The 531,168-nt window shown below is 41.6% G+C and overlaps 19 protein-coding genes and 1 long non-coding RNA gene across 35 annotated transcripts; 9 read left to right on the top strand and 11 right to left on the bottom strand.

Moving 5' to 3' along the window:
• The first annotated feature begins 11,598 nt into the window (after window positions 1-11,598).
• On the top strand, window positions 11,599-55,718 carry robo1 (roundabout, axon guidance receptor, homolog 1). 2 transcript variants are annotated; one of them, XM_084350324.1, is made up of 27 exons: window positions 11,599-11,754; window positions 16,326-16,446; window positions 18,120-18,258; window positions 18,432-18,559; window positions 24,677-24,801; window positions 24,998-25,169; window positions 26,788-26,993; window positions 28,763-28,844; window positions 29,025-29,193; window positions 29,288-29,454; window positions 29,559-29,680; window positions 31,334-31,565; window positions 32,471-32,592; window positions 34,778-34,949; window positions 36,953-37,153; window positions 39,916-39,942; window positions 41,382-41,424; window positions 43,110-43,264; window positions 45,659-46,045; window positions 46,739-46,855; window positions 47,967-48,111; window positions 48,393-48,623; window positions 49,322-49,824; window positions 49,910-50,071; window positions 53,598-53,873; window positions 53,975-54,168; window positions 54,439-55,718. In XM_084350324.1, the coding sequence occupies exons 2-27, from the start codon at window positions 16,344-16,346 to the stop codon at window positions 54,451-54,453; spliced, it is 4,395 nt and encodes a 1,464-aa protein (XP_084206450.1). In that variant the 5' UTR covers window positions 11,599-11,754; window positions 16,326-16,343; the 3' UTR covers window positions 54,454-55,718. The 2 variants fall into 2 exon arrangements, with proteins under 2 accessions (XP_084206450.1, XP_084206451.1); XM_084350325.1 differs by lacking the exon at window positions 39,916-39,942.
• Window positions 55,719-86,355: 30,637 nt separating this feature from the next.
• Window positions 86,356-397,724, bottom strand: robo2 (roundabout, axon guidance receptor, homolog 2). Of its 11 annotated transcripts, none has more exons than XM_084351853.1 (33): window positions 397,659-397,724; window positions 395,387-395,518; window positions 351,046-351,075; window positions 235,091-235,417; window positions 148,758-148,915; window positions 148,395-148,515; window positions 148,008-148,146; window positions 138,998-139,134; window positions 137,830-137,841; window positions 133,679-133,803; window positions 131,431-131,602; window positions 128,752-128,957; window positions 127,529-127,610; window positions 127,255-127,420; window positions 126,630-126,796; window positions 125,140-125,261; window positions 123,061-123,292; window positions 119,616-119,740; window positions 119,350-119,521; window positions 118,137-118,325; window positions 117,216-117,242; window positions 114,254-114,296; window positions 110,190-110,317; window positions 108,783-109,055; window positions 107,664-107,789; window positions 102,218-102,377; window positions 99,334-99,597; window positions 98,115-98,329; window positions 93,057-93,239; window positions 92,415-92,573; window positions 91,953-92,219; window positions 90,301-90,489; window positions 86,356-89,358 (listed from the first exon to the last, which is right to left on the bottom strand). In XM_084351853.1, coding segments are annotated over exons 2-33 (4,836 nt in total). In that variant the 5' UTR covers window positions 395,505-395,518; window positions 397,659-397,724; the 3' UTR covers window positions 86,356-89,356. The 11 variants fall into 11 exon arrangements, with proteins under 11 accessions (XP_084207979.1, XP_084207976.1, XP_084207977.1 ...); XM_084351850.1 differs by having other exon boundaries at window positions 397,655-397,723; XM_084351851.1 differs by lacking the exon at window positions 90,301-90,489 and having other exon boundaries at window positions 397,655-397,723.
• Window positions 397,725-397,746: 22 nt separating this feature from the next.
• On the bottom strand, window positions 397,747-400,947 carry LOC311256633. Its single transcript, XR_014622511.1, has 3 exons — window positions 400,821-400,947; window positions 400,499-400,570; window positions 397,747-397,804 (listed from the first exon to the last, which is right to left on the bottom strand). It is a non-coding gene; the product is annotated as an uncharacterized lncRNA (long non-coding RNA).
• Window positions 400,948-402,286: 1,339 nt separating this feature from the next.
• On the bottom strand, window positions 402,287-417,682 carry LOC311255750 (protein sel-1 homolog 3; the record flags this gene model as incomplete). Its single annotated transcript, XM_084350399.1, is given in 25 exon segments — window positions 402,287-402,936; window positions 403,598-403,697; window positions 403,803-403,930; window positions 404,041-404,150; window positions 404,241-404,328; window positions 404,430-404,520; window positions 404,603-404,686; window positions 404,775-404,902; window positions 405,355-405,528; window positions 405,676-405,738; window positions 405,865-406,005; window positions 406,117-406,236; window positions 412,909-413,088; window positions 413,182-413,387; window positions 413,741-413,878; window positions 413,998-414,133; window positions 415,199-415,331; window positions 415,414-415,475; window positions 415,568-415,683; window positions 415,770-415,891; window positions 415,997-416,123; window positions 416,971-417,445; window positions 417,547-417,583; window positions 417,585-417,601; window positions 417,605-417,682. Coding segments are annotated over 25 exon segments (3,144 nt in total). The 3' UTR covers window positions 402,287-402,846.
• A 1,103-nt stretch (window positions 417,683-418,785) lies between these two features.
• On the bottom strand, window positions 418,786-445,186 carry stim1a (stromal interaction molecule 1a). Of its 4 annotated transcripts, XM_084351316.1 has the most exons (14): window positions 445,004-445,186; window positions 444,137-444,269; window positions 440,394-440,524; window positions 437,753-437,867; window positions 436,270-436,381; window positions 435,163-435,278; window positions 431,635-431,812; window positions 426,184-426,361; window positions 424,952-425,119; window positions 424,599-424,699; window positions 423,874-424,142; window positions 422,968-423,048; window positions 421,965-422,379; window positions 418,786-421,543 (listed from the first exon to the last, which is right to left on the bottom strand). In XM_084351316.1, the coding sequence occupies exons 2-14, from the start codon at window positions 444,255-444,257 to the stop codon at window positions 421,030-421,032; spliced, it is 2,499 nt and encodes an 832-aa protein (XP_084207442.1). In that variant the 5' UTR covers window positions 444,258-444,269; window positions 445,004-445,186; the 3' UTR covers window positions 418,786-421,029. The 4 variants fall into 4 exon arrangements, with proteins under 4 accessions (XP_084207442.1, XP_084207439.1, XP_084207440.1 ...); XM_084351313.1 differs by lacking the exon at window positions 422,968-423,048 and having other exon boundaries at window positions 423,913-424,142; window positions 445,004-445,185; XM_084351314.1 differs by lacking the exon at window positions 422,968-423,048 and having other exon boundaries at window positions 422,316-422,379; window positions 423,913-424,142; window positions 445,004-445,181.
• Window positions 445,187-446,771: 1,585 nt separating this feature from the next.
• On the bottom strand, window positions 446,772-450,297 carry LOC311256631 (post-GPI attachment to proteins factor 2-like). The gene is made up of 6 exons (XM_084351863.1): window positions 450,003-450,297; window positions 449,126-449,299; window positions 448,800-449,049; window positions 447,527-447,633; window positions 447,334-447,442; window positions 446,772-447,249 (listed from the first exon to the last, which is right to left on the bottom strand). Exons 2-6 carry the CDS (start codon window positions 449,291-449,293, stop codon window positions 447,119-447,121), a joined length of 765 nt encoding a protein of 254 aa, XP_084207989.1. The 5' UTR covers window positions 449,294-449,299; window positions 450,003-450,297; the 3' UTR covers window positions 446,772-447,118.
• A 464-nt stretch (window positions 450,298-450,761) lies between these two features.
• chrna10a (cholinergic receptor, nicotinic, alpha 10a) lies at window positions 450,762-454,545 on the top strand. Of its 2 annotated transcripts, XM_084351862.1 has the most exons (5): window positions 450,762-450,839; window positions 451,729-451,874; window positions 452,024-452,178; window positions 452,749-453,281; window positions 453,592-454,545. In XM_084351862.1, the coding sequence occupies exons 1-5, from the start codon at window positions 450,779-450,781 to the stop codon at window positions 454,290-454,292; spliced, it is 1,596 nt and encodes a 531-aa protein (XP_084207988.1). In that variant the 5' UTR covers window positions 450,762-450,778; the 3' UTR covers window positions 454,293-454,545. The 2 variants fall into 2 exon arrangements, with proteins under 2 accessions (XP_084207988.1, XP_084207987.1); XM_084351861.1 differs by lacking the exons at window positions 450,762-450,839; window positions 452,024-452,178 and having other exon boundaries at window positions 451,821-451,874.
• Window positions 454,546-456,558: 2,013 nt separating this feature from the next.
• On the bottom strand, window positions 456,559-457,494 carry LOC311255749 (olfactory receptor 52N4-like; the record flags this gene model as incomplete). The annotated part of the gene is made up of 1 exon (XM_084350398.1): window positions 456,559-457,494. The coding sequence occupies one exon, from the start codon at window positions 457,492-457,494 to the stop codon at window positions 456,559-456,561; it is 936 nt and encodes a 311-aa protein (XP_084206524.1).
• Window positions 457,495-461,726: 4,232 nt separating this feature from the next.
• Window positions 461,727-462,668, top strand: LOC311255748 (olfactory receptor 52B2-like; the record flags this gene model as incomplete). The annotated part of the gene is made up of 1 exon (XM_084350397.1): window positions 461,727-462,668. Exon 1 carries the CDS (start codon window positions 461,730-461,732, stop codon window positions 462,666-462,668), a length of 939 nt encoding a protein of 312 aa, XP_084206523.1. The 5' UTR covers window positions 461,727-461,729.
• A 3,151-nt stretch (window positions 462,669-465,819) lies between these two features.
• LOC311255747 (olfactory receptor 51I2-like) lies at window positions 465,820-466,749 on the top strand (the record flags this gene model as incomplete). The annotated part of the gene is made up of 1 exon (XM_084350396.1): window positions 465,820-466,749. One exon carries the CDS (start codon window positions 465,820-465,822, stop codon window positions 466,747-466,749), a length of 930 nt encoding a protein of 309 aa, XP_084206522.1.
• A 1,718-nt stretch (window positions 466,750-468,467) lies between these two features.
• Window positions 468,468-469,052, top strand: LOC311255746 (olfactory receptor 52N5-like; the record flags this gene model as incomplete). The annotated part of the gene is made up of 1 exon (XM_084350395.1): window positions 468,468-469,052. The coding sequence occupies one exon, from the start codon at window positions 468,468-468,470 to the stop codon at window positions 469,050-469,052; it is 585 nt and encodes a 194-aa protein (XP_084206521.1).
• Window positions 469,053-471,682: 2,630 nt separating this feature from the next.
• Window positions 471,683-472,615, top strand: LOC311255745 (olfactory receptor 1M1-like; the record flags this gene model as incomplete). Its single annotated transcript, XM_084350394.1, has 1 exon — window positions 471,683-472,615. The coding sequence occupies one exon, from the start codon at window positions 471,683-471,685 to the stop codon at window positions 472,613-472,615; it is 933 nt and encodes a 310-aa protein (XP_084206520.1).
• Window positions 472,616-475,260: 2,645 nt separating this feature from the next.
• Window positions 475,261-476,193, top strand: LOC311255744 (olfactory receptor 6N1-like; the record flags this gene model as incomplete). Its single annotated transcript, XM_084350393.1, has 1 exon — window positions 475,261-476,193. The coding sequence occupies one exon, from the start codon at window positions 475,261-475,263 to the stop codon at window positions 476,191-476,193; it is 933 nt and encodes a 310-aa protein (XP_084206519.1).
• Window positions 476,194-479,334: 3,141 nt separating this feature from the next.
• On the top strand, window positions 479,335-480,273 carry LOC311255743 (olfactory receptor 52B2-like; the record flags this gene model as incomplete). Its single annotated transcript, XM_084350392.1, has 1 exon — window positions 479,335-480,273. The coding sequence occupies one exon, from the start codon at window positions 479,335-479,337 to the stop codon at window positions 480,271-480,273; it is 939 nt and encodes a 312-aa protein (XP_084206518.1).
• An 11,946-nt stretch (window positions 480,274-492,219) lies between these two features.
• LOC311255742 (olfactory receptor 4D2-like) lies at window positions 492,220-494,511 on the bottom strand (the record flags this gene model as incomplete). Its single annotated transcript, XM_084350391.1, has 2 exons — window positions 492,220-492,228; window positions 493,777-494,511. 2 exons carry the CDS (start codon window positions 494,509-494,511, stop codon window positions 492,220-492,222), a joined length of 744 nt encoding a protein of 247 aa, XP_084206517.1.
• Window positions 494,512-509,262: 14,751 nt separating this feature from the next.
• On the bottom strand, window positions 509,263-510,198 carry LOC311255741 (olfactory receptor 13G1-like; the record flags this gene model as incomplete). The annotated part of the gene is made up of 1 exon (XM_084350390.1): window positions 509,263-510,198. One exon carries the CDS (start codon window positions 510,196-510,198, stop codon window positions 509,263-509,265), a length of 936 nt encoding a protein of 311 aa, XP_084206516.1.
• A 1,346-nt stretch (window positions 510,199-511,544) lies between these two features.
• On the bottom strand, window positions 511,545-517,154 carry LOC311255740 (olfactory receptor 13G1-like; the record flags this gene model as incomplete). The annotated part of the gene is made up of 2 exons (XM_084350389.1): window positions 511,545-511,643; window positions 516,303-517,154. 2 exons carry the CDS (start codon window positions 517,152-517,154, stop codon window positions 511,545-511,547), a joined length of 951 nt encoding a protein of 316 aa, XP_084206515.1.
• A 2,067-nt stretch (window positions 517,155-519,221) lies between these two features.
• On the bottom strand, window positions 519,222-520,157 carry LOC311255739 (olfactory receptor 13G1-like; the record flags this gene model as incomplete). Its single annotated transcript, XM_084350388.1, has 1 exon — window positions 519,222-520,157. The coding sequence occupies one exon, from the start codon at window positions 520,155-520,157 to the stop codon at window positions 519,222-519,224; it is 936 nt and encodes a 311-aa protein (XP_084206514.1).
• A 2,516-nt stretch (window positions 520,158-522,673) lies between these two features.
• Window positions 522,674-524,131, bottom strand: LOC311255738 (olfactory receptor 4D1-like; the record flags this gene model as incomplete). Its single annotated transcript, XM_084350387.1, has 2 exons — window positions 522,674-522,685; window positions 523,280-524,131. The coding sequence occupies 2 exons, from the start codon at window positions 524,129-524,131 to the stop codon at window positions 522,674-522,676; spliced, it is 864 nt and encodes a 287-aa protein (XP_084206513.1).
• A 4,710-nt stretch (window positions 524,132-528,841) lies between these two features.
• Window positions 528,842-529,810, top strand: LOC311255736 (olfactory receptor 2AT4-like; the record flags this gene model as incomplete). Its single annotated transcript, XM_084350384.1, has 1 exon — window positions 528,842-529,810. One exon carries the CDS (start codon window positions 528,842-528,844, stop codon window positions 529,808-529,810), a length of 969 nt encoding a protein of 322 aa, XP_084206510.1.
• Between the last annotated feature and the right edge of the window lie 1,358 nt (window positions 529,811-531,168).

Below are 531,168 nucleotides of genomic sequence, written 5' to 3'. Positions count from 1 at the left end.
CCGGGGCTTAACATCAGTCCTGAAACCTTACACAGTGTCAATTTCACAGGGATCAGGGTAATTTCTGGCACACTTGCAAAAGTTTCTCCTTGGCATCAGTCATACTTGATATTGCATGTTGGACAACTTGACAAATGCAGTGAAAAGCTATAGCACCAAAGTGTTTGGCAGTGATCACGTAGGCGTTCACACTCACGTGGTGGGCAAGTGCTAAAGATGAAATTTCAACTCTCTTATTTCTTTCTGGCACAGTATCTGTGACGGCATTCCCTCGCTCCGTTCCTCTCAGTATCTCTTCCCACTGTAACAGATCCCCTCTTAGATAGGGATATGGACATCTTTTCATCTTCCCGGGGTCCATCTGGGAAAGTTTACAGTCCATGTGGAAACCATTGCAATGGGGACGGCATCTGATCAGAGAAAGATGTGCCCCTCTGGAGCTGCTGCACATGTTTGGATCCCAGTACCCTTATTTGCTTTGTCTCACCCTCTTTAACATTCCTGTGCCCTATATCTCTGGAGGACTCCCTCACTTCCACACTTTTACTTAACCTCTGCAACCTTTTTGCTCTCTTTGTCCCTCTTACTCCCTTCCCTCTCTCCCTGTCTCCCCTGTGCCTGGTAAAGTGATTGGAGAGGGATCAGCATGGTGGAAATGAAAGTGGCCATGACGAAAGGCTGAGGGATCTGCTGTAACATTACATTGGATCCCCCTTGTGTTTTTTCCTTCCCCATTTTCCTCTGTGCCTGCCTGTTTCCCTCCACACAGCCGCTATCATATTACTCTTCCCCAGTCACCTCCGCAACAGCCGCTGATGTAATCCTACTTTATGGTCCCGTCCCGACCAAGACACACTGTTCTCCACAACAATTGCTCACTCCTACTGTTTCCTAAACCTCTGTCAAATTAGACTTTCATTGGAAACTAAGTGTATTAGGCTAAGATTTCCATTACACCAATTAAAGATGAAAGTGAGACTTCTGACTTTTCTGCTTTGAATTAGCTTGTTTGACATATGCTACAGAGAGAACATCCGCGCACCGCGTGTCCACTGGATCTCATTAAGCATGCATTAATAAGGCGTAGCCCAAACAGACTGGCAGTGTAATCAGTAGGGAGAACTAAAACACAAGCAGACACACCTTCCTGCACATGAGCGCTCACTCAAGCATACTTAACTCTGCCGAACTGCACTGTAGCAGGGGGAGGTGAGGTACATTAAAGTTCCTGTGAAGTCACATGACTTGCACCATATGTCCACTATACGAGTATCAGGCCAAACAATGGCAAAAAGTTGTTTTGCAAATAGTCAGTGCTTTTAGCTACTAATCATTATTCCCAACAAGTCCCTCCCCAGCTGCCTGTTCTTACAGGAAATACATAAATATGCCGAAGCAAACAGCGCCACACTAGTCATTTCATAGGAACTTTAACCACTGGAAGGTCCAAGTGAGCTGAGGAGACCGGGAGCTGTATCATGTTTGTGATTTCCATTATCTCTGACATAAAGCAAACCCAGACCCGCTGTCATCGTAAAACGGTCTCATCTCCAGCTCCACACCAGGATTTAATTCCCTCTCCACTGGTCCTGTTTGCACAGCACGGCTATAGAATAACACTGTATCAGTCTCTGTTTGTCGATAATATATCTTTGTTTTGGGAAGGTAAGAGAGAGGCTGGGGAGCGTCTTGTAATCTGGTCGTGAGATCTCAGGCTAATAGAGAAGTGAAAAGATCTGCAGCAGATGTTCCAAAATGCTCAGATGAGGGTAAGCGGCAGGTCAAATGGCACTCTGCAGGAAAGCAGGCCGTGTTTATGGATGTAATTTCTCTGATGGTGTGAGTTAGCTGGCTGACAGGCTCCTCTTACAGTACTCCTTCCTGTCCGGGATCATGAGCTATCCACCCTGTGTAAATGAGCCCATATCATTGCACGTCACATCAAATTAGGAGCGTTTATAGCGACTGCGCCGCCCTGGCTGGTGCTAACTCATATATCCACTCCTGCATCATCCCTCTCTCTCCCTCATTCTCGCTTCCTCGCTCACACAAACAAACACGCCGTAAAATCAGACAACCACACGGACTTCAGTTCCTCAGGTAGAAAAACAAGTTGCCTCACAGTCATATTGAAGGGTCCCGTGGCTGGTCCGGGTCATACACAACTTCTTTGTCATTGTAGAGCCGAGGAGGGGTCAGATCTGGAGGAGCTGTGGAGGAGGTCCGGGGGGAGGGCTGCTGGGGCTCCGGGGGCCAGGAATGTTAATTGGGAAGATTGTTTTAATAAGGCCCTCATCTTTGCAGATGCTGGGAGAGGGTTAGCTGGTGGGGCCACACAGACGGGAGGGCAGCTCACAGTGAGATATTGTCAGCAAACATAACTGACACAATGTGAACCGAGCTGTGTGAGACACGTAGCCGGATTTAGGCACAAGTGGATAAAGACTTTCCACGGCTCTTGCCGTGTTTGCGCCTGCTTTTCCGGAGGTAAAGGGATTTACTGTAATGAGCATTCTATGGTGACAAATGTGCGATCTGCATATACTCACCAATTCTGTGTTGTGTAAAATCCTATTACACTGTGAAGACTCAGACAGACTAGCACAGTCTGCTAAAGCTGAACACAGGCAGAGAGGAGAGAAAAGCAGGGAGGACAGAGCGAGGCAAAGAAAGAGGGTCATAAAGGGTTGATTCACTAAAGGTTTTCAGATACCCATCTCTGAGATGTCTGCCTCTCTACCTCAATACAAAGGAGGAAGATTTTGTTTATGGTGCTCACAGCAGTTAAAATAACACTTCAAAAAACTCAACAGCACCATCCCTTTCCAGAATCGATGTCCCCATTACTGTGGATAATCCAGAGAACACACTGTCAGCAGTTTTCATAGGAACTATTTGTTCAGTAGTTCAATGGAAAGATTACCAGCAAGGTCCTTTATAGAGATACACTTATTAGGAAAATGCTCAGAATAACAGACACTAGCATGGCAAGAGAAAGCAGTCAGACACACTGAATGAGACCAAATCTGAAACATTCATATTGTGGCTGCCGTTTCTGTAAATATACATTCCTTAGAATGTGAAGCTGCATCATCTGCTACAGTAGCTGCAAATAACATTGATGAACTTGCTCTTCTCCTGCCTTAAAGATTTGTCCACATCCACCCTTTTTTTTCCCACTTGTTGTGTAAGTACGTGTCTGCAGGACGCACTTTATTCCCATGACACAGTTCACTGAGGGCAGATGAGAGCCCCATTACCTCACCCTGTGTTGTGTGTGAGAGGGAGAAAGAGCCAGAGAATGAGCGAGCACACTGTACAGGTGTACATCTGTGTGTGAACTATAGTGTTACATCTGCTCTATTGTGTCTCCATGCAGAGAGCTTCAGGCTCATGACTACACAGTGAGTGATGAGAGCTAAGTTACTGGGTTTCTCGACTCTCCTCTCGGTCCTCAGGGAGTAGGCAGCAGAGCTCCACCTATAAGTGAGGACATGTCGTAGACATGCTTCTCTAAGTACCGGCAGCTCAGCGTTGACTGCCGTAGCCACGTCATTAAGTCAGCTTTCTCTGCGAGGGCGGTGTAAATGAAGCTAATTCTCTACTTGTAAAATGTGTGGATTTACCTGCTTCTCCCACCTTTATCTCCCTCATTATTATTTTATTACATTGTAAAACTTGGCATCAGCTCTATGCTGTGTAAGCAGAATATTTTATTTAGCTTGGCCTCCCTGTCATAAGAAAACAATACATGTCTCAGTGCATTTAGTAGCCGTTCCACTTCAATGCTGTGTTTCCACAACAGGTAACACACTCCTTCAGAATCAAAATAGCCCTAAAATCACTTTCACATGTACGAGCTGATCTGTCAGAAGCAGACAAATCCACAAATGGCTTCTCTTTGTTTTTGAATCATTAAATTTAAATGTGATAATCCTATACAGATGTTTATTACACAGCTTGCATTGTAGCGGGTGTTCCTATCAGGGTTTTATAGGATTTGTATTTTTCCTTTTTATAACATTTCTGGAGAGAGAGTCGTTCTCGAGCTGTGTTTTTTTTCCCCCCAACATTCCTGCCTGTGCAAACCCGGCACTCGAAACACTCTTTATTTTAGTCCAACTCCTGCTCGCCCAGCACTCCAATCAAACAGGCACTGTTTATTGAACTACGAGGTGCCAAGTCACTCACTCACTCAGTCACTCACATAAACCTGCCTCCCCGCTGCCCTCTGTGCCTTTCGCCGTGTTCGCCAAGCGCCATCTCTCTCTCCAAGCCTGACGAGAAGACTTATGACCATTTAAACAAACACAGGCACTCAATGGCCTCTCTGTCTGCGCGGCAGTGGGGTACGGTTGCCTTTATGTGGTGTGTGCCTGTGTTTGCGCCTGTGTGTGTGTGCACATGTTTGTGTTTTCCTTATGTACGGACATAATTGCTGTTGGATACTGATGCACATGAGGTCTGCATGTGTCGGTGGAAGTGTGTTACGTAGAGGATGAAGCAGCGCTGAGAACCCTCTGCACTCAGTGGCCACACTGGGCCACAGCGAGCGCAGACGTGCCCTCTGCTGTGCCACTGAGAGGTCCGCAAAGCCATCTGCCCTCACTGCCAGTGCCAGGTATAGACTGTAATCATCTGGCACGGCACAGTGTAAATGCCTTTACGCCCCTCGCCTTACCCCTGCTATAATCCTCACACCAGCAGGGCCAGCCTGATTCATATCCCTACATGGTCTGGTTTACATTTGTATCTGTGTAACTCTACAGTTAGTGGCACAACAGGCCGGGAAATATATTGTTATTGTGATATGAGACTTGCATCGTCATAGATCTTGGATTATATTGGTGTAAGTGTTTTTTCATTACAGTAAAATGATGTAGTTTTCTGAACCTACCAGACTGTTCTACTTGTTCAAATACTTGCTTTGGCCACTTAGTCATTTTAGCATTTGTGTTGCTAAAATGTTAGCAGTTAACGTTTCTGCAAACCACTGATACATCCAAATTTGTACGATCATAGGCTACATACCATATTAACACGTCTACAAAATGTGTCATATCATGTTCACGTATCATGTTTATTACCTGACTTTCATGTCATGAGGAGGAGGGGACGGTGGTGGAGTTACAGATGACTTCCAAGCTAAATCCAAGCTGAATTTGTGGTGACCAAAACCGGTATTTAAAGTCAAACTATGATGTTTTCCGAACCCTAGCCGAGTGGGTTTTGTGCCTTAACCTAACCAGAGCATAAACACAGTGACTGTGACAATAAAAAAATGAAAATTGAACCCAAACAAACAAAGTCGCAACATAACATTTGTGGTTTTGCAGAAATGTCCTTTGCCAACTTTTATTCTAGAGTCTGGGTTGAATTTATGAAGGGCTTTTCAGGAGATTTCAAAATATGGAGATTGATATTGTGGATTGTGTCATTGCCAAAAAATCACTATATTATTTTAAGGCCATACCTTTATCAGCAGTTGTCAAGATATCTTTTAATGACTTACAAACATTCAGTTTTTACCTTTTGTCCAATTTGTATACCATAGCAAGTGGAGAGAACATGTTGACAGGCACTAGCAGGCCTGTGTTTTGTTTATTTACTTATGGACTGACTCGCATGGTTTATTGTTCCGGCTCTGGATGTTTAGAAGAGCTAATCGGGGCATCCTGTCTCTGCTCAGCGACTGGGCATCACATCTGAGTCTGGAGGATGACCTCATGGCATCGTGTGCAGGTGCAAACCCTAAAGGCCAGTCGGGTAATAGTCTGTCTGCTCTTGTTGACATATTTACGGGTGTCCACAAGGTGTCTCGCGGTCAACCCGGCACTTAGGCTGTCAAGCATTTTTAACCAATGTGACTCTGCAGATGTGACCTCGTATTGAATGTCACGGTTGTCTAGAGAGGTGCTATTGTTTCTGACATGATTTATCAACACGACATTTGGAAATAAATGTGAAATCTATAAATTGAATTCTAAAAGAACAGAACACTTGGGAGCGGCGGGCGTATGATGGCTTTATGCTCAAGTCCGCTTTTATTTACAACTTCCCTTTGTGTCAGTTTTATCTCTGTATTTGTGTTTGTGTGAAGTTTATATCCGTAATCATCCATCCTGGACATCATTACGGCCGTGCTCAGTGCAGATTGCGTGCTGCAGGAGAGGATAGTGTCTGCAGGGCAGGCAAGAGGGCATGAGCTCAGAACAGAGGAACGAGAGCCAGATTGACAAAGAGAGGGGAGTCTGCCGTGTCCAATCTCATCTCCCTGGTGGTGGGGTCAAGAGGGAACAAGGGAAGGAGTAGGAGGAGGGAGAGGAGGGAGGCAGCGATTCTCCAGAGTACAGTAGGAGTCCTGTTATATCTTCACACCCACCAGCAAAACTACAGATTTATGCAGCGCAAACACACTCACACACCCTGTACGCACGCCGCTGGCAGATTATCCACCTGCACAGGCCTTTGCAAGAGAGTGGCATAGGTTAACACGCCATCGCTATGAGCCTGTCTTTGATGTAAGCTGCTCAGTGTGTGTGAGCTGAGAGAGAGAGGCAAGATAAGGGGGTCAAACGCTGAGAGGGGAGAGAGAAATTTCGAGACAAAGTGGGAGATACATGGAGGGAGAGAATGAGAGGTGTGTGTCCCACAGGATGGAGCTGGAGGCAAGGTGAAGAGCATCAACATGGGAGGGTTTAGCACACAACATGCTGGAGCTGCGCTGTGAAGAAGGCAGAGTGAGTTTCGCTCATGGCATAAACAACACTCATGGAGGGGCAGAGGAATTATGTCGTACAGTAAGTAGGAATGGACTGGTGGGGAGCTCAGCCAGCGTAAGCCCGAGGTTAATACACATACATTTGTCATTTGACCAAAATGGGGAAGATTTTAATATCCTGGCGGCAGCTACAGTGAATATGTAACAGGTTTCTTTACATGTGAGCTGACTCGTCTCAATAATGCATCTGATTTTGATTCTAAATTGAAGATAAATTGAAATTAGAATTTATTTTCATTTATCAAAAAGAAAGGTGAGATTGGCCACCTGTTTGCGTGTGTCTGAAGAAAACAAACAACTGGTACTGGTGGCTGGTACCAGCTGTGACGAGCAGCATCATGCTCTCGCTGTAAATTACCCTTCTTTGTTTAAAGAACAAGTTGGAAATTTAAATGACAGTTGTCAGGAGATAAAACCAATGATCTGTTTTCTTTACCAATCAAGATTTGATAGTCTAACAATGGCACAGCTGTCAGTGCTGAAAATAAATTAAATCAAATCGTGGATATGGAGAATAGTGACGCCCCTAATAGAGAAGCCTCGACAGTGAATGGGAGAGAAAGAGCGATTCTTCTGCAGCACTCGCACATAACCATGGACATCTGGAGCTGCTTAGCCATTTGATATTTTCTCAGTGTTTGTTGTACTGGCCATTCATCCATTTTTTATGTCCTCAGGTAATGTTTGATTATGTTATACCCCTGATATTCTGACTTTGTGGCAGTTTATGAAGCACATTTGATGAGTTTAAAAGAAGCAAACTACCTCCAGGAGGACCACAGGGGAGAGAAATGGATTATCTTCCATTATATAGTGCAGATTCTCCCTTTTCCCTTGCTTCTGCTGTTCTTCTTCCTCTCTTTAGTAGCCTTTTCCTGCTGTTATCATTCATTCTGGGGTTAGCCATGTCCAGTCCGTTTCAAGGAAAAATCCAGAGCCAAAGGCGAGACCCATGCTGTGCTCTGTGTCTCTGCGGGATTGACTCCTGGTGCCTTCTGATAAATCTTTAATTCTCTGGTGGGTCTGTTTTTGTATCCTTCCAAAGATTTGCGGGGAGGCTTGTTGTACTTGGTTTAATTTCCTCAGAACAAAGCTCATCTGATCTTCCCACCCAGACTTGTGTGTGGCATTAAGTCTCCATTTTCATTAATGTTGGAGGGGCAGCACGGGAATCTCATTTTAATTTGACATTTAAACATCTGTTTTCAATTTCCTGTGTGTGTGTGTGTGTGCGTGTGCGCCTATGTGTGAGTGTGTGTGGGTGGACGGGGGATAGTTTGTGGGGGTGATGAACCTGGGAGTTTTCAGAGCTGTGAGCAGCCATCTCAGCTGACCTTTGCAGCATGGTTTGGATGTAAGAAATGATGGCAGCTAATTGCGTTAGCCTCAGTGTAGCTCCAATTTGCTACTGTGGACCTGGGGAGCGATTTATCACACAGTACTGTAGAGTGTGGATAGACTGGGTTTGGCCCAGCAGATGCTGGCTGCTGCTAGCTAAACCTCTGCTTTGATAAAAAATGGTTGTTTTATGCACAGTCAGCCGTTTGTCTTGCAGCGAGGCATGTCAGCCAGATGAGCTCGGACGTGTTTTGTTCTTAGCCTCCTGAAAAGAGGAAATGCAATTCAGAATAGATCCCTTTACCTCGACAAAGCGTATTGATATCTGTCCAGATCCGGATATTCACTCTGTTTCATCCCATCATCAGCATATTTGAGCAAATCCAGGACGGACAAAGAGATGTCTTCATGCTGGGACCTGTGACTTTGGCCCATTTCCACACATTAAGCCACAAAATGAAAATCTCTCTCTGTACGCACAAACACACACACGCACACATTGAGTCTGGCCTCCCTGTTAATAGCGCAGGAAATATTATCTGCTAGGGGACAGCTGCAGGCTCACTAGAGAGACAGAATGGTAGAGTAGGCTCATTATCCCAAACACGGACACAGACCACACCGCGCACACACACTTTCAGGACAGCACACAGCGTGAGAGCCTCTCGATCCCATTTTTTTAACCAATTCTGGGTCCTAGAGCAGGAACAGCGAGGCGAGCCGGGCCTTATGCAGTATGAATACAGGAAGGGAGAGGGGGGATGTCTTATTTAAACCAGGGGGGCCAGAGGCAACCCAGTCCACCACAGCTCCGGATCTGACAGGGCTTCTGGCGGAAGAGTTTGGGCTTTGTACCCCATCCAGATCTGGGTCCATCCGTCCGTCTGTCTGTCTGACAGACTGTCTGGCCGCCTCTGTCTCGTTTATGCTCGTTCGCCCTCCATCCCAGAGGATTTTGTTTTCCACTACGCAGATGTTCGAGGCTGTCTGCTGCGCTGCACTCAGCTGTGTTTATAACAAAGAGGTGTTGGTTTGGAGGAGGAGAGAGGGCAGCGAGGTGGGGGAGTGAGTGCTGTTAAGGAGGGGTGGAGGTCACTGCGCTGTTGGTGTAAACACTGGATGATGCCAGCTCTCCCTCGGGCCTCCAACTAGTCAATCCTGCATCCCTTTTTTTTTTTTTCCCTCTTTACCCCACCACACACATACCTTTTTATTTTCCGGAGGGACAAATACATCTGCATGTTAGCTGAAAGAGTTACAGGGAGGCCAGCAGGGGAGGTAGAGACCCACTGAGAGGAGACGATGTGCACTTAAAGTTACTCATCCAAGCATTTATTACAGCCTCTGCAGGAAACACATGAACTCTCTCACACTCTCTTTGCATTTAATTCTTAAGTGTACATACATATGATCAGCAGCCATTATCTCCAGCGTACGCAGTATGTTTACAATTTCATACTCACTTAAGAAAAACAGCAAGGAGAGGTGTTCGGATATTAAAACACATCTCCAATGTCTCCCTCACCTTCATGCTCAAGGCCGACTTTTACAATAAGGCTCTTCAGAGTGTGCTGACCTTGCTGATACAAATGGAGACGGTGTTTCTTCAGATGGAGCGGGTGCTCTAATGGATCGGATGTTTAGTGTTTACATTTGCATTCCTGGATGGCTGTATCTGCTTTTAAGCGCACCAAATGAGCTCACTCGCCGCGCAGCTGCGCCGCTGAGTTTGGCTTGGATCGTGGCGAGTGTAGAAAATTTAAGGGGTCACGCACTTAATCGTTATTCATCTGTGGCAGAGCACACTGTGCCTGTATCTGTGCCTCCCCCTCATGGGCGGCACCGGGGTGTGAGTCACAGAATATCTGATGAATCCTCTTTGCTTTGTTCCCGATAAATACTGTTTCTGTGCTTAAGAATCGAGGCTGGGTAATGTCACAGCTGTACGTAGGTAAGTGTGGGTGTGATTATGCGGCAGAAGACTGGGGAAGCTATTACCACCCATCTCTGACTCCAAAACCAGCTTCCTGCTGTTGGATTGGATTCGCAAGAAGGAGAAGAGAGCAGTATCTGGGCTCGGCAATGACCAATTAAGTGCTTAAAGGGTTTAGTCTGGAATTTGTTGGCTGTCAGTAGGTGAGGGGTCCTGGAGTGAGCCTGACTTTGATCTGTGACTGAGGTGACTTTAGAGCAAGCTGAGGAGCGTGAGACGGCAAAAAGCACAACTTTTTCCCCCAAAAAACACAGACACAAGCATGCATTCACAAGGGGATAACAATGCACATGCACACAATGCACACTGACCTTGCAAACTCAGTGTGTGGCCTGAATTTCAGCCTGAAATTTACAAGCACTATTTTCTTATGTTTTTATATGTATATCCAGTGAAGCTGGGAAAATGATTACTGGCACAGTGTGCGCAGGAGGGAGCTTGTTGCTTTTTCATTACTTTCTCCCCTCTCAATAAACCTCCAGTTTATCTTTAACACCGGAGATATGGAGTCCAGACATGTGTGGTTCTCCTGCCTCTCACAAAATAGATATGCATTGATCTGCTGTGTTGGAACTACCGGATTGTAATGATACTGATGTGATATTCTGATAAGGCAGGCAGGCGAAGACTAATGAGTATAGGTGAGGCCGGGTTTAGTAATTTTGCATTCGGCTCCAAATGAAAATCAGGACTGCTCAGCTCATCTCTTTAAACCCTCGCATCTCTTCAGTATCAAATTATTAGGAATGAGAAGCCGTGGGCCTCTCATGTCGGAATAATGAAAATCCATGGCTGTGTCATCTTTTTTACAGCTCCTCTAGCAGGGAAAATCAATGCAAATAAGAATCATATCCTACCAAAGTCCTTAGCAAGGCAGCTCGAGTGGATTGGATCTAATGTGGATTTCATCTGTGTTAAGATAGCGTAGTATGAGTATGAGCGCGGGGGATGTAAATATGGAGTGTCAGGGAGAGATGAAGAAGCGATGATGGAGTGGTGATGATCAGTGTGTATTGGAGTGTGTGTGTGTGTGTGCGTGTGTGTGTGCATGATTGCATGTTAGTCTGTGTAGTTCGGTCAACAAAGAGGAAGGTCATTGCTATTAAAGATGATGATGGGCTCAGATATGTGCTCATCCTCGCTGTTGTAAAGCTTATTGAGTAAGGTTATATGGGAGAAAGCATGCAACTGCTTATGTAGAAGCACAGTAGCCTTCACCATACACCGTACCTTATTTAACTTTAGTCGGTGTGAAGACATTTGGGCAGGCTAGATTCAGTAAATCAATAACGATGTTTGTCTTACGTTTTGGCAACTGTGCAGAATGAATTATGTGTTCCGAAGCACCTCTACTGCTGTCTTAACATCTGCCCTAGGCTTTGTAAATGTAGCAGCTTCAAGTTTTCTGTTTTTTTTAAGTAAGTTAGTATTTTTTAAGTATTGCAATCACTCATGTACTGGTTTTTCTCCCCGTTTTCTTGCAGTTCTCCGTGATGACTTCAGACAAAACCCCGCAGATGTGATCGTGGCAGCAGGAGAGCCGGCCGTCCTGGAGTGTCAGCCTCCACGAGGACATCCTGAACCCACCATATCATGGAAGAAAGACGGAGTCAACATTGACGACCGAGATGAGAGGATCACTGTAAGCTGTTTTTTTTTATATATATATATCTGGAAACCGCTGTGATTTGTAACATTGTCATTCCTGACACGTAGGCTCATCTAAAAGCCTGAAGCCTGCCTTGTATATAAGGTTGATGTGTTTAAATGTATGAGATCGAATGACCCAGTGATGCAGGTCAAGTCATTACCAGCAATTCAGTGTTTGTTGAAAGATTGATTTGTTTGGCTCATTATTCACATACAGCAATTACCAAACCCGAAGCAGCCCATTTTGGTGGCTGCAACCTTTAATGACTGAGGTAGATAGAATCAGTCTTGCTCCATCAGCCAGCAGCAGTGCATTGATTAGGGATGGCCTGCTGATGAAATCAACGAGGAGAAACGTAGATCAGGAGGAGAAATGAGCTGAATCAAAGGGGAGAAAGTCGTGCACAGCAGCAGCAGCAGCAGCAGCGCCTGCAGAATCCAAACAACTCCCTACGTTTGATTTGCAACAAAACCCCCAATTATTCAGCTTTAATTAAAACAACTGCACAGCCGGCATTGCAGCGTCAATCAGCTCGACATGCTTGCTTACTAAAGGCCTGTCTTGAATAATCTTTGCTCAAACTGTTTCAAGCAAACATGACTTTGTGCCCGTGGTCGTTTTCTTTGAGCAGGAAGAGGCCTTTAGTTGTGTCTGATTGGATGTGTGCTTTAGGGAAATAAAAGACTCTGACTCAGCATTCGGCTAACACAAGCAGGTAGTGAGGAAGAAGTAGCTGTGGGTCTGGATCCCATTTTCACAATCTGAACGGTTGGTTTTCAAGGCTCTGTGTGTTGTGCAGTTGTTGAGTGCTGACGATGGCTAACTTCACGGCACAGTCATGGAAAATCAAATCTTCCCCAGATAATAAATACAACATACTAATAAAGATGTTCCACTCTGTGTGCCCGTAGCACAGCGTTGAATCCAGCCTGGGCTCGTTGTCCCCAATATATTTTCTTAACTCGCTCAAGCTAAAACAGTGATTTATTGCTGCTGGCAGCCTCCAGCGAAGGACTGTACATGACTAATCACAGTTCTGCTCGGTGAGGGCCTGCTGAGGTTGAGCACATTGAGCCCTGATCGCGATTTAAACTCATAAACAGTGCAAGTATTCTTTCTCTCTATCTTTCTCCGAGCTGCACAGGCAGGAGATGAAGAGTCCGTGTCTGGCCGCTGAGCAGCATAATTGAAAGGAACAAGCGGATAATCACGTTTAAAGGGAATCAAATCATATCCGTACAAGGGTTAATTCAGAAGTTACTGATAAGCACGTAACCTCGATGCCACATAGTGAACTTTTGTAGCTTTTTCATTTAAGGTATGTCTTGTGTTTTTCTACACATTTGGATCCTACATGTGTCGTGGATTACTACCTCTTTAATGCCCACTGCAGAAGGTATTAAGGCAAAATTCAACATCCTGTTTTCCCTAAACTGACATTCAAGCCGTTTGATGTTGCGCATTTGATCTTGCTCTGTTATGAAATCAAAAGGAACATGCATTCATCTATTTTGTCACTTACATTTCCAGTTTTGCTCATCAACCAATGGCAAACTACCTCATACTGTTGACTATGCGAGGTACAAAGCAGGCCTGCTCCAACTCAGTATCATGCACAGCTCTCGCTTTCATGGCCTTGGCCATAATTAGATTTTACCCCCACTTAATACAGCACACGCACACTATATTTGTCGTTTATACATCATTTCTGCACTAACGCCCATCCTGCCCCATGCAAGTGGAAATGAAGACTTATCCATGCTGCTGTATATGTAATTTTGTGCACCGATGGGTGAAATCCTTTGAGTAAACGCAGTGAGCACTGCTGCTGTAACACAGGCTAAATGACTCAGAGTTGTGTCCTTGTAGCCTGCAGCAGTGTTGGGCCTTCTTTGGAGCTGAAAACAGGCTCTGGTAGATTTAACAGCGCTGCGCAGACCAGCTGGTGTTGCTCACTGTAAACTTCCTGTCAAGCAAAAAACCTCACAGACTGAGCTTTCCCAAAAGACCACTTTTGAAGTAGCACTAAGTATGAGTAATCAACTGTGGTGACAGACTGCAGTCTGGACGCTCTCCTGTAGACACCCATGTTAGCAGATCAAGATGTAACAGAAATGGGACAATCATGTAGCAACGTCCAGAGTTTGTTTATGATATAGTGAATTTGAGATGGACTGCAGAGAGAGCAGCAGAGGGTGGGATCTTTATAATGTGATGAACAGCTGAGCTCGTCAAAGGGCCCCCTTGCATTGTTGTGTTTGGTTCAGTCCATTCCTCCCACCACGCAACATGCTGGAACGTGCAGTCTCCTTGGTGATCGCTGGTGATCTGAGCGAGGTCCCAAACCACCTGCAGTGGGGATTTTCTCTCCACACTGCACTTTACTGGGATGGGTCGGCTTGGCTTTGGTTGCCGCAACATAAAGAGCAGGGAGCGGACTTCAGAGACACATCAGAAGGAACCCTTCTGTTTTTCTATCTATTTTAGTCAGCTGTGTGTAAACACCAATGGCATGCTGTGTGCCATCTCACATATATTCATGGCTTCATGTGGGGCGGTTGTGAAAAGTTTCCCACTGAGCCATAAAAACTGAGGTGGGTCTATTACCCTGCAATGCTGCTGTGCTGCTAAGAGCAGCTGGCGGCATTCCTCTCAACTCAGTCAAACAGGTCTTTCAGGAACAATGAGTAAAGGATAAATAAACAGAAGCAGGAAAAATGCCAGTATTTAAGCCCAGACCATTGTCTGCTCAGTGCAAGAGTCTGTCGGGAGCATCATAAATGGTCAAAATGCAGCACATTGTCCTCCTCCTTTTGTGCAATAGTTGTGGCTAATTATCAGTCTGGAAAATGAACTGCTGCGCGAATACCAACAGAGTGCACACTGAATAGGGGCTTTTTCATTATCAGCATTGCCAAATGACATGAGACAAAAGGCAACAGGATAGAGCCATCTCCCTGTAATGCAGGGATAATGGTCAGATTGTTGGGGCTTTCAGCTCCGCCGTGTTGTGTGGAGAGGATATGCATGCAGAGAAAAAGAGTGCCGCTCGCTGCATTCATTTACTTTAGCTGGCTCTCAGAGTCCCTGCTGCTCTGGCACTCCAAATATGCCTGTGGAGAATGGGAAACTGCCACAGAGGTAAGAATATGGATAGAGTGGACAGGGCCTTAAGTGGAACCTCATGTCAAAGCCCCTGTGGACCCAACAGTACACCCCCCTCTTTCTCTGCTGCATGGTCTGCCCTGACCTTGGGCCTTTGTGAGTGTCACAGTGTTTTAGCTGTTAAGCCTTTCCTCAAACAAACAGTAACATAATGATACTTCAAACCCCTCCAACACCACAGGGTGCCCTAAATAAGCCAGCCTTCCGCAGCCTCTTCAAGTCCCTCTGCCTCCTGCTTTACCATGAATATTAAACAGGGGTGAAGGGCTGAGGAATGCCTCAGATCCAGAAGAATTTGTCCGGTTAGAAAGCTCAAGAATCTGGCTACTTTATGAAAGTAAAGTCGATACACACACCTTCTTATAAGTTTGTCTGTCATATGCAAGTGATGAAAATTTACTGAGACACGTCTTGCAAGTGAACACACACATAGGAGGCTCTGAGATTAACATGGTAGTCACAGGGAAAGCAGATTTTTGCTATGTTGCGTGTCAAGTTCTCTGTCAGTGCTTCTCTAATGAGGGTATCGATTACATGCTTGCAGGTGGTGGTCCAGGCTGATGTGTGCATTTAAAACCTTAAGCCCTATCAAGGCACAGAGATCACTGGTGCACCGTGCTATTGTCTGCCTGTGCGCTGACTGGCATGGCTGTGAGCTGAGAGAGGGGCTGAGGGGCCTGTGCTGGGGCCGGGGCTGCCTCTCTGACTGCCTGAGAACAAAGCACCTCCTCTGGCCTGTAATCAAAGCCCTGGGAAATAACAGACATGACATTCACCTGGACAAACACACATTCACTCTGCAGAGTTGGGTGTGTGTGTGTGTGCTTGAATGTACATTCACTTGCTGTCACTTGCAGTTGTAGGCACACACAGAAAAAAAATTCCAAGAAACCTTTTCTTTCAAACATTCCCCGACAATAATAGACAAAACTGTCCCGAAGCTCAGAAGTGCTTGCAGTTGTGCAGTGCCTCAGGTGTTCCCTCAGGGGCCTGCGGTTGTGTTGGATTGGGAAAGTGTTCTTTGGCTCAGCTTACCCCGAGGAGGTAGAGGCCGGCCGATAGTGATTTAGACTTCAGTTGGAGGCCGGGTAGGACCTGCAAAAAGCTGCAAGAGAGAGAGTTGCAGAGCAAAATCCCAATAAAAACACTTTAGCACTAAGCCATTATGAGTTTGTGAGTACATTTCATCACGGTGTTGTAATGGCTTCTTGGTAACTAAATGCTCACAGGCGTTCTTAAATGCAATCAGGAAATGTTTTGTAATGGTTGAGCTATGCTGTTCTCTGTTTTCTGTGCGTCAACCACAGGCCCCCAGTGTGTCTCAGTCTCTAATGTTGCTGCTCTTCCTCTCCATGTTTTAGCCCCTCACCTCCTCTCTTCCTCTTCTATTCCCTCAGATACGAGGAGGGAAGCTGATGATCACAAATGCCCGGAAGACTGATGCTGGGAAGTACGTGTGCGTCGGCACAAACATGGTCGGAGAACGTGAAAGTGAAATAGCCGAACTTACAGTGCTTGGTAATTTATCTTTTTTTGTCTGTTTTTAGAATCTGTTGACTACTTTCCTCTCTGTGCACACACACACATCCACACGTGTGTTTTTTTGCTCTTTGTCTGCAGCGAGAAACATAATCCAGATGTTAAGCTTTGATTGTCTATCTCCCAGGGAACTAAATGGTGTCGCTGACCTTTATCAGATAGAGTGTGAGATGACCTCCAATCTCACACTTAACTATGAATCCCACGCTGGCCCCAGCAGCTTCCCTCCTCTGACCAGCTGCACCCTATTTCACCATGAGCGACCTCTGAACCCGATACTCTCCTGTGTCCCGCGCAGAAAACATGTCCAGACTCTTGATTTTATCGCCACATTTTTTTACTTCCTTCCCCCCATTCTCCTCCGAGACCTCTTATAATCGGTCAGACTGAACAACAACAGAGCCGATTTCGTAAGGATAAATAATTGTACTGAAATAATAGTGTCACGGCTTAAACGAGGCCAGCCTCGAGCTTTTGTGTTTGTCCATCTGAGGGAGTATCGCAACACAGAAACTCTAGTTAATCATAAACCAGCCTGGTTAGTTTTTGGGACCAAGTCTGATGTAATGTGTTCAGAACGACTGAAAGCCTGAGTGAATATAAGCGCTGTGGTGACCCTGTGCTGTTGGGATTTGGTGACCATAGAGAATCAGAGCTGGACTTTAGGGTGATGGGGTTAACAAGACGACAGGAGGGGTTAGACTCTCTGTGTCAGGTCTTGTTCAGTGGCCTGTCTTCAATTAATCTACTGTCTTTTCGTGCGTAATTAAAACCATCGACAAAACCACAACTGTTTCCTGTCCTTGTGACTAATGCGTACTGTCTGGTCTAGACTGTATTTTTGTCTCATTTTATGTGAAGTTAACCATAAAGTGACTATCCCTGTCGGGGCACTGTAGACAAACTCAATTAGATTACTTCTCATAATTTCACTATTTGCATTCTAGGACAACTTACAGCACCCAAAGCTGCATGATTTAAACAAACCTTTTATCTTGAAGCTTTTTCCACTGGTTTTCATTCAAATTTCAATTTAATGTTCAACTTGGCTCTAAAGCCTGACTGTATAGAGCAAAACCAGGATTTATTGAGAGCAGCAACAGATTTAATGACTTTAATTCAAAGGGTAACTCCCCCAATTCTACACAGTAATGCGTGTTTACAGCTTTGGGGAGTACTACTGCATATGTGGAAAAAAGTAGTATAAAACCATATGCGGCTCCAGAGGAAGCTGCATTTGGTCTAATAAATTGCCTCCAGTGTTGTCACTCAGTGGCTAAGTTGCATTGTGGGTAATGTAGGCACAGGTTTTGAAAAAGGAAGAAGAATGCGTGGAATAAAAAAAAGGCAGTATCTGTGCAATGTTAGACCAGTGGACTGCTTTTCAAAATCTGTTGCCCACATTACCCACAATGCAACCTAGCCACTGAGTGACATAACTGGAGGCAATGCATCAGATTACATGCAGCTTCCTCTGGAGACACCAAATGACTTTATACTACTTTTTTTTCCACATGTGCAGTAGTACTCCTCAAGACCTGTAAACACACTTTAATGTGTAAAATTAGCGGAGTGACCCTTTAATTAAAAGTGTTGCACAACTGTTGTGAGCCCTGTGATTTTTAATTTGTGCGCTGTTTTTTTCCCCGCAGAGCGCCCCAGCTTCGTACGTCGCCCAGGCAGCCAGGTGGTGTTGGTGGACCAAAGCGTAGAGTTCAGGTGTGAGGCCCGTGGCGACCCAGTTCCCACCGTGCGCTGGAGGAAGGACGACGGTGACCTGCCCAAAGGAAGGTATGATTCACCGGCTGGTCCCCTTTCATCACACAATACCTCCCTCCCTCACCCTCACCCTGCCTTTGTTCGATCCTCTGCTCGCTTTTGTCGGCGCCGTCAGCTGACGCATGTTTCTCTGAGTGAGTCTGTGTCTGACAACATTTGATACACGAACACCTGTTTTAAACCAGATATGAGATTCGTGAGGACCACACCCTGAAGATCCGTCGTCTGACCTCAGCTGATGTCGGCTCCTACACCTGCGTGGCCGAGAACATGGTGGGCAAGGCGGAGGCGTCGGCCACGCTCACCGTCCACGGTAAGACAGAATACTTTTCTCTCCGGCCAAATGTTTCATTTACAGGGCCTTGGGCAGCTATCCTAAATTCATTTCCACTTTGGGTTATTGTGCAGCTTGATTCCAATGCAATTAAGCCCGGCCACATTGCAATAATAGCCTTCAGCTTTAGTGCTACACGGTCATCACTTTCAACTATTCTCTCTCAATTAGCTGATTGATTTCTAATAAAACAAAACGGAGAAATCTATAACAGCTGTAGAGCTGGGCACATGGGAGCTCAGCAGCAATCGATTTCATTTGCCCTATACAAGTGGCATTTCTCCGGAGGCCGGTCTTCCTTCATGCTTAAAGACATACAGTACTATTTTTGAACCTATGGAATATCCATGTGTCTCCCGTGGCTCTCTCCAGTGGACATCTTATTAACACAGTTGGAATATAAAGCAGCCGGTCACACAGTGTGAACATTCAGAAAGAAACCATTCAGAGGAACTGGGGGCTGGGATCACCCCCAAACCCTCCTGAGAATCAGAGGAACACAGGGGCCATTTAACGGCAAACTAATGGGAATGTAGGGAGTCGGGTGAGAGAAGACTGGAGGGAAGGAGGAGGAGGCTTAGTGCCTGGGTGATGAGGATTGGATGGGAGGACAGTGAGTATGTTGGTCTTGGTGGTGGCTCACCACTGATGCAGAACGGGTTGGGAATTGGGGCTGGGGGGCGATTGTGTTGAAGAGGATAGAGGGGGAGAGGTTTCTGTGGTGAGGTCAGTCATATTAATGTCACTCCCAGCAGTCAGCGCAGCAGAGATATGAAGAGACAGGGCAGTTTTATTCCGCTGCCAACCCCCACCAGCGAACACAGATACTCCATCTTCACTTGGCTACCCTTTGCAATTATTTCTTGATTTTCTCCACAAGACTCCGATCTTTGGATTGGACTGAAGAGCGAGATTAGACACACCTGCCAATACCGACGTCAATATATCTGCTTCGTTTATTACCTTTTCTCACTCTGTCCCTCTCCCTGATGAAAGCTTAGTTAATGAAAGGGAACAGCATTGATGCGCTGGTTCAATACGCTGTTCTCCAGGCTTAGCAACATATTTGAAATGCTAAAACCACCCTTGTCCTCGGTGGAAATGAAATGTCTTAACCTCAGGCCAGATCCCTGTTCCCTGCCTGCATGCAGAAGAAATTCACTGACCCTTTATGCAATCTAGCATGTTATAAGAATTAGAAAGGCATGAAAACTGTAAGTAAAATCATTTAAATTGATTACCCTTCAGCAAAGAAGAACCTCTGCCATAGATTTAGGGGGCAAATTGCTTTCTTAGAGTGTAGGGTCAAGCGAAAGGCACAGCATAAATCATAGGAATCCTCGCTCTGCTCTCATGGTTATATCCAACTGATTCCTGAACCTCCAAGCTTTCAGAGTTCCTAGAAACATTTCCATCTTTTCTTCAGATCCCTGAGCTTCATCCAGACCAGGACATGAGGAGGCCAGGGAGGCTGTGGGCACTGAGTAGTCCAGCTAATTAGAGGCAAGCAGGCCACAGTCCCACGCCCGGAAATGACATGCTTCTAATTACAGATGCGGGCATAGGAAAGGAAAGAAAAGCCGGGTAATTGTAGGTCTAAACAGGCCAGAGGAGCAGAAGCGATGTAAAGGTAGTAAGATGCCGCTGTAGTAGCGAGGACAACAGTGATGTGGGGGGCATGAGTTTAGTCTGTGGGTTTAGCGGGCAATGCTGTCACCCTTCATCAAGAGTCAAAGTAGGGCACGATTGCCGAGCCGCTGCATAACCGAGCAGCTGAATAATATAATTTCAGTGGCAGGGAGCTACTGGCAGAGAGAGCTACACCGCAAAATGGGTAATCCGATATTGAAGGCTGAAGTGGAATTAATGTAAATATTCTTTGAACTCAAGTTTTTCTGCTAAATCTGCTCCGATGTGTAAATGGACTACAAAACCAACTGAGTTGAGATTGGATTTTTGGTTAAATATAGAAGTCTTTCCCTGCGGTGTCATTATGCAACTTGCTTATCACTGCAAATTATATTAAAAAATACGGCAAGACCGACAATATTGAAGATCCTACAAAGCAAATCCCTTTAAAGAGCAGGACAGTTTAAGAGAAGAATCCAGCTCTGTGTGGACAGAGGGGGACTTTCACACCTTCCCTGGTCAGACTGTCGGTGAACAATGTCGACATTGTGGACGTGCCGCCTCGGGCTGTTTTTCTTTCAATGTGCTCCGCTCTCGTTGCTAACTTAATCAGTGAATTATTGTCTTACACACATGTTTGTCAGTCTACTACACCTCCTTTGGACTTATAAATATGTCAAGTAAAATATTTCTGTGATTGATGGAAGAAAACATAATTGGCGGAGTCATAAGCCACATTTATAGTTTCATCGTAAAGTCATTAATCTAAGCCACATGAGAATGCAGCAGTGAGATGGGCTGTTCTGCTGTTAAGTCTGCTTAGTACGAGTGTGTTTTTAAAGATTAAAGAATCACACAAGGGCGTTTTTGATCGGGGTCTGGTGTGCTTAGATAATGTTTATACTGTATTTTGTTAATTAAACCCAACCAGCGGACTTCCTCCATAGGAATGTAAATACATTGTTTAAGACTATATTGGACAGAGTCCAGAAAATCAACATGTTATTTTTATTTCTCAGCTGGTTAAGTTTGCCGTTAGCAGTGATTTATGTATAGAATGGGTCTTGAATGGAATGGTAGTCCCCAGAGCAGTGTTGCTAATAACCCATGTAAAGGGTCTGGAAGGAGACTTGGAACTGGTGCCAACAGAGAGAGAGAATGAGAGGAACTTTCTTGTCAGCAGCCTGCGTGCTGTTACAGTGATGATAAATACCAAAACCTGGTCGGGCGCCACATGCACAACGGATGCTTTGTGTCTCTCTATCTCTGTATCTCCGCATTTGATTTATCCCAACCATCGAATAGACCCTCATTGTGCATGGCGCACTGTCACACAAAGATATGAGAACCACATTTAGCGGGAGACACTAGAAGAAAATGTCCAAAACACACATTAACATTAATCACTTGCATCTTTAAAAATAAATTATCAGAATACTTGTAATCCAAAAAATGTCTTAATGTTAGTAATTAATTGTTAGTTTTATGATGATATCTGTTATTTATATTTTTACCCTACTCACCTTTATTTTACAATACGTATCCTTAAAGGTGCATGATGTAAGAATTGCCCACTTTGTGCATTCATACTCTTAACCCCTAGGGGGCAGCACATCACCAGAATAACTGCTAACTCTGTTGCTGCTTACACAGCGAGCATAGGAGCTTTGCTGTCGGTTTGCTTGTAATAATTTTAGTAAATCTTTGAATGTTGTGAACTTAAATTATTATTCTTGTATTTATTATTCATATTGCGCCTTTAAAGGCCGGGGTCTCAAAATGAGGTTTACTCACACTCCTAGCCTGGAATCTCCACCTCAGTAGCACTTACATATACCAACCTTTACATTTTTATTTGCATGTATATTCTGGAGGTTAGTGTTTGTTCATATTTCAATCATAGCCTGATTTATGTAAGATTTTATTCCCAAAAAACATAGTCAAAATTGTTTTTTTTATGGCTGCTGACAGCATTTTCTGATTCATGTAGTGAAAAAAAAAGATCCCAAATTCCCGCTGTAAACATTTTTGACTCTCACGTCAATAAAATGAAACCTTGATTTATCAAGGTTATCAGGTTTCTTGCTAATTTGTGCATTTTTAAAAGAGATAATCCCTCATTTGCATATTTTAACATAACATTTCAGGAAACTTCTAATACAAAAAAATATTGTCTTAATGTAAGTAATCAACTGGGGAAGTTTCATCGTGATATCTCTTAGTTAAAACTTAGACCCTATTCACCAGTAGCGTCTGCCTTAAGTTGACGTACAGTATAAAGAACCTCATAGAGGGACAGGACATTTACAGCATGCTACAGACCTCCCAATGGGAGCTCCTATTAATCATGCTAAATTCTCTGCATGCAGTCGTGCTCCTGCGTTGATGTCGGGCCCGCTGAACAGCAGCACTGCTCAAATCCCTATTAATATCTCCGTTATGGCCTTTGGTACGCAGCCTGCCTCCTATTGGGCTGGAGGCCACAGTGCTCAGTGTGTTTTCCTCCACCGCTCTGATCAGCTTATTGATAGAGACTCCCCTCTGCTTTGTAAGCTAGCGGAAAGCCCACAACAAAGTAGCCCGGTCAGATTTAAGGCTCACCTCTCCCTCCAGGTCCACAACTGTGATCACAGCAGCATGGGAGAGGTAGGGTTACCTAATTAAAGGCTCAGACACACATGAATGGATGTGTGTAGGTGTTCAGGGGGGTCGTGTACTCGTGAGTGTGTATGTTCTCACGATTGTGTGTATCTAGAGCCTCTCGCGCGCGGATAGCGGTGAGCGTCTTCTTTTGGGAGTGTTTGATGTGAGTCTTATCTGCATTTTAAAGGCCAGCAGGGGGAGGAGGGAGGGGCCGGTCATTACTCTGACTGACAGCGTTTATGTTTCCGTGGGAGCCGTTGAAGCAGACAGATTAGATAAGGTGAGCGATTGGCCGGGGGAGATTTACGGCCAAAGACTGACAGTTAACATTCACCTTGTGGTTTTATGAATCCATCTTGCATCTGCAAGGCTGCATTTGAAGGACCGTGATCTGCCTGATCCTCCGGGTGCTCTAAGCCTCATTAAGGTTACAAGGACGTTCAAAAAGCATAATGTTGCAAAGCAGAGAACATCTGTCTCATGTGTTTCATGTTATTGTCTGTGTGCCTATTTTTTTTTTTGTTATTCTGTTTTACTTAATCTGGAATTTTTCCTCTCCTTGAGCAAATCCCAAGAATAAGTAGGAATGTTGAATCAGATGTTCGTCAGTGTTTTCTTGTGTGTGTGCATCTTAAGCATTCCTGATCACTCATGGTAATTATCCCTTGCTGTGTATCATGTGGTCTCCAGGGTTTGGGCCGTGGGTGAAATATGTCTTGTATTCATATAATAATAACAACATGATTGCTTGTACCCATGGACATCACGCACTGTTATTTTCCTTATCTCTCATCTTTGTGTCATGCTGTTTATGATTTATTTATTCATCTTTGGGCTTTTTGTTGTTGTGTTTTTGTTTCCTTTTTAGTCGTGTCTGGTAAGTTGAAATGTCACCCGTCACCTATTCACCGCCCTGACAGAGACAGGAAGCTGTCACAACCCCCCTCCATCCTCCTCCCATCACTTCTCCACCCACCAATCAGCACTCATGTATCTGTTGTCATGGGCAACAGTGACAAAAGGACATTAATGGGTAAAAATATGCTCAGCTTTGGGCCTCCAAGGTAAAGCCGCATCATTTCATTCTATTATTTGCTCCTTTTATGCATTACCAAACACTCCATCTTATTCATGGACAGATTATGTCTGTATTTCCAATGACAGTTTTCAGATTGCTTTGTACCTCAGCCCCTGTATGAAAATAATTAGAATGTTAGCAGATTTATGATATTTGAGGAGATATCCAGGTTTACGCCGGCCCGCTCCTGGACCTCTAAATTCAGGGTGTGTCTCCTCACAGAGATGGCCTATTAGACCAGCAAGGCCTAGTGTCACCGTGGAGCTGCACGGATGACATTGGCCCACGACACCACACTTAGTAAGAGATGGAATTTGTCATTAAGATGCATGGATACCGCATCCTGGTTGAGGCCTGCGCTATTGGAGGGTGTCAGCGTGGACAGATGGCTCAAATTTATTCCCCATTTCCATGTAAATTTTAACGGTCCATGCCCTTGCCCATGCAAATGAAGGGGCACGCGAGCAACCCTTGTTTTTTCTATTCATTACATCTATAATGGCTGCATTTTGAATTTGATCAGCGCTCTGTTTAATCTTCTGCCCGCACACACACACAATGCAAAGTTTGGAAAGAGGGCTTGAAGCGTTAGGAGAGATTTGAATACACGGGCCGTAGCTGCAAACAGATTTCTTTCATTCAAAATTCCCAGACCACATGGAACTGTAATATTGTGAGAATTATAATAATATACTATGGCGTGTTTGTCTATTCAATGGCTAACCACCCTCATGGCTGTCCTCCAGTGCCCCCGGCATTTGTGGTGAGACCAAGGAACCAGGTGGTTGGCGTCGGCAGAACCGTCACCTTCCAGTGCGAGGCCACTGGAAACCCACAGCCAGCCATTTTCTGGCAGCGGGAAGGCAGTCAGGTAAACAAAATAAACGAGGATAAAAGGTTTTTCGTTTCGAAATGGCAGAGAACATGCTTGTATACTCAGTCTAAGCTTTGGATGGAACTATTTTATTAGTTGTTAGCTGATACCTTAAGGCAGATGCAAGTCCAATTAACGTATTCAAGCCAAATAGCTGGTAATAAACTTCTGCCTGTACGTGATGTGTTTCCAGAACCTCCTCTTCTCCTACCAACCTCCTCAACCCTCCAGCCGATTTTCTGTATCTCAGACCGGAGACCTGACGATCACTGATGCTGAACGTTCAGACATGGGATACTACAGCTGCCAGGCTCTCAACATCGCTGGCAGCGTCATCACCAAAGCTCTGCTCGAGGTCACTGATGGTAAGCAGCCTTCTCTAAACACAGTTCTTGCATACAGAGGGAATTAAAGGAAGAGTGAAAGAAAATGAGTGGATAAATGTTGGTATTTCAGATCATCTCTGGCTCACGAGGATAATGCAGTTCATCTGAAATGCTGTGGTAGCACTGTAGAGCATATTAATATCCAAATTGAGGTTTGTGAGGTTTGGTCTGGCCTGTTTAATGTGTTCCTGTCAGAGGTAGAGACTCTCTGGTGCCTGTGCACCCAGACCGTGGCTCAGTATTTGGCCTCGCTGGCTTCACACTGGCTAATGTCTCCTTTGGTATTCCACGGCTGGCTTGCTGCTGTCTACCGTTGGAAGACTGTGGCTGTGTGTTGAGGTCTGGATTGGGTCCTCTAATTACTCTGGTAGCCAATCCTTGTCAGCCTGGTGGACTAACCTTGGCTTCATTTCCACCATTCCCACAGAGATCTGGGCAGCTATTATTTTGTCTACGACACACCTAGATTCATCCCTTCATTTAGCAAATGTCCTTCTTCATGTCAGGCCTGCGATGGTATGCTCCGTATCTCTCTTGCTCTTCTTCTCTCTCTCATTCTGTCATGCTCTCTGGATAATAATAACAGTTATTAAAGTGAGCAGGCCGCTCTGAGGCCACCACTTCTCCGCAGGCAGATCTGGTAATTACAGGTCATGCTGACAATGTTTTAGTAATTGCACCATCCCCGGCACAAAAGCAAATACAAAGCGAACCAGAGATTAGACCGCAGCATGGTTCTGAGGATCTATGGACACATATATACATCATTATGTGTTGCCTTTACACTGTGTGAGGTATTAATTTGATTGCTCCTCACTGAATGTAACTTCCTACTAAATCAGTGGTGCTGACAGCAATACAGTCATCAATAGTACCGTGGATGATAATAATAATCAGAGGGGGGCAGACGACCTGTAGCAGGAACGTGATGGATCACGCACAGTAGAGACAAAATAAAAATGAAAAAAATGCATGGGATGCATTTAATTAAAGTCTCTTTTCCACCCTCTGCATTACAGCCTTTCTCTTTCCGTCGAACGCACGCTTCCTCTTTGTCTTTGTTGTCCGTGTGTACTGCTTTAACACCTGGGGTTCACAGGCTGGGAGGCAGGGAGGAGTTTAAACGTCCTCATGCTAATAACATTGTCTGTTCTGGCTAGATGTTTTTTTGTAAGCACTTTTCTCCCCTGTTTTGTGTTTTTTACGGCTGGGGGAGGGGCTCTGGGATCGTTGGCCGCGAGCGTCCGTATGTGTAGTGCCAGGCGTCTGGTGGAGCTGCAGCGAGAAGACTGAAGAGGCCGTTTCATTTTAATTACGCTGCTTTTATTTGGCTAAGTTCGTCTCCTGCTGCTGAATGATTAGAAAATTGTTTCCAGTTCTTAAAATTGGATTTAATTCCTCTCCCACAATCCTTACAGTTCTCACATGCTCCCATTACTGAACGCTGTTTGTCAGATGCCTTTTGTGTGTTTTCTCACACAAGCTGGATATAATTGACTTGATTCCTTTTGTGCCTGCTACAGCACATGAACACCTTCACACTTTCTCTCCCTCCTCCTCGCCACGTAATTGCTCATTCCCCTCCTTTCTTCCGCAGTCATTTCGGATCGCCCGCCGCCAGTTATCCGACAGGGCCCGACCAATCAGACGGTAGCTGTGGACGGCACAGTGGCCCTCAACTGCGTGGCGTCAGGAAACCCCAGCCCCACTATCCTGTGGAGGAAGGATGGCGTCTTGGTGTCCACACATGACTCCAGGGTGAAACAGCTGGACACAGGTGCACTGCAGATACGCTATGCAAAGGTGAGACACCTGCACACATGTACAAACACTCTCAGATGTCTTTTTTACATCAAGCCTGCCTGGCATTTCTATATACATGTATATAGAAATATAATTATGCTATTAATCAAGATTTTCTATTAGGCTGCCTTTTAATGTCCAAATCCATTCGAATAAGCTTCAAAGTTGTCCATATCACATCCGTAATGTGCCGGGCAAACCCCCGCTGGTTGGTAAATAAAGCATGTGTTCCCTGCCAGCAACCAGCTCTCAGTGGGCTGTCAGTTAGTTGTCGCGGGTTTGAAATGGAGTCTGTGAAGTCGAACAGTCTGCAGTTCCTGTCAGTCACTGAGCACAGTGGGTTCTGTGAGTTATTTCATGTGTGAGCGTACGCGCGTGTGTGTGTGTGTGTGTGTGTGTGTGTGACTACAAGCTGTGCGATGCTGAACACACTCTCTGGGAGAGGCGAGCAGGGGGTGCTGACGTGTCTTGCAGATGGAGGCGTCACGGGGTCAGAGTTCGCGTCAGTTTGCGGCGTCCTGATGGATGCCGGCATGTCTTGCGGTGACACGATTGCAGTGTGATTGGGCCGCCGGTGCTAGGCAGGCGGGAGGCGATGCGTCTGAACCCCTCTCCCGCCGTAGCCGAGCAAACTCCGCAGGCGCTTTACATTAATGAACTCGTCATTTCTCCCTGACACCATTTTAATGAAGATGTTTCTGATGCATGAGGTAATTTGTGAATGTGATCGTGCGGGTGTTGTTATTATTGAGTTTTAATACATTTCTTTACCACCCAGACAAATAAATACACACCTTGAGGGTCACATTCACACTACAATTTATCTCTTTCTGTTTTTCTGTCTTCATTTTGCTTACACACCAGCACCGTAGCCCTCAGCGTACGATGCATCACCAACAAACCAGAACAGAATTATTTGTCTTTACTGCAGTTGACAGCAGACATCTTTAGAAATGCAGTAATGTGAAAATGTGCCATATACCTTTGCCAGCAAGGCTATGTTTTGTGTTTTGTTTATCAGCCTTTTAGCTAGCAGAATATCTCAAAAACTTGTCAGTCGGTTCAATTAAATTTAGCAGCGCCAAGAAAGAACTGATTTGTTTTAGGTCTGGATCCAAAAATCAAGGTGACGATCCAAGAATTGTGCGAGCGAAAGGGCTTTTTTCCAGCCCTTTTTTTTCTCATGAACTACTGCACTTTCAATTAAGAAAACCTGGCACACGTACCACACAATTACCTCTCTCTATTTTATGTGTATTTTGATGCAGATCCAGATCCAATGCAGACTTTCAGCTAATAAAATAACTAACTTCAAAAGACTTTCTGGAGTTGCAGCTCCCGAGCTAAAACATAACAAAGCTACAAATGACTACACCATATCAAATTCAGTACAGATTATTACCACATCTGTTACACAGAGCCGTCACTTGCATGTTTTGTACTCCGGGATGGCAGAGAGAGAAAAAGAAAAAGGTCTCCAATTAGTCTGTGATCCTGTGGAAATCTTTTCCATTTGACTAGCAGTGCCCCGCCACTTGGCCTCTCCAGCTGCTTTCCCCCGGTTTCTGCTATGAAAGAGATGATATTGAGATTATCGGGCAATGACAGCTGCCTGCTACAGACTCCACCAGAATGTCAATAAGCAGAGCAGTGACGGTGGGGGGAGAGATGGCAAGAAGAAGAAAGAGGGAAAGACACAACTACCAGTTCAGGAAACTGTGGCACATGATTTACATTTAACCAAATTTCCTCCCCTTTTCCTCCTCCAGCTTGGTGACACCGGCACCTACACCTGCATCGCGTCCACACCCAGCGGAGAGGCCTCATGGAAAGCCTACTTAGAGGTCCACGGTAAGCCTAATAGTGAGGTGTTGGGTCCATTTTTAATTTCTTGATATTTTTGTAATGATCTCATTCTGCTTTGTGAAAGAAAAAGCCAAATTCTAGAGGTAATATTGAATAGCCATTGCTTGGAAATAGCAATAAACTTCATTCTTTCCCTTTCTTTCCGTCTGTCTGTTCCGCCTTTAGAGTTTGGAGTGCCAGTCCAGCCAAACAGACCTACCGACCCAAACCTGATCCCCAGTGCCCCGTCCAAACCTGAGGTCACTGACGTTACCCGCACCTCGGTCACCCTCACTTGGAAGCCCAATCTTAATGCTGGAGCCACACCCACCTCCTATATCGTAGAGGCCTTCAGGTAAAACTATCAGCTTGGCGATCAATAAATAAAACAGTTTCATTGCCCTAATAAAACCTATTTAATGGTAATTCTCTCTTTTGTGTGTCCACAGTCATGCATCAGGGAGCAGCTGGCAGACCTTGGCAGAGCATGTGAAAACTGAGTCATTTGTACTGAAGGGCTTGAAGCCCAGCGCAGTCTACCTCTTCTTAGTACGGGCAGCCAATGCCTACGGGCTGAGTGATCCCAGTCCTATCACTGATGCTGTGAAAACACAAGGTGAGAACTGCACCCTTGGGTTGGAAACAGTACACAGTGTTCTGGATTTTCCAGTAGTAAAAGATAAGATCATTAATTCTTTATGCCTGTGTGTCTGCGTGCAGATATCCCTCCAACCAGTCAGGGTGTGGACCATCGTCAGATCCAGAAGGAGCTTGGAGAAGTGGTCATCCACCTGCACAACCCCACCATTCTCTCCTCCTCATCCGTCAGGGTGCAGTGGACGGTGAGTATCATTTTCACCATGAATGCACTGTTGTCACTTATTTTTCTTAAAGCTACAGATCGCCACATGGATCACTGGTACAGCTGGTCACCGCAGCTCCAAGGTTAGCTTAGTGATACGCCTACGGTCAATTTGTCAGGCTACTCAGCCGAGCTAATGTGCTAACGTCCTAGCACCCTACAGAGGAAGGACACCGCGGAGAGCAGCCCAGAACACACAGTCCAAGTGCTCTTAGTGTCCATCTGGCATGAGCCTGAACTGGTCGTCTGGCCAGAGACCAAAAATCTGCAGCTCTGCCCACAGCGGACCTTCCTTAACCGCTCCAAAAGCAAGACTGCAGCGCCCAGCCTTCTGCTAGCCATGAAGCGTCGTATAGCAGTGTGTGGCGTGCCAGTCTGTGCCCTCTCAGATTGAAAACACTTGACGGCTGTTAAAATAATATAAGTGAGAAGGAAGAGGCGGCCAACTCATGCTCTTAAGTGGAAATGGCTAACAGATGTTGAAACGGATAGGTGGGAGAGGAAGAAGCAGGGCTTGTGATGATGTTTCCTTGCTGTTACAAGCTGAATATGAAGTACTGACGTTCAACTGATGTGGTTAATGTCATCTAACATAATCTCTTTTTTAAGATTATAAGACGATAAAACTATACATGGTAGATATTAGTCTGTGGGATGTCTAACTGAAGGGTAAGAACAGTCCCAGGTTTGACATAAGGCCACCCCTGCATTCCCAGGTATTATGAAGTGTCACAGTGAGTGATGAATGGGACTGAAAAGGACACTGACATGTCAAGACTGATTTAAAACATTACTGCCCAGTTACCCTGTCTCCGTGGAATGTACCAGAAAAAACACACGACATGAAGGAGACTGACATTACAGTTAAACACCACAGTTTCCTTGTTTTGTGGGGTTAAATCTATTCCCAATGTGGACTTTTAACATTTTCCTTTTGTCTTGTGGTAAATGGTTGCACAGCTTTCAGGCTAATGAAGACCACCTGAGCCGGCAGCATATTTTACAGGGGAGGGATAAAGAAATCACTAAAATCTTTACAAGCCAGTGCTGCTTGCCTTCCACAGGGACTCTCAGGGATATTAGCCTACTGGTTAGCGGTTATTCTCTTCTCCAACAAAGCAACATTAATTATCCCTAAATTGAACCAACAGACAAATCTCTTCCAATTACATTTCTCCTCTTTGTTTAGCTACATCAGATGCCGATTAACTTTTACTAAAACATCCACTTTTCCTCCTTCTTCCTCGACTTCAGCAGCCAGTCAGTACACTGGAGAGCGGGACAGGATGAGACAGGCTGTTCTGGGAGCCTGGGCCCTATTTAACCAGCTCCAGACTTAGAGGAACCTCTGGCCAATGACCTCATACTGTGGTTTGCACAAATCGCTGCTGCTCCAAATGGCGCATAGACAGTCAGTCAAAAAGAGATGTAGATGTGGATGGATAAACAGAGGGGCGATGTGATGAGTTAGCACCTCATTCCATACAGCGCCTTGTGTATCAGTTGCACGCATCCGTCGCTGTCTAGAGATGCTACAATCCATTACATTGCTGTATCATTTTCCACCGAGGAACTGTGAAGCAGCTAATCAAGTCAAGCTGACACCCGTCTGTGTTCCCTTGCCGTTCACTAGGTGGAGCAGCAGTCACAGTACATCCAGGGCTACAAGGTGATGTACAGGCCTTCACCGGAGGGGCTGCAGAGGAGCGAGTGGGATGTGTTCGAGGTGCGCACCCCAGGGGAGGACAGCGCTGTCGTGCCACACCTCCGGAAAGGAGTCACATATGAATTCAAAGTCCGCCCCTTCTTCAATGAATTCCAGGGGACGGACAGTGATGTCAAAATTGGCAAGACGCTGGAGGAAGGTGGGGGGATGTGACTGCGTGTGTGACTGTGTGCACGGTTTGCTTTAGAGCTTGCATGTGTGCATGCATGTTTTCATGTTTACACAATTTTATGTGCACAGCTTGCATGTGTGAGAGCATACAACAGCTGTTCACAGCAGGCAGCGAGGGCAGGATTATGTTTTGTTCAAATGTGGTGTATTGAAGCATGCATTGGTACAGCTCTTTAAAGGGCCCTATGGAAACCCGTATACGCCGCTCCAGTGCAAGTGTTATACTAATTTCACATAGGGTGTGGTTGTGGCAGTCTCATGAGGTTTGGTTGAAACCCAACTACAAATTTCAATCTGCAGCAAACAGTTAAGCGAGATGCGAGTGCAGAGTGTTTAATAGAGTTTTTGTGTGTGATTCATGTGTGGGAGTGTTTTGATCTTTCTGTGCTGGATTCTCCTTTGTTCCCAATTTTGTTGATATTTGTTTTCGCAGCTCTAAACACGATGTTTGTTCCTCCATAAGCAGAAAAATTCCTCTTTTGATAGCATTCAGACACACGGCGATTATGTCTTTTATGTTGCGTTCATAATTATTTCAGTTTAATTACCGTTGGACCACAGGTTCGCTTTCAAACACCACCATCATAACTCGCTGTCTGGTTTGAGTAAACAGTTATTTGCTTTCATTTACCCACGAGAGCACTTGTGTTAAACAAACTCTGTTTTCAGATAAAAAGCAGCGTAATTTTGATGATTAGCCCTTTGTTCTCATCTCGGCTTCCGTCTCGCGCAGAGATAAAGGACCAATCATGACAGCTAAATGGGATGATGGGAGACTGGGAGAGACTGCATGCAGTTATGACACAGAAAATCTGTTTCACATATGTGAAGGTGTGTTTTTTCTTTTTTTAATCTTTTGTCTGCTCCCCTCAGCCCCCAGTGCCCCGCCTCGTGAGGTTACGGTGACGGAGAGCGGGGACAATGGGACCGCCATCCTGGTCTCCTGGCAACCCCCTCCAGAAGAGGAGCAGAATGGGGTGGTCCAGGAATACAAGGTGACAAAAACACAGCCAGCAGTTACACCAGGTCGGAGCAAGTGGGACTCGAATTGTAGAGACACACAAAGATGCAGACAGAGTAGATAACAGAGACAATGCACAGACACGGAAAGGTAATGTATTCCTAGTTGAGGCACACCTTTGTACACTCCTCAGTGCTCTTCCTCTGTGCGATGACAGACTCAGAGACAGGAGAGGAAAGGAGTCAGAGCACAGGAGCTGGTGTAAACTGTTGTGAAACAGTGCCATCTGGTGGAGACAGTAGACTCACACATCTGGGGACTTGCAGCAGGAGCAATTTCTGTGGTATTTATTGATAGGTGTCATTTTTTTTACTGTACTGCCCTACAAAGCCAAACCGCACCATAATTTTGGTCAAAAGTGACTTAAATTTGACTTTTAAATGTCTGTTTTATCTGGTGACACGATTTCTAAGTTCAATCTTGCTCTTTCTCAGAGAAAAAGCAATGTAAAAGTTGCAGTAACTAGAGGATCCAACTAAAAACCAAGGCAGACCACATAAAATGTACTTACTCAGGGACTAGATTATAATGTGTGAGAGCAAATCATTTGAGAAAAAAAGGTTTGCATACGTTTTACAATAACACAAAATATGTCAAATCATCGTAATATTTTAAAACTCACAATATTACTTGAGGATTGTTTGAATCTCTCTTCTTATTTCAACCTTTTAAACATGCAAACATGAAAACAATTAAATACAGATATGTTATAAGAAAAAAAAGCATAAAATTAGATTTAGATTTTCTCAGAAGGAAGATAAGAGGAAGATTGTAGCTACTCCACTTTGCAGTTGCACTCCCTATATATCTTTTTTCAGGTGATACTAAGACAGAGAAGTATCTTCATTTTTAGGGTCATAGGTCAAATAATTTGTCTTGATTTTAAAGACATTACAAATCGCTAATAATACATATTTAATAAGAACATAACTGCTGTTCCACCTATAATGCATTTGGCTGGATAGTCAAAAACAGTTTGGCTTTAAGTGCTGTTTATGGACCACCTGTCTGACATTTTCCATGACAGATAGCATATTTCACCTATTTATTTGTATTGAAAAAATGGAAATAAAATGAATTTCACATTACAAACCACCACATTATATATACAGGCAGTTAACAGTGTAGCAGAGTGGAGGACAACAAGCTATAAGAATGACCAAGGACATAAGCGTGAAGCGACAGACCTCCATTATAATCCGTTAGTTCTTTTGCCCGTGACTGCGCTAATGCATCCTTCAACCTACAGCGCCTCTCTCTCAGTCCCCTTTTCTTCCACCTTGCCTGATAATGTATGCTCTTTTTGTAATGGCCCCACTTTGGACAGCGCTGTCCTCTCATACATTATGCTGTAGAAGTCCTTTTTTTTTTAATTGGAAAGCTTTTTGTGTCACACGGAGTGTAGGCTGGTGGCGGAAGGGAGGGATGAGGCAGAGCGAGTAAAAAGTTAAGCCACTGTTAATTTTCCAGGTAAATGTTTTCTGGTGATAGGCTTTAGAGTAATTTCATGGTTTTTAAGTTCGGCTCGAGAGCGTTCCCTGCTCATTACCGAGCTCGGTCCCTAGCGGCACTTCCACTCACCGCAATATTTTAAGATACACAGAAAAATTTCAGGGCTTTGTAGTTCCATCACACAGGTACAAACGCTCGACGAGCAGATGTGTGTAGCAGGAAGTGTGTATGTTAACCTGGTTAGCTGGTGGGAGGAGGTGAGGGGGTAAAGAAAGCAGAATGTCAGGGGGGTTCAGGATGTGGAGGTCTCCAGGCCTCACGCTGAGGTGAATGTATACTTCTCTTTGTGACCGCTCTCCTTCCTGGGAGTGACAGCACTTAACTTCTGCTGAAATTGGGTTATGGGGGTGATTACTGATCCCCATTTGTTTTTCATGGGCTTAAGGCAGCACAGAGACATGTTATGGCTACCTCAGCAAATACTGACCCTGTGTTGAGCACGGCCTGTAAAACTTAAACCCACGCTGTAAAATGTTTTCCTACCTCAGAGATGTAACACAATACCCACGGCGCGCCAAAACGCTGCAATAGCAGCACTGACCAATTACAAGGACACAGATTGGTGGCAGCTACCAAGCCGAATGTTGTCACAAATCCCTCAAAACATTGCCTCAATCTCCACTTTGTCTTTGTCTCTGTTATGGCAGATTTGGTGCTTGGGGAACGAGAGCAGGTACCACATCAACCGTACAGTTGACGGCTCAACCTTATCCGTGCTGATTCCCAGTCTGGCCCCGGGGATCCGCTACAGCGTGGAGGTGGCAGCCAGCACTGGGGCGGGTCCAGGAGTCAAGAGCGATATCACCGTCTTCCAGCTTGGTGGGTAGAAACAACCTTTTATTTCTATCTCACAGGAGGTCAGATAATTATTTTGTTTTTTGCTCCAGTGGATACATGCGCCGTGTTTCAATGTGTTTGTCCTCTGGCAACGCTCACACACAGAATGGAGCTCAGTCATCTGACAAATAATTATGGCATTAATCCAGTCATCTCAAATTAAGAGCTTTTTCAGTAATATGACTTCCTGCCAGTAAACAGACAGTTATGTAATTCCTTTCTTTGTAGTAGCGGACATGTTCAAGCCTCTGCCTGCTTTTCCTTTCATTACCAACACTGATGCCTAAAAACTGTAATCAGCGTGATGACTGTTATACAAACATCATCACACTCGCACAGAAGAGTGTGATGAGTTTGAATGACAGGGAACTTTTAGCTCCAGTAGCTGTCAACGTGATCAACACATTGAATTCCTGTTGAGCCGGCTGCCCCACCCTGCTCCGCTCTCCAGTCAAGGATGCAGTGTACTCTGCCTCTGCTCCGCTTCAAACAACAAAGGCAATAATGAATCCTGCACTCTGGGCTCTGACATGGCATGCTATTAATGCTAAGAAACAGACTGCATCGTGGCCAGTTGCTGTAATTTGCTTCTTGTTTTGTGTCCCTTTTAGTCTAGACGGACAGATATTTTGAGACGTTTTGTCAGTTTTTATTCCCCCAAAGCTCCGAGCTGGCCCGCTCCGGAGTGGGATGGAAAACACGTGAATAGCAGGATGAGGCAGAGAGACAGAAACAGAGAGAAGTCCATCTGGTTTTAAATGTGTGATTGAGTGGGCTGGGATGGGCATGAAGAAGCACTGGCTGTGACTGATACAATTTCTCTCCCTCGAAGAGTTCCTGTGGTGATTGTTGCCATGTTCCAACACTGGAGTGGAACAATGTGCCTTGGGGACCAGCGCTTCACCCAAATGCATTTGTCACACTCTGAGCTTGTCTGCGTCATCACAGCCCGGATACCTGTACAGTCCCTCGTGGGCTGCTTAGTCACATTGGCATGCTCCGTTCACTCGGCCGGGCAGAGCCACAAATTGAGAAGACAGCCAGTCGAACGGAGACGTAGACTGAGCGACTGAGACAAAGGCAGACGGAGGGGTTTGGAGGGGTAAAGGCAGCGAGCTGGTTTCACTGGGGAAGTTGTGTTTTTTTTTCTTGCCTCTGGCTAAGAAAGTTGGTAGAGATGAGTGGCTACAGAATGAAAGACTCCATGAGAGAAAGAGATGAAGACAAAGTAACACAAACATGAAGAAATTTCAGAATGGCAGCGGGGGTGGGGCAACCAAAAAAAAAAGTCTTTCATGTATCACGCATGAGGGAGAAGCACAGAGAGAATAGACAGATGAGAAAAACAGACCGAGAGCCGGTTGTTGTGTGCTTCTGTACAGACGGTGCCTTTACAGTGCATTTCACATTAGAAACGGCTTCAAGGCATTCGCACCTCAGCTTCTCACAGATGTGCCTCACTTCGCTAATTACTGTGGTGTCTGTATTTGAGGGATGATCTCACCGGATTTATTTATATGATTATGAAACCAGCGACGCTCGCTGTAAATGATGCCCTTCTGTGATTTTGCTATCCCGGCTCCATCGGCCTCGTGTGGCACACAGGCATGTGTTTGAATGTCTTCGGCTGCTTTTGTCTGCTCTCCTGCCGTTGTTGACTGGGATTTGCGATGAAAGCCTTTTGAATAATGGAGAGAAAACGACTCCATTTTCACAAGCTAGCCTCATACGCGCCTGCTGAGATGAAGAATCTTTTTGTGTGTCTGGAGAGAGAGGAATGTTCCTATTTATGTACCACGCTGACTCCATTTATTGTTGAATTTATTTTTTACCTATTTCAGGTTTTGCCAAATAACATTTATTTTCCCTCTTTTCTCGACTGTTGTCACGTTCCTAACTGCTTTCATTTCATGTGTGTTTGCACCACCAACGGTACCTTTTATCCTTTCTAATCCTGCGCTCCTCCAATCGTTCCCCTTCCTCAGATGCATCTGGGCGAATGACCGAGAATGTGAACCTGGAGAACCCCCTGTCCCAGCAGATCTCAGATGTGGTCAAGCAGCCGGCCTTTATAGCAGGGATAGGAGCTGCTTGCTGGATCATCCTCATGGTCTTCAGCATCTGGTTGTACAGACACCGAAAGAAGAGGAACGGCCTCTCCAGCAGCTATGCAGGCATACGCAAAGGTCAGTTTATTGATACGACAATACACCATGAATGTTACCATACCAGGGATATCCAGGTTAGAAAACATTTTCTCACTAACAATTTTTGGCGTGGCACTCTGTTTATTTCTGTCTCTTCCCAACTTCTGCCAACCCACCTCCCATCCTGCCCGTCACTCACACAAAGATGTCTTTGTAGAGCGCTCTAGGTGACGTCTAGCTGAAAGTACTCTCCAGTAGAGTACCTCAAGACTCGATGTGAGTTCCCGCTGAGAGTGCTGCGTGAAGACATCCTTTATTTCTCTTTCATACTTCTGTCACGCTGATTTCTGTGAGAGTGTTTTCACTAAAAAGTACATTTTGAGGTCCAACAGCTCTCGCTTTTTAGCAACTCCCTCATGACTGTGCTAGTAAATAGAGAATGTCTCACCATAGTCCCTCTTTATCAAGGACGTGCTTACGTTTTTACATCCTTGAAGTACTCTTGCTGTCCATTTAGAGACATGAATTCAGATGTGGTGGAGTTGAGCACTGAGCAGTCCTGTTAATAGTGAAAAATCCGTTCCTGCCCATGTGTGTTTTGGTTGCATTTCGCCCCTCTCAGAGTAGCCACAGCGTAACTCAGTAGGGTTTTTTACCTGACTTGAGTCAAAGTGACAGGGTTCATGACATGCCCAACCTCTGCCGACAATAGTTGGAGTATAAAGAAAGCTATTAGCCTTTCTTTCTGAGTCTCATTTATGTGTGGGCCGGCTTAATGCGTGGCCTTGGGCTGTGCAGCTGCTGCCTGTGAGCGCTACCTGCGCCGTCCGTCCCCACTCCTGGGCTCAGGTTTACTGCTGACTGCCAGGGTTAGAGGAGATCCAGCCTTCAACCTTGAGACACACGCAGACAATAGGCCGACTTAAGTGTTGCTGTTGCTAATCTGCGGCTGTCACATATAAAACACAGGCTGTCCACGTTGTGAATCCACCGCAGTCGCGTTTATAGTGGGAATTGTGAGTTATGTGAAAGTGAGAGACACATCTGCTCATCTTTTCTTTAAGCTCTGTGGTCTTTAACAGCTTGTATACATACCTGTGTGGTCCATGATGGTCAGAAAATTTTAAATGTTTTATGTCACATTTGCTGGTTCGAGCTTATAAAATGAAAGGAGTTGCTGCTTTTCTTTGTCGATTCTGATACCAAATGAAGAGTCTTTGGGCTTCTGGACTGTTGATTGGACAAAAGAAGCAACCTGAGGCGATCTGGCTGGACTGAATGAAATAGTCATTCATTGTATCCCTAAAACAGAACCGTAACTTTGAAGACTCTGTGAGCAGTAATGATCTAGGCGGTAGGGAGACTGTGTAGGCTGAGGTTACCCTCTGACTTTCTATGATTCCATATATTGATGTTTATTCACATTCATAAACTCACGAAGCTCTTCAGGGGCACAGTACGCAGACATGCTCCCCCTCCTCCTCCTCCTCCTCCTCCTCCTGCACCCAGACCACAAGAGGCCACGGTCTTTGTTGGAACTGGTTACTAAGAATGTTTTGAAAAGAGAATAATTGCAACCACATGAAGCAACAATCTGCACTCAGGGTGAAATAGGTTGAATCGGGACTTGTGTGATGTGTGCAACTTTGGGCTACAGTGTATGCTAGTGTTGCCTCGGATTACGTATTTAAATTTGGAAACTAGAAAAAAAAAAAATCCAATCACTTTCCCTTATTTCCTTGACAATGAATGCAGCCGTGCAAACCTGATGGTGTGCTTGTGTTGATCACAACTCGTGCAAATGACAACATTTAGCAGTGTGCAAGTGAAATAACCCACAAATCAGCTACAAACATTAGATTTCAGCAACTTAATAAGTACTCAACTCATCGTAGGTCAGTCAAAGCTTCATCGAGCCTGGGATTGAACATATGCAACAGTCTTGTGTGAGGATATGTATTTTAATCACGTTTACATTTGTCACAGGCTGTTTTGCACACCAAGTGTTACCCCGTCTCCTCTTCAAAGGCGTTCATCAAACAGATAAAAGCCATCCAATCGCTCATATCTTTAAACTTGTTTGAGCGTCAAGAGGACAAATCCTAACATGATAGGATGATTGTGGCATTTAAAGGACGTTTGTAGGCACAGGTGCTGTACGAATATATTACTTGAGGAAATGAAGTATACGAGGAAAGCAGCGTCTTTCTTCTCAGATGTTTTCACTGTAGGTTGAAGGGAGACAGCAACATTTCTAAAATGCACATATTTAAGGCAGTGCGGCGGATGACGATGAGCGCGGAGCAATGTTGCGTCAACTGAAATGAATACTGTAGCCTTCTCCACGTCTTCAAAGAGGCTAACAACAAACACAGTACATTGTACAGAAGATACCCACAGACCACACCAGCCATTACAGAATGTAAATCTGCTTACAGCAGGCTGATTTTTGTGCACAAGGGCCTCTTCCATGCCAAAGTGTGAGTAATTGAGCCGTGAGGGTGATGATGTGAGTGTTCGAGATAGCAACAGATATCTCCCGGGTGTGTGACCCCCGCCCAGCAGGCCTCTGACAGTCTGGGCGAGGATTTGAACCAGCAGCTGGTTCAACACTCACTTTCCCCCAGTTGGGGTCCGGGGATGTCTGCTGGGATCAAAGAGCATGGGGCAGCGAGTAGCGTGTGAATACAGGCTAAAGTACTTTTTGTGGATTTGGGTTCTTGGACAGAAACTATGTGGTGATGAAGCATAGAAAGTATGCAACACGAGCTAACTCTGTCCCCCTTATTCTGTCCCTACAGTGCCGTCCTTTACATTTACACCAACAGGTAAGCACCCACAGTCTGTTTTTATGAATTCACTGAACAGCACATGAGCACCAGCCTTGTGAAACACTTCCTTTAACAAATGAAACAGCTAATAGATGAGAGCAAATGACTGTGGAGAAGGCGGTCGAAGGAGCCGACCGTTGCCAAAGTTTAAAAGAAATACCAAGAAATAAACGTTCCGCCAAATGTCGTGTCAGAATGTCGTGCTTACAGAGAGGCAGGCCACACGACTAAGGAGCTGTTAAAACTAGTGGTAACTTGATCAAAGGGGCTGCTGGCAACCTCATGGGATTCAAGAGAATGACACACCACCAGCACTCCAACACACCAATTAGATAGGCAAGCAGCAGCGCGGCTAAGGAGGTTATCTGCGAATTGAAGTGACACAGCGTAAAACAGATAAAAGAAAAGCTCTCCGTGCCTCTCTATCCTCTCTCTCTCTCTCTCTCTCTCTCTCTCTCTCTGAGCTTGTATTTACAGTCCTCTCCTCCTTTTATGTCTTTCACTCGTGGACTCGAAGTTCTTTGTTCCCCTGAGGTGTGTCAGGGGTGTTGGCAGTGCTTAGTGCAATAGCGGATGTGGAACGGTAAAAGTGAGAGCAGGAGGAGGAGAGCGAGAGAGACAATACTCCACAGTTTGTGTTTGTGGTTGCCCTGGCTGATCTTGTCTGTGCAGAGGTCGTATCTAAACAGTGGTAGTGTTGTTTCCTGTTTCTGCCTCGAGGCTCGCAATCAGGTGGAATAATTTTGTAGTTGCAAGAGTGTTTCATCAGGTGAAACACATTCTTTGCTTGTGCGGTTGGCTTTCCGTCCGCTTAAGAAACAAATCTCTGCCCTGGCACCCGGTGTAGAACCAGGACGTTACAGTGCATTATACCGATTTCCATCTAGAACCAGATCCTGATGCTTTGGTGTGCATTAGAGAGAGCTAATCTCCGAGCTCCTCCGGGCTGCATGCGAAGACCAAAAAGCCCCACTTCCTGTTTTGAAAAAGAGACAGGGCCCCTACCTACCCTTCTTCCCCCTTTCCCTCCTCTCAGGGAAGAGATTGTAATTAAAGTTGGAAGTTTATCTCGGCTTCACACACCGGCAGCTTAGAGCTCCTTGAAAGAGTCCAACTTGCAGCGTGCCGAGCTTCAAACACACTGAACCCGAGCCAGAAAACCAAAGAGCTCTGCATCTCTGTTCTTCATAAGCCTCTTACATATCCTCTTCCTGCTCCTGTTGCTATGTGTGTGCGTGTGTCTGTGTGTGTGTGACTCAGCCGAAATAATGCACCACACATTCGTTCACAAGCTCGCTTGAATTGACACAATAAGACACATACACACACGCACTGTGAATAATTTTGTTTTGACCTTGCATGACAACTGGCAGAGATGTTGTGATGTGATGACAGCGATAATAATGTTGGACTCTCATTATTTCCTCTCTTTTCAGTGGCGTATCAGAGAGGTGGGGAAGGTGTAAGCAGCGCTGGAAGGTAAGGATTCATTTATTATTATAATTTTTCAAATATTTAACGTGATGATGACTAGAATTTAATACAATAGGGTGTTAAAGCCTTTCTGAAGAGATGGGAAGGGTTGGGCAGGTGTACTTCTCCTCAACAAACACTAGGGGGAGTGCTGTGACTTTCTTAGGCAGCACAGAGCTGAGGAGGGGTAAGGAGGTGCATTAAGTATGTTATGATAACAGGAACAAAGCCCCATGCAGTCTGCCAGGAGCCCATCCTCGCCCTATACGGTGGAGAGCCACATCCAGCCACAAGGCTGTGCCATAGCTTCACCTTAAAACATTCTCGGAGAAACATGCACACACACAGAGTTGGTAGTAACGCCACACCTCTACATGTTGTGGAATGGTGCATTGTGCACAGACAGTCAGACTGTACAGAATCAGGCTTGGTAAACACTGCACCAACTTGCCAACGCTCATTCGCACATCCACCGGATGGTATTCGGCGTGTTTTCATACAGCTGGGAACTACAGAAAATTGAGAATGCTGATCAAAAAAAAAGAAGAAATACAGTAGAAGTACAAAATGTACACAGCGCTGACTTTAAGTGTGCATTTGCTGTTGTTCATGTGATAATGAATAGTTAGCTCGGAGCCATCAGCAGTAAATCCATATTCATTATATTATCCAGTCCTGTGATTGAATCCCATATGCAGCATGGCTGTGTCAGCTCTGCACAAAGACAATGGCCATTCAATATCAACATACAACCGCCGGGGTGATTGAGGAGCTATTGTGGGATTGTATTTGGCTGTACAAGACAAATGTGTTCATTACCCAAAATGAATCCAAGAAATGAGTCATTTGAGAGGGAATGAGGAGACGTAATTCAATGCTAATTCAGTGTTGGGATATGCAAACTGGGAGTCGTTCAGTGGAGATTTGAATACTGAAACAATGTATGGCCCTGGTAGAGTAGCCTGCATTCTCTTTGTGTGCTAGATTGATTCACTTCATGAGCAACACAAGGCTATTTATTCTCAGCTCTTTTAACACTCACTGGTTTGGCCTGAGGTCAGGTTGTGCAGTAGAATCCTGTTAAACAAGCCGTCTCGTATTGTGTTGGGATTAAAGCGGAGGAAATAGGAGCAAGACATGGAAACAATAGGGATGGATGAAGTGAACTGAGGGACCGGTCGGCGTAGGTTCTTTTCTTTCCTTCTGTAAAGCTGGAAAAAAAACTTTCAACATGACGGAGATGTTGTGTGACACCATGGAATCTAGTCAGGGAGCATTTGTGGTTCACTGGCTGTTGAAGACGCACATTTTGCAACATTGGGAGTGAATTTTATCTGGCTGTCTAATCCAGGCGGATCGCTAATGCGCACGAGGGCTCAGGGAAAGTGTCATCGGCTGTGGGCAAGTCAAGCACACACAATTTATTTAGCGGGGCTTTTTTTTATAATGTGCTTCACGGGCCTGTGTGTGTGTGTGTGTGTGAGTGTGTGTGTGTGGCCAAAAGGCAAAAAGTACTAAAGCTGGATTTCTGTTTTTCTTATTCTCAGCTGCTGGATAAATAAACTCTACATAATCTTCTCTTTCAAATATCATGTTACTGTGGGTGTCTGAGTTCATTCACATAAATGTCAATGTGGTGTTGGCTTAGTCTCTTACTATTGTTACCCATTTGGTCCAATTTCTTTTTACAGGCCTGGTTTGCTAAACATTGGGGAATCTGCCACTCAGCCCTGGCTGGCTGACACGTGGCCCAACTCCTGCTCCAACCACAACGACTGCAGCATCAACTGCTGCACTGCCGGCAATGGCAACAGCGACAGCAACTTGGCAACGTACAGCCGCCCAGGTGAGTAGTGTCGGCACTTCCATGCGCAGGCAACAACCCAAATAAACACTCCCCTTAAACAAAAATAACTGTAGAGATAAGAAATGTTGGAGCGGCGGGAATCTGCAGTGGAAAAGGAAGTAAAATCTGATATCTGGGTTAGCTCCCTGGAGAGATGTTCAGTGCATCTCTCTTTTCTGTAGGTCTCCACACGAAAAAACCTGAAGAAATATTAGGATTAAGAGTGGCTGCGCGCTTGTGTGTTTGATTTATCTGAGGTTAAAGTAGAGCTGTTTTAGGAAGGAAATAAAAGGAGCACACTGAGAGGGGCTTATGGCTCTACTCTGTTGCTAATCGAATTGCTCTGCTGATTTCCATACTGTTGTTATAGCCGGTAATGTAATTTCCCCTAAGTGCTCAGTTATTTAAGAAATGTGCAGCGGGCGAAGAGGTCAAGGCTGGACTGCAGACGGTGGCCAGAAGCAGAGGAAGAGAGAATGATAGAGGGAGAAAGGTGCACCTGGAAGAGCAGATGGAAGGGGGAGAAAGGAGCGGAGTAGAATAAGTATATGCTAAAACAGACGCTGAAATGTATGGGCGGAGGTACAGAGCGTGAATGAGATAAAGTAAAGTCGGGTAGGTGGAGAGGAAAAAAGGGAAAGAGACTGGATGGAGAACCAGGTGGCCTTTTAGTTTATTCAGCGTGAGTACAGTAAAGGGAGCAGAATTGGCCTCAAGATCTAACACACTGCTTTATAATGTACACTACTGCACAGACACACACAGTGCTCTATCTGAAAAGAGAACAAAGTGAAACTTGCAGCCAAAAACTTCAGCGAGGGTGACACAGGACTTAATGTTATTAATTTTCAGCTGTGACCCAAGTCTTAAACAACTCAGTCCTCGGAAACTTGGACCGCAATGAAATGCTTTATGTTCTAAATTATGCACTTTGGGACTGTGCCTTTAAGGCCGGCCCCATAATTCCTATCCAGCTGTTCAGCCTAATATCCGTCCAGCAGTGCAGAAGTTTCTCCTTACATCAAAACCTTTCCCAGTGAAGATTAATAATTCATTTTGTGGACTTTATAGTCATCAAGTTCAGTTTTTTCTCCGTGCTAATCACCCTTCCGAGGTTGAAATGTTTAACTCTGCCTTAACATGGAGCGAGATGTTTAACAGGGAATAACAGGCTAAAGGCAGCCCTCACTCTTCGCATGACACCCCGCTGTATGACACTAAGGAGCTTGCCAGACGCATGCTTTGTGTGTGTGCCAAACCTAAACTCTGTGAACATTAAGAGGATCACTGACTAGGTGACAGAGCAAAGAAATAGGAGTTAATGTCCCTTTATCTCAGCCATAGGGGCGCCTTCACACATCAACCTTTGAAGTGTCGAGCTGTTCCGTGCTGCTGAAACGTGAGGCGCGCGGCACGAGCAGCGTGCACCTATGGCCGTCCTTGGTATTTACCGCAAGGCTGGCTCTCAGATCTGCTGGAGGATTTGAATATTTTATGAGCCAGGGAAAATTGGATCTGTCAGTGGAGCTGTGCTTTTACTGCGCGTCTCATTCCAGGTCTTTGATACAGACATGTCTCTCTGTCCCTCTCAATGAGCAAAGATGCTCCCACTGTCAGATGGGAAAGAACAGAGATGACACCCACATTGAGTCACGGGGTGGGACTGAGAAGAGAAGAGGCTGAGCGAGGAGATGTAATACCACCTGTGTCACACACCTTAAGTAGATCATCATTTGGCAAACAAAACTGAGACTTTAAACGGAAACAGAAATGTCTCTCTGGTGGGCACAGAAATCCTGTGTGAAATTAAAGGTCCCATATCGTAGAAAGTGTGATTTTCCTGTCTTTTTTTTATTACAAGCTTGTCTAGTTGCTAAATAAATACTGTGGAAGTATAAAAACGCTTAATCCGCAGAGAAATTCATATGGTCTGTGCCTTTAAAACAGCAGTCAGGGCTTCTGCCTGTGATATCACAACTATACAGTCACTCAGCTAGGGCCCCAGTACAGCCATGGTTGCAAAAACACCAGCAGCGCTGACGCGTAAGCGCAGTGGGCATCACTTGCTCAGACCTGTGAGAGGTGACCAATCAAGACCGACTAGGCTTTTCAGGAGGGGGGCCTTAAAGAGTCACTAAAACTTTGACAGAAGGTGAATAGAGGACATTATAGCACATAAACATTTAGAAATTAGAAGTATGAACCTGAAAATCAGCAAAATATGGGACCTTTAATTATGTAAATGTATTTCACTTCCCTCAAGTAAATGCTTTCAGCTCTGCAGTAGATCAGATGAGGCCCTATTGTTTCTAAGCTTTTACCGAACTGGCATGCTGCTGCTAAGCTGATCAGCAGTAGACGCGACTGACTAAATACCCTCCTCATGTTCTCCAGCCGACTGCATCGCCAATTATAACAACCAGATGGAAAATAAGCAGACCAACCTCATTGTGCCGGAGTCAGGAGTCTATGGAGACGTAGACTTATCCAACAAGATCAATGAAATGAAGACCTTCAACAGCCCAAACCTGAAAGATGGCCGCTTTGTGGGTCCGGGGGGCCAGCCGACACCGTACGCCACCACCCAGCTCATCCAGTCCTCCATCATGGGCAACAACATAAATTCAGACAGAGGAACCGGAGGGAGTGGAGGAGGACTCGGGGTTGGAGGGGAGCCGAATGAGAAACACTGCTGGAAGCCCACCTCAGTCCTGCAGCAGAAACAGGAAATGGGCTCCCAGCTGCAGTACAACATCATGGAGCAAAACAAGCTGAACAAGGGTGAGTGTGTGGAATACCCAGCAGCCATGGTTAAAGAGGTCAACTCCGAGCCATGATCTTCCTCCACTTCATTTTTCCCTCTGTTCTCTCCTCTCCCGGCTCTTCCAGCCTCACTGTGGAAGCCTGTAGAAGAGTTTCATGCGCATATTTTTCTTGGTTCTGTCTCGCTCCTTTTCAGCCACCATAGGCATCATCACTCTTTCTTTCTGCCTGTCTGTACGGCATTCATGTAACCCCTCATCACCCTCCATGCAATCATGTATAATCTTTGCCGCTAAATGTGGGCCGGGGCTGAATGGCTGTCGTCGAACGGTATCTGGGTTGTCTTTTTGTGATGAAGGCAGGTGTGAGGGTTTATCTTTGGTGTCGGATTTCTAAAGGAAAGACAAAGATAACTCCTGGATCTTTGAACGAAGCTATCATCACCTTGTTGTACCTGCAGAAAGGAACCACATCTGGTGTGATAGCTTTGAGATTTTTGTGCAGATGTTGCATGTGTTCACACACTCACCTGAACATTACAAAGCATGAAATGCATGTCTTCTGCCACGCGTTGCGCTGTACACTGTGCTCACTTCACATTTCCATTGTGAAGTATTTTGTATTAAACTGCGTTTCCTTGCTCATTACAAAGTGGTTGATTTGCTTGAAAGTTGGCAAGATGTCACACTAACTACTCTACACTACCACCAGACCGCTACAGAGGAGGTGACAGCCCAATGCCAGCCACCATACCCTACAACCAGACCCACGACAGCCACACCGGAGGCTCCTACAACAGCTCCGACCGAGGCAGCAGCAGTACCTCGGGTAAGAGGGTTGGGACATTGAGAACAAGAGTAGTTCTGGGGAAGGTTATTCAAAGGTTTTAAAATCAACTCATCCAAAGACTCTCTCTTGAGTTTGTTTGGAGTTTCATTCCCTTTTTGTTCCCCTTTTAATTTAACTGCCAAAGTATTTTCTCAGCTTATTATTGTTGTGAACTATACAATCACATACACCCCCCCTCAGCTCGATTTGAAAGTCCCAGTTTAGCTCAAAAGCAATAAATCACTCTGAGACGCTAATAATGCACGCTTTAATTTGAGTAATTTCCACATCAGTCTATCTTCAAGAGAAATTGAAAGAGAGATGGCTTCAGAAAGTGGAAAATTGCTGAATATAAAGAGAAGAGAAACAAATGAACACACTGTACCAGGCATATCTTGTGTCTTTTGTTCTTTGGTGCAATGTCATCCAAGGGATGTTAAAAGCAAATTAGCTGAAAGGATATTTTGGTATCAACTCTTTTTTTTTTTGCTTTTGTTTTTCTGCCTTTTATTTCATTTCTCTGTTTGTCCTTGCGTAGTTTCCCTTGCTTTCGTTAATTGGCTTTACTTTAATTCCAGTATGGTGCAGCCTAATTTCATCAGGGCCTCAATGTCTGTCTGTGGACAAGGACAAATGATAACACATTGCAGACGGCATGCAACACTGCCACCTTAATGCCATGTATCCATTCTGATATTGCGTTTGAAGTTCAGGCCATTAAGGAGAAGCCTTTAATGCTCACTGCACCTCATAGCTCATTGGTTCACAATTCTAATAGTTTGGTATTAATTGGACCCTTTTCTGCCGTTTTCTTCCTACCTTCTCTGTACCGCTGTAGGGAATTTTCTAGTATTTCCAGAATTTAATAACTGTGTGCACACTTGCATAAAGGCGAGGGTTGCATTAGCCTTTGCACTCTCACATGTAAAATGATCTTTCCTTTCTCAGGCAGTCTTGTTAATGCATTTCATCCGCTGTCAATTCATTACCTGGCGATTTTCTTCAACATTAATAATTGATGTGTTTTTCTGAGGCAGAGCGAATGTAGGTCTGTGTGTTTGTAGGTGTCTTGTGACTGATGGAGTGCTTTTTCCCCCCCGTTTTTGAGCAGGCAGTCAGGGTCAGAAGAAAGGAGTGCGCACCCCCAAACTACCCAAACAGAGCACAATGAATTGGGCTGACCTTCTGCCCCCTCCCCCTGCAAACCCACCCCCAAGTCGGAGCACAGAGGAGTACTCTCTATCGATGGAAGACAGGTGGGACACGTCTGCACAGACACAAAGACAACAACATTCTGACAGGCGCGCACACACTGTATTTAAATACTAGTTCCTGCCTTTTCCCCTGTTTCTCACATTCATTGCGAGCATGTGCCCCCAGGGTTTTCTATCTATTAGCGCTAGACTCATGTCAAACCTTGATAGAAGGGTGGCATGAATATTTAGCGCATGTTTTTTCTGGCTTCTGTATATGAAAACATTCATGTTTTTTTGTGAGTGATACGGAGGTAATGAGGCTTGTTTCTCTCTGTTGGCAGCTGTGACCCAGACATGCAGTGCCCCATGCCCCCCTCTCACATGTACCTGCAGCCTGATGAGCTGGAGGAGGAAGAGGAGATGGAGAGGGGCCCCACTCCTCCCATCCGAGGGGCAGCCTCTTCCCCTGCCGCTGTATCTTACAGTCACCAGTCCACAGCCACCCTCACCCCCTCGCCACAGGAGGAGATGCAGCCGATGCTCCAGGACCCACATGACAGCCATGAACGCAGGTAACACGGTCTGCGAGGATAGACGCGTAACAAGAAGCAAAAGAAGAAGTGGTTAGCCTGTGTTCAAGAGATAAATCTATTCCCTAAAGCCTCATAGAGATGAAATTCACAAGTGTTTTTCATGTTTTAGCCCATTAACTCCAACTTCTGTATATTTCAAGCCCTGTCGGCCATTTCTCAAAATCATATCTAAGCTTTTAGATTGATTTCTTACCTTCCAGGGAGCCAGTGGTTTCACTTCATTTCAGCGCAGCATAAAAAATCAACTTGCAGCAATTTGAAAGTTGTTTAAGAAGTAATGTAAAGTAATAAATCACAGTCTAAATCTAGGTCATTTTATTTTTGTCCATGCGGTATTATCATTCTGCTGTAATTCAGCTGTGAGCAGGAACAGAGACCACAGCCTCATTCACTTAGGATTGAACTGCCAAAACAGAAATCGTTAAAAATAGACTATCAAATTCACATCCCTTTTAGCATTTATGGTTTCTTAATGCTCCTTTTTTTGCGGGACTGATTTCTGGACAACACGGTTGTAAACTCTCCAATCTTGAGTTAAAAGTCAATCACATGTGATTTGTAGTTAATTTGCTTTAAAAAATGCTAAATTAGTGGTTTTGTGGTTTTTCTGCATAATTTATCCAAAACCTCAAAAGTGTGATGAGTTTCTGATACCGAGCTTCTCTCACCTCTTGCAGACGCCATGCTGTGAGCCCCCCACCCCCTCCAAGGCCCCTCTCTCCTTCACACACATATGGCTACATCACCAGCCCGTTGGCCTTGGACACTGACGGCATGGAGGAGGAGGAGGAGGATATATTGGAGGAAGAGGAGGAGGAGGGTGACGAGACAGATGCAGAGGTAGCCAAGATGCACTACCACCACACCCACCCCCACACACACCCCCACCATCCCCAGATGCATCCGCGAAGGTTGCTGCTACGGGGACTTGAACAGACGCCCGCGTCCAGCATGGGCGACCTGGAGAGCTCGGTGACCGGCTCCATGATCAACGGATGGGGGTCGGCCTCTGAAGAGGATAATGTCTCTTCAGGGAGGTCCAGCGCCGTCAGCTCATCAGATGGATCCTTCTTCACTGACGCCGACTTTGCTCAAGCGGTCGCTGCAGCCGCAGAGTATTCAGGCCTCAGGGTGGCCAAATATCCAAACACACAGGGCCACGAAGTCGGAGGAGCTTCAGGTAACAGTCGGACACATCCCCAAGAAATGTTACCGCAAGAAATGTGAGGAGTGGTAAAATCAAGCTTCTCTGTTTCTTTCCTCAGCGCGAAAATACCAAATAAACCCGTCAGGCCACCGTCCTGGCAGCCCGGTGTCTACAGACAGTAACATGAGTATGGCAGCTGTACACAGGAGGCCTCCGAAGAAGCAGAAACAGCATCCTGCAGCTCATCCAGGGAACCAACGACGTGAAGTCTATAATGAAGGTACACATGTGATTTACATTTCATTACTATACAAACACAATCATGTCAAGCAATTTTCAAAATGTAAGAAATTGAAAAAAATCCTTCTAGCAGTATACAAGGGCTGCCAAATGTTTCAAAGCTTCTACCAATGCCACGGTAATTGACATTCAAAGCGGCATTCAAATGCCACTTTCTGAGTGCTTGCACGTGTGTCGAAGGGAAGACAGCAGATATTGCTGAACTTGCAATAAAAATCTTAATCTTATGACCTGTTTCTATGATGACAAGCACGCCCAATTTCCCAGTTACACCACTGAAAGTGCCTTAAGTCAGCCTACAGGATTTCACACATTGGAGGAGAAAGCAACAGCTTTTAATTCAGTCGCTCTTCCCAATCATTGCACTTCAGAGTTTGCTTCCAAGCCCCAAAGATGGTATTCAGGGCAACCCTACAATATACTAGGGCTGCACCTATATATATATATATATACATATATATATATATATATTTTACATATTTATAAATATTCATAAATTACTGAAACAATTGCCACTCTATAACATACTTTTCTTGTAGAATCCTACTCTAAAAATTAATATTAAGTGTGCTAAACTGTGTTTTTACTATAACACACTAGCTAAATTTACTTCCAAAACAACTATGATTTAATCTAATGTTGAAATGAGATACTGTACAGTGACTAGCTTTGTGATTACACTTGGTACAAGTATGCCTTGTTCGATGCTCAGTACAGTAGACCTCCAATTAAAGTTTAGGACAGTTTGAATCTGAATATTAATCTCAAAATCACAATGAAATATTTTCCTAAACATTGTCTGCTATCAAAATGATTTACAAACTCTAAGTTGGCAGGTATGTACATGATTCTCTGTAAAAGGTGTGAATGACTTTGTCCAGCCAACAGACTGAGGGAGAGTGAGACATGTAGCAGCAGTAGCAGGTTTGCTGTTTCCCACAAGTCCACAGATGGTCAGTTTGTATCAATGGCTCTCCCCCTATCCCCTCTGCAGATATGGCCGGGAGAAGTGCAGTTTACTGTGATGTAGTGTCCGTAAACGACTGAGTACGGGTGTGCCGTGAGCCAGAGTTTTAATCATCTTCTCTCATGTGTTTATGCACATGCATACATGGCATCACTCCTAATCTGTGACGGTGCTGAACAGATCGGGCGAGTGGCGGGCTGGAGGCCAGGGCCATGGCGGAGAGGGGAGAGGGGAGGGCTGGAGGAGAGGGGGCTGTCTCAGGGGAGCTCTGCCCAGCTTGGCTATGCTGACACTGGGATGTCTCTCCACTCTAGCCACTAATGAAATTGATCCAGGTGCTCTGGCTCATACTGAAGTGCCACCTTTTACTCGGCAGGACCCGAACATAAACCAAACACGGGCTAAATACCAGAGCAGCTGTACACAGAAGGAAAAGCTTTAACCTCGTTAAGTAAAAGAGCAACTGACTTTTTACGGCATCATTCTTTACAGCACACAGTCGACCAGTGGAAGGCCACTTTCTTCTCTCCGCTCTGATCTTGTGGAAATATCAAAGATGTATCTGTATGTGAGTGCGCACACGCTCGCTCTGCTGTGTACAGTATGTGCTGTCCCGGAGCTGGCTCTCCTCTTAGTGTCAGGTGTCCTTGAGTGTTGGAAGCACTTGGCAGGGAGATTTAATATCCAGCTCACTGGGAGCCAGACCAGCTATATCACTGCAGAGAATCCAGCCCCTCCAACCCCCCAAACCTCCGCCTCCTGCCATCATCCTTATATCCTGGCTTCTTCCTCATCCGCTGCCCCTCCCTTTGGAGTGATCTCTCCATCCCTCTCCACTCTCTCCTCTTCTCCCGTGCTCCCCTCTCCTCAGTCTTTGTTTGAGCAGCGAGGGGGCGGACTGACAGCGCCGCAGCTCTGTCTGTCCATCAGCCCTCCCGCTGATTGCATTTGATCTGAATGGATTGTTTTTCATTTGGAGGTTATTGCCTCCCCCCCCCACCCCCACCCCCTCTGTCTCCACTTCAACCCCCACCTTACATATCCCGTCTGTGGTCTGGAAGACTGGCGCTGAGGTGATAGGTGAGAGAAGGTGATTTCATGAAATTTAAAGGAGGGAGAAGCGAAAGGAAACACTCACCATGCTGTGCTGCACACACAATACGCTGTAATGTGTGTTTCCATGATTTCCTTTTTGTCTCCCTACTGCTCTGACTATCCAGGCAGCATCACTATAAATACATAAATACCAGCAGTTAAGGAGGCAGTAAAACAAGCCAGGAAAACACGTGCACCAGCCTCCCTTCCCCACCCCTTACTCTTCTTTGACCTTCTCATCTCGCTCTTGTTTGCACAGTAGATCTGGAAACACCCAGGTTATATTTCCCACCATGATTCATATTGCGTTTGACTCTAATGCCTTTGTCTACCTCCTCTCTGAACTTAACCCTTCCCTGTCTCTTTTGATCTCTCTCAGCCTTGTCTGCCTAATTAACCGCCAGGCCCTCTGATACACCCTCCTTGGCAAGCCAAGGGGACTCTTTTCAGACCGGAGCTCTGTCCTCGCCGATATTTCCTCATAAATCTAACAGGCGCTCCGCTCCTCCCGTGTAGTGAGCTATATCTCACAGACTGTGGCATTGATCGGACTCAGGCTGAGGCAGGACTCAGGAGGCAAGAGAGATATTAAAAAACTGCAGACGCCTCTCTGCTCTATGATATTGACTGGCCCCCTTTTGTATTCAGGAGGAGTGTATGGAGGTGGAGGATAATCAGAAGAGTGTATTGAGGCTGCCTGATTCCGCCAACAAGACGCAGCAAAGACATCACCTGTCCCATTAGCCTCCCGTGTATCAAAATGAAATAAAAGCTTTGATTCTTCGCGAAATCCAGCGTTCCCTAATCTTAAGAGTATAAGGTAGCCTCCTGGATGTAAGCAAGGTGTAAGAGTCTGCACTTTTGTACATTTATTAACTTTATAATCCTGCGTGGATTATGGATAAAACCATCCTTCAGGTCGGGAAACTGATGAGAAGATGAAAAGCCATCGATCGCAGGCAGACGAGGCTTTTCTCTCGCTGTTTTGTTTAGATGGCTGTGTGATGTGTGAGAGGCTAGGCGGCCCACTTGCTGGCCTCATATGAATAATGGCTCAAGGACAAGCAGCATTGATTCATCGACAGGGGAAGTCGAGCAGGTCAGAGAGCCCAGCTGCTGACCGTCATGCTCCCCTCTTCCTCCTCTCTCGCCTCGCGCTCAAATCTCATAACTCTCCAGCCGGATTCGGCCTCTCTAATGTCATCTGTTCTGTTTACTGTCTGCACAGAGGAGTTCCCGCGTGTACAGATCTGAGTGTATGTACACACAGTGCAGCTGTGTTTGTGCATCACCTTGCAGGTGTGAGACAACTGAGTGACAGATGATACACACTAAAGTTTCAAGAGTACACAGATTCTTGTTCCTCAGTCTTGTGCAATTACCTAAAGCCTTGTTATTGATGTCGGTGGTTAATGTGTTCTTACTTCCTGTGTTTATCCTTTAGATCTCCCACCTCCGCCCATCCCACCTCCAGCAGTGCTTAAGTCGCCTACGCACCCCTCCAAGGCAGCCCTGGAGGGCCGGGGAGTGATTTCCCCCAAAGCAGGCGAGGGTCGAGACAAGAGAGGAGGAACGGGGAGCTATCGGCCCAGAGAGGGCTCGGACCCCAGAACCAGCTCGTCTGAACGCAAAGACGCTCAGGAGAGACAAAAGACTGGTCATGGAGGGAAAGGGAATAAACATGAGGGTAGCACCGCCAACAAGGCACGCCAACACGCAGGTACGCTGACAAATACAATGTGATGAAATCCCTCAATGCCATGTGTAGTATTATTAATTATGCAAGTCTCAACTCTCCGTACAATTGTTATTTGTCCCCAGGTTCAGAGGACATTCAGCCCTATAGCCGACCACAGTTCCCCACAGTCAACAGCCCCCGAGACCCAAGCTCCTCTAGCTCCATGTCCTCCAGGGGCTCAGGGGGCCGGCGGAGAGGAGAAGGAGGCCGCAGGAACCCTGCAGACATGGGCCTCAACACCACGGGGGCCTTTCAACCAGGAGACGAAGAGCTAGAGGTAGGAACAGTTATCAAGTAAACAGCTTAACGCTCAACACATCTGACAGTTACAGAAACGTAGCGTGACCGAAGCCGATACTTGGATGTTAATAAAATACAGCAACAATGTATCAACTGATTGCATGTTTTTAGGAACAATATTGATACAGATCCATTAAATTAGAAAACATTGTGACTGTGATATTAACAGTAGTAGGCAGGATGTTTCAGTCTCCTATTTGTTAGTTGCAGCCGTGCTAACCAACATGTTTGTTTTTGTTTTACCCAGATGGTAGAAAGCTGAAGAACAGAGGAGGAAAACGGTGGACTGTCCTGATTTTTCCGAGAGTGGAGCACCATTGTTTCTCTTACAATTTTAAATATCTCAGTATTTCACCATCATGTTGGCTGCCATCATACTGTACATCAGTAGTGTTTCTTTACATCTGGAAAACAGACCAATGGGTTTTTTTTCTAACTTATCATTTTTCTATGTCCATTAAAAAAAAAAAAGGAAAGAGTGTCTGAAGATAAAAGAATGGTGCATTCAAAACTAAATACGCAGTAGTATATTTATGTTTAATTCCAATGCAATATGGAGTGAAATCCTACTCCAGACATTGACATGACTCGGCTTGCCTTGACAAGAACTGGGAGCCCCTACAGTCAGAAGTTACTGTAATAAAATAGCTGCAAGCAGAGAGGGGTGGACTGTCTGTAAATATCCTTGTATACATGATGTCCTCTTGTTTTACCCATCGTGGTACCTCAAATTTGTCTTCCTTGTTTTATTTTGCGAATTTCTAATTTTATTATGCCAGTAAATATAATTATTATTTTATCATTTCCATCCATGTTGTAAATTGCTATATTATTTAGCTGCCCCAAGAAAGTGCCACTTTGGGATTTCTTTATTTTTTTTTTTCATTTTCTTTTGTTTTTTGTAATGCACTGTTATGTTTCGTGTTGTCGTCAATGTTTGTTATTTGTTTTACTTTGGTTTTAAAAGCACAATCACTAAACTTTATTTTAAACCATTCTATCTATTAACCTTTTTGTCTTACTGGAGGAAAACAGGTATGGCAAAAGAGTCTAGTTAATCCTGATGATGATGATGATGACGATGATGATAATGATGTAGGTAAAGGTTGCTGTTTACGAAGGCTGTGCTTGAAAGGAGACTCCTTGCGTTGTGATTGTCTCCCTCTCCGGTTCTGACGCTAGCTCAAGTGATGAAAAAGACAGTTAATGTGATTCATAGCTGCAATGTAAATATCTTTTCGCATTGACCATAAACTCAGCTATTGCACATTAATCGAAATGGTTTTGTCGTCTACTAATGCACTTAAACGAATGTCAAATACAGGAAACAAGAGTCACTTTGGGAATCTGGAGAGGTTGTAATTGGACAAGAAGAGTCTCGTTTCTTGACAAGGCAGGGGTGACGGACCCCTGTTTTTTTAAGGAGAAAGGGTGCTGTTGTTTATTCATAGGACATCTGCAAACATTTGTTTCGTAAAGCAAAAAAGTAAAAAGAACTAAAAAAAAAAGATGAATAAAAAAGTTCAAACTAAACATGTGTTTTTGGTCATTTTGTTAAGATTCTGTGAAAGGATAAGGCCGGTCGTCAAGGGCGACCATTAAACACAGATGTGGCTATGTATATTGCGATTTTTTTAACAGATATGATTGCAACAAGGAACATGATTAGTGGGAATGAGCATTTTTGCATCACAATTTTCATTTTCACAGAAAAAAAAATTACTAAACTGACGATGATGTGATGTTTTCTCAGGTCTGAACCAAACAAACAGGTCTTCTCTGCAGCGTTACAGCACTTTCATTCTACAAAGAAGAGGCTGCACTTTTTTACCAAACGGTGGTAGCGTCTGTGATTGTTCATATTGCAACATTTCATTCACATTTTAATTAATTGTGCAGCCTTGAACTAGTCCAGACACTCCTAGTGAATCCAACTTGAGTTGTTTTCATGGTTCATGAGCACTTGCATCATTTATACATTTGCATCTAACCCCTCCATGACACTGAACATGGGATTGAAAATTAAAAACAAACTTCAGTGCTCATGTTTATGCTAATGAAGGGACATGTTGGCCAGTGCAACAGTGAAGCTAACTGCTAGAGCACTGTGTTCGCCTTGCTTTCAGTCTTTTCATGGGATTTGTGGACAATATAAGAACACAGCAGCCTGACATTGGAAAAAGAAAACAGCTTACATTTCCCATAATTTAGCTTATGGTTATTAACAATATGTGCAAAGTACACAACACTAACATTTATGGGGGATATGAAAAATGATTCATAAAAGTCATAAATGTAATTTTATTGACACATTTATTGTGGGTATAATTGAAGAGCATCATAATAAAGCTCAATGTCAGCGCATCTATTGCATTCTAATTTGAAATCATCTGAGTTGGCCTCACCCCAAAGGACACAATGTACTTCAACAACACAGTCAAGGAGGGAACCATCAATATCCTTGGCTCGGGGGCTAAGCAGCTCTTTCTGCTCTATACAGTAGCTATTCAAATGTATTACCTAATGCCAATTCCATTAGTGTTCTCCATTACTCACAATGTCAGCATCCCATGTCATTCAGTGAAGGCATTTGATGCCATAGAGGGAAGCTAAAACCAACGGTGAAGGGATTATATTCAATTTGACGGGCCTAGATTGCTGCCAATTAGGCGTAAGGAGGCTCCAATGAGGTTACATAAGAGAGAGAATACAGTACTCATCTTATTTCTCATCACTCACTGCAGCCAGCGGTGAGATGGCTGCTGATGCGGCAAAACAAAATATCCATAAAATCAGAGGATGACTCTGTCGCCACGGAGCGACTCCAGACAGCGACTTATCCTAATTGGAGACCGAAATACATTTGTTCCAGTTTATTACATCTAACCTGCCTACTGCTTGTTCTCACACAGGCAATAACCTGGCCTATGGGAGTCTTTAATGTCAACCGCTGTCTGTCTGGCTTATTCAAACATCAGTGATGAAGAAAGAGAGATGGTTCCTCCCCTTTATACTCCCTCCTGAGCCTCAAAGAACTGCAGTGGAAGTCCTGTTTTTACAAGCTAATGACTAGCGCTGCCCACCTCACCATCCCGGAGCCTCGAGAGACTAGCCGCCTCCAGTGCTCTGCTCGAAGTCATCAGAGCGATGAGAGGTTCTGCGTCTACTAAACTCATTTAGTGCGACAACTGGTCGATTTAAATTGTGTTTTGATTACATTTTTCAAATGTAAAATGACAGGAATGAATCAAAAGCTACTATAACGTTTTTTAAAGCTTTTTTACATCAAATATACACTTTTTTAATCTTAAGAAATACAGTATTTTCAGTAATGTTTTTATAATTCTTTAGCAGTGACAACTGTGGGGTCTGGATTCCCTCTCCTCCCCTCTCCTCTCCCAGATATCGGAGCTCCCTTCCCCCCTTCATTCCCCCAGGTGTTCTCTAATAAGCACCTTTCTAAACAAGAACAAATTTGGAACAGGGGAGAGCATCCCCTTATGCCTCCATCCATCATTTTAATGAGTGGAGGTGTGTCCAGGCCCCACAATGAGATGCAGGTGATTAAGGATATTAAGCGGATACACTGGCTGCCAGGGTTATTCACCCCATTATGGCATGAATATGCACGATGGGGCTGGATGGTCTTTGGTCTGGTCCTTACAGTTACTCTACCTGTGCGCTCGGGGGGAGGCAAAAAGGTGTAGCGGCATGTCCATGACATTTAAACTTGGGGAAGGGGGATGAAAATGAGGACTGAGTGTGAATTTGCTATAATTATTATTTTTTTACTCCCAGACTTTGAAGGTTTCCTCGGATAATGTGTGAAAAATACTAATTATTGTGCTTATGAATACACCCTGGTAGTATCTACCAACTCTATGATACAAAATACTGACTCTATATGACCTACATAGGCAAAAGAGACCATCAGCAAGAAGATTGGCTATTTCTGATCTGGGTCAGATAAGTCATGAAATGTAAACATGTCTATATGGCGGAGTGCTGAGGATGAATTTAGTGATCTCACAGCCTGAGGAAAGAAGCTGCTCTGTAGTTCAACGAGTACAGTAGGGTACTGAAACAAACTCTGGAGATCACAGTGATTAATCTAACGAGGCCACAATCCGATACGTGACCTCATCGCCATGCATCCAGCGAACAGCTGTGTTCAAAAAAGAAAATAGTTTAAAAAATATGTTGCCTCTTTCTTTCACTGGCATAACAAAAGCATGCGTCAGCCAGATCAAGATGCCACACACAAGCAATTGAACTGCAATTTTACCTCATACAAGTTCCTTGTAGGTGCTTTAATAAATAAATAGATGAAAAGCTTCAAATTGTGAGGATGAGGTGCTTTTTCATGTCGTGTGACAGTGAACTGAATATCTTTGGGTTGTGGATTATTGATTGGACTTAAAAAGGACATCACGTTAGGCTGTTGGAAACAAAGATGGATATTTTATTAAGACTGATTATTTAATACAATACTGTTGGTTGCAGCCCTAACTGGCTGCAAAAACACAGTACAGTTTGTGAAACATCTGCATTTCTTGCACACTATCTAAATCTTGACTGGAAACATCACAAACTGGTATGGTGGTATGGTTCGTGCACAGCCAAGGACAGGAAGGCTCTGCAGTGGGTGATTAAAACTGCCAAGGACATCATTGGTACCCATACAGCGAGCATCAATTATACTGGTGAGGTGATGTGTCTGCACAGAGCCCAAAGGATACTACAAGACAGCTTCTTTTTTCAGGCTGCGAGATCCCTGAACTCATTCTCATCACTACACCTGATAATTCGATTTTCTATTTTTATGATTTATTATTTAATCATCCGTATATATATTTAGATTTTATAGTTAGCGTAAAGGGACAACAGCTAGAATTTCATTGTACAATCCTGGTTGTATAATGATAATCCAACTGATGTTGAATCTCAAAGATGCATGAAGCAGAAGCGGAAAGGGATGTCAGAAATAGTAGTGTAGTATTTTTTACTTTTTTTAAAGAAAAAAAGTCACAATTCTCTGATCGCAGCTTCTTAAATGTGAACATTTTCTGGTTTCTTCACTCTTCTATGGCCATAAACTCACTATGTTTGGGTTGTGGATGAACTGAACGTTTCAGTAAGTCATTTTGGGCTTTTGGAAACACTGATTGCCATTTTTCACAATTTCATGGCATTTTATTATTTATTTTAATTGAGGGAAAAAATCAACAAATTAACAGACAATGAAAATAATCATTAGCTGCAGCCCTATTTACACGACTAAAAAGTAACACCTGCACCCATCAGGGTCACCGTCTACCCAGCCTACAAATAAGTGAATCCAAGTTTAGAGTGAATGAATGAGTCTAATTTCTCAGAAGGAAGTAAAGACAAAAGAGTCACTCATCCGATTTAATATGCCAATGTCAGTATGAGGCCTAATTACTCTGTACAGGAATATGCTAAACATGTAGAAATCTGTAAAGCACACTAACCTCTCCTCCTCCTCCAGCTTCCTCTTTCTTTATGCCTTCAGTGTTTCAGTTTTTGCAATCAATAATTTAAACGGCTGTTGCTTTCAGCTCCGTCCCAGCAGCCAGAAACTAATTTCTTTTGTGCACATTCAGGCTGTCTCTCATTTCTGATCGCCAAACTGCTTCATTAACCTCCTTCCCAAACTAGGAGGTAATTAAGTGAACAGCTGTGCACTGTCTGACAACTCATCCCACTGTCGCTACCCTCCGCGAGAACGCCGGCGAGGAACCCGTCATCACAGGTGCACAGTGTTTAGACAGCTTAGCGGCACCTCTCCACAGCCATTTACACTACAGCTGCAGGTCAAACGCCACCTCTTCAGACAATCAATCAAAACTCATGTACGTTTAATGACTTTCACCAACCAACTCATCACAATTTCACATCGTTACAGAAAGTTGTTTTTAATCAATGTTAAACACTTAGGCTTGTTTCGACTTGTGAAAACTAAACTGAGATGAGTTATTGTAAAAGATAGCCGTCAGTGGTGAGACTGCCAGACATAATGAGAGAGGGAGTGTGGACGCCAGCCAAAATCAGAGTTTTTTTAATAACTGGGAAGTAATCTGGGTGATTTGTACATCCATTTGTCACTTAGCCAGTCATTCTAACCATCCTTATTTAGTGCCGATGGGGTCCGCACAATTAACCCAGAGGAATATAGCCTCCACGTAGCGTCCCCTGGAATCTTCCCTCCCTCAGCTTTTTCTCTGCTGTCCTCTTTGCATCTGTAAGCTGATCTCACCATCTAACATTTAATATCAGCAATGAGTAATGGTCTTTATCAAAAGTGCTTGTGATGATTAGGGAAACTGTTAGAAGCTCTTTGATTAGTGGATTAATTTACCAGAGTCGCTGAGCTAATTATGCACATGGTGTAGAAGGAAAAGAATGAAAACTAAAAAAACGATAAGAGACGCCTGACAGAGGCCAGATCATTTCTGGCTAACTGAAAATAATGTTGAATTATTCAGTGTGTTCACAGGAATAGTTTCATTAACCAACATGTACAAAATTCAGTTTATGGCCTAAGGTAGTAGGAGTCAATTTAGTAAAAACCTAGCACATATATTTTTCATTATAGTCTCCTCCTACATAAACACACTTCGTCCAGTGGTCCAGGAGCTGATAACATCCCCTCTTTGTAGTCATTGCTTAGACCTCCAGAAAAACGCCATCATCACTGAAAAAATGGTGACTGTTGAGCTCCTTGTTCATCTTGGGGAAGAGGTGGAAATCTGAGGGGGTGGATGTTTCACTTCATCCTCTTGTGTTCAGAATGAGTATTACAAAAACAGACACTTAAGAAAAGCCTTAAAAACAAATAAATAATACATTTCACTCTGTTTCACGCATGAAAAAAAAAAGATATCCTGAAATGTTTTAGGTGCATTCTCCTGAAAAAAAAAAAAAAAAAATCTGACAGAAAAATTCAGGAGATATCCTGAATTAATTTTAGCACACAGAGAGAAATTAAAACTCCACTGAAAGAAAAAAAATTCATTTCATTTTGGTTTACATGAAAAGAAGTGCATTCTACTGAAAAAATTCAGTTTCAAACATGGAAAAAAATCTTGCACATTTTTAGTGTGCATTTACCAGACGCACTTTAAAAGCAACTTGGGGTTCAGTATCTTGGCCAAGGACACTCGGACCAGGGGAATTGAACCAGCAACCTTCCAATAACAAGACATTGGCTCTACCCCTGAGCCACAGCCACACCAGCCATGGAGAAATTAACAAACCACTTTAAGAGACAAAATATTCAGAATAATTATTTTTTCTAGTCTCACTCTGTTTCACACAAACGACTATTACAAAAACACAGAAAAATGAGCCACACAAAAAGAAAAAATTCACTCAGTTTTACACATGATAAAAGGAATTCAGGAGAATTTCTGCATACAGGATGATTGTTATAAAAACATAAAGAAAAATCAGCCTTCCAAAAAAAATTTCCTAATTTTTTAGCATTCACAGAGAAATTAAAACTTTCCCATCCAGTTTCACACATGTCAGATTAAAAGGAATCCTGAAAATGGTTAGTGTCCATTAGTGTGCATGGAAAGTCTTAAACTCTCCTGAGCTGTGGTTCAGGGGTAGAGCTAGTGTCTTGTTGTCAGAAGGTCACTGGTTCAATTCCCCTGGTCTGCATGTCAAAGTGTCCTTGGGCAAGATACTGAACCGTGTGCATGGAGAATATAAATCTCCACTGAAAAACTCTTTGGACAATGTAAAACTCCCCTGAAAAAAAAGTGAAAACATTCTCCTGATTTTTCGTGAAAAAATGCATGGAGAATTTAAAACTCCCTTGAAAAAAAAAATGAAAAAAATGTTTTTCCTCCTGTAAAAAACATTTTCACTCAGTTTCACAGATGAAAAAGATTTCAGGAGATTTTTTTTCTAGTCTCGCTCTGTCTCACATGAATGATTGTTATAAAAACATAAAGAATAATCAGCCTTCCATAAAAATTTTCCTCCTGCAAAAAAGGCATTCACAGAGAAATTAAAACTTTCCAATCCAGTTTCACACATGACAGATTAAACGGTATCCTGAAAAATGGTTAGTGTGGATTATTGTGCATAGGGCGTGAACAACTGTCCTGAGCTGTGGCTCAGGGGGCAAGCCAGTGCCTTGTTGTTGGGAGGTCCCTGGTTCGATTCCCCTGGTCAGCTGTGAAAATTTCTTTGGGCAAGATACTGAATCCCAAACTGCTCCTGATGTGCTGGTTGAAGTTGCGTGGGAGCCACTGCCATCAGTGTATGTATGACTTACTTTAAATCACTTTGGACAAAAGCTAAATGTGAAAAAATGATAACTGAACATGTCCTCGTAACAACAAACTGTGCTCAGGCTCTATTTATCACACAATCAGTGCACCTCCTTAAAACAGGTGTGATAACTGATCAGGTCAGAACAAGATATTGATGGTAAAACACTGATAATGATCAATAATCATTGACAGAGAACAGCTGAGAAGAAAAAGAATCTCTCTTCTTCTTCACATTTCTTAATATAAGGAATGAGGACGCCTTCAGGTTCGGCTCTGGAATGAGTCATCACATGAGCAGGTGACTTTCACCTGTTGTAAGCTCCACCCCCTGCCCACAGGTGTGACAGTCACCTGTCTAAGGCCCCACCCCTCATCTTTACTCCCTGTCACATGTTTCTGAGTTAAAAAAACAAAAACAGATCTAAGAACAGATGACGGGAAATCAAAGTGAGCTCAGAGTCCATGACATCACTTCCTGCTACAATCTGAGCTGATCCAGACTAACATGTTGTTATTAACATGATACAGATAACTTCATGTTGGAGTGATCGCAGTGTGTTTTTATTGGATCAGATTCAATTCAACTTTATTGTCAGTGCACAGTGACGGACAGTGATCAACACATGAAGGACACATGAATGACGTGTGATAGCAGCACAGATGCATTAATGACGCGGTAACGATGTGGCGAAAACTCGGTAACGACGCGGTAATGACGCGGTAACGATGCGGTAACGACGCGGTATTGACGCGTAATGACGCGGTAACGATGCGGTATCGACGCGGTAATGACGCGGTAACGATGCGGTGATGACGCGGTAATGACGCGGTAACAATGCGGTAACGGAGCTCCGTTATTGATCATGTTGATGACTTAAGTGTTGAACTTAATGTAAAGTTTTAGAGTCTTTAATCAGCATCAGGACAGATTTAAATTGTTTGTAACTCAGTTCCTGTTTCCTGTCAGTTGCTTCCTGTTTCCTGTCAGCTGCTCTAGTTTCAACAGCTCACTGGACAGCCAGTCCAGGCCCTGTTAATAAGCTTGACAGGTGAGTGCTGATCTCCAGGAAGAACAGATGATGGGAAATGAAAGTGAGCTCAGAGTCCATGACATCACTTCCTGCTACAATCTGAGCTGATCCAGACTAACATGTTGTTATTAACATGATACAGATAACTTCATGTTGGAGTGATCGCAGTGTGTTTTTATTGGATCAGATTCAATTCAACTTTATTGTCAGTGCACAGTGACGGACAGTGATCAACACATGAAGGACACATGAATGACGTGTGATAGCAGCACAGATGCATTAATGACGCGGTAACGATGTGGCGCAAACTCGGTAACGACGCGGTAATGACGCGGTAACGATGCGGTAACGACGCGGTAATGACGCGGTAACGATGCGGTAACGACGCGGTAACGATGCGGTGATGACGCGGTAACTATGCGGTAACGGAGCTCCGTTATTGATCATGTTGATGACTTAAGTGTTGAACTTAATGTAAAGTTTTAGAGTCTTTAATCAGCATCAGGACAGATTTAAATTGTTTGTAACTCAGTTCCTGTTTCCTGTCAGTTGCTTCCTGTTTCCTGTCAGCTGCTCTAGTTTCAACAGCTCACTGGACAGCCAGTCCAGACCTTGTTAATAAGCTTGACAGGTGAGTGCTGATGATAATAATCTGAGCTGATCCAGACTAACATGATACAGATAACTTCATGTTGTAGTGATCACAGTCTGTTTTCATTAGATCAGATTCATTCATTCACATCTCTTCATTCTCGTGAAAAAAATCTTTTTCTCATGAAAAAAATATTTCTCACTTGGTTTTTCATATTAAAAGAATATGTTTATTCCACTGAAAGAAAAATCAGTTTCACACATGAAAAAAAAAATGCATTGCATTTCATTGAGAATTTAAAACTCCCTTGAAAGGGAAAAAAAACATGAAAAAACATTTTTTTCTCCTGTAAATTTTTTTTTCACTCAATTTCACACATGAAAAAAAGAACTCAGGAGAATTTTTGAATACAGGAGATTTTTGCCTAGTCTCAGTCTGTTTCACATGAATGATTGTTATAAGAACAAAGAAAATTTAGCCTTCTGAAAAAAAATGTCCTCCTGCCAAAATTATTTTTTCATTCAGTTTTCCCACATGAAAAAAAAAAATTAAAAGAGAAATTAAAACTCTCCCATCCAGTTTCACACATGACAGATTAAAAGGTATCCTGAAAATGTTACTGTGCATGGAGAATATAAAACTCCCTGAAATAAAAAAAAAGGTGAGAAAGAAATTTTCTGGTGAAAAAATCTTTTTCTGGTGAAAAAATCTCTCCGGTGAAAAAATCTTTTTCTGGTGAAAAAATATTTTTCCCATGAAAAAAATATTTTTCTCACCCTCAAAAATTTTCAAATCCAAAATTGATTTTTCATGGGCACACATGAGAAAATAATTTCTCCTAAATTTTGTTTAAAAATGTTTTCACAGATGGAAAAAAAACAATAACAACATAAGGTACTGGTGCATTTCAGTCCCTTGTGGTCAACATGAGTATTACAAAAACACACAAAAACTTTTTTTTTCCTCCTGCCAAAACCTTTTTTCACTCGGTTTCCCATATGAAAAAAAAATAAAAAAATCTCTTGAAATTGTTTTTCCACTCATTTCACATTTAGCAGTACACTTACAGCAATTCATAAATACATTCATACACTGATGGCAGTGGCTGCCATGCAAGGTGCCGACCAGCACATCAGGAGCACTTTGGGGTTCAGTATCTTGCCCAAGGACGCTTCGACATGTAGACCAGGGGAATTGAACCAGCAACCCTTCCAATAACAAGACGCTGGCTCTACCCTTGAGCCATAGCCGCCCTCAGTTGCACACAAATGAGTATTATAAAAACAAACACAAAGCTATCAAAGAAAAGGATATCCTGGACATGTTTAGCATGCACAGAGAAATTATAACTCCTCTGAAAAAAAAAAAGGAAGATTTTTTTTTCTAGTCTCCCTCGGTTTCACATGAGTATTTCAAAAACACTAAGAAAAATTAGCTTCACAAAAAAAATTTCCTCCTGCCAAAATTGTATTCACTTTGTTTCACATATGAAAGAAAAAAATATCCTGAATTTATTTAGTGTCCACAGAGAAATTAAAACTTCCATGACAGAAAGAAAAAAAACAATTTTTTTTTTTCCTCACACCGTTTTACACATGAAAAAAAATTTTCTCCTGAATTTTTCACGTTTTCACAAATGGAAAACAACAATTTACATACAATATTTTTTTTCTCCTGAAATTTTTCACAAATGACACAAACTTTTTTCTCCACCAGTTCTCAAGTCATAAACACAGGAAAGAAAACAGCTTGGATCAGACTAATAGAGCAAACCAGCCTATCCTCATAACTAAGAAAACTGCAACCAGTGAGTATTTGGCAGCATTATTTAGCATTATATATATTAAGCCACTGATTATCAAAATTCTCTGTCAGAGAACAAATCTAGCTTTGATTCCATGCCATTCAGCACTTCCAAATACTCAATAGCCTAGAAAAATAATCCCATTGGACAGAAAGCCCTTTTGTCCGACAGCCTGTTATCCCAAAAACAAATCCCCATTGCTCCTTAAACACACAGTCTTCCTGCCATTGTTTGTTCACTGACTGCTGGCCTTGTCCATGGTGCTGAATGAGCCTGTAATAGGCTATTTTTCTGGCCTTACACCAAAAAACATACCATAACCCTAACCCTAACCCAGCACTAAGACATTAAGGTCAAAAACACACCAGGGAGTGTGTATATTTGGAACTACGAGCCTTCAGAGCAGTAAGCATTTGTTTTATGGGATAACGGTCAGTTGGAAAAAATGACCTTCAGTCCAATGGGACATTTTTTGTACTACTGAGGTTTCAAAACCTTCAGGATTATCAATAACCAGATGGGAATATCTGTTTGGGGGGTTAATGCAGTAAATCAAATACCCTGACAAGGTACTTCACACTGATGCAAACATTCTGTTTATCGTATATTGCCATAAAACAGTCCAGCTCATTGCTTTGAGACTACAATGGTCTAATATAACCTCAGGTGATAGGGGCAGTTTGGTGGAGATTGTACAGCAGTATCTACATCTATAGCCTGATAGTATATAATCTTCCCAGCCCTTATTTAGAGTCCCTTTTCATTAAGTGTTTATGTTATTTTGTCTACCCCCTGTGGATTCTCAATCAGGCCCCTGTCCGATGCAATAATTCTCTCATTACAAATATGATTGATTTCTGCTAAATTACAAAATTGAGCACTAATTAAAAGCCCCCCTCCCCTGACACAGAGGGAAATACAGAGTAGGTGTGTGAACCTGCCACGCACTCTTTTCCATGTGAATTCAAAGACGCCCATCAGAGGGCTCTTGTCTTCACCAAGGTGTTAGGTGTTCCCATAATGACAGCATTGAAATAACCCTTGCACCCGGGTGACTCCTCCCCGAGGTTAGGAATGCCCAGTGAAAACATGCAATCACACCATTCAACAGCGACATGTTTTCATAACAGCTCGACACGACCAATCACGGAGGGGCTAAATGTAAATGATGATGGACAAAAGGCCCGCCGGTGCTCGGATGTACAGCGAGGGCACATAATGGGGATGAATTAGTGTGTTTTCTTAGTCAAATGACCTGGGGAGTGCTGGTGATTTGAATGGCTGGTGTTCTCCAGGCATTGATAGATGGAAGGTGAGGACACGGATGAGCGGGCGACGGAGGTGTTACAGCGAAGGGAGGATCGAGGCGGTGGAGTTTAAAGGGTGTGGGCACCTCTGGATTCCTCCTCCTCCTCGATTCCAGCCTCTCTTTCTCTCTGTGTGACAGGCTGCTGACTGACTGAGCGTGGGGAGATGAGACATGGGTTCATCACGCTTTGTGTGGCCTTGAGGCTTTTTTTTTTCTCTTCTCACATAAAGATGGCTGATGTGCTTGTGTTGCCATCTTAAGCTGTTGTTTTACAGCCCGGCCATTTTTCTCTTTTATGACCGTGACCTAGTGGGGAGCAGCAGCTACACCCTTTCACCTCCATTTATCTTCTTCTTTGATAGGTTAGATTTTTAACCATTGAATTTAAAGCAGATTAAAAGGGAGCGATTGCTAATGACAGGCGGGCATCATGACTGGCTTGGGGTTGTATGTTATTTGACTGCAGCATATTTCTAGATCGTGTCCGCGGCTTGTTCTATCGATTATTATTTTTCTCCCCCTCAAAAAAGACTAATGAGCCCAGAGAATTCCACAAGAAAGGTTAATACAATATTGAAATGTCAGGAGATTAATGATATTGTTCTTTCTTCCTTTGGTCCTGTAGGAGAGGGTGACAAATGTCTTGCCCTTTTCACTCTGTTCCTCCCTATTTGTGATATTTTTCTCTCTCCCTCTCATTCTCTTTGTCTCCGTGTCCATTTCTCTTTTATTCTCCATCTCCTTTTTTTATTCTTCATTTTTTTTTGTATCTCCTGCCTCCCTTTGTCTCTTCCTCGTTCTCCTCCGCTGACCATGGTCTCCAGATGCCAAGGACTTATCCCCACCGCTGCGTGTAAATGCTGTAGCTATATGCGGTGACACAACACAGGAGATGGGCTGTGCTGTACACTGTGTGCGGTTGTCAGCGAATGAATAGCATTGATCCATCTTCATTAGGAGGCGGTGAGAATTCAACGTGAGGACTTTGCCTTCTGTCGCGAGCAGAAACTCCTCCTCATGCACCAGACCATCAAACTGTATATTGTTTCTTTTCAGCTGAGAGAGAAACACTTCAATCCTCTTCTGTGTTTTGGTCGTCGTGGTGCAGATGTTCGCTGGTCTTATGTGCTCACGGCTTCCTTGGTGCACATCTTGACTCCTCCCATGCTCCTGCAGCACCCCGGCATGGGGTCCAAGTTTTAATCAACTCTGCATAATTGGAGTGATTCCCTGTCTTGCTGTATATTTCAATCCATCTGTATAATTACGGTGAATTAAAGTCTTTGTCAGAAGGAATGGGGAGGGAGAAGTCTCACACCGACCCCCACCCTCACTGTAGCTCACACAATTACACACCATCTTGAGAGAAAGAGGAAATTACCTCTTTTGTCATCTCATTTTTCACCGGTGGGGGCTAAACGCGCACGAGCGTCAACAATAATTAATGCATCACGACAACCTGCGCGCAGAACATCCCCTGTATCCGTTTCAATATTACAGATTAACCAATTAGCTTCACATTTTCACACAAACTTGTTCTTTGAGCTATTTTCTGCTTTAGCGCTGGTGTTGAGAGGAACAGCGGGGAATGGTGATCTTCCGTCTTGCTGTGGGCGCTTTTGGCCGGCCATGCCTCAGTGCAGTAATTGCATCGATGAGAAGAAAAGCAGTGGCTTGCAGGCGAGCATGGGTCATCATTACTCTGCGTGAAGCTACCAGCCCTAAGGTAGGCCATTACTGCTGTGTGTCAATAGCTGATGCTGTTCTATGATAGAGGCCAAACATTAGACCTCCCAGGGTAAAGTGACCACTTCCTGCCTCCAGGTTAAAGGTTCAGGCAATTATAGGGATGCCAATTTATCTTCTCTCTATAGTAGGTGATCCTCAGAATCATTCGAATGAGATCTTCTGCTGACAGCAACTAACAGAAACTGAGCAGCATCCATTGTGCCTTTACTCTACTCATCACATTGCTCCTCTGATACTGTCATAGAGAGGCCTCCAGCTTCCCTCACGGGACTTTATACAGCGTGATGTGTGTCAATTTAAAAGATAACTTTGCAAGTCAAGAAAGCCACACTTTGTTGTAAAGATAGTCAAGTACACTACTTAAAATCAGTTAGGGATATTGGGATATTGGTGCATATATGCATGTGCATGGATATGCAATAAAAGTCAAATGTGTCGCGTAATTTTTGGGGATGAAAAATATTCACAAAACACAAAATAAAAGATGTCGTACTGTTGTGTTCCAGGTTGTGAGTCATGTAAACTTCACTTCTTTCTGATTTTGATTTTGTATTTCAAGCTAAAACAACACAGTTGATAACCCATTAGCTAACGTTAGCATTCCACTTCTTAGCTAATGTTATTGCTTGATTACATCCAGTGTGTTTCACTTCCAGGCTTATATAAATGTACCCAAGACAAGTGTGAGAATAAATTCACGCCTTGCCTATCGTATTGTGTAAACAATGAAACAGTAATGTTAGCTAGAGAGTGGTGTAATACTTATGTTAGCTGCTGTCAGCAACAGGGTTATCAAATATGTCGTTTTTACCTTGAAATATGGCCTGATGTCCCTCCTCAATTTCACTATCCATTGTCTTTGCAGTTGCTGTTCAGTCAGGAAGCAGTGGAATAACTATTTGTCAGTTTCCCTACGTTTAAAGCTTCTTTCAACCTGGAACACGGCAGTACGACGTTAGCTTCCCACGCTGACCGTGACGACAGAGGAAAATGGCTGCTGTGTGGTTACGGTCAATTGTTCAGTCATGAAGATCTGGGTTAACGACCAAGATACTCTGTTACTTGCGCCAGAAGTATCACCAATCACTGTTTCCCCAGTGAGCTGCCCAGGAAACTCATGTTACTTCACTAACACCAACATGGCCGTCACTTCGGCAAATAAAGAGTGTGGAAATTAAAACAAGTGTGGCAGCTTGAATTAGTCAGTTTTGTAAGCTACAACATTTCAGTTATGGGTTTCTGTGAGTGTTGGACCAGATGTCACTTGCGCAACTGTTGGTATAGTGTTTCTCATTAAGAATGTTCATGCTCTTATACCTCAGTGTTCAGTTTTATGACAAACTACGACTTTCACGAGTTGAAAAATGATCTTTTAAATTGAAAAACATCATGTGTGGTTCATGGTGCAATTCAAACCCTTATGAAAAATAAATGTTCTCACACCATTCATACATATTTCTTCTGAAGTAAGGTGATGGGCCAGCGGAAGGGGTGTGACTTTGTCTCTCTATTGGCTTCCCAGTCGTAGTCTGATCCCTGGTCGATGCCTCTCTCATTTCCTCATCTCATCCATCCTGCAGCGGACAGCCACTATCTCCTCCTCTGTATGGCAGACATCTGCAGAGTATGGCCAAATCACTCTACTATCCCGCGGGGGGAACGCTCCTCCAATAACTTCCACCTCCGTCCAGGAAGTCCTGCATTAACCATGAAGCTAGTTTGCCAAGTCATAAGGTTTCATTCATTTTTATCAGACCTGCCAGATCCTTTGAATAATTGCTATTCTAGAGTGTGGCTCTTTCCTTTATTGTTCTGAATTCATGCCAGTCATTTTTCAGCACCGAGGTAGCTCTAGTGTTTATGGTGTAGTTCACGGGAGACATGCTGTACAAGTGGAGCTTTTAAGGCACTAAAACAATAACACGGTCATTATGAAAATGATAACGATCGCAGTTGTAGCTTTAATAACCGTTTGTTGCTGCTTGTACAGTAGATTTATTCCATGATAACTATGCTATGTGTGGCTTTCTCTGTCCGTAATTGAATCCAAGCCATCTTTATCTTCATTTATTCTCCTGTCTGTGAAGGTCTTTCGTTCTGAAACGCTCATCTCCCAATCTCCAGCCCTTTATGAGACATTTAACACTGACCTTGCCCTTCTCCCCAATTTTCACCTCACTACCTCCCTTCCCTTTTGACCCTCGCCCCATCTTTCCCTCCTCTTCATCTCTCCATCATTGTCACTCCGCCTCTAACTTCCCAGCAATTGCAGCGTTTTCCTCGCGCAATGTTTCCGACAGCCAATTTATACAGTGGCAGGACACATCTATCTCCTGGAAGTCTGACGAGTGCGGCTCTGTCTCTACCAGTTTCCTGACTCGCTCGCAGTCGTACCTGCAGCCCTGGGCTCTCTGTGACTCCATCTGAACGTTTTTTGCCTCATGAGAGTTTGCTTTGAATTTGGCAGGTGTGAACTCAGCGGCGCAGAATGAGAGACATGTCAAAAAATCAGCTCTGAGGAGTTTGTGACATGCTGAATCTGAAACTGCTCTAACTTCCTGGAGCCAAACTTTACCTGCATACTGTAAGTGTTGTAAATGTTAAGACATACTGACAACCTTAGTGACTGTTTAGTATTTAAGATAGGATGAATTAAAAGCGTATATTGAACTAATAATGTATATTAGTTTATATTCTTGCATTCTTATATTCCTCATGTTTGATTGTTGAAGTGACTACGAGGAACTTTTAAGTGTTTATCAAACATTCTCGTGATTCCTCTGATGATTAAAAATGACCTGTAACAGCAAACGAGACCATCAGTGGAAAAACTGCTATTTTTATATATTTCTTATTAATGTCGGTGCTCGGGTTAAAGTAAGGGATGGTAAAAATATGTTTTCAGTTCAGAAACTACTGGCTAAATAATGGATTAGTCCATCAAATTAATTAATCCAGCAATCGAGTTTTCATTATCTGGTGCCGTATCTTCTCAGATGTGAGGGTTTGCTGCTTTTCTTTGGTTTATTTCATTATTAAACTGAATATTTTGGACTGTTGAGCGGAAATTCAAAGATGTCTCCTTGGCTCTGGAAATTGCTAATTGTCATTATTTTCTGACACATAACAGTGTGTAGGATTTAGTGGCATCTTGCAAAGAGATTTCAGATTGCAGCCAACTGAAACCCTCATCTCACCCTTCGATAAAATGGCTGCAAAAAATGTGAAATGCCCTCTCTGGAGCCAGTGTTTGGTTTGTCCATTCTGGGCTTCTATAGAAACGTGGCAGTGCAAAATGTCTGACTCCTCTGAAGGCTCATTCTAAGGTAAGGAAAACATGATTGTTAGTAATTTCTGTTAACAGACTTCTTAAATGCCACACACTGGACATCTAATAGATTAAATGATCAATTGGGTAACTTGAATGGCAGCCAGTAGAGCGAATACTTTCATCCAAGAGTTAATGGGGTCTGTTCTGTGCTGAGACACATCTTTTTTCCAAGTTTCGTGGAAATCTGTTCAGTAGCTTTTAAATTATGTTGACAAACCAACCAACCAACGGACATGGACAGAAGCATCACTTCAACAGATTTATTACTACTACAAAAGTTATTAGTTGAAGCTATGAATGTCCTTTCTGGCATAATGAACAATGAATGAACTATCATGAATCTGAGAACTTTTACTGAGCTCCTCTCAACGCTTCATCTGTATTTAAACCCTCTATGAACTCCTCCGTGCCTCAGATTCTGCTTCTGTAGGTTGGTCCTGGCCCTCAGCGAGAGCCAGCATAAGAACAAAGCAATCATTGGATGTGACTCCAAGTTCACATGCATTAACGTTGTACTCAATGCTGTTTGTTCTCTCCTCAGTTACACAATGATCAGCCCAGACTTCCTCACGACGTATCCTCTGTGAGTCCAGGCATGAGATGTGTGCAGCCAGCAGAAACAGAGAAACTGCAGTGAGCCCTTGCAGCAGCAATAAAGTGCAAAACAAGCTGTAAGTGGAGTGTGGCAGTGACTTTACACTGGGTTATGGTGCCTTAAAAGTACGTTCAAAGTCTGCTCGAACTAGCTCTTTGTGGATTTACACAGCTCTTCAAAGCACTTGACTTTATTTGATAACCTAATGTTCTGTCTTTCCCTCTGTATATCCTCTTAATCAGTCATGTAATGAAGTGCGCTGGTAGTGCTGTTTAGATTAATTATACATCAACCCAATTAGACACAGTACATCCATGCTACAGCTTTATCTGATTACAAGACCAATAGAAAGATCAAAAACTCTTCACATTTTACATAAGTAGGCCTTTCGTTTCTCAGAGACCAGTTATCTCCTTGAGGACACAGAGTCGAAGTAAATTAGTGCAAATATTTTTCTTGGAAAGGGGACAAATCACATGCTACATTTTTTTGTCACAAGTTGCGTTTTTCCAATTTGTGTTTGTAATTAGGGTGTGCAGCACCCAGACATCCAGCGGATAATCTGGCCTTTCTGTATTAGACGGGAAGTGGACCGTGAAAGTAATTGGTGAGTGTAGCACAAATTGGATCTAAGCGTGATGCGATTTTTATTCCTCTGAGGCAATATTTGCAAAGCGATTAGAACAATGCTGCTGCTGCACATTTTCAAAAGCTTTATCACATACATGTAACGTTGATGATCGAATGTTAACAGGTCTTGTAATCAACCCCGAGGTTGGAGGTAGCACGTGGAGCTCCCAGTCAACTGGGAAAACCTGTATTGTACAACCGTGGCTTGGGCGGCTTTAAATGGGGGAATAAATAAATAATGAATATAAAATCCAAATGGTTTTCATCACTCAACTGTTTCAAAACTGTTCCAATTAGGATTCCTATTAGATGCCTCTGAAATAAACTGCCAAATCAACCACAAAAATTATGGATTGCAGAGTTGTTTTCTGAGAAAAATAAATCCCACAGAGAGACGTTTTATTTTGGTTCCTGTTGGGAGAACTTCGCCGGTTTCGCCCGACGTTGTGTGAGGCACTTACAAATAACATGATTAGAGACAAATTCATTAGCAAGTAACACCGCTTGGTAATGAGATCTTGAGCTTGAGCGAGTAACCACTGGGGGTTAGGTAAGCCAGCCAGAATCATACTGGTGTGACCCTGGCATCAAAAGCACAGAGATTGGATATATCTGCAGTCTGCGGACGCTTCCAGCTGATAAATGGGGTTTTATCACTTGGGCAGAATCCTGGCCAGCGCGCCCGGCTGAATGCTGAACAGGACTATTGTGTGGCTGGGGAGCGAGGACGGACGGGAAGAGGTTTTACTTTGAGGACAAGCTGGTGTGGTGGAACTGATGTCATTAGAAGCACATAGGTGTTGTGCAAATATAAAGATGGATATGAGCGCCTTCGTAGATATTAACGAGGCACAGGGGTTTCAGGGATATACTGAAGGTCCAGGATCAACAAGTTGCAGGAGACGGGGTGAGAATGATCAGCGTTATGTGTTCATTATTACTTCCTATTTGATAACACTACATTCAAATCACATCGTACTCTCCCACAGCCCAAGGTGACGTCTTAAAATGTTTATTTTGTCCGAGCAGTCAAAAATCGAGAAGCAGCACACCTTCACACTTGAGGAGAAGCAACCAGCAAACGTCTCACATTTTTGCTTTGTAAATGACTTGAACAATTAATCGATAATCTAAATTGTTGTAAACTAAGGATTAATTATTATATTGACAAGTAACTTCAGCTCTACCTGAAGTTAGAGCCTGACAGATACTAGATTCCTAAAGTCGATGCAGATATCAATATTTGAGAAACATTAGATGAAGATGTATCGGCCAATGATCCGATGAGTTTGATTATTAAAGAACCGTGACCACGCTACAGTACGTAGTGACTGATGTGGTGGTTGAAGAACAAACTTACAAGTGGTCATTTTAAATAATGGTGATATTGTTTCTAAATGAACTAAATTAAACTAGTCTTTGAAATGTTTCACTGTAACTATCATCTCTACAGCTCAGGGTCGGTCAGTACGTACTATTTCCTCATTATTTGGCGGCCACAGTTTTCTCCATCATGGCTGACACTTGTGTGTGTGTGTGTGTGCAGGTGTGAGCTCTATAAAAAAAATCTTGAAGGTTATACTGTTCAGTTTAAAAAATAAAAAAAACACTTTTTAGAGGTGTTGATCGAAGTTAATGGACAAGATGGAAATTTCCTCCTTGTGGCGCCCTGGTGACCAAAGGACTTGCCAACCATCAACGTCCTTGGTTCTGCTTCTCTCGCTCTTCTCATTTCCTGTCACCTCTCCACTGTTAGCTATCTTATAAAAGCCTGAAATACCCTCTGAAAATAAATCAACTTTCCATTTCTCTTATCTTGTTCTCAGACATGGAAAATAAGTTCTTAAAGGGCTCAGAAAAATCTACAATTCGATGACAACTGGACAAACTCCATCTGCTGAGGAAGCTCAGGGGATGCAGTCGAAATATGTTGTGGTCATTGGAGTCTTCATGAACATTTCTGGCACTGCGTCGGGTTAAAAAATATTCAGTCTGCTCTCATGATGGTGAACAAAGGATCACAAGTGGACTTTTGTTCAAAACTGGCAACTGAGTCAACAGCTTCACCACAAACCAGTGTTTTCCACGCTGATGTTTACACCATCAAGATAATCTCTGTTTCCAACCTGCTGATCTAATTGACGGGGTTAAAAACTGGTGGGCTTCCTCTTGCGCAGCCTGTGGCAGTAAACCCCCATCAATTACCTGCTACAGTCTGTTTCATGCTGAACACGGAGGAACGTGTCAACACCCCAAGATACCGCTCTGCACACACATGAAAGCCCGGCCATCCAAACAGAGGAAAAACTACCTGACAGCATAAATTACTGGGCGGAAAAAGGTGAAGGCACTACACATGCATCACGGCTTGTTTGCTGTCAGGGACGGGAGACGGGGAAACAAAGGAATGCACGGGAGCCGAGCAAAGAGCGGGAAGGAAGGAGGAAGCAGGATGTGAAACGAGCAGCAGAGAGGAAGAAGAACGGGAAAAATTAAGTTAACGAGGGCTGATGGACGCGAAACTGGCCAATGAGCGAGCAGAGAAATCCTCCGGCGACTGTCAGTTACCATGTGAGTAACATGGTAAACAGGAAGCGAAAATAGCCCTCAGTCTTGTGTGGTGGCAAGACAAACAACCACCGGCACAATCCAGTGTGCTTATTGTGTAGTTTGTGGAAGAGGGGCCGTGGTACTGTGTGATGAGGGATATGTCTGGGTGCCTCTGCTATTGTTCGGCACAGTTGAGAATCATTTATCACAATAGGAGCACCTGGTGTTCAGAAAGAGAAAAAAAAAGCTCTAACAGAGCGGGAGCTGGAACACCACAAGCAGAGCGTCTCAGCTAACAAAGAGGGTGAAAATAGCAACATCTTTCTCCGCATCTCTCGCTGTTCCCCTTCACATGCCTCCCTCTTCCCTCCATCTCAGCCTTTCCCTCCCTTTCTCTGCAGCTTTTAACGTGCCTCCATCTCCTCATGTTAATTTGCTGCTTCAGTGACACGCATCATTGGGGGAGTCATTTCTAATAACCCCGCCAGCCCCTATACAAGTGCCTTTGAGTCATGCACAGAGATGTCATTCAAATTATTAAGCATAATGGTGACAATGATGCATTTCTAAAGCCGCGCTTGCTTCCTGACACGACCGCGGTTAGCTCAACACAGCCAGCCAATCCTCCGACGTTCTCCCTCCCCCTCCCTCCCCCCAACTCCTCTTCACAGATGAACCCCATGTCCCCAGCTCGTCTTCTTGAGGAAGAGCACGTACTGAGCTGCTGGGGTGAATCATTTCATTTCCCTGAGCGTTTTGCCACAAGAAAAATCTTTTTATTTCCAAAGGATCTCGGCGTGTCACAGGCTCCTCAGTGTCACCGTCTTATCACATGCCATGATGCAGGGCTTCCCATCTGAAAGCCTTTCAAGGTAAGAGGGTTAGAGGTTCCTTCAGCTTCTTTCCCCTGACCTGAGTCAAAGTGGAGTAATTATTCATTCACGCAGGGCCGTCAGGGATGACATTTTCCCTCAGCTGCTTTGTTGTGGCAGATCCAAGGCAGAAAGGATTGTCAGAGTCTAACATCTGCTGTTTTCTCCCTCAGCCTCGCTCAGCTTGGTGAAACACACCTCACCAGCACAGAAAAATAGCTGAACAGAGCCACAGGGATTCTCCTTCTCTCATTTATAGACTTTCAGGTGTAAGCAACACATGTGAGATGGCAGATGGCGAGATGAAAACATTCCCACACAATCATGTTTATTATTATTTTTCTTTATGTTTTCTTATTGGAACAACACAAGCCGAGGTGTGAGCTGGTCGGTCACTGCGGCACCTTACGGTAACGTTAGAAGAGCGTTGTTACTGCAACACGACAGAGAAAGAGGGGTTTTTTAGTTCATGTTTATTTCACAAACTGCCTGCATGATGCCGCGGTGTTCTGGATTAAAAAAGCAGAAAGCAGATGCCTCGGTAATAAAGACAATTAAACCGGCAGCTGCACCATCTGCTATTGTCCGTGACCGAAGTAATGAGTGGAAAAAGGAGTCGAGGAGGGATTTTGAGAAGGTTGCCAGGTAAGTCTTAAGTCTCATCAAGGACCTGCACATCCACGACAGATAAGACAGACAGACTAAGTTGTGCAACCTATGAACGAGACAGACATTTTTAAAATAATCGAGCAAAGTTGACATTTAAAGGTACAATTTGACCAAGAATGAAAATGCAGTCATTATCTACTCGCCCACATGTCGGTGGAAAGTTGCTGAAGTTTCGTAGTCCAGAAATGACTTCTGCACTCTCCAAAAACACGGCAGTTCACGGGGACTTGTTTTAAAATGTAATAAAACAAAGGAATAAAACCAAATACTATGAAATGTTCCTTTAACATAATCTTCTCCTTTGTCCCTACCCCCTCTTCCTACCTCCTTCTCTCGAGCCCCTCTTCAGCCTCCTGTGTGGCCTTAGCTGGAGGAGATAAGTGGTTAGGCGGTGTGTGTCCTGTGACCTTGCCCATCTCGGGGTGATTATGCCTCAAAGAGTGGTGACATTCGGGCCTGGAGGTCAGCCATTGTGCTCAACACTGGACACGTCGCCTCATAGGAACATGCAGCAGATGAAGAGGCATTTTGAAGAGGAAAAGACCAAGGTTTCCTCTTCATCAGCGCGCAAATGTTTTAAATGTTGCAGCAGGAAAAAAAAGGGCGTGAAATGTTATACAAAAAGCACACAGCGAACAACCCCTGCCACATGGAACGAATAGCTATCTATCTATTAAATAATGTGTGTTGGATGTGGATTAATTCAGCCGTTTTGAAAGAATGAGTTTATTATGTGTCGGTGCCATTGAAAACAGCCACAGCCTTGTAACATTCAAAAGGAGAGGGCAGATTCTCAGTGCGAGTCCTTGGCGAAGACTTCTCTCCGCTCAGCTCTGCCCATCGCTCGTGTTGAAGAGCCGCTGTGTGAAAAACATGAGCGAGCTTCCATAAAAGTTTGGCTAGAAAAATATGTATCTCAGTCTTTATCCTTGTGCGTGTGAATGGCAGAAAAGGATGGTTTTGCATATTTCCACCTCACTTCATACAAGAAGAGACAAAAGCTGGCCTTGGCAAAGCTGCTTCTTTTTTCTCCGGTGTGGTTTTCTAGCAGAAGGCAGAGCGTGGGTTTATTAATGCTGCTTTTCCGTGGACGAGATTTGAAGGACATGAAGAGGGACACGTGTGATTTAGGCTCACAGAGAAAACATTCCTGAATTTATCTCTTTGCACCACACACTCTATTTTGACTATACAAGAAAATCGTTTCTGGTGATTTACAGATCATCCAAACACCTCACCGACATTTGACTGAAGATGATGTGAACAAAACAGAACAGTTAATTGATTAGATGTCACCTATTAAGTTAATCACGAACTCATTTATTAAATGACTAATCAGTTTGAGTAATATTAAGAGAAAAAAGTCAAAATTCTCTGATTACAGCTTCTTAAATGTGAATATTTTCTGGTTTCTTTCCGTCTCTCTGACAATAAACTGAATATCTTTGGATTATGGACAAAACAAGACATTTGAGTGCGTCATCTTGAGCTTTGATCAACATTTGATGGACCAAAAATGTAATCAGTTAACCAAGAAAACAATCAACAGATTAATTGACAATGAAAATAATCATTAGCTCTGCGGCGCTGTCACAAAGCTACAAGACAAACATTTGAAGGCTTTCTCTTTGTATTTCCACGACATTATACCGCGTAATTGTTGGACCCAGCCTTTAATTAACGAGAGTCAGACAAGGTTTTTGGGTGTCTCCCACTGTGTTCGTTAACACACATCATTAATCAAGGGGGGGTTCCATTACCCAGGTCACTCAGGATCATGCTAAACAATTAAGCTTTGATTAAGAGATTGTTCATCAAGCCATCCCACCAGCAGCCAGTGGCATGTTTAAAGCCCACAGGAACACGATGCACCTACAGCTCTGTGCTCAGTGTATGACAAGTGTACTTAAGATTAAAACATCCGGTGGCAATGTGTGGGGCTAACACACAAACACATCCGCACTAACGATTCTGGTCTGCAAAGTAAAATCATGCGTTCAGTGGTTTCTTTTCAGCAGCTTTTACCTTGCCTCGAGCCATTACAACACATGACAATCAATTACTGTTTATTTCTGCCAGCACAGTTTTCCTTTCTCTGGAATAAAATCTCTCTTGCTTTCAGGAACATCTCTGCTCTCAGCTTGCATGAATAGTCGCTTTGAAAAAGACTGCAAGGTGAAATATAACGCCCACTCCCACAACACATCCATCTATCAATCTATGGAAAATGCAAAATGATGTAAACTCAGAAAAAGTGCGAAAAAGAAATCACAACATAATAACAAACACGTCCACAAAGTTCCCATTAGGTTGATTACTAATTAGCGGCACTGGTCAGCTATCAGAGAGGTGTCGTAATTAGCACTCTGCGAGTTATAAAAGCAACAAAAACAAGTGACAAAGCTCTGAAGAGGCCAAATCAAACACTGAACAGCGGGTTCAAAGTTAATTAATCACGTAATATGTGAAAAGCAGCAGTCGTAAAGATCATTATAACATCCGGTATGCTGATAAGAACAGTGGATGCATCAGTCACAAGCTCATGTATGATATGATGGACATGACTCACACTCTTCAAGTCCTCGGCCAGCGTGTACACAGGGTGCGTCGGGGCACAGCATTAAGTTATAGGTCACCTGCGTTTTGGCAGCACTCAGAACCCAACACACAATCACTGTCGTTACAAAAGGTCAAAAGTGAGGACAGGATTCTTCAGTTCAGAACTGAGGACGCCTCTTGGATGAGAGGTGAAGGTCCAGTTGCCTACGATGCAGCACTTAGGATTACCATGACCTGGAGAACCTTCATCAGCAAAGTAAAACACGAGCCGATACGCTGTCCATGTAAAAAGTCTGTTGACTGGCCTTAAAATATATTTCAAATATGTAGATTATGTGATACACAATGTTTATCTCAATATTTTGACAGACAAGTCATAAATGTGAGGATTGGGCAACAAACTCGAGTATCTTGATTTGTATTTTTTACCAAATACCTCGATATCGATATTGCAACAATGCAGGATGTGGAACACACGTCTGTACATGCTGAGTAAAGATTAGTGGAAACAATCACAACAACAGAAGATAAATCAGCAGTTATTCTGACGATCGATTAATAATTTAGTATTATTCAGTTGTAACGCAGAAATGCTCAATACTTGTATGTTTGGATTTCTTCATTGTGAGGATTTACTTTTCCTCTTTGTTTTATATCAGTTAAATGAATTCCTGTGGGTTTCAAAACAAGATATCTGAAGAAGTCACCTGTCGCCATCAGTTTATCAAGAAAAATAAATGTCTGACTATAAACATTACAATAAGACTGTCCACCTTGGCATGGCAAAATATACTATCCTCAACACTGACCTGAAGTGGTCAGTTTCATTCCCCCACGCTCATTAAGCAGAGGGATGGTGGCCTTATGAAGGAGGAACCACATGCAACCAGCCGGACCTGTCTGTCCTGTGACACACAGCTCGATATATGCAAAGTGTTGGTCAATAACGCCGCGTTTTCATCCAAACAGCTGGAAAATTATGTGTCTTCCACAGTCATTTATCAAATGTGGAGCTATGACGGAAACATCTAAAGAGATAAAGGCTGAGCGAGCAGGAGAGAGAGAGAGAGAGAGAGAGGGATGAAATGCTAATTTCTGCCGCTTGTCCCCAGCAGCTGGTCTGGCTGTTTGACATGTGTGATGAATGGTGTTGCATTGGTACTGCTGCCCTCTCACCTCCACTCATTGTCACCAGTCCAGAAACAAAAGGGAGGAGAAGCAGGAGGAGGAAAAAAACCCTGCAGCACGAGCAGTAGATGCTTCCTTTCATCACCACACACAGATATATGCAGCACACACACACACACACACACACACACACACAGCAGCTCCTCTCTCCCAGCGCAAACACACTGCTACAGACATCAAAGCACACACATGCACACACACACACACACACACACACCCTGATAACTTGTATCCTACTGCAGTATGTATTTGCTGAGCAAAGCTTATTTCCCTCTGCCTTGCTAACCAGCTCTCGCTCTCTCCACAGACCACCTCCACCACCGTCTGATGCAACAATCACACAGCTGCACCAAAGCAGGGGCTTCTGGGAGCGCACAGACAAACAGGTACATCACCGGCAAACTGCATATTTGCTGCACATTCCGGTTGGAGGTGGGAAATGAGGAAGAGGTGGATGAGTGCACACCGGTAAACAGTTGGAAATAAAAGATGGGAGCGGAGCGGGAAAGTTGCTTTGTTGGCAAGGAGCGGAGCAGTCATTACTCGTCCTGCCCCCCAGGCACAGGCAGAGGAAGAGGTGTGAAATGGGAGCAGCTCCTGCCTCGTCTGCGCCGATGGGTTTGTTTAAAGGGTCAGGATAGATCGCTGAACCTTTTCTATAAATATGAATGCAAAAACCTCCCAAGCATTCCGAAGGAATATCAGGAAAATGAGTTATTGTTTCACTCGTGTGCGGTTGGTTCAAATTTTATGCTTTAATGGCCCCAACAGAAAAAAAAGGTTCTCCCTTCTGAGTTTTGCATAAATGTGGTTTCCCAAATGTGGTGAAAGGAATTCTTTCATAATTGGGATGTCGGGATTCAGAGAAACAGCTGTTAACAGCGATTTTCCTTCCAGAGAAACACAGTTTCTTGACATTATGATTGATTTAGAAACAGGGCTTTAACATGTGGACATGTGCATAGATCACCACTGTACAACCATGTATCTGAATTTAGATGAATCCAATTTAAATTAAAGGAAAGGTTCATTAAAAAAAGAAGATGCAGACTTGTTTTAAAATGTAAAAAAAAAAAAAAAAAAAACAAACATAAAAAAACAGGTCGCCCTGCCAAGTCTCCAAAAGCCCACAGATACAAAATTGATCTAATTGATCATTTTATGCCCTCAGTCGGTCAAGCTGGTGCACGCTAATGGTTTTAGCTCACCAGCTAAGGTAGCAATTTCAACTTAAAAAACGATAAAGATAATGTCTTCTCAATCAAATTCTCAAATCTGGGTTTCAAGAGACTTGAAGAGAGAGGTTGTTTGTAATGTTTTAAAGGGGCACTGTGTAGCTTTTAGAAATATTTATTTGTTCCACTACTGAAGTATGAAATTGTGTTGCCCTTTAAGGTCAGTTTGTTTATGAGGTCATGAAAACAAAGAGACAATAACAAAAAATATCTTTCACTTTATTAAAATTAAAATTTCTTCCCCAAAACTACGCCCAACTCTCCATCCACATGGGGGTGAGTAGATAATGACTAAACTATTATTTTTGGGTGAATTTGAAAACCTGGGTAAACCTGACACTAAAGTAAACAAAACAAAATAAGCTGGTTAACAAAGATGAACAGGAAGCTATTAAAAACAAAAAAAATACCCTGTTTACTCTCCCACTGCACCATCAGTTCAAACGCTCTGATAGATTAACCAACAAATAAACAAGTATGTAAATAAGCTCGTTTATGTCACCAAAATATGCCCCAAATGCATTGGTTCAAAAATAGAGTTAGAGAGAAGTTGGCTGTTTTTTTTAGAATAAACATGTTTTCAGATGGAGGAGGAGAGCCAAGAGCTGAGGGAGGATGTGGGTTTAATACAAGAGCCAACAAACAGAAAGATTTATGATGAACTGACTAAGATGGCTGAACTGTGCTTAATTGGTCACCTTAACACACATCATTATTCATTAGCGCCAACCGGTTCTCTTGTTTAATAGATTTAAAATGAAGGGGTAACCTTTAAAATCTTGAGCCCTCATCATGGAGAGAAATGACACCAAGTTAATTGCCACCAGAAATTAAATCGCACATCCAGTTTCACAGCTCCTGATAGTGACGTGTCGAATGTCAAATGTCAAATCTGGGACTTTAAAAAAAACACCCGTGTTTTCAAAAGAAGCTATGATCATAATTCTATCATCCCACCTCATACTGTTTATCTCACTTCATGTAAGAGGACTGACCCCAGAGGACCTGAAGGCAGCGGACATGGAGACTCTGTTAAAAGACTCACATTTCTTCATTTTCCACACTGAGATACCGACTGCAGGAAACAGAGCAGATCGACTCCTCTTGCAGAAGTACCACACAGCAGACTGAGTATAGTTGTCACCATCGCCACACGAGGCTCAGCTACTGAACACTTCCAGGAACAAACATTCAAAGATAAGCTGAAAACACATGCACACAGCTTGTTATAATACCAGCACGCAGGAACAACAACAAAAGCAATGAGATATTTTGTCTCCAAAACTTTTCTGTGATGAACCACAAGGTATTCCCGGTATCATGATGATGGAAAGTATGCCAGATGTCATGATGTTACATACTTTTCCCGTATCTAGACTTAATGTAGGCAACATTTCACCCAGAACACAGTAAACTCTGTCTATAGAGGGTACAAAAAATCTATAGCAGGAGAACATAAACACACTGCATCCCTGAGTCACTTATGCATTTTCACCTGACACCTCTAACAGTCACCTGACTGCAAACGGCCCAACAAATACACATAACCCAGCACAATAATCACAGATCCTAATAAACTGGTGTTTTCTCATTAAACCAGCGAATAACAAGACAACAAAATGTACCTTTACTCCAGGCGTTCGCTCCTCACCAAACTCTGAGTGAATCCACAATATCTACTGTATGTTGGAAGTGGATGATAGTAAACATTTGATTTTCCAGACAATAGTTTTTTAAAGTATTTTTATTTGCTTGTTTTGGAGAGTCTTAATAGCATCTTGCATCAAGTTGAGGTGAAACTTCCAGAAAGAAGCCTCATCTACAGGAAATCAACTCAGGTGCTCCCGATTGACATGTGAGAGGGGGAGGGATGATGAAGAAGATGATTATTTAATCACCTGCAGGATGTGATTTAATTTATAAACATAATTGATTATGGATGATAGTGTTTTCATTTTATGTCCATATATGTAGATATTACAGGCCCTCCGCAGACGTTTACCTTGTCGAATGGTAAAGTCTGCACCATCAGATCAGTGAAATTTCCCAAAATTGCGCCCAGGGAAAGAATACAATATCTTGTTTCCTTTTACATTTTCTTGATGGTGACTGACGCTGGTACAACAGAACAAATGATTCTGCTGATTTTACCGAATACATGCCCCGTTCTTTTAAAACTTTCCATAAAAATGTTTTTAAAAAAATGTGAAGTTTTCTTTACAGGAAATCTGAAGATTTCTTTCCCTTCTCTAGATTTTCAGATTTCTTTTTATTCACTCTCCACCACACATTGTGGTATGGAGCACAAACATAAAACAACATCATAGCACAATGGTTAACAACCAGAATAGAGCCCCAGCACAAGCCAAGTTATTTAAAGAGAGGCAGAAAATCACTCAGAAACGCACCTAGCTTACAGACTATCTTTGGTTTATCAGTCTGCAGTGTGTCTGTCTCTCACTTACTGAGGAGGTGCAACAGTACAGCAGACTACACGCTGCACAGTGCCAGAAACAGGTTGTGAGAACCAAAATGGGAAAAAGGTGTGAAAATTTGTTAAAATTTGGGAGGAATACAGGAGAACTGTGACCCAGGGAGGAAACCGGGAGAGGGTGATTAAAACGTGAGTCTCCCGGGATGGTTGGCAAGTCTGCACATGGAATACAAACTACACACTGGAGCCGGCCTCCATCATGTCACATGAAGCGGCAGCTCCTGTGCAATGAATTTGTATGTGGTTCTCCCACTTCTTTGTCCAACAAGAAAACAAACCTCGTGAGAAACCCAATAGTAGCTAAAACATTTCAAGGAGCTGAAATGGCTCCTGCTGCAGAGCTTCCATCACCAGGTCCAGATCCCACAGTCGAACAGCTCGCCAGTAAGGTTGAGGTCACTACGACTCTCTGCCACTCTCCCATTAGGCCATTTAGAGTGGATGATTTCAGGGGCTGTGCAGCAGCGAGGATCCATCAGCTCAGATCATGCTGCAAACACTTCCAAACGATGGGGCTCAGGTACCAAATCGCAGACCGAAACAAACCCAAATACTCCACCAGTGTACTCAACAGACAATGCAACAGCAAAGCAGCAGCAGACGAGTCACTGCTTGCCTGGAAATCAAAGAATCACAGCAGCTCATGTATGTCTGGTTCATATGGAAAGACTGATTCTATAAGGAATATGTAAAGTGTTTGATGGAGAGACAAAGAACACGCTGATTCTTGTTAAGTTATATTTGCACGTAATGCTGATACAGAAGCCGTTCTAAGTTTTTATAGATCCAGTTTTGCATCATTTCTTTCTAACAGAGCTTGAAAGCGAAGCAGCCTGTCTCAGTGATTTAGGAGATTTGGATTTGTGTTTGAAGCCGCTCCTCTAGAAGGATCAAGGTAGGGATTGGTTTGACATAAAAAGCACAGCTGAGTCAGGAGCTCTTCCAAAAAACACACACAGGAGGCTGCATATCTGGAGTGCACGTAAGCACGCACACACACGCACAAAATAACTACACACGAGTTGTTGCTGAGTCAAACACTATTAAGATATCAGAGGGGTCACTTTTTGGAGAAACAGGCAAATTTGTGTTTTTCATGTTGAAGTGGCAACATAATGAAGCCCTGTGCATCAGTCTTTTCTATCAAAGACAAACTTTAGGCATTTGCATTTTTCAAAAATATTTTATTTGATATTGATCCAGGTAAAAGGAAATAAAAGAACATGGATTTATCTTACAGGACATGGGAATGAGACTGTAAAAGTTTATTTTCTTGATCCACTCTCTTCTTGGACAAGGACATGCAAGTGAATACAGAAGGTGGTTTACAGAAAATAAAAAAAGAAAAGCAGAATGTAATTTACTGTAGAAATGGCATTGGATCGGGGCGTCACCTCACCCCCGTACTGTACAGAAAGACTTCACCCAACAACTTTCTCTTTTTGTCATTTTTAATCCTCTTTTATAGCAAAAAGGCAACACACAGATAGGCTACAAAGAATCAACAATATTGAGAAAATGAACGAAAAGAGGGAAAGCCAAAGTACTTTCATCCTTCCAAAAAGACGTTTTCTCTATTGTCTTGACAAGCAAATTGTGAGCGTTTCTTGCTCCTTGTGTTCAAAAAAAGGTTTTGAGTTTCTTTAGTTTCGACATGAGAGGAGCAGTGCGGTGAACATGCAGGACAAAGAGTGACTCAGACGACCACCGACCCGGCCCCGTCACCGCGCTGTGAGCGCAGCGTGCCTATCGTCTCCTTACGGCCTCGCTGCTCGCCTCTGACAGCAAACTTTACAAGGAACAAAAAACACGTTTTATATTCCACAAATCTTTATGCATATTTCACAATATACTTTTTATTATCATTTTAATAAATACAAAACGACACTGTGATTTTAAAAGAAAACAATGAGTATTAAAGAGACACGAGAACGCATTAGACATTAGAAATATCAATCTTAATTTGGTATGTTCTTTTACTGACATCTTGTCTTAAGGTGGATGAACCAGCACATTTTTACTCAGAATCAAAAATCCACCGCAGAAAAAGAAAAAGAGGGGACGACAGAATCGGACATGAGAGGGATATTTTTGTCAATGGAAATGGAATGGCATAATCAAGTGGAGATGCGTATGGATATATACACATATATACACATACATAAACACCACCAGAATGTAAAATAACCTGAGATACTCTTTGCACCTCATTTCCAGAACACTGGCCACTGGGTGGATGATATAAAATGACGATGGCATGACGACAACAGTACAACAGCATCTGACGGCCTTTTAAGTTTCCACCCCCCCTTTTTTTATTCAACATTAGCAGTACAAAAAAAGACAAAACAAACAGTCATTGAACCACAAAAATCCTGAACATTAATATCGAAAACATTGTTGTAAGCAGCGTTTTGGAGTCCATAAAAGGCATACAAAGAAACAAGCTTTTCATTTAAAAACCAGGACAACCAATAAAAAACCTTGTCTGAAAAGACAAAAAAAAAAAAAAAAAATAAAACAAATCAAGATTCAGAGGCTGAGAAGTCGAAAGCTGCGGATGATAAGTGTGTTTTGTGGCGGTCAGGCAGATAGAAAGTGTTCTGCTCCACACTGTGGCTTGTAGACATGAAGGCAGTGGGACCTGCTAGTTAATATACAAGGCCTCTCTCCAGTATCACTCCCAAACAGTGACTCAAAGCTACATTGTAAATCATACACACACTCTATTTCCTCTCAAGACTGCGCTGATCATAGTGTGTTGGTAACTGAGGCGCCGACCTTTAGAGCAACAACTGCTTTAATAGATGACCTAATTTTAGCAGCTGGACCGAGCAGGCCAATGTGTTCGTGGATGATACTGTACCACAGGTAATATAACAAACATTAAACAGTAAGTGCTCTAAAAAGCAAACAATATTAAACTGGATGGAACTAAAGACATAAAATCTAAAACATAAACGATGTAAACAAATTATGTTGCTCCACGGATATTTAAGGTAGGTACGGGAGTGATCAAGAGATCCTCCTTTGTTTGTGATGTGTGTTTACCTATTAAGGCGATAGAGGGATCATAAATCTGCCTCTGTAAGTGCTTTGACTGAACTACAGCATGCGGACAGATTTTACCGACCCCCACCTCCCTCCCTTTTGACTGTTTTATGGTTAGTGTGCTATTATACTGAACGAGGAGCGTAAACTCAGTGTAGTAAAATTATTTAGGCAGTAAATTATATAAAAAAAACAAAAGTTGAAATGCTTGGAGACCCTTGTATAAAAATAAAAAAACAAACTCCCTCAGTCTGTTTGTGAAAGCGAAACAATGCCTGGAGTTGCCAAACAACATGGAGCACTAAATGTTTATGATATCAGACTTTTGTTTCAGGGCAGTTAATTAGGAATTAAATAATCAACTACAGTAATACAGTATCCTCCGTGTCCTCCAGCCTCATATCTGCCCTTCAGACCCTCGGGAACCTTGTGTGTCTGCCACCCAATTAGTCTCAACTATAGAAACGGGTGCCTTATTTGTTGCCGTCTGTGAGCAAAGCCTTACTCTTTAATATCTCTCTGTACACTAGTATATAATTTTCTTCTCTTTACTTTACAGTACAGAAACTCCTCTTCACATATTCTTCCGGTTCTTCATGTCAGCAGGAGCTATGTTTTTGTGCTTATCACCAAAAGTTGCAGTGCAAAAACAATAATTAATAATAATGATAATAATTAATGGTAACTATTAACAAACAATGGATTATAAAACAATTATTTTATGGCACAACAGCCACTCAATTCACATATAATACAAATAACCAGATAAAACCAACTGTTCCTGTATATGGAAATAAAAAGCTCGAACTGAATTAGGCTTGCATAGCAATGCAACAACAAGTCAAAGAATATATTTACAGGAAACAAAATTCCCTTTTCCCCCCAAGGACAGTTACCAGAAAATTTGTTCTCATATAGATGTTTTCATTTTTTTTTTTACTTGCCTTTTTCTAACAAAAAGAAAATTACAGTAAGGTAGGAGGTGGAAAATATTTTCTCGAGGACGAAAACATAGTGAGATGTACAGTATGTCTGTGTCTATACATCGCATTTACAGTTCTGTGACACCGCTTTTCTCCGTAGTGCACTCCTCCGCTCTGAGAACACAGATAAGGACAAAGTTCGTTGCCCCGACTTGGAGGGCGTCGTTTCTTTCGAGGGCAGACCGGGTTTACTCCAGTTCACATCCCAGGCAGATCACTCTGTGGGGAGCAAGAAATCAAAGTGTCAACATTGAGGACATGTTTATTTAAAGAAATACTTTAACATTAGCTCAGCTTAGCATAATAGACACATACAAGACATTTAACTGCAGGGGAAGATTTACTGGATGAACATACAGCTAAACAAAGATACAGTATCAAGCTTTAACACAGATAAATCGCTAAACTGCCGTGAAGAAGACCCTGCTGTCATTATGCTGGCTTTGCTTTTTAATATTGAACCGAATAATGCTGGCTCCCATGTATGTGATTTTAAATAGCGTACTGGCATTCTGCAAGCAAAAGAGCTGTGACATGTAACACAACAGAATGTGTAACAGCGTGTGTCCCGTCCTGCTGCCTCACCCTTTTTACAGACATCGTTTTAGTTCTTTGTTTCAGCGTGTGAAGCATTTATACAGAATGTGATGAGGAACAGTGGAGCAAACATTCATGTGTAAAACAGGGAAAACAGCTAACTGTCTCTGAAGTAAAAAAAAAAAAGTATGCAAAACATCTCAAAAGCTCACTAATTAACTGGTTCGGCTGTGGTTTTACGGGGAACTGTGTGCTGTAATCAACAGCCAGGTGCAGCCTCTCAGAGTCTTGCTGTCACAGTGAAGTTGTGAGGAAACCAGTGCTGTGCAAAGGTACTGAGTGGATGGATAAGCTGCTGTTTGCCAAGAAGTGGTTAACAGTTAATGATAGCGACACTGGAACTCAGAGCTCACACGTGTCCTTAACGACTCTGTAAGGTCACACCCACGCAGAGTTTAAAAGCCTGCCAGCTCTCCAGTGAGTTAGAGCTGAAGAAGCCTCTTGGATGAGAGGTGAAACGTCTTCAAGAAACTGAAACAAGTCCAGTTGCCTGCGATACGGCACTCAGAATTACCATGACCTGGACGACTGAGAACCTTCATCAACAAACAGTTAATGACTCACATAACTCTCCCGAGTACTGTCCATTGGTCCCCAGGAATTCAGCGTGCTCTGAGGTGGTCCACTGTTGTGGCTGTCGTGGACCCTCAGTCTTGCGTGGCCCTGTTGAGCCCTTGGAGGAGGCTGTGCCAGATGAGCTGTGGGCACCAGGGGAGGGGAACGATGGTTTATTGTATGGCAGGCACCCCTCCTCTGAGAACACAAAGAGAGGTCGAAAGGCATCCTTTAAGTTTGTAGACATAACGCATGACTTTTATTGTTGCAGTGAAACACATCTAACATCTGATGCATGGAAACAAAGAGCACTTTGCAACATCCCCCTCCTCCTGACATCTGCAGAGTGGCGGTGCCAACAGGCTATGCCAGGGCGTGCCACAGAGAGGACTCTCAGCCTCACACATGGCCTACCATCGACCAGCCTTGTGAGGGGGTAAATACAATAACAGAGGGACCACTGGCTGCTGTGGCACCCCCTGCTGCAGGGCAGCATAACATTGACCCTCAGCAGTCTCCGTCATTGCGTGAAATCTCATCAAACTGCTCCCCACCGCTCGGCTAATGACTGTAATAGAGCCTGCCCCGACCTCAGTGGATTCTACTGTGAATCAGTCAGCACTCTGACACATATGGGAATTCACCTTTGGGGTTTTTTTGTAAAGATGCTGATTGTGGCACCTGTCTTTGTCTCACAGTCTCAGATTAACTGTCTGAGATAGTCCTGGCACAAAGAGGGCAGGGCGCACAGCATGGAGATCTCTAATGGTCACAGACACACACGCAGGCACGCTCACATAGACATGAACGCTGACGCACACAGATGGGGTGTAGAGCGGCTGCTGTTTGTGTGAGAAGAGAAAGCTGAAGCGATTAGAGTGCATTTCAGCTGCTCGGGCCTCCTGCCTCACTTGGAGCGGAGCAGGCCCATATTGGCAACAGTTACAGGGGCACCGAGGAAGCTGAGGGAGGGCTGAGGGGGGCATTCTGGAAACCAGAGCAAGTGGCAGACAGTGCAATCTGTTCATGGGAGCCCAGTCTCAACGCAGCATGGAAGCTAACTTCACCACCAGAACTTTGAGGAAAAAACCCAATTGCCAAGGCGCAGCAGGAGCTCCTGGGTGCTTGTTGTTTTCTTGCTATAATCGATGAATTATCTCTTTAGTTACACTTTAGTCATTAACCGGAACAGTTCCACTTGTTTAGAGTGTTTTATTTCCTTCGCAATGGTTGAAAATAAGCAAAATAAGACAGGATTTTGTTTGGATGGAAAATAGTGCAGAACTGGTTTATATTACACATAACAGCCCTTCATTTTCAGAAATAAATAGGACGCCACTACCCAAAAAGATATGTGATTTGTTTCCCTGAACTTTTTGTTAACATGCTGGCAGCCTGACTGTAGTGGCGGAGATTTCAGTCGTCAGTCTGTGATCTTTCAGTTCAACATTTGGTACAGATTAAATCGACCCAAGAACCACTAGATGGACTGCCAAAGACTGAATCTGAATGAGTTTGATCATCCGCTGACTTTTCATCCTCCAAAATTTCCATCTGTCCAATACTCAAGTTTATGAAAACATACAGTGCTTCAAAACCTTTTGAAGTATGTTTGAAGTATGTTTTCATGGCTCCAGACTTCAGTCTTATTTCTGCCGCACCTGTTTTGTGTCCCCTGCGCCCATCATCAGCTCGGTCCACGGAGCCCAGCCTGTCTTGAGCCTGGCGATGATGTTCCAAAGTAGTGCGTGCCTGTCTGTCGATGGAGCTCTTCATATCCTCCGGCCCAGACAGGGCTCCTGACATTGGCGGGCGCTCCAGAGATGACGCCTTCCTGTCTGTAGGGGGTACCATGCTGCTCACGCTGCGGGCCCCCTGGATACGACCCTGCCCCTGACAGGGAGGAGGCTCAGGTGGAGGAGGTAGGTCTGTGCCAAAGGGGAAAACCACAGAATGAATCAACCGAAGCCATAAAAGACTTATGAAATGTAGTTTTGACTCCAATCATGTCTAGACACATTTCCATCCAATATATTACTCCTTCTTGTTCATAAAACAACAACAGATGTTTGAGAAACTTTCTGAGTCAACTATTTAAAATGTGTTTTCAGTCGCTGCCTCACCGTCTGCACCAGCATCTCTCCGGTGGGGTGCTGTGCCCTGGCTTCGGGGTTTGCGTGTGGGCCTGGTGGCCCTCTGGTGGCCCAAGCTGTGTGTGCCGACTGTGCTGCCATCTGTTGAGAATGGACTGCTGGGCCGGGGCCTGTGGGACAAGCCTTTACCTGCAAGAGGGAAACAGGACCACGGGCCAGCTGGTTAATAAAGACATGAGGGAGCCAATGCCTAGACAGTGGAGCTGATTCTGTCATCAGGAAAGGTAGAGGTTATCAATCAAATGCCAAAACCTGGTAGAAAACAAAGGAGTTCATTAGAAGAAAAAGCATTCAGGCCTGTAAAAGTTTGCAAGTATAAAATATCACCCAATTATTACTCATTGAAACCATAAAAGTCAGGTTGCAAAGCCGGATGAGTTATAGAGGAGCAGAGTTAAAATTAAGAATAGGGAGACATCCGCAGTCCAGCCATGTACAACAGGTGCCATGCACAACCTGGGCACAGCAGAGAGAAAATCCCAAGCCAACTATTATGGAGGAAAACATCAGCCAATGGACGACAAGAGGAAGAATTAGAGCAGAAAGGAAAAGTCATCTGCCACTGGTAGAAGCTCCAGTCAGGCAGTGGGGAGCTGGTCTCCACACACCAACCTCTCTTGCTGAGGCTAGTGCCCTCCAGGCGATAGCCTGCCTTGTCTGCCGCAGCCACCAGGGCCTGGGCAAAGCTGCAGTGGGTAAAGATGGAGCCATCAGATGAACTGCCATAACTGGACCTATGGCTGGAGAAATTACGGTCATCCTCCGAGGCTGAGCCCCACCCATTCACCATGGACCCTGAGGAACACACAGTTTTCAGCAAATGTGTGTGTGTGAGTGTGAATAGGTTTTTATTTTTTTATTTTAAACCACTCAGATTCAACCTATCATGCTCATACTTTTCATCTGAGTGCCCATGACCTTTATGGACATATGATCTGACATTTTGAACATATGTGCTGTGATTTTACATTCAGACGGATGAATGTATTGAATGATCTTATAAAAAAGAGGTAACATTATCATCCTACACTAAAATGATTTCGTATTCGCTGCAGGGCATTTCTGTTCTTGAAGGTGAGCGCTTTTGTGTAGTCATTCTGTTCTGGCCTGTCCTCTTTCATCTAGTACAAACACACGCACAACATATACTGCACACTCACAGGTGCACACAAGCACACACCAGAATGTACGCAGTGGAACAGCAGGACTGGCGACAACTGATTTTCTTCGTCTTTTGATAGGGAACAATGAGCGCACCTGTGCTGAGCAGAGTTAGCTACAAGACTGCCTCAGGTGACACAGATGAAGCATCTCACAAAACAATGTATTGAATCAAACACCTGGTGGTGCGCACAGGTTTTTTTTATTCCTGTTTAGAAATGCACAGCCACCACTATGTCTAAACTGTGCTGTAGTTTTTAAGAAGGAGGGAGAATTTTAAAACAAAATCTGACAGCTACTGTAGTACTTTCTCTACTCATGTATTCACACAAATATGTTAATCTAAAGATGATTAAAAGATATGAGGTACACATAGGAAATATGTTTACACAACACAGTACTTGTGACTTATATCTTAAATATATGTGTTCCTGGAAGTATTTCTTCATGCTTTGATTTTTTGATTTTTTTTTCCTCTCTTCACATAAAAAGCCAGGCCAGCACTTTAAATATAAAAAGTATCAGTGTGCCAATAAAAATATGCCACTTTGGCAAGCAAAAACACAGAGAACAGTCGGCTAATGTGACAGCTTTCAGTGGGACTGGTTTGGCAGACTTTGCTCAAGTGGCACCAGCCCAAGTGCTCTGCTCACACACACTCTATCCCTCCCGCACACAGAACACAAGAGTGATGTGATTGAACAGACTGGCGGAACAGAAAACTGGGGAGATGTGAGGGGAAAGGTTGTAGAGGGTGCAATGGGGACAAAAAGTTAGCAGCAGGATTTATTAAAAGGTCAGCATAATGCTGGCCAGGACGGTTCTGAGATTCAAATGAACAGTTCACATATATATTGGCTGGAGTAATAAGAGTTTGGGCTCTCAGATGGCACTTCCTTTTGCACTACACATTTAAAATTATACATAAACTTGGTAATTCTGGTTTATTTATCCAGATACACTAGGAAGGCCCATTCAAAGAGTTTTCCAACTTCCCCATCTGTGAGTCTCTTCATCTTGAACCATCTGTCTCAAAGAGGTGGTAACTCTGTCACTGGATGTGACTTGAGGGAATTGCACTTTCGACAGCTAAAGTTGCACCAGCTTTTCACTCCTGTTGCAGTGAAATTCTCTCCGATTAATGGAAACTTCTATAAAATATAAGCTTGCATAAGGTAGAGAAGCCCTTACACAACCCATTTTTACAGCGCTAACTGAAATCCAAGGCAGTAACTACCTCGAGCCCTCCATCTTGCCGAGCTATTTTCTTTGAAATTCCGTTTCTGAGAGTTTTTTCTCTAAGAAAGAAAGACAGCAATTCCGCTGGGTCCAATCCTCCCACAAAGAATAGAGCAGATATTGAAGTATAGGCAGTGCCAGCCAAAGCACTGAAGCTTCCAACTCCTCCGGCTCAGCGAAGGAACACTGCCTCAGCAAATCACATCACAGAATGACTTTTCAGTTGCACTAACTGCCACTTTCTACTCCTGAACCTCTGGAGCACTTCTATTCTCAGAAATAGCAGTCCAATCAAACTGTGATCATTGTAACATAATTTGATAAAAATTCAATCTAGTTTTCCTTTTGTCCTAGAAATGTGGGATTTTTTTTTCTCTGAAGCTCCAGACCAGAGTTTGCTCTACGGCTCTGTCATTTTATCACGTCTTGAACCAAAGCAATGGGCCAAACCATGTACTCTAAAATCCACTGACTGACACCTCCCGTGCTCCACGCACTGATAGAGCAAGGCCAGTAAACGGGAGATGGTTGGGGGGCAGTAAAACCCAGCCCAGGTCCCTCCTGCCACTAAAACTGATTTATACTGACGGAAACCCTAATCTGCATGTCGTTAAGCAGGAAAATCATTCCCCCTGACGAGCAGGCGTCTCTACCTGCCGTCAGGAGACGTGACCCTGCTCCTCACAAACCTGGCAAGGCTTTATGGGAGAGTAATCGCCCAGAACAGCCCAGCATTCAGCTCATTGTAGGCGTAACAGCCTGACTGCAACCACATCTCAGCTTCACACGACCTATACCGCCTACACACAAAGCCAGGTAATACCTATGTGTCGCTTCATCTCTCTGGCTCAAGCGAGACATGGCTCTTCAATACCCACCACAACATCGGGATTTACATTTATCTCCTAAAAAATGTGTGGTATTATCTCAGAGTGTAGAATAACACATTGTAAAGCCGGTGCAGACAATCTGCTGGTGAAAAATTGTCCCCGAGGAGAAGCTTTTTTTCCTGGGGCATCAGTGAAAAATGTTTGATTTACTGGCCTTTGGTGCAACATTATGAAAACAGACCTATTTCCATATTATTAAAACAATGACAAATCTATCAAGCGAGGCCTGACAGGAATCTCACTCCTACCCTCCCCTATTTGTATAGCCGCAAAATGGTGGCCACGATAAATCTCAGCGGCTTCCCATATCCTCCCTCTCTCCCTCCAGCTAACCCCGGAGCTGGGACCGTGTCTGTGTTGTCAAACGATGGGGTGCGAGGCAGACTTGCAGAGAGATAAGAAGAAATAGTGCTGTCTTCAGAGTAATACAGTGGAGGAGAGATGCAGTAGATTAGGGCCAAGTCGCTGCTTTATATTCCTCCAAATACATCAGCAGTAGCATGTGTCAGCGTTACCAAAACCACTGTTCCATCATCCCATGGAAAACTACTCTTTAGGGCTGCCACTGACAGGGGAGACCAACCAGTAGCACTGTCAACCATCTTATTCTCATGCTTCCTCTCTCAGCTGGCTCAGCTCCTCTACCTTCAGACGCAGGACATTTTCTGTTGTTTCTTTCCAACCATAAATTTCATGATATGGATCTAATTTTTGAGTATTCAGACCTCATTGGCCAACTTGAGAGTGGGCCCTGGAAGATTTTGAAAATAGGGATAAACATATGCACAAACTGATATTGCCATGTTGTTCAGGAACAACATAATTAATGTTGCTCCGGGACCATCATTACAACTGACCAATCACGGTTTTGTTAGGTCATAGCTTTGTGACTCAGGAAAAAGACTGGAAAAATATGCACCCAAAGTTACCCTCTCTAACAGGTATTTAACGTTGTCGGAAGGTCTATTTTAACACCAACCGTCTTTTCCTAAACCTAACCAAGTAGCTTTGTTGTCTACACCGAACCAAACCCTGACAGGAAACAGAAAAAAAATTAGAAATAATAAGTAAACGGAATTACAATGTTCCCAACGTGATACGAATCCCAGTCTCCTGGGTGAGAGTCCTGCACTTAACCCACTCAGCCACCATGGCTTGCTCCAAATGTAGACTTTGTTGGTTTTTCATAACTCAAAATGATGGTCCTGCAGCAAGATTGATTATGATGTTCCAGGGAAAAAAACAACATGGCCATTTCAGATAAACCTAAATATAGCTGAGTCATTGAAAGTGCTTGAATTATATAGTATGTGCAAGAATAGAAATTGTTCTTCTGTGTTTTGTTAACAGACCGCTGTAAAAGAGCAGAATTGAAAAGTGTTCGCACATCCAAGTCTCTGTCTTTGTAATTGCTGTCTGTGGGCCTCTGTAAATCCTGTGAGTTGTCACTATAAAAATTCTTAGTGTTGTAAAAGTAATTAATTTCCATCTGCACCATGTTGTGTCCTTGAATTTGAGGGAACTGGGCCTGGAAATTAATTGAGAAGTCCTTATCCTAATATGATATTTAAGGTGTGGGGATCCTGCTGATAGATGCAGCAAGTCACCGACATTTTGCATCACGGCTTGTCTTTATAGTGCATTATAGCCGAATGCAACATATTTTTCAATAAATATCCCTCCAGTTTTACCCTCTAGTTTACAGATGGAAATTGTGGTCTGGTCAGTATGAGAGCAGCAGTCCAGAACCAAGCTCTGCCGCTGCAATGTCATGCCCTTCATATGTCCCCCTGACAGACGGCTGTAAAAGTTTTCAGTGAGTTGTAAAAATGGAAATGGTGCCTCTGGTCTGGAATGGAATATGCTGCACGTGAAATTTATTTCAAATCTCCGAGGGAAGATATGGGCGGCGCTGGCTCCGGTGCTGTGTGCGAGTTAAATCACAGACACTCTCCCCTGCTCACCATGCCTCTCCCTCCTCTTAATTTCCCTCTCACTATCCTGTTTAAAATTCATGGACTTTCTTATCTCTTTTTGGAAATGATAATTATAATTCCCCAGAGTCTGCCAAAAGTGCTTAAAAAACTTGATTAAGGGACACTCAGTAAGCATGTTCACATAAAAATGTACGCATGGCAGACTGATTAAGAACATGTCATGAACAACAATCCATTTACTGTAAGACAACGACAGTGGGAAGTGAATGTTTGCCCATTCAGACTCATTAGAACGTAGTAATTTTGATTTGTGTAACATCGATTAATCAGTGTCTAAATTAAGGATACAATTTAACAGTACAAATATACACACATTTACTGTACAAAATGAATAAGAATTAGTTACAGTATGGTACAAATATGTAGAAAGAAGCACCCATTACCTGTTAAAGAGCTGTCCAGGTTGTCCATGCTAGACCCTGGTGTGTGCTCAATACCACGGGGATGCCTGGCTCCGTAGCCTTCATCCTCCTCCTCTTCCTCCTCCTCCTCATCCTCATCAGGCAGGTCCGTCTCCAGGTCAGAAACCATTGTGCTCGACACGTAGCCCACTGGAGGAGCAGGAGCCTGGGGAGGAAGTGAGCCTACCTGCATGTGCCTGGGAAGAGAAAAACATCTTACTATACAAACACATACTACACATATAGGTTATTGTACTGGAAAAAAACATTTATATGAAGGAATGTGCAGGAATGATGAATATATAACAAAATAAAGGGAATATTCAGTAGTTTCTACACCACAAGATGTTGAAAAAATAGGGATGCATGTGGAAGTATAGAGCTAAATCTAGCGACCTCTTTCATATGGAAGTGCTGAATAAATTTGGACAATCCCACTAATTCCACGGTGCTGCTTGCATGCTAACACAATGACCCACTAATTGCTGCTGTGGATGGTACAAAGGCACGCTCTCTCCAGGCCTGTCGACACATGGCTGTCACCTCAGTGGCAGCCCGCTCCACTGACAGCCGCGTTTGTTTGAGGAGTGCAATGTCTTTGACGCGTTTTGCAGTGGGAATTGGTTGTAATTACTGGCCCTCTGGTGTTGTCAGAGATGCTCTCTAACCAACATAGTCATTACTGGGTAACATGACATCTCCTTCCTGACAAGGCTTCCCTGTCTACCCCCCACTTCACTATTATGAATGAATGCCAGTCTCTCGTTCTCTCCGCGTTGCCGACAGGATGAAGCATGGCCTTCATCTGACTTGCATGAGCACAACAACAATGGAATGTGCCGTATGGGTGTAGGGGGAGTAAACAACCGTGGGTAAGAAACTGTGTCTCTTAGAGTGAGCAAAATATAGTAGTCGCCTAAGTGGTAGCATGGGCCCATTAAAATGAAATGATTAATGGGTTTATCTCCACTGCACACACAGTTGACATGGAGAATACTGCAGGACCAAAGTAAATCCTGCAGAACAGAGTGTACAGTAAGCATTTTAAAATGACAACAGGCATATATTATATGAAAATATATCTTCATGGATAAATGGAAAATAGATAATTGCATATTAAAATATGTTTTTCTGTTTCGTAGTGTGACTGCATTTCATATTACTACAATAAAGACTATTAAAAACTAGCTTTGTTGTTTACCATGTTTGTTTCGCCATGTCCATTTGGTATGCTCTGGTCAGTTCATCCAAATGGGCCTGGAGCATGGGCTGCATCTCATCCCGGGGAGAAGGGGTAAGGGTGGCTGTGGACTGCTGTCCAAAGGACACAGCAGCTGGGGAAGAGGCAACCCCTCGGATGGGAGGGGTGGGAACCCTCTCCTCCTCTTCCTCCAGCTCATCCTCCATGCCCTGGTGAAGATAGGTCTGCACGGGCATGGGCGGGCCCCAGCCATCACTCTCATACCTGATGTGAGAAGAGATATTTACTGCACAAAGGTTCTGAAAGCTGATGATGATCAGTCTGATCTAGGGATGCAACTGGGGATTATTACCTCCACCAAGGAGGTTATGTTTTTGCCCGTGTCTGTTTGTTGGTGGTACACGAAAACTATTAAACTGTTTTCCGCAAATCTTGGATCGGTCTCGGCCCAGATAAAGGGGGATATGGGAGATATCGTACTTATCTACTCAAAGGTCCAAACCCAAAGACATTTAGTGTTACAAAATATATTATTAAACAATTTGCCAATTCATTTCTAGTCAATTGAATAAAATATTAATCAACTAACTGTTTAAACTGTCGTCATCATCCAGACTTGCGCTAATTTGTTTAAAAGCTTAATGAGAAATTCAATTAAGAAAAAAACATGTGGACAGGAACATAACCACAACAAGCTGTGTGATATTATCATGTCTATAAATATATAAAGGCCACTGAATAGAGAGGGAATAGCATACAGCACAAGAATATAAATATTTTATGAGGAATTCCTATACACTAAGATTGGAGCTTTGTGACCTTGTCCAACTTTCGCAAGAATTCGTTATACGACAGTCCTGAGAGGAATTATGGAGGTAGTCAGGCTTCACTTCCTCATAGCTGTGCTTATACATGCTGAAATAATACTAGCCATAAAGAAAATGTTCATTAAAGAAATTTGTCAGTGCACACTCCATAGGACATAACTGTTTTAATCTGCTGCCATTAAGAGCAGCCTCAGATTTACAGTGCACAGGACTCTTCATTTGCCAGATAGCCCATTAAAGCAGATGACTCTCCCAGATTGGAAATGGGAGTAGGAGGACATTGCACCTACTGGACCAAAGACAGAGACACGCACTAACGTTTAAATAAGCCTCTGTTACTGTGTACCTACAGAAGAGTATGTTTGAGCTTCTGTTTCATTCAGCGCACTAAATTAAATGTTAAAAATCTGTCAGCTGATTTAAGAAAGTCATGTAATTAGTGTATATATATAAACAAAAGAAGCGATTGGTATCGCATCAAACACATTTAAGAACTCTGACAGCTTTTTACATCTCCTTCTGAGTCAGAGGTAGATAACAATCTGCTGCTATAAATCCCCCATTCTGCCTGTCTCGCTTTTTTTCTTTATGAAACAATGCAATTATGATTTTTTTCCACTGTGGAATTCAGCAAATAGATTAATCTGAAACCATCTGTGTGTCTACGAGCTAGTAGCAGCAGGAGACTGCTCGAACATTGTTTTTTTTTTCCCCTTTCATTTATTTTCAAGTCATGAAGTCATCTCATAGATTGAAGACAGGATCAGCAGATAGTTTGATCTGCAGCCATCTGTATATGAGTTTGTGTGTGTGTGTGTATCTGGCTGTCTGCGGAAACTATACACAGATTGATCCTTCATTTTTTCCTCCAGATGTACAGAAGTACAGTAATTAGCCGCAGAGAAAACAGAGCTGAACCCTGTTATTACAAACAGAAATGTATGGTGCTGCTCCTACTGGCAAGCTCGGTCTTGTTCTTTCCAGCAAGCACAAACACAAGATTCTCTACTACTGATGTAGTCAGAGGAGGAAACATACGACGATAATAATGAGCAAGTGCATCGACAACAGAGATGGTAATTATATGATTAGTTCATACTGCTTCATCTTCTGTGTCGCCATTTTACAATATTCTAACCATTTAACTAAATGAATCAAACAATTAAACATGAATTCTGTTTGAACCCAATTTCAAAACATAAAAAAGTGAGACTAAAATGGGTCTAAACTGTAACTCATAATGTCTTGGGAGGAAATAACCAAGTCAGACTTGGATTGGACCATACTGCATGAGTTTTCTCAAAACTTGAGGTTGTGTATTAAGAAAGAATATGAGAAATTGTGAAAAATGCTCATCACAATTTCCAGTCACGTCCTCAAATGTCTTTTGTTCAACCATTCACCATCATATGACAAAGAGATGCAGCAAATTCTTACATTTATGAATCTGTAACTAAATGTTTGACATCTTTGCTTGAAAAATGATTGAAATGATTATTTAGTTATTAAATTATTTTGGATTAATATTCTTAGTCGATTAATCGTTGCAGCGCTATCGTGCATATAATGGGAGGAGGTCCAGATGGACATTAAATTGTCTAATCGTGTATGACTGAGAAAGATATTGACAAAATATTGGACAAGCCTTTTTTTCCCCATTTTGCTGGCACTTTGATATGGTTGTCATTAAAGTCCAACTGATATGTGCCGATAACAGAACATAATGCAGAAAAAGATGCTTTGGCTAATTTATCTGTATATTAGAATCATTGTTTCATATTGTTAAACTATAAACTATCCTGAATGCATTACATATCTTTGTAACAGTGTTTGATAAACAAATTTAAGGGATGAGTATGAGTTGTTTTATGCCAAAATATCAGTATCAGCTCTAGTTTTCAGTTTCTTGTCTACTTTCAAGTCAGTGCTAAGCGTCAAAATCTAAAATAAAATGTTTTACCCTGCACTGAACAAAAGGTGGAATAATACTGCAAAATATTATTCATCTGTTCATATCATATCCGAATACTGAATTCATATTTGTATAGTAGACATACCCTCCTCCTTCATGGTGCTCATTGGGGTAATGGTCCATCTCAGTGCCAGGGAGAGGGTGTACAGGGGGAGGGGGCAGGGGAACATTGGCCCAGTTGGACCCATTGGCTTTAGTAGGTTTAGAGCCAGCCTTGGTCTTCTTCTTCTTTCCTCCCTTTCCACCTACAAAAGGAAGAGGAAGGGATCCATTTAAGAGACAGAGTCATTGAAAATTAGATTGTAAAAGAAAATCCATTAAAAACTAATATACAAGTGGGATAGCATTGCAAATTACAGCAGCTGCTTGTGACAAATGTGTTTTCTCAAGAAACTCAATTGAATCCAAACATGCTAGTTAGATTACAGATCCATTTGGTTTTGACATACCCTTGGAAAATCATACACAGTTTCAAATACAACATTTCAATGGGCTCCTGCCTGTCAGTGCTTACATAGAAAAGCTCAAGGTTGCCTGATGAAAAGCGTGCTACCATTGATTAATTGGCTGAAAAGACTCAAATCTCCATAGAAACAGGAGAGAACGGCAGTAAACGAGGCCGAGGCAGACCTTTGTGCTCCACCCATCCCTCAGTGTCCCCTTTAACACCAGTCTTTGGGCTCCACAATGAAATATCTCACTTCACAGCATCATCATAATGAATGGCTTGTGTAGTGTCAGTGTGTCCCTAATGGAATTCACTGAGAGTCTATTACTACTTTCATTTCTTTTATTACACCGGAGAGCCGCTAACCCCATCCATTTCCACTCATATCCCTCCAACACCAGATTCTCCTCTGTCCCATCCATCTTTATAAATCTGCCAGCCAGGTCAATACCAGCTTTTATATGATTTGGTCACTGTGAAAGAAACCTTTTTTTTTTCTTCAAAACACATTTGACTTCAAGCCCAAATGTGTTTTTGAGTTAAGGTATATACAGTTTACACATATTCCTGAAGACCAAGATGTACTGATGGAAAATGAACCCTTACTCGGGGTAAATCATCACATCATTCAAAACGTGAACGCAAGATTATCAACAAAAACACAAACATGACTTAATTTATTTACAATAACTTTAGATACATTTCAGAACTGTTTTATTTCTTATTTACTAAAAAAAATTAAGGAAAAAAACCCATCTATTTTTGGATGGTTACGTTTAACAGTCTTTACTAGTTCCTTTAGTAACTCTTTACCTACTAGCGTATGTGGAAATATATATTAATACAACTTCCAAAGGAGCTCTTTCTTTTATAATTAACTGTATCTGCTGATGATGATTATTGCCATTATCAATTAATTGCTATTACAATAAATGAGCACTATTAAATATAATGTGTGGGTTATAAAATATAGTATTGACTAATAAAATGTGAGTAGCCTCTCCAATTTCCTAAAGCTCAAGGTGGCACCTTCAAATTTCCTGCCGTGCTCACCTAATAGTCCATAATAAATGGTCGACACTGTAGTACAGCTACATGATGCATCAGACGAAAAAGTATACCAATATTAGAAAAGACAAGATTCATTCATGTAGAAAGTTTCACCTGTTTGACCAAAACATCCACCCACTGGGCGTAAACTATATTTTCGTGGTACACCTATGAGGCAAATCAACCTTAGCGGCAACACAACTTTTGTATCAATCAATACAGGGAACAGTTAAGGTTGACTAAACATACATAATAATGATTTTTAAATGTTTCTTGAACGTTACTGAAAATGATGAGTGGGTCCTTGTATGTGAAACAAGCCCGAAGACTGCTTAAACTGTTAAATATTGTTGTTTACTGCAGCCTTCCAATAAATTAGATACCTAACTTTTCCTTAATCTGTAACTGCTAGCTTTTGTTTATATTGTCTTTAAAATGCAACTTCTTTTTCATTTTTGTTTGTAACTGTTGTTTTTATTGTCTCATAAATGCAATTTTAATGTTTTCTTAATGTCTTATTTTAATGTATTCCCATGCCCCTGTGAAGCACTCTGAATTGCCTTGTGTTTGGATAATACTTTATAATAAATGTGTCTTGCTTTCTTCCATCATGCTAAAACAGAGTAGAGTACATTGATCCAGTAAAAAATCTATTCAATCAATTACAAATGTACACTTGTTCTTATTTATTGCATCTTATCTTGCCTCACACAATATCTATGAAGTTTATCACACACAGCAAAGAATCTCCATGTAGTGTAATCCTCCCCTATACCATTAATTTTTGAGCACGCAGGTTTATTAATATGTAACGTTTCTCTCATGTTTCTTACATTATGCACATGAAAGGGAAGTAGGCAGACATACTGTACAGCATCTGCATATACAAGTCCATTTGTGGCCAGCTGAAGTGCGTCTATACCAGTAAACACCTTAAATCTCAATCCAGGAAATACCTCAAACCGACGTCACCGGCCGCACAGACTAGTGAAAGCCATCTTTGGGAAACTCTGTTGAACACATTTGTATCTGTCATCTGTTGGTTAGCCTTCTCTGCCAAAGGCCTGTAATCACTTTTCCCAGTGCCACAAAAAAGCTGCCAATACGGCATCTTGTGCAATGTAACATCGTGCACTCCAATGTAATCTAATAAACTGCCTCGACTCCGGCACAGTAAAAAGTAGATCACTGTCATCGAGAGAAACGTACAGAAGCAATGAGGTACATTTCTATTGATTTTCATGGAAGCCAGATGGCAGAGAAATACAAATAAGCAGTGCAAAAAATGTTTTGAGTCCATTAAATTATAATTATGTTGTTCTTTCAAGTCTTCAACCAGCAGGAAAACAAAAGCACTTCAAGGATGAGCATGGTAAAAATGCTGGGGCAAGGAAGGGAATATCAGACGAAGAGGAGATAGGTGTCAGAATAAGATTAATAAAGAATGGAAGTAATAAAAGAAACAACTGTAAGCCCAAGGCAGGCGGCACCACAGTGTAAGTATAGTCTGAAAGTAATTGGGTTTCCTAATCGTACCTCTGGGCGACGCTTGACTTTTACCAATAAATGGTGAGCTGACGCGATTGTTCAATCATCCTTAGTCCCTCCACACAAGACCAGCCATCAATATTGTAAATGAGCCTCTTCTAGGAAAGATGGTCTGGCACTGGAATTACAACAGCTCACCCCAAATATGAAAAATACAGAGCGAGGCTGTGGCTAGGAGCTATACAGGAATTACACAGCGAACCCATCTCCTCTGACAAAACTGGGCCTCTCTTCAAAGGGGAACTCATACTAAATATAGATTCTGCGTTGGGTATTTATACCCAAGGTTTGGGCGCTCCCAGCCTATAACTGCAGGGCTGCATAGCCTTGAGCTTGCTTTGTTTTCATTGGGTGCGTCAGTGCTGAGGGGGAAAGCCACAGAGCAGAGACTCTAGAAAGACTATGCAGCCAGATATAACTTCTGAGTGGGAGAATCATTTCAAAAAGGACATCAAAATAACTAAAAGTCATGTATCATCATTTCTTAACTAAAAATAAAGACAACATGTTACATAATGAGGTGAGATGCAACAAATATGGAGAGTGCAGGGCCACAATAGGTCACAAACAACCATGGACTTCCCATAATTATGGAGGTTCACAGCGTGTGAGGGAGAGTGCGGGAGTCTTCAGGGTCTCAAACTGCTACAGAAAACACAGAAAACAGCAGCTATCTCTTCTCCCTTACACTAAGAAAGGTTTTAATGAGCAGCTTCTTGTCCCCAGTGGAGATCCATGCTGCCATGAAAGCTGCTCTATTTCTGTTCCTTTTCATCCTGCTCTCCTCCTTCAGACCTGACATTCATTATTCCTTCCATCTCCTCAGAGGGAGAGCAAGACACCGCTACTTCAACTTTTCCCCCGCTCAGATGCTGAGTTTACTTTGGTTGAAGACTGAATCAAGTCTTAGCTTGTACAAATTCCCATCTCTGTGGTACGATGTACAGTATAGAGAAGACATATAGTGAGAAAACTCATTTTAGTGCCTCCCACCTGTTCAATATAGCAATGGATCTAATAAAAATCACATATTATGTAGGGGATTCAGTTTTATAGTATACTTTATTTAGATGCCTGATTATTATCTCTTTTAGTCAAATTTTGATATTTAATTGTTTACCATTGACACTGAATATGTAAAGGAATTATTTTTTGTTTTTACTGTATTTAAAATAGCATTAAAACTCATTTAAGAAATAATTCAACATTTTGGGAGACATTTGTATTTGTTTTCTTGCCTAGTTAGATGTAAACAATACTTAGCTTAGCTTAGCATAAAGACTGGAAGCAGGGGAAACGGCAAGCCTGGCTCTGTCCAACGTTACCAAATCCACCTACAGTACACTTCTGAAGCTTAATAATTTATATTTTACATCTTGTTGTGGTTTAAGTTGTGGTTTTACAAGTGGGCTTTCTGCTGGAAGGCGGATTTTGTTACTTTTGAAAGGACTTCGCTAGGGGTTTCCCCCTACTTCCATTCTTTATGCTAAGCTAAGCTAACAGGCCGCCGGCTATAGCTTATTTACTATCTGCTAAACCATTATTTTAAAGCATATTCTCGGCATATCACTGTGCTCTGTGCACAGATCTTTCTTGTTAATGATGTTTTCTCTCTGTCTCATGAAATTATAATACAGCATGTGCCAGGCCCAGTCTGGGCCCTTAGTAACCTCTGTGTCTATAGGAGGAATCTGCCTGTAAGGCATGGCCACTTCACATCCTTCTCTCCAACCCACTGTGTGCCAGAGCATTGAATTAGAGACCAGTTAAGGCAGTGGCTTGTAACTAGATAAAAGAGGAGAGTGGAGGGGAGGCAGGCAGAGGGCTGCCTTGGTGTCCTATAAATGACATTGTAATTCTCTGAACATGGGTTTTAGTGTAGTCAGCCACCATTAGGAGAAGAGGGAAAAAGGGAGGTATTTTTGCCACTTTACCCAGCCAAGCATCTCTAATGGTGTGTGTGTGTGTGTGTGTGTGTGTGTGTGTGTGTGTGTCCACTCTGTCTGAAAGACTCCCTTTGCCCCTATTCCCGTCTGCTCACTCACACAGTGAGAGACAAAGCCCTTACAAGGACCGACTGATATGGCAGAAACCCAGCATTAGCACTTGCAGCCATATACCGTCAGGAGATCATAAAATTATTCTCTCTTTATGCTCTAATAAGCTGTCAACTCCTATGTAAATAACAACATGGCTACATACAGTACAGTAGAAGCTACTGTACTCAGAACCACATATAACTAAAAATAAGACTCTATAGCATCCACATGAAATAAACTGTAAGCAGTGGGGGCTGAGTGAGCAAAGCATCTCTGGTGAGGGAAAGGGACACGTGTTCATATAAATTCTCTTAGATGTCATGTTAGTACATGCAAATAACAGATCAATAAAGCAATTAAGACATCAGTCAATCATAAAGTCAAGCGGCAGAGCCCCAGAGAGCATCCCAGTTTGCTTTATAAGATTCTCTGCTGCGTAAACCAACCTGAGAGACTGCCGCTTCGCTCTGAGCTGTTGTGAGAGCTGGTGGTGCTGAAATCTTGTGATTGGTTGTGTGGGATTCTATTAGACAATCCATCGGCCAAACGGTAGTCAGGAATGAAAAGGAGGGCTACAGTGGGGGTTAAAGGGCAAAAATCACAGTGGCGTCAGGTGTTTGGCAGTTAGCACAAGCACATGCAAACATGCAGTTAGAGCATTGAGCAAGCAGGACAAATTCAGGAGTCATACATTCAACGGGGAGCACTTGTTCAACCTGTCATTCACTTTCTGATTTGTATGCAACAGGCACAACATTTGCAGGACAAATTTGATTTGTTGTTGATTTGAAAAGCACAGCGCTAATCATTTACACAACTCTTTTCATTTCATGAAACTGGATAAATGAGTCAATAGTAGAGTTTTTAATTCAATATTTGTCCCCCCTCAGAGGGATGTACATAATCATATGAGATCATACTTCTTAAAATAATGTCAGGGAGAATTAGAAAAAGTAGTTTTTAAAGATTCATTGGATTAAAGGGACTATGTAAAGACAATAATTAATCTGTTTTAGACTGTTGGAAAATGAGATCATAAATATGTATAAGAAGACAGCCGAGGAATACTCATTACACCTAAAGTATGAAACTCCACTCGGCTTTAAAAAATCCTGCATCAAATCCACTGTAATTAATTTGGATTAATTTCTTAAATATTAGTCAAGCTAAAATGGATTAACAATTACTCTAAAAACTGAAGGAGTTGCACCACCATGAAAACCCAGCAAGAGAAAGGATAGATGAATTAGCGGCACTGCTCCTTTAAAAGATGTTTATTCAACCTTGGAGAGTAACCAAGATGATGTCTGCCGGGGGAAAAATGACTCTTTTTAGGACAAACTCCTCCCAACCACAGTAGGTTTGGAAAGGCTTCAAGTACTTTTGTTGGAAAACTTGTTGTAACTGTAAATTTGTGGCTTTTGATCTGGGTTAATTCACTTTATTTTTGATGTCACTGGATAAGAATAATCTCTTGGGGACACAATCATATATAAAAGACTTGTGAGGGCAACAACATCCCCACAAATCGCCATTAGCACACTCACTGTCTCAGTTTGACTTACTGTTGTTGCACGAGTTCTTGTCGGGCAGTGAGTACCCCAGGTTGGCCATCTCCTGCTTGGCCTGGAGTGAGGCCTTCCACTGGGCCTCGGGCAGGTCTACCGCCAGCTCATGGATGCTGCTGGAATGGAGAATCTGGGTGGTGGCATAGGGTGTGGCCTGGGATGTTTGGCCAGGGCTGTTATAGTTGGCTTTGGTGGTGAAGTCTATGCTGCTGTAGATGGCTCCATCAGAGAGCATGGTGCCCGTCTTATCTCCTTGCCCAGTGGGAAGATCTTGAAAAGAGGAAGGATGGGACTTTACAGGATGGCTTTAAAGATCCAGTGTGTAGAATTTAGTGGCATTTAGCGGTGAGGTTGCAGATTGCACCCAGCTGAACACCCCTCATCTCATCCTGCCCTTTGGGAGCCCAAAAGCTCTCTCAAGAGCCAGTGTTTGTTTTATAACATGGAATGTGAAAACACAGTACTTAGTTACAGATGATTTATACACTAATGAAAACAGAATTATGAATATTATATTCCTTTTCTGCCCCCATAAATCCTACACACTAGACCTGTAACCCCGTAGAGAGTTTGTATAAAAATGGTTCTAGTTTTTATGGCAGATGAAGAGAAGAGGACGATCCCTGTACGTCAGACCTTGAGAGACCTGGGATACAAAGTGCACGAGGTCCTGGAGTGTTATAGAATTACAGTTTGGTCCTTTGTGCTTTCAGTTAAGCTCGCATCTTAGGGAACAGCACTTAACAGGTTCACCTCATTCAAAAAGTTCATCCCAGTTATTCATGCGTTCCAACCCTCAGCCTCCCAGCCGAGGTGCCTTGTTTCCCCTCCACATGTGTGAATATCTCACTCCCCTCTCTTCTCTGTTCATGAGGGAAAACGCTGCTACTCTGCATGTGTGTGTGTTGACAGAAGAAGGAATGGAGGGAGAGAGAGAGAGCGCCAGGGAATGAGCAAGCAGACTCTCTCCGTAGTGCATGGTTTGCATGCCCAGTGAAGGGAAGATGATGTAGAGCCGTGGCGGAAGTGTCCGCATCTGCGCCAGTCAAGCTGCGCCTGTCCTTCACGACTGGCTGCTCAAGACCATCTTTTCAAACAGCCATCCACCCCCTGCTCCTCTGCCCGTCTCTCCCCTCACATTCTCTAGCTCTGAGGTATGGGCCATGACACCAGGCTGGACTATTTGCCATTACTCAGCCTGGTGACAGCAGAGGCCCTGCTGTTAATGCTCTAGCTGTCCTCTGATGTGATATATAAATATACACCCAAACACAAATGGAATATGCATATATGTACATGATGAACAACAGGAGCGTCTCAAGAACAGAAAGGAGGGCAGGCCATCATCTTTCATCTCCTATGGTCTGTTTCTCATTGCACCGGGGACGGCACCAGGGCACTCACCTCCTCGGCCAAAGTTACTCAGGTCATTGGGTCCCCCGGAGCTGCTGTTGACAGGCAGGCTGGTGGCTGGCCAAGAGTCCGCTAACCAGGGGTAACCTGGGTCACTGGCATTCAGCAGGCCCGGCCGGCTAGACAGAAACACGGGATGAAACAGTAGATTAAACATAAGCTGTGCAATTACATTAATACAAAAACATTATTATGCATGGTTTATTTCTGCATTACGTTACTGGATTTGGAAATAATGAATAAAATAACATGACAGCAATCAGCAGCGAGACAATGTGCAGACAAAAAAATCAAACATATGTTTAAATGTTAGTTTGTGCACAAGAATGTGTGTTTGCGTGAGATAAGCTTGCCGTAAGCCACTGGAGCTAATGAAACACTTCTGAGATAGGGGGAAATACTGTACGGATACATTTCTCCCCCCACAAAGTTGGAATTCCTTCAGGCAAACACAGCCCTTTATCTCTCTGTTTCTCCTGCTGTGTCTTTGTCACATTCCCTCAGTTATTAATGCAAAAGCACACTGTGGAGACACTAATGCATGCATTTGCTCTCTGCACACACATACAGCAGTGCACGTGGACACCCACATGTGTGCTGTTTCCTTATTCATTAATATCTTGCTCATTCTGCTGTGTTTTCTCATCAACCCCTTGTGGCGATGTCCAGACAGTCTACATCTTACTTGATGAGACGTCAAACCTCGGCTCTAGCCCCACCATGATGCCCATGACCCACTTGTGGGATGCCTGCATATGGGTGAGGGCAGCTCCATTTAACAGGTGTTGTGTCCCTCCTGAGGGGGTGAGACCCATAAAAAGCAGCCATTAAGACTTTAACCTGTCATGGGTGACTGCTGGGAGGCCATTAGGGCCACTTTACTGTACAATCACGTCTTATGCTAGTTACCATGCGTAACACAGATGGAGTTAAATGAGAATGAGATGGAGTTAAATGCCTTTGTTTATGTGCCACTTCATTGATACATCACACCCACTTGGCATTGAAATGGATTAAGAAGGAACGAAATTAGAAGATACAAAATAAGTACATTTTAAGTAGACAAAATACCCTGCATAGGTCAGAAAAGCCTCATATGTGATGAAGCAGATGGTATTATCATCTCAGAAACACAGCACACCCCACTGTCAGTGCCCAGCAGTGCTGTTTGTAGCAGACAACAGATACATACTGTATGTGCACTCTGAGAAGCTGCGCATCACAGTAGTCAGCATCCAGGCTGCCTGATGGGTGTTTTTGTCTTAGCGCCAGTGTGGTGACGTGTTGGCTCTGAGGGACCGGGATAAGAATCAAGCCCTGAGGACAAGGGCAGGTAATGGGCGTGCTGCAGTCAGTCTCTTCCTCAGCCACAGGTTCTAATGAGAAGAGCTGTTCCACAGAGGGGGGAGTCCAAATGAACTGCAGCCCTGGCAAGCTAAGAGCCCTCGCTGTGGTTTCTGAATGCCAAAACAGGCCCTCGGGGGAGACAAGTCATTCAAATTGATGGCTGTGCATCAGACAGATGCACTTTTATAGGGTAATACATCTCCCAACGTCCTTCCTACCTCTGTTTCTAGCTGCCATGCTTCCCCACTGCCATTATTCTCTCTTGCAATACCATCTTTCCCTAACCCCATTTTCCTTCATTCTCCCCTTCCACGCCTCCACCTCCTCCTTCTCTCCCTCCTCTCTCTGCCTCTCGTGCGCTTAACATCTGTCAGACTAAAAATTCCAAGCAGCTGAAAAAGATGAGAATGATGTTTTCTTTTGTTGACGCCAGCAAGACTGCACCACAATTGTACACCGTCTAAAGTAAAAGACCATGCCTTTGTCTCATTACTTGTCTCACTTGACTCGTCCCTCAGCTCACTTGAGAAAAAGACCATTTGAAAGACAAGGAGCTGACAGTGGAAATGGTTGCATCGTCCTTGTATTTATCACACAGCAGTATTCCTGCTGAGGATAATTAGAATAAGACTGATTTCTACTGAGGATATTTGTTATATATAAGTGTGTGTGTGTGTGTGTGTGTGTGAGACTCCGTTTGTTTGTGAGATGGTGGGGTAATGGCGAGCGGGTGGACACAGGGTCATACATCTAATAAGAAGTCAGCACCTAACTTTTAATCCCTGGCCAGCACAGGATGGATGGCAACCTTGGTAGATAAAATTTGATTTGAAGCATTTCGTCTTCCTGTTGGACATTTCAGTTACTTGTGATGGGTAGGAAACCATAAATACTGCCTAAGATGCCCGACACTGAGCTCCCCATAAATAAGCCGAGTGAGAGATATTAATTCCAGAGCAACTTCATAAATCAGGTATTTATGGTCCCACAGACTCGTGAATGGAACTTGGATTAAAAGTCTAGACATTAGCTAACACTTAGAGCAATGGGAAACACAGATTACTTTCTAGATTAACTCATGCTGTCATTTAGCATTCAGATCCTGGTATGTAAAGGAATCTCCATAGCAACAGTGTTTGTGAAACCTGTTCATTGCAATGCTCAGCCTGTTCTCCCCATCTATAGGAGTGAATCTGCTTTACTAAAATATTGATCAGTGCCAAGATAGGAAGTTATTACTACCTCCTAATTACAATCTCCCTATTGGCAGGGGGATAAGGAATGAGCCCTTATCGGCTTTTATCAATTTCAATTGAGCAGCCAATGTCAAATCGTCCAGGTCCACCAATCTGTAGCCTATTCATCTTCCATGAATCATTTATTTTGTGATCGATTAACTGTAATTGTTCAGTCAGGGCAATTTGGCAGGAGCCAATGAGAAACTGGAAACAGACGTGGCTTCATTTGCTATTGTCTAATTAATGCAATAAACATCTCATGTAACAAATGAACACATTTTCCTCTGATACTCTGCTACACATTTTCCCTCTCAGGGCAGATGGGCACGTTGCAACATCTGGGATTTGATGGCACTACAGTGACTAACGGATCAGAGGCTCTTGTTGGAATAACAGTTCCACACTGCATCCTATTCCAGTGTGGTGAAAATTGAGGCAGTTGCTGCTCCTGACTAAAGATATGACAAATATAGAGCACCACAAATACAGACATTTCAAATCCCATTCGCTGGAGTGAGAATCAGAACCACTTATGTGGAAAATTGAAGGAAAAACACTACAGCAGAAAGTAGATGAGAAAAGGCATGGCAAGTAGCGTAGCTAATTCATTGAGAGCGTGCTGGCAGCTCACAGAACAATATAGGCAAAATCGTCCATTGTGGCATCCAGTCATACAAACACAGTAACGGGGGGGGGGAAGCATAAATATAAAAATGCTGCAACCAGACGGCAGAAGAGACACATTCCCAAAAGCCGAGACACACAGGGTCAGATTTAGTTGGCAATCTCTTGCTGAGTGTTTGAGATCTGGAGGCTTTACCTAGTCAGGTGTGATAAGCAGTAGATAGACAGAAGCCCGGGATTCTCAAGGGAGTCTCTTGAATACCCACAAAGGCTCAGTAACTGGTGTCATTGAGATGTGCCCTCGTCTCTGTAGCCCCTCTCTCTTTCAGCGACACACACTGAAATGGAGCAAGCTGTATGGGGGTGCAAGCGGGGTACCTCTACCGTCTCTCCCCTGGGTAATTATTTTTACATTATTACATGTGCTCAGATCCCAGCCGCCCACGCAAGGTGACAGGCAAATTTATCACTCCAGAGGGCTTCTGGGTTGCCTGTAGCCGGCAGCGGAAGATAAATGACAAAATAAAAGCACTCTCTGCTTAAATTGTTTCTGTTAATTCTGTTGAGGAGATTTATGAGTCCATCTATCGATGCATGAACAGAAATGTGCTAGAAATGTATATTTGCACGGCGGTTTGCATGGCAGGCACACAAACAGGTATTGGTTATCTTTCAATCTATCAGTCATTTATCAGCGTTAGAATCAAAAAAAGCTTGCTGAAGACTTGATGCATGACTGTGGAGGAAACGGCTGTGTTAAGACATGTAAAGCTTAGGACAGAGAGGATGAAATATTAATGAAGGGAAGATTTTTGTTTACTCGCTTGCAATATTGACCACACTCACCTTCCATTGCTCATCAGACCACCATCGACTCTCTGGAATGTCACTGAAGTCAGAAAAGAAAGACAGAGGAAAAAGATGGAAGAAAAAAAAGACAAAGCCAGGTTAAGTCTATAATTCATAGCAAACAACCAGGATTTATTTCCATAATTAAGATCAGACACATTCTCTCTTTAGTATTGTCCAGCCTGCCCTTCACAAGCTACGTCTCCATCTCTTCTCTTTTTCTTACACAGCTAGATAGTTGATGGATTCACTAAGGGATGCAGATGTCCCTCTGCGTCCAATGCCTTTCATGAAAATTAAAAAAAAAGTCCAGTGATGAGGATTGCATATTGCTTTGCTTTGCATAAGTGGAGATGTCATGTGTTCCTCAAGGACAAGATGCCTGATGAGAGGCAAAACTCATTTCATCTTTCTTATTTTGCTGCTGAGTTATTATCAGATTTGTGATTAAATCTCAGCCAAAAAATGATTAGAAAAGGCAGAGGGCTCATTAATCACGTTGAGTTTTCTATCTGCAAGCGTGGAGGCTGAGTTACTGATCCTTCAGCAAGCAGGGCTCCCCCAGAAGCCATACACGTGGCCTGTTCCATTACAGTGATGTATAGATAACAAGGACCACGCTCTTTGTCAGCGGCTAGTAAAACTCCATGGCTCAAAGTGAGAGACGGCTGTGAAGGATCCATTTCATCTCTGTTCAACGACCATGATGACAAAGCAGCGTCGAGAGTTCTAAGCATGTAAGAACTTCAATGGATAACAGGAAACACAGAAAAGCAGCAAGAGTTTTCGGAAATCACCGCATACCGATGGGGGGGGGAAGAGGGGAAAAAGGGAGCTGGTTTACTCAAGAGAGAGAAGGAGAGCTGTTAGTAATTTGGCTCATTTGTTCCACAGATGGAGATTAAAGAGAGAAGGAGGCTGAACATTCCTCCTCTCTTTTCTGTTTCAATTCAGGTTGATTCCACAACAAGCCCAGACATGGGCGAGAGAGAGGGGGCTTTTCTGTGGGTGACGTAGCAACACAGTTGACAGGGAGAGGAAACTCCCACAATAGATTACAAAGGCTGCTTACAGGACGTTTTAATGCATCACCAACATTACCTAAGCTCACTTAATCCAATTTTGTCTCTCATGAACAGAATTGTAGGATTTCAAACAAGAGGAACTCAAATCAAAACTGTAGTTTATTTCCTGCATTAAGCTTTATAGCAGCAAGTGGAATTTAAATACTCACAGCTAACACAAGTTTTACACAGATAAAACTAGCACTGCAGGTCTGCCTAAATAAAATATAGCTTTGACAGCTCGAGACACAGTTGGCATTCCTTATTCAGACGTAGCTAAAGCCATTTCTCTTTGTTCCACCACCAACAAACTTGCATTAGAGAACTCTCTGCCGCTTGAGAGAGGACTGACAGGAGGAGGTGGTGGAGGCGAGGGGAGGGGAGGCTGTGCAGCGGGAAGGCCTCTGAAGTCCCTATCTGTGCTCAGGCACATTTCTGGGCTGCTGTGAAATACTTTTATGTTAGCCAGAGTGACACGGCGGCATGGGCTGTGCTTCTCGCCTCCGTCTTCCAGATAAGCACTTTCTCCAATATGAATACAGATTAATCCCCTTTAATAAGCATTAAGGGGGGGTGGACATAATCAGCGTATAAAAATTCCATCAAATCTCCTTCCTGCTTGGCCGTCTGCCTCAACAGTGTAGTGATTTACCTCTCATGTACTGACAGCTTTAGGAGGCTGAGGCAGGACACTCTCAATACATCAACTAATTGTCAATACAGAGAAGAGCAGCGCTGTAAGACTCTTCAGCCGCACTTTGGCTCATGTCCTAAATATCACCTCACTCTAACTCCATAATCTCTGCTAGATCTGACCTTGTTTTGTGCTTGCCACTCAAAACTCTTTTAGTGAGATAACCTGCTTCCTCTCCTGCTTGTCTAAGGTGTGTTTCACTAACATACTAATGTGTTCCATAATCTGTTGTTACAGCTGTTGTGGAAAGGCCAGAGTTAATTGGGTTTTTGGCACAGGCTCCACAGGGACCCCGTGGCTACATGTATACTTTACCAAAAAATTGTATTAGTTATGGTTGTCAGTAAATCCAGGAAACAGAGGGAAGGGCCCTGTGCTGACCCCTGACTCACTGCACCACAGCTATCAGATACACTGATACTGTACACTACAGACGCCTCTAGGCATAATTAACATATCCATCTGCAATGCATTTTTGTACTTTAACTTTACATCCAAATATTCAGAGTTTTGGATAGGCATCTCTCACTCCACTCCATCCACAGATAAATGATCTGTACTGTGTTGGTTCCTCTCAGGCTACAGATTTCAACAATATAACACTGTTACATCATTCACAATTCTAGATAAAATAAGATAAACAAAATAAATTCAGCCAGATATGTATAGTCACAGCAGTGGGGAGAAAATTGTCACAAGTAAAGAACAAAAAATATAAATGGAAGGAAAGGGGAAAAATAATCAAACACACCAGCCAGCTGCCTAACTGACACCTATGGAGAACAGATATGTAGATTACAACACGATCCGAGTCTTAAAAAGAAAACAAAAATGAAGGTTATTGGGAGAAGAGGGAAATGGACAGTCTTACCCTGCACCACAAAAAAGATACACAAAACAAGATGAAAGTACATTCATAAAACACATAGCCACAACAGACATACACAATTACAACACAATAAGGCCGCAGGTTTGGCAGGAATAGGGGCTTAAGTTTGCAGGGCTCTGGTCATGGCCAATAGCATATCTCTGAGGTGTGAATTTGCATCTCTGGTTGGATAAATTGCCTTCATGGTTATGAAGTTTGGATTTGCACCAGCCATGACCAACAGTCGCACAATCCAAGCATATATACTATAAGCGGGAAAGGAAATGAATCTGCGTTGAGGTGGGGTGAGGAGACAGGACAAATGAACAGTACCTGCAGGGGTGAAGGTGAAGGACTGAACTGCAAAACAAGAAGACAGAGAAGTTGTGTGTTAAAAGCCTGCAGAGATAAGCGGTGCTTTAGGGGTATCTGCACGCCGGGGACGGGGTCGAGCCGAGAGGTGCTGAGGGTCAGAGAATTTGAGACCGCATCGTCACCCAGCGTGCAGAGCGACAGCCAGGAAAGCAGCCAGCTCAGAGGCCCAAGGTGCAGAGACGGTGGCACAAAACCAAACAACACACAAACATGTAAATGCAACAAAAAGAAATTAAGAGCAAATTAATAAAGCCAGCTCATAGTAGCTGTGACTGAAAGTGCCTTTTTTTGACGTGCTAAAATAAGAAGAAGAAAATATGTTTCTCTTGAATTTCTGCTTGTTAAAGGGCAACTAATGTAAGAATATAGTGCTATACTGGCTGCGGCACGCATGTGTGAGTTCATTACTATTTTCAGCTCTCTAATTAAATCATGTATCCCTTGGTAGTGTATGTGGACTTGGTGGTTGCTAGTATTGACTGGGGGTCATTCAATAAGATGTCAGGGTCAGTGTGTGGGAGGAGAGCTGGACGAACTCCAGCTTCAGTGACCAGCAGAGAGTCCAGTCTGCCCACTCAGCTCGACCACCACGGGCTATTAACCAACACCGTGGGTGGGTTTGTCAAAAACTGTAGCCTTCTGGAAATGGCTCACACTGACATCTGTCTCCCTGTTGAGCTTTAACACCGTAGCCATCTGAACCTCACTGCTAGCAACTTTCATCAAAACTGTACTGATTGAATGAAACATACTCCTGCTTTGACGGAAGAAAAAAATATTAGTTGAACAATGGAGCATTTTCCACTGTTTGCTCAAGCACAAGAGCAGAATGTCAGCGTAAATTAGCATAGGCTACAGTGAGACTATGATCAGTCTAACCTGCGTAGTTGCTCAGGCCCTTTCTCTTCTTTCTCCTCCAGTAGAGCCAGATGCTGAAGCCCATTAGGATGACCCAGCAGGCCCCTCCGATACCGGCGATAAAAGCAGGCTGTTTCACCACATCAGTGATCTGCTCTGTGATGCTGTTGTTCCGGTTTCCATGTATAATCACGTCCCGAAACTCCTTACCTGAGGGCACAGGGATAAACAGGAACATTAATGTGATGCCTACTGGAGAGAAGCAGGAAATAATAGCAATGCTGTTGTGCATGATCTGCTGCTTCAAGGTGAAGTTGAAACAATCGCCAATGTGACACTGAAGGGCTTGAGAATGTTCTACCTCCTCGCAGTGCAGAAACAACACCTAGAGATACATCAAGACAGGGTTAGGGCTAGATTAAGCTCAAAGAAAGTAGGTCTGATGAATTATACCTGAGATATTGACCAAGGGAGCAGGACATAGATCTAAAGGATGTGCAGTGAAATATAATGTACAGACTGAAAAAGACAAAGCCGAAAAGCTTACAACAAACCCCCCAGGTGAGCTGGTTGTTTGCTAAGCTCAGCCCCTAATTCACTCCATTGCCGGTAAAACACACCATGTGAAATGAGAGGATCCTGGCCTGTATTGATCTCTAATCGCAGCTCACCCTCACTAGCCTGCCTGACACTATTTCTTGGAGCACAATCAAATGTTCCCACCCATTGACAGGAACAAATACACGCTCATAAAGATAAAAATGCACATATTATATGTGCACGCCTGCAAAGTTGCAGAAATACTCTTTATCTTTGTAACCACATGAACACACACCCATTCGCACATCCACAGACACGCAAACGCACAATATATTATAGCTGCAAGCTTGGGGCTCTGCTCTTGGAGATGGATTATGTGAGTGACACTGGGGAAATAAGAACATGCTACAGGCCAAGCCATCAGTTATGGGTCAAATCAGGCACAATCTGCCTCAGCTCCACATAAATCATACGTGGTCAGGCCACATATCAAAATAGTAGTATTGTAACAATATTATCCATTTGGCAATTCCTAGTATTTAGCCAAAACACTCACGGTCTTGGTTGTTTTGCTAAAATCATCCACTGACACTGAAAAACAACATTATTCTTTGTGAACATTGACGCTAGCATATAGAAAAACTTGAACAGGAGGTTGAAAAGTTATGAATGCCTTTTAATCATTCAGTCTTACCGATAATAATAGAATGAGGTTCACTCTTGACTCCAACCCCTGCGCTTGTGCTGGCAGCCACTTCCACCCGGTACACCACTCCCACCTGCAGCCCGCCTACCACCACCGAGCGTATAGCTGCATCCACCGTCTTATTTACATGAAAACGTGTCTCATTCCCCAGACACCAGATCTAATGCAGAGAGGAGGAAAAACAGAGAGGGCGTTGATTCCACTTGGCTTTGTATAAGTTAAATGAGAATCCATGCTGACTCGCTGGGACAAACCTTGTACTCTTGGATGATGCCGTTCTGGTGGTCTGGTGGAGGAGGGTCCCAGGAGATGCTAATGGAGGTGCTGTTCTGGTTTCCCACGGTCAGGACTGTTACCTGCTGAGGAGGGGCACTGGGAGCTGAAAGAAGAGGCACAAAATAAGACTGGTTAAGAGGTTATTATGTAGTACACTCAAAAAATAATTTGCCTTAAACAGTGACTTAATGTATTTTAAATTGCATGTACATTTTCCATGTAATTTTTAATACAAACACGTTTAATTTAAGGTGTCTGCTTTAATGCAAAGTTTTCTATCATGTTGAGTCAGTGTGAATAAATCAAATAACTTATGATTTAATTAAATTAATGAAGACTAATACATTAACGTTATGAGTTTATTCAGTTATTACATAGAATGTTAAGGGGAACTTAAACATAATGTGTTTTCAAGTGTTTATTATTCAAGTATTATACGTAGAAGTAATGCATTTAAAATTACTCTGTTTCCTGTAATAAAACATGCACACACCTACTGGCTGGTTAAATGTGACCCTTATATTGAACTCATGTAATAGAATTAGTGGGAACATTTACATGTCATTAAGATACTTACAGTAAAGTCACCGTTTTAGGCAAACTACTTTGTTTTCAGTGTATTTAATCCTTTAATAGAAAGAGTGATATTGACATGCACAGCAGTATTGTACATCTGAATGTGTCTGAACAGGAGATAATAAATAAATACGCACACAAAAAGACACACACACATGCGTTGTCAAGGAATGTTATCCTTCGGGGATGGCACAGGTGGCTGAAGGCTGTCAAGATGTCTCATTAGAGGGGGATTTACATGAAGACCAGGGCAGGTCTGACAAGGCTATAGCCTATCTTTAATGTTTCACAATGATTTAATATCTAGTATATCCTCTGCTCCAGCCTGGTGGATTTGAAGAGAAAATACAGGTATTGATTTGTGGAATGACAACCTGGCACAGTCAGGCAAGTGCTCTAAAACTAAGACTCCGACACTGACCGAGCCAGGGTGGCATGCAGGTCAACGAGCTTATAGGATGAAGTGCAGACGGGAAGGAAATATGAAAAAAAAAATACATTTCAGGGAAAGGAAACAAGGTCTCGGTAAACATATCGACTGATTCCATCGATCAGCCGGATGAAACCAAAGCCAGTACATAAGGATCAGAGGGGAGCTTCAGAGCGAGGCACAACTAAATGAATCGGCTCTGTCCACAGGAAGACAGAGAGTGGATAGAAACAAGACAAGTCAAGCTTTCATAAACCTCACTCTGTTGTTATTCTGATGGCAACAATCTTCTGACCCCACAAGGGGTAACAGAGGAAAAATAAATAACAGTTGGCCCAACTGGAAATAACGTTTTAAAAATAATGTTTTCTCATTTCCGCAGTGGCTGGCAGGAGAGCGGCACCACAGCAGAATACTGACAGGTCAATTACTCCTGGGCTGCCTCTCCCTCACCTCGCCTCCATCCAAAATGGCACGTGTCACCCTGTAAATCTGTGCTCATCCCTCAGCGCGATTGGCCACACCGGCCCCAAGAGAGCCAGGAGGCCCTGGCATGGTGGAAGATGAATGGGTCCAATGATGAACCCAACACCTTGGCCAGATTAGAAACAATCTAGCAAGGGAGCATCTGATCAACCATCATGCTCAGGGCTTTCCAACGCTGCATTACATCCAGGTGACAAAGTGCTGGATTGGCTCGTGGCAGCCATCAGAGACAATGTCGTTCAAAGTTAATGTTATGAATGATTTAGCAGCTTATTATCATGCATATTTGCACTAAACAATACACATTTTTCATTAGAGGCCCCGGAGGCTGTGCTAATAGAGCCATTAGCGGATTGATGTATGGCAGGCAGGAATGTGACCCCCTGTCTCTCGCGCACACACAGTGCTGTGCTGCATGATGAAGGAATACAAACATATCATATCCATACAAAATAAGGAGCCAATAGGTAATGTAAAGCAGCGGCTGGAAATCAGTAGATCTTCCCCAGGGACACCCATCAATGTGGATGAAGACCAGTCCACTATAAATTAGCATTTATACAAACATTACAGAATTCCCTTCCCCCTAAATAAGCATTATTTTGCATAAAAGATGGGCCTCCTTAGCGACTTCTTGGACAATTTTTCAGTAGGAATCAGATGGCAACCGTAGATGAAGTTCATTTATCAGCCATGACATGTCTGTCCAGATGGAGAGGGAGAGAATGTGTGAAAAAGGAGGAGGGGGAAAACAAAGATGGACACAGCATTGGAGTGCTGTGCATACTGTAACCCTGCGCCTGTCTGGACCTGCTCCTGGGATTCTCTAATTCTGTTAGCTAATGGACAACCTTAGTTTTAATCACCCTCTGAACAAGACTTCCCTATCCATCTAGCTGCCCCTCTCAGTAGTCCCAGAGTCTCAGAGGAGCCTAGAGCTGTGTGTTTGACGGTGTATCAGCTATGACCAGGCACAGCAGCGGGGTTGTGACAGAAATAGAAAGTGGTCAAGTTCTCTGAGGGACTGGGATGCAGATAGAGGAGAAGCAGGGAGAGTTATCAGCATTGGTAATAGCTTGGACATGCAGGTTCTGGTGGCCTTAGGGAGAGGTGGTGTGCTGGCATGCATGCGTTTACTGTGTGTGTGTGTGTGTTGGGGACAGCTGTAATGTGATGGCAGTTCCACTACAGCAGTGCGTACACTGGCTGGCCACAGGAGATATGGTCCCTCTGAGGAAGGGAAAATAAATGGGCCTGTCACACAGACAGGATGTGAACTGTCTCCTATACATGCAGGCCTAAATATGCTGTGGCAAGATGGGCTTTGTCTTCAGTATAAAGAGTCTGTATTTGTCTTTTTGTGCTGTGGCACGCACATACTGCATGTCTTTACTTCACATCACATCATTATTTAATTGCTGTTCTTAGACTGGAAGGTTGAGGCAAAGCCGGTGCAGTGCTGTTGGATGCATTTCTGTTTTGGCATAGGTCAAAACAGTAAATTCATCCAAACAGACCTGTGTGTGTGTGATATTGTGCCACGCTGCTCTGTAGCCTTGTCAGAGTCTGTATGAATCAAGCTTTGGGCGACAGATCATATTCGCGGGAGGAAGTGTGTGCTGTGTCCAATCACAGCTCAGGCCTGTGGCTGCTGGGTGATGGATTAGAAGAAGGTTGGCACTAACACCACCAATCATAAACAAAAAAAAGGCACAGCAGGAAGGTCAGACAGACAGGCACAAACATGCATGCACACACACACATTCACACAATTATTCCTCAGTTCTCGGTATCAAAGGGAGAGGCAGAGGTGCCTGTGATATTCTGACAAAAACCAACATGAAAGCAGCCTGTGGGGTCATGTGTCAACCATCATCCCGCATTTGTTATTTGGAATCTACAAATATTCAGTGCGTTCTTCTTCTCCATACCTTCCTCAGTTGTACGAGCCGTTCTGGATTCACTGTCCATGCCTTGAAACTCGTTGAAATAAGGACGGACCTTGATCTCATACACAATCCCCTTTTTAAGTCCAGAGAGGATGACACTGCGCTCAGAAGGGACCTTTACATCCTGGGTCAGCCATGGACCTGGTGAAGGCAGTCCTGATGTCTGCCTGTAAAGAACTCTATAACCCTGGATGAACTGGGACTGACGATCCACCTGAGAGAGTGAATGAAGACAAGATTACTGTTGTACTTCAGCGGAAAAAGAACTGTGCAGGGGAGATTGGTAGATGCTATCTTGGCCCAGCCGCTAGGTAATATAAAAGGATGTTTTTTCTGCAATGAATTTCTTCCTCGCAGTATTGCATTCATGACACTTTAGAGGTTGCCACTCGTTTAATGGGCCTTTCATCACCAGTTATGACACACTTAGCTCAATTAACACCATGACATTACCTCATATGCCCAGCTCGCAGCCCAAAAGTGTTTCCTCCTCTATTAAAAAGACCTTCCTTAATGCCACCTTAAAGGACATGTGCATGTCTCCAATGTATAATAAATACCAACTAGTGACAGTGGAAAGCAGATTCCGACACATCTAAGATGGGCTGCAGGTACGAGAATGTTATGCAGCAACAAATACAGACACCCTGGGGACATGAGGAGAATACACAGCAGAGGTGATAACAGCAGATCTGTCCCATAGAAAAGACGGAGAGACTGGAAGTGTGATAGCCCCCTGCAACCCACAAAAGACCCCACTCTTAAAATTGAATTTCCTAAAAAGCTGATTTTATGCAGAGGAGGAGCTGGCGCATAACTCATTGTAATGGCTTGTTAACAGTAGAAGAAGTGAGCGGGGCTTTCAAGTAGGATATTAAGCAGCTGTTTTTTTGCCAGTGTAGCCCGAGTAAATCAGCAAAATGGATGCGTGACTTTTATTAATGGAATGATTTGAGAATATAAAAGCTCTCTGAGAGTGACCCCCCTGTTTACTGAAAGGACCCCTGATTGATTAGGTAGCCATGTTTTTGTTGATTGTACATAACCATCATAAAGCAGTGCGTTAGCTTTAAATTAGCTACCAAGTCTTGGGGTGAGACTTATTATAGGGGTCAATAAACATGTCACCAGGAAAACTGCTAATGTGGTTCAATCGAAAATGGAAACAGGCACTCCATGCCGCTAAGTGCTGGGTGGTTACTACTGTAAATACCTGGACTTGAGTGATGTATAGCACTGCAATCAAAATAAACATGCACATATATGGTTTGAACACCTCAGCTTTGAATAATATAAATAGCCTTTTTGTCCTCATTAGCACACAATTAAATAAAAAATCATCCTGTAGCTGATTTTACATTTTTAGATTAAATAAAAATGTCACATTTTCAGACATAATGTGTTGATTCTTGTGGTGAGGCAATATGTGCAAATGTACAGTGGAGGAGCAGGTGTGTGCTTGTATTGTTTGTATGTATGAGACTAAAATAAGATTAATGTATCATCTCAAGGTGGTAGGAAAACTTCTGTTCACAAAATACAGTTCAAGCACAAACATTTATTTCAATCTAATTTCATCTCTGCATAGTCTGTGCTCTCAGAGGGAAGCAGCTGAAGACATATGGAAGATTGATGAGCAACCAGATGTCTCTGACGTCTCTTTTGATGTTCAGCGCGGTTGAAAGAAACAATTTCTCAGCTATTTGATGTTCAGTTACTTTAAAGTCACCAATTACAATATTTCAAAGCTGAGGTGTTAGGGAACAACCTGACTTAAATTTCCTGACATAAAACAAATGGTAGCCTCAAGGAGCACCTTTTTGGCTTCAAAGAGGGATCTTTCATATCAAGCATCCTGACTTTACGACTCAATTTTACAAAATCAAAGATGTAAAAAGAATGCAGGGAGATAAGAAAACCACATACAAATCAAATGATTTTATATATCTTAGTTCTTCCAGTAATTAGACTCAAGTTGTACAAATGAAAATGCTGCACTTGCTGAAAGTGTAGCATCAGTTAAAAACAGTTGTATCCTATATGCAAGAAGACTGCACTTACCGTCCATGTGACCTGAATGGTTGTGGGACTCAGGACAACAGGGTTGTGCAACCGAACTATGACCTCGCCAAGCTCCTTCTGTACGTGCCTATGATCAACACCCTGAGCTGGAGGACTTATATCTATGAGAGATAGACAAAGAAAAATGAGAAAGAGGGGGAGAGTGAGGGGGGGGGGGGGGGGGGGGGGGGCAGCAGCAAAATAAAATGCTGCCAACTCCTTTTCAGTCAGTTCACTCAGTTCCTCTCAATAAAGCTTGCTTCATCACTATCAGAAGTGAAATAGGAAAAGAGCGACTGAATAGACCAATCGGTTTTTAACAAAGGAGCGTACACTTGGTTATCACAACTTCATTTGAAAAGGAGCAACTTCATCTGCATTAAAATGACCTCATTTTATTTTGTATTGAGGCACTTGTCTGGTTTGGAGAAAAGAAAGGAGACTTGGACAGGCAAAGTTTGTCAGATGTGTGACTTGTCTGCACTTACGGGGGCCTGACTGAACAACCACATCACTGAGTGAAGCATGAACACACGGCCCCAGACGTACTGGATGGGAGATGAATGGACACTGTGGCACTATTTTCCAGCTCATTTCCCATTTTGCACATGCGTGTGTTTCAAGTTACAAGCAGCAAAAAAAACCTCCAGTGTATGAGATACTGAGTGCGGTTAAAGTGAGCCGCATTTTGAGTTATTTACTGAAAGGAAGCAAAAAAAAAAAACACTTTTAAATTATATTAAGAAAAAAAAGCTTCAATCAGACGACTCAAGGCAGCCATGAATCACAGGCCACACTTATAGAGCAAGACGACCAAACACAGTTAAAAAGAACTGAAAAATCAATTTGTCATCAATGCATGCCGTTGTCAATAAACACATTTATATGTCATCTCTAGACCTTCACATCAGCATGAGAGAGATATGCAGCAATTCAAATCGACTCAATCTTTTTTAAACACACTCTTGGCTTGTATTTGACAGACCTTGTCCAAAAATGGCTTTTTATTTTTTTGCTCTGGACTTATCATATCAGTGTAATCTGGAGACTGTGGTCTGTCCGGTACCGTAATCAAATCTTCTCTGGGTTTGGAGGCAGTCATTTTCTCCTGTTATGATCATTAACATAGCAGGGATAGCACTAACTCAGTTATGCCTTCCAAAAGTAGACATGCTTATTTTACATAATTGCTTAAGTGTAGCCTTAATGAGCTGGACTGCGATGGAGAATTTGACCTCTGGAAAGTTCTGCAGTGTTTCAGTACAGCTATTCACTGCAGATTGCTGAGAGGGGCTGATAAGTATCACAATTTGAAGGGGAGCACAGTGACCTTACTCTATCAGTAAAAACAGAAATCATATTCACTAGAAAAGGAAAACCAGGTGCCAACAGTGAAAGTGATTATGACAGGTTCAGATATAACTACACATACATTCAATAAACACTGTCAATAAAAATAACTCATTTCACATTACTGTTAGGTAAAGTACCTTGTGTTCTGACAGGCTCCGACATGGGGCTCGGATCACTCAGGCCCTGGCTGTTTACTGCTCGGACCATGAACAGGTAGATGGTGTTGGGACGGAGACCTTTGACAGTAAACTGGGTGGTTTTGATATGATCTGCTACCGTTTGCCAGCTGTTGCTCACTGATTGACTGCAATGGAAGAGAAAAAGGTGATTATGCATTACTTTTCATTGTTTTTTCTAAAGGTACAATATATTTTTCCTTCCTTTATTTGTATTTCAAGAAATTACATAACATAGTAATACTGGACTTTCAACGCACAAGGGGGAAAAAAATTACAAAAGAAAATTAAAGAAAATAAAACAGTAAATAAAATACATGAAATTGAATGTCTTGAAACATGAAACATGTCTGTTCGTAGGATTTATTGACTAATGACACATTTAATTCAGAGGATAAATTATTCCCATAACATACATAAACATAAACACCCAGAGAGAGACTTCCAGGGTCAAGTGTAAAGGCATGGAGGATAAGCTACCTGCTCTACACGATTGAACATAATATTTTTACCTGTACTTACAATCGATGGTATAAAAAGGCTATTGAATATTGGGTGAGTGTTTTATTTTACAGGTCAAACAAACCTGAATGCCTCAATGACATAAGACGAGACAGGTGATGCTCCAGCCATGCCAGGCTGCCAGGACAAAGACACGCTGTTCTTGGTGACATCAGTGACTTGAGGTTTGGATGGTGGGCCTGGAAGCTCATTCTCATCATGGTTTTTTATGACCATCACTCCACCAGATTCTGGAGAGAAAAAGCCATTTTCTCTGAAGAAAACTGTACTTGACAGGTTGAGTAACATTTTTCTTTCTCTATATATAAAATACATGGAATCATTACGACATCTTGTACCTTTGACTTCCAAGAAAGCACTCCATGATGTTTCACCGCTGGAGCTGGTCGCCACACACGTGTAGATCCCAGAGTCTGAGAGCTGGTGTACAGGAGAATACATGTGTATTTATGAAAATAAACACACACACGCGCTAAGAGCATTGACACACATAACATAATAACTCCACTAATAACACTTTTAGTGGAAGGGCCATTTCATTTCACACATCCTAAGAGCAGCAGCAATGACTGAATACATGTGATCTTCCTATCGCTGAAATACTGGAAAGTGATGGGGCGACTTCGTGAGCGAGCCTCGCGCAGGCCAAATTGTGTGTCATTTGTGAGTGCCTCAAAGTGCTGACGCTAATTTCCTAATGAATTCCATTTTCTACTCACCACCCTTCCATCACTTCTCTACTCCCCCTCCTTATTTCCCCACTGTCCTGCAGACCACAACAAAGCCAGGCTAATTAATTTAGGGTGGGCTGCTGGAAACCCCCTGGACCGATGACAGCTGGCTTGTCTCTCCATCCCTCTTAGGAACTTTGGTTGTTTGTTGGTTTTTGTCCCTGTGCCTTCCTTCCATTTATTAAATAACATGTCAGTGGTCGGCAGGTTTGTCAAGCGTAATAGATATTCCACTGAGGCCTCCGAGTGGGGAAAAGAAGATGTGATCCTTTTAAATTTAATCTACTCTAAATGTGTACGTGTGTACACATGTGTGTGTATATCTTTAAGTGCATACATGTTTCCACCCTACAGCTGGAGTCCATCCAACCCTGCACAGCTGAGCCCAGTAGGAGCTGCCGTGGCACTAAGTGATACTATCAAATAATTTTATCAAAAAATCAATGCTGCCTATTCATCTCTTTAAGGCATTATGGTACCCTGCTCATCCAAGTCATGGGTTGACTCGTGTTGGCTTCAAATTTAGTTATGACAGATATGTTTCAAAGTATAAAAGCGTAGTAAAATAAAATATATAATGCCGTCTGTTACGATTCGAGTGCTGATTATCCCCATCTATTTTGTTTACATATTATAAGAGACTGCACTGCTGACTCTTCAATTGTGTACACTTGCTAAAGAGACATCATTTTGTTTATGATCTGCCTATTTTTTGTTAACTTTTGGTGTTGAGCACCTGGAACATCTGATCAGAAGTTAGAAATTTCATCTAGGAAATTCCGATCTACGACTTTGACTGAACACACCATAAGAACAATGACGTCCTTTACCTTGATGTTTTTGATCTGCAGGCTGCCCAGCTCCTGCAGGGACATGCGGGGGTCCTTTCCCAGCAGACTGACCCCATCCTTCAGCCAGCTGATGGAGGGGATGGGGTCTCCTGATGCCTGGCACTTCAACAGTGCCACACTGTCCACCCCGAGCGTCTGATTGGACGGGCCTTGGCGAATGATGGGTGGTGGCCTGTCTGTGAGCACTGCGGGACAAAGACAAAAACGTGAACACATCAGTCTGAAGTTACATGGATGGTGTCTGACTGTGAAATTAACCGAGCGACAGCATTGATCATAAAATGCACTGGGGGTGGATGTGGGTTACCTATCATAAAGTAGACTATTTTCTCTGCAGGTCTTGTAATTGCACCACAGAACAATGACCATATCCTGTATTTCCAGGAAACAGGGAAAGAACAGCTGAGTAGTGTTTTCTAGGTTCATTGATGTGGCAGACGGATGCTAAGCAGTTTCCAGTTACTGCCTGGGTAGCCTTATTTTTACACACTACTCTAGACTCTGTGGTGGAGTTTAGCGGTGAGACGCTTGCCTATTGACTCAGTGTGGTTCAGATAAATACTTCATTATGTGCAGTGTGGGGCACAATAAAAGGTGAATGTCAAATGTACCATTTCCGTCTTATACGAGTATAACGAGGTGGTTTGAGAGTGAAGAATACTACCAAAATCACAACAGGAAATAATCAGAGAAGACTGCCCTTTTATATTCTGTTCCTGTTTCACTTTAGATGAATGCCAACGCTGAGATAAATTCCTTTTTACATGAGAAAAATTAATTTGTTATAATGTGCCAAAAAAAGCCTGTGGGTTCCTTCGATGAAATAGCGGCCATGTCAGAGGTGATCTCAGAGAGAGTTACCACTCTAACACACAGGCAGTTTATATATTTAGAGTTGAATAATGTGGAGTCCCCCTGGCATCACAGAGCCCACATTAATTAGAAGGTATGGATTAATGATGTCAGACCTGCAGGGGCTAATTACCAAGTCTACCTCAGTAACCTTTCAACACATTATCGCACCCTCGTTTTCACCCCTATTTTCTCTGAAGCAGCAACATCTGACAAAAGGAAGTGATTCTGAGTAATGCACTTGTGCACACCTCGCTTTGGGTCACCTATGGCAGAAAAGAGAAAAAATATGCAGAAACCCGATATATTATCTACCATGAGCCAAATATCATAAATCAATTGCAGTAAATTCACTTCATTATTGTTTTAGTCCTCTGGAGTGTTTATAACACAGTCATATGAATCAGAAGGGACCAAGCCAAGGGATGCATAAAGCACCTGCTACTGACCAGAGACTCACTATGCTGTAGTTTATCTTATCTTATAAACATACCTGGGAAGTTTCCTGTCTGCCACTGCCACTGCATTTTGTCTCACATATATAGCTTGGGTTAATATTGTGCATCCATGTTTGCTGTTAATGGATGTTTGAAGTAAAGTTCATAACTCCAAAGCTTTTCTTAATAAGACAGCAAACCATGATTGCTTTTGATCATTGCGAGTACAAGCACAAGACACTGCTCGGTCCAGGAATTTGATGTGTCTGATGTATGTGTCGATGGCATGTAGGAGTGACAGAGGAAGGAGGCAAGGCTCATCCAAGGCTTTGGGTCTCATGGATCAGGAATTTCTCATTACAGATCTCCTTGAACTCCACAGACTGTTGTAGGGGCTCAGGGCAGTAAATCATATGAAGACTGCGGCAGGTGTGGCCATGACCTCACCCTGGCCCTCATGTACTATTTCCTCCTCTCACTCCTTTTCTTTCAGACCTGCCTTCAAAAACATGAAGTAAATACATAAAATAAACTGGCTTAATGTCGATAAACCAAAGCATTTGGCTGTAAAATGTGATTATATGTATTTCCATCTAACTGAAGGACATTCCAGTATTGTATGTGCAATACAACCATTCCTGATTCAGACAAAATATTGAAAAAAAAAGTGTCCTTTCATGCTTTTAATCTATCTGCTAGCAGGTACTTCAGCAGACATATGGATGGCCGTCTATCTTGCCATCACAACAGCTGAGCAGATTAGATGCTCCCACACCTCACAGGACCACATAATTCATTTTGCAGGGAACCATTGTCACTCACTCACTCAATCATGTCCCCCCTCTTCCTCCATGTCTCTTTCTCTTGCTCCCTCCCTCATACACACACGCTTGCACCTCGCCCACTCACCCAAACGCTGATCATTAAACTTGAAGGAACTCAAGGGCAATGCTTTATTTCCTTTCCAAAAGGAAAAGTAGAAATTTTTAATTAAATTGTGTCAGGGCAAAATGAAACAAAAAGCTTCCTGGCAAAACAGGGTAACTGAAGGTCAGTGGTAATGCTGGCATTTCTCAAACCGAAGCTGAATTTATTCTCGGAATAACAAAAAGATAATAATTTGTGCTTGTGTGTATACTTTCAAGGGTGTTAAAGACCAAATTCCCATAAAAAACTCAGCAAAAGTAAGGCTATATTTGTTATCATTTGTTCATTGAGGGGAAAATGTCTAAATGCATGTGGGTGTGAATCAAACTTGCATATTGAACATTTGCACCAACTTCCCCATATGTGCAGCGGTTCAAAGGACTGTGCCTGTGTTCTGTAGTGTGCTGGCATGGAAAAAAGTTAGGCGTCAGTTTTCCCTCACCATCTGTGACCTCCAGTTGAGCCTTGGCGAGGATACTGCCTGCAACGGTCAGGGCCTGGCAGATATAGTAACCAGCATCTGCCCGCTGCACAGATGAGATGGTGAGGTCTCCGCTGGGCGACACCGAGAAGCGACTGTTGGGCTGCTGGGGTTGGTTGGGAAAGAGCAAATTCTGCAGGAAGAGGAACAAACAGCCAATTAGTGAGAACATGGAACCAGTACAACCTGGAAAAAGTACAAAACAGCATCACCACCAAACCCACACACATACTGTGCACACACGAACACACGGATCAGACTATCTCAGCTACAATATGAACAATTTCATCTATCACTTGGTTAACCAAGCTCACAAACTGCCCGGCATGTATACAGTTTGATGACTTGGTTTCATACTTGAGCCAAGCCAGAGGCTCCACTGTGTTATGAAGGCAACTTTTGCTCTTGTTGGCTTCATGACTACTTTCCTTTCTGCTTCAACTCCACAGCAGTTTTGAGCTGTTCTTTTACCCACAGAGACCACCCCATATGAGTTGAACTTATACTGAACATAACTGAAGAGGGGATAATCAATTCCACATATTCCAGAGTAAATATACAGGATCATAGGACTAATCGCACTAAAAATACATATTTTTTTACCATTCAGCCACTCAATCCCATCTCTTTCTTTTTTGCATTCCTTTTTTCTTATTATCGCAAAAGTTAACAGCAAATACATTAGCTGAATTTAATTACACCTAATCACTTAAATGCGACAAATTATGTTGTTTTTTCAAATTAGGCTGTGCGCATCTCCAACACATAAGAGAGGCACACTCCATTATCCTCAAGTGTGAGAAAAAAGGCCTTTCTGTCATTTAATTACTGTAGTGAATTAGCTTTAATTTGTTCTCTCAACAAATACCTTCATACCTTTTGTACATCAGTGTGGGTGAGGTAGAGAAAAGCATCAATAAACACAAGGACAGAAACGAGTGCCAGGGCGGCGAGGACGTGCAACTGCTTGTACAAAAGAGTTTGTAGTGCATTCATTTCAAAAGGCTCATCTTTAATGACCATGTCAGACACACGCTGGATATAAATCTGCTCAAAGTTCCCCAAATTACTCAGTGTTACTGAGTCATACTGCACTGCTTTAGGTCACACATTAGTGAGGGGTGAAGGGGGTGAGTACTACACCAAATGTTTGTGCGAACATGTAAGCATGTGTCTCACTTCTGTTCACTCTTTAAAAGAGAACTTTGCTGTAATTGTTGGCCTGCGAGCTGTGTGTGTGTATCAGTATGTCTGTGTGTGTTTGAACCTTAGCCAGAGCTGAATCATATCTCTGGCTCATCTACAAGCCCCAACAGGCTCCTAATTGGCACTGTTGTTGAGCATAGTGAGGACACCCAGGTATTTGAATGGGTTATCTGCTTGAGTGAGGGATAGGATCGTTCTTATCAGTGCAGGGTCACGGGAAACCGATTAGCACTTTGCCAGGCACACTGTCGTTTGGCGGCTTCTGAGAACAAAGGTGTATCTGTGTCTGTAGTAAAGATACTGATGACAGATAGTGTAGTTTTCAAGTCCTGTGTGTGTGTGTGTGTGTGTGTGTGTGGGGCAGGAGGCTCATAAGAACTCGGCACTTGTACAGCCAAGGGAATCCAAACAAAGTGATGATGCACAGTAGATAATGGAAGCTGCCAACTGATACTCCTATCATGCTAAACAAAAACCCCACTAACATTTGGCTTTTGTCTTCAGTGGGAAAGGGTACAGTCAGCAATCATTCCCAGGTCAAAGGACACTACAGAAGTCACAGGTGTTTATCAGATCCAGCTCTGATCAGCTGTGTGTTAAAGTTCTGGACGTTGGAGGGTAGATATTTTTCCACCCGTCTCTGTTAAAGCAGGGCTGGAACATCGCTCAGTCTGCTTGAGTTTGACAGAGAGACTGAAGTAACAGATATAAGGTAAAAATGTAACCATAGTAACATCGTCAGTGGCCTCCATGCTGCTTTCTACTACTCCCTGTTCTCTGGTGTAGTTGTGACATGTACACCATACACCAGAAGAAAATTCAGAAAGGCAAACTTGTCTCCTGGCAAGGGGAAAGAAGTCCATAGCTTATTTTTTGCGGGTTTACTCATGTTTAAAAAAACATTGTAAAACGGTATAGAAGAGCATATCATTTTAGAAGAAAGGCAAAAAAAAAGAAGAAACAAATGTTTTCTTCACATTGGGCTGTGTGAGAATGATCTTACCTGACTTCCCTCCTTCTGCCAGAAGACAGCAGGCTGAGGGTTTCCTTTGGTTTCACACGGGAAGGTGGCAGTGCGGCCTTGAGCCACAATTTGGTCCCTTGGGCGGATGACAAACTGGGGCGCAGCTGAAGTCAAAGGGGAAAAGCACCAGTGTTAGTAGAGAAATGTTATGAAGTGAGGCCAAACATCAGGACTGAAGATTATCGAGGGGGTTCAAGCAAAAACAAGCAATCTACAACACGGTCAAATCAAAATGGGAGTGCCGTACAGAGCTTCCATGCAGCGTTATATCCGTCGTTGTCTTTCAAAGAGCTCTGAACAGAGGAAGAACACCAATGACTATCATTGCCATGGCAACCAGGTTGGCCATTCATCCAGGTGAGGCTGAGGCTGAATGAATGACAGTCACATTGGCATTCACACAGGGAAGTGCCTTGGTCACAATGGCACTTAGATTTGAGACAACACAAAGGCACACCCATGCCCTGGGAACATCCAAAACTATGAGCAGATATAGACACGTAAGGGTTAATCATGTCTGACTTTTTCATATGTGAGATTTAGTCTTCATCAGAATGCATCTCATGTAAAAGTCATGATCTGAAGTGGCTCAGTGCTTCTGATCAAAAGATAGTGAGAGACAGAAAAGACTATTTCTCTGTTTACCACACTTCAAGCTAACACCTCTCCATCAAAGAGAGAAGAGGCTTGAAAAGCTATCAAACTTTGAAATCGCAGTGTGAAGCTTTCTCAGTCAATATTCACGACTCCATCAGGAGCCAGACCAGTTGTCATGCACTCGCAGTCGGGACAGAGTGAGACATTTCTGACTGACAACTCGACAAATGCAGTTCAATAAAAAAAGAGAGGAATTTAGATTAGATTCAAGTTTTTTTGGCGTCTAGTGTTGCCGCTCTTCATTCCCTGACCATTTCACTGATGGCAGGTTAGGGAGGCAGGATTTCACACTACCTTTCCCTCACATCTCTACATTTATCTTTTTTTTTTTTCAATTAATAAGAAAAAGCTGATGAATAGAGTGTATAAAAAGGGAATATAGTGTGTTTCTTTGCCTAAGATGAACTTTATTAATTTGCACCAACATACTGAGTAATTGATTTCAGATATCAGGTTTTATCGAAAATAATCAAAAACTACAAAAGCTTGCATTTGGCTGACAATCCAGCAATGAAGCGAAGAAGAAGTTTGCATCCCTCACAGTCCATCCTTCACCACCAGTAACCTGGACTGTCACACAGATGATAAGCAAATCAAAAGTGCAGCTGCAGATATTTACCAAAATTCTCAGCTACAAAAACTACATCCATGAAAATATCTAAACTTTGACCTGAGGTCATTTACTGCATGACCCAAGACCTTTACTGGTTTATACTCTGACTGTCACGGAGAGGTTTTAGGCCCATGTTGACATGTGCCATGTTTGCCAAGATAACGTTTATGTGTTAGAGGAGGAAACACGGTTCCTGCAGAGACAATGAAAGTCAACAAATTAAAGACTGGGAGTCCCTGCCATAACCTAAAGGAAGTGCAGAAAATGGGTAGTTTAGGCCATTTTCTTGAGAGAATTTTTTTTTTAAAATTTTGAAATTTCCACAGATTTTTATAATATTATATTCTGACCATAAACATGAATTGTTGCAAAGCAACATCTTGCACCCTTTATGTTTCTTTTGATTTCTTTGTAAGTCCTTTTAGTGACAAGCCAGCTGGTTTCAGTAAGGCCAAACTCTTCCCATTTGGCTGGTTTCTCCATGTAATCCCTTTCTGGGGGGTGTGTATTTGTCAAAGATACACACAGTTGGGAATGGTACAGATGGCTACAGATTTACTGCCTTCCCGTTTGGCCTTCTGCAGCTTGGATATCTTGTGGCTCTCACAATGCTGGGCCTGATACAGAGCTCCTAAATCATGCTCTGGCAAGGACTCAGTTCCCTCCCTTCACTTCCTCCGCTTTGCTCCAGCCCACATGCTGCATTACTAACTACTCACTAAAAATATGGTTTAACACCTTACAGACTGCACCATCACTGAAATGCCTGACCTTGTCCTTTATCACAGTTTTAATCAGTTTTTCCAATCTTTCCATTTTCGTAGGCTCTTGTTACACTTAGACATATTTTCATTTATAGAATAGAAATAGACTTTATTTCACTTATTTCCATATTTACACTATGTATCCAAGTATTGTCAAACAGAATTAGGTGAATGTTTTTGAGGTTTATATGTGTGTTTGCTTGTATGGATGACTGTTTAAAGCAGGATGCCAAAAACAAAAATGTGTTGTTCAACTCAATTTCATCAGACTTAATAAAAGAAATAAATCTGTTTGTGAATCATCTTTATTGTAGCCAACAACTTGTCATCAGTGGAAGCTGTTTGTAACCGAGATACTCTAAGTTAGAAACCAAAAAAAATAAAAAATACTCTGGACTCTTTGAACCAACAGGTCAATACATCAACTCACTGTTTGCATCAAAGTATCTTTCAGCAAAAACTTAGCTTTACTGGTGGCCTGAGATTCATCTTTGGTTTCATTCTATACCTGTGGCACTACTTTCAAAAAAGCATAAAGGAAAAAGGAAAAGAAATGAAACACTTCTGGGGAATGTGAGGGGGATGGACCTAAAGAAGGAGTGGGAGGCCCAGAGAGAAATACAGATCAAAAACTCAGACAAATCAAGAGGAAGTCAGTGTGCGACAGTCTCACAGCTTGGCTCTGGGCTAACTCACACTGGCCCTGTTTTGATTCAAAGACCCTTAATGACATGTGAGAGGCTCCTTCCTGTCCCCACCTAAAGAAGCACATGATCAGGTGTCCATATTTAATTCATGACAAGTCACATCTTCCTGGTCTGGAGAGGGCTCAGCATAAAACAGCAGTCAGGGTGAAGAGAACAAATGTACAGAGAGGCAGACATCCATTCAGCAGAGCCGGGCACACAAACTTAGAAGCCTCCCCCTTTAAAATCCCACGTTCAATCATATTTTATTCAGAAGTCGACGGCAATTACTGCCTCTTCCCACAGGCAGAATGAATGTGTAATTTCCTCCATCTTCCTGAGAGCTGACAGTTTGACAATCATAGAACAGCCACTGCTGTTTTGGCAACCAAAGTCTAGCCATTGAGGCAGAGTCTGGGTTTTTCTGCCAGTCTTGACACACACTTCTGCCATTATTCCCCTCTCCTTTCTTTGTCCTGACACGTGCTTCTAGCTCCTGAATTCCACCTGTTTCTGCTCTCAGAAAGCACACCTTTCTCTCCAGATGTCCATGTTCAATCACGTCCTCAAACAATTCAACATCTTAAGTGTATCAAATTTGGCTCTGCCCTGACCTTCTGCCAATCTGTAGGGAAATAAAATGAGATTCCTGGTTTTGTGTCGTGGGGCTCAGAGAGAAAGAAGCTTGTCCAAAACAAACAGATCTCAGCTTTGTGATCCAAAGATCCACAGATGGCCTCAAGACTTGCAAGTTAAACACGTCCTGGACCATATGAGATGACAATGTCTGAGACTATTAGACTGCCAGCCCACTCAGTCTTTGTAAAGGACAGGATCTAATATCTATAGAGACTTGAATTAAGAGCGACACTAGTAACAGAAACTTTGAACTACTACACTTGATGTTGTTGAAAACTACAGCAGTACCATCAGCTGTCAGGTGAGATCAAGTGGGAAAATACAAAAACCTACAAAAAAGAATGTGCACTAACTAATGCTTTCTTTACTTTGAAAGAAAATCTTATACAGCCAATTCTATATACTTTGATTCAGTTCAAAACACATATGGATACTGAGGAAACTTGGAAGCTATATGAAAATAAAGCATTCCCTTGGAGCTTTAAGATAAGTGCAGCTGGCTGCATCGATAAGGCACAGTATGTCTCAAATTCAGACCTGGTCTATTAGTGTTTTTCATGTTAGTGATCCAGGTAGAGCTGTCAAGTCTACACTACTTAACTATCTACAAACAATAACGCCGAGGTTACACAATGTGATGTAACACCTGTGTTAGTCAAATACAGTAATGTTAAAGCAATGGTAATTGATTGATTGTCAGGCAGTCAGATGCAGTAGTGAGTATGGAGAGGGCATGCAGGATGGCATCAAATCAGAAGGATGGGTACTTACCGACAGGGCGAGCTGGAGACACAACAATGGAGGAGTGGATACACAAAAGGAGCAAATTAAGACATACAAACATATAAAACAAGAGAAGAGGAACAAAACAAACAAAATAAAATAAGACAAAATGAAATCAAAGTCAGAATGAATGACATGTTGTGTAGGGCCAACACATTTCAGCCCAGGGTAAGCATGACAGAGAAGATCCAGTAGCTTTTTGATGCTGGACAGATTTATTAAAGCTCAAAGCTTCTGTTTCTCAGACACCTGCATGATAAAGGGCAGTCCGGTGTGAGCGCCCCCCTGTGGTCAGTCATATTCAATTGAATTCAAATACCTGCAGGGGCAGCCAATACTACTTGTCAGAGACAAATTTACCACTGGACCTTCGCTGTCTGCATTAATGAAATCTATAATTCTACGTGCTGATGGACAGAGCAGAAAAAAAAGAGCAAGAGGAAGAGAGAGAGCATTTCAAAGACTAAGTGAAGACAGCATGTGGGTTACAGGCAGAGACTGGAGCTGCTGAAAAACTCCATCCAAAAGAGCTGTTGCAGGTAGTGGTTCCTGGTGTTTCCTCTGTGTTACTGTATGTTTCCTCACTGTCAAGGAAAACACTAAGATGCTACTTTCAAAAAGGTTAAAAAAAAAACAACCCAGACCTTGTTTTACCCCTCTTTGGCCCCCTGTGTCACTCTAAAGCGCTACACAGAGACCCCTAAACACTTGGGTTTAATGGGAAGAAGAGTGGTGAAAAGAGGAAAAAATTATGGGTAGAATGTTTTTATTAACCTTGTAAACCCCAGGTGTGGGACTGGCGGTGTGCACCAGTAATCTGTGAAATGGCTTTGCTGACTGGGTGGTTACAGCATGGAGGGTATAGCGTGGCTAGCAGACCACCATGACGAGGGGGAGGGTGGCAGAGTGTGTCGACGCCGCACTTGGAAATGTAAATAATTAAACAGATTCATAGACTGTCTACATCTCTCTTGGCTGAAGGAGTCAGCATTCTGGATTTCCATTTGTGTAAAGGGGACCCTATGGAGTAAACTGCCAATCTAAACCTCGTTTTGGTGTACAAGTTGAACGACCTCAGTGGTGCAGGGCCTCTCTAAGTGTTGTTATGTGCTAGCTAATGTGAAAACACAAAAAAAACCACAAAGGTGTGTCATACCTCTGACTGTGAGAGTGGCGGAGGCCTCTAGCTTGCCCACGCGGTTTTCGGCCACACAGGTGAACGTGCCCTCGTCGTTGACAGAAGCCTTCTTCACTCTCAGCACATAGTCCTCCTTGTCGTACTTGATCTCAAACCTGTCAACAAAGATGTAACATCATGAAATTGAAGTTGCCTGTTCAGCATTAAATGCAAGTACTATAAATTCAGACAAAATATTAACCCTGTGACAAATAAGATGTGCTTCAGTATTTCACCCGTGCCTATTGAGCTGTCTGGCAGTAGCTGTGGAAAGTGTATTTCCTCTTGGAGAGGTACAAAGAAGCACCACTGTTCATTCTGACAAATGGAGATTGCGGGGAGGAGGATCAATTATTCAGCAATGACACACAGTACACAGAGAGGAGTGCGTTCAGTTGGAACCCTCAAAACTCGTTCAATATTCATGAGATGTTTCCCTCTCTGAGTTTGTAGATGTTTTCAGAGGTTTTGTGTGTGTGTGTGCGTAACTTTGCCATTGTGTGGCGACTGCGCGTGCATGAACGTACAGTTGCAATAAATCTATACAGAGCTACAACTTGTTATCGTAAAGCAGCTGACTGAATCAATACAGCGACCATACTGAGGCGAAGTTGGCCCTAATTTCAATTCCACCGCAGCAGTCAAATGTTTGCTTTTTTGTGTGTTTGCAGATGGTAGTATGTGTGCTTAGACCTGTATGAATTGTATGGCAGTTGACAGGGGGATGATGCTGGTCTCGTTTGTTGTTCCAGTCTGTAATTGAAGGGGGCGCTGGCCTGGCAGTGTGTAAGGAGCGTGCTGGCGGGGGTGGTGGGCCTTAGTGATGGTGGTCTGTCAGCCTGACAACCTTCTGCTGTCTACAGTCTGTCACTCACAGGCATTGAGAACAGAGTTGATATGAACAGATAAAGGGCCACTCTATAAGAGCTTGGCACTATACCTGCCCATTTAAAGCCCCCGTGTATATTGTATGTGATTATAGAATATTCTAAATTACTAGTTTGAGAAAAAAGTGAGGCAACCTAGCTGAGGCTGATGCAATGTATGTGTTGCGTTCAGCATTTAAATCAGTGCACTGCAGGCTGACATGGTGTCTTTTTGATACTAGCTCTCCAGAGTCACCTTAAAAGGACATGCCTGCCATTATATCATCCTTTTATTGTAGCTTATACCTCTGTTCCATAAAACTCCAAACTTGCAGTCCAACAACTATTAAAAACACATAAAAATACCACAAGCAGTGATATCTGCCCAACACTGAGCAAACCCTCCTGAGATTGAACATAGAGTCAGAGTTGTTTTTGAATAAACTGCACTAGTCATGTTCATTGTAATGAAGAAATATGCCACCAAGAGCAACAACATGACTCTTTTATGTGTTTTTAATGGCTTTTGGATGACAATGCAGCTCCATGGCACAGAAGAATAAGCTGTAATAGTCGCTGGAGCAGGAATAGTCATTTTTGCTTTTGGTCTCTTTAGGGGGATTGTTAAAAGTTAATACGCAATAGTGCACAATATGAAGGTGGATAACTGTTTGTTCGCGATAATATATTGGACAATTAGATATGGCACCAAACTATGATTTACAGCAACAGTTTCTGATGTGACTTTGATGTGACTTGAAAGTAACAGTATGCTATGGTTAATTTCCCTCAGGGTGGGAAAGACCCCTCTACTTGGCCATCAGGTGTACTGATGGCTGCTTGCCACTGGCAGCTGCAAAACTAATCTGTCCCGTCTATCCATGTCTTATTTTTTTCGCCTGCTGTTATGACATTTCCTCAGCAACCATTCAAAGGCAGCTTTATTGAAGCACATTCCTCAACTTTGACTGCCAGTTCCTCCTCTCCACACAGGTACTTAAGGAGCCATAATGATTATTTGACTGAGTCATGACTGAATGCTTTGTTCTACTGAGAGGGGATGTACAGTTCAGGTAATGTGGGGGACATGGATAAAGCATTTATTGTTGAAACTGAGTGAGTGGCATCCAGAGGAATGAGACAGCACCTTTTGGGACATGCCTGTCGTTAGATGAAAAACAAACAAGCTAATAGAGAAAGAATCCTCCCATACTCTGCCCTCCGGCTACGATGGGTAGCTCAACATGAACTCCTGACTTGTAAGAGGAGGTGGAGATGAGCAAAACAGTGGCAAAGACAAGTTAGGGCTTAGGGAAAAACACTGTGACTCCCGAACAAACCATGATGAGAGCAAGTAAACAAATGGCTTTTTCCCCAGTGCTCTCAATCAACCCACATTAATCAGCTCTGTGTCAAGATAGAGGGAAGGGAGTTTTTCCACTGAAGAAGTTGGTTGCTACAGCCCAACATTTTATTTACCTATTTCAACTACAATCTAATTGTATTGGATAAAATTAACCGTACATGCAGTCTTGTTCACTTCAATCTCAAGAGTTCTATTTTTAATGAGATACAGAGGCAGAACACAGTTGATCTACATCAGTCTTGACATAACTTAAGAAAAAACGAGACTGAAGGTCCACAGTAGTAGATGCTGCACTTAGATACAGCAATATTTCAAACATCAACATGCTAACATGCTCACAATGTCAATGCGATCATGCTGATGTTAAGCTGGTATAAGTTTTGCCATGTTCACCGAATTACTTAGCCAAGCATGTTAGCGTGTTAACATGTGCTAACTTGCACTAAAAACTAAAGTATTAAGCCATAAAGAAAAGTATTTGAACCGACGCATACAGGTTCCCACAGCCTGAGATCAGTACGGCCGAGGCCTTGCCATGTGGATAACCCACGTATGCACCTACTGGATAACATGCTAATTGTTCTAGGTCCCGTCTCCATCAATCTCTCAAACAGAACCTCAGGCTGGTCCATGACTTCTTAGTGGGAAACATGAGCCCAATCAATCTGTAATCAACTTCCTATATGGAATCAGCCTAGATGACAAGATGAGTGGAAATACTCAGGGATAAGAGGTAGTTGTGGCCCCACACACATGTAAGTACACACAGAAAGGGAACAGTAGCTCTTTATTGAGACTGGATTGGGGTAGAGCTCTGTTCTCTATTAGAGGAGGAATGTAATTGCACATGTAGAAGGGCTGTGGAAAGGATGGGAGAGCCAAGCTCACCCCATTGGACCCTCCCTCCATTTAGGCTAGAAAAAGCACACTGTACACACATACACACATTCACACAGAGAACAGAGTATACAATCATCCAACACATATCCACACATGTGCAGAGTCATTCGCTCGTGCAGGGAGATGAGGAGTGATGGGAATGTAAGCAAATGCCAAGACAAAGCAGCATTTTTCGGGGTCGTCAACTTGATGTGTTTGCTGCACGGAGACGGCTGTGCAGAGATGAACACTTTATTGGACACACTTTAAAAGCATCACATCTGAGAAAAAAATGCTCCGGATCATCTCAGAGGATTTGCTTTTGAACCTGTCTGTCAGGAACACACTCACCCGTGTTCCACCATCAGACTTTGCCAATTCGCTCACATTAAGAGAATCTTATCTGTGGGCTGGACGGACGACTGAATGTGTGTGTACAGTTATCCACAAAATGACTCAACCTGAGAGGATCTTATCGGCCTCACCTCTGTGTGTACATATGAATAGGACCGGTGCTGGGTAGACAGGTTGTGTGCCAACTCTGAGCGCATGAGTCAGACTCGAGATACACTAGAGGACTAATTCCAGCCTGCTCTCTGGCCTGACTGCTCTGACACAAAGTCCCCTCTCTGCTCCATTTCATTCTGACACTCTGATCCAGTTTCACACCATCTGACTGCTACTTTACCTCATCCTGATCAAAAGAACTGGAGTCTACCTGTCCAGGGCTTGTCACCCATGAGGGGGAATCAATTAACCGCTATCGCTTCTCATCTTGCTTCTTTAAGGACCTTAGCCAGAGCTCTACTCCTTCTTGGCACCTCTCAGGCCTGAGCAGGGTCAGTACCTTCGACTGACATTCATCACCTTATCCTTCATTAATCAAAGATCCATTTGGCAAGATTTCAAATGGACCCCTATGGTTAGGCTAGGCTGGGGGTTTGTGGGAGGCAAACTCATCCTAAATTTGCCTTTGAAAGAGTTACTTCTCTTCGGTGCCACAGAAACAGTGGCAGCAGTGCAGTCTTTACTTAGTGGAAGTGGTTTGGAGCAGACTGCATGCTTGTACTGGAAAATTGTTCCAAATAGAGAAAGCTCATAGTTAAGTTAAGCTCATAGACCAATGCCTGGAGGGCAGCCTTACATTTTCTCTTTTTGTGAGTGTGTGACGATTAAAGGATGCACAAACAAGAATCACACTGAGGAAGTCAGACATATATACTCTATGCTGAGGTATTCATTTGTGCTTTCTAGCAGTAGAGAAGTATTTTTCATTACTCATGAAGATAACTGAAAAGCACTGATACATAATGACTGATCAGCTGCACATCCTCTTGATTAATGCAACACTATATTTTCTATATTCTGAATTATTAAGAGTGAATTATTATTGTATCCACCGTTCTTTGTTGTTGACACAACCTTAAACATTGAATACGCCCCTGATCATCCTACTGCCATTCCACTCACCAACCTCCTCATAAATACCAGACGTATCCACTTATATATCAGGGGAAGTAATGGAGACAGGAACCATAGCCTGCCGTATTTTCATTCTGCTGAGTTGCGGAGGTGAGAAATCACTGAAACTGGATGGTCAGCATAACACAGGCGCTCCTGTCACACTAGCTTTTACAGCTCTCTCAAACAGAATGACCCACACACCTCTATCATACACAAACCCACACCAGCACACACACACACACACGCACAGACCACAGAGGGATTGAGTCAGAAAGAAAGGCTTTTCTGCTGAATGTTGCAGGGGCTGGCGCTGTGGAGGTCAACGGGGACGAGAGGCCTGAATACAGATAGACTGCAAGACCAAAGGGGCTCTGATAAGGCACAGGAGAGGGCACGAGGGTCCAGAGCAAATGAGGAGGGAGAGGAGGGAGAGACGTGGGCCACACACTGAGCTGGTAGGCAATGGAAGATAACACAAACTGCCCAAGTCTTTTTTACTGGCATTCATGGACTATAGCAGAAACTCTTCCATTTTGGAGACACAAAGCTCTCTGATGTGTGAGCAGCTACTGTGCGCTTTCCCCTAGATTCTGCAGAGATGCTTGACAGACGGATATTAATCTGATACTGATATTAATCCAAATGAAGACACTCTTGCAAATAATTAATTGGCCTGTTTATGCATTTCTAAATGTGGAGCATGCCTCATTATGGAAGGAAATTGTAGATATTTTTTACTGTGCATACAGCTTAAAGAGTTTTTTCATAGTATTTTAAGACACACGCTACAATCCAGCAGTTTGATGACACACGCCAAAGATTTTCCCTTGGGAAGACACTACTCTACCATCTGAATCCAATCGCATGTATAAAGGCACAAAGAATGAGCCCCATTCAAACCAGACTTATTTCTCTAGGGGAGGTTGAGTGATTTTAATATAACGTGCTGGTCAGTGATTTTAATCCTGTCTGGAGCGCAGATATGTGATTTCTCCTTCTACCCTGGTAATAATTAAAGCCCCAACTAACCACTGTGTTTCAGCACACTTATTGGCCCTTTTATAATATAAGTTGTGCCCTGAGACACGTTGGATTTTAGAGTTTCATTAGCTCAGCACACAGTTTAGAGTTCGGTCTGACAATGGAAGAAGTAGAAACGTTTTATTCTGACCTGATGGTAACATAAAGTCCTATTTGGGAGCCCAGATGATGAAGAAAAAAAAGAAAAAGCCATTATGAGGATAAGAACCCGCAAGCTCAACAAATGGCCTGATCTAATTTCAGCTACAGGTAATTATTCTGTCTTGGCTGGTCTGCCTTCCTATAACTAATTTTATGTGTGGTGGGCTACATGTATTTAACACTATCACCTCACAGTCTCCAGTGCTCTCCTCACTGTAAAAATATAATATGAATTCAGAAAGAACCATTTGATAATCCTTATATCATTTGTCTCTTAAAGAACCAGATCCTGTAATTTGGCACTGAGTCAAATACAATCCAGAACGATGAGACTGTTCCCTCCCCCTGGAATATTAATCCTGTCCGAACGGGGCTTATGTGGATTTTTCTGTGGATAGCTACAAATGTGCACACAAATAAGATTGAAGCTTAAGTAATGAGTCATTTATTGGGCTATGCTCTAGCATGCTCTAACAGAATGACAGTGCTTTAAGCAATGTAAACAACTCAACCTACATCTTATCTTGATAAGAATAAGGTCCATGCAAATGTTCTCTTAACACACAACCAAACAGTGGTTGAAAGTACATTTAATCAAGAACTGTACTCAACTACAATTTTTAGGTACTTCTACTTTAAATGAGCATTTCCATTTAATGCTACTTAAGCATTAAACTGCATTCTTAACTGCAATATCTGAGTACTACTTCCATCTTTGCAAAGAAACATCTGAATTCCTGTCATAATTAATGCACCTGTTGGGATAATGCACCTGTTGTTTCTTGACATTTTTAGCTATTTACTCTGACAGGTGCCAGACTGTAATTTCAACAGTTTCACAGGGACATGTCATGGGATTTCTCATCATCATGTATAATGAAAAATATAGAACTGACCTGTTTTATCACATCACACTACTAAAGCCTGTTGAAAACTGTCCTCGAGTAGATCAGCTTGTTTGCTGATTTTAGTTTAGTTTTTCGAAACACAGTAAAACACACTGAGGTAAAAGAGCAGCACCATTCTTTGTCCTCTAATTGAAACCATTCTCTTGCTGTCTCTATCTCCTCCTCTATCCCACAGAGACTGAAGCCAGTGCCATCCTGGCGTACTTTATGTCTATGTGCCAGTGTGTGTTTGCCTGGGAGGCTGCTGGAGCCACTGAGCATATTAAAGACCTGTTTACTCAGCTGAGGCTCCATTTCCCTTCTTGCTAGTCTAAAAGTTGCACAAACACAAACATAGGCACGGACGGCACATGTGTAAAGGGACCAGCAAAGACAAGTTAAAACAATTAGATGGTAAAGAAGGAGCGGCCTTACTAAGTCTCTCTATTTCTACAGCTTATCATAATAATAAGGACGGTGTAACCTTTTCAGATAAAGCGCAAACAAAGACCCCTCCCCACTGAATACAGAAGTGCTTGATCTTTTATTCCTATGGTGAAGACCATTACAGATACTGCTACAGACGCCCACAGTGTAATGACACAATGGCTGTGCTACAGTAGCTGCTTTTACTTCTTCTTCAGAGCACTTGCCAGTTATCGAACTGGAAACTATTCTTTCGTGGGATTTTAAACAATTCTTCTGTCAGTCAGAGAGGCGCCGTGTTTGATGTTTATTAAGTGTGGATAAGCAGCGGAGGAAGCAGGAAAAGTTCGTCACTGAACAATAAAAAGTCTTCTTTTTGGCACGCAACAAAGGAAGCAGAAAATGTCAGAATTAGAATATCTCAGTCTTCATGCTTGCTTTCTGCTTCAAAGCTAAACTGGAGAATTAAATATAGCAAGGAAAACAAAAGCTCTCACAGTGTAATTAGAAACACTGCAATATTTATTGCTTATTAATTTTGGCAGTGTCTTTTTCAGGCGTTCATTTCTTTTTTCCCATCTCCGAATAAGGCCAGACTTCAAAAGGTTGATACAGTTAGCAAGGACACGGGCACATGACACTCATCCTACTCCGTTATAAATCTGTTAATTAGTGTACAAAATGAACTCATTTCCAGAGCCAACTCCCTATCAAAGACACGAGTGAAATACTTTTATGTGTTTGCTTTGGCACAGAGCTCTCGTTCCACTGCCCAGTGAACCAAATCCTTATCAGACACAAACAACCCGCCCACGCTCAGCTCTGCAGCTAGCCTTGAGAGATGTCAGGTCCACTGAGCGTGTATGTTTTATGAGGTGATCCAAGCAGTCTGTGACTGACTTGATGGCTGAGGACATAACGCTGGTCTCTTTGAAGTCCACACACACTGACCAAGCTGTTGACTGTGAGTCACAGTGAAGCAACAGGTCAATACACGGGACCCAGCTCGAACAGTATCACTACATCATCAGTGGCTTTTCACAGGAAGTGAGACACACTATAGTGGGCAATGGTATTTCTCAGTAGATTACAGACTTATATTCTTTCATCAGTTTCTGTTTTTGAAACTGTGAGTCACTGCATGTGTCAGCGAGGTTATATAGAATGAATGGGTTTAAATGTGTAAGGGAGGGAGTTATTATCTTCCAGGTTTCTGAGGTGTCCGTGCCAAGATTTCACCTGAACAGCTGCACCTGTACACAGACACTTGATGGCCACGTCAGCTGCAGTACTCTGCCTCCTCCTATATCCTGTCATTCTATCTGTCTCCGTCTCTACCTGTCTGCTCTTCAATGTGCCAGATTTTTTTCTGCTCGTCTCATTGTCTACATTTCAGGCTTCCTGCCCACTTACCTGTCACTCAGTTTTAATTGTCTGGCTCAATATCTGTTTGTCTTCATGCAGAGCCCTTCCTTGACATGAGACACAGTCTGCCCCTGTTATGGCTGTGGGAGCCGTCTTTGGGGCACCAAAGGGTAGAGTCATTTTATCCTGAATGTGTAATGTGCATTGTGTACAGCCTAATAGAGCTATTTAATGCCCCCTGGCAGCCAAGCCAGGTGATAGCTGGCAGTGTGAGTTATCATTAGTTTGAAACAGTCACTCAGACTGACATCATCGCCTCCACAGCTCTTTTGCATTAAGTGCAGCCTGTCACATCAGTGCTACACACACACACACACACACACACACACACACACACACACACACACCCATCAATGCAAAAAACACACACACACATGCTCAAAACTGGTTGTTCATATACTTTAACAGAAGCAGGGTGAACTGAATCCTAGCTGCAGAAACTTTTCACCCTTGAAACAAAGCCTTTTTTTAGAATATCCTATAGATGTACATACCTCCCACGAGGAACATCAATGTCGTCTTTCCTCCAGCGTACATTTGGCTGAGGGTCCCCTTGTACCTGGCAGCGAAACTCCACTGTCTCCTCTTCCAGGACCACCTGGTTAATGGGCCTCCGGAGGAAGGTTGGTCGCTCTGTGGAATGGGCACAGAGGATAGAAATAGATAACTTTATAATGTCAAACAATGGGTCCTGCTCAGTGTGGGAATATACACTGGATGTCCACAGTGGCTTCTTCCTTAAGAAAGATCCCTTCAATTTACCTCATATTCTTTATCCGTTCATTAGCGATAATCTTTCCTTTTCCCTCTATCATTTTATGGACAAAGCATAATCATCAGGAATGTTAATGTTTCAGGAGAACTGGGGAAATGAAGCTCACCAAACACTGTGACTTGTGCTGTCTCGCTGTCCCTCTCTCCAACCATGTTGGTACCCACACAGATGTACATGCCAGCGTCACTCTTTCTAGTGTTGGAGATCATCAGCTTCCCTCCTCGAATCTGAAGAAAAAAAAAAAAATTCTCTTAAAAACACAGATAAAACATTTTAGTTTATTTCCACTTTCTCCCCAGTTTTCTTCCTAATGCATTGCAGTTCTTGACAAACCTTTATTAGTCATACATGCGGCAACAAATGGAACAATCTCTCACTAGCTTTTTATTATGCGCCCAACACAATAAAATTCACACAGGACATTAAAATAAGTTCTACATATTTATTCCAGGATTGTAACAGCACTCACTGTGATCCGGTCATCCTTGTCGTCAATTCGCACTTTGTCTTTTTTCCAGTAGATGGTGGGTTCAGGATGGCCTCTGGGAGGAACACACTCAAGGATCGCCGGCTCTCCTGCTGCCACCACCACGTCTGTAGGGTTTTGTCTGAAGTCATCTCGCAGCACTGAGGGGGGGAAAAAGGAGGAAACGGCTCAGAAAGAGTGCAGCTGTGTCGCATACAGCTAAATTTAAATGCCATAATATCAAAGTTCACCATTTTTATACTCTTCCTATGCATTAAGTTGTGTGCACAACACAGAGCTCGAACGTATTCCGCTTTCATGGCGCTTATTTAAATGGGATGTGCAACTCCATCTGACAAGGCAAGCACAAGTGAAAGCTAATTGGAGCTAATGGAGGTCCCTGTGGAGGTAGCAGAACAAACAGAGACAGAATGCCCTGAAGCCTGGTGTCATTCACATGTGAGAGCTCACAGGGGTGCAACACTGCTTCACTTCTCTTGAAATATACGCAAACACACACTTACACACACACACACACACAAAAAAAAGAAACAGTGGGTGGTCTGATGAACAACTGTGGCCTTGTATCTAATCACCCTCAGGTAGGCCTTTCATCACAGAGATAGCCTCTCACCATGCATAGTGTTCGGTGAAACACACAACACCAGCTCATTATTAGACTAGAAGCGCTGCCGTCACACATATGAGAACACAAATGTGGAAGCACAGACGTATGCACACATACTAAAATAACCGTAAGATATGAAATTCTTAGTCAATTGTGTATTCAGAGCAGGATACAATTCAACCACGAGTGATTGAACATACATAAAACCTCATGTTTAAAGGTACAAACTGGAGGTCGCTCTTGCTCTCTCCTGCTGTGTGCACTCAAACAGATCTTTCGCCATTTGATCTACAATAAATCTAATCCGTGGAGCAGCACTTTAGGAATTTCAGCTTCAGCAGTGTCCATCCAGCGAGGGACACATGATTTCTCTGAAGGATAAAAGGCATGAGCTCATTGGAGGATGTTTGAAGATGCTTGAGGAGGGCTAAATTAAGGGCAGCACCACAGGTCCTTATGTAAATTCCACATGGCACTGGGGGACAATGGCGGGGAGGGCCAGGATTATAAGAGGGGATAACTGGTCCCTGTGCTCGAAGCTTCTCTCATCTCTTCATTCACTCTTCTTACCCTCTCTACAGAAAACCGTGCTGCCATTGTCTTCTTATTTATTTATTTAGACCAAGGGGAAGCCGGGCGGAGGAAGAGAGGAAGCTTTCAACCCAATTATCCTGGGGATGCACAGGGGTACAGAGTGGGACTTTGGTGTGACATGAATTCAAATGAAACCTTTACACAGGGGTAACAGGAGAGAATACAGAATAGGTAGACGTAGAGGTTCTCTCTCTCTCTCTCTCGTGCAGGGCTGCCCTCTAATCTAAAGAGCTAAGGTAATTAGCCAGCTCCAGAGTGGTCGACCCCCTGGCCAGGGTGGGCATAACAGCCACCACCACCACTGGGCTCAGTGTATTTGCATTACAAACAGAAGCCCTGCTGTTTAAAATGGTTTGGACCATACACTGCCTGTTGTTTTCAAGATCACGTTGGATTTAATTGCTCCGTTCCATTTATTGCCAGCACCCATGGGATTTTGTCGGAATCAATTTCCTTTGAAACAGAACAGTGACAAAAGAAACACACATTAGGTGCATCATTAGGGCGCTTGTGTCGCGCTGTCTAATCTAATCTAACACTGCACAGTATGTCACAGTAAGTGCACCCCTACCCTGCAATCTAAATACATGCACGAAACAGAAAAATAAAAACCGAGTAGCTACACACTCCAGCAGATATAATACACACACTTGTTGAGGACAGGATAAACACAGTGTAACAAACAACTCCAATCAAACAAACAGACGAAACTGGTGGAGGGATTATGTCCTGTATGTTAGTTCAGGGCCTGTTAATTCCAAGACAACTATCAGAACCGATACATTTACTAAGTAAATGAGCGTGAGTCCAATCCAAATACGCTTTAGTACCCCATCTAATCCTCACAACAAGGCCACAGTCAGCAAGGTCAACCTCCTACGGTTCGAGCACACACACAACTCAAATATTCATCACCTCAGTGTAACGTTTGCCTTGCTTCATTACAGTATGAGCATGTTTGCCTCCCAATGTTGCCTGCAGGCACCTCAATGGGTTGAACTACACTGTGTCGGGGATCATAAAGCAAGTGAATGCTTTTATATTAGAACCGTAACATGACTTCGTTTCTCTGTTAATCTATGTGAGGTGCATCTGATATGTGCGTATCATTAAGCCGGTCTGTGTATTTGCGGCTGAACTCTAAGGGCCCTGTAGGCATTCAGACCTGAATCAGCCGACAGACGTAAGGTAATTGCCTTTCTATCCCCCTGAAACACTCCACTCTTCTTCCACTGAAAACATCTAACCTCCCATGGAGTTCCAGCAGCCCCCAAACTCTGCCTCCTTGCTCACTTGCTTATAAATATTTATATATTTTTACATTTACACCCCTCAGTTGGCAAGTGCTACATCTGTCAATCCGGCTGCAGGCTAAAAAGAACCCATATCTGAATAATATTAATCTGCCTTTGCCTCGCATATTTTATTTATCTATTTATTTCCCAAATATCAGAGGGGTGGGCTGATTCGGATGAAGGAGCATCAGGCAGGGGGCAAAGCATGGCAAATTTGCAGCTCTTTCAGCTGGCACTGTTTCAACACCTCGAACTTAAAGGGGAGGGAGTCAGGTTGCAACTTGCGCTGTGAAACAGCCAAGGGGTTGAGAGTGGAGGTCTCTGCCAAAATAAAACACAAAGGAGACACCCACACAGAAACTTTGTAAACCAGATTGTCGTACATTGCTGGGGAGGCCTGTGCCAGCAACCATTAGGGAGGTCCACCTGTGTGTGTGTGTGTGTGTGTTGTCCTTAGCTGAGATAGACTCAGCACACATAAAATCATCCCGACGCAGATACATGACAGCACAACCACCCGGCATCATAGCACAGAGGTGGCAGGGCAAGGACGGGATGAGGAGAGATATTTTGTACAGAGCACCCTCTTCTCCCACCCAAGATATTACTCACTGGAGGGTGACACTGCTTGTCGGTAAGATTAGTGGGGAGCCTTGACTGAAGCGTCCAGCCTGCATACTGAGATAAGTGCTGACAAATGCATTCACCTGCAGGAGCGCACCTAGCTTTGGTTCACAAAGGTTGAGCTTGCTGCCACAACACCACAGACTGATGTCTAGAACCTAATTTTTTCTCTCCATTCTGACATTCACATCACTTTGATAGACATTCACCACACACACAAACCTTTACACAACCCTGACAAACTGTGAAACATTTCTTAAAAGCTGCAGGGCTTGGTATCTGTTTGTAATATGTGTGAATGTTTGTGTGGTTGTTATTACTTTTCCCTCCCTATTTACTGGAGAAAAAGACCCTCCATGCTTTCATAGATATTCTCCTGGGTCAGGGGCTAAGAAACACAGAGAGAGATTACAACAGCTCGAAGCCCGGGGCCATACCCCGGCACCCAGACCCACCACCTTCTACCCACACTCTGATTAGAAAATAAACCATGCACACACACACAAACTGGGAAAGCTGTAGAGAGGTAGCTCCAAGCTATAATATCATTTCATTTGAGTGCTTTTTGCGCTTCATCCGGCAGAGTGCTATTACAATACCGCCATTTTCAATTCCACCCTTAGAGAAGAGAGACAATATATATGTCACTTGACAAAACATACCAAAACCACTCTATGTGCTGTCATTGATGTTTTGTATTACTGTTGACGCTGAAGGCAGGAGAAGGATAATGCCACACTATATAATATGACACTGTGAAAGGAGATGTGCTCCATTTGTCTGGATGCAAGCTTTTTCTCCAGCTCTGACTCGCTCATTTGCCCTCCCACCGGACAGAGCTAACCTTTGCCCCCCATCCAGATGCAGAAATTACCCCCTCAGCAGGCAGGCAAGCAGCAGGTTCACACATATCCCCTATATTCCTCCACTGAGGGGTTGCAGGTCAGACCAGAGAAACAGCTGCAAAAATATGGCCGGCTGGCGGTGCCCAAGGCTGTACCTCCTCTGAGAACTGAGTGGAGCCTCTCATCATTAGCACAACTCATCACCATCTCTCTCTGTCTGTCTTATTCTCTCCTTTCACCATTGGGGGTCATTCTCTGTCTTTCTTTTTCTTCCATCTTCTCAGTTCATCAATTTTTTCTCCAATCCCACAGCATTGTCCCATGCGTTGCATCCTGCCCCCCTCCACTCACTTTCACCGGCTTGTCAGGGCTTTCTCTGCACCGACTGCAGATGAGGTTTCACAGATGAAGCCATATACATGCACACCCAATCATTCTCCACAGACCATGGCCAAGCCCGATATAATCTCCACCACTATTCTCCCTATCTGCAAATCCTGAGCTAAGGGATTGTAAATAACACTGTCACTTTCACAGATAAGATGCAGGAAATATGGAAAAGAGTGAAAGTAAAGAGAATCATATGGCCGGCAGTGATACCATAGAGGGGGGGAAATCACAGGCGGTGATATCGTATGAAATGTGCATCTTTAATACAGCCTTGGATGGAAGGAAAGAGCATATGCGCTCTGGTGAGAACACTGAGAGGAAAGAGGCAAGACATAACACAACACAACAGGGGATGACGAGAGGATGCCTGATCAAGGTCAAACTGGAGAGAGGAGTACAAAGGTGTTGAATAGATGGGGCTGACTGTAAATGAATGGAGCGCATTCCATCAAACTCGTACCACATGCTGTGCTGCTACCTCTGATTCAGTAGATAAGCCTAAACAAACATCTTTATTTAAACAGCAGCATCCGTTCAAAGCCCATTTTTCAAACAGCACCCCTAATTTAACCTAACAAGCCCCTGGGCAGCACCGTAATGACAGTGAGACCACAGAGGGCGATTCTGCCGGCCCGATCCAGGAAAAATGTGAGCTGCTCCTGAGAAACAATATAATTAACTCTTAATGAACCTCTTTCCTTTACACCCTTTAACAATACCAATACGCACACGCATTCACACACACACACGCGCGCACACACACTCTGACACAATTCAATTTAGCCTAATCCATGCTTTATGGTAATGTATAGCTCATTAAAATGTTAGTTAAAAACTCATTAAAATTCACTTGAAGAAGTAATGGCTTCATTACAGTAATATGCCGAAAAGCAAAGAAAAAGACAAGTAAGGACAAGGAGAAGAAAGAGAGCAGAGAGCGACAGCTTTCTAATCACTTAATTGTGTCTAAAATGGAATACATTTGCATAATAAATAACGATGTGCTGTATCCTCCTTACTATCTTTTCCTATTCTCATAGCGCTCTGTAATTAACAGGCGCTACAATTAAAGATGCATTTTGCCCCCAAAATGATTCTGGTGGCCACTCCAGTCTTCATTCTGTTGTCTTGTTTATGGTCATGAATGTGTTTGGGGGGCTTGGCAGATGCAGACAGTTCGCTGAAACTGGAGCTGGCTGATACTGACGAACAATGTGCCCATGGGTCTTTGTGCCGGCTCTGATAAGGCATGATGTTGTGCTGATGCTTGTGCTCAGTCCAGAATGGACACTTTACAGCCGGGAGGGGGAGTAAGACGTGAAGGAAGGAGAGGAAGGGGAGGGAGAAGCAGGGGGGGTTGTAGATGAGAGCGCTGGGATTGATTTCCTGCCAATTCCAGCACAGAGACAGCACAGACAGAGGTAGTGAGGCATCATGATGGAGCAGGTGGGTTTGTTCCTGCATCGGGTAAGGGAAGAGCGGAGAGGAAGTAAAGTGAGAAGAAGAAGAGGAGAGGAAGTAGTGCACTCAGGCAGACAGGCAAATGTCTCCTGTTAATGTCTTCTCTCTTAGTCTCCTATTGCATCAGTCCAATCTAAACGTGATAGATAATATTATATGGAAGCTGCTGGCATTTTATGATTTAGGATGTAATAGAGCTACACAGAGGAGTGGCTGAGGAGGCATATTGAGAGTTAGAATGCCTTATTGGAACATCTAAACATACTGGAAGCAAACTCCTTTTAGCAGCTGCAAAAGCTGCTTTCTCTACATTGTTTTTTGACTGACTGGAAGTCTTGATACTTATCATGAATAAAGTTCTATAAAACAAGTTGGCCATGGTTTCCTTTTTGCCCAGGATGTTAATTTAATTTTAAAGGTCCCTGGGTCTCCTAGTCTGAGGAGACTCAGGCAGACCAGTCACTTCAATTAGTCAGGATTTAGTGACACATTAGAAGTAAGGAAGCGACTCTCATTGGGCTTGAATTACCAAACAAATGGACTACAATGCTAGAGCTGCAACAATTAATCGATTAGTTGTCAATTATTAAATGAATTGCTAACTATTTTGATAATCGATTTATCCGTTTGAGTATTTTTTCTAAAAAGAAAGAAGTAAAAAGTCTCTGATTCCAGCATCTACATGTTCTGCTTTCTTTACTCATTTATCACAGTAAACTGAATATCTTTGGATTGTGGTCAAAACAAGACATTTTTAGGACGTTATCTCACCAAGACCAAACAACTAATCCATTAACCATCAGAACAATATGTTACAACAGATTCATTGATAATAAAAATTATCAGTTGCAGCCCTATATAATACAGCCCTCACCCTCATATTCATCACGTCCAGGGGAGCCTACAGATCTTACAATGAAAAATTAAAGACAAATTCACTTGACTTTCTGCATACCTACATAAAAATACCAACCTTTCATCTACCATCTTGTTCTGCTCCTACACGACTTTAAACCGCATTTTAATATCTCATTATTTTCATCCTCACCACCTCTCCCTCTCACCTGCAGTGTTATAGTTAATATGTATAACCCCCTGTGGTTTTCTTATGTAACTGTTCAAGTGTAACAGATGTCACAAGTCCAGCAATGAAACACTGTCGCACTACAGGAGTAACTCCATTGGAAACAGGAGCAGCGTTAGAAGTATAGAAATTGGATCTGGAAAAAAGTCTAAAATGCTGTTTGTGCTGTTTATGTGTGTGTACGTCTTCAGCAGATTTGTGTGAGCTCTGGCCTAATGACATTGAGGTAGTGACCTTCCACGGGGAAAGATAATCCCCAGGATGCTGCTGAACTGTGTCCAGGCTGAGAGAACGGGGCTGGATTTCCTCAGAGACTGCACAAACGCACACACACAGACAGAAGCTGAGTCGCTTATCCGGTGTGGCATACTTACACGGGCATCTCTGGTGAAAATGAAACCCCTGCAGCCTTGTGCTGCAGTCCACTGTGCAAATCTTCATATGATCTTTAATAGCTTCCCCCTCTTTTTCTTTATGCCATCCTATTTGCTGCAGCTCCTTCCGTATCTATTTTATTGTTTTGGTCTATAATTGGATTGGCAGTAACGGCGAGCAGAGAGCCGTTAGGAGCTTGTAAAAGGTGTCACTCTGTGATGGCAGCCTCGTTTTAATTAAGCTCTCGGCTGGAGTTGAGCAGCTTTTATCTAGCCTGGTCTGACGAGCCCCAAGTGCAAGTGTGCTCAGCCCATACTGTACTGCAGGACACGCAGGAGGAGAAAGGGAGGTGTTTACAACAGCTGTGGATAGCCCAGTTTACTGTACTCAGCATCCCTCCCTAGACACCAATCTACAAGCCTGGACCACGAAGATACTGGGAGACATCATAAAAATTCAGTGTGCGTGTGTGTGTGTATGCCATTACTGTGTCTCCTTGTGCTCATTGTGACAGAGCCCCACCCATCAGTGGTGTGCAGTCATGTGTGTATTGGTGCAGATGCAGAGCCGGCCCCACAACATGGCGGCAAAAAAACAGGCACAAACAATATTCTAAACAAACACAACTGATCTCATACTGTAAATTTTGAACTAATCCTACTTTACAGTCCGGCTGTCTGTGTGTGTGTGTGTGTGTGTGTGTGTGTGTGTGTGTGTGTGTGTGTGTGAGGCTGATGCTGTAGGCATAATGATTAGAGAGGTGTTCATCACAGTCCTTCCTCGCCTGTTCCCCCCTCCTCAATCCTCCTAATAGCCTCCTCAGATCATCTTTCCTTCAATCAATACTGCCTGAAAGGAAGAATCCTCACACCTAAGGACACTTTGTTCTCCACTGTAGATCACAGGTGACACATTTTTCCATACCAGAAATCATTTGCTGCTTCTGGATCAGAACCTTTACAGAGGACTTTGAACCAGTTCTGATATCCATCAAATGTAAAGGTCTGGCCGTTTGCGAGCTGGGTGGCTTGAACTCAGGCAGATACAGTTAGATTTGTGAGCAGAGGAAGGTTGAGATCTGTCAGTGCGGTGAGTAGAAAGCAGGCAGCAGATGTGGCGGGGTGTTAAATCACATGCAGCCTAGATGCAGAGACATTTAAAGAGATTTATTGATCACTTTATAGATCTTAACTCTTGAGGAAGAGCAAAAATTAAACTGGATACGGAGATGACCTTTACAACAGCCTCGCCCATGGATAGGGATGTTTTTTTCTCCATCTCCATGTCCCAGTGTGTACATGTGTGAGCTGTTTATGATTGAGAGGGAAGAAGCAATTCACCATTTAGTCAGAATGTGCATCTGAAAATTCCCCCCTGTACAACCAGCGCCACTATCATCCTGAAGATGTGCTATATACTTTATGTGCGTCTGCTGAGGCGTGATTGAATGCTGCACATAACATCTAAATACTTGAAATAAATTGTAGCAGTGCTGCTGCCTGCTCAGCAAATCACTGCTACATTAGGCTCACCTAAGTATCACACACACATATTACAATTTCAAGTGTCTGTGCTGCAGAGGCTGTCAGTTTGTATGGAAAGCAGTTGCCCAGCACACGGCAGAGCAATGCACCAGCAGCACTAATAACAAACTGATCACTCTACACTGCACTGAAATAACAGGAGTCTGGCTCATATACAGTCCATTAGTGCGGTGCTCAGATAAAACAAAAAATCCTAGGAGACGACAAACACTTACTTTATAGCTGATTCACATGTTTGTTCATTTAAATGCAATGCAAAAGACTTTAGCATGTGTGCTGAAAAGCTCTGACATTAACTCTCTCAGCGGAGCATTTAAATGATTTATTGGAGCTATAGCTTCTCTGGCGTCATTCTGCGGAGGAGCTCTACATCTTGAGCGAATCCGCATGACAGTCCGGTCGCTTATTTCACAATCCAATCCGTGTTAATTGCATTACGGAGGAGTAATTGTGTTAGTTCCATCTGTAATCAGCTTACTGCCTCGGTGCAGCTGGATATACCTGTACACCAGGCTTATGTAACCTGCGTGCTAATGGGGGGAATTTCATCCATTCAGGGCATGGAGTAAAAACCCTGGATACTCACTCAGGTAATCTGTCCTGCTGGAACCGTCAGTCTGCATGTAATAACCCTGGTGTGTGTGCACGTGTGTGTGTGTGTGTTTGTGTGTGAGTCAATCCATGCTCATATTATCATGCAAATGGAAAACAATCTGAAACACACCACTGGTTGCCATGCTCAGGATCAGTGCAGAGCGCTGTATCTAAACCATTCCTGTTCAGCCCCTCAGCCCTCCTGTTTTTTTTTCTAAACCTCTCCATTTCTTTCCTCGCCCTTACATTTTCTCAGGCGCCACATCAAAAAGGCAGATTAAACAGCACTGTTTCATTCTGTGTTGGTACTAAAAACTTGTCCGATACATCTCTTTAGGCTGGAGATGTGAGGTTAATCATTTAGGCAAAGGAACAAAGTTAATGAGGCAACTTCTAATCCGAAGCTATTTGAAGTTCTGTCAACAGTATTGACTGCACTGCAGATGGGATAAGATATCGTTGGAGGGCACCGATGACCTACATAGCAAGGACAAGACAGTGGCTCAACAGCAGCACCGCACAGTGATCCCACAGCTCTCCAGGGCACAGATTCTGCAGCAAAGACACAAGGCTCAAAAGACACTGTATGTGTGGTTATGTGCAAACTGTGTGTGTGTGTGTGTGTGTGTGTGTGCATGGGCAAGCATTTCTACTTCCACCCACACAGTGTCCTTTATCTTTACAGTCCCCAGCTTTCATATCACCCAGGAGCAGAATCCAGTTTGCGACCAGCTATATACCACTATTACCACTAGCTGCTGTGCAACACACAATCAATACTGATTTCACCTGGCAATTAGCTAATAATTCAATGAGCTAGAGCTACTGGGCCAGAACTGCTAAAGATAGGAGGTAGAGAAGGGGGTGGAGCGGGTATTGCTGTGTTCTGTGCATGTGTCTGGTAAGAGTGAGAAGATAAAATCAAGTGTTATTCTCTTGTGTGATTGGATCGCAGAGATCATTAGGGGCATTAAGGGATGTTTCCCGATAAAAGGAAACAAAGCTATATTGCTCGACCACGATTGGGATGCAGACATATTAGGACAATATTGTGGGGATGACTATTGGTACTTTGACAAGAAATTAAAACAATGAGCTTAAAAATGTTAACTACATCTGTGGGCAATGGTAAATTCACATAAACAGACAACTGACTTTCCAATCATAAATGAACAACATATCAAGCATTTATTTGAGTTTAAAGGGACTTTTTCTCTCAAGGAAATTCCTGTTTCCCCTCTAATTACTACCACATTACATTCTTCTTACTTCTACTTGATTTATCTTAAAAAACATCATCGTACATCATACAATATTTGAAACAGAAACTGTGCCTCTACTTCTAAGGGTAATAACAAAGCCACAAACCCTTCTGATTTCATGACACAGACCTTTTACAGTAAACGTAGCCTTTGAACCATCTTAAAATCACTTCAATTCTGAGGACAATTCCATCCAATGCTCGGATCAAAGGTGACTCTTCCTGCCATTTAAGGCAGAAGGCGCATTTTTTTCTTTGATTAATTCCAGGTCCTTGAAAGGTCACTGTGATACAATGACATTTGAAATCGTCATGTCTAATCCCAGAGAGCAGGGCGTTGGGGAGCCATTAGGAGAGACTTGTGTAGTTGGGCTAGACATTTAGTGTTGCTGCAGACACCACTTGAGCTGTTTTTGTTGCCTCCACTGGAATCCCTGATTGCAGACGGGCAATGCACTCTCACATCAGTGGGGGTGGTTGACACACATATCTATGATACAGACACACCCGTACAGACTCTAACTCTCTCTCTCTCACACACACACACACACACACACACAGATGCAGTAAAACCCCTGTATGTCTGAACACAGAAACAACGAGACGTACTGTCCCCTGGGTAATGAAAGAGCATTGTGAGACTGTGGCTGCTGTAAAACCCAATTAGCGTGTGTGGTTTTATCAGTTCTCTCAGTTAGAGCTACACATACAGATAACAGCCTCCACAAGATTGTGTTTTGCATGTCTGGTGGTGTGCCACCTGCTGGACACTCACAACCAAGCAGGTACATGTGGAGAATTAAGGAGTATGGGGGGATTAATTACTGTGATCATGCATGGTTAATGAGTTCTCCATAGGAGGTTTAATCAAGAGTGTAAAATGACTGAGTGTCTGATATGGCAAAGGCTAATTTATGAGGCTATACATGAAAACAGAAGCAAAGTCTTCCTTAATAAACGACAACCCACTGCACAACAAGAACCACATGATGTGCGTCTTTCAATATACATTATCATGCATTAAGATCGCAGGTGGTGCCAGAAAATCGTCTCCACCTGTATCACATGCAATTAAACAATGAATATGGCTGTTTCCTGGTTTCTGCTCGGCACGTGTCAGAGCTGGATTCCTTGCTTTCAAATGACTGAAGCTGAAGAATGAAGCGGTGCCTGACAGCGTCACAACACCAGCCTTATCCCTGTCTTCAAACACCTCCATCTCTCACAGCCACATAAAAGAGCAGAACAGAGTGGTGGCAATCGCAGCCGGCGTGCTGCGCGAGCCTCTGCTCCACCACAGCCGTAAAAAGAGATACTTCGGTATTCATGTGCCACATCACTCTGGGCCCTTTGATGGCATAGATCACTGTCAAGATGCTGAGGCTCTCACCGAACACACTATGGCTGGGAGAACATACAGGATTCTGTCTTCTGTGGGAATATACATAGAGAAAGCTTGGGTGCATGTCTGCCCTTTGACACTGATTTAGATAATTTGATTAGTATAGATCAGCTAATCATTTTCAGTTTGCATTAGCATTATTGAAGAGCAGACGTCATTTTAGTGACTTTCTTCCCAATATTATTGACTTTGCTGATACTGGAGATGCCCCTGCTCAATAGGAGTCAAGAACTAAGTAGCAATCCAGTCAAGAGACAGTGAAAGAGAAAGGCAGAGAGAGAAACAGAGTGAAGTGTTTTTTCACCATCTTTCATTATTCACCCTCAAGCCATGAATAACTGAATAACTGAATCCACGATTGTGGGGATGGAGGGCTGTTTTCTCATACAGCATGTCTGAATATGGGGGGGAACCATGACAAGCCACAAGAAAAGCATCCTCCTCCTCCAAAAGAGCTCTTTAAATGAAGAGCTAGGCGCTCCACTCATGCATGACTGCTTCCACTACGTCCATTTCAGCATGGACGTCTGCATCCCCGCCCCTTTACTCCATGCACTCAAAAAAATTCACAACGATGCTCAAAATGTCTACTACTTCTAGGATGTGTCTCACATTAATGAACAACTGAAGATAGCTTGGTAAACGAACACTGAAACATTGTTATTAAGGGGCCAAAATGGTCCGTCCTTGCTCCAGTCCAGCCTTGAAGAAGTAACCCACACACGTTGCTCCTTTTGGACGGACTACTGAATTAAATATGAGGGCAGGGGCTGAGAAATGGGAGGGGAAAAGAAGGAGGGAGATAAGAGGAGATGGGGCAAAGAGCCTCTGTTTGAATAGCAGAAAGGTGACATGTGAGCACTCTGCCGAGGAAAGGGACCCCTGACCTCCCTGTGCCACAGTGACAACCAGCACTTAGCATTCTCCACAGGAGTCTGATCTCGCCAGGTAATTGTTGCATGTTTTATATCAACATGACCCTGGACGTGCGACTGACAAACACTCTGAAACAAATAATGCACGTGTATTTGCTTTGTCACATTATGGTGCAAACATCCATGCCCAGCTAAAAACCTGTCATTAACACAGATAATTCACGACCACTCTTCCTTTGAGCACTCACATGATTGAAGTCGATCAACTCATTTGAGAAAAAAAAAATAGCAGTTTCAAATTGCCTTTTGAATTTGTCTGCTGATTACCATAATCACTTCACGGCTGACAATACAATGTAAATGTGTGTGCTATTAATTCCAGCAATTATGGGGGCTAAATGCAAATGGCCTGTCAGTGTGGACGGACCGATCGATCTGAGCGGATAAAGCACAAACAAACCCGACCGTACGATTGCCGCCATAGAGCGACCCCTCCTGTTCACTTCATCATAATCCTCTATGAGTTTTGTCCAAGCAATTGAGGAGGAAAACTTTGCTCACGTTTCTACTATACACTCCGAAAATAGGTCCTAGATCAATTTATAGAGGTAATTTTACTGTGAAAATGGATTCATTCTGAGTTCACAGTGGATGCCTTCTTGAAATGTAATGGCTGCTCAGCTCTACACCACTCCAGCATCTGCCTCGAGACTCTGCCTCAAGCTGTAGATCACTCTCCCGTGAGCCCTCACTTCACTGTCAGGCTGGCAAATTCCACCTTCATTAATAGCAGCCACTCATGTCTGACTTAAATTAACGTACAGGCTATCAATTAGCTCGGCCAAGGCCAGGCATAGTGTACTCAAGGGGAAATAGAAAGGCTTCCTGGACTGATGCTGGACAGCAGAGACAGATGATAGTGTACGTTTACATCATTACTCCTCTTCTCTGCTTTATTTTCCCATCATTATCTGAAACTATTCACCTGTTCGACAATGGTTTGTTCTTTACTTTTGAGTAATTTATCTTAATTTTGACTGAATGTATATCTCTTTCTGAAAGGCTGCCTTACTATCGACCATTTAAAACTGAATCAAAAAACATGCAGCTGTTTACCTTGTGCAGAAGCAGTATGATGGACAAAATGTCCACACACTGCATGGCTCTTCTCATTTGCATTGTGTTTGTTTTCCCTCACCAGTATGGAACAGGTCAAGAGTGGGAGAATGTTGTATGCCTTCATGCATTCATACACAAATTAACAGGGTTCTCACCTTATAACACCATACCAAATTATTTTCTACACAACCCTAACATTTTTTTCTCTCTTGATTATTCATGCATCCATCCATCTTTCCATCTATCCCTTTTCCTTGATGAGTTAATTTCTCTCCCATTGCCTGTTGTCTGAGTGACCCTGACGACCCAGGAGAATCTCCTAACAGGCTCCTCTTGCCCATCAGGATTGATCGGTCCACAGCACCCTGTCAGACGCGATCAATACATCATTCCTTCAGTAACGAGCCCTGCTCGCTTGCCGCCCCCTTCCTTTCCTGCATCGCTTTACTTCCATTTTATTATTATTTCTCACAGTGGATCGATGCAGGCAAACAGGCCCACTGTAAACCACACCACAATTAGAGCAGTGTCTAATCTTCCTGTTGACTCCCTCTCCTTCACAACAGCCAGCGAATAAAACACAAATGATGATGAAATCTAATGGGATTCTGTGGAATTAAATCACTTAAACAATGAAGAGAGCCCAACCACAGTTCTGAACCAATAAAGATCCTGGTAGAGGTATATACCAGTCAATATCCTATATGCGCATTGGCTTAACAAGCCAGAAGTGCAGCTTCTCCTCATGAAAATAATGCACCATTTGTTCTAGAAGCTTTCACGGGTATAAAACAAAGATAAAATAAAATAAAAATACAACACAAAGTATTTCTTAAGAACGATAAAAACACATATCCATGCACATAAACACATAGACACACTCACATGTACGTACCACTTCACATCAAAGAAAATGATGACACACATGAGTGAACACAGTTGGAACTTTAGATCTATTTTCATCCCATTAAGTGGATCTCTGCAGAATAAAATTACATTTCTAACATTGAGCGCAGAAAAGACACGCTTTGTGGTAAGATAATTTAATAACGAACTCAAGCCTTAATTAGTCTAATTTAGTTAGGGGGAGCACTAATGACATACTTAATGTTGAAATGTCAGCATTTTTTCTCCAAGAACTATAATGACATCGTATTTCTTTGTCTCTCTCTTCAACACGCAGGAGTTTCCAAAAAATTGAGGTTAAAGCTGTCCGTGACTATGAAAAATGATTTCTGCAATGTCATCGCATTAACAGCTGGTTTACAGTGAGACAAAAATAGACGTAGAGCTAATTTGATCATTGAATTATAGATTTAACACGCCTGTATAGTTTGGCCTGAGTTTGAGGGTAGGCCTGTCTGAGAGCAGCGCTGGTGATGCGAGAAAAGCTGTCTGCGTGGTGCAGGCGGTGCACAGGGCAGCAGTGTGGAACTGCAGGAGTAATTAGTGAATCGGGCCTCCAGCTCCCTGTGAAGTCCAGCCTTTGAAGGAGGGAGCTCAGACCGATCAGTGGCCCCTCTGATGTATGTTTGTGAATCTTTCAAGGGAGTGAGAGCTGCTAACGAGGCCTCATCTATTACCATTTGAGATGTAATTAGCGTTGTTGGAGGAATGGAGCAGGGCCAAGCAAGAGTGGCTCAATCTGGGCTCTGCGTGCCTCTGTGTCCCACAGGGCAGCAACAGCAGGAGGATGAAGTGAGTGAGTGGAAGGAGACTCCCTGGAGAGGAGACAGGGCCTCAACAGCCCTGACACATAGGCCAGCCAGACACATAGCCACCATACTGAAGCACAGGGTGCATCAAGGCTGGCAAAAGCTGGCTCTTTGTGGAAGAAGAAAGGGGTCTCTAAAACAAACATACACATATGTTTCTCAGCCCCAATTAATCTGTTGAAGTATCTTTTGTTGTGCTTACTGTCCGAAGTTTCTGCTTCTTAAGAGGCAAACCAACAAAATCAACCGAGGTAATTATATTTAGGGTAAAAGTTTATTTGATTGTTGCTCTTTTTTAATAAGTTACAGTATATTAAGAGGTAGAATGGCACATCATATGTGTGATGGTGTTGCTTCTACAGCAATGATGGATTGTGATAACCTTCACACCCCAGAGGGACAGTGAGATGACAGTTCTTCTCTCCCTTTCTATCTTTGTCACAACACACCCTCCATCTCCAGATTTACTATATCCTCAGCCCCAGTGTCTATGACCTTCTGTATATGTGTGTGTGCTGTGCCAAAATGTAAGGGGCTGAAGTGACAGATGAGTGGGGACTCTAAGTGGCAGCCAATCTCTGCCTCTCAGGTTGCAGCAGGGTCAAGTCAGGTATGACTCTTGCTCTGTTAACTGCTTTAGTCGACCTTTAACCCCTCAGGGTTGAGTTGCCTTAGCCGCTGGGTGTCTGAGAGGGCCATAAGGGTCATGACTGTTTTCACTGAACATCAACTGTGATTTAGTGGAAGCTAATTAGCCATTAGTCTTCATCAGGACTCACTCTACACATGTACCACCAACAAATTACAAACTGGAGGTATTAAAAGCTACATGGTGGCGACACCTGCTAAACGCAGCTCCTTGTTCTCAAGCCTTCTGTCTAAACACATAACTCTGAGATGACTAAGACTCAATGACAGCTGGTGAAGACTTAAGAGACCAATACAGGGACCTTGCATAGTGCAGTCACCTCTCTGGAGAGTGGTGGCGTAACTGGAGTGGGAAGCTGTGAGGCTACTCAGTGGAGACAGTAATCTGTGTCAGGCCAAGACAATTTTTTGTGTCTGTCCCTCGCCCTCCCTCTGCCCAGTAAGGTTGTTGAACTAGGGCATTAGGCAGGGCTGCTTGCATCAGTATGCAGCATGGAGACACTGAATCAATGGAGCCTGGAAGACTTTCCACTCTCTCTCTGTCGCAGCCCCACTATTAATGAGCAGGAACCAGGGCCTGTCCACTCCCCTTGTGGCCACGCGCTCAATTACCAGCCGTGAATCAACACAGCATTTATGGGCAACCGCAAATTAAAGTGGCTAAATCTGCAAGGACAACCAGACCTTGTATAAACAAGAGGATCATAGGGTAGGCTGAGAATGGGACCCGAGGAATCCAATAGCTGTATAAATTAACTGAGATATAGTATATGAGGAAAAGTGGCTTTGTCCAGTTCTCAGTGGACATATTTGGTCTGGTGTGAGTTTTAGGATCAATGGTTGACTCGTATAAATGCCAAGCACCTGGCCGAGCATTCATTCTCATCAGCCCACACAAACAGTAAAAAAAACAAAAAAAAAACAAGTCAGATATAAAAAGAGAAAAAGGAGAGATAGAATAATATTGCAGCAGACTATATAAATGAGAGGCATGGAAACATAATAAATAGGTAAACAAACAGTAAAGCTGAAGGGGAAAAGGCTTTTAAACATTTAAGCACAGCAGCGGGAGATGCCGCAGGATGACCTGTAATGGGACAGAGGAGGAAGCGGAGGAGTGGTAAAAGCCTGATAAAATAAGAGACTGTAACCTCACTCCACTTAGCCGTCAGACAAAGATTCTTTAGGGAGTGCATGAGCAATACCGTCATAAAGTCACAACACGCTGCACGTCTGCAGCTGTTTTACACCCCGTCTGCTTCTCTGCACGCTGAAATGAATGAGTCGAAAAAATTCTCTCTCAAAGAATGTTTACAGGAATAAATGTTTAATATGAGGGTCTGAGAGAGGAAAAGAGGAAAAACGTGAGTTGTGTGTTAGATGTCTACATCATAAAGAGTGATGGGGAATGCCAACAGTTGGGGAAACAGTAAAGTCTAAGGATCACCTCTACAGTGATTACCAAACCTTGTAATCACAAACCAGAGAACAAGTCTTGAGAATTACCAAGACTTTCATGTGCCAACGCATGCACATGCATGTATAACCCCCTTAATCACATCTCTGAAACCTAAGGATGTAGCAATATGAAGTACGGCAGATACGGATCTTCATCCAAAGCCATCTCTAAAATACTGGCAAAACCAAAATAAGGGAGTCTCTTTTTGAGTATTTGTTCACTTACATAATGTGCAATCCTGGACGAGTGGATTGAATCTGCCCCCGGCTCACTCCAAAAATCATTGTATCTGAGTAACAAAAGGTATTGTACCCACTGTGTCAGGCAATCAAATGGATTGGCTTACTGGAATTCAAGCAGCTACTTTTTGAGTTGGTGCCAAATAGAGGCGTTTAGATAAAATAGAGAGCGACTGCTTGCTTGATTTAATGGGTGTATGACTTTGAGTATGCCGCCCTATGCTGCGGCTTTGCCATACCTTTTTTGATGGAGAGTACGGCTGTTTGTAGGTCATTGTGCTTTTGACAGTGTGTCAGTGTGTGTCAAACATTAAACGCTTCAAAATGGGCCTCCACTAAAAGTGCCTTGGGACCAGACCGCTCAGCCTCCTTCCATCTCAGTAGTGACAGTCCACCACTGAGGGAGAGACAGTCTAATTTCACTGCTGGCTGACGTCCATTCAACTTGAGTGATGAGGGAGCAGGCCCTCACGCACCCGTATGCACACACATGTATGCTCACATGGTCAGAAATACACACCCTAGCACACACACACACACACACACACACAAAATGATACTAAAACAGTAAACTCAAAGCAAGGTTGGCTGTTCTGACAGGCCCATTAACTGGCCTCTGCCTGCCATTTCAGTCTTGTTTCACACCCTCCAATTCCAGGGAAATACACTGGCCTGCAAAGCCCTACTGTACGCTCCAGTGCACCACGGCCCCTCCAAAAGCCATCTTTATCCAATGCGCTGTCCTCTGCCGGCACCGCATTCTCCCTCTTCATTATCATGCTGAAAACAAAACTGCCTCAAAGTAATGAGGTTGCCATTGTACCTGCCATCAGGTGCATTTCAAGGTAAAGGTTGATGAGAATATGCATGGACCTCTCAGGGAAAGTTAGAAGCAGTGAGTGAGACATGACCAGAGATGGGGGGCCCCTCTGGTGCTAGGGAGGCCTCCACTGTGATAGCCCCTGATGAAGACAAATGGACAGGACCAATATGGCCTCCATTTGGCAGGGTATCATCTATAGGAAAGGGGGGTCTGGAATGGCTGGTTGGATGACGGACGTAGAGCCTAATTGGTGACCTGCAGGGTTAGAGGTGGGGTGGGGAGGCCTCTCCACTGACAGAGTGGCATGAGTGTCAATCTATCCTGAGCTGGGGTCAGAGATCAAGTGATGTGCAGTGGGAGAGTTGAATGGATAGGGATGCGTGTCTGAGACATAGCCTGTTTACTACTCTCAGAAAGAGTGAAGGATAATCTCTCATCCCACGATCAAAACAGAGCACTACAGCAACCCTTTGATGAACGAAGACGCACCTAATCATTGTCTAGACGTATAGTTCTGTAACACTTCTGAGTGTGTTTGAGGCTTGTGTGTAAAGAGGAAAAAACAGTGGTGATGATACAAGAGAAGACACTTCTTTGTGTGTGGTCTGTCTGGTCAGTTCAGCACTGAATATTGTACATTACGCCCAGAGAAAAACAGAAAAAAAAGATCTCTTGTTGAACACTAATCCGAGTCAGGATTTGAACATTGCCCTCTGTGTTCAGTTCTTTTGCAGCAGCTGGAGGGAAATCGATCACACGCCTGAATTAATACTTAATCATAGCACCCCAGATGCTCTTAGCTGAGGCCTGTGTCCACTGCTGAGCAAACATGGGCAGAACACAAAGAAGGAGGGTAGGGTGTGGGCAAAAGGCTGACGCAAAGTGCATTACAGATTATGTGCTTTGCTTCACAGTCAACCTGAACAAATACACACACACATCACCATGCATTAACGTAGATATGCACGCATACTCGGATCCCCATCACCACCACTAGCTGTCAACAGCACATGCACATTCATCTATAGGCTCAACAGAAATGGTCCAAACCAGCTACATTTGCCAGTGAGCTGACCAGACTGTCTGACATTTCATCTCCTTGTCAGTTGAAGCCCATTTCCATCCAAGACAATCATGTAGTGAGCCTTGGTGTATTATTATTTGCTGTGAATAATGTGCGACTCAGCCTTAATGGACAGCAAAAAGACTGACAATAATCCTGTGGAGAGGAATGTCAACATGTTTCCCCATTCCACAATACTGAAGTGACACTACAACAGAGGATGTGAATATGAATAGATCCAGTGTCCGGGCTGATACGGGAGGGCTTCCTCCTATAAAGTCTATTCAGACAGAAAACTGCAGCACCACTGTGCGAGGGGCTTTCACCAGTGACTGACATGGCTAATCACACTGGCCTCTGATTGGAGAAGAATGAGACAGAGATAGCCATTAAGGGAATCCATGTGAGAAATGGTTTTAAACCCTGTTATTTGCTACCAAGGCAACAGATGGAAACACATTTATTGTTGTGTCTCACTATAGACAAAAATAATGGTTGGCCAAGGTCTGTCTTTGTCAGAAAATCATAAAAGCCTTGTATGCAACACAACATAACTTATGAATACTTTCCTTTTGAAAGCAACCGTGCAGTTAAAAAGCCAAAAGAAAAATAGGGCCTGAATAAACCATTAAATCCATTTATTTTGAACCTATTGACATATTTCTTATTCATTGTTCACTCTTGAAAATCTACTTAGTCTGACCAGGAGTTAAGTACAGAAACCACTTTATTAATCTCAAACAGACAATATACTACCATTCAGACAAAAGAAATGTAATTTCTAATTATTAAATGACATATGCTTCTATCTTAAAAGTATAAAACTATTTGATCCAGTTTTCACCCAAAATTATATCTATGTAGTAACTTTAACTGTAAAATGCTATTCTGTCATTTATTGCCATTGTAACAGACTGGGGAATGATTTATGCAGAAGTAACAGCCAGGGCTTCGCTCTGCTCCAGGAGGAGGTGTAAAATAGTACTGCGTTTACTGAGAAGACAAAGAAACAAAAGAAAAATGAGACGGACAACAAACCCGTGTGAATCAAAAAGGCTTTGGGGGGTTTATCTGGCGGCACCATGTGGGTATGATAATGGCCATCTTGGATCCAAAAGGACAACCATTCATCTTAACCCCGGTCTGCCTGGCAAAACTCATAATCCCCCTAACACCCACGACCCACCACTAGACAGACAGCAGGAAAAAAATGGCACTTTGAAGGCACGGGATAAGACAAAACAATACCCATTCCTCCCCGTTCGCTTTAGACTCAGCATGATTATTTAACATTGCCTGGAATACGCTCCATCTGCCAGACGGTATTAATTCGTTCTTTTACCAAATCTTCACCTTTACACCCCTGAGATTATGTCACTCCCCCTGCCCCCCCCGTCCACCCCTTCCTCTCTTTTACTCTCTTTACTGGTCCTTCAATCAGACTAATACCTTTTCCCTAGTGATGAATCATTTTATTCAGTCTTCCTTCTTTTATTCCCTTGCTCTGCAGCCGCACTAGCATCAACTGCTCTTTTCTCTTCCCCATCTCCAATCCATCATAGCGGGAAGCCTGGTCTGAGTCCCCCCATGCTCCAACTGTCCTCCTCTCCAATCCAGCTTCCTTTTTTCCCTCTTTCCTGCCTTACACCAGCCATCAGGATGAAGGATGGTGAAGGTTAGATGGCTCCATTTTCACCCCCCTTGGCTTCTGACCCCCTCCCCACTTGCCCCAGGTGACATTACTAAATACTGCTGTCTCAGAGGGAGTGAATTGTCTCTCCATTTATTCTGAAGAAGATTCATCCTCCCTTGTTTTGCTGTTTCAGTGTCAAAACTCTCTGTGTGTTTGTGTTTGAACGTGTCAAGATCTGTGTGTGTGTTTTTAGTGTTTGGAACAAACAACTTAAACTGGATTTTTTAAAAGCGTAAAGGGTTTGTGGACTTTATTTAGTAAGTGTCATAACTGTGAAGCCTGAAGTGAAATATATCAAAGCCACTACGTAATTTCCTAATCCCTAAAAGGTCATGTGATAAATTTGCCAAAGTTGTATAAATATCTGCTACTATATACAGTATGAGTGAACCCATGCCAGTCACAAATTGTATTTCTGTGTCTTTCTGAAAGGCCTGACAGCCCCCAAGGTCAGTGTTGTGTTGAGTCAACTCGGCTCTTTCTAAACAGAATACGGCAATTAGCTGAAAAAGATCCTCAAGCATCTAATGGATCAAAGAAGACTGAAATGATGACCCATATTACACCACTCATCCTCACAGAGTCACTAAGAGGAAGATGTTAAAGAAAAAAAAAAGAAGCCCACAAGGAAGTAGAAAAAAAATAAAGATTGACAGTTCCAAATAAAAAAGCAGCGAAGCCACAGAGAACAAAATAAAGACTGAAACAGTCCTAACTGCGTGGTAAATCTGATTAAGCGTCAGAGCGAGGATGACAAGCAAGGCTAAGTGACTGAGTAAGTGAATAAATAAAGGAGAGAAGATTGTGGTGGCCGCCTGCCACCGCACCACGTTATTTGAGCAGCCTCATGTGTACACAAGCCAGGTTGCTACGGGCTGAGTTTTCACACTCAGCGCAATTACTCTGCCTGCGTTCTGTGCCGGTGAGCTAATTAGACCTTGGCGAACTGAGACTGGTAGACTAGAAGATGAGGTGAGTCACCGGGGATGGAGATGGAGGTGATAGCCTCTGTTTTTCACCTGAAGCCCTCTCTCACCGAGGGAAGCAGTTGCCTGTTTACACCGCAGACTGTAAACGAGAAATGGCCCCGAAAGGAGACGGAGTAAATGTGGCGGAGAAAATGGTTGAGCTGCGGCTGTTAAAGCGCCTGTGCTTGCTACCTATTTCTCTTTCTTTCTCTCTTCCTCCTCTCGGGCACACACATAAACGCATGCCTAGCCTCATCCTGTGCCACCAGAAACACCCAGCTGTCCGCTCTCTACCCCCATATTAATCCGGGCCCACCGAGTCTACTCCCACCCTCGCTGGAGTAACCCAATAACGTTGTGTGTACTTAAACAGCAGTGTTGGCAGGCCTCCTCCAGTCCCAATCTCGTCTCATTGCCAACAAACACACAGAGCTCTCTTTCAACAGTCCTCTACCGAACTCAACTCCTTCTGAGAGTCGCTGTTAAAACAAACACGCCCCACAATGCAACTTACTGTGATGTTTCTTTAAAGGAAGAGGGAAAAAAGGAAATAAGAACTGATGATTGGCCCTCTCTCTCAAGGCATTATTAGGCAATATGTTTTAATTAATTGAATTGTGGTCTTGTTGGTACATGAGGGTTCTTGGCTGCTGAGCTTTCTCATTAGCTACGCAGATTCGGGCCCTAACCTAATGAACAATAATAATACTCGCCAGTTGAAATGTGTTACGGAGATGGAACCTGATGGCCTCTGCTGGTAATTGGGCTCCCTTCCACTCATTAAGGGAGGAAAGCAATAAAACGCAATAACACTCTCAAAGTGCCATCAGAGGAGGAATGTGGCGCTTTCTTTTTGACAATTCATCAGGAGTGAAGCCCTGCCTATTAGCTGAATGAGAGCCCAGGGCCGAATAAACATCTCCCACTACGCACAGACTGTTTGATGGGTAAACAGTCTTTGATGTGTTCACTGCCAGATACTGACGTTCAATGTGGACATGACCATCAGGGCAAAGAAAAGACCATGGGAGAACTTGTAGTGTAGTTAACTATTAAAGAAATATTGCTATTCAAGGTCTTCAGTGTTTATTCGGACTACTTTGCGGATTCCACTTTGTGTGTCCTCCTTAGCCTGCAGGTTAAACTATGTCAACAAAACGTGGAAGTGTTTAGAGTCAGTGAGAAGATCAGGTTAAATCCTTGGGTCAGCGCATGATTGCATTTCCCTAAAGGTAAAGAGAGAGAAAAAGCCAGTGTGCACAAGTCTCTTCTAAGAAGTGCAGGATTTTCTGCCAAATTCTGCACATGGGGACTTTCAGCTCCATTTATTTAACAAATTTCTCTCAACAGCGCTGCTCATTGTAATTTGTTTTTTGAGCAATTGACAGGGGGAAGCTGTCTTGCACTGGAATATTCAAATAAACAATTACCTCTGACTGGCTCAGGCACCAATTTCAGGAATGTTACTTCCCGCATTGTGTGTTTCAGCTTGCCTCCTCACTAAGCCTCTGGCTTTCAAGCAGCGAGGGGAAAGGATATAAGCCAAGAGTGACACACAAGTCATCCTCAGGTCTCATTCCACCAGAGCCCTCTGTCTGGTCCTGACAGGGTTAGCAAGCAGGCAGTTCAGAGTTCCACTGCAGCTTGGCTGGGGAGATAAAAGCTGTCTAAATCGTATACCCTCTCCTGCCCTCTCCATCCGTTGAGTCAGAGAGGGATGAGGAATCAAAGCCAGAGGAAACACAGGCGGTGTTAACCTGGGAATTCAAAACTACTTTTGGTAAGTTTTCAGGTTTGATTTCGACACGAAAAGCTGGCGTCAATTCGAGGAGATGACAAACAAGTGTATGGCTGAGCTGCCACATGTCATCCGAGAAGAAAACTTTTCGAGCATTAAGGAGAGGGGGGGTGTAACAGGACAATGCAATGAAAAAGAGAATAAGAAGGTCACTGCAAAGCCTGATAACCTTTGCTGATTCTCTTTGCTACCTACTTCTGTGTGCTGCATCAACAATGTAAGATAATAAATACACCTATGCACATTAAGGTTAAACTGACATATTGGTAAGAATGTCCCTTGAAGCTCTTTCATTAAAATGGAAAAATAGCAATACATTTACATTGCATTACTAAAAGTTGTAGTGGTATAGGCTTACATGGACAGCATTGGTTGGTGGAGCACTCATTACCTTTTCTTTAGCTCCTAATTTACTGTATCACAAACATGCAAATCAAGTCAGGGGCAATTTTCCAATTAGAATACCTGCAGTGTAATTTAAGTACTCGGTGTGCATGTCTACCAGGCGAAACACGCATTATGAAAAGCTGTTCAGAGTGTGATTTCACACTGGAGCTGGCAGTGCAATCAGTGTTGGTACAGCATGACTCCTGGTTGTCCAAGGTTCCAGTTCAAGATTTATGAACAAATAACCTTACAGCTACGACTTAGGACTGATTCATTTTAATGTTCGTATATGCAATATACATTTCAAATCCATGTCAATTAGTTGAAATGCAGTAAAAGTCTCTTGCCAAGATTCTGTAGCAATTCTACATGCAATGCTACCCAAATACATTGACAGCAACACACACACACACACACACACACACCAGAGTTAAATCTTTCAGAGATTTAGGCCGGGAGAATCCCTGCTGGCAGACTTGGACAGCTTCACTGAGATACGGGGTGTCAGCCTGTCCAGACAGCCACAGAAAAAGAGGAGATGGCCATTAAAGATGTTCTGCAGACAACCTCCTATGCCTTCTCCAATAATCACAACAGAGCAGATGAAACATGCCATGTTTATGGATGGCCGTTTCCTCTCTGTTTCTCACTCACTCTGGTTATGTCATCAAGTGCCTCTCGAGACAAGTAAAGAAAAGGCCAGACTACATAAAGCGTGCACAGGCAAACTGTTATACTTGTGTTTTTTTATTGGTTGTATTTTGGGTTGTTGTAGCCTGCTGAGTAATTGCATTTTTGGATATTTTTCCACCATAAAGTCAATGTGTAGAGTCAACTAACATTCTTGAAACTGACAGTGATTCAGTGTCTTGTTCAAACACACCTGAGCTGAGCTGTCACTGTGGTTTGAACTTGAACTTTGTGATAGAAAAAAACCTTTCCTGACTCATCAACTCCACCAGCAGGCTGCTGCCTTCTTATCAGTAAACTGCCAGCATACAATCTGAAGCTCGAGTGAAACACTTCTTATATGTTCCACTGATGCCTGGTGACTAGAACCACCTGCTCTGAAAAACATGCTGGGTTGAAGTTTGGTACTATTCTAATAAACACATGTAAGGAAAATCTGTGAATCAGTGGGATTGCAACAAAGACAAAGAGCTCTCCATATGGATTGGGCATGTCTCTACTACTGTACTAGCCCACAGAAATATACATTATACAACACTATACTACAGTCTGCCATGACTTTTTAGTCTGAGGCTTTGTCTGCTCTCCCTCTCTGATACAGAAGGTCATCGTGACAAAGGAGGCCCTCACTAGCTACTATCTGGACTGTGGTCCAACAAGATGCAGTCTGTCTCAATCACCTCCCTTTCCCCCTGACAGTAACCCTGAAGTGATAACACCAAGCTAGGAGGAATGTTGTTTGCTGGTAAAAAAAGAAAAAAAGTCGAGACACGGAGACAGCGAGGAGTGTGATACTCAACATGTGGACCAGACAGAAGAGACCTTTATTTGCCCTCCTACAGAAAGCAGGAGTGAGATTACACTTTGAGTGAAGTGTAGGTGGAAGAAAGCCAAACAAAATGAAGGAAGACTAAGAGTTTACCCAAAATCCAAATAATCATGTGTAGAGGGACAATCTGCTAAAAAATTGTGTCAAGAATAATGCCAGACAAGAAAATGGAGTAGAGGAACTTCTTCCTCTGTGGGAGTGATGTATGTTTATGGCTATAGAGGGGTTGGTGACCTCGCCCTTAGCCTTTCTGGGACCACAGATATGGGCTGAACCAGCTGTGGAGGGTGGGAGAACGACTGTAGATGAAAGTTTAACAGCCCTCCCAAGGCCTGTATACCTCCACCCCCCTGATGGAGCTACATGTAGGGTAGGAGGGGCCTTGCTGGGGCTCATCAAACTCCTCAGCTGCTCCTCACTCAGGGAGCCCATCTGGTGCCAAGCAACCCCGGAGGAAGCAACTGAGGCAACACTAGCAACTTGCTGCGGTGCCCTCCTACACACACACACACACACACACACACACACACACACACACACACATTTGTACAAGTGCACCATTCCAGATAACCTCACTCCACATCCGCTCCAATTTTCTCCCTTGCCTTTTTAATTTAAGCCAATTTTCTAGATTTTTATTTTCTCTTCTCAGCGTCCCAATCGCTCCTGCTCCCTCTGCACTCACCAGGATCCCAGCTGGGCTTAAACACACACAGACGGGTCCTCAGAACAAATATTAACTGCTCAGCCTGGGAGGATTGGGTAGGATCCTTGTTTAAGTGTGTAATTTGGGGGGCATGAAAACATATGTTGAAAATCCTGTTGAAGGCATTAGTTCTAAACCAAGTGATTGCTCTTAGTCTTTTACTTGCTGTCACCATCTCTGTATCTCTATCAAACAGTATACCTTTTATTTGGTTCTGTCTGTGTTGTGCACCAACAAAAAAGTCTTCATGCGACTTATGATTACGTTAATCTTTATCGTGTTTAGGTTTCACTTACCTATGGAAGGCAAGGCCGTTGTTGAGAGGGGATGCAGCAGAACACAAAAGGATTCAGGAACAGACATGAAAAAGAGAAAAACAACTGGTTAGTTAGAAGCAAACAGAAAGCAAAAGCAATCTTCAGTAAGAGAGAAAGCATTGCAAACCTTGCATTTCCTGCAGGTCTAAGAGGAACTAACTGTGACCCGGGGTTACTGTTAGAACCCAGTCTGAGACCACTATCATATTCCCTACCCCACTTCTACATGCCCTCTGCCACTTCCCCTGCATCACCCCATCCTCCCAGCTTTCCTTCTGACATCTGCTAATCCCTAGACCTCTGACCCCAGGAAATTTACTCTCTCAACCTTGACCATTTTCTTTCTCTTTTCCCTCTTTATGCCTGGCGGATCACCATTATCCATTATCATTCCATTGTCTGAGGCCAAGAAAAACAATTTAAATTCCCGTGAACTGACATCCACTTGCAGGCTAAAGGCGATGCAAGTATATATCGGGATGTGGGGCTAAAAGGTTTTGTGTGTCTGTGGTGCGATAGTCTGGCTGTGTGATTTTTTACCAAACACAATAATAAGCTAAGTATACTGCCTTTGGCCTACCAGAAAATAGGTATTTATTGCATATTTTATGGTTGTCAAAAGCATCTTCCACACTTCCAGCGTACATTTGTGGCAATTACATTTTACTCAATGCCTACAGACAGCAGGAATTTTTATATGAATAATGCTTATACTGCATGTTAGCTTTGGCCAAGCAAGTAACCGGTGTGAAATGTGGTGAGGCACCTGCTGGGAGCAAACTGCCTGAATATTTCTTTCACTTGCCACCGACTAAGACCAACATGTGGATTCTTTACCACATACTTATCCACATTTAATACTGAGGATTGTATCCCCTCTTGGGTTGAACACACAATAGAAACATCAAAACGAGAGAGAAGGAAAGTGAAATAGTCAACTTAATTTGACACTAAATGTGATAAAACATGATTTAAAGTAGCAGCTTGCATCCATTTTGGCTGAAATTAAGATGAATTGATATTTCTAAAATTCCTCATACTAGGCTTTCCCATAATTCACAATTTTTGCTTTAGCGAGGCTAAAAGGTTCATAGGCACTTAAAAGTACAAACTGAAAGTAACATTACAGTATATTTTATGCCATTTATGGGAAATAATTACTAAAAAAGTGCAATTTAACCACAAGATTTTCAAAAGGTAAGCAAAAAAGTGATATGCTTTCCCCAAATAATGTCTGAAATATCATATGTAAGTAAAAAAAATCAATACGATCCTAACAAATTAGGAGACATTTTAATTTTGAATTAAAGCCTACTCAAGTCACCAATTTCACTAAAAACAACTATTCACATCAACTAGGATGAGATTTTCATTTACATAACTATTAATTAGTAAAAAAAAAATCATTTCAGCATCACTGAGCCTTCTGCACCCTTGAGCAGAAGACCTAGACACCCCCACTCAGGCCTAATCTGACCAGATTAGAGGAACATCAGGATGCTCATGTTGATCTGTTGTTGATCTGGGCTGCAGTGGCACCCATCCAACTGTGTGGACTCTGACCCCGGGGCAGACAGGCCCTCATGCACCCCACTGTTGCCGCCCGCCCCAGGATCCTGGCACCACATGGCACACTCCCACATTTATTATTCATCTACTTCATTACCCTCCACAGATTTTTCCTTCACACTGCAGTACTGATACACAGACCCTAGGGTGGGCACTATGCTGCTTGTCAACAGAAGGAGGGGTAAGAAAGACCAAACGTGAGAGGTACCACCTTGACATCATATCATTCATCTCCTCTCTTTCAAAGCATGGGGAACTAAAGTGAACCGAACTGAAGTCGAGCACTGCAGAGAAGTGGATTTGTGTGGAAATTGCCAAGAGGACACTGGCCTCATCTATCTCAGGTCAGCATGCTAAGCGCTTAGAGAAGCTTGGTCATTTCTAAGTAAGGATATCCAATCAATTCCAATAGCCCCCAGGGCCGTCACCATCCCAGGACCCTATGCAAGTGCTGTCTTTCCGCCTCCCAACGCCTGGAAGCAGGCGGCTTATGTGTTGGATTGAGCTCAGTTAATTGCTTGAGATATGACCCTGTGTGGCTTGTGGGAGAGTTTTTAAGGGTTAGTTGTTGTGTTTGGAGAGATATTCCCAGGCCCATAAACTAGAGATTAGCCTCACAATGGGAAGGTATACAGCACAACTTTCCTGTGGGACTAAGAAGATATGAGCCCTCCATTAGCACAGTAGGGAAAGCTGCGGATTTAGAGTCTCTGTTGCTGATGTGCTGCGTGCAGCTGTGTGTGTGAGTGTTTGTGTGTCTCTCACAATTTTCTGACTGGAGGTTAAAATACTAAGAGGTAGAACTGAACTGTTACTGGACATCACTACTTTGCCAAAATGTACATACACTTCTTTGCTGATGTCTTTAAGAATCTGTCCAGTAAAGTCCTTAAATAAATTTATTCCACACTTCCCTTTTTTACATTCAACAGTCCAACATCTTATTGGACAAGTATTTTAGGAACCTACTGCCAACTCTCTTGGCTGAAAAAGCAGAATTAGAACAAAATTAGAAAATTACAGACTTCAAAGGAAATGAGATGCCAGTTTTTATAATTGCATTGATTTTTCTGTCCTGATTATTTTTCCCCTGTTCTCATAAACCAACAAACTGTGGTGTGCATGTTTATTTTGGACACCATCATAATAATTCAATGTGAGCACTAACCCAGCCCCATAATGACTTCCCTTTTCTTTGCTGTTATTTCGGTGCCACTGGCCTCTGCCAGGTTGCTACAAGTTTGCAGTAACCACAGAGGAGTAACTCTGGACTGGTTGTGGTTCTTGGACCAAGCCCTGGGTTTCAGGCTGGGAGTCCATTTCAAATCCGGCCTTGTTCCCCTCCTTTCCACCCATCATTTCGCTGGGGCAACAAAACAGCCACACTCCTGCACTGGGATTGTGGAGACCAGGCCACACTGTACTCGAAACTAACAGTATAATTTTCACAATGAAGAAACGGGCCAACAAGCACACAAATGTATACATACACATGTCCTACTCTCTCTGCCTTCTTTGTACTGTACGGTATCTGCTGTGTACTTCTGCTTCTGTGGTGATCATTAGCACTCACTTGAAATACACGTCCTAAAATAAGCAAAGGTTATCTCTAACTGATCAAAGCCTCTCTGCTGTGGTTAAAACAAAGCAAACATCCAAGTGAACCTCACAGACAGACACATGAAATGGGATGTTTATCCTTAAGTGAAAGACAGAAAGAGAGGCAGACGGATGGAGAGCAAAGAACTGCTTGGAATGAAAAAATAACTCTTGATTGCTAATAAAAAACAAAAAATATCATATTACCATGAGTGTTTAAATATCAAATATAATAATTTGGGGGCACTTATGACTAATTTGATCCCACAAATGAATATTTCAGTTATAAATCAGTTTCTTGAAGACTGCATGATGCTCTGAGGTTTGCATGCTGTTCTCCATCTCTACTTACATCAACAGAATGTATTTATCATAATAACACTTTCTAAATGCCTGCGGCTGTGTAAAAGGTCATAGGTGAGGAAATGCATACTGATGAGAGCAGGCGCCCAATAATTGCAGGAATATACATTACTGCACAGCTAGTCAATATGTACACATTGTTAATAGATCGATGTAAGCTAGGACTGCCATTGACTGGTGCAGAGGCAGCGAATGAAGAGTGGGGACATAAAAATGACCCACAGCTGCAAACACCGCTCCCTGACAATTAAACTGATTGCATCTTCTCACCTTCACATCTTTAACTGTCTCACAACAACAATATTATAGCTTAACTGGCCATAGAGGGAAGATGTATTTCAACACACATTGCTGTATATATTATGCGGGCAATATAGAAAAATGATCTTGTATAATTATTCTCCTTCCCAGGAAGCAGTGAGGTTTGGTTACTCTATCCTAAAACGATCTTATGTATTGCCCTCCTGTGGTGATAAACCTGAACCTGCTGCGTGGTCCAATGGCAGTCTTTGCTAAAACCCTTCAATTACCTCCCCAGCCCCCCGTGCCCTCAACAGGATGTACATCTTTTGCAGACCATCGAGTAGAGATGTTGCGTACAATTATAGACCACTACCCGCTTGCCTGCCCTCTAAGCCCTACCCACGCATGCACAGGGGGTCATTACCTCTACCATCACCATCAGGCTGCTGGCATCCTGTTAGTCATGCAGCATGAGCTGTGGTGCCTACATGTGGCAGAAGCCATGCGCACTTTGTGAAACTAAAGCTGCATCCTGTAGCACCGCAGCCAAATGTTCCAGCAGTTCTGCAGACTGGAAGGCCAATTAGATTAGGGAAGGGTAAAAACTGGGGTTACAGGATGTCCCAATTCACTTAACATCTGCTGAAAAAATATCAAGCTGTACACGGCGACCGTAAACAGCAGACCACTGATGCCTAATCCATAATATTCCCAACAAAGTCTAAAGAATATAAATAGTGGATACGCTAAACGGTAATTAGCACTACGAAGAGCACAAGCTTAAACGATCCATCTTGGAACAGTGAGAAAACGAGACACAACGCCCCGTCATTCACTGTGTTTGGGTTTCCTACAGCTGAACCCTTTTCCTTGGCTCCAGAAAAAAAACCTCCAGCTGCGTCTTGTGCCACCATATGCATGAAAAGGGGCCATCAAAGAACATATTTCTTTCATTCCAGGCAATTTCCCTAATCCCTGATGAGCTGCAGGGGAGAGGAAAACATTATGGATGTGGGTTAGCAGGTGGTAGAGAGGGGATTTTGTGGGTTGTGCATGTTTCAATGTGTGCATGTCTGTGAACACGAGTTTATTAGAATACATTTGCATTATTGCAAAGTGTTGTTTAATGACGGAACCTTTTTATTTTGTAGCTCTGTTTATACTACTTTGTGTGTGTATTGAGTGTGTGTATATTTGGATATGTGCCTGACACACACCGGCCTCTGTCCCCCAGGAGAAGGGACTGAGGAGCCTTGAAGTAGCTCCCAAGGATTAGTTTATCCAATCTTCTACTAATCGCAGATAAATTCTTTCCACTGGTGAGTTGTGCTCAAGATCCCTCTCTCTTAAGACTCCTCTCACTTCAGCAGGAAGAGAGAGGGGGCAGAGGAAAACAGCTAAGACGCATGCTTCCTTTCTTAAATAAACTTTGAAATCCAAACACAGGCTACTGATGCCTCTAGTTAAAGTACAATTGCCATTATTTCTCCAAGTACTACAGTAGGTGATGGTCCAGTGACTAGTGGCCTTTCTCTCATATTTCAGGTCAGGACACAGCAGGGGGGGAATGCCCTCCGGAAAGCAGTCAGTTCAATTTCCCCACGTCACCACCAGCTAGACCCTGACAGCTCTGAGATGTGGGCTGCAATAACGAGGAACAGCAGCAGCCCACAATGTCAGCATTTTCCTCTCAGTGCTCTGACAAACCTCTGGGCTCTGGAAGGAGGCGGGGGGCTGCGGGGGCAAAGATGGGGTGCCAAGGGCGGGCTTGTTACGATTTAATAAGTGTCATTGTGGGGCATTATGTCAACTGCACAAGCAGACTGCAATTTCTGCATCATGCATCTTCTGTCCTCTCATGGTTAGTGTTTGGGGAGCAGGGTGCACATTTTTTGCAATCTTTTATTTATGCGGGGAAGGTCAACTGAGTATGTTTGTTCCACACCTCTTTGCTCACATTCACACTGTCACATTCACATATGGAAGTTGCCCAGTCTACTATTGTTTGCCCCCAAGAAAATGCACAGCTGGGGGTAAAGGTCTCCATCTCAGTGGTTCTTGCTGAATATTTCTCTTTTTCTTTCTCCACCCATCCTTTCGGAAAAACATGGGAGTCAAGTTGGGGACATTGCTGATGTCCTTATGGTACTCTTACCAGCGACAGATCAAGTTTCAGCCTGACTGATTGTCGGATCCGATATTCAGCATTTTTTCAATAATGGGAATTAGTGATTTTTTTTAATCAGATTGCCAATAAATTAAATAATCTGAATCTGCAAATCTAATAAATCAAATAAATGTAGTGAAATGAAATGTACAATATCTGCCTCCAAAATGTGGTGAAGTGAAATCATTAAGCTGGTTTCGATGTGTGACTATATTTGTAGAAAAAAAAACATAGCTGGAATTCCACTGGGTCAATTCAAGGAGTTTTGGGATGAGATGGATTTGGAGGGGTGTGCAGTGGACAGGTAAAGTACCGCTGATACATTAAACATAAAAGAGTCTTCTCAAAGGGTGTCAGACACAGAGCAGAATTGTATTGACTCTGTCACAGCAAAACCATTCACACTGTACATGTAAGACAACAGCAATCAACATGCCCTTTCAACAAACCCTCTTCTACTCCACTATTGGAACGCGAGCTACAAGGGAGTTTCCATTACTTTCTGGCAAAAGATCTTGGCACTGACAATAAACGGGGGGAGGAGAGGGGGAAAAAAACTGTGAAATCTGACTGGCTGAAATCCAAGTTTCCTATTCTTCTTTTTATCTGAACCTTGCCCTCACACTCTGCCTGGCTGCCTGCCAGAAAGACTGTTTTATTATTCCTGCACTTTTTTCCACTTCTCTGCATACTCTCTTACTCCTGCATTCTCTTTGATTCTTGTCTAACGCTCTTTGCTACTGTGTTCGCAGCAGCACTCTTCTATTCCCTTTAACACACCTCCCACAACAAACAAACACTACTCTGTTAGTCACTCAGCCTGGGCATATACACAACATGCATCTTCCTACCTGTATATCTATAACTCATAAACTAGTTACAACAGTATATTGTGTGGCATTTCCATATATGTAATAACAGAGCCATTAAATACCTGACAGGGGAAGGTTAAACAAATTGTACCCTGTTTTGATGGATTGGTTCAATTTGCACTGCCAGTCTTCACTTATATATGAGGATCCCAAGTGTAGGACAGCTGAGCAGCTGGGGGTGCTTAAAGAGCGCTACTTTCCCTCCCTGCCAGTTTTCCCTCTCAGTGTACTACAGAGAAAGCTGATGATTTATGAAGCAAACAAATTTGAAAATGAGCACACACCACTTCAACATGCCATACCACAAACCTGCTGATCAGAGACAAAAAGAGCAGAGCGCGCAGTACACGCAGCCTGCTGTCTCTCAAATCATAGACATATACACATCTGTCTCCGGGGGTCCAAAGCTTCTGTGTACCATGTAATTCTCCATTAAGAGGATGAAGTCAATTCAAGCTTGAGACAAAAACTTCATCACACCAGTCTGGCACAGGTGCCAAGACACAATGATCACCAACTGCAGGTGTTGAAATGAAATATTATTTAAAGGGATTCAGGTAATCAGACTGGCATGAGAGAATGAGACGAAAATGATTAACTGAAAGTGTAATGTCTGATGCATATATCATCTCCGATCAGCAAGCTGGATTATCATGCATCTATTTCTTTGTATTTCATCAAACCCATCATATCACGCTGGCATTCCAGCAGGAGGGGAACAAGTGAGGAGCAGGAGATGGTGGGTGGTGGTGATGGTTGGGGGGCTGAGGGTGGAGTGGGGTGGCAAGAATATCAGTTCTGTTCTTCCCCTGAGGGGCCTAGATATGTGGAAGCAGTGGGGAGGGGAGAGCAGGTGCATGGGAATTCAGAAATCATTGCATTTGCATGCTAGTCAGACTTATACTAGCTATGGCTTGAGGAAAAATAATGCTCAAGAGGGACGGCAAGCAGTGGATATGAAGGATTGGAGCGGAGGCAAATTGTAGACTTTTTGACCCCAGCCTAGGATTTGCAAATCCAGCCTGTCTTGCTCTCTAACTAAGGTTTTCCTGAGACCAACATGACGGTACAGGCCACCACAGTCCTCCTGAGCCGTCCCTAGTCAACACTGGAACTAATGTGCTTGAACAAGACATCTAATGGTTCCTGCGAGTATCAAAGGCCTGCCCCTGGAAAGGCCTGCTCCAACAGGGTCCCCCCCGGCAACAACATGGGGAGACAACAGGATTGGGGGGCTCCCTGTGTGTTAAGATCATAGCACAATCACACAGGGAACACAATAGGCTCCTATCACGACAAGAGCCAAAATGAGACTACACAGACCCCACATTGAGATCAATGCGGATAATGTAGAGTGTAGTTTCCCCAAGACTTCCATTTGAAAGACTTGTTTTGGAGCGTAACAGCTAACACATTGATTTTTATGAGATGGGAAGTATAATATGTTTTGATTCTTTTGGTATTTTTCTCACCGATTATTCCTCTCGTAAACTATACCGAACTGTATACTCATCGGCATCCACAGGATGGCTCAAGAGGAAAGAATACCGAGATTTATTGTAAAAATCAAACAGCTAAAAAAAAAAAAGGAAAGGACGTCCTCTCTTCCCCGCTAGGCAGTGTAATAACCTTTTAAATCATGTTTGACATTTTTAAGTTGGCGCTGTGGAGATTCTGGCAATATCCAAGCTCTGATATTAAAACCGGTTACTGGCGGTAATCTCATTGCTTTGTTTGATGATTTGCAATATGACACCCATCCCCCTCGTCCTCAGTCACCATATAGCCTCCTGCCTTCCCCCTGGAGACCATCCATTCCCGCCCAGATTTGCCCTTGCCCTGACACTGGTTGCTAATGGCGCCGCTGTCAAGGGAAGGCCAGTGGCAACAACGGAACGTGGAGACCCGTCTGTTGAACATCTTATGGATATTCACATGCTTTATGGTCTGAAAGGACAGGTTGAGGCCTCTTTTTCTGTGTACATGACAGTGCAGTGATTAGAGGGCTGTCCCTTTCTAACAGCTGCGGGACATGACTGTTGGAGTGACTGACTGTCCCTTTGAGTGTCTGGTCGGTAACGTGCACTGAGCTGTATAATCAGCCTCAGTGTGGGATGGAAGCATACAGATGAAAATCTGATCAAAAACAAGTGTCAAACATTGACCCAGCCATGTTTGACACACTGCCAGTCTGCACTGATTGAGTGTCACAGCATTTCTGATTTATTGTTGCTCTTGATGAAGGTGAAGTCAAATTAACTGTCAACACTTGGTTGCGGGAGTGTAGCCACAGTGTGAAGTCTACAATCTGGTGGCTGCTACGGTGCAAGGGCAAACGTCAGGCTGCAGAGCAGGTGGGACACCACAGCCTGAACTTAAGCAGGGACATGAGAGGGAAGGAGAGAAGAGGTTGAGAGGCAACACAACAGGCTCGTTAATTAGTGTAGCACAAATGTCTTCATAATGAGGCCTAATCACCTGAGCATGGCAGAGACTATACGGCAACGGCCGTGCAGCCATACTGCCCGATGGGCCCATGGCGGAGCAGGTACTACACCAGAGAGAAGGTGGGGGGGAGCTGAGACAGAGAGGAGGTTGATAAAAATGCAAAACGGAAAGGCGGGAGAGTTTCGGTGACTGAAATGTGTATGACAGCAGCCGGTCTGTGTCTTGTATGCAGCTATTCTCTGGTGGCATAGTTAGGTGTTGTACCTTGGATTAGAGGCTGGTCTAATTGGCCCACTGGGCACCAGGGAGAGGGGCTGAGAGCAGAGCTGCTGTGACAGCGATTTCCTCGGCAAATAAATCATCTAGTCCCTTCTCCAGCGTACTGCTACATCTCAACACTTCTGTCATTAACGCCAAGCCTGCTCAGCTCAAGAGACATATTTACTGGCATTGATTTGATTATGGTTATTATAGATGGAACCACTCTGCAGCATCACCCCGCATGGTACACAAATCTCCTGAGGTAGATAGATGTTGTTGCGTTCAGAGCACTATGTGGTTTAGTTGGTGTTTAATAATGAAAAGAGCAGAGAGTAAATTAGCTCTATAAAGAATATATTTGCATGTATATCTGAGATATAAAACACATTGTATACAGATAAGTAGCTTGCCTTCCTGCCTGGTAAACACAGTAATCACACAAGCAGCTGCTATTAGTCCCACAGGTGTGTGTGTGTTGCCATAGAGAGTCATGTGTGGTGAACTAGTGTGAAGCAGGGACAGGAGGAGGCTTGTCCTCGTCTGCCAGCATCCATTCAGGCTGTCCCTGAAAAGTGGCTGTGGCATGAGGAAGACCACAGGGATGTGCTGAGCTTCTCTCGTCCCTACACTGAACCCTCTCATCACTGCTAGGCAGATAGCTAAGCTTTAAAGAGAACATCCCCACTCCCTGCCACTTACTCATTTCCGGATTACGCGACTGTACAACCAGCAGCCCGACGCATGGAACACAAGAAGGAGGGTCAACACATCATGTCATCAGGGAAAAGCTGCCACGCACAGACGGAAACTGCAGTCTGCAACCTACCACTTACTGAAGAGGCACGCTGAGATTTAGATTGGATGGGTTCAAATTATACCCAAGAGCTGGCAGCTTAGTTAGAGGGAGGATTAACATCTACTTCACGTCAAGAGCTTTCTGGTTGTAACATCCACAAGAACATTCACACACACACACACACGCATTTACTTGAGTTATCCTCAACAGAATCAGTGCGGGACCAATGGCATGCTGCCAAGCATATTAAGACTAAAACCCATTTCGTAAACCCACTAAAAACATTTGGAATCCAGGCCACAACCTCCCAGGACTCCTTAGGAGCCTAACGGATGGCACAGAGAGCAGGTGAGGTTAGAGGCTTTGGTTTTAAGATTTAAGATTTATTTTTTTGTAAAAATGAATAATTGCAACAACAAACCAACAACAAAGTTAGATTATTTCATATCAGATCAGGAATCAGTGAAGGTGATGAAAGCTAAGCTAAGCTAAACTAAGCTAAGCTGCGTACACTCTGGTGGAGGCAAAATGAAAACCTAATCTCCGTGGAGCGCCTGATAGGGGTTAAAACAGTGAACAGAAAAGCCTGGTAAACATCTTTGGCTTCTTCGCTAATCAGCCCCTGCCCGACCCCACCTCCTCCCCCTCTCCCTCACTGAGGAGCTGCCACTGCCTGGGCCACCATATTGTCATTAAAGACCATGGCATAGCAAGGGAGCACAGGAAACCCCAGAGCCACATCTCAGGAGGCCCCGACTGCTCCGCTGAGGACGGCACTCAGTCCCAGCCACAGCACTGCTCACACAAAGGCACAAGCAAACAAGCAGAAACACAGACTGCCAAGCAGACAGACATATGTGTGCACATTCATTATATGCATCTTCAAAAGTGATTCTTTTTTCAGGGGTTTCTTTTTATCTCTTGAGACAGACCATGAAATGGATCAGTATTCTATTTAGCTCTTCATAACACCTAAAACTGAATTCTCAGCTGCGCATTTTCTTGGAAAAAACCCAAAATGCCGTTTTCATCTAAAATCCCTCCTGCAGGCTTTTTACCAGGCAGGCTTGAGATTAATTGATTCCAAGCTGAATAGTCCGCTAAAGAGAAGGGTTTAAGCAGCAATAGAACTGAGCCTCTGTCTGCCTTGAACTATCTGTAGGATCTGTCTCCAGTGGATACTAAAAAAACTGGAGGCAGGGCCGTAAGACAGGGAGGACTATAATCATCTCCTGCATATGTGTGATGTGCGGGAGTGGGGAGATGGGGCGGCGGCAGTGTCTGGGTGGTCGAAAAAGGGAGGAGAGAGAAAGATACTGGGAGGCTGAATCCAAACGAGGGGGCTTTTCTGTCGACTGAAAGCGCCTGTGTGTCTCGAGCAGATGGACTATTGTCTGTTGAGTCCTGGGGAGTGGGTGCTCAGAGTTTTCCTTGTGCCCAGGGTGGCCCATTCTTTATCCCATACTTCACCTCTCTGTCTCCTCCTCAGCCTTGGGCTTTGTTACACTCTGTTTTGTTTGCTGTTGTTTTGTGCCTCACTATGTATCTCACTTTTGTTAACCTTTTCTCATACAAAACAGACAGATTATTTTCTCTTTTTTTGAAGGGAGGGGGTCATTTTTCTCCGTATGGGTTGTTTTGTGTTGTCTGAGGAACAAGTTGGAAGGCTGGTTGTGACAGGAGAAGAATGCTGAGTCGAGCTGTTCCAGCCTGTTCCGTGGCTGTCGCTCCCTAAGGACTGAATGTAAAGACCACCACATAAATCATCAGCCACCCAAACAGGCAGGGAAGAAAACAGCCGTCAGACAATGCAGCTGATTACAGCAGGAACCATAATCCATACACGCCATCTTCTCCCTTGCATATCTGACTATCCGAACTACCTCGGAAAAATCAGCCGCCACATCAGTAAAGCGTCTATAAAAAGGCGGGGAAAGACAGTAGGGGATTTTTTTTTTTAACTCCACAGAGACCAGATTATACTGCAGCTATTTAAAATATAGCCTCCTCTTAACTGTTAACCTGAAAACTGTGTGTGATGTCACTTTGTCCTATATTTTTCTCATGGCATTATAGAGAAATCTGTCTTTACTTCAACCATATGGTAACATTTTCCTGGCCTTCTGTGGTTTTCTGTCTCGCTCTGTTAAAGTCATTAATTACATCACTATTCTGAAGACATGTATATCAGGATCATTCAGAGGGATCCCTCACCGCACTTAGAAACATTTCCAGGAACACCAAAGACATATTAAGCCAACGTCCTTCAACCCACCCCCCCTCCCCACCGCTGAGTCAAACATCCTAAAACTGGCAGGACTTGACAAGATGCTCTGACGTAATGCTTTTGGGTAACCCCAAAAAATCCCCCTTTACCAGTCAGAAAAAACTCAAAAAGTCTTTTGAGGTTGTCTGCATGAGCGGGATGTTATGGGGTTGAATGAGGCGGGTGGCTTGAATAATAATCCCAGGTCTCCCCGTGTTACCTCGAAACAAACCCAGGGCAGGCGAGGAAAAGAGCAGAGCAGAGAAGTTAGCTTTATAAAAAGGGCCTGGCATTATTTATGACTCCCTATAAAAGCTGTAGTTAATTACAGTGTTTTAGACTTATAAATTACAGATTGTGGAGCTCCTGTTATAATTAGAGCACTGGAGGCATGGCCTGGACTCGGTCTCTGGGTTAGGAGGTGGAGAGGAGCGAGGAGGCAGGGTTTTTGGATGAGGCCTCCTCTACTGATGTGGTGAAGCCAGGCCCAGAACACATCCCCGACCAGGGCTCTGCCTGCTGCATGTGGCAACACTGGGCAGCTCTCTGCAAAATTCTCTCTACGCCTTATCCTTTCTGTCTTTAACCAAACGGGGACCACCACAGGAGTCGATATACAGCGTACTGTAAATACTGCATGACTGTGGCAATGGACAAATCGTTGTTATTTTTTTGTTAGTAAAACACATGCTGTCGTTTGCTCAGAATGCGTCTTGCGGTGCATCAAATCAGCAGCTCTGTGTGACATATCTCAGGGTATTGATTGTCTTTTTGGAGCAGCTCAGTGAGGCAGATCCAGACAGGCAGATAGACGGTGGGATGCTAAAGAGGGTTAATCCTGGTCATCCCCTCACACTCATTAGCTGAATTATCAATGGCCTTTAGCAAAGCCATACTGCAACATGTGTGGACAGAGAGTGGCCTCAGTGTATCATGGGAGATCTCCCAACAGCCAGGGCATGCCCTGAGGATGTCGCTGATGTCAGGGGTCAAGTCAATGGCCTGCCGTAATGCACTGCATTTTCTCAACTATACCATTGAAGTTATTAGGGAGATTTGGATGACACTGGAGTGCTTATTCCTGAAAACAATAGAAAATAGAGATACACTGCTCCACTTTTTGTTGGATCGGATCCGATTTCCATACCTGAATTTAGATACCAATACCAGGGCTGTCTTTTTTTATTATTCTATATTCTATATCTATACTATTATTGTTATTATTATTGTATGTGGAAGGTAACATGGACGATAGTAAACCACACAGCAGGACAAATACAAAAAAATGCATTAAATTTAAATGTATTTCAAAGGAATTAATAAGTAGGATTCACATGCAAACAGGTGTAGGAGAGCACATTTCTATGGCAACTCCTTTAATGGTCTGGAAAACTTGAAGATATCCAGTGCACAGCAATGCATTGTAAACTACTAGGAAGTAAGATTTCTATACATTATGTAAAAATTGATTATCGATATCTGATACCAATATTGGATTAGATAAATCCAAACCCTAAACAAAAACGTAGAATATATCAGTCTGATATGATAGATAATCACATGATAGTCAGATTCAAAAATGTGTATGTTGTGTTTATTGTGCACTGTGTGTGTAGGCAAGCAGAGTGAGCATGTGTGCACTCTATCCGTGGGTAGTGAACTCCAACTGAGTCCATCTGGGGCACAGAAGCCAGTGGGCAGGTCAGCCTTGCCATTTCTGGTTCGAACACATTCGGCCTTAGTGCCCGAGGTAGAGAAATAGGTGTGATGTTACACCCGCTCTTCACACTAATGCACAGCTGAGAAGAAAGTCCCTCAGGTGGAGGTGAGTGTTGAGAAACTACTCAGGTCTATAGGGCATCTTTAGAGGCTTAGTATAAGACTATGCTAATCCCTGGGATTCTACCTTGTTGGGAGCAAACATTAAAAAAAATACCTTCACATAAAACTGTTGATTGTCTGCATCTGTTTGAAATCAATGTGCAACCACTGGTAAGTGCCAATAAATTATACAGATTAGAAGTCACTCAAGATCCTTGATTTTATTCATTTACATTTGTTCAGTCTGAACCCAGTTATCCAGCATGGGGTTGTTACAGCTGAATTCTGAATCAATAAGCAGCATAATTTAGCAGAGCTGAGACAGCGGGATGACATTGTGTGCCTGAGTGAAAAGGCTTCAACCCTTGAGTCTAACAGCTCTAATCAGTGGCCCTCTTCAACGGAGCAGAGGCACCTCTTTCTTTCTTGTATCTACATCATTTCTGCACAGAGGAATTCGGGGACGGGTGCTGTGAATTAGCCATGAGGACAGTGTCACCAAAAGACAGATGCCAGCCTCTGTCGCCTTGGACCCCCCCACTGCTCAGTGCGACCCCCAGCCCCCCCCATCCATATTCCTCTCCAATTCTTTACCCTGGCCCCAGGCTACAGGCCCTCTCTCATTAGGGGCGCTGACAGGCCCTGTCCTCACCCTGATCCCTCATCATTAGAGCATGTAAATCTCCCTGTCACACATACAGGTACACACACACACGTACACACATATGCTGCAGACACACACATCTAACATGGGGGGAGGTGGTGGGGGGATTTAATCTTGTTCACCTGAGAAATAGGAGCCACTAACCCCAGGACCCAGCATAAAGATATAGTTCATGCATATGATAAATATGAGTAAGGGGAAGTATCGAGATAGGAAATACATATTATATGCAACTGCAGTCCTGTTGATTGCAATGCGAGAGTAAGCGCAGTTTCGTTTCATAAAACAAGATCCTTGCGCTGTGAATACTGTTGCCATTCTAATGTTATCAAATGGAGCCGCACATAAAAACACACACAGACAACAGCAAAGACACAGATACAACAAGTGCATGTTAAGAGAGGCGAAAGAGACAAAAGCAGTGAATCTGGAGGGCAAGCATCTGGTGGGTCCCGACTGGATTGGTGCATACTGCTGCTGCATGTTTAATTCAGGCTAGCCCACTCCTCTCCTTTCCTTTCCTCCAGCCATGTAAACGAACCCAGACACAGCATATGGAGACAAGGGTAGAGGGGAGGAGGAGAGGAGAAAGAAGGAGCAAGGGAGATGTATGAGGGTAAAAATATGGGAACGAGGACAGGGAGGGGAAATGGGATGCTACAGGCAGGAGGAGGGATAGAAGAAGAGGAAAAAGAGGAGGAGAGGAGAACAGGTACCTGATGTAGATGAGCACAGTTGGTAAAACAAGAGAGTGAAGTGGGTGTGGAGTGTGGGGGATGTGCTCCCCCCAAAAAGCTAGTCTAAATCCCATTTTGTTCATTTCATCGCATGACAATTTCACAGCACAAAATGCAGGCTCCATGCTGAAAGTGTTCATTACTCTGCGCTCAAAAGGGGCCTTCAAAGGAATATCACAGTTATTTCAGCCAGATCCCTTGGGACAATTCAAGTACCCATCAGCCTATTCAGAAAGCAGTTATGGGTGTAGGTGTTACTGAGGTGTGCATGTCTGCATGTTCACATACTGTATATGTTTACATGTGTGTGTGTGTGTGTGCAGTAAAAACGTAGGAACTGCATTTATATCTGATTAATGTGGTTTCTCATGCGCACAAGGAAGCAAACCTTACTCAGCAGTGTCTCATCACATAATAGATAAATCAGATGAGGAGCAAAGGATAAACACAATCAGTTGTGAGGGCGTTTTCTTCTAGAAGAAAAAAGATTAAATGGCTAAGAATAGGACTGAAAATGACTCACCTGAATGATGAGATTTGGGAAAGGACGGCGTCATCAGGCAAAAGTGGCAGGAAGGAGAAAGAAGAGACAAGAGGGAAACGTTAGACAGAGTATGAGGGTTCATAAATATGAGACACAGTGTGTGAGTAAGCATTTATGTTCACTTTAAAATGTATTGCTGTCTTTTAACCGCTGTAGTGGAACAGACTGGATTTACTGTCCATCGAAAATACCAAATATTGTTTAATACTGGTACAAAATAACAATGGTGAAAAATAAAGACAATCTCCCTACTTAACACTTTAATGAGTACATGTTGTAGGTGCATTAAAGCCAGCGTCTAAAGCTGTAATTGTCAGATTCGCATTTAAAGATCAATCATAGATTGACAAAGATATGGAGTGCATGTGAAAAAAAGAGATACACGGAGAGGAGCAGAGGGACAAAGCAATGGAAAAGACAGCAGAGAAATCATTAATGCAAATGCACCCCAGAAGCCAGATAGACTGGAGTTATCAGAGGTTACTGCTGTTTTTGGAGGGTGTTAATTGTTATTCATGACGCTGTTGGCTTGAGCAGGAACTGGGGCTGCTTGTTTTTGAAGTGCTGGATCAGGCAGGGAATTATTGACCATCGCTGCTGGGGGTACAGGCCCGTAGAGGGATGTCAGTCAGGATGGAGGAGGACCTGAGGAGGGGGAAGGTGATGCTGGTGGTGGTTAGGTCGAACCTTCAACCTCACACCTATCGTGTCTTCCTGTAGGCCTGTAGCTGTGCAGAGAGACCACTGGTGTAAAGCGCAGACAAAAAGGTGCATCTGTGTCTGCATCTATTTTCTCCTCACTTCTTCAGCACTTGTTTAACACAAAGGAGTCCAGAAGAAAGCAACAACAAAATACCAGCATCTTCAAAGGAACGCTGCCTGGTAAAAACAACTACTAAACTTAGGCACCTTAAAAGAGACAGATCCGCAGAAATTCAGCAATTTTTGTCTGACTAAAGAAGGTTTAACAACATAACACGTAAGTAAGGGAGCTATTTTCACAATCATTTCTCATTCTTGATCATAATTTACTGAAATCAAACTCTTTTTGAACTACAAGAGACAGCCTTGTCCACTGTGTAGGCTCCAAATGTGTGTGTGTGTGTCTGATTCATCCGTGCGCCTTGGTCTGAATGCCTGTAACGATGTGTGTGTGAGCACACGCAGGGGATGAAAATACTCCTGTGTGTTAGTATGCTGCTAATTGCAGTCATGCGGCCATGTGTCCAACCTTTAAGGCCGGGTGCTGAGAGAGCGACAAAGCTGAGCAGCCCCCCTCTTTCAAAACATGCACACACATACACACATGTAGACAGAGTCTGTCAACAGGCCTGTCAGAGCAGAGGAGACCTGACAGCCACTCATTTACCAGCAGCGCCACTGCACAGCGCTAACAGCATTATCTGCATATTAGCATTGCTCTCCAATAATATTTCCTGCCTCAGTCTCCCCCTCCTTCACCCACTCCAACCAGTCGTTTACTACAGGAGATAGATAGATAGATAGATAGATAGATAGATAGATAGATAGATGGATAGATGGATAGATGGATAGATAGATAAGAGAGAGAGAGAGAGAGAGAGAGAGAGAGTACACAAGGGAGTCAGAGGGAATGACCTTTCCTCGTCTATAAAATGACCTACTTCAAAGGAAACAGAGTCGGGACCAAGGGAAGACATGAGCAGAATCAGAAAGGGTAGACGGGTAAATAAATAAAGAGCCCCGCTGGATGATAACTTGACAGTGGCCTCAGTATCTTTTTAACTACTAAGCAAATATACATAAGGACAGGCAATGTTGGCTGTCAGGTAAGGCAGGGAGAAGTCTAGATAAGAAAGCTGAAGTAGATGGTATCAGGGAGTATATTGCCTTAGACTGTCACTAGTATTATGTCTGCTAATCTCTGTGATCCACTAGTCTTAACAGGGAATTTGGGCTCATTCCCTGTTTGTAAAGCAAGTCTTAACATTAAATCTTTCTAAAATGTGTGGGTTTGACAGGAGTTGTATGAAGAGCACAATGCACTTGTGTTAAAACGTTTGGTTTTGAACAACAGAATGAGCCAGAAAGATGTCAACAACTTGATCTGTGATGAATCCAGTGTATAGCGTAATGTTAAAATGACAGGTGAAATTGTCTATTTTTTTTGCTGTCAGCCTATTTCTGTCTCTTCGCTCTCTATCCTTGTCTTACCCTCACTGAGTCCCTCTCTCCACATGACCTTGCCTAACCCACCATTGGGTTTTCCTCTGACGGAGGAGCAGCCAGGCAGAATTTATTCGTCTGAGATCAAAAGGGGGGAAAGAAAAGAAGCCAATGGGGGCTAGCTGAGGAAAGATTGCATATCCAGGCGTGAACCCCAGGACGGGCGCACAGGTCAACAGACTTCCAGCACTGACAGCTTCCGTTCTGGCACAACAACATCACAGAGAGATTAGTCGCATGCTCTTTTTCATGAGGAAGAAAAATAACAGTTATAACACTACTGGGTGACCAGGAAAATCTACATATCATCTCAGCCACATTAATCTTCATCCTGTTCTCTTGTGTCACTGATACACATGATACAAATACTCACATACATGCACACGTATAGCTCTCACTCCTATCTGTATGACACTGATCTCTGGGGAATCCCACTGAGGTGTGAAGAGTGTGATGGGATCATAGGGAGCTGTGGCCTCTCTCCACCAATTACTCAACAATCTAGCCCTGTCCTAATCTTCCTCTGAAAACACCCACGTTGGAAATGATGCAGAAAACAGCAGGTTGCCCACCAGGCCACACGAGCTAATCCCGGTGCACTGGAGTGTGTTCACTCTCTTGCTTTTATAAATACTAATACCCATCTATGTCTCGAGGGTTCATGTACACATTTGATGACACCGCTGGTCTTCTCAAAGGAGGCGTAGATTCAGATCAGTAGCTTTGTCCACAGCCATGTTGTTGGTCCCGAGCCAGAGTGATCTGTCCTCAGGCCACCTCTCAATAGGTCAGACACAACATCTAACCTTTCAAAAGCACCACAAACAATACCTAGAACACTCTGTGTAAGTGTAAGAGCTTTTATGAAGTGTTATGTATGAGGGAGTATGCCACTACTTGAGATATCTGATGAGTCATAGAGCAACTATTGTGAGGCCCATTCCACACCAGCCACATTACTAAACATAAAACTCGCCTAGGCCAACAGCAACTAACATCACCTAGTCGCACTGTATGTAAAAACATAGCATATAGTGGATGTAAAAAATCAATGGACGACACATTGAATTTCAGTCAACATCACCGTGCTTATGCATCAGTCATCGTCTACCCATCAGTAATCTAATGAGAATTAACACCTCAAAAATAGCGAGTGATTTCCATAAGTTAATCAGAATTGAAAATGACTGATGGCTTTAAAGGCAGCACTAAAAATACTGAGCAGCCCAGAGGCCTGCCTTTGATCCCAAAGCTCAAATTAAATTGATTCTAACTGTTTCAGACAGCTTCCTCTGTGTCCTTCAGATTCAAACAATGATTTCATCAGGCTCTCATCACACGGCACTGCCTAAAGCTATGTGGATGGAACCCCTGTTTCTTGATCCTTCCTCAGCCAGAAGGAGAGAAATGTCTCTGTCCCTCTGTATGAATAAGTGAAGAGTGACGTTAGTCCATCTAAGAGCAGAGCAAATAAATGAATAATATAAAAGGGAAAGTGAATGTCAGTCAGAGTGAGTGTATAGTAACATTTTAGCTACTGGAGTGTTTTGGATGGATGCTGTGGACATGGCGTTTGTGCTGGTCCTGTATATCCCCAACAAATCGAACTCTGCCCAAATTGTTGTTTTACCCAGTTGGGGCTCGAGACTAACCCGTCGACCTGAGTATGATAGAAAATATGTTATAAACAGAGATCGTCTTTGGTGTGAAAGGGACTTTTGAATGAAACTATCGCCTAGAAAATGACAAACTAAACCAAGAGCTGACAACAACAGAGCGTGTCTTTCCATGCTGTTACTACAATTACTATCAAAAATATGATGCACAAAGACACAGTTTTCTCACTATCACGTTGGGACACAGCCTTTCTTTTCCCTGATAATGCTAGATTGTTATCGACAAATCCGTATTGAAATCAGCAAGAGGAGAGCTAGTGAACTGCTAGCTGTCGGTCGGCAGCAGTCCTGCAGTACGTCTGGCTAAGCGAGCTAACAGAGTTAATGAAGCTAAAGCAGCACACCCAACAGGACTTAGAGTTTATGTTCAGAGAAACATGAAATGTAAACTGTAGTAAACTAGTAAACTGTAGTTTAATGTGACAACACAAGTTTACAGTAAATAAATGCACTGAAGTACAAATGTTTGTAAAGTTTGAATGCTAATACAACTTCAGATGAACATACTTAAAATACTTTTTCAAGACATTTTTGGGATGGTGCTGGAGCCTAGCTAACCAGCAACTACAAGCTATCACCATGGCCACTGAACTTCACAGGCAAATATGAAGAGTATTTTTACCCAGGCCATACCATTCTAACCCCACAGCAGCTGTTCTTCATCCTGTGGCTGACACTCACATCTGGTGTCAAGGCTACAAACGGGCCAACAACAAAGGCTGTTCTCTTTTGAGCTGACACTACACAGAGAGGGATAGGCAGCTTTCGGCATACAGTCATTTCAATATAGCCTAGGGGCCGCGGTGACCTCCATCATTCTCTCAGCTGAGCACCTGTCCTCCATGTATCGAAAGGTGCACCCCCTCCATACTAAGGTGAAATGGTATATCTCTTTTTTTATGATGAGGATTAAGAGCTCCTTCTCCCCCTGCCTTTCTCTCAAACCACCACGCCTCCTGCACTAAATTACTCCACACAGCATCACCCTGGCTCCCATTAGCCCTTTCAATCTGCCTGCCTTCAACATGACGAGCCCTGGAGCTATAGGGGATGGTAATGATCTGTGTACACTCTACATTATACTACCCCCCTCTATTCTCCATATCTCCATCACCCCTCTCTCAAACATCTACCCTCACGAGATATGTCCCACCTCAAAACCTCAGCGCCGCATTCGAGATTCGTCTCAGTATCTTTGGTAACCCGTTGCGTGGACTAGACGTGCGCCAAATTGAAGTGGGCTTTCTTTATCTGGTGTGGAGGTGGAGGGGGGTCTTCAAGAGGCAATCCTCCAGCCTATCTCAACGCCCCGCTCAGTCTCCGAGCAGACACCCCCATCCATTAGTGACGGAGAGGGGTGGAGACCCTGTAAATTATAGACGAGTTCCACACAGTGAACAATGGTGCATCCACTCTGCATTCACCACCACATCTGCATTCCTCTACAGACCAAGACACAACCTTTCAGACGGATTTTCCTATACATCAGAGCCCAGTGGGGATATACACATAGATATATAAAAAATATAAGGTTAAGATTTTGTTCTCTGTTTCCTCGCAAAGTAGATCAATATTCTACATGACTATTGATTGACTAAAGGCATAAAAAGCTATCTGTGTGTGTTCTGTGCTAAAAATAAAAGCTGGATGTACAAACACAGATTCTTATAAGCATCCAATTGTGGGCGACATTAACATGCAACAAGACAGATCGGCTCTGTCGGCACACAAATGCAGGTTATGAGAACAAGAAGTCTGAATCATCTTTGTTCCGGTGGAACCATCCTCGGCTTATTGCTCGGCGAAATATGAATAGCGATAATTAACATTCCTCTCTCAGCATCCTTTCCATGAAACTTGCATTAATGAAAGCTCAAGATAAAGACTTGAAATATTCTCTGTCACCCTTATTCTCATTTCCAGAATGAGGCCATTCTAAAGCCACCATTAGCAATTATTCTTTGTGTCTCCAGCATAATATTTTATCTTGTATAATCCTCATAATGATTTGAATCAGCCGAATGAGAGTGTTGGTATTCAGTGCTGAGTTTGAATGAGAATGTGTCCGGTGGTACCTGTTTGGGATGGAGCTCATCCTCTGTGGCCTAAGCCATGCTGCTTTACTCCCAGACTGTGACCAATAGATTGTCTCTCAGCGAAAAGTGAATTTAGGCTGAGAAGAAGTGAGAGGGATTCAAAGGTAGACACAGCATGAAGCCACTGCTACAGAGCCTGTTCCACAATTCTTTCAGCCCCCTCACGTCTTTATGTCCTTATGATTCAACACAGACATGTCATTTTAATCAGCCCCCTTCTGTCTGAGCTTTTCAGTGAAAAAAAAAACATTCTGTATATTTCTATATGCATCACATTAGCCTTGATTATGCACTGTGCACTCTATGACCACCAGGTGAAGGTGTGTTGGTGACTTGATTTTGGAATGGGTAGAAATTAGATGCCTTTACTTTCCACAACCCCCCTCTGCTTTCCTGGGCTATATTCCCCCTAGATGGGCTTTCGTCTAATCCTCAAACACTGTGTACGTGTGTATCCATTAGCAGTGTGGCCTGGAGGCCTTTCTACCGCCCCTAACCCGGGAGGTACCCCCCACACTCTCCATGGACGAGATCAGGTTAATATTATATTGCTGAGGGAGACAACATTTCTTATTTATTGAAAGGCAGTCTAGCATGAAAGAGTGTTTGCAGGCAGGCCAGTGGATTACCTGACCCCATCCCCCCTTCTATAAGATCGTGGTGGACCCCAATAACTTCACATGCCATTGCTGTGCGAGGAGGACAAAGGCGAGGATAGAAAGCAGCTTTCTTAACCCCTCATCCGCCTCATTGACCACTTTAAAACACACAGACCAAGAACTGACCAAGAAAGTCAGTTCAGCTAACCAGACTATTCACAGGGAATTGGGTAAAGACTCTGAGGGGAATATTTGAATACATAACATACAGTTTCAAATGCATTCATAGGTTTTACTTTGTGAAATACCTTTGAAGGAACATTGTTTTGGTTTGGTCGGCTACAAATCTTTACATGTTTTTTCTCATATTCAACAAGTGGCAGCTTATTTGCCACTATTTCATTTCTGCCACTTATTTCCCACTAGTTCTCTTTTGACATTGAAAGAGAGGGCATTGCCGTACAGCTTTCAAGAGTCGAAAAAACATTTTATCTTTTTTTTTTCTTCTCGTCAGTGTCAAGGGCCATTGTGGATGACGTACTGGAGACGCGCAAAGACAAGAACTACTTAGTCTAACTATCCACTCCTCATGGAGAAGAGTGACATGATGAGCGAATGAAGGAGGACAAAGGGGACATCAAGAGAAGCAGAAATAAAATGAGAACAAGGAGGTGGAAAAAGTGATTGGAAAAGTCTGTGACCTTGAAATAAGTAAAACTTATTGAGCAAAACAGGATAAGGTTGGTGGTTGTGTGTGAATCAGGGTCATTGTCAAGTCGAATTTATGATAGGGTGTAAAACAAGACATAAAGTCCTTGGAAAGTACAAAATGGAAAACCCAGAGAAGCCTATTCTCTCCGAAGAATAAACCACTCCAGAGAGCAGACACTTTATCTTATTAAAAGCTAATCAAAGCCAGATTAACTTTAACAAACTCCAGGGACAAACAACTGAGTCAGTTTGTGTCGATGTACTGCTTTCTCAAACGCTGTTGACGATACAGAGGGAAAAGGCCTCATTTCTAGACTATTCAAATACATCCATCACAGCCTGTGTGAATGGGAATGGTCTAAGTGGTGCCAACACAAGGACTCTCAGTATGAGTGTGTTGTGGTGCTCCTGGCACTATAGATGACCCACAGTGGTTAAAACCGAGAGATTGCAATGAGATCTCAACAGTCAGTGGGCATTCAAAAAAGGGGAGGAGGGCTCTGCTGGCTCTCATGTTACTATGTATTATGTAAAAGCACTTATTCTGTCCTTTCCACTTATTTCATGAGAGTCCTCAGTTTTACACCCAGCCGGTGAACCTGACTTCTGTTACTGCTCGACACGACTCTTTACCCACACTGTAGATCTTTGCTCATTCTCTTTGTTCAACAGAGCTACTCAGTGGCGAACCAAAGCTCTGAACAGAGAGTGTCTGGAAAGAAATGGCTCCAGGAACACTTTTATATTAAACACCCCCTGCCAATTAGACACTGTTATGAATTTGCATTTTGAATTTCAATGTGCAAAGCAGGACCGTAGGATACCAAGCTATCAAAGCAAAAGCCTGTAATGCTGACTACCACAGTGCTACATGCCCTGGCTATATTTCAGCTGTTTGCAAGAATTCAATTTTGATGTTGATAGGAGCAAGGGCATTATCCACTTAGAGTTATTAATTTGACTGTTCTCAGGAGGAGCTGGAGGGATGTTGATGCTTTCACACTGCAGATCCATAGATATTCACAGGCTCTAATTGATTTGGCCAGTGTGGCTTCTCAGCTGATAAGATATTGTGTTGCAGGCGAGGTATGCATGGATAAGCAGCTGTGTGGTGTTTGTTCTAATGGCTCAGAGAGCGGAGATGGGGGTGGCCAAACACTTCTCACTCCTGACCCATATATTTACACCCCTTTTGACAGAGCCTCGGGGCGAATTCAATAACAGCCACAAGAATATTCAGACGGAAGATGGTGAAACTGGAGCACTATTAGTTTAATGATTTTTGTTAAAAAAAAGAAATAAAACAGGATGAGGAGCAAGTAAAAAAATGATGCTTGTTGAATTGCACATTTGAAAAATACAATACAAAAACACATCCTCCTAAATAAACCCATTTACTATTTCAATCCTGAATGCAGAGTAGTTTCTTGGCTCTGCAGAAAAACAAAAGCCAAGCCAAGCATCTTAGGGTAAGGATAAAACAAAGGTCTAATGAACCGACTATACCACTTCTATCCGAGCCTCTCTGTACACAAACAGGGAGGGGGCCTCCCTCCAATTAGGCTTTTGTGTGCACTGTGGCGGGATGATTATCATGTATTTTTCATGTGCCCCCTCCGTCTTTACGCTTGGCCTGCAGGTCTTACATACAACAAAACAATATCAGCATCCGCAGAGCCTCACTATAGTGTCTGCACACTCGTGCAAACACACAGCCACAGCCTAACTCCTTCGCAGACACCACATGCATGCAGGTATGCAAAAACAGCACTTGCACACTGAGGGGTATAACAATCAGAGAGTCACGTCACATAATATCACTTGATTTTGATCCGACAGTCTAAGAATTATTAACAATGAGTGCATAACATACACACACACACATCCTAAAACTAAATAAATAAATAAATTAGGTTGAGTGTATTTTGACAGGGGAGGTAGTGAGAGCACAGAAGCAAGAGGTGCTCCTGAATATTTCAACAGAAAACAAAAAGGAGGAGTTGGAAACGTGCTGGCAAAGGCATGCCAGATGTCTGAGGATTTAATGGGGGGTAAATGGAAATCAATCCCTTTCACTGCTCAAGACGCCCAATCATAACACATTGTTTTAATGGTCCCACTGGATGACATCCACATTATATGTGGAAGGAAGACGGCTCCACTGCTGACTATTATTATACCCAGTGGTTACAAGCAGAGACAGACAGATAAATGAGGAACTCTATGGGACACACTTAGTGGATAACAATAAGGCAGACTATGTGGAGGTTTAATGCAGGTCCCTTGTTTTTAAAAAGAGGTCTATTGTGTGTAATTCTCAAAGGAGACTGAATTATTTATTTTGTCTTTGTAATCAAGAAGTCAATCCAATTTACTGTGAGAGGGAAATAAGAAAACGGCAATGCATGTTAAACACACAGATGAGGAAATCTCACGAAAAGAGAAAAAAGAGAATTTCAGAATCCGTTTTCTAATTTCATTTCGCTTTGGATCAGAATGTAATACAATCTGAAGTTGAGGCAGGTACTCTGATGCAGAACTATGCAAAGTTGCTAATATACCAACATATGGTGTGTTGCAAGCGATATGTGCCACAAAAGGCGAGTAAGCTCCGAATTTCCTTGTGCCTACCTGGGTTCTTTACTCCCTGTGTCTGGATAAAGGAGTCAAAGCAGACTATTTAATGGGAGCCGACACTATGGGGAACTTCATGTCACCAGAGACAACACAGCAAATTAGCTGATAATTAAATTTTTCTCCATTAGGGAAAGAGCAGAGTAATAACTCACACAGTAGGACTGCCAGCTCCATTAATGTCTCTATTCTCCTCATGTGGGAGGATAAAGGAGTGAGACGGGGATGTCAACAGCTTAAAAACACACAAGAAGACGAGAGGAGATGGAGGATGTCACATTCTTATACAGCCTTAATGACTGAACGAACAGTGTGACAAAGAGGAACTTGTATGTTCATTGTTTTGCTCATGGAGTGCACAACATTGTAGAGAAAGAGGGAAGTAGTTGGCCAGCTGTGCCATTGATTTTCACAGCACTGGCCACTTGTCTCTTTTCAGTACAGGTGAGGGTAACTCTTTAGGACTGTGCGCATGCATTTGTGTGCATGTGTGCTTGTGTGTGTGTATGCAATCACCCAGCTGTTGAAGGGGCTTTAGCCTCCAGCTGTTAGCCCGGTGATGACAGCGGTCCATGGCCCCACCTTCATGCTCAGTGATCCGGGTAATTACCTCGTCCATCTGACCCCCTCCCCTCTAGACGCAACTCCGCCACCACTGCCACACGACTCTGACCAAGCCGGCTGTCACAACACCAATGAGGACTCATCTGAGAGAGAGCTCATTGGATAATATGATGATACAGCTCTATTACACCACCAACCTTAATCATCTCTGCATGTTTATGTTGCAAAAAGGTTAGGTAAGATGAGTAAAGGCCGTGATTGGCAAACTATCACCATGTTGGCTATCATGAAGCCGTCTCCAGTGTAAGAAAAGGAAATAGAGACATTTAAAGTGGAGTGACCCTCAGCAGACCCCACTGTTAGCCTGGAGGCAAAGCTCACTGCCTCCATGTGGACCTATGACAATCCCTGTGCCGAGCTTCATCAAAGGAGGTGGACACACAATCAGCCTTGGCAAGATTGTCCTCAACAATTGATGACAGAGAAGAGGAAGATGGGAGACAGGGAACACATGCTGAGCCAAATACCATCCCATCCTATTCTCTACTCGATTGCTCCTCTCTAACAGTCTCCGTGGCTCTCTCTCTTTCTCTCTGTGTGTGAGCAGAAACAAGAAAGACCCGGATGAGCAGTAATTTCACAGCTGACAGACTTTCCTTTCCCTGATTTGATATCATTTGTAAAAAAGAAGGTAAATCTCCCTACTCTGCGTCTCTCCCCAGTGGGATATAATGCATTCTGTTCGTCTCATTTTCTGGAATACTGGGAGTGCGCAACAGCAGGCCAATCTCAATTGGGCCAGCCAGGAGGGGTAAAGGAGAGCAAATCGCGGAAAAGTGGGGAATGAAATTAAGACAATAGCTGTGCATCTGCCCCCCTGGGCTCACTGGTGTGTGTATGTACAGTATGTGTGTTTATAAAACGTAATGGGGAGCAACTGTCTCTCAGCATGTGAATGTAATTAAGGCTTTACTATCAGCAAACACCTGGACATCTGGCCTGATTGTCAACATCCAATTCCTCACAGAATGCGGTTTCATCCAACACAGCATGTTGTGTTTATATTTGTGTGAGCGTATGGTTGTATTCAACTGTGTTTATATGTGTGTATGTTTAAACATACAGTACCGCGTGATTAGTATGCACAAGCAACACTTCACATCTGTGTTTATCTGAGCATTCCCACTCTGCACTTGACTGGGTAGCCTGGCTATGTCCCAGTTCCCCCAGTGACACCCCCCCTTCCACCCTGCAGGGGCTGCGTCAGCTGGACTGGACTGGGGATCAATGCCGAGGAAACAGCCTCATAATGGCCTGGATTAATGATGAAAAATTTGGTGTCATCCAGTGAGCTCCTGGATATTTATCACTGGGGAAGGGAGTGTTGCCAATAGGAACCTCTTAGCACCCTCCTGACCTGGAGGACTGGTGGCAGGACCAGAGTGTAACTGTGGTTGCTACAGTCTCCAGCTGGAGCCCTAATGGAGGTGCTCTCTGGGGCATTTGCTCGAAGGAGGATGGATACTCTTAAATGGATACTAGAGCTGTTGCTGCTGCTTTTTATAGGCCAGAGCTGCTGCCGCTGCTGCCATCGTTTCTATTTGAGTATGCAGCTCGCTTCAACGAACTGTCTGCAATCAATCTCATGCACTGGAATGCTTTGCATGTCTGAGGTTTTCGCTCCACCTTCTCTGTGTAATAACCCTTAGAGGACAGGAAAAGAAATGTGCTAAGAGAGCACACAACTATTAACTTCTCCCAACTGTGATATTTCAAGCTTAAGAGAGAAAAAAGACAATAAATGCATTCAAGTGCATTTATTAAAAAAGAGAAATGCCCATCCAAGCCAATGGGGTTATTGGCTTGAATGGGCATAAATCCACCCTCGTTTTCATTTTTAGAAAGACAGACAATACACTTAGACACAATCTCTTAAGGTAAAATCATGGTCTCCTGAGAGACTTGTTTCACAATGCCATGAGGATGAATTGGGGCCAAGTCTACTGGTCTCCTGGTGACTGAGAGACAAGCCTATTACAGGTCTGTCAAAGGAGAAGTGGGTCTGAGGAGTCTACAGACACAGGACTTGAAATGGTTCTCCAATTACATTTCAACAACCCAGACTAATTTTGCCTCGGAAGGAAAGAGCTCAACAAAAGCCTACATGAAGTTCCTGCTCGTTGGTCTTGCACTTCCCATGTCAAGAAACACAGTATGTGCTGCTGCAGTCGTCTCTGTTGTCAAACAAGTGACTGGACATCATGACTGTCTTCTGTCCTGGCATTTGCAACAAGACACAAGATGCAACGTTTGGGATAAAAGAAGTCATGAACAAAAGGAGGTGGGATCACTCCACCTCACAGTCCACTCAGTCTGATAGAACGGGGTAACAGTGTTTAAACATACATAGGGCAATTTCTATATCTGGGTACCTGGAGATATGCATTTTGGCTTCATACAACTGACACTGATCAATTTTAAAATGTGTGCATCATTCTTAAGCTTGATTCTAGATTGTCTCAATGACAAAATGAGAAAGAATCTCTCAAAGCTACACGTAGTCCATAAAGTTTAAATTATTAAAATCTGTCTATCTGCTCGGCTGCTGCCAATGTTTGCATCGGAGTGAGCAAAGAGACCACTGCAACCCACTGTGCATGTTTATGACACAAGCATGAGGTATTTGCTTCCACCTTGTTGTGACCCTCACTCTGGGACTGTCTGTCTGGCTCATTGTGGACATGAATGGTCCTCCACGCCTTGTGTTTTTATTTATTTTATGCTCTCTCTGCCTCCTTGTTTTCATCAGCGTTATGCCAGCTTTGACCCTGAGCACTCTTTTTTTTTCAGCATATCCACTGCAAAGGAGTATTACAGCGTTGCCCTCCCATGCTCAAAAAACAAGATCCTCCTCACCATTTTACCAAGACGACAGCATCCTCTGCCCCACCAAGCCCGAAATGTTGATTCCTAGCCTCCATAGCAAAGCTATAAATCCCATGCAGCCATGGCACTAATGGACATAAGGCCTCTATCCAGGAATGTGAGGCATAAGCAGATATCAGGGTCTGAAGCAGGGGTGGGGGTGCGGACGGGCAATTAAGTGTGTGGTGCAGGGAGGAGTGCAGGTGTGTGGACTGGTGATAAGGACAGTGGTGCTGCCATTACTCATCCCCCACCAACAACAGCAAATAGACTGCCAGCAGATGACGGGTCTGCTCTGGCAGCCTCCGAAAGCTTTTCCTGAGCCGGAGAGAGGAGTGTGTGGCGGAACAGAGTGGATAAGGGATAGATAGCAACGAAAAGCGCATTTCATCACGCCAGGAAAGACAGGGGGAAAAATGGTTGTATGCAATATTGTTGGGGGAAGAGTCGTTTAGAAAAACGAGGTGATTCTGCAGGCTGGTTTGTTTCAAAGCAATTAAGATTAATTAAGTGTTGCTGGTGGCACTTCATATGTGAGATACTGGGTTTTATTATCACTAAAGTGCAGCATTAAGGGGCCATAAAGACACATAATTTTAAAAAATGTATTTACAAAACTTAAATAAATATTAAAAAAGATTGCACCATTAGTCAATAAATCAACCTTTTCAAGATAGTACCCATGAAAAACATACCCCACTTTCTCCCACGGTTAATGGATATCAGTCTGAGCTCTGACAGATGATTCTGGTCATGATTAAACAGAGTTTAAATAGTGGTAGACATATTTCACGTGGAACTGAAAATGAAAAACAACATGATTGCAAAGTAAGTAACAAAAATAAATCTATTAAGTTCTAATGATAATTAAGAATAAAACCCAATTGATTCTTGCTCACATTTAACCCCAATAAATGCTTAATTAAGCAGGTACAGGTTGATTTATCTTCAGTGGTGATGAATTATCTGTTTGACTAACTATAATAAAAGCATGAAGATATGCTTTTTGCCCTCTAAAAGAATATAATTAGGAAATATTTAACTGGCCATTTCAGCAGGCTTACCTTAAGAAATATCACAATCTTCATCCCCTCGATGAATGCACATTCCCATGAGAGAGTATATTTGGTGAATTGCCAAAAGTAGTCAGTTCGAATATCACTCTGATGATATGCTGACAGAGTCTACTTTGTCAACTAGATGCAGTATCTCATCCACAGTCACAGCAGTGCATTAGTCTGCCCTGAGGATCTTGGTGGCCCCTTTCTCCCGGTCAGCAGATCCTGCGTTGTCTCACTGGCCTTGGGGCTAAGGACATCCTGTCTGCCTGTCTACTAGGGCAGCCGCAGAGCACGACAAGCAGATGCACGCTGTTTCATGTGTAGCGGCATGCATATGGATGTACAGGTTTAACCACTTGACAAGGGACTGAGACCTGTGAAGAGAGCATCTCTGCTGAGGGACTGGGGAAAAGGGCATCTCTCGGCTGTGACAAACTCATTGTCAACTGTGACATTTATCATTGTCCCCTTCATATCTGCGCGCCATCATTTCACTCCTCTGTTTAAGCAACCTCGTGGGTGGCAAGGTGTCACACCAAATAGATGCACGGCTAAAGATTTGTACCTGCTGTTAAAAATTCATAAGGGACTTTGTGAGGGAGAAAATGGGGGGGAAAGCCAATTTCAATTTTTAGAGAAATAAATCTATAAGCAATTTTTTTTCACTGCCATCCTTTCATTCTCACTAATGTGACTTTTGGATGCTGATGTCAGCAGTTCCTTATTTCCAGCCGCAGAGCCTTGAAATCTAGCACTCCTCCCTCTCGCTGGCCTCCGGCAGTCCAGTAGCTAGGGCGAAGCAAAATAAAATCTAGGTCTATTTAACCACGAAGAAAAACAACTTGGCTCAGTAGACAGATCTGTGATTCACTGTACTGTACCACTAAAAATTTATAAGAGTACAGTAATGCAAATACAGCATACTTGGACTATTTCTTTGCGGACTGTGGCAAGTAGAGCAGAGGACAAGAAATAAGCTCTGGCTGCCAGACAAGCACCGATGCCACCTCACTGTTCCATCCCTGCTGTCACCTGCTTGGCATCCTCTCTGTTTAATTAGCTGGTAGTAATCAAATGGTGGGAGATTAAGACCCCTAAAATACTGTAGGCAGATGATAAATCCTCAAGAGACACTGAGGCCTTGTGGAGGAAGACAAAACACTGAAACTGTTTATTATGTTGAGTTGGAGGGAAGATTGGGTGAGACAGAGGGTGAGGGGGAAAGAGAGAGAGGAGAGAGAGTGCTTATCTCAAATTTACCCAAAAACCCGGTGGAGAAAAACAATGTGTAAATCACTTCACCAAGCAGAGGGCTGCAGTAATTAGACTAAACACACCCTGCACAAACACACAAAACAAAAGCACACACAATAAATGCATTGCCTTTACACTCTTTACCACAGACAGCATAGAATATATTGTTATATAGCATACTGTATGGCCTTGACACCACCAATCCACCACAACACTTTTTCTCATACCTGTGTAGGAAAGACGTGCTCAAAATGAATTTCTCACTCTGGAGATGGTTTTATGATGTCAAATCATAATTGTTCAACTCATGAGTAAAGTGTATCTCAAGTGCGTGTACTGATCAAAGCTGCGGTTGTATTTGCTCAATGTTTTACAGAAGTGCGACTTCTAAGAGACACACTTACACTGGAGGGGTGTAATATGCCCACAGTTGTCAGCCACATCTATCCAACTGGCAAATTCTTGTGGGCTGATCTGCACGGGGGCTGGTAGTCATTATGGTGATAAGTTGCTAATGTGTGTGTCAATGACACCAAATACGCGACAGAAGCCTCCATTAATAAGGTGCAGTTATGCCTTCGATAGAATAATTTAAGCACTAAAAGAATCTCATTACAAAATTGCTAAACAGGAGATGAATTGAATGAGAGTCTGTACATGTCTGAGACTGCACATGCAGTGTCTGATCCTCTGAATCCTAGGCTTTAAGCTGGGTGGTGCGTTGAGCTCCCCTCGTCTCTGTCCCACTCTCATCTCCAAAGCTAGAACAGGTGTAGCTGGGTTTCTCTCTGTATGCTTACCACACACACCCAACATGTGCCCTGGACATACAACCAAATGCTCACACACAACCTTGACCTTTTCCCACAGAAATTGGAGGTGAAGGGGGGGGTCAAGAGAGACGAGGGGGGAAGAACAGCACTGGCAAGAGGAACGTGGGGTTGAATTTGAGAGCGGAGTCAAAAAGGGATATTGGGAAAGAGGTGTTTCATCAGGAGCTAAAATGTCAACTGATGGATGAAGGCTGTAAGGATAGAAAGATTTTAAGGATAGGAAGTCTCTCTGTAGTCGGCTTGGTGAAAGGTAGAGAGACAGGTCACCCCAATCGAAAAATACATATTTTTCCTCTTATCTGTAGTGCCATCTAGATTGTTTTGGTCTGACTTGAAGAGTTTGGGGATACTGGCTGTTGATGGCACTTGTGGTGCTCAAAAGCACAAAAAGTACATTTGAAAAACTGAACAGCAATGTCATTTTGCAGAAACCATATTCCACAAAACCTTGCTGTGAGTGGTTTCATGTAACACTGTTTTCTTTCTACCAAATTACACCCCCCGACTGTATCACCGGGTAGAAGGAAACATCTGCTCATGTAGCTTAGTTAGCTTAGCCTCTTGTCCATGAGTAGATGCATATTTCCTCCAGTGCAGTGATATGATTAGCCGGTGTAGATCGGAAAAATAAAATATTTCTCATGTGAAACAGCTCACAAAAAGGTTTGGATTATCTTGAGTGACCAGGTCATGATTTTGGTGAGCAACATTGCTGCTGAGTTTTTCAAATGTATTTTCTTTGGCGCTTTGAGCACCACAAGCCGGGTTCCATCTAGTTCAATTATATCTGAGAGAAGGCAGAAATATCTACTGCTGATATGTCTAAAACTGGACAACTTACAAAAAAAAGTCTAGGTGGAGAAATCGCACAAAAGGTGAGAGGAAAAATAAGTATTTTGATTTTGCGGTGAACTGCCCCTTTAAATCTCGAGTATTTGTGCTCTTCGGCCACAAATTATTACAGTCAGTCACTTTTACATACAAAAATGTGACTTATGGTCTGTGTTCTGGCTAAAGACAGAAAAAGACATAAAAAATGATATGGTGGTAACTGTGGTACGGTAATATGGAAAGAGAATTAAGCCGTGGTGTTTTTGCTCTGCCTTTGTTTTAGCTAGGAGTCAGTGGGCGAGACAGGCCTTCCTGGCTTTGATGAGTGTAATTATGCTTTAAAGAGTGCCGCAGGAGTAAATTCATTACCCAGCCAGCTAGCTCTGGTTGCCCGCTCTCTCCATCTCTGTCTCCCCCAGCTCTATGCACACAGACAGGGCCTGCAGACACGCACACACACAGTAAGCTCCCCACAGACCAGCCACCGCTATAGGGCTACAGATCTGCAGCCACAGCCCCCCTTCTCATCAGGGCTCTGGAACCCTCCATGCATACCCCTATGATACTGGATGAATATTTGGAAAGAAAAGTTGAGCGCTCGCACACATATGCGCAGCAGACACTCGGCAATAGAATACAACTATACACACACGCGCGCTCCAAAACATCCACCCACGTTGCGTTGGGCTGTAATCTCTGCTTCATCCTGGGGGTTCTCTGTAAAACAGTGTAATAACAATGACCCCATTTCCTCCTACACACATCAACACACAGAGAGCGCAGGATGGTGATCCTCATGACTGCAGCAAGTAAAAGCTCCACGACGTACATAAACTGCTGGCATATAAATCCAAGAGTTTAAAAGCTGAGCCTGTGTGCTCAAGTATTTACAGACTGTGCAGCTGAGGTCAATCCTAAAATTGATGGGATTGATTCTCCAGACCAAACTGTCTATCACAATTGGAAAGGTAGATGTGGAATCGAGTGGAGGGTCTCAGCAGATTGGTCGATGGCCACTGGGAATTGACCACTGCTGTCTTGGATTGCTGTGAGTGTGAAGAGCCCTCAGCACTCTTATAACAAAGCGACGCATAGCAACGGCAGATATTTGAGAACTGTTTATTGCATTTGGGTGTGCGTGTGCATGTTTGTTTATGTTTAAGCCCTAAGCCATGCCATATCACCCTGACCTCAGATTTATGGCTGAGATGGTGTTACTTCTCCTCTCCTGTCACTTTTCTTCCACTCCAGGGAGCCTACCAATTTAAGACCTCACAGCAGGGGAATATTGGGTATTAACAGTCCATCTATACAGGGCACTCGCTGCTTCCATATTCATTGTGTGTGAGAGAGAGAGGAAGAGAGAGGAAAAAGGGAGGGAGATGAGTATTTTTGAACAAATCTGTCATTAAGTACACTTCCTGCAGTAATGCAAATCTTTCACTTCACAATTATTCCATTTCAATCTCTGACCCTTTTATCAGTATGTCAGATTGTGTGTCTCTATGAGATTCTGCAGCCATTTTATACGACCTCGATTATGTCTGTCAGTCTGTCTGTCTTTGGGAAAAAATGTCTGCAGCCTCTCATCTCCACCCCTTTCGCAGCATGTCGGCCTGTGTGTCTGTGAGGATTCATCATGCATCCTTAGGAGTCGATCAAGGGGAAAACACCTCCCTCTTTCTCCCTGCTCTCCCTCCTCCAGCTCCTCTTGCCCTCATCTAACATTAATGGCTGTTGGTTTTTTAATGAGGAAGTGGGTGTCCCTGTGCAGCGTGTCCGTAGAGGGCTTGCAGTAAGGGGGGATTGAGGGGGAGGGGGAGGGAGAAGAGATGTACTGGTGCAAAACACATCCCCCGGCTGTGAAGCTCAAACGCCAGCCTAGCAGGGTGGGACCAAGAGGAGGAGGGGGGGACTCTCTCAGTAAATATTGCCATGCCCTCCTTCAGCCTTCAAAGAGCAAAACAAGCCAACTGCAGAGCATTCTGCCTCTAATGCTCTCCTCAACACATTGTGAACAGACAGTATGCATTATGATAATAGACATGCCTGTGTAAGGCTGCTACCAAGTGTTTTGTGAATCAAAAAATCCTTTGTAAGTAGTACATAATTGCATACTCTCTGTTTTTGCTCCCCTTATTGTTGAAATGCGAGAGCTGTCTTGTCCAATTAGGAGCAACACAAAAGACTGTGTAGGGAATATGTTTTAGAAATTAACATACACAACAATCTCAACTTTTTGCGCATCAGTTTCTGACGAGGTGGTTATGGCCTTAAAAAAGATGAACATCAAGTGAAGAAAACAAAGCACAATACACTTTACAAACTAACAATTTACCTTCTTTCATAGTTGAAATCAGGACATTGAAGTTCAGATCAATGCGGTGTATCTCCCACTGCGGGAAAATCAGATTGTACCATCATGCCCCACAGTGGGTTCTCAAGCAGGCAAATCTGTTTGTACACCATACTGATGGATACTTTCATACTTACAAAGCAGAAGGTTACACTGAATCAAAAATATCTGTAGTTGCTGTTATCACCGGCTATCATTTTTATTCGCATGAGGCTATTACTTGGTCACCTGTGGTTAAAAGAAATGTCCCCTACCAGCTGAGAAAGATCTATTTAGGGACACACAAATGTCCTGTGTTGTGTAAAGAATTGATTAAGGCTATGATGCACAGTCAAGTCTGTACCTCTGCACAAAAGTATATTTTAGCATGCCACAAGTACTGTAATACTGTAAATCAACACACAATTTGTAAATATCTATGGATAACTGGCACATGTTTTTGTAATGGGAGTGTTGGTGTGTGGCCAGGGTTTTTACCCCTCGGTAACCCCCTCTGCTGCCTATTTGTGGACTTAGCTAAGCCTTCACTGCTACAAGTTTCTTAATAACACTTAGATATTTATAGTCTAAATAGCTACCCACCCAGCTGTAGACACAAGATGGACCTTTTTTGTTCTCCTTCCTTTTGTTTGTAATGACAATAAAGACAGTTTCTTTAATTCAGCTATACATTCAATACTATTTTGTTAGCATTCAACAAAAATACTTCCTTGAGTGATCAAAATATTATATATATGTGTGTATATATTATTATGATTATTATTATTTTCTATAACTTGAGATAAATTGAACGCTAGTACATTTTGTGAAACTCCTGCATGCTAGAAATTGAGGTTTGTTTTCCCAATATTGCTCAGTCTATTAGCGATATGCTACCAACAGATACAAAAGACACTTGTTTGATGTGTCTCTAGAGCTCTCAGCCATACCCCACTACTGCACTCTGCCAGCTAAAAGAGTGGAGCACACACAAGCGTTCTGCCAGTGAGAGTCTGAAATGACATGCAACAAAGACACTGAGATACTGGCAGCCAATTAAATAAAGGAAATGGCCTTCATCATTGTATGATTAATGGAGCACACCATTAGTGCATAATGTTGCCCCCCCTTTCCAATCTCTACCTGTGTGAGTGTGTGGTTCATGTGTGTGTGTATGTGTAGAGGAGAAAGAGACAGGGAGGGGTGGGGGTACCAGAGTCCCCAGGGTGTAGTAGCTGAAAGTATTCATCGCTCTCTCCTCCCTCTGAGTGATAATTCTGGTGTTATTCAGGCAAGAGTGGGACGGGCAGTGCTGGGCCCGTGATGAAGCACCATGGCCTTTAGAAATTCATTTCCACCCAGCATTCATCTCATTCCCATTCAGCACTGGTCTACACCCTACACTCACACCCATGCTCAGAGAGAGAGTCATTACAGAGCCATGATCCATACTCAAAGACCTGTCTCTTTCCACCAATTATAGAAAAGCTCCACCAAATATGAAAAACAGCTCCAAGCAAGCTGCAGACCACTTCTCCTCAACTGCAGGTGAAGGATGAGTGTAGACAGAAATATAGTTTGCCATGATGATGGGAACAGAGTGATAGAGATGAGAGGGAGAGATTTTTTAGGCTTGAGCTCGGTGTTTGTTTCCACTGTATCAGAGCATATGTCCAGATCAAAAGCTGTCGAGAGTCTGACAGTTTTCTGCCTTAATGAAAACTCCAATCTGTTTCTGCTGTGCACCAGAGAATAGCACACAAGAGCAGACAGACAGATAGTCTCTGGGATGAAAGGAGTGCTACAATGCTAATCAATGCCTCGAACCACCAGGCTGAAGTGAAAAATATGAGGTGCCTGTTGACCAAGCGTCCACATTAACATAGTCCTAAACCTGCATAATGGAGGCATATGCTTCAAGTCATCTGACCAGACCAAAGACATAAATATTTGTAACAAAGGATAGCTCTAAGAACCTGATAGAGGGCAGAGCTCACTCCCAGATGTCAAGTCTCCAGCTTCACCTTTAACATTTTTGGATGAGTAGCCTCAGAAGGGCAGCAGGCTCACCAACAAATGTCCTCTCTATAGTCCCCTGACTGCCCTTCACTGACCATGTCACACCCCCTAGACAAACATACACCCCTAAAACATCTGCTCAACAAGCAAACCTTCCATCCCCCCATCTGTACAGAGTGCACCCTCGACCACTCTCACTTAACAGCCACACCCCTACACCATCCTCTCAACTTCCACTTAGCAGTCCATCCACATCAAACCCCCCCAAGCAGACATTTGCACACACAGACAGACTGCGCACTGAGTGGGCCTGGCCCAGCTTGGCAACTGGCCCCGCCTGTCCGTCTGTGTGCTCACCCCCTGAGCCAGCGCATCAGGATAGCCTTCCCCATGGGGGGAGGAGGGGCTGTTGTGTTGGCTCTGCCACAGCACCACAGAAGTTCCATAGTGCCTCCATTGGCAGGCAGACTGATGGGTCCCCAACCACTGGCGCCTGCCAATTGGTGAGTCCCACTCCTGCAATGACGAGGCCCACAACCATCATTCAGCAAACTCTGGGAGACTCCATTAATATGTAAGTGTTAATAGGTGGAGCTACACACTAATTGCACACTGGAACGGGATCATGTTTAATATTAGAATCCATTACGTGCCGGCTGTTGCAAGCAGAAGCAAATGAATTAAGACAACACATTATTTACTCGTGCGCAGGGCAAATGGAGACTGACAGCACCGAGAAGGTTGACACTCAACATGGCAGCTGTTACTCACATCTGTTGGCTCCCGTATCTGCAGCGCTCAGCGGCCCTTTGATACGAGCTGCTCCCGTAATTAGTTGACTTTCCTCTGTTTCTCTGCTCAGCCAAATCTAGCTACAGTGGGCAACACAAAGACGTGACCACACTGAGTCCAAGGTTGATAGCAGCTTCTTTTCAGCAGGAGAATGAAAAAAAGCTCTTAGCTGTGGCCTTTAAACAAGGTCAGCATCATGGTGAACATAAAGGGAAGATCTGGAGAGTGGCAGTATGCAAACATACATTTGACATATATATAGCACTTCCAACACTTAATGACCTATTGTGATTGTATATATTAATCTGGTTCAAATGTTTTGTACGTGCTACTGTCACTGCTAATGAATGGCATCTATATTCTCCAAAATTTAAAAAAGATAAAAATGCAAGGACACAATTAATAAAAAAAAAAATTGCAGTGACACATTTCTTTCTCCCCCTTGCCTTCCTTCCATGAAGTCCCTAATGAGCATGTCGCTGGCAGAATTAATTTCTTATTGTTTAATTGATCCCCGAACAGCTCTCATCCATCATAGGGCCATTCAATATCTTACTCTTTTAATCTCTGTCTGCCCCTCATCATAATTCTATAGCACAGGCCATTACACACAGAGAGAGGGGCTCACACTGTGCTGTGGGCATCTTTAACACTGCCAAAACACAAACGCTGACACACCAACACACACATGCACACAGACACAAATATATCTATATAGTAGAATCAATTCTGTTTCTATTAAATATGCATCCAAACAAGCAGAAGAGTTGATGCTGCAGTGGTACAGACTCCAGCGTTGAGAGCTGGTGCACCAGGGAATGCTTCTAACATCTGTTTTACATTAATGACTCCTAGTGCAGCTCACAAGCTACTGTAATATTCACAAGGGCTGTGAGAAACCAGTAATTGGGATATGTTTAGGATGTCTTACTATGTAGGGTAGTTTCAGCTAAAAGCCAACAGCAGGGCTGCTCGCACTTTCTCATCTTAAAAATCCCCAAATATGTACTGTAGGCATTCTGCTCCACATAAACAGCCGTGTTGAGAAGAAACCGCTTTTCTAGTTGTAAAATAAATGAGCTCAAATGGTTTTAACAATATAGTGTAATGAATATTTAGTTGTGTAAGAGCAGTAAATAATATTTACTTAGCTCTGCAACTAAAATGAATAATGCTTACTTGGCTGGCTGCGTAACAACAAAGTGATGTTGATTTTGCCACGCACAGTAATGCTTGCTTGGCTGTGCAACAGAGTAATGGCTGTGTCCTCTTTAGATGCAAGAGCGATTGTGAGAGCCTCGTCATGTATCAGCACCCAGTGACGTGCCCATCCCACGGGCGACCACTGCACCATGTCCCGTCCCTGACACGCCAACATAATGAATGGCCTAGCTAATGAAGGCTTACTAATTGATTATGGAGAAAACAGAGTATTACTCACCCAATGATGGCAGCTCCAAGGGGTGCTGAGACACTTTGTCAATGCTCTGTTTTTCCAGTCTGTCCTGCCCAGAGGGTCTGTATATCGACCTTCTGACCAGCGTGAACACCTCGCTTGAGATGAAGTGTATTACTTTATGATATTTTATTATCCTCTTACATGTTTTATAACACAGATCATCGCATTTTTTTTTTGTTCATGCATCCATTAATATTAATTCAGCAAATTAATGTGTTGTACATCTCACTGCCGGCATACACCAAGCCCAACCAGGTGTGTCCGCCAGTGATGAGAGTGAAAGGGGATTTCAAGGCTTTACACTCTGAGCTGTTGTTCAATGAAGCAGACAGAAGCTGCTAAGGTGGGAGGTGTATGTAGAAGGCCATTGTCTTTGATTAACTAATTAGTAGACATTATCAAGACTAAACAGAAGTCATTACCAGTGGGCTTTAGTGAGGAGGCACTCATTTCCCCATGGACCTCCAACCACTGTCTCCCTGGCTGTGCCCAGTCCGCCACAGTCCAGGTCACTTATTAAATCTATAACAACTAATTTTGCTTTTTAAATGAGGCTCTAATTGACTTTCGTGTGAAGAAAGCAATGTGGATGATCCGGCGTGTATTATCTGAATCACTGATTGAATCCCTGATTGAATGTGAATCAGTGATGCGGTATTGGGTTTCCAGACAATGGGAGCCAAGTTACCGAGATTGCTGACCCGACTGCTGATGCTACTCTCTCTCACACGCATTTATACACACTCATTATAATACACACAAGAATTCATGCACCCCTCATATCAACCCAGCTATTTCTCGTTTCTCATCTTTCATCTTCCTCTTTCATCTCACTCTGGAGATACCTTTGGAGGCGGCTTACACAAATCGGATGTTGAACCACAGGTGAAGAGCTAAATATTTCTGCACACACTGATCTGAATTAAAACATGTACCTGCCACATTGCCACCATGTGCTTCATCAACTGCGGGGTAAGTTCAAGACAATCATGCAGCACAAAGTACAGCTTGTGTTTATGGAATTTGGAAGGAAGTGTTTGACACTGTAGACCCAGTGGGTTGCACATGTTCCCCATTGCCATCGTCTGTTGAGCTCAGACAAGGAGTGTCCTCGGGCTCACAGGCAGGGGCCAAACCATAATCAAGAAATTATCATAATTCACTCTAATCATAAGTGAAGGAGGGCAAAATGACTGAAATTAAATTCTGGATTACTGCCTCCGACTGCAGGGATGCTTCAGTAACTGCTATTTTGTGCCAGTGTTTTAAATATACATTTACTGTACTCGTGCTGCCAATTAAAACACTAAGTCAAGGGGAGTGCCACAGGTTTACTAGGAAGCAACACATACATGCGTGCATGCACACATCCCGGTGTGGATTTATGCTGTTGGTGTGTAATGAGAGGGGCAAAGGCTGAACGATGTGATTGCTCAGAGTGCCGTATGGCCAGGGTCCCAGTCTGGGGCATTAGGCGGCTCCGGTGCAGTGGTAGCAGCATGCTGGGAGAAGGAAGGAGGCAAAATAAAGGCCTGGTCAAAAAGGGCCGTTCTGGTCTAATTGAGTCCTTTGGGTCGGGTCTCCACTGATCAGAGACTTGTTACAGGGATCCGGTTTCATGGTTTCCAAACAATAAGATTTCAGAGAAGGGATTTGTAGTCCTTTGGGATTCCAACCTAACCTTTCTGTGATTTCTGTGGTTCACTCTTGGTTGTCTGCCCCTGTGTTCTTATGTTTTAAATCCGATTACTCCAACAATATGGAAACACCGCGGTTGAGCTCAGCGAGTGGTGTTCACATATAAAACATTGCAGCGATGCTTTGCTGTGAATGTGCACACGCTGTTTGATGCCTACGGTGTGGATTCTTTGTTAGAACTGGTGCCTGCTTCTGCATGACTGAAGCTTCCATATGGATACTCAGCTCATGATGCTGACTCACCAGAGCAATCGCAGCTTCTCTGGCCATAGGAGAGGGCTGTAACACAGGTTGAAGGATCAAAGCTCAGAGTCTTTGTTCTGTGGTACCATAAATCCTAAGACTATTATTCAGACCTGCTGTCCAGATGATTAAATATTAATGGAGATTTACAGGGCTGTACACACATATGGTGTTGGAAACGTTTGATTTACAGCACTACAAAAGGTGAAGCAATGTTAAACTATGAAATGCTGAATTTGTTCAGATGTTTTACCTCATGTTTTAAATTTTGAGGATCAGACAATGCACAGCTGTTGTTTAAGAAAAGCTGAGTAAAAAGACAACTCATCATACGCCGTAAAAAACGTAAAACAACAGAGAGAAATACAGCTTTCAGTGTAATGGCCCAGATGAGAAACATCGCACCATCTACAAAGAGATTCCTGAGAGAAAGGCATGTTTTCTCGCTCGCTCTCACTCCCTTTCACTCTTTATCTCTCTCGCTGTCTTTTTCTCTCTAAACAATCCCTGGGAGACAGAAAACAACAAAGACAAATGACTTTGGCCTTTTAAAAAGAAGCGTCAAACCTCTCCCTCCAGTGGGCAGAGGATCCACAGAGGTGTCCATGTTTGCCGCTCACCCCCTGCAGTGACTTTAACTAGTGGGGGCTCTGGATGAGCTTCCTGTGGTGCAGGAAAGGCCAGGACAAACACAGGCGATGTGCTGCTTTTAATAGGCGCTAGGCCCACTCAAGTGTAGCAGTTCATAAATTAGAGAGTAGAGCAAAGAGAGGAAGATGGGAGACTGAGCAAATACAAGCAGCAAACACATGACAGAGAACTGCCTGCCCTCTGGATCATCACTCACTTCAGCATAATGTGACAGGAAAGGAGAGGAAAGAAAGGCGAGATGGAACAAGGAAAGAGGATGGGGAATCTAATAAAATGATAGTTATTTGTCAAGGCTTCAGTGAAAATAGGAGCCTACCAACTGCACGAGACACTAATTCACAGCTATCCAAGCCTCAAGTATTCGCTTTTTTGTGGTCTAGAGAGGAGACGGATGGGGAGGAGGGAAATGGGGGACAGGACAGGCGCAGCGTCTCGTCCACCTGATGCCACAATGCTGCCTCGCACGGCTTCCTTTTGTAGCCCAAAGTGCTGGGCAGAGGAGAAAGGCAGACACAAAGAACAGACAGGACTCACTGCAGGACACGCTTTGTGTCATCGCCACTCACAGGCAGCAGGACAAAGCCGTCAGCTGCCTGGACACCTCGTTAGCCCGCTCCCTGCAGCTCTCACATGGCACTGGGTTGGCTGCGGCCCTCCTGCTGGGACTGGCTCAACGCTACAGTGGAGCTTCAACCACGAAGAAATACACACATACACACAGACAATGTGGGACTGTAGAGCATTAAAGACCAAAGGACAAATACAGTGCTATAAAACACACCTGTTCAACAGAAGGTTCAAGGCCCTCCCTTCAGAAGCCTTTTCATGGATATTTGCTTAGGTTGTTAAAGCTGATCTTTTCAGATACAGTCCGCAACAAAAGCGCCTCGAGCCTGGTGAAGGTTTAGGGAGGCTCTCTTTCCTCCTCATGCTCTTTTATCTTTTTACTCTTTTCTGTGAGATTTTCTATGAGATGCAGGGAGAATATAAAAGGGTTTTAAATGATGTTGGATGTTTGGTTGACGATCAATGAAAGGTGCACGAAGACCAGATTCAATCTGATCAGAACAGAGGAAAGATCTATCACCTGAAAGCGGCAGACTGTAGCACACAGGTTTTCAGATATTAGCTCTGGACTAAATGACATAAAATAACAAAAGACAGCTGAAAAAGCAAATCCTAGCACCTTAAATCGAAGCATGCATCCATGCTCATTTGCAAGGGAATAAATTATTTTGACATTCAGAGGCTCCCAAATTTTCCACTCAGTCTTCCAAAGGCTGTAAGAGGCTGTTTTGCTATCACCAATAGGCCTGTTCCTGTTAGCATGCCCTGGAATATTAAGTAGGGTTTGTGCTTAGCTTGCTTAGACCAAGCCAAATAAATATGCAGGAATTAGTTCCAGCTTCATACGCTTTCAAAATAGGATTCACCAGTCAATGCACCAAAACAACCCATTCACCACACTTCAACTCATTCTGGCTACAAAGAGAAGCAAAGCAAATTTCGTATTGACAGAAAAATAAATATATGCTGGGAGCTTTGTGAGCACAGTGACAGTGCTATACATGAATGCAAAGCAAACTCAGCCAAAATCAGGGCTAAACATTCAGAGTGCCACAACACACGCAGCCACATACTGTATTTATACCACAAATATTTATATATACAGTGCATTTATTTCTGCAAAATGTACATGAACATTGATAATGATGTGCATGCGTTGATATTATATATGAATATTAATGCACTTTTTCTATAAAAAAACATCTGTCTGTATGGTGATTTTTTTCTCCACATATCCCCACCTGATTGTGAGGTCTGTGTTTTTCTCTATATTGTGAGATGCCTCTCTGACTCATTACAAAGAAGCGAACAATCAATCAATCAATCAATCAATCAATCAATTAATCAACCATTGAGCTCAATCAGACGTATCTTGAGGAGCCTCTCGTGTGCCACAATCAATTTTATTATTAAATGACACCATGTTTCATGTTTTAAACCACAACCAAAGTTGCATTTTTTTTGGAAACTACATTCTATCATTACTTTAACTACATAGTCATGGTGCAAATACTTTTTTTCCAATTTTGAAATGCCATTGCATTGTTTACGTTACCAAAGGAAAAGGCATGTGAAGTGATTTGTCCAATGTTAAGAGCAAATATCCACTAGCCAATGAGGTTATGTAAATTTTTGGAAACAGAAGTAAGAGGACATTAAATACCACAATCTCTATGATTCGCCTGAAAAGTGGACGCCTTCAAGATTGATCACCAACTTAAACTGTCAGATTGCCCATCCCTGTGTAGCAGTATATTTAATCATGGTGTGACAACATTTTGACCACATTAAAATTTGCACTGGTATTGTCAAGAATAATATGATATGGCACAACCCTAATGTTACAGAAACCAAACAATCAACCACCCCCACCACTCAATCACAGTATGCATAGTCGTTGCAAGAGATGATGTACCAGAAGGTAGCAATCAGTCAGCCTGGCTGAGGCCACCTCCCATCTATCAGTCTGCACATCCCTTCCCATTCAACAGCTGTGGACTCATATGTTACTGTCCCTCTACCTGTCACTGTCCATCCACAACCACACCAACCACAGCACACATCAATCAGCCCACCCCTGCTGCTTTTTAATCTGTACCCACCCCCAAGGACCACGTACGCTTCAAAATTACAGTGAAGAAAGGTCACCCCATCCAATTAGAACATCATCAGGGATGCACACAAGAGGGTCATTCCCCGAACCCTTGTAGGACATCGTAAATCCTACACTGCCCAAGACGGAACACCCACCCTGGCAGGATTCAGAATGGTTGACTGATTGCAGCGCTGGTAAATGACGTGCAAGGATACAGCTTTAACTGTGGTGGAGTTGTGGAGACGACAGATATGAATTGTTGTCTGGATTGATATGAGGTGTAATGGCATGTGAAAGTGCGGCGATAGGTTTATTCCCTCAAGATGAACCATGTTATCATCAGTCCATGTATTGACCCCGTGACGACCCCGGGGCCCAGATCAATCAGGTCCCCAATCAGGATTAGATCAAGCTGCCCTCTGAATCCTCTCTCATCATTCTAGCAGCCTGCTCCTTGCAAGATTTAGCCCCATAACAGGACACGCATGGAGGCGGAGAAAGTAACAGGCCTGCTGGAACGAGAGAGAGATTTTGGATCAAACGCTCTGATGGAAAGGACCATGTGGAGACCATTGTCTTAGCTTGGCAGAGGAACAAAAGCTAATGAGAGAGGGGTAGAGAGAGAGAGGCAGAGGAAGAGAGAGAGGGTGGGTCAGTGAGCTTTGAGCCTCTTGTGGGCTGATCTAAGCCAATTAGAGACAAGTGACAGCTCAGCTACATGCTCATGACACAACTAGACCACGGCACGGCTCTGAGCCCCAGCACCCCACAGTACAAGCCTGACTTGGACCCTAACAAACCCATAACACTCCCCCCATGAACAGTTAAATTCCCCTCTGCCAGACACCGACCGCAGCAAAGAAAGAGGGAGAGAGTATGCTTAACAAAACTACTGTTCTCTTCCCTTCTGTCCTGCTTCCTCTGCTCTCTAGAAGGAAGTGGCCGGCCAAACAAAGCTCTCTGCCTTCCTTCGTCATGGTCGGCCAACTCTCTTGACATCTGATGTTGTCGAGAGTTGCCGTGACGACCTGGCAAATACACTGACCTTTGCCCCAGCGGTTCAAAACTTGTGAACCCGAGACGAGAGAAAGCCAAAAAGCTTGGTGGGGGATATGTGAAGTGAGGAGTTTCAATTGTAAAAGGGGGCTGGTTCAAATGACCACTGGCAGCTGTCATTGGTGTGTTGCCTTGTTCCTGTGAGCTTAATAATGGTGCAGAGACTTCCCAGTATACATGAGGGGAGGTGGTAGGCCACCAGGTTGTGGGTTGTCAGGGCTCCAGCACAGGGCTTGTGATTAATGAGACAGGGCGTTGCACCACAGGGAGCTCAGCAGCACGTGCCACACTGGTGGTAACAACAAATACTCCTGACACTGCGTGGTAGTGGACTCCCCACACTTCTATAAAGAGCCAGAGTCACAACAGTTCAATAGTTAGACAGTTGTATAAATGCGGACAAATGCATCCCTACCACCACCACACATAGACATGAATACACATAATACAAATTGCACACATGAATGTCAACAATCATAAGGCGCACTCCTGATGATGAAATTGGATATGCATCCTGTAATGCCTCCTTTCATTCACCCTTGACTGAGCATCAAGTGTATGAAATCTGTGGATGGCTGCTTGGGGGAGAAGAAGCAAGAAACGCAGCGATGGAGGATGACAGGAAGGAGTGATGGGGGTTGAGGGACACCCAGCAGGGGGTGGGACAGGACAGCCCTCCGCACGTCTAACGTCTGCCACTCAAGAAAGTTAATGATGCCACGTTCTTGGGCCAACCATCCCCCTGCTGTGTGTGAGAAAAGAGACAGACAGACAGAGAGGACTGAGGGTGGTGTTGCTGGCACATGGATGCAGTCGGAAGAGGTGAGATGCTCTTGCGGCGTGAGTTGGGGGTGGGGCGTTTGGGTGAAAATTGAAGGTCCAAGAATATTTATGACAATCAACACCCGAGTTGGCACCGTTGAGTGATTTTGAGATGAATGATATGACCCCTTCTTCTTTCCTCCCAATCAAAAAGCTGTCTCCCGTCCTCATCAGCATCCTTTATCGAGTCAAGCTACTTATTAAGGTTTATGAGAAATCCTGCTAATTTGATTAGCAGTCAGTCACTAGGTTGCTATTTGATTTTCATAGTGAGAAGGGGGGTGGGGGTGGGCGTTTTGACTGCTGGGCTGAAAGTGTTATCATCTACAGCCAGTTAGGGAGCAGCAATTTGGGGGATAAGGGAGAAATGGAGGAAGGATGGGGGTGGAAGTGTGGCGAGATGCTAAGAAGAGATAGCAGAGTCTGGTCTAGCGCTCAGCAAATCTAGAGGGTTGGTGCAAGGTTTAGTTTCACAAAATGTCTTAAAAAGCAGAAAAGGTCTTTTGTACTGTGGTTGTAAACACATGGTAAATAAAAGGGTAAAAGGTCTATAGATGTCAGAATACCAATCTGGGCTCAATTTTTCATAAAGTGGGTAATGAGTTGAATCCGGCAGCAATCGAGTTTAGAGGTTACTGCAGTAACAACAGAACTTGAGTACTATAAGAATGAATAAGCTGACAGATGCTCATATCCCTTAGCCTGTAATTGAATTATCTGTGCTTTTCTTCCTCTGACACAGGAATAACCCTGCCATCCCAGGCTATTTCTCCTTTCATACATCTCCCAATAACACTAGGGTAACTGTATTAGCAGTGTATGCTAGAGATCCTCTCCAGACTGCCAAATGGACCCGTATGCAGCTCTGTTTTCAAGCCATGGGGTCAGATGATGGTCAATCGATGGTCAGTCAGAGGTCACATCCAGAGGTGGCCAAAGGTCAGCCTATCTTGACTCTGTAACTGGCCTATCAAACGCCTGCACTGCTGTGAAAGGAGCTAAATCATGTAGACAACTCCCTTCTGCTTGGAGTCTGAGAGTCTGATAAGAAGAGCAATATTACCATATCCTCATATTTAATATTTAAATACGATTAGTCATCCAGGGATCAGGAAAACAATTAACAATGTGTCCACAATATTTCTAAATTATAGTTGGTTTTAAATGTTACGGGTGTTTTTCACAGAATGAGGCTGTGTGTGAGTGAGGGGAAGTTAATTACCAAAAACAGGCAATTAAACTAATAACACATTAGTAGCATAAACTAACAACTGACTAATTGCAGATGTATCCCACTCAACATGTTTTGAATACTACGGTATTTCATAACCTCCTGCACAGCAATAGCAGCCAAATCGATATTCATGAAGTGCCAGAGTTGTAATTCATGTGTCTGTTCCACATGAACACCACAGGGACCTTTAAAAAAAGCCGGGAAGAAAGCTAACATGTAAATTTCACAGTTAATGCCTGGGCATGGCTTATGTTGGCTAATTAAGCTGTTCTTTTCAGCTCCATTACAACGTGGCGTCTTGGGGTTCATTTTTCCCTTACTGTGCCATTTAGGCTTCAAATGGGCAAACGTTCATCGTGCAAGTTGGACGACAACGAGGGAGTTTGGAGTCTGTTACAAAGTGTATGTGTTAAGGGGGGTACTGGCATGTGCATATGGGCCTATCTTGTGTTCACGTTCCAAACATCTATGTGCTGCTGTGCCTGTGTGCCTTTGTGTGCGGAGGCCTAATTTGTGCATGAAACAGGAGAGCGTTAATGGCTTTTAAAGATCGGTGGAGTCAAATGAGCACGCTCATCAGTTAGCCACACACCCCCTGGTGATCACTCAGTGTCGTTAGATTTCATTTCCTGTGGAATAAGAAGATCTCGATGGATCCAAGACAAATCCCTGCAATTATAGCCACGCTTAAGATGATTCACTGCCTTCATTTCTGTCGCTATGGGTGGTGGGTACTGCTGTGTATGGCATTATTGAGTTTAGACTCATACATCAACAGTAATGTTGTTTGAAATACACTAACAATAAAAATTTGAAGATTTGTAGTCTGAGTAAAATCTGTTATGATTTTTTTTTTTTTAATCAATCAAGAAAGAGAAACACAGAAAACTGACCATACACCTATCTAAACATACACAACGCTACACACACACACACACACACACACACACAATGAAACACAGGCAAACAGGGGAGGCACCTGCATGTTCGTTAATAGCTTTGCCCCGGACAGTGTAAAGCACGAGGGCCAGCAGCAAGAGGCACCGAGATAAGATTCTGCTTAGCATTTGAATAGGATGTTCTGATTTCTATTCAGTTGGCCTTTGGCCATGCTAGTGCTTAAGTGGTCTGGGCGACTATGTCTGATCTCTACTGTGCCAACCAATGTGCAGGCTCATATCTGGCCATGTGCAATGTCTGTCAGTGTCCCGGTCTGTCTGTCTGTCTGACTGTCCGTTTGGCTGGATGAGTGTCTGGCTGGTTAATAATCAGCCTGGCTAGCTGCTAATCATCCTCCCAGCTGCAGAAGCAGGTGGCCACACATACCACAGCTCCCGGTCTCATTCACCATGTGATGTCATCTCACTGCACCTGGTCACACTGCATTACACATTACTGAGGTAGCCAGTTACCCTCTATGAAATCATGTGGCTTTGATGGTCCTGAAGCTGAGAACCTGTAGTGTTTAGTGGATGCAGCACCTCCTGTAGTGAAGCCATGGCTGTTGAATGAACAACATCAAGCCCCTGCGTCCCTTCCTTCACCTCGGCAAAGCCTGGGACTGATCCCAGAGCAGTCTAACAGACAGAAGCAGCAGTTAGGACACACTCCACATCAAAATGGCAAGCCATTAACTCTGCAACACACAAGGTCACCTTCAAGTAGACACAGCAGCCACCCAACTTCCTCTGCTGATATGCCCATTGGATGCAGCGGCGCAGTCATGTAAAGGTCAGGCAGTAAAACGGAATGGAACCACAGCTGTCTTAGAAACCACACGCTTAAACATTTGATCTTGTCTCCCTTCACTTTTGAAAGTGATCAAAATGCTTTGAGTATCACTTTCAAACAGCAGGAAAGGAAATGAGAGCGGGAGGGAGTGGAAAAGGAGAAAGAGGAAAGAGTGATAGAGGGTGGGAGACGGAGAGAGAGGGAGACAGCAGGGACTGGATGATCAGGTTTCAATTCTGGTCTGCAGCTGTTGAGGGCTCTGATGGCTGATAGGTGTCCCTTACAGCAGATGTAATCCAAGCCAAACACAATATCTGTCTACGCCATCGAGAGATCACCGAGTCATAACACATCCGGACCCACGATTACTCTGCCATGGCCCAGAGCCAATCAAGGCCTGGTAACAGTTTAAGGGACTGCAGAACACAAATAAAAAGTAATTACTAATTCATAAATCAATACAAACTAGGTTATGTTGTCCTGATCGTGTTTTCTCAAAGCCTAAAGCCTAGCAAGACTGTACACTTTAGAAATTGTGTCCCATGAATTCTATCCTCCCATCCTCCCTGCCCCCAGTTTTCCTCTTCCTCTGCATCCACACAGTTGAGTTGAGAATCTAATGAAGCCGAAACTCTGTGTCTCCTATGTTCCCAATGGGCTACATTGAGGAGAGGCTGCCCTTAATGTTTGTACAAGTAGAAAAACATCCACAAAAGCCATTTACCTTAAGCATTTTTTTGTGTGCTTGTGCACTTGTGTTAGTATGTAAGTACTTGTGTGTAACTGTGCACAACACCTCCCAGCAAGACATATCCATCAGAGTTCCAGTGTGCAGTGTGACAGTCGTAGACCAAAATAAACAGACTAAATCGTGGGTCTGACTGAATCTTGGCCCTTGCGCAAGATCAATCCTTGCAGCATTGTGCACCCTGAAGTGTTGCGCAAAGGCATGTATGTGTGTGAATGAATGTGTGTTTAAGGGTGTGTGTGAAAGTAACCAAGGAAATAATGGGCATTTGAACCAGGAACATCAGTGCAGAAATAACACACCATTCTACACACCAGAGGGTGAATCAATTTCAGCGACATTCGATTCAAACCCGTATCAGCTAGCGCCTGAACTTCAGCCCTCCACCCTGTCACCTCCTCCCCTGCTCCATATGATGGATTACCATCTCTGGCAGTCTCAGAGGGTCTCTGAGAGAGAGTGAGAGAGAGGAAGGTGGGTGGGGGAGGTCAGTCACAACAGGGACGCATTCATCGGAGGGGAACGTTGGGTTAAGGAATTATGGTTTGACAGAGATCTGGAGTGGATAGGAGAGGGCAAAGGGTTCTCCAAGGGTCAGAGGATCCAATCCCGGCTGGACTCAATGGCAAGCCACCCTCGGAACGCAGCGGTCTACAGGGATTTCACTCAGGGTCACGTTTTTCGATTAATATTATTATCACTCACTTGTCCCTTTGGCCATTTGACAGCAAATAGAGTGGTATCAGACATATTCATCTAAATTCTGGTAAATATCACACCTGTGCAGCAATTTAACTAAAGAGTTGGAAACCCCATGTGTTAGGTTATCTACACACAGCCTGAAGAGCAGATTAATAGACTGATAGAGCAGGGTATATTCTGGAAGATATTTTGATGATCATTAAATCTGCTTACTAAAAACTGCAAGCTACACACGGCTTGAATAAATTACAACCATGAGTCGATATTAAACCAGAAATCAAAGTGCAATCCACCCATGAAAGCAGGAGCCTCTGAGCCTGTCTGTGTTTTAAGGCTGATCAATAATCAGCCTGCAGACAGATTTCAATAATTTACAGCTCAGTCTACATCCAAAACTGTCTGATTAGAGTGAAAGAAGTGGCAAGACAGGGTGCGTTTATTTTATAGAACATGCTTGTCTGAGAGTGCTTACTTTTTACAATGCTGCCAAGCTTGTTCAATTTAGGGACCCGATGTAAATGCAAAGATTTATTTTTCAGTCAACGCAGAGCGAGCACCCATAGTGTGAAGCATGGGTGATGAGACACTGGTGCAAGGAGAACGAGGAGAGAGGAGGCAAAACACAGGCAGGCAGGCAGGCAGGAGAGACAAAGCAATAGCCCTGCATTGTCAGAGTGGAGAGGCCATCAATAACAGTGTCACTATAAAGAGAGAAAGAGGGAGAGAGTGAAGGAGCGAGAGTAGGGTGTATGAAAGAAACACAACAAAACCCGGTGCGACGGGTGCTTCATCTTGCCGGGCACTAATGGGCGTGAGAAGCGGCTGGCTCAGCATTCTTTGCTTGACGGCTCACTCCTCTGCTGACGTGCAGTGGCATCCATGACGGAGCGCCACACACTTGTTTAATCCAGTTTATACACTCGAAGGTGACACAATGGTGGAAGTGGAGAGGTGGAGAGTGAGAAAAAGGGAGAGAAAGTCAAAGGTCAAACCAAACTTGGATCTCATTAAGAGCTCCAGCTCTTTGTCATCTTCCTGCACCTTCTCACAACACCTTCCATCTCTGCCCTCAGCTCTTGCTGCACCACTCCATTATTGTTGTCATAATAAGTGCCATGGTGGAGGTTTGCAGTATTTCCCATCTTCAGCACAACACTCACTTCCTCTGAAGGTAAGAAGGTAACACAGTCTATTTCCCTTGGTGGAGTTGGGGAGGTCAGAGCTGGGACACAAGGCCCGCTGAGGATAGCAAAAGTGCAGTCTCAGGACATATCATGTGTGTGTGAATGTGCTAGTTTGTGTGTGTGACAGTGAAAGGTCAGAGTGCTGGGAGTGACTGCGGTGTATTCCGATGATTTATCTCCCTGTGAGAGTTTTCCAAATTTCTGTTCCATTTCTGCAGGCCATTCTCTTCCCATGCCCTGCACAGGAGTTGGGGTTGTGGCGGGAACTCCTCATTTACTGCAGCCATCTGCAGCTGATAAATGAGAGAGAAATTTGCATGCTGCTGCTGGTGAGAGCTGTGTGTGTGTGTACGTGGAAATTGTGCGAGTAAATCCCAATAGATAACAACACCTCTTTACAGAGGTCAGCAAACTCCAGCAGCACAGACACAGAGCTGACACATTTAATCAGGGGTTTTTGCTCTCTCACAGTTTATCAGGGGAAGATATTTCTCACACCCTCGCCTGCTCTCACCGTCTCTCTTATCACAGGACAACACTCACCTTTTTGTATCAATACTTTTTGCTTTTCTTGCGCATAACTATTTTTTTTTTCTAAATTGAACTCAGCAAGAAATATCAATACTGCTATGTGATTTAACAACAAGTCATTCAGATTACTTTTTCAAAATAAAAAGAGGAGGCACTTGAAAATTACATTTTCTCACCGTATTTGTCATGTTCTGTTCTCAACTGTCACGATGAACCTTTCTGAATTTGCTACAACAGAGTGAAAGGCAAAAGGCAAAGCAAAGCAGCAAGTCCATACTATTAAGAAGCTCAAACCAGAAAATATTTGACATTTTTGCTGGAAAATGATTCATTGATTTTCCAAATAGCTGTTCAATAACTTTCTTCCAATCAACTGATCAATTAAATGACTAATTGTTGCAGCGCCAACCCCATAGGGTCACTACATCATTGTTGTCCTGTGCTTCTATGTTCAGTTAAATATATTATTTAAAAGCTATTTGAAATGGGAATACAGAGTCGGGAAAACTACAAGAGAAACCTGAGGCCGTAATAATTGTTTTAGACTGACCCTTGACTCTGCGTTCAACACATCCCACCACATAAACAAACAGACACACTGAGATGTGCTCTGAGAGTAAAACATATTTAAATACAAATTAGTCCGTGCTCACTTTTTGAGACTGTGTTTTATTTCCTAACTGTAGCATGCGTCATTAATGTGCCGTAATGGCTGCATTGTTGCTGCTTCCTTCATTACCCTTCATTATTTCTCAAGGACTTCAGCGCAGATTAAACCTCATCCTATCGGGGTTTATATCAGCATGAGGGCAGGTGTTTGCACACACTTTCCTGTGAGATGTGTGTGTGTGTGTCTGTGTGTTGTTTGTGTGCACTTGTCACTCCATTTTCTAATTTCTGAAACGGAATAATGAGTCCAGATGAGCTTGTGAACGCCTCTGCAGTGCAGCTCAGCCTGACTCCCCACCTGGCCTGCTCCTCCTGGCCTGTCCCTTTATTAGCTTCCCCTCATGCTGGACACAACAGGAACAGCTTGGTACCCTCCTCCTCTCTTCACCACTCGCACCTCTCCCAACTCTATTTTCCTGCTAATTACCTTGTTGTACGAGCACCAAATGCTACCTAACGATTCACTTAATTGCAGAAGTGGTACATTAGATGATATCAAAGGACCTTTTTAAAAGTCATCCGATCCCATTCCAAGCGGCATTTAGAACCAACCCAAGACATCTGTTTCATTTCTGTGTCATTTGCATTTTTAAAGGTTACAAAGTGTACGAAGCGGCAAAGGATACACCTCAAGATTCTCTGTCTCCGTTCTTTTGCGATGCCTCTCCCCTGAGACAATAACACACATTTAACACACATGCAGCCACATACATGTCAGAGGGCCTGAGTCACATTCTACACTCCATTAAAAGTGCAACTGTTCACCCTACACGCTTGTATCTGGAGCACTACGTATGTGTGCTATCCATCCACCTGAAAAGATGGGGCTAATTAACATTTTCCTTGGGATCCTATCGCCCCAGGTGTGCCTTGTCACACTTACATATACACAGATATCCGCAGTGCTAGCAATTTATTCAGTGGTGGCTGGAGCTAGCATTTCTGACACAGGCTTCACAATGATTTATGAACCTGCTCATTGACCTAGTTTATTCTGAAAAGAGAAAAGGGGGCACATCCTATATGCGGCACATCCATCCCATAGAGCTGGCCTGCAGTCAGTTTTGGAGAGCTTGGGAGGAGGAATGAGATTACAAAGCAGACTGCTCAGATACGCTCTAGGCAAAATGTTTACAAGTTCTCTATATTCTCAAGTACGGGACAGTGAACAACAGCGTTAATGAAATCTCTACCCAAATGCAGCGAAGTGATGCCTAAGCATTATCCTCACACTCTGCGCATGCACCATGAACTCAAATAACACAAGACAGTTCATGCTCTTCTCCATCCATTTGTGAACAATGTGTGTTCAACATCCAACACTTAAAGGAGACATGTTTGAAAGACTAAGCCCAGTAACCGCACAAGTCCCCCCAATCTGGCCCGCATTAATAATGCAGAGGCACCTCTCAGAGGCCTCTTCCCCCTCTTCCTCTTCACTCCACCTTTCCTCCTCAAACGGAGAGAGTGGTGAGTGCTGCCCAGCTTGAGGTCCAGCATGCAGCAGCGCCACTCTGCTCAGTGGACACTGAGTTCAATCTGTTTCAAAGCTGCAATTCAATTATCTCACCAGGGTCCTGCTCAACCACTCGTGAATGGAAGGGGGGCAAAGGTGTGTTCAATACGAGGGAGGGAGACAGGGAGGGAGGTAGAAGACAGGCGTAGGAGGGGGGGCAAGACATATCATAAACACAAACCCAGTTCAACATGGATATAGATTTAAATGCTGCTTTTTCTTGTGCGATTAGCTTTGGCTTTACAATCACTAGACGGATGTCAGGACCTGATAAAGCTAATCACTGCAGTAAGCCAATGCAAGGGGATTTAGCACCCCACCCCCTTCTGCTCCCCCTGAAGACCTGGCTGAAAGAGAAAGCCAAGAAAGCCCAAGGCCCAAAACAAGCCAGGCATAGAGCGCTCCATAAAATGGTCCTCCTATCTCTTTGGGACCATTGAGAGCCTTGTGTCTGGAAAAACACAAATACACCAAAAATACAGTGTGGATGTTAATCAACACCTCATAAATGTATAACGTTTATATATATGTTTTTGCACAGCATTTTTTTAAATCAAAGTTTCATATTTTACATTTTTTGACCATTTTATCTGTAAACTACTTTAACAGACAGACTTACACTATTGTATGTTCAAGAGAGATGGAGTAAGAGAGAGTGAGAGAGAAGATGCTCTCAAACAATGAAAATAGCACGATGGCAAAACAATAATGGAGCTGTGCTGGTGCTGTCCATTCTGCTGCCTTAGGCCAGACACTTGATTGGTTCAGACACCAATCCTGCAGATCAGCTTTGGGACATTCCTACTCAATATCCTTTAGATTACTTGTCATTAAAGTTTCAAGAAGTCATTAGTGTCTTAATATAACACCCTACCTGCATATTATTTCTTTTTTCTCATCTCCTCCAATTTCCCTGACGTGCCTCTGAGCGCTTTGATCTCTTCATAATCAAATAATTTATACCAATTATTCTACTTTAATAAAACTTCATTGCACTGTCACATCATAATCAAGAAAGTGCTCCTGTTGAACTGCACTTGACCCACCAGCACAACCATTTCCGACACCCACACTCCATCTCAGTTGGACCAACACTGCTGTGATTCTCAATGGCTCAGGTCGGGTCAGGTCAGGTCAATAAGCAAAATAATGTTAGATAATGAAGGGCCGATATCGGTTCATCTAGAAATTGAATGGGAAGATTTGATGGTACTTTAAAGAACAATGAGATGTAGATGGGGAGTCATTTTAACTCATTTGAAGGCTGACTGAATGCAAAGATGGAAGACAGTTGTTTATACTTCCATCTCGGTGCATTCAGAGTGATCAATAAACGAGGGTATGCACCAGAGGACATGTTTGAACAGTAAGGTATTAAGATGTATCTACATTTGTAGGCCAGTACAGTGTGTTGTCTGAGGATGATGTACATTTTTTGCCAAAATTGTAGTTACAAGGTACAGTTCTTTACCCTTGTTTACTCAGACTGTGGCCTGAGGATTTGGCCTGAAGCTCTCTCTCAAACCTAGTATCTCTGATGATACCTATCATATGTGTACTCCTATTTCTTCACCTTGCTAACTCTTCCTTGTCCCCTCGTCTCCTGGCCTTCCGACCTCTCACCCATCAACCTTTAAGCCATTCAAGCACTCAATGCATCTGTTCAACCCCCTCTGCTGCTCAACCCATATTACACGAGAGAGCAGTGAACATAAAGCCCTAAGAAACAGTATGAGAAGGGAAAAATAAAATAATCTGGAGACTTCATCAATTTTTCATGAATTTTCATTTAGACCAGGAGAGCCCTCTTACAGCAATCGATAGATCAAGCTGCTGTCACGCAGTTTAGCACCTGGGGGCTGCTGGAAGTGCCCTCGGGAAGGCAGGGGACCGGATCAGAGGCGGAGACCAACCCCCGCCTCTCCACCACACAAAGTCCATTTCCCAAGGATCTCACACCAGCTTCCCATCCGACAACCAATGATCAATGTATTCGCCTCAGATATACAGTTACAGGTCCTTTTTATTTCATGGGAGGTGGTATTACTGCTATCTTTTCTGTTTGAAACACTGAAACACATTTATACTTACTAAGGATAATGGAAGGTTAACTTTTTGCTCAATTGCAGATAGAAGGTCATTTCAGCTAACCCTATGATGCCAAAAATGATGTCATTAGTCTCTTTTCCATGCCAAATCACACTAATCAAGTGAAACATCCAAAAAATGAATCTGTAAATACCACTAAAAAAACATGCTACAGTTGGCTTAAATCCCATGAATGTAGCCCTTGTTTGAAACAGAGGACTATGTCACTACCACCAGTTAAAAACAACATAAGGTCATGGAGACTTTCCGCTCCACCTAATGGGCAGTTGAGGTGCCTGGGAGCCGGCTCCATTGAGAAGCCCAGCCTGAGCCTGCTGGGGGGAGGCTCATCTTCAAAGGTAATTTGATCCAAAGCTCAGGTTCTGCCTGTCAGTGTTCACCAACACAGTCCAGGCAGCCTGTGTCAAATGTCCATCAGGACTTTGATCTGTGCCTGACGTTCGACCCCCACCCACCTGTGAGAGACCCAAGTATCCATGTCATCATGTCCCAGCAGCTTTATGTCCAACTCAAAGGTCTGTAGACAATTTTATTAAAACTCCCTTGAGGTAAAAAATATATCTAATTTATCTCAAGTCCTTTAAAAAAAACTCTTCTGCATGACTCATTATCACTCCAAACAATGTCCCATGAAGTGGGACCACGATGGCGTTTAAGAGTCCCTTTTACACGTGCAGGAAATCATTACAATCTTTGCAAATAGGGAACACTGAAAGCAGTTGCCTCAAATTAAACATTGATTTGTTTACTGTTCCCTGCAGTAAAGACAGTGTAATTGTCCATTATATATAAATAGGAAAAAAGACTGTGCAGTTGTTGACAGGAAATGTTCAAATATTATCTCTCAATTTTCTTGTGCCGTACGTAAATCCAGTCTTTCCATCATCTGGAATCCAGACTTTTTTGCTTCATCCAGCCAAATGACTTATTAAATTATATCAGCAAAAGAGCAGCATTGCAGCAAAGAAGAAACAAATAAGAAAAAAAGAGGACACGAAGTCCTGACTCACATGCTACTTCCAAAGATGCATTACGGCTCACAGCTTCTCCCAGGTAGTTCCGGGCCACGCAGACGTAGGCTCCCTCATCCGGTTTGCTCCGTCGTCCGTGAACGATGCGAAGGAAGAAAAGCGAGCCACTGGGCAGCAGCATGCGGTGCGAACGTGGGTCATCTTTGTCCGTTTCCACCCGCTCTCCGTCCTTGTACCACTCCACTGTCGGGGTTGGCCGACCCTCTGCTTTACAGTTGAGAGTGGCGGGCTCCCCTTTGGAGACAATCAGGTCAGAGGGGTGCTCCACAATCCGGGGTGGGGAGTCCTCCTGGCGCAGACGGGATCCTGGAGGAGAAAGAAGAGATGCGATTTAATCATAGAAGAACACCATGCAGGTTTTAGGCATTGTTTCAGTTGATATTTGGAAACGACAAGGCCTTCTCAATTCAAAAATCCCTTCTATTAGCATAATAGTCAGCAGGTACAATATTTGCAAAATAGGGAAGAGGTAGGGGGTTAATTAATAAATACTACTAAAAGGAACAGATCGCATATCCAGTCTAGCTGGGGAAGGCATCAGGAAACCACAGGATGAGCTACTAAATGTGGCTTAGGTGCATTAGATGTTCATTTTCATCAATGAAAACTATGATGAAAAATATTGTTTGTGACCTTTGTTTCATGACAAAAGAGACAAGAAAATACTAATGCATCTATAACAAGTAAATAAATCACTAGACAGAAATATGAAGACATATATTACAATTTTCACTCTGACATACAATTTGCTGGGATTGCAAAAGACTAAAAGTACACAAATGAACTATGGGCTTAATTCATGTAGTTACAATCCCACTGACAGCTCCCACTCACAGTGCAGCTTGGAGAAATCAAGCACACAGCCAGCAGACTGTTATCTATATTTTCATCAGAAAACGTAACAAATATTAGGTGCCAAAATCTACACTACTGGAGAGAACAACATACTGAATGAGCTATTTTCCTTAGCTTGCTGCCACCACTACTCAGAGCTGGATAAGCAGGATGGAAAATGGATGGACTCTAACTAATAGTTACGAAAGCTTGTCTTTGGTTGGACGCATGTTAAAAACATATATTGGACCCTTTAATCACCATTTCAGGCCAGTCAAATAGCAGCCATCTGCTCTTCTAAACCCTATATGCAAGGGCTTCTGGGTAATTGGACCCATGGGTGAACGGTGAATGGAGGCGTACAGTCAGCTTACATCTGCACTATACACACACCCAAATTATATATTTGGCTTTCAGTGGGGTGCAAACAAGTAAAATGGTCCACTATTGCAGCAGTACACATGTGATGTGAATATGAATGCCGGGGTCCAGACTAATGTCAAATGCTAATCCCCTGTGGCTGAAAACCTTGGCCCGCTCCTTTTTATTAGGGCTTGCAGTGGGTGAGCTGTGGGAGTCTGGCAGCTAAGATAATGCTCCCCAAGTCAGAGTGCTGTGTGTGTCTGTGACCAGGTCTTAACCACGGAGATAAGATGCTGTAGGCCACACACACACATTTACATCTCAGAGGCCCTGGGAACCATGCAACAATCAAAGAGTTTGATCCAGCATCAAACAGTCAAAGACACAGTAGAGGGTAATGGGGAATGAGGCAAACTTTTCCAGCAGCCGTTTCTTTATCCTCTTTCTTTTGAACCACATTCAATACCCCATCAATAACTCTGATTCAGTTGGCAGACAACCAGTCAGTGTTGTATTAAGTAGAGTGCTGGGCTCTTTGTCTTAAAATTAGTTGTTGCAGGTGTGCGTGTGATTGAGCTGACTTGATGACTGTGCCCTTCCCCGGGGCGGTGCAGCGGGGTAATAGGACGATGCCTGCTACACAGAAGAGCAGTGTACCACAAACGCCTTTGTGCTTATGTAAGGGCTAATTTCAACCTGAGATGGAGGCATAACAGTGGAGGTTCCAGCTCTTTGTTTGCCAGGGTTTGCACATGTTCCACTACCCCTCATACTTGAATCTCCCAGGGGGATCCGGGACACGCTGTAGCCTGGTCTTTCCTTCCCAAGAATCTCCCGGAAAAAGGACAGGCGCAGTTAGAAACTCACTGATCAGCACAAAACACACTTCAAAGAGTGTGGTGAATGTGTGTGCACATGTATAGACACACATACATGCAGGAAGGCTCTGTGGAAATGTGTAGGAGTCCACCACTTGTCTTAACAGGGATCAGGCATCAGACAGTGGCATATTGACCCAAGAACAGGAGGTAGTCTGTTCTCTCTTCTTCCTAATTTGGGCTAATTCCCTCCATTTCCCTGTCATTGATTAGTGATCAGGCCTAGTGTCTTGCTCTAAGTGGGGCCACAGACAAGGGTTGCAGTAGAGGGGGTAGTGACATCCTGCTCCTGGAGTGCATGATCTAATTTCATTGGCATTAAAACTAAAGATATACTATTGGAGATGGAACAAAAACCTACAGCATGCCACTGGCAGTTTTTAACCCAATCTCTTTCACCAGTGGTAGGTAACAGTCCTCTGGCAAGCAGTCCTTGTCAGTGTAGGGGCAGAGGGGCAAGTTTGTATTCTGGTGGCAAGTGACTAAATAAATGAAGCAGTAATTAACACCGTGACATTGATAAATGGAGGGCAAGATAAAGGACGGACATGGAGACCCCCATCTCCCTCAGATGGAGTGTCAAATGAACATTTTTTTTTTCTTATCTCATTGGAGCATCTGCTTCCCTTATAATCCGCAGGCCCTGCGGTGGCTTCCCACTAAAGCCAATGCGCATGCACAGCACTAAACTGTGGCGACTCCATTCGATTTATATCAGTCTAATTTCTTTAAATCCAATTTGTATTCCAATCTACTGCCTTCTAATCACTTAAACCTTGAGACTCCATCTGCTCTCCTCTTTCCGGTGGAAATGAACACAGCAGATGCCTCTACAATTGTCCTTTCACTGCCAGAAAAAGCTGGGCCGGGTGCACAGAGGGCTATACGTGACTGGTCAGTGTCCTTCTCTGAGTGGGGTTCGTCAGGTGTAGAGGTAGAGAAGGTTAAAAGCACACCCATATGCCCTGGAATATGTTTTAAAATAGGCACATCAATCTCAATACTGGATAACTTCAACTTGTAAACTCTACCCGTTGTTGGGCAATCTTCACTTTCAAAAGCACACACTAAACATGTTTGTACATTCTTGTGTATGTGTGTTTTTTAACTGTGCCCTCATGTGGCTCCCATGTCCAGGAGATGCTACCAAAGAAGATCAAAAAGCTCATGTATGTCCCCACTGTCCAACCATCAGACCAGGCACCTCACGGAAGTGAAAGTCAATTTGCAGCTTCCTATTGGGCCCCCTTTCTCACTCTCTTTACGGTAAATGGGCTTTCTGTTGCCCTTTTAATGCGATCATTGGTGCTGTGCAATCAAGTGCTCTCTGAGCTGAGGCGAGTGCACTTCACTGGGTCTCAGGGCACACGCTCCAATCAAAATGCTGTGTTTCCCCCTGTCTACAATAACACCACCATTACTTTTCACCACTGCTGTGCAGTCATCCACTCCTGGAGGAAAGCAGGAACCAGAGAACAAACAAACAAGCACACAGACAGAGGATGAAATCAGAGAGGGATTACTGAACCAGAAGCTGATTCTTTTCTGCCTTTTCTCTCACTCTACTTATGTCAGCTTGACTGAAATCCGATGCAATTTTGCAATGCTGCTATCCAAGAAATGGCCAGTTTACAGCATGATTTTGACTCTGTTGTGTTTTTTCTGTTTTCCAAATAACACATCACCATTCACATTTATTATAAAGACAAATAAACGTAAACACACAGTTAAACAAAAGAAATTGTTAAATTTGTTGATCAATTCCAGTGTTAAAACACCACTTTGACAAACAGCTTCTTCTCCCTCATGTTCCGCTGACCACACACATAGAAGGGCTCTTTTCTATTATCTTTGTCACATATTTATTCATGTGTGCAACAGAAGGTCAGGCCTTTGATGATCTTTTTCTAATTATTTTTATTAGCTCCCAGGAGAAATTCGAGCCCACCAACCAAATCAATACCCACACCAGTCTCAGCCAGAGCATAAAGGGAAGGGCTCCCCGAAGAGATATAAGTTATTCTGCCAACAGACATGTGCGCTGATCACAGGTAACCAACGGCAACCTCAGACCAAGGCAAAAAGTTTCAGTCACTGAGGCTCCATAAAACATCAAACATGAAAACCAAAGTCCAGGCCAAGGTGCAATAACTCTAATGTGGAGACTGGTGGAGGCACGCCAGGCAGGAAGTGCTGAAACGCAGAGAGTGAAAATAAAATTATACTCCGAAAAAAATGTGAAAAACCCAAAGAAATTTCATAAGGAATGAATTATGCATCAGATCCATGTTGTCCATTTTGAAAAATATGCTCCTCAGCCTCTCGCTCCATCTCTTTCTCTCTATACATCTCTGCCTCCCCCTCCCCAGTCTCTCTCTATCTCCTTCACTTGCTCCCTGTCCTGTTACATCCTCTCTTTGCTGTGAGGGTGACAGAGTCATATCCATCATGTCATCAAAAGGGAAATGTGAGGGAGCAGCAGGGGGGAAACTGGGGGTGGCGATGGGATGATGTTACTGGCCGTCCTCGCCTCTGCACTGGCCTGCCGTGACACTTGCGAGCAGCCCGCTCCGCACCCCAGATTCATCTTCTTTAGGGTGGGCTGTCAGTGGCGTCACACCACGTGAGCTCAGCTACACCCCAAAGACATAAAGCTCATCTCAGTGAGGTGTCGCTAAGAAAATCCTGCTGTATTTACAGGAGTGTATCCCAGCTTGGAATATACAGCAAAATCTTCAGAGTGAAGACAGAAAGTGAAATGAGGGATGTTTACAGGTGCAGAGCAGCTACTTTAATTCCATCTTCTGTTTCAAGAGAGAAAAGGAGTTCGAGCTTGCAAGCAAGCAAGCTCCAATGATGAGCTCTGCTCCGCATCAGCGCTCTGCTACTCTACTGTCCCCCCCCCCCCTCTCCTGCTAAGATCTATACTCTGAAAGCAAACACAGGGGTAATTCTAGGAGCTGTTCTCAACATCTCACTGCATCCGTGCCTGCCTCCAACAAATATCAGATAGTATTCCACTCTGAGTGTATTTCGGGCAGTGGTGTTGTGGGGTCGTATTGACTCTGCGTCTGTGTATTTGCCCTCTCTCCCCCATGCAGTTGGAATATATAAATAGATTACTGTGGGAAACAGAATATCTGATTTTTGCTGCAAAGGGCCGACTCACATAGCTTGCATTTCAAGCAGTTTTCACCTTGTTTTTTATCTAAACTACTCTCATTCTTGCTCTTCATTGTCCTATCAGTAGCCATGAACTGAAAGGAATGATGTTATCTTTTTTTCAGCAGATGGTGTGTCTAAGAAGAGCTGAGATTGCTGACGTGAAACAGGAGACTAGAGGAGGAGGACATGAGGATAGTTTAGACCTCTTTATTGTGAAGTGCAATGTATCGATAAGGGTGCTGCTTCCCCTCTATACAGGATGATTAGTGCAAGGACTATAGAACCAGCTCTGTGGGGATGTCAGGCCACTGGTAGGGACACTAAGCTGTGTGATGCAGATTAAATGATTTCCGATGCCAGGGCCACTCAAGCATGTAGCCTGCTGCATCACCCCACCTTCTTCAGACCTCTTTCTTTTCCCGTAGATCCATCTCAGGAGCCTGTGCTCAGCCATTTTCTTGCCTGCCTCTGCCTTTGGACTACGGTAGTAGCTGCCTTGATATTAAAAAGCTGTGCTTGTGCATCAAATCCCAGTACAAGTAGTAAAAGTAGAGTAGTTTAAGAGGTGACTGAATGATTAATGGTCTAGGAGCCTTTGACTTAAGTTAATGTCCACTTGCTCCAGTCAAGCGCTAGTGTTCATTAGTAGAAAAATATGCCAATATAGCATCATTTTATCTGATCACTTTAATCTCTGTAAATGTGCTATAAAATCAAATAAGCAAGCAGCAGTGTTTATGTTAGTGTTCTCCAGATAAATGTGTGTGTGTGTGTGTGTGTGTGTGTGTGTGTGTGTGTGTGTGAGACCTGCCCGCAAAACTCTCACATCACCAATTCCCTTCTTTCAAGCGTGGGCTACTCTATACAGTTCCTACTGAGGCAAGTGCAATGAAATGAATGGCATCAATTGATTCTCCCTCTAGCATTGTAATCTCTTTACCTGCATTGCTGAGCTGGCCCTGCAGATTGAATAGGGCAAAATAAATAAGTGCTTTATTGCTTTAGAAATGAAGGCATAGGGGAGACGAGGGTGGAGGAGGAGGCCTTCAGGTGTCCATGATACACTGTGTTGAGAGATGAGTGGATAATTGGAGGTGTACCGAGGGTGCTGACCTGTGGTGAACACATCGCAGTGTCCCTGCATGTCAATGAGGGCAGTCACCACCTCCAGCCACTCCACTGGTCTTCAGCTCCACATGTGAGCATGAGGAATAAGAGCTGTAACCACACACCATCCAAGTGATGGACTCAAAAAGCAGAGCAAGGTAATGAAATGGCGCTTACAGCTCACTGTTTGTGTTTTTTTAAGTCAAGATGAGATTTATTAAATTTCTATTCCACGGGACACTTCATCCGGTCTGGCTTAGGGCGACAGGGTCAAGGGTGCCTGGAGTAAGTGGATGAAGGACTTACTCAATTTACTCAGTCCCATAAATCCACGCTTACACAAAAAAACAATGGGCCTTGATGGTTATTAATGGTGCTCACAAACACATTCACACACATGCACCCCACTACATTTCATAATGCGACCACTAGCTGAGTGCTGCTGGGCCTCTAAATGACAAATGCCTGCGAGCAGCTCTCCAGAAAAGTCATCACCATCCTGGAAGTGAAACTGGAGAGTTCAAACGTTCAAGGATGCGATTAAGGCTTTCTTCCTGCTCCGCCGCTATGGTTGTGACACTTTGGCTCGTGCCACGTTCCACACTGAGACTTCAACCACAAAGCCAGTCTCACCAGGAGCCATTATATACAGTAAATCAACTCACGCCTGGTCGTGGCGGGTCAGTTTACAAAGCAGTGTGGTGCCATGTTTTTTTCCAGCAGGGACATGACAAGAACAGCTTCTCACAGCACTGACATACAGAACATATTAAATTATTATGCATGTATTAATTTAATCAAATGTCTCATAATGAGAAGGCTGATTTAACAGCATTTTTAGCAACTGAACTCTTAACATAATTTAGCATATTACAGCATATATTACCACACACACTGTTTACCAACATGGTTATTTAGAAGGATATTGCCAGGAAACACTATGTTGCATTATAAGGGAATAAGGGAAAATAATAGCAATATTTAGTTTTTGCAATTCATAAAAAGCCTCAATTAACAATTATTGTCATTATGGGTTAAGCTGCCTGTTTTTTCCATGAATATTAGTCTATAAAATGTCAAATAATTGTCAAAAATAATCATCATGATTTCCCAGAGCTCAAAGTGACATCATCAAGTCACTTCTTTTGTCTGAAACAACAGTCCAAAAACCTAGAGACCATTCATTTACTATCATAAATGACTAATAAAAGCAGCAAATCCTGACATTTATGAAGCTGAAACCAGCAAATGTCTGACTTTTATTTTCTTTTTTTCAGCTACACTCTACTGTAAATGTTGACATGCCCTTATAAACATGCAGGGGAAGACATTAGAAGACCTCTGGGTTACTAAAGTTTCCACATAGTGATAGAGTATTGTTTGAAGTCCAAGCACTTCTGTTTGGTTAGATTCCCCAGTTAGTTATGTGGAAGAAAAGGTGCAAAGCTGTCATGGCTGGGTGATCCATAGACCAGGCTGGAGATGGAGATGGTGAAACAAGACACTTATTCACTGGCTCCACCATTCTGAGCGGCATTACAGCTGCGCCGGACTACTGCTGTGTGTGACGGATGTGTGCCGAGTGTCATGCTCTGGCTGTCCATCTTCACACGTCTCACGCTGAGAGACAGCTCATGCATTTTTATCACCAGGCCTGACCTCATCTTCAAGACACTGGCGAGACACACTCTGCTCAGGTACAGCTGTCACACAAACTCTTGACAACGAAGAAGGTGTGTTACTGACTCAAAACACGAAGAAGGTAAACAAGGAAGAATGTGACAATGACTTAAAATAGACCACAAACATGCATGTCCAATAAACAAGTTGTTTTCTAATTCAACACAACTGCCTCCTTACTTCGTCCTCTTGAAAAATAAATGCTTTGTGCAACCACAGTCCACAGCTGCCAGTATGCATTTGTCTGCCTCTCTATGTGTTTACAGTGCGCATGTGGGCTGAGCATGTATAGTTATAGAGTTGTATGCACTTCTATGAGTCATTCAACCTTGACATCCCTCCCTTCTATCCAAAGGTTGCTGCGAGACAGCCAACCAGAGAGGCAGAGTGAGGCCAGCGGGTTACAGAGTAATTAGACGCTTCCCCAAACACGACGTTTCAATGCAGCACGCAACATAAAAACACAGATAAGACAAACATGCTGTCTCTTCAGCAAGTTTAAGGCATCACAGACTTGTGCTGTACTTTGTACTGTCTGCATTATGGCATGCTCTTAAGATGATCAAGTTCTGTGGAGATGAGAACGCTCATCACATCCACACTACAACAGAGGCAGTTTGAATTGTAACTGCTGGCTGGGTATTTGCCATTGATCAATAAGGGTTCGTTCACTATCGTCTAACCATTCGGGATTATATAAGAGTCATCAGATCAACATTTTCTGTCTGCTGGCCTGCCTGAAAGCCTTAATCGCCTGTTGGCAAACAGAGCCAGAGAGAGAATAGAGCGAGGATTATATGTGTCTGGGGGCCCAGGGGGTAAGCACAGGTGTGTATTCTGTAAGTACAGGTGTGTGAGACAGGTGAAGGCCCTGACCGCTTGCTTTGCCTCGTAGTCAGCACGCTCAATTCATCATATCACTCCTCCCCCATCCCTACCTCCACACACACACCAACTATACAGCCATCGCAGGTGTACCACAACCCCCTCAGTGTTTGAATTCCACCCTCATGGACAAGCCAACGATGGATAGTTGAGTGAAAGAGAGAGATAGTGAACAAGATGAGTCTGGGGAAGTTTGGAAATCCAAATCATATGAGGAAAGATGCTTATCCTTTACTGCCGCCTACCTGTTAGCGTTAAACCTCTATCTCTCCCTGTTGTAATCTCTCGTACTCTTTCTGTCTTTGTTTCTCTAGGCAAATGCAATAGGCCATTTTCTGCTCTGTAAATGTCAGGGGTATGCTTGGCTGGGACTTAATAAAGCGGAGGTAAAACAGGGAAAAGTGGTATTACCTCCCCTGCATTCTGCTGGTCTTACAGCAAAATCAGCCATGTGCATTTTCTGTCGCTGACATTTTCTCTCCCACTATGAAAATGCAAAAGCATTAACCAGCATGATGCCAGAATTTAAAACGGCTGTGAAACACTTTATTTTTTGAGTGATTGCAGATCAGAAGAAGCATGTAGAGCTCAAAGTCTATCTTCAACGTTTGGAGTGGAAGGCAGCTGAAATGTGATCCGCAGAGTAGTCAGACTTGCCTGTTAAAATATCATAGGAGCTGACAGGCCCACGTCACTGGTCAAGTAACACTTATCACACACACACACACACACACACACACACACACACACACACACACACACACACACACACACACAAGGGTCTGTAAGCTGATTTTCATCGGACAAGTGCTCACCTCATTCATTGTTCCCTGTTCACTCACTTCCTCTCATGATCACCACCTTTGTCTTTATTCTGCACTCATTTTTGATGTTAATCAGAGAACAAACAGTAGAGCTCTTTGATGCAGAGGAGAGCCGCTTCCTTCGACAGTGATGAGACCGTGAGAGACAGTAGAGAGGCGCTTCCTGTAGATCTCAGATGAGGGTTCATCATTACAGCAACCCCATTCCAGCAAATGAACCGCAATTACAATAACGCTGCCTAAACGCTGCCAACTCAAGCAGAACAATCACATTTGGGGCGAGACATCGCAATGGCTCTTACACAATGACCTCAGCCTGCCTCATCATTCACCTAGACTATTTTAATCTGGGCTTACTTTCCATTATAGGGCAGTACTTTAAACCTCTCTCATTCAATCATGACCATCAACAGAGCTGTTAGTCTCCGGGGTGCTTTGGTAATAAAGCCTCATCCTCGCCATTTCCCTTTAAAAGATTGTGTTGTTAAACAACTCCTCTCTCAATTTTTGTATTTGATTACACTCATTTTGTCTCCCCCTCCCCTCCTCCTTTCCCTGACACATACACAACCACTCCTGGTTTGAGTTTCTCTTGACTCAGCATTACTGAAACCACAGCCCTGCTGGTGGATAGAAAGCTGTATGCTGTCTACACCACATAAGACCCCAAGTGTCTCCAAAGCCTCTTAGACAGATTTAAGTTGGGCCATATTTCAGCACCTCTCAGAGTGTCACCCAGGATGGACGTGATGTCACCAGCTCCTACATCACACACAAGCATGCAGGAGATCTCAGAATAGCACAAGGTCAAGAGTGCATGTCCACTATGCAAAGCATGTTCTAATCCAGCCTCAAAAGCAGAATGGTGGAGTTTAAGAGATAACCAGGCAGCTGCTGACTGGTGTATTCCTGGAAATGTCTTCAACTACAATCAATCAGGTTTTTTTTTTAAAAGTGAGGGGACCTTGTTTTCTTCTTCTCAGCGCTCAAAACAACAACCAACACACACTCAGTCTCTCCCCCGACTCTCTCTCCATCTCACCTTTTCTCCTCTTTCCTACACACAAGCAGTATTAATCACAGCACACTAAACAGTGACTGACGCCATTCACAAGGCTTGGCTTTGTTGGCAATGCTGCCCAGTGAATACAACTCCAGACCTTTTTGTCTGCCTAAGTGGACTCTTAGAGGAAGCTCCTCCCTCTCCAAGGACCCTCAGATTACCTCTGAAAAGGGCTGGGTGATGGGTGGGTGCTGCAGGGATGGAGGTGGAGAGCGAGGAAGAAGGGGGGAGGTGGGTGACAGGCGAATGATTGGGAAGATCCACTGCTCCCGGGGAGTTGTGCACCCTCTCCCTCTGGAGAGCCTGCAATGCCATCAGCCACTGCTTAGCAACCAGTGGGTTTGGCTGAACAGAGTGAAAGACGCCAGAAAAAGGTAAAAGAAAGAAAAGCAAAAATATTCAAATCCCAGCAGAAAAGGGACTTGATTTGCTAACTGCAGAAGACATGAAGCTTCAGACCTAAAACTCGCAGCTGTGAAGAACAAAAGCGCAAGTTGACAGGTGAAAGAAAAGAAAAATGGGGCCTTGCAGGCTCTTGCATTCAGTGACAACAAAACCTCGGCTTTACATACTGCTAAGTTGTACAAACAATACAAAGCAAACACATGTGTGAATCATTGCTCACAACATAGTGCTGATATAGTGACCCAGTGTGTGACTGGTCAGAAGAATTATTTCCTCATTCTATGATCAAAAGCCCCACTGTGTCTGTGCAAACTTGTGTCTGACATAAAGAGAACAACTGTGAAAAGGTGTGTCTAATTCAAAAGTTGCACTCAAAATCTGTAATCACACAAAGGCTTATTTATTTCAAAGTAACGTATCAACCCCACCCATCATTCCACCAGTCACAGGTTGGACCAATCCCAATCATGATTTCAGTCACCTAAGCTCTCCTATTTTGATGATTGATGTGAGTCATCACATTAATAACCTGCAGTGGAGCCTGTTTTAATTCCTCCATTAAACCACTTCTTCTTGTGTAGGCCAGTGAATCCCAAGAAGAAAAATCAGAAGGAAAAGATGCTGATTTAGCACTCAGCAGCAGAGTGGACGAAGAGGGCTGCAGAAATTAAACAGTATCCATCTCATTTGCATCATTATTAAAGTTTCATCAAACAAATGGGAATAATAAAGTGGGGCACTGTCCCAGCTTGGATTTAAGCCGGCTTACACCACAATGCACAGTGACAGTACTGAAATCCTGACTGACCATAGCAGTAGCATTTACTACAGAGCAGAGGCAGGGCGTTCACAGCACATTTGCCAAACACCTGCAAGTCAGTTAACCTCCAACCCACAGGTTTAAACTACTTTCTGTTGTGTTAGACTACTTTCATTTGTTTCATCTGAATACTCACAAATATTTTGGATTCGTTATCCATTAATACAAAAATCCTTTAACAAGCAGAACTGCTCTCCACATCTGCATCAGAGAGATAACCTGTAGCCGCTGCAACAACCTGAGAATCATTCACACTCAGACATCTTTGCTTTACACTCACTGAGTCTCACAGAGGAAAACTGAATATTTTTTTCTGACTGGTCCTTTAAATCAGAATACATGACTATCATGCACTGATATTTATGACTTAAAAACACAGATTGCTTCTTCAATCTTTTGGATTGAAAGGAAAAAAAAACTGATCTCTGCCCTAATTTTACCCTCCTGAGAGGCGACCATCAGCTGCAATGGACAGGAGAGTTATCTGTTGAACTCAGCTGGTTGTTAAAGGGTTACTATAAAATGTGCTGTGTTTAATGAATGATATATATAGGTAGATATATATATAAAAAGGGGGAAAACATCGCTGAGATGAGGCGAACTAAAACTAAATCACACCATAAGGTGAGCCTTTAATAAACAGTAGTCTCTGATAACAACTGCACAGTTGCTCACTTAACAGTTCTTCAGAAATCAAAAAGCAGAGAATTAATTAAATGTTTGTCCTGTGAACCACAGTCCAACAACATAATGCCTTTTTAAAATACTGCCTCCAAATCTAACCTGCAGCATAAACATGAGTGGTGCCATGCGCAGAGTCTGGCGAAGTCTATGCAAAACACAACTGAATATTTTAATAGATGGTTTGATAGAAGTTTTACATAACGGCACATGGTAGGCAACTTACCATCAACTTGAAAATACAGTAATCCACCAACAAGGATGAACGCTAGCGGACCCATACTAGCATATTAAACATCCACGGCGGGCGCGCAAATCCTCGAATTCACTGCAGAAAAATATCTCCAAAATTAGAGGAAAGTCTTCTCCGCGATTCTGGGACTTATCTAGGGGTCCTAGTTACTGACAAAAAGCCAGTTTCAATGTCCAAAAACTGAGATGATCCATTTCAGAGTAGGTCACCCGGAGCTGCTCGGGGTGTTCATATCCAGCAAACCTTGAAACCAAACTCTCGGTCTCTGAGAATTACCCCTGCCTGCCCCGCGAGTTCATCCGCAAATTTCTGCTTTTCCTCCAAGAAGACCTACAATAACAAGCTAAAGTCCAACAAATGTAAGTCCACACTGGCAAATAAGCGTAGGCTGTGCACTTCTTCTCCGCAGGTCCTCGGTTCCTTCAGGACGCGTCTCTGACACCCTTCAAATCTTCAGCGATGTCTCCACAGTTCAACACATGGCTCGGCTGACACTCTGACTGGGAACCAGCCTTCAACTCTCACGCATTCCCAAAAAGTTGTTTTAATACAACGGGAACCAGCTCCCAAACGACCCATGTGCTTTGCCTGAGATATAGCGCTGTAAATGTACAGTCATACAAGTCAGTTCAACATCCTCCGTCTCCCTCTCTGCTGTTTGGTTTCCACAGCGCTGCCGCTAGGAGCGCACGGTTTATGCGCACCCGGCACAGCCCGCAGCCCACCACACTGAGGCTTGACACACTTGCACGAAACACGGATCGGTAGGGGAAGACGAGCAGCGAGAAGGGAAGAGAGTAGTGGAGTGAGGGGACGGAGGAGTAGAGGAAAGCTTGGAGCTAAGTCCAAATCTGACTGTAGTCATGAAGACATGGAGACAGTGAGCCCCTTTTCCTGCTCAGACAATCATTTTAGACAGAGATGTATTGAATACACTCTGTTCTCACACGTTTCCATATCAGCTTTACATAAATCTGAGCAAAGAGGACAAATCTTATCTTATAGTTTGACCACCTTATTTACTTCAATATTCATGGGACATTTTCCCCCCCAAAAAAAAAACAGCCAACAGGTAGTGATATCACAAGACCAGTTTTAAAAAGGAAAAAGAGAATAATGAAGAAGAACAAAAATTGTAATTTCTGAATATGTTGAAATCACAAATCAATAGACTCCACAGCTGAATGGCAAAGGGATGCTTATGTATTGAGATATTGAAGCAGAATTGTAAATATGATCTCTGTCAGAAATCAATGACTGATTGACCGAGCCCCTGCACCGAGATGAGCAGAGAGGCGGCCTCTCTGCATACAAATATTGCATACATGCATAAGTCCTTTTCAGGGCAGGGTGTGCAGACAAAGACAGCACACAAGAAAATCACTACAATCCAAGTTTTAATGAGATATTTAGGTCACAGCAGTCAGGACCGTGGACATGCTTAGATTCAGAGACAGAAAGGGGGTCTTGTATGTATGTGGTCTGCACTGCTGCCCGGCAACCTTATTCATGTAGCCCCATCAGTTTATTACAGAGTGAGCTATGAGCTGTGAGCTCCCCCTACTGGTGTCACTTATAGCAACTGTCTCCTCTCCAGGCTTCTTAATACTGCGCTATCAAGTGGTGTAAAAAGAGGAGACAGCATGTGTAGCCCCAACAGAAATATTTGCCATAGCAACGTGATTGATATAACATAACTGTGCCATCACATGTATGTTTGTTTTACTGTCAGCAGCAGAATGAAGCAGATTTGATAAATACCACATCAGAAGAGCTCCTTCAACACTAAGTAATTTAAAATTAGATAACTAGAACACCTTGTAGCAACATAATGCTCATTTACACCGTCAGTTCAAGGGGTTTGTAAGAGTAATAATAACTAAACACCCCCCGACCCCCTTCTCCCAAAATAGGCCACCACTGTCTCTCTCTCCCCACACCGAATGCAAACCGGTTTATAACTTACAGAAAGCAAATACTCAAGCTTCAGCCAAAGTAAGTTAAAAAGAAAAAGAGAGTATGGTCACACAAACATAAAGACATGCAAGATAAATCTAACATGGCCCCTTTGTTTTTACCTGAATAGCACCGACTAGCAGGGGCACAACCTTAAAGGCTTGGATTTCCCACTTTATGACTTACATCAAAGTCAGCCATAGAACAAAGCCATCAAAACTCACAGTATGTGCCCTGAAGGTGTCTGTGAAAACCATACTCTCCCAATAAAAAAATAGAGAGACTAGCACCATGACAGGATGGCTTTGGAAAAAAGGGAACCACTTCTATTGCCTTTAATAACAGCTTTGACTGCTCATGGGTTTTTTTTTTCTTCCGTTTGTTTGTCAAGCCGCATGTTCAAGCTTGCCCTATAAAGGCCTTACTGGGGAAACGCGACATGTTGCAAGTTTGCATGCTTGCTCCCATTGCAGGCGGCGCTGTCAGCTGGCCAGACACAGTGATTTGTCTTCATATTTTAATATGTTTGTGAGCTGCATGCAAATGCTGTCTTCTCAGTGCCTCTAGTGTCCTAGATTCTACCAGAAGCGCACACACTTGAACATGCACACACACACACACACACACACACACACACACACACACACACACACACACACACACACACACACACACACACACACACACACACACACACACACACACACACACACACACACACACACTCTGAGCCAAACAGAAATTTATTGTGTCATCAGTGTTGCTGAAGGTTCAAGGCGAATAAAACAGAGAAAAAGGGGAATTGGAGAAGGGTAATTTAGTAAGAAGAAACACAGGCTTCAAACATAAACAATGGAGTGTACGGCTTCATTGATGGAAAAGTAAGTAGAGTATAATTCTCCCTCAAGCCTAGCCTTTTATCCCCCACTTTCAATCACTGTATCTCTAGTGGAGAGAGTGATATTCTGCGGGTTTCTAAATATCAGCTGAAAGTGGATTTATTTTAATTAAACTGTAGGCTGTGTTTACTCAGGGCAAGGCATGTTACATAAAAATGAGATGGTGGGCTAAGCCATGGACTGATGACTCACGGACACTATAATATGAGCTCAATGCTTCATTACACTGTTGGAATATCATCACGGATCTTTTATTAGGGTGACATTCATAATATTACTGACAAACAGGGATTGTTGGGTTGATTAAATCTTTTATTTCTAAAATAGCAAGCATGTAGATGAGGTGTAAACACACATAATTAAGTGTGACCTCACTGAGGGAAAAGCGAAGCAAGAGTGGTGGTTTGGAAGACTGCATCAGCTGAAACCAAAGATATTAAAAACGTGAAAACACAGACTTGTGTGTGTAATTACAACCCTTTTCCATCCCTGTAAAGATGATCTGAGTTCACCACCAGATGCAGAAATGGATCATTTGTTTTAACCTAAACTAATCATGCCACAATTACTGTCACGTTTTGTGCCATTATGTGTTTTTAATTGAATCAGAACTAATAATCAATCGGATAACTTCCCATTATTGTCCTCAGAACATCTGCTCATTGATGGATCCTGGGTGGAGCCATTCATTAGGAAGGCTGTATGGTGTGACCCACATCCATCCTCGTCCACTCCCCAAGTGACATGACTTGACCGGTCAAGTTGATCACAGAAGTCAACTGACTTTTGTGGCAAAATCGGGTTAATTAATGAATGTCTAATAAAAGGGTCCAGTGTTTAGGATTTAGGGGCAGAAATTAAATTAAATATTCATAATTGTTTTCACTAGTGTATAATCACCTGAAACTATGAACTGTTGTGTTTTTTTTATCTTAGAATGAGCTTTTAATATCTACAGAGGAAGTGGGTCATTCTCCATGGAGACCGCTATGTTGCACTGCCATTTTTCTACTGTAGCCCAGAGCAGACAAACTGAACGCTGGCACTGGAGAGGTCCTTTTGCATTTTAGCTGCCATTGTAGTTAAGAAGAGGAGATGCTAAAGATGGTGAGATGCTAGATGCTAAATCCTGATTGATATTCAGGACACCGATACTGATATTAAGGGATAAAATATTTGGATATCGATATACACACATTTTTTGCAGTGATCCCTGAATGTGGTTATCAAATACTTACGTGACAAAAATATGTAATGAAGCAAGATATTTTACATTTAACAGTAACCTGCACTGAAACCATAAATGTCACTGGAAATTTAATAATTATAAGTTACCCAAAGCAACTTTTTCTGCATTATGACCTCTAAAAGAAGTTATTTTAGAGCATATTGGACAACATATATGCCGATACATCCGTGATAGGCTAATATCAGACATTAATAGCTACCGACTGATATATTGGTCAGCTAGATACCACTAAATCCTACACACTGGTCATAGGACAACAAATAGCAGCTTAAAATAAGATAGAGAAACTTAAAGCAGTTTATTAACTGCATCCTCTATTTTTTTTCATGTAGATTATAAATGATCTCTAATTCAATGGCTCAGTCTAGTGTGAAGAAACATGAACATCAAGTGTTGTTATTTTTGTAGATAAAAGCACAGCTGAGGATCAATGGGGGGTCCACAAGTGGGAAGTGTGATATCTACAAGACAATCAGGAGTGTGTTCAACAGCAGCACACACTCTGGGGGTTTGGAGACACATTCCAGCAGAGACGTTTTCCGCATTTTAATTGCATGTAACTGAGGTCCAATCCAAATGCAAACTATGAATCAAACGCAGACAGTGACATAATGTGTAGTTTCAGTAAAGCTGTATGTATGTGTCTGGGGGAGAGAGAGGAAAGTGTTTTTAATTGTGAGCCAGGTCAGAGGTTCAGGTAGCAGCATCACTCATGATCAGATCAGAGTGGTATTTGGGGAGCTCTTAGCTGGATATCTTTCACGGCTGAGTATCCCCTTACTGGGTTTGGGTCTCTGTGTGGGGATGATTAGGAGCTGGAGGTAGGGGCGGCGGTGTGCAGAGTAGGGGGGTGATGTGCGGAGGGGTGATTAATGTAGATGTCAGTAGAGGCCCTCCCTCCTGTGCTCCCTCCCCAGCATCCGTAATGACACCTGGGGAAGGCAGAATGGGCCTACCTGCAGCCCAGGCTCCCTCAGCAGGGCATGATTCTTCCCCATGATCCTCCTCTGTCAGCAGTCCTGTCATTGGGCTCGGATCAGGCCCTTATTAATGGGCCTCTATGTCAAACATAGATATTAAGCTGTGCTCTGCTCTGCACTATCCTCGGCAATAACACCCACATAGGCACACACACTGACACAATCATTTCTATACAGTGCAGTGACAGACACAAACACACACACCCAGCACAGTACAGCACACTCATAACTCATAAACACATCAGGACATTCACGTTAGCATTGGCTGAAATATTACTTTCTTATTTAGCAAGTTTTACAGAGTCACTTCCAGCATGACACAGAGTCCATAGATCTGTTAGATATCTCTGTTTCCCTCCTCTTCTTCCACTCTTTAATACACACAACCCAATATCACATTATGCCGAAGCAGTGACAAACCTCTCACTATGATCCATTGTCCAAAAATGCAAACCACTCCGCTCAGCAGTGAATAAGATTCACGCAGTTACAGAATGGTTATATGGCTACTGAGTAAGGAGTCAGTAAAGTTGTGGCAGGCTGAGTAGACCCACGCTGGCGGAGCCTCAGCATCGAGGGCTGCTTTTGCTATTTAAGCTTGTGGCTTTAACATGATACATGAAACAGGGAGACATTTACAAGAACCCAAGTTTTCGGAGACGTAACACAGCAGATTTGGGTTTATTCAGGGTAATAAAACATTTAATGGGAGTCAGTGCCACACGTTAAATTCTGTACTTTCTGATACTCCCTCAGAGGGGCTTAAGGACGGGGCTGGACAGATGGAGGAAGTATGGAGGACAGGACACCTGAGCTCGATGTGGAGAGAGGCTTCTATCAGCAGGACATAAACTCTGTATGTAATGCATTGCCCCTTCTTCCTCTGGGTTCACTGAAAGGCAAAGGAAGTGAGATAGGGGCGCCCTATCAAATGTTGCAAAACTGGGGATTATTGTGTAGGAATTTATGCTTTTCACATTGGGTTCAGCTCTGTCATTTCCTGTTCTCTCCTACTTTAATGTCAAGCAAAGTACTGAATAAACAAGCCATCTGTGGGAGATTTTATTTGAAAATGTATGTGAACAAGCAGCAACTACAAGGCAATCAGACAAGATACAGCAGAGCATATTCATGTGTACCCATGACCAATGTTTACTAATTTGTACTAAAGGATTTTAAAGATTTACATTTTTAAAAGAAAACATTAAAGCCCCGGAAATCTTGATTATTTCTCCATGAAATATTCATGATTAAATAAGCAGCAGCCAAAGTTAAAGTTGGGGGAAAACATCCTTAGATGTTTTATAGAGCTTAAAACATATCTGTTTCATCATAACTTTGTGGTGGTGATGTGGTTTCAGCAGATTTTACTGACAGTGACTTGGCAATGTAAGTAAACAAGCTCAGAACTCATAACATGCCGTTAAATGGTTGCTAAACTCTGATTTGTGCTCATAAATACATGACATCACCTTTTTCTAACCGAGTCTGTATTTGAAATAACCAAATCAAAATCTTTATGCAAGATCCCATCACTCATAATGAGAAACTGATTGAGAAAACATGTAGTGAGTTTTTCTTTTCTTGAGCCAACCAAAAATCTGCAAAATGAAATATGATGATGATGCTGCAGCAAAGGAAATACTCTGCAACAACTTGCAGCTCAGATGACTGAACAAAAGACCGTCTCATATTTCATTTAGAAGATGAACTTTTCTGTCCTATACACAGATGGTAACATCTATTTTTTTCCACTGTCAAGGCCATTTCACAGAAGCTACTAACAACACTGTGTACTTTACACAACACAAGAGAATGTGTGAAGTACACTGAGTTCAGCTGCAGGGAATCCAAAGTAAATGTTACAAGATGATTTGCCTCCTTCCTCCATTTTTTCTATGTTATGTCAACCTCTCTCTTCCTCCCACTCTTATTAGATATTCCAGCCACTCTTCTTCAGCCACATTCCTGTCATTTATGGAATTTCCCTGTCTAGGTGAAAAACAGCCCACTCCCAGGGTCCTGAGAGCTGAGGCTAATTAGCTGGCCTACTTTTTCCTGAACACAGCCGCTTAATCTGCCTCTGTAGAAACTCATCTCGACTGTCATCCCCCACCTAGGGCAGGCCTTGATAACAGGGTGCTAGTCTTTGTCATGACAGGACAGGGTAAACAGTTTGCTCCAGTGAGCGATGGGCAGCAGCCGCTAATGAGTGAGAAGTGAATACTTGAGCTGTGACGAGTCAGAAGGGAGGGAACGAGAGGAAGGGAGGACAAGAGCTTCTCAAGGATCTCTCCAACCCTCCTTATCACTTAAGACATTGTCCTTCCTCTCTCCAGTCCTCCTACAGCTACAGACATCATTAGTGAGACTCTGAGGAGGCTCTGTTTCCTCTGGTTTGTAAATGCCTTAGTCCTGCAAAACTGATCAGACTATACAGACTGATAGGACTGGTTTCATTCTCGGAATGCTGAAACTCACTGTGCCAATATTATACAATGGTTTCCGTTAAATTGGGAAGTTATTTATTTTCATTATCCCTGCAGGAAATTCTGAAAATGGCAAATTTGGTCTCATAAACACCCAAGAAACCCAAACAAATGGATTTATTTAAGCTATCAACATCATTTATTCATAGTAATTTCCTTCCACCCTCATTAAAACATTACTGCAAAGAAACACCAAGTCTCCAAAAGACTTGGCATGAGCATTCTCAATCAGGGCACAAGAATTTACAAGTCTTGTCGGGGAGAATAAAACTTTATAAGACAGGAAACCAAACACATTTAAATGTCTGAGCTGTGTTGTGTAATTATAAATACCACTATTAACCTGTTGCATTTCACACATGATTAAATCCTTGTAAAACATAGTATATGCACTGTTTATGTCCCATTCTAGTGTTTACTTTGGCTAGCGATGTGTTTTTAAAGAGAGGAGAATGAGATTAGCTTGTAACGGTTTTCAGATCAGTTGGTAGTGTTAGTTTGATCTGTAGCACCTTGCTTCGTGCCAACATTGTCACACTTACATCAGCGCACAGATTGTGTGCTATATCCACTGTGTACATTTTCTGTCCTAGTGCTAACTGGTTGCTACCAAGCCTTGTCTGCTAGTATAGCCTCTACTGTAAATTTGCATTCATCATTACCAAAAAGGCTCTTTTGCTTTTTGTGTACCAGCTGTTCCCGTTTAATATCACTAAGACTATCTTACTTTATTAGCTGCTGCCATAAATATTTCTTATTCTTTGTGAGAGGAAGCAGAGTGGGTGTGAGCATGAACTAAGAGTTTAATTAAATCTCCTTCTGTAGTGGTGGCATGTGATCAATAAACAGTATTTAAGGATTGTTAGACCATCCAATTGTTGAGAGTCATGCAATTTATTTTCTGTGTTAGCAGGTAGCGAATGCACAGTGGAAATCTCATTATCCTGCAAATTTCACAATCTCTCCATTAATGGCAGCGTTTATTGTATTGCATTATATATAGGATGGCATTATACTCATTCTCATTCTTTTCTGCCTGCACTCTATAGATCGGGAATAGTAAATAACTTGGAGTTTCGGTGCAGCAGCTCAACCAGTCATGAAAAAGTCAGACAGCTTGATTGAATTCTTCTGTACTGACTTCACTTTGCAGCTGACAACTCTGAGATCTGTGATGGAAGACTGGGATGATGGTAAGATTTGATGCTGCAATCTTTAATAGATTTAAGTATCAGGAAAATAAAATAGGACATGAAAGTTTGCTTACTCTTCCTGTCACCCCGTTTATCAATGTCTCTCCACTCCTATTTCTTTCATTCAACTGCTCTGTCGTCAAACGTTGTACTTTTTCACCATGTGTCAACAACCTTATGCATGTACTAATGCACTATGTATGCGCGTCTCAACCCAGTATTCTCAAGTGTACACTGTAACACAAAACATTATAAAGTACCTACTGCGGCAAAACCCGATTTTCAGGGAATATGTTGTGTATAAACAGTTTATAAAAAGTAAAACTCAGCTTTAATCTCTTAAAAGGCTGTTTTTTGCACACAGTCAAGATTACACTCAAAAATCTGTACCCCATTACACTCTCAACTATGCACTCACTTTTGGAACAGAGCCCAGAATTAAAACCGCTCCTCTCACCACTTCTCTCGTCCCCACTTAAACCCTTTCAATCGCCCTGCCCTCTCTGTACACTGTAAACTGTCTGTAATCATGACTAGAAAAACAATATTACCCTGCTCACGTCCTTTCAATTGTCTGCTTTGCTCCTCCTCACCTTCAGTCAGGTGTGAGCAGGGGGAAAACATTAATCTCAATATTCAGATTTGGTAACCCAGTGGCCTGGGACAATTTGAACATCTGCTGTCCCCTACTGCCAGAAAATGAATTTTGTTGCACGCTTTAGTGTGCGATGTTGTCAGGTACAGCTCCATGGAGCAACGCAACGCTATACCCTGGACGACTTGCCAAACAAATAGTCACACTGGAGGAGCAAGCTCCTTTGATCACATGAACATAAGCGAGTTTACCAAAGCAGCTTGACTATGAAATCAGAATATTAGATGTTGAGTCTCTTATTTATTGATACGTTTTGGACGTAGACTCTAAAAACACTGTGAAACAGACGGCCCCGCCCCTGCACAGTGCTATCGACAGAATCAACTGAAGGCAGTGCACATCAGAGGTTCAAACTTAATTGTCCCCCAAAATGGAAAGTGATTTAGGGCCTTAGGTCACAGTCAATCCCAAATGACACATTAGGGCACCCCAACCCATGCTCGATCAGGGACACTATGACCCTTTTGGGGGGGAGAAAAATGTCCAGACATTGGGGGAGGCCCTCGGGCACCCCAACCGCCATAAATGCCTCAATGTCGCCAATCTGAAATGAGTGATGGTCTGACACTGATGACGCTGGACACAAACATGTTGGCCTGTAATTATTTTTAGGCATGGTCTCCCACACACACTAGCAGAAACACAATAAATGCCTACAAGCAGCAGGTGGTGACATGGTGAAGGACTGGCGAAAAGCTACTCTAAAAAATGTTTGGAGTATACTGTACTGTATGTTGAAGCACCTCACTGAAGAATAGATTGGTATCATTTGTAAATGACAGCTGAGTTGTTACATGACAAGAGGCTGCAGTTTGGCTGTATCATTCAGGTTACGCTCCCCTCAAACCACTGATCTGGTAATAAAACAATGGAAGCATGTAAGTGGATTCCACAGGGTGTAAGTGGATTTCACAGCAAGCAACTTTCCACAGCCACTCCTAACCTGTGACCTCTTTCTATGTTTGCTAACTGTCTACCACAAATAATTCTAACCCCCCTCGGCCGAATGAATTACACAGACAGTATGGATCGTCATAGTCTCTTCAGGCCCTAATGAAACTGGGCTTGTGCCCCTGACATTTCCATCCCCCCTGAGGGCCAAGCCTCGCACGGCCGGAGCCTCATACCCTGGCCTTGCCACTTCACACTCTAATTGCTGCCTCATAAGCAAGCACCACAGCAACAAATCCAGTTAACGACAGTGGCATATTGATCGCTGGCAGGCAGGCAGGCAGCACCCCTGTCCCTAGGTATGGGAGGAGGGGCACCGTGGCTTTTACAACCTGAGGGATGGCCTGCACCCAATAAAGAGCAGGTCCCTGTGACAAAATAAAAACCAAAAGAGGGTCAGAGTGATACAATTACTGCTCGGCAGCTCTGACCCTAACTGTAGGTGAACAATAGACTGCAGGATGATGGTGGGAGTGGGGGGGCAGAGAAGAGGGGGCCCTCATTATAGAGGTAGGCCGGGAGACCTGTTCAATTTGCTCCATTAATGAGCGCTGAAGAAGCACTTTCACGCTGTCCCAGCAGAGCCATTACAGGCCTAGTCTGAGCACTGAAGAAGTCAGATTTCGCACCGTGCCACAAATACTGCCGGCAGCACTGGGACATTAAGCCAAACAGACCTGAAAGCTATGAATACACAAAGGCTGTTCAAATAGCAGCCTATAAATCCATGATGTCATCGATACAAAAATGCTGCATTGGTACTTAAAATGCTTTATGGTTACATGGCATGTTAATCATAATTTCACTTTATGTATGGTGTTTTATTGTATTTTAAATATTGTAAACAACTCTAAACATGTTATACAACGTATGCTGACTGGTACGGCAGAACTCTGGGTGTTTTATGCAGCAAACAAGATGCCTAATTGGAAAATGAAACAAAGCATATTAGTCAAACTCCTCATTTACATATCAGAATGGCACGAAGAAAAAGGCAATGCTGCATTTTCCTCTAATTTATTTGTGTGGCAGAGCACAGTAAAAGGTGATAGAATGAGGCCAAACAATGGGAAGCTTAGTGAGACTGCGTTTCTGCTTAAATCTAACATCCATCAAAGATGCTATTTTTCATACAGTAGATACTGTATCGTACATTCACCGAAGCCTGTAAGCATCAAAGTTGTAAGCAATCATCAAAGAGCATTTTTGCACATTCCATAATCTGTTTTAATGCAGCACTAAATTACTGTTTTCCATCGCCTTTGTTGTCTAATCTGCCGTACTTTCAACCCACACTGTATCATTCTGTCTCTTCCTCCAAGAATAGCTGTCTTCAGTTCTTAGCCGTAACAAAAGACAGGAGATGCTCGTGCTCTCTTTTATTTCAGGCACATTACAAATTCTTCCTCAAACATTTGTTCTACTTACTATTGTGACTGAATCCACATTTTACTAGTGATGTGTATATTCACATTTTCATCAGCTTTAAAAACTACAGTTGATTTCTCACGTCAGATTGTAGTAATTGTAGTTTCTTAGGTGTTCAGTAAAGATAACACTGTGTATACACCATTTTTTGGATCTCTGTGCTCAGTTTAACGTGTAAGTTCATAATATGATGTTATTTATACATACAGTATATCGCTGTTTTCTTCATTAACTATTAAAAATGGGTTAGTGGGTCTCAGTTGAAACGGGTCAGTGTCTGTCCTACTGTAGATTGTGTGAGCAGTGCCAAGTAAATTACTTCTGCTACACAAAGAGTGGAAGACAGACATCTGGTTTTACCATAAAACTACAAGAAGGCCGCATCTGGACGAATAAAATTAGATGCTGATTCTTCTGGATCACTCTCTGTTGTTACAACATAAACCAGACTCAGCAACGTTTGGTTTCTGGCAACGTCTCTCAAAATGTAACAAATTCCCCGTCCCTTCAAAATGTTGACCCACACAAGTCTCCAATGATATGGCCCAAGCATTTCTGAACTGATTTTTTTGGCATTTAGAGACACTCATAAAAGATAAACGATTTAAAATGTAGAATAAATATGAATCTTCTCTTTATATATATAGTTATTTATCGATCTGGTTTCAAATGCATTTTGAGTTTGTGCATACTGCATCAACACTGACTTGAAAAAGCAGACAGAATTATCTATAAAGACATGATGTGATAATAAGAATGATGCTAGGAGACATTCATTTGCCTCTCTTCTTCTCATCATTATACTTTGTCACTCACTGTTACATCCTTCCACTTCACCGTAAAGCATAAAAATATAGGATCAAAACAGTGTCAGACAAAAATAGTAGATGCTTTATTAGGTTGGAAGCAGCAATTAAATGGCATGATTTGCTATTATTAGACAAGAGTTATTAGTACACTTTTAATTACATCATTTTGTCACACCCTTGTTATTACACAGCAAGACTTAAAAACATATACTGTATATTTCATTCAAAACAGCAGAATTTGAAGGTAGTTTAAAAAAAATAGGGAGCAGCACAACAGCTAACTGCTGCTCACCATACTCTTTGCTGTAGCGACAAGCTGCTGTTAGCATGTTAGCTGTGCAGTTAAGTGGCTATTAGCTGACTCTTATCTGCCTGGATCACGATAGTGCTTACTTAAACCAGGCTCAGCCGCCTCCCAGTAAACACGGCTGGACACCGGAGTTGGACTGAACGCAGCCTCTGAGAGCAACAGATGCCAATTTGAAGACAGGGCACACAGAGAGACAGTGTCGGACATCAGCATTGAGACAACAAGGCAAATGAGCTTGTCTCAGTTCAGTCAAAAAGAAAAACTTGAATTCAGACCTGTTCGGTTTTATTTTTCTGTTTAGTAAGGTAAAAGGTGTAAGAATATTTACTTCTTGACATTTTGGGGGTTTTTTTGTTCGTTTATTAGACTATGTAGTGAATTTGCAACTGATTTTACATCTGGCAGCTGAAACTTTGGCAACAAAGACAGGATGGGCCAGGGTCCAAGTTAGCATGCTAACTTCAGTAGACATCACTGCAACAAACTACATAGATGTCTTAATACTGTTGTTTCTTCACGTTCTGTTAATAATGTTTGCTAATGCTTTAAACTAAAATTCTGTCCATAATTCCCCTTTAATGTAACGCACTAGCCTGGTACTTTGTTGCATCTCTTTCCTTGTTTTGATTTACATTTGACACAAAACAAAACAGAAGCAGGAACTTGTGACAAAGTTACAATACACAGCCATAAATCATAAATGCATTCCCTGCAGGAGTGTATTATATTAACAGAGAATGGATGTAAAACCAAACAAACATAATCACAATGCAGTCACGTGGGAGTGAATTCATTCTGAGAATGAGACTCAAATAACCTACTTTTAAAAATGATCAAGAAAGAAATATTCTGCTAAAAGGCTCACTTGCCACGTTCCCTGTGGTCGGTGTTAAAGCCTTCTAGGTGGTAAACAGAATGAGTGTGTGGGCATGTAGCCTTGGGTCAACAACATTATTTGGATTTTACTACACTGCTGTGCAGCGCTGCTGGCCTTGAGACTTTACTGTGTGCCATTACGGCCTGACACATAAAACTGAAAAGGTCATCTCTGCTCTAAAAGCGTGAGCATGTTACCTTTACAACAGAAAGAGGGACAAAGATAGAAACGAGAGAGAGAGAGAGAGAGAGAGAGAGAGCGAGAGCGAGAGCGAGAGAAGGTGACAGGAAGCATCTATATTTGCTAACTTTAAAAAAATGAAACGGTGCACAAGTTGTAAGATAAGGAGCATCAAAATGAACACTCTTTGGAGCATTATCTGTAGTCTATTCATGTTGTTTTCGTTTTTTCTTCATCTTGGAAGACTTTTTTGTTGGTATTTACTGTGGCTGTATTTGGAGGAGAGCCTATCAAATTTATTTTGTGCTCTTTAGTGTCTGCTAGCTATAAACTGGAAATGTCTATACAGTCTCTGGTATCCTACAGTTACAGCAGATTGTAATTGTACTCCCACTATCTTTAAGATCAAAAAAAGGATATAAGAGAAAACAAGAGAGGATATGTGGGTCAAAAGGGATTGCGACAATTTAAACGTGGTGAGCAGCTTGAGCTGAGCTTAATGATTTCTGTGAGACAGTGTCATCCAAACACCTCACAGAAAAAGGACCTGTTTTAATAAGGCCCCTTGTTCTGAAACTACCTATTGATTTTCACTGTGGTGGGTTGTGGGGCAGTGACCTGCTCTGGTTCCTGGCTCCAACAAAAGCTAAATTGAGCCATTTAGAAGCTGGCTCAGCCTTTAGAGACTCCGGCTCAGCACCGACTCCCCCAGCCAATTTATTTCCATCAGGTGGAACTTTTTTCACCACAATGGACCTGCTGCTGAAGATCCCGGCACACGATTTACCTCCATCAGTCTCTACTGAGTTTGGGTCTCACTCCCTTGCTTTATTACAGTTCTACATTAGACTTTTAACTCTGACCCAAATGCACCGCTACAAAAGTACTGGGTTTCTTTTTTCCCCAAAATCACAATCAAGTATTGTGCCAGCAGAAAGTTGGAGGAACGCCACTTGCAGCAGATTGTCAAATCTGTCGGCCCTCTGCTGCTGAAATGAACTGACTGGCTGACTTGACAAACGATGCATGAGTGAGGAAAACAGCCGTTGGCACGGATATGATGAAGGAATGCACATGCCACTCACACGCAACCATGTATGCACAAGGACATCTTGCATGACACATATCGGTACTAATTAGGGATGGGTACTGAAGACCTGTCTTTAATTGGTGTCTGATCCTGATTGGTCAGATTGTTGAAGTTGGTTGGCAGTTTTCAGTTGCTCCACTATTATGTTGCATTCACATAGATTTAGGGAGATGGTAGTCTGCAAGACGAGGGCAGGACCGCAAAATTAGGTGAGGGGGCAGAGAATACTGCCAACAGCAATGGAAGACAGCATTGCCTTCAAAAGTCAGAATATTGTACCTTTTATTTACAAGCAGATGATACATTGTCATGATCATCCATGTTTTTATGCTTTTTGGAGGGAGACAACGAGAAGCTTATGATGTTGGGTTTTCATTTCTTCTGTCACTATCCATGTTGGAGATGAATGAATGACCTTACGTTTTGGAGGGACTTTAACATCAACTTTATGTCTACTATAAAATGCTAAATAATTGTATTAAATATATTCTATTCCAGTCTTTGAAAACAATACATCACCATGGCAACATATCGTCATGTGTGCTTCATTTCTGCCATTCAAATAATTTTTTTCCTAACTTGAGATTGTTTCCTAATGATGTTGCATTCCTTAGCGTTGTGAGACGATGTGAGTTTATATTATGTGGACTGAGTTATAGGCGACAGACTAAAATGCTCTGAAAATTAGGCTAACCGTAATGTGAAAGAAACACAGCTAAGACTATGTGTATGTTTATTTTGATTGTGTCATGTAATGGGTGTGACCCAATGGGACAATATGTCATTTGTTAGTTAGCTAATCTACTTCCCCACTTCAAGTTGGCAAGAGTCAACTTCATGTCAAGGCAGACATTATCAGATAAAACAACATCAGTAATAACTTTAAATATTAACACCACTGGTTTAAACGAATGATTAAACACAAACAATAGCTTTACCAAATGTGATTACAAGGGGTGGACGATTTAGCCAAAGAATAGCACCATCTACTTAATCGCATTTTAAATGATGTTTTCCTCAATTTTGAAATGCCCTGTAGAGTATAGCCACACTTCAAACAGTCTTTAAATGTCTCCATTTGCACCAATCAAACACAAGATTGCATTAAAGATATTCTTTTTCAAAGCAGCTCCTCATCTGCCATGATGCTAGCAATAACTCATATTGCAATGTTTACAATACGGCCCAAAATCTACTTGGCAGTGAGTTTTTCTGATGTTTGGAAAAATAATTAGAAGGACATTAAATACTGTGATCTCTAGGATTTGCCTGAAACACAGATTTTGAACACATTCAAGATTGATCACAATCTAAAATTGTTCGATCTCCCTCGTCTAGTAACTAGCTGTGGTCATTGTACAGTCTTCCTGCAGTCAATATATAGCAAAACACTGCTCCTAAACACAGTATGCAATACTTTCTTAAATTTTCCTCACATCTGATATATAACCTGTTCTTGAAGGAGAAAACTACACGTGTGCTTATACTGAGTAGCTGTTGTCGACACATGAGCCTCCATCTGGAGCAGAAGGCAGGTTGTTTTTCCTTTACTAAACACACATAAGATAGAATGTCAGTCATAGTCTAGATCTCACACACTGGTTATTATTTCATTCCTGGTGAAACACAATTAACAGTATCCCATGATCACTTTGTGGAAGAAAAAAAAACAACCCATCAATACTGATATCAATATAAGCCTAATGCTTCCCATCCCTTTCACTAATAGCTGTAAACAGTTGTAGCCATTACAAAGTTCATGGATGTCTGTAAAAAGTAAACAGCCAGCTGTAGCATTGATCTTTTATCTGTCTCTAGTAATGAAGTTAAGAGGAGGATAAAGTGCTGGTGAAGCAAGAACTACTGTTACTACTATTGTAAAGGGTGACGGTTAGAGTGTCTGAGGAAGGTTAGGAGTTTAGAGGGGGTTATTCCATTACGAGAGGATTTTATTTAGCTGTCTCTGCATGCCACATTCCATATCACCAAAGCGTAGTGTATAGTCATTGTGCTGTAAGAGAAATGTAGCAGCACACTATCGAAATCCTGGTCAGGGATCACATATAAGCACATAATGCACTTTCCATCTGAGTGAACTCTTGCTGAAGGAGCTAAAAAGATGAAAGGAAGCAGAGAAACCGTCTTATAAATTATCTGAACCGGAGATCAAACAAGAACCACTTTATGTCATTTCCTCGATCAAAGTTAGGAACAAATCCAAATATTTTTACTCTTTTGAGAAGCCATGAATAGAGGGTAATTCAGGTTAAGAGAATGCGAACACTGTGCTATAGGTCACTGAAGTTACAGCGGTACATGAGGATATCAGAAAAACCATGAAACAGTGCTCAAAGGCAGAATGAGAAAAACTGATATGAAAGTAAGAGAGGGGGGAAAAAACATTCAAGGTCACCCTCGTTCTTTTCCCCCGCGGCCGCAAAACATTTCAGTGTACAGTGCTGCAGCACATTCATGGCTCAAACCAATTTTACCAGAGGAATCAATATGGCTGAAATATTGGGCTTTTATGAGTTGCTACATTCGGCTGGGGGCTGTGTGAGCGGAGTAATGTGTTCAGCTAGATTAGATTTAAACAGCCAAGACATTGAGAAGGGGTGAAACAAACTTACAAGAAGAGAACAAAGAGGAGCACGAAGGCTATGATTATTATAATTGTTGTTATTATTATTATTGATCGATGCATCAATACACTTCTGGAGCTCATGTGCAGAACATTTGATGATGGCATAATGTAAAGTGAGATGTAACTTATAGTTAAAAACGTATTTAATATTTGTGTGGGTGGATTGTGTACATTATATGACTTTAAAGAGATGGTGTTTAAAGCCTCTAAGCAAATCATAATTGATTTTTATTCATATTTCATGGTGTTTAATTAGATAAACACAAGGCCCATATTTCTTTTGCTATTCATTATTTATTGAAATCTTGCTTTGTGTGTCAGTATATTGCTGCAAGGCGAGGGTTTAATGAGTCATGCGGTTTTATTTCTTTAGACAACCTATTTGCCCCACTTCTCTCTATTAAAAAGAAATAAGCACACACTGTTCCTGTATTTCTCATAAACTACAGTATTTCTATCGTGTATACTTAAGTGGTATTAATCATCAGAGTCCCTGGTCAAATATATCTAATTATTATTTACAACCTGTACCGTGTCTCCAGTGTGGTGCAGGTGGTTCTTGTGGTTCCTGACAGCAGCCTCTTTGAGACCCCGTAAAGTCTCAGAGGTGTGGAAAAGAACATCTTGTCAACCACGCTGCCACAGAGCCACTGCTCAACCAATGCCTGAAAAGAGCAGCTGAGGAAGCCATTACACACAGCCATAGTGCCAGGGAAAAGGGTGGGCCGCTGGGGCCCCCTGGCAGTGTTACAGTCATTAATGCCCTCAATTTGCCTTAATGGCTTTCTCAATCCCAGCCCTCCATTCCATTCGTCCCCACGCCAGACTGTATTTCGTCTCCTCTCACTGCCTGTAATTAATCCATTCATCTCTAAAAGATCCGATCAATGCTGTCTGGAATGAGAGCTGCCATGCCAGGGGAACAGTACAGGAAAAACATGTAGTTTGGTCAAACAGTGCTTGCAATGCCGTAAACTGGACGGAAAATGAGTTTACTCATAAAAAACACAAGTGTAAATATTGGTGAGCTGAAGGTAACACATTTACTATGTAATATCAATAAAATACAACATAGAAATAAATGTTGTTCAAAAACGATATAAAAACCCTCTAGCACTTCAATACATGTCTGAACTCCCACAGTGAGCTATTACAAAACTCAACAGGATCATACAGTGAGCATTCCTACTGGAGATGATTTTTCAATTCCAGTCCCATCATATTACTTTTTCGAGCTAAATGTCATGCACAGTATATATAAAAAAAAATCCATTTCCAATTTATGTATTTTAAGGGGAAGAGATGTTGTGCCGGGGGAGTATTCCATATGAAACCAGATCCAGTTACCATCATATCTATCACAACGTCTTTGTGAAAGGAAAGCATGTTAGAAGTACATGTTTGGTCTGTAATTGATTCATTTTGGCTAAAAAATGAAAAACCACAACATGTGTATGTATTTGTGTGCGACTGTGTGAGTGTGTGTTTTCATGATTCAGAAATGCTGGCTGGCAATCAGGCAACACGGGCCCTCCCACTGACCCCAACACTAAATCCCCCTCCTTGGTCTGGCCTGGGATCAATAAGTAATTTTTTGGAGCTGATTAGTTTGCAGCAGGAAGGTGGTCACTGTCTGATCTGTCCTAAGGATATAATCAAGCACTAAAATGTGGCATTATTGCCAATGTGATATGAGTGGGCTGGGTGTAATACTATGTTGAGATACATGTATGACTGGAGATGGCGATTATGGACCATGACGCAGAAAAAAGCAGTTGATGCTCTGTGGGGACTTGGAAAAAGAAAGTGTTCACTGTGTAAAAAGAGGCATTTTTGGCATTAAAAAGATGAATACATGCCTCTTGAAATGAAAAGAAATCAGTATTAACGAAGAATGCTTATGATTGGTTTTGATCAGTCTTGTTGTTGCTTCGGTTTGTGGAAGAAAGAAAAAAATGGTTGGCTACAAAAGAAGTCATTTAGACTACAGCTAGAGCTGCAGTAAATTCTGCTGTTTTTATCCCTGAGAAGCTGGTCGTGACACCTCAGAAATGAGAATAGAAGACATAAAAGAAATGTGTGGCTCGGGTGAATTCTCACTGCCCATCATTTTTGTATAACCAGACTCTTACAATAAAACTGCTTTATTGCAGTTCAGAATTATGTGCCAACTTAGCTTATTCATCATACACAGTTTCCAAAATATGAATAGACTGTTGTAAGTTTACAGTTAAGGAAGATCACAATATACTAAAAGTAGGACACAGATCCCCACACAGATGCTTGCACACACTTTTATGATGTGGTTACCTAATTTAAACAAACCCGACAGTGCAGTCTTGAGACAAACAAGAATAAAAAGTGGGACATAAAGGGGGGCAGAAACTAATGATTATTTTCTTTTGAATCGTTGTTTAATCTATAAAATGTCAAAAAAATTCCCAAAGCCCAGAAAGACGTATTCATATATCTTGTACTCAGAATGCAAGTTCACCATATGCTGGATATTCTTCTTGTAGATAAAAATATATAGGTTTGACATGTTCAACATAACAATTTGTGGCACCACCTCCATAGTGCTTTTTTTATTTATATATGTGTGCTGCACTCTCTCTTCTTGACAGCAGGTTGTCTTTCATGTGCTACATTACACAGGCTGTGAGCAAGTATGTCAACATTACAGGATTTCAAAGTTTCGACTGTTCCTTACTTCAGTTCTGAACAGACAAGTCTCTACCCATAGTCATATTTATTCAAGAGAAGTACTTATTTTTATTAAATAATATTAGTTGTTCTAACAAATGTTCTGTTATGATCTGTAATTGTTTTGTCAATATCAGTGTATTGGAAGTATAGTAGATATATACTACACTTACATGAATGTAGTCATGACAGTATTGTAGAAATGAAAAAAAAAAAAAAACTATTTAAAAAAGCGGAAAATAATAGTGGTTCCTGAAGAAAAGATGCACTTCTGAATAAAAAAACTGTGGTCTGAACTTCTTATATGCCGTAAATGTAACAAAAGAGTGATACATCCATTCATACATCCATGTTACAAACCAAGAATACAGTACAGAAAGGTATTTAATATATATATGTCCTTGCAAGCTGTTGCCATTCTAGGAAGCACTGCAACCCACACAAATATCCCTTTTAATGGCAACTGAATCTCCTCTAATGGGTGCCATGAACTCTCAATACTGTGATCTGTAAGTGACATTTCATTTCACTGAAAAGCAACACTGTGCTGAAACTGAAAGAAACCAGATGTACAGCTCGTTCAACATTCTGAGGATTTTAAAGTTCAGCACTCAGAATCTATTTTTGCATTTCAGGTGTTGAACTTTCAGGCCCTTGTGACTGGGATTGCTATTCATTTTCACTCTGCTGTGCAGCCACAATCTTGAGCTTTTCTCCCTGGAGTCCCATGATGGTGGTCATAAATTGGGTGTGCATTTAACGGAGAGGTGGCCAAGGCTGTCGCTATGCTTCTCATATTTTAACATAAATGCAGGTACAAGCACAGATGATTTACAATCTGGCCATTAAAATGACATCTGAGGAAAAGCTCTGAGTTTAAGAACATGGTGTAAGTCAACCTGTTAGGGCAACCACTTTTCTTTCTTCTTTTTCCCCACTCAACACACACAAAATGGCTCGTTCTTTCACCTCAAATCAGAGATTGGAAGAGAGAAACTGAAAAACAAAAACAAAAATTAAGTGTCTGACATTGCCAACCCAGTCATATCTCCTATGTGAGTTCAATATTTCTCTAATTTTATGCTCAGTCACAGCAGAGTATTAGAGGGAAGGGAGTGAGTTCATTTTAAAAACAATGACATTATTAAAAGCAACTAGCAAAATGTGCCCTCTACTGGATTCTTACAGTAATGTTTAACAAGGATGACAGAGTAGACCACATTCTATCACTACAGATCATAAGAAATGTTTTAATTGTATTGTCTTTGTATGTATGAATAAATAACTTGTTATTCAGAGTTAGGACATTCTGGATTTCTACAACTGTGCAAAATACGCTTCTGGAAAACAAAGAGACCATACCTGAGAAAAATGAGTACAACTGAGGAAAACAATAGAGACAGGAAGCATCCTGGGTACACAGCAATTGTTGTCTGAATGAAGACAAATGGCCCGCCATATTTTTTGACAAAACAATCCCACTTGATCAACCTCAAGAACAAAGAAAGGGCTCTTATCGAGTTAAGGGACAGGCTCAAATCTTTGTATACTGAGGCCAGGATTCAAAAAAGTCCCTTTACATCACTTCTAAATCAATGTCAAATATTCAAGTGAATGAACTGGATCTACAATGTAAAGCATAGGACAAAACTAGCATAGTGTTTTGCCATTAATGCCTGAAAACACTGAATATATCATACTTCTTTTACTGATTTTCCTTTGCTAAAATTTAGGTTTGTCACAGACTCCTACAGTTGATAAAAAAAAACCTTAACAACAGCTAAAAGAGTCATATTGGTACTTTAAATAATGAGGTACATCATGTTGAAGAATGAGCATATTCTCTTTGTCCAAACATGAGTCACCGCAGCTGCAGTTCTGTCAAAAATACTTCCATCATGCCTGGACTGAATTCAAAGGTAAAGTTGCACATTGCTTCCTGTCATTCTGACAGGACCGTTTTCTTTCATGCCTTCTCTGTGAACAGAGCTAAAATTGCACAGTAATGAAAAAAAAACTGCCAAAAATAGCCAGTGTCTTGAAAGATAAAAGCATGTATTTCAAACCTGAAATAAATTGTCTACACTATACAGTATGTTAGTCCAGCCAGCAGTTGGTCTCTGCGGGCTGTTTCTAATAGAGTTTGGAAAAGTGGGAGCCTGCAAGTTCCTAGAAACCGCCATTAGAAGAAGCAGTAACCACAGCATTTTACTACTGAAAACACATAAATGCGTTTATAAATTTCACCAGCATAATGGTGATACAAACAAGCCGAGTATTTCACCTCCTCTCCTTGACGATCTGCTGGTATTTTATGAATTCTCCACACTTCACCCAACACTGAACTGTTACACAAGGTACAAGGCTTGCAGCAAATTACAAGGCAACACTTAAACGTGCATTCAGAGCTGCAGTGTAGTTGTTGGCCATATATTCATAGCTGCAACAGAGGTGTGGTGGGAATGCATTACTCTAGCATTACCTGGCTGTTGTACCACTTGCCCAGTTGCCCAGTGCAGCACACAAAGCCATCTCCTCCACTGTTTAATCTATTCTATGTCAAAGGATCAGCCCCCAGGAGACCCAGAATACAAGTTGTTTTATGTGCTGAAATCACAAGATCACCACAGCCCGCACACACACACACACACACACACACTCACTCACTCAGGAGAAGACATACATTCACTTTACTTGCATGAAAGACACGACAATAGAATGGAGGAGAATTGAGTTTTCTAAAAAAGGAAAACCTTTCCCGACCCGTCCATCATGAATAATTGCAATTTAGTGCCTACATCAGTGGAGATAGGTCTGAAGGGAAGCACTTCTTCCTGCACACCCAGCCACAACAGTAAATAGGGGGGATGGGAGGGATAGATGTTTTTTTTTTTTTTTTCTCTTTGAAGTGAGGAGATGGTCTGAAGAGCACCACCACAGGCTTGGTTTTACAAGCGGGATCCAAATCAAAGCAATTAGACTATAATGTGCTCCATAAACCTGAAAGAGAGGGGCCACTGAGGGGGAAAATGGCAGAAATACATTTACATGTCCATAGCTTTAAAGGGAGTTCAAGCTATATTAAAGGGCAGATTAAATTACTAGGCCATAGCTTGGACACTACACTTTAAACTCCCTGCTAGTACAGTGCAGGAGTAGCATGCACGCACACAAGCACACACACTCACACTATGCATCACCTCTTACCCGTTGTTCCCTGATAGAAACCACAGGGGGGCTAAATGTGACGAAAGGGATTTCAAACAATCCAGACCGCCATTTAGGGAGGTTAATTGGTTGGTCTGGTGCCAAACACATCCAACGAAAGCTGAATCTGAGCCTGGACCATAAGACATACTTCAAGTGACTTCTAGGAATGCCAAAACACTGCTGCTTAGCAATCAGACACTGGCAAATGTCCACAAGACTGATCAAAAGATGCACTTCTTCCGTGGGAAACAATACAGGAGAAAGGTCACTACACTGAAGTGGTGCTATGATGTCCAACCGCATCAGAGATCTGTTACTGATAACTCAGTTACTGATAGCAGAGCATTACTGTACCGTAGGAACACTGAGGTTCAGTGCTGCAGTCAAGCTGTTATTTTTAACAAGCACTGAGTGATGGCCAAATAGAGCTTGTTTCCTTTCTGTGACCCCACCTAGTCCACTGGCTAAATGCAGCCATAAACAAGACAGACCTAATAATGATGACGGGGCCAGCCAAAGACAGTCAGGCATCTCGCTGCAAAGCCAGACTCCTGTGAGACTGTAAAATCCCAAAAAGCTACAGTAAAATATATAAAAGCATGTACTTATCCTCAGTCACATGCTGCTTAAAACGTGTTCTATGCTGCGCACGGTATGCAGTTTGGCTTAATATACTGCTCTGTGTGATTAGACTGTAAAACTCACTCTACGACTCCCAACAACTGCAGACAGTATGTCCTCCACCCTGTCTAACCTCAGCCAAGTTACTATAGTAGGTACATACGTAGCAAAACTCCTTCACAGAGGTATTACATTTCCCCTAACCTAATCGCTCGCCCACACAATAAGAACCATAACAGATAGGGGCCACATCTCGTCCATGCCCCCTTTCTGGACTGGACCTTATCTGCAGGGAAACACATTTCAGCTGGGGCTTGTCCTTATGCAGGAGACTGGCCTGCTGACGGTGGGCTCTCAGGGCTTAACCTGGGCTTACTGCACCTCCTCTCCCCCAGCAGATACTCTCCATCTCTCCCAGCCCCCTACTCAGCACCAGATCTAGTGCTGCATCGGTCCCTACACAAGGCAAGACACTAGCTCTGCACAAAGGGGTATTTACAGAGACTGTCAAGTTATTAAACTTTAATCCCACTAAGAAGAGCATATTCTGACAATGAATTATAGATGACACAGGTTAGAGTCTCCTATATGACCTCCATTCCACCAAGCCCACCATGGTGGGTTTTAATAAACTGTATTAACAACTGGGTGAGGATGCTGCCTGCACCTAGATGGAGTTTCATTTATATAACTGAAAAAATATGGAGGAGGCATGAGGGTAAATCTAATCCTGATGTGAATTACAGCTGTGGGGGGTCAGGGTCTGGCTAAATCTGTGTGTGCAAGATGGCGGGGCGTATCGAGCTGAAATCTACAGCACCTACTCTGGAGCAATTATGAAAAAGGTGGCGTTAATTCAGTCACAGGAGCTCGTCTGTGACCCCCCTGCTTTTCATTTGTTTAGTCTTCGGGGAATGAAACAGAATTGCCACTTTCCCATCTGTCAAAAATTGGCAAAAGACAGTAAATGAGTTTAAAATTCAGTAGAGACCAATTGTCCTTCCTTGAAATTATTTTATCAGCTGCCCCCTGAGATGAGCAATACAAGCTGTCCTCCTGATAGCATCATACACTGTGATTCACTTTTGGAAAGGTTACTTTGAAAATAACATTTGTTACAGGGATCTGATTGTCTGTTTCAAATTGTAATAATATAATCAACTGGTTTATCAGTTAGCAGTAGATTATTTTACCAATACATGACTAAATATATTAAAATCTATTGAAAATCCAATTTAACTGATTTCATCTGCTTTAAAGATAACAAACAATAATAGGGCTGAAAGACAGATTAAATTACTTATTCAAATAAGTATTTTTGCATTAAAAAACCTGCATGAAAATAATTGAACAGATGCTTTGCTAAGTCTCAGTCTTGAATCAGTATATGAGAAGACAAAGATTACTACCCACAGTCTGAAAGCAGCGCTATATCAGTGGGTTTAGCAGTCAAATGCTGAAGGCTTGGGATTAAAGGTTGGGTCAGCCACCATCCCAAAGTGTCAGATTTGGACGAGTTGGGAATAAGACTCAAAAACTAACTTTCTAATGAAATTGGACCATTAAAGCCACTCACGGAACATAATTTTTTTCTTGATTCTGGTGGCCCCTATGGACAAAAGTGAGTATATATGTTCATAAAAAAATATCACAAAAATATGACCCGCATTTTGGCCCAAATTCATTGAAATAATTGTCACTAATGGACGATGGACAGTAAGCAGCCATCATGTGTTTTTCTTGTGTGACCTGGAGCCTGGGTGACTTCCTGTATCACGTGGCTATCCCGTGCAGTCCAGACCAAGGGGCCTCTCATTACAGGCTGGAATCCAGCTTCTAAATTGCAGGGCATAGATGTTGACTCCCTGATTCTGGAGTAATGGGATCCAGGGTCATCATTATCAAGTACACAGGACCTACATCATGGATGTTTTTACGGTCTTCAAACAGCTGCTTTTTACCCCCAAAAACCGCATTCCACTCCCATCCCCTTTCGTAGAACCTCCCTTCCCCACAGTGCTAATCCCGGTCAGTTGAGAAGCCTTGTATTTAAGGAAAGGCCTGGAGTAAACATTTTGCAGCTGTAGCCATGCTGAGAAAAAGACAGGTCGTGAAGCCCATCTTAGCGTAGACTGTACCATCTACCTGAGGAGTTTCAAATGGAAGAACAGTTGCTGATAATGTTCCACGACCCCCACCACTTTATTGACTCAATTTACAGTAAAAACATAAAAACAAAAGCGATGTTTGGATTGCATATGAGCATAACAATGAGACGTGATACACGTTTGTCTCTTCAGGGTGCTTTGGATTGAACAGAAGATAAATAATATTGGAGAGGCACATATGGCACATAGCTGCAGAGCCTTTGGAGAACCAGCAGTAGCTGTCATCTCTGGACATGACTATCAGCATGGTGGAGACACAACAATGTGGAAGCAAACACAGTAATTACCTAGTCAGAGAATAGGATTGTGTTTGCGGGTAAATGGCAGGTGGTTATGATAAGTGGTGAGGCTATTGTGCCAGCAGGCCATGCCGAGCCCAGTTAAAGGTGGGAGTTGTGCAGGAAAGAAGATTACTGCAGCAACTCTGTCTCACGGGCCCCCTGTGTGTGGGGCCTCATGGAAAAAAACCTTGATAGGTTGATAGCTTGATAGCTGCCATTATCTTTACTATAGTGCATTCAGAGGCAAAACACACCTTAAGCAGTCTCCCCTCCCAACAGAAAAGAAGAACAGAAATTCAGCATCGGTAATTGCATTACCGAAAATGCATGTTTGACATAAAAAAAGTCTCCGTTCTCTCATCACAGTGGTAGAGTTTCACAGGGGTTATAATTGTACAATTTCCATTTAAATGAGGTTCAAAGAAAACTGTTGGGGGCTAGAGTTTCTTGTGCTTTGACAGTGTAGTGCATATTAACAAAGGCAGGGGAAAAATATTCTTTGGAACATTACAGTAAAGTGAAAATAAGGTGGAGTCTAATGGCGTGACAAATACAAAGGGCAGTTTATAATACTAATATCGCCTGGGGCACTCTAAACCGAGTTAGGATCTAATTCTTTTTTAATACTGCCTCCCTGTAGACCTCCAGCCCTGGCCGTTATGGAAAGGTAGCAGCAGGGTTGTGGTGGGGTTGTGAACAGCCCTGCTCAGAACATGATGTGTATGTGAGGCCTGGGCAGTGGGGCTGCTACAATTGGTTATGATCTAAACCCCAAGGGGCCAAACCAGAGCGTGATCCTCGGGTCAACCGAGCTCCACTCCCTGGTCTCTATTCTCTGCTGTGCTCCTTTTATCCAGCTCTCTCAACTAGTCATTACAGGGGTTCCTCTTCCCCTTAGGTGGAGGCAGCCTTTATGCGGCCCCGTGCTGTATACATGTCCAGTGTCACCGCCACTGCTGCGGCGAACTAGGGAGGCAGGCGAATACAGAGTGGATTAGGTGGGCTTGACTCGAGCAGTGCCGGAAAGTGGCTTATATCTAAGTGAAAGATTGTGGAGGCAATGGAAGCTATATTGGCTTGACTTCCACATAAACAGCTTCTTGTCCTCAAAAGCAAGAGAAAGCACAGCACCGCAAAGACCAAACTGAACTGAAAACTCCAACATGGCAACATATTAATTTCATGTGGCATTAGAGGGCTGATGGATTGTTTATCAAAGCAGTGTTTTGTATACGTACGTACAGGCAATAATTTCAGGTTTGTTGCAGCTGTATTCAACAGCACCTTTAAATTGTGCTGAGGACAAACTGCCTGGGGCTACGCGTTTACACTTTATAGTCAATAAATCATGAAAATAGTGAGATGAATACAAATGCATTTACATACTGACAACACAGTGAAATTTTCTTTCAAATGCATGGCTGGCTCAGGATATGTGCAAGCCCCGTCTGGGCTTACAGCAACACATCCACCGCACAGATTTATCACGGATCTTCACTACACGGTGTAATTGATGCCTTAAATTTACAAAGAGTCACAAAGGAATTTACAAGGTTGAGCTACTAACACAATAAAGGAGCTTTCTGGATTCATGAAGCCGTCACTCTGTTACAAATCTAATGACTATTAAACTTGAAAACGAGCGCCCATTTTGCTGCTTTCAGCAGAACAGTGATGGAAAGATTGGAATGTAAAGGGGAGGTGATAGAGAAGGGAGCTCAGCGACCAAATGGCCATATTGTTAAATAAGAGAGAATTATTATAGAGACATTACATTGATTATTTATCTCATTAATCATTAATCATGACATATGTGAAGCCTAGCCGAGATGTGGAAAATGTCTGTCCTTTGTCAATATTCTTCTATCAGAAGGCAATAAGGCTGCGTTAGCACCAACTCCCCAATGCTGGCCTCTGCTCTGATATTAAAGCCTGTGGGGGTTTCATCAGAGCCCAGGGTCCAACAAGCAAGTGAGCATACGCCACGGACCCCTGGTGCATTGCTTAGCCACATTACCCAGCATCCACCAACCCAAATTTCATTACCAACTCATTACTGAATCGAGCTCAGCCATGAGAGAGCAGCACTGAATCATAAAGCACTCATTTAGCACCAGATCCAGCCACAGATTATCCTTTATATTGGCCTGAGCGGCACTGTAAAAAATGGGTCATTGTTTCAACTCATAATCCTTGTAAGTCATAAATATCTAGTCTGTCTAGTGGTGTGTGTGTGGTTCGTAGTTTATATAATTTCAATGTATGTTTTATACACAAACAATGTACTGCAATTGCTTATTGTATTCAATAGTATCAAGTAGAATACAACATGAATATGAAGTCAGTGGAGAGTGGACAAGCCTAATATTCTTAATTCCTCCAAGTCCAGCATTGTAAAGAAGTCAAACCATCTTTCTTGTCAGGGGGTTTATACCACTGACAATGAAGATGGTAGAAACTCGGTAGAAAAGACACGAATGAACCATTCAGCATGATATTATAGTGTTTTTACAGTGAAAACTAGGCAAAAGAAGGAGATTAATTTATGGTGGCAGCCAGTCAGCAGCGACTCATTAGACTGAGAAAGAAATCAGTCCTAACAACCACAGGTCCTGCCCTCTTTCCACTGCAGTATTTGATCAATTTACGACTCGCTTCCAATGTTTCCTTTGGTCTATTACATCTATCAATAGTTGACCCAGCAAAGGAATATGATAAATGTAAATGTATTTGTGCACTTACCTTGTGAGATTCGCAGAAGGAGTCATCGAGAGGCACAAAAGAAAGAAAGGAAAAGGAGAATTTGAATGTCAGCGATCAAGCTACAATTCGCCTTACATCAACTGAATGACCAGTATAAATGTATGCAGGTATGCTAGTGTTTTTCAAAGCAAATTCAATAGACATAAAATTAAAAAATCTTACATTGTTTGCCACTAGTTCTCTAGCAGTACTACAAACAGTAAAACAGCTGTGATCCTCAGCCTAACACATGTTAACAAACTGCTCTGTACAGATGAACAGACAGCTAGTTTTTGCATGTTGCCCTTAAAGTAGACTGCAGTTAGCTATAACAACTAATCCAGGAGGCTACTTTCTTTAAAAGTCTTGTGTTGCTTGCCCTTACGTGTTGTCTGACTACAAAATTAGCATGAAACGTAGCCAAAATGGACACAATTATGACAATAACACTCCAGCCAAAAGTGTAATTTCCCTTTAAACCAAACGCAAATTATGACTTTCTTTCAATAAACATTATAATACAATCCTATAAAATATCCTGTAACCATTAACTAAACTACTGGGGATGCAAGACAGATCTCTGCATCTCAGACAGAAACCCTCCCAAGATTTTCACACAATCGGGGATCTGGAGTTTACATACAATGGTGCAATAAAATAAACAAAGACAACATTCAGCAACTGCTTGGTGGCAACAAACAAAAAACTCATCAATGTGAGACCTCAGAGGAGAATTGCCAGATATGCAAATGTTTTACATTGTTCCAGGGAAATGACAGAAAATGGCTTGAACAACCTCAACCCAACAAGAATCTTTAGGATGAGTAGAATGAGAAGTAAAAAGCATGAAGGCAAGGCCAAAACATCTGCAAAAAATGCATAATTCCATAGTGTCAGGGTGGGCCAATCCAGCCTTGAACAAATCAATCTAGCCTGTAAGACATGGCGGTTACCCTTTATAAATCTGCCAGAGTACAGTAAAAAGAAAAAAAAATGTGCTCAGGTAGATTGATAATCAAAAAATGAACAAGACACCTTTTGTCAACCTCAGAGGAGACATATTGACTTATTCAGTGAATGACATATCAGCAATGAATGAAGAAACAATCCTCTTTTATGTTAGCGGCCATTTCCCATTTCCATTTTTATAGCCGGAAAAGATCTGTTTAAGAGCTACTGTCTGTTCTAATGAGATGTCACTTGATTTAGGGTCAGGCCGCTTGAAGACTACAGCGTTTCACACAGCCCGCTCTGACGGTCAATAGAAATCAATACAGCCAATGCAATTATTAATACAGTCCTAGGCAGTTAGATGTGAATGAGACAGATGACATTAGGCCAGATTGATCTAGAGGGAAATGGATTTCATGAAGCACTCAATGCCTTCATTATATTCCACACAATGGAGAGTCTGGGGAAGCTCAAAAGCACCGGTGCTGCAATTCTATGCTTCCCAATGCACTAACATGAAGGGAAATTGCACTGTTAAATCTAAATGTTGTATTATTACACATTGTTGTAATACATTGTTGCTTTTTGTTGTTAATCTTGTTCACATGGCCTCGACAGTACTGCTGTATTTAAATATTTAACCACAATAGCATGCTGTTTGCCTTGTACTACCACGTCACTTTTAGGCAACATTTCCTAATTATCAAGCGTATGTCCACAAAACTACACCAACACTAATATGTCAGAAACACAGAAGAGAATAATGAATGTGTTGACGGTAGTGGATATTTCACTGAAACAATGCAGTCAATACTGTGCATAAATCACATCTCTAATGAAGAATGGGGATGGGCTCTGCGAGATGCCTGTGAGTCTCAGGTGTCAGTCCCAAATGAATATTCACCCTGCAGGCGAACCCTGCTCCCCGTGGGCCTGTGGCACTAAATAACAGAGCATTAACGCTGGTAAACAGAAACAGAGCTCTGTGTTTGGTTTTAGGGGGTTTGTTTGAGTAACCCCTAGCTCTCCAGCTCAAGACATAGTATAGCAATAAAACCTGCTTATTGTCACCAAATCCCTGCAGCTTCATTAACAATAATAAGCAATATATATCTATATTTTTCTTTTTCATCCCTGTCTTTGTGGAAAAAATAGCAAAAGTTTATTTGACTTATTGAAACGTTCAGTCTTGTGGGTGGCAATTATGAAAGATAAAAACTGCATCATCAATCAGTTGACAATATGTTGTTTACAAACACAGAGGACAAATTGAACTTCTCATTTGCAAAAATAAACATTTTTGCTAAATTTGTCTTTACATCTGGACATTAAAAAAAGTAGTTGAGGACCGCTGTGAAGAAATTAAACCATGGTCTACTGTGCCCTTTTATTATCTTCATATTCAGTGATGTCAGTTTGGTAACCCATGAGAGAGGTGAAATGCCCGAGGAGGTGTATGAGCAGTGAAGGGTATAAACTGAGTGAGTCAGAGTGTGTCCTGAAATGTGACAGCAGCTGGTGTGTGAGCCAAGCAGCAACTGCTGCTCTGTAAGCCATGGCCAGGCAAACAAGACAGCAAGGCTGCCCTGTCTCAACACAGGTACCGTAGATACACAAGGCCACACATGCACATTCATATTCACATCAATACTGTACACACATGCAAAACAAATATGGATGCTTTCATATATGTGCATGTTGTTTTTTTAAATGTTTGCTTTCCTGGAAATATCTGCAAGCTACTGGCATTTCCCCACACTAATCCAGCATTTACTCTAAGTAGCAAATCCTGTGATGTTAAAGCTCTAATAATGCTCAATGATCCCATTTCTGCTGACTCCATTCCCCCTAACTCTGTTTGGAAAAGGATCCTAAAATCTGGCAGTCAACTCAAACACTTAAATTATCAAATAAGCAAATCAAAAGACTTACCGTAAATATCTGTTTGGGTTCCCATTTGCATCAAAAACCTGCCTAAAATGTTCTATCACAGTGACTTTATGTTGGTAGACACCACCTACCAACAAATGCACTTCACACAATGTATATCTATGGCTCAATGTTTCTGGCTTCTTCGCTATAATGGCTATAATCTGATTTATGTACTGTAAGATCAATGGACATGTGTGGCTGAATAAGGGGAAGACTAACAAAAGAATCAAAACCAGGACTTCATAACACATTTTTCCCTCCAACTTTTGATTCAGGGTCATAGCCTCCGGATCTATAACAATGATTCAATGTGTTTCTGTGCAAGTTTACCATCCATCTATGACGTTAGTGGCAATATAGTAGGTCAGCTACAACAAAGGCAGTTTATATTAAACTAACTTGGATCTAACAATAGCAGTATTTAAATGAGATGTTTTAACGTAAGACGAATTCTAATTTAAATGATACCACAGCTGTGATTACACATCAGAGGCTCAGCTTCATAGATTAGAACAAAAAAGGCTGAACATAGTTTTTCATTTTAATCACCAGCGTCTGACTACATGTGGAACAGTGCTAATAATTCTTTAATTAACATGTTGACTAGGAATAGCAGAGGGCACCAGTACTCCCCTCCCCCTGTACAGGCTTATGCTCGCTCTGCCTCACACGCGCACACACACACACATTGACACACAATCACAGATACATTATACACAGTTTAGTCTAGTTTTAAAGATCAAATATGTAACATTTATGCATTACTAAAATAGACATTTGTTAGATTTTTTGTTGAGTTGTGTACTTACATTTTTTCAAATGTTTCCAACATTTTTCAAACCCCCCAAAAATCTGTAGTTTTACTATAGGTAATGGTAATAACTTCCGGGGAAACACCTGATGATATGTCAGAGTGAGTAAGGAAGTTGGCAAACGTAATGTGAATAACATTTTAAAACGTGGAGTCGTCTATGAACATTTCTGCCTCATTCACATAGACAAATGTTTATGCCCACAATACACTTCTTTTGTTTTGTTTTGAGTGAGAGAGAGAGAAATCACATACATACTGTGAGTTAAAATAAGAGGTTTAAGTTTAATCAAAGGTAGATTAAGCAGCATGTGGACATGAGCATTGATCTGACTTTAACTACTTAATATGGCAGCCCCGCACTTTCATTACAGGACAAGAAAATACACTCTCATCAGTATCATTATCACTTGTTGTGTGTTAAGTAGAGGACTGTGCCTGGGTAAACATTAAAAAATAGGGGGTATGGTGGAGAGAAGCTGACACAGAGGTTACACTGCAGCCTACTCAGCCATGTTGAGGCACACAGCAAAGGTAAGCCATAATTATTGGTTTGTAGTAAACACCCCTCCCTTCCCCCTCAGTTTCCATTGCTGTGGGACTTACTGTCACTGTGACTCGTTTTTAAAGGCCTTTTTCAGGGTTAGCCCTGCGACAGTACCGTTGCGCCGCATTTCAATCTCCTCCCCTGCTCCCTCTATAGATGGGAGCAGAGAGCAGCTGGTGAAAAGAGATAAAGTCATGTTCTGAGTGCTTCACCCTTCCAGTCTACCTTGCACTGCTCACCCGAGTGCTGGGAGGACAATGATAGAGGCAGAAAGTAGATTAAAGCAAGCAGAGGCTCTCACTCCTATTACTGCCCACACGAACACATCGAACCAGTGAGGTCCATAATCTCTGTGATTTCACTGGTGGAATCATGTACGCACTGTTTGATTTCACTCAGCCAGGTACCTTGTTTTGGTATGAGCGCCTGCAGAACTATGTATTGATCATCCTGTTCCTCTCTCTGAAACACTGATGAAGTCCATAATGATATAATGCAGGCTCAACTGTGAGCCGAACGCAACCATCCCCCATGTCTTAATGAAATTAGCTTTTGCCTCACTAGAAACATCGCCAATGGCAAAGAGAGGTGACAAAGAAGATCATCTTCAAAGGTTACTCCCTACTTCTTTGTTCTTATTGCCTTTTCTCCCACAATCAGTACAAGTTCATCGATGTCCTGAAGCCATGATCAAAACATTTGAGGGGGGCTTAAATTACATCAATAAAACATTTTCTCTAATTCCAGCACATGAAGTGAATATTGAGCATGGTATAATTTCTCAATAATCACTTTGCAGTTTTTTAATATTTCATGATTAGAAGCCATGAGAGATTTGTCATGCAATCTAATGTGTATTATTATGTGGATAGATGTCTGGTCTCTTGAACCAGTTATGACATGAAGCCATGAAGTGGATGAAGCATGTGTGCTGAATCACAAAACTGGCATAATGCTGAACATTTGTGGGCTAGAATTCAAAACAAAACCATTATAAATCAGGTTTACTGCTTCAAACCCATTTTAACAGTCAAACCAGCTACTCTGAGATGGCAACGTCTCCTGCCAACATTGATATAAACACACCATTCTGCCTTTTTCAGAGCTTCCAGAAAGAAAATGTAAGAACAATTTCCCTGGTAGTGTCACAGACTAAGTAAGATTTCTAATTTAAAAGAGGTCACCGAATAGCACTTTTTTTTATAAAGCAGATCTACACAGCTGTGGAAAAAAATATACATTAAACTGTAGTTGGACATACAGATCCTGATGTGTCAGAAGTCCTCTGTTTGAATCAGTTGTTCACTACTTTAACATTAACTGGATAGGCTACATTTTGCTACTACAGAACCATGGTCTCAAATTTGAAGATAACAACACTCATCTAGACTCATGAGGACAAGTGAAAAAGCAGACAGCAACAAATACAAGAAAAATCAGTGAACTTGACAATGTGCAGATCTCAGCTGCACTTTGTCGTTGAACATCACCAGAAGGCAATTCAATCATCCAATCAACCGACCGACTAACTAATCAATCAAAATCAGATTAAAACGTGGGAGAAATCAAAGTGATAAACATGTTAGGATGACAATGCTGAAATACTCAACCTGACATTTCAAGACGGATAAAGTGAATCTGTGAACATTCACCGCTGCTGTGTATGTGTTTGTTACAGGCACATTGCTAACATATCGATTTAACTAAGAAAACCTGAAAGTGGTGAAGCCCAAAGAGAACAGATAGAAAGCAGAGGTATTCCCACAAAGGGCAAACTGTGGCATCCACAACCTATATGTTTCTTTATTTGATCATATTGCCAAAGTGTCCTATTTATCCACCATTCCTTTTAGTTACTATAACATTTACTCACTAAGTTCATTTTTGAGGTGTAGGGAAGCAATAACATTGCTACAACAGTGTCCAGCAGACAGCTTTCAGACAAACAAACCTTCATTTTAGCAACATGTTTCAAGAGAACTTTAAATATGAGGAAACCACAAAAGAATATAAATATAATTCCTTATTGCAAAAAAAAAAAAGAAAAAAAACTAAACACAATCTGTATGCAAGCACAACTTCTGCACATACGAAGTTAAAGTTGAAGACCAGTTTGCAAAATCAAATGTTCATTTTCACTGGGACGACTGGATAATTATAATGTTTGACTTCTAGAGAAGCTGCCTTATCCCAGCATAACACTGGTCAGTCATGTTATCACAACTGACATAAGTAACAACCAGGTTGTCAAAAATCCTGAAATGTTTACACATTCACAGTAAACACATAACTACTGAAGAATGGAAGAGAGAATATGCTAACATAGATCTTGAAAATGTGAAAAATGCCATAGAAACGTATCAATATTTGAACTCTGAAGTCAGAAATTTGGCAGTGGAAGTGAGTCTGTTATCAAACATCTGGCCTTGGAGCTGCCATGTTTGGACACAGTGGACTCTAAATGACCCAGTGGGAGATGCTCTCCCAAATATAGCCTGCTGTTTATTAGGGGCATCCAATCACTATAGCAATCATCTCACACATTTGAATTCTGAGAGGTTATTGGAGTGATAAATCTTGTCCTGGATCCAGAGGTTTATGCGGTCACCTGCCGGCCAGTTGGCAGCTGTCCTGTATTGGGGGAATGGCACTTGGTATAGTCTGTTGGGGCAGCTCCTCTGCAGCCAAGGCAGGAGGTTAATTAAGCAGATGTTGGTAAACAAGCAGGTCATCGGTGAAATGAATCTGCACCTCAGTACAAAGACATAGTATCTTAACTGCTGCCCGTATGAGCACATAAATCTGGTGTCAGAAATTAGCACATATGGCAAACGAGGCAACATGTGGCAAATGGGCAATTTATCTTCAATAGCCTTCGCTGTGGTGCCAGAATGAAGCGTTGCCATGGCAACAAAGTAAGTATTAGGGGAAACAGTTCCCCAGTTATTCAAATAAACAAATATTTTACCCAGAAGCAATGCCATGTTGGATAGAAATGCTTCATATCATATAATGGCCTCTCATTTTAGAAAATAAATATCTGTTTCAAAAATCTGCAAATACATGACCAACAAAAACATGAAAATAAAAATCATCCAACCATAAAAACTCATCCAAGATGGGATGAATACCGGGATGTGGATGAGATGACTTTACTGTCAAAGATAGTATACACCTCCAAGAAGACTCACCATTCATGTAACTGCATTTAGCAGTAGAAGTAATGACCCACCTAACCTGCGGTGTTTTCATCTACAATCCAAACACCTGAGTTTGCTTGGTGTTATATCTGAGTCTCGCCCTAGGCTAGAAAATCTAAACTTAATCTAAATTAAAATGCCCATTTAAACATCCTAAAAACCAAGTTGCAATTATGGATGTTGAAAAACTCAACTATTTTATCAATATGGGGATATAAACCTCAAAAAATTACACATTTTTGTACTACTGTAAATGTTGAAACGGAAATCACACTGTAATATGCACCTACAGTATCAACCTACATCAACTACCCTGATATGAAGAAGCATTTGCACTGACATTGTTTGTTTTTTGTCCCTTACAAATGACAAGGTCCCCATCTCTCTCTCTAACCAGCTGTTTGTGTTAATTGCTTCTCCACTTGCTACTGTCAATCTAACATGGCACCCTCCTAACTGCTTATGAATTGATGACAATAATGGAAATCAGCAGAGACAATGGAGTGAGATTACACACTGAAAAGGCCAATTTCTCCTCTATAACTGGGGCATACAGAGGGATCAGAAAGGGCTGTGTCTCTTAAAATAGACAGAGCCTTTTCATTATATGCTAAACAAATGCAACAGCTGTAGAATTAATCCTAAATGGGGAATATAGCCTGCACTTAGACCATCTGGCATGGTGAGGCATTAAAATGAAGACTGAATTGGCCAACTGAAACTGATGTGCAGGACTACAGAGTGAGGACGAAGCTTTTCTGTTTGTCAGGGCTGCTGTTTGGGTGTATGGAGGTATTGAGCAGAACTTGAATGACGACTAATAGGGGCTTTCACTGTGGTCATTTTAAGAGAGGTAACGATAGTGCCCACTGTCTGGCTCACCCACACTAGACCATGCCTCTGCAACAATTTCCACAAAAAGCCTCAGGCAAAACATCAACTACAAACAGAAATGGATGCACTGCAGTCGTCTGAAGAGGGAAAATTAACAAAGCAGTGACCGAGGTTAGCTGTCTACATCAGTAGACGGAGTACAATACAGAGGATGAATCTGAAAAAAGGATGAGTGCACTATATGACTGTGATTCATACGAACGTCATCTTTTAAAGTGTGTCTTCAGACCAGTGTTTGACCTCTCTTGCATCTCAGTAAACCACATGTCAGTATGAGAAGCAGAAAAATCTTGAGCTGAAGTTACCTTCCAGCCAATACTGTAAGTCTATTTTAAAAGAAATGAATATTGCATATGATGTGCTTCCTTCACAGTGTTTCGTTCTGTTCTCCACCCTGCCAGGCAGACACAAAGAAGCAGAAGATTGGGTTTGGCCCATCAAGGACATAATGGTGCTGGTGGTGGAATATTAGATCTCAGCTACAGCTGGGGTACAACGAGCATGTGGCTCCTCCACGGGGACTAACTCCTAGCACCTAATGCAATCAGTCCCACAAATCACACGTACGTATGTGTGTGTGGGTGAGCATGTACCCACGCACGCTCACATTCAGCACAGGACACAAAGACTTCTCAGCATGTCTTGCCGTAAGTCAAATCATCATCACTCAAATCTGATTTGGGTCCAGAGTGTTCTGACTGCAATTTCCTTTATTAAAACAGTCAGAAACACGTTCAGTTTCTGTGCAGTGCTTCTGGGTCGCACAGCATTTACAGACTGAAGGGCAATCTGAAGGGATAGGGCTGCTGGAGCTGATGGGGGTAAAATGCAGGAGATGTGTAATTGGCAATCTGTTTAATGACAGTTTTAATGGTGACATACTACATAGCTCTGGAAAGCCACAAGTGCACACATTTCACTCATTCTATTGGTAAAAAGGACAATAAATGTGCGAATGCATGTGTCAGTTAGGAATTGGGGATGCAGTTACACATGAGTTAAACTGTCTTACATTGCTATCTGGCACCACACTCACTTGAATCTTTTTAAATCATTAATGCTATTGGCGAGTGTGCTCTACATCAATTAAAGTAGTAAATAAGTCTCTGCTGGTGAGAAATACAAGCTGAGGAAAGTTGGACCAGTTGCTGGAGCCAGACAAGAAAAACACAGTTCCTTTGACTGCTGCATAAATGTGTCATCATGTGTATTTAGTTCATTATTTATTCCGTGACCACTGACATTCAGCAATTGTATATTTTCATGATCAAAAACACCTCCACCTTTACTGAGGAGAGTAGATAATTTTCAGGGTAAACAAAACAAAAATGACCCCATCACTTTATAATCATACAAAGCACACAACATCCACTGAAAAGTGACAGCATTTCACATGCATCCAATCCCATGTGCCAGAATGCCCATCTGTTGTTGTAAATTATGAATGAGCCATTAAATTTTTATCCACATTAAATGTCTTCCATTTTTTAATTATGAGACATCGGGGTTTCTCGTCCCCAGAAATTAAGATTTTTAGATTCTAATATGAAATCTGTAAAATCCTATATCATGTCTTTGCCAAGCTACCCGGGTCTATAGAGTTGAGTGCAGGAATTCAGATCCACTGCAGCTCCTGCTTGTTCTGTACATAAATGCTGCCACCTGGTGATATATCACAGGCACCCCAAGTGCGTGCATTAAAGCTGCTCTGTAAATCATACAAAGATCTGATCCAAGCGTCAACACCATCATCATCTCATACAACATTTCCATTTTTAATTGGAATGCTGACCAGCTGCATACGGGCGAGAAAGGTCACAGCAATAAAGACCACTGTGGGTTTAAACACACGCACACACAAAATTACACACACACAAACGCTACATTCACTTTAGCTCATGCATCAATCAAAATGGCTGCTTTGGGAGGTAGGGTTAATGGTATTATTTGTCATGCCAACCAAGGACGTGAGCATGCGTGCCCATTGGATGTGATGTCTTTATTAGCAGACATGACAGCAGCCAACTCACCAGTCTCTCCTCCATGTGGAGCAATGCCAACCAGTTAAACCCTCAGGGTTGTTTAACCAGCACACAGTCTAAACAGTAACTGAGGCAATGCACTCATTCAGAGCAAAATCCAAACTGCTGAAAACGTTATCAATGCAAACTATGCATTTAAGAATTATGAGAAATGTATTTGTATTGTGCAACACATTGCAGGATAACAAATCATAATTGCTTTGCAGCCTCGGTATGCATTTATACATATGAATAACATTTATATTGCGCAAATGAGTTTGTAGAAGTATGATATGTATGATCATAAATCATCTTTTTTATTCTGGAGCTGCTTCATGCAAGAATATAATAGCTATCGCCCTGAAAAACAATAGAAAAATGTCTTTGACTCAACAGAGAGAAAAAAAGAGGACACAATAGCCTTAAATGGCGTCTACTGATGCAAAGCTGGTGGGAACGTTAACCAATTTTGTTTGGCACAAGTGATGTTTCTGTGCCAACACCAAAATTGCAGTTTGTCTGTAATGCCATGTCTCCAAAAGGAATCTGCCGCACTAAGGTGGCTGGAGTGGTGAGTCTGAGGTAGGTTGTGTTTATGCAAATCGCAGCACTGTGCAATTTTACTGTGTGTTTTGAAATTGCATTCGTATTTTTGCTCTTGCACAGTCCATCTCTTATTGCACCAGCGCAAGGAACAATTTTGGTGGCTTTACTAGGTGAGGGCACAAACTCAGATGTCCTTTGAGTCACAAAGAACAAATTTCATTACCCATCAAAATCCAGCTGACGGTCAAACAGTCTGGGAAGTTCAATTAATGAAACCATCCTCTCAGAGTGCCAGTATATCAAACAAAATAGTTGAACAACATTGTGTGCTTTCTATGCAAATAATTGGTAACATATTCCACAGAGACTTGAAGTTTACACAACGAAATCATTTGAAAAATAGCAGATGTTAGAATCATCCTCAGGGCTATCAAAGACATTGGAATATTTTTTTATTATCTTTACACAAGGGTTTGTCCTGAGCTTCTAACTTCTCTAGATACACTGCAAGTTAAGGCGACTCGAAAGTACAGCTAGTATAACTGTTGGTCTTGCTGTTAGTCATACAATTATCTAGACTTTGGACAGTTGGAGAAGTGCACAAGTGTGACAACAAAAAAAACAACAAAAACACAGACTGTATATAGACTTGGCACAGTGACAAATTAAAAATATCTTGTTTGGACAGAAACGTATGATCAGGAGTGCACCCTGCTGGTATGTTTTTTCCTGTGATGCCCCAGCTCAACATGCAGGGGTTTAAAATAACTTGTATGTTTCCACAAGTGTATGTGACTGTATCTCTTCACTATGTTAACAGCTGTTACTCTAGCTCTCTGTCAACATCATGAATAAAACTGTTATAAATGTGCGGGGAAACCAAAATAATGTTTCAAAGATGAACAGGGTAGGAAGAAGAATGTCTTATTTTAGAATTATGACTGAATACAAAGATGTTGTAAGAGAGCCAGCTCTATGGATGGGAAAGTTTCCCGAGATGAGAGCGAGATTGCACTGCAGTTATTTACTATCCTCGGGGTCTGTTTAATCAGGAGTGTGGACATCAATTTGTTTTTCATTAGAAAACCAAAAACAGGAACAAAACTGATAGGAATCTGGCAAAATAGAAAAAACACACAATTTGTCATTTCCTTCTAAGGCTAAAATGGCAAATAATAGATTTTTTTCCCATTCATGTAAACAGAGCATTACCATAGAAATGGCCTCTTATATGCACATGTGAGGGCCAAAGTGGGTGAGTGGGGGATGGCGTTGTTAATCCTGTTAGTTTTCCTATACCTCTGAGCAGGCCCTGCCACCAGCTCCCATCCTGGGAGGACGGGCACAATAATAACCCAGGGACACTCAGGCAGTTATTTTCAGGGAGGCTCACTGCTGCAGGCTTCAAGTCAGGCTGTGAAACTTACATCTCATTCCTTATCACTAATGTGCAACAATGTTTTTTTACCTTCCTGTTTTTAATGGTAGTTGAGCGTAGTACAACGAATACTGCTAGTTGCTGGATCCCTGAGTGAGAAAAAACATGAACACACATTGCAGCATTTCATATTGCTGTCAGGAAGAAAAAAATATTTCTGGCAATTTACCTAGGATTTACCACTGAAACCATTTTTTATTTAAAGCCTCCTGGAAACTTGAGGCTGTTTTTCCAACTTTTTCTATAGTTGCAATTTGAACAAAGGTAGAAAGTAAAAGGTTGATTCTGTCAACATAAAAACAAAAAACACTTTGTGAAGCAGCACAATTATAGAGAGCAGATGATGATTCCTGACATAGGAAGTAAAAATTATTCAGGATAACTAAGCTGTAACTGCCTTCATCTGTCACTGATCTCATCAAACCTGAATGTTTGACACCGGTATCAGATGATGGAGGCAAAAAAGTTGAAAGGAATCACTAAAATGTGTCACTCTAGAAAACTCGAGGGATTTATACTGTTGACTGATACATTTGACTGCTGTCTAGACACACAGAGGAACACATAAAAACCTCATAATGCTCCTGTTGTTTTGATGTCAGCTGTCTATGTCGTGTCACAGAATTGGCGGCTGCTTTAAAGTGAGTTTGAGCCTAAACGCCAGCTGTCCATCCTTCATGTCTATTCTTTATCTGTCTCCAGTTTCATCATCATAGCAGACCCTCACCTACTTTATTCATTTCTCAGAGAACTGCTCTTTGCATTTGATGTTGCACCATCATTTATTTGCTTTGGATATATTTTTTCCAAGCCCGGTCGGTAATGTTATTTATATCAGCATGCACATTTGCTGTTAGATGGATTGCGAAACCAAAGCCATTAGTTGATAATATGCTGTCTGTTTCTCGCTGTTACTCATCTCTAAATTGCATTAATGTGGCACGCTGATCGGGGAAACTGTTTGTCTTCCTGTCTAGTGTGTGTGAGCGTGTGTGTGCATTTGTGTGGGTTTGGGCATTGTTTCAGCCCCTTTTGTTTTACCCTCGGGAATGGCTGTGTTAATACGCCTCTCTTGTCAATTTTCATCAAGTTTATGTCAAAACGAAATTTCAGTTGAATATTAAAGGTCTCAGCATGAGCCCATGATTGAACTGCGTCCCAAACCTAGTGTTTACATCTTCACCCCCATTACTCACCTATAATACAGCCTCAGGGCACATTGTAGCGCCCACACGATGGGATTTACTGCTAAACAAAACGAATGCATATGGCTATCAAAACCTATTAAGTACTAATGCATGTCTTTTGGGTTTTATAATGCATGCCATTAATTTTGTCTGTCTTAATGTTTTTCTTCTTGGAAAATATTAAACAAAAGGACTGTAAAGCCAAACCTTCATCCATTAAAATACAGTCCCTAAACATGATATATACTATATTATTCACTCTTAATTAAGGTAGATATAAGTATGAAACACAGCTTCTTAGAACAAAGGTTAACAAATGAGATATGTGTGTCCATTTGTACACAAACCATGTGATGGACTAGGTGGTATTTCCCATCTCCCCCCATGGCTGCTGTGCTGCAGAGTGAAGACATATGGCTGGTTATGTGTCCTCCTACCCCACCCTGTGGTCTGTCTTTGACATGCTCTTACTGTCTCGACAGAAAGGGAGCCAGACAGAGAGGGAAGGGAAGCAGGGAGAGAAAGGAGAAAATGGGCTGACCCTGATCACACTGGTGCCACATTCACTGTAATCTCTGCCCACTTTGTGATTTATAAAGGCACCAGAAGGTGAATATTTTATTGTAATACATCTAGGTTAATATTCCAGCTTGGGGTCCAAAGCATTAAGGCAGGCATGAATCCACTGAGTTTGTTTCGCCAGGTCCTAATCAATCAGGGCATTCAGTGGGTGGAATAGCTTAGAAAAGAGCTCTGTTCTCATTACACTGACAAATCATATACTGCATATTATAAATTACACACCAACCCTGGCTCCAGACTCCTTATCATCATTCACTGAGAAAAGATGGGGTCTGTAGTAAATATTTGGTTTTATGTTAAAATGTGGGCAATAGGAATAGCTTAAAAGGGAGAAATAGTTGGTAGAAGGCAATATGGAAATGTAGAGTGCTCTTTATACCATTATAATGTCTTTATTATGAAAACAGAAGGCTCTGAGACGAGAGAGCCTCCAGAGGAAAACCAGCCTGGCACATAATATAAATGTTATAATATTGAGGGAATATAGACCATCATGAATAGAATTACGTTTTCACTTCCCAAATTTATTGCTTTGCACTGCCTCTCAAATCAGTTTGACAGGCAAACATAATTTTGTGCGCATATTCCTTCAAGCAGTAATAATGATACCTTTGTTTTGTAAGAACCAATAAAAGTCCATTTTGTTTGCCTCTGCATTGGTAAGAGGCTTATGCATGTTACATTAAGTCACTGACAGGAGAGGAGACAAAATGCTGGACCTTGCAAATGCCGAGGCTCATCCCATGTTCACATAATGTCGCAGAAGACAGGAGTTACTCACGTTCAGATTGTGCCTTCATATCGACAAACTAAGTCTTGTTTTTATTCTGTTCTTTCCTTCCTAAAAACTGCTCAAACTTGGATGTCCATAGGGTGCAAACTACATAACAAACTATTCCTGACAGAACCTGACAGCAATCCAATCAATAATTCTTACCGAGTTTGAACAAAAGCTTATACCATTTTGTAAAAGTATTCACCCTCACCCTTCTCACCCTGAGACACTTGACATGTGCTATAATTACACTCAGTGAAACAACGTTTAATTTAGCGTGAACATCTAAGTAACAGTCTGTCTTACACCTTACAAAGACATCTGACATATTTTGTCACTTTTACGTTGCTGAGACTGACACACAGATGAGGTGAAAGCTGCACTACAGTCTCAGGTGTCAGACTCTTGTAATAAATGTGCTGCTGTTACTCTGCTGCCATTGTTTTACCACATTTTGAAGACAGAAGACAGGCATCAATCCCAGACAGTAACCAAACCACAATAACATTACAACTACACACAGGCAAAAATATTAGCCAATTATTGACTGTCCAACAGCTTTCCAAAGCATACTCATTAACGTCACATGACAGCTGGTTTCATCGTTTAAGATCATGTAATGCAAACTACTTACATGACATGTCATTTATTAATCGCCTAATGTATTAAACTGTGTTGCGTTCATATGTTTGCTTAACACTGACTTTATAATCCTCCCTCTCCACATCCCTGCATTTACACTGGCACAGGAGTACAAACTCAGCAGTGAGGAAACAGGGAATCCAGCCAGGGACACGAGGGTAGACAAATGGCGTTGATCAGCTGGGAACATGACATTAAGCTTTGTCAATCATCACGTCTACATACCTCAGCTACAGTTTCTTCTATCATTGAGGTAAGAAAAAACCTCTTCTGGCAAGTGTTGTTTGATATCAAAATGCAAAGCTTGGATGTAAAAAACGTAAAACCACGTCTGCTTAAAGTGTATTTAAGTGTGTGTGTGTGTGTGGCAAGAAACGTGCGCTCATGTGTATTCATGTGCTTGTGTATGTCAGTTCATAAGTCTTTTTTTTCCACAGTGCCAGTCAGGCAGTAGGAGCAGGAGGCAACTGTGGAGGAAGGGAGCTTGTCAGAGCTGTCTCACTGGGTGATGTTAATATGGCAATGCTAAGCTGGCACAGGACTTAAGCAGCTTACAAAGTACAGGGAAATAAACTTGATGATTCCACAGCAGTTTGCAAGACTTTTTTAAATCCTAAAGAGTTTAAACACACATCCCACCTCATGCTGGCCACATGACAACTTGGCCGATGCATGCTTTAATGCAAATGTACAGTTCTCATCATATTTTATTGAAGACTTTTAACTGTTTTTGGACGCTGCCAGATGCATCAGCACTCGTTTTTATCATCGACTGTTTCAATGGTCTGTTAGACCTCTGTGCCAATTGAAGTCTGGTTTCCATTAGGAATCAATATTCATCTGGGTCATGGCAAATCCCTCAATTAACTCCAGGAGCAGGGGAAAAATCAACTCCGTATCAGTCATTCTGTGTAGTCTCTTTTATCTCAGCTCCTGATGGAGGATAAAAAAAGAGGGCTGCTTCAAAATACAGGATCAAGGGCCAAAGACCTGATCAATAGGAATTGGCAAACACATCTAAACAAGCAGCACTGCTTCTCGCCAACCTGTAAATCTCCACCGCAGACCCAGTCGTGCCAGGCAATACGTTATTTTCAGGCCATAGCAGCTCAGATGGCATGCCATGGATTCATACTGATTGCTATTAGAAGCCATCAATCACTCAAATGGCCTCCATAGTTCTGGTGAAAAGTAATTCCAAATGTAAGATACTATATGGAGAATACTATATGTCCATCATTGTTCAGTGATCTGATGTCATATTGTGCTGTAGGGGCTGATGTTTTATTGTTTAAGCGTTATGGTTTTATGGATTTTCTGTCAGTTTGTTGGATATCAGCAGTGACCTGGAGATCGACCTTGTCAGAACAGGGGTCCAGTGACGGCAGTTCCCTCAGCCGACCCTGCTCCTGAATACTCACACCCCCCTCCCTTTCCCCTACACCCCACATTCCCTAACCATCTGCTCGCATCTGAGTGTCAGTAGATTCCAGTTGCCCACACTTTCACCCAAATTTCTCTTGCAATGAGAATATCCCCAATAACAGTCCTAATCCCAGCATGCCGCGCTGCTCAATTACAGTCTTTAGGAGGATGGGATTAGGAGCAGATACGGCGGGAGGGGAGGGGAGGGGGCAGAGGGAGGATGGAGGAATGAGTTGAGCTGAAGGGTGAGGGGGGAAGAGAAGGGAGGAAAAGGATAAGGGGGAGGAGAGACTGCTTTTTACTGCCATGAAAGGCTGCAGATGAAGAGACAGGCACAGCAGCAGTGGGTAAATCCCAAATAGCCTGTCACCAGCCGACAGCGCACTGGAGCGTGTAGAGCACAGAACAGCACGGCAGACTGGCAGCCTGGGTTGAGCCAGGCTAGAGGGAGCGGGAAGAGGTTGTCTGGTGGGGCTGCAGGAGATGTTAAGGGTTGGCCAATTTTACTCTGGCATTGAGACAGGAGGTTGGAGAAAAATACATCAGGTGACGGAGACGTGGGACAGGGTGGCTGGGGTCACAATTTCAAGCTTGGCTCATAAACATTTCTCTCTGATTGTGGCGGAGGGACTGAGGAAGGGGGAAGCGGAGTAGAAAGCTGACAGGGAGAGAATGAGAAGGAGCCTGAAAGAGGGAGTCGGAGAGAGAGAAAGCCGCAAAAGTTGAGCTTAAGAATAAGGCACGGGGCTTATGAATCCACACTGGCATTTACAGAATCCAGGCCCAAATAAACATCCCTCTTCCTCATCCCTTTAGTTGTGGATGTTGATTGAGGGCGCTGGCAGGCAGATGAGGCATAATCAACTACCCATCACAACAGCAGCCATCTCACACAGTGACACTGCCAGCCGTGCGAGGGATCCTGCAGCCAAGTGACAAATCTGGGTTTGCAGAGCAGATTATATTTACACACACGTCAATGTTCACAGTGTTTCTGTAGTCAGAGCACGTCAGTAAACTTTCAAAAGGTAATCATCATTTGAATATGAAACTGGTAATGATCCTGTTTTACTAGACACAAGCAGCCAGAATGACATATTATGAAACCCGTTCATCAGGACAAAGAGGGTCATGCTACTATTTATAGTACGATGCATAAATATTCCCAAATAAGTACTGACCCGTACAGTATGTTATTAATCTTATCAGGATTAGGTGCTGTTTCCACATTGTGCCCCCTGTGCTACACCAGTTTGATATTTGGAATATTTAACTTGAGTGTTTAGTCATTTACTAAAGCCTTAATGGGAATTATCTCTTTAAATGCTTCTCTAATTAGCCAATTTTCACGTTTTCACTTAACACAACAGTAAGCACTGTACTGTATGTGTATGCTTAAAAAGATCCAACTGCTATAAACAAAGATGTTCATATTAAAGCAAAACACATGTTCTGCTCTTTGTCTGCCACTGATTTGAATCAAATCCAGGTTGTTGTTTGTGTTCTTTCTTGCTCACTTTTTCCACTGAAGCAAGCCTAGTGTTGCTGAGCTGCACAACACGTCTTCTTCCTTTTCTGTTTATGAGATGCTGCCATCAGCTGCAGGATTCTCTGCTCGCCATCACACAACATTGGCCAAACAAACTGAACCATGTCAAAACTAATGCATGAGACAACCAGTGGTCCTTCCTATTTTTGTCTCAAATTCTCGAGTTAGACGTACAAGTGAACTAAGAACATCTCATAAAGCAACTTAAGATGCCCTTAATTCTGATATATTTGAGTCACAAAACAAAGAAAAGCAAGACAACAACTTTGTTCATATCGGCAGAAATGGAACTCGATCGGCACCAAGAAAAAGTGGTACATCTCTAGTCTGTGTTATGGTCTAAAATACAATCTCCCTGGATTGAACACATCCACCATAATGCATTATAACAGATTGCAGGGGCAGGATTTTTGTAAAAAAAAAAATGCAGTCCTCAATGAGTGGAGCTGTGCTTTAATTAAGAGGTTACACTTAGGTTTTGTTAACATATTTACTGAAGAGCAGAGTAAAATGCACAGTAAACCAAATGCTTTTGTCCATCAGGAAGAAATCCAGAGTGATAACACTTCAACAACCCAATCTCAATTATTTTATTATCTAAATAGTGTACAAGGGAGGAGAGATATTTTTTAAGAATTCACTCCACTGTAGAACAAAGACTTTTGAGAGGCCATCTGCAATCATGCATCAAGACTCAACTGAGGTAAAACAACAGAGGATCAAACAAACACTGAATGAAATGTTTCCCCCACAGACAAAGAGTCTTTTTTCTGTCTAACCTCCTCCAGAGGGAACCTTCATGTTCTCTTGTCAAGTTCTGTTCCACTGATTCTCCCACTGATCCTGCACTGTCCTCATGTCAAGTCCAAAGTACACATACAGACAGACCCTGGTCAACAAAGCCGTGGCCACCAAAGCATGAAGTGAAAAAAGAAAACAACCCCTCCCCCTCGCTCCCCTCGCTCCCCCCGACCCAACCCCGGTGAAACTGCACAGCACCTGATAAAGCTGATAAAGTGGCTTGATCAGCTACCAGTGATGGTCAGTGGTCCACACAATGCTGTGGAGAGGGAGTGTATACTCACTGAAGTAAATCCTCACTCCAACTGCAGCTGGCAAAACAAATTATACAACTACTGGTGACATGAATTTACACAGTGGATAAACAGTAGGGCAATGTGTGCCATGTACTGAGCAGTTTTTAATTACCAGAGTAAACCTTTTCATCCATGGTCTGGGTTTTTATTTACAGTAACTCTTGCATTCAGAAGCAGTAATTGTCATCACTATAAATTAGCTTTCAGACGGTTTTCTGTTGTATGTGTTAGTGTAAAGATTCATTCGTTCAACTCTTTTATGTTTCCAAAGACGTCTGAAAGAAAATCTAAGATGTGTTTTCAAATTATGAGAACAAACAAAAAATAATATATTTTTGGTGGTACTTCACTTTTCACGTCTTTTCATGAAAATAAAAAAACATTTTCATCTGTCATGAACACAATGTGACAATTCTTTTTTGACATGGAGGAGTTAATTGCATACTATTGTAATGGTAATATGTTACTATCATGTAGGAAACAAGAAATTCACAAGTTGTCATCAGGCATTACATTTGAATTCAAGCAGCACAGCAGTCACTGGCAACAACGGAAGGTTTTTACTGTGAAGCAGCTGCAGGCATGTAAAGTACACATCATTTATAAAAGCCACTATGGGGTACTTTGCTACTAAAATTAAGATTTATTTGGTGTTTTTTTCAGCGGAGAATCAGTTTGAAACATTTCAGAGAATGACTGGTTTGCCCATCATCATATACTCATTAACTATAGTTACATTTTCCTCACCTCACACTTAAAAATGATCCGTAAATCATTTATGATGGACTTTAACATTAATTGAGGTGTAACATTCAATTAAGGGATACTAAAAATAACTATAGGGCACAGCAAGATAGCATTGAAGAAAAGTCTCAACATAAAGTCTTACCAACAGAGGAAGACTTTTAAATACTTAATTTATAAATTAAGTATTTTTGAATTACAGGCCTATAAAATAATTATGGTACACACTAACATATTTATGAAGAGATGACACAAATTACAACCGAAAAATGGTCTAACAACCTTTTTGCATAAGCAGCTTTTTAAGATTTAGCAGCTCAGCAGCTCACTTCTGCACAGCTACTGATCCCAAGAACAGAAGGTTTGGGTCCGTACCATGAACTAATATGATACTGACTCTCTTTCAGGCTCTCAAAAGTAAGTGAGTCACTTCAGGACAACTCCTCTAAAGCCAGCAGCCTCTTCACAGGCTCACAGGCTCACTTTGAACTGTACAGGAACCATCCAGCACACAGATGAGGTTTGAACATTCGATTCAGTCCTTTAGGAAAACCGATTCAACCTATTCACTTTAGAGTGTTGTTCAAATAAACAGCTGACTTGTAAATGGGCCTACTGCTACAGAGGAAGAGGGGGGACCAATCCAATCAATGGGTCACTGTTTATCCAGCGGCCAGAGTGGAGTCCACTGATGGGAGGGAGAGGATTCATAGCAGTAGGCCTAATTAATCTACAGATAGCTCTGATCCTCCGCAGTGGGGGGTCATGGGAAGTTACCATAGTGATGTCCTGGCTAGGCTGCCTTGATTATTTTCCAGCAGATTGCTCTCTCCCAGCAAAACAGCAAAGCATTAACAGTTTGAAGTGTGAGGAGCAACTGGTGCAGCATGTGGCTCCCACGTTTACATGCGAGGGGACAAGATTAATGGAGTGGATTAGCATATCCATGTAAGGACCTAAGAAGTGTGCATTCTAATTACTTCCACAGCCAACACGGCTAACACCAGCTAACTCTCTTCGTCTTCTGCTGAGCCACGAGTGGAAGCAAGAGATGGTGTCATCCTGACAGCAGATGAGAGAAAAGGGAGCTGGTCAATGATGTCAGCTGTCCAGCTTAGTTTCAGAGTGAGAACATCATGACAATTACCTCAGAGACCAACAGGAACCTAAACTCAGGCCCAGAGACAGGACTGACTGACGACAGTACTATTCTTAACGTTCATAGCTCCTGCAGATTTGGCTCTACAGCTTAGCAGGACAGACACACAGAGAGAGAGACATCAGTAAAGGTTTGTGAATACATCAATCTCACAATACCGTCTGAGCAACACGCTCTGCAACAAGGACAAATGGTGTAACAGGTTCACTGACAGCAGAATTATGAAGGACAGACAGATGGATGTGTTGTCAGCGAGATCAAGGGTAAGTTATGCAGCTCGTGTCATTCAATAATTACCTGTGTAGCCTTGTGTGTGCAGGTGATGATGATGATAACCCATTTTAAAGCTGATAAACAGATTGTGAAAGATAAAGTTCTTCCTCATGAGACAGTGCACCTGTTGCTGACACAAGAGAGTAAACAACTCTTTTCAGATCCACAAGAAAAACAATACCCAATGAATGAGCTGTGTGTGTGTGTGTGTGTGTGTGTGTGTGTGTGTGTGAAGATAGTGGGGATTTCAAGGCAGCAGAGTATCTCTAAAGTGAACAGACATGGCTCATTACAGGGGGGTTCCAGCAGCCTATGATGGGTCCGAACACTCAAGGTACATTACAAGAGAAAGCTGCCACAGTTAAATTAACAGGACTAGACTGAAACCACAGTAGTATATGGCTGGACCATGTGTGGTCAATGTGCACCTGAGGACGTAATTGAGGACTGTCCGTGCCTTTGTTTATGCTTGACGCAGTGTTGGCAGTGCAAGGATGTGCACACCAAAAATAATGTTGTCACGTCTCTTGTGTCATGCACGTAGAGTTTTATCAATATCCATTAACATAATTGTTTGCAGGCATATATCAGGCATTGTTTTTGTGTTTTTTTTAAATACCATTTGCATGAAATGATTAATTTGGACAACAGACTATTGTAAAATGATAACCAATGTGTTTTGCCACCAGCAGCTGCTTTCAGCTGGTTGTTTTGTTGACAGGCATATTTTATTTACTCCCCAAATGCCCTTGAAGTGTTATATCCAGGTATGCAGGTACTCTAAATTACAGCTGTTTTGTGACAGTTGATAAGTCAAGGCAAGTTATTTATAGAGCACATTTAAAAACAAATGTTTACCAAAGTGCCTTACAGAGATGAGAATGACATAAAAACACAGACATAACTAAGAGGATGTAAGCGAATAAAGGCTGGAATAAAATCATAAAAACACAACAGCATTATACAGAGACCAAGGAAATTAAAGATGGAATCTCATTGTTTTCTGATTTAAAATCACTATCACAGTTTCAAGATTTCTTCCAGTACAGACCTCAAAAGCAATCTGCTGTCTTGATTGATTATTGGAAGTGTCTTTAGCTCGCTGCAAACCTAGCCTGCACCCACACGCATAGACAGAAGACAATATGATAATTTAGTCACAATGATTCTTTCAAAAATTGATCAATTGAATTGCAACTAAGAATTGTTGTTTGTTATCAATGAATCTGCTGATAATTTTCCAATTAAATGTTTTGTCTATTGTTGTAAGAAAACAATAAAAAATAAAAATCAGATGAGATTTTTTTGTTTTGTCTGACCAAAAGCCCAAAACACAAAGACAAGACAAATATGTAAATTGGAGAAACTGGAACCAGATTCCAAATTAAGAAGTTTGTTTTGGTGTAATTACTCTCACCAACAAACGCAACAAAATAATGGTTTGACCTTTACTGAGTTCATGAAAGATTAACATCTGCTATTATAAACAGCCAGTGGGGGAGGCCATGCAAAGTGATGCATTTTACATTTTTAGTGGAACAAATACAAGAGAGCAACTCAGTTGTTACAGTAGCAACAGAAGGAATAGCCACTCTGATATGACTTGACACTGACTTGAAGGACAAAACAGCAGGTAGCACAACACATGTCAATACATGTAAACAAATGATATAGGACATTTCTCTGGTACATAGAAGAGATGCCATGATGGCAAAATATTCCCACCTGTTAATAAAGTCGTGACAACACCGGGGCTACCGATTACATGGTACATTTTACAAGAACATGTAAGAAAACAAGTCCTCTGCTTTTGTTTTGTTAGTCAACTATCTTTACTCTAGTCACATGAGTGAAGTTCGTAATTGTAGCATCCATTGTCCAACTTAGCATTGGTGGGAAAAAGCAAAACGACAGTGGGCACATAATGTACTTGTCTCTTCCCAAACATTGTGTAACACTGGTAACACTGACTACTGAAACAGGCGTTGTATATAGATGATAATATTTAAAAATACATAGGGTGTTGTTAAAAGTAAAGCATAAAGATTGATGGTGACTCCATCAGAGAGGGGTGTATGACATCATTAAATGCGGCACTTCAGGGAAACATCATATAATGTAGGTCTTAAAGGCATAAAGCCAATCATGGCAGATAACAAAAACAGAAATGCTAAAATGTCAAAAATCCTAAACATGAAGCGATGCCACATTGCTGTTTCACGTCATTTCACCATATCCTACGACTCACACACACACACACACACACACACACACACACACACACACACACACACACACACACACACACACACACACACACACACACACACACACACACACACACACAAAGAGACACCAACACTCAGGTTTCCATACCCGCTACAAACACATCTCGGAACAAGCTGTGCCTTTAACTTTCCCAACATTGTTGACAACCTCTGTGCTTGAATATTCGACTGAGCTTTCAAAGGGCTCTCTACATTATTTAATACCTTGGATTTTAAATGAAACTCTAAAGCATTCCTTGTGGTTCCCTTCCCCCGGTTATCCAACCACTTCCTCCACACAGTTCAGGTCTTCAATTATCCATCAATCATGAGCCCACTCGTATTATGACCGTGTAGCTACTCTCCAGCATCTATAGAAGCTACATAGTTGTACATACCTAGTGTGTCACGTGAGTAATGCAAACATATATAAATCATCACGTGACAAGCTCAAGGCTTGGTTAAGCTGCTGAGCACACAGCATGTGTACATGTATGTAGAGCTGTTATATGTAAGTATGTGCAAGTATGGCCATGTATACCTCTATGTGTGTATGCATACTTTGCAATGGAGAGCTAAATTGAAATAAATGATGCCTACGCTGCTGCCCCACCCTGTCCACATATCTAACGCTGCGAGAATCCAGTAACTGGGTCAGCAACATAAACATGCTTAAACACGAGAAGGATCCTCCACGTTGCTTCCACAGACAAGATGTAGAGTGACACTAGAGATACAACTTTGAAATATGAATGCATTGGGACACAGTCCATAATCCCAGTACCCAGAAATGGTGTGTGTGTATGTGTGGGGGTGGGTATGTGTGGTTTTTTTTATATAGTTATAGCAGTGATGATGGACAAGAAAGAAAGTACCAAGAGTACTGCAGGGGATGTTATCAGGGAAAAGAAAGTGGATCAGGTGACTCACTTGGAGATAAAAGCATGGCACACTCTAAAAACGAGGCAATTCCCAAAAGGTCATTAGCTTTAACTGGATTCTTTTATAATTCTGTTAAAGATTATGTTTTTAAAGTAACATTTTTGTTTAATATTCAAAAAGGAAATGTCACATTGGACTTCAATTGAAAAGTCCCAGTGACCCATGTATTTTAAGAGCATTTTGGAATTTTTTTATTTTTGTTTTAATCATACATCGATTTTATTTTTATCTGTCTGTCTCACAGCAGGAGTTTGGATGGGGATCAATCGGATATCGCAGTGTGAGTAACATACAGACATCCACATCATGTCTCCTATAAATAGAAAGCTGAAGTAGCTGGTGACACTTTGTGCATCTGAATAATAAAGACGTGTTTTACATAAACATTTTCTATGCTTCCTAACTACCATATCATTCCTCGTGTGCAGTAAATGCCGCTGTTATACCAGGAATCTAAACTGAAACTATATGTTAATGGTGTGTTTTCAGATTAACCTTCACCACCAAAGATGAGCATCAGTATTCAACCTTTGCTCTCTGTTTACACACAGTATCATTGTCCTGTGGGTAAAATAATACCAACATGAGCTTAATATTTAATAAATGTGTACACATAAAATATAAACAGACAATTTAATTATATGCCAGTGCATTCTGATGAATAGTGCTGTAGTCCATGCATCTAATCTCACATTTAACAATAAAATCAATACTTGCATTAATCAGGTTCCAGAGTCATTACTACACAAATGATGAAGAAATGCAGACATGTGAGCATGATGGCGGCTTGGTGTGGGATGAGAAACACAGGAAAAACCAGTGGCTTTCGTGCAACGGGTGAAATCTAACGGAGTGACAAGCTCAGTGTAACTTTGAATCAAGGCTTTAATTTGGCACAAGGCGAGAGAGTAAATGGGGCTTACTTGTTTGTGATGGGACTTAGTTTGCCTGGCGCACTTAAGCAAAAATCTAATTTGTTAGGTCTCCTTCAGAGCAGAACAAAACAGACTGGATCTAGGCAGAACAGCACAAGGAACAACAGTCAAAAGTCCTCAGGAATGTGTAGAATCGAGGAACTCCACTGTGCATACACTACATTTCAATATCCTGCATGGTTATTGCCAAGGTTCAAATTGCTTTTCAGCCTCTAAACAGTGTGAGTAAACTCGTTAACAACACTTCTCCACAAATCCATAATAATCATTCTCCCACTGCAATAGGAATGCTGAGGTAGGAGAGGAAATAATACCTCTATCTTCAAATATCTCCCTAAATAGTGGGAGATTTATAAAATGTCAGATTAGCCTCAATTCTCAGGCAACAGCCTTCAAAGTTAGAAATAAATGCATGAGAAATATACAGTTTGTCTGAGGTATTTATAAATCATTTTCTACACATACTCCACCCCCATATGGCAGATTTACATTTTTATGAGCTTTCAACTAATCTGGAAAAGCAGATGTTTATGATTCAAAGCAGGAGATGGAGGCCAGTTGTCCACATTTTAAATAATATGTAATATCAATGCGGACAGGGCTTATACCATTACTTTCAGTGGGCAGGTGGGATGGGTAGTTGGTATTCTCACATGCGACGCACCTTCTAAACTTAGCACGAACACAGTGCTATGTAACACTGCAACATTAATGAGGGCAGATGCTTTCTTTTTCTGAAATGTGGAAAAACTGTAGAAGGCTATCGTACACTGTAGGTGCCACAGTGACGCATGCATCTACTAGAAGGTGTACATACAATTGTGTCCATTTTCACAGCGTGGGAACATTAACAATAGAAGGCTGAATCCTGACTTAGGCGAAGAAATAAGACAACTTCTCTCACCCCACAACTAACCACATGTGGTGTAGGGCAAAGGGAATGTTCAAAAGGTGCTTTCCAATTAGGCATTAATTCGTCACACAACCTCGCACTTTAATTAAATGTAGCACATCAAATGGAGATGTGAAATATGGGGTTATTAATGTGATGACCGATAATGGGTGTTGCCAAGCAGAGGCCTGCATACCCAGTATAAGCCTGCACTCTCTGAAGACTGGTGGCATCACAGCTTAGCCTTAATCCCTGTGCCCGTCAAAAAGACACATTTTCCTAATTGCCTTTTAACTTATATGAAATTAGCACCTACGTAAGTCAAATTATCATTGCATGATGTGGATAATGGAGATTGGGGAGGGAGGTTTCTGCAGCGATAGGCTGGTTGAGCTCATTAATTATTGTGTTGCTGGGGACGGCACCAGGGAGAAGAGTGAGCTCTGTAGTAGGGATGCGCGGATAGCGCCTCTCATGGGGGTGATCTGGGGGCATTAGTCCTCTCCTCTAAGGATTATCCGTGCAGTGTTCGAGGCATTGCCAAGGGAAAAGTATGCTGAAGAGGATTTTGGATCAACTCCATAGAAGGAGTAGGTGCCATGAGAAAGTCTACTCAGCCTAGATGGCATTAAATACAGTCAAAATGAAAAATAATTGAATTTTTGTTAGAAAGCTGCATCATTCTGAGCCATCTCTTGGCTAAATACATGTTTTTTCTAATTAATGAAGATGACCCAGTTGATAGTAACAGATTGAGATTAGAGTTTTTACATAATTTTGGATTATGTTTTAAAGGGGATTTACCATAAAGACCCTATAATAGTCCCTAAAATGTGTTAAAGAATAGCAGTTCTGAGAGTTTTCATCTAAGTCAGGCTCTAAATTACTGATCTTTTCATTGCTTATAGTACAGTCCATACAGTGCCCTTTAGGAAGTATCAGAAAGCTATTACATTTGCCTAATGTAATGTTTGAATGTCATTAAGATTGACCTTGATCAAGTGACTCGGGTTCCTGACAACATATTTTTCAATGACAGATGGCAGAATTCCCAAAGCAATAGATCAGTCGGCCAACCGAACCTCATCAGTGAATGGAAAATAATAAAAGCCTTGATTGGTTTTGAACAATCTGTCAGGCTGTTGTTAGATTTACAAAAACAACTTGCTGTGTATTGACTGCATTATTACTCTTCAGTGCATGTATTTAAGATTCTCAAACATACTTTGTACTATACTACTGTGTTCAAGCCTATTATTGGCCGTTAGCACTAGTAATTTTTCCTCTGATCGTTATGTAAGAGGGATCTATTTGTTTACGTCATCAACATCATGACTAATGCAGCCATGAAAGACCTTGTAAGGGATATAATACATATGAACTGTATTCAGATTAGCTTTGTTGTATACAGAGCAACAGAAACATCAGAGTTCTGTCACTCCGGGCTTATCGTCCTCTCCACCGCCGTTTCCTTCATCCCCATGGCAACTACTCGTCTCCTTATCCTAATCACTACAAGTTAACCTTGATATGAAACAGTGCCCAAGGGACCACTCACACTTTTGTGCCAGCTTCTGAAGACAGACACCATTTCTAATAATAGCCATAAAAGACATCACTGTCTGAATATTATGGGAGTCTGAAGATAAATGATGAGCTTAGCAAGACAAGTTAAAAATGACATGAGGAGAGCAAGTTTGTAGTAGAAAGCAGAGAGTGGAAGATTTGAAAAGGATGCACTTAGGGGCAAAATTAACTATGGTTTCATCAAATATGTGTAGTGTTGAGAAGAATAAAAGCTATATTTCCGGTGCTAATGCTTAATGAGAATGTTTATCAAAAGGTTAAACAGCCGGCCATATTGCTGGAACCTCAATGCCCTCATCCAGTGACATCGAGATATATTTCGACCTCAATTTTATGACATGTAAAACACAATTATACCCTTTATTTTCCTCTTAGCTGCTATTTGTGGAGCCAATTTATAAGTGCAGAGCCCATAATCCTCGAGTTTGACAGCTGTAAATTAGAACTATATTGCAATTAAAGGAAAGTCAGCCCAAGCTTTTACACAGGTCATCATCATAGCCTTAATGATCACAAATGCAAAACAAGACATCTCCCCAGCACTTAACCTAATGCTTCAAAGTTAAACTCAAGAACCTTAAAAGTTGCTTTTGTTACATAAACCTCATTTGCTATTCCTCTGATAGGAGCCTGCTTTGGCACCATTAATTATTATAAGTTAGGCATGCAGGTTTCTAATAAAGATGAACTGCAGTCTACTTGTGTAATGAGGGGAACACAACATATTTAAAAGGAGAACAGGGCAGACACAATATTGCGTTGATGCAGCTTCATGCATCAGTAGTTTTGGAAATATTCATAGAGGAAAAAACAACATGACTGACTGTTGACTGCCCAGGGACACTGCATGGTGTTTTATGGAAGCACTTAGTTGGGGGTCGCTGAACACATTAAAAACCAGCACAGCAAAAAGCTTGGCCAAGAAGACCTGAGATTGAGATGACCTATCTCATTTTTATGGAGCCCTCAGGCTGCAGGCCGGCTAATTATGACTGACCCGAGGAACATGGTCACCTCTGGCCTTGAATGGCCTCTAGTGGCCCTGACGCTTCCATTAAACAAGGCCAGGATGGAACACTTTATGAGACAGAGTAGACACATACAGTATAAAATAAATAAAATAGTGGCCACAGGAAGATCTTGGACAGTCTGTGTAAATTGGCCGATGGCAAAAAGTAGTCTAGATATACACTGAAAATCCCCCATTAATGCTGCAACTAATGATTTATTTTTATTATTGATTGTTCTCATGATTTCCGTTAATCAATTAATGATTTAGTCTCATTAATGTAAGGAAATTAAATGAATGAAAATATATCCAACACACTGAAATCACAGCAGTAGAGTGATACATTTCCTAGAGTGATACAAACCTTATTTTCACTAGTTTCTTGATGCAAATGTAGAAGGTACTGATTCACAACCATGAAGTTTAAAAACTTAATTTATCTAAATAATTTTAATAGTTCAGGTCTTTTGGAGTTCTTGTAACTAAAGATACACTTGTTTATATCAGTCTACAAATGATTTTTGCCCAAGTACAGACATTGGCAGAAAACACTTTCAACCACAAAACTGACACGTTAAATTTTTTGCCTTCAAGATTCAGTCACAAAATTAACATTAATTAGCACCCGCTGATGATGTCTGTGGCAAAAAATGAGAAGCTGCTACTAGAAAGTTGTGCAAACAGCTATTTGCTAAAAAGAAAGAAACAAAGATAGGGCAGAGGAACTGCTTTGTTAGTGTCAAAACTTAATAAATCAAGTTTAAATATTTTTTTATTTAATAAATAAAAATTAAAGCATAATACCTAATCAAGTACCATATATACATTCGGTGACATTTCAATTGGCAAAATCAAACGTTGAATTATAACGCAAAAACCTATGTCACGACTGCTCTAATCACCAACATAACACCTTGCATTAAGTATAAATCCACAGTATTAACCAACACGCACGTATGTAAGTACATAATTTTCAGGACAAATGTATGCAAGTAAAGTAAGTTGCATTTATACTGTTTTAAGAGTGTATTTTACATGTTTGAAAAGGAATAACTCGTGCGGTATTCATCTCCATGATCACTGGCTGTGATAATACAATGGGCTGACCTCCTGCTAATTCTGGGAAACACAATTACCCTGAAACAGTAATGGCTCATGCAGGACGTGATAGTATCATTTAGTGCCATTACATTCACAATTCACAGGCACATAAAAAGAGTAAAATCTTCTCTGGTTGAAAAATATGACACAATGAACACTTAATCACCACATTAATGAGATCAAACACCCACGACTGCCTTCTCTGAGACAGAAAGAGCAATACGACAGGGATAAAAATGCTCTGCCTCGATGTTTACAAACTCTGTGACCGTTCTCCTCAACCCACAAATTATAATTAATTCACCTGAAATGTGTGGGTGTAACATGTAATATATTAACATTCCAGTAAACACAACTTAATGTACCCCTCTAAAACATAAAACACACACAGGGGGTCAATGTGGTATATCGGAAGTGTTTACTATGTATTTGACCTCAAAACATAATTTTCAGCAACAACATTCTGTCCATCCTAATTGCCCCCATAGCACAGACGCATGTGTAAAACCAGGGTTTTAGACAGAAAATAATCATTCACTAGGCTAGAATATTACCCAAGAGTAAAACACTGAGTAAACGTTTGAGGCAAAACATCCCTTTTTGATTCAGCAAATTATACCTTGAAGCAACTTAGCAGAAGTGAATAGAAGTGGTGGTGTTTCCAAGGCAAATCGTTATCGCTGTTCTTCAAAGAGGAGAAAAATAACTCTAGAGAAGGGAGGAAAGAAAAAAGACAGGGTGGGTAGAGGGGGTGTTAAGATTGAGAAGAGAGAAAGGCATTGAGAATGTGTGTGTGAGTGTGTGTGTGTGTGTGTGTAATAGAGCAGATGTAGTAGTGAGAAGTGGCTCTCCATGAGGCCATAAGGTAAACTCTATGGGAACTGTGACTCCAAGCCAGAGGTATTGAAAAGGCAGGCGATAGCAGTAATGAAAGAAATGCAATAATAATGCAATAAAGCTGGTTGGGTGAGTCAGCTGGGCCTCTGGCATTGTGCAGTAGATGACCTGGTTTCTCTCCTGCGCCGTTCCTCCACTGCAAACACAGGGCCAAGGTGCTAGCCATCAATAATAAATACACACAGTTACTGTTGCCACAAGCCCCTGAGCTGCACAGGGCTGAGATGGAGGCTTATTAAAGTCCCTCCCTTCTGTTATTGTTTAGCCCTGGAAGAAAGTGTTATTATGAAAAATAGGACAACAAAGAAGAGCATGGCTTGGCACAGTGTCAGAAACAGGTGCTACTAAATTGCCATTGTCCTCGATGAAAAAATTAGGGCTGGGTTGGGCTGTACATTCAGGCTGCATGTGTCCTGATGCATCTTTCTTGCTGCCATGGTGGGAAGGAAGCGTGGCCATAGTGGGCCACTTGCATCTTGTCACTTACTCAAATATGCTGAGCTGAGGGCAGCTGTGTGAGAATGCTGTGCAGACTCTTTCTGTACCACACCGCTAAACATATGACAAAGTATCGAAAAGTGTCAAATACCTGAAAGTGAATGTCTGAGCAATATTAAAATATTAGTATTCTAATGAAACTTATTCTTTAATCAGATTTTAAAAAATCATACTTTGGCTGATTTTGTGTTTCAGACATTTTGCAGCTTCTTTTAAAAGAAAATTAAAACATTTCCATAAATCATAAAAAATACGGTATTTTTCAAAAAGTATTGTTTTGGTATCAGCACAGGCTGGACACACTGGATGCGTGAGCAATGCTGCTGCGTGGCGTTACCTCTCACTTTTCATTTCGATGTCCATGTTAACAGGTTAGACTGGCCACACTGGATGCATTAGACGCGCTTCTAACATGCGTGTCAAGCGTGGCTGCTGCGTCGCCTGGTCTATAGATTCGGAGTCTCGCCCATTTCTACCGTGACACGCCCACAGTTCTCAGCAAAAATCAATGTGAAAATGACGTGTAGACAGATAGTCGTATCCACATCATACCAGCATTTCACTACAGTTTTAATGTCTGTATGTGTAGAGTGTCACAGACATTCTTTCACTTTCACTTTCTCTACCTCGCTCCCTCTCATTCCTCTTCCAGCTTTCTCGCTCTGTCAGCAGGTAAAGGAAAATCACGTCATATTTATGGCTAATTATCAAAGGCAAACTCCATGTAAACAGATAGGGCAGGCAGGAGCTGCACAGCGCAGCTGCCACGCAGCCTATACAAACACAAACACGCTAATGAGTACAGTAACCAGTAACAGTAACCACCACGCAGTACACAGGTGTGTCCAGCTTGTTAGCAGCACTAGTAACGAAAAATTACAAGCAATACCTACTACAACTATTCTGTTCTATATGTGGTACTTTTTTGGTCATACTCCATACAGTTTTAGACTTTGTCTTTCCCTATGGTAACATGTCCTTGGCTCCTGCCCCTAACCATGGATCTGCCCCAGGGACACTGGGGTAAATGAGTTGAGAGCACAGTTGAAGCCACACACAACTAAATGTGTCTTTAAATACGAATCTTAACTCTATTTTGTCTAAAATGTTAAATTTAAACTTCAGAACAGGAAAAAGTTTGTATTTTAGCATTGACCAGGAGGCATTTACCTCTGATGACGCAAAAGATCATCACTGAACAGAGACGGGTGGTAAGACCCCCCATATATGACCGTCTGTTATCATGTGGGGAAGCTCCATCTGTAGATAAAGACGTTAAGATGTGGTGTCTTTTAAGTTGTTATTTTTTGTGAAATATTTGGTACAAATCACTACAAATATAATCACATATATTAAAGGCTGGTCAGTACACATTATTCTGATGAGAAAAATCGCTGATAACGATTTACCCTTGGCAGACAAAATACACTTCATATTTACATCTATATAGTTCAAACATTCTGTGTTTTCGCTATTTCATCCGGCTCCACAGAAGACATTTTCCTTGACTGCTCTGGGAAAGAGCCAAGGTCTTAAACAGGCACACAACATCTCCTGTCCGAACACGTTTTGTGCTTGTTAACGGGTCCCTGGTAGAGTGAGGCAGAAGAACTTGTTCAAGGTCTGATGGACTGTGGCTTTAGCACGTCATCACATCAGGGACAGACAAGGTCCTGTAGCAGCCCTGACAAATGTAACACTTGCTGATGACTTCCTCCCCCTACCTGCATTGTGTCCTGACAGTGGCTCGGCTTGCTGTGGAAGGTTAAAATGTAGTTTGTGTGTGTTTCTGTGTGCATGTGTTTTATATGGCTGATGGGGATCTCTGGGGGAGCTGTTTGTCCATGCATCCGCTCTGTAATCACTGCCATAAAAGAAACAAGAGGCAACGGGAGACAAGCAACTGGCAATAAATGACACGTCCTCCCAGCGGTGTAATAACTTCCCCATCCATCAGTCAACCTCTGTTCACGCATCTCTTTCCCTCTGTGCTATTCGACTTCCTGCCCCTGCCTGCCTCACTACAGCTTTCTTCTCTAGGGAAGAATTACTTGGACGGACAAAGGAATTGATTGAGCTCAGTCACCATTTGATGTTTATTTCAGCTCAAATGAAACTGTCTTGTCCCTTCAATAAACCTCTGGCACGGACATGCGGGCAGCAGAAACTACAGCCACATGATAAATTACAATATGATACCACACCTTCATATGTTCTCCCCGTTTCAGACAGGCCATGCGTTCCGCCCAAAAAGACCTTGAAATTAATCTGTAGCCCTCCCTCCCAAATTTCCTGTTGCAGCAGGGTTCTCCATGAGATCGATTTCACACCATATTCCTGTAAATGATGGCTGGCATGTCAAAGTCCCCAGCTCCCTGCTGAGTGAGCCAGCAAACAAAGACAACCAGAGGTGGGAGAGGAAAAGGACAGGAAAGGGTAGGAGGGTACACGGTAATAAAAGAGGGGCAGGAGGAAAAAATGTGTTGAAGTGTAGAGAATCAAAGTAAAGAAATGAAGAAAGCAAGATTAGAAGACCAGCTGCAAGCTGTTTGAGTAGACAAAAAAATAAATAAAAAAGAGCGGGAGCTAAATCTGTTCTTTCACAAACATGCAGGGGTGAGGTGATGTGGGCCCCAGAGCAGCGCTTATTTATCTGCGGGGAAAGTCGCGTGTCACCCTTCTCTCTGCCAGCAACCGAGAGGTCATAAATTACCTGTCTGTAAACCATCAATCTGCACCGGGGGCGACAGCTAACCGCAAGCTTACACTCAATCTCACACGCAAACACACATGTACAAATATGTACAGTACACACAGGCACACACACATTCACAGGAGCCATCTGCACACACACGGACCTGACTTTGCTCCACTGACACAGTTTGACATTTCACCGGCGCTCTATGCACAAACTTTCCTCGCTTGCAGATAAACATTCCCCCGGTTTCACAAACAGCAATAGAAATGGTTTATTTTGGAATAACTGCAGCAGAGAAAAGCAATGAGGTTCACTTTCTGCACAATTGAGTTTAAAAATTCATTTTGATGCATTTAGTTCATTTCACGTAAGCTTTCATCCTGGGAAAACAGCAAGTAGCAAAAAAAGATGCCTTAGATTTGTGCTATTTTTACACCATGCAACACAGGATGGGACTCAAATAAAGATTCAAATGCTGTATCATTTCATGAGGCAGTGATGTGAGAACAGACATACACGCGCTGGCACTTTGATGAATTTTCGTTTTTCTTCAGCAGGAACGCCAGCAGAAACTTCCAATCACATCCAGTTAGATCCCCTCAGCATTAATAATGCACAAGCCTTTATCTTCTGTCTCTGACCTCCTAAATCACTATCACAAAGCTGCTGGTCATGGAGTTAAGACCCCCTCCCAGTTCCCTCTGCTTTGCCTCAATCCATTCCTCTTCATTACCTATAATCTTATCTACTACTCTATTTTTTTTTTCAAAGGAACCATGAGAATCACCAGGATTATTCATGGGAAGAGTATCTTTAATCTTAGTAGCCAAGTAGCCCAAGTGGCAAATGCCTTGTCTAACACCATTAGTTAGAAGCAGCAACGATGTCATAGATTTTTGAGAGAAACTATCCCTCTCAGGCTAGATATGCAGGAAAATGAAACTGAACAAAACAGCGATGGTGACAGAGATGCAATGTCATGCTATTGTGTGGATTATTTGCAATATTTCCCATTTTTCAAGCTGATGTGTTTGTACATGTGTAAGTGCATGAGCTTGTACTGTATGTGTGTGTACGAGAGTGTGTGCGAGAGTGTGTGTGTCTGCAAATGAGAAAGAGAGGCAGAAAATCTGATGAATTGTCTCATATATGGAAACCATCAGCAGTCCAGTGATTTATGGGGTTAATAACGGAGTCTATTCACAAGCCTGCAGTCCTGTTGTTTTTCTGTTTGTGGTGGGATGACAGAAATACTACAGCCAAACCACCCATTTGCTCTATCCCATCCTCATTCAGAAACCCATAAAGCCAGTCCTCGCTCGCATCTGTACCATTTGGCACTACGGGCAGCACCATGTGTACGGATGTGCACACACGCACTCAAATGGTGGCTCTGTTTGAATTTGCACATATTTTCTAAGCAAGACAAACACAATTACAAGCCTAGAATTATTCTCCAAATGTAATGCTCGAGATCTGCATGTCTGGGACGAACAGACTTAAAATAAAGAATTTAAAATGGAATCAGTCGTTTAAAACACAAGAAAATGTGTGTAAAACCAGCAGAAGTGACAAGTGCAGGACTGCAAATGCTCTGGAGGTAATGTTGGCACAGGGACGATGACCACATGGTTTTTGTAATGCAAGTCTGTTTCTCCTGTTAAACCTTCAGTCAGGTATAAAATGTGCATATAATCCATACTTTGTTTGAAATCATACAGCAGTAGCAGGTAAACCAGGAAAGAAGACAACACTTTTGGTCTAGCATTTTATGGTAATCTACAGCAATTCTCAATACCTACGGGCTACATCCCATAACAGATGGCCTATGCTCGATGAGCCCTCAAATTTTATTCACCACCAGGTCTCGCAGATTCTCAAAATCACACATAATTCAGATAATATCGTAAATACTGCAAACAGCTCTGCACCCTCGATAAAGAAAACTGCATTTATGTTGTTCTACAAGCAACAGTCATCGTGTACGAACGTGTTGTACATTGCAGTTGTGATGTTAACCACATTCATAAGCAAATGCCATCTGATCGTATGCAGTGTTATTTGTAGAATATCACATTCAACAGTCAAATCGCTCATTTCATAGAAACAAATAAAGAAAATGACCATGTTATCAAAAAGACATCAACTGTAATGTACAATAGATGCACCTGTTTCAGTGCTGTCTGGGGTAATGTAATGTGTACATCGTCTTGAGTTTTATAATGGGGGCAGTCATTATACATGCAGAGTAATGAAAAGATAATTATGAATCCCCCAGCCGTGTTCTGTCATTTGGCAGGCTCTTTAACACAAAGCATACGTTCCAATGAGCCTCAGCTAATCTTCACAAGAGACGAGGAAATTGGCTCTCTTCAACCGACTCCATTCCACTTTTCATCTGCGGGCTTGCCAGTTTTGAAATCAACATGAAAGATTGGAGTGTGAGGGGCAGAACAAGAGCAGGAGAGCACATGAAAGCCGAAAAGTAAGCTAGAGCAAGGGACGGAGCGGAGGAGAGAGACATGGCGCCAAACAGAAACGAGGTGTGGGCAACTATAAAGGAATGAAAAGGGGGGGAGGACAGAGCACAGCAGCAGTGCTAATATGTTTACCTACTTAATGCTACTGTAGTGCTGATTGCTTTATCAACCCAGTGAACCTGTATATAAGACGGAAGAATCAGAAGCAGTAAGATCGATGAGGCTAGCATGCAAGAAATAATGTAACGAGAATATCTGCAGGATGTGTTGTGAAAAGAAGAGAAGTGGTAGAAGGAGCAATACTGAGCTGAGGTAGCTATCGACTTGTCTGCTGAACACTTTCCGCTGTCACAGCAGGCTACAGGTTACAGTATGTGATTGTGGCAACTAGACTGAGCAGGCAAGAGTTAACAGGAAGCTGCAACCTCCACAGTTCTCTAATTGCTGTATTAAGTGGTGGGTAGGAAGATAAAAGGGAAAGGTGTGGGGCTAAATGTGTGAGGACTCATAATGTTTGAGGTGCAGAGTGAGACAAATTAGCCTGTTGATAAAGGCAGCCATGGAGGGAATGATGGTGTGTTTGGAACATTGTCGCAGGTTGATTGATCACCTTGCCACAGCCCTGTGTGTGTGTGTGTGTGTGTGTGTGTGTGTGTCTGCGCAAGTCAACTCATGTGTTATAAATGTACTCACAAAAGCGGTGCGTGATTAATTACGTCTAGCGTCATTCCACCCTGGTTATCAGGATGCAATTAAAACTGAAAAGGAATCAGCCACGAACATTGTCAGAGTTGTACAGTTGCATAAATGTGTTTGCTTAAAATTTCACTATTCTGAGGACACGCTCAGTAAATCAAAGCCAGGCACTATCAGCAGGTACGTGAATACACATCCATCAAAAAGTGTCCTCAAAGAAAACAGGCAATTCAAATAGCCACACAAAATATGTTTTGTCAGTTTTGAAAAGTAAAGGAGCACAAGAAAGGTGTTTGCATACAATTTGTAAAAAGTGTTAGCCTGGATTTGATAAAAGATTCTTTATTCTAGTGACTGTGCTTTCAACAAGCCTTGAATGTCTGTTGTCATACTAATGCAATTCCTTTTGACAGAGACTCTTTTAGCCTAAAATAGATCCATCAGCAATCTCAATATATTCAGTGCACACAAACACATTTTCACTCACACACATTCGTGCTTAGACACATTAAAAAACCATGCATCATGAAGTTTAACTGCAATAACTACAGGCACGTACTGTAGATAAAGCATAAACGCACACACACAGGATCACACACACACACACACACACACACACACACACACACACACACACACACACACACACACACACACACACACACATTCTGAGGCTTATAAAGAATCTGCAGCTCAAGCTAGAGGCCTTGATATGACAAAGACACAGCTCAAGGATAGAAAAGCACTTTTCTCTCACCAAGGCCGATTGCTGTGAAATGGAATGGAAACAATGATACCTATAGCGAACAACAAGCAGGCAGACGGACAAACAGAGGGAACGAGCTAACATCACATCAGTGCCGCTGCCACAGCCTCGTTTCATCGACAGTCAAAGCCATTTAGACAGAAGCTGTTAGATGGCCAGACCCAGGGCTGCAGCAGCCACTCTCTCCGAACGACTTCAGAGCCATATTTATCTGCATTAGGGATTAAAGTGCTGGGGACAATCAGATTGGAGATGGCTAATTCCACAGCTGTCTACCCGCAACACAACAGTTGATTATTCCTTAGACTTTATCTCTGTGTGGGTTTAGATGAAAGAGCTTGTTGTCTTTTTTTCTCTTTCCCCTTGTGTTTTTCCATTGCTTGTTTATCACCCAACCTTCGTAGCGCATCCCAAGCCGAAGTGGCTGGGTTCAAACAAAATGCCTTCCTGCTAATTATCTGCAATTCCTCATCTTCATAAGACCACTCTCCCCCCACTTTTGCAATTGAATGAATTTGAATAATAATGACTACTTGGCTCGGTGCAGTGTAAATAACTGGCTGGTGCAGGCTAGCTGTCCTAATTTCTGTACTTGTTAGGAGACAGGTTAGACCCCTTAAGGAGTTACTGTTGGTAACACTGATGCCAGGTGGTGTGGAGAAGACCAGATCGAGGCTACTGATGAGTCTGTTTAGTATAAGATTAATCAAATATTTGTTTAGCCTATAAAATGTCAGAAAAGGATGTGAAAGGAACATTACAATCTCAGAGCCGATGGTGACATCTGACCAACAGTTCAAATCAAAGAAAAAGTGATGTCAAATAGATGCAGAAATATATTGATACTTCCCATTCCAAACGTTTCTTCAGAGGATCATTTGTCATATCAGAAGATTGATATCTAAACGTTGTATTTTATCATCAACAGGGACACAATAGAAAGTAACTATGCCATCACCAGGATTTAGTCTCAGTGATACCCAACTGTTAGGAACATCTCTTTCTGCCTGTCAGAATATAATGAGGTATTGCCAGATGAGGTTATGCAGCTTTTCTGTATCTGTATTGGTCTCTGCAAAACCATTCTGGTTTAACTTGCTATCAGAATGGAGAGAAAATCAGTGGTACCAAGCATCACTACCAATAATTATTCAATTTACAATGATATTAAGTGGAGAATTCAGAACGAGCTCAAGCACACCGATTGCAACTGGTACTGAAATGATTAATATCTTAATCAATTACTCCATTGACAAAATTAATTGCCAACATTTCTAGAAAATTCATTTCACACAAGCAGTGATTAATCAAGAAAACATTTACTGTTTTTTAAGCTGCAACCAGTAGTTTTATAGGTCCCTTTGTCAGTCCATCAGTCGGTCCAAACACATTTCTCCCCACCTTGAAGTCACAGTTTAGCCACAGTGTGTGTTTGTGTTCAAAAGGGGATGTAGTGGTGAAAGTAGCCAATGACAAAAAGGTACTTTAAAAAGATTTTAAAAATTCCCCTTTGCTTTAGTATAATATCATTGCAAATTGAATACATTTTAGTTTCTGGACTTTAAGCCCGTACAATTTGAAGATGTTGTTAGGGATGTGCAAACTTGTGCAAACTTTTTATCTGCATTTTTCACAAATTTCAGACATTTAATAAAAATGCAGTCGATCAATGAATAGAAATTAGCAACACATTCAGCATCGAGTAAATAGTTGTTAGCCGCAGCCATAATAGCAACAAAACATCTGTGATGCATTTGTAGGAGGAGGGAGGTCACATCAGATCCATCAATGATCCATCAGTGAATGCCCCTTTTATAAAAACAGCTCTGACTATTCATCAACCACCAACTCTTTCCCCTCCGAGTATATATTCAAGGAAATTATTCAACAACATTCTTGCCCACGCACTTCACCCTAATGTTCATTGCGCCACACTTTTCTGTTACTCAGCACTGACCCTCGCACCTGCTACCAAAAAAATAAGAACACGTTGAATTGCTTTCCACCCACTTATCTTGCTTACACTGTTAAAGTGCCTCCTTATTGACAGATCTCCTGATGATTCTCAGTATGCAGTGGGGTAATGTGTCGACAGGTACAAACAGACTGCGCATTTTTACTGGGTTTAATGTGTTGGTGACACGGGGGTACAGCTGGCATGCAAATACCAGCCCCTCCCGGTTCTGTTATTTATGAACCTGACTCCTATTAATGAGTGCAAGAAGACTGATAGACTCATTCAACCATACACACACAGAAGCACACACAGAAAGAGCAGAACATACAAGATTGATGTATTTACCATTTTGAAAGTTCACCCAAATGTAAATAATGTCGGTAAGGTTTCAGTAAGGCATTTCTTTTTTTCTTCCTGACTGACATCAACGCTGTGAGAAGCAGAGGACGTGAAGGTACAACTAGTACAAGACAGAAAATAATAATATACTCCTATTATTGAATTCTGTCTACAAGATAACCACATAGAAAACATTGTGTTTTTTCTTTGTTGTCGTATTTCACACATTCTCATGGTGTTTATAACCATGGGGCACAACCAAAGCAAAAAACAATACATAAATGACTTTTAATTAGTTATTCATGTGTGTTACAATCCTTTGTAGCAAAACCAAGACCAGATCATCATTTATGTTGTAATGATATTTGCACTAGCCTAATTATATATTTGAGAACCCATCACAGTAATAATGCCATCTCAAATACACCTATAGCAACAAGAAGAAAAACTAGCTTTAATAGGATAGGAGAGGAGAAGAGGATCTATCTCCAAAACACTGACAAATAATATTTATGAGCTCTTGAAGTTAGTTGCTTCAATGCATCCCAATATGGCAGCCTAAAGCTGGTTTAAGAAGACAAATTTGAGAACACACTGACAGGTCAGTAAAAGTTTTGACAAAACTACACTGACATGAAGGCAAATTTGCCTCCTCCATGAATGTGATAGCTTTCAGAGGGAACACGATGATAAATTGGTCTGCTCCGGCACCAGCAGGGACACTACAAACTCTGGAAGCTGCCGAGCTCTCACTCTTCCTTCAAGGGAATCCTTTATTAGCCCCAAAGCTCCATCTCAATAGCAGAAGATTTAAGCCTATCCCTTTTTGGATTTCAAGCCCCACATCTCTGTGTTATTTCTCTATCCCTGCTGGCCCTGATGAGAGCTGTCCACCCTCCTCAGGCGCCCGGAGCCCCATCTCACCACTGTATCACCTCCCACCCAGCCCCACTCTGCACAGTCCCTCCTCTGCTCTAATCTGTGATTCAAGCTCCACTGTGGGTTAATGCCATTGGACACACTCCCACCCGATTCCAAATCTCACCTCTGGAAACAGATGAAGAGCATGTAAGATGGGTGGGGTAATGTGCGCGAGAGAGAGGAAGAGTAGGGTGGATCTAGCTGTATGCTACAACTCCACAGCCGATTGAGGCAGCAGTGTGCAGGCTCTACGGAGGAGTAAATCAGGATTACTCTGGGGAAAACACCCTCTCCCAGTGATATGGCAGTGTTGGGGATGAACACTCCTGCACGGCCCACGCAAGCTTTGTGTGAAACAGAAAACAGGTGACTGATCATAGCGGTGCTGCAGGACGGGGAAGGATCTAAAGGAGCCCTCCTGAGATTAACTGTTGCTGGCTAGACTGTGATAAAGGAAACGGTCACCTCATGTGAGTCAAATCAAAAACATCTCAGTAGCAAGAGCCTCTTCAAAAGGAGTCTGGTTGGGACCAAATGATACGATATATCTGAAATACCCCAAAATGCAGCAGATTCAGGTGCACGCCAGGTGCTCGTGGTACTGAGGCTTGAGTCTAACTCCCAGCCTGCGCTGCAAGAAGAGACTGTTAAAGCTGAGATGCCCTAAGAATAAAGTTAAAATATGATAGCAAAAACCCAGCCCGATAAACACATAAATCACTGCAGGTGAGCAACAAGCAAAACACAACAAGGATGTAGCGGAAAGCTTGCGAGGCTTGAGGCAACTTGCAAAGGGACCTCACTTTTGGTTGTTGTTGTTGTTCGCTTTGGTGTGAGTGAGTGGGTGTTTTGCCCAGAGGGAATGCTTTCTACCTCAGTTGGGGACTGTAAATCTCACATAAATCTGCTTAAAACTGGGACACCTCTGTTTGGAATACAGGGATCATCAGCAACACATAAAGTATACTAAAGAAAGTACAACAAAAGTACAGCCCTGGTGATATTCTATATACTTTTCATTGTCAACAAATCCTATGAAAGGAATAAAACTAACAATGAATAGATCCCACAAAACAAGTATCGCTTGTGCATGCAAAGTCTGATGACGCTGTGCCATAGACCTCCATTTTTTTTTTATATTAAGAACACACATGCACGGAGTGACATGTTGCTTTATCACAATAACTATGTGCACTGTAGTTTAATCTGAGTCTATCCCACATACACTGTCCTGCTGTCATAAATACTTGCTAATGCATCAAACCTGCAGGTAACCATTGTCCCCAAAGAACTCGCTATTTACTCCTGTTTGAGTAATGTTTGTCAAAAACTGCAGTGTCAAGCTGTTTCAGGATATTATTTAGCCCTTTTTTTTTATTGTCTAGTCAGAGAGAGGCTGGGGAAGTCGGAAAGAACTGAGACACAGAAACTCACTTTTTATGGGATTTGTTGAGAATAAGACAAATAAAGAACATCATCTGCCATATCCCCTAAGGATAAAGGATGATTCAGACTCAATCCTTGTGTCATGAGTTCTCATACAAGGTGAAAATACTAGATTTCAGTGGACTTGGCCACATGTATTGTATTGCTAGAAATGCTGTGTTCTGTACATAGTGTCTTAAATTCTCAAAGGGCATCTTGTTCCGATCAATAATCAGACAGGTTCTTAGGATCTCTGCCTTTATAAAAGCCAAGATATAAACCAAGATAGAAAAGGAGAGCCGGTAGGACGATGGAAAGATACAAATGCAAATGGGTTACGTGGTATAAGGATCAGTCACTCCTCTCATCGTAATTGCACATGACATTTAATTGTGAGAGTGGCGTGTTGTTTAATCAGATGTATCCTCGAGCATCTAATTAGTCTTCGCCAAGAAAAGAAAGAAAATTCAAGAGCAAACAAGCCCTCATTTGTTTTGTGGTGTTTAAACACAGTTCATTGCCATGTATTTGATGTGGAGTAATCGTTTACAGGGCGATCTACCCCACTTAATGTGACAGAATTGAGGTCGCCTTGACTGCATTTCTATATGACACACAGGAGAGGTGCGTGTGTGTGCCTGTAGTGGTAAATGCCATCACAAGGGCTTTTATTGACATCTCAACCTTGCAAATAGAAAACTTTTGGCTGACTCCTGTCCACATTCATTACCACCCCCCTCGAAATTTAACTCAGCCTCATGAAATGACACTCTTGAGGTTAAAAAAAAGATTTTCAGTACTTGAGAAAGGCAATTAATGTCAAGAGAAAAATTTTCAACGTCGTTGAAGCCTGGAAAGTATGGCTAATATCCCTCATTAGTATGATAAAGGTTTTCACTCTCCTTCAGTCTCCATCAGGGCTCACTTGCTCTTCAATGGTCACAATGTATATGATCCAAGACTCATTTCTCATCAACTATTCAAGTCAATCATGTGGTATTTCCTGTTAATGTTCCCTGTAAATCTCAGATAAAAGCACATTAAACTGTTGGTGTTATGTGAAGCTATTGCTGACTTTTTACAACCGTCAGCCGGTTAGAAGGGCTATGTGATGCTACATCCACCATCTGCTACAGAGGAAAGCAACAACATTTTTCAATTCTCTAGCATTGTCATCATCTAGGACAGGAGTCCCAGTTCAGCCATGTCTTCCCTACATTAACATGCAGCTCAGTATAGAAAGTGCAGAGGCCCATACCTAATGAGTCATGTTCCCTGTCCTCCCCGTAGCAGGCTGATGTTCCCAATGAGCTGTGGCTTCCATTCCCATTCCTTTCTCCCACTCCCACTCTAAGGACCGCAGCCCCTCTCCTCCACTGACAGCCTTCATCCCCGCTGCTCACCTGGAGCCGCTCACATCAGCACCACCATAATGGAGTGTGAAGTGTGAAAACATTTAACTGAGAGGCAGGTTCATTTGAGCTGCATCATTTCCAACCCGTCCAGACAGGAGACGTGTGGCTTTCATTACACTTAATGTCCAAACAGACATGGGCAGCATGCAGGTGCTGAGTGCCATTTGCAGTTTTCCATTTATGTTCTACCTTCAGATAAATAAGAGCCAGGGGGCTCAACGACTACAGGCATTGTGTATTCATTGCTTGGTTTGATAGGTCTGCAACATTCTGCCGTCAAATCATCTGTAGTGAGTTTCCATGCGTTCATTGTTTCCCCACCTTATCAACAATGACCTCTTGAACCTCAGGGTGTTTATTTAACTACCCTGCAGCTTCACTGCATGATGACTTGTGCTATTTCTTAATTCTTGTGGTGGTTTGTGATGAGAGCCTGATGCTGCAGTGTAGCATTTCAGCACTTGGCTGGTGATTGTTTACCTTCCCGTATCCTTATCCTCTGGGAAAACCTTTATTGTACATTGCTGACCACAGGGACATTTTCACTGAGCGTTGCAACCTGGTGTCCTACTTGCTTTTTAACAAACAGCATGATCAGCGGTGTCATAAGGACTTCACAAGAGCCCTTTGATTATGGAATCCCCAAACTCTACGGTCAGCACCCTTTCCATTTTCACCCCTTTTGATGATGTCACAAGGTGGGTTCCCCTTTCCTCCCCCCTCGTTTGTCATGGTGGCCAAGTTCCATCGCTGCACTCAAGAGAGCCCTTCTGTCTAATCACTGCTGCCCTGCAGAGTCTCTTCTCTGCCCCCAATCCCATCTGTATGTCCTGCTCCTAAATTACCCTGGCTAAGCACCCTCTCCCACTCCACTCAGGGCCATTACGCGGCCTGCCCCTCCCTCTTTGACTGCCAGAGTTTCAATACTGTGTATGCTGTGAGGGTTGCCTGACAAGGCAGGGGTCAGACAGACAGCACCTCCTCTTCCTCAAATTACAGCTCCATGCCAACACAGGCCTCATCACAGGCCTGACATTGTAGCATCAGCAGCACATTGAGGCTGTTTGAAGGAGGCTCTCTTTCACTGGTCTCCAAATATCATAGGTTTTTATGGTCGTTAAGCCTCGGAAGATGTGGGGAAACAAAGAAAACATCAAAATGCAAATGTCGAAATAGAACACAAAGCAAAGAAAAAAACCCTGAAGCTTGGAAGAGAAGCCAAAATTTACAAAGAGATGGAAGCTAGACAAGTAGGACATGGAGGCTGCTATGCTTGTTTTCAATCAGGTACGCTGCCCTGTGATGTGTCTTTTATTGTCACCCTGCCCATGGCACCCTAAATCTAGTGGCCATTTCAAGTCAACCTGTCAGCCATGGCGCAGACCAGCGTGATAGTTTATAACTGCTTTAATATTTCAGTCCCTCATGGAGAGATACTGACCCTCCCTTCTGGCCTTCCAAGCAATGGGTGAGGGATTAGACTTGGTGGGATTCTGGGCCCTGAGCGAGCCTCTCTTTTATGCCTGCCTTCCTGCAAGCTGTTCCTGGACTTTTGCAAAGCCCACTGTTTTTCCTCTCGCTGTGCTAATTTATCTAAAAACATAGCACCCTGACAGCCAGAACCCCAAGCTGCCTTTATGGGTTAGGAGGGTGATTCTTATCCAAAGCCACTTGGCCCATCCATCTGTTTGGCCCTGGAACCCAGGCATCTGCTCACTGCTATTGTTAGGCTTTGTCAGATGACAGGCCAAGACCCTCATGGGGAACCTTGGTCAACTCTCATACACAGTTATGTGTGTATGCACACGTACACGGATGCACATGTTTGTGATTGCCTTCAAGGGCCAGAGAGAAAGGCCAAGTGCTGGCTCAGGCCACTGTCTTTGTTATGGTGGCCTGCAGTGGAAGCAGCAGTGGCCAGAAAACATGCTGCGAGCCCTTGTGTCATCCCAACAGACCCGCCTGGGTGACCTCCAGCCACAGTAACAACGCTTTCCAAGGGTCGTGGTTTACGGAGTTACTGTCAGACTACAGAAGATTTCAGAGGTGCGGGTCAATGTTTTGTTCAACTTTTAACCTCAAATGGACCTTCAGAATACATAAACTTGGAATCCATTTACATGCACAACACATGAATGCATTCACTGTATACATAAATCCACAAAGAGCATACGCAGCAGTAGCATGACTTTGGAACATAAAAGCCTTTGCCTTTCTGGAAATATGTTAAGAATAAAATGTGGCCTTTCATCTTTTGCAACCCCTTACAATTGTTTAATGAATTAATTTTCATTTTCACTTAATGTTGGATAAACGATTTCATGTAAAAAAAACACAGAAGAATTACAAACTCTCCGTAAAGGTTTTAAGGTTTGATGCTGGAGAAACTGAGTAGATTTAATCAGAAAAACACCACTTAATTCTATCATATTATACACTCTATACACTTACTGCTACTTGAGTTTTACTTTGATCCCACACGATTGCCAAATTCGACCTTCTGTCTGTCCCCACTGGTCTAAGTTCCCAGCAGGACTACTGTTCCAGGTCAAAGATCTCTTCTGCACCACTTAGTCAATTCTGTTTCTCTGCCCTGCATTAACGTTTTATCAGGTAATTAAACCCAGTTTTCTTCCCTGATGCACATTTTTGACTGAATGATGTGAGGAGATGAGAGAGAGAAACCTTGCTGCACACTGTGTGGTAGACCTTCACTTCACCACCTCAATGTGCATTTTGTTTTTCTTATTCCTGTGTTCATCTGTTCTGCCTTTTCCACATTTAACTTTTCATACATTTTGCAGTTTTGAATAATTAAGAATGTTGATTCCCAAATCATGAAAAATTAATGTGTGAAGGATGCATAATTAAGCACTTTAATTCTAGGCTTTCTGACGCATTCCTCGTTTAATTATCATTTTGGGGGAAGGGTTGAATATAATGGGAGGAGACAGATACATTTCATCTTTGCAATGTGATGATCTAAAAAACTCAGCACTCATGAGAAGAAAATGTGAGGATTATCTCATGAGTAATGTGTGTGAGGTCTGGCAAATATCTCCTATTCAAAAGTGCACAATATGTCATTGTTTGGAGATATTCTATTGTTAAAGTGCAAATGGAGTCTCTAAAAAAGACTACATTACATAATTAAACTTTGTCGTTTTCTTACAGAAATGAACTGACAAAGACTTTGAATTTTTTTAGCAAAGCCTTGGAGCCAAACACCAGGTTCCAGCAGCTAATATACCTCATGTTCTCAATGATGAATGGAAGCCATTATGCAATGAATAATAGGAGTCAAGAGGATTTATTACATGCAGCACGGTAAAACTTCAATAATGCATCCAGCATTTTCTATACACAAACATTAGCAAACAACTTCCTTTATAAGTGGCTGCATTCTTTATGTTCTATCCTTATTGAAGCTGTCAACATCAAAACGAATTATTCATAATTCTTATTAAGAGTGATTAAATGTCCTTATGTCTGCTATCCATAATAGATAGCCCTGTGACCTCAAACACATAGATGCGTAAACTATACATACACACATTAGGACATATATGGTTTGCTTAAAAAGATGGTTAAATCAACTACATCCGGCACAAATTAAATACCATCAGTTAAAGAAATCAGGTTCATTATGTTTGTATTATATCGAGCCTCCACGTCAAGTGAGTCTGACACATGTTTACTTAATATTCAGTTGTTGTTAGTTGTTTACTTATAATCAGTGTTGTTTCCTGAGGTCACAATATAGGTCGGTCAATAAATCAAGTGCTAGTATACAGAGTCTGAAAAGGCTTTTAATTACGAACATATTCATTCTGTCCATCATTGTTATGTGTTTTATTAATCAGTCGGATTGTGCGATCTCATCCTCTTAGTTCAAGTAACTATTTTTTAATATAGTTACTTAAATGTGGACAAATACTACCAGTAGAGACGGTCAGTATATCCACAAACTTCTTGTAGTCTTAAAGACCAAGACCTATTTCTGTCAAATTTCTGCTTTATTTCAGGTAGTAAAGAAACCAGCATTGGATGTGTGTTGTAGCTAATTCAACCTTTGTACTGAATAAGCTCAGACACACTTCTGAGAAATTGTCACGACTCAGCACTAGCAGCTAGGTTAGTAAATGTGAGCAGGTGCGCCAGCCTACATCTTGACTCAAGCCTCTGCCCTCTCAGAGCAAACTCATTCTCCCACGATAGCAGCAGTTGGAGCAATTGTTCACCATGAGAATATTCTCAAGGACTATATGCATGTTAATACAAAAAATACCTTATAATTTTATCTACAAATATTAAATATGCTGTATTTAACTTGTGATTCTTTTGTGATAGGGGTTTCAATTGTGTTTATCTTTTCTGCCTGAATAAGAACTGATTTACACCAGAGCGAGCATGTGAAAACTAAAATATAAAGTTTGTCAGGAAGAGATTCCCTTATGAAGGAACATAGTTTAGCTTAGCATTTCGCAACTTTTAGGAAAAGTATATAAGATATTTGTGTCAGCGTGTGTGAGTGGGAATTAAGTGAGATCAAATATAAAATGAGTCACAAAGAGAGTTGAGACAGTAAGTACAAGATCCACGAGTAGATATCACTGTCTGTATGTGGGTCTGTGTTCAGGTGGTTTCAAAAGTAGCAGCTTCTGTCCTGGGAGGAGCCATGGAGACACAGGGATGCTGCTATAATGTGGCTGCTGGTTAACTTCTCAGCCTCCTCCACACATTAATTAGCACCCAGAGGAAAAAGGGAGGGGGAAGTGGGACAGAGGGATGGTGAGAAGGATGATTGGGGGGTTACAACAGGGATCCCCTAATGACAGGTACAGCACAGTGCATACGCTGGAGGACACACCAATGAAAGATAGAGGAAGTTCTTGCTCTAAAATATTATGTTATTGTTACTGTTACTGCTCTGAGACTATCAGGGAGGTGTATTTTTTAATATTGGTTTCTCACAGCAATACAGTAAACAATTACGTTTATTATAATAATTATTATTATTATTATAAATAATAATAATAACAATAATAGTAATTATTATAATAATAATAATAATAATAATAATAATAATAACAACAACAACAACGACAGGTCTCCTCAAAATAATTAATCAATAAATTAAGCTTCAGATCTCAGGTTGAAGCACTGAGTACTTGTGCATCAAAGGATTGATTTTAAAATACTATGTTTGCTTGCTTAATTGCTTTATTACTTACTACTTCTACTTTATTACTTACTTAACAACTTACTTAAGTAGTTCATGTTTAAGGGCCAGATCCAGGTCTGGATGCCTTTCCAAGACTTAAAACAAAGCTTGTCGAGGAGTTTTAGTGCACCAAATGTCTACAGCAAAAGTCCTTAAGATCTGACGCCTGTTTTTTACAATTAAAGATAAAAAGTTGTCACCGCCTTTTATTACATTTGAGACTATTTCTTTCTGCATTGCAACTGCATGGCACTATACATCTATTCCTTACCGCTACAGTGGAGCTGCTCAGTGGATAGTCATATGAGACTATGGATGTACCAGGCAGCCCCAGATGTAAATGTGTGTGTAGGTGTGACGGTGTGACTGTGAGACAGGGCAGTTTCTTTTATGCTCAGTCCACCCATGAATAACCCAAGAGTTATTAATAATCATAAACACTGACTGAACTAAAATAAAATAAACGATGAGCCTGACAACTCTTCTCAGCTGCTCTGTATCTGTAAAGCATATGCTTTTCAAGGTTTTCTTTGCAATAAGTTTATGTTTTTTTGCTCTGTTGCAGACATAAAATGACGTTCGTAAAAGTACTGCTCAAATATTGGTAAAATTTCATAAAATCCAGACAAAAGACAAAAACTTGTAATCAGTAATGTGTCACACAAAGTTTCTTCTATACAATATAGCTGTTTGAGAGAGGCCAAATAAAGTGCTTCTAATTACAAAGGCTTGTTGCCAGCTGTAGCCAGTTTATATGTATGTATTCATCAAATGCTTCACAATAGCTTTGATCATGAATCAAACAGAGATGATGCTCAACACAATCCACATTTTGGTGCCAATCTTGGAGACCTCACAAGGGTATAATCCAAACACCACCATAATCTGAGGTACATTGTTGTATGGAAAACATGAAAAACCCTTCTCTCTTCACATGCCAAAGCATTAGATCAGTGTTTTGCCGCCCCTAATTGTGGAGATTTCAAACAGAGATAGCGTACAGTATGTGTCTATGTGTTTTGTGTGTGGGGGGTTACAAAATGACTTAATACAGTTAATAAACTGTCACACTTGCGTCAAAATGAAGATTGCTTGTGTTAAAGTGATAATCAGAGAACATCCTGACACAGATAAATCTCAATGGACCAATGTTGTTTAATATTAGAAAGCTTACGAATGCTGAATTACAGCCATTAAAGACTATAGGAATCTAGATAAGGCTTAGATTAAAATGCTGGAGTTAAGATCATCAGTCGCCCAGCGGCAACATTTCTTTTTCAAGGAATAATTAAGCCTTACATTATTAGGACCAAGGGTGTATCCCCACTAATTATCACCCCTCAGTACTACACTCAGCAAGACTGCATGAAAACATCTTGCCTAATGCGGTCCTGTTTTAATATTCTGCTGCTTTTTAAAAGACACCCAAATGGCGAGATCAACCTAATCCTGTCATGCAAAATTGACACCCTCGTATGCCATCTGTTTAAATACAGTAAATCTGGTTTAACATAACCGGCTCATAATGAAAAGATAGTAATCCTGTAAATTGGGGCAATGAGAGAGACCAATATCTTTAAATGAAAACTCCAGCTCAGCTTCAGTGCTCCACATTTCCATCTTGGCAGATCGAGTGCCAGTGTAGCCTAATGATGCTTAGGATAATTTTCCATTTGTTTGATGTGTTTCATGGATTCAGGTACAGTTTCCATTAAAGTGGGTCACTCAACATGTAACTGAATACTGGATATGCTTACAGTCAGGTGAATAAAAGCGGTGGCAATGAAGCGGATTATTAGCTACCTGCTGCCAATGAGTAACCATAAGCACCCGCAATGGAGGTGAAGGGAGAGGATGGGGGTGTTGGGGGATTTTGCAATTTATTATCCTCTGGCAATTAGCCAGGAAATGCTACAGGCTCTTTGATTGTGGGATGTTTAAAAATGGAAGAGATAAGAGAGAGCCACAAATGTAGCAGCCCTTCCTCATGGTAGACACTGGCTGCAGGCGCAAGAGATAGCAGAAGCTCTGATAGTCTCCTAGTCAGACGGAAAGGCCCAGATAGGCAGAGCTGAACTGATCCACTGGTGATAACTCCTGTCAATCAGGCCTTGGGCTTGATTAATACATGCAGCTCATGGGAAAATTAGGCCAAATGGGAGGTTTGATGTGAAGGGTTACAGAGAATTGAGTTATGGAGGATAAGTAGAGGAGATGCAGTAAGGCTATGGCTCAGCTAATGATAAAGAGTGAAAGAGAAACATGCCAGTTAGGTCATCTCTTCCAGGGAACGGAGAGCTCGTCATGGGTGAGGCATTTTGACTGGCTCACCCTGGTCATGTCAGCTTGGGTCAAGGTCGCAGTGAATCTGTCACTGTCTTATGGTTTCAATCAAAATTTTGATGAGGGACTTGGTACTGTCTATAACCCTTGCCCTTCACTGTCATGTTTGAAGTCCATCTTTTTGGATCCTGGCCACAGGGACATCTACTGTACTGACTTTTTCATCACATTTAGATTTTGAGCGACAGTTGGACTGAAGTATAATCTAAAATAGGTGAATTTTAAATGTACTGTTAAGGCCCCAAACCATTTAGGAAATGTTTATAAAAAAGAGACACATGATTTGTGATATACTATCCAAATGTGTTTTTAAATGATGGACTGGAAAACATGTGCGTTGAACACAGAACCCATTTTAACCTGGCATTAAATGTGGTCTGTGTCAGGGTGCTTTATCTCTGTAATGACATTGGATCATGGGTCTTTACACCGGTCTTGGTATTAATAATCGTCCCCGTTATCGCAATTCTGTCCGCATTATGATGGGATCTCAATATGCACATTAGATCAACGGAGACGGTGGATTTGGTGGTCAAGGGCAGTGAAACTATCTCCTGCTATTAAGCAACACATTTCCTCCTTGCTCTTTAGATGGCCTCCATTCAGTTGGAACAACTTAAACTTTAATTCAAATAAGATATCTTGAAAACATTGTCAAACTGTACAGATAGCATTTATATCTGGCTAAGATCAAATCATACCCAAACCTGCCCAAGATGTGGTGGTAAATCCAATCGGATTCTTACAGCAATGCACCTACGTGAATCTATATCTGCATTAATTTGCATTTTTCCACACCAGCAGTGGAATGTGCAAAAAAAAAAAAAGATGACAAAGGTAACACATGCATTTGATGCTTGTTAAAACAGATGTGTACACCATTAGTTCTATCACAGCTGATTCTATTCCCACTCTGTTTCCCAAACAAGCCTTCTTAACTTGCCCCAAGCACTTCTATTTACTGCATCAGTTTTGCTGTTGTTTACGCTGTGTTATGAACTGCATTAGTTAAATGCCAAGAAAATAAAAAGAATATATCTGAGTTCTGCACAAGAATGATTGTTAAAGGATGTTGACACATCTAGGAACAGAGCCGTGTTCACCCACACAATCTGCAGAGGGGGTATGAGTAAAGCAACTTATCCAAGTTATGAAATAGACATTTAATAATAGCAAAACAAAGTGATTATACAGAAGTATCCTTCTGCAGCCCCTTGACATCAGAACCAAAACAGAAACTGCTGTTAACAATCATATTGATTCTTTTTATGCTTATCCCACCATGTTTTACCAGGTGTATTCAATTCACAGCTGTCCTTGAAGCCTTGTACTTCAAGTCAGAACACACTGAGACAAATCTCCCCTACATCCCTTCCCTTCTTTACAGTGTTAACCCTAATGACCCTAGTCAGAGAGGAGCGAGAAAAAACTAATTCAGTGTAACTTTTTAATGTCTGCAGCTGATTAAGATAAAGCCTGCCTGTCTCATCTCCTCGTGATTCTCTTTCTCACTCCCCTCTGGAGCCAATTTTGTTTGGTTAGGAAGAGTGGTAGATAAAGCTGAGAGCTGGCAAGTTCTCTAATCTGAGGAGCAGTTGGGGTGACATGGGGGAGTAGTGTGCTCTCAAAGCATGGACAGATAAAAAAAGGGTATGATTGTGATCAGGAGTTTGATGTTGGGTGTAAGATAACAAAGACAGCTCGTCATCCCAATGGGACGAGGTTGAGGATAAAACCGCCCCCTCTGCCTTTTTTCTGGTTTAACTGAGTTGGGGGCTTAAGCCAACAAAAGTAGTTGTGAGGGGAAATGTGAATTGGCAACAAAAGGTGATCTTCATTTCTTCTCCAAATTGTCATATTCAGATCATATGTTATTTCCTTGAGAAATAAATAGGGTCTTTCTCAAACCAGACCCTCCGAACTCCCACTCTGCCAGTACACTTGGGAGTCTAACTGTTTGTAGTAACACTCACGGCTGAATGATACGCCCTTCATTAAGGTGTAGGAAAGCGGCAACCTTCGGGATGAAGTTCTCACTCTCTGGCGGAAACAGGAACTGTCATACCTTTTTGTAACAATTGTTTCATATCAGCATTTTTTTTTGTAAACATCTTCTCGTTTTTCACACTAATTTTTGAAAGCGACTTGATTCATGCGACAATTCCTGTAAATATACAACACTCCATCGAACAAAAACGACTAGAGAAAGGTCTACTTGATCTTAAATACAAAGTAGCCTTTCAATTCATAACGTCTGTATAACAACATTAAATGTCTATCTTTGATCAGTTCACGTTTGTACAGGTAGTCGCACAGAACTTGAATTTTCGTGGACACAACATGGCATTAATTCAGCATAGACGTAGACTCACCTTTGGAGGGTTTTATAACCCACTTCTACTCAATGCTAATTGGTTTGGGATGGCACTTCATGTAGCACACCGTCCACATAGACAGTCAAACAGATTGGAAGTGGGAGAAGGTGTTGGGGGGTTTAAGAAATGCCCATTCATACAAAATGTTCTAGCATATTCCTTCACTAATTGTGAAGATGAGTGGCGGTGAACTTCTGAAGTGTTTGAAAACACTGATTTGGTGCTACTTGAGGACTTAATGTGAAGATGTGTATGCAATGATAAAGGTGTATGCCACACACACCTGAAACTAGGTGCAACTGCAACCACAGAATTGGAAAGAAACAGCACATGGGTGTGGTCAACTATTCTTTATAATTTTAGTGAGGAAGAATTTCCAGATGCAACCAGTGCTAATACTGCTGCTCCACCCACCCCTGCACAAGCAGAATCCTTTGGCTCCATGAAACGATCAAACAAGTACGAATGCAAACAGCATTTGCCCAACATGTTCAACAGCAAACAAATGGAATCATGCCAAACATAAATGTTTTTGTCTGCTATTATGCAACTGTTAATCCATTTAAAAGGGGTTTCAAATAAAAGATGCATTTAACACAGGCTTTATCAGACTCCTGACAAAAAGTGTTATTTAAAATTGTTTACAAAGAAACAATTTAAGACTAGAAAAAAGCAAAAGGACTGCAAATACAAAACAACAGGAGAAAGTAAAATTAATGTACTAATGGAACAAACATTCTGTTAGGAGCCATTATCCACAGTTATATAATCATGGGGTTGAGATAATAATTATTTTAATTATTCATAGTAACAGGATTATTTACAAGGGATAAACCTGCAGAGTAGCAATGAGGAAGTCCAGTTAAAAAAAAAAAAGCTCTTCCCTCAAGGCGCACTGAAGTAACCCATTACAGCACATACAATAAAATATTCATATGTGATCATGATGGCCTATTTACAGGAGCACCACACCTTCATTCGAGCCACTGTACACTACAGCTAAGTGGATAGAGAACATTTGGGCCTCATCTACCACAATAAGCCACTGTGTGGCCATCTGTTTGAAAATCTGTAGTTCGTTTAAGCCACAGTAGATGCACAGTTACAGTACTAATATGATGAATATGTATCATGCTCCTGCATCTGTTTGGTTGCCTTTGCAGAGCCTAAAAACTAAAAAGTGAGAGGCTAGGCTCTTCAGTAATTAGTCTTTTGAGTAATATGTCCATGTATATCTTGATAAAAATGGTCAATATTAAGCTTAATTTTCATCTTTTTCATTACAATATTGTAAAAATAGATAGAGACAGAGAAAACATAAAATACAATGTAATACATATAATATTCTGGCTGATAAACATATTAGAATAAAGCATTAAATTGTTGGGAATGAGGCCTTTGTGATTCTAGGGTGTAAGTAGGTTGTTTTCCATAATATCCCATCATTAGATTCACCTGTGGTGGCAAACTGTCAACTCGCATCTGCTCATTCATCTGTTAGAGTCAAAGTCTATCCTCTCAGCTGGTACTGTAGGCTGCCACCGAGCACAGATTTGGGGCATGTGTGGGCATGGATGAAATTATCTTCATTAATTGGAACAGTGCTCCAATATGCTAATGGCGTCTTCTTAATCACAAACGCATGTCGACTGCAAAAAGATTTTGTCGCTGTCGACAAACTCAATAACTACATCTCGGAAACTGTCCAACTAAGTGCTGGAAACATTTCAACCATTATTAGCAACAAAAGTGAGACCATTGGAGAATTTTGTGGTGAACGATCACAGTCAGCAGCTACTTGAGTTACACAGAGATTGAACCTGCTTGTCAAAATGCAGCTCTGCAGTTTTACTTCTCGGCTCTTTGCAGAGTAACACCTCTCCTGAGCTCTCGTTTATAAGCAGTGACACTTTCCACCAGCTTTTCATGGCTCCTTGGAGACCCTTATTTGCTATGCAAGTGTAGCAGAGCAGCAAGTTCAGCCTCCAATGATTCTGCCTGATATGAAGTGAGGTGCCCTGCTTTCTTTTGTACGAGCAGGTGTTATTCAAACTAAGACTAGTTTGTCAGGACTTAAAATAAGATGACAACAAGAGTGTTGACAGAGTACGGAATAACAAATGGCTATTTATAGACAAGACAAAGTTATTCAGACCATCAACAACAGAACAGAGAAACACAAATACTTTAATCTCTACCAAAGGGTCCAGTTATGTTCCTCAGACGGCAAACAAACATTTATTCCATTGCACAAATGTGAGTTTGTCCAAACATCACCTTATAGCACGTTAAAATCTTCAAGCTCTATTCAGCACTGAAGCTACAGTGAAGGATAAGAGCTTCTCAGGGAGCCAAACAGCCATTCTTCTTCAACATTTGCATATCCTACTGAGACAAGCTTGGCTTCAAATTCAAAAGGACAGAAAAAGAAACAAACACATACAAAAGCAAAGCGCATTCACGAAGCCTTTGTATTTGAATAATCCAAGGCTCTATGTCTTAAATATTTTTGCTATGGGAATCCAAGTAGGCGTTTAATGTATAGAAATATTTAATGGCTGGTGTGGTTGATATTGTGAATGAATGGAGAGATTAAGACACGGCTATTGTAGTAACATACTCTAGGACTGCAGAATATTGGCTGTTTCTGTTCTAATTGAAAAAAAAAATTGAGCCAAGAGGTATTTCTGCTGACTGACTCATTCTTAGGCTCTAATGCTCTTAAAAAGAGCTTGCAGAGTTGCATGTCGTTGCTATCATGGCAGTGATGCACTGGTGCTGATCCCTAAATAAGATTTCATCCCCTGCTCCATGGATTAGAGTAGTGAAAAGATTCAACTGTAACATATTATCTCCTCCACATGTGAAAAAAATGGAGGGGAATCCATGGCTTTAAAACTGTGATACTGTATGTCTGTTACAGTCGTACACTGCTACTCACACAGTCCCTCAAATTTCAAGGTCTGTTGTAACAATTGAAACCACCGGGGGGAAAGAGTCAAGAGCAATGACATACAGGACTTACTTACTTCAGTCAAGTTTGAAAACTGAGTAGGCTTGCTTCCGTGCTCTCTGCTTTCTCACACTGTCAACTGGAGCTGACAGAACAAAACAGTATAGTGCCACCTGATATCCCACCACTCACTGTTCCCCAGCCCCCTCTAATAATAGTCTGGATTGAAGATGGCCACCCGAGTGTATTCTGCATCTGCATTTTCCGCAGTTTGGAGCAAAATGGGCTTAAATCCATCATCTTTTTATAGTGTGCTTCTTTGTATTCACCATGCTTGCTTGCACCATTCAAGACATGCCAACACACTAAAGCGCCTTCTAGACATGCACCTCCTTATGTACATGTCTGTGTCATGTCTGAGAGAGAGACCCCAAATAACATTTATAGGGTAGAGTAAAAGTAACAGCGCTACTGAATGAGTCTGGATTAGGGCGGGGCATGTTACCCTGCTGTGAGACGAGGGAAGGGAGAATAAAAGATATGCTGATCGCACTAAAAACACTCAGGATAAGTTGATCATGGCGAATTTCCATTATCGGGATAATCGTGAATATGAATGACTTGAAAAAGACAGCTATTTCATTACTGTACTGTGCTATATAGATTATTTAGAATTGCCACAAGGGTGAAGCCTGCATCTTTTCAGTCATTCAAAAATCCTAAACTTGTCACCAAAGATGACGGCACAGGCTGCCCCCACAAGTTAAATTGGATATGAAAAGATTCATTCATCACGTCCAGTTTGCTCCATCTCTGTTAGCACAATATTCTTTCTTAACAAAATACAAGGTCAAGTGAATCAAGTATGTTTTAGTGGCAACACAAGAGGTTTTGCCCAGTCCTAGCATTTCTGCAGTGCTTTTGAATAGATTTAAAATATCAAAATATATATTGTGTATTGTGATACATTACTAAGAATATTGTGATTTTATCTAAAGTCAATATTGCACAGCCCTTGTCTGAACTGAATGCAGGTAGATAGTATAAAAAGGGAAACATGCATAGAGAAAAAATTAAATGCATGTTGTGTTCTGCCTCATATAGAGTATTGTCATCCATTTTATGTTAAAACGCAAGTTTTATTTAAAAGGTTAAGTAAAAAAACAAAACCCTCGTATGAGCGCAATTCCAATCAGACCAGCATGTCCTCACTACTGATCATTACTACTATAATGAATACCAACCAAAACACTTTACATTAGGGTATATAGGAATTCATTGTGGACTGATGGACATGATAAAATAAGGAGCAGAATTCACTATCTAATAAATGATGGAACTTATTAAGGGATTCACTGACAGAAATTCAATACTCCATGAAAAAATAAGTTTTAAAATCCATCACTGATGCAGCCTTTGAAAGAAGTGACAACACTCCTCCTTCTTGATATCATTACTTTTGAGCTACCGCTGTTCAGAAGCAGCTCACTCTTGCACTCCAAATGGCAAACATCACTCTCCTGTCATGCCTGAATAAAGCTGTAAGAAACATTAACATAAAAGTCACCTAATGACCAAAGGCTTGTTTTTTAATCCATGAAGTAGGATTGCAGGATATGATTAAACAAAAACAAAATCACATTGCGATTATTTTATTTTCCATTTTTTAAAATCATGACTTTGTGACATTTGTCAGGGTCTATATCAAACAAACATGTTTTCTTACATCTGGAGAACAACATTTGTGGGACAGGGCATCTCTGCAGCACTACAATACTTCATCAGAATACTGTTTTGTCACACATTCGTCAAAAATCTAATTATATTTTTGATTAACTGTGCAACCCTAACATGAAGCCAGCAATGTTACTTATTCCATGTCTAAAAAGGGCTAAAGCTTTAGCAGCAAGTAAAGTGTGGGACTGTGCTATTCACTCTAACACCTTTCAGGGCATTACATGTAGGTAATGGTGAGGTGGTTCATTAAGCTGAGCCGGTGGTGTAGCTGTAACATTTCCTCAGCTGAGTGGTCCGGGTGGAGGGCTCTGATGGCTTCCCACACTGCACAGCTGGAGGCGAGTGGCTCTCGGCTGCCTGACCTGTCATCTGAGCAGAAACAGGTGAAGCCATTCTTTGTTGCACCTCTACACCTCCTCAAGTGTGCTAAACTGCAGTTATATGGATATTGCGGCGCTGCTCAGTCACAGAGGTGAGGTCAATAGTGTGAACAAAGAATTTGCAATGGAATTAGTGGTGGCTACTTCGAGGAAAATTAATGTACTGGGGTACAAGCAGTCATTGACAGGAAGAAAGAGCTGAGGAAATTCACATTGTGGTTGTTTTACAGTCTACACTTCACAGCAAACTGTTTTTCTACACAGAAAAGGGGCATGCACTAACTAGGCACAAGGTAAAGATTTCTACTATGATATAAGCCAAGAAATGTACTCCACTATAATGTCACTGGCATCTCTATTCCTAGCTCACTCAAGCCTCTGGACCTGCCCCGCCTTTCTCCTCAAATTAGCTTTTCACCTTTAATTATCCTGTGTCTGGCGTGGCGCAGAGTCGAGACAATGTTGCACACACCCATTAACACAAAAAACCTGTTTGGAGAAAACAAATGCCTTCTGCTTCCCTTTTTGAAGTTCGTTTAACAATGTCCTCGAGCCACCATTTTCCAATGTGTGAGGAAGTGCCGGCAAACAAGACATCCATCAAATTGACAGACAAAACAAATTACAAGGCAAACAGAACCTTAATGTGTCACCAGAGCTAATGGTGTCAAGGCTGGTTGGCAGTAGACCCAGACACTTGCATGCTGCTGCTGTCACACTCATATGGCCTTGCTCTTCAACTCGCAAAAACGCCCAACTGAAGAGGAGAGAGGAATGGCTTCTGGATAACACTCAGGTATTAACACCCTACACACTATTAACAATGCATCAAACTTAGATTCATAAAAGTCCATTAAACCGCAGCGAGTCAGAACAAGAGGCTTTCATGCAGGTATGATCTATGTGTACTGTGGCCTGTGCTCACAAGTGAGATTATTCTTTAAATGAATGATGCAGTCTCCCTAAAGCCAATAAAAGTGTAATTACATGCCTTGGGCCTTGGTGACGAAGCCTGTGCTGGTGACAGCTATCTAGAAATGAGGAAGAAAGGATTACCTTCACTTTTCATCTAGCATTGGCATGATCATCCCTCCACAGGGGTCACCTTGGACGAAATGCCACAATTTTACCAGTCATTAAACTCTTAATCCAGCCTCAGTGTGCAGACTTCCATCTCATCTTTCAAAGCATCCTCTGCCTTATATCACTTCATGCTGCCATTGCATCATAGCCACCCATTACGAACGAAAGCAAAGGTGAGAAACCTCTGCTGGAACAGTTACGACACAGAAGAAGCCAGAGATTGAAGTTCACAGTGATTCAACATTTTCTCATTTCATACATTTTATAGGCTTAAGCAGAAAATGATCCTTGGCAGGTAAAGCAATGTCCTGAGAATTACTTTGTTTTACACTCATCGCCTTCAGGTTAATATTCTACAAGTTATTTTGGTCTCTGCATGAAATCGTGCTCTTGAACCATCGCGGGGCATCAGCTGGAAGATTGCAGAGATCACTTGTTAATATTCCTCCTGCTGTATTTGCAAAGCGAAGCCATTATATATTCAGAGATGGGGAGATATTTTTCATGGCAGGCAAACTGAACATGATAAATTGGACAATAAACACTCTAATCCAGCAACACAAAAGTGCACAGAGGCACAATGCTGCACTAAATACGACTTCACAATGACAACCTCCAAAGCAACACTGCCAGTCGCAGGAGCACAGTGCTCACTAAGAATATCATGGTCACACTCACATGCAGGTGTTTATTATACAATCACTTCTTTTGATAATTGAAATTTATATTGCGTAGCAGTTCATAGCCCATACAGAACTGGATTTCTTACTGTGACGAACATAATGAAGGTCTTTGTCTCACCCAACCTGCTATTAGCCATTATGTCCATTTTAATTTATTTTGAAAATTAACAACACAATATTCCAAATTAAACTCTGCTGGGTAGCTTGAAGGGTTTCTTCATGTTGTGTTTTTGAAAATGCTAAAAAATGCTGGTTCTCCATAACTGTGGGACCTGATTCAGATGTTTGGAAGTTTGCTGTGCCAGTGGAGCTCCAATTTTAAGGCAGGAAGCTCAAAATCAAATAAGAATATATTTACAGGCGTTGCAATGCAAAATATTGTAAGAACAACATTTTTATCACTGCAACCAAATTATACTGCCAGACACTGATTACAGTTCTTACCTAAGAGCATCTATGTTAAAATGTCTATAATCACTTCACAACATGCTTCACTGCAGTTAGAAGCGTTCATACACACACTACTGTTTTTTTTTTGTTTGAAAAAACCACATCTCTAATCGTTATAGCCTGACCACAGAAACCACTCTTGCCTGTCTCCCAGTCGTATCTGTGTTTGTAAAGAAGTTGTACAATGTTTTTTTTTCAGAAATGTAGCTTCTTTATTAAGATCTTTGACAAAATCTTCCACTTTGCTAATGCAGAAACTAGCACGTACAGTATGGTGGAAGCAATATTTAATTAATTTAATATGTAATTCTTTAGTACATACAGCACTGAATTTGCCAGTGTCAAATGCGAGCACAACAGTGTGATTTTTAATGATACTCAACCCTACAACGTGACAAGATCTATTATATTCTCAAATTATATTCTCAATAAACTGTATTAAAACATTTATTTCAACGACCTGGCTCATACAAGATAAAAAAACTAAGTGCATGAAATTTATTAACAAAGACGGAACTACAAGGAAGTCTAACTTGAAACAACAACTCCTATCCATAGTTTCAAAAGTGCTTCATGTATCTGCTCTTCCAGCATGAGGATTACTTTGGAAAACTAAATACTGTGCTGCTGGAGTTCACTGCTGGTGGTAACTCAATAATGGCAACTCGCTGATAATATGGTCATATTTAAACATGACCGATAACACAGCTGTGATTTTAATCAATCAATCTTAGTAATGAGAACAGGAAGTTAATCCATTGTTATGCATTATTCGTCAGTAAATTAAGGTCTTCGGGGTTAATTAACTAGTGGGCTAAGGACAATGTTAATAATGCAGCACTAATATAGGGCAGGTAATAACACACTTGAGAATGTCCTTCTCAACTCCAGCTTTCAGTTCTTCTCAAGGTAGAATTTAGTAGATATATCCAGACAGTTCTGCTGTACTAAGATGTCCTTTTAACAGTAACAGACATTAACACTGCTTTAGGTTGATCTGAGTGTACATTGATGTGATGGCACTCTATAACAGAAAATATCACTGACCCTGTTACAACAGAAAATACCTCCATCCAAAAATAACTAAATAGCTGTGTACAATTTCTTGAAAAGTAATGAATGGCAGTGACTGATTGTCAGATTTGAGCTTAATCACCCAAAACACATTTCCCTACACCACTGACCGATTAATTTTCTCATCATTGTCTGGGTGGATATATTATTTTTACTTTGAAATGAGAAGACAAGATAATTAGTCATCAGTACAATTACTTCACTGATGACTGCTTCAAAAGCAAAATGGCAAAGCAATTAAGTTACTCCAAATGTTTGGATTCCTACTGTGAAGTTCAGCTGCTATGAAAAACATTGTATTTCAGGACGGGGGCGAGCAGTCTATGTTTTTGTGCCCCTGCTGAACTGTGCAGTGTGCATGTCTAGCTTGCCAGTTCAACTGGTGGGTTTCACCCAAAACAAACCCTGAAACAAAGTTGCTTGAGATGCCAATGAACAATGAGTGATCTTTACATCTTACTTTACTTGTAGAACTGCAGCATGATTGAGCTTGACAACAAAAATCATCATCAATGCAGCATTTTGGCAGCACATTATTACTGACAACTACAAACAACTGCCTTCTTATAAGCTACTCTGAGCTAATCTGTTCAAATAGTGCATCTAACTCGGGATGCAAATCTTCAGCAATTTCCTTCATCGCTTGCCACATAAATGATTATAATTTTATTATGTGGGGATGATTTGCTTTTGAAATATTTCAACAAAAACACAATTTTTCTCTACCTTCATCAAATGTTTTAGTCGCCTAAATCTAACAACATGTGGGACACAGCACAGGAACTTCTGTCTCCAGTGTCAAAGTCATGTACAGTGATCATGATCATCAACCCAGACCTCCTTCCAGTGACGTTACCAACAAATGCAGACCATGCATGATTACATTATATTAAGGAATTGCACTGCAATTTCATAAATGCCACTAGAACACACCCAAAAGGCACATTTAAAAAAAATGACTCTGAACAGCATGTGCCATTTTGGTGACATCTTTGTGAGGGCAAAAGAAGGGATCTGGATAAGATGCAAGCTACTGCAAAATGTAAAGTGGGCCTTTGTAGACACCTTAATCTGGCAGTGAAAATCCCTCGCTTCATATAAATACTGCACTGACATATTAAGCCAGAGCTTTTTGCAGCATCTCCTGGGGTCCAAAATGACATTCAGCATCTGGTTGGACATACTTCCTACTGCACATGGGAGAGGCAAAATGTAGCTCCCTTTCTTTCCATGTACTCAAATCTGACCTAACAGACTGCCTAGAGCTACTATAAAGAACAACACTGATGCATTCCTGATGTTGCGAGATATCAGTGTGGATCTAGAAGGTTTGGTCAGGATTTAGACTATCAAAACAACAACAAAACACTCCGAGTTCAGATGCAGTTTATCTTGACATCACACCTCAACAACCTTTCCTGACGGCAGAACCTGGCTGTTTCAAGTCTGCAACTCCAAGAGGGCTGACGATGCTAACTTGCTGCATGTGATGACATCATGTGCATACCCTCTACAACATTATATATACTCCTGGCTTTTATTACAGTGCGCTGTGTCAACTCAATCTGTGCATCTATTTGTACAATCCTTGAATAAAAACGGAAGAAATTTAAGCGTCAAATTTATCTCTTGGCCTTGGATACAATATGTTGACAACACATTTCTTAGTTCAAGGTCCATTAAGAAAGAAAGATTTGTTTACCTGAAGGCTGTCACAAGTACTAATGCACTTGTCAAAGTTGCACACTGTCAGCAGAACATTCATAACAAAATACAGGCAGGAGATTATATCACCATCTTACTGGACATAGAGCTTGGTATTTATTGACTGATTACATCAGCTTAACACACATCAAACTAGAGGCCATTGGCTATTAAAGACAGAGAGAGTCTTTAGCCATTTTCTTAGATGAGCGTGCCTTTTCACACATGTAGCACACAACAGAGTACAGTTCTGTTAACATCTGGTTCAACTACTTCGGACATTTGCGTTCAAACAGTTCCTCTGGGTATCGTCCGGAAAAGTTCAGTGCAGCAGTGCATGTGTGAATACGGCTTCTTTTAATGACAGGAAGTTAGAATAACACCAGAATGTTCCTTAAAGTGATGTCCCTGTGTTAGACTATTCCTGTTTTTTAATGTGCACCTCCAGCACAGGCGGCCTTATCTGCATCCCAGCTCTGTGCTGGCGCAGGATGAGGCTGTTGCTTGACACACAATATTGGACAAGACAGTAACATGGAACATTTAGAGGAGGATAGAGAGGGTACCGTCGCACCAGGCTTGCCAGCTGTGATAATGATGTATAATTTAATTGAAGGCTGTGCTTCTATCCTCCATAGAACTCAAACTGCTCTTCTCTTGTCAATGCATTATTCAGGCTAATGGTGACCCTGAAATAGAAAAAAGCTTCTTATCTCTTTAAAGTTTTATTGCAGAGAGCAAAGAGAGGTAAGGAGGTATATGGAAAGAAAGTGAGTTAGAGTGAGGCAGAGAGTCACAGATAAGGTACAAAAAAAGCTTACTGAGATATAGTTCTGTCTACTGACAGGCTTTGTGAAGGATTCCTGCTTCTGACCATGACAGCGTCATCTTCCTGGCAACAGTAGAAAAATTCAATTGGGCAGATACTCGATGATGTTACTCTATTCTGAAGTGATGACACTTCTATGGCAATGGCAAGATTTTTCAATAAGTAAATGCCTTGGACTTTAAATTAAAGAAGAAGCTTTACTACTCTCCTCTCCAGACAACCTCAGTCTTACTGCTGTAATTACAAAGATTCAAATAAAAAATTTAAACAGCAAAACTCGCGTCATCACCAGCAGGACCACCATCATCATCATCTCTAGTCAGCGAATGAGAGAGAGAGAAGCAAGATGGAAAGATATGAAGCGCAGTAAAGCACCCATGCATACACTATTACACATGGACCATCTTCACATGTGAACAAGCAGATACTCTCGCATCTTGGTCATAGCCAAGTCAGGGAAAGACAGGGTGAAAGGGTCCCAGGCAGTAAAGCGCAACCACTTCAATCCATCACACTAAGTTGTCATATTTACAGTCTGAAATTCGCCCATAAAACACTGTTATTGTAAAGTGTAATTTCCACTGCAATTAGAAATCAGCTTCATTAGAGGACGTGTGACTGGAATGTGGCAATTAAACTGTGCTGTATGGCAAGTGGGTTGGGGGCTGGGGTGGTGAGGAGGAGGAAGTGCAATACCCAATGATGGCACTTTACCAGTTTACTGAATTGGTTATTTCATTGCCTCAGTCTATAATTGCAGACAATAAGTAATCATTCTTCAGATTAATCCAATATGCAACTTTATATATTTACCTTATGATAAATCTCGTATTCAAAAGATTAGAAAAGCTAGGTTTTAAAAGACAATATGTTTAACTTCATATTGTCAAGATTATTGAACCTGTTACAGTGTATACTTTAGAATACTATTATATATAATATAGTATAGTATACAGTACAATATATTGTAGTAACTATTAGAATTACACACATTTGCAAAATGGTATGTAATAAATGAGACAGATATTAAGAGTATTAGTAGTAGCATATATAATAATAATAATAATAATAATAATAATAATAATAGATGTCGTGTTGCAATAGGAGTGATTTACATTTGACTTGTGACTAGTCAAATGTCCTTCTATGGAAGACCCTGTCTAATGATCCAAATGTCTGTTATCTTTACATTCAGTTACTTTCAGGTTGCTTGGCTTTAAGACAACTTTATCTTGAAATTGGTGAAGATCATGAAGGTTAAATAGGTTTAGGCCTTGTAGGACAAACATAATCAGTAAAATCAATTCCAAATCAACATGCTTAGCTTGTATCAGTGATCTTTTTGCTCTTATCTGTCTGAAAAAAAAAGGAAAAAAAGAAAGAAATAAAAACACAAAGACACAGCTCATATAAACGCAGGAGACCTTGCACTGCCAACATGCAGTTTTGAACACTGCTGTACAAACTAAATAGGCTATTCTGCTTAACTTTAAAACAGTATTATCAACACAAAGAGATCTAAGACAATGGCCATTCAAAGCTGCAACGACAGGGTTGTTCACACAGAAACAGAGAGCCAATCAACATGTACAAACATACAGTAGGTTAGATGCCATAGACCAACTAATATGTGAATATTGTAGACACATTTTGTCTGAACTACATTAAGCTACTCAGGTTCAGAATCCTGGTGATGTGCATTCTAGCTCACTGCTATCACTTACTGTACTGCGGCCAAATGAATACAACAGAGCCATAGATAATTTAGGTTATAAGGTTATTGCTTTTCTTACTATAACAAGACAAAATGTCCTCTATCATGACTAGAAAGGTGACAAAATAACCCAAAAACTAAAATGTTGCAGATCTTGGACCGCTTAACTGTTATATTTTAGCACCATATGTCAAAGTTTTACCAAGGCTATATGTTGTTTGCAAGAAGAACACATTTCTCTCTAATTATTTAATGATATGTTAATGTTATTGTAATTATGCTTGCAGAATTCTCACATTTTTTTAGTGAATGTCTACTTTACATATATGTACTGTATGTTACATATGATTTTTTTACAACACCTTATAGTAAAACAGAGCAATGCTATAATACAGTCAAACAATTTGAATTGATTTGATTTGTTTACAGACCTCTGCCACTCTAAATTGTGTAGCCATGACATTTACCTAATCTCGAGTCAATTCTGTTGCCACTGTATCTGTAATCTCGCCCACACTTTCTAGCTTGTACACATTGCATTTATTTCTAACAAGGCGTAGGCGTACAAAATTAAGACAAGTACATTTGAGGAACTGATTCTCAACTTGCAGTGGCACAAAGCTTAATGATCTAATTGGATTGAATGAGGAACAGCAGGCATATTTTCTGCCTTTCTAGCCTTTTTCATCATGATTGAGTAATTATGAGGGAGCAAAGTCTGCTTCATTATAAATGTTCTTGCTGGCTGTCTTGTAAACAATTTGTTTATAACATCAAGTGTTTGGCAGTACTGAAATATCGGCCTACATTTTTTTACATTAGCATACACGGGATCCTGGATACGGCTCTCAGAGGTCTCACCAGCTAAACCAAACTGAGTCACAGTGTGTCAGCAAAACGTCACAGGAACAGATAGTGAGTGATTTTCCCCTTGCTCTATGACAGCCATCACTGTGTTCCCTGCCCCAAGACAGAAGTCCAAACATATTAATTGAAAGTGATGACAGTGATTTAATTTTTCCGTCAGGCCGTTGCCTAATTTTACCCCCATTAGTTTGTATAATATTTCTAACCCCGCAGCCACTTCTGCCTTTCTGTTAGGGCCAGGGCACATTAGGCACATTTACCTTTGTTTTCTCCTCCAAATAAGCTCAGCTAACCTGTGGCTAACCTTTGTTAAGAACCTGTATAATTTCTTGCCATGTCTGAATCATTTTTGGGGACTTCTCAGCAGATTTGTTGAGTACAAATTAAAGCAATTATCCTTTAATAATTTAAGTCTCTCAGAGTTGCCACTATTTAAATAATGGCTTTATCATTAAATAGTGATTTTACTTGTTTTAATCGTTTAGAATAATGGATGCAAATTCAATGTAATTCAGGCAGCCTCGTGAATGTTGGAAATTTAATGTCGTTAAAGAACATTTCCATTCTATTGTAGATGGTGGTGTTATTCTTTCTCTTGGTCTGAGCAGCCCTGAATAGCACTTACTAATTGCACAGTTATGGACTTAGTGCAGACTTAGTGATGAAGTAAGCAATTTGGGCTGTTGATCTGTAGTAGGCTACACTATTCCTGTGTGAGTAGGGAGTGGTAATATTAATTCCTGCTCTCCTCTCCTGGTCTATAAATCTGATACTCTCTGACTCCCATCCCAGGCAATCAGATACACACAGCTGTGGGAGATAGAGGAGTGTGAGTGGTATTTCTGTAATAGGTGTTGGTCACTTCTCTTTACCATTACTCTTTCACTGACTGCCTCAGCAGGCCTCTCTTTAGTAAATCAGTTGTTGAGAACATTACGAAAAATGACCCAAACCTAGGCTAGTCCACATATCATTTGTCTTCACAGCTCTATGCGAACACAGCCATTTATTGTAGTTTAGTGGGATTGTTATACATTCAATTGGATTTCCCCCCTATTGCCATGCTCACTCCAATCTCTGGTGCCCCTGATCTGGTCTCCTGTGTTGTATTAGTTATGGAGGTCTCTCTGCAGGGTGATGTGAGAATATGAAGGAACAGTAATTTGCTGGATTCTGGGTGATGTCAGACATCATGCATATGAAGTCATATTATGTAAGTGGGTAGTTTCTGGATCACAAGACCTTCAGAACTAGTCCTCCACTCTCCATGGGAGAACAATAAACAACATTCTGTTGCAGCCGTCACAGTACCACAGCTGGTACACCTGTTGTTAATCCACTGACTACCCACAGTCAGCATACATCATGCTGGGCAAGGATGGCTGAAAGTCAAAGTGTAACATAGTAGTGGCATTTCTACCGGCACTTTGGGCCTCACCGAGGGAAGTCGTGCCACTCTGATTTGCTTTTTCATTACCTGTTGTACCAAGGCGAGTTGAGCCAAGCCACGTCTAAGATGGACCACCTTAGGAGTGGGGCCAAAGCGCACATCCCACCTCCAAGCGGCCCGAAGTGGCGTCTCGCATTGCGACCCCCCTTCTCCCCCTCAAACAAGCGCGTGTTGTGACACTCAACCCAAGAGAAGGCAGGGGTTTTTTGTATTCAGCTCCCAGTAATTTTGCAGCTTCTAAGTGACTCTCTGTGTTTTAAAGTTTAGTTTCTCTTCAGCATCATTGTTTGTACTTTTAGACATCTGCTTTATTGTATCATTTCATTTTATTTGCTTTTAGCTGTTTCTGGATTTGCTGGCAAAAAACATTTCCCGATTTTGCTACTCTAAGCTTTTATATAGCGCACCATTTTGGGTTGAACTTTTGTCGGCTGCCTCGATTCTATTAATTGCTGTTGCTTGCGTTAAAGATGCTGCATCATGGACATTGAACAGAGGCTGGAATCTTCTTTTCAGAAAATAACCTATTTGCTGTGGGCTATATTGTATGTTGTTTTCAGTAAAGGAACATCTATATGTCACGATGTAAAATGTGACATAAAAACATAAACATCCACAAACATTAGAGATGTTCAGATACCATTTTTTCCCTCCCGATACCGATTCCGATACTTATGCTGTGGGTATCGGCCGATACGAGTACCGATACCGATACCAGTGTGTTATAAAAAATTATATATATCATACTACGCCTGCATGACTGTGATATGATTATCATTGTGGTGAGGCCTGGCTCAGGTTAAACCCTTTGTAAAACATGAATGAATACAGCAAATGAAAGCCATTTATTTTTAAAAAGAACAGTATAAAGCCGAATTCAGCACAGAGCAGACAGGAAGTCAGACACGAAATAATAACATGACATCCGGTTAATTTTCAAAATAAAACACTCTGTGTTGATACAAGCACAAAAACCTCAAATAAGAGACAAATACGCGCTCTTCTTCTAATCCTTCAGTCGGGAACACTTCGTGTTGTTGTGTTTATAACACATACATATAACTGCGGTCGTGCGTGATTATGTAATTATCGCGGGAATTCCTCGGTTTCGTAACTCCAGCTGATCGGCGGAGCTGCGCCGTGGCGGATTCAAAACACAGCTGGTGGGGGTTGCCGGACGAGGACGACGGAGCCAAACCGCCGGAGCCGTAACGCAGCGGACACGTATCCAGAGGAATCTCGGAGCTAACCGGTAAATAGATTCCTATTTCTAGGCTAATAAATTACGTGGTATCGGATCGGTGCATGGACCTCAGTACTCGCCGATACCGATGCCGGCATTTTCGGCAGTATCGGAGGCATTTCCGATACTGGCATCGGAATCGGAACAACTCTAACAAACATATGGAGATATAAGTCTGATCTCAAGCTCACAGCTGATAGTGACCGAATATGACATAACAGAAGTACATTTTAAAGGATTCAGTGTGGACAACGATCGTCAGATGTTACACGATGTGATAGATGATAGTCAGAAAGTAAAATGTATTGGAAATTGCAACCTATTGCCCTTCAGATTATTTTCATATGAACTAGTTTTCAACATCCACATCTGGATGATCCAAGTAATGCGCCATGTAAATCTTGTCAGTATCAAACACTGATCCCTTTGCAGGCCTGACAGGTAGCTATAAAAGTTTCCTTCAAAGCTTAAGGACAGTACTAGCAATGCACAGGAGTGAGTCTATTTAGATTGCAGAAGTGGTTTAATACATTTCTATGGACATTTTGACAATATTTCCACTAGGTCAATTTGTCACAATTGAAAACTGCTGTAATTGGCACACTGTACAGTATATTCAAGACGACCAGCCCTGCTGTTCCATGCACGAATGCAAAATAATTTCTACAGCCACATTTCAAGCACATAGAGGGTTGGTGTTTCGGTGGATGATCGCTTCAATGCATGGCTCAGGTTTATGGAGATCTGTGTGGTTGGTCTTTAGATTTCATATGTGGCAAATATTGTATTGCATAATGCTGAGTTTGAGAAAGTTACGTTTTGACCAACCCACAATTACTGATGGACAAATTGTCACACACATTAGGCTCAGCCATACAATTTTTAATGAGTGAATAAAATGGCTTAAAATAACACCTCCAGTGTTCTTAGCAATATAAGCAGTAACAGAAGGGAAAATATTGATAATTTAGCTAACACTGTGCAGTCGTAAATGACACAAGTGTGAAAATCAGGATGTTAAATGTGATAATGAATGGCAATTTACAGCCAATGCAAATTACTGCTGTTGAGAAAAATCCAGTGACACTGTGCTGGCACACAGATGAAATGTTAAATAGCTATTCCCACCCAGTCCCTTCTATAGGTAATGACAGGAGATCCATCAACGTTTGTCAGCTCTGCACGGATCTTATCTTAATCATGGAAAATATTAGTCTTTCTAAAACGTGTCACCGAAATATAATTAAACAAGCAAGGTTGGGATTCAGAGTATGGCTGTGGAATGATTTGTTCAACTGTGCACAGATAGGGATGTGGCCTAATTACACCAAGGGAGGTCACTGCCCTCCATTTCACAGGAGGCCAGTGATAGCTGGATTTCATACTGTATCTGCTTTTACCCTTGGTTTCCTGATTGCTGATTCATATTGGTGCCAAACGCATCAAATTTCAGCCTTGAACACATTTTATCCATCATTTCAAATGATTCAAAAATTGGGCCGAAATGCATGTTGTTTTTGAAAGCTCTGGCAAAATGAAACTTTATTCTCTCTCTCGTTCAATCTGCAAGTGTCTCTTCTATTATAGGTTGTTGTTACATTGACAGCAAAAATCTGGATAACAAAATGACTGTGAATGCTATGACCCATTTCTTATAAACTAACGATTTATACACATATGAACTTATTAAAGTAAGAGAAGTACTGGACATCAAAGGAGAGACTCTTTCATTATCCAATATTTGAGAGTGTGTAATATCAATCTGAGAGCATGGTCCAAGTCATTAAGAAGAACTTCTGTGTGGTAATGATGCGTGTCGGTGAGAAGTGCGTGGACACGGCAAAAGGAGGGTGTGAAAGAGATCCATTTGAAGAAATGTAAAGCTAGGAACGGGTGAGGCAGAACAAGAGCAAAAGCAAAGTGGCAAGGAATCATTAAATAGATCACGGTGGTGACACTGCCTCTTTGAAGACGCACACATCCCAGCGTGAGCCTTGAGTGCTAAACAATGCCGATAGGCTGTAGGGAGCATCTCTCAGCCTTCTCACTGAGCACTAGCACTAAGATTAGAGGTTCCTTTAATCCGACAAAGGGGATTAAATGCTACAAGAGAGGAGAGAGGACCGCTCCCACGGAGGGGCTGAGATGAATTATTAACACCTCTCCTCAAGACTGGTGATCTAAGTCTTTAAACCAAATATCACAGTTCTGAGACACTGGTGGCATGTCCTGCCAACCAAACATTCCTGGGCGCACAGATAAATTTGATCCCGCTCATCTCACTCCGCCTCACAGAGAGGGGAAGGTGTGTGTGTCAGCATTTGTGTGAAGAGAGTGGAGGGGTTTCAAAATAGATCTTTAAAACATGAAAAGATAGCAGCAGAAGGGTAAAAGTATGATGAAAACCATACAAACTCTGAAAAAGCTTAACTTAAGTGTTCATTGTTGGATAAGTATACATTTGCTAGAACTGAAAAGTTAGACAAAACCATTCAGTGGATAAGTGGTCATCACTTCCCCCTATGCTCAGGAAAACAGGTCAACTTCCTTTGAACACAGCTCAGCTGACACCATAAGTCATAATTGCAAAGAAGTATACCAGAGGATGAACATTATGTAAAAGTCCAGACTGTTTATGCATCTTAATATGGTGGCACAAAACATCAAAATCCAAAAGTGTCTCAAGGCAAGGTCAGTCTGTGATGAGAATGTGTCATCCAAAATTTTAACACCATCCTGTCCAAGATCCATGTCCATCAAATCTTCAGTTCATTTAAAAACATCACCACATTTAACATTACGCGTATCAGTCATGGTTGTCCATCATCACTTACCCCCCTTGTTCCATCTGCCTTTAGTCCTTGCTTGATAGGTGAGTTCGGGACAGCCAGAAAGCACCAAGAGAAAAAAAACAAGTTCAAACACAGAAAGAAATCCAGACTTTGCCCTGGAAAACATGTCCAAGAGTTGCTGGCAGCCGAGTCACTTTCACATGGCTGTGTTTCCTCCTAGAGCAGCGCGGCTGTGGCGCATGGTAACCCACGCGTGGGCTGTCATCATCAGTCACGCTGGTGTCAGCAGTGGGTCTCTAGTCCTACCATGCTGCTCTTGTGATGCCCCGGCAGGGTGCTGATCTTTCACTGATGCTGGAGCTCCGAGTGAAGCCACATCTCTCCCTTCTGTAAGCTCTGCCACACCAGAGCGCACGGGAACCAAACGGGAACACACAGCTTGCCACGCGACGGCACGGCTCAGCTACGCTCGGCACAGTGCATAGGAACTCGCTCTCACTCAAGCTCACACACACACACTCTCACACACACACTCCCTCTCTCTCCATCTCTCTCACGCTCACTGCTGCCACCGCTGTTGATGCCGATGCTGCTGCTGGAGCGACTGCTGAATTATTTCCTGCCCTCCTCACTCTGGGTTTCAGAGGGAATTCATTCCTCTGTGCTCTGTCTTTTGCTTGGAGCTTCGCATCGTGGACAAGACAAGAGATGGTAGCACAATCCACCTTCTGCACTCTAGAAAATATCTCTTCAGGGGCGTGTTGGACTGAGGCTGTCTGCTAGTGTAAACCAACAAAAAGGCAAGTAACAATAACAGGTAGTCGGTGAAGGCAAAGGGTGTAGGGGAAAGACAAGGTCAATATTTATAGAGATGCTCTTTACCAGGAAGAAACGTGCATGGAAATTGCATCACTCTTGCAAAAGAAAGGTGCTAGGCTTCACTATGGGCAATGGAGCAAAGAGAGAAGGAGAAAGAGAGGGCAGGAAAGAGAGTAGAAGATCAGAAAGGAGCACTCTCGTGGGGAAATTGTAGGGTTCTCGCCTACTGGCCCATCCCCCCTCTTTGCTGTGACAGCTCATGGTCAAAAAGTGTACTAAACGTCCAAAGACCAGTGCAGATAAAGTCGAATATTAATCATTTTGCAGAAATAATCATCATTGGAAGGTGCATTAAAACATCCAACTTGTAAGAGTAACATAACATCAGAGCATGTCTCATGCAAATATTCACACAGTAACTTATTAAGTACAGTGTACTGTGTACTTCTGAGTTCAAACTAGGGATGTCAGTTATGGTAAATTTTGCTTTCGAAAAGCTGACACCGATTAACCAGTAATTAACCGGTTCATTACTAAGGAAAAAAACCTAAAATACAAGCGCTTTCCAATTAATTCAGACAGCCCCCGGTGAGTTTGTCTGGACCGGACGGGGAGGCTCTGATTGGGCAGCACACAAGTCTCGCATAATCAAGACTTATTTCCTTATTTCGCTGTGCCAGTGCTGCAGAACGGAGCACACTGGACTGCATCTCCCAGTCAGCAGTGATGAAGTTATAGGTAGTCGTGAAGTTAACTTTCATTTGCAAGAGCTGGCTAGCAGTCGCTTGTCAGAGCTAACATTAGCTTGTTTGCTCTGGCTAGCTTGACTTTTAGCTCATCCTTCTTTTTCATAAAGTGCCTTTCCATGTGTTAAGTCACAGTAGCTCTTAATGTTAGAACAAACTCGGGCTGGAGGTAATGTTAACATTACCAAATTAACTCCTCAAATCCCTCACCTTCTGCAACACTGATTGGCAGTATATCTCCTCCACCTGGCACCACACTTTCTCCCTTCAGCTAGCAGCGATGTGGTCTTTGGCTGCAAGCCATCCTCAGACATTGCAGCAGGGTGTTAGTAGTAGTAATGTAGTACAGCATAGTGCTATAGTTCTACTTAACTCTCATTTGACAAATTTTGCCTTTATTATGTACGTTACGCAAATTAAGATTAGACTGACGTGCGTAACGGGGCAAAAAATATTCTCAATAGTTAACCGATGACATCTCTAGCTCAGACAACAAGAAAATGTGGTGTAAGTCATGTATATGGATCACACAACCACTTCAACCACAGTAGACAAAAAGTTGTTGTGGGCACTTTAAATAGTCTTGACATCATGTTACTCCAAAGCCCTGAATATAATGGTTATCAATGAATTAGCCAATAAAGTGTTTATCAATAAAAAAAGAAACAGTGTAAACTGCATTTTCCATAGCCCAAGGTGACATCTTCTATTTCCTTGTTTTTAATCAGTCAACAAAAACTCAATGATACTAAAATTACAATCAAATAAATCAGAAAAAAGCAGCATGAGTAATCATATATCATATGGGTAATCATATCAGCTCCATATTCCACAGACAAAAGCACACATTACCTATACCAACACCAATCTACTGTAGCTTTCTTTTAACACAACATCCTCACAGTCATTCCTTCAAGTTAGCCCCATAGAAAACCGTTCACAAATTAAATAAATTCCATATTCTGATTGATCACCAAATACCGGCATGATTTTCAAAGAGCCTGTTTTCTAGATGCAAGGCCAACTCTTTAACTAGATACTGGCCACATTTCTCTGACAAAGCTCCAAGGTCGTTATGCTCCCAAGTTCATAAAACAGGTACTTCACAAGCGGGGAGTATGAACAGGCTGTCTCGTACACACACCATGGCTTTAATGTCCTAATTACAGCTTCTGAGGAAACCCATGATCAAGTCCATAATTTTTTATACACAGTGCAAATTAATATCTTGAATCCACATAATCTTCACTCATTTCCTACCTGTGGTCGCCCCCCCACCCACCTACCATTTCTCCTATTCCTTCACGCTATCTCACTTTCCCTTCATAACAGCAGCATCGATACCAGGAACAATAATTAAGCTTTCTGCACATGAGGAAAGAGATCTTTTCTCTAAGACACCAACAGCAGCATCTGTCGGCAATACAAATTTCTGATGACAGATAAACAAGCGCAATGTTTGCTTCTCTCTGGGCTATTACACCATAGCTTAAGATCATAATTCTAAAGTATGACAGCCCCCCTGTTAATTGAGTTATAAAATTACAAAGCAAATTTGGGCAAGACAAGGTAAATTCAAACCCTTATGCGACAATATATCTTGCTGCATGTCTACACCTCTAAGTAGGAGTTTTTCATCAGTAGCCTGGAGCTTTTTGTGTTAAACAGTAGTACTCAGAGATTATTCTTTTGCATATAAAGAGCCTGGCGTGGTACCTTGGGCTCCAGATCTAAATGATGCTGGCAAGGCTAAGCACCAAATAGCTTAGATGCAAGTGGTTAGTGGAGAACGACCTGAAAATACATGGAGCATGTGGTGCAGCTTGTGCTAAATAGTAAGTGGTCTACAGTGACAGCTTGTTACAGTCTGTGTCACATGGCTGTGCTCCTTCAAAAGCTACGGGGGTAGAGCAAGAACTTTGAAAATAACAATCGTTGCTATAATAGCAGTAGTCTTGTTGAAAATAGTTTGCAGCGTTCATTTACACCTTAAAAGGTAAAATTCTTATTCCCACAGTGCGCAAGAAATTCATCACAGTTCGACATCAAAGAGCTGAGTGTTATTTTACGTTTACCAAACCAGGGCTAATCTCAAAGCTAGTACTCATCAGACTCCTTCTAATAAGCAGCCAAGTGACACAACAACACAACAATCCGCAGCAGAAATATTAACAATTATGTGTGAAAAGTTCTGAACACAAAGTTCAGAAACAGAAAAACAGCACAGATGTTCCAAAAACAAACTCTGCGCGTGTGTCATCAGCGGATGAAAGGGACAGACTTTGATGTCTGCTGCCTCTTGTGTAAAATTAGTTCACACAGACATAAATCTGGTGAAGTGTAGCTGGAATTAGCATTCAGTGTCTTTGTCTAAGGTCCCTCAGAGCCCATTACACTAACCATTCAAAGTTGTTTTTGCCTCGAAACACTTTCTACCTCTTTAATACAGTACTAAGAAACAGAAGGGGGAAGAGGGAGAGGGAATAAGAGGGATAAGAAGGAAACCTGTGCAGTGTGTGATAGTCAGGGCAGATGTATAGAAAAACATATTGTTGACTGTCACCAAAACAATCACGACGACTGTGGAAGGAGTAAAGCACAGTAGAGAGAAGTGGAGAGGATGTGGGAACCCCTACATCCATACTGGTAAGTCTGACAGCTTATCACCCCCAGACAAGAGCCCCTCGGATAAATGTGGTCAAGCAGGAGAGGAGCCCAGCTTCAGCAGTGATGGGGTGCAGGACAGCGATAAGGATGAAGCTCTACTGGGCGAAATGGGGGAGCGAGGCAAGGGGGCCCCGGGCTGAGAAACTCAGCCAACAGCAACGCTCATTCCAGCTCTCACTGGCTAAACCTCTTAAAAAATTTACACATAGGCATTCACCATACTCAGCAAATATAGGTTACAGCATGTGTGTGTTCGTGTGTCTTAAGTGTAACTGTGCATGTGCACAGAGGAAGACAGAGCTCATTTGCACTTAAATCTTACAACTGAACCCAAAAAAGTGGAGTAGGTGAGTGTAGAGAGGAAAGAGCTCAAGAGTAGAGTAGAGAAAAACAGAGGAGAGTAGAAAGAGGAGAGAGAGAGAGAGAGAGAGAGAGAGAGAGAGAGAGAGAAAATGTCTTCTTGATGTTTTTCCGACGCCGGCCTCTTGAAAACACACCATGAAATTTGCTTTTTCACAGGAAGTGACAGAGCGAGCACCATGAATTGATCCCCTGATGGAGATCTGGCTCTTTGTGTAGTTGTTTTCTCCTCTGCGCATCTGCCTGCCCAGATACTGGATAATCTACTCGCTCGCGGCATTCCTAATCCAACCATCCATCCCCATTCACTCCGCCCATGTGTGTCCCAGCACAGGACAGGGGTGTAGTTTGGAAGTCTATAATGGAATAGATTTGGTTGTTTGTCTCTCTTGAAATGACTGTTGTGCGGCAGTGAAATGATTATTTCTCCTGCTATGCTAATCTCTTGGTAATGATTAACGTTCTAATTATAATTTACCAGAATCAGAGCCCAGCGACTTTCAGCCAAATAATCAGTGGTGGAACCTTTCTTTTATCAGCAGCTGAATGCTGTCTTTCCTTCATACTTTAAGTCACCAATGTTGGCAAAGCAAACATATCAAAGCTAGTAGAGCCTTGCCAGTTTTTTTGTTTGTGTTTATATTTCAATATTCACAAAAAAATGTATAGATTATGGTCGACAAAGCAGCACACTTGAATAGAGAACTGCTCCCAGACTGCTGGCAGCCAAATGTTAAAGATCATAAGCAGATTACCGCTCTGTCAGCCAATTCAAATAAGTAAACAAGCCAGACTGGAGAAGAGCAGCGCTTGTAGAAGACGATTAGTAAATATGATTGAAATGTACATATGTTCCTGGCTGGTCTGGCATATGACTGATCACTGTGATAACTGCAAATCATATGTCTGTTAAAAAATATGCTGCAGTTTGATTTTGATTACAGTGCATGCCATTTCTTATTTACAATATTATGTAAACTATTCTATACAATGAACTGGTATATACTTTCCTATTCAATCAGTTAGAAATGAACAATTACTGTAAGCAAAAGTATGAGCTTCCTTCAAATGCAAGTTGGATGACCTTATTTGTGAACTAATCAAAAATGTATTGTGTTCTGCCCCTCCATAACATGCTGCACTAAACAGCTCTTCAATCAACCTGCTGGTACCAGAGTCCATATGTAAATTTTATACGTAACCATTCAAGAAACAGGCTGGGCTTGTTATAATGTTCATGAAAACAGCAATTGAAGTCAGAAGTGTGGCGCAAGCTGAAGGCGCAATTACATTGGGAATAAATTCCTTTACAATCAATCCTTTATACCGCATAAACTTGTGCACAGAATGTTTCTGTGAATGGTCCCGCAAGTCAAAGAACAGAGAGGTAATAAGAATCAGAATGAGTTAGTGATGGCTGTCATAAAATATGACAGCGGCTTCTATTTACAACCTGTAATAAAACTGCCTCTGCCGCGATTTATGGAGATGCTTGCCCCACAGAGCTAAACCCTTTTTGCCAAGGGCATGTTAATAACCTCCATAGTGCATTCTGAATACATTGGCAGATGGACATTTTGTCTAATAGAGCATTGCAAACAGGAAAGCAGGTGCTAAAAAAAGCAACAGTGTCATGCCTATATGGTATTCTGGTGGCAGCAAGGCTCCAGCCTGAGGCTTTCTTCCATCTCTAAGACCCACCCAAACTGCTACCGTGTGCTGAGCTTTTCTTTTGTCGACGTTCTCATCAATCCCTTGTCCCCCTTCACACCAAACAACGCACCGCCTCCTTCAACAGCTGGAACTGGAAAATAGCAAAACCTTATTTATGGGATCACACATTTGAATTATGGACAAATATGCTACGTAAGTGGCATTAAAATCAATATGAGGTGGACACACATTACAAAGCTGTTCCTAGTTTTTTACATCCATGTCTGTTACAGACAAGCAGGCTTTTTTTTTTTACCTTAAGTGTCAGGTGGGGGTGTTTACAGATTCTAATGGTTCGCTCTCAGATAATAATAATAATATAATAATAAGAAGAACAAAATTGATTATCATTAATATGCCAATTAAAGATTGTGCCTTTTATCGTGAAAACTGCACTTCAGAGTGTAAAACAAAAAGTGAAAGCTATGTCTGCAGTGCACTTTCCATTATGTTGGGAAACTGAATTCATCAGTGCTATTTTCAATAGTACATGTAATAACAGAATAATTCAACTACTGTTGCAGTGGTGTAGCAAGCAGTTCAAGGCCCTGCACACCCACACTGTTATTTTCAATTATTATACCTAATGAGGCCTCTGCTCAGGTTGGAGATTGGAATTGCAACACGTCACCTGATTCTGTGTACAATAAGAATGATAAACGTGTTGTTTGTCCTGCTCCAGCAGCTGCAACAAAGCTCAAAGAACAGTAAATAATGTGTTAGTCAAAAGCAGTCTGTACACTAGGGACCGACCAATATGGCTTTTCCAGAGCCAATAACAGTCATTAGTTATCAAGGATGTGCTGACTGATGTGCATTTGCAGAAAAAGGTCAAAACAGAATAATCAGGTGTCGGTATCGGCCATGGAAAACCATACTGGTCGATCCTTAGTGTACAGATTGCTTTTGACAGATACATTATTTACCGTTCTTCTATGATTAAGGTACTTTACTCCAGTAATTCCATTTTATGCTACTTTATACCCTTGCTCTACTACATTTATTTGGTAAATGTATCTACTAGTTACTTGGCAGATTCAAATTATTCAATGTTGACCAATACTTGTTATGTGCAACCAGTCAGTGTGTTGTGGGTTGGACATTGAGAGAGACCACAGATTAAATTGATTTATTTTATTGGCAATCTGACACACTGATTGGACACACTGACACAAAAGAACACTAATGCTGATAAATGAAAAACTGCTGAATATCAGGCGGAATAATCACCAGGCCAGTTATCGGTCTATCCCCACTGCACACTCCCATACAGTGCTGAGTAGAGATCTAATGAGCCAAAGTAAATAAGAAAGTGCAGCACCACAGGTATGCAGGAATTCTAATACTGTGATCTTATACTAGTAGAACATCTCTATGTCAGTAACTCGGGAAATTACAGTCTAACAGTCTCTTAAATCATGTATATTACACATGCATGCGTGAGCTGTAAACTGGAAAAAGTCTGTGAATAGGTAGCATGAGACTAGAATTACATGCAGGGATCATAATGCCGACTAATAGCATAATAGGATTAGTGTGATTGATTATACCATAATTGTAAAGGTGTGTGATATTATTAGTATGGTGCTTTAAAGCCTTTTTCTTGCTAAATCATTTTGAAGTGTTTAATAAAATACACTACACCATAATATTTCACGTCATCAGTTGTGTAAGTGATTAATGGGGTTTAACAACAAGTTATATCCAGGTAAAATTTGACCATACAGTACCATATTTGTATAGAATTATCCCAAGGAAAACAAGGCAGAAGTAACATTGAATTTCACAGAAAGTGTGGTAAATAAAACGGATATGCGATGCTGACATTAACAGAAATAATTTGCGCCCTGCTATAAGCCATTACTGCTTGAACCATGTTTGTTTACAATCACAATGTACTGACTGTGCTACAACTGAAGTGCATTATGAAACTGTAATGAGAAAAATCTATTTATTGCTCCTCTGGTTTCCATCAGTACATGGACAGATGTGGACAGTGCTCCTATCCCCATTTTGGCTGAGGAGTTTCACCTGATCACTGGTGTCACCGGTGAAGGTCAGCAGCTCTTCAGGCCAACAGCACTGTACACTATATCACACACTCAATTAAATAACAGGTTTCAACAGTCCCAGCTCTCAACTCTTTACTCCTCCTCCTTTTCTGTATCTCTCTCACATCTCAGAAACTCTATAAAATCTCAATTATACACTCAGCTGTGGTCTGCAGAACTAATTATTTTCTGACATTGCACATGAATGGAATGCAGCAATACTAGTTTGTAATCATTCACTTGTTCATATGAAAATCCTGCAAGATGTAGGTACAATGATGCTATTAAAATGACAGTGACATCCTTGTGTTTCTGTCACATTTTAGGGAACTCATCAATGTCATTATTACGGATGGTAGTTGTGTAGTAGTTAGCCACATTTGACTCAAAATGACAATGACATTGTACAATGAAGTTGCAGTGTATTACCACAAAATGGAAATGGATAAAAAGTAAAGGGGAAATAGAAATACCAAGTAAATTTTTAGTTGCATTTCAACTTGAAAGGGAACACAAGACAGCATGCTGCTGCATGTAAAGCTGGCTAAAGCTGTCACAGTCTCCACCCTCAAAGGAGCTGTGTAGTTCTGCTAAACTGACCTGAATAGAAACTACATTGCTATGATAGTCGATACACATGACTTTACCTTTAACTGCTCTAAAACATAATCGTAATAATATTCAAAGGTGATTGTCCATTTATGACAGCAATGACAAACTACTGCTGAAAAAAACCATATGACATTATCAAAGATAAATATATATGACAGCCCCTGCATTATACTGCTGTTCCCAGTCTCCACTTTAGCTGCAGAGCTAACGTTTTAGTTTTACAAACTGATGGAGACAGATGTCCATATTCAGATCTAGTTATTTTTTATTGGAAAAGGCTGATCAGATTTTCTGGTTACATTTGTCAATTTACCTGATGGTTTCCAGGTAAAAATATCAAGCTTGACAATATTAACATTTTATCAACAATCATGTCAAACTGTTATTTGATCCTGAGGGAAACAACACTTCATCATGACATTCATGTGAGGGTGAGCTTAACATTACATTTAGCTTCAATTATGGCTTTGATTATCTGAATTGTGCAGTGTAAGAACAGAGAGCAGAATATTTTACTTTCATGCAGACACTGTCAGTCATTTCAGTATCATCAGTATTTCCTACACAATTTTTACCATCACATCCTTTACCTTAAGTCATTTTAAAGTGTGATGACATGTTGTGAATTGTATCATTTGACTGTTCAGAGGTACGCAACATTTACCCATTCAACCCATCATAAACTGGTGCATCAAGTAGAAAAGAACCAAAAGAGGCAATGTTATGGAAAGGTGAGAAATGGGCTGTACTTATCTGTAGTCAATGTGCCACCATACATAAATCATTACCTCAGTTTAGCTTCAGGCTGTTGCACAGTCTCATTCATTTGAATACTGTACATTTGCAAACTACTAGACTGTCGGCCAATCGATCATCCGCTGTATACAGTCTGGGGGCTTGTTTGCTCTAAGACAATAAAGCAACTTCACTGGGGTTATTTATTATCAAACACAAAATAACTATGGCAAAAATGCCAAAAGGTGGTTTGGGATCAACAAAAGAAGCACTCATTATAAAAACACACACCCAAAGCATTGTGGGAGGGTTATTTAGACAGATGGATGTAGTGAGGCACAGAGTCTCTCAGACTAACTTTCCAGGGGTGTTTACAAAATGAGATCCCCGGCTACAGGCAGAGTAGTAGGAGAGACTGCCAGTAGACTGAAAGCTATACACGTCCATTACCCCATATCATCAGCAACAATCACATCATCTCCCAGACACTTCCAGGTAGACTTGAGCCCCCTCAGGCTTTATTGGAGCTGCCAGCCTAGCATCCATACAGCCACCCAGGCCTACAGTTCATCCTTCCATTTCAGTAACACTTTTGATCACTGCAAATTGAATGAGTATAATAAGCCAGTCAATATGAAATCTACCCCCTTATATCCAGTTCAAAAAATGACTACGCAGAAATAACAGCAGGAGAGAAATGCACTCAGACTGAAGTCAGGTGTTTCCATAATGATATTCTTTTTCCCCCGCACTCTTGCTCTCTTCCAGAAAATAGGATCACTTTTCATATGGGGAACAAAATGTAGCCTACTACTCTTCACTTATTCACACATGCAGGGGGTATATTGAAAATGTGTCTGTGTATGTTAACACATTGGTTTGAGAGAACATGTTTATGCCTGACTGATAAATACCAGTAACTCTCTATTTCACATTCATATTCGCAACTGAAAAATGTTGATCGACTGACAGGTAAGCTCCTGTCCTGACTGACAACACTGCCAGCTGCCAATACTCAGACCCAGTAAACAGGCAGTGATGTATTTCAAACCACGCTTGTGTTCCCATGTTTCTAAATGAACAGCATCAGGCCAGTGGTAACACATTTCGTTAGCTGCCGTGTTTTCTCACTTTTGCATTGGCTGATGTAAATAAACAGCAGGCTTTCACACTGTCACTGTCAGAGCAACTTCCTGATCTTTGCTGCAATTTAAATCATCTCTTGCTGCTGGAGAGGATGTCAGCAGACACAAAGTTAAGGATTTTGAGCTAAAAGCTTCAGAAATTAGGTGCACAATATAGGGCTTGGCTGCAACTATCAACTAGTTCCATTATCAATTGATGATTCAATTGGGATTTTTTGATTAATAAATAAATCATTTGATGTATAAATTGTCAGAAAATGTAGGAAGAAATGACAAGTTCCCCAGTACCAAGGTGTTACCCTCTTTGTTTTCCTTGTTTTACACAACCGACAAAAACTCAATGATATTCTATGGTAATTATTTTTTTTCTTGATTGACTTATCCATAACCCAATTACATGTGGAGCATCGCCTTCATTTATGTAAAGAATTGAAGTCACACCATCAACTGCCTGGGTACCAGCTGACTAGTAACATCCAATCATACTCACACAGGTGTACAAGGTGGCCTTCATAACTTAACACTCTGCGAATGCCCTCATGCCAACCCTTTTTGCAGCTGCAGCTATTTACAGTATTTTGAGTTCACTAAAATGTAATGTTCACATGAAACTTGTGTTTGAGAAGGTTTTAGAATCCAAGCAGCTCCCTTAAAATCTACATGCATAACTATTTGCTCTGAATGGTAAATTCCTTGTTGTAAGTTTCTCTGGAATGTGGTAATACATTTCAAACATTTCACAGTTATTTACACTATTAACTTATGCCATTGAGATATGATTGAGAATGTGCAGTGTGTCTGTTTATCATGACCTAGTGTTGATTCTTATAGTTGCTACGAGTAACATGTATGTAGAAATGACAAATTCCTAATACGAAATTCCTCTTCATATGCATTCAACATGATGCAGAGAGGTCAAACTGCTGACCTATAGAAACATTCTGGAGAGAATTCAAGGTTCAGCTCCACAATACCCCCACCTGGGTCCCTTCAGAGAGGCAGAGAGAGATGGAGAGAGATGGAGAGAAATACACTCCTTGATGTGCTGGGGTAGGGCCATTGCTCTTGGGAGTAGTGTTGGGCATTAAATCTGCCTAGCGATGAGAAAGAGTGGCAGCCACTCAGCTAGGGGGCCTCAAAACACATTTTAAATTTTGTCGAGATGACATGTCTCGTCCACCTCTCAGACTGTGCTGACAGGGGTGACAGTTAGCTAGCTTTTATGAGTCCAACTTGAAGGCTGCAGAAAGTCGGTTGAAACTCACCTGGAAAAGTGGAAGTGGATTTTTACATTTGTTTGTTTCCTATTGTTGTTTTTTTTCATTAAAAAGCTATGTACAAAAACTTGATTCCAAACACGGCTTGGTAAATAAATTCCTTTCACAGTAAAAAAAAAACAAACAAAAAAAACAGTTAGACACAGCTGACCACAGTGATTGTATCACATGGACTGCAGTGATGATACAAGGCTGAATACAAATGTTTTGGAGATAAATTGCTTGTCATAGCTGGCTGCAAGACGCAAAAGAGTGTGTTCTGAGTGTGTGTCCCTGACGGCACCTCAACTTACTGTACAGAGATGTAACATGTTTCATCTGGTTGAGGACAACCTGTTCTTTGCTTTTCTCAACATCATATTTTCTCAACATCATATTTTCTCAACATCATATTATGCTACCAGGAGTGGAAGCAAGAAAGAGTGAAATAGAGAAGGGGGGTTGATAAAATACACATCTAAATCCAAGGACCAGTGTCACACTGCAATGTATTGATTGGTGATGATTGATTCTGTGAATCAATTTTGTATTAAGAATTTATGATCTTATGTGGTATCAAGGCCCATGGGCACAGAAATCTCTCTATTAACTGCAATGATTGAACTTCACTATCCGCTAACAAGGAAAGGCATTCAGCAGGGGTCTTCAAGTGCTACAGTTCTGGGTAGTCAGCTAGGAAGTGGACAGGTGTTCAGGACCCCAGCCTTGTCCAGAGTTCAGAGGTCACAGCAGTTAGAAAGATTAATGAAATCTGGTGGAAACGAGTCCACCGTAACAGAGTGGGAAGATCATTACAGTGAAATCAAGTCCAGCCATGCCAGCAAAGCGCCATTTACTAATCAGTGCTGAGACAGTTGCATGGTGCCATAAAATGTGCCACGGAGGAAATCTCGACTTAATATTCCACAACATTAAAAATGCTGCATTCAGCCTAGATGATAACAGTAGCAATGTACATTTTCATAAAGAGTCTGGAGGTCAAATGAAGAGAAAACAAACAGTTGTGTAAGCACTCAGACAGCTCAATACACATTCATGCCACCACATTCCTGTGAAGATGACTGCAAGTAAGTAAACTTGGATATATCAGCTCTGCAAATATTTTATAATGGAAGAAAAGCAGTCAAGGCATTTCTTAATCCTCAAGGATGCCCACATTATGTTTGGTGAAAAATAATGAATGTAAACATAGCTTGGTTGTTTACAAGAAAACTCCACAGAGGACATTTAACTAAGTTGACTGCAACTGTGCAAGAGAGAAGCTATTTCTACCTAGTGAAAGAGAGTCAGAACACTTTTATTTAACAAAAATAGCTATGCTTCAAAATCTGCAATGACATCCGAATCATGTATTCCTAAATCTGTGAACCAGATAATCACACACTTGGAAATGTTGTCTTATGATCTTTGTAAACTAAAAAAAAATTTTTTTTTAAAATGGATAGCTAATCCAAGTGCAAGCTTTTCCTTCCAATGTGATCACTGAACGAACTTTCCTTGAAGGTTAGCCAAATTATTAACGGAAATGTACTGGTGTACATTGATGGACAGAGGCATAACATTTTACAATAGTACTTCCTTTGATTAATGAGACAACCAGATGTGATTAAGACGCTTCTGATTGTGCTGTCAGTCTTCCAAATGGACAGGACCTCAGCACTCACCTCTCTGCCATTCCAGTCCAAATGGCTGGGTGTGGAGATGTGTCTCCACATTTCCAGCACTCACTCATTTAAAAGACCCCTTTGCTTATCACTAAATCTTCCTTGGCCCATCTGGGGATAGGGTTTTATACAGGACAGAAGTCCACTCAGGCTAGCCATCACTTTAACTGTCTCCGCTGATCCAGCATGCCATTAGCATTAACACCAGGCTACAAGCCGAGAAATCGAAGATGAGCTTGAGATACAGTGATAGGAGAGGTGGTATTTGACGAGCAAATCTTGGTGCAACTACAATAAGAGAATATTGAAATCTTTGTCATTCATTCATCTCTGTTGCATTAGTCTTCCGACATTTTCTATTCACGTTAAGATTTGGTATGTTAAAAATTCAGGCCCAGCACCATTAATGAAGCTCTCTATTGCTTTCAAAATCCACGCCAGAGATAGATTAAATAAACCAACACAGTTATGATCTACAAAAATGTGTGACAGAAATGTTATCTGTTTATTTTATGACTATCGAATCTTGCATTCTGTTGTGCTCGAGATGGCACGCTTCAATTGAAAAGGATGCACAAAGATGATGAACAGTTTAGTCAATTAATTTTCTTTGTCATGCAGATGTGTTTTGAGAGTAAACACTGGCTGCTCGATTTCACCTCATGGTTTCATTTTTGTTCCCCTCACATCTATAAAAGGTGTGTGTTTATTGGGGGGGAAAGCATCTCAGTCCTATGATGTAAAAACCATTAGATATTGTTTTTCCTAAAGATCTTGAAATGCTACTCATAGCAAAGTGCAGCACATAGTATTAGGCATATTGTATTTATTGCGATTTTTCCCAAAGGACCTGTCAAAGCATGTGTGTATGTTTCGTAGAAATACTGTACACGTGTGTGTGTGTGTGTGTGTGTGTGTGTGTGTGTGTGTGTGTGTGTGTGTGTGGTGTTTTCGTGACTTATTCCACAGTGTTGGCAGCATTAATTATTCTCATGCTGCTGGTATTTGAACTTTAATACCCGAAGCGGATTTTGTTGATAAATGACGTGTCCTTCTGTTATTTGTTCACATATAAACTCTGCAGAAGAGCAATTAATCAAATTAGGCTGAAAAGCTACGCTGATTAATTATTCTGACATTATGTTAGGTAAGAAAATAAAATGAAAAATATTGAGACTCTCCAGACAAAATATGATCCAATGGTCAGATGAAACAATACCAAATGTAATGTGATGAAAAAGATCATGTGCTTTTAACAATGCATGTGGTAAATGTTTATTAGACTAATTAACAAAGGAGAACCTGTTAATATGATGTTTTGAATATTACAAAATAAGCCATTTAATATTGTGTTCCAGTGTGTGGTGTCATACCACATGTCACTTCTGTTTGCCAGTGGTCTGTTTTGTTCAGGATCAGCTGTTTCAATATTTCTAACACTGTCTTAATTGGTATTCTGTTACTCTATGATGCTGACAACACTTCCATCACCATGTCTGCCTGATTAAACAGATGCAACAGAAGCACTCCAACTGGCCACTGCAAGGGGAAGTGGTTGCCAACTAGGGCAAGAAATGCAAATAGACCCGGACAGCAACTGGGCAAATGTTACTGTCAAACACTGACTTACAGTACTGTAATGACACACTTCAAATTCAAAATTTCTATAACTATATTAATGATGACACTACTAAGGGGCAAAAAGACTCGAAGAGTATAGTCCTAAGAAACTGCAAGCTTCAAATCCATTCCATAGTCAGATGTGACATTCTTGTATTACTTTATATAAAAAAAAAACATCATATATAGTGATATTTAGATCTTTCTTTGCTCGGATATACAATATAGCAAACAGCAATAAGGTTCTTGTTAGTGATGGAGTCTTCTTACCAGAAAGTTCAAGCTCCCTGGTGATCTCCCTCCAACAAGATGCTACCTTATTTAGGTTTTAGTAGTTAAATGAGACAGGACTGTACTGGTAAAGCCTCATTTCAACTTCACAAATCAACCAGGCCACTGCAGTGCTTTCAATGCAAGCGACAGGAACCAATATAAACAGATTCATCATTTAACTTAAATCCAGCTCGACATGGTGTGCCGGACTGCAGTTACAACATTTCAATAGAAGACTGATGCTCACTGGCGTCACATTCAGTTGGGACACCACTGTGCAGAGTTGCTAGATCTCGGTGAGGTTGGTCCAAAGTAATTAAAAACCCTTTTCAATTTTATGTAATTATTTAATTCATTAATTAATTGATAACATGAAGACCATCATTTAAACTAATGCATGTTTTAAAAAGGTTCCATCTTTGAAAAGTCATCAAACCCATATTCTTGATCCAATTTTTGATCATTGACCAAAGACATCTTATCTTACATTTTGGCTTGTTTGCATATGGTATTTGCTTCAAAGTTATTAACAATTACGACAACAGGCTTTTCTTTGTTTGCTGTCAAATATAACCAAACTTGTACATAGCTGGCCGTGTTGAACTGCACTTCAAAGCTATTTTCCAGACAAATCTGATCTGACAGCATGGCAGCCAATAATGAAAAACATTTGTAATGAATATAGCTGATTACAAAACTCTGCTGTCCCATATGAAAGAATATTGAGCAAGCCTGCAGGAGCATTTTTTAAATCGACAATTGACAAAAGAAAAGTTCACAACTCTGTGAACTATGAGGCAATGAATTTGAGACTGGGTGTAGCTCAATATATAAATGGCCATAACCTGGCTACTGACTAATTTTCTCCTATCATGTTCTCGCTCACATCACTGCTCCCCTAAAATATGAACTGTGTATTTAATGTTGTGTAGAAACCCATTACTGTACTGCATATTTATGATTGTTCGGTAAACTATCCCCTGGTCTTATTTCTGTGGAGACAGAAGCTTCTGTGAGAAGACAGATAACCTACTGTAAAAGTAGAGATATAAACCTTAAGAGTAGATGTGAGACGAGAAGAGTGTCCTGGAATAAGGGGAAATAAGGATACAGACGAGACAGATAAATACTGTAGGAGTAGCTGATATGTTGAAAGACAAGTGTTATAGCCAAGCAGCTACATGATTAACCCTGTACTGGTGATAGAAGCCAGAGAATCAGTGTGAGAAGGTGAAGGAGAGGAGGAAGAGTGACAGCGGAGGAGTAGAGGAGAGGGACAGAGGAAGTGTCAGCGTTGCTTTAGAAGGCAAACAGAGACACAGGCTGACAGGTGAACCCGTGAGGATTGACCGGCCTACATCCAGCTGTCAGTGAGAGCTCATCTGGCACCAGCAGAGCTTATGTGTCAAACAGGAGAAAGGACAGGAGGATCCCTGCATATGGTCGCACATGTACAGCTGTGGCCCGGCCCCACACTAAGCAGCTTTAATGAGCAACATGTAACAACAACAGAGGACACAAGGACACAAGAGTGATTATCATCTCACACGCAGTGGCATTCAAGTGGTTGCTATGCTTGCAGTGAAAATCCTTTTTTGAGAATGAGAACTGCTTGAAATCAGCATGCAATTACAATTTACTGGACCTGAAATTTGAAAGGCCCCTGGCATTTGGAGGGGTTGTGAAAAAAATAATATTGATTAACTTTTTGAATGGCAGGAGGAAATGAAAATCTATTGTGAATTTGGAATTGGAAATTTACCTACGACACAGTTGTTCTGACATCAAGAAGCTAATAGAAGCGATGTAGCCATTGGTCTGTAGAAGTGCCCAAATTTGCATGTCTATTACTTTCCAGCCTTTTATGTCTTGTCACAATAGTATCTTGTATTTCTTTAACAAGAGAACTATAGAGAAATCCTAGAAAATGCCTAATTTGCTCATAAAGCTTTTAAGCCTTATACTTGACAGCTCCTGGCTGAGTGTGCACCTCAGTCTTGCTGACTCTCACATTAGGTTGTACATGCACTGGTGCTCACATAGAATAGCATTTCAGTTCTCTGTTCATTACTTCTGTACTGATCATAATTTGTAGGGGTAACACAAATCTTTGGGAATCTGGTATTTTATTAGGAAACAATTCTGGATTTGACGTAAAAAGCAACTGTATTTTTTTGGCTGACTTCAGTGCACTGGATGCGTTTCATCCATTATGAATAAATGTCAGAATGAAACATAGACAGCAGTTGAGTGTGGCCTTTTTTATTTAAAAATTGTAATCAGTTTAATCTATCCTCAATTATGATTAGTATTTATATACATACATTTTCAAATTTTGCTGTCAAAGTATACAGTTACTTCAAGTGCATCAACTGTTTAATTTCCCAAACAATTCGGTGTGTCAGAACCACCAAAGTCTGTCTCTGTGTCTTGAAGCAGTGGAGCAATTGTTGACAACGTAAGTGTCCTCTCCTCGGACATGATGATGGCCGCTGCTCTCAGTAGCTTGAGAGCCTTCCCTATAATCTGCTTTGGAGATGTCCATTTGGGTTAGCGTACAAACGTCAACAGCACTTTTTCTCACCTGAGAAGAGAGGAGAGCTGCGCAAATGGCAGGTTGTTGTTTGAGGAATCTGTCTACCTTGTAGAAGGCGCTATTCCATCTGATGGCCACATCAGTCTTCAACTTGTGAGGTGGCAACTGCAGTAGCCTTTTCTTCTCCTCCAGGGCACAATTAGCTGCAGTGATTCGCCTAATCCTTCTAAGCAGGGGTGACACAGAAAGCGGATGTAGAATTCACTGAAGGATATGTACAAAACACTGAAGGTGTTTGAAGTTGCCCAGCTGTGCAGTCCATATCATGCTAGCAGTGTCATGAGTGACAATTACCAGATCTGTGGTTGTAAGGTGCCAGTCATCTCGAACAGCATGAAACAGTGCATTCACGTTTTTCATCTGTATAGTGTTGCTTAATTACTTTAGTTTGTACAGCACGAGACTGGAGCTGCCAGTCATCTGTACACAAGTGAAGGTGACAACTTGTTCATTATGTTCTCACATCTCAGGTGACTGCTACTTCAGTGGCTCTCCTCAAGGATTTGTTCCCATGTTTCCCAGCTTCATCACAGCTTTCTGAGTTAAAAGCTGGTGAGATAGTACGGCTCAACTGTGTGAATCGTTCATCAAAACTCTGCTGTATGGGCGCTGGTCTAGGGAAATAAAAGAGGCTGAGCAATTGTTTTCCTTGTCCCAATCAGAACTGTGTGGGCATTTCGTAAAAATCGCTTATGGAGTTTGCTGCTCCACCATCAGTCAATGTTGGTGTGTGATGCAAACCTTGTTTTTTACATTATTCCTAAAATACCTCACCTTCTTTTTTTGCCAAGCTTCCATATTGTATGAACCATGTCAACCTACCCTTCAAGGGAGATTATAAAATCCAAGATGCACCCAAATATTTACGTGCTTGGGGAAGGTGCAGATTAAATTAGAATTTCCTCTCAGATAACAGCTACAGAAAGCTAGTGTGTTGTTACGAAGTGCCTTGATTTGTCTAGCTTTCATCTTTACTAGATCAGACAAAAACATGTATTCCCATCTGGTTACTTTATCTATAAATGATTTTAGATTACATTTTGATGACATTTTTTTGAAAATGTATTATACTTTATTATACATTACAATATAAAACTAATGCAATTTTATACAACAGCCCAACAGTTAATGATGTTCAGGTTTTGCTGAAAAATTCTGAGAAAAACGCATTGTTACAGTCATTATTTAGGCTGCAATTAGTTGTGCTGCTGAAATATATTGTTTTATAATAAGATGTACTGTATTTGTAATAGGCCAACAGTGCCTATAATAAAAACAGGCTCAGTTTACTTGACTATATGTAGTATACAATCTACAGGAACATAAAGCTCAAGTTGTGCAAATGATTGAATGGACTGCTAATGTTGGCAGGTTCATAACATTGCTGTGACAAAGGATTAATAGGTTGTTTTCAGACACCAGCTGGGAGACTTGCCCTCTTGGTCAGTAAGCCATCATTCGAAACAACGTCAGTTGGAAAGTAATTAGGCAATTAATGAGCAACGAAAATTGATGCCTCTGTAAGCATTTATACAATGTTAAGGTGCCCAAAGGTCAGAGAGAATCATTTTGCGAAGCTTGACAGGCAAAATGTATGTCTCTTACTGTCCATCTATGGTGGAACAACTTGTTTGATCTGTGTGAGGGCAATAAAACCTACAATAAACCATGTAATTAAACCTGCTGAAACAACGCAGGCTCTGAGCAGGTCTCTACAGAAATTCAGTTCAATTCTGGTTCCACTCCTTACATCAAAGATGATTATTTCCATACACAAGATCTACCTTGAAATGTTGTTAAGATACTTCAGACATGTTATTGTTGTTTGTTTGTGTTTATTTCAAGGTACCTGCAAGATTTTGTTCAGTTTCTTATGCTCACATTTTCCTGCACTGCTTGCCCTGTTAATCAAAAGGCTGTAACACAGGTTATAATAATATAAAGCAGGGACAAGTGCAAAACCAATCACTTCCAACATTGGTGACCATTGGTGGGAACAATGTTTGCAGCCAGCTCAAATATTGTCAGGTACAATGCAAGTCAATGGTCAAAAAAATATAAAAATATCCATAAAAAACATATCAGAATAAACTTCTGCAACATAATCAACAGTGAGTTTCATTATTCTACAAATATATGGCCAAAATGCTACTTCAAGTAGTGAGTTAGAGCAGTGTGACTGTTTAGAGCCACTGAAAGAATGGATGGACAGAGGATCACACTGCAGTGTGTGGTTTAAGAGCTTTGTATCACCATTTTGGTAGTTTTCTTTTCTGCTGTGTCACCATTGGAATCCATTGTAACTGGCTGAAAGCAAACTTACACAAGCTGTTCTTCCTCAGTGAGTTAACTACAAACTTTAAAAAAGCACATATCAAGCCCACAGGGGGTGTGCATTCCTTATTCAAAAGATAGAAGTTCAAACTTGTACTTCTAAGTGCTGTATCGTAGACAACTGGACTTTTCAGTTTCTTGAAGACAAGTCCAGTTGCCTATGATACAGCACTTAGAATTACCATGACCTGGATGACTGAGAACTTTCATCAGCATGTTAACACTTATACAACTTATTACTGTAATTGTAGCCTCAAATGTTTTGATATTCAGCCAAACTTAACTCTATCTGGGGATATTTTAATTTCCATACAAATTATGTATTCTTTTCCGGTTTCCAAGATGGTGTCCAAGGACTGCAGTTGTGCATCCATTTACCAAAACTGACAAAAAATTAGTGGGTTGCACCCCATGTCTTAATTAGCAACTGCATCCACTGCCACGAAGTTAGAGGTCAAGGACTGGACGGTTGCCAATGTCAAATGTACATTTAGACCAACTTCAAACCTAAACTAAATTTTACCTCAGCTACATTGAGCTACAGAGACCTACTCCAGCCAGTGTCACTTCCTTTTTAACGTAATGGATGTAACCCAATTACCATGGCAACCAGATTGCCATTCTAGCAATCCAGGGAGGACTCAGAAAAATCTGAAATATTATAAAACTGTTAAAACACACTGGAGTGGGGATTTAAGACTTCCTGTCAAAGATATAGGCCAGAAATCCTGGTTTAATTACAGTTTAGGTGATTAGCTGAAATTGGCATTTTTAAGATCACCTTTAAATCAAACCAATTTTTTTACAGAAGGGTTACTTTATTAGTGTTTCCTGTTTTCTATTTCCATTATCCATTACTTGACTTTTATGCTTTTATAAATCATATTTTAACCCTTTTTTAGTGCTTAACATAATTATAGCTTATGTCCTCCTTGTATGAAAAAACACTGAATTTCAAAAATACAAAATAAATTGTTAAAGTACAGGCATATAATTACATCTTACTATGAAATCTTGACAGCCCGACTAAAAGAGGTTGTCTCTGTTCTCACTGAATGACAGGGAGACACTGTGAAACTGTTTTCAGTGTTGAACAAAAACTTTGCAGAATAGAAATCAGGCTACAATCTGCATTGCTTCTTGTCATCTTCTTTGTCAACTTTCTCTTCATACGCCTGGCTTTCCAAAAACTTTTGATACACACAACGGTCAGAGAAGAGTTAAAAAAAAAAAAAAAAAAAATGCCCAGCACATATCCAAACACTGCCGTAATCACTGAGTCCACTTACTGGAACATCAAGACTGTATCTGAGCATGTACTATAGACGATCAATATTAAAGGCTGAATAATGTGACATTTTAAAAATGACATAAATGTGACTAATGAACATATAGTAGAGCCAGCGTGTCTACACAGAAGGTGTATCAGCCATGTTTTACAGTCGTCTGTCTCACTGTGTCCGACTGAACAGATACGCTTCCATTTTCAAATACAGTCATTGTGTATTTGTCTCTGAGCGCTGCCAAAATACGACTGACCTACACTCAATACTTTGCCTAAACGCATCCATTGTAGACACAGACGAAGCACTGAAGCTACTGCTGCTGCTGGTGCCCTACTAATGTGCTCACGCTACGCCTCCAGTCTAGACAAAGTGTTAGGCTTAGGATGTCTTTATTTACTGTACTTATGTCAAATACCACTTATACTGAAACATTATAGACATTCAAGATATAACTGCTACACCTTCTCCCCCACATAATTGTTCATAAGTTTAATATCATGACAAATCCCACCTCCTTTAATGCAGGTTAACATCCATGCCACAGATCAAATACACAATTTTCTTTCCTGCCAGCTGTGTCTCAGCGGGCCCTCATACCAAGATAACACAATCAGACTCAGCAAATCTGTTTACCCAGGTGAATCCACCATCTGGCAAATAGATGTGTGCCAGCAGGTAGTTCATGCTAACTTGTTAACTTCTGCCTTGCATTAAAACATCAGTTGCATAAAAAAATGACGTGTATCAAGTCAGAATATCTCAGGTACAGATTTTCTGTGGCCTATTATATATATGTGAATGCTACAAGATATTTAGTCCAGGTGCTGGTTGCTGGGCCATGTCCATAGGGAAATTGCGAACACTGAATTTCCACAGCACTTTTTTATTCAAATGCTGCTTTCTTACAGCCATTCTGCTCCTAAATCACGCTGAGCATCTGTCTTTGCTCACTGTGGGGCAGAACCAGGACTCAGTTAAAACTATTCTATTCCCAACACATCAACATACCTAAACAACTGAATAGGTTGATTGCCATTGCAGCGTGCTTCTAGAGAGTCTAAAGACTGTCAAGCTGAGAGGTCTTTTTGCAGGTAAAATTAAGCAACTGTGCTCTTAAATTAATGCTGCACTCATATATGAAGGGTAAAGCTGATGATACTTCTATTTTCTTGACGTTAAACCCCTGAAAAGAGGAAATAAAAAACACATAAGTGAGCCACACTGTTGTACTAGGTGCCACATTCTTAATTACAACAAACAATGGGCATCATTTCAGTTTCTACTATCTACACCAAAAGTCAATTAATCTATTACTGTATCTACTTTTGACAAAAATTATAATGCCCACCATGTTGAAAAAAAAGAAACTGATTATTTGAAACTTGCTCTGAGATTTGAAAGATTTATGTTTTCAGTAGGAACAAATGAACTGAAGTGTAGAAAAGTCAGAGCATTGAGAGACTGACTAACAACATTGGGTTGTTCATTGGATTTGTCAGCCTTAGCCTTTAGTTTCATTTCATCGACAGTGTTTGAGGCAACTATGCCATGAGTGGCCCAGATTCCAGTTCTTGGTCATCTCTAGTTTCTGGTCCTACTCTTAGATTGTGTTATGACCTACGAGGTTGCAAATACAATCGGAGTTGTTATGCTGCTGATGCTGCTGAGTTACTCGACTGCTTCTGCTCTCAATGCTACGAGATTATATAGCAGGCATGGGAGCAATGAGGGAAAGATGTCAGAGGGGAAATAAGCTGCAAAAGTGAGCTATGCCTGTAGTCATCTTAAGAAGGAGCGGTACAGAATTTTCATCTGACAAATTTATTAGCAGAGCAGACAGAATCTTGTAATACCTCCCAGAATCTGATCTTTCAAATGGCAGCGTTTTCAGTGTAGTCTATGACAGCAGATTTGTAGCACCTATCTTATGAGGAAAGGATGGTTTAAAGCAGTTTTTAAAATGTGAGAAAAAAGAACACATATTCAGACATAGTTAAAAGAAATTTTGTCTGATTTTGTTGTTGTTTTATAAAATTGTTGGTTTAACAGGCTAGCAGAGAAATTTAAACCTAAAAAAAAAACAGTCCAATTCTTCAGACACTAGTATTTCTTACCTTGCCTATTTTAGGAATTACATTTTAGCCTCTCTGTCTTTAATTGGTCCTGAACGTACTCAGCAGCTGCTCCAAAAGATGCTGACTTGTCCCAATTTATGTCCTACGAGGATAAATAATGTATTTTAAACTGACATCTGGAAGCCCAGTGATAAGGGTAACACAATTTTCCGATGGAATATCCTTGTCCATTAACCACAATGGCTAAAATGCAGTTTGAAAAGATTGTATAAATACTGCAAACATTTCACCAGCTGGGTGGAAAATAAAGATAAAGCTCATCATATTTTCACTAATACAAATTAAGTCCGGCACAGATGGACAGTATTTGTAAGGTTGTCAGATATGTAAACATATGTTAAGGCAGAGAAAAAAACAACATTAACACAACTTAAGTTACACACAGCTGCTACTTTTTTTTTTTTGCATTTGACCAGGTAGCTCAACTAAGATTACAAACACACAACGGCACTCACAACGGCAACCCAACAAAGTTAACAAAGTGGCATAATGATAAATGGACAGTAAATGTTCCAAACAAAACAACATACAACAGTGGACACAATTTCAATATTCCTGCTTTCACTCCAACAGGCGTAGATGGTTGGAGAGGCTCTCAGGGCATAGAAACTGCAGCCCCAGAAATGGCACTATAATCAATAGCTTCCCAGGCCACTTGTTAAAAATGCCATTTCCATCTCCAAGTCGCTGAGAGGGCCCTTTACCAGGAAAGAGCCACATATCATTCTCTCCAGACAACTGGCGGGATGAAAAATAGGGGACCACTGTCACTGACCAATATTGATTATGAGTGAAAATGTGATCATTTTGTATTAACTCGCCCCTAGGAGCCCTGTTCTGTCAGGTTTGCTGGTGAGAATTAATGCTTCCATATCATGCTTAACAAAAATATGGGTCGTTTCTCATTCTAGCCTCCAGACAAAGAGGTATAGGCCAATCACAATAATTTAATAGCTTCCATAAGAGAACATGATGATATGAATGAGATTAAAAACCATTATTAAACACATTTGTTCTTACTTTAAAGATATTTATTCTTGCCCCTGACACCACTTTAATGAAGCTCCAGACCTGACATTTTAAGTATCAATTTCTGATGATTACGGTTGTCATTGTTAAAAAGAGAGAATGTGGAAGGGGGAGGGGCGTTGTTATTTAATTGAAATGTCTTCCTCTATAAGGTCTAAATCAGGATAATGGTGCCTATTTGTTAATGTGTTGGATGAATTGAAGCCCAGCAATCAAGAGGAAAACAGTGAAAACAGCATTTAGAAATTGTGGGACAGAAGCTCGACTCCATAAATTTTATAGGCTACAAACTTCAATTTGTTTTGGTTGATTTGAATGCAGTCAGTGAAACGGTTTGTGGTATGGAAGCAAAAACAGGATTTTATAATAGTAGATGTGTGAATGTATTATATAACACTATTAAATCCATCTGTGTGCTTGTGTCCTGCTCTGTGTATACGGCAGTTCCAGATAAAAAGGTGAGTTTAAATCTCGACTAATATATTTTCATCATCTGTTATTTCTTCTTGAGCCTTGTTGACACCAGTGAGGATCAATAAACACATAGGAAGCATTAAGGTGCCTTGTGACCTGCTCAGAAAATTCATTTTCCAGTCTGGGTCCACGTAGCGCTAATGATGCAGGATGACAGTCGCAAAAAGGGTCCAATCAGAGAGTTACATTTCAGTGAATAAGACCTCTTGTTAGGGATCGACAGCAATGTTTTTTTCTCGGCCAATACTCATACCAATCATTAGTAATCAAGGAGACTGATAACTGATAAACAGTATATTTGCAGTAAAAGTAAAAATCTTAGTTTCAAAATTTAGAATAACCAGTGATGGATTGTAACTCTAGAATTTACTCAAGTACAATTTTAAAGTACTTCAGATACTTGAGTAAGTCCATTTTCTGCTATTTCATACTTCCACTCCACATTGTTCAGTGTGAATAGGCTATTACTTGTGATGTTTAACTTTAACAGTGTTGGGTAACGTTACTTTTAAAAAGGAACTCATCACATTACAAGATTACTGCCGTTAAAAATCAACTTGTTATGTTAATATGTCATGTACTGTGAAAAATAATGCCTTAGAGTACTTTAGAGTGACCAAAAATTACAGTAAAACCCCTTTGTGACTGTGTCGGTTATATTGTCCAGGCGTCATGTAGCCAACTGTATCTTTGAATGTATTGACTCTACCGTCATTTTGTAGCCTTCCTTATGGCCAGCAATTGGTAACTCTGTAGCCTAATAATAGGAATAGATGCAATAACACATTAGCAGCTCTTTATTTTGCTAACAATCTGACAGCGAACTGTGCAGAGGCATACAATACTGGGCACAGCTGTTTCAATTACAATGCAACACAGTCTCTTATTGCCTAGTATATGATGTTTAAAAATGCAACTAATGAACCCCTAAACTATGAGTGCTTACATAGAAACGTTAAAAGCACAAATATGCTGCAATGCGATGCTTCAGGGATTTTATTTTATTTTTGTGGCGACAAAAGGAAAGGAAAACAGCATTTTTTTTCCAGTAACGGATTTCATGAAAAAATTATTTAATAACGGATTACTTCAATTTTAGAACTAAGGAGTTACATTACTCGTTACATCAAAAAGTAATGATTACTTTAAAGGATTACTCTAAAACCTAACCCTAATGCCAACACTGGTAACCAATCACATCATTGTTGTGGGTAGGACATTAAATGAGATCACAGAGTGATGACTACATAAAGACAAAGAATGCTGCATCAGAGCCACAGGAGCCAATTTTTAAATGAATTTTATCAGCAATTAGACACACAATTAGACACACAACACCAATGGTGATAATCGCAATAATGCTGAATATTGGCCCTGACAAATCAGTCTATTCCTTATCTCGTCAACTCCTCAAACTAGACCAGAACTAAAAATTAATAATGTATATATTTTTTCTTAGTGGACAGATAATTGCATTGAATTTATAAAATGCTCACATGTACAACAACAAACATTAAGTACAGCACAAGAACTTAAGTCCTTTGTTTCATTTAAGATTTTTTTTTCCAAACCACAGCATATGTAAATCATACTACAATAAAAGGAGGCAAATGAAAAGAAAGAGTGAATATAACTGTGTCAGCATGACAGGAGAAATAAAGGCAGAACCAACGTTATTTTGGATGCAGCGTGACTGGCCCTCTCTCAGGCCCTTCTTAGCAGGGTGATGGTGGTTCGTAATTACAACATAGCCTACAGACAAATGCACAAACCTGTGCTACTCAGCTCTTATTGAGGGCACATTTCCACAAAAGTCATAAATACGGCCCTATAGGAAAATAGCCTTTGGGGTTTTATTAGTTTGAGTTTTTTTGTCCCTTTTCCTATTGAAAATTCAATAAATCTGTACCAATTCTCTCACGCCGTCACACTCAAACTGCCTCGTGCAGCTTATCCTTGCAGGCATTTTGTCCCAATCTCAGACACTGGCTAGTCAAGCAGTGACTACAGCAGGGATATTACACTCTGTGTCACATATCACAGACCTTATCAGGCCTCATAAGCACTTATATTCAAGATGTAATGCATTAAACATAGAAAAAAACAAGAAGTAATATCTTTTGTTTGTTTCAGAGCAGAATCCATATGAAAAATGTAATATATGGTCCTTCTTGAGGACAGAAATATTGTGTTTACCAGCGAACAAAAGCACAAATTAATTAAAATGGAGGCTGATGTTAACATTTTCCATCATTTTTCTCGCTATCTCCTTTTGTAAAAGAAGTATGCATGTTCACTGAATGCAGACTTGGAAACAGTGTGAAATGATGATAGAAGACTGTAAATGAAGCCTGGAAAAAGGGACACAAGACGGACTTTAATATTTTGCGAGTTCAATCATTCTTCTTCAGCCTGATGTGATGGCTGGCTGACACTGTGTTGAAGTGTGCGTGGGTGGAGGTGCCGTTTCTGACAATAGTCAGGTATATCAACTGCACAGTCATAATCCTTCTCAGGCTGCCAGGGAGACACTGCAGTTGTCAGGATGCTGCTCCATACAAATGCACTGGATTACCCAGAGTACCTAGCAACTGCAAACAGATGTCACAGAAAATCGCACTGTCAATTTCTCAAGACAGGTGGGAATCGCTTTGCAAATCAGGTGTGCTAGTGAATTACAGTATATTGAGACAAGCCAGCAGAGAATATCCACTGCTTTTTTATAGAGAAATGTTTAGTGGAGCGATAGAACAGCGTGACACAAGGTTTAAATACACATTCTTGGACCTCTAGTTCAAAATGTTAATTCTGCTGCACATCAAAGATCAATGCACTATGATATGGTTGGTACGTCCAAGAGCTACTAGCCCCTCTGCCCTCTTGTTGTTGGTGATTTAGTTGGCCAGGCCTGTGCTTTGGTTGTTGTTGTTTGTGGTGTGTGGGGAGAGGAAATGAAAAGATGTGTGTTGCTGCTTAGTGCACTTACATACATGTCCCATTTATTATTTTGTTATTAAACTAACTCATTTAGGTGAACCCAAGACACCTAAAATTTGTAGCAGCAGTGTTTTCTTTTCCTGCGGACCGCTGTTTCTCTCAGTCACGCCGTTTTTTATTCACAGTTTTCGTAGCTTAGCTTCCTTGGCTAGTCGGCTAACGTTGTTTTATGGATATGGCTGAACAAAGCTAGGCTACGGACATGTAGTGCGGGGACAAGGATGCTTTCAAACCTGGCACAGGGATGTATGTTGGTGGTAACGGGAGAGTTTCCTCTGCAGGGTGAGACAGTTGGAGATTTATGTCAGAGCAACAGTGGTGAGCTAATACGCAAATGCTGGCTTACGACAACGCTGAGGGGACACAATGCCTCAAATTCATAAACAACGATGTCATCGCCCATCATGATGTTTCACTGGAGACATCTTTAAATGCCAATTTGGCAGACACCGCCCCACCCTATTTGGAATCAGTAAGAAAAAGGCACTCCTCAATTCCAATGTGTTGCTTTCCAACAATGATATCTTGCTGTCCTGAACACATTCAGAGTATACGTCTGCATATCTGGAACAAGGTCAGATCTTGAACCACTGGAAGGTAAAAACAAATGAATAAATACATTAAGCTGACGTTGATCTTGAAACTTGAAAACTCACATATCCCATGGTAAATACCTGGGAGATGTCAGGGTGAAAGTGCCAATTCATGTCAGAGCTTTCAGTCAGGCCTGAAGCCTTCCTGGCCTGAGAGATTATATTGAACCGGATCTCGCACACCTGGTGTAATAGTGACAGTGAACTTAGATGAACTCATGAAGCAATAGAGAAGCCAGGCCAACCTAACCCAAAAAGACATCAGCGGAACTCTAAGATTGAATATCTGCATTTATATGCTCAATGTCACACTGTGTGACTCTACTAGCAAGTTTTTAAAATAAATAAATAACAGAATTAAATTAAAAAACTGTCATTGTGTGCAAAGCCTTGGCTTTGAACAGCAGTGCAAACTCTACAATGACAACACTATCAGCAACTCACCAGAATCTCATGAGTCCATCACAATCTGTGACAATGAGTTCTGGCCAAGAACGTCAGGCTTTTTTTTCCCACAATCCTTTTTTCCTCTTTTTTCATTTGGCTTGGCATGCTATGAAGTAAAGTCTAATTAAACAATCAAACCCATGCAGTCCCATTCCCCCCCTGTCCTACTGACTTTGTCACAGCACTCATCCTCTCCCCAGTATAAACTCCCATGTCTAATGCCAGCGAGGGAGAAGGGCTGTTGTCACACACTGTTTGTCCCCCTATCTCTCTTCGTCTCTGTGAGCACAGAGTCAGCATCAAAGCAGCAGGCGTACTGAGCTCTGAGAGAGCAAACCAAAGCTTTGAGTGTTGAGTTTGAGCTAAACTGCTGAGCACAAATATGACTGAAGTTGTATTGCGGACTTGCATCTTTAAAAGTGTCTTTAAATGACTTTCTCTTGATGTAGTGGATGCAATAAATTAACCATTTGACACAGCACTTATTCAAAACAGTGTGCAAGGATATATACAACCTTACTTGCAGAAAAAGTAAATAATACACTATACCTATTCAATAACAATGTCACTCATAGTCAATATCAAAGTTGACAAAGTTATATATGTTGCAAGTTGCATCACAACAAAAATGTTCTCTTAATGTGGCCTCTTTGACCTGCACTGACTCTTGAACAAACTAAGTAAAAATATAACTTAAAAATGTGCTGAAGTTAGAAAAGGTAGGGGTGGATAAATTCAAAACAAGCTAGTTTGTACAACTTCAAACGGCCATTCTGGAAGTCAAAAGTGTTTCTAGCTTTTCAGATTGGCTGCATCCAAAGGTGGGGTGAAAAACAGCTGCACTGACACAATATGCACTTATATGGAGATTATGTTGGACAATTAATTTCAGACAGTCCTTTCTAGAAGGCTTTCTTAGTGTTGCACTCATTTGTAAATACCCAAAGTTACAGACTGAGATGTGTAAAGAATAAAAAAAAAAAAAAGAGCAGTAGAGAGTGGGTGTCAAGCTGCTCTGTAAATATGTAAATTAGGAAGTGAGAGAAGGTGGCAAGAAAGCTAACTGTGAAATGTTCCTGACATTTTGAAAAGTTCAATATTTGTATATTAGGTATCTGTTAGGTATCTATCATGAAGCTGTCGTTGGGGTGTTATCACATCTGTAGGTGTCTAAGATCATGGTCCGCAGAAACTTATACCAGTCAATCATGTTAACAGTCCTGCCGTGTATTTCTCATGGGAAATCATCAGGCAACTTTAGAACGATCTGCTCTGGTCAGCTCAGAGAGCAGCGAGAGCAATTCCCGTAGAGGTTGATCGCATTGTCAAGTTGTGTAAACATTTACTGACAAGTCAACAACCTCACATCAATAATTTTACAATAATCAATGAACAGCTGAGCGTAAAGTGCCCTGGATTTTGGAGAGGTCTGAGGTCCTCCACCACAGAGTTTGCCAGGTTTCAGAGGCAGCAGTTAACATTTCCAAGACAAAGACATGCTACATGTGTGAATGCTCTTTGTCTCTGATGGTGTCGATGTTTTATCATTGCATGAACAATGAGAAAATATTTCCCTGACTTTTGGATCAGATGTGAGGCCACTCTCATCTAGATTATACTTAGGACAATTAAACCTGACACCATGATTTTGACAGAGTTGAACTCGGCAGTCAACGAGATTAGTGGATGGTCTGGAGCAACCATCCACTAATCTAAGAAATGCAACCGTACCTCTCTGAATATAGGCAGCATAGTCAAATACAGAAAGACACACGCTCCAAGAAAAAAATTACTTTTTGCATTTTGATTTGACATTTTAACAGCTTTTAATGTGCTTTTTATTTTCTGGTAAACTGAATGACCCCGATTATTTCACACCAATCGCAAAACTCTCAGCCACTGTGTGAAGGAGCAGCTGCCATCTCTCTCTCTCTCCTCTCCCTCCTTCTGTAAGCAGCACAGTATATCGCACAGTATATTTTTCATCGACTGGTAGTGGAAAAGCATTTAACCATGTTAATCCACAATCACTAGGCTTCTTCTGTGCGTCACAGTTTCTTAGAGCTACTTGATGGTGCTGAAGGTGTACCTCACTACAGCATGGTGTGACATCACATATCAAGTCAGAATGCTTTAGAGAGCTGTAAAGCTGTTTGTAAGATGAGCGCCCCCTACTGACATTAAACTATAACACATGCAATGCTGCAACAGCAGCAAAGGTGTGCCATTCTCACGGTAGGGTGTGACATTGTACAGAGCAGGAATCCAGGTGCTGTTGGTGTTGTTTTTGTAACAGCATTCATGATTGCTACATTTCCATGTCAGCTGTCAGGGTTTCTGCTACAGCACGCAGCGGTTGCAGACCACACCCTGTCTCTCTCAGCAGTGGCATTGAGTATGCACACGTGCCAGCCCTGGGCATCAGCAGAGAGATGGGGTAGAGGGCTCAGAACACTCAGTCGTACTACTCAGGATGGATGTTTCCCATCATGCAGCTCAATCAGCCGCCCAATGATTCATTTCACAGACACTTGGGTAATTATAGGAGTCTGCTCTTCACCTCTGGGGATGAAACTGCATGAGCGCAGCCAGGGTGGGGAGTGGGGGTGGGTGGTGGTTGGCAGAGGAAGCAAGACAGAGTGAGAAGTGAGTGAGTGAAAACAAAGAGACAGGAATGACGAGGGTGAAGATGGAGTAGGAGATGTAGTGAAATTCATTTAACTGGTGTCAATGGTCTTGTTCAGGAAAAGCCATATTTTCAGTGACTCAACAATGAAGAAAACTGATCACTGCTGTGTGAGCCCCGTAAACCATTGACAACTAATGTGACAAAACAAACAAAGCAATGAAAATATACATCATATGACCTTTTAAGGTGGAGAGTAAAACAAAGGCTGTAAAGTATAGGGGAGAATGAATAAAGATGCATGACGAAATGCTAAAAAGAGCTTGTAAAGAACACAGGTGAAGGCAAGTGTGCAAGCTCCCCCTGTTGGTGAAAGTGAAAAAGCATTTTTACGCCTCAGAATAAGCCATAGATGGACATACAGCTGCATTTTAGGCTCAAACATCTTTTCAGCGAAACTATGTGGTATCCTTTGCATATAAAGAATATTTGTGAGTCAAGCAGCCACTAAACAAAGAGGGAGAAATCTGCGGAAAATGAAATTCTCAAGAATTCCATGAACTCAATAGTCTTTAGTGAGTTCAATGGAGTGCATAGAATATTGATTTGGTTGACAATAATTGCATGGAAAGGGTGCAGGAAGACTGCTTGAAAAAAAGAAAAAAGGTTGTGGGAGCTGTTTCAGTCATTGAGCAGTGCAAAGGATGTAAAGGGAGTCTATTGATTCAGTTGTGTTTGTTTCCAAATGTGAAATATTCATAGTGGATGTGTATTTAAGCGTATCAGATTGAGCTGGCTGCCTAATTCTGCTCAGTGGACTGTTCATAGCTGTTAATAGGCAAAGATTGCACTTCTACATGAATTATATGAAGCCATTACAGTTGAAATGCCCAGTGTATGTAGGAGTCTGTATACCAAGTGTAATATTCAGTCGCATCAACAGCCAAGTCACACTGAAGTATCTCAAGAAAGAGGGTAAAACACAGTCCTCCCACTCATTACCAGACACTCTGGCGAAGAGAGTCGGTTAAATATATTACCTGTAATAAAACCATTATCTAGAGCAGTGCGACAGACGTTGAATCTTAGAGGTACGGATTCATAAATGTGTTTTTATAGACACACCAAAGGCTTATTTTAGATGTAAAAATTAAAATAATATTGCAATAGAATTTAATGCAAAACATCAATGCTAAAGATGTGTCATTGAATACGCAACCTGTGAATATGGACTTTGTGACAGCACCATTTCTCCCCATAGTTCATAAGCACATCAGCTTTGTAGGTAAACACAAAAGTGAATGTGTAATCTGTATAAGTTAAAGAAGCTATTTCGAATTTATAATATTTTGCTGAGCTAAGATGGTAAATTGTTATATCTGTGAGTCTTTTTTCTTTGTAAGGAGTGTAGGTGTTTGCATGAGGTATGTTATACAATGTAAAGCAACAACTAGGACAACATACCTCTCTTTCCTGTGTTTCCACCCCCACCCCACCCCATCACAGCTTCCTCAAGCATTTTCTATCCATGTTGTGACTCTATTTTTTTATAGCCCCGAGTGCTGTGTTCAGAAATGTGATGCTTTGTTAGAAATTCCAAGGCTATGGAGAGCAGGTGCAGGGCCATTGTGACAAGCACAATTTATCGGCTGCTCCCAAGCAAGGGAACACATTCAATAATGTGCTGGGAAGATTAATCCATCCCCCACACGGGGCTGGGCTCACAGGGTGCGGCGACAGAGGTAATTTACACATGCAGGTAGCCAAACTCAGCAGTTAAGGCCATTGGAGTTGTAAAATACCTGTTTATTAGCAGTCCCAATCCATTTAATTACACTTTAAACTTCGCAGTTTGACACAGCCATGAATTAAAACTACAAGGCTGCCACGCAGACCATACATTATGACTTCTTGCACATTTTCTAACACATTGTTTGTTCTAGGACATTCCACAGATGACTCCTCAAACATCCGCCTTCTGTACACTGTGTCTTGGCATAGTTCATTAATTTGAGGTATGTGTTTGTGCGTGTATGAACAAAGGCCAATAGAAAGATGGATGTCTTTACAAGTGAGTATAGTACTCAGGATAGTGTGGCTCTTTCACCAAACCTGTACTTTATCCAAAGATAAATGACAAACTTTGCAGCCAAATCATATTGCTTAAGTCCAGGGGTAAACCACGGGAGTCGTTCTTGCTGAAGGCGACAGTGCCACTTTATGCTATTTTCCTATGGAAGGATAGGATATAGGAGGGTGGATCATTGACAGGCACGGAGAGCAGCAGGCAGTTAGACAGTCATGATGTACAGCCCTGCATAATCAGCTCTCAGCCCCATTAATCTGGGCAGACTGCAACACTTGATGAGACTGTGATGCATTTGGTGAAAGGTCCCTCCCTCAGATGTCATTTTGAAGAACAGTGTCAGTGCTACCGCCAAAGCAGGAGCCCAGTCACACAGCCACACCCCTTACCACAACACCATCACGCTCAGAGGACAAACACTCCAACACTCCAAGGACATCTGGATTCTTCCCACTCTGGCAGCACAGCTAAATTTATAATCACACTGGTGAGCACACAAAAAAACTCACATGCATAGTCAGCATCACCTGGTGCAAGCACAGGCACTGGGTCTCATTTCAAAAATCAAACAGATCTCCTTAATGATCGTCTCTCCAAGGGCGTGCGGTGATATGCCTAAATCCTGAGTCCACAGCTATTATAGCCACATGATCACAATGAGAGAGCGCCATCTGGGCTCCTCTCAAGGGAGAAAGGGCATTACACAAGAGTACACAATGCAGGGGTCATTGTGTAAGATGACAAGGTGCACTGGACCTGTTCCTCGGCAGCTTTAACGTCTTCCCTCAAGGCAGGTCAACCCACAGAACATGTTCTATTATAGCTGTAGTGTGTGATTCTGATAATCTTAATGGCATCTCCGATCATCTACGTTTCCTTATTAGGGGTATATGTGGGTTGACCTTTATTTTGAAAACAGAGGATTCCGGATATTGGGGTATACTATGGAAAATATATCTTAAGCATCTAAAACATTAAATCTTCAGGTCAATATAATTAAGAAAAGTATCTGTGGAAGTGTATTCATTAGCTGATCCTTCACTCCATGTTCCGCAGCAAAGTTGGAGAAAAATTAAAGCAGCAGGTTGCAGCAAAGTTATTCCTACTTCTATTCCCTACTATTAGTCAAGCTCTAAAAACACTTTGTCCTACATTTTCTATAGTCCAACTCAATTGCATCCTTTGTCAGACTTTCCCTGCCTGGTAAATGCCATGTCTTTCAGACTCCATGCCGCAGTTTGTAACACAGGCTCTCTGTTAAAAATTTATAGTCTCCAAGCCCGAGCTGATAATGTCATCCGGGTTATTTTCTCAGACTTTACAAAACTCCCTCCAGAGCCACAGGAGAAATGATCCGACTCTTTTCACAGGCTGAGCAGTGCTCAGTAGTACATTTGAACACAACAGCTCCATGACAACTCCATCTTCAGATTGTGTGATACAATCAAAAGCTAACAGCTACTGAACAGATGTTGTGGTGAGATTGTTTTGTCAACTAGCTTATCATTTTAGCAGTAGGAGCTATGATAATTCAAACTCTGACTGCCGTATACCCACTCACAATATTGTTGATCTCTCCTCTCTTGAACTTCTAACTACTGTTTGCCTGTGAAGCCGATGATCTAGTAACTAAGGCTTTTTGTCTGTTGCACTCCCTGCTCTGGGTAAGCAAGCAGCTAAATGACAAACTAGAATTCAAATGCAATTTCTTTGTTACTCTCCAGTTCTCCAGGGAGACGGTTTAAAGGGCACAACCTCATAATAAAAAAGTTAGTGTGTGTCACATTTATACCATTTCTCCCCTGTAACACTGAATAAACATTATCACAGTGATTTTAGTTGCAAAAGAGGTGCTGCTAGGGGAGAAGCCTAAAGCCAGATAGTTAGACTTAATGGGCCTTGCTGTGTGTGGGGAGTCGGAGGCTGTGACTGTGACATAGTCCACTGGGACTTCACTCCCCTTACTCTGTACTGGGCGGTAGATGTGCCATGCCTTTTATGGCCCTCTGTAATATTTCATGACCCTGTACATTGGTAAATCAGAGCGAAGTAGATGAAAAGCACAGCAGCAACAGCCATAGTCTTCTAAAATAAACACTGCCACAAAAACTCGTCCAGTGTGATGTCTTTTGGCTCACTGACATTAAGGTCATCAAAATAAGCAAGTGCAACCAGGCATCCTAAATGAATTCTCTAAATGGTGGTTTTCAAAAGATGGCTTTCAGAAGTCATTTGTGTTGTAATGGGGTTGTTTCCTGCTGTGTTGGGGGCTTTTATTCAATTGAATACAACAACCATGTTTGGGCTAATGAATCTTAAATGACTTTGACTCCTCACTTTCATTAAAAAAGAAGACACTGCAGTCCCACAAGTCTAGAGTACGCAAAAACCATCCCACTCTTAACAATGATGATGCCTCTATTCAATAGAAATGTTGTGTTATAAAATCCATTCAACAAAATTTAACTTATAAAACGCATTTAGCAAGTAAAATCTACAGAGCCCATCCTTGACATCCAAATAAAAACTGAGCTGATGTAAATGCAAAAGCAAAGTCAGGAACAGATTTAATCAATGAGGACATTCATAGTAATTATTAATTAATTCAAGCTTATGTCTTTTGGACGCTGCTCTCACCTAGACAAGTATGGTGAATTCCTGCTTTCAAACGAAGCAATACTGCCATCTAGTGTGATGAGAAATCTGGACATGTCCCCACCTGTCTTGGCATATTCCTATACAATACAATATTTAGAATACATATACATATAAAATCAAGGATAAAATACTGTCCAATATGTGTTGCACAATAGTAGCAAGAAGGCTATAAAGTGGGCTGAAGGATACAGCTTACAAATGCAATGAAACACCACATCCGCTTGCCTTCCTTTTACATCTTGTTATAAATAATCACCTGATGATAGCATCGCCTAGACATCTTGCTATTGTCTAATCATATTACCAGCATGCTGTATTATGTACAGGTATTACACATAAACACTGCAGGAAAAGTTGAAATATCTTCATATATAGGTTTACATTTGACTAAAGATACACAGTATAATATATATATATATATATATATATATATATATATATATATATATATATATATATATATACATACATACACATACATACATGCATACACACATACATGACAGAGATTCAGGTATGCAAGGTTCTGTAACTTTTTAAATATTCACACTTTCCGTCTTTTGTCATTTATGATCCATCCCAGAATGTTCTGCCTTCAGGTTGTGCCAAATGAGCAAGGACTCCCACTCATTTATACAAGACGTTCTTTCAGCAAGGCTGAGGTACTGTTTCCTCTGTGCCACCACACTTTCACTTTGAATGTCTGCCATGCTCTCTCAAGGTTTTGAAACTTGGCTCAGGTGTCAGGATCAACTAAACGCCTGCAGTGACAAACTGCATGATAGTCGTAGTCGTATCCTGCCTCTGTCTGAGCCCTCCGGTATGTTTGCTAGATATCAGCACGTTTACTTTACTTGAAGCAGACAGTGAGCTGTCAGGAAATTGTTCTGGTAAGCCATCACCATGCTCTCCAAGCATCATACAGAGAGCAACGTGGTATTTACAACACTTTTAATGCAAAATTAATTGGTACTGTGATTACAGATATGTGTTCAATTTAAAGTGTAACAATTTAGTGTTATATGTGTTGTTAGTTTAACCCAGAAGTAGAGCATAACAAATAAAACAGTATTTAAAGAATGGTTGAAAAAATATGACCATTGCCAGCGTAATGACTCTCAACGTACCTGCTCACAGGTCTGGGCACTTTTCATTGTGTAAATGTAAAACACTACACACACTGTAATAGAATCAGCTTACTTGTCAAATTGTACTTTCCCACACTGGACTTAAATACATTAGTGTCTTCATTGCCAGGTCACTCTGTTACTCACAGATTCAATATCCATTTATTCTTTGTAATAAAAAAATCAATCTGCAAGGTGGTTGGCAGGCTTCCACAGCTGCTGATAAAGCAGAGTTGTCTTTTGGCACATTACAAGCAGCTGAAGTGCCTCCAGTGCTGTACCCACAGTTGTGCAGTGTATATGAGAAATTACTTGCATATCATTCATATTGATTGTTTACTAGAAGATCGTGACATGGCAGACTTACCATAAAGAGAGGCATAAGAGTTGTGTGAGAGTTTAATATGATGCCACAGAACAGCACACTTTATATTTTAGGCATTTACACGATGATCTTGACCAGAACAATTAAGAATGAGTCCAGATGAGATCATATTCCTAGAATTCCAAGATTTACTTTGACCAAAATTATGAAGGGCACAGCGAGTACCTTAATTAGTACTATACTTCTCAGAACAATATACAGTTGTTTAATCTAGAAATAAAACAAATAAAATGCTCAGAAGAGTTTTGCAATGAAACAGTTATAATCTCTTGAAGTGGCCACTGGAGAAAAGCCTCGATACGATGGAAAGGGAGACAAAGCTACTACATACTCCATATCTGTAATATAGTAATTTCAGAGATTGCTTTGTTGTCTTATTGTGTGTATATTCAATGTACGTGAGTAGTGTAGAACTAGTGTTAACTATTGTACAGTCCACAGAATGTTAACACGACCACAACGTAGTCACAGAGAACACATCATCATCCTCTGACGAAGAAAAAGTTAATTAAATAACAGACGTACTTAAAATGCTGAATATATAATATGCTGTTATTGACTGCTGCTGGAACTTAAGGGTTTTGATTGGTAAAACCCTAATAGATAGTATTTTAAGACCGGTCCTTGGTACCATTACATACTCACAAAGGAATCCTGCAAAGCAAGGAAATGGATGAAATAAAAACTACTGTCAAGGAGAAAAAAAACTAACTGTGGTATGTATGTATTTATGTAATACATAAAATTGATCCTGATAAAACATTTAGAAAGACCAGACCTAATTAGTCTTGGAACTGGGCTTTTCTGGTCCGGCAGCCACCATTTCACTTCCTGGTGGCTGCTTTCTCTGCACTGAATTGATGTTCAGGAGGGCCATGAACTGAGATGTGTTGGAGGACGCTAAGCATCTTGTTAACCATGCAAGATGTCCGGTCTCATTTATTTCTCACCATGCTCAACACTCCACACTCACAGCAAGATGAACTCATGAGGAACACTTGTGTGATCACCTCTATGACCTTCATGTGCTCAGGCTGGTCTTTCCTTCCAACAGCAACCTTAAGGAGCTGCTGCCACAGCAACTGGGGTTCAAGTTGCCTGTAGTGACGCTCAACGAGGACTTTCAGGTCAAGCCACTCTTTCTTAGCTGCTGCTACAAAAGTCCCTACATGCTCCAAGTAGGGATTGGAAATGCTACATCAATTCAATGAGCTCAACATTGCCAAACGATGCCAGTTCAGCTGTGTCATCTGGTCAGTTAGACAGATCAAAGAGGATGGAGGTTGCCTTCAGAATTCCTTTCTCAAGATTATCAAAGTGTGCTGACAGAAACCTACACGTCTTTGATGAGTAAGTTGAAGATGGAGTTGAGCTTGACATTCTGCCAGGTGTTTCCAAGTCCATTCTCAATGTGTACCTACTGGATCGCTGGGCCTGGGTCTGTCTCAGTTTTTAATTATTCAATTAAGATTAAGAACAATTTATTCATTGTAATCAATATAAATGAAAAAAAAACCTTAGATAATTTACATTTAAAATTTTATATAATCAAGCACAAAATGGTTACTCAAAAATATAATCAACTTGCAAAACATCTTCACACTTTGATAAAGGACTTACATAAATCTGTTTTAGCAATTCACATAGAAAATTATGTCAAAGAATAAAACAAAACAAATTTTACCAACCTGCATGGCTACAGTTGGATGTGCTGTCCTTTGTAGTCGATCAGAGACTGTCTGCAAGGTCAGTTCTCTCCCTCGGAAACAGCAGGCTGAGCTGCTTCAACCTCTGAAAAATGTCAGACACCAAGTCACCATCTTATCTGTGTCAGACCTGATAAATGGAAAGGATTCTCCCTTTAATTACTAGACTGCCCTCCCTGTCATTTGGATCACCATCTCAATGTGAATCACTTCAAAATTCTTCACCAAACCTTCAAGGGCCCTGGACATATGTGGAAGATGATGACTTCCACATATGCCCAGGGTTCTTGAAGGTTTGGTTGCATTAAATTCTCCTGGTTTGACCACATGTATGCCCAAGCTTTCCCAAGTACATAGAGCCCGTGGGAAGCCGTTGCACAGTTGGAGTAGAACTTGTAAAAACCATTCAGCGTCTCCTTCAATTCAACCAGCAGAGGCACTGATTTGATGTTGTCAAGCGCTGACAGCTCCAGTCTGTGAGCCACACACCAGAATGGTACAAGTGAGGGACACAGTTGTTTCAGCTTGGCTGCCACTCCATTTTTATCTCCCATCATCACAGATGTGCCGTCACAGTCGAAGCCAAACATCCAAGATTTCAAATCTTGCTTCGTCAGACCCACATTCTTCAAACCAACAAGTATGGCGTCAAGGGATGCCTTAGCTGTAGGCGTGCTCAACATGCTCCGATGAACCAATGTCAACAAAATGATTGACAGGCTTGCCATCTTCCACATAGTTCATGTAGACCATCTCATGGTCTTTCCACTGAGGGGTCTACACTGGAATGGGACATGACACAAGAAGATTTACCTATGGCCTGGACAGGTCTTGTCAGTCTGTTAAATGTTGCCAAGCTTCAGACAATTTTTGAGATGTGAGAGCCAACTAGGTTTGAAAACATAGCTTTGTAATCTTTTCAGTGATTATCAAGTGACTGCTTGTGTTTATTTTTTCAAACTGGGGCGAATTCAGTCAAATGTTCTGCTGTGGTTTTGGAGTGGTGCATCTGTATTTTTCAAACATTAACTTAATTGAAAAGTTTGTTCCATTTTGCAAGACTGGGAAAAGAGCAACATCTTTTGCAGAATATTATTCCAGTCTCTGCATCAAATTCTGAAAATGGGAACGTTTTCTTTCACTTCGGCAGCCATTTACATTTTCTATTTACCTCACATTTGCCTAAGCTTGAGACATTTGAAGCAATCTGCAAATAGAAAAGAAAGTTTTACTAAACAGTGTATAGCCCACAGTATACTCACATGGATTTATAGAAGAAAAAAAAATGTTGCATCAATTTTACTAAATCAGTAGAATAATGATAAACCTACTGTATTCATTAATTTGTATTTAACAGAACAAGTTCATAAAATACATTTGCCAATGAATGCCTGTGTTTACACTATCTCTGTTTCCCCTTCCAGGTTTGTACACACACACACTAATACACACAGAGGCAGCTGCAGGATTGCTCCTTGCTGGATGGCTGAACTCAAATTGTCTCATTACATAAAGTTAATGTTTTTCAAGGGACCAACATTAGTAATGTTACCAAGTTAGCTAGCTAGCTGGTAGGTCTAAGATGAAGGAGTTGCTCAACTCACTATAATTGCAAACGTCGGCTGCTGATTCCTTAGCTAGCAAGCGAGAACACAACAGTAACATTACCGTTAACATCAAACAGTCAAACGTCAACTAGTAAAGTTAACATTTCTACTAGTCAAGCCTACCTCATCAAGCTGGGTTGAATCCTCCAGTGTGGCTGTGGCTTGTTGAAGTCAGAGTGTCAGCTCCGCTGTGCATTTTCTTGATGCATGGTTAAAAAAAAAAAATGGAGCATCCCACCACAAGATACCTTTAATATTGGGTTTCACTCTGATAGACAATGCAGGCAGTGACATTTGTGCATGTATGTATTTAAAGAGGTTTAACAGTCAGTTTAACTGTCATTGCCATAAAAGGTTGGTTTTTGTTCAACCCTCATCCCAAATTAATTTCCAGAATTTCTTTACATCCTTCCCCATCCTATTTTTATCGGCTCCAAGATAAAGAGAGGTCAAACCCTGGCCACCAATTAGTTTCAAGAAGACAGTGGAGGAGGTAAAATAACCTAAGTATGTTTTTGACTAATTGGATTTACAATGTACAACCATATTTTTGCCATTTACTAAAAAACATAAACCTCACAACATTCTGAAAACATGCTAGTTATGTAATGTCACCCTTGAATTTCTTTTGAAGCTCACATTGACATGGCAACTACTGTATATAAAAGGTTTTTATCCCTGCCACAAATGTGACGTGTCATTATCACATTTGGCAGAGCAAACTGTAGGCATGCAGCACAGGCTCACTCTCCTGCCTGCGTCTCTGCAGCACATAGTTCACCTTGACAAGAATACCATATCCTCAGCAGAAGGCGTAGAATCATGGGTAGCAGAAAAGCTGATATCCAGATGTTGACCACAAAGAAACTCTTGTTTTCTACAAACCACAGTGCAGCCAAAAGAAGCAAAACCTTCACCAACACACTTAACACACTAGTGGCATTTAAAGTGTAAGCTGCTCACTCCTCCTTGTAGTATTGTATGTATAACCTGGAAATCTGACAGTAAACCCCGATTTACCCACCGCACTTGCTTATTTTGAGTCTTTATAGGTTTAGTTATGCAATGAGACTGCCTCTTGTCACAGTTATTCTGTTCACTTCTCTGCAGCTTCACTTAAATCAGTCAAGCATACACAGAGATGCTATTTGATGACACACAACAATCTAAATTTTATCTGGCAATATGGATCTCTGACCATTACCAGAAGTACACCAAGTAGTTCAGGGCTCAACAGCTAACCAAATCATAAATAACTGCTTGTGCAATGTGAGCACTGATGGATAAATGGATCAGTAAATAAATGGATGGATAAATGAATCAACTAAATAGGATCTATTACATTGATGAATTACAAATTCATCAACTGAAAAATAAATAAACTAGAAAGGCGTAAAGGGAGGGCACAGTTTGTACTTACTGTTGAGTTGTTGTGCAATTCATCCCAGAGAGCTTGAGTTGGAAAGGATTGACCTGCCCTACAGTATTACTGACAAATAAATTAAAGATTTGCCCTCAGCTTGTGTAAAGCATGTTACTTGCAGTTCTCAGCACAAGACAATTAAACAAAACATTTATCAGCTTTCCTCAAGTTTCCTTAAGCCTCCGTTAAATAATAGCTAACTTATATAGCACAAGTGGGAGTAGTTCTCAGTACTTATCTGACAGAAGACAGTAGCTGACAGGAATATTTTTTAAACGGGAAATATTACTGTTAACTCATTATTCCAAATGCCAGGTAAATGTTTGATATTTGTTTTCAGAGAATGGCTCTAATCTTCTCCTGGTCTGGCACTTGTCCTCTCCTGTCCTCCCACACGATTCGCACTGTCATATGCCACAGCGGAGGCCCATTAATCAGAGCTCATTTCATAAGGGCTGAATACACAACTCCCAATTCTCGTGCATTAACCTTGTTGCTGCCCCTTACCACCCCTGAAAGTTGGCAGTCGTGTGCTGCATGTGCTTTCCTGTGTTTGTGTGTGTGCACGTGTGTATATTTTGAGCCCTTGTCACTTCTTAGTGTAGCAATTCCTGCCATGCTATAAATAAAACCAGTCACAGGGAGGGATGGAAGCCAGTGGAGTACTTTGACAGCAGAGGGCATAGTGGCCTTGTCTCCGTAGGCTATGAGGATTAAAACCGGTCTACAAACTGATACTACGTACCTGGCACTGTACCTTTGCACATTAAACACCAGCATACAAATATTTATGACCTGTTTTACTTCCTTCTGGATGTCAAATCCTTTGACACATTATGACACACTTTTTTATTCCTTTTACTGTATCTGTTTGAATAATGTTTTATTACGTTTCTAGTGATGCAGCAATAAAGAACATTATGGTTCTTTAGTATTATCCACTTGGATTCATATCTCTGTCTATTCATCTGTCAGTAATTTAGTCGGTATTCATTTCCCTGTCGTCTCTCTGTCAAACTAATAGCAACTTCACATACAATCTGAGCAGACCCTAGATCAGTCCCAAGACTAGGACTACAACAAACATAAATCAATAGGAAGTTAGTGTAGTAGCTGGAGGCAAAATGACATCGATGGCCCGGTGCATGCTCTCCATCCAAGAATAAACACAGCAGATAAGATTTGAATTTACCTTGACCCTGGGCATCCAGTAAGTGACCACAGAGAATAAGAAGGAGCTGGAACGTAGAGGAAGGCACACCTACTCGGAGGGAACTGCATCCCACACCGCTCTGGCTCCTTGCCGCCATGGCACCATTGGAAACTGTGGGAAAAAAGACATGCATGCTGAGAAACAAGCTATTAAGATGTTGACAGGCTTTACTATTTTATTTGCACATTCTTTGATATAGTTGGGGGAAAGGCCCATTAAACACATTGTTCTAAATAAACAAAAAGAAAATATGAGACTACTGGGCTCATGGGGCCCGGCAGGAAAGATAAATAATCTGGCAGATATTTAATTCACCAAATGGTCAGTACTAATTATTCTCCAGCCAAAGTACCACAGCTATTAATTTTAAAAAAAGCATTTACTGACCAACAATTTATCAGATTCTAATAAAACAGTACCACACTTTCAAGAGGAACATTTATGGTACTGCCATTATATTTAATAAAAGTATTACTGTTAAAAAATTCAAGCAAATATACAGCAAAAACCAAAACTGCAGCCCTTCATATCAAAACAGTTTACATGAATACCAGCAACAGATTAGATATTATACAGATCTATAATATCAAGTCTTCTCACACTTGGGAGGGGAGTTTGGCCAAAAACCAAGATGTGCCCTTTTCAAAAGTTTAATCTCTAATCTCTCTAATACTAATGTGTTTACAGATAAAACAACTGACATAAAATGTGGGCAAAGCTCCATCCTGTCACTCTAATAAGTGATGCACGCTACGTGGCAAAGTTTACTAAGTGCTATCATTCACTCTGACAGTTCACAACAAGCTTCCGAAGGAAGAATGAAATCAATAGACCTACACTTTTTATGCACTCATTTATATTCACATCTTGACACCCAAGAAAGAGATTAATTATTTGGCACCGTTGCATCGTTGGACACGTAAATAAAACCAATTTGCTGTGCCCCCACATACAAAAAGAGACACCATGCAAACAACAGGCTTTATGTTTTATCACCAACCATGACATCCCATCCAAGAATTCCTTCCCTAAAGTCTAGCAGCATACTGCTTTTGCTGCCATTCAACAATGGTAAAAAAAAAAAGAAAGTATTGAATATTTAATGGTATTAAAACCTCACATCGATAACTTGGTGTATGACCAGAACTAAATTGACGTACGTGTAAGAAAAATGAGACAGTGAGCCTGCAGGACAGGATAGTTATAGTTATATTAACATTTTGATAGCGTGTTATATGTACGACACACCACCAGGGGATTTAAAAAGCGGCTAGTAGCGATTAACAGCTAACTCAAAGAGGAAGAACAGCAAACAAAAAGGTCTGTGTCCCTGTTGTGGCAGTATTGTGCAAACCCTGTGTAAAAAAAAAAGGGCTAATACAAGCTTTACTTGAAGGAAAAATAATGTGGACGTCACCTTCTGCCGCCAGAGCCAAAAAATGGAAACAGATCGAGTTGTAAAGATTATTGGAAGAAAAATTACAGAAATAACACTTTTTAAATTTCTAATTTCTTCCAACAAAATGGAAAACATCAATTGTTACTTAGTGGGATGTCAGCTGGAAACATAAATCAGTATCTTTGAAATTACTTCCTCTTCTATTACTTAAGATAACTCTTGATCTCCCATTCAAGTTACAGCTCATTCACAAACGATGCGTTTCAGCCATGTTTTTCAGTCATCCGTCTCACATGTATTTGACGGAAAAGATACGCACCTAATATAACCAACTCATCCACTCATGTACCACTGCCAAAAACATTGAGTATTGAAAGCATACATTGCATTTTGGATCATGTACTTATCAACTGAATATACTTTCTAAAAAAATAAATTGTAAAGTTTTAGTCCAGAAACTTCTCCTTCTGTGAACAATTTGGATTATTTATGAGTTATACAGTCACAGCACAACATTAAGCGAAAGCTAAAAACCATTCAGCCATGCAGGTAACAAAATGAATATTCAGGGGGAATAACACTGGTTATAAACATCTTCAAGCATAAATATGACATTCATGAACCATGCTGATTAAACTTAATACAGGTGCATAAAGATTTAACTTTAAACAATGAAGACAGCCAACAAACTTTTTAAGTGAGTCTCAGAAAAGAACAGCCTAAAAAATACTGCAAGTCTTCAGTGCTGAAGAAAAGGCTTTCATTTTCTAATAACAAATCATGAAGAACTCATTATCTCATGCTAGCAATAACTACTTTACACCCCCATCCCCCCACACGCGTAGTACCTTCACTGTTTCTGCACCTCCGTCTTGTGTTTCTGCTGTATATCCCTTGAACGAGTCCAGCTCCCGCTGCTGCCTGAGTGACTTTCTTCTCTTTGCCTCCGCTGTACAACTGGCACAGCTCTCTTCCCTTTCTCCAGCCAAACAGCCCATCTGCAAAGATAGAGGGAGGGTAAAAGAGAGGAATAGGGAAAAGAGAACAGGAGAGGAAAACCAATGGATGGGAATGAGAAGAAACGGTAAAGAGAGACAGATTGCTTTGATAATGTAGATTGTCAGGAGCTGCATTCTGCGTAAGCCAATGTGCACAGAGCAAAAATCACAGAGTTAAACTAATTTGATTTCGCATTCCCTCAGTGCTGCTGTTTCCTTTCCTATTCATTTGTTCGCATTTCAGCTTTTGAGCTTCAAATCACAAGCCTGGCCGCTGTGCACTTAAATCACAATCTATGTAGGATCTCATTGAGGCAGCAGACGGCGTACCCTATAGCCTTTCAATGCACAAAGTAACATAAAACATCTGAAATTCACAATAAGATGAAGGAAAATAAAAGTACTGTGGAAAACTGTTTCTCTTTAACAAGGGATGAGAGCTGGAAAAATGTTGCATGATGCTGCTTAAAATCAATACAAAATTAAGACTGTGAAAGAACCATTATAACAACGGGCAATAAAAAAGATAGTTAGAAAAAGCAGGGTCTATATATCAGTATCAGCATATACGTAAGCAAATAAGCAACAAGATATACAGTTTGGGCTGTGTATTGAAGTTCGGTACTTTGATGGCACTGACTGAATTGCCTCAATATTATCAAATATAGAAAGATTTCAATACCCGAAGAGTTGTGCCAAGGTCTAATAGTGCTGCAGATTGCCTGTCTCGAGGCATGCAGGAAAATACACCCAGAGACGAAGCTCACCACGTGTATGTGTAATGTAATCTTTTCTTAAAATGGGTATCGAAAAAAATTATTGATCAGGAACCAGTATCAAAGTCAAGGTATTGGTATCAAATTATTTTTTTAAGGATACTCTGCCCTAACTGCAGTACATACATGCCAGAGATATGTTTGAGGTCAGTCTCCATTTAGAGCTGCAAATATAATAAAAAGTTAAAATTCTCTGATTCCAGCTTCTTAAATGTAATATTTTCTGGTTTCTTTACTCCTCTAAGACAGTAAACTGAAAATATTTGGGTTGTGGACAAAACACAACATTTGAGAATGTCATCTTGGCCTCTGGGAAACATTTGACCAAACAATAAATAGATTAATTGAGAAAATAACCGCCAGATAAGTTGACAATGAAAAATTATTAGTTGCAGTCCTATCGCTATTACATAATATGTCTACCAGATCTGAACAACGGGCAATCTATCAGTGACAAGATAACTACATTGAAAGTTGATGCATAATGCTCTCCCTACCCCGAACAACTAACTGCAAGGCTTTAATTATCACTACTCTCATGGAGCTACACAAGATTATAAGGTAGACTGGGTAACTCTCAATTGTTTATGCTTAAAGGTTCTCCTAATTACAATACATTACTTTTGCAATGTAGGCACAGATTTGGCTTATTTGATTAGTCTTAGTTGTCTTATATTCCTTTATAAAGGATGACAACATGCCCTGGATGTTGTTTTACTGCTGATAAATCTCTTTTACAGGCCGTGTTTGTAATGTAAGTCTAGATTAAATTTGACATTATTTTCCCAACCTTCTGTAATCACATCACTGTCCTTGAAGACAGGAAAGTCAGAGCAGAGAGGAGTTTAGCTGGACACCCTCGAGAATGTAAGAATTTAGCAACTTCCACAAAAATGCAAGCTGACGCAGGGACTTGAACCCGGTTCTACAGCTGAAGGACACTCTCCCTGCTGACTGCACACCCTGCTGTCCTAAAAGCACATTAGTCATATGCCACCGTCACCTTTGAATTCACCGATCATTACCTTAAAATAGAAAACACGATGTAACACTTTTAACTCCAGGTCTAATTATAATCACTGTTTCCTTTCAAGCCTGAATTAAACATCATCAAAATTAGTGACATAAGGCAGCCCACAATGTGACCTCTTTTATTACTGCTTCATGCTTTTGTGTTTAAATGAGTACAATGTACAAAGAACCACTGTGATCACAGACTGGTCCCTTAATTCTTCTCTCAGCTCAGCTGTGTTAAATAATAACATAAAATATGAAATTATGAATGGAATGGGGAAAAGCTAAAAAATACAATGGCAGCACTAGTAAGCTTTACATTTTTCTGTACCTGGCTGGGGTATTTGGCTTTAAAGCTTGACTTTTTGCATCATCAAGTTGTAAACATACAAACATGAAATTGGGTTTCATAACACATACAGCAGTGTTCTTCAATCCTGGTCCTCGGGGACCTCTGTCCTGCATGTTTTAGATGTTTCCCTGCCCCAAAGCACCTGATTCAAATAATCAGCTCGTCATCACTCTCTGCTGAAGCCTGACAACGACCCATTCGTTTGAATCAGGTGCGGGAAACATCAAAAACATGCAGGGTAGGGGTTGAAAAAAACTGACCTACAATATACATATGGGTATATAGTATACATGCTATTTTATATCTTCACAAAACAAAGCCTTTTTTGAAAATGCCAGGAGTAGAAAGTACAGATGTGTTAAAATGTAGTAAGTAAAAGTAAAAAGTTATCAGAAAAGTAAATATTCAAGTAAAGCACAGATACCTGACACATTTCACTGTGACTTTTACTGCACATCCAGATCCCAGTATATCCCTCAGCCATACTCAAACTTATGTACAGTAGGCCTACACAGATGAGATGACATGATATCAGCAGCAGCACATCCGCACCTGCTTTCAGTCGCATCATTAACGGGCCCTCATTTGCAACACCTGTGCGTTGACTCTGTAAAGTCTCCACACCTGTCGTGAAAAATATGTTAATCAAAAGAAAATCCATAAAGCTGGGCACACATGCTACAATAACGAGACAAGTGGGCCTATTATTCAGGAAACGGTTGTCAATGTTAGCAAAAACTAACTGTTAGCTAATGTGGAGTTTTCAGCATTTCAGCAGCTTGTCGTCTGGTTTCCACTGCAATAATTGAGTCAAGCTGCTCGCTCTAAAGCTGGCATTTGTATAAAATATGCACATTATAGTCTGTTCACTCACTTTTAACGCTTCTTCCTGCGTGTAGAGGTGTTATTAAAGGCTTTTGTCTTTGTTTTCTGAATTAAAAGCTTAATTAACGGAACAGCTAATTGTTCAGTTACTGCTTGCTCGCGCTCTGCCAGTTGGAAACGTCATACGCAGGGCGTGGCCACGACGTGAGTGACGTCACACAGTCCATCCCCCCCACCAAACCCTTCCTCAGAAACAGAGAGCACAGTCACTGTTTGATTGAGCTAAATTCCTATTTCCCATCATAACTGTTTCAAAGCTCCTTTTTTTTCATGCTGCCATGAATAATATGATTATAAATGAAGTGCTAATACGCTGGCTCCAAAAAAAATACTGAGAAAATGAGATGGAGTGAAAGAGCTTGAAACACCGGTGGGGGGAAAATGATTTTCAAAATGAAATCACAATATTTCAAGAGAAATAAAGTCATAATATTACAAGAATCAACTCCTGATGTTATATAGTCTTGGTAATACAAGAAAAAAGGTTTATATATTTCATGAATAAAATATCATGATTCTAATGAACATACTTGATTACATGTTTTATGTGCATTTCTTGTGTATAGTTGCGAATACATTTACTTTTAGCTCTGATAGTCTGTCATTGGAAGCACATTAAATAATCAGACCACACACTTCTAATTGTAGAATGTAAACTCCCCTCTTCAAATTTGCAGAAAAATGACTGAGGACGTGAGCCTAGTGTCCTAAAAGCTCACACAATGCCAAGTGAGGCTCATCTAAAAAATGTTTATAAGGAATCAGGAACAAAAACATGGTCAGGATCAAGGCTTAAAATATGGAACCACCGTTACACTGTAGGTGCATTCATTAGTTGTGGTACATTTGAAGTGTTTGTGGGGATATTAGGCTCGCATTGTGTACCCATCTCTTTTAATTAACATCATTTGAACTTGAAATGTATTTTTCAAGTATTTCTGCTGCAAGCCTTCTTGAAAATACCAAGTCAATATTCAGTTCAATGGCATTGACACCGTGTCTGTTTTTCCTCAAAGCTGATTGAAAGTACAAATTTCAGAGCTTTTATTTATCCCATCCCTCCGACAAACTCTGAATCATTCTTACAAACAGAAGCAAAGCAATTAAACTTGTCTGCTGGTGTTAATGAGATGTTGAGAGTTGAATGGATTTGGTCTCATGAGAAGTGTCTGTAATTGCTTGCTTGATTTTTGGTTAGTGGGATATGAGTTGCAATAAATTCTCTTGCAGACTTGTTTCCCATACTTAATGAGCAGTGGTGTGTTATGTGCAATAATACATAATATAAGGTAGTTTTTTTAAGATATATTTTATATTATGCTTTACAACACATAAACCCAACACACAACAATTCAAAAGAGATATCAGGAGAGACATGGTTCTGTATGAATACATATTTTTATTGCAATGTGAACATCAGATGAGAGATATGAGTCTTTGACGATTAGGCCCCATCTTGGCATCCATTATATATTAAAGATTTAATGGAATTTTTCAAATTAAGGTATTATGTCTCATTAGAAAAGACTGGAGATGACCTGTCTATTGCACATTGAAGTATATAGTGCTGGTGGCACACCTGAGACTACAACTGGGCATTTATTACCTGAAATTCTATAAGTCATCCACTCACAGATTGACCACAGAGGTGAAGAATTATTGCACTGGGAGACAAAAGGATATCCAAGAACAAATAATATACAATATTTGATCTATCAACAGTCTCATCAAAGTGACTGCAAGGCTCGTGGCTCTTATTCAGCCGCTGTATTGTCTTTATTCTTTTCATGAAAAGTCACAACATTCTTTTAACAGTAAGAAACGTACAAACCAAAACATTCCAGACATGTACTAGAAAAACTATCCATATTTAATAAACAATCACATTTGTTCTTTACAGTGATCCCAGTGTAAACATATGTAAACTAACACAGAATTTTGCCATGCTGTTGGTCTGCAGGTTGACTTTGCTGTTCACTCCCTCAGTTTGTTGCACTGACGATCCTGACAAGTTTCTAGTTGAGCGACTGGAACGATCTCCTGAGCACACCAAGGATGATTAAGAATATCGTTGGAGCTGCAACCATGGCAGCAGCTGTGGAGAACTGTGGTGAAATAACATGACCAAAATGTCAGTAATATGTTACATTAAGATTAAGTGCTGCACTTGAAGTCTGATATGCCTGATGACATGCTGCTGTACTTTGGTAAATGTTAAAGATTATTTAGTATGTGGAAGCGTGCATGTATAATCACCACGTCCCTTTACTCAGAACATTTTATGACCAGTTAAAGGTCCAGTGTGTAGGATTAAGTGGCACCCAGTGGTCAGATTGCACATTGCAACTGATAGAAGACCCCTTGCCTCACCCTCTCCTATATGGTGGCCCCTAAAGACAAGAAAAATGTGCAAGTCTGCTCTGCAGCCAGTTATAGTTTGTCCATTCTGGGCCCCCGTAGAAACCTTTCATAAAAAAGCACCTGCTCCCTCTGTAGATATAAAGGTAACAAAAACACAACAGTGATCATAAACTAATGAAAACAAAACGATGAATACTGAGCTCCTTCCAAAATCCCTGTAAATGCTACACACTGAACCTTTAACTCGATGATCTTTATAAATGAATGCCAGTGACTCAAATGCCAACATTAAAATCCTATTTACATACTAAAGCAACAACAATACTAACACAATAATAATAACAATAACAATAACTGAAAGGATACAATAATGTTATTTCTCACAAATGTTGCTTGAGCACTAACCATAATAGCAGCACTATAGTCCTTCTGGAAAGACTGAAGATACACATTGAAGAGGGCAAGGCTGCAAGGTAAGTATGAATCTGTATTTGAGTCTCTGCACCTTTGAAAAGAAAATGGAATTATTTTTCTGACAGATTAAGTTGAAAACAGTGGTCTGCACTTACACAACTAATGCACCATATAAACACATACAATTCAAACACACCTTTTGTACAAAGCACTCAGAAGCAAACTGTTGTCTGCCAGATAAAGCTCTGAATGGCCGAGTTCAGCCAATACTGACAGCGGCAGCCTGAAACCCTCTTCAGCAAGGAGGCCAAGGTTGTACCATCCCTGTGGAAGAACAGTATGTATTACACGCACATGTGCACACAAGAGCAATTATCAATACAACACAAGATTGAAAAAAAAACAGCAAGAAAATCAATTTAAAAGAAGCCGACCTGAGGCTCGTTCCTCAGTGCTGCCTGTTTGTACATCTCTGCTGCTGAAAACAAGTCTTTCTGCCTGTCAATGCGTCCTTCATAGAACAGGTCACCCATCCTAATCAAGGCTGGAGATAGAATGAAGGGAAAAAGATTTCAGTTGTGAATGTTAACACAGATGTGTCCAATTATTCAAGTCTCAAAAGATAGTTCCTTACCATATGTGTCAGGATTTTGACTTTGGATTGTTAGATTGTAATATCTCCACATACAGTTTGACGCAAAAGCAGGATCCAGAAAACCTAACTATGAACATACAGAGTAAAGACATAAATATCTAAGGATTAGCAGTACAAGGATTAACAAAACAGCATTAAAAAAAAGCATGAAATATGGAGACAACTCACGGTATTTTGTTCGCAAAGATATGCCACATTGAACTGGGCAGCTGCATATCCGCTCTCAGCAGCCATCATGTAATATAACAGTGAGCTGAACCTGTTGAAAAGCTACAGTGTTAATTTGCTGCAGAAATCAAGAGGCCTGATCAGGATCAAGTGTGAATAGAGAAAATGATTACATGTCACTCTTGAGATACGAATCCAAGGCTTTCCGTAAGATGCTGCCCAGGTACCCGTTGTGCTCAGCTGCCCACTTTACCCACCTGCAGTCAGTTAAAGAGATATTTCAGTCATGACATAAAGAAAGATCGTATATGTAAGGTGGAGTAAATAAAAAGTGAAGTGACTAACAAAACGGCATCTGATGGGCGTCTGTTGACACGGCCGGGTATCCCAGTGGTCCAGATGTCAGCAAGGAACACTGCTCCCCTGACGTGCCCTCTCTCTGCAGACTTCAGGTAGTACTGATAGGCCATAAACTGTAAGAAAGACAAAATATGTATCTCTAAGTACTTAAGCGTAGTCTGTCAAAATACTAGTAAACATCGGTGGAAGAAGTATTCAGATCCTTATTTTGAGTAAAAGTACTAATGCCACATTGTGAAAATACTAAAACTAAAGGTTCTGCATTCAAAATATTATTAAAAATCACCAAATTTGGAGAAACCTGGCTTTCACTGGACAGGAATAGTCTGATAATTTGTAATCTGAAAAGTAACCAGTTACTAAAGCTGCCAGACAAATGTTGTATAGTAAAAAACACAATATTTCCCTCTGGAATGTAGTGGAGTAGAAAAAAATAGCAGCATACAATTGAAATACTCAAGTAAAGTACAAGTACCTTAAATTTGTGCTGAAGTAAAGTACTTGAGTAAATGTGAGTAGTTAAAATCCACCACTGTTAGTAGAAAGCATTTATACTTGAGCTAACCTGGTCAGCAGCTTTTCCTGGATACCGACCCTGCGAGTGAACGATACCAAGATTCAGAGCCGCTTCTGGACACATGAGGCGATCAGCCTGCTCCCACAGCTGCACTGCCTTATTGTAGTCCTGTTCAAACTGCTCATAGTACCAGGCCAGGGCGGTGATGGCAGGAACAAAACCCTGTGGGACAGAATATTGTGGAAAGCAATATAAGGAGTGCAAACTTTGAAAGAGTCTTTACAACAGAAAGCTGACTCAGTCTAGAATGTTACAGTATAGATACCAAGTGAATAAGGAAGGAGAAATAAACATTTAACCATACAAAACCTGGTCCATTGCTTTCTTCAGGAATCTGACAGCCTTTGGAATGTCCTTTTCAACCCCATGTCCCTACAGAGAAATAAATTCATATCTACTAACAGGAGATAACACTTAAGAGTACTAAGGAGTACTCTTTCAGGACATTAAAATATAAAATGGTCATGTTTCTCATTGTACATGAGATGCAAATCCGACCTGCAGAAGGACTATGCCATAGTCATACATTGATGCTGGGTCCCCCAACTGGACCGCTCCCCTTTCATAGTGTCTCACAGCCATCTGGATGTTTGGAGACACTCCCTGCTGACCCCAGAACAGCATGCGGGCAATCGTTTGCTGCAAGACAAAAATCATGTTGGAGTGTCTGCAGCCATTTTTTTGTTGTTGTTAAATCAGACTTCTGTGATTTTGGATGACTTAAAAAGCAGAGATGATGGAACAGGGTACCTCGGCTTCAGCGGCTCCCCTGCGCGCCTGCAGTTTCAGCCATTGGAAGATGTGATGGTCTTCATTGGTCTGGAGATTCAACACCTCGTCATTGTTTAGGTAAACAGCCTCAACAAATGTCTGAAAAAGAAAGAAAGAGAAGATATTTTCTCTTTTTTTTCTAAAAACAGTTGCACATAAATGTAGCTTTGTGCTTAAAAGGGCTCTGTGTAACAATGTAAATATCAATTTTTATGTATTAATCACTTTTTTATATGTGAGGGAACACGAGGTGAAAAATGAGACTTAAGCAGTTGTTAAGTTGTTTTAATGCTGCTGCACTATGGACTTCTTTGTGAAGGACATGGTTTGTGACTTTATTCACACTCTCGAGTGCCTCTCCACTTGTTAACAGAGAGCAACAGTAGCTTACATTTGTTTTGAAATGGAGTCTGCTAACATAAACTAAAGACCAGCCTCCAGCACGACACAGACGTTCCACAGAGTCCTTTTAAATAAAACATGAATAACTCGTGAGCATTGCAATATTACCAAATTTGTCATACTGTTATCTGTTTTTCATATGGCAAGCAGTGACACAGGTAAACTTATTGATGATAGAAATCTGAAAGCTATAGCCACAATAAGGGAAGAAAATAATATAAACTCATATCACATATCAGCTCATATGTTGTAATAAGGCCACAGCTACAGTACATGCAGGTTTTCTCCCAGCCTCTGCATTACAGTTAGATGTATGAATGTCTGACACAGCTTGCTATGACAGAATGTATTGTATACATACTGTTAATTTAATTTTCACAAATGTGTTTATCATGCCATTAATAACCATTTATAGTGGGGCAGATAACTGCAAATTACAGGAGGATCGTTCAGTTCTGGAAACAAGCACCAAAATTGGCACACATACTCCTTGGGGATTGCTCTTTTGATAAAACCCGTTAGCCACCTAAAAATTCAAGATGGCGGCCATTTTTCAAGATGGCCGCCATTGAATATACAGTAATATTGCATTTCGGAATACAATCGTAAAAACTTGTCCTATATGATTGATCTTGGTGTCTAATAATACATTTTTCACTATGTAGAATCCGAATTTGGACCCATGGACTTGCTTACTGGCTTCCTTGTACCATATATCAGTCCCGGAATCCTAATATTCTGCTAAATTAGAGGTTCATGTTACGTCTGACTCGGCTAAAATGCATGGTAGTGTATATCGTAGTAGTGTTAGAGGTTTAGTATGTGTAGCATCTTCCTGTACTAGGGGGTTAACCCTAACCCTAACCCTATGATATCCCATACCTTATTTTGCATGATTGCGCATTGTGCAAGGTGTAAATGTAAATGTAAATGTACTTTATTTATACAGCCCTTTACGACAATCCTTACGGTGTACCAAAGTGCTTTACAACAAGTAATAAATAAAACTAAAAATAAAAACAATAAAAACAATAAAATACAGTAAAAATCAAAATAAGATAAAGTAAGATAAAAGTGTCATCATGCTACTGGGTATTAAAAGCCATCCTGAATAAATAAGTTGGTAAAAGGATAACCCCTCGGGCTTGATTCACTGAGTACAGATAATTATCCTACTGTGATACCTTGATTACCATTCATCAAGATGGCAAATACAAATCCAGGACCGTCTAAATTCCGGACTGACTGGAGCAAGTGTTGTCTTTGCCAGAAGAAGAATAGTGAAGAGCTCAAGTCACCACGTGCACAACAACCACAGCAACATGATGGCTACACTATGATTGCGACTAATATTCCCCTCTTTCACGCAATTAATGTGATGCCTATTGTTCTGGATCCAGCCAGACTTGATGATGGTGGTGGCATTGAAGAAACTCTGAGGAGGAACAAGGCACAGTATCACCACAGTTGTCGCCTTATGTTCAACAACACAAAATTGGAGAGAGCCACAAAAAGAAGAGCAGAGAGTGCTCAGCCAGTGGAAAGCCAGACCAAGCTGCGAAGAACCAGCCCTAAAGGCCAAACGTGTTTCATTTGTGACAAAGAAGCCCCATCCTCTGAACTCACAAGGCAAGCTATGACGATGAATCTCAATAAGAGAGTAAATGAATGTGCCAAAACTTTAAATAACGGAAAACTTCTTGCAAGGCTCAGTGGTGGAGATGCTATTGCACAGGAGTTCCAATACCATGTTGCATGCTTGACAGACCTGTACAATAGAGAGAGGTCATACCTCAGAGCCACCAAGAGACTGGAACAGGAACATGCACCTGAAGATGATGCCCACCCACAGGCATTCTCAGAGCTAGTCACATATCTAGTGGAGACCACTAGATCTGGCGAGGGTCCTGCAGTCTTCCGACTTGCAGACATAGTTCACCTGTATGCCCAGCGCCTGGAACAGCTGGGTGTTGATGCACCTGCTGTCAACTCCACAAGACTGAAGGAAAAACTGCTGTCAGAAATACCTGAGTTGGAAGCTCACAAGCAGGGACGGGATGTTCTTCTGGCTTTCCAGAAAGATGTGGGCTTCGTCTTGTCAGAAGCCTCTGACTATTATAGTGAAGCTATTATCCTTGGAAAAGCAGCTAACATCTTGCGAAGACATATGCTGGACCACAAGTCCACATTTGATGGAACCTTCCAGGAGGGGTGCATCGAGGAGTCCATTCCACTCACTCTTCTTCAGTTTGTGGCCATGCTTGAACACGGAGCGGACATCAAATCTCAACTGAGGTTTGGAACATCAAAGACAGATCTAGCAATTGCTCAGCTACTTCAGTACAACTGCTACGCGAGGTACAAAGAAGGAGCTGCAACTCACAGACACTCCAAAGACAGAGAGACCCCATTCCCTGTTTACATGGGGATGTCCATCTACACAAAGACCAGAAAGAGAAAGTTGGTGGAAATGCTTAATGAACATGGCATCAGTATTTCATATGACAGGGTGCTAGAGATATCTGCACAGCTGGGAGATGCAACAGTCAGCAAGTACGTGGAGGATGGGGTGGTCTGTCCACCAGTTCTGCGAAAAGGGCTGTTCACCACATCAGCCATGGACAACATAGACCACAATCCCACTGCAACAACAGCGACTACTTCTTTCCATGGAACCAGTGTCTCTGTTTTCCAGCACCCAACCAAAGAAGACAAAGGTGAAGAGCGTGGACAGCTGAAGTTCAGAGAGGAGAAAGTGAAGACAGTTCCAGAACTTCCAGACTCCTTCACCAATGTCCGGCCCGCCTTCTTCACCAAGAAGAAACCCTCTCCTCCTCGGGGTGGTGTGACACACCCAGACACCAGTCTGCTGAGGCCACAACTGGCAATGGAGTACGAATGGCTGGAGAAAGTCACCGTGACAGATGGGCCAGTGGATGTCACTTGGTCAGCCAACCATGCTTCACAGAGAAGAGGAAAGCCATTTGAGGTCAGCATTACATCACTTTTGCCTCTGCTTCGAGATCAAGCCCACTCGGTTGCTACAGTCAAGCATGTGATGGACAAGATCAAGGAGATAGTGACATTACTGAACCCCGGTCAGGTGCCAGTCATTGCTGCCGACCAGCCAATATATGCAGTAGCCAAGCAGGTCCAGTGGCACTGGCCTGAAATCTACGGTGAGGACAAGTTCGTCATAATGTTCGGAGGCTTGCATATTGAGATGGCAGCACTGAAGTCCATTGGAACTCTACTCCAGGACAGTGGTTGGACAGGAGCCCTCTTGGAAGCAGGGATAGCATCTCCTGGGACAGCAGATTCATTTCTGACAGCCTCAAACATCACTAGGACACGACAGATGCACCAGATAACAGCATGCAGTCTGTACAAGCTTCTGAAGGAAGCCCACACGGACTACTTGAAAGAGACAGATGAACAACCCGAAGAGGTGCCTAGCTTCGAAGCTTGGTGTGAGCAGCGCAAACTGCAAAGTCCCCAGTTTCATTTTTGGTATATGGTGCTGTCAATGGAACTGGTGATCCTCTTGTTGATCAGATCATTCAGGGAAGCCAACTTCTTCCTGTACTGTCATTCACTGGCTGAGCTGATACCGTACTTCTTTGCAAATAACAATGTAAACTATGCGCGGTGGCTTCCGATCCACTACAGAGACATGGTGACCCTGGGAGAGAAGCATCCTCAGCTGGCTCAGGAGTTCCAGAGTGGAAACTTTGTTGTACACAAATCGAGCCGACAGTTCTCAGCAATGGCTATTGACCAAGCTCACGAACAGGCCAATGCTGTCATCAAGGCAGATGGGGGTGCGATCGGTGTGACTGAAGACCCATCAGCACTGAGAAGATGGATGATAGCTGGTCCTGAAGTCAGCCACTTGGTTGCACAGTATGAGGCAGCATGTGGGACCAAAGAGGATACTAAACACACCTGCCACCATGAGGAGACAGAACGAGCACAAAGAGTGTTCATTGAGAAAGTACAAAAGCTCTCACAAGCCATGAAAGATATGGGCAATCCTTTCCAGGAGGAGAGTCGGGACCTGCTTTCACTTGATACAAGAGATATTGCTCACCCCACTGCCGCCGAGCTGATTGGCACACACCTTGAGAAAGGCAAGGTCCGTTTCCAGGAGTTTATGAAGGGACTGGAAGGGGAGGAACAATCCACCTTCTATGAACCGATCAAGAAGAATAGGGTTGACTTCTTCCGACAGGTACCAGCCACTGCTGACTCTTCGAAGCAAAAAGTGCTGAAGGAAGACTGTCAACTGTTCTCCAAGCTGTTCATATCATGCCAGAGCAGAGAGTGTGACTTGAAGGAGTTCTTCCGTCATGAGAACCAGTCACATCCTGCTGCCCTCAGTGATGGTGGAAAGCTCCACACATGTCTGAAATCCCACCTCACTACCATTCTTGAGAGCCGAGTTACAATCACTGAGGCAGAGCCATACGCCGACACCATCATCATTGATGGTGCTGCGTTGGTGAACAGTCTGCCCCCAAGGAGTTCAAAGACGTTTGAAGAGTACGCAATGCTCGATGTCCTTCCTACAATACAAGCATACTCTACCAAGTACAAGAGAACAGACATTGTGTTTGATGTTTACCGGCCATCTAGTCTGAAAGCTGAAACTAGATTGAAGCGAGGGCACGGGGTGAGACGCAGGGTGACAGGTTCGGGTAAAATTCCCTCAAAATGGCAAAACTTTCTGAGAGAAAATGACAACAAAGCCGAGCTGTTCAGCTTTCTGGCTGATAAGATAGCATGTGTGGTCACGCCAAATGTGGTCATTGTGACCAAGGAAGAAGATGCTGTCAGCAACCGCACTATCAATCTGGCTGGGGTGGCACCATGCAGTCATGAAGAAGCTGACACGCGGATCTTTGTGCATGCCAGACATGCAACAGAAGCAGGCAGCAAGGTCATCATGGTCAAAGCCAACGACACAGATGTTGTTGTCATCGCAGTCAGTGTTCTGCAGGCACTTCAGGAGCTCGGTCTGCAGCAGTTGTGGGTTGCCTTTGGCCAAAGACAGAACCTGAGATGGGTTCCTGTACATGACTTGTGTTGCACTCTTGCAGAAAAGAGCAAAGGGATGCTCTTCTTCCATGCCTTCACTGGCTGCGATGTCATTTCAGCATTCCGTGGCAAAGGGAAGAAGTCTGCTTGGCAAACCTGGGATGTTTGTGATGAGGCTTCCGGTGTCTTCAGCAAACTCAGCCAGTACCCACCGGAAGTGGATGATGAAGACCTGAAGACCTTGGAGAAGTTTGTGGTCATGATGTACGACAGATCCAGCACAGCTGAAGGTGTCGATGATGCGAGGTTGGACATGTTTGCTCGGAAGCAGAGGCCGTACGAAGCCATTCCTCCAACCCAATCAGCGCTGAAGCAGCATGTGAAGCGTGCTGCCTACCAGGCAGGCTGCATCTGGAGTCAGTCAATAGTATGTCAACCAGAAACGCAGACTCCTGCCAACTGGGGCTGGACCAAGAAAGGAGATCTGTGGCAGATTGTTTGGACAGAGCTCCCACCCATTGCAGAGAGTTGCCAGCAGCTGACCAAGTGTGGATGCAAGTCGGAATGCTGCAGTCGATGCAAATGCTACTGCTTTGGTCTTACCTGCACGGCATTGTGCAGCTGCAGATGCGAGGTTTAGAAGCGTTGCAGTATAGGCCTACTAATCCAGGCAGGAAAACACTAAGTGAAAAACAAGTATAAGCCCACTGCCTACATGTAAAAAAAAAGAACAAAAAAAAAAAAAAAAAAAAAAAGGAAAAGACAAAAAAAACCTGCCTCGATGGGATCATCACCTTAACGTGGTGGGGCAGTTTGCACATCTCCATGACCCCTAGAGCTATGTCGGCGGGAGTCTTGTACTCCTGGCAGGGTTACCCAAGCCGAACAGGTCGAAGAGTAGAGACTAGACAAAGAGTGATCCCCGTCGCTATTACTACATGTAATCTGCACTAGCTAACTGATGCTAGGCATATTAGACAGCACTGATATGGTACAAGGAAGCCAGTGAGTAAGTCCATGAGTCCAAATTCAGATTCTACATAGTGAAAAATGTATTATTTGACACCAAGATCATTCAAATAGGACGAGTCTTTGCGATTGTATTCCGAAATGCAATATTACTGTATATTCAATGGCGGCCATCTTGAAAAATGGCCGCCATCTTGAATTTTTAGGTGGCTAACGGGTTTTATCAAAAGAGCAATCCCCAAGGAGTATGTGTGCCAATTTTGGTGCTTGTTTCCAGAAATGAACGATTATTACAGTTATCTGCCCCACTATTATGTTAAAAGAAAAGATGAAAATTGATGGCACGCCAAAACATTCATTCACCTGCTGTGGTGTTGGATTCACACGGTCCAAAGTTGTCTGTTTAGCAATGTTTGAATAATATGCATAGGCCAGGTCCGGGTCTGCAGGGAGGCCATGGAGACCCCGGTGGTGCAGGTGCCCAAGATGCAGAAGTGCTAATCGATCATCCCTCTGGGCTGCCAGCAGGGCCAGGAGCCAAGCCTGTACCGCACACAAGGTCATGAGAGGAATATAAAAAATTGGACAAGCTCACCTCCGGCATAGTTTTATGATAGCTGACCCAGCAGCACACACCTTACTGGGCTGTTTCTTGACCCCCAGGCCAGTGCTGTAGAGCACAGACGCCATGTGCAGAGCTCGGTTATCAGCTAAGCAGCCAGCTTGCAGCAGCAGTGGTAATATTCTGCTGACCACTCCAGTCCTGCTCGCTCTGCCCAGCTTATGAAGTGATAAGGAGTACAGTGCTCTGCCCACAGCTGCCAGGCTAACTGTTCTATCTCCTGCAAGTCAGAAAGTGAACTGATTTCAGTGCTTTATGTGAGATAACATATGGATATCTTCAGTGAATACTGAGACATTAATATTCAGATTGTTTACTCAACGTGCAAGGAGGTCAGACAACACAAACTTATGCTGTACAGCCCAATTTTGTTCAAACCCACAGACCTTATGTCAAATTTTAGTGGCGATCCAAAAATATACCAAACATGCGACTTTGGAGACGTGTGTGTAAAATGATGCACCAGACATCTAGAATATCTCAAGTCCAGTAAACACATTTACTGTTGCTTTCCACCTCTGGGTATTCTGCACTGGTGCTGCACAAAATCCGTCTGTGCTGTTTACCTCTTACCATGTTTGAGAGCCACAATCTTGGCCAGTTTTGCAGCCAGTCTTCTATGAGGGTCAGTCGCCTCCCACAGCCCACACTGCGACTCTGATGGCAGTCTGTCCTTTACCATCCACTCATGAAAAGCATCAAAACAGGTGTCTGAAAAACACACAGATGGTTTCAGCTACGTCAGTTTAAGTAGCTCTGCAGAGGGACTGATGAGAATATTTCAGAAACAGTACTTTTAGCACCATCTAGTGGACATAAAAGCCTACTACCAGACTCTGTCCCCTGTTTGGCCTGGAGTGAATAGCCACTGATTTTCACAGTCATCTCGAGATGAAATGCCTGACAGGTCTGCAGCCATCCACTCAGGTTCACAGTCCTGATAACATCTGGAATAACAGCTTCACTCTGGAGAGGAGGAAATGGGTCAGACTCAAATTTAATACATACATTTTTGGTTGCTTACTGAGTAGTATCTACTAGGTCAGGTAGCAGAGTGTGTTGAAATGCTTGCAGTGTTTAAATGAAACAAATGTGGTAACTAAGCTGAGATTACTTTTGCATAAACAAGTAGAATGTCATAGGAATAACATACTGGAGTGAGATTAAAGGATAAATTCACCCAAAAATGAAATTTTAGGTATCTATTGAAGCTATGTCAATGGAGGACCAGGTGAAGTTATGTAGTCCACAAAACATTTCTGGAGCTTTGCAGCAAAACAGCGTTGCAGCCTTCTCCTAAACAACCGAAGCAGATGGGGACTTGTTTTATACCGTAAAAAAAAAACAACTGAAAAAACATAAAATGGCTCCATACATCTCGTCCAGCATAATCCAAGTCTCAGGAAGCCAAGAGAGTTTTAAATGTAGGAATCTTCACTGTAGCAGCTGCTAAGCTAAAAACATTAGTGCACAACTCATCTGAAGTCGGTACACAACCTTGACCAACCATCGAGTGTGTAAATAATGTCTGTTCAAATCAGTTTGGGTTTTACACATTTGAATGCCGCAACACTGTTTTGTGGTTTGAAGCTCCAGAAATGTTTTGTAGACAAAGATGCTTTACCCGACTTTCCATCAGCATGGGGGTGAGCATGTAATCACTACAATTTTTATTTTTGGGTGAACTGTTCCTTTAAGAAAATAAATGCTTATTATTAATGGTGACAGTAAAACTAATTATGAACCCCAGGCCAGGTAATCCTAAAGTAATCAAATACAATCAGGTCTCATTACTGTGTTGTAGCAATCCAACTAACAGTGAACTAAAGGAAAAATACTTAAAGGAATCTAAACCAAAACTGGTGCTTACTTCACTTAGTTTGTAATGCTTTGTGGTAAGATGTGAGTTGTTATGATGTCACAATGTAAAGCTTTTTGTGGACCCCAGGAAGAATAGCTGCTGCAACGCTCCAGCTAACAGACTAAACCAGTTGGCGTAGACAGTAACTGTGGGCAGGTGCGGTACATTACCATGCTGTGAGGTGATATTCTGTTGCGGTAGTAAACCAGTGGTCCATAATAACCTTCCACACCTGTTATGTATTTCCCTCCTCCAATCACAAAATATCCCTCTGTGTCATCCAGCACAACAGTGTGCCTAAACCTGTAAGATTCAGATACCAGTGCATATTTTAATCCTGTTGTTAACATAGTTTAATCACTTCATCGTGTCAAATTAGACTTACATATGTTCCAGAGAATGAAAAGTTCTCTTCTCCCTATCCACGCACATCATGGAGAGAGTCACCTGAGACGCAGTCACAATGATTACTTTATTTTTGGTCATTACCACTATTTACATCCTGTAAGGTTATCTTCTGTCAACAAGAGACTACTCACCACTCTTCCATGCAACATCACACTTATTTGGCACCACTCGCTTAAAGGCACCTTGAATGTAGAGAGAAATGCAGACGATTCTTCGGACTCTCCATTCATCTGGATGTGTAGCTGGCCTGCACATACGAGGCAAAGTCAGTCTAAATAATGGCACTGTGTAGTTACATGATGAGAATATCTGAGAGAGAAGTCTTGATTATACCTGAATTTGTGAGGAACAGTGTTGGCGTGACGTAGTTATTATGGGAGTCTATGTGATGAAACACGCCGCACATGTTTCTCTGGCAGTGTCTGGTCACAAATATCCAGATGGAGAACATACACCTGGCATAAATATACAAAGCACACATGGTTATCTCACCCTTCTTAATATGAACATTTACAGAATAGAAAGCTGGGTTATGTAAGGTGTGGCTGTGGTTGTTTTACCACGGAAAAGAGATGGCTTTAACACGCAGATAGTCCAGAGTCTTGCTGCTGTAAGGGTCCAGTGTCTTTGTGATGCCAAAGATTTCTCCAGTTGAAGCATATAACGAAGACAGCAGATGCACTGTTTCTGAATGACATACACAGTTTTTTGGTTGAAATTTGCAAAGACCACAAGATTTTTATTCCATACCATCACCCAAAATCATCAGCATCCACAATAGACCACTTCAGTATGACATTTAAATATTTGACACATCCTAAAATCATTAATCTGTATATCTGATTCGGATTATATTAAATATATTTTAAAGATATGAAGAATGCACAATATGTAAGGACCAGGCAGAGCCGGGGTGGGTGATGTGGGTGGGAAGCAAAGCTGCTACTCAGCTTATCAGAGCAGGAGGGAGGAGAGAGTCTTTTTACTTTTTAATGTTTGGGATTAAAAAAAAAAAAGATTTGTCTTCACTCCTGTTTAGAAAACCTGACTGTAGCAGTGACACACTCCATTGTTGGATGTTCATGTTCTGTAATGCTGACTGCCGACGGGAGCTGGACGGCAAATGTTACTTTATTTCATGATCGCAACAGAGAGGAGAGGGGGAAAAGGAAAGAGGGAACCGAAGTCTAAGGTGAGTGCTGAGTTCAGTGATGGACCTGGATGAGAACACACAGATACACACATCCTCTGTGTGTTGTTGCTTGCTAGTTTACGGCTAATGTACAGTAAAGTAATCTGGCTGTGTTGCACTCCTACAAATGCCAATACAAAAAAATGATCCCATAGTCAAACTTCTATCTGACTTAAGCACAAATGTACACAGGCACAAAAGTAATGTTTTAGTTTTAGTCATGTTACATTAAGTCCCACTTACGGACTTCCTACCTCGCTCCCATCTTACATATTACATCTTTCAAATATTTTGGATTTTAGGTGCCTTTATGCACATGTGCAATTACTGCTATAACCTTACCTTGCTCCAAAGGGCACTGTTTCTTTGAAATCCGTTGAGTTAATTGCAGTATTTGTGTGCTCCAGGCAATACACAGCTGATGCTGTTTCACAGGTCGATTAAAAAAAGGCTTAGGCTGCAAAGTTGCCACATCCTGAGCTGCGACAGACCTCTCAGTGTCATCAAATCCACTGTATTTGATGGACGCCAGCAGCAGACAACTCAGCACCCACTGGGAGTCTGGAACAATTCCATCAGCTTGATACACCAACCAATCCGGCAGGTTCAGCTCCAGAGTCCTTCTTTTAGGGCCACCAGGGATGCAGCTCCACTGTCTTAGCAGGAGTGTGGAAGTGATGCCAGTGTCAAAAGATACAACACAGTCCAGCTGTACTGTAGCAGGTTCATCACAGGAGTAAAATATTTCCAAGAGATGGTCTGGCAGAGGCTCGTCTGGAGGATTCAGGAGGGTCACCTGGTCTAAACTCCAGACTATCTGTGTGAGGCAGAGGACATGCATGTAGTAGCTGCTAGCGACGTCTGTTAAAAGCAGAACCACCACAGTAACAGAGATCGTGAAGGGAAACCTGCTCCTACCTGCATACTGAGACAAAACACACAGATGTATCCGTAATGTGTGGAAGTCCATGGTTCACAAAGTGTTTTCATTAATCTCTCCATTAATGATTTTCAAGCTGTGAGGAAACAAGAAGCCAAAAGAGCCGGACCTCATCCTGCTCCACCTCACCTACTGTGACACATAGGTAAATATTTGACAGCACATAGTCCCACCCAATCATTGTATACACAGTGCAGTTAAAGTGGAGCTTAGGGGTTTTAGTTTTCCCTAAACTTTAAAACACCTTTCCAGAGGCTCACTTTCCCTCAAAACTGAAAACGGTTAAACATTTTGTTAAAACTGCATAAATATCTTGCAAAAAAAAAAAAAAAAAAAAGAAACACTGCATTCAAAACTATGTTCTCTCATGTCAAAAGTGATTCTTTCCACCAAAACGATAAACACAACTTTGAATATCTTTTACAGAGCATCAATTTAAACATATTTCCACACAGAGGTATGTGTCTGTGAGCATAAAAGGGGACAAATGGGCCTTGGTGGAGGTATGTGCTCTACTGAGCACCATTCTAGTTTGTATATTTTGGCTTTATGAGGCCACACAACATATTCAAATGTATAAAATTGTTCCTATAACTCCTTTTTTAAACTTTTTTGTCCCAAAATAGTTAGCAATTTTATGGTACATAGAGAATAGTCTGTTGCCATATTGTAATACGGTACTGTGAATATATTGCTTCGACACAAACCTTGTAACAGAAAGGAAAACAATGCAAATTTGCCTTTGTGATGAGCTTAAATTGGGTGAAACTCACAACCCATCATTATAGAGTCATACTGTCAAAGTCTCTCACTCTTTCTTTCTTTAAAAGGCTCCTTGTCTGTTGTCCATGCTGCTCTATTTTCCACTTTTCTAACACAGTAGATGTCACCTGAGACCTCTTTTATGCTGACGGGTGATGAAGTTGTTATTCTAAATGAGTTTGAACAGGTGAGACGTGAGTAAGACCAGTTTTGTAATAGTAGGGTGTGGCATTTTGAAGGCCATTATTTTCCAGGTAAACAAAGTGTGCTAAATGATGCGATTAATGCTCAAGAGTTTTGCAGTCTGGAGTTTTGTTTTTGATGCATCAGCTTTGAGTTTCTTAAAGGATTGTGTGCCTACATCCAGATTTGTGTGCAAACAAAGGAGAAAAGCTGTAATTCAACAGATAACGGGTGTTGTGCAGCATGCAGTGCAATGTCTAGAACAAATCAGCTCATCTTTCATTCAAAATAGTTTATTGCTATCATGCAGGAGTGCCATAAAAGTCTAGACCATCACAGAAGATGCAAAATTATCATTTTCTCTGTACAAATATACTGTTGTATTCATAAATAGAAGCCCAAAATAAAGAGAAAGAAAAGATAGGGAGGGGAGTAAAGAGCGTAAGCTGCACCACTCTTTGAACCCAATATAGGTTTCATTACAGCAGTTGACATGCATCAACATTACAGTGCATTATACTGGGAGCGGACAGACAGACACACACACTCAGTCACACATACAGTCACACGTTCTGATGGCATAATCCACTTACTGCTCTGTCGTGCAAAAGAGGTACAAATGACACTTTAAAAAAGTACCAGTAGGAAATTGATATATATATTTTTTAAACTGGTTTCTAAAGTAAAATATTTAAACATGTCTTTACATCCAAACCACCTGTTACATTATGAGGCTGGGGGAGGCCGACTGTGTCTTTTGCAGCACTTTTTGGTTGTTCATTAGTCAGGAACGCCCTAAATGTCCCTTCTACTTTAGTAATCACCTACAACTACTGATGCATAGTTCTGTGCTCATATGAAGCCGTCATATTAAAACTGGCACCGTGTTCTCTGTGGTGGTAATCGGAGTACTTATCTGTAACAAATGTAAACATACTGCACTGAGGACACCGTTTCAATAACCCTTAGACATTCAGCGTGTAAACCAGGATATACATTACGGACTGTATATTCATCAAGTGGTTTTGTGTTCTGAGTAAAAGGGGCTCAAACACACTACAAACACAAAGGCCTCTGACAGAAATAGCGATTTGGCACTTTAACATGATTGGTCTTCTGCTTCCATTACTTGTTGAGCTAAATCTTCCGTAAAAAGGCGGATTACAAAGTGGTTACATCTTGAAATCTTATACAGAGCAAAGTACCTTTGCCTTATAACTATAGCCCTTACCAGCACCCATCTCTCACTGACAAACTGCTGTGAAGTTTTTATTTTCCACCTAAATATACATTAACACAGAAACAAGAAGACTGAGGATAGCAGGAGACAAAATCCAAGATAAACTTGCAAGTTTATGATCAGTGGAAAGTGTTGGATCTCGGTTATCCAATGTCCTGTTTTTTAAGAGCATAATCTTCAAAAACAAAACATAGTTGAGTACTTGAATAAAAATGTTTAAAGTTCTTTGATAAATATGTTGCTTTATATGGTATTTACGGCACACTTTCAAAGTGTACCCTCTTTTTTTTTTTATTAAATACACAGAAAAAACTTATTTTCCACGCTGTCTGTTATGTTCAACATTTTCATAATTATGTGTTTGGTAACATTTCCTCCTTATAAGGAATGGATACCTACATAAGCGAGAATCTTAAAACACTTGTTTAACTTGTTGCCATTGTTTTAAAGCAAAGCACTTCTCTCTCTCACCCTCTCATGCTCACATGCACTCAACAATATTTCTTAGAATAAAGCAAAAGGTTTGATGCTGCAATTTAATGGGTCATTGAGTGTTTTTGTGGGGAGATAAATCATTTGTATACAATTTTTTAACCAAATATTTTTTAAATCCAACCAAGTAGCTACAATTGCTGTGTTCAAATGTCATTTTTTTTGACAGTGAACTGAGTCACCAATATAGTAGTCCGAGCCTCTGAATGTGTCATTTGCTCTATCAAGAAGAAGACAACAAAAGACAGAAAAACTTGTAACCTTCAATAAAAACAAAGTACGCAGTGAAAAAAGGGAGTGTGCATTCACTTTGGATTTGTAGGCTAGGTGGTTAGGTAGTAATAAAAGAAACATCAAGTGTTGACTAAGCAGGTTAACGACAAGAACCAAGCAAACACTAAGAGCATTCGAATATCAGTCAAACAAAAGTGAAGACATGCAAAAATGTTATAGATCGTAGAACAAGAAAGAAAAAACCAACTGGGAGACACATTTCCCTTTGAGACTGGCACAATTTCCTGCAGAATAAATAATACTTTACATTCCAATATACAAACCTACCCATTCCCCACATATTCAACATTGACCAAAGAAGCAGATAAAACTGAACAGCTGGTTGCTCCTACAGTCCAGTTTCTCAGAATAGGTGTCGTACCTACAAATAGACGCAAAGGCAACAACTTGTGCCATCATTTCACCATTAAAGAACCCCAAAACCTTTTTTCAAAAACAGACCAGAGGAATACAGTCAAACAGCTTTGACAGCCAGTAGTTCATATAGCCCTTATTTCCTCTGTTTCTTAAAGATCTTGAAGGTGTGTTTCTTGCGGCTGGCAGTGGAATCTGTGTCTTCTCCTGTTGAGCCACTGTCCTCCTCCAGAGGGCTCTTCTTGGAGGACAGCTGCGGGATGCGGGTGCTGCCCTTTAGCCCAACGGCCCCTGGCTGCCCTCCTCCAGTAGGTGACGGCGTGTCAGGTTCAGTGGAATTGGGGCTGAGGGAGCGGGACGACTCTGACAGGCTGTTGATCTCTCCCAGGCTGGGCGACTTCTCCATGCCGTATACGTTCTTCATGAGTATGGGGCTGTCGGGGCTGACCTCTGTAGGACTGATCTCATGAAGGCGGTTCCCTCCGTTGGGGGTGTGAGCATGCAGTGAGATGGCGTCATCCGCACGACCGGAGAGGCCGTGCATGAGAGAGGTGGGCTTGATTAGGTGGCCTTTGGAGCTGAAGGCAGCTAGACGATCACCAACTTGTGAGAGGGACAGGGAGGAGTCGGAGTCAGAGCGATTTAGGTCCCTGTGACGGGGGAAAAAAAAAAAAACAAGTCTGAGGAAACAAGAAAAATAGAAATAAATCAAGATAGTTTAAAGTTGAAGCACTGCATGCTGGGGTTAATCTACACTATGCCTGCAAAAGCCATGGACACGCTGGGCACAGCCTGGACACTGGAACTCCACACTTGTTAGTCGAGCAGGCTAAGAACACCGGGAACACAGGTTGAGAAACAGCGAATGCAAAGTTTCCGTGATGCCGCATCAGGTGCAATGTCGTGAAAGCATAACAAACTAAAATGGACTTGAAGAGAAGAAAATGATGTACAGACGAAGGTATCTATGCAACGATACCTTTGTTAAAAAAAGGAAATGACAGCAGGTTGAAAAAAAACAAAAAAACACCCTCGCACATGCGGTGTGTATGGAAAACTGGAAAAAAGTACCCAAAGCTGTCGCTGCATGAGGAGTGTGCTTTGGAGACATCTGAGGAGGTGAAATCAGGAATGGGATCCATGGGCTGGAAAGAAGCATGAAATAAATGGGAGGAATGAGGGGCAACCTTAGCGCTGGGTAAGCAGGAGGAAGAGGAGGACAAAGAGGACAGGGACTGAGGGCTTAGGCTGGAGGCACAGATGATGGAGGGGTGCGACACAGCCGAGAAAAGAGGAGGCAGAGGGAGACACTCGAGCTGCCCGAACGACTGGCTGCGGGACTGTCTGAGGGTAGCCCTAGACCTGGACGGGTATGGGGTTCCCTCGCCCTGCTGTCCAGCCAACAGGCAGCTCTCTACCAACCTCTGAGAGCCCATGGCCAGCTGGGGGTCAATGTGGCGTTGGCGCAGGGACATCATACTGGGAGCTGTGGGCACAAGACAACAGCATTATCAACAACCAACAATCAGGAAATAAAGTGTGACGGACAGGGGGATTAGTGGAAAGATACTCAGGTGCTGGGATACATTTCTCTTAACTACTTTAACTGACTTAAAACTATGAATCTTATTAAGTCTCAGTCAAATCACATTTACTAATTTAGCCTGTAAACCACGTGAAAAAATCCCAGCGCTCCTGTTTTATCTCTCCTCTTAAAAAGGAAATAATTTCAAACATAAGGACAAAACGGTGATTGGGTTACCAACTACCATAAATATATTAGCCCATTTTCAATAAAAGTAAGTGACAAATCACTCGGGGAAGAAAGCAGGGTGCACTGGGTCGTGACAAGATTTAGAGGAGAGAGTAAATGTGGCAAGCAAGCAACTTCTAAGGAGAGGTCAAGGGTGGTCATGATGAACGCAGCATGGAGTAGTTTTTCCCTTTCAGCTGTGTCCATCTGCAGCACATTGTCTGATTAAAAAGGTATTATAACTGTGTGGCTTTGAGTCAAGGAGAGAGAGACGGGGATGTCAAACTAAGGGCTGAACTGGGGCATGGATAAATGGCCAACCAGGATATTTCCACATGGGCTGACAGTCTGAACCCACGGACCACAGGTCACTGGCTCGCCGTTCCAACAGTCGGGTGCCATCTGTAGTTTGGCCAATGAGACAGCAGTGGAAGCCAAGTGCCAGAGAGGTGGTGGAGGGGAGAGAGGGGAGTGAAATAGGGAGTGCAATTAATGTTGATTAAAAGACTTACTCACTATTGCAGCCGGAGCTTTTGCCTGCAGTTAGTCAAACCCGAACCTAATGTGTGTCAAGTTGAATGTAGAGCCCATAACAAGATGAGGGCAAAGAATTATGATCAGAGTTTTGCTGCTTTTCTCAATGAGATACAAATGTGTGAGATTTGTTTACACCAGAATACTGTCATGAAAATAAGAGTAGTTTTGTCTCATATTCAACCTAAATAAGAATTTAAATTGAGCACTGATGGCCTGTAAAATGTTTCCTTTGGCTGCAGCTGTTTGACCAAAAGCAGATTCAAAAAAAGTCTGTAGCACATATCAGGACACCACCACTACAAATACGTCAGCACAAGGACTTGTTCTCATTAAGAAGTATATTTTTCTTGACAGTTAAATTTCCAGAGGAAAGTCACAGGAGTCTTCAGTCTCCATAATCGAGTCAAGTAAAACACGTTTGTCCAGAATGAGAACAATTAACAAAAAAGGCATTCATCTGGAATTGTGTGTAAAATAACAAGACAATTGTGTGAATTTACATGATACACATTATACAAATGTAAAACAACACAATCAATCACAGACAAGTGACCCTCACTACCTACAACACCAGGGAGGCCACAAGGACAAATTCAGGTAAATGTAGCTTGAAAGGTCCAAATTCTCATGTGGGCTGATTTTTGGATTTGCCCAGCAGGGTCTTGGAGGGTTTAGAAGTTCGTTTGATACTCCCCACAGAACTGCCGACAGATTCGGATGAACCCTTACATTGCAGAGTTCCAGGCACGATATCCTCGTCCATGTCGTCCATATCGTCAGACATGATGAAGTGCTGAGGTGTAGCTCTGCCGCCCATGAAGGTGGGGTCGAGGTTGAGGGATGAGGCCAGAGAAGGGAGACCTGGGTTGTTGACGATGGTAAAACCTGTGAGGATCTCGATCTGCTGCCAGCGATGGAGCCTCTCCCGCAGAGCAGCCGTCACCTCACCCAGGGCTTGTCTATGAAAGATGATGAGAAAGTAGAAGAAGAAATGAGAAATAAAGAGAAATGAGTCAAAGAGGAGAAACTAATTATTAACACTGTATGAAGTTCCAAATCTGAAGTAAGCAGAGGACTGGCTTTATTTCTCTTGGGGAAATTGGGTGATATTTAACCTTGTGCTGCTCAGTGTTTTTAATTTAGTCAGGAACATGTATTAATGTAATTTTCACCCCAATCGCTGGTTATATTTAAAGTAGCAATTATCCTCTTATTTTCAGAAAAAGTTGTCCTGTAACTTAATTCAAATTACTGAGAAGCACAGAGAATATCTAATTTCCTTATCCCCTTGTGATGTTAATCCTGTCTGAGTGAGGCCAAAAATCTGTTATTTTAAATAGAGAATGAAAATGCTGCTTAAAAAAGTTTTCTAAAATTCGGTAATATGTATACCACCAGTACAATTTCAGACTTACTTTGCTGCCAGTATTTTGTGATCCACATCATCCAGGGAGGAGCTGTGAGCCACATGGAAGGTCCCGAAGAGAGTGTTCCTCTTTTTCTTTATCTTCTCTGCCTGTGAAAGCAGATGACCAAACATTTATCTCTGCTTGTTTCACAAGGCCATGATTGGGATTTCTTAATGAGGCTGCTTCAGTGTTGGGGAGTAGTGAACTACATGTCATTAAACTAGGAGTTTGACTAAACATTGCAGTTGCTTGCTGTTAGTTTAGCTATGTTCATATTTGCAAAGCAATTCAAGTAGTTAACTACTCCCTGGAATGGTATGGCATGGATGACATTCCCCTTATGGTTTTGGCATGCTTACTCCTTCTTTGGCCACCAGGAGTTGCCGTTCAGCATTTTGTTTCTTGATGTTGTAGTACTGCACTTCCACCTCGTGGGTGAGCTGCAGCCACTTCTGGAGAGACTCTGGAGGGGACCAGCTACTCCGTGACTCCAACTCTTTCTCTGCTTTCTTCAACGCCATGCGAACCTGCGACACATGTCAAACATTAGGAGACAAATGAACACATAAAAATAGAACACATCGAGAAAATGATTTCCTTAATTGCTGTAAACTGTCACACAGTTTGATAAAAACCCACATGATGTGTAAATTCCACAATGTCTGAAATTCAAATACAACTTAAAACCATGTTTATAGTTGAGGACAGTGTGACGCCTTGGTCACATGACCTGCCTTTCAAAGTCATCAGATCAACCTATTCCCAACAACACTTTGTCTTTCTGTAATTGTGAAAAAGTTGTTGTGGTTTGCAGACCACATGACTGATCAACGACATGGAGTCGCCGGGGGAATATCCGACAAGTTTGTCTCCTCTCCAAAGTACATTTTGTTACAAAAACACTTGTTTGAAGTGACACAGGAAATGATGCAATACTGACATAATGAAAATGTATCTGCCTGCTAGTATTGTGATTCAGCAAGGACAAAGAGGTTGCAAATACTGAAAAGCTTGTCATGTATTCTGATACAAACTAGGACTCTCTGCTCTCACTGGCTGCAGCTCGTTACATGGCTCCTTGACCCGTCCCTGACATGACCGGATATTTGGCCTGCTTGTTATCTTATGGGCGTCTGGGAGTCATTGGCTACACAGCTCACACATGGTGATCTAGCGCTGATTTGTCCTGTAGTGTGAACTCAACAGAAGTGTGTGTGTGTGTGTGTGAAAGCAAGAGGCGACAGGCCTCGCCACAGACAACATAAAACTCAAAGCGTATACAGAATCTGAAAGCTTTGCATGTTTCCTATTTAAGACCGTTTCTGAATGAAGAAAAAAACTGTGACCAAAGTGGCTGAATTAGATCACTGTGATAGTCCTTCAAACAATTACTCATGTGTTCTGCTTACTTGTGTGGGCTGTGTTGTGCTCTTCCTGCCAAATTCCTAATGGACAAAGACTTCAGTGGGTGTATTTATACTATAGCCAGTGTGAATCTGATGGACCTAAGCATACTGAGCAGTTGTCACCTCACAAGTTCATTAACACCATTTGCTCCATCTTTAAATCACATGAATCATTTTGCAGGTACCTGTTCCAGCTCTTCTTCAGCGTACTTCTGGCGACTCAGTTCATTCTCTGTGCCTTCACGTAGCTCCCTCAGTCGTTGGGCCTCCTGCTTGGCTGCGTTGATCTCATCCCTCAGCTTCTGCTCTAGGTTCACCTTCTCCACTTCGACAGTACGGTGCTCCTCTTGGGCGATCTGCAGCCTGAGAAGGAACAAAGGTTGAATCAACATGTCCACCCCCTTGGACTTCAGTCGTACATACTGTGACCTGTTTACTGTCATCATGAAAGACTAATATAATAAAATGATTACCTCTATAGCTAACACTTCCACATATCTCTGTATCATCATGTGGCTGAACATTATTTCTGGCCTACATGATTCAAAAAACATTTTAATAAAATAAGTCCCGTGATTTCATGGAACTTGCCTGGCTGCTGCTAAAAACTGCAGAAAGTCCAATTGAGGGCCTTTGTGGACTAGAAGAATTGTGCTTTTAGCCTCTCCTCACACACAGACTTCCCATCAGTGCGCCCAAAAGGTGCGCAAGTCTCTAGGAGCGGTGAAGTCCGTACATTTGGATTCAGCCAAAGAGATACGATTATTTCTAATTTAAATTTGTCTAAAAGTGAGACATCAGTGGCTGCTTCATACGGTAAAACAAATACATATAACATAGTAGGTAACGGTGTCATTTTCTGTGGCTAGGAATGACGTGTACGCATGTGAGGGCCATGTATGTGTGGAATTCAGGACTTGCATCAGCCAAGCATGACCGGAAACAATGGCTAACATATAGAAAGGGAACAGTTATGGTCAGCTGCTAGGCAGCTCACAATAAACTGACATCAGAGAGAGCAGAGCCAAGAATGGGAACAGCTGCCAGAGTGTAACTCTAGAAGAGTACAGTGTTGCACCCAACACTCCTGTAGGATCCAGAACATGTGTGTTCGTACGTGGGATATTTTTAGACTAGCCTCTTAAACAAAGTCTACTTTTAAAAGAGGGGCTTGTCACCCATGACATAATTATTTGTTCTTAGAAATTATTTTAGGATACTGTAATCTGCTGAATTCCCATGTCCAAATATGCTGAACTGAGGCTTATGATACAACAAAAACATCCTGTTTTAGCCTCTAGACATTGAAGGGCAGGAAGCAGTACTGTATTTCAGTCACTAGGGAGAAGCACTGTCCTTCTGTCAGGCAAAACACAACATCAGAAAGAGCAGAGAAATGAAAGGTGATCCACAGAGCCAGCTATGGAAAATGTGGGTGGTGGGCAGTCCCGCTATTGCTTTCGGCCCTGACCTCTACCATTCTCTAGCTAAGATTCGAAAGCACCGACAGAGCTGCAATGCCCAGAGAGAAGACGCCAAATGCTGTTTCATCTGACCTGCATTGCAGAGCTCACAGGATGCAGACCGTGTCCCTGCAGACTTTACAAGAGAAGGTAAATTATACTCCAAAAGTTTTTGTACACTCATATTATCTTACTGGCCTCATTCATTTTGTGTGGAAGGGAAACTAACTTCCTAATGCCCATCACATGTCTTCGTCCTTGTCGCCAGACCTTTCCCAGGATGTCTGTCTGCACACGACACCCGAGACCAAATGTAGGTGTATTAGCGCTAGCGGCGACATGCTAAGCAGTCGTGCTTAACACCATCTCCCACCAGTGAGGCAGAGGCTGGGTCAAACAGTTTTGTAAAAAGGCACCCAGGAAATCCAGCTCCAGTCAAAACCTCCTCCCGCTGTCTCCCAACAGGGAAGCCACGCCTGGGCCAGGCTACTTGATACCACCACAGGATCTGCTTGAAGGTATGGAAAGAGAGCAGCTGGTAGCAGGGATCAGGAAGAAAAGGCACGGCTACAGACAGAGGACATACCTCTCTCTCTCCCCCAGCTTCAAAAACATCCACTAGTCTCTTGTTGCTAGTCACACTGACCTACAAAATGATACAATATCCCTTCCTATAACCAAAGTGCTTTGCTGTCCTGGCTGAAACACATTTAGGGGGGTTTGATTTAGAGCAGTTTAATGTTTAACAAATTAAATGCCTGAGAATCTGAGTCAACTGCTTTGGGCAGAGGACACACATGCTAGTCTGACTGATTTCTGCTCAACAGTCTTGACAATCCACTGCAAATCCTCTGTATAATGAAAAGTCATTCCAAAATCATTATGCTTTATGGATCATTTTCTACTTTATGAGACACAGACACAAGACACTTAGTTTGCGTGTCCTTTCTCTGAGCTCTTACCCACCACAGATCAGATTTAAATGGTGTTGCACAACAGTACTGAATTGTCGATAAATTAGACTGTAGGGCTGAATGAATATAACAAAGTCTGCACTAGTCAAGGTGAAGCAGCACAGCACTGTCTCAAACAAGCCACATACAAGGTTTTACAATCAGCTATGGTAAATTTGGGTATCTGCAGAATAGGGCTGTGCAATATGACAATAAAAATGATCATGCGTCATCATATTATGCGCTTTTGTTATTTTACTGTGTTGCAAATAACTTTAAAGCCGTATTTTCCCTCATTTGGACGATACCTTGTGTTCTTCTGCACAACATGGATGCAGGCAGAATATTTGCATGAATGCAAAACAAACTACATGGAGGGAGTACATGACACAGAACAGGGACATTTCCAATTTTGTCACACTAGTTCCATTCAAACCATGCTGTTTGGCACAGATTATCTAACAATGTGAGGGGTTTACAGATCCAGTCTTAAGCCTCCTGAACTGCTCACAGACTGACCGGGACCGCGCCGTTAAAATCAAACATGTTTGATATTTACAAATTAAAATCTGATTGATTACAACAGTGCCCTCTGGAGCAGCTGACGGTTCTGCCAAGCAACGATAAAAGTTCTATCCCTTGAGGCTAACAGTAACTAGGATACTACTGTTGACAGAAAATCTCACCTCCACATCTCACTGAAGAATAGAAAACCTGTGTTGACTGTGTCTCCCCACTCCTCCAGACTCAATTAACTTTCTACTTTTGTTTTTTATTCTCCCTGTAACGCGTTACCTATCTTTTTATGTCTGCTTACCCATGAGATCAAGCGAGATGGATCACGTGTGAGCCCAGCTTCAGTCTGCAGAGCCAAGGAGCCAGAGCGCTACAGCCATGCCCCTGCTGCTGCAGCATAGCGTTCGCTGTTTTTCCAAATGTATTTATATTGAATGTGTCATGTGTCCAAATTTGAAAAAATGTGAAAAAGAAGAAAATGTGCCATATCGTAATTTGCATCATTATCTGTACCTGAAATGACCTGTGTCGGGATATGAGAGTTTCACACAGCCCTACTGCAGAACATATGAATCATGTCTGCACCTGTGGGCCTTTAAGATTTACCCAAAGCTCTGTGGTTTAATCTGCACAAGAGGAATGAGTGCAAGCAATTAGTTGAAGCAAGAAATGAAATGTCGGAGCCGAATTCAAAGTTGGCAGTGGCAGGTGTGTTTTCACAGCTGATCAAACTATAAAGCCACAGAGGCAACACACACGCTGACCTGGCAGTCTATCAGAGGAACGGAGTTTGACCTCAATGGTTTGTCCCCACTGGAGCAGTCAATAGCTCTTATGGTTGGCATTCAACAGGCGAATCCCACAATACTTTCCATTACCTTATTGTACCGCTCCAATGAAGAAATACACCCCATATACATCACAGAAAACATGCATACACAGAAGTCATGACGGACAAGCGACAGTGCAAGAGAAAGCTGTCACTCTTTAGAAAACTAGAACCAAAGGCTGACAAACAACAAGAAACCAACCTAAGTCTTGTGGTTTTGGTCTATTTGATGATCATCAAAGAATATCGACTCAAGTTTCAAAAACATGCGTCTCCAAAACAGCCAGCTGATACAAAGAGCAACTTATGTGGGTACTAAGGGTAGTAAAATCAAAGTTTTGTTGCCTACAACAAATCATCTCCCCTTGATTAATCACCACAAGCATCAAGACAGGAATGTCAAGCAGTCATGTGTCAACACCCGTCACTGCTCTGTACTCTGGCCAGCAAACATGACAGACTATTGCTGGTATTTAATCTAACAAAACAAAACATGGCATCCCCAGAGATTAAACACTTTCCAATTCAGCTTCTACTTTGGCTTTTCTTTACCATCGGTCTCAGAAAGGTAGCAGGGTCTGCCAAGTATAAACTATGAAATCATTTGTTTATGTTTGTTTATTTTGTTTATTCAGGCATAAAAAAAATCTTCTGATTAAAATGTCTACCCATTATTAAAGGTGCAGGTGTAGTTTTGGGGAAAACTGCAAGGCTCAGAGGTCGTCCAATCATTCATTTTTGGGACAAATCTACCAAACATTCAAAACATCAGCACTGGTTCATTTCCTGCAGTAAAGCAAGGCAAGATGCCCAGGGGGAGGTGTAGCAGGTAAGAAACCACCTCCAAATCCCTGAACTCCAACACTGTAAACATGCAGAGGCAAACCTAACTGTATGATCACACACAAGGCCTGAAAAGAATACTGACTGCTAAAATGAGAAATAAGGCATCTCCTTACCAACAGAGTCTGTATAACTGCAGTAAAATGCTACCAACAATATGAAATAGCAATCCTGTCATATCCATATCTATGACTTTGGTCAACATTGCTCAAAGCAAAGTTTGCTGCCTTTATCCATACAGTTGAGAATAAAGTTTGAAATGGATTGACCACCAACCTAAAATGCATTTCTACTTTGGTGTTTGGTTTCTTTCCTTTCAAAAGTCTGCGTGGAAATGTACTTTAAAGTGCATACTGACTGGAAACATTGCACATTTCAGTTAGCTTTAAAAATGCAATGCTGTGTTGCAGCTGACTATTCACTCAGATGCCGAAGCTTCGAACTAAACATGGCCTAGTGCGTTAAAAATGACACCTCCTAATTGGCACATTGTAGAGAGTTGTCAAACTGGCTTGAATTCCAACTGTTCAAACAGCCCATCCGAACTCACTGACGTTTTTGTTGTGTCCATGTGTGAGAAAAATGTATAAAAAGGAGGTAATGGCTGTTTTTAGGACTCAAACTTTAACCGTTAGTCGGTAAGAATATTCTTTGTTGGTAGTAATCAATTTTACACATTTAAGTTCAAAGTGGAATATTGCAGCATCAGGGAAAGAGAACAACGTCTGAGGTTTTATCCCTATTCAGTAAATGTTTGAGGCTAACACTCAATAATTTAGGATGTGTAACTCACGCAACTCAAATCATGTTAGCAGCAACACTGGCTGATGTTAGTTTTAAGGGTGATACTTCATTATCAAAATAGTCTTGAGCTTGAAGTCATGTTCAAAGCTGCCTTTGCATTTCTTTGATGTTCAAAAGATCTAATTTAAAGTTTGTTTTATGTGGAAATGGAAAATGGATGATGTGTGCACAATACAGTACTTGCAGAATACAATAGTCTGTTGTGTGGGTGGTGGGAAAAACCCTCACTTCTGTTGCAGGTCATGCAGACTCTGTTCAGCTCTCTGCAGGCCCTCCAGGTCTTTCATCATCTTCTTCATGTGGTCCTTAGAGTAGCGGTTCTGGATGTAGGCAAACCAGCAGCCACCCATGCCTATGACTATTGACACGACCAGCATGAAGTCCTTCAAGTGGTTATGTCTATTCACTAAGAGAGAGAAAAAACAATGAAGACAGGTCACACAAGGTAAAAACAAAAATCACTAGATAGACCAATACAATGAGCCAGGCGACATATATCAAAACCCTAACATTAAGCTGCGTCATAAGACCAAGCTTCACATAGATGTGGTGTGAAGCTTGTGATGGAACATAGCCCAGTCATACTGCAAGTGTTGTGGGGTGACACTTATAGGACAGTCAGTAGCACAAGTACAGGTTGCGGTGAGGGGCTGAGTGCAGAAGACCACGATAAAGCCAGCTTAACACGGACTATTTCAGTCAGGTAACCAATGCTAACATACGTGCACAGAAAACCAAACCACAGCAACTCTAACGTTTTGGTTCACATGAGGTGCTATCGATCAAATCCTAGCAGCTATTTTTCTGAATAACTAAAAATGAGTCATGGTCATTCATTTCTATTAAAAGCCACAGCAGCTAAAAAAGCAGCCATCTCGTTTGTAAGAAGCCTAACATTAGATTCACTTTCAAGTTGAACTTTTGGAAAGGCCATCTTAAATTGGATCTAGAATCAAATTTGGGTTTAATAAAGGTTTCATTTGACGACTCAGAAGAGCACTGTCATGCAGCGGTAGACAAACAGCCTGAGTTTCAGCCTTGCACGCAACAAGATGAGGCAAGTTTTTCTTGCAAAACCTGCAAACGGGTGAGCGGGAAAGAGATGTCAAAAACATGACCTCTACTTCCTGGAATGAGACAAAAAGGAAGTAAAATTAGGAGAGAAAGACAATGCAGACTTGTATCTCTTTAGATAAGATCAGCAGCATATGACACCTAAAGTTAATGTTCTTTATGATGTCTTCCTGCACCACTGGCTGCCAATGACACAGAGCCAAGTCAAATAACACTGTGAATCCAAACAATTTCACCCCACAGCACACATCTCTCTTCACATGAGCCCTCTGTATGGTAACAGGCACATCACCAAGTCTTGAGCTTGTGTTAAATCTGTTAGGAGAACTGTATATATTCCTGTAGACTTGCTTATAAAGTCCAGAACAAACACAGGTTCATCAGAGTCAAGGAACTTGGACCAGCTGTGCTTGCTATTGTGTTAAAGTATGTCAAGGACGTGAGAAACAGAAAAACTACAGGACACTGCGCCAGTATCTTCTCAATTCTGCTGGATACAGAAAAACAATATATAGTAGAGCACAATTAATTTATCAATTCTGAATATTCAAAACTGTTTTGATTTTTTTTTGCATTTCTCGATACACCAGAACCGCGTTTTTTCTCAACAGTAAGTTGGCACATGCATAACTACAGCCCCACCTACTCCAAAAGTAAATGAACTCAGATTCTGTTGTGCTTAACACATAGTACACAAGCCTTGTTACATTAATCATTTAATAAGAATCTAAAATTGTATGCCCCCTTTTGTGTCAGTTTTTCGCTGGGGTATCAAATATTGATATTTTTCAAGGTATTGTATGGAAGTTAGCAATTCCAGTATTGTGCAGCCCAAATGTCTAGGCTTCAGCTGCATTTGATAGGCTGGCATACACAGATAATTACCCCTTAACCACCAAGTGCTCAACTCCCAAATTGAGGTCATGATATTTAATCATGTGCTAAATTTGTCTTGGGTGTACATTGTGACTGAGCACGTATGCTTAACAGGAAGTGTATTATCTCTAAGATAATATAAAATCATTTCCCTAATGAGTGCCCATGGTACTCTTTACTGCCCTGTCAACACTATCTGTCTTGAACAGGAAACCCAGTTTGCACTGCTGACATTATTATGTAAGGAGTAATTGACTTAGACCTGAGTAAACAACACATTCACTGCCTTTCACATACAAAAACAAGACAGCATGAAGTGACATTTAATTAACCACAAAACTATTAATACTGCAGCCTAAATGTGCCTGAGTTAATTATTATACAACTGCCCACCAGATTAGGACAAACCTATTGTGAGATGTGTCTTAAAATGCTGCTGCTATACATCAATCTGACTACTAGTAGGACTCTTTGAGAGGCTGTCAAAGCCAGACAGCGCTTACTAATGTCTTCCTCAGGGTGCGACTCTGGCAAAACACATCCACAATGGCACATGCCAGACACAGACCTCCACACTTCCTTTAGATGCAAAAGCCTGCTTTCTAAGAAGGTTCATTACATGCTTTCTTCATGCTTACTAAAGAAGTAACACTTAGCTGCTCTCTGCTTGCAAGTATGCATCCTTGCACTTCAAAAAGCCAATAATATTTTGTGTAAACTCTTAATATTTGGACACCAACTCCAGAATTTTCCTGACTTTCTAAGCTTAGTAATGCAAAATGTCAGTACTCCGCTGTCACACTCTGGCTAAGCTTTTAACGACAAACGTGTTTTTCAGGAATTTTGGCGGTCAGCCTGGGAACATGTCAACACAGATTACGTAAAAAAAATATAAAGTACTGCCAAGAGGTATGACAGCTGAAACACACCCCATCAATACACCCATCCACCCTGAAGGAGAGACAAAAAGAGAGAGCAGAACCTGAAGGATTAAGATCTGTAGATACAGAAGTGGTGCAGGGACACTTGAGAAGGAGAAGGAGAGGATGAGTGGTGTGTTTATTTGTCTCAGTACGCAGAGGGGTGTGTCTGGAATACAGAGCAGTGTGTCTCACACTCAATTCACTTCCTCCATCCTTGAAACTGATACAGGATTCACCCTAAATACCAAATATGGGCCAACTAAAACAGTCAACAGTGAGTAGATGAGTAACTGACGAAATACATTTTAAAAAAAAGGAAATGACACCTGATGACAACATTTCACAGGGACAAAGTACTGATGGAAAATCAGAGTAGCAGACAACATGGTCAGGATGTTAGTGATGGTGGTAGGCTGTTAATTCACACCATCCTACAGAGGTTTCAGTGTAATATTATAAAAATTCAAGAGAATCAGTTCTGTTTTTTCCTGTGAGGGAGTTCCAGGAAGTGTTGATTTAGTCATTTGGAAGATGTTTTTTGCCTCTCTGGCAACCAGCTTTATTCAAGTGAACTGGTTGGGCGAAAAGATCTGAGCAAGCAATAAACTTTCAACACAATTACAGAGAAAGCAAGGCATATTATTTGGAAGCACAATTACAGATTACTTCCTCCTCGCTTTAGTGAATTATGCAACTAGTTCAACATCAGCCAAGTTTGACTGATATTTCTGGAGATAGTTTTTGAGATATCCTGCTATAATTACATAGCCAAAAATGAGAGGTAATGAAACAGAAACTTCCTTCACATTTCTAGTCAAGGTTTTAAAGTCTCATTGAGGTTTTATGAATGAGAGTACAGAAATTAAAAAAGAAGGTCACGTACTCAGAGGCGCTCCAAACAGTACGGTGTCCAAAGATTTGAGCTGCAACTTTTGCACATGGCTGCGATCCAGAATCTTCAGAATAGAGAGTGTCAGAGTGGTGTTCTTTATGGCCAACCTGAGAGAGAACAGACACACAGTCATAGTGAATGAATAAGGAAGGAAGAGCAAAGGCTGTAATGCGACCCCTAAATAAATCAGATTTAAAACACTAACGGTTATTTGATAGACTCATCATGCTATTTTGACAAATGTGTGGACTGGTTGGTTTTTTATTGAAGCCAAATAGCAGAAGGCTACAATGACTGAAATAAAACTGACACTGACTGATCAGAAGAGGAAATGTAATGCCTTATAGAGTGGGTAATGTGAGTGGGTTTTAATACCTGGAACCAAATAGGTTGCATCAATTATTTGTACAATAAACTAGGTTATATGAAGCGTACTTTTATCCACAGATTGTGGTATAGACTATGTTATGCATGGCTGAAATAAACAGAGGAGAAGAAGTCGAGTTTGTGAACTGTAAACAAAACCAGTTGATCGCCAACCACCAATAAAACTCAATTTAGAGGTTATGAGGTTTCTTTAGAGAAGAAACAAAACCAGTCCTGTGGGCATTAGTCCAGGTATAGGAAATATTATGTGAATATCTGGGAAGAGGAGGACCAGGGACAAATGTTTGTCTCTTTGAGTGTAAACAGCTGATCAGTGATGTGAGTTAAATAATCACTACGTCAGAACTTTGCTGAAAAAGATGTTTTCTCCTCCCATTAAGTGCATTAACTCCTTGTTGAAAAAAGCTAAATCATCTCAAGAAAGCATAAAAACTGTTTTGGGGAAATTGAGGAAAGATTTATCTATTTTTTCTAATTATGACTTTTCGAATGAGATATTTCAAAAAGTGCATAAAGAAATAAGTCAATCAAAACACAGCTATTGTTATCTTGTGTAAACTCTGTAGCTTGAGCCTAATAACTTTCATTAAAGTATACCATTTTTATACCATCTAAGTATTTTAATAAAGTAAAAGCTAAGGAGACACATTTTCCATAGATCGAGTACAGTTTTCAGCTTTGAGACGATGATACAGTTATGACATCTCTTACCTTGGCATGGCACTCCCATTAAAATTCATCTTGCGAAATGCTTCCACATATTGTGGCAGTTCCACATAAGTGATGAGCCATTCCACCACCTCATCCACTGTCCAATTATACACTGAGGGGAAGACGAAAAAATAAAACAGTTACAGCACTCATCAATTCTTATTCAATTTATATATGCAATTCAGTACTGATAAGGCTACGTTTCCATTTCATTCAATGCAGTCAGATGTGTTTTCCATTGTTTTGTTCTTATCCAACAAACTTGTTTTGAAATAAAAACAGTGACAATGTGGTTACACAGCCGAGTTTAATCTTTACCAGTGTTTGTTGGTGTTCATTTCAGCTCATTTAAGAACAATGCAGTAAAACACTAATCCTAAACAATCAGAAAGAGGTCATTCAGAAGTTATTCTTGGGGCCTAGCAAGCAGTCAGCTGACCTCAATATAACTGACCATGTGTTTCACTTTAAGTAAAAACAGAAGGCAGAAAACCCAGATGGCTGCAGTAGAAATACTGTCTATCCCATGATCAGCACTTTCTACCTACATGGTTCATCTGAAATGGACATTAAGTCTGAGCCCATTGATCATAGTTGTGTGTTTCATTTAAACCCAACATGCAGAGCTAAGACAACAACACTGTGTCACTATCGTAATGCTTTTAGCTCCACTGTATGTACAGCTTGACACACGATCATATGCTTTCACACTCTGAATGATCTATGAGGTATCCTATGGCATAACATATATCGGCTTGCCAACAGCAATAACTGGGGAAGGAAAATCGGCACCCCAACTCCTGGCAGACAGTCAACAATGTGGGCCGTCTTTGTTAATGTGTTGCTCTCTTCAACAAAAACCCAGCTTCCTGGCTTAAAACCTCCAGAGCACTGTCAAGAAACTGCTATGCAGGGTAAGTCAGCACTACGTGCGAAAAAGGGGGAGAAAGGCAGCCAGTGGAAAGGGTGTGAAGAGACATGAGTGCCAGATACAGCACAGTACATGACAAGTACTCTCAATGAGGACACGATAGCCAAGTTAAACAGATAGGAACAAGGAGGTGAGAGTGAGCGTGTGAATTTAGTGCTGACAGGGTCAAAAGATGTCTCCTGTGCCACTGGCTGCAGCTGATAACCAGGCTGCACTTTGCTTGACAAGCCAGCTGATCAACTGCCGGGCTCCTTTGTTGAGTAAGTGAAAAGGTCAAGCTGGGGTAAAGTGCGACACACACTTTCAGTACAAAGACTCTAATTTACTGGCTATTTAAAACACTGATGTCCAGGCCAACAAAGTCACATGGAGTGGTTTGTTACAAATAACAATTATCAGCACAGTTTCAAACACTCAGTATTGGCGGAGCTTATCAATGTGAAACATAGTGTGCTGAACAAGATTCACAGACTACAACTCTCATAAATACAAACAGAGCTGAAAGAAGGGCCTGTTTGTGCAGTCACAGCCTGCCTTCAGGGGAAAAAGTACCTTCAGATCCCTTCCACGCGTTCCACAAGTCCTCCACACTGATGAACTGGTCATCCCCATGGAAGCTGTTATGCTTGGCCTTGGGGTCATTGTAGTTTAGATCTTCCCTCAGGAACTGAAGGATGACAAGGATGTGTGTAGTGGTTACAGAGAATCTATCCTGCACAACATGATCTTACACAAATTTTACCAATTTTCTATTAGAAAAGTGCATTTTTATCTCCAATGATGCAAGGTACAAGTTGTCCTTTCACCTAAATAGAGAATTAAATACTGTGCCCACGTTAAAACAATAAAGTCATAGTGGAGGTTGAATAAATAAAATGTATGAACAGCAGGAAGACAATGACCACATTTGGTGTTGGAAATTAGCCGTTGAGAGGTTTTGATTTATCATGAGCACTGTGACCCATTTCACTACTGTTGTCTTTATCACCACCATAAAAGAACAAAATGCAATTTGTTTGGCTTGTGTGTGTATTTGCTTTACTCAGTGTGAAAGGAACATAAAATGCTATAAATATCTCAACCATACAAGACCTGAAAAACAATGCCTATTTCTCACAAACTATTTTATGGCGTGGAGCAGCATCATACTTCCTCCTCACTTGCGTTGACAGTTTTTCTACAATATAACACAAGCATGCAAAAAAACCTAGACCGTTATGTTAATGAAAAAACAACAGTGGTACAAATGTGTGAGATGCAAATACTTATTGAAGCTTTTCAATTTTAGCTGGTCACGAGTTATAGCTAACTAATCGGCTGTCATGATGATTGCGTTATGTTCTTGTTATCTTCTTAAAATAATTTAAAAATGCAAAAGCAATAATTCAACATTTTGGGAAATCCACTTATTTATGTTTTTGGTGAGAGTCTTGCCGCAACTTGTCATGTTATCAACATTAAGTAATACCACCTCAAGTCTTACTGTCACTGTGAGGTTGCAACCAGTGGCACATAACTCCAAGTAAAACTTCCAACATTTAATTTTACATTTTGGTTCGTACGAATTCAACAAACAAGACATAACGTGTTAATGAGCTTTACAGATGCTGGTAGACGGACTTGGTTATCCTTGCACAGAGCCAAGCTAGCCTATTTCCGTTTACAGAAGCTAAGCTAACTGGCTGCTGGCTGTAGCCTTATATTTACTGGACAAATACGAGCGTGGTTTAAATCTTGTCATCTAACTCACTGCAACAAAACACATCAGCGCATTTCTGAAAATGCTGAACTTTTCCTTTAAGTATATCTCTATCTCCCTTGCTTCAAGTTGGACATAATAGACATTGTGGTATTTCAGCCAAAGATATTATTTTCTGAACCATCTCTGGGTCTTTTTGGCATCTTGGTATGAAAATAAAAACACTGCATATTATACATGACACACTCTGTATTCCAACCTCGCCCCCAGTGGAGTGGTAGTGGTCAACTACTGGCCACTGGAACCACACTACCGGTTTCCCATTATACTGTAGGCTAACTCAGTCACCAGGATCTTAAAAAACACTCCCACAAAAGCCAACTCATGCAACATGGGTGGAAGACAGTAATAAGTCATGATGCCTTTCTTTCTTGATAGATTTGTGTGGGAGGATTTCACTACAGGGTAGAGAGCTGGTCTCTACTGCAGGTGAAATATCACGCTCCTCAAAACACACTCACTGGAAAATTAGCAGGACCTGTTTCATGTGGCCAGGGCCTGGATCTTATTCCTAAAAGCCAGATGCAGACTTTGATCTTCATAAAGAAATCAACTATCCCCTTTATTTAATTACTGTATGATAACAGGAAGCCGGACTACTGTCTTGAAGTGCACTTAATCGTTTTGAGCTTTTTATTCTTCGGCTCAAAGCCACTACAGATGTTAGAGCTCTCTGAACTGCACTTGATTCTCTGCCTTGGGGGTATTTGCATGCCAAGTGCCTCTTCTAAAAGCAAAGATGACTGCAGCGATGACGCTGCCTCTGCTTTGGTCTTGCCTAAACCACATGTCACGGACTGAATCAGGCTGAAATGAGGCACCAAAGGAGGCCTCCTTAAGGCCACTGCCTGTAGTTTAGACTAGGACTCAGGATGTTAGCTAAATGGACTAGAGGCAGTGTCTTTACGGCACCAGTGATGTCTGAGAAGCAACAGCTTTGACCTTTGATGAGCATGAAATGGCTGCTTTTCTTTTCAATACAAACTGTATACAGCTAACACTACTCTTCATGCACTTCAAAATTACAAAACACATTAAATTACACTAATGACTTCACATCTTTGTTCATTTTGACAATGTGTTTGCACAAATGAAGCAACATCAACGCCTACAACATGCATGCCAGATACAAGCAGACTTAATGTGAATTAGGTTAATTATTTGACAAAAACAACTTAAGAAGGCACCGAAGTGCAAACAGAACAAATCCTCCGGCTACTCCAAGTCAGTTAAGGTCATTACAGGGCTATGATTAACTGATCTTAGCAGGAAATCCTATGACGAGTCAGATGACGGAGGGTTACAATAATGATACATGTAGGCCTCTTCAGACTAAATGAAGACCACTTTTGTGACTGTACCAACCAGACTATCCCCACTTTCACTTTCCCAGCATCAGCTCCTGTTGGTCACTTTTTTCAGGCTGATACTTACCCCATCTGTCTCTGCCACGTCTACATTGCCGTTTGCATCATCGTCCATCTGCTTGTGGATGTTACGGATAGCCTCATAGCTGATAATGCTGTTCTCGTCCTTGCATAGTGGCACATCAATGCGACACAAATCTGATGGAGAAACATATAACATAACATATCAAGATGATGTTAAGAGGGAACTTTGAAAGTCACGGGTCAACATTCACATTTCCTCTACTACTACTACTACTACTACTACTACCACCACAATTATGCAGAACTAAACAAAAACACCAAAAACTTGCTGTTCAAAAGATGTCTGAAGGAAATCCTAGTGATGATCCTTCCTGTTGCTATGTGATAAGACAAAAATCCATAGCATGTTGACGTTCATGTTTTTGGATTCCAACTAATCCTGTGATGGTCACTAAAGTTCATGGCTTTTAACCTTTAGTGCTTTTAACAGGAACGGCAGAATGCAAAGTCCCCGGTTGGATTAACTCGCCCTCTTGCTCTTGTTCAGCTAAGGAATTTTGCAGTTCACTTATCTTCAGACAAAGCCTTGTTTATGTAAGGCTTTCAATGTGGGGATGTTACCAAGAAGAAGCCAGATACCATGACTGTCAGACCTACTGTGTTGACCAAAAACAGGCCACGACACAAGGCGAAACAGCTTTAAACAATTATTTTTAAATCTATTATCCTTTTGGAGTCCCCAGTTCTCATTAATGTGAGAAAACTAGTTTAAATGTTGTTAAGATTCAACTGTATTCGGCATTTTGACTGTCAGGCCTCAATAATGCAGTGTGTAAGGACTCTACAGTGAATTGTAGATAAATGCATGTTTTCATTAAAAAATGATCATGTAATTTTGCAGTGTCTCAGTTATCTGGTGAAGCCCGTCTACCCTCTGTGTTCCCTCTCCTTCCTGAGGGATTAGAAATCCTCTGAAACAGATCAGAGATAATGCTGCACCTCCCGCTGAGAGGAAACCTTGTTTGGCATGAATGCAGACACCCAGGAGTTGTGTGAAAGGGCATGACAGGCTACCTGTAACATGCCAACAGTAAGTTTAAATGTGACTTTTAAGTTAGAGCAGCACATTTGAAGTAAATTCACAAGAACACTGTCCCTGAATCCTTCAGAAGTACATATTTTATTCAAGCCAGTCTTATATAACCTCTATGTTCTATGTGCTGATGCTATCTTACCCCGGACAGTCTTGCTAATTTGTAATTTTTCTATCACAGTGAGGCCTTTTCCTGGTTAAATTAAGTTATATAAGAAGCATATGTCAAACACAGCATGCTTTATTTTACTGCGCTATAACCACAAAAGAAGAAGGTGACAGTGAGGGAGAGGTTGGCCTTGCTCACCCACACGAAGACGTTTACTCTTCCTAGGCTTGGCTTTTGCCAATAAGAATGTGCTGCTGGATTAAAGAATTTTGATTGAACATTTCTGATCAAAAGACTTTATTTTATTTTTTAAATTAAAATCCTTAGTCTGCTTGAGTTGGCAATGAGATGGGTACCTTTTGGTTTAAAACTTTAGTTGAATGAATTTGCAGACTGCTTACATCATCCTTACAACAATATGGAGTACACAAAAATCAAACTCACTTCCCCTTTCACAAATGGCCAAGCTCAGGCTGCATATTGCTCAGTTGATAACGCTTCATCATTAATTACTGTCACCCACACAATAGTGTACTTCCTGCATTTGGTTTGTTTTTTGCTGGCATTCACAGCGTAATGCCCCTTCCCACCGATAAACTTATCCCGCCAATCCATATTTTCTTTATTCCCAGAAGCCCATGTTATGACAGGTTGGCTCAGCAGTTATAGAGAGAAAACAGAAAGTAAACCATGTTGCAGATTAATCTCTGCAAAAGTCACCGTGTCCATGAATGTGAGTTTATAAATGGTTTGTAGCCAGCAAAATGTGCCTTATATTTCTCTGCACAAAACCGCCAAAACCAGAAGTAGGAAGCCCAGATGCACAAACTTCCGCGCTGTGAAAAGTAAATTTTTGAGCCACAGTATGCAAGCATTCAGCTTCAGAGAACCTGCATAGCCACATACCACAAAGGCACTTACTCTCACTCATTCACATGCAGCATGTTAAAACAAAGAGACAGTTACCCTGGTGAAAACCTACCACCTGCAACACTCATACAGCCAACCTGGCTTTCTTTCTCATTTGGCTTGCAAACCTCCGGAGACACAAGATAAGATATTTACATACCAGTCAGGCTGCCTTTTTTAAGAGCTCATGTTACGTAAGTTCATTTAGTGTGCCTGCATCTAGATGAAGAACACGCTCCATAGCTTTGTCACTTTATAACTGCTGTGGTTACTATGTCCTATCGCCATTCAGAATACCTGTCAAGATTTGAAAATCACTGTAGAGAATGAACTCTTTCCCACACTGTGGCCTCTTGGGACTGTTGGGACATGTGGCACATGTCAGTAAAAATGTGCTTCAAGCGCAAAATGTGTGTGAGTAACTTGGACAATGTCGCAACAATTCCTGTTTGACTACTCTGTTCAATAGTGCAAGCAAAGAGCACAACCGAGCAAGTGTGTTGTGTTGGGTGTTTGGCAAGTTGTTGCTCAAGGTATACTGGCTGAAATATTTCCAAATGTAAATATGTACGACAGTTATGCTTTTTGTAAACAGATTGAAATTCTTACACTAGCGCACTATAAAAAAACCTGAGTCATAGTATGTCATAACTGGCTTATACTTTTCTAGAGTCTGGTTTTATAGTTTACAATCTGTTTAGTAGTCTTAAGTTCTGCTTAACAAACAAAACCACTGCCATCATTCATGTGAAATTACTTCATGGACTGAGGAAAGACATTATCACGGTAATAAGGGACCTCTTCTCTTAAGATTTGTAACTCCACAAGAGGAGCTTGTTAAACTCATTTGACATGTTGTGCGAGGCCCATGTTGCCTTTGGCATACATGATACATTAGGTTACATAGATAAGAATATTCTGGGTGACGCAAATTATAAGAAGTGAAAGTCCAAGATGTGAGCATCAACAAAATATGGATAAGTAGTCCTCTGTAGTAATGTGCATTTAACAATTTTATGATTACATAAATGTATTATTGGCCAACTTTTGATTTTATGACTTGTTGTAAATAGTTTAACATCCTATTTTTAGGAGCTCCAGGGTGTGATTGAACATTTTCATTGGTCACACCAGTGCACCTGAAATATAGATAATTCAAGTTGTTGCAATTTCTTGTTGAGTGTGTTAGGATATAAATGAAAAAACAAACAAACAAAAAAAAAATGTATTGTATATGCTTTACTCCTATTTACAATCATTTAAATAATGTGTTTGAAAATTAAGTTAAAATGTGTCGATAGGTACATCCAAATTATGTCCTGGTACACCTAAAGGAAACAATCAGGCGCACCAGTGCAACCATTGTGAAAAGTAAGTCTGGAGCCGTGATTACTGCAGAAACTACTTACGCCCTTCCTCATTCGCTCCACTAACCATTAGATCAATTACCTCGTGTTTAACTTGCAGGCTTGATCTGAGCTGGAGGACAGGGCTTAATGGAGAATGCCAGCCGGACTATTCTCAGCGCAGCTACATATAGTGCCTGCACAAATCACAAAGATGTGGCATGAACACCAATACACTAACTGCCAATCTATAGTGTGTGTCAGCTTTGTGGATAAAATAAGACCATTGAGGATGCTGCAACAAATTAATGCCACGGTTAATGACTCACCTGATACTCCATTTTCAACAACCTGGCTGTCTGGTGTGGGGGAACTTGGTTTGTCAGACCAACTTTCTCCGACGAGACACAAGCAAAATATCCACACGGTCACCAATTTGTTGAACTCCATGACTGGTGTGTACTGGAAAAAAGACACCAGACTCCTTTCAAAATTCTGACAATTTTAGCAGAACGAGAATGCAGTATTTATGTCTGGGTTAGGCACCATTTAAACAATGTGGCTACTTTGTCTCTTAAATCATGTGAGAAAACGGCAGTAGTCGGCTTAGTGAATACGCCAAGAAATACAGTTAGTTACATAAAATATCCCCTGCAGTAACTGCACACACATGCTATCACTTCTCAAGTGTCTCTTCTTCCTGAATGAATGAACGAATACACTCGTTAGCTTGCTAATACCTGGCTTTCGCTAAGGAAGCCCTTAAACCTTAATTTGTCAGTTTAGCTGGGGGCTCTTGACGGCGTGTTTGCAAACACATGTCACTTAAAAGGAGAAAAATAATAAGATTATGAAAAGTGAGAGCAGCCTGGTCCGTCGGCGTCTGGTGGTTGGGTGTCAAGACAAGCCCCGACTAGCTAGCTTAACACCTCGGCTAACTAGGAAATGAAGTGAAATATCCAACAAAGAGGGGGTTAACATTACAGAGCGCTCTCACTCTCGCTTCCGTGTTTTTTTTTTTTAGTTTATGTCGCTGTCGACTTGCTGCATTTTGTACACACGTACATTAGCCACCGTTGGTGTTTAGCTTGACCACAAGACACCGCAAGTCACGCAAGGGGCGTTAATGAGGAGCAACTGTAGTTTTAGCTAGGCTATATGGTCGTGTTAGTTAAATAGCACAAAAATAAAGTTACCTGTCATGTATCAGAGCCGGCAGGTGTGTAGTTTCAGCTCTGTGTTAACATTGCAGCAGACGCCTGGTCACCTGGAGTTGAAGCACAGCGAACTCCACCTCCTGCTAAAAAAAAAGAGGTCTCGGTGTTTCACCCCCGACCGAGACTGAACCGAAAAAGCCGCAGAATGTGGACAGACACTGGGCTCGTCTTCTTCTACACCACCGAGTGCCTGCTCATCACCCGCAATGTCGCCCCCTAATGTCTGGAGGCCATACTGGATATCACGTTTACACTGACTGCTGCAGTGTGCCATCTAGCGGATTGTTTAAGCCATTACATTGGGCCACAGGAGCCTGTAGATCTGTTAAAGGACAATTACACCAATTCAACCTTACTTCTACAATACTGAGGCCCACCTGGCATTATGGCGGGGCAATAATAGGCCTTTTCAGCATACAAAAGAAGTAAAAGCACAGATGTGAGTAAAAAAAAATTGAGAAAAATTGGCTGAATTGCATTTGATTCAGTTTCAGTCATGTGAATGTTGTACATGTAGGTACACCCCACTATGTTTTGAAGGCAAAGCTTGTATTTTTACTCCATTACATTATTTTTTCTTGGATGTCTAACTTTAAGGCTCTATAATTTTAGTCAAGTATGACTTTTAGGTGCTTTTTACAGCATTGGAAAAGGCCTCTTTATGTTGTTTATTTACTTTTTGTTGTGTTATCTAATGATTATATCGCCAAATTGAGATATTTCATATTTCTGCTGTCAATTGTAAGTGAATTACAATACAAAACTAACAAAATAGTTATTGAATGTTTTGTTTGATATATTTGAAGAGATTTATCTAAAATTAAAGAAAATCCAATTGCTGTTAAGGAAATTAATTTTGTTCTAATCTTGTGTTTTACATATATATCAGGGATTCTCATTCATCCTATAACCTATTTACATGCTTTTTTCTGTACTCCTCTGTATGTTGGAGGTTGTTTCTGTTCATTAATTATGCTAAGGCTAATGAGACTAGCAAGGGGACAGTAGAAAGTAAACATACTGTATTGTGGTTTTGTTTCAAGTGAGTCTGATTCAAGATCTTGCAGCCAACATCAGACATCTTGCTCGTACTTGGCCCGTACTTGCATCATCAGAGTCAGATTGGGGGGTGGGGTATGAAAGAGCATTGCAATTTTGTTCATTTGTAAAGCATACACTCATTTCTAAACATCATGTTTTGAGTAAACTTGCCTTACTATCTTATATGGGTGGAGATACTGCACAGCTGTGCACGAAATAACACAGTATAGGTATAATAATGGGTGTAGTACACACGCTGTTGGAGCTATTAAAGAAGTACAGTGATTACAGTGATTTGTGTTTGCACTTGGCAACTGGGCCACTAGGTTTTATCCGGCAGCATTAACTTTTAGGTCAGGGTAGGTTAAGCGATGTGTGATCATAATACCTTCAGTGGATTAACTAGAGGGCATTATGGCCACATGCAGTACAGAGAACTCACATTTACACATTTGCATTTGAACAAAAATATTAAAAGCTTAGACATTTTTGAAAAAATAATAAAAATGGAGATGGAATGACGACAAAGTATTTTCACAACAGTCAGCTAGAGTAGCTCTCAGTGGCAAATGTTTTGGGGTAATCTCAATGGTGTAAAATCGCTCTAAATAGCAGAGTCAGAAAGGCTCAAAGACAACTGTCAGTCCCTAATAAATAATTTATAGACATTTAACCCCCCTTTGTGTTTCAAAATGAAAGCCCAACATACTTGAACTGTCACTTTACTTTGGCACACACAGTATGACCACAGAATATTTTTGTGCATTGTACAAAAGTTGAAATTTCACATTACATAAAATACAGCATGTACTGTAGGTAAAGGCATCAATGAATTAAGCAAAACAAATGTGCTCAGAATAGACCATACAGTAGAACATATGCCTATCTTGACTCAAATTTGTCTGACATCTACACCCACTAAGGCCTTGAGAGCCGTCATCATGGAAATATATGGAAAAGGCCATCCCAGTCTTCCTCTTCAGCAGGATCAAGGCTATCATGATCAGGTGGTTGTGTGGTTGTACAACTAGCACCAAGTCCTTCAGTTTCTAGTCAGAAGTCTTTATCTTCAGAGGACGAAATGACCATGACCTCACGGCTCTTAAAGTCCCACACTGCTGTGAGATGGAAGGCCATGTTGGAGAAGACCACGAGATACTCAAACAGGGCAAAAAGTGTATAACCTGCAGGAAGATAAGATGGATGTTGAAGCACAGTAACAACACTTACAGATTAAAGCAGAAAGATCAAACTGATGTCACACTTACTTCCTGATTCACAGTACATGTTGTGTTTCCAATAAAAGAATCCGGCAAAAGCACAGAAGGATACGTTGAGAAATAAGAAACGCACTTTCCAGTGGTGAGACTTAGCATCCTATGAGGGAAAAAAAATAATCATAATGAATCTGACTGAAGCACTGAGGGTTTTCAGTCTGCTGTGTGATCTGGCATCTCTTACCTCAGGACTTAATGAATACTTCTTAATGGCTTTCCATAAACGGCAGGTTATCGACATGTGGATAAGAGAGCTGATAATAAAGAGGACAAAACCTTCCTTATGAACAACTGAAGGGCAAAAATATACAAAAAGAAAGGGAAATTTGGTCAGTAAAGGACAGTATTATTGTAATATTTAAATGTCAAATAAACTGAACTTTGAATCAATACATCAGCCTGCCTGTTACTGTTATGCAGCTCTGTGTCATACTTTGAACACAGCCCAGTCGCCAGAGTAAAAATCTGGGTATGTTTTTGCAAACCACAGATATGTATGATTTTTATATTTCAATCATTTCATATCAACATTTGACTTTGATGTCTGGAGATGAAGAGGATGGTGCAGGGGATGGAGGTGGCATGACTCATAGGCGAGAAGGCGAGAGACAACTGTTTGAGTTGGCATTATATTCAAGATTATTTTTGACTAGATGTGGGGTCATTTTCCAGCTGAAAACTGGGTATTTTTGACGAGACATTAAGAAAATGTCCTGCTGTGTTTGTGCCCACAGAAGCAAGTAAGCCAAAGCATGATCTCCTCCTGACCCTTACCAAGTACTTTTTGTGCCTAAACCTAACCAGACCATAGGCAAGATGGCTGCTGAAGCAAGAGACCACTGTTTGAGACGGTGTTTTAACATTTGTAATCCCTATACCACTGGTTATTTGGATGTTGGGGCATTTTACAGTCAAAAAAAGCATTTTTAGCGAGACACGGTGACAATTTCCAGCTATGTTTGAGGGCACAGATTCAGGGAAGCCGAAACATGATCTCTTCCTAACCCTAACCAAGCGTTTTTTGTGTCTAAACCTAACCAGGCCATTAATGAAATGGTTGCCAAGCAAGAGACAACTGTTTGAGAAGGCGTTTCAACATTTTTAAGGGCTGAACCACAGGATATTTTTATCGAGACACCAAGGCAACTTCTAGCCACGGTTGTGTAGACAGAACCAGGTAAACCAAAACCTGATCTTTTCCTAACCATAACCAATTGTTTTTTGTGGCTAAATCTAACCAGAGCAGAAGCACATCCTTGACACAACATAACATTTAAAACGGTACCTAAGGAAAGTAGGTTGCATAAAGAAATGCAAAGTTTCAACATATCAGTGGTTTGCAGAAACTTACATTGCCAACACAATTTGAATTGCAATTTGTCATAAACCAAATCACCTTGGTATTCAAAAGAACAATAAAAGCTCTAGTCAAAGTAACTTAAACATGTATTACTCACAGTACGTTTCACTGGATGATACATATGTGAGGAGCAACAGGCCGAGGTTCTCCAAAATAGAAAAGGCCAGGTTCAAACAGCTGAGTGGACTCTCAGGGAACCTCGATGTAAAACGCGCCTTGTAAAATCTGAAGTAGGTGAACGCCACCAGGAACCTGGGCGCTGAGTGCAGACCGATGCAGAACCGCCATATGTGACACTCAGGACTTAGACTTATTGAGGCACTGATAGATGGCAGGTAATTAGGAACCTGAAAACACAAGTTACTGACTTAGTTTCCAAAACATATGTAGCAGCAGGAGAAAAAACAATAATAAGGACCGTACCTGGCAATGTGTACCAGTGGAGTCATCAAAATGGAAAACCGAGGATATGAAGACGCATGTTATCAGTCCAAAGAGAGGCAGGAGCACAGTACCCAGAACACAGGAGGAGAATGATACTCTTATGACCAGAGGGCGCTCATGCCCCAAGATATTTGAGCCTTGTAGCATCTTGGTCTGAAACAGAGAACAGGCCAGATTAAAGAACATTTTAACATTGTCTCACAAAGGTGATCACACTATAGCTGTAACGATTAATCGAAAAAGATTCATGACATCAGGAAAAAATCCTGCTGTATTTTCTTCCTGAAGTGTTTTTTGTGCCTAAACCTAACCAGACCATAAGAAAGACGGCTGCCAAAGCAAGAGACCACTTCTTTTGAGGCGTTTCAACGGTTTTAATCGCTTAACCACTGGGTATATTGTAAGGAGCTGTTGTGGCATTTTCCATCAGAAAACGGGACATTTTTAGCGAGACACCGTGACAGTTTCCAGCCATGTTTGTGGCAACAGATCCAGGGAAGCCAAATCATTGTCTTTTCCTAACCCTAACCAAGCGGCTGGTATTCCAGCTTCTCACGTGATATTTTCTGGTTTCTTTACCCCTCTTTTACAGTAAATTGAATATTGCTGGGCTGTGGACAAAACAAGATATCTGAGGATGTATTCTTGGGCTTTGATCGTGATTTTTCTCAATTTTCTGACATTGTAGACCAAAAAAGTAATCGATTAATCGGAAATAATCATTAGTTGCAGCCCTATCACACACAGGCACATGAGGTGTGAGTAATGTCCATATTTTCAATGAATATCAACACAGTGATTGGTCACTATTTGCATGCATTTACTGTTAAACCTGAGAAACGAACAGACAACCTACCTCCACTGGCTGCTTAACTATAATCTCTCCTACAACCCCTTCACGCGCTTGGCTTGTCAACACCTACGCTGTTACAACAACCTTCATTACATCAGGCTGCAGGATGGACCCGAATACTCCGGATACCAACAACAAGCGCACCATCCAGCCATTTTAACATCCCTGCGACATGTCTGCATCCACCGGGGTCTCAGCTGATCGCGCTCAGATGCGACATCTTCCAGCAGGAGGAACATACGAGGAAGATCGAGCAGCACCCGGAAGAGAAAGTGAGCGGAGGAGAGTGATGAGGCTGCTGAGTTAGGGCGGAGCCGCCTGTTAGAAATGAATGACAGATCACAGACATCATGGAGATTTGTGTTTAATCAAATGCGTCTCCTGATGATAACAAAGCACGATGCAAAAAAAAAAAACCAAAAGAAAACAAAGCAAACAAAAGGTTTATAGCTTGGTAGAGGGTGAGGCTGGGAGCTGTCCGTGGTGCTGCGCCTCAACAAACCCACTTTCATTTTCGTTTTATGTTGACATATATCTTTTCTGTGTGGCCGGCTGTGTGTGCAGGGTTAACATGTGGCTGCCCCGCCTCTCCTCATCAGTATTATTACCGCACTTGATGTTCTTGTGCAGCTCACAAACGCAACACAGCTGCATTCATCACCACACTTTTTTTGGGGGAGAGGGTCCTTTCTTCTTATTTTTATTTTTATTTTTATTTTTAGTGGATGAACCTCCAAGCTCCAATGGTCTTTGGATGAGGATCATTTTGTTTCAGCAAGATGAAACGATGGAGGGTCCAAACTTTATTCCTCTTGCTTCTCTGTGTCACTATTTTTCCAAGTAAGTTCAAATGTATTTTTATTTACCTCCTATGATCTATAATGTTGTCTTGATAAGCTCTTCTTTTTATTGCAGTTACACACACCCCATGACAAAGAACATTTGCATAAAACTTGCATTTAATTTTATGAACGCCTTTATTTTTAAATTGTTGTCTGCATCATCCATTTCTTCTCAAATTTCCATCCCAGCTCTAGGAAAGCTGTTACCCACAATCCGTAGACTTGGAGCCAGTTGTTGAGGGATTTGCTATTCATCATAATCCCGTAGACATTCTTTGTATCAGAGGCTTTATTGAGACCTAAATCCACCAGATTGACACCGGGAACAAGCCCCACATAAAGTATAAACTGTAGTGTCTCCATGTTTAAAACTGCTTATACGTGTCCTCTCTGGTCTCCTGGAGGTGGTGACAATAATTTCGCCATAAAACATGAAAAATCTTTAGATGAGTTATTTTATTATTCGCATTAACACAGTTTTCACAGCACAGGCATGTTTAATCTCTCTGTTTCCGGCTCATCTTGATACACAAATGTTCAGCGAACACATGCTAAACCTCCACACACACACAGTTGAAGAGGGAAAGTCACTGCTGGTACATTATGGCAGATTTGTCTGATCTCTTTCTTTCTAGAGCTTTATAGAAAGGCAGCCGAGCCTGACATCCACTCTGTCCCGTTACGCCATCTGTCATGTATTCACATCTTCTCCCCTGTTCTCCCTGTCTTCCCACTTCAGCATCCACATCACTGCGTTTGCTCTGAATATCCAGAAAACTAACCTTTTAACCAAATACTTTATTTTTTCAGGAGTAAAAAATGTAAGGTAGCAGAATTCACTGAAACACAACATATACGACTGTGAGTTGTTTCTCTCTTTGTCTTAGCCTGTTGGTGTGCTCATGGGAAATATGCTCAGAAGCTCCTGAAAGATTTATTCAACAACTACACCAGCGCACTGAGGCCTGTGGAGGACACCAACAACATCCTGAACGTGACCCTGCAGGTTACACTGTCACAAATCATCGACATGGTAAAACAACACAAGTCACCACATGATTGTATGCGTGAGAAGAAGCTGTGCGGATACCGACACATTAGTGACGCCATCTTTATATTTTGATCATATTTATTTTACATGTAATTTGTCCCTTTTTGCCAATTATTTTCAATGTTTTACAGGATGAGCGAAACCAAATTTTGACTGCATATTTATGGATACGGCAAGTGTGGGTTGATGCACACCTCAAATGGAATAAAGATGATTACGATGGACTTGATACCATCCGCATACCTAGTAGTTATGTATGGAGACCTGATATAGTCCTATATAACAAGTAGGTCGGACTGGTATTGGGTTAATCATTGAATTATTGTCCCCCGTGTGGCTCCTGTTGGTCAGTATTAAAGGCACAAGCTGAACATTCCTTGAAGCCATTATTCACAGGAGTGTCCAGGCCTCTGCCTGCGTTTTATACACCAGTAATATAACTTCTAATAATACAGACTTACAGAATAAATTATATTTTGAGGAAGGTATCACATGAGTGAGGCCATTGAGCAGGAGATGCCTCTGATGACATTACTGTGATCAGATTAGGATTATGAAAGCAGCTCCCACTATGTAACCACATACTAATACATGTAAACAAACACGTAGCATTACTGGTAAACTATAAAATGCAGACACAACACTGAGGAATGAGTACAACTCTACTAAATGCGTTGACTCTTCCCTCAGTTGGTGAACTTGTGCCTTTGTATCCTGATCAAGTGTCTTTCTCAAATCATTCTCCACCTCCTCTCTGCTCTGTTAAAGGTATCCAAAACACCTATATGCTCCTGGAATACACATGAACACTGTTACTCTAATTTCTTTGTCCAGACAACTTTTCTTTATCTTTCAGTGCTGATGACCATTTCACTGGTCCCATGGACACGAATGTGGTGATCCAACATGATGGCCAGATAATGTGGGATTCCCCTGCTATCACCAAGAGCTCCTGCAAAGTGGACGTGTCTTTCTTCCCCTTTGATGCCCAGCAGTGCAGGTTCACATACGGCTCCTGGACCTACAACGGTAACCAGCTAGACATCCTGAACGCCCTGGAGAGTGCTGACCTGGCTGACCTGGTGGACAACGTGGAGTGGGAGGTGCTGGGCATGCCGGCTAAGAAGAACATTATTCAGTACGGCTGCTGCGCTGACCCTTACCCTGATGTGACCTACACACTGAAACTGAAGAGAAGAGCGTCCTTTTATGTCTTCAACCTGCTCATACCGTGTGTGATGATCTCGTTCCTGGCTCCGCTGGGCTTCTACCTGCCTGCTGACTCTGGAGAGAAGGTTTCTTTGGGTGTCACCGTGATGCTGGCGCTCACCGTCTTTCAGCTGCTGGTTGCAGAGATCATGCCGCCCTCTGAAAATGTGCCACTTATTGGTAAGGGCAATAAAATGAGGTCATATCCCAACAAGTGTCTAAAAACTCTATATTGATCAGTGTTACTTTTTTTTTTTATGTAATAGGTTACAGATCAGCTGTAATGGTATGATAGTATTTAGTTCAATGTATATTAAAAGCAATGAATTCTTAACTTTGAAATCAGTATCATCAACTGTATGCCCTTTAGGAAGAAAGATAATGTAACTACATATCACAGATACAATTGCATTTATTTTGTAATTTCATTACATAAAGCGTTTTACTAGTTCCTCCCCAACACAGATGTTGACTTCCTCTTCTTCCACAGGAAAGTATTACATTGCGACAATGACCATGATCACTGCCTCTACTGCCCTCACCATCTTCATCATGAACATACACCACTGTGGTCCGGACGCCAAGCCTGTTCCCAAGTGGGCCAAGCAGCTCATTCTGCAGCACATGGCCAGAATGTGCTTTGTTTATGAAGTCGGGGAGAACTGCATGTCACCACAGCCGGAGAAACAGGAGCCTCCGCCTGTCAAGAACACCAACTGCACCATGAATGGTCAGGCGGGACCCGGCAGAGAGGACTGTGTCTTCAAAATGGAGAGAGGACAGGAAACAGTGGGCTCTGTGACGGCAGAGGAGAGGGAAGACATGGATCAGATGATGAGTCCTGTTGGCTCAATAGGGAAGAACCCGACCACCGACTACAGCACTTGGAAGAACGGCATGTTCATGAGCATGGACTGTGGAGAATCGGCGGGTCACAAGAGATGCAGGAAGGGAGGAGTGAGTGACAGTGAGAGAAATGAGAGAGAGGCTCCCTGCAGCACCCTGAGCAATGAGAGGCAGCTGCTACGTAACATCGAGTACATAGCCAACTGCTACAGAGATACGAGGGCCACGCAGAAAAGAACTGGGGAGTGGAAGAAAGTCGCCAAAGTTTTAGATCGCTTCTTCATGTGGCTATTTTTCATAATGGTGTTTTTAATGAGCCTTCTCATCATGGGCAAAGCCATCTAACTACAGGACTGAGAAGTTAGTGACAGTGTTAATAGGTGTAATTACAGGTTCATTAAGTACTACATTTTATACAGTAATTTAACGAACATTCAGTTTGCCTTTGTTCCAAACGTCTTAGCCCTGAAACCAATTTGTTTATTATTGACAACTTTCATTCTCCAACTTGTGTCCCAGTGCTGTGTGAAAATTACAAAGCTAAGCCAAGAAATGGCCACTCTAATGGCAAATCAGTGCATTTTTCTACCAATGGTATTTCCACAATTCTGTGCTTTTATTTTGAATAAATAAAATACTGATGTACAGCAATATTTTTTTTTCTTTGAATCTTAAATAAAATTTCAAGGTATTCACAAAAGCAACATAAAGAAATAAAGTACATATTATGTAGTTCATACTATACTTCATAAATTTGAAACATAATTTCTTTTTATCTTTATATCTTACAGATCTCAGAGGCAGATTAAAAGTAATGAGGTAATAGAAGTTACAATTGATATGTGTAAAGTTTGGAGCTGGAAAACAAACATAATTTTAATATTACATAACATAACATAACATAACATGACATGACATGACATAGCATCAATCAATTAAAAAGAGGGAATACCAACTTTACACAAGAGGCGATTTGTTGAGAAATACAACAACAACAACAAGGTTCTGTACATAAAACCAGAACAAGAGATAACAACATGTCAGTGTAACTCTCATGGATTATCTGTTAAATCCTCTGGATCCCCACCATTTGCTCGGCTCTTGATGTGTATTATCCCTGCAGGTCTTTATGTTGTAAAAATGGGCCATGACTCTTTAATCCGAACCCATGGGGAAACAGAATGCAGCAGAACTGTGTTTTGAATCAGCTTCGATTTGGACATTTATTTATTTATTTATTTTTTCCAGGGAGATGGAGGATAAAACCGAAATGCAATTGAATCAAACCTCAAAACCTGTTGAGGCCTCTGATTGACCTTTCATAAAGAGATCATCAGGCCTGCATGACTGAAATACATCCTTTAGCTTTTTCGGGGAGTATTCAGTACAGTATTCAGTTCTGCTTAAGAAAATACATTCAGCATATTCTTTTAGAGTTGTAGGACTCATGTTAGAACTATATGTATATATAAGTAAAATATATAACATAATAAAATAATAATCTGTTATGTTGAGTTAAAAGAGGAAAGAAGATAAGAAGAACAAATGTATTGACAAACATGAGAGAAGACGAAGATCTTGTGCTTCCTTGTCTGTTTATGGTGGTTTTAAAGATACTAATTTCACATACAACTCTAATCCTTTTTGACATATACCCAGTTGAAAACAGTACAGAGACAATATATTTTATAATTTTCACCTCATCATCTCCACTGATTTTTGTAATTACGTGTTTATTCTGAATCTGATGCCAGCAACACATTGCAAACAAGTTGGGACAGGGGCAACAAAAGACTGGGTAAGTTATGTAAAGCTCAAAAACACCGGTTTGAAACATGGGTAATAGGCGTTTGCGTCACAATTGGGTATGAAACGGGCAGCAAGGATGGGGCGAGGTTCACTACTTTGTAAAATACACGATTGTATTACTACATGGGCTCAGGAACACTTAGGAAAACAGTTACTGGTAAGACTGTCTGCAAATGATTGTATTCTGTTTTAATTTACATTTTACACCGTTATACACTGAATACATGAAAGGGAACTAAAATTGAATTACCTTTGTGCTCCAGATACAGACAGGCTTCAGAAACAGGTGTAACAAGTGGAAACATTTAATTAGATGCGTCTTATGATCAAGCCTTTGATTTTATTTATTTAGTAGCACATAAGTTGAACATTATCAAAACCATATAGATAAGACATAAGACACTTTATTTGTCACTGTAGTCATACAACAAAATGTTGTTTAGTAGCTCTCAGAGACCAGCAGCAATAAAGAACAACAAAAGAAAAAATAAGAAAGCAATAAGTAAAAAAAAAACCCAAAAGAAACATGAATAAACAAGAATAATAAATAAACAATCAAGATAAATAAAATGAGATAGAATCCTCTATTCAGTTATTAAAAACAGAGGCTTATTATATGTCTCCCCTAGTTTTCATTAGATGAGTAAAAAAAAAAGTAATTCTCCTGTAACACAAAATGTCACACAGATAAGAAAAATAACACAAACAAGGATAATAACTAAGACTCAGCCTTAACTAAATATCAATTCTAGGATTATCTAAGAACATGTCTTAAGCACAGTATGAACAGAAGACAGAGGTTTTAGTATGGAGTCACTTTTCTTTGCAGTATTTGCATAATTTTATCCCGTAATGACCTTGTTTGCATTCCATAAATGACAGGATTTAAATTAGCAGGGACCACATGAAATAAAATATATGCAATCTTCCTCAAATCTGGGTAATCTGGGAAACGATGCAATATGATCGTTAAAAACCCCGACCAGAGCATGATGAGATAAAGAACGAGGTGGCTCGCACATGTTTGCAGCGCTCTGCTATTCAGCTCTTTGTTTTTCTTGATCCAGCAGATGAGAGCTATTCGGAAGTAGGTGACAGCTATGCCTCCGATCGAGAAACTAAACAGCAGCACAGTGAAAAAGAGCCCATAGATATTGTTGATGGACACATTGTCACAGGAGAGCTTGAACAGTGACGCGTTATCACAATAAGCGTTTTGTATGAGTGATCTACAGCGGGACAGCCTCACTGTGAGACCGATCAGAACAGACACGAGCAGTAATGACATCCCCCATGCAGACACTGACAGCCCAATCACAGTTTTGGTGGTCATTATTGAGTTGTACCTTAAGGGGTGACATATCGCCACGTATCTGTCAATTGCCATAATGATGAGAATGATATGAGAAGCTGATCCGAACGTGTGGCTGCAAAAGGCTTGAACAGCACACTGGTTGTAGGTGATGAACCGCTCTGTTGAAATGATATGAGCCATCAGCTGAGGCAGTAGGACTGTGTTACCTATTAGATCATTCACAGACAGGTTACAAAACAGCATATACATTGGCTGGTGCAAACTCTTCTCAGTGATGATGAGGGTAAGTACTCCAATGTTAGAAAAAAGCAATGAAAAGTAGACAAACAGCAGGAGGAAAAACAGAGGATACACAAACTCTGGAGATATGTTAAAGCCTTGGATCTCCAGCATATCACCTGAGACTGTCATGTTGCTTTCCATTCTCTTTGATTTGCTGGAAACCCTACAAGAGAAGAATGTCAGACACCACTGGTGAAAAAACATTAACAATAACACAAAGTTTATACAGCAAACATTTCAGTCAGCAGTTTGGAGTTTGTTGCACATTTCATTATTTGGTCCAAAAAAGACATAAATCAAAAATGAAAAACAAAAGAACAAACAACATAATAAACATCAACATGTGGAGTGGTTGCTTTACAGTATGTGCATTAAATGTTACACCACAATGATGCTTACCTTTATCCTCTACATACATGCTCAACAAAACCAGCAACCTGGCATAGTCACAGTGTTGTAACTTCTCTTAGATGACAGTACCTGTCCTGTGGAGGTGGAACCTTGATTCAGCAGCTGGATCTCGATCTCTTTTATACCCATTTGACATCACTTCATTGCCCTCCCCATTGGAAATCCAGCGTTTCATTTGACATGTTTTAGAATCATTGTGCTGTACATATGATCCTCACATGTAAAGGTATAGAAATCTTAAGTTTAATACTTAATTTAGCTTGTTTAGAGCAAGGCTGTAGCCGCTGAATCAGCTTCGCCTGCATGGGATGAACTTTTTATCAGGCTACACTTTACTCAGATTTCATGTGGGCTTTCTGAGGAATTATAATGTAATAAAAACATGAATGTTCGCTGAATAAGCCCACCCATTGATGGTGGCTAATTCCAGGTAACTTAGTTATGATGATGTTTGCTTAACACTCATAAATCTGCCCATTTTCACCACAAACATTTGGTTCCTATTACTGACACCTTTTAGCAAAAACATTTCCAGTACAGCTCCAGTGCAAAATGGTGTGTTGACGTTTACCCACAGCAGTCAAGCAAAGAAAATATACAGGGATATAAGTACAGCTTTGGTTTAGACATGTTTGAAGAGTTTTGGGTAAGTAAAGTCAGAGGTCAGTCAACATCAACATCTCTTCCTGTATTCCTTTCACACCACTCAATAAGTACTGCGTATTGATTATATCAACTGATGACTCAAATTCAATAAAGTACAAATGTCAGTGAGGCTACAATACACTCTACAGAGCAAGGATGACCAAACTGTTTCCTTTAAGGGGCCACAACTAAAACTCTATGGTAGCCCAAAGCAAACACCCTTTGTATTGTATTGAATGATGCAAAATGGTGCTAGTATCCCAAGTTCCCTGCCTGCTTTGTTCAGATTATAAAAAATAATGAAAAATTTCAAAGTCACACACACTCACACACTGGGTCCTATGGCTTTTACCCAGTGATAAAATCCTATTAAACTGCACAAGTACATTCAATTTAATGAAAACAAACATTAGAATTAAATTTAGTACACTGAAACAGAATTGGCACTTAAATGTGTTTATGAATGCTCTCAATTGTGGAAATGAGCCTTTTTTTTGTATTGCCACATAGGCATGTGTGAATAAAGTTTCTCCACGATGGATAGTGTTTCTGGTCGAGGCGGGACTGATGCCCCACTTTGTTTTATTTTTCCGTGGTTGTTTTTCGGTCTCAGATTTGCTGAGATTCTGCTAACAGTCACAAACAGACAATTCAGGTATGGGAGCAAAAAAAATAAAATAAAATAACCCAGCGAGGTTTAATGCTGAGTGTGACTGCTGTGTAAGGTGACAGCGCGAATCTCAGAAACAAATTATTATCATTATTGTCAATATCATTATTATTGTTATTTTATACAGCAGAGAGACCACAGGAAGACATAAGAGGGTCAAATCAATTATTAAAGCCACTCAAGGGTCCATTATGTCCATTCCTCTTGGGTGAGATGATTAGTCTTTCTCAGTGTCCTAATGTCCTAACGGCCCTTTTGTATGCATGTACAAGGTCCTTGTTCCCAAAGGCCTGATGTGACCACTTCAGGACTCTGTTTTAATTAGTGTTTTTCTTCTGGGACATATAAAAAAAGGCTCAACAGTGCAAATCTAATATGCTATACATTTTTAATTGATTAAACCATTTGACAAATCAATTAAAACTATGTATTTTATATGAAACTGGAGATGAATAGAGAGAAAAAAACACAAAGCAAAGTCTAAGTTGTGATACTGTAACTGTGAATTTTCCTTTGAAATGTTTGACGTAATGATACACTTAATGATTAAAGTTAAGGAATCAAATGTTTACAAGTTGTAATGTCACATGTTGAAGCCCCCCTTGGGTGTTAATAAACCCTCTTCTTCATTAGCAAATACCAAGGAATCTCATTAGCAGCTGGAGGTTTACTAATTGTCTGGGGATCGATCACAATGTGAGACAGTTAATAACACATCGTTTAATTAAATCTCAAGGGGGCTCATTAATAAAGTGTTTTGACAAAGCAATGAGACAGCTTGCTGATGTAACTTTGCCAATTGTAGTGTGTCTACTTACATAATATTTTTCCAGTAGCTCTTGGATAAGATTTCAGATTAGTTTGGAGCTACATGTGTAGCTCCCTGCAGGCCTTTGCAGCCTTACTGTAGGCCAAAATGTGGCTTTCATATTAGACTTGATAGTCCACCTTTAAAAAACAGTCAACTCTGTTGCGGGATTTGTAAAATTCAAACTTCAGAACTGTAGATTTAAGAGGTAAAGGTGAAAATATGAAAAGTCCAGCCTCTATTGATCGATTTGTCCCACAGTGTAGAGACCACGATACATGATACATTTGTTTATATATAACCAAGGTCCTTTAATTTGAATGATTAAAGCCTAGTTGTAACAATGCTGTCATGGTTTGGACTTTACTGTTGCTTGTTTTCGTGTTTTTTGTTGTGTTATGTGTTTCAGAGGTGCTGGGAGAAGCTGAGCGTGGTTTCCTGCTGGCCTGCAGCACATTTGTGAGTAATAAGCCTCCCTTTTTATACCCTTGTCTCCTCTCCTCTTGCTGCCAGATTATTATCGCCAGATCTAGTCGGTACATGGTCAACCCAACGTTTCCAATGTTTTCTCTTGTCTCTAGTATTTCAAGTTTGCCTTCTATCTAACCTTGCCTGTTTCTCCACTTCTTCAGTGTGTGAACTTCTCCTGGACCAGCTCCTCGGGCCAAACGCCACCCAGCCACCAGCACCTCTGCCCCTCTGCACTCCCTGGACTCCCTGTGCACACAGCCAACGCCACTATGAGTTCCTCCACCTCCTCACATGGAGCCACCTGCCTGAGTCGGAGTCGAGCGCTTCACCTCCACCTGTCTATTGTCTATTGTCTATTCGACGTAGCTACGCCGTCGCCGCGACGCAGAAGCATAAATCAGGCTTTTAAGGGGTTAAAATAGATGTAGCACAAAGTACTCAACACATTTTGTTTTTTAAACCCTTATGATTCAAAAAATTACAATAAATGTACCTTGTAACCTTGTAAATTATTTTTCTTTAATAGGGCCCACCATAAACTGTATCTACTCATTCACTCTCCGTTTGAATACAGTTGGTCATCAAACTTTAATTTGTTCTTATCTTATTTGATAGAGACAATGCAATTAATCAATTAATTTAGTTCCAAATACAATGAAACAGAAGGCTGGTTTTTAGATCTTAGATTAATTTAGATAGAGATGGTGATGCTTGTGCCCTTACTGTCATAAAATATGAAAAATTAGAAAAAATCATGGTGCATAAATAACTAGGATCGATTTACTGTTATTGAAATCTTCTGAGCTGCAGATTACCCATACTCATCATCTTTTCTCATCTTATTTTATACATTTGCTGGAAATTAATTTGGTCATTTGTGAGCAACTCTACAGTAAAGCCTTTAAAACAACAACTAACTAAACACAACAATCCATAACTTGAGTTCCTTCTGTTTAACCGAATTTAAACAAGTAATTTGAGGACACACTTGTATTAATCTATTTCGGCACAACAGTTATTTATCTTAAAAAAATACATAAATATACGTAGAAAAGTCTAAGTAATTTGATGGTACAGTTTTCTATGGGCTTTGTTTTTCTTCAGCTCTCAGAACTTTAAACTTTAAAGTAATTATCCTAACTTTTTGTCTCTGCAAAGCTCCTAGCAGTCCCAGAGGCAAAAGGTGACGTAACCAAGTTCCAGTTGTGGTGACAATAAATGAAGTTTCGTGGGCAGGGCAGCTCTCAACACTTCCTGCAGCACTGCTTTGAAAGTGACATGTTGTCTCACTTCTGATTGCTTTAAAAATTCATTCAAATTTTCCATCATGCAATTTCATCACTGTTTTTCTTTCTACTAACTGAAGTGAAAATGGAAAACGAATCTTTCGGGTTCAGCTCTGAGTTGACCCTGGACCCATTTGTCATTCCACCTGGAGGAAAGTATCCCATATTTTTCCTTGGTATTACGGTTTATGTTTTTGGCATCCTTTGCAACCTGACCTTGTTGACGTTGATCATTCTGAAGAGGAACCTTCACAAGCCCATGTATTTCATCCTGTTCAGTCTTCCCCTCAATGATCTGATAGGCATAACTGCAATGCTACCAAAAGTCCTTTCAGACATTGTTACAGAGACTAATAAGATTTACTATCCTCTCTGTGTTTTACAGGCATTCCTGCTTCACATGTATGGTGGTGGAATCTTGTTTATTCTCGCAGCAATGTCTTTCGATCGTTATGCTGCCATCTGCATGCCGTTACGCTACAGCTCTATCATGACCCCCAGAGTCGTTATCTTTATTATCGCTCTAGTTTGGGGTCTTGACTTTGTCTTGATTGTATCACTGTTCTCTTTGCAGACACGACTTCCCAGGTGCAAATCTGTAATTATGAATGTGTTCTGTGATAACCCGTCTCTGCTGAAGCTCACATGTGGAAACACGACAGTCAATAACATCATAGGATTGTTTAACACAGCTGTCATGCAGGCAGTGAGTGTGTCTGTTCAGGCATTTTCCTATGTGAAGATTCTGATCACCTGTGTGGTTTCACAGAGGTCTGAAGCAAAGATGAAAGCTGTCAACACATGTGTGGCACAGCTGGTCATTTTAGTCATATTTGAGATTGCGGGGACTTTCACAATTTTATCTCACAGGTTCAAAAATGTCTCAGCTGACTTGCAAAAGATCATGGGCATGCTGATATTTCTCATACCACCGCTTTTGAATCCACTTGTATATGGGCTGTATACAAGTGAAATACGAAACACTCTCCTGACAGTCTTGAAAAAGAGTAGAGTATCCGTCTAAATCTTCATACAAGCGGGTTAACAGCTGAATTTTTGTACTTTTTGTACTGCAATCACCAACATTACACTGTGTTATCTCAGCAGCACTCTGATGGTGTAAGCAATATTGTGGAAACAATACCTGTGAAAAACCGGTGAACTGTGAAAAGAACCAGAAGAAGTACATGAACTTGAACACAAACTGGACTCACTCTCAACAGTTTTTGGTTTCTTGTGTGGGACAGAACATTTTTCTCTGGATTTGAGGTGCATTATTTTTTTGTCAATATACCTTTTCCACAATACAACTTGTTGTAAATTAAAACAGTTTTACAAAAACAGGTGAGCAACATATTTAGCCAAGTCAATTATTCTGAGCCACTTTTCAGAGTGCTGGAGTCTCACAGCTGATATTGATGAGATGAAACTGGCTAAAAGTGTGTGTGTCTTACTGCAGATTTAAAAACATGTTACTCAAGTACCTGTCCTTGTTACTATTTTGGAAAAATGTACTTTATATTGGGCTCTTTTCTTTTGTGTTTCTTTTAGTGTGTAGAGTTATTTGTGTTGTTAACATTGTGTATGATTCTGAATGGAGAAATTAGTCCCATATTGCACATAGTCAAATATATGATACTTAAAATGACATCTTTATTTCATTCCTCTTTTGTAAAACTGTGTCTCAGATATTATTTTTGCTTGTTCGTATCCTCTTCACAGTGATTCTGTGGTTAAATATTGTTTTGTATAAAGAAGACTGAACTTTGCAGCCCATCTTCTTCAGTGTTCACATTTAGAATTACTTATTATGCCTCACAGTTACTTGGTGTCAAGTGTAAACAACTTTAATCACACACACAATTATTGTTGAATCAAAAACAATGTATAATATACACAAGATCTGCTCTGTTCGCTGTGTGGTCCATTAATAAAATCCAGATATTCTGAAACATATTTCATGCTGTTCATGTTATTGAAAACAAATATAAAATGAAAAAGAACAAATGAACGATTTCATTTTCATGGTATCACATGTTAAAGTATTAATTTAAATACAGATAGGGTAGGTCAGAAAGTAATTAAAACTTTTTAATATATGGTACAAAGTGCTTTACATCAACATTAGTACAAAAAAATAAAAATAAAAAGGGAATCACAAATACCAAGAGTGCAAATTAGATAAAAATAAACACAATATATACAACATAACTCACATACATTTGGTTTTACATATGGCCAGATGAAGAGGTTGAGAGGGGAGCAGATAAGATGGTGCAGTGCAATGCAGCTTTCTGTGCCATGAGATGCACTTTACTGTTGGGCAATATAATGGTCATGGACAAAAGACAGAATATTATAGACTCATCTGAGGGGTACAAAACTAGCACCAACTTAAAGGTGCTATTGTTAGAAAAGTAGATTTTTGAGTCTCATTCACGATTTGTCAAAAACTCACTTCTTGATTGTAGGACGAGTCAGCCGCCATCCCAAAGTGTCAGTTTTTGAAGAGTTTGGAAACCCAGATCGTCAATATGTTACGTTATTATGTTGATAACTAATACATAAGTTAATAACAACTCTCAAGTAAGCAAACTATCTAACAAACAAGCATAGCTACTGAGTTTTTACAGGGAAATTCACAATTAGCTCCTTAATAAAAAAAAAATAAAGAAAAAAAGTATATCAATCACCATATTTAGAGCACAAATACACTATCATGTCTAAATCTGGCATAATGCGATGTTGAGGCCTTAAAATAAACTGGAATGAAGAGTAACAAAGTTTACAAACTTGACTGTGCAGCTGTGCTGAAAGGCTGAAGCAACAAACACACACTGCTTTCACCAAGTGAATAGAAAATTGACATATTTCCAAAAACATTTTAAACGTTTAGTAAAATAATAAATTGTTTAAGCCGCTACAAGAAGCTTTAATTTTCTTTTGATACTGGCGGACCCCTGTGGACAAAAATGGTATGAGCGCCACTGCCTTGTGTCGTAGAGATCTTGATCTTGGTCCATGCATTTGTCACAGCATACTTTTAATATCATATTTCTTTTGTAAACACAGCTTTTAGCAGGACGCATGGCGATGAGATAATGCATCTATTTGTGGCTATGGAAGATTAATAACTGTAATTTGCTGATTGTGAAATAAAGTTAACTTTATTTAAACCACTGCAGAGCAGCTTTTTTCCTCAGGCTGTGAGGAAAATATTCTCACTGATGTTCTTGTTTGCTTATGTAGTTCATATAGAGTCATTAGTATGAAGCTGAGAGTGTTTCATAACTAGTTAAAAGTTTCTTGTAGCATGTTAAAAAGTACACTTGTCATTTAATTTAGGATTGGGATACCAGGCTCAAACATGTCACCTATTCCTGTTTATAAAAATGACTCATCCAGTGCACCAGCCAGAAACTTTTTATTATTCCATGTTGTAGTACAGAATACAGACACATTATCCGGATAGAAAAAACAGCTATGATCCCAGCTGAGTGAAATTTGTTTAAGACTTAAAAATAAAATAAATAAAACCGGCGCTGACTGTCTGTCCAGTCCTGCTCGCTCACTGCTACAAAAATTTCTATTAATTAATGAATTCATATTTTTGAAAGCTGAGCTCATGCATTTGCAAAATATTAGATTAATTTGAGTATTTTAAAAACAATTAAGATATTAATAAAATTATTTGATTATATAAAGTCAATAAAATGGCTTAAGACAAATACTAATCAATACGGTAAGCTGTTTAAAGACTTCATTCTGTCCCTGATGTCCTAACAAAAGACAACTGTTTTGAAACGGCATTACATCATACTTGTTTTCCCACCTTTATGTCAGTCGTGTTATAAAAAACGTCCGCTCTGCACTCTTGGGTAATATCACAGGTTAACCTTGAGCTTAGCGTTGCCTTGTGCTTGTGTCTTTCACATTATGTCTTCTAACAGGTTCCGACTGCAGGTGAGAATAGGATAACATATTGCCAAAGGTAAGATAGCAGAGGCAGCTGAAATTATTCAACAGCACTTAATGTCAGATATTTGCTTGTGACTGCTCAACTGCTCTTCTTTCAGCTGAAAATTGTTCCTTCATCAGTGGGAAGGAGTTGGCAAAGCTTTTGAAAGAAGAAGCAACCCTAATAAACAAATTATAGTGTACTTCACTGTACAATTATGTACACAAATGCATCTTATTCAGTTTTACTAACATTGGAACCACTGGGTTTATCTAATGCATTCGTCTATCCAGCATTTCTGTTTGGGACTTTAACATATCTGTGTATAATGTTTTTTAACTTGTTGCTTTTGATAACTACTGCTCGGAGTAAAAAGCTGCACAAACCCATGTTTATCCTGCTGTTCAACTTGCCCATCAGTGACATGTTGGGTGCTACAGCTCCTTTCCCTCAGCTTGTTTACAGCATTGTGACACAGACCAGACTGATTTCCCTTCCTGCATGTTTTATTCAGGCTTTTCTGGTTCATTTTTATGGTGCAGGAAACTCGCTGGTCTTGAGTGCCATGGCATACGACAGATACATTGCTATATGTTGTCCTTTGAGGTATAATGCCATCATGACTCCACTTTGCTTGGTAAAAATGATCATTTTAATATGGTTACTTAATTTCTCAATAATTGGTACGTTGTTTATGTTACTCAAACGGCTCAAGATTTGCAGGACAAATATAGTGGATTTGTACTGTAACAATCCATCGTTATTGAAACTGACCTGTGACGACACCAGTGTGAACAACTACTATGGACTGTTTTTTATTATCTTTCTCCAAGGCGGATCACTCTCAGTTATTCTATATACATATGCACAGATTTTGCGTACATGTGTCATGACTAACCAGTCTGATGCCCGACCAAAAGCCATTCAGACATGTGGCACACATTTAACCATTTACCTTATTCTACAAATCAATACTTTGGCTACACTTGTTGCTCATCGCTTTGGGAGTGTGTCCCCTTTACTGAGACGAGCTCTGGGTGTGTCAGTTTTAATTTTCCCCCCGCTTTTGGACCCAATTATTTATGGACTGAAAACCAAAGAACTCAAGCAGAGCATGACAATGTTCTTGAAGAGAAATGTGAATTAAATAGGAATTCAACCTTTACTTTTTTCACATGTATACATACGTACAAATTAACATCCAAATCCAGTATACTTTAATCAAAACTAGTGTCCATACAGCAATATTTGTCTTATGGACAATAAATACAGCAAGCTACGCATTTCTTCATCTGATGATGACATTGTTTGTGAATTTGCGAATGTTTACATTTATGTTGAAACATGTTTATGAGCATTGCATTACTTTATGTTTTATTAGTATTGCCAACAGCAGAGGTCATCTCTGTTCTTTAGATTCCTACTCTATCTCATTTGAATAAACAAGGAACATGATGACAGGAGCTAATATGAGAGAGAGACTGTGGAAAGTAGTCACAAATATAACTTTGACAAGTCATGTTACAGATCACAACTGACTGATAAAGACCTGCCCTCTGCACTGCTCATTTCAACATCAGACATGACGCTTGGCTTTGATGGTTTTGCAAACAGAGGTGAACGTCTCAACTGTTCCCATTAGGCTAAATTACATGGGTAGGCACATGTTTGTTCATGGATAGTTTATATTAGCCTGATTTATTCTTCATTCACTGCTGCATTTCGTACGGAGAATTAGTTTAACATGATTCAGCACCATGTGTTTAATGTTTCAATTCAATTGCCCAATTTGTGGCCCAGTATGGCCCTCTGGAAAAAAGAAATATCCCCACCCCTGATCTACTGTATTCAGGTCAGGTGAATAACTCAGTCATCAAAATACATCACACTTTTTGTTCTCAATTTGGTTGCTTTGGTTGTATGTTTTAGGTTATTGCTGAAGTGTGAAGCACCATCCAGTCAGATTTAAGAAACTAAGTTGAATCTGAGCATACAGGATTGCTTTGTTCAGCCTAGAATTCATCCTGCTTTTGTCAACAGCCATACATGCACATGCCACAGTAACTTAACTCAACCATGTTTTATTGTGTGTTCTATTGAGTCCCCGGGTGAAGACCGTCAAGGGCTGGGCAACAGCAGCTAGGACACAGCATCTGTTCATGGGACGCATGCTCAACCAACTGAGATAATAGGGCACCTGATATGTCAGTCTTGTGACGAAAAGTAATGAACTGCAGTCTTTGGTAATATCAGTGTGCTTCAATGCCAATAAAAGGCAGAGTCTTACATCGTACATCTCACAGGTTTCAACTGTATGTGAGAATAGGAGCACATATTGCCAGAGGTAAGATAGCAGAGGCACAGCTGATTTATTTCACAGCACTTAATATAAAAATGTTTGTTAACATGGATTATGTAATGTTTTTTTCTCCTTTTCTAGTTGTTTTTAAGCAAAAGAAGCAACAGCAACAACAACAACAACAACAACAACATAACACTGTAGAGCACTGCAAGAGTATGTACATAAATGCATCTTCTGCAGTTTTACTAACATTGGAACCACTGGGTTTATCTAATTCATACATCTATCCAGCATTTTTGTTTGGGACTTTAACATATGTGTTTATCATGTTTTGCAACCTGTTGGTAATAACAACTATTGCTTGTAGTGCAAAGCTGCACACACCCATGTTTATCCTGCTGTTCAGCCTGCCCATCAGTGACATGTTGGGTGCTACAGCTCTTTTCCCTCAGCTTGTTTACAGCATTGTGACACAGAACAGACTGATTTCCCTTCCTGCATGTGTTATTCAGGCTTTACTGGTTCATATTTATGGTACAGGAAACTTGCTGACCTTGACTGCCATGGCATACGACAGATACATTGCTATATGTTGTCCTTTGAAGTATAATGCCATCATGACTCCACATAACTTAGTTAAAATTATTGTTTCAATATGGTCAATCAATATTTCACTCATAGTTGTACAGCTTTCATTGCTCGCACGGCTTAAAATTTGCAGGACAAATGTAATAGATTTGTACTGTAACAATCCATCAATTGTGAAACTGACCTGTGATGACACCAGAGTGAACAACTACTACGGACTGTTTACTATATTCATATGCCAAGCCGGACCACTCTCAGTGATACTGTACACATATGCACAGATTTTACGTACATGTGTTATGACTAATCAGTCTAATGCGCGACAAAAAGCCATTCAAACATGTGGCACACATTTAGTCATTTACTTAGTCCTAGAATTCAGTGCTTTTATTACTCTCATTGCTCATCGCATTAATGTTGTGTCCCCTTATGTAAGAAGAGCTCTTGGTCTTACAATTTTTATTTTCCCCCCTATTTTGGACCCAATTATATATGGACTGAAAACCAAAGAACTCAAGACTGGCATAAAAATGTTCTTAAAAAGAAAAGTATGTTCGTAAGTGCTTTTAGCAGTTTTGGCATTCCTAAGAAATATTTTATAATCATTTGTGGAACTAATGCTGACTTCCAAATTAAGTACAATTTAGTCCTGTGAGCAACAGTCATCTGTATACAAAAAACTCATGTGTTTTTCTTCATTTGACTTACATATTTTGAGTTTTCAAATTGGATATCTAATATGTTAATGATATGAACACTGTCATTGCTGTGAGTCAATAGAAAGTGGTGCACATGCATATATATTTGAATTTAAATAAGAGAAAATACACTATAAATATACATTCTGCTCTGTGTGAAACTGTTTGATGTAATAACATTGTGTCAACAGGCATTTAATAATTTCTATTATGTGGATTTTGATGTGAGCCATTGTTGTAAAAAAACTTAACAAAGGTTTTATTTTCCTTCATACTGGAAATTATGTGAAAATTTAAACATATATATTTATTTTTTCTCCTTTACAATAGAATAACAATTAATCAAATAAAATACTTTCAGTATGTATCTGATGGTCTGAGTGAAACTTCTGTTATTTCCTTATAAATAAAGGTTATATGGGATGTGATTAGATTTTTGCTCTTTATACTGTATGTGCACTTTAAATAGATAAACAATGTTGAATCACTGATTTAATATGATCATCACTTCTCCATTTCTCGGAGTAAAAAGCTGCACAGACACATGTTTATCCTGCTGTTCAACTTTCCCATCAGTGACATGTTGAGTGCTACAGCTCTTTTCCCTCAGCTTGTTTACAGCATTGTGACACAGAACAGACTGATTTCCCTTCCTGCATGTTTTATTCAGGCTTTTTTGGTTAATTTTTATGGTTCAGGAAACTTACTGATCTTGAGTGCCATGGTATATGACAGATACATTGCTATATGTTGTTCTTTGAGGTATAATGCCATCATGTCTCCACTTTGCTTGGTAGGAATTATCATTTTAATATGGTTACCTAATTTCTCAATAATGGGTAAGTTGTTGTTGTTACTTAAACGGCTCAAGATTTGCAGGACAAATGTAGTGGATTCATACTGTTACAATCTCTCTAATAATAATAAGTTGTCCACCACATTTGGTTCTTTGTTGTGTGCGTGTAATGATTCTTCAAAAAATGAAAAACAAAGAATTTCTATTCCTTTGCAACAGAAATGATGTGGAATGTTTTTATGTATGTGTCTATTATGTGTGAACCTTCTGTAAATCCTTAAAAAATAAATATTAATAAAGGTGATATAACATGAGATTTAATACTTTCCACTACTTTATGCGCAGATTATGATGAATAACCAATGAGATTTTGAATGTGTGCAAATGTGTTTGATAAAAAAAATGTAATGAATATTGTTTAACAATAATAATAACAGTTGGCTCTAACTGGAATCCTCTAATTCCTTTGGCAAACTAAACCATATCAACACAAACACTGTGAGCTGAGGTGCACCAATCACAAAAGGGATGAATTTAATGAAAATTGTTTCTGAATAAAAGTACATGTATACTTAGATATTCCCAAGGCTCTGTTTGGCTATGCACTGGGCTTCTACCTATACTGTAGGCATGTAGGTGTATAGCCCTTTTCGGATATCAGAATTAACTGTAAAAAGAACATGAAAAATGATCACTCAGCACACGACCTGTTCCAACTTCTACCTTGGGAGTGCTATAAATCAGTACCTTCTGACTTGTGAGGAAGTTTGGTTCAGATGGAAGAGGAAATATTTTTATTTGATCACATATCATACAATGTACAACATAGTCCGACTGGTACTCATCCCCAACTCGAGGGAGCAGTGGGCAGCAGTTGCGCTCTGGGACCAAATCCAGGTCCGAGCCAGTGCCTCGGTCAAGGACACTGACTGGAGAAATAACCCCCATACCTGGAGTAAACCCACGCACGCACAGGGAGAACATGCAAACTCTGCACAGAAAGGCCCTGCCCGAGTGGGATTTGAACCCAGGATCTTCTTGCTGTGAGGCAGCAGTGCAAGCCACCGTGCTGCCCAACAGTTGTGCTCAGGTCAGGTACAGCCTACGCCTCATGGCACCATGTAAAGTGGTCCATAACCCCAAGGACAAAGCATGTACAGCAAACATTGGAGTTGGTGAAGCATGGTGTCTTAGTAAATGGCATTGCCTTCGCACTGCTTCCAGTATCTCTGTGTCCTCCACGGCCTTGTTGAAGGTCGTTGGGGCTATGATACAGAGATGCTCCTTAGCTGTTCTATCGTGAGTCCCCGGGTGAAGACCGTCCAGGGCTGGGCCACAGCAGCTAGGACACAGCATCTATTCATGGGACGCATGCTCAATCAACTGAGATAATAGGGCACCTGATATGTCAGTCTTGTGACAAAATGAAATGGACTGCAGTCTTTGGTAAAATCAGTGTGCTTCAATGCCAATAAAAGGCAGAGTCTTACATCGTACATCTCACAGGTTTCAACTGTAGGCACTGAGGCACATCTGATTTATTTCACAGCACTTAATATACATTTTTTTGTCAACGTGGATTATGAAATGTTGTTTTTCTCTTTTTCCATTTGTTTTTCAGCAAAAGAAGCAACAACAACAACAACAACAACAACAACAACAACAACAACATAACACTGTAGAGCACTGCAAGATTATGTTCACAAATGCATCTTCTGCAGTTTTACTAACACTGGAACCACTGGGTTTATCTAATTCATACATCTACCCAGCATTTTTGTTTGGGACTTTAACATATCTGTTTATCATGTTTAGCAACTTGTTGGTATTAACAACTATTGCTTGTAGTGCAAAGCTGCGCACACCCATGTTTATCCTGCTGTTCAACTTGCCCATCAGTGACATGTTGGGTGCTACAGCTATTTTCCCTCAACTTGTTTACAGCATTGTGACACAGAACAGACTGATTTCCCTTCCTGCATGTGTTATTCAGGCTTTTCTGTTTCATATTTATGGTACAGGGAACTTGCTGACCTTGACTGCCATGGCATACGACAGATACATTGCTATATGTTGTCCTTTGAAGTATAATGCCATCATGACTCCACATAACTTAGTTAAAATTATTGTTTCAGTATGGTCAATCAGTATTTCACTCATTGTTGTACTGCTTTCATTGCTTGCACGGCTTAAAATTTGCAGGACAAATGTAATAGATTTGTTCTGTAACAATCCATCAATTGTGAAACTGACATGCGACGACACCAGAGTGAACAACTACTACGGACTGTTTACTATATTCATATGCCAAGCCGGACCACTCTCAGTGATACTGTACACATATGCACAGATTTTGAGTACATGTGTTATGACTAATCAGTCTAATGCTCGACAAAAAGCCATTCAAACATGTGGCACACATTTAGTCATTTACTTAGTCCTAGAATTCAGTGCTTTTATTACTCTCATTGCTCATCGCATTAATATTGTGTCCCCTTATGTAAGAAGAGCTCTTGGTCTTACAGTTTTAGTTGTCCCCCCTATTTTGGACCCAATTATATATGGACTGAAAACCAAAGAACTCAAGACTGGCATAAAAATGTTCTTAAAAAGAAAAGTGAGTTCGTAAGAGCTTTAAGCAGTTTTGGCTTTCCTATGAAATATTTTATAATCATTTGTGAAACTAATGCTGACTTCCAAATTAAGTACAATTTAGTCCTGTGAGCAACAGTCATCTGTATACAAAAAACTCATGTGTTTTTCTTCATTTGACTTACATATTTTGAGTTTTCAAATTGGATATCTAATATGTTAATGATATGAACACTGTCATTGCTGTGAGTCAATAGAAAGTGGTGCACATGCATATATATTTGAATTTAAATAAGAGAAAATACACTGTATAAATATACATTCTGCTCTGTGTGAAACTGTTTGATGTAATAACATTGTGTCAACAGGCATTTAATAATTTCTATTATGTGGATTTTGATGTGAGCCATTGTTGTAAAAAAACTTAACAAAGGTTTTATTTTCCTTCATACTGGAAATTATGTGAAAATTTAAACATATATATTTATTTTTTCTCCTTTACAATAGAATAACAATTAATCAAATAAAATACTTTCAGTATGTATCTGATGGTCTGAGTGAAACTTCTGTTATTTCCTTATAAATAAAGGTTATATGGGATGTGATTAGATTTTTGCTCTTTATACTGTATGTGCACTTTAAATAGATAAACAACGTTGAATCACTGATTTAATATGATCATCACTTCTCCATTTCTCGGAGTAAAAAGCTGCACAGACACATGTTTATCCTGCTGTTCAACTTTCCCATCAGTGACATGTTGAGTGCTACAGCTCTTTTCCCTCAGCTTGTTTACAGCATTGTGACACAGACCAGACTGATTTCCCTTCCTGCATGTTTTATTCAGGCTTTTTTGGTAAATTTTTATGGTTCAGGAAACTTACTGATCTTGAGTGCCATGGTATATGACAGATACATTGCTATATTTTGTCCTTTGAGGTATAATGCCATCATGTCTCCACTTTGCTTGGTAGGAATTATCATTTTAATATGGTTACCTAATTTCTCAATAACGGGTAAGTTGTTGTTGTTACTTAAACGGCTCAAGATTTGCAGGACAAATATAGTGGATTCATACTGTTGCAATCTCTCTAATAATAATAAGTTGTCCACCACATTTGGTTCTTTGTTGTGTGCGTGTAATGATTCTTCAAAAAATGAAAAACAAAGAATTTCTATTCCTTTGCAACAGAAATGATGTAGAATGTTTTTATGTATGTGTCTATTATGTGTGAACCTTCTGTAAATTCTTAAAAAATAATAGTAATAAAGGTGATATAACATGAGATTTAAAACTTTCCACTACTTTATGTGCAGATTATGATGAATAACCAATGAGATTTTGAATGTGTGCAAATGTGTTTGATACAAAAAATGTAATGAATATTGTTTAACAATAATAATAACAGTTGGCTCTAACTGGAATCCTCTAATTCCTTTGGCAAACTAAACCATATCAACACAAACACTGTGAGCTGAGGTGCACCAATCACAAAAGGGAGGAATTTAATGAAAATTGTTTCTGAATAAAAGTACATGTATACTTAGATATTCCCAAGGCTCTGTTTGGCTATGCACTGGGCTTCTACCTATACTGTAGGTATGTAGGTGTATAGCCCTTTTCGGATATCAGAATTAACTGTAAAAAGAACATGAAAAATGATCACTCAGCACACGACCTGTTCCAACTTCTACCTTGGGAGTGCTATAAATCAGTACCTTCTGACTTGTGAGGAAGTTTGGTTCAGATGGAAGAGGAAATGTTTTTATTTGATCACATATCATACAATGTACAACATAGTCAGACTGGTACTCATCCCCAACTCAAGGGAGCAGTGGGCAGCAGTTGCGCTCTGGGACCAAATCCAGGTCCGAGCCAGTGCCTCGGTCAAGGACACTGACTGGAGAATTAACCCCCATACCTGGAGTAAACCCACGCACGCACAGGGAGAACATGCAAACTCCGCACAGAAAGGCCCTGCCCGAGTGTGCTTTGAACCCAGGATCTTCTTGCTGTGAGGCAGCGGTGCAAGCCACCGTGCTGCCCAACAGTTGTGCTCAGGTCAGGTACAGGCTAAGCCTCATGCCACCATGTAAAGTGGTCCATAGCCACAAGGACAAAGCATGTACAGCAAACATTGGAGTTGGTGAAGCATGGTGTCTTAGTAAATGGCATTGCCTTCGCACTACTTCCAGTATCTCTGTGTCCTCCACGGCCTTGTTGAAGGTCGTTGGGGCTATGATACAGAGATGCTCCTTAGCTGTTCTGTCGCGAGTCCCCGGGTGAAGACCGTCCAGGGCTGGGCCACAGCAGCTAGGACACAGCATCTGTTCATGGGACGCATGCTCAATCAACTGAGATAGTAGGGCACCTGATATGTCAGTCTTGTGACAAAATGAAATGGACTGCAGTCTTTGGTAAAATCAGTGTGCTTTAATGCCAATAAAAGGCAGAGTCTTACATCGTACATCTCACAGGTTTCAACTGTATGTGAGAATAGGAGCACATATTGCCAGAGGTAAGATAGCAGAGGCACAGCTGATTTATTTTACAGCACTTGATATAACATTGTTTGTTAACATGGATTATGTATTTTTTTTTCTCTTTTTCCAGTTTTTTTTCAGCAAAAGAAGCAACAGCAACAACAACAACAACATAACATTGTAGAGCACCACAAGATTATGTACATGAATGCATCTTCTGCAGTTTTACTAACACTGGAACCACTGGGTTTATCTAATTCATACATCTATCCAGCATTTTTGTTTGGGACTTTAACATATCTGTTTATCATGTTTTGCAACTTGTTGGTATTAACAACTATTGCTTGTAGTGCAAAGCTGCGCAGACCCATGTTTATCCTGCTGTTCAACTTGCCCATCAGTGACATGTTGGGTGCTACAGCTCTTTTCCCTCAGCTTGTTTACAGCATTGTGACACAGAACAGACTGATTTCCCTTCCTGCATGTGTTATTCAGGCTTTACTGGTTCACAGTTATGGTGGAGGAAACGTGCTGACCTTGACTGCCATGGCATACGACAGATACATTGCTATATGTTGTCCTTTGAAGTATAATGCCATCATGACTCCACATAACTTAGTTAAAATTATTGTTTCAGTATGGTCAATCAATATTTCACTCATAGTTGTACAGCTTTCATTGCTCGCACGGCTTAAAATTTGCAGGACAAATGTAATAGACTTGTACTGTAACAATCCATCAATTGTGAAACTGACCTGTGACGACACCAGAGTGAACAACTACTACGGACTGTTTACTATATTCATATGTCAAGCCGGACCACTCTCAGTGATACTGTACACATATGCACAGATTTTACGTAAATGTATTATGACTAATCAGTCTAATGCCCGACAAAAAGCCATTCAAACATGTGGCACACATTTAGTCATTTACTTAGTCCTAGAATTCAGTGGTTTCATTACTCTCATTTCTCATCGCATTAATATTGTGTCCCCTTATGTAAGAAGAGCTCTTGGTCTTACACTTTTAGTTTTCCCCCCTATTTTGGACCCAATTATATATGGACTGAAAACCAAAGAACTCAAGACTGGCATAAAAATGTTCTTAAAAAGAAAAGCCAGTTCATAAGAGCTTTAAGCAGTTTTGGCTTTCCTATGAAATATTTTATAATCATTTGTGGAACTAATGCTGACTTTCAAATTAAGTACAATTTTGTCCTGTGAGCAACAGTTGTCTGTATACAAAAAACTGTGTTTTTCTTCATCTGACTTACATATTTTGAATTTGTAAATTGGAAACTTATATCTGAATGATATGAACACTGTCATTGCTGTGAGTCAATAGAAAGTGGTGCACATGCATATATATTTGAATTTAAATAAGAGAAAATACACTGTATAAATATACATTCTGCTCTGTGTGAAACTGTTTGATGTAATAACATTGTGTCAACAGGCATTTAATAATTTCTATTATGTGGATTTTGATGTGAGCCATTGTTGTTAAAAATGAAACAAAGGTTTTAATATCCTTTATAATGGAAATTATATGATGGTAATTATATCACGTGAAACATTTAAATACATATATGTATTCTCCTTTACAAAAGAAAAATGTTTTCAGTATGTATCTGAAACCTCTGTCATTTCTAAATAAATAAACGTTATATGGGATGTGATTCGACATTTTCTCTCTATACTGTAAATGCACTTTAAAAAGATAAACAATGTTGAAACACTGATTTAATATGATCATCACTTCTCCATGTCCTTAACAATTGGACAAATATAAATTCAGCAGCAAATCGGACTGTGTTGAGACACAGTCTGTTATTTTAGTAGAGACTGATTTAAAGAGTAAACAGATGTATCAATAAACATTGTAAAGCATACTGTAAACATGATTTCAGACCCCACTGACCCAGCTGATGTGAGAGAAGTTCTAGAAATCACTTTTACTTTTTAATCCCTTTTGCAAAAAGACAGGTGACAAATGGTTTTCTTTCCTCATGTTGTCCTCTGGCACACATTTCTTAGTACCTCTTCTGTCTGGCCCCTGCTCTTCAGGAGCTGACCCTCTCATGGGTTTTCAAGTGTATTGGTGTATTTTGTGCTGTGCTGTCTTACTATCATGTCTTTCTTACACATGAAAAATAACATAAACATAAAATAGTCAGAGCAGTAACTGCTAATATTATGGTTTGTTAGTCTTTGTAACACCTGTATCAGCTCGGATTTTGGTGGTTTACATTAGTTATTGTGTTGGTTGTAACCACGAGTGAATTGGATATTACATTACTTGAGGTCCACCGTTTTACACTTAAGTATTGGTTAAATCAATGTCCACGACTTACTGAATACACATTAAAATATGTCATAAAGAATGCTCTCAATTAAGGCAGATATCCGCTGGTACTGGGGTGACCATAGATAGTGGGCCCTTCGGTGGCCGACCATCCCTGCAGACCCTCTGTGCATGACGTTGGCATTATCCTCTCACAAGGTTGACACTGCCTCTCCATCCGTTGGAGCACTAGGTAGACGTCAGCATCTTTCTCTCTCCTAAGCACAAAGTGTAAACCCACTCGAGTTTGGCATTACAGCCATCACCATCTTGGTTGTTTGGAGCAAGACCTGACCACATTTAGATGAAAGAGTGGAGCTTGTGGAGCCCCAGTACCTCAGTTGGTTCAGAACACATCCCCTGCACAGAGGCCTTGTCCATACTGCAGCGGCCCAGGGTTCAAGACCACCCTCTGGCCCTTTACTGAATGTCTTCCTCCCACTCTCTCACCCTGCTTCCTGTCATCTCTCAACACTGTCCTATCAATAAAGCCATGAAAAGGCCAAAAAATACCTAAAAAAGAGTAGAGCTTGAGAGGATACTGATTGGATTTGACTGAGATCCTGAAGACATGCTGCGGTAGTGACTTGTCAAGCAAACATTACTGTGCCCTAATGCATATCCTGCTTACTAAATGAACATCTTGTTGTGTTGAAGACTTGAAACTAGAGGTTGACGCCATGAACTGATTAGGAAACTGTTTGAGGCCACAAATCAGGCGAGGGGTTATTTACACACAATCAGACTTCCTTTTGGAAATGGAGTTGGATTTGCCCCCTGCTGGTTATCAAAGAGAATGCAGGTTTGCCGACTACTTGTCAGAACTTAGCACTCCATATATATTTTATAAAGTCAAAAGTTGGCACCGTCCTTCCGCCACAGCGATAGCTACAACCCCACTGTCATCCGGCTCAGTGGAGTTTAGGGTAGACGGGGAGATGGAAATGATCTTGTAATTGCCTACTAACATTTCAAAAGGCATTAAATGTTCCCTGATAACTTTCCGTGTTGTACCTGGGAGTTCTCACTGTTGTTTGTGGCCTGACATTCATTGAAACATTCATATTCATTCAATATCTGTAAATACCTGGTGTATTTGGCGTGTTGACCACAAGAGCCTTCAGAGCAGCTGCCAAAATTCATCTCAGCGTTCCTCTTTACTGTCACCTCTCTCTGTGCAGTTTCTTTGAGGTTTGGCCACACAGTAATACCCTCTCTTGTTTGTGAACTATCATAGTCTAAATTAATAGATATATCTTTACTTTAATCTGTCGCTGTGCCAAATCAATCATTATTACATTCTTTATGTAAATGTGTGGGTGGTATTCTTCCAAAGCCCCTTGTGAGACGGTGCTTCAGTCACTGTCACAACAATCTAAACATAAACTTAACGGTAAACCAGAAGACTCTAGGGAGTTGTCGGGTGTTCAGCAAAAATCATATAAAGCTGCTAATCCTTCTGAATGTCTTTGCAGTTGATCATTGCCAGTACTGCTAGCACCGGTGTAGAGATGATCCACTACATTTGTCATAGTGCGATACTAATTCAGCTTGTTTTCAGTCTGTCCTCTGTGCATTTTGTTGTTTGTGGCGTTTCCGTGCAGCACTGTGAATCTAAAAGACTTTAGCTTGTTATTTACATATGGTATATGATATATGATGTGTCGTGTTTAAGTGAAATTTATTCAGATTCAAGGTGAAGTGCCGTGGAAGCATTCAAGCTTTAATTTGGTAAGTTCCGTCCTTTGCAGTGAGAATTAACATTTTAACTATGACTGATATATGTGGACTTTTCAAAAGTTTTATGTCACTGCTTGTTTATATTCTTTGTTTTACTTGTCTTATCATGTCACTGCTAAATTAATGTGTGTATGAAATAGTTATGCCATGTTTTCTTTTAATTTCCTAGGAAGGAAGAGCATAAAAATGGACAACCCCTACAACGTGTCATCTGTTTTAGTGCTAAATCGCTTTGATCTCCCCCCTGAAACTATCTTTCCCGCGTTCCTTTTTGCAACTCTGAGCTACATGATCATACTTTTCTGCAACCTTATTCTTATCCTCATCATTGTCCTGAACAAATCTCTGCATCAGCCCATGTATCTGATTCTGCTGAACCTTCCTATCAATGACCTGATAGGCTCCACAGCATTCTTCTCACAGGTCATTAAAGAAATACTGACAAGCAGCAGGACAATGCAATACTCAGCTTGTGTTGCCCAAGCTTTCTTTATCCACATCTATGCAGGATGTGCAGTGTTCATTCTGAGCGCTATGGCATATGATAGATACATTGCCATATGTTGTCCTTTGAAGTACAACACAACCATGACTCATGCTCACATTATGAAAATAATCTCATGTGTGTGGTTAAGTAGTTTAGTTTTAATAGTTGTGCTTATTTTCCTGCTGCTGCGTTTACCTCGCTGTCGATCTGAACTCACACACCCCTACTGTGATAATCCAACTTTGCTGTCTCTGGTCTGTGCCGACACAACCATCAACAACATTACTGGGCTTATAGGAGTTGCTCTCACACAAGTGATAGCTAATGGGATGATTTTGTATACGTATCTCCAGATTCTCGTTGCGTGCTTCAGATCCAGACGATCAGACACAAAAGCCAAAGCTTTGCAAACGTGTGCTACACATCTAATTGTTTTCCTCCTGTTAGAGTGTCTGGGTCTTTTCACCATCATATCATACAGACTGAAGAACATTTCACCACATTTAAGGAAATTCATGGGGGTGTCCACATTAATTTTCCCCCCAACACTGAATCCGATTATCTATGGACTGAAAACAAAAGAAATTCGAGACAAAGTAGTGCACTTTGTTAGGAATAAAATCTTTCATGCATCGTAATGCATGATGATGATTTTCTTCTCCTACAGACAATGTTTAACTTTTCTTGCTACTTTTTAAAAATGATCTTTGCTATTAAATTCCTTTCTTTTCTCTAAAATCACTGCTCCTTTGGCCTTATGTTCATGAACTTACAATTAAGTTTGAAATAATGCATATGAAAACTACAGTGCGGTGTGTTTAACAGTAATTAACCAATTCTTTCACAAGGTAAATGTGAATAATTGCTGCCACATTTTGAAGATATAACTCATTATGCATGAAAAACAATTTCAAATTACCTCTATGATGCTAATCTTATCTTCCCCTTCAACGATTGTACCAAATACAATAACTTTGACAATTAAATCACCAGTGTCAGTTCTCTGATTTAGGATTTGTATTTAGATCTTTGTCATCTACTATTGCTTCAAAAAATTACAAAATCAGCAAATCAAATTATTTAAAATAGTTTCTGTTGGAAAGTGTGAGGCAGTTAGTGAGGCACTGCAGCATATGAAATGAAGACTTGAGAATACTTCTCATGACCTGCATTTTTGGATTTCTTGATATTGTGTGTGTGGTGAAACAGAAGAGATGAAACTTGTTGAGTTAAAGGTGCACTATATAGTTTTGAAAACACAAATCAAACTCAGAAAGTATATATATTTCCAACATAAATAAGATAATAATAGAACCTCAGAAATACCAAATGACATAGTTTCACATAAAAAAGCTGTCTGTCCCATGAACACTGTTTGAAGCTAATAAGGAAGCTTTAGATTAGTCCTGAAAATATTAAGCAAAACAGTATTGTGTTTTCCGTTGAGGACAGTTTATTTGTTCAGCTTTTTTTGGTCATGAATATCAAGCAGTGAGGATTTCTTCCCCAAATCTCAGATTGCACTTAATAATATAAAATCATTTATCAGAGACGGTGCATAACTTAAGTAGGCGAATAATACTGTTTGAATGAAAAATAATGACAATTAACAAGGTAGTTGAGGAATTTTCTATCTTTCTATTTAAGAATGATCAAAGTTCAGTAGAGTATCTCGTATGCTGCTGATAAGACATTGAACAACTTAAATGATGCACGTTATTCTCTGCTCTGGCAAACATGTAGTCATTCCAAATAAATGGACTGGAATTTTTAGCTCACTAGAGGAGCACTAGGTTAAAAATATTTAATATGCATCTTTAAATGAAGCAAGCGGAAAGCAGGCTGTGAGGGTTTTCAGTCATCCATGTCACTGGCAGCTTGATGTGATGTAAGTGTCCCAACATGAGCAGCAAATATTAAGTATTTTTGCACAAAACTTCCATGACAGCTTACAGTGACTCATTCATATCACTGTGTTTACTAATACAAATACAGCAGAGGGCGCCACCGGTTTACACAATAAGCTCAGCCACCCAAACAAACAGAAACCACATGAATGTGCTCTCACGCTGTATCGATCTGCTGCAGTTGGTGTGGTTTGCTGCCATCTTGTGTCTTGTAAGGAGGGTTGATAGTGGAGGCCAGTCCTGAAACACATCAGGCTAGTTACTGTAAGTGGCAGTGTTTCCTTCAAAGCACCTGGTAGTTAGAATGAACTAAATAAAAACTAAGCACTAAAAAGAAGTAATGTTTAACAAAGCTCAAATTTGTTGCTGCAGACGTAAGTGAAAAAACTTAATCTGTGCTGTTTTGACCCCAGTCTCACCCAACTCAGTGGTTTCTGAGGCCCACAACTGGATGGTCAAAGAAAAGAGAAAATTATGACTCAAATGAGACACATTTTTAGTGCCCAGTGATGAGCCTAATCACAGTCTTTGGTTAAATACAAGTAAATCAGTCAACATGTCCATGTCTCATTCTGAACTGTGTCCAGTAGCTTAAGAAAAGAAGCTGTTTCTGCGTGTTGTTTTCCCCCTTGGATAAATGTGTGTTTTCAAATTATGATCAGATAATGCAGTCTAAGGTAAGCTTACAGACTGATACGAAAATATAACAAAAGAAAAGAGCAATAAAAATAAAACACATGTGCTCTAGAAACGGGCAACTGTTGGTTACATTGAAAAGCTAAAATTAAAGAAAATAAAACTAAAATGTAAATAAAAAATGTTGGATATTAGTTATGCTGAACTACAACTAGAACTGAAATGGATGGACTGTACTGTTAGGTGTACACAAAGGGGAATACTTTTCCTCTATGTTGTTGTTGCCACGGGGTGAAGAGGAGGGGTGTGCTTCTCTCTCTCTGTTCACTGTTTTGTATTGTATCACACTCTGCTGTAATGGTACTGTTTTGTGTCTTTGGCAATTTTGGAGATTTTATTAATCTACTTACACCACCGTATCTGTGTTTAACACTGATGTGAAAGGTGTTTTCTAAATGTCCAGTCTTATTGTCGTCTGAAATAAAAGTGCATCACTGTGACCGTTCAGATCCCATAGCTGCATTTCAACTGGCTGTTCAACCACTTTCACAGACAGAAACCACCCAGCATGCACCCCTGAAGCTGTGGCCTTCCACCTCCAACCTCCAGCGTCCTCTGCATGGCCACTTCAACACTGATTTAACTTCAACTATGATCTGGGAAATTAGCAGAGCTCATCTTGTTAATGTAGGGGGTTAAGGTCAGACCCATATTTAGGTTACTTAATGCCTAACATGTGATATTCTGTTCAGTTTGTATAGAATGAGTTTTTGAATCCTCAACATACAAATTAAAAATCAAATGCAATTTGTAATAAGATACTTTTCAATGTATTTTTGCAAGTCTCAATCAATCAATGTGCCTGAACACCTGACACATGAATTGATTAAAATATCAAAACATTTTATTGCAAAAATAACAACCAATTATTGTGTTTTTTACAGTGTCTATAATAACTTTTTTAGTGTTTATTTCTACATATTTTATAATGTATCACAAACATGTCAAATTAAACACAAACATGCTAAAGGTCCAGTTGAGTACAGCCAACTAAGACAACAGTTTGAAAGAAAAAAAAAAGAATATTTCATAAGAATTTTAGACTTCCTCAGCTATGCTTACAGCTCCTCGGGGCTGTAACTCTCTGTACTCAGTAACAGAAAACAAAATGATTTTATGTATGAACATTGAGATAATACTACTATTCTTCAATCCCCATGAGGCAAATATATGTCAACTTTGAACTAACAGAGGGGCTCGAGGAGAGAACATGTTTGGCCAAATTAAGACGATAATTTGACTTTATTTGTCGTTCATGGCTTTGCGGACTTTATTAAAGGAGCACCAAAAGGCCCAACTGTATAATACACTTACCCACATACAAATGAACTGTATTGGAAAGGGTATGTGGCAAACTTGACTTTATATTATGTCCTTAAACATCGGGGACCATAAAAGTTTATATACCAATGCACTAGGGCTGGGCTGGGGAAAAGGGGGCCAGCAATAATCATGTTCATCCTAATATAAGCAATGTTAACCAAATTTTATTTTGCCTTTCATTTCACAATTAAAACTCCTTCTCCTAAAAATGGTATGAGTCATTTTTATTGTATGCAATCTTTAGTGCACTGCAGATGTTGGAGGGAATTTCCTTGCTATGCCAGGACCTACTGTACAAATAAATCAGTATGCCAGAAAAGAAAGAAGAAGAAAAAGAGGTAGCTGGCAAGTGCTTTCAACCATCTTTTCAGTCAGTTCAAAAAGCTTCCCTCAGCCAGGCTAAAGAGGCATATGGCAGCCAGGAGGATAACACTGCTGGTCAAGAGGTAGCTAACTGCAGCCACCACCACTGTGAGAAAGCAGATGATGTTGAGAATCACAAAGACATCCTGTGGGTGTAAAAATACAAAAACAAACCCAATTCCTTGTCCATGGTCCGGCATCTTTCTTGGGTTGAAAATCAAGTTCTCCTTCTACTGGAGAATGTCTGTTGTGTTGATTGGATATGCATTAATTTTATATAAGTTTTCGGGTTTTGTGTTTCATTTCTGTATTTGCCCGTTTCTACAAATGGAAATGTTTTGTGCCATTGCAGCATGTCCGTGTATTTGGTTGTGTTGTGGGTAATTGCAGTAGGTGTCCTAAATACTGTGTGTATGTTGACAGATTGATGATGTTTTTTTTAATTCACCTGTGTTTTGTCTGTTTGTACACTCATACACTAAGTTTTGCCATCTTATCCCTCCTTCTTAACTGATTTACACCAATGGATCTTTTCCTCCCGCTCTTAGACACCTGTCAATTTTCCTCATATGACTCACAACTGACCATTAACATGGGTTTCCCTTTCTCCAAAATCTAAAGGGGCTTTTACTTATAACTTCCTCCCTACTGGGGTCCCAGGGGAACTTTGACACACTACTCATCCCTTATTTGGCAAAAACAAAGTATCTGTCAACACTTATCATTGGACCAAACACAAGGAACATCTGGCCAGGTCACTCTGATCTGTTCCTCAAAAACAGCCTGAGTGGTGCCAGACATTATCCAACATCCTTTTTTGCACAAAATCCAAGCCTATCCAGGACATTTAATAAGAATGTGTGTGTGTAGTTTTATTCATAGGAATACACATTTAATACAATGTGACCTGTAATTATTGAGTGAGTTTTTAATATAGAACGAGAAATTAAGCACTACACATGCTTTTTTCTTATGTTGCCAGTGTTTGCTCATTTCGGCCGTATGCATGTGTAGAAGAGGGAGCATGCACATGAGTTTACATGGATAAAGCAGATTTGTGGAGGGCCGATGCACTGAACCATTTCGTTTTTTGACATTGTTTTCTGGCTATAAGCTTTTATATTGATAGGACAGCTTAAAGTGTAAGAGGAATGTGTGGGGGAAAGAGAGGGGGGGTGACACGCAGCAATAGCCACAGGTTGAAATTCAACCCCGGCCGCTGCCGCGGACTCAGCCTCCATACATGGGTCACATGCTCTTCGAGGTGAGGCCCCAGGGCACCCAGGCCAAGCCATTTCGGTGGTCAGGCCAGGTTAGGGGTCGGAGGTGCAAAATGTGGGTGTATCACAAAAGCACAAAAATGTGCACAGGGCGGCTTACAATATGTAAGAAAACATGAATGGATTTACAACAAGAAGTGTGGTTGAAGATGCTCTGTTTTGCGAAATACTTTCATTGGCGATACTATAGTCACATTATACGTTTGCACTTTCCTCCTGTTTTCTTTGTATTTCTAAGTGCTAAATCATAGGCATCTGGGCTCAGTTTCAGTTTCTAGAATACATTTGTTTGTATTTCTAATTTCTTAATTTCTTTGCTGTTTTATGTCTCCTTATACATAATGTATTTTAAGTTGTTTTGTAAATGGATATGTATTGATGTAAGACATCTTCTCAGAAATAAAACAAAAAGCTGTTTAATTGTCCTGATTCATATCTAGTAATGTTTACCTGCAACTGATAAGTCATCTGCGAGCATGTCGTCAGCCATCAGAGGATCTCTTCTCCCACTGAACTTTGTTACTAAGAGAGGCAAAACAATCCATTGTGTCGTGGTTACCGACGCTTGGTTACTGTTTCTTTCTTTAACTTTGCTCATTAGGTTAATGACTTATTTGTTTGCAATGTGTTGACAGGAAAGCTGTGTCACTCTCAGCCCTCTGGAGTGATTCCTCCTCAGAACTTTGCTCTGGTAATGAACCTCAGAGGGTTTGGTGACACAGTGCAGTAAACAGCTACTGTGCTGTTTTGTAACATTTCCAGCAGTGATGGACAGGTGAACTAGGGAAAGTTAAAAAGTAGTTAAAGAGGATGCAAAGAGACTATATTGTATTTTTTAATGCAAACAAATTAGAAGTTAAATAGTACAAATTAATAGGTAAATCACTATAACTACAGTACTCTTACTTCATTTTCCTTTTGTGCATTTTATTAACATTTCGGCCTGGATTGGATTTACTTGCCACAAAGCTTGATTTGGTACAATCAGATGGCTGAGAGGACTACTCAGTAATGTTTTGTACATGGAGAGCAATGTGTCAAGTGCACAAAATGTAACAAGCTAGAATGAACAAAGCCATTCTTAAAACCCCAATAGAGAAATAGAAGTCTAGGGTAAGCACTATTAGAATATCAGCTGAACCTAACCTAACCAATTTGAGGCCTGATTGCCCTGTTTGTTGTCATTGCAAATAAAAGCTACTTAAAACATATATATATATATACTGTATATATATTTTAAATCAGTCAATCATTTCCAAGAGTTAGTCAATTAGACTTCCATAACTGGATTCTGCTGATCATCATGAAGATCTGAATGACTGTAGCTTTACCTAACAGAGTATACAGGTCTTTATTTTCTATAGTATATCCATTATTTCACATCTGCTGCTTTCCGACATTGCTCAAGTGATCAAGTGTTGATGCTATTTATTAGTATTTATGCGTCTGTGATGGGCGACAGCATCCTTAAGTCCACTTTGACTAAAGCTCAAGGATGAACTGGTTAGATTTGGACAGTCAAAGGTCAAAGGTCAATGTCATTGTAGCCCCACAAAACACGCTTTTTGGCCAATTCTCAAGAAATTATATGCTAATGACATCAGAATTTCAATTTATAATAAAAAACATAAAGATAAAATAAAGAAGTGATGACATTTTTTTATCCAAAAGGTCAGAGGTCAACTTCACTGTGACATCATAATGTACTACAAAAACACGGCCATTATTCAATGCCATAATTCAGGAACAGAAGTTGAGATTGTGAACATATTTCACATTTGGTTGGATATTGAATGCTGATATTAATCGCACCTTTAAACTGTGGTGATGGTATAGATCTATTGTGCTGCTGAGTTTCATGGCTCACACCAGACCACTGTAGTTCACAACCTATTATACTGGAGATATATAATTATAGTCTTACTATGTAAGTACGCTCTCATGTTCTATTCTCTACAACCTTGTTTTTTTTTTTTTTTACAATGTATTTGAAAAATACACAGTGAAGACACTGTGACAAGTATAACAAGGTACTCTTATTTGCACTGAATTGGAAATGCTGATATTTCCAATTCAGTAGTTTTACTTCACAATTACTGTACATGTTTTCTATAAATTGATCAAACTACAAGTTGTAAAGTCAGAGTTAGAATAGTTTGAAACTAAAATCGGCCTGTAAAGTTGGACTAGTGAGTAGATAAGTCTCCGTGTTCTGTGTGATGACATTTAATCTCCGTGACAACTTCTGTTGTCTCATTTAGCCACTTGTTCGCAACCACTGTTTTTAAGACATGTAAGCACTTTATAATTCAATTGTGGGACATTTAGTGATGTATTTTATAATATCTTAAGCCTGTGGTAACCACAGACCTTATTTCAGGCATTTAACCAAAAACCCATTCAAAAACCGCATTGACTTTGAGACGAGGGAACTGGAAGTGCAGAGATACAAACTGATTTCCAGGTTTTAGGACTTATTATGACACCACACTCTTGTCTCCAACATTATTATCCACAATATTACTTTCTAAGGGCACCGTGATCTATTTTTCCCTGTGTAAGACTGTAACATTAATACATGCCTGAGCAGTGCACTGGTCTCTGAAACTGAGGTTACAGTTACAGTATAATTGAGCAATACAATGTCTTTCTTAGTGAACATGTGCATGAATGCCTTCAGAATGGACACTTTTCATACAAAGCAGATCTTGACTGTACTCTTGATAATATCAACATTGTCTGAGCAATCCTACCTGCCCACTCTGGAGATACTGTATGGGCTCATGGCTGGAGCTTGGTACTGGTTCTTCTTCACTGTCACAGCCAGCAGCACGCTGGTCTAGTCAAAGCTGCTGCTGCTGTTAAGGGGCTATTGTATATGCTGCATGCCATACTGCCACACAATTAACTTTATTCATAAACTTGAATGGTGTTTGCAGGCAACATTATCTGATTTTTGTTTGCTGAAAACACATATCTTTCATTCACCATCGCCCATTAAAATATCAAAAACAACCATTATGTGAACAAGAGTACATAAAAAAGGAGAAAGAAACAAATAACCCAAATTTTACATGAGTGAATTCCTCTTTTAGGCAGAATATTGTGAAGAATGTCAACTTCATGCAAATCAAATCAAATCAAATCAAATTTTATTTGTATAGCCCAAATTCACAAATCACAGTTTGCCTCAGAGGGCTTTACAATCTGTACAGAGACGACACCCTCTGTCCTTCGACCCTCGATTCGAGTGAGGAAAAACTTGCCCCAAAAAAAGGCCCTTTTAACAGGGAAAAAATGTGGAAGAAACCTCAGGGAGAGCCACAGAGGAGGGATCCCTCTCCCAGGACGGACAGACGTGCAATAGATGTCGCATGTACAGAGCAGATCAACGAGATCACAATGTATTCAATTATAAGCGATGGTTGACAGGAGTGAAAGTACACAAAGATGTATTACAGCAATAATGATGAAATGCACATGGAAATGTGATTACTAGTGATAACAGTAGTAATGATCAATGGCAAGGATGGTATGTAGCAATGCAGTACGATAATAGTAGTGGAACGTATGTAACAGAGATGTGACTAATATTAGCGACAGTAGTGGTGGGTGTCAGGCAGGGTCATGGCAGTAGGTGCATCCACGATCAGGCAGGGCCATAGCAGTAGGCGCATCCACGATCAGGCAGGGCCATAGCAGTGGGCGCATCCACGATCAGGCAGGGCCATAGCAGTGGGCGCATCCACGATCCACGACCCGGGCGCAGCCAGGATCCAAGGGAGCCTGTAGGACTAGAAAGCACAAGGACTCCGGGGAAGAAGCAAGTCAGTGACATGCAGAGATGGGGCATGTATACAGGCATAATGTATACAGATGGAGAGGAGAGGAGAGGGGAGGAGAGAGAAGCTCAGTGTGTCATTGTCCCCCGGACTAGGCCTATAGCAGCATAACTAAGAGCTGGTCCAGGACAGGCCTGTCCTGGCCCAGCCCTAACTATAAGCTCTATCGAAGAGGAAGGTCTTAAGTCTACTCTTAAAGGTAGAGAGGGTGTCCGCCTCCCGGACCAAAACAGGAAGATGGTTCCACAGAAGAGGAGCTTGATAACTGAAGGCTCTGGCTCCCATTCTACTTTTGGAGACTTTAGGAACTACAAGTAATCCTGCGTTCTGGGAGCGTAATGCTCTAGTTGGGTGATAGGGTAATATGAGCTCCTGGAGATATGATGGTGCCTGACCATTAACAGCTTTGTAAGTGAGGAGAAGGATTTTAAACTCTATTCTTGATTTTACAGGGAGCCAGTGCAGAGAGGCCAGTACAGGAGTAATATGATCTCTTTTCTTAGTTCCTGTCAGTACACGTGCTGCAGCATTCTGGACCAGCTGGAGACTCTTTAGAGACTTGTTAGGGCAGCCTGATAATAGAGAATTACAATAGTCCAGTCTGGAAGTAACAAATGCATGGACTAGCTTTTCTGCGTCTTTTTGAGACAGGATGGGCCTGATTTTTGCAATGTTACGTAGATGAAAAAATGCAGACCTTGAAATTTGTTTTATGTGGGAGTTGAAGGACATATCTTGATCAAAGATAACTCCCAGATTCCTGACGGTGGTGCTGGAGGCCAAGTTAATGCCATCCAAACTCGCTATATCATTAGATAATGCATCTCTAAGGTGTTTAGGACCAAGTACTATAACTTCGGTTTTATCTGAGTTTAACAGCAGAAAATTGCAGGTCATCCAGGTCTTGATGTCCTTGAGACATGCATGGAGTTTAGTAAGCTGATTAGTTTCATTTGGCTTTATTGATAGGTATAACTGTGTATCATCTGCATAACAATGAAAGTTTATGGAGTGTTTCCGAATTATATTTCCTAGAGGGAGCATATATAAGGTGAATAGTATGGGTCCAAGCACGGAGCCTTGAGGAACACCATGACTAACCTTGGTATACAGGGATGACTCATCATTAACATGTACAAACTGAAATCGATCCGATAAATAGGACTTAAACCAGTTTAATGCGGGTCCTTTAATGCCAATTAAGTGTTCCAGTCTCTGTAGTAGAATGTGATGATCAATGGTATCAAATGCAGCACTAAGATCTAGTAAGACCAGGACAGAGACAAGTCCTTTGTCAGAAGCGATTAGGAGGTCATTTGTAACTTTCACCAGTGCCGTCTCTGTGCTATGATGTGCTCTAAAACCTGATTGAAAATCCTCATATAAACTATTTTTATGAAGAAAGTCACATAGCTGGTTGGCGACTGCTTTCTCAAGGATCTTGGAGAGGAAAGGGAGGTTGGATATAGGTCTATAGTTGGCTAAAGTTTCTGGATCAAGATTAGGCTTTTTAAGGAGCGGTCTAATTACAGCTAGTTTAAAGGATTGTGGTACGTATCCTGTTAATAGAGACAGGTTGATCATTTCTAGTAAAGATGTGCTAATTAAAGGTAAAGTTTCTTTCAGCAGCCTAGTTGGGATGGGGTCTAGGAGACAAGTTGTTGGTCTAGATGAAGAAACCATCGAAGTTAGTTGGTGGAGGTCAATGGGAGAGAAGCAGTCTAAATATAAGTCAGAATTTAGAACTGTTTCTGAGGTTCCTGTGTTTAAAGATACAATAGTGCCAGTTGAGGGCAAGCGATGATGGATTTTGTCTCTAATAGTTAAAATTTTATCATTGAAGAAGCTCATGAAGTCATTACTACTGAGCGTTGTAGGAATACATGGTTCAGTAGAGCTGTGACTTTCTGTCAGCCTGGCTACAGTGCTGAAAAGAAACCTGGTGTTGTTTTTGTTTTCCTCTATTAATGACGAGTAATAGCTTGCTCTGGCATTGCGGAGGGCCTTCCTATATGTTTTAAGGCTATCTTTCCAGGCTAAGCGGGATTCTTCCAAGTTGGTGGAACGCCATTTCCTTTCAAATTTCCGTGATGTTTGCTTCAATTTGCGGGTATCCGAGTTATACCAGGGTGCTAACCTCCTGTGCTTTATAGGTTTCCTTTTCCTTTTCAAATAACTGTTAAACAAATAGTAAATAGTTCCTAACTATATTGCTAAATAAATCAGAATTCTACAACATCTCCTTTGCTAATGGTTTTAAGACATGTTGGTCACACAGTTTATATACGTATTGATGTAGACACAATTACCCACATATGGTCAGTAGTCACACATTAGAAATGCGATGAAAACCTTAAATGAATAACTTAGACTGGGAAAGTGTTACCTTGACCAAGAAAATGACTGAATGTGATGAGCGTAACAACAAATGAATAAAACAATTACTTCATACTGATTTTAAAGGGTGCTGCAAAAGTAGAAGCGTTTAATATTCAGGCAGCTTGGTATGCAAGCAGATTTGTGGTCCTGTTGGTTATTTGCCTGGACCCCCGAAAAGAGAAGTCCCATGTGTTTGTGTCAGGGCTGTTGCAGACAGAAATTCACACTACTTACAGTCCGTTTGATGTTGGTGTTTACAGCCATTAAACAAACAGTCCATAACAATTCAAGGTGAGGTCTGATTCTGTCCAACTGTAAAACAGACCCCATCTCCATCCTGTGGGTGTCGTTTGTCCTTTTGGCCCTGATAATCCCACCAGGACCCTATTGTAAATTAGTTTGAGGTTTTAAAAGCTGTTCTTCCTTGGAAGTGGGCAAACTCTGCAGTCGGGATCACATCATTAATGATAGTTTTATAGCTGATAAGTGAGGAGGAATCAGTTTGCTTGATTGAACCTAAGATGACCTTGTTGTGGAATGTAACAGTGCTGAGCTGGGTCCGCTACAACTGTTATCTCAGATTTGCTTTCATGCAAACACCATAAACACAGGACAAATTACAGTGACACTTGTAATATTTGGTGGTATGTTTGTATTCTACAGTGTTTGTTGCATTTTGCTTTTTTTGTTTAAACTGGCAGCAGTTTTTTAATGATGCATTTTAATAACATTAAAACATTAAAATTTTTGGAACATGGCCTGTTAGCACATATTGATACTACATTACATTTCTTCTACACTAACTGCAAAAGAAGAGTGTCATTAAAATTTGAATAGTATTCAAACTATATGACTGTTTCAGTTCTTAACTTAAGACCGGCACTTCATGCACTGTGGTATTATAATATTGCGTATTATGTAAGTCAGGCAAATATCTGTTTTTTCTGAAATAAAACATGACATGCTTATGATATATCATTATTATTTTTGTTATTACTATTATTATTATAAGTGTCCAAGTAAGTTGAGGCAATGTGTTCAGAAATTATTAAATGAGATTTCTCTTTTCACCAACAGGTGGCAGCACTGACACTTGTGATTTGCTGTCCATTGTCCTGTGTGTCCATGTGTATTCAGGGTTATTTTGGCCATTTTGAATTTATCTGATAAACGAATAAATTCAACTCTTCTTGATTTTGAGAAGAGGATTTAAGACTCAAGAGGGAGGCATGTATTTGTCACATGCATAATTGCATGTGTGCGACAGCAGTGAAATAGGATAGCAACAACTCTGTCAACTGTGCAAACATAAAACATTAAAAAAAGAAGTATATATAAAACTTCATAAAGCCGGGGGAGTGGCTGTAGCTCAGGAGGTAGATTTTAATGATAAGCAGTTGGCAGCCTCTGCCATCAGTGTGTGAATGAGTGAATGTGAAATGTGTTGTAAAGTGCTTTGAGCGCTCTGTAGACTGAAAAAGCAAAATGCAAGTCCATTTACAAGGAAAAGTTACAGAATTTCAATATAATTAAATAACATACAGGGGTAAATAACAGAATGTCATAGGAACTGTACTTACATTCACACAAAATTGAGGTAGAAGAAAGACAAAAAATAATCAATAACTGGCAAGTTCAAAACGGTTGGTGTGTGATCAATTTCAGTGTGCAACCAATATGCAATTTGATTATGTTGAAGGACTTAACTAACAATTATTTTATTATTATATATTTTATTGGCAATAATTCTGACTTTGGATTGTCAATAAATGATTTAAAATAATGAAAATGCAAGTTATACTTTTCCAGTCCAAGGTGGATTTCTCCAAATGCCTTGAGCCTCAATCCAAAACCCAAAAATTTTCATTTTATGGCAAAGAAAAGGATCAAATTGTCCATTAAGGATGACATGGAATAATGATTAATTATGAAAGATGAAAAATTATTATCGATTTTAATCAACTCATCTTTGCAGAATTTTCTGTCTGCAATAATGATATATCATAGACATCATTGGCACACAGTTTATTGACATGAAATTTGTTAAACAGTTAAGCAAATGTATGGATGAATTTTAGCATAATACTATAAAGAGCATCAAAGGAAGGCAACATTTTAAAGAACGTAAATTCACAGTTCACAACAACATACTAAGATATGTCAACCCTTTTGAAAATGTTCCAAACCCTGTATCTAATTTCTTTTGTCCTTAAACTATAGACAAAAGGATTCACTGCAGGTGGGCCGATGTAGGACCAGATTGTTAATCCATGGCGTTGTTCAACAGTTAATGAAACACCCATTCTGCTTACGACAATGCGGAAAAAGATTGGAAGGTAAAAACACACTACCACGATCAAGTGACTCAAACAAGTGCTGCCCATTTTTCTTTTTTCTTCTGATGAGGATAATTTCACAAAATATGCAATGAAAAAGTATGACAGAGCAATAAGAGAGAAAGTGAAAAATAAGACAAAGAATGATATGACAGTTATTATATTGAAATAGTAACCGAGGTCAGCACAAGTAGTTCTCAGTACAGCAGCGTAGTCACAGAAATTGTATATCAGCTTTGTGTGGCAGTGAGGGAGAGGGAGCACAGTTGCAGGCATTACAGCCATTAAACCACAGGCAGCAATCCACAGCATATATACAAGTAGAATGGTGCGCACGTTTGTTAAATAACTGTTGTACTGAAAAGGACAGCTGACAGCAATCAATCGATCGAATGCCATAACTGCTAAAGCAAACATCTCCATGGACCCTCCCACATGCATAATAAACATCTGAACTACACATGGCACATAAGACACAGTATTCACACCAGCAAGTAGAGTCCCAATCATTGTTAGACTGACACTGGTGGTGCAGAGTATGTCAACAACAGCAAGATTGAAAATCAGAAGAAACATCGGTTTGTGCAGTCTCTTGTCATTAAAAATGACAACAATGTTTACCATATTGGCAAGAACAGCTACAATAAATGTAATCAATATAAACACACCGACTACAAAAGGCCTTTGGGTTGTTTCAAAACCACCTAGAATAAATGCTGTGACTTTGATTGAAGCGTTGTGTGAAGGCATACTTAACAAAAGATCAAGATGAACAAAAAGCAGCTGATGAAAAAACTCCTTTCAAAGCCAGATCTTTCAACAAATTGTAAATCATTGTCAAGTGTTTACAAAAATTACAGAGCTCTATCAAACTTCTTTCATAACAACTAACGACAGAGTTAACTAACAACAGAGTTTACCAGACAGGCGGTCAGGATTTAGGGTTTTAAGGCTCACCAGGACAGAAACTTTCATTGGGTGAACCCATCGTCCAATCACATTGGATACTGAGACCAGCTGACAGACACTTTATTGATCCCAAGATAAATTTAGGCACTAAGAAGCTTTTAATGCAAATACAGTACAAAAACACCAATACATATATTTATAAATGAAAATAAAAACAAGAATATAAGAATAAAACCACATAAATGAAATAATCATTGAGCCACCAGATCTGAGCTGTTATTGTAATGTACAAAGGGAGACAGTTGAAATGTAAGGTGAATAATTGTTCAGGTACTGCAAAATTAAAGTGATTAAACTGTAAAAACAGTGCTAGAATGAGTTTTACTTTGGATGATATCAATTAAATGCAATTGAAGATATATGCATGAACAGATTCAAAAGCAGCTTGTGCAGAGGGCTTACATCAGTCAATGACAGTCCACGTTAGGTTTGTAACAGACAAAGACCTGGTCAGTTGTCCAGCAGGCCTCTCCCAGGGGTGTCCTCAAAAGATGCAATTGCAGATAACCAGGTCGTTCACCACCCAGCCTTCCCCGGGGATGAGGCCTCTTCCACTTGGACTCTCTGTAGGAGTGGCGGCAGGAAGGTGAAGGTAGGGGAGTCATTCCAGAGGCACTGCGGCCACTGATGCATCTTCGCTCAAGGGGGGATTGTCTCAAAAGCCAATATTATAGCCTTGGAAAGTGTTAAACTTTTCCTTTAAACATGAAGGTATGGTCAAAAAAGTTCTCTGTCAAAGCTTGTGCTTGTTGGTCATGTAACCAGTAATTCATTATGCATCAGTGATATCTTTCTCTAAGTTGCAGAAGTTTCTAATCTTCTAGCCCTGTTTAGAACCTGTCCCAGCATGCTTTGAGCAAGTGGTCCGGTACAACCTGGACAGGACGCAGACTGTCAAAGGGGTACACACAACTACATCCCACTTCATTCACATCAACGGTCAATTTAGCATTTCCAGTTGACCTTAACTAATTCTTTGGGCTATTCCAGCTCCTGGAGGACACCCATGCTGACACGGGAAAAATGAACAAACTGGACAAAGAAAATTTAGGTTAACACAAGATTGAGATAGAAGAAATACAAAAAATAATAAATAACTGGCAAGTTCAAAACAGTTGGTGTGTGATCAATTTCAGTGTGCAACCAATATGCAATTGGCTTATGTTGAAGGGCTTTATATTCAATATTTTATTAGCAATAATTCTGACTCTGGATTGACATTAAAATAAGTGATTTAAAATAATGAAAATGCAAGTTATATCTTTCCAGTCCAAGGTGGACTTCTTCAAATGCCTTGAGCCTCAATCCAAAACCCCAAAATTTTCATTTTATGGCAAAGAAAAGGATCAAATTGTCCATTAAGTTAGGCAAGGCAAGTTTATTTGTATAGCACAATTCAGACACATGGCAACTCAAAGAGCTTTACAGGGGCATAAAAATTACATTAAAAGAAATAAAAAAAAATATTTAAAATACATTAAAACAAAACATTAAAACAAGTTATAAAATAGGAAAGTAGGCAAAAATAGAATAGGTTTAAAAGAGACAAGAATTTCTTCATTCATACTGGTCGGTGCTTACATTCCACCACACGCACATGCGCAGGAGGCGCAGCGCTTGCTCCCCTGACCAAACACCGTCTGTAGAGCTAAATCACCCGAAATTGTCCTTGGCGACTTTAACAAAGGGCATCTCAGCCAAGATCTCCCCAAATACCGTCAGCAGATTAAATGCCCGACCAGAGAGGAGAACACTCTAGATCACTGTTACACTACAGTCAACAGTGCCTACCACGCCATCCCCCACGCTGCCTGCTTCAAGACCTCCACCATCATCCCTTTCCCAAAAAAAACAAAGATCACAAGACTAAATGACTACAGACCAGTCACCCTGACCTCTGTGGTGATGAAGTCCTTTGAGATCTGTAGACGATGCAGTAAACATGGTCCTCCACTTCATCCTCCGACACCTGGACTCAGCAGGAACCTATGCCAGGATCCTGTTTGTGGATTTTAGCTCTGCCTGCAACACCATCAACCCAGCTCTGCTGCAGGACAAGTTCTCCCAGCTGCATGTACCAGACTCCACCTGCAGGTGGATCACTAACTTCCTGTCTGACAGGAAGCAGTATGTGAAGCTGGGGAAACACGTCTCTGACTCCTGGACCATCAGCACCGGCTCCCTTCAAGGCTGCGTCCTCTCCCCTCTACTCTTCTCCCTGTACACAAACAGCTGCACCTCCAGTCACCAGTCCATCAAGCTCCTAACGTTTGCAGATGACACCACCCTCATTGGGCTCATCTCTGGTGGTGATGAGTCCCCCTACAGGTGAGAGAATGACCACCTGGTGTCCTGGTGCGGACAAAACAGCTTGGAGCTAAATTCTCTAAAGAAGGTGGAGGTGGTTGTGGACTTTAGGAAAAACCCAGCCCCAACCACCCCCATCACCCTGTGTGGCTCCCCTGTGGACTCTGTGGAGTCCTTCCGCTTCCTGGGCATCATCATCACCCAGGACTTTAAGTGGGAGCTGAACACCAGCGCCCTCCTCAAAAAGGCACAGCAGAGGATGTACTTCCTGCAGCAGCTAAAGAAGTTCAACCTGCCAAAGCCAATGATGGTGCTCTTCTACACCTCCATCATCATCTGGTACGCTGCTGCCTCTGCCAAGGACAAGAGCAGACTGCAGCGTATCATTTTCTCTGCTGAGAGGGTGATTGGCTGCTGTCTGCCATCCCTCCATGACCTGCATGCCTCCAGGGCCCTGGGGCGGGCAGGTAGGATTGTGGCCGACCCCTCCCACCCTGTACATAATCTCTTTGAACCCCTCCTCTCCGGCAGAAGGGTCCCCCACTGACAATAGCCCTTTTCACACAGAGAAGCCGCATTATTGCAGCAGCAGTGGTTCGCCAATTCTCCTCTGTTGGTTCACACAGAGCCAAGCAGCTCCGGCGTAAAAGACGAACCAGAGTATAATTCACACCGCGGATCCAAAAGAGGCGTGACGATACGCGTCATGGTGATGATGCGTGTGTAGCGGCTTTGTACTCTCTCTCATTGCGTTGTGTATTTTCACAGAAGTAGAAGACCATCACAGTTGGCAATCTTGCCGTTTATTTCGGACATCTGGCAGAAGATTTGACAGTACAGTCAGTTTCGGTTCCTCACACACACACACATACACATACACGTCAGGACGACAGCAAGGTCCGACTGCTCAATTAGTTTAAAAATGAACACAAAATAACATACAAAGCGTACCTGGCAGAAGAATTGACAGTACAGTCAGTTTCGGTTCCTCACACACACACACATACACGTCTGAAAAATGTAAAATGAAAAGAAAGTGCACGTTAGCTAACAATGTGTAGCACTAGCCATTTCATAAACCAAAATAAGAGAAAACACCGTCAACATTTTTGTGAAGAAGGACGTGCTCAACCGTTCTGGAGCTATATGTTTAAAAAAATACAACTTAAACCACCCCTTAGTATACTAGTTAAAGTAATTAGTATGAGACAATGGCGGAGCTCATTATTCGTGCACCTACCAGGACGACAGCAAGGTCCGACTGCTGCTACCCCCCCAGAATGCACAACCATAATCCACCGGGGTGCTGCATTTAATTACTATAGGACAATTAAGTCTCAGTGTTGTGTGATGAGTTTTGTTTTATGGCAAGTGGAATCACACTAATTCCTAACTCTGCTACACGTGTTTCCTGTGTTTACCCGTTAACCTAAACATGTACACACTGACTGTTTATAATCATATGGATGCTGTCATAATGTGCTGTGATTGAGATCCTGACCCACCAAACATCCTGGAAAGTGACAAAGTTACATTTTTCTCTAAATTACATAATAATATAATTGCCATCAGTAAATTGGATGCTGTCTGACTCTTTCACTCGTGGAGAGGCAGGCTGTTTTCTGGGGGAAAGTTCACCGAGGTCTCGGTGGAGGGCTGACCGTCGCGGTGATTTTTTTCACCGGGACAAACACTTGGTGAGTTACAGTTTTTTGCCGGAGACAGACGCTGTTTTTTGGGCAGAAATGTGATGAAGAGTCGGTCGGACAGACACATATAACTGCGGTATTTTTTTTCCTCATATAAGTTGCCAAAGACATGACCAGTTACTACGTTACTGTTGTTTGGTCCTGTAACGTTGCTTTGTGGGACATTTCTCTATATTTTGTTGAGGGATGGACCTGTTTAGTTATCAGACAGTGAACACCATCAGACCGACACGCCCTCGCTCCTTGCTGCCGGCTTATCCATTCACACTGGTTCGGTTCGCCAATTATGCGCCTCTGATACTACCTCCGAAGATGCATCAGAGGCGAAGCGAAATTTCACCCCTCGCCGCATCTGAAACTTTCACACAGAGGCGGATGCGGAGAATTGGCGCAGGATCCCCACATGCAAACGGCAGTGTGAATTAGGCTTCTGACACTGAAACTGAAAATGTCTCTTACCTCTTGCTGACACCATACAGTCACGTTGCACTAATGAGAGACATGTGATTACATATCTCTTTCAATTTGTTGTCACTTATGGTTCCGTCTGTCTCGTTTTCATGTTGTCTATTTATTGTTTATTGGCAATAAAACTCTTTCTGATTCTGATTCTGAATAGAAAATAAAAGTCACAGTGCAGTTCAAAGCCTTAAAATTGCTTCAGTGAAAAGCAGTGGCAAACAGAAAGGTCTTCAGTCTTGATTTAAAAGAGGTGAGAGTTGGAGCAGATGTTGGATAACACATCTCCTGTACCTGGTACGGTTGCACTGACCGCTTGTCTAATTTTCTGAATTTTGTCAGTGAAGAAGGATGCAAATTCATTACAGGCCCTGGTAGATAGATGTTCGGAGGCTACTGGCAGAGGAGGGTTTGTTAGCCTGTCGACAGTAGCAAACAGGGCACGTGCATTATTATTGTTTTTGGTGATAATGTCTGAAAAGAAGGACTGCCTTGACTTTTTCAGTTCTAAATTAAAAAAATGCAAAGTCTCTCTTTATAAATGTCAAAATGAACCTGGAGATTTGTTTTTCGCTACCTGCGCTCTGCTTTTCAGCATTCCTTTATTTCAATTTTGCGTGGCATTTCTCCAAGGAGATTTTTTCTTATCAGAGACCACCTTCACTTTAGTGGGTGCAATGGCATCAATAACATTTGTAACTTTAGAACTGAAATGATCTACAAGGTCATTGACCTGGAGAGGGGAGGTGTGGAAGAGAAAGCCTCAATGAATATGTCACTGGTGTTTTCAGTGATGTAGCGCTTTGAGACGACCTCAGTTTGAACATTTGCGTACACAGATATATCACTCTTATAAAGAAAGCACAGTAATGATCAGAGAGAGCAGCATCAGATACAAGAACCTTAGAAATGTTCAGACCCTTGGCGATAACCAAGTCTAGGATGTGGCCCCTGTTGTGTGTGGGCTGCGTCACATGCTGAGTGAGTCCAAAGTTACTAAAGACGCAACACAATTCTTTAGTCCATCTGTCCTCAGGTTTGTAGACATGGATGTTATAGTCACCAATGTTGGGACCGTCCACATGGTTCTGACGTCGGATCGGATCAACGACCCTTATGTCCTGTAGGTAGCACCTGCTTGTCACAGCCCCCCCAGGTTTGAAACTCCCATCTCCCATTGTCTGCGAGCGCACCTGAACGCGTCAGTTTCCAGCTGCAGTCGGAGGAGATAAACAGCGGCAGACTCTTTTCAACGCAGTCCCAGAGTTACGTGTTGCTGGAAGCATCGGCTTTCGCCTACGCAACTATTACTCAGAAGGGGCCTACAGATGTCTAGACTTATTTTTCCCGCCTAGGCCGCAGTCTTTCATCTCGCCGGACAAGCCAAAACTGCGCCGTGTTCACCAAACACGCTCCGGATCCTGAAAAGATGCTGTGCAACCAGCCTCTCTTTACCTGCCTGCAGAAGGAGGATAATTCTATTTTTTCTCAGAAAACGCCCGCTTTTGCCCTTTTTCTTATTGCCCGTCGACTATGCTGTCTCAACAGCCAACGCAGAAACTGCAACCCGCCTTTAATCCACGCCGAGGAAGCGAGCTGGATTAAGGAAGACAAGGCTACAGTGAGGCTTATTTAGTGTCTGGGCAGATACTAGAAGTTAGCGTGTATTGTATGCTAGTGAGCTACATTGTTCTTGTGAGTTTTGTGGACCGCCGTGTCCCTCTTTTTATTGCTGTTTGTTTTACGTGGTAAAACATGTTGGTTGCTTTCCCTCTTCGCTCATTACGAGCTGATTTGAGCCCCTCCACGCCGTGGAGCGGGAGTGTTAGCCTAGCCGCCGCTAAGGGCGTTGGCCCTTCGTCTTTGTCTTGCTCTCTCTCTCTTTACACATTAGGGGTTACGCGCACACACGTAATCTTATGGGCGACCTGTAGTATTATTGATTTAATCAATTTGCTAACAATAATAATAATAATAATAATAATAATGTCTATTATATTGTACATAGCAGTTTTCTGTGATTATTTTGTGATGGTCAGTGCTTGGATTCATTTCCTTCAGGGTTCCTTTAATTGTAAATATTTAACAAATATTTACATTTAAAGTGAACCCTTCTTTGAGACTAATTTTGGTCTGGTTATTGGTCCCTGATTTCAGGGTGGTGCCCCGTTTTTAACAATTTGAAAATTAATTTTATTAATTTTTATTTTATTAATTTTGATAATTATTTTCAATAATTATTAATTCCTAATAATCACACCTACCCTACCAGCCATTCCCAACACCAACAATTAACACACAATCAAAGTCAGTGCAGATAAGAGACAGTAACTCAACAGGGTCATCAAAAAAATCTGTACAGTATTTAGGTGGCTTGTAGATTTTTAGACATATAGCCCAGGAAGATGAGTTTAACTGAAGAGCCACATATTCAAAAGAAACAACATTTCCATAAAACATTTGCTTTCATTTGAGTTACTCATTAAACAGAAAACACCTCCACCTTTTTTATGCATTCTAGTCTCACTTATGAAAGAGAAGTTTGGAGGGCTTAATTCAATGTGAACAGCTGCACTGTTATCTTGGTCTAACTAGGTTTCAGTTGAAAACATAAAATTCAAGATTGTGTTTGATGATAAAATCATGTATTAAAAAAGATTTTCCTGCCAGAGACCTGGGGCCTCATGTATCAATGTTGCGTACGCACAAAAAAGTGGCGTACGTCATTTTCCACGCCAACGTTCAGATGTATCAAAAGTGAAATGACCGTGGAAATGTGCGGTGCCCCACGGCAGCTTCATGGCTGGCGTACGCACGTTTCTACAGCTATTGTTCCTTTGGCGACACTCTGAGGTGATGCTGTGAAACTGTTAATTATGTCTAAACAATTTGTCCTCAGAGTAATGTGTGCACATTACATCAGAGAGACGGACAATTAACACACGCGTTTTCAATCATATGGATCATAAATGACAAAAGCATGCGCAAAGTGATGAAAAAATGCCATTAACAACGGCAGCCTTGGCCTTGTTAGAAGACATCGCAAATGGTAATATCAGACATGAGAGGGTGTTTAGAGAACGGGAAGATCTGTTGGCAAATGACGACAACTGGCTCATGAGTCGTTTTAGGTTGCCGAGGCCAGTGTTACTGGAGCTGTGCGCAGAGCTGCGGCCGGCCCTAGAACGAAACACAGCCAGGAGCCAGGGTTGTCCGTGCCCACACAGGTGTGGGATCATAAGAATGTCATCCCGGTACATCAAATTCCCATACAATGCTGTTGAACAGGCCAACATTAAAGCGCAATGTGCAGCAAAAGCCGGTTTCCCTGCACACATGTTGATATAAAAGCGCCATCAAAGGAATAATTTGTTTTTGTCAACAGGAAACATTTTCATTCAATTAATGTTCAAATATGTGATGCGCAAATGCAGCTCACCAACATCGTGGCAAGGTGGCCTGGTTCAACATGACTCGTTCATTCTTACCAATAGCATGGTTGGTAACAGGCTGGAGGCTGGCACGGTGCGCGATGGGTGGCTTCTCGGTGACTAAATCCGTTTAATTGCGCCCCGAATGTAAACCAGCACAATGCCTTTGGGCACGTGCATTCAAATATGTGCATTTGTTTTTCCCTGGTGAAAATAGAGCGGCAGAGCTATCTAACAAGCCCTTTATTGTCTCCTTGTGTTCAGTATTTGTGTCATTAAACGTGTGCGTAAAGTTGGAAATGTCACACTGCAGTAGCCACGACGCACTTCTGCAGTCATTAATATAAGTGTGATCCATCTCGTCAATCCTTGTAATGAAGTTGTTTTGTCCTTCTGTTTGTTTCCCACTAACGGTGGCACTTATATTATAAAATAAATATATAAATATATATTATTCCTTTTGAAAAAAGTAATAGTGATTCAATCACGCGGTGCATGAACAAAGGAAACGAAATCTATTTCACATGCTATTGGGCAGAAATCCTCCGCTTCACCTCCACCGCCACGTCGGACCATTTTTTATTTTTAATTTCAGTGAGTGTGCGCTGCTCCGACCCCACAGCGTTCATTGCCTCACACACACGCTCCCACTCACATTTCTTTTTTTTTTTTCTTTCTTTTTTGGTATTTATCCCTGGCGAGAGGCGACCAAATAATACAGATCTTCGCATCTCGACTTTTTTTAATAGCGTTTCGAGCTCAGACTCGGTGAAGTTGCGCTTCTTCCCTTTACTCATGGTGTAAATCTGATGGTGCAGAGAGGGGAATCCCCGCCTATTTAAATTGATTTGCATATTTAAATGAGGGCGTGGACAGGGAGGAGTTTCTTACGTCTACATGTGCGCTCAATTCCACGTTGATTGGGATGTACAAAGGAAAAGTGCTTGGATCGTCGCGTACGCACACTTTGATACATCTGATTTTTTTTGTGCGTATGACAGTTTCTGGATTCTAGCGTACGCCATGTTTCAGTAGGAAATCCACGCAAGTCTTAGTACATGAGGCCCCTGATGTTTTATAGACCTAAGTTTAGAGAGTCAAAACCAACTGAACAATTTTTTGTGACAGTTTGTGGCTGACGAGGAATGGGAGCTAAATTTAAAGGTATAGTTGGTAATGTTGGAGAGCTAGCAAGATTTGAAAATGGCACCTCGTCTAAGCTCCACCCCCTTCTCCCCCTCCCGTCAGTGCTCCGTCCAAAGCCCCGCCCCCACAAACTTGAACGCGCATCAGACAGTCTGTCAGCAGGGCAGAGGAGAGCCATTAGCATTGGGCTAATACAAGCTACAAAAGTAGCTAAGTTGGCTAACGTTACATATTTCATGAAAATAACAAATCCCCCCGAAGCAAAACAACTAATTACCTGTCCAACAGAAAGACAGCAACCTCTGCATCACTTCTGGAAGTGCTACTTTTGGCTGCATTTTCTCTGCCATTGTTCTCTCTTGCTAAGTCTGCTTCTTCTTCTTCTGTTGTTTTATGGCTGTTGGCAAACAACTTTTAGGTGTGCATTACCGCCACCTTCTGACCTGGAGTGTGGATCTCCTGCTAACTCCATATGGAGTGTGCTGAATATATCCGGCAACGGTGACACGTGATGAGTGCGCGCAGGGAGGGGGGGGGGCGGAGGGGGGTGCAGGCAGGACGAGACATGAAGGCATCTGATTGGTTCTTTTCACTTGGACCGAGAGGGAGGGATTGGTCAGAGTTTTTACAGGCCTGCAGCTGCCACCGAGGTCTGATTTATTTCGTTCCTTTTTCTGAACACATTATGTATGGACTACTCTCAGGGTGGAAAGACCATTTCACCCAGTATAACAAAAAGTGTTTCTGAACAGGATTACCAACTACCAACGATCTACTAAGATCCCAAATTGCTTGTACTAATCTGCGTGGGCAATCCAGAAATTTGCGCGTGGGGTTGAACCGCGGTTTGCGGGCGATTTACTAAGAGTGATTGCGTTAATGACAACAGGTGCAAACCTGTTGGAGATACGACTATTTAAATGAGGGTTTAGCGTGTTTCATGGTTTTCAGCATGGCGAGTTTGAGAGAGCGAAAGCGCAAAGTGAAATTGGACCCTTTGGAATTAGAAGTGTTGGTAGAGGAAGCGAATAAACATTTCAATGAGCTGCAGCAAAGGAATCACACGCCGTGTAGGAGAAAATCGGTGAAAAAATTAATGCTGTTGGAAAAAACAGGTGAACAGTGGATGAAGTGAAAAGTAGATACCAAGACATCAGAAGAAGAACAAAAGAAAAATTGGCGTATAATAATATAAATATAGTAATAATAGTAAACTTGCAAGGAGTTTAGTTATTGCAGGTATTACGTGACTCCTTCTCGTAGCTGGCTCCAAATCCAGTTGTTCCTCCAACAGCTCCAAAATGGCAAGGCTGGATAGGCAATATGTTCTAATGATAGTTTCCTCATTCATCCCAAAAATGTTCACACGAGGGTGAAAAATGCGTTCTCGGCATCTCTTTCCATTGTTTCGGCGACTCCTTCTTGCAACAATAACGGCAGACATGTGTGCGCAATTACGCATACAAACCGTTTGCACCTCCCTTTGAGACGTGGTAAATATAGACGCAGTTTCTATGAGCAAAATTGCTTTCCGGTTTGATAAATCACTTTGCGTGTGACATTTCGATGATGGTTGCTTCAAGCATGGCGGTGGGAAGGGGGCTGGGTGGTGAGGGAGATTTAGGGGAGAGAATGGGGTTGGGTTTGGGGTGGTGAAGAGTGGAAGTTCCATCTTGTTGAGACTGGAGGGCACTCCTCTTTGGGGGAAAAAGATGGCAGCGGTCAGGGCTGGTCCGAGGCATAAGCAAACTAAGCGGCTGCTTGGGGCCCCCTGGTGGCCAATCGAGATTTTTTTTTTTTTTTTTTTTACATATCAAATAAATTAAACAAGTGACATAATTGAATGAATGAATGAATAATTCAAGACAAGATGATTCTGATTTCATGATCAATATATCTGCCTACAATTGCTGTCTGCCAGCATTTGAGTAATGCGCATAAATTGCATAGACAATTCGCGCGCATAGACACTGCATCAAGTTCAATCGTCTTATTAGAGTCAGTTGGAAGAGACGGTAATGTTAAGCCATGTCACAAAAAAGGACGTATCCCTCTGGTGCCGAAAAGAGAGAGAAGAACAGGACAGAGGAGGAGAAAAAAAGAGCAAGACAAAGGTATGTTTGCATGATTATTTACAGTATGTTTTGTCAGTATGTTTTGTACTCACTTGAGGTAGCAGCTCTAGCTATGATAGCAGTTAGTTAGATAGCTGGCTAGTTAACGTCATGATCTTATATAAGCCATCACGAGAGCTACATCCCCGCCATCAACAGTGAAATGTCTCCCATGAATATACATTTATCTAGGTGGATTTAAGATGTCAAGGATATTGGGAGTGTTTAGGATGTTCAATCAAGCATGTACCTCCCTATGTGCTAGCTCTAGCTGGGCTTATGTTGTAAACTAAAGTTAGCTGACTGAGGTGGACATTAGCACTAGCTACATGAAAACATAGCTGAAGGCAAATTTACCACATCTCAGAGGGATTGTTTCTGATTTCACACCTGAAAGCGTTGATAGTTTATTACTAACGTTCAACACGCACAGGAATGCAAGCTGGCATCCCTTACACCTAGTCAGGTTAAGTTCACCTTCGGGTGTTTCCTCCAACTTAAAACGATATCTCATGGATGAAGACTCACTGCACATACTCGCAATCAGACTTACCACTATGTATCATTATACACATTATAATGTGTAACTTTTTGGTTTCGCTGCTGTCCATGGCTGTTTCCTCCTTGGTACGGGGGTTGAGGATGCACTCCTTTCAGATGATAGTGCAGGCCAACCAGTCGCATCACAAATCTCAGGGCGCTGGGCTCTGCCTGTTACTCGTTTTCCCATATCCGAGGTGAAGGATTTATCTTTAGGCTTTGCGCCAAGAGTGTTCCAGCAAGAAAGAATATTCCTGGGTTTATTATCCGGTCCACAGTACTCCTCTTTCATTGTAGCATTGTTGGGGCTAATTAGCCGTTTGTTAGCAGGCTCTTGTCTGCTGTTCTGATTCCATAGAAGAGTAGTTTCGTTCCCACATAGTCCATTCACTTCCACATTTACTTCTTTACTATTTGGTGGATATTAAACATCTGAACTACACATGGCATATAGGATACAGTATTAACACCAACAAGTAGAGTCCCAGTCATTGTTAGACTGACACTGGTGGTGCAGAGTATGTCAACAACAGCAAGGTTGCAAATCAGAAGAAACGTTGGTTTGTGCAGTCTCTTGTCATTAAAAATGACAACAGTGTTTTCGATATTGGCTAGAACAGCTACAATAAATGTAATCAATATAAACAAACTGACTACAAAAGGCCTTTGGGTTGTTTCAAAACCACCTGGAATAAATTCTGTGCCTTTGATTGAAGTGTTGTGTGAAGGCATACTTAACAAAAGATCAAGATGAACAAAATGCAGTTGATGAAACAACTCCTTTCAAAGCCAGATCTTTCAACATATTGTAAATCATTATCAACTGTATACAAAAATCACTGAGCTCTATCGAACTTCTTTCACAGCAACTAACGACAGAGTTAACTAACAATAGAGTTTACCAGACAGCCGGTCAGGATTTAGGGTTTTAAGGCTCACCAGGACAGAAACTTTTCATTGGGCGGACCCATCGTCCAATCACATTGGATATTGAGACCAGTTGATGATAGACAGACAGACACTTTATTGATCCCAAGGTCAATTTAGGCACTAAGAAACTTATATAACAATACAATAATAAATGAAAATAAAAACAAGAATATAAGAATGAGCTGCTATTGTAATGTGCAAAGCGAGATAGTTGACATGTAAGGTGAATAACAGTGCAGGTACTGCAAAATTAGGGTGATTAAACTGTAAAAACAGTGCTAGAATGAGTTTTACTTTGGATGATATACATTTAATGCAAACTGAAGATAAATGTATGAACAGATTCAAAAGCAGCTTGTGCAGAGGGCTTACATCAGTCAATGACAGTCCAAGTTAGGTTTGTAACAGACAAAGAGCTGGTCTGTTGTCCAGCAGGCCTCTCCCAGGGGTGTCCTCAAAAGATGCAATTGCAGAGAACCAGATCATTCACCACCCATCCTTCCCCGGGGATGAGGCCTCTTCCACCTGGAAGAGGCACTGTGGCCACTGATGCATCTTCACTCAAGGGGGGATTGTCTCAAAAGCCAAAAAAGTTCTCTATCAAAGCTTGTGCTTGTTGGTCATGTAACCAGTAATTCATTATGCATCAGTGATACCTTTCTGTAAGTTGCAGAAGTTTCTAATCTTCTAGCCTTGTTCAGAACCTGTCACAGCATGTTTTCAACAATTGGTCTGGTACACCCTGGACGCAGTCTGTCAAAGGGGTAACACAACTACATTCCACTTCATTCAACATCTGCTGGACTATGCTCAGGATGTTTTTATGAGTCTGTGGTGGCCAGTGCTATACTATATGCTGCTGTGTGCTGGGGCAGCAGGCTGAGGGTAGTGGACGCAAAAAGGTTGAACAGACTGATGTGCAAGGCCGGTGATGTTGTCGGAGGGGAGCTGGACTCTCCGACGGTGGTGTCAGAGAGGAGGATGCTGTCCAAGTTGCGTGTAATCTTGGACAATGGCTCTCATCCACTCCATGACGTGGTGGTCAGCCACAGGAGTACATTCAGCACTAGACTGATCCCACCAAGATGCACCACAGAGCGCCACAGGAAATAATTTCTGCCTGTGGCTATTAATCTGTTTAATTCCTTGCTCTGAGTGTGGCATTATTGCTCTGTATAAATGTACATTTCTTGTATTTTTGTTTTGTTTTTGTTGATATTGATATTATTTTTATTATTTCCACATATTCTGATCTTTGTATGGGAGCAGCAACACTTTCCCTTCATGGATAATAAAGTATTTCTGATTTCTGATGAAATACAAAAAAAATAATCAATAACTGGCAAGTTAAAATCGGTTGGTGTGTGATCAATTTCAGTGTGCAATCAATATGCAATTAGCTTATGTTGAAGGACTTTAACAATAATTTTATTATTCAATATTTTATTAGCAATAATTCTGACTCTGGATTGTCATTAAAATAAATGATTTAAAATAATGAAAATGCAAGTTATACCATTCCAGTCCAAGGTGGACTCCTTCAAATGCCTTGAGCCTCAATCCAAAACCCAAAAATATTAATTTTATGGCACAGAAAAGGATCAAATTATCCACTAATGATTAATTATGAATGATGAATAATCATTATCGATTTTAATCAACTCGTCATTGCAGCTCTAATATGTTGAGATTTTTCTGAGACATGCATCTGATGTGCGTGTGAATTTTCCATCTACAATAATGATATATCATAGACATCATTGGCACACAGTTTATTGACATAAAGTTTAACAAACAGTCACACAAATGTATGGATGAATTTTAGCACAACACTTTAAAGAACACTACAGGAGGCAACATTTTAAAGAACAAAAATTCACAGTTCACAACAACACACTAAGCTATGTCAACCCTTTTGAAAATGGTCCAAACTCTATTTCTAATTTCTTTTGTCCTTAAACTGTAGATGAAAGGATTCACTGCAGGTGGGCCAATGTAGGACCAGATTGTTAAGCCATGGCTTTGCTCATGAGTTAATTGCACACCCATTCTGGTCAAGACAATGCGGATAAACAGTGGAAAGTAAAAACACACTACCACGATCAAGTGACTCAAACAAGTGCTGCCCATTTTTCTTTTTTCTTCTGATGAGGATAATTTCACAAAATATGCAATGAAAAAGTATGACAGAGCAATAAGAGAGAAAGTGAAAAATAAGAGAAAGAATGATATGACAGTTATTATATTGAAATAGTAACCGAGGTCAGCACAAGTAGTTCTCAGTACAGCAGCATAGTCACAGAAACCGTATACCAGCCTTGTGTGGCAGTGAGGGAGAGGGAGCACAGTCGCAGGCATTACAGCCATTAAACCACAGGCAGCAATCCACAGCATATATACAAGTATAATGGTGCGCACGTTTGTTAAATAACTGTTGTACTGAAAAGGACAGCTGACAGCAATCAATCGATCGAATGCCATTACTGCTAAAGCAAACATCTCCATCGACACTCCCACATGCATATTAAACATCTGAACTATACATAGCACATAGGATATAGTATTAACACCAGCAACTAGAGTCCTAATCATTGTTAGACTGACACTGGTGGTGCAGAGAATGTCAACAACAGCAAGGTTGCAAATCAAAAGAAACATCGGTTTGTGCAGTTTCTTGTCATAAATAATGACAACAATGTTTACCATATTGGCTAGAACACCTACAATAAATGTAATCAATATAAACACACCGACTACAAAAGGCCTTTGGGTTGTTTCAAAACCACCTACAATAAATGCTGTGACTTTGATTGAAGCGTTGTGTGAAGGCATACTTAACAAAAGATCAAGATGAACAAAATGTAGTTGATGAAACAACTCCTTTCAAAGCCAGATCTTTCAACATATTGTAAATCATTATCAACTGTATACAAAAATCACTGAGCTCTATCAAACTTCTTTCACAGCAACTAACAACAGAGTTAACTAACAACAGAGTTTACCAGACAGCCGGTCAGGATTTAGGGTTTTAAGGCTCACCAGGACAGAAACTTTTCATTGGGCGGACCCATCGTCCAATCACATTGGATATTGAGACCAGTTGATGATAGACAGACAGACACTTTATTGATCCCAAGGTCAATTTAGGCACTAAGAAACTTATATAACAATACAATAATAAATGAAAATAAAAACAAGAATATAAGAATAAAAACACAGAAATGAAATAATCATTGAGCCACCAGATCTGAGCTGCTATTGTAATGTGCAAAGCAAGATAGTTGACATGTAAGATGAATAACAGTGCAGGTACTGCAAAATTAAGGTGATTAAACTGTAAAAACAGTGCTAGAATGAGTTTTACTTTGGATGATATACATTTAATGCAAATTGAAGATATATGTATGAACAGATTCAAAAGCAGCTTGGGCAGAGGGCTTACATCAGTCAATGACAGTCCAAGTTAGGTTTGTAACAGACAAAGAGAGATGGTCTGTTGTCCAGCAGGCCTCTCCCAGGGGTGTCCTCAAAAGATGCAATTGTAGAGAACCCAGATCATTCACCACCCATCCTTCCCCGAGGATGAGGCCTCTTCCACCTGGAAGAGGCACTGTGGCCAGTGATGCATCTTCGCTCAAGGGGGGATTGTCTCAAAAGCCAATGTTATAGCCTTGAAAAGTGTTAAACTTTTCCTTTACACATGAAGGTATGGTCAAAAAAGTTATCTATCAAAGCTTGTGCTTGTTGGTCATGTAACCAGTAATTCATTATGCATCAGTGATACCTTTCTGTAAGTTGCAGAAGTTTCTAATCTTCTAGCCTTGTTCAGAATCTGTCACAGCATGTTTTCAACAAGTGGTCCGGTACAACCTGGACAGGACGCAGACTGTCAAAGGGGTAACACAACTACATTCCACTTTATTCAACATCTGTCGGACCATGCTCAGGATGTTTTATGAGTCTGTGGTGGCCAGTGCTATACTATATGCTGTTGTGTGCTGGGGAAGCAGGTTGAGGGTAGCGGACGCAAAAAGGTTGAACAGGGTGATCCGCAAGGCCGGTGATGTTGTCGGAGGGGAGCTGGACTCTCCGACGGTGGTGTCAGAGAGGAGGATGCTGTCCAAGTTACATGTAATCTTGGACAATGGCTCTCATCCACTCCATGCCGTGGTGGTCAGTCACAGGGGTACATTCAGCACTAGAGTGATCCCACCAAGATGCACCACAGAGCGCCACAGGAAATCATTTCTGCCTGTTGTCACAGTCTGGCTCATGAACTGGACAAGATAGGAGGACACATGAGGGGTTGTGGAATAACATTGAATAATTTATTTACAGAATAGACGATGTATAAAATTGTAGATCTACAAACTAAGCAAAATGAGGCATAATACAAATAATCAAGAAGCCCCCAGCCAGCATCTGGCCTGCAGTCAGGCAGGCACCAAGCGGGATGCAGGCATCAGGGTAGAGAGAGGGAGAAGACTGGCAGCTCCTCAGATTTAAACAGTTAGGCTACACCGGGTCCTTGGTGCAACCCAATCAGCAGCCAGCTCTGCTTCCTCTCTGGACTCGGCCTGAAACTAGAACAACAGAGAGACACCTAGTGCCCTGGTGGAAAACAGCACAACATGGGAATCTTCATTAGACCAACTCATAAAAAAGTCAAAGTTCTCATGAGTTAACATTTACTGGTCATCCTAACCATCAACAAATTGATGCCACGACCAAACATCCAACCTGACATTTTAAGCTACAGATTCCCATCAATCCGCAATACAACATAATAAATTCGACTTCTTCACAATTAACCCTGAGCCATTACCACCACCGCAATAAATCATCATAAGTGCAGTACTATTTATCATGCTAACAGGTATGCTAGGGAAAGTATGTACACCAATGCATCGTACATGTATGGACATGTGTGCAGGTGTGCTTATACATATGTGACACAGCTGGAGTGAAGAAACACTAGTAGATTACTAGTGTTCTGTATAGACCACTAGAGGAGCACCGGAGTCGACATAGACTTCAAAGTGTTGTAGTGCCCACACCAGGGCCAGTGCTTCCTTCTCGATTACAGAGTAACTCAACTGGTAAGTGTTGAATTTTCGTGAGAAGTAGCTCACAGAACGCTGAACATCATTACTGTCAGATTGAACCAACACAGCACCGGCTCCACGATCACTCGCATCCACCTGCAGTTCAAATGGACTCTCCAAACAGGGAGCTGCAAGAACAGGGGCTGCACACAGGAGACTTTTAACATTGTTAAATGCCTGTTGGCAAAAAGTTGATCAGATATATTTGGCTTTGGCCTTTAACAGGTCTGTCAGAGGTGCCACCACTGCAGACAAGTTTCTACAGAAACTGCGGTAGTATCTGACCAGACCTAGAAAACGCATTAGATCTTTCTTAGTTGCCGGTACAGGGTACCGCTCTATCGCAGCAACCTTCTCCTGTACCGGACGAACCTGGCCTTGACCAACTTGATTTGTTACACTGTTAACCTTTCGATAATCAGTACAAAACCTGGGGCTGTTGTCAGCTTTATCCACGATTAAACATGGCGAAGCCCAGCCAGATGATGGAGGCTGGGCAATGTCATTGTCAAGGATTTCCCTAACCTCAGACTCCATTACTTGTCGCTTCTTTTCTGACACTCTGTAAAAACGTTGCCGGATAGGCTCAGCCTCCCCAACGTCAATATCGTGATCTATGAGTGTTGTGCGTGAAGGAACATCATTAAACAGACACAGATATCCTCTGATGAGAGCAGACAGTTCAGCAGAGCGCTCAGGAGACAAATGCCCACACACAGACTCAAGATTAGACAGGGTTTCAGAGTTCTTAAGCCGACCCCGCAATCAACATTCATCCGGAGGCAGCACCCCGTCATCATCCGGTACAACCACATCACCAGACAAATACCCTCTCACGGTATCAGCCATTAGCGCAGGACTAGGACTTGGCTGCACACTCCCCCCTGCCACAGAAGAATGTGCCCCCTGGGAGAAATAGGGTTTATTGGCACACTTGAGTTTTCCGTCTACGCCCTGGAGTCTCAATCAAGTAGTTCAAATCAGACAGTTTACGGAGCACAGTGAAAGGACCAAGAAACTTCGCCTGAAACGGGGAACTAACAACAGGAAGCAGCGCAAGAACCTGGTCACCAGAACTAAATTGACGGACCTCAGCTTTTCGGTCATATAGTCGTTTCATCTTGACCTGAGAGTAGACTAACAATTTCCTAGCCTTCTCCCCAGCCATGTACAACCGATGCCGGAAACCATTAACATAGTCTATGATATTCTGTGGCGGCTCAGGGAGCCCTACAGAATCACAGAGCAAGTCTAACGGCCCACGCACAGTATGCCCAAACACCAATTCGTTTGGGCTAAAGCCTGTGCTCTCCTGGACAACCTCTCTTGCGGCCAACAGGAGCCAGGGTAACCCCTCCTCCCAGTCACCTCCCAGTTGAACACAAAAGCTGCGCAACAAAGCCTTCAAGGTCTGGTGAAAACGCTCCAAAGCGCCTTGACTCTCTGTATTGTACGCAGAGGATTGACTTTGTTGGACACGGAGTTGTTGCAACACCTGCGAAAACATCTTGGAAGAGAAGTTCGAGCCACGGTCACTCTGTATAACCTTTGGAATACCAAAGATGGAAATAAATTGTGTGAGGGCCTTAACCACAGACTTGGTCTTAATGACTCGCAAGGGATAGGCAGCAGGATACCTCGTATTCTGACACATCACAGTCAGCAAATACTTACTGCCTGAATTAGAACAAGGCAATGGGCCAACACAATCTATTATCAGGTGATCAAAAGGCTGGGCAATAGCTGGAATAGGAGAAAGCGGACATCTGAACTACACATGGCATATAGGATACAGTATTAACACCAGCAAGTAGAGTCCCAATCATTGTTAGACTGACACTGGTGATGCACAGTATGTCAACAACAGCAAGGTTGCAAATCAGAAGAAACATCGGTTTGTGCAGTCTCTTGTCATTAAAAATGACAACAATGTTTACCATATTGGCTAGAACAGCTACAATGAATGTAATCAATATAAACACACCACCAAGGCCTTTGGGTTGTTTCAAAACCATCTAGAATAAATGCTGTGACTTTGATTGAAGCGTTGTGTGAAGGCATACTTAATAAAAGATCAAGATGAACAAAATGCAGTTGTTGAAACAACTCCTTACAGAGAAAGATCTTCACATTCAGTCACATTGGATATTGAGACCAGTTGATTATAGACGGACACTTTATTGATCCCAAGGTAAATTTAGGCATTAAGGAAGCTTATATGACACATACAATACAAACACACCAATACACACAATAATAAATGAAAATAAAAACAAGAATATAAGAATAAAACCATAGAAGTGAAATAATCATTGAGCCACCAGATCTGAGTTGTTATTGTAATGTGCAAAGCGAGATAGTTGACATGTAAGGTGAATAACAGTGCAGCTACTGCAAAATTAAGGTGATTAAACTGTAAAAACAGTGCTAGAATGAGTATTACTTTGGATGATATGAATTGAATGCAAATTGAAGACATATGTATGAACACATTTAAAAGCGACTTCTGCAGAGGGCTTACATCAGTAAATGACAGTCCAAGTTAGGTTTGTAACAGACAGAGAGCTGGTCTGTTGTCCAGTAGGCCTCTCCCAGGGGTGTCCTCAAAAGATGCAATTGCAGAGAACCAGATCGTTCACCACCCATCTTTCCTCGGGGGTGAGTCCTCTTCCACCTGGACTCTCTGTAGGAGTGGCGGCAGGAAGGTGAAGGCTGGGAAGGCATTCCAGAGGCACTGCGGCCACTGATGCATCTTCACTCAAGGGGGGTTGTCTCAAAAGTCAATATTATAGCCTTGAAAAATGTTAAACTTTTCTTTTAAACATGAAGGTATGGTCAAAAAAGTTCTAAGCTTGTGCTTGTTGGTCATTTAACCAGTAATTCATTATGCATCAGAGATATCTTTCTCTGAGTTGCAGAAGTTTTTCAATCTTCTAGCCCTGTTCAGAACCTGTCCCAGCATGCTTTGAGCAAGTGGTCCGGTACAACCTGGACAGGATGCAGACTGTCAAACGGGTACACACAACTACATCCTACTTCATTCACATCAATGGTCAATTTAGCATTTCCAGTTGACCTTAACTAAGTCTTTGGGCTATTCCGGCACCTAGAGGACACCCATGCTGACACGGGAAAAACACAAGACTGAGTTAGGAGTAATACAAAAATAATCAATATCTGGCAAGTTAAAAATGGTTGGTGTGTGATCAATTTCAGTGTGCAACCAATATGCAATTAGCTTATGTTGAAGGGCTTTAACTAACAATTATTTTATGTCCAATAGTTTATTAGCAATAATTCTGACTCTGGATTGTCATTTAAAAAAAATAATTTAAAATTATAAAAATGCAACTTATACCTTTCCAGTCCAAGGTGGATTTCCCCAAATCCCTTGAGCCTCAATTCAAAACCTAAAAAATATCATTTTATGGCAAAGAAAAGGATCAGATTGTCCATTAAGTATAACATATAGAATAATAATTAATTATGAATGATTAATAATTATTATCTATTTTAATCAACTCATCATTGCAGCTCTAATATGTTGAGAATTTTCTGAGACATGCATCTGATGTGTGTATGAATTTTCTGTCTGCAATGATGATATCATCGAAATCATTGGCACACAGTTTATTGACATAAAATTTAACAAACAGTTAAATGTATAGATGAATTGTAGAACGATACTATAAAGACCACAAAAGAATGCAACATTTTAAAGAACGTAAATTCACAGTTCACAACATACTAAGATATGTCAACTCTTTTGAAAATGTTCCAAACCCTATATCTGATTTCTTTTGTCCTTAAACTGTAGATGAAAGGATTCACTGCAGGTGGGCCGATGTGGGACCAGATTGTTAATCCATGGCGTTGCTCATGAGTTAATGACACACTCATTCTGGTCAAGACAATCCGGATAAACAGTGGAAGGTAAAAACACACTACCACGATTAAGTGACTCAAACAAGTGCTGCCCATTTTTCTTTTTTCTTCTGATGAGGATAATTTCACAAAATATGCAATGAAAAAGTATGACAGAACAATAAGAGAAAAAGTGAAAAATAAGAGAAAGAATGATATGACAGTTATTATATTGAAATAGTAACCAAGGTCAGCGCAAGTAGTTCTGAGTATGGCAGCGTAGTCACAGAAACTGTATATCAGCTTTGTGTGGCAGTGAGGGAGAGGGAGCACAGTCGCAGGCATTACAGCCACGAAACCACAGGCAGCAATCCACAGCATATATACAAGTAGAATGGTGCGCACGTTTGTTAAATAACTGCTGTACTGAAAAGGACAGCTGACAGCAATCAATCGATCGAATGCCATAACTGCTAAAGCAAACATCTCCATCGACCCTCCCACATGCATAATAAACATCTGAACTACACATGGCACATAAGACACAGTATTAACACCAGCAAGTAGAGTCCCAATCATTGCTGGACTGACACTGGTGATGCACAGTATGTCAACAACAGCAAGGTTGCAAATCAGAAGAAACATCGGTTTGTGCAGTCCTTTGTCATTAAAAATGATAACAATGTTTACCATATTGGCTAGAACAGCTACAATAAATGTAATCAATATAAACACACCGACTACAAAAGGCCTTTGGGTTGTTTCAAAACCACCTAGAATAAATGCTGTGACTTTGATAGAAGCGTTGTGTGAAGGCATACTTAACAAAAGATCAAGATGAACAAAATGCAGTTGATGAAACGACTCCTTACAAACCCAGATCTTTCACCACATTGTAAATCATTATCAACTGTTTACAAAAATCACCGAGCTCTGACAAACTGCTTTCACAACAACTAACAACAGAGTTAACTAACAACAGAGTTCACCAGACAGCCGGTCAGGATTTAGGGTTTTAAGGCTCACCAGGACAGAAACTTTTCATTGGGCGGACCCATCGTCCAATCACATTGGATATTGAGACCAGTTGATGATAGACAGACAGACACTTTATTGATCCCAAGGTAATTTAGGCATTAAGAAGCTTATATGGCACATACAATACAAAAACACCCATACACACAATAATAAATGGAAATAAAGACAAGAATATAAGAATAAAAACACAGAATTGAAATAATCATTGAGCCACCAGATGTGAGCTGTTACTGTAATGTACAAAGCGAGATAGTTGACATGTAAGGTGAATAACAGTGCAGGTACTGCAAAATTAAGGTGATTAAACTGTAAAAACATTGCTAGAATGAGTTTTACTTTGGATGATATCAATTAAATGCAATTGAAGATATATGTATGAACAGATTCAAACGCAGCTTGTGCAGAGGGCTTACATCAGTCAATGACAGTCCAAGTTAGGTTTGTAACAGACAAAGAGCTGGTCTGTTGTCCAGCAGGCCTCTCCCAGGGGTGTCCTCAAAAGATGCAATTGCAGAGAACCAGATCGTTCACCACCCATCCTTCCCTGGGGGTGAGGCCTCTTCCACCTGGACTCTCTGTAGGAGTGGCGGCAGGAAGGTGAAGGCAGGGGAGGCATTCCAGAGGCACTGCGGCCACTGATGCATCTTCGCTCAAGGGGGGATTGTCTCAAAAGCCAATATTATAGCCTTGGAAAGTGTTAAACTTTCCCTTTAAACATGAAGGTATGGTCAAAAAAGTTCTCTGTCAAAGCTTGTGCTTGTTGGTCATGTAACCAGTAATTCATTATGCATCAGTGATATCTTTCTCTAAGTTGCAGAAGTTTCTAATCTTCTAGCCCTGTTCAGAACCTGTCCCAGCATGCTTTTGAGCAAGTGGTCCGTTACAACCTGGACAGGACGTAGACTGTCAAAGGGGTACACACAACTGCATCCCACATCATTCACATCAATGGTCAATTTAGCATTTCCAGTTGACCTTAATGAAGTCTTTGGGCTATTCCAGCACCTAGAGGACACCCATGCTGACACGGTAAAGATGAACAAACTGGACAAAGAAAATTTAGGTTAACGCAAGACTGAATTAGAAGAAATACAAAAAAAATCGATAACTGGCAAGTTAAAAATGGTTGGTGTGTGACCAATTTCAGTGTGCAACCAATATGCAATTAGCTCAAGTTGAAGGGCTTTAACCAACAATTATTTTATGTTCAATAGTTTATTTGCAATAATTCTGACTCTGGATTGTCATTAAAATAAATGATTCAAAATAAAAAAAAGTGCAAGTTATACCTTTCCAGTCCAAGGTGGATTCCCCCAAATGCCTTGAACCTCAATCCAAAACCCAAAACCTTCATTTAATGGCACAGAAATGGATCAAATTATCCATTAAGGATGGCATATAGAATAATGATTAATTATGAATGATTAATAATTATTAACAATTTTAATCAACTCATCATTGCAGCTCTAATATGTTGAGATTTTTCTGAGACATGCATCTGATGTGCCTATGAATTTTCTGTCTACAATAATAATATATCATAGACATCATTGGCACACAGTTTATTGACATAAAGTTTAAAGTGTAACTAAACCCCTAGGTTTTGGCTGAGGTGCATCTAGGCTTGAAACTAAAAAAATGCCTTGATTGTGGGCGGGGCTCCAGTAGCAGTTAAGACACGTCCAGTCACTCTGTGCAGCCTCCAACAGAGCGGAGTGGTTTGGGGGTTTAGTTACACTTTAACAAACAGTTACACAAATGTATGGATGAATTTTAGCACAGCACTTTAAAGAACACTACAGGAGGCAACATTTTAAAGAACGTAAATTTACAGTTCACAACAACACACTAAGATATGTCTACTCTTTTGAAAATGTTCGAAACTCTATTTCTAATTTCTTTTGTCCTTAAACTGTAGATGAAAGGATTCACTGCAGGTGGGCCAGTGTAGGACCAGATTGTTAATCCATGGCGTTGCTCATGAGTTAATGACACACCCATTCTGGTCAAGACAATGCGGATAAACAGTGGAAGGTAAAAACACACTACCACGATCAAGTGACTCAAACAAGTGCTGCCCATTTTTCTTTTTTCTTTTGATGAGGATAATTTCACAAAATATGCAATGAAAAAGTATGACAGAGCAATAAGAGAGAAAGTGAAAAATAAGAGAAAGAATGATATGACAGTTATTATATTGAAATAGTAATCAAGGTCAGCGCAAGTAGTTCTCAGTACAGCAGCGTAGTCACAGAAACTGTATATCAGCTTTGTGTGGCAGTGAGGGAGAGGGAGCACAGTCGCAGGCATTACAGCCACGAAACCACAGGCAGCAATCCACAGCATATATACAAGTAGAATGGTGCGCACGTTTGTTAAATAACTGTTGTACTGAAAAGGACAGCTGACAGCAATCAATCGATCGAATGCCATAACTGCTAAAGCAAACATCTCCATCACCCCTCCCACATGCATAATAAACATCTGAACTACACATGGCATATAGGATACAGTATTAACACCAGCAAGTAGAGTCCCAATCATTGTTAGACTGACACTGGTGGTGCAGAGTATGTCAACAACAGCAAGGTTGCAAATCAGAAGAAACATCGGTTTGTGCAGTTTCTTGTCATTAATAATGACAACAATGTTTACCATATTGGCAAGAACAGCTACAATAAATGTAATCAATATAAACACACCGACTACAAAAGGCCTTTGGGTTGTTTCAAAACCACCTAGAATAAATGCTGTGACTTTGATTGAAGCGTTGTGTGAAGGCATACTTAACAAAAGATCAAGATGAACAAAATGCAGTTGATGAAACAACTCCTTACAAACCCAGATCTTTCAACCTATTGCAAATCATTTTCAACTGTTTACAAAAGTCACTGAGCCCTATCAAACTTCTTTCATAACAACTAACGACAGAGTTAACTAACAATAGAGTTCACCAGACAGTTCATCAGGATTTATGGTTTTAAGGCTCACCAGGACAGAAACTTTTCATTGGGCAGACCCATCGTCCAATCACATTGGATATTGAGACCAGTTGATGATAGACAGACAGACACTTTATTGATCCCAAGGTCAATTTAGGCATTAAGAAGCTTATATGGCACATACAGTACAAAAACACCAATACATACAATAATAAATGAAAATAAAAACATAGAATTGAAATGACAGTTGGGCCACCAGAACTGAGCTGTTATTGTAATGTACAAAGGGAGACAGTTGAAATGTAAGGTGAATAACAGTGAAGGTACTGCAAAATTAAGGTCATTAAAATGCAAAAACGGTGCTAGAATGAGTATTACTTTGTGTAGCAGAACAGAGCCTTGTTGTGTTCTGCTCTGGTTTGCATGGTCCTGAGTGTTTTTGCTCTCAATTGCTGTTGCCGTAGCATACCTAATTTTTGGTGCGCCCGTTGCTGTAGCAGGTGCCGTGGACCTTCTCCCCCTCCTCAGCCATGACGCTCACCGATCGCAGCTGGTATTCGCTCAGTGGTGGAATAGCACCTGAAGGCTCTCATCTGCTCCCCCTCCCCAGGCTCATAACCACGGCCGGATTGGGACCGCGGGTCTGTGTTCAGCAGCCAGAAGTGTAGCAGCTACTCTGGCTCACCTGTAACTATGCTGCTGCTTTGCCTACCGCTACTTTGCTCACCGTGGCTTTGCCTACTGTTACTTTGCTCACCCTGGCTTTGCCTACTGTTACTTTGCTCACTGTGGCTTTTGCTTGATGACGGATTGCTCATCTAGTCCCTAGATATTTTAGTTTTGGCCATTTTAGTATAGTGATGCCAGTGGGGCTTAACTCCATTTTGTTTTGTTTAATTTTTAACTGGCTTGCTGCCTTTAACCCCATTTAATATTGTTCTGTGTAATTGAGTCTGTATATTTCCTTAATCTTATTCAGTTTGTTTTTGTTTTCTTATTTACCCATACCTAGCTGCTTAGTCCCCAACCATTAATCTGGTTTTGTGTTTATTCTGTTAACTGCATCTTATTTCTTTCGTTATTTTTGCAGCAGTTAGTTAATGTAATACAGTGTTTTGTTTATTTGTATGAATGATGTCCCACTAATTTGTATTTTGTTCCCTTCTGTTTTAGAAGTTGAGAGCCTAAAGTGGTGGGAGTTGGTGTCCTCCGGTGGTGGTCTCCCCTTCCGTGTGCTGTGCTGTGCTGTCAACCCTGGGTGTGATCCTTCACATGTGTGTGTGGGATGTGTGTGCACGTGTAATTGGGGTGACCCTCTCCTGGATACTTCACTCCTGGTGGCTCACCTCTCCACTGGAAAGCCTCAGCTTAAGCCTCAGGGAATGAGGCCTCTTCCACCTGGACTCTCTCTGAGAGTGGCAGCAGGAAGGTGAAGGCAGGGAAGGCATTCCAGAGGCACTGTGGCAACTAATGCATTTTCGCTCAAGGGGGGATTGTCTCAAAAGCCAATATGATAGCCTTGAAAAGTGTTAAACTTTTCTTTTAGACATGAAGGTATGGTCAAAAAAGTTCTAAGCTTGTGCTTGTTGGTCATGTAACCAGTAATTCATTATGCATCAGTGATATCTTTCTCTAAGTTGCAGAAGTTTCTAATCTTCTAGCCCTGTTCAGAACCTGTCCCAGCCTGCTTTGAGCAAGTGGTCTGGTACAACCTGGACAGGACGCAGTCTGTCAAAGGGGTAACACAGCTATATTCCACTTCATTCAACATCTGCCGGACCATGCTCAGGATGTTTTATGAGTCTGTGGTGGCCAGTGCTATACTATATGCTGTTGTGTGCTGGGGAAGCAGGCTGAGGGTAGCGGACGCAAAAAGGTTGAACAGAGTGATCCGCAAGGCCAGTGACGTTGTAGGAGTGGAGCTGGACTCTCTGACGGTGGTGTTAGAGAGGAGGATGCTGTCCAAGTTACATGTAATCTTGGACAATGGCTCTCATCCACTCCATGACGTGGTGGTCAGCCACAAGAGTACATTCAGCACTAGACTGATCCCACCAAGATGCACCACAGAGCGCCACAGGAAATCATTTCTGCCTGTGGCTATCAATCTGCTTAATTCCTCGCTCTGAGTGTGGCATTATTGCTCTGTATATATGTACATTTCTTGTATTTTTGTTTTTGTTTTTGTTGATATTGATATTATTATTATTACTATTATTATTTTTTCTGCATATTTTGAACTTTGAATGGGAGCAGCTGTAACACAAACAATTTCCCCTGGGGGATAATAAAGTATTTCTGATTCAGAATCACATTAATGGTCAATTTAGCATTTCCAGTTGACCTTAAGTCTTTGGGCTATTCTAGCACCTGGAGGACACCCATGCTTGACACAGGAAAAATGAGCAAACTGGACAAAGAAATTTTAAATTAGCACAAAATTGAGGTAGAAGAAATACAAAAAAATAATCAATAACTGGCAAGTTAAAAATGGTTGGTGTGTGATCAATTTCAGTGTGCAACCAATATGCAATTAGCTTTTGTTGAAGGGCTTTAACCAACAATTATTTTATTATTTAATATTTTATGAGCAATAATTCTGACTCTGGATTGTCATTAAAATAAATGATTTAAAATAATGAAAATGCAAGTTATACCTTTCCAGTCCAAACCCAAAATGTTCATTTTATGGCACAGAAAAGGATCAAATTATCCATTAAGGATGACATATAGAATAGTGATTAATTATGAATGATGAATAATTATTATAACAAACAGTTACACAAATGTATGGATGAATTTTAGCAATTTAAACACTTTAAAGAACACTACAGGAGGCAACATTTTAAAGAACATAAATTTACAGTTCACAACAACACACTAAGATATGTCAACTCTTTTGAAAATGTTCCAAACCCTATATCTAATTTCTTTTGTCCTTAAACTGTAGACGAAAGGATTCACTGAAGGTGGGCCGATGTAAGACCAGACTGATAAGCCATTGCGTTGCTCATGAGTTAATGACACACCCATTCTGGTCAAGACAATGCGGATGAACAGTGGAAGGTAAAAACACACTACCACGATCAAGTGACTCAAACAAGTGCTGCCCATTTTTCTTTTTTCTTCTGATGAGGATAATTTCACAAAATATGCAATGAAAAAGTATGACAAAGCAATAAGAGAGAAAGTGAAAAATAAGAGAAAGAATGATATGACAGTTATTATATTGAAATAGTAACCGAGGTCAGCGCAAGTAGTTCTCAGTATAGCAGCGTAGTCACAGAAACTGTATACCAGCTTTGTGTGGCAGTGAGGGAGAGGGAGCACAGTTGCAGGCATTACAGCCACAAAACCACAGGCAGCAATCCACAGCATATATACAAGTAGAATGGTGCGCACGTTTGTTAAATAACTGTTGTACTGAAAAGGACAGCTGACAGCAATCAATCGATCGAATGCCATTACTGCTAAAGCAAACATCTCCATCACCCCTCCCACATGGTGAGTAAACATTTCCACTACACATGGCACATAGGATATAGTATTAACACCAGCAAGAAGAGTCCCAATCATTGTTGGACTGACACTGGTGATGCACAGTATGTCAACAACAGCAAGGTTGCAAATCAGAAGAAACATCGGTTTGTGCAGTCTCTTGTCATTACAAATGACAACAATGTTTACCATATTGGCTAGAACAGCTACAATAAATGTAATCAACATAAACACACCGACTACAAAAGGCCTTTGGGTTGTTTCAAAACCACCCAGAATAAATGCTGTGACTTTGATTGAAGCGTTGTGTGAAGGCATACTTAACAAAAGATCAAGATGAACAAAATGCAGTTGATGAAAAAGGTAGTTGATGAAAAAACTCCTTTCAAAGCAAGTGTACCAGACATCTGGTCAGGATTTATGGTTTTAAGGCTCACCAGGACAGAAACCTTCCATTGGGTGGACCCATCATCCAATCACATTGGATATTGAGATCAGCTGATTATAGACAGACAGACACTTTAATAATCCCAAGGTAACTTTAGGCGTTAAGGAGCTTATATGGCACATACAGCACAAAACAGCAATACACACAATAATACATTGAAATAAAAAGAAGAATAAAGCAATAAAAACACAGAATTGAAATGATCATTGAGCCACCAGATCTGAAAAAACAAAACAAAAAAACTAACCACTACTACACTACAGCAATCTACAAACCACAATTGAATATATTTGGTGAGTAATTAGAGCTTAATTTCCTAAATATTTTTTAAAAATTCCACAAAAAAAACATTGAAAAATTAAAATGAATAATTCTGGATTCATTGTGTATAAATATTTCAATACGTCTGGTTCAAGGTGGCCTCTAGGGCTGTAGCTATCGATTCTTTTTGGAATCGATTAATCTAGCACTTTATCGATCGATTAATCGATTAATCGTATATATATATTTTTTTGCATTTTTAAACAACCAAAACAAATAATGCATGACGAAAATGATGTGGCTGTAAAATGATCAACCATTTGGCTTTTATTTCTTAAAAAAACAGAGGTATTTCTTACAACTCCAACATTTGGCTCCAAAACTTTATTGCAATTTACCCATTTAGTGCAAGTGCAAACAATTAAATAACAATACAGTTTCAACTTACTGTAAAACATGTATAACATGTAACACTATGAATCAATACAAACTTAAATAGTAGGCAATTTTGCCTTAGTGTTGTCTTATACAACATTACAAAAAGGGATTGCACCTTCTAACCACCTACTAACAAATAATATATAATCTCTGGGATAGGCCTATTTGCTATGGTAACCTAGCAACCTATGTGTGTGCACGCATGCTGTGTTATATATGATTTTATGTTATACATAGCACCAAATCACAACAGAAGTCATTTAAGGTCACTTTTCCTATAGAACCGGTCCGGACCGTGTTCGTTTAATTAATAATTTCTTCATCGTCGCGCATCTACAATTCTCCTCCGCTCTGTTTTACGAAGGGAGGAGCTCCGGACCGACGTAAACAAACACACGTGCACACACACTTACAGACAGACACAGAGAGAGAACATGTCACGTCGGTCTCAACTGTCTGTAAAGCAGATATCATATCTACGTTTTTTAACAAGGCACAAACTGATTCTGCTCTGGCATGTCATCTCGAGCCTTCGCAGTTCTCCGTCGTTGTGGCGGATACGCAATGCAATCCCCCCCGGGCTGCTGGAGAACCAGCGTGAGGACGTGAGTTTAGAGGACCAATCACAGCCCTTGCCGTCTCCGTTTCCCCTCGACGGAGTGACGGACACTTAAAAAATCTTTCATGCGCCCGGAGAGGCTCTCCGACGATGGCTCTCTGTGTCCGTGTACGGCACTTTACGCAGTAGTAACAACGGTCCGTGTGGAACATTCAAGATCCCTGCGCGTCATAGGAATTTAACGACGCTTCGAGGCAGAGTTTTTGCCTCGACCAATTTTTGTAATCGAGTAACTCGAGTAACTCGATGAATCGTTACAGCCCTAGTGGCCTCACATGGGGCACTATTGTTGGAAAAATGGTATGGCAGGTGTGGTCATTAAATTTTAATAATTATCGTTAGTAATTATTCAAATTAAATTAATGCAAATTAATAAAAAAAAAAAGAATAATCAAATCATTAAAACGGAGAACCATCCTGGAATCAGGGACCAATAACCAGACCCAAACCAGTCTCAAAAGAAGGGTTCACTTTCTTGTGCTCGTTATAGCACAAGAAAGACCTGGAGTGCTCAAAAGAGTTCTGGCTGCCAGCCTGTGGTGGCTGAGTGCTCACAGGCAGCATATATTTGTTAAATATTTAGAATTAAAGAAACAGTGAAGGAAATGAATCCTACGCAAGGCATGAATAAACCATGATGGAACACCGTTTTCTCACGTTCTTTTGAATAGTTAGTTAACTGGACAAAGAAAGTTCTGAGTACTGGCCGCTGCTTCATTCATTTTTTTTTTAAGTGAATATTGATCCAACATGTACTTTGACAGCTTCAAAACTAACATCTGACCTAATCTAACCTATATAACTTTAGTAGCCTGGATTGTTTATGTACAAGTAATGAACAATCTATTGATGTTTCTTTACCATTCAAAAGTTTAGTCTTAGAAGCAGAGTGACAACTCTTTTAGTCCGCTGACACTCTAAGTTCCAAGAGGAAGCTAATTAGTGTCTCATGTCAATAATGGTCTCAAGTGTGTGATTAAAGTGTGTATGTTAGTGTAGGCCTCTGTGTGTGTCTTAGTGCCCTGGTGAATTCTCATCTCAAAACAGTCTTATGCAATGTTGTTTTCCTCAGACTTGCACTCACCTGTTCCAAACAATGTGTTTCACGTCTTCTGTTGAACCAGTTCTTTTCTTTTGACTTCTTTTAGCAAACTTTAACATTTTAATATTATTTTCACATGAACTGATATCTCCGCTAAACTGTTTTGGAAAAGGCAAAAAATCAGTGCTGCAAAATGCCAGGAAGTTTTGTTCACAAAAATAAGCACTTGTGAAATTTGTCTCTACACCGACAGTTATTGTAGTTATTACTTGGATTATCATAATAATCTTGTGTGTTTGTATTAGAAAGTAATGAAAAATGCCCCAAAACCAAATATATCTTGATATTTCTTATATTTTGTCAATCAAGTTAAAGGTCCTATAAGCAAGAAAAGTAGATTTTTGAGTCTCATTCCCAACTTGTCTTTGACCTTTCAAAAGCAGATTTCAAAAGTGCTTCACAATAAAGGACATGAAATGTAGACGCTAAGAAAGCAGCTCAAAATATAAAAAGATACTAAAAAGAACTGAACACAAGCAAGTATAAAAAGTTGGTCTTGATCTGCTTTTTAAAAAGGTGTCCACAGAGAGAGAGTTAGAAAGGTTATGAGCTTGTTAACACGCCGCGGAAAACATGTTCACATAGACAAAACACAGGCAGAGTAAGAAATCATCTTCAGATAGATGATACTAATGTTAAATACCACATACACCACCTGCCACCCTGACAGGTATTTGTCATTACATTACCTATATTAAAACAACAACTACTCAAAGAAATCTACATAAATCACAATAACAACTTGACAAAAAACAGTTTTTAATGATAATCGTTCCCTTTAACCTTTAGGGGTTAAAGCCATCCACTCAGATTTTACACGTGCTATGTGCTGAGAGACTACCATTAAACTCTGGGGATATTAACGCTCCTATCTCAGTATCAATTTATGTACACATTGGGGTGTTATTAAAGTGTAGTTGTTTACTCCTGTGAGATTTATAATCTATTAGCATTATTAGATTAATGGTTCTTCCAATTAGACATCATGAGGGGAGTGTTCCTTCCATTGCATAGCACATACGTGAAGTCACCACTGAACAATGTAATGTTAATTACTGTCATAATTGTTAAGTAGAAGTAATATATTATTATAATTTTGTTCACAAAAGAAGGATATTAACATTAACTGAGAAGAGAAAATTAGTGTGAATGTTTAATTACAGAATGATACACATTGAGGATCAAATGTTTGCAATTCATTTCATAGGCTACATAACATATTGACTTTTCTACAAAATGTGTCATATCATGTTCACATTACATGTTTATAAGAATGGAGGACGCTGCCAGGCCAGTGACTGCAGTTCAAGACTGCGTTTTTAACATTTGTGAAACAACTGGACATTTTTGATGAAGTACCACAGCATTTCAACATTACACCTCTATATATTTCAAATGAGACCTCAGGACAACTTCCAGCCTCGTTAGTGGCGACAAAAAAACAGATATTTTTGACGTGAAGTTGTTACATCTCCAGCAGTGTTTGTTTATTTTATTTTTTGGCTTTTAGCCTTTATTGCAATAGGACAGCTATGACAGGAAAGGGGGGATGAAGCAAGGGGAAGACATGCAGCAAAGTGTCACAGGCCAGAATCGAACCAGGGTGTTTTTGACGAGACCTCAGGACATCTCAAACTGTGTTTGTGGCGACCAAAAGAGGTATTTTAAGCTAAAACATGACCTTTTCCTAAGCCTAACCAAGTGTTTTTTGTGCCTATGCCATTCATTCTGGTGATTGGATTGGGTTTAGAGATATTATTTGGCTGACTGTTAGTGATCCACAGAGAATAAAAACAGGTGGATACTGTGATGCTATCACAAGGTAGGCTGCAAGAAGTGTTTTAAAGAGGTGAATCCGCAGGTGAATCAGAGTATGCTGACATAGTGTTTGAGAGAGGTACATGTTAAAGGTTGAGTCCCAGGAAAACTGATAGACACAGCTAAAGCCTTCATAGAAGAGTTAGGCACAGTTTACTTGAATAATTAGTATTTTAATGCATAACAGTTATTACTTAGTGCAAAGAAAATGAATCACACATCAGATAAATAATACTCTTTAAGTATTGGCATTGTTTAAATGTGTTGGGATGAAGTGTTTTATCTAACATGTTTTATCACTGCCTCCATATTTCCTGTCAAAGGTGATATTTCTCCTCCATCATGCCAGCGGGAAATCAAAGCACTGTGACTGAATTCATCCTGACTGGATTCCCTGGACTTCATCCAGAGTATCACGGCCTCGCCTCAGCTGTATTGTTCTTTGTTTATTTCCTAACTTTGACGGGCAATGCGACAATTCTTTTTTTATTTGCAACCGACCGCAGCCTCCATAAGCCGATGTATTACATAATTCTAAACCTGTGTGCATGCGACATTCTCTTTAGCACAACCACTTTACCTAAGATCATCAGTAAGTATTGGTTTCAATCAGGCACCATTTCATTCACTGCTTGCTTTGTCCAGATGTACTTTGTTCACTATCTTGGCACGGTGAATTCCTTTATTCTCTTCCTCATGGCGTTGGACAGGTATCTGGCTATCTGCCATCCTCTTAGATATCCATTTCTTCTTAAAAACTCAACCATCCACATTCTCAGTGTCACTGCGTGGGTTGTTGCCAAGGCAGCCCCTTCAATGTTAGTGATTAGAGCGTACCCTCTTCCTTACTGTGCTTCGAACATAATCAATCATTGCTACTGTGATCATATTGGTATAACAATGCTGGCATGCACTGACAGGACCCCTTATGCTCGTCCTGCTTTTGCAGTTGCAATGGTTTCACTCCTAGGACCTCTGGCTTTTATAATTTTCTCATATTGCTGTATAATTATAAATGTATTCAAGATAGCTAATTCACAAGGTCGTCTCAAAACTCTGTCCACTTGTAGTGCTCAACTGATTATAATTTCACTGTATTATTTACCCAGATGTTTTGTTTATTTAGCCAGCAATGTCGGCATTACATTCAGTGCTGATGCACGAATTGTAATAATCATGCTGTATAGCCTTTGCCCCCCCATGATTAATCCACTCATTTACTGCTTAAGAGCAAAAGACATGAGAGAAAGTTTGTGGAAGCAATTCAACAGATGCACAGTTTCACAAAAAGTTTCAGCTACAAGCAACTGATAAATGAATGCATTATTCAGTGTTTCTCATTTCTTTTTTTAGCAGCCATCGCGCTTCGTTAAGGCACGAAAGGTTCATAACCATGTCATTTTAAAACAGTTCTCAATTTAAATCCAGTGTTCCAGGGAGACTAAAAGCTTCTTCTGTTCAATACGTGGATGTTGAATAAAACAAAACATAAGTCATGGTTAGGTAAAACATGGTCATATTGACCCCAACAATTCCTGTAGAGACCTGCCAAGTTGTCATGTGGATTGGAGTGTATCATGAATGTTACACATGTGCAAAAAGGGGAGCTAAAAATAGGTTAAATAAAATGCAGGTATATTTCAAACCTCTTTCTTGTATATTTATTGCACAATAAATAAAATAAAATGTATATGAATGATTAATACATTCTATCAGTCTTCTGTTTATCAGGAGTCCCGTAAGTTTGTTCAGTTCTATCCATCTTTTTCTTCTGTATTGGACTGTAGCCAGAGGATAAAATGTGATGTAATGCAATGCAATATTATCCCCTTTCACCCTGGATAAAAGAATCACTAACATCCACTAACATCTGGCTTTTGTTTTGATCATTGTTCTGTCAGATATCTGGTGTGTGTAGATGGCGGTGCACGACTAGAGACAAGCAGTAGTGGTTTCATATTGTTGCTGTTTTCAACTGCAATATGCAAAAAGGGCCTGCAAACTTTACTTCCTGCACAGAGAGATTACTTTTAATGTGGACAAGACTTTGATGCTTTTATTTTATAGATCTTTCACTGAGTTGATTTCAACCTTTTGTTTTATCGTATGGTATGGAAACCACTCAGCGCACAACAAAAATCGTAGGTTCAATGGCGTAAAAAGTACCCGCAAAATAATTGGCAGCAGCTTTCTTTGCCTAATATTCACGACAGACTTGATTTGCCTTAAAAGCTTGACTGTTGTGTGTCCTCTTGAATGTTGTGTTTGTGTTTTAACCCACGTCTGTAGGTCAAAGTGTAGCTTTCTACGTGACACACTAGAATAAAAAAAACTTAAAAGCTAACTCATCTACTGACAATGGTAAAGGAAGCAAAAGGAAAGAAACTGACTGTGTATGGCAGATTTACCTGTTTTTAAATAACACACTAATATTGGTCTGAAAAATGGTATTACTTTTGCCTTCATGCTTGTTGTTGCTGTGTCTTATGGTATTATGTTATCACTTCGAAAAACTGCCATTACCACAATATGATTTATTTTTATCGTATTCAAAAATGATCATGAATAATATGATATTACACAAGAGAGGGAGACAGCAACTGACAGAGTGGCAGCAGAGAGACAGAGTCATGATGACTGATGATGATAACATCATTCTCTGAGAAGCA

Source organism: Pagrus pagrus (assembly GCF_965226575.1).
Source record: "Pagrus pagrus genome assembly, chromosome: 4".
NCBI lineage: Eukaryota > Metazoa > Chordata > Actinopteri > Spariformes > Sparidae > Pagrus > Pagrus pagrus.
Note: the sequence above shows the minus strand (reverse complement) of the source record. Positions and strands in the feature narration are given on the sequence as shown.

What these genes read in the sequence shown, in the direction of transcription:
- robo1 (XM_084350324.1), top strand. Translation starts at nt 16,344, where the DNA reads ATGATCACAAATGCCCGGAAGACTGATGCTGGGAAGTACGTGTGCGTC. An exon ending in CTATGCAGGCATACGCAAAG is followed by an intron (nt 37,154 to 39,915) that starts GTCAGTTTATTG and finishes CTGTCCCTACAG; the next exon opens with TGCCGTCCTTTACATTTACA. An exon ending in AGGCAGCAGCAGTACCTCGG is followed by an intron (nt 46,856 to 47,966) that starts GTAAGAGGGTTG and finishes GTTTTTGAGCAG; the next exon opens with GCAGTCAGGGTCAGAAGAAA.
- robo2 (XM_084351853.1), bottom strand. Translation starts at nt 395,504, where the DNA reads ATGGCGGCAAGGAGCCAGAGCGGTGTGGGATGCAGTTCCCTCCGAGTA. An exon ending in GCGAAGCGGCAGTCTCTCAG is followed by an intron (nt 102,378 to 107,663) that starts GTTGGTTTACGC and finishes TTCCTTTTGTAG; the next exon opens with GTGGAAAGGGAGGAAAGAAG. An exon ending in CCTGGACAGCTCTTTAACAG is followed by an intron (nt 93,240 to 98,114) that starts GTAATGGGTGCT and finishes TGTGTTCCTCAG; the next exon opens with GGTCCATGGTGAATGGGTGG.
- stim1a (XM_084351316.1), bottom strand. Translation starts at nt 444,257, where the DNA reads ATGGAGTTCAACAAATTGGTGACCGTGTGGATATTTTGCTTGTGTCTC. An exon ending in CGCGTGGAAGGGATCTGAAG is followed by an intron (nt 436,382 to 437,752) that starts GTACTTTTTCCC and finishes TCTTCCCCTCAG; the next exon opens with TGTATAATTGGACAGTGGAT. An exon ending in CTGCATGACCTGCAACAGAA is followed by an intron (nt 426,362 to 431,634) that starts GTGAGGGTTTTT and finishes GTTCCTTCTCAG; the next exon opens with GCTGCAGATCGCCCAAGAGG.
- chrna10a (XM_084351862.1), top strand. Translation starts at nt 450,779, where the DNA reads ATGAAACGATGGAGGGTCCAAACTTTATTCCTCTTGCTTCTCTGTGTC. An exon ending in GATATAGTCCTATATAACAA is followed by an intron (nt 452,179 to 452,748) that starts GTAGGTCGGACT and finishes TTTATCTTTCAG; the next exon opens with TGCTGATGACCATTTCACTG. An exon ending in TGAAAATGTGCCACTTATTG is followed by an intron (nt 453,282 to 453,591) that starts GTAAGGGCAATA and finishes CTTCTTCCACAG; the next exon opens with GAAAGTATTACATTGCGACA.
- LOC311256631 (XM_084351863.1), bottom strand. Translation starts at nt 449,293, where the DNA reads ATGCTACAAGGCTCAAATATCTTGGGGCATGAGCGCCCTCTGGTCATA. An exon ending in ATCATCCAGTGAAACGTACT is followed by an intron (nt 447,634 to 448,799) that starts GTGAGTAATACA and finishes TTTGCCCTTCAG; the next exon opens with TTGTTCATAAGGAAGGTTTT. An exon ending in CATGTACTGTGAATCAGGAA is followed by an intron (nt 447,250 to 447,333) that starts GTAAGTGTGACA and finishes ATCTTCCTGCAG; the next exon opens with GTTATACACTTTTTGCCCTG.